This window comes from Tyto alba, unplaced genomic scaffold (genome assembly GCF_018691265.1).
Source record: "Tyto alba isolate M040663 unplaced genomic scaffold, T.alba_DEE_v4.0 Super-Scaffold_40, whole genome shotgun sequence".
Classification (NCBI taxonomy): Eukaryota; Metazoa; Chordata; class Aves; order Strigiformes; family Tytonidae; genus Tyto; species Tyto alba.
The window spans coordinates 44,671,642-45,181,859 of NW_024881316.1; the positions used below are offsets into that span (position 1 = coordinate 44,671,642).

At 38.2% G+C, this 510,218-nt stretch overlaps 2 protein-coding genes across 7 annotated transcripts; one reads left to right on the plus strand and one right to left on the minus strand.

The window, feature by feature from the left end:
• Nucleotides 1-8,287: 8,287 nt before the first annotated feature.
• Nucleotides 8,288-170,082, minus strand: RUNX2 (RUNX family transcription factor 2). 4 transcript variants are annotated; one of them, XM_042803342.1, is made up of 6 exons: nt 169,162-170,082; nt 161,673-161,829; nt 155,933-156,037; nt 115,540-115,713; nt 105,758-105,919; nt 8,288-9,199 (listed from the first exon to the last, which is right to left on the minus strand). In XM_042803342.1, the coding sequence occupies exons 1-6, from the start codon at nt 169,489-169,491 to the stop codon at nt 8,517-8,519; spliced, it is 1,611 nt and encodes a 536-aa protein (XP_042659276.1). In that variant the 5' UTR covers nt 169,492-170,082; the 3' UTR covers nt 8,288-8,516. The 4 variants fall into 4 exon arrangements, with proteins under 4 accessions (XP_042659276.1, XP_042659277.1, XP_042659278.1 ...); XM_042803344.1 differs by lacking the exon at nt 8,288-9,199 and adding an exon at nt 80,030-80,828; XM_042803343.1 differs by lacking the exon at nt 115,540-115,713.
• Nucleotides 170,083-188,283: 18,201 nt separating this feature from the next.
• On the plus strand, nt 188,284-466,055 carry SUPT3H (SPT3 homolog, SAGA and STAGA complex component). 3 transcript variants are annotated; one of them, XM_033005008.2, is made up of 13 exons: nt 188,452-188,808; nt 189,384-189,498; nt 198,786-198,880; nt 329,066-329,150; nt 375,330-375,416; nt 376,634-376,724; nt 378,398-378,534; nt 406,108-406,183; nt 408,300-408,412; nt 409,033-409,140; nt 409,614-409,802; nt 412,077-412,187; nt 464,276-466,055. In XM_033005008.2, the coding sequence occupies exons 3-13, from the start codon at nt 198,786-198,788 to the stop codon at nt 464,315-464,317; spliced, it is 1,134 nt and encodes a 377-aa protein (XP_032860899.1). In that variant the 5' UTR covers nt 188,452-188,808; nt 189,384-189,498; the 3' UTR covers nt 464,318-466,055. The 3 variants fall into 3 exon arrangements, with proteins under 3 accessions (XP_032860900.1, XP_032860899.1, XP_032860898.1); XM_033005009.2 differs by lacking the exons at nt 188,452-188,808; nt 189,384-189,498 and adding an exon at nt 188,284-188,410; XM_033005007.2 differs by lacking the exon at nt 189,384-189,498.
• The last annotated feature ends 44,163 nt before the right edge of the window (nt 466,056-510,218 follow it).

Sequence of the window (510,218 nt, forward strand, 5' to 3'; positions counted from 1 at the left end):
TCCAGCTTGCACAAATGAAATCTGTGTCAGAAATTTACACAGCTCCTCCAGCTTCATTCATGGTACACTAGATTTGTCCTATAACATACCTATTATTTTTTCAAAACATGTGTTTTCAGGGCCAAAGTTAAACAAAGAATAAATACAGGCTTTCCAGCACAGGCACAGCAAGAAAGGCCCTTCATTATCTTACCTATATTTTCAACCAGTTCCGGCTCAGACAATAAATAAGCCGAAGAGGGATGTGTTTTTATCTTCTATGGAAATGTTGATATTTTGAACTTCATTTTTTTTCTTTTAAAGGGGGCAAAAATACTCAGATACAACATTCACTGTAGTTGGGCATATTAAACCATTTTCCTAAGAAGAAAAAAAAAATCACTTCTCCAAGTTATAGCAAGAGTGGGTTTTGTTCTATTTTAATTAGTTAAAATGTGAAAAAAAAACCTCCTGATTTTAATAAAAAAAAAAAATCCATGATGTTTCTTTAAAAAAAGTCAAAAGATGGCATTTGGAGTATGATCACTTCAAAATTTTAGGTGAACTTTCCTTGAGAAATGTGATGAAACTGGCCCATCTTGCAGAATTTTTTGGCTGTCAGTGAATCAACTTTTTTAGAGGAGATTTATAAAAAACTTTTGAAAAAGTCTATCAGAAGGCTCCAATGTTTAAATATATAGGACTCGAGAATCAGAATAATAACTTTTCCTCATTACTGGGGAGTCATATTTGCTTTGACTGAAGTAAAACCACTGATAGTATGCAACTATTCTTTGGCTTGTCCAGTGCAATTCAGTAGGGAAAATGAGTACATGACAGTTACACTGTAAGCTGTTTTGGCATCTTAAGTTCAGGTTTTTGCTCTAAAGTCTCCTGGTTTGATCCTCGGTGTCTGCTAATGTGTTAACTGTCACATGGTCATCACCACATGCTGAGAAAACCCACCTCTGTGTCAGGTTTCTGTGTAGCTTGAGTTTGCCTGTAAAGCTGTGGCCAAGAAAACTTAAACTAATTCTCTTAGAGCAAAGTGTGATATCAGCTTAGTGGTTTCTGAGCACGAAAAGCTTTGTTAAACAAGAGGAAGAACTCAGGAAAAAAATACAAATAAAAACAAAGCTGAAGAATGAAAAAGGTCCAGTCAAAAATGACCTGAATTCACGCACACTGTGGTTCCTGGTGAGTGCCATAGGTAGCCGAAGGTCCCAGCAAGTGCCACCTACGCCTGGTAGGACCCAGCAAAGATGTCTGGAGGTCAGAGCACTGGTGTCTTTTGCATCCTGAAGACTGGATTTGTAGGAAGTCTTCCCAAAACAGTACTGATGTGGCAGAGCAGTCATATACTCTACAGTGTACCCTTGTAATGGTTGAGTCACAGAAATTAGAGATGGAAAATGCACTTAGGTCACTTGGTCCATTCCCCAACTGTTTAAAGGTTGCTCCCTACAATGTGTTCTTCATTGCTTTGTCTAGTCAGCTTCCCCCTTTTCCCTGGGGGGACCATTCCACTTAGTAATAGACCTCGTTGTTAGGAAAATTTTCCTGATGTGCAGCCTAAATTTTCCTTGGCTCACATTCATCCCACTACTTCAGTTAAAACCTCGTAGTCAGCTCTTAACTTCTCTCTACCTCAGGCCCTTTTCTTCCATCAGAGGAAACAAATGAGTCTGATCAAGTAAAGCCCTGTGTGTTTAAAAAATAATGACATCCTTACCTCTTAAGAGTGATAGTCAATATAGAATTAACATAAAATGTGCAAATTACCTTATTTTATACGGAAGGAATGAATAAGCCCCTGGAAGCTTTTATCACATGTCGGTTGGCATGGCTTGAAAAGTCCAACATCTACCACCATTTACTAAAACACATAGAGTCAGGTCCCATCTGGAACATATCAAATTGCTCTGGCTGGTCAATCAAAGCTCAAAGTCCCATGGAAATTTATATCACCTAAAGGTCTTTGAGTTCCCTTTCTAATCAAGGTTAGGGACTAGAGGCATATACCACTTCACTGGTGACATATATTATGGACTGTGGGACACTGGACTGGTGTCACCAACACTTTCACTACTTTGGAGAGTATGGAAAAAACTGTGGAGTTTAGATTTTAGCCCACAGATAGCCAAGTTAACCTAAGAATTCAGTGTATTCTATCAGAGCCACATAAGTATCTGATGTTTTGATTCTGCTGACAAGGAGAAGAAATAAATACTAAAAATAAATACCCCAAATAAACACTGCAAAAAGAATTTGAGGAAATGGATAAAGTAGCAATGCAGAGGAAACAAAATGCTTCAATTAATACTTGAACTACTGGCATGGTTTAAATATCTTATTAAAATAAATATTAAGAAATAGTCTTTGGTATTTTTCAGACTTTTTTCAGGGGCGTCTTATTTTTGGTTTGTGACAAAAACAATTTGTTGCCATCACCATGAATCACCAAGTGCTTCAGCTGGCAGAAATCCACTTTTTTCTGTTCAAAATATGTTTTGAATGACAGTTATAAGCAGTAAAGCTCTTCATGAAGGCTGTTCCAATAAGATCTGTCTCTGAATAAAATGAGATTTCAGCCAAAGTTCATGATAAATGGGAAATCCAGACTGAGTAGTAGATGGGAACAATGTGAATCAAATCAGATGTTGACATTATACAATGTATAGCAAGTGTCTGGGAACCGCTTCCACAAGCAAAAGCAGTAGTGAGAAGTTACGTTTTCTGCCCAGCCTATTTTAGAGAGAGAGTCTGCAGAAAAACCCAGCAAGAGGTTGTGGTGTGATTTTCTGTCTTCAACTTCTACGTTACTGAATTCCTCTTAGTTGAGAAGATTTCGGTTTCATGATATTACTTGCTATTAATAATTACTTGGGCTGTTACAGTGTTTAAATTCCACTTCCATGCTGAACTTTTCACGATGACAGAACAAAAGCATAGTCCTTGCTCTGAAAATGTACAACTTAGGTGTAAAACAAATGGGGGCAGAGAGTGATCTGGGGATCTGGGTTACGGAGGAGCAGACATCCAGCATTGCTCAGTGCAGTGGTCCTGGTACACCTAGGAGAAAGGACAGAGTCTCATCCATCCACACCATCTGAAAACCTGTCCCAGAGTATGTAACCTTTATTTCCTTTAAGACCAGCACTAATTGCATCACATCTTACAGCATAACTCTTCATGGCTAAGTCGAGAACAGAGCTTCAGTGTCTGTAAAAGAGAAAATTCTATGCAGGAGATGACCAGAAGCATCTGAGCAAAATACTGCACCTTTTAACTCACATGTGGAGTTGTGACTCTCCCAGGTCAGCCACGGGCTGGGGAAGCCCCTATGTTCAGGCTCATTCAGCTCCTGTGCAATGTGGGAGTAGTGCTGCCTGCCTCGGTGTTTCTCTGACACAGTGGCCTCCAAACCCAGCTGGGGCCTGACAGAGTCTGTATTTCTTTTGCATCCTGTGGGTTATGTGAGCAGAGGATTCCCCAGCCCATGGGATGGGTGTGAAGTATGTGGCTTTGGTCTCTGGCAGGGTGACTCAGAGTTACCCCCTCCCAAGCACAGCCATGCATCAGCCCGACTGCTGTGCCCGGGGACAGGGACAGCCGTGGTCACAGGGAATCATTGCCCACACTGGTGGTGTAGTATCTTCTGCCCCATGACATCCAAAAAGCATCTCTCACCAAGCTGGCAGCTGCGGACTCAGGATATAGCCCTGTGGTTATGGGTGCAACCAATATCCTGACACAGGTGTCCTGGTTAATTGCTCACAGTCTGAAATAAATTGAACAGAAACCCAAAGAACTCTGCAAATGCTGTAGTGAAAGGTCTGGGAGGAAGCTGGAGGCACATAAGCCATATGGCTTTGTGGGTAGAGATGGGTGTCCACAGGGGCATCTGGCAGAGGGTACCTGCTTTATGCTTCCCAGACAGAGCTATGCTGAATAACCATCTTGTCTGTAGGAGGAAGCTCACTCCCAGGCTCTGCGGGCTGCCAGCTTGCAGCTGGGCTAATGCGAAGGAATGCAATCCCTAGCAATGCTTCTTTATAAATTATTTTTACTGGGGGATTTGAGTGTTGTTACAGTGAATGTGTGTACAAATACTGGAAGAACAATGTGCGCTAGAGAAAACAAAGCAAAAAAACACCCGGCTTCCTATTCCTCCTGGGTAAACCTGTGATTTCTCCCACCTTCTTGAGTTGCAGTCTAATACAATATTGTACAGCCTGGTGCCTCCTTAAATAATTCCTGCTGGAGTAGCAGACACTGAGTACATCACTCAAATCTCAAGAAATTGTTTAGCTTCCAGTTGCACATCCTGAAAAGTTAAATCTCTGGGAGAAGGGAATGACCTGAGGGTCCCTCTGGGTGCTCTCCTGGCACAGGATAACTCCCAGTGTGGGGCTGGAGCTGGATATTTTGCAGGGGTTTCCAGTTTTACTGTCAATCCTATTCTCCTGAGCTTCCACTTCCCCTCTTGTAGCTCCTCACACATCTATCAAGGCTCAGATAAAGGTGATCTATTGATGCTTCACCAGTTTGAAATGAACTGCCATTACCAAACAGAGTATTCGTTTAATGTACCTCCAGCCATCTAGAAGTCAAGCATCTGGCTTAAACTAGTTGTCTGTAGTCAGAGGAGAGGAAGGGACACTGTGAAAGTCAAATGCCTTCCTAATTATTTTAAATACACTACTTTGGCTAGTATGAATCACGCGCTGAAAGTCCTTGCCTCCCCATGGCTGTAGAGGAACCTACAAAACCAAGTTTTAGATCATTAAGGTGTGGTGACTCGAAACCCACCCTCAAATATTTGTTTATAAAGCAGCTGTGAAACATGAGATCAGTGTGTTTAGGATTTCGATGATGGAGTCAGAAGGGGTTGTGATGATCATGCATGCTGACTCTAAGAATAACAACCTAGCCTCTAGCCTTTAAATTTCGCTCATCCAGGGTGTTTCAGTTTTTTTTAGTAGAAAACCGAAGAAACATCTATCAATTATAAGATGAATCTTGCCCTATAAATTGCTGCCTTCACAAATAACAGATCTGTAGAAGAGGAGGAAGAATGAGAGACTGAAGATGTCCCAGGAGAGAAAAGGCCAGCACAAGGGTTTTAATAATTTAACAGCCACTGGAATGTAAGCCCATGAAGTTATTTCTACACAAGACTTTGAACATGCATCAAGACATTATAACTTTCAGCCCCTCGCTTTCTGAACTGAATCAAAATGAATAATTTAGAGAATAAAGTCTTTTGAACTGTTTGCCATGGGTTATGAGACTGTTGCATAAGAGTAGCCAGGACATGCCATCTCTGCAGGTGCTGGGAGACTGTGGGGACATGGTGCAGGGATGATGCCAGCTGCACTGGGGTTTCTGTCCTTCTTCAGCTGCTCTGCTGCCGGCTTCAGATGCTTTAGAAGACTTTTGTTTGTGAGCTGTACTCCAACTTTCGGCTGTCAGAGTACCATGTGTGCAGCAGCGGCTCAGCAATGTGAATAATAAGCAATCAGAAAGCGGCAGTCAGATTTGGAAGGTTGAAGATGAAAGCCAGGAAGAGCAAACAAAAGCTGAGGGCAGATGAAGCCGTCTTGCCATAGAAGTGATGCAGTCAGAGCAGTCACTTGATTCTTGCAGTGCTTAAGTGGTTCAATTAAATTGAATGAGTAAAATAATTCCTAAGGGACGTGAGTCTACTGAATGCACTGTGTAGACAATAATGCACGTTAATGAATGAGATGCCCATGGGCAGGATCCCTCTTTGCATAGCAGTGAAGCCCATTAATGCCACGGCTGCCTAGACATACCTGAGCTGGGTTTTAACCCGCTGGCTCAGGCACTGCTAACAGAGCTCAGCATGGGCTGTGCACACACCATGCATGAGAATTTGCAGAAGTGGACCCTGTGGCCGCGGCAGTAGCAGAGCCTTGGCTAGGCTCAGGCTGGCTCAGGTTGGTCGGGACTGACGTGCTCACTTCGGCCAGACCCTACCCACAGACAGCCTCTGTCTGTCTTGTCAGCTCCGGAGCCAGTTGCTGCGCCCATGTGAGAGCCAGTGGTTACCAAGTAAATCTGAAAGTTGCTAGTTCTGGCTACAGGCTCTGGTCCTGATTTGTTGTCAGGATGCTGCAGGACCAGACAGCTTGGAGTCTAGACTGCAGGGGTGTTTAGCATCTAATATCTTTGGCTGTGGGACCACAGAAATCTCGTTTCTTTAGGAAGAGGCTCAGGAATAGCGCTTTTCCCTCCCTGCCAGCTGGATCACATTCGTGGCATCTTTGAGAAAGAAGAGCATTACCTTCACAGCTGAATATCTAATGTTATAGGCAACTTTTCCAGGATTTTTCTGGATTTGCATGCCGTGTAAACTGTTCCCAAATCCCTTAGACAGCTAAATGAAGCCAGCTCTAACCTTGGTTGATAAAGTATAAGCAACTGCACAGTAGGATTTTCTGAAGTTATCTATACAGAGGAATACAGCTGTGTGTCTTGCTCAACTCCTCTGAGATTTCCATCAATATTAAGCCATGAAAGGTTACTATTCAAAAACAAGATAAATCAACTAAAACTATCAAGAGTGGGAGAATATGCTGTTTATTTACTACCATGTTAAATAGAAAGAGGGAAAGATGGGCAAAAATTAAAAATATTCCTTTTATTTATTATTTTTTTTTAACCATAGGGCTTCCCCTTTCTTTTCTGTCCCATATTTTGCAATGAAAGGGGGAAAACTGATAAACTTTTCTTTACTCTGAATTTTTAAGTCTATGGAAACTACAATGACCAAAATATTTTTAAGACACTCCTTTAATCTCCTTTTGTTGAAACACATGAAACTAAGAGGTAGTGCAGGCCATCTATGAAATGTCTTTATTTTTACCTTTTTTGTTAAACACATCAGATGAAAAAAAATCTGATCATCCCTAGAAAAAAAACATGATTGAACAGGACAATTACTTTGTCTTTCAGGCACAGACTCAAAAATATGGATAGGTTTATATGTAAATATATATACAGTAACCAAAACCTCAAATTCAAATACACCTGAGCTTTGGGGAAGTTTGTATATTCATTCAGTCTTTGTGGCTTAGCTTCATCTGTAACAGAAATATTTGCAAATAGACAGAATACTTCCTCTTTAATCTTATCTAGTGATCTGTCTGTTTGTCTGGGTTTTTCCTAGAGATGGCCTCAGATCCTGATATCTGAGGGCTGCATGGCTAAATTAAGGCGATATCATACTCAACTTCACAGAGGCCTTTATTTTCTCCTGTTTGCCACAAGCATTTGTTTCATTTTAATTCATTGGGATGAAAGGCAGAGGAGCCATGTAGACTGGCTCAGCCCCCACTGGCCCCATGCTTGTCCCACCTTTGGAAAAATATCTTATTTTGACTGATGGTTATTTGCTCTATGGGCAGGCTGTGGCTAACATGCACAAAATGGCTCTACAAGAGCTGCGAGTCCTCTTTTCTGGGGCTTTTCCAGAGCGTCAAGGACATCCCAACCTTCGGCTCCCAGCTCTGGTGCCTCTGCCAGGCCAGGAAGCCTCTGAGGGGACCTTACCAGCAGCTCCTCAGGTCACACATCTCAGAGGGGTGAGTCCTGCATTCATGTCCAAGAGCTCTTTCCCCACCCACAAAGTGGATTGTTTGAGGTTTCACACCTTCGGTGCCACCTTTAGTCAAGTCGCTGCAGCTTGGCAATAGGGAAAAGATGGTGAAATGTCGGGATCTATCCGCGTGTGCCTGGCTAATTGCTGTAAATTAACTTGGCCCATTTATGCCCTTGAAGAACCCCAGGCACCACTGGCAAGCAAAACGGATACACTTCATCTAGGAGCCTTCAGTTCACACTCCCTCAGAGGACAAGAGGTGGATGAGGCAGTTTGGTATTTGTTCAGACCAAGTACTGCTTAGACAACTACCCTGCATTGTATTTAGAACAATTTATCACAGCCCATACCTACGTCAGTAATTACAATTACCCCTGAGATTTAGTGAACTGGGAAGAGCTCCAACTTCAACACAGCCGTGCCATGCAGTGTGGATGGAGAGAAATCGGAAAAATTTTCAGAGTTTTATTGTGTTCTTTCCTGTCTGTGTATCCCTATGTTGCTCTGAGGGGTTTTGTCACCTCCTCGAGCATTTTATCGTGGGTAACTTCTCACCATTTCAGATTCCCCTCATTCTCTGTGCAAGACCTCACCAATTCCTACCAGTGCTCATGTGGTTAATGGGTGAGAGGAGGGGAGCGAGCACATCTGAAAGGAATGCAAGAAATATAAACAATTTTATTAACAAGACCACAAAACTATTTTTTAATATATGCAGCCATTTACAAGGAGCAGATAAACAAACAAACAGAAAAACCCACTGGGGAGACGTGGTCAGTGTCAGAGAACACAGCTAACTGGCACAGACAGTATGGGCAGGTTTGGGTAGGGTCTCTTTCCTCCACCCAACCTCCTGCCCCCTGCAAACACCAGCCCCTACCAGCCAGGTGAGCAGGTGCAGAGCCCCGCACTAAGGAGGTGGGGTGCCACGCGTGTCCTGCTGTGGTGCCAGAGACGATGCCAGCTGCGTCAGGGCTCGGGCGATGATGGAGAGATGGCCGTTCATCGTCCGCAGCTCTGCCAGGATGTCGCTCACATTCACCGACGCCTGCTCCGAGCTTGGGGGCATGGCGTGGGCAGCCGGCGGTGAGGAAGCAGCCCCGGGAGCCCTGTCTCCCATAGGTGCTGCCAGGGGATTTCCGTCATGGGAAGGGTGTGGGGGGGTGCTGCTGCAGCGCTTCATGCCTTCCAGAGAGCCCGATCTTATGGGTGGCTGGTCTTCCTCCTTCCCTCGAATGGTGGCAAGTGTTGCAGAAGCGAGGAAGGGCAGCCAGTTGATGAGGTGGGTGGCACTGCCAGGTGGGACTACTGGCAAATAAAGTCCAGGGTGCAGGGATGGAGCAGAGGTTGGTGGTGCGGGAAGAGAAGGGGGTCCAGGGTGAACAGTGGCAGCAGAAGCTGATGTTGATGGTGGAATAGGAGGAGGTTTGGGATGTAAGGCTGCAACACAGGCAGGTAACGGTGGTGAAAATGATGCAGTACCAGTGTCAGAGGAAGAGGAGGGTGATGCTGGAGCTGTGAAAGGTCCAGGTTCTTCAGAGGTTGGTGGTGAAGTGGCAGCAGGTGGAGCATCAGGTGTGCAAGGGTCTGAGTCTGCAAGGAAGACACATCATGAGCACATGTACTTACATACATAGGCTGTTGCTTGCTGTCACTTCAGTGGGACTAGGCCTTTTTGGTGAAAGGGGGAATTTCATCAGCTGTTAGTGATACTCTCTGTAAGCCAATTAGAAAAGAACAAAGACAAGAGCCTACTGTAGGTAAACATGCAACTTAACATTATAAATCTAACTTATCCTACTCTTATTCTTCACAAAGCCTGTGGACAGGCCTTAACATTTCTCTGTTTGATGTCTCATAGGTATGCATTAGCTGGTGAATTACCTACTGTGTTTTCGTGGCCAGTCATGGAACGATGGTAATGTCCTAACTGACTCAGATCTCCCATGGAGATGTGAGGGCTGGATGGCTGCTGCCAGAGCCAAAGCTAACTGCTGCTTCATGAGGGTCCCAGTTTTCAGCATTCTGTTTTGAATGGACAGGTCAACACCAGAAACAGTAAGAACTAGTTGATGTCTTAAACTCTTCGATAATTTTATTTTTTGTGTGGAAGCATGACAGTTCACACAATTAAACTTAGATATAGATCCCTGCCTGCAGATATTTAGCAGTTTCAGCTATGAATATCAACAAAGAAGAGACAGAAAGAAATTGTTGACACTGGGTGTCCCTACTTAACACCTATACCATCTTGCAAGCAGTTCAATGGACCTCATCCAATGTCCACTAAAGTGATTAGAAATATACTTGCTTGGACTGAGTCCAACAAACACAGTCTAGGAAGATAGAGCAGCCTCTGGGGGATATGCAAAGACTTGGAAAGCCACGCTATGGTCCAAGGTGCTCTACCCACTGTTCCAAGATGGCAAATACTGTATGGTAAGGATGATCCTATTTTTGCCATAATTCCAAAAGCCAGAAATCTAATAGGAAATGTTAGCCTTTCAACAGCCTCAAAGATCTCCATAAGTGGAATTACTATACCACACTGTAGATCTTTATTTTAGTATTGGAAACACATTATACAGAAGGTGGTGAGATGCGACAGGAATGGTTAGTGTAAGACAGATGGATTTTAAAATTACTTCTGCTGCAATTAAGTGCAAATTTTAAGGCACTGCTGTAGAATCAAAGACACAAATTAATAGATTTATCTAGGTTAAGACAACTTAGAGAAAGCCAAGTACTGAGGTGTTAACACAATACTATTATTATTTCTGGCATCTAAAAAATCTGATGTGAGAAATCCATTTTCATTACAGACTGGTTTGGTATTCCAGATAGCAAACTGAAACTGTGAGTCAAAAGCAAATGAAGGCTTTTCCCCATCATTCCTAACACCAAACCAATAGGACATGCAGCCAAGAGAAGTCCATCTTTGTCCTACATGGGACCACCATGTTTTCCCTAACCAAACACACATGTTGGCTGGAGGGGATTATGACACAAAATCCAGCACACTCTTATGTCCCTGAGATTTTTATGGAAAAATACTGCAGGTTCCTTGAAACAGTTTCCTTCCTTTGTGTATTGGCTTTCTTCCCAACACCGAGTCCCTGCCTACACAGGCGCTCGATCCTTGTTCACTAGAGGTGGACTGAGGATGCTGCATGCTGTGTTTCCAGAGCGCTATTGATTGGTCTTTGATTTTTCAAAACAAAAACAAAAATAAAGCACAGTTCAAACACAGGTTCCATTTCCATCCAAACCACCAAAGTTTGCAAAGGGTAAGATGAAAGGTTCAGGTTTGGCTCAACTGTAGTGTTAACCAGAACAGTGTTTATGGTCCATATATAGCATGGCTAATCCCTGTCCACACTGGCCAAATAAACCAAATTAAGTGTAAAGTTTTTCCATACACTGGAGAGCAGAGGAAACTTGACAAACCTTGAGGTAACCTGCTTTAGCACTGTGGCAAATAACTGTCACAAAGGATCCTTAAATGGTTAAAGAGTAATTGGGGTTAAAATACAAGGAGTAGTAACTAATACAGACAAAAAGAGACAAAAATCTGGTCACCAAAGGCTCTTCTTTTTATCTGCAATCTTTCCAAACAGCATGGCTTCCTTATCAGAAGCCACAACTTTGTCATCCCCCTAATCCCCCCTTAAGATTTATTTATGCCATGCAGTCTTTTAAACACATCTTGCTCAGCTTGATCCAGCTCCCATACTTCCATCTAAGAAATTCCACATGGGCATCTGAGTACCCGCGCAGGGAGCCCAGCATATTCAGGACATGTGGAAGCTGTTGCACCGCTCAGATCAACGACCGGGTATGTGCACAGCTGACATCATGCAGTCTGTGCACCCAGAGCCACTGCTTGTCTGGACGGGGTCGGACCCAGCTGCTCAATATCGAAGACCCAAACTGAGGATGAAAACTGCAGAATCACAGCATCGCTGAGGTTGGAGGGAACCTCTGGGGAATGTCTAGTCACAGCCCCGGCTCAAAGCAGCTGTAGTATCCCAGCTAGGGTCAATAATTTTTTCTCCATGGACAAGATTGCTAGGGCATATTTAAGAAAACCCAAGAATATAGAAATCCTAAACATGATGAGGCATGAGGCAAACTGTTACAGTTGCTTATCATACACAACAGGATGAATCTGTTTATTTGCTTCCTCTCTAACTTTGTTTGTTTTATCTGAATGATGCAACTCTAGTGCTTTTTTTTTTTTTTTTTTTTTTTTTTTTCTTTTTTATGTACAGCCCCAGCAGAGACAGAGTCTTCTTAACTGGAGCATCGATGTGCATGCTCGTTCCTGAGGGTGTTAGATCTGCATCTAGGCAGAGCTGTACCTAAGTGGGGTTGGACAGATGCTTGCAAAGAAGAGAGACATTGAAGACAAGGTGCTCAAATAAGTACAGTGGCCTTCCCTAAACATAAGAACATACATGTACATGGTCATTTAACATCCTCCAGTACACCCAGTCTACAGAAGGTGGGTAGGTACTATAGCATACTCCCACATACAAAGACTGTTCAATGCAGGCTTGTAGTTTAGAAGAAAAGTTATTTCACCAGTTTGGGAAGTTAATCCAGGACTCAGAAAGTGCCTACTGAAGTAATTCCATAAAAGCACCTGCATTTTCTATGTTGTATATAGAGGGAAAGCCCCCAAAAGTAAGGATTAGACACATAGGCTATGTCTCCCTGAACAGCCTCAGAGTCACTTACTTCTTTCTACTGAGTGTATAGACAGGGAGCTTGGACTCATCTTTCAGGAGCACTGGTTTACTGAGAAGGAATTCAGATTACCTTTAGCTCTAACAGTCTACAGTATATATGTCTACATCTTATCTAATTCCCCAACCTTTCTTCACAGTAAGTGGATTAAATAAGTCTCGCATCACCTCTTTATTTCTAGAATGAGAAATATTTGTCCTCACCTCTTTGCTGGGAATAATGTAGGGTAACTAACTCAGAAGTGGGTGCCATGAACTGAAAATGCCTACATTTCAAAAGACAATGCCTATACCAGGTACATAAAAATAAAATGGGTGCCCAGCTTAGAAACAATGGATGCCTGACATTCACTACGCTCCTGATCCACTATGGATCTTGCAAAGAGAAATCAGTTGTACATCTTTGTGTTACCTATTTGCAAGTAATAGGGAATATTTCCACACTGTCACTTCTGAGAGTACCTTGGGATGTTAAAATCTCACGGGACTGTTAATAAGCCAGGTGATACAGTAATGAAAGAGAGCAGAGGAGAACCTTCAGGAGAGGATTTCCTGGTACTTCTCCTGCCCATGATGATGGATGTTACCAAAAGATTAATGGGATGCCCTGTGAGAATGGGGAAACTAAAGTTATTTTAAATGCATTCATCTGTATGAGAAGAGCATGCATTTAACTTTTCAGGCAGTCTTGGCTATCTTAGTTGCTTTTGTTTGACTACTGATTTTATCTGCCTTGCAGCCAAATTGCTGCAAACTCTGATTTCTTAGTCTTTTGTCAGCTAACTAGGGAAAGGTCTGTGAAGGAGAAACTTTGAGGGGAAAACAGGGGTATGACTTTCTACTGGCTAGCACACTGCATGGGGTTCAGCTCGTCTAACATTAGCTGTTTAGCTGGCATCTAGTGCAAGGCAACCATCATGGCTCCAGCAGAGATAAAAACACCTCTGGGGACAAGCCATCACAAGCTATCAGGTCTCCAAGAAGGGTAGGAGGATCATGCTCTGGAGTGTCCCTCCCTTCCAGAACTTTTTGTAGGACTAAGTCAACTACCTTAGATGGGCTGACTAACTTCCAAATGACTGAAGTCAGGTGAGCTGGATTCCTCACTTTGTATGTAGATGTAGCAAGTAATTTCCTATCAAAACAGAATAGCAGATGGGTAGTGCTGCCTCTGTATTCCTGTGGAAGGCATAAAAGCCTGGAGATAAAGTTTAAGGTGCAAGAGAGTAGAGACTTAGGCCCCTAGAGTGCATCAAGAAATGAGATGGTGGTTCAGAAGGTGATAATCTTTCAAGTGAGTCAGCACTGAACAAACAACCCACTTAAATGATAGGGATATTAAGATGTTGAAATGAGTAATGTAGTCCCGTCGACAAAACAGTAACCCGCAGGAGGACTTTGTGCACTGTCCTTTCTGCTCAGATTTATGAAGTTGCTCTAAAACTAGAAGTGTCTGTGTGTGTGCCTGTGAGACCGAGTGCGTGCACGCACACCCACTTCATTTTGCAGCTGCTTCCCAAGAAAGTCTAAATATATGCCTGCCTCCTCTTTCTGGTAAGAAGTGAAACTGAAGTCCTAACAACTTGTGGTAAATGAAAGTCCAATAGCAACATTTGCGTAAGCGAGGGCGGTACTGCTTTTGCACAAAGTCCGTCTTTGGAATTTGAATCTGAAGCCATCCCTCCTGTGCTGCTCAGGTTGGATTCAGATGCAGAGTGGCATTGCTTCCCACTGCTGGTCTGCAGGCAAGTTTAGAAAGGTTTCCAGCTGTGAATCAAGTTTAGAAGGGATTAAATTACAGCATTGGGTAAAGAGGCTACCGGACATTACATTAGAATAAGCCTGAACAAAAACATCAGTATGAGCACTCCAGGATTGTTGTTTGCACATGTGTGATTTCAGAAACTGAATTGAGTTCTGGATATTGTGTCTAGCATCATTTTTTTTTTTTGGTATGAATCCAGACTAGCTCTGAAAACTCACTTGCTTTGGGGCCAGCAGCTTGAAAATGCATAGAAAATTCATAAAAGCATTAGGCAAGCTTATTGTTTCTTATTTTTTAGATAAAGCATATCACATTTATATCCTAGGAATCCACTCCTCTCTGCATACAAGAAAATGTCCCAAAATATTGTATATATCAAGATACTGCAATCTTTAATAATAGAAGTGGTTTCATGTAATTAAATATGTCCACTCAAGCTCAGGAGTTTTGTATGAAACATTAATTTGAAAAAACATATTAGTAGATCACAGTGTTCAAAATCAGCTCTATTCCTCTGGTTTTCAAGCTCAATCTCATTCGTCACTCCCACAATTAAAAAAAAAAAAAAAAAAAAAAAAAAGGATTTTGGAAATAACTGTAGTTTACCAGAACCATGTTGTAATGGGGCACATGGCAAAGCCTGTCCCAGAGTCCAAGATGTTTCACCAAAAATACCCCAACTTTTTCTCCATGCTGTCAAAATAAAAACCTACAGGTTGAGACACTTCAGCAAGGTTGCTTCCTCTGGGCTCTTTCTTTTTAAACAGCCTAATAACAATCCATGAGCTACTCTACAGATTTTAATTAGCTTACGAGTTTTTCTGACTTCATAAACTTTGCATCTCTTCGGAATTTTTTTTTTTATTATTATTATTTTATTTTTTTCAACTGTGGTCTGTTTTGGGGTCTGTTTCTCTTCTTTCAGGTACAATACATCAGGCCTAGCTGGGCTGTGCTTTATGTGACTAATCACATTATGACTCCTGTGGAGTTGTGCTCTTTCAAAATATCTTGAGTAATAGTCTGTTATGAGTACATACTTATTCCCATGTCATGTGAACAAATTTGTTCTCACAGTTTGTCATGGGCCATCTGCTTTTTCATCTTTGTCCCTGGCTTAATTTCAGTATGATTTTATTCACTTCCTGACAAAATGTGCATTTTTACACTCACTTGGGACCAGATTTTCCAAGAACCTGAGGTCCTTCTTTGACACCTACGGGACAAAACCAGACTTTTTGAAGTACTCTGCAGCTCCTGTTATTTTCTAAAAAAGAAGAGTCCCTGAGGATGCTCTGACATCTCATCATGGAGAGGGAACGGGAAAAGAGGAGGTAGGCACTTTGGAGAGGTAATGTTGTTGGGCGGCAGGCAATTCTTCATGACAATATTCATTGCCTAACACATTTTTCCCGCTGTGCTCAAAGCACTGCACAAACGAGTCTCACACTGGTTGTACTTTATGGGGGCCCAACTGAAATACATGAAAAATTAAATGCTTGGACAGAAATCCACAATGGAGCCAGGACCAAAGGCCTGGCCATCTTTCCCATCCACTGACATTGCCAATGCATCTGACGGCTCATTTACCCTACCTCTTTATTAATACATCTTCCTAAATTGGGAAAACCTTTATTCCCTCCCGTTTGTAGCACAGAAATAAGGCACAGCAGGAATATCTGTTGTGTTTAAGTAGACTACCAGCCCAGCCCTCCCCATAGCCACACAAGGACATCTCTTCTTCACCCACATGTGCTCCCCTTCCCAGAAATTTACTGAGGATGGAGAAATGGCTGGAGAGAGTATTTAAGTCCTCTGAAACTAAAGTAAGACTGACAACTGCTTCCAGATAGCCAAAAAGAAACGGTAACAAGAAAATGTTATAATTGATCAGACCACTTTGTCCATTTTGTCTTGTGTTTTGCCTCTGTCAATGGTAAGCAAATGCTGCCTGAAAGGAAGCTATCAAAATGTCTTCACTAACAGTTGTGCCATCATCTGCTGCAGAAAATCTTCTTGACATTCCATTAATGAATCAGGTTTTTGGTCCACGTCAGATGTTCCCACTGTCTATAATCACCTTTTATACAATGCAAGCCAACAAATTTGATTTAAGATCAGGCTCCAAATGGACTGCAACTGTATAGACTACACCTGAAAGCAGAGCTGGTTCTTAATTACCTCTTTGAATCTGGCCATTAGCTACACCAAAAGGTTTTTCCTGTCTTGAAGAAGATAGCCTTTCCAACACATTTAATTCTTCTGAGTCTTGTTTTCTTTCCTTAATAAGTACTATTGTGTTTTCAAATGTCCTTGTTGTGTTCTTATTAGTCTTGTAAACATCCCATCTAGTTTTAAATTATTTTTTTTCCTTTTTCTTTTTTCTTTTTCTTTTTTCATTTTCTTATTCTTTTATTTTTTTCTTGTCCTTTGGCAAGGTTTTAGTTTCAATTAACTCCTAGAGCAATGAGTTTCTCAGGTTAGTTTTACATTGTGTGAGGAAGTTTTTCCATTTACACTGCAGATTTTTGATACTAATTAGCCAGATAGCATTTTCTCTGAAACCACCTGTGTATCTACTCTATACCTTTCTCAATAGCACTTCCTGCCACACATGGCCCTAGAATAAGCCTGTGATCATATGAAATTCAGTAGAAACTAAGAGATAAAAAAGAGAAGACAAAGGATGTGTGTTTTTTGCCTTTAACACAAAGTCTGAGGCAACAATGAACATTATAGAAACAAATCCTGAAGTTCCAGACGTTTTGGGTTTTTTCTTTGCTGATCTGAGTTTAGCTTAATTTCTTTGCATATATGCTCTGGAGATTTCAAAACAGATTCAGATGTTCATTGACCAAATGTAGTTATATTAACCTGATCTTTTTTTTCCAGGAAAAATATGAGACACACCATGCAATCTTATGGTTTTAGTAGCCAGTGAGTCAAGTCTGAAAATTCGGTACACATGAGTCAATGAGATTTCAGGTTCCTACAGAGTGTCCAACAAGGATATTGTTCAGTCAGCAGTGGATAAGCCTTTGTTACCTACACCACATGGCTCTTCTTGGGTTGATTAATGAAACAAACTACATCCAGGCTGAGTTACCCTGAACCCGTGCCATGTTATGCCTCACATGGGACTGTCCCCCTCAGTGGCTTGTCACAGCAGTGTTTCCCACTGAAACACAATGCCTATATCTTTTCCTGGATATTTGCCATCTGACTGCCCCAGCACAAGGCTTCTGTTACGCCTCATAGCCAGCATAAAAATTTTATACCATAGCAGAACTATGGTCCAGTGATCCTTATGATGTACCATTTCTCAAGCTCTGGAAACTCAGTACTTAAATTCAAGACATGAGGAAAAAGTGTGTGAAGTCTCTTGTCCCATCCTGAGCACAACCAATGCTGTTGATCCTCCTTGGTAAGCAATGTTTGGGTGAAAGAGGGAGCAGCTGAGTAGGAGGCCATGATTAGATGCAGTTCAAGATAGTGTCTCTGCAAGATTAGCTTGGCTGTTGCACTGCCTAAGAGTCTGCAGGCCAAAACCTGCTCATCAGGCTAAAGGTGGACACATTGGCTGTACAATAAAGAGCCCCTAGGTGATCTGAAGATGACAAGGGAATAATTGTGCCTTAACTATGCAAGAAAAGTAGGAACTAACTTATGGAATTCATTAAATTTTCATATATTTGCCAGTATGTTTCATCCCCAGAGGGATAGTGCCATTTTTAGGAAAATTATCTTGTAACGAAAATCCCCTGAAACTGTACAGCCTGAGGTGTTTTTTCTCATCTTCATACACTGAGGAACCGCATAGGCTATATCTTTCCTACAGAGTTAATCCAGTAGGAGACAGCCATATCTGAACACCTGAGTTATGCCTGTCTGGACATGAATTATTTCCCTGAATGACCTTACGGCATCTTTTCTGTTTGTGAACTTTCCTGAGTGTGTCAGGAGAGTTGGAGGGGAGGAGGCATATCTCATAATTTTTTGTATTTAGATACCCTGGGATTCTTTCCCAATCTCTTGTGTCAGATGTGGGGGAACTTGTTTACTCGAAGGAAAGACTTTTGGGAAAATCCCGAAAGATTTGACTCACTCATGGTCAAATCTGGGTCCTCACTGCAAAACAGGTGAGGGCCAGCCCATGGCCAGGCAGGACCCAGGCTGCTTACCCTCTCCTCAGAGCACCTGGCCTGAACTGAAACCACCTCCCAAGCCTGAATGATGTTTTTAACACATGTGGAGTCTGTGCTCTAGACATGTACCTTTCTTCCTAACTTTCATTTCAACTGCTAGATATGCCTAGACAATCATGGCAGGCATCATGGAAATGCTGTCTTCACAAAGACATTTTGTCTCCAATAACATTTTCATTTTACACCCAACTCTAGCCGGAGGTGAATTCTTTTGTTTAATGAAGAGCCACAGCTCCTTTGGAACAAAATGTTCTCCTGTAAGCTGGGTGAGCCGCTGGTTTTATTGAAGAACAGTCCTGCAGACCAAGACAATGCTGTACTTCACTACCCTTTTTGAATTACCACTCTGTCATTTCCCAGAGGAACATGATCGGCCGACCACTAAACTCTGCTTTAAGATCTTATGCCCGATCTAAATGAGACAGAATGAAGCCCTGGAGAGATTTCAACCCTTGCTTTGTTGAAACAACATTGCTTTGTTTGGAATGCATTTGCCTTTGTACTGGGGAATGAAAATGTAACTCTGTGCCCAGTTTTGAAATACATAAATACAGTGCTTTTGGTAATGTAGCATATATAAAGAGATCCATAGCATATGCTCTTTCCTACACAGCCTTTTTTCTTGGAGATCTTCAACCAGTTTTGAAACCTTCAAGCCTTGATCCCTGTGAAAGCTCAGTGAAGGAGGAACATATCATTTCTGTGTTACAGACTGGCACGGTGACCCAGTTAGGAAATCTGCAGCAGACTTGAAATGAAACCCAGACCTGTGCTTGCAACAGTGAACTCAGCCTTCCCCTACATCCAGTTTGATTACACAAGCCAGTAGCCACCCAAATGTTCATGACACATACTCACCACTCCAGTCAGTGGTCACCACCACTTGGATCCCAGGTCTTCCCCATGCTTTACTTTAACACCCGTAGTTTATGAACTTAATAGATCTAAGGATATGATCCAGATCTTTTCACCCTACAGTTGAATCCTGAGCTGTCAATGGTTGGACAACTGAGACAGCTGGACTTTTTTCTATCCCTTCTCCCAAATTTGCTGTTGCTTCACTGATTCTTGGGGCAGAGATTTCATGAACCCAGGCTCTTGCTTTACCATAAACTGAATATGGCACAACACCCTTATCAGCTGTGTACCAGCAGTCAGAGAATTAGAAGTATGATGCAGGTGACTAGAATGGAAGAACTGCACTAGGACCTCCCCAGTCCCTCATCCCTTCACCTACCCACCCTTCCCACAGCATGTCCTCTTGAATAACTAGCTGGAGGAGATGCTCTCCCACTCAGAGAGCAAACAAACACATCAGCCCTTCACAAACAGAGGCACTCTTGTCTCTCCATCTAAGTCCATGTCCTTTGATCACCACAGGCACCAACTCCTGTCTGATATTTCGGGCTGTGCAGGGTGGGCTTGGATGATCACCGGGTGAAGGGAGACACCTCGGTAGGGCGGGAAGGAGTGATTCAGCCACTTCTCACTCTGAGTTAATGTTTACCCAGTGGCTCTGGGTTTGGGGGAGGGATGGTCTCTCTTCGGGGTCATGTTCCCACCCTCCTGAGTGAGGTAGCTGGAGCCATCAGCCCAAGAGGGTGCTAGCAGCCATCTCTTGGGATCATGCCCTCTTTTTTAGGCTGCATTTTGGATGCAAACTGGCACGCTGTGTCTGCGTCTTTTTTTTTCTTTTTTTTTTTTTTTCTAATTGTAGTCTGGAGTTTTCCTTAATGGGACAGAGAAGTCTTTGAGACTGGAAATGTGCTCTTCTCTTTGTTTCTGGTAAGACATAACACTGGCCTCATGGGACCGCACTCCAACAGGGATATTTTAGTTCTGCCTGGCTCATCTTCTTGCTGGCCCGCAGTCAGATTACTATTTGTCACTGGGACTGCAAACTCTGGGGAACAGAGACTGCCCTCACTGCAGCTGCTCTAGTAGACTGGAGCCCTGAATTTGGCTGGACTTCCCAAGCATTTCCATGAGGCAAATAGCAACACTAATTTCAGCTGGACACTGTATTCCTTGCTTACATTCCTAAAGGGCCATGTTGTGCTCCTTTTGCCTTGTTCTCCATGTTAAATGTATTGCTAGATTTCACCTTGGGCGTTGTTGCATCCTGCTGGTGGATGATTATATTTCTCTCTTTGAGAGATTGAAGATGAAAGAGCACTTTGAGATCCCTTTTGGTAGATGGAGATACCATTCTGGCCCAGTCCCCTATATGATTTTGTGAAGGTGTTGAGTATGTCCCATCCTACATGTCTTGGTCTCATATATACTGGTGTAAACCAGGAATAATTCTGTTGGCTTCAGTGTCATTACACCAGCGTAATCATGGATGAAGGAGAAGAAATAGGCCTGCAGGGAATTTTTTTTGTTTGTTTGTTTTTTTGTTTTTTTTTTTTTTTTGTGGGGGAACCATGCTGACTGTAAAACCACAGCAAAATTATTTTTAAATGAGAAAAAATTCTTTAAGACAGATCAGCCTCTTAAAAAGAGAGACAAATGGAATGAAATGCTGCAGTTCAGAAAGTCCTGTGGTATTTGGGAAATGGGGCAGTTTGCTGTAAAGGGAGGAGTAAATAGCCAAAGCCAGGAGAGTTACAAAAAGAGAAAGACCCAGAAAATTAAGTTGTTTATGAAGTATATTATCAAAACTTCTCATAGAACAAGAGATGAGATTGTAGATGCAAGTTTATTCTCAGCACATCTGTGGAAAAATGTAAACCTCAGTAAGAACCACTGAGTAAACCTGAGAAAATAAAATGACTGTGCCTGGAAATGTTTAGGGGATGGTGTTTGTCAATTAATGAAATGAGAGGCCACTGTTTGCAGTTCAGTACACAGCAAAGATGTACACAGACTAAGTCCAAAGAGGGACATTTTTTCTTTTTCCCCAGTCAGAGGAATGCAGGGGAATTTTGTTCTGTGTTTCATCTGCAATTGATTTTTTTTCTTTCATAAAACCTGGTGATTATTGAGAAGAGAAAGTCTGCTCTGTGTGGCTGTGCAGGGGGTCACAATTACTCATGCTACCAGGTTCTTATTTGCCTTCAGGTTTGTTGATTTTGATGACAAGCCTTTACCACTTGGTTTCTCAGTTGTGTCAGCAGCTTTCCGAACAGTGTAGTGATGCATTTTGTGTTATGCTGTGCAATCAGGGAGCAGCTCAAGCCAAAAAGCGTTCATTGAGATTGTACTCCCAAATCTAAGCTACCTCATGGTTTGACTAAGTTTGGATCTGGCCTCGTGGTTTGGACTCATCTCTAATAGAAATACATAGATATCTCCAATAACGTATTTTAGTGGAAAGAGGAAGATTTTAAGGACACAATACATGCACCTTGTTGGGGAAGACTCCTCTATGAGCCAAGAAGCTTCTCTCCTTCCTGGTGGAGCTGCTTGCTTTATGTATGGGACTGCCTTCGAAAGGGGAGGAAGGGGGATTCTGGCAGCATTGGGAATCTTCAGCATGCCAAAAGGAAGACCAAAGGACCAGCTGCCTTGTAAAAGGAGGGCTTCTGGATTAACTTTATGGAAAGAAACTGAGATGTAAAAAGATGGCATTTTGTCTTTAACAAGGGCTGTGAGTCAGGAACATAGCCATCTGAGTAGTCTGTGCTAGCCTGAGACTATTAGGAGACCAAAGTCAGAAGGAGCCCGGATGCCATCAAGAATGCGAGGAGAGAGAGGCTGGCAAAGCGGTGATGTGAAAGGTCTGAGGCGTAGCTACTGAAGTCCATGAATTACTCAACAAGCAAGTGCACACAAAATCCTGGCTTAAAAGGGGAAGAATTAAGTCTTCCAAGACAAAAAACAAACAAACAAACAAAAAAACCCAAACAACAACAACAACAACAACAACAAAAAACAACCAAAAAACAAAAACAAAAAAACAAGCAACAACCCAGCAACAACAACAACAAACCAAAAAAAACCCCAAACAACAAAAAACCTACCCTGTTTCCATCTATACATCTGTTCCATAGGCATCAATTATATTATCACAGAAAGAGGGAGCCCATTTCAACACAGCATTGCCACTTGGTCTCTCTGGGCACTGGGAAAGTGGATACACCTTTGGAAATGACTACAAGAAACCAGATCATCCCTGAACAGCTTGCACTACAGTGCTAATGCTTTCACTGTAACACCAGCAAAGGTTTGGAACAAAATACAACACCCAACACACTGTGTACAATGTCACAGAGGTACTGCACTTGGCCAGTCCCTGTGACATTATAATTAGAGATGGGGCTTGAATGAAACATCCAGATGTAGAGCAGTGCTGTGAGTCAGCTGAGACTCGCACACCAACACTGTCATTATCCTGAATTTTGTCATTTATAATGAAATCCAAGCACTGCAATCTACAGGACATTCAAAATTTTGGTTGAGAGACAATCCCAAATTTGGTATCTAACCCTGCTCTCGAAGGTCCAAAGACAGTAAAGTGTTAAAACACATAGCTGGGACACTATGGGATTTTTGGGAGCTGAGCTTTTGAAAAAGCTGCCTGCAGCTGAACTTTCCAGAATAGAGATAGTCCTCAATTTTTAGGACCTCTCCAAATGATGACACATCCCCAATTCAAGCACTCCTAACATGACCTTGAGGAAAAATAATTTAAGCTCCATGTCTATATCTGACTACCATGGCTCTGACGAGAGAATAAAAGTGAATCTGTCACAAAAAAAAAAAAAAAAAAAAAATCAAAGAAGAAAACCATTAAAGTGAGTTAAAAATATGTAACCACGCCACAGCAGATGCCAGTGAAAGCTAGCATTTTGGTTTAAGGTCTGCTGAGCACACCGTGTAGTACAGCTTCCTTTTGCAGGCTGCTAGAGTATTCCCTGCACAGCAAATTGAGTTAAAGGTGAGATGTGAACTGTCATCTGAAATGTCCTGGTTCATATGAATTTCTTTGCCAATGCACCATATGTCAGCATGGAAAGTATTTTTGTAACAGAAATGACTGTGGAGCACTACAAAGCAAATGCCACTGATCTAGAGGATTACAGTAACATGGAAGCATGTTGGTCTTCTGAGTGCAGACGGACAGGGGTTGTAGATCCCCTCTTGCTGGCCAAGGGAGCATTAGTGGGCAATGTTGTTTTGAACACCCAATCCACGGCCAGTCCTGCTCTGGGAAACCAAAAGTCCAGTGCAATATTAAATGCCTATACATAGCCCAACAAACCCGTTATGAAAGCTCATACTCTCTCTGAAGGTAATTTCTTTTCCCCCCCAAACTTCCTGATGCATTATGAGGACAGTCACTCTTGGTAAACAAGAAAGACTCAATACCTGTTTGTAAATGAGCTGTTCATTTAAAGGCTAGATTACCCTCATCAGGTGAGAAAGCACTTGAATTTTGCTTGAATTCAGTTTTGTCTCTTTCTTACATGTGTCTCGTAGAGATACTGTATGAAACAAGTAATCTTAACGATCATGGCCTAAGAAAACATACTCTACAGCCAGTCACTTTTTGTTTTTCTTCCATCCTTTATCAATAAAGGAAATTAAAATCCTTCAATTTTCTCATCTGCTTACTCCAAGTATTGCAAAACTTGGGGCTGATTCTTCTCTATTCAGCTGGGTGCATCAGCGTTTGGTCCCTGCACTTCTTTATCCTGAATTTTGCTTCCTCCCAGGAACCCTCAACCCCAATTGTTTTGTGGAAAAGTTTGCAAGCACAATTTTACTATCTTTTGTCAATATAGCATGTACACAAGAGACAAACAGTGCATGCATTCCCTCTTCCAGTGCTGAATTAGATTAATTTAGCAAACTTGTAATTCAACCTAAATGTCTCATAAAATCTATGGAAAGAAAGATTTTTATCCACTATGTAATAGAGTGGGATCAGCCCTTAAAGTAACAATTTTTAAGAAAACCCTGTGAGATACATTGATCAAGGGTGGACCTGTACTCTTACCTTAACACCAGTAACTTGAAACAGTGTCGAAGCAGTGGTGCTTCAAGGTTTCTCCACTTCCTAATGCTGTTGATATTCCTTACAACTATACCATGATCTGCTGATAGATAAATAACCCCAGGGCCATAATCTGCCATCAATTACACTTCTAAGTTTAAAAAATGTGCTAGCAAATCAGAGAGGTCAAATTCAGTCAAGAGTCAATGGGACTGAGAGTAGAATTTGGCTTAGAGATGTAAGCGAAACTTTTCCCTGATATATACAACACAGTACGTTTCCCAGGATTCGTTCTTCCTACAGAAGGAATGTATGTTTTCATGTGTTTGAGGATGAACTCAGTTACATTTTTCTCATGATGTGGAAATGCAGGAAGCTCATGTCTCTTTGATAGTTCAGCTGTGTCTTCTATAGATAAAAAAAACCCTATGATCTGCTGCTGATAGTCTTGCCTCTCTATAACAGAATCTCCTGCCCACCTGGAGTATACTTAACTATGATATATGATAATGTTAATTTTATTTCACAGGAGAAATAGGATATAGTATCCACTTCTGGAAGAAATAGTGAGGCTGACGTGGAAAATCTTGAGCTGTTGTAGACTTCAGTGGTTAAAAGACAGGTAAAAAAAAGAGTCAGGAACTCTGACTTTAATTCCTGTCTCTAATAGATTTGGTTGTATGGACTTGGATATCTCCATTTGAGCCAAAGTCCTCAAGCCACTAAGAGCTTTATCAGGAGAATTGCTGTTTTCTTCCACAATTTTGCTGTCTCCCAAATTCTCCCTCTGACATATAGTAAAGATAATTCTTCCCTTCCACTGGCATGGCGATTCTTAACTCCGTGTTTGCTAAACTCATGACAGGTTAGAGATGAAAAGTATTAGAGAAGTGTAAAACAGATTTGACACCTTTTTTATATAGAGGGCTTTCAAGGTTTCCTGTGATTGTCCACATTTTCGGAGATTAGTCAGCTTTTCAAAAGGATTATGCAAAGTGAAAGCCTGCAACAGCAGGAGGTTGGGATCAGTGACCCAGAAGGTCCTTCCAGTCCTGTGTTCCTGGAGGCTTTTCCAAGTCATAGCAAAGACATTAAAGACTACTTGTGTGGTCTGAACTTAACACATTCAATACACACTACCCATGGAAATTTTTTGTTGCATCCATTTAACAGGGTAGAAGCAGGGGAAGGATAGACCCTCTCTGTAAAGGTGAGAGAAAGCACTTGCCACAACAACAATGGAGAGCAACTTACAAGCTCGCTGACAGCTCAGGAAACTGAAGTTGTCACACGTGTCAAGAAATGCCTCAAAAGTCACAAACAGTCTAATCTCTCTGGCCTCGAGATCCCATCTCTAGAATCATCATCACTTATGTTACCACTGCCTGTTCAGTCCTGGACCTCCCTTCTGAAACACAACAGCTAGTAGCAGTTATGATGGTGTTTTTGTGGTGTAGACACCTGTCCATATGAAACTAATCTGGGACCACCAAGCTCATTTTCTTGTGGCAATTTACCATTTTACCATATGGTAATAATTTGTGACAGCTACTGTCTTGGGCTGGATTAAAATTAGTGATCCAGTGATGGAAGATGCTTTGGTCATGCTCTTAACCAAGACCATACTTTACCTAGCTGGGAAGTAGGTGGTGGTGCTGTTTCCCAGTGTTGGGGCAGGTATGTGCTAGAGATGAATTCAGATAGTCTCACATGCCCCAACCCACTCCACCCCCCTCTACCTCCAGGCCTATCCCATCTGAGAAAACCAACAGTTTCTGATGTTCAAATGTGCTTTGCCAACCTAAATGTCAACCACATGCCACCTCCGAGAAGGCCACGATTCAGTGGTTGCACATCAGACCAATTGGTCCATATTTATAAAGTGCTTTGATATCCTAGATGAAAGGACAGTATATAAATGCCCCATTCATTTAGGCTACATACAGTAGCAGCAAACAGAAAAATCATTACCCACAGGGTTAGAAAGGCATATTCCTGTTTATTAATTGAAGACCACATAAAGAATGCTTGGTTAAAGTGTTCGTTTTGGAGTGGACATTTCAGTGCTGGTCCAGCGAATGAAAATAATCCTGAAAATTTGCATGGGCAAAAGGCATAAACATCAAGTTTGCACAACTCAGAACAAAGTTCTCCTTAAAAATGCAGAAAAAACTTCCTACACATCAATAGGAAGTGAGGCAAACAGTTTCAGGTCAGGATTACAGTGAATGTCTTATCTCAACAAAAGAAAATTTAAGTTAAAAAACCTAATAATTGCTACATGGTGGGCATGGCTACTCTGCAACTTAGTATGCATCAGACTAAACAACCTATGGGTTCATTGTACATTGAAGTTTCCTCTTTTTTATGCATATAACTGATTTAGGATTTCTAGACCTGTATTCCTCACTTCTTTCTCTGTGTATCTTTGAGATACATGACCCTCTGGGTTCATTTGGAAAGCTATGTTAAATAAAACCTATTCTGTCTGTCATCTTAGTATTCAAATGCTGAGTAGATACCCATTCACAGTCCCTGGGAGCATTCAGTGTCTTTCATATATCATAACCGTAAAAATAAATAAATTACAAAGCAGAAAGGAGATAAGGTACAGGTTTAGGCTGCCTTTTGAAGATTTATTAAAACAAACTGATATTTCTTATAATGTGCATGTAACCAGAATACATAATTGACAATGATAATCATTAACAGGTACTAATGTTATTTCAGAACAGAGGACGGAATGAGACAGACTAAACCTCCATGCATGCAGTAGAGGAAATCCAAACTGTGATAATTAAATGCAAATAAAGCCTGGGGGCAAAAATTCCTGGTCTCTCTAAGATAAGAGAAATGTATTTCTACCATCTATACTTCATTTATTTCTCTTGAAGACTCTAATTTGTTTTTAAGCTAATAGATCAAACATTCTTGTCACAGTTCGTACAACTGTCTCAAATATGTGAGAAGTACCCGCCAGGCGAGGACCACCAGCAATTTTTATGATTTCTTTACACTACAAATATTTGGCAGAACTGAAATCACCCAATAAAATAAACCTGCGGATTCATCTGCAGTTTTAGACTGTCTCCAAGTATTTTTTGGACTCCTTCCCAAAATAACTGATGCTCATGATATTCCAATATCAAATGAAAATATGTCCTAATTTTCATGTCTCACTACCACAATCTGTTATTAAAGAGAAAGTTGTCTTTTTCCTAGTGGGCCAGGTGTCTTGGAGACACCTATGCGACCATGAGCAAAGCTCTGGTCCGGCAGTGCTTCTGGTTCTTCATGCTGTTGCGTTGGTGGGATTTAGATGTAATACAAGGCAGAACCATGGAGCAGTGGTGGTGGAATATAATTTCTTCCAGTACCAGTATCGTTTGCCAGCTGATGCCCGAAGAGACAGTAGCACTGCAGCATGGGTGTCCCCAACTCTCCAGGGGAGAGAGGAAGCTTGAATTTAATTATGTGCAGGAATTGCTTTGGCAAAATGTTTGGGAAATGCCTTTGGCAAAATGAATAGGTAGAAAAATACCATGTTTGAAAAGTCTGTCCAGCTCTAGTGACATTGCAGAGGTCTTCAACGAAAGTCACTCAGCTGTACAAAAACACTGCAGTCACTTTTGTGAGGTTCAGATCAGCTAGCTGATACTTCAGCAAATCAACAGCTGAGCTTCATCTCTTTTTAATATTACATCCATGCATTAAGTATGAGTAAAGTCTTCCTCCTCCAAACCAAAGATGAATTAATTTATAAACCACCCCAACCTTCTGTCTGTACTGTTGTATTTGACAACCAAACCACATCACCATTTATTCACCCCCCCAAGGCACCCTGGAGAGTCATTCCTAAACAGCTGACACTACTCTTCCCCATTCCTGCAGATATTTTTCTCTCCAGAGGTCTTGAGCTGTACAGTTTTAGCGAGTGTTACTTGCAGTGTGTCTTGTAAATCCTACAAACCACTATAAAATTTGGTGCACAGTGTCAATTTTACATGCTTTCCAGCAGAAAGGAATATGGCTTTTCTTTTCACCAGCGTTCCATCTGTACCGTGCCTTGTAGGTATTAATTTTTAGAGTTATCACCCACTCTGATTTTGGTAAAGCACCCTAATTTTATGAGGCTTGTCTCACACCTTGTTAGACTAGCTGACAGGATGGCTAATATTGACTATATGCAGAAGAAAAACCTCTTTATTGCTGTAACGTTGAATTCAAACATTACTGTTTCACACGGGTTGAAATGGTGTCCTTTTTGACATAGTAGCATCACTCCACAGCATTCATATCAAATCAAGAGAATGGGCAAGTAGAGCCACTCAGAAATTTCCCATTTTATTTTTTTTTCTTTTTTTCATACCAAATTTGTTTTGTACAAAGACAGCATTGCCCCTAGCAAAAGCTTGGTTTTCCTGAAATGTTTCCATTTTCTGTCAGAAGAGCTGAAGAAAAGCATTTAACTTAGGGTCAGTCTGATCTAAAAATTGTTCTAAGCAAATTAAAACTATTGTAGGTCAAGCCAGCCTGATATGAATTTGCTTTAGCTGGAGTTATACATACTTGTTGAGATCTGCATATCTGTTGTGAAGCTGTGGAGATTCACTCCAACAAGGAAGTCCAGACAGCAAGAAAACAACCAGAAAAAAGCAACTTCCATAAGGTGAATGGAGAACAACTGTAAATACAGCTTAGTGTTGAAACAGCCCAAACAAAGAATTTCAAAATATGTACCATATTCACAATAAAAGATTTTTCTACAGGTATCTCATTCTATTATAAATTTCCAACAGTTCAGTTTGAGACCCAAATTAAAGATGAAAATGAATGTTCAAAGGCAGGATACAAATCCAGATCCTTGTTCTAGTGACACATCTGCTCAGAGACATAAAACTATTTTGTTAACAGGCAGAGAATACTGGGTCATGGTAGGATTTCCTGTATTTCGTAATGCCATATATATTAGACAATATCATACACTACCATTCCCATTGCCCAGATAAGAAACCAGATGAGCACCACTATATGGATAATATAGAAAACAGTGCAAGGAGATTGGATGGTCTCTAGCTATTAAAACTAAAAATATATAAAAAAAACCTCCCTATAAGGTAACCTGTCTTCCAGGACAAGACCACAAAGACATCCCAGGGAACTATAAAGTGGAAAACTAAAAAAAAAAAAAAAAAAAAAAAAGGAAAGACATGGTTCTTCACAAAACATGTGGGGCTTGTACTGCAAGATGTAAAAGAGACATGTTTGCATGAAGTCAAAAAAAAAAGATCACATATTGGCAGCTTGTGTGGACAGGGGATGAAGAAGAGGGGGGATGTTTTTTGAAGCCAGGGTGTACTTCATGACTGTCTTTGGCTGAACAAGGTCCTTTCAGAGAGGGGAAGGCTGCCTATGATCTCTGTATCTCCAGATCTGTTCAATCTCATCATGTCTGTGCTGTTCTTGACCCAGTCCACTGGCAGCCCATTGAGTTTTTCTTGTTCTCCTTCTGTGACTCATTTCAGCTGCTACCCTTGATCTTTTATTACAGGTCTGTAGATGGCTATAGGGGGCAGGGACATGGGATGTGTTGTGGCCTGGATAGCAAATGTTCTGCAGACACATTTGAACTTACCACCAGTGTACATTTGCCTGCAACATGGAGGACTGGAAGTGATGACCAAAACAGTCTGTTCTGAATTTATATTTCTACTGTCATGATCCCACAAATGTGGCATCATTCGCAGAGGTCCACACCAGGCCAGTACTTGCTGCAAAAAGGCCCTTCCCACTCCTGGCCATATGCTGAAGGACCTACTTTTTAGGTATTGTTGTTCTTCAGGAAAAAGTCTCTCTGTTCCCTCTTCCACTGTCTACACAAAATGTCTGTTTTCCTCTCCATGTGACTAGAATAATAAATAACAGGAGTTTGACTCCCCACTGTATGCAAAAGCAAATAGGCATTATGGTAGAGGAAAATCTCAGTCATAAAGGGACATTGTGGAAACACATAAAGAGCTGAGGAAAGCTGAAGATGTACAGAAATGGTAAACATTAGCTGAGTTTCCTGCAGGTCCAGTGCAAAGCAGCCCACACATTCAGTCAAAACAACCTGCTAGTTACCCTACTTCAGTTTTTGAAGAACATTATTTGAGTGCCAGCACCAAGACAGAACGCTCTCCACGACCCAGAAATCTCAGACGGCGATGCCTCTACCAAATGCCCACCAGGACCAGCTCACTGAAGACTAATCTCCTGCAGATTGAACTGAATAGACAAAACCTGGTAGGTAGGAGCTGTGTGAAGTCTTATATCCTCTACAAGGATCCAGTAACCCACTCACCATCGGGTTAAACTCCTATTGAACATGAGCTCCTTACATGTTGTGCAACACAATGGAAAATTGAGACCATACCATAGATGAGGACATACGAGTTACGTGGTTTGCCTGAGGCCACACAGTGAGTCAGCGGCTAAATTATAAACTTGGGAGTCCCTGGCTCCAAGTCACTTATTCAATCTATGCTGCCTCTAAGGCATATTACATTGGGGGTATTGTATGGAAATGACATTAACTTTAAAGAGCAGTGTACAGTAGAAGCAAGCAAAATAAGTGGGCTTTATTGTGGGCTGATTAAAAAAAAAAAAAAAAAGGAAAAAAAGCATGAAAAAAGTGACATGAGCAGTTTTGCAAGCACACAGTGTAAATTAATTTTGCACAATTTGATTTCGAAACCTCCCTCCTGGATTAAAAACCTAAACACCAAGTTTTAGGCCATAATGGACCCTTCTTTTCCACTCTTTTTTTTTTTTTTTTTTTTTTTTCCTCCTTCTTTTTCTTTTTCTGGCAATTTTGTTAACCCCTGAAAATAGAGGTTTAATATGGAAATGCTGACAGCTCCTTAAGCAGAGCATCGCATTTGCAACACTGTAATTATGCCTGCTTCAAAATGCTCCAAAGAAAACAAGATTTTCTTGTTCAAACAAATCTTGAATGGTTTTATCCCCAGAATTAAATCATTCAGACCAAAAAGAACTGTGTTAAGCATGCTGAACCAGGGCTGTACCAAGGAGATGTGGAAAGAGATAAATGCAAACTGTTTTTACAATATTTAGGTAATTAGATCCACATCTCTGCCTTTCTCCCTTGAATGAGTAAAGACCAGATTAACCTTATTATTATTATTATGTTTATTTGATTGACTTAGGAATTCCATCTGGATAAAAGAGAATCTAGATGTCTTTCTCCATGCGCGCACAGCGTGAAGCCAATCAACATGCCTCTCTAAGTAACAATTTTTTTTTTATGTCATCTATCAGCAAGATACTGTAATATTGGATATAGCTTTAGTTCAATGGATGACTGCTCCTTAAAGACCATGCAGCTTAGAGGCTTCCATCCCACATTTTTATGTCCCCTCAGAAAATTACTTGTCAGATTTTCCACTCTTGTGAAGACGGTTGTAAGTAAATGTGTGATGCATAAAGCGTGCATGGCACATTTAAATGAGAACACAATCAATATCTCACACTGCTTTTTCGGGGGAGGATGTTTGCTTATTTTGCAAGACCTTCCTGCATCCTATTTCTGCACTGTAAAACAAAGGCAACGATATGTGTAGGTACAGGATTCATATGGTGGTGATCAGAGAGTAACAGAAAAGGGAATGATTTCTTTCACCAGTCATAACATGTTATTTTTATTGTTATGACTGTTTCATGCAAATAATCTTTCCTAACAGTATGTACTATATTGCCATTTGGCATAAGTAATATTAGATCAAAAATGGGGAGGAATTTGGTGTCAGTCTCATTGCATTTGTATGGGGAAAACCAATCTTTTGAGTTAATAGCAGGAGAAGTCCTTGCAAATGGATTGTTATTTTCTTTGAGAAATTATTCTACCAGCTAATTAAAAACCACTGTGAGGAACCTTCTCCTCATAGTTACTCACAGTTTCCAGAGAAGAAGGATAATACAGTGGGCTGAGGCTGGGACAGGTTGCATCTATTTCCCCGCTTTATGTAACCAATACAGAGCCACACTGTCTATCTTTGCCATCCTCAACCTGAACAACAAAAATATTTATTTTTTTTCCATTTTTAATCAGAATTATTTACTCAGGTTGCCATTGTTTCTGGGCAGAGTCTTCTTTTGACCACGTGCAAGTATAACATCCAGTTCAAACTGCTCAGTGCTACTCAGGCACATGCAGTTAGACCAAAGAGATGGTCATTTGAAACCAACCAAGAACATTTCTACCATCAAAGTGACCATTTTGTAACTGTAAATGGACATCTTGTGAATGTTTCTATTTTATCTGGTTTCCCATTTTTTGCTCTAATATTAATACAAGAATCTGCCATCAGGCTGCAATATGAAACAGTTATGTTACATGAGACTCTGCATGTTATCTCTTTTGTAGGCTCCCCTTACCACACAGACTTGCTTTTGACTTCCTCTCGTGCGTTATCACAACAGACTCCAACTCACGCACTTTACTTTTCTGTTGGAAAAATATTGTGTAACCTACAACACTCACACAACAACCCTTCCCCCACAGGGAAGGAAGCCTCCAGCCAAACGAAAGCTTTGATATTGAGAGCACAGCAATGTGCAAACCCATAATAATGCACTTGGACTGCAGCTCTCCTTTAGGAAAACAACAAAACAAAACACTCCTAATTAATCTATTGGCTTGGAGGAGGTACCAAAATTATTTTGACTCCATATGGAATTTATATGGAATGCAACATGCAATAAAACACCAGCACACCCAGATGTGGATGTTCCCCAGCTGTGTGTCTGCTGCTTTGATGGCAAGCTACAAAGATCCTTCCCTGCATAGTCATCTCTGCAGGAAGCAAGAGGTGACTCCTCTGTGCTCACGTATCAAATGCAGTAGTGGAAGGAAAATTTTAGAAAGAGAACATGCAAGTTTACAAACATAAACATTGCACTCAACTTTATTTTCTGTGTGTTCCAAACTGGACTCTTAGTATCTGATGCCTCTCAAATTCAGTGATGGGTCACATCGTGCCAAGGGTCTCCCCAAGGTTTCTGCTTAGAGCTGTCGTTGCAGATGTTATTTTTCCCTGCAGCTGTTGGGGGCAGTAGACAATCAATCCTGGATTTCTGTAACCTGTATGACCTGGGTGTGGATCATATACAAGCTATATACATACCCTGATGCTGAACAGATTTGCAAGCCACCTGGCATGTCTGAGAATATAGGGAAAACATTAAGTCTTGCCTTGAGAAATGAGTATTTTGGTGGTCCCTGAGATACGGACTATTGTGCTCCTGACCAGGGCCAAATCTTGCTATCTTAAATTGCAGTATGATTTAGCGAATGTCAATTATTTTGGCCAGAATTTTCGCATTTTCAAGCCATGACTATACTTACTTTAGATGTAGCTGCTGAATTTTCAAACAAGTTCCAGAAAATTAGTTAAGTCCCGGGGTCAGGGAAATAGATTTGCTTTGGACACAGGCAGAAGGCAGATTACAGGCAGAGGTCAGCAAGACAAAATTTTGGAGGTTGTTTTTGTACTAATTGCCACCAAAAATTATTTTTTACCCCCCCAAAACACTCTACAGCCATAAGGTATGCTGGGCACAGTTACTACCACAGCATATACCGAAGCATGTGTTGGGTTGCATGACGTAGGAAGGTCACAGCACTGATATGTAGCAGGAGCAAGGAGCTGGCTTCAATCCATGCATCAGCCATTAATTATTTCACATTTTAGCACATTGTAGAATTCCCTGGTCTGCACTAGTGTCTGTGATCAACTTTAAAATCATTCAGGAGCCCTAAAGTGGAAGAGCCCGGCTTGTCCTCATCCTTAGACCCCCGAAATTAAGAGCTTTGTCTCCACTATGCACCCTCAGTAATCAGTAGGGAGAGGGGCAGTATCCTAAAGGACAACTGAGCCCAAATCTGAAGGCAACAGAAGAAGAAGATTCTTGCTCCCCTACTGAAGGACACCGGGCACCTCAAACAGACTGAAGTCCTTGGAGATAAGATGGGATGAGCCCTGTGCCCTATGGTGCCTTGTGACAGTTTGGTCACCAGCTGAGAGATGCTGTGGAGCTCCTAATCGCTGTCAAGTTAGACACCTCTGTAGGGAGTGTGGAAGTAAACTCTACACTCCAGGTCTCCAGTATTAGAAAACTGCCTGACTTCTCCCTTTTCTGCCCTTCTCCATCTCTTCTTTTGCTAATGAGTGAGAAGCACTTTTCCATAAAACACCACGGCATGGACAGTTCGTGGATTGCTCAAGCAAAGCTTAGGGGAACTGAGTTAATGTTCTCAGACCGCCCCTGAGGCCTCTGATAGTCCCTTCATAGTCCAGCATGGCCCATCACAGTTGCTGTCCTGAGAACTTTGCTGTCTGCTGCTGTTGGTTCATGATGCTTCAGGTGCTGCTTCTAATAGCGAGCTTAATGCAATGAAAAGCGGAGATTCGCAGTGTAGCTGCCTGTACTAGTTTAGGCACGGAGTCCGTGGGGAGAAATAGGACCATGAAGGGCACAGCTCACCTTTACTAAAAGAAATGGCTGAAATAATTCATGTTTTGTGTAGTTTTCATGTTTTGTAGGAAGCATTAACTCCATGTGCCTCAGCTTGACCTTCTACACTCAACTCTTCAAAAACTTGGGGATGGGATTTTTTTTTTTTTCTCTAGGCTACTCTTATTCTGAAAAGTGAGTGCTCTGTGGCATACTGGTCCCCCATTTTGCCATACTGGGGACCTGCCAGAACAGCCCCATCCGCCTTCTGGGCTGGGTTGGGACAGGGAGGTAGCTAGTGTGCACCAGGGTCTTTCCCCATATGGGACTGTGTCGTGGTCAGGTAATTGTGGATGTCTGGTACAATAGGTGCCAGAATGCTCATTTAATAAAATCATTGCTTTTAATAAGAATAAGAATAAGGAGGAATTCCCAGTAGCTAAAAGGCTAGGCCTTGATCCTGAAAATACATGTTTATGTGAGTAATTATATGCACTTAACAGTCCGACAGTGCTCTGAGAACTTCAGTATAGGCTGCTCCTGTTCCCATGGGCTGCAGCAGGGACAGGACACCCTGAGCTGTGGGGCTGATTTCACCGTTCATGAAGTGACTTGTATGCCTGGGTCTGACTGGGATCAGAGCCCCAACCAGAGACCCATATCTCAGATATATTCCTTTTTCAGTAGCAAAAATTGAGTTCTGAAGGGTGCAAATGCCCAAATCAGGATTTTATTAGTTAGCAGAACATGGTTCAAGATTTTCGTATCCTGAAGCTTCTCAGTTTCCATTGACCTGTGTGATGCTGTGAGGATTGGCTGCTTCTCAGGAGATTTAACGAGGATTAGTGGTTCCCATGTTGGAGCTATAAACACAGTCCTGCCAATCACTTCACCCTCCCCATTCATGCCAGGAAAATAATATAAGGTCCTGCTCACTTTCCTCTTAAATTTCACATTCTCATTTAGAATATTTTTCCTTTTTGAAAGACCATCCAGGGATAACCAGATAGGGGATTATTTTAATAACTGAGATCCAATACAGGACCATTTACATTGCTTCTTTTCTAACTGGTCTTCTTGTTTATAACAGACTGAAATGGTCAATCAAAATTAATAACATATGATATATCCAGGTGTTTCATACAGTAGCCATATATTTTTTTATTTTCCTCAAATTATTCTGTTACTACAAACAGCACTGAAGTATTTTGATATCTGTATCAGAGAACTTCTAGGAATAAAGAGATCTGACTGAAGGAAAATATTCTTACAGTGGTTTTCCTGTGCAGGCAGTTGCACTCTGGCACTAACACAGCTCCTTATAACTTAACATTTTTAATGATGAGTTTGTGAGAAGAGCTATGAAAAGCTCCAGCTTGGAGAACTAATGTTGCAGTGAAGCTCATCAGGTGGTTTCCCTGTTCCACCCTAGAGGTAGCTGCATTTCCACTCTGTGAATAAGTGGACAATACATACCGGGGCTAGATGGGTTTATTTTTTACTCTTACAATGCCAGATAAATTCCCCAGCCTGCAGTGAATGTACTGTAGAGTACAGGAGAGTAAGTGGCTCTCAGTAGGTAGAGGACTTTTTGCTTGACTTACTGAACACACATAACATTTTATATATGTGTGTGTGTGTGTGCATGTTGCATCCTGGACTTCTGTTTCTCTGATATGAGTGCAAATAGACATGGGTTCTGTTCAGCTAAATAAAACGTTTTCTTAGTTCTTCCTCAGTCCTCAGAATGGTGAGGAGATTGATGAGGCAATGTGAGAGCTATTCATAAGCTAAATGTACCTTCCACTTATTCTCACAGCTTGCTTAATAATTGGCATTTAAAACCTAAACAAAACAAAATAAAACAAAAATCTCTGAGATACAACAGTGTCTGAGGGGTGTGTGTATAAGTGGAGGATTAGAGTTCATGGATCCCACCTCTCCCTTTCCTTATGCCTCAGGTTGCTGGATGGTTGGGAGCAACACAGATGGGCTCCAGCGTGACAAGACAACTTTTCCACAAGGAATAATGCCTCTGGCCAAGTGTACAACCAGTTCTACCACTAATTAGGTCCCAGATTAGAAACGATCATATGGTTTCATTATGAGAAGCAGGAGCTCCTGACTTGTACCACTCAGCTCTGCACTCTGACACAGAATTCCTCTGAAGAGGCAGCTCATAGCAGCTGTATTTCTTGCACACACATTTTATCCATCTTATAATCTGTACCAAGAACAAGATACAACTTTAAATAGTTTCCTTCCCATTTTCAGAGTACCAGCTGCCCAGCACAAAGCATTTGTCAAGAACAGCAGGCAGTGACCCTTGTGCTTACACTGCGCTTGCAATCCCAGAGAGGGCTTTTGCAGCATCCCTTCCCCACAGGGGTAACAGCTCTCACTGGTGAGGGATGGCTGCCCTCGAGTAAGTACATGTGGGACAGATTTCCAGCTTGCTGTATCTACCTTTATACTTCACATCCCTGAGGTTCACACACACATCAGCGTGCTGCTGAATGGGTGACTGCAATGACCATATGATTTTAAGACCTTTCAGCAACCTAGTGCAAATAATTTTTGGAGAAGTCTTGATACTTAGTAGTCTTTTTGTTTGTTTAGTCCCACCTGAGGATTCCTACAGTGTTTCTAAGTCCTCCTTTGGCAAAAATCCATTTCCAAATGCCACTGCCTATAGATTTCAGTTTATATCATGGAATTAACTGACACAAACATTACAGGTGTCAGAAAATGGTACCTACAACTTAATTGTATTGAGTGAAAGGTGTAGAAATGATCCCACTAAATATTCATTAACTTGTTTGGATTTTTCTGTGTAAAAAATCCAGCCTTGGTCTCCTTACCCATTCATATAATTTTGTTAGAATTAACTTCTGCTCCTTCATATTTTTCTGCTTTTGATGTCCAAATTGCCAGTCATCAAAACTGCCATCAGAGAAGCCTTGGTTCACCCTCCTAGCATGGGTGTAGAAGGGCTGAGAAGAGAGGACAGGAGAGAGTCACGGACCGATACTGCTCCCACAGTGAACACACTCAGGACTGGGTGGTCTAGAAGATGCCCTCCAGGTCTGTGTTTCTGTGAAGAGTCAGCTGTAAAGACATTTTTCTACTTGTGGGCTTCTACTCACAGATAAAGCTTGAAGGTAAGTGCTCAAAGTGCTGTAGAAGGTCATACCTTCAAGGAGGGACAAGCCCTTGTGCCAGGGCAAGATACCTTTGGATTTACTCTGCAAACCAAAACTTCCTTTTTCCACTGTTTCACATTCTGCAGTCATTGCCTAGTCACCCTTAACCATCATTATTAGCTCTTTTAGAACATCAGTGTTTTTTCAGATCTCTCACCCTCCTATTAAATATCTGTGTTTGGGATTACTATTCCCAGATTTATTAGTTTGCCTTTTTCCAGACAGAATCTCATTCTGTTTCCTGCTCATATTTCTAACCTCTGGTTCCATTAGTGTTATTTCTCTGTCTTCACTTGGTTTGCAGTTCTTTCCAGCACAGTGTCGTGTGCAGATCTATTTAATGTACTTGGTTACACCTCCTTCCAGACCATTAATAAAAGTATTAAATAATGTTGCTGCTAGCACAAATCCATGCAGCACCCTGCTGTTCACCTCCATCATCTTCAAGACCACAGCCATCCATCATGTTCATCATTTATCACCAGCAAACAGACTTTGCAAGCTAAAGTTGTTCTGTTTGAATTACATCTCTAGCTCTGGGTGAGGAAAGAAAGGAAGAAATGTCAAGTGTTAGTGGCAGGAGGTGGAACAAGGGATGGATGATGACATCACTCAAAGCCACTCCTTATCAAAGAACCCAAATGGACCGACAGAGAGAAACATAATACCTCTCTGCTTCCTACCACATCCTGTAGCAGATGTTTCCCTGATGCACTCTGGTCTGGCACTACCAGGGACCACATACGCGAGGGAGGAACTATATATGAATCCAAGAGTTGCTCCACCAGCCAATGCACAACGGGAATAGCAGTCACCGGCAGGAGAGAGATACTGTTTGTTCCCACATAATTATTTCTGGTAAGAAATAATCTCTTATTCAGACATGAACCAAAATCAAAGAAGGAGAAGTTCAGAGCCGGCGTATTGCCACTCTGCTTGCTGCTGGGATCTGCAATGAGGGATGCTGGTAAAGCTGGATACCAAAAAATTCTGGAGTGGAATAGACAATTATCTGGGGACTTCTATGCTTTCTGGGTGTCTACAGCAAGGAGGAGGTTGGCAGAAAGTCAGAAGAGGTTCTTGCCATCCAGTCTTTAGAAAAGCAACATATTCCCCATGTACCTGTCTAGATGTGTGGCATGTACAAACTGATATCAGGAACGTAAGCGTTGCCACATCCGATTAAAGACCTGAGGTCCAACGACCTCGATATCCTACTTTAGACAGTGGTCAGCATCACATACCTCCAGGAGAGGTGTAGCTCTCCTGAAGCACACAATGCTGACACAGCCTCTGTACACTGCCCCTGCCCTCCTTCTAGGGATTACTGCTGCGTCTTCCAGAGAGAAAGATTATTTTAATCCCTGAAGCATGAAGTATAATAGTTTTTCAAACTGTTTGATACAGCTGCAAGAACTGTGGATTTGCTGGCTAACCACAGAAATGTCCCGACCTCATCTGTATGTTAACAAGCTCCCAGAAGTCCAGACAAATTCACTGGGAACTATGGGGGTTAAGCAAGTGAGAAAAACACATCCAAAGAAAATACATGAAAACTGGGGTAGCTGCTCTGACCTAACCAGTTAGTTAATATCTGGACTCCTGCAGATATGTTTTTATTAGAATAAACTTTTCTGTTTATTGAGTGTAATCCTGCTTAACTAAGAAAGATATCTACAAAAACCCGTTTCATTGAATTCAATAGAAACAAAGCAAAGCAAGCAGCTGTTTCTCTCTGAAATACCCAGAGTTGCTCCTGTAGCAATTTCTGTACCCCCCAAACCCATTTGTACTCCAGAAATCATTTAATAAATGCAAGTGAAATAAAGAAAAGTGGAATTAGGTAGAAATCGGGTTATAGAGCTTGACTTATTTGGAGACCCAGTAGCAAAAAGCACTTAAAGAGAATATCAAGTAAAAATATTTCTTGAGTGTACACACATCTTTAGCTCTAAGTTGAATACACTGAAGAATTTTAAAGGAATTGGTTTGGTAGCTTACCAAAGCACTGGGAGTTCAGTTTTAAACACTTATGGGAAATAGAAGATATAAAACATAAGCAGGTAACAATAGGAGGAAAAAATACTGAAATTATTGTGTATTTTTAATTAAAAATAGCAGTTTGAGCAGCTTACATTTCACTGCTCAGATATTATAATTATGGTTATAATAAACAAGTCTGAACAGAAAAGCAAAAGAGCAAGACAGGTAGCAGAGCATAAGGTTGAAAAGAGGATAACAAAAATATGAGCTATAGAAAATATGATTTCAGACAAACAACACAGATCATTTCTTAACTAAAATTTCAGAATTGTTGAGTACAGAGCTACAGAGACTAGAGTGAGCATTATGGATATTAGCACAGTTTCAAATAAATAGATTGTTTGTCGCAAAGTTCCCTGCAGTGAGTCAGGTTCCTGAACCCACACACACATACTGCTTGAACCAGCCCTTGTTTCTTCCATGGTGCTCAGGTGATCTATCTGTTTGCAGATCATGTGCTGTGATCATATCGGGTCCCATAAATTGGCTGCTGTTGGGTGTGCCACACTACTAACGTTTCACTGGAAATTTTTATCCACATATGTATGAAGTGGCATTCAGCCTTCAGAATCTGAATGGAGCTTTTGTGCACTCCAGAATGGTGCATCTGATGACTCAGTGCTGTTGGATTAGGCATGATTGCTTAATAATAAAATAATAATTTTTATCTTTAAATATTTCCTTTGTTCACAGTGATAAGCAACACTTTTAAAAAGAAGCAATTGTTTTCCTTTTATAATTTTAGGAATTGAAACTGCTTGTGAGAAAAAGGTGTTAAGTGTGATGTGCTGCCTGAATTCCACTTGTGTGCTTACATTTTAATTACTTTATATTCCTATGTCATTTAACCTAATAGGGCAACAAATTTCACTTTCTCTCCTAAACTAAGTCGGTGTTGCTTCCATGTATCAAAGAGATGCTCGCTGCCCGGGACACAGGAGAAGTGATCCTTCTGATTTAAGTCGTACTTCATCCTGTCCCTTGTGCAGACCACCGTACCAGCGAGGCATGTCCTCATGGTTCATCTCCCCTTCCCACTGCAATCATGTAACACACATGTGGTAACGACAGACACGATGCCTGCGTTCATGCTGCGCTAGGAAAGCTTTTCATTTTCTTGCAATGTGGCATTGTGACAATCAGGAAACCCTGTTCTGGTGAGAGGTGCCAATAGCAGCAAGTATTTTGGAGGGTGAAAATGGTCAGCAGTGAAAACACCGGGGTGACTGCAGGTATAAACACATCTGCTCTGTGTAACCCAACACGACGATGAACATAGTGGAACTACATGCAGTATGATTTGTCATTTTATTTCTCACATAAGCCAGACAAGGAGGTAAAGCCATTAAGAGGGAAGAATTTGCTCTTCTTTCTATAAATGTCTGGTCTTTGAGACACTCATGGATGAGGTTCACTCCCCACGACACCACATAGCAATCCTGAGCTCTGACCTTGCTGCAAACAGAGGCTCCTCCATCTGCCTGACAATTGTTTACAATTAACTGAGGATTAAAGGTACCAAGAAGATAGCAAGATGCTTGCTTATCCTGCCCTTAGACACTGAAACTCCAAGTACCAAGAGTGGGAAGAAACCTTTTGTCTTGTTTTTGCATAATGCAAGGTTGTGGCTATGGCTTCTCGGTGCTGCTATTTGTGATGAGGACAAAAACAGCTCTTCAGGAGTGAAACCACTGTGGAATTTAGGTGCAAAAGTATTTGCTTGCATTAAGATAGACACCAGAGCTGGACAGCGAGGGCAAAATGAGTAAGTGTTTCATGTATTTTCTGGTGGTTTTCTCTATTTAAACAAGCCAGTATGCAGGTATAACAAACAGCGTTATAGTTACTGGCAAAAAGGAAGAGTTTCCTGCTGCCCATCTATGAGGGATCTGGTTTTCTGCCATGTGAAAGTGTTTGCAGAACACAAATTCTTTGTGCAGGGAATCACAGGATCAGTCCACTTCTTTATTCTGATCATGTAAAGTGGGATACAGATGTGGAGGGATCCATGCAGTTGCATGAAGAGGAGAGAAGGTAAAATAACATTTCCTAAAGCCATAAGGAAATTAATGCTATCCACTGCCAAGCTTGTCCTTGTCACTAGCACGGAAGCCAGGCACAACCTGCCCATCCAAAATAAAAAGGTTTTTCAGCCAGAAAGATTGTGTCCTGTTTAATCAGCAGCACAACAAAATGAAATTGGAATTTTTTTAATGTAGAAAGTTGTGTGGACCTCTTCTTATTGAGGAAATGTAAGGAAGGGTATGAACGTGCAGTCTAATACAGAGTTTCCTGTTCTTCTCTTGATTCCCAACACCTTTTTGTGAAAGGCAGGGTTAAAATTATAAACTGAGACACACCAAAACCTTATGCTGTCTTGAGGAACTGTTTAGCTTCAGCTGACTTGCATTAGTGTGCATACAAATTCTCATTTGCACAACTGACATTCAATTCACTGTGACTACTCAGAAAAATAAATGAACAATACATAAGGTGCAAGATCTGGCTATCAATATGTATGGTGTTTTCTCCATCATGCTCCAGAAAAAAGTTACACAAGGTTTTTTACAAATATATATTATCATTTCTAATTTTAAGGTATACTGTCTTTGAAGGTCTAGAAGATATACAGGGAGTGTTATGTGGGCATCTAATTTCTATATAGAACCCAGCTGATATCACTGGAACTCAATGCCTGGATGCTACTAAAGTATGAGCTTTAATAGTGGTATTACAAAATTCATAGTAAAAAATCATAGAATCATAGAATCATTTAGGTTGGAAAAGAGCTTTAGGATCATCGAGTCCAACTGTTAACCTAACACTGCCAAGCCCACCACTAAACCATGTCCCTAAGCACATCTACATCTCTTTTAAATACCTCCAGGGATGATTACTCAACCACTTCCCTAGGCAGCCTGTTCCAGTGCTTGACAACCCTTTGGGTGAAGAAATTTTTCCCAATAGCCAATCTAAACCTCCGCTGGTGTAATTTGAGGACATTTCCTCTCCTCCTATGTTTTTTTATTTGGGAGAAGAGGCCAATCACCACCTCATTACACCATTCTTTCACGTAGTTGTAGAGAGAGATAAGGTCTCCCCTGAGCCTCCTCTTCTCCAGACTAAACAACCCCAATTCCCTCAGCCGCTCCTCACAGGACTTGTGCTCTAGACCCTTCACCAGCTTTGTTGCTCTTCTTTGGACATGTTGGTAGTGTTCGTGTTATCTCATTATATTGCAATCTTTACTCCTGGTCAAGCTAGACCATTTTTTCAGTCAGTGGAGAGAAGCCGGCAATGCCCAATTTACCTTATCCTAAAGAAGATACCTCAATTAGGTAGGAAAACTTTTTCAGAAGTGATTGCTTCTTTCAACCGAGTATACAAACAGTCTGGGATCACCAGCTCAGCTGTGCTCATCTGGCAGACATATAAAATTAGAAAAGCTAACTTCATGTAGCCTGTTCACTCCTGCCATCCTCACTCCAGGCAGTGCCGCCCTGGGCTTTGGTAGGTGCCCGTAAATTAAGACGAGTGTCATGGGGGAGGTCTGGAAGACCTGATAGTGAAACAAAGTGCAGGGACAGCACAGGCAGTAAATTAAGCCACACGACAAAAGGGAACCAATGTGTAAGCAGAATTTGCTGGGCTTACCTTTAGTAATCAACAAAAATGTTGCTTTTGTGCAATAATCTTGCGTGAGGAATTTCCATCAGAAGTTGCATTATTTTAACAAAACCATTAAACCAGTATGAACCCAAATGCAAACTCTTATTTATGCTTAGGTAGGCTAATAGTATTGTGTCAAAAGTAATTATAAATCTGATTTTGTAATGTAAGTGTAAAAATTAATCCCCAAGCACCTTAAATTAAGGTAGAATAACCTTTCACAGCTCAATTTTTTTTAAAAGGTAAAGGGGGTTTTAGTGTTGGTATTGTTGTACCTTGATAACGGATTTAATCCATTTATTTTCCTTCATTATTTCTTCATACCTTTCCCTGTAGAAGGAGCAATATTCTCCATTCAAATGTAAACATTAGACTTGAGCTAGGTACCTTCCTAGGCTCTCTGGTCTGCCCCGGGAGAGGAACAGGCATGTCAGCAGCGTAATTCATCTTGCCTACAAAAAAACAGCACTCATTTCAAGCCTGCAGCCCCAGTTTCTCTTCAGGAACTGTATCAGGTGTAGTAGAGATCTAGATGTCTACACATATAAAACTGGTGAGATGAATCCCATTGTAGGCATCCAGACTGGAATCCAGCTCAGCCTTCAAATTGATATGGCTCTATTCCATACATCAGTGTGTTTAAAACTCCCATTTCCCTGGGAATGCTGATTGCTCCCAAATTGGGATAGGACAGCTCTGTTGTCTGGCTTCTCCTCCAAAAACGTTGGAAGCACCTGGGCCCAAATAGACACTTCTTTAGATAAGCCTAAACCTAACATTTCCAGTTTCACATCAACTCAAGACAGAAAAACTGGTTTTGGAGGAACAACGGTATCTTTAAATAGTTCTGAAAATGATCATGATGGAAAAGGCTCCCAGAGGTATGTTTGTGTAAATGTAAGCATATGTTTCTGCATGTGTTTTCATATTAATGTTATTTTAGTATCTATTTCATTGCTAGCATTCAAAAGACTTAACAATATACTGATAGTACACATTACAGTCCTCCCACATGAATTGTTCCTGAACGTAGCAATAACACTCTTCCAGCACTTTATGCATCAGAAATATTTATTCATTTGCCTTCATGGGAATATAAGGCAAAGAATATTAAATCAATAGTTATGCAGAGGGTTTTGTTTTTCCATTAAGTCTCCAAAATAAAACTGACAAACTGATTAAACGGATCACATCTTGCAGTTTCCAAAGTCTGTTTTATGGGTTAGTCCATGATATTAATCAAATGCTGAGCCAGAGGAAAACATTGATCAAACTCAGAGAATAATAGAGTCAGACCTTTCACTGGTGTAAAATGGAATTATCCAGTATCTCTACCTCAGTTTATATTGGCTGAATGTCTAGTCCTCAAGCTTTACACCGACAGTTCTTTTGAAAAAATCTGTGTATTAGACACTATGTATTTTCACTTTCTTATTCACATTATAGTAAAAGATTTAGACAGTAAGTTTTTTGAGGCAGGGATTTCCACAGCTGTCCACAGCGGGTTGTGTGAATATATAGCTTCCATATATTGGAGGAGAAGTAGTTTTCCCTCCCCCAAAAGGGTCGCTCTTGCTGAAGGCACAAGCACTTGCACCTGTTTTCCATTGCTCTCTCAGTGCAATTTGCTCATTGCTGGCCGTAAAAAAATTACTTCGGGCTCCTCAGAGCAAAACTGTGTGTGAGAGCTGCAGCCAGGAAGGCATTTCCCAGAGGTGTCAATGTTGGGGATTTTTTTATATTCTTTTCTGGTAGGTGGCATGGTCTACTTCTAGGATCTCCTGAAATTTTGCCAATCATCTCACCAGCTCACAAGCACTCATGTTCACCCAGCAGCTGTTTCCATCACCCCTGGGTGTCCCAGGTCACAGGACATTTCCCCAAAACCTAAAACATAGAATGAAGAACTGCAATGCAACAAGAACAGAATAAAAGATGAGGAGCCTAGGGTACCTGTAACAGGTAGGAACAGTAGGAACTTTTTTGTAGTTGTGCTTATTTTCATGCCATCTCATCAACAGGATGTCTATGTTCCTGTTATGACTGTTATCTATAAAGTCTTAATCTCCCAGACAAACCCCACATGTCTGTAGTGTCAAGCAATACATCTAAAAAAAAAAAAAAAAATATCCCAAAATAAAACCAAGGGAGAGAACACTTATGGTCCTAGATCACAAGTGACAATCTGGAAGTCCAGATTTCCTCCTGATCCTGATTTCTTGATCTTTCTTCTCTTTGCCTCTTTTTATGAGCCCAGTGACCTGCGCTTTGTTACTGAACTTGAAGTTGTCACTGCCCATGAGTACCTCACCCGGGGAGATTACTTTTGTATATAGGACTTACATATAGCAACTTGTTCATGTCTAAGATCATCTATTCTAGTATCTCGCCTCTGACAGTGGCCAGTAGTGGATGCCTAACATCAGACAGTTGCACTGATATTTGCCCAGAATACTATAGTTTGTGGCTAGTGAGTTGGTACATTGTATTGTAAGGACAGTTCACAATCAATAGAGTCTATGTAAGCCAGGAACTGCAAAATTTGCATTGCACCCTTTAATGATAGTTTTGTATTTAACCCTGAGCTAACCACTTCTTATCTCTACTGACTCCTCATCAACATACAGCAGCCCCATACACAAATGCAAATCAATTACTGCCTCAAAAGTGTCCTGCAAGTAGTTTTACATAAACTGTTATTTATTCTCCTCTTATCTCAGCACAATAGGATACATTCAGGGTGATAATTAGGAAGACAGATTACCGTTATAAACATTTTCTGTTCCTGTGTATACTTTTTCCATTTTCAAGCCCTGTGGGACCATTAGCAACAGAACAGTAAATCTTCAAGATCTATTTCCCATATGAGCACAATTCTCTGTAGTTTGCCAGGTTACAAGAAAAATAATTAGGGCTCCTTCACCTGACAGATTAATGAGTTGAACAGCAAAGGCCAGATAGCAGTAAATTAAACACCTAAACACTGCAATCTCTGCACATAATATAATCATGAAATAACACATCTTTTGTAACGGCCTTGACCATTTCAACACATAAATTCTTTATAACATATCAGTTTTATAGTACTTTTTTTATTGTACCTTGGTATAAATATTTATACTTGCAGCTTGTCTTGCCAGTAAATATTTAGCATTTTGTTCTAAATGGTGACAGACCCGGGTTCGTACACACAAAATGCTGCATGGATTTGTCATGTGAAAGCATTTAATGAGCCACCGAGAATGTGCATTTGGCAATAATCACCTTTTAGAAGAACTAACAAATGCTCAACAAGCTGCTTGTTAAATCCTGCGTGCCCCTGGACCCAAAAGACAGAGCTCCTGATGTGGTGAAAGCAGACACATCCGTCCGAGGCCAGCGTGTTTGATTAGGTTAGATTAACATGCACTTGTGGAGGAAAGAAAAAAAAACAAAAAACCCAAAGCTAAAAACGGATCTCTTCTAAAATGCTTAATCTTGTTTCAACAAGAGATAGCGAGATTGTGAGATTTTAGAGGCACATTTTTAAAAAAATTTGATCAAGTAATTTCATAGTTTTGCTGCAGTTTTATCCTATTGATGCCGTTGGCAAAATTTAAGGGTTTTATTTGGGATTAGATACTGATTTCCTGCTCTCTGTAGGAATTAAAAGAGCGGGGTTCTTACTTTATTTTTATCATAGTGATGCCTAAAAACCCAAGTTAGAGCACGAGTTGATTTCTCACATATCTTAAAGTTCCCCAATATCTTACCATTTAGGTGTAAAATGAGATGCAACAAGCTGATTCAGTAGATGATCATCAGTAAAGCTGCCACGGTATGGCTATAAATATAAAAAAAAAGTTGCTTGCAACGCTCAGCTTTTCAGTCCTCATCTTTTACAGTTACCCAAAGAGCCCCCAGACTGGTCACGCTTTGTGCGGGCAAGTTCTCCGCAAACACATACTCTAGCAACTCATTAGCTACCTCGATTTCCTTGGGGTGGGATTCATCTCACCTAATTAGCCATCACCACGCCAGCGGTCTGCACAGAGCCCGTCTTGCGGGCTCCCCCCCAGACACAGGAGAGCTGGCCACCTCCTGAGAGAGATTTGTTTTGCCTGAAGACGGAGTGAACAGCCCTGAGAAGGTCCCTCCATCTCCCCGGGGTCGTTAGCGGAAGGCCAAATGACGGGTTTAGACTAGACACCTAGATTTTAGACAGCTAAAGTTAGGTGAGAGAAACCCTACCGTGCAAGTGGGAGCTGATCCTGCTTTCCCACGTGGTTGCATTGTTCTGCTCAACAAAAGGGTCTTTCTTTGAGGTGAGGCTCAGGATGGATGTCTCAATGAAGGGTGGCCGGGAGCGCTTCCACTGGAAATTGTTTACAGGAAAAAGACCTTTTCCAATTTTTTCATGGGAAAAAATTCCCTCCAAACTTCTCAAAAAAAACAAACTCAAGCACAGCATTTAGTTTCCCATCTGCTCAGGGCCAGGTAGTTCAGAGTATGCTTTCCAGCCCCAAGGGCTCAATGAGAAAAGTGTTATTTGGTGTTCCTCCACATACAGAGCTTAGTGGTTTACTAAGGTTATCATTCATGCAATGACAGTGTGTGTTGGGTAGACACATAGCAAAGCACTTCTTCCAACCCTGCTGATACTTTTACCATTAATCACTGAATTAAAATAGAGCAATTCTACTAAAAAGCAGGAGGGTTGCATTTGTGTCACCCAGGCACGGTATGAGTTAACAGAGTCATAGAATCACCGAATGGTTAGAGTTGGAAGGGACCTTAAATATCATCCAGTTCCAACCCCCCTGCCATGGGCAGGGACACTTTCCACTAGACCAAATTACTCAAAGCCCCCTCCAACCTGGACTTGAACCTTTCCAGGGAAGGGGCATCCACAACCTCTCTGGGTAACCTGTGCCAGTGTTTCACCATCTTCATTGTAAAGAATTTCTTACTTATATCTAGTCTGAATATACTCTTTTTTAGTTTAAAACCATTGCCCCTTTTTCTATCACTACATGTCCTTGTAAAAAGTCCTTCCCTATCTTTCTTATAAGCCCCCCTTTAAGCCCTGGGAGGCCGCTCGAAGGTCTCCCCGGAGCCTTCTCTTCTCCAGGCTGAACCCCCCCAACTCTCTCAGCCCGGCCTCCCAGGGGAGCTGCTCCAGCCCCCCCAGCATCTCCGTGGCCTCCTCTGGCCCCGCTCGAGCAGCTCCGTGTCCTTCTGCTGTTGGGGGCCCCGAGCTGGACCCAGCACTGCAGGGGGGTCTCCCCAGAGCGGAGCAGAGGGGGAGAATCCCCTCCCTCGACCTGCTGGCCACACTGCTCTGGATGCAGCCCAGGATAAGATTGGCTTTCTGTGCTGTGAGCATGCACTGCCAACTCATATCATATCATCATATCATATCATATCAATCATCAAGTGTTATCAACATAACACCTCTGTAGCCCAATCTAAATTCAGGTTAATCCTAGCACAGTAGACAGAGATTGTCACCCCAACATTTAAATTCACTAAAATAAAACCATAAACCAGCCCAGCCAAAAATACAATTCAGAGCGACAAGGCTGAAAAATGCAGTCAATATCTTCATATCTGAATTAGCCATCCTGATTTAATTCGAAGTAGGAGGCTTCATTTTTTCTTGTAGACAGTTGAGTAATGTCATTAAGTACTCATCAGTTTTGGCAACTTTTTGCCTCCATGTTGTCCACCCCTTTTCAGAAGGAAAAACAAATTAAATTTGATTTCATGAATGGTGTGCTGCAGTAGAGGACTGTTACCACCATGTGTTTGGTGTCCGTAAAGCACTGCTAAAATGCTTTTCAGGGATGTGATATTGTGAGAAGTAGATGGCTCAGAGTTGAATCCTCTCTGGTTCAGGGATGGATGTGCCCCCATTCTCTACACACCGAGGCACCATGCAGCTTAGTGGCTACTCACAGAACCCTTTCACCTCTTGTTGTTGCTTTACTGAAACACAGGATCCAACTTTTGGAGGTGTTTAGGTGCCTGCGGAGTTTGTTCAACACAAAAAAAAACCACCTGGATCCCCTTGATGCCACCTGGAGTAGTGCCCTATGTCCATCAATGTCAGGTACTGATGCCTCCCCAAAAGAAGTGTGTTCCCGTCCCTGGTGATGCCAGGAGTTCACTAACCATGAGGTGAACCATCTGCTGAGTCCTCCCAGAGCTAGGAACCACCACACCACAGCTCAGAAGCTGTAATTGGGAGGGAATGAAAGGGGACCCAAAGCTCTGGGAAGTGGGGAGAGAAAAGGAAAACTGATAGAGAAAACCAGCATCTGGGGGAGCTTGGGGTTGGGTATGGGTAAGCAAACAGGTCCTCTGAGAAACCCCTCAGGCAGGCAGTGCTGTTGGGATGGGGGCACCCTGCAGCCTTGGGGTGCTCCTGGGGCAGTGGCAGTGCCAGGCCCCGATGTGCCTCTTCAGGGGGGAGGCAGTAGGGATGCATCCAAGGGGGTTCACAGACCCCATGCCACATCTCGGGGTGCTCCTTCAAAGACATCAGAGAAGTGTTCCCTGCTGCTCATCCACATCAGCAACTGCTTTCTGAATCAAGTGGTTGGAAAAGGATTGGACTATCATGAGGAAAGGCCGGTGTGGCCACTGGACAAGACATCACTATTACACCTCATCCCTTGTCTGCACCCATGCCCTGCAGAACCTGCTACGCGCATCCCCTGGCACAAAGTTCATTGGACTCACCCCCCTAGAACAATCGGGGGAGATTTTTGCCACAAGTCATATTTCTAAGGCTGACTTTAAAAATAGCCCCTTCCTCCAGCTGCTAAAATAACAAAGAGTGACCACCAGGATTTTAGGAGTCCTGCAAAACCAGGAGTTGATTGAGAGTAAGAGGCCCAGAAGACCCCACTCTTTGGGGAGTGGGACTTATTCAGCATTTTGCTGAGTTCCTGTGAAATAAAAAAGAACTGATCTCCGGACAGGGGTGTAGGGGCTGGCCTCTCCAGCTGCTCCTGGATGAGACAAGCACTGCAAAACCTAGAGCAGCTCAGGTTGTATTTTTCACCCCTTTGATGCCGGGATGTCACGGGGAGAGGAGGTTGGGGGGGAAGGCCGTGTGAGACCAAAGGGGCCTGTTTTGGCTACATCCGCGTGGGCGTGTGGTGACGACCGTCGGTTTCGGTTTGTGTGAGTCGGCGTGAGCAGCGAGCCCTGCTTGCGTCGCGGCTGTGCAGGAGCGTGGGTGGCACAGAGTGCCTGTGTGTGACAGACGGTGTGGGTTTGGGGCTGTGAGGCTGTGGTGCGGATGAGTTTGTCTGCGAGCATGTCCCGTAAATGCTTTTACTGTTAAAGGGAACCATTTCATAACAACAAGAAAAAAAAAAAAAAAAAAAAAGAAAAGCGTTGTCTGTTGGGGCAGGAGGCTGCAGGCTGGTACTCGGGCGGCTCCCCAGCCCCGTCCATGCCACGACAGAGGCAGAACATTCCCCAACTTTAAAGACAACCAGAACATGCAGTTGTTTCTCCCCAAACCAAAAGCTTGTGTTTGGAAACAAGCAAAGCTTTGTTATATCATCCTGGCTTCTGACCTCAGACAGCTTTAAATCAAAATGGTTAGTGCTCCTTTTTCTCCTTCAAAAAAAAGAAAAAAAATCAAACAAATAAAAAGAAACCCATCCTCATTTCCATTAATGTGAAGAAGAATAAGTTTTCCCTGCTTTCGTCGCTATCATTTTCAAGTAACATTCAAAGCCAAGAGGGTTACTTCGGACATGCATCAGCGCAACCGATGGGTGAAGTCAACCTCATTTCTCCTGGGCCTGGGGGCAACAAAACCTCTGCTGGCTTTGCTGGGCTAGGGGGAACAGGAGGGGATCTTTTATGTCACGGTGTGCCTCGCTGTTGGGATTAAGACATGGATAAGAAGGAGAGGAACAACCCCTCCAAGCTGCAAGCAGGAAAAGAAAGCTTTTTGGGGATGGCTCACCCCCATTTCATTGCCCCTATAAGCTCTCCCAACGCTGGCACTTTTATTCAGCTTGAACACTGGAAACTGAGTTAATTCATAGGGGCTAAAGCAGATCACTGAAACCCTGAGTACTGAAATATGCCTTATTTATCAGCCTATCTCTGTCTCCATATGATCTACACGATAGGGATGAATATTAACTTCCTTTGAAGAAAATAAAGTGAAGCAGCCACATGTTTTACCTGGCAAACGTATGCAGGGGTGATTCATTCCAAGAACGCTCTGAAAAATCCCCACCCCACTTTTACCTCTAGGAAATTCCCTTTTCATGGGAATGAAAATCGCAGCTCCCACGCCCACAGGTTGCAGGGCTTTGGCACTTCGAAAGGCTACGGACGCTTCACCACAGCCTCACTCATTGAGATCCCTCTACGACAAGTAAAGCACAAGAAACTCTTTCCCCTATCCGGATCATATTATTTTTTTTTAACTGGTGCATTTTTACGGTGGGCTTAAGCAGCTTCCTATGCTTCTGTTGTTGCTTTTAATTTTTTTCCCTCCTTCGGGTGAAACCCCTGCAGGGGGAAGGAAAAAAAAAAAAATGAGAGAGAGAGAATAAATAAATAATGAAGAAAATGTTTCTCTTTCCCTCTCAATGTCAGGAATGTATGGAAAGCTTTAGGCTGCAGCAGTATTTTGACACTGCGCACAGTACTGCTCCCCTCCCCTATTCCTTTGAGGTTCATCTTTCAGACCACAGCTCTGTTCCGCTGCCAACTTGTTGGAAGTGTTTAGTGACTGGAGAACTGTTGCCTGCTCTCTTCAGAACTTCACACTTCATTTTTCCAGATCCCTGCGAGCAGCAGCAAATATTTCACCAGCCTGGTTTGCTGGCTACCACCATAAATCAGACTTAGGACCCAAAAAAATATCCAGGCCTGTCAAAGCATTAAGCTTTTATTTTCAGGCTGGATCCAGTGGTAAATGAGGGCTTGTATTTTCCTTTAAAACTGTAAAGGGATTTTAAGGATTGTCGTTGGACAATGGCCAGATTCAAAAGATACAATGCAGAATGTAACTGGTTAGAGGAGATTTGAAAAAGTCTTAAGTATGAAAAATGGCTTTTCTTAAAGGTTTTTCAATGAAATGTGAAGCCGGACTTGAATTTCATAAAGGGTTTGGCATAGGCTGTTTATGAGGAACTCAATTGGGAAAGTGAAGAGGACAATGTTCCTGAGCATTTGAGGGACTATTTGTCCCAGCCTGCCCCTCCAGATTCACCAGGCAGAGATCTGCCACGGACATCACAGGTGCAATGGCTAGGAAAAGTGTCTCAAATGGTTATTTCCTGACATTAATCACTTTAAAAATCAGATAAAAATTAGAAACCTGTATAATATTGTGGATTTGTGGAAGTTTATAAGGCAAAGATGCTCAGGAAACTTGTTCTTCACTGACCCGGCCAGAAGTAGATTGCAGTAGGTTTTTGGTTGTTTTTTTTTTTTTTTTTTTTTTTTTATGACAGCCCCTTGAAGCAAACAACCCCAATTCCCTCAGTCTGCTCTTCATTACCCTAAACAAGCAATGAATAGAAACTAGGTGGGGAGTCAAGAAGCAGGGCTTGATTGCCAGCATTGTCACAGGCTTGCTCTGCGACCTTGTGCCACTAGGATTCAGCAATCTGGTAGCTGTATATAAATGATCTTTTTTTGCATGATAATAACAACCAAACCCATTTGCATATTTTAGCTTTAAAACATGCCATAAAGCTTCCAGGCAGAGTCAATCTGAACATCAGCAGAAATTGCCAACTGAGGCACCATCACACATCCATGCCCCAGTTTCCCCCCACGCCTGAGAAACAAGGAGAAGACTGGACCCAGACAAAGTGATGAGGGGTGGAAATGTTGCTTTTCCCCATCTCTCACATCCCAGACCACGTTCTGGCTCAGCCCTTCTGACCTGGGGAGGGCCGAGATCTGTTCCCACTTTTGCTGCATATTCCCAGGGTTATCCAAAGCAGGTTGGTTCAGTATTCCTGCCCTAGAGGGAGAGTTGTGTCATTCAGCCTGCCAAGGTGTTTTGAGGACAAGCTGGTTGAACCTTTCTTGATGACAAAGCCATACAAAACTATAATTAAATCATATCTATTGGGACTTTTTTTCTTCATCCCTTCCCCAGCCTCAACACTAGCCTACCCCATCTTATTTTGCAGCTCCTGAGATAGCAACGCTGGCTGCTGGTTCTGAAGAAACTGAGGATAAGATGCCAGCTTTTGCATATCGTGTGCTTCCCCATTTCCCTTAATGTCTGTAGTATGGGCTAACCAAGACAAGCACCGGCGTTCACAAATATCAGCTACTCAACCCCCAGAAATGCCTTTCCTTCACGCCGTGCTGCTCAGAAATGTCAGCATCCTCCACATCGTGCAGGCAGGGAAAGTTCAAGCACATGCAGCAGTGACGGAGGCTTAACAAATTGCCTCTCTACCAGCTGAGCCTCTGTAACTGTCTGTGCATGTGCCCCTGGGCCACCTCGAATGGGAATTAATGTGATTTAGCTGACCGTGCTTTCACTGGGGGTTTAGGCTGTGTCGCCATACCTCACAAGGCGAGGTGGATGAAAGTGCGCTCGCAGATCATCCCTGTCCGTCAGCCAGCCGTGAATGGGAAGGGATTACACTGCCAGCACTCGATGGCGTTTCTGAACCATCTCGTTTGCAGGACCTGCTCAGGGTTACACACAGACAGGCCCTGAAGAGCCGCTCCACAAAGGCATTTCAGTAACTAAGGGATTTCCACAAGATTTCACTCCCCGGCTACTTTCAAAGAACTGAACCTCGATAAATCAGGGCAGGCAGAAGGTTTGGCATACTCTCTGCATCATGGACAACGAGTGTAGTCTGAGAGCTCTTTTTTCTATGAAGATACACAAAATGAGAGCAAAAGCATTGAAGCCATAAAATAAAAGCCCTTATGGAGTTGTACCTGGCCCTCATTCCTTTTTTTCTCTCAAGAGTCTGACTCCCAACCAGATGGTGTGTCTGAAATAAACTGCATAATTTAAGATTCCTTTACGTGACAAAGATGCCACTCTCTGCACTCACAGGAGATTGTCCTCAGGGTGCTCTTTGCATGTCCTGGCTAGAGGTCTCTGGAGACCCCCACCTCCCACAGTGCCACAGGCATTGCCAGCTCCCCCAGTAAATACCAAAGCTTCCCAAGGTCCCTTTGCCTTCTTTCCCATGGCTGTATCTAATCTGAATGGTTTCCTTTTACATTTCCCCACCAGTACCCATATTCTGCTCTGCTTATTGCTTGCTACCTCTCTCGCAAAATTTCCCACCTCCTCTGACCTTGCTACCGCTGCGTCTTGGGTGTTCTGTGTTTGAGGCTGCTTCAGCAGTAGGCTCCGAGTCAATTAATTTTCCAAATCACAGCTAACTCAGCAAGGCATTCATGAGTGGCAAGGTGGGGAGGCCAGCCATACATCAGGAAAAAAAAAAAAAAAAGCAGTTTAGTTTCCCAATTTAGCCTGGCGTGTAGCAGGGGTGGCCAGGAACTGATGCTGGCTGTGAAGCAGGATAATTTTCCAGGTATGTTGAGAGCACAGGCACCACGCTCAGAGTAAAACAGAAACAAAAGCACCAGCCCTTTCCCCTGTGGCAGGATCAGACCCCCTGCAAAATTACTTCCTATGCTGGGAGCTGACATAAGACTCCACACTTCCAGGCAAATAAACACCTCTTCATTTCAGTGGCTATCTGACACGGGTGGAACAGAGGGCAGGTCAAAGCTTACAGCTCCTTTATATTTTTAATAGCTATGAACACACTGCTGGTGTTTAAGAAATAGGTTTGTTAATAACTGACGAGCGTGAAAGGGCAGCTTGGTGGTTAAGTTGGATGGTTTGGTAGAGACTGGTTCCACCCTTGCCTCTGCCGCAGACTTCTGGGGTGATCTGGGGGCAAGTTACTTTGTATGAGCATATAAACAAGTCCCTGCAGGGTGAGCTATGGTGGGAGCTCCAGCTGAGTCATCCCCACCATCGCAAGTGCATTTCTTCGCCCCCCGATGCCCTGGGACTCAGTTGCTCTTCCGTAGCAGAGGGGATGGGTACCTGGTACCTGACACTCACCGTCAGTACCTCGGGGTAACAAGCACACACAGGTACAACAGTGGAGGAGAAAGCTCACGCCCTTGTTTACCCTGAAGCAACTTAATTGTGTGCCCACACTCCCAGACGAGCACCAGTGTGGTTGTAGCATGGGTAGGTGCATCCCCACTGCTTAGCATGGGTCAAAACCACAGTGAAGACATGACACCAATGGCTTCCACACTGGCAAGCTACAAGCTGATTCAAGAAATAGGCATATACTACACTTCTGAGGTCCATGCTACATCTTTACGATGTTTAACCTCGTTAACTTGCCCAGAGCTGGTTTCATCTGACGGCTGCTGTGCGTTGGTGTGCAGACAGATTTCCCTCCGCCTCCATCCCCCTGACTTCAATAAGGTTAATAGCTCTCTCCTACCTACTAGATGGGTTGCAAAGATAAATGCATCGCGGACTGGGAAGTACGCAAACAAGCTGATGGTAGGGTGTAACTAGATGGCAAAATAAATACACTTGGCCACATCAGAAAAAAAAAGGACCAGGACCCATTCTTTGGCCAGAAGGCCAACGGGCATGGCTTGGCCATGCCCGTGGTATTCAATTTAGCGTCCAGATCAGGGTGGTCATATCCAAACTGCCCACTGGGAACAGTCCCCAGCCTGTGCTGTCTCCTGAGCTGTGCCAGGCATTGTATGGGAGAGCTCAGGCCAAAAGCTTGCCCAGACCTCTCCTAATGATTCTGTTAGGGCAAGTCCAAGCTAATAACAGACAATCAATGTGTCCATTGAACTGTTTAATTTATTTGTATAAATGTCCCCTTTCAGACTGGCTTTCACCATTGAAATGCCTTTTCTTTGGATAACCATCTTTATTGTCATCTTTTCATTGCCCACCAGGGCTCTGTGCTGTGGACATTTGCAAGAAAATGTGACTTTGTGCTCATATGGCATCAATTATTTCATGTAATCTCTGTCTTCTCTACCAGATGGACAACCTCTTTTCCCCTTCTCCCCACCTCCTTCCCTAATCTAAGGAAAACAAGAGTTATTTGCATTAGAGGATCTGAGAGCCTCCTGCTCCTGTGCTCAAGTTCACCCTTGCTCCACCTGATCACAGTGGAGTGGATGTAAAACCAGAAGAATCGAGCTCTGCTTTGAGGAATTAGCAAATCTTTTCAGAGGTTCCTGCCTCTGTGGCCTTTGGCAGTGGTGAAGAGCTTAGCTGTGTCTGTCTGATTTTGGGAGCCTCAGCATTGAGCCAGCTAACAGCCCAGACCTAGAACAAGACAGATCCTTCACACACACTTCCGTCCACTTCTTTCCCACAAACCCCCGATGCGTAAGTGGTCTGGGGAGGGACAAGGTAAATTTTAACCTGGTTTGCTCTAATTTTCATGAAATTGCAGGGAAAGGGAAACAGGTTGAGATCTTGAATTCTCTTTTCTCTTAATTTTCTTTTAAATTGGTTCAGGTGTTGAATGTAAATTCATTGAGTCCCTTTAACATTCCCTGAGCTAGAAGGGGTTTTTCACTTTAGCAAAACCTTTATTCAGTACCACCCGTCCCCACAGTGGGATCCTCTAGATATTGCCTTTGCTTTCTCAGAGTTGTGTCTTGCTTTGTCAGATTGTTGGGCTGTGAGGAGGCTTGTCTGGACAGTCATGACCTTTAAGGCTGCAGTCTCCTTTTATCTCATGTCAAGTCCATCTGAGCCTCACACACAATCTCATTCCCTCTAAAAACAGGTTTTTGCAAGACTGCCTCAGAAGCTGTGCAAGCAGAGGGAGTGTTGGCCACTGCGCAGGTTGTGTGCTCCAACGTGGGCCTGTCTCACATGAATTTATACAGCTCCTCCCTCCCTCCCTGCAAGTTGTTTACCTTGATTTTATATTCAAATGCACAAATGTAAGAAATCATTTTCAACAGTCTTAGCTCAAATTGTCTGCCTAGAGATGTCTGGCTGGGATTTCCCAAAAGGTCCCATCCCATCCTTGACTTTTCTCCCTAAGTTGGCAATAGCAACATGTCTTCATCTGCAGGGACTGTGGTAGGTCCCATTTTCCAGTTGGAGAGCCAAAGTCACAAATGGTTTAGGTGGGCCTAGCTCTGTTGAGGTAGGTCATTGATGAGTAGAAGATTTCAAGCTTTTCAGTTCTTTCCTGCCCAAGTCCCATCACTTGCTGAGCCCTCTGCTGCATCTCTGCTCCCATCCTGGACACGGCCCCTCCTTACAGTCTGCCTCCTAAATTCAGCATCATCAGTGGCAGCTCTGGCTTCTCCAGCACTCTCAGCTCCCAGTAACACAACCTAGTAACACATCCCAGTAACATGCCCAAGACAACCTTTGCATGAGTCCAGAAACCAGTGCAGGCTAGTTAACAGCAGTGTTGAATTAAGGAGGTGGTGGTGAGGTCAGGAAGATGCATTCCCATAGCAGCTTGTAACACTGATACATATAAATTGAGTAGATATAAGGGGGGATAAGTCCTGATCAAGCTTTCTACTACTTGTTTCAGATACTCTGGTATAAATATTGGACTTTGAAGCATTTCCAGTTGATTTTTGGGATGGGGTGGTGTTGGTCAGCGGTTTTCTTGTAGTACCAGGAAGCCCCTAGGCAGAAGCAAAACTAGAACTGGAAAAAAATCCATTAAAATGTCTTCCTACCAGAAACTTAAATTAAAATAAACTTTCTTTTTTTTTTTTTTTTTTTCCCTGAGAAAAAGGCTTTGATGAAAAAGACACTTTTCTGAAATAAAATAATTTATTTTGGAAAAACTCTGTTTCAAAAGGTTAAAAAAGAGATTTTTCTGATGTCACACTACAACTGCTCTTTTCATTATAATGCATTTGGGTAACTGATTTCCTAATGCCTCAGTAGTAGTGTAAATATAACACAACAGAGAGATGAAGTAATTTGATACTGTGACAAGATGCTGAATAAGACCTGGTATAGTAGATGAAATAGCTTATTTTTTTATTGTATATAAATATAGTTTAATTTTTTAAAAAAATAAACATTAAAAACATCTTTTAGCACAAACATTAGAGCTTATCTTATTCCTTAAATCAAATTCTATCTTTTTGGTGATGTCATATAACAGTTTGACTCTGACACGTAGTATTGGCATTTCCTGCAAAATGGAAATAATAAGACCGTGGGTTTTGCTGAGTACTTCCTCCATGCATACGTAGACATGTGTTTCTCCTCCTACCTCCCCACTGTCTGTAATCACTGCTCTGATGAAGTGTGACCGATCCAGAAAAAAATTATTATGTGGGATGGTGGATTCAGTGGAAAAACATCATTTATTTTCCACCCAGCAAAATCCTTTTTGTTACTGCTCTTTGATAAACCATGGTTTATGTTCTTTTCAGAAGCTTTGACAATGGTAGACTGTGCCTTTTCATCACTTGAGCACTTTTGCTTTCAGTCACTCGGCTATATATAGGAAAGTCTTTGTTCTGTCCCCTTTGGATCATATCTACAAACACGAACCATGGAGGACACTAGAGCCTTTCCATGTTCCTCGGCTGTTCTCCTGCAAGAAAGCAACCACACAAACAAACAGGCTGCTTTGTTTGTACTTTCTCTGAAGTCACAATTTCTTCCACTAAATGTTTACGCATTCCAAAGTCAAGCAACTTGCCTTGAATGTTGGGAACCCAGCGCTGGTGATTTACGTTACTTTCAGGAAGATTCGGAGATGTATACTTAATGGGTTCAGTTAACAAGTTAATTAGCATGTTTTTTTTTTTCTTGAAGTTAAACGTTTGCTAAAATCAAAACACAGCTAGCATTTATTTTGGTGTTAATGGGAACATTTTCATAAAAAACAAATTTAGAGCCAGTAGAAGGATCCTGGCTTGGCACATTTTCAGAAAGGCTCGATCCAAATCTATTTACAAAGTCACAGGAGTTTTTCCCTCTGTTTCAGCAAGTTTGGAGTCAGCTGCTCAGTTTAGGTGTAGACTGTATAAGAGAGTGCAGCCTCTCATTTATGGTCCCCAGTGTCCTCAAGCCTGACCTGGAGGACCTATCTCTAGGATTCAAAGTCAAAGATAATAGTAATGGCAGTTAATGTTGATGTTAATGTCCAGTCCCTAGCATCCCAGCACTGGATGCTGTGCTGGGCACGAGTGACAGGCTGAGAGCAGAAGGAGCTCCTGGAAACCCTGATGCGTGGTCATGACTGACTTGGCCCACGATTGAACCACAGAGCAAGAGGCAAGCAATCTGTTCTTCACACATGTCATCAATGGGTTGCCAACCTCCTCAGTTACTCATTTGTGAAGCTTCTTCCTGTCTTGTATTTATTTCTCTTTCAGCTCAGCCTCTTTCTCTTTCCTTTTTTTTTTTTTTTTTTTTTCTTTTGAGTACAAATAACTAAATTCTCCAAACCCATCTGCATTGCTATCAGGCATTGTTTTTTTAAAAAAAACTTGGCATCATTTCTGAATTTCCCCTATGTACACTTTCCTGTTCGTGTATTTCCGTCATCCAGGTATCATCACTCAATAACCATACTGTGGCTGTAATGCTTTTCACATGGAAGGAATTGTGTTTTATTGATGGCAAATGTTGTAATGCACTTTCATGTCAAGATGAAAATCTGAAAAAGAAACTTTTTATAGTGTATGCTACATGAAACCTCTACACTGAACCAGGCTATAGAGAGAATATATTCAAGTACACATATGCTATGACTATATATAGTAAATTAAACAGTCCTGGCATATGGGAATGGGCACAAGAACACATCCCTACTGAAAAATTTTCAGCATGGGCACAGTCAAGTAACACTTTCCCAAGCCATTTCCAGTCATAGAACACATGTTCGCAAAGCCAAGGGCCGATCTGAATAAGCATTTATGGATGTGGCTGTTCTCTTCCAGGGGCTAAGGGTAGTTAGTGTTATGGATCTTACAAGAAAAAAGCCAAGTGGCTTCAGAACCAGAGCCTGAGCCCAAGTGTTGTTTGGTTCATGTAGTTGCAGGAATCAAGCCTACCATGGCCATGGACAAGGACATCTTGGTGTCCTGGTTTGGGCTGAAATAGAGTTAATATTCCTTTTCAAGGTCTAGATGAGTGCTATGTTTTGGATTTAGCTTTGGGTTTGGTATGAGAAGAATGCTGATAGCACACATGTTTTCAGCTGCTACTGAGACTTCAAGGACTCTCCAACTCCTCATGTTCTGCCCATGTGCAAGGGCACAAGAAGCAGGGAGGGAGCACGGACAGAGCACCAGACCCAAATTGGCCAATGAAATATTCCATATCATGGAATGTCATGCTCACTATATAGAGGAGGGGTGGTCGGGAAGGAGCTCTCTCTCACTTCTGGGATTGTGATTGTGGGATCTTGATATTTCGGGATTGCTAGATGGGAATGGGCTGGGTATTGGTTAGCAGGTGGTGAGCAATTACATTGTGCATTGCCTGTTTATATTTTTTTTTCTATTATTGTCATTGTTCTATTTTATTACCATTATTAAACTGTTCCTATCTCAGCCTGCAAGTCTCCCTTCACCCATCTAATTCCCTCCCCCATTCTCAGGTGGGGAGGGGAAGGGAGGGTGACCAGCTGTGACGGTTGGTTGATGACCAGACTCAAACCACGACACTCGGGGATATCATTCTTCTACCTGCCACCTGATATCTATGATCACAATAGGGACCAAACATTGTGTGGGACACTATGATGATGGTTTTATTTGGGAAAGGGGTACCTGGTAAAGCCCCAGCACCTCACAATGAGGGGTTTGGAGCAACCTTGTCCCCAGGGGCCAACCTACTTCCATGGAGGGGACAACTGCTCAATGTGTGATGGGAGAGGAAAGCCAGTCCTTGGCATCCACTGCTGAGCTCTTACTCCAGCGAGAAATCACATCAACATCATCCAAAAAACTATGCAAGTAAAATAAAACTAATCTTTGTTGAGGACTGCCTGGGGATTGGTGGCTGCAGTATTTGGAGCTAAGAGCAAATGCAAGGGTGGCCTGTGAGGGATCTCTGGTTCCCCAAAATCAGAGAGTTTCCCCTTCCAGCATCTCCACCAGCATTGCCCCAGCTCATCTCTGAGCACAGAGAAAAAAACTCCTTCTGGAAGGCACATGTATTGCCTTTGATGATGGGCACCTGGGTGTGTGGCACATTTGGCTAATACAAGATGCCTGCTTGGCATTAAAGGGACCGACAATATGATGCAGCTGGGGACAGAAGTTCTTGTAGGTTGTCATCCAGCATGAATCTTTGCTCAGCTGATTGATGACCCTCCTCCCACTGCTTATGGAAATACACAGTCTGGCCAGAGCCCTTGGTTGGGTGCCACCTGCTATTACCAGCACATGAATCTTTTACTCATTATTTGTTAGGTTCCCTTGCTCTCCTCAGGACTGGGAACAATGTGGGTGAAATGCAGAAGACCCATTCCAAGACCAGTTTTTGTCCCAGTTTGGTACCCTGCTGCTGCCTGCCATCAGCTCCCCTCCAACTGCCCCAGCATGAGAGGGACTTGTCCCAGCGCGACTTTAGCCCCATCGGAACATGAAGATTCAGACACCTCTTAGGAAAAGCTTCATGGGAGGTTTCCAACTTGTTTTTTTTACAAATGTAAAATGTTTAGCTTCACTTTGGGAAAGCATCCAAGTCTACGGCTGTTTGTCTGAAGGAGTCTTGAAGTTTTTCTGAGGTTGGATTTTCTCCCGAGCTCAGTCACCATTTGGACAGTTATTTAATGTTAGTGAATTTGCATCCGATTTATGTACAAGAGCAGCAAGATTACCACATGTCTCAAACACAGGAGAAACTTCCCTTCTCTCCTTTTCTCATTTGATTCCTGTAGCAGTTTTCTATTTGCCACTGAGTGGAAAACTAGAAAGCTCAAATCAAAGCCCAGCAGCTAATGAATCAGATCTCAGGTCTTGCTCAATCCTGTTGCTCACCAAGACCAATTCAGATGTTCTCACTATTAATAATATCTCCTGGGGCAGTGCAAAGAGCTGACATTTTTTTACAAAAAAACAATTTCCAGTTAAAAAAATAGGGCATTCTCACTATTTTTGTGGACAATCATCAATTTAAAGGATTTAAAATAAATTAAGACTTCAACACCCAGAACTATTTTCCAGCCATGAGATATATGAAATCTGCTGGTAGATTGGCTACAGGGACAGTTTTTTGCACCTCCTCATGACCCAGATCCCAGGGCAGATGTCTCTGGGCTTCCTTTGAAGTCAGGGGGAAGAAATATGCTTCTAGAGCATCTCATCTCATCCTAAAGTGGGCAACTGAACTGGTTCAGATCAATGCACTGCTTTCCCTCTATTGACTATAAAGGGAAGGAATGTAGGGTAACTAGCCCAGATGTGGAAGTCTGTCCTGATTTAGGTGAGATAACCTCTGTCTTGCCTCTTTGGGGTCCAACACTGATCCATTTGCAGCAGGTCTTTCCAAATACCTTCTCCCCACCTTGAGCTGCATTTTGAGGGGATGGCTGATAAGTGTAAGCATTAACTAGTCAGTGATATAGGGCCTGGAAAGATTCACAGCTGGCAAAACCAATATGGAAATGCACTCCTGCCTCCTCCCAAGAAAACACCACTGTTGGTATACCTGCTCTCTTTCTATTTTATTTTCTCCCAGGTTTCATAGATCTCACTTTCCTTTCCACAATGCTGCCCAATGTCAGGAGATGTGAATACTCCCTTTGCTCAGCCGAAAGGGAAAAAACAGATTTCCACAAGATCAGCTTTACTAAGGCAAATGAACTTTGTGTATTAGGCCAGAAGTGCTCCAGGATGGGGGTCCAGGCAGATGTCAGGAATGCAAAGGACAGGAGAAAAGACACACAAAAAAAAAAGAAAAAGACAAAAATGTGCAAACAGGTAGTACCCAGATGGGCATTCCTGTTAATTGAAAAAGCCTTCTGCAAACAACTAGCAGAGCCAGGAGGAAAGATCTACTCTCACTTTGTATTATTGTCCTATCTAGGAATTTGGACTAAAGAAAAAACCTCTAGAAAATAGCCAAGCCTACATTAACAGTTAGCTGTTTTTTGTGGACGGAAAGAGAGAGCTCGACCTTTTCTCTGAAAACACCCCACCCAGGGTTCCTGGAAGAGGCTGAAGTCTCTCGTTTCTACAGTGGTTGCCTCTTATTGAGGGCTCAGGATGGTGTATGACTCCGGTTTTAGCTCAAGTCTGCAGAAGATCTGAGGAATAACCCAGGAGAAAGTCAAGGTGTGCATGGATGGACAATGTGGCCATTGCTGGTCCAGGAGTATCACGTTTCTGAGGATATGGAAAGTGGGAACTCAAATTGCTTTAACTGGAGCATCTTCTCATCTTGATTCCACACTGTTGGGACTTTTCTTTTAAAATCTTAATTCTCTCCTTTTCTGGTTTTTAAGGCTTGAGTGAGAAGAGTCATCCTCTCCTATTTTTTAGATGTTTATGTTCAACATCCTGAGTTTATTCATAGAGCAATGAGCCTGTCTTTAAAAATCAAGGCCAAATCTAGGTCAAATCTGATAAACATTTTATCCTTTGCTCTGCAGAATCGGAGGGCTCTGGCACACAGTAGTGTCACTGCAGCTCAATAAGTGACACCATGACAGCTTTTACTCACCAACAGGCTGTGCACACTGGTGCACACTGCAAGGGTGAGGCCAAACACATAGCTTGAAACCTCTTTCACTGAGCTTTCAGCAAATGAGTTTTATCTCACATTTGCTGACAGTCACCATTTAAGTTGCATTATTTCAGTATTTGTGGGCCTAAAGCCTCTTCACAATCTCTTAGTGCTCTACACAAGAAAGTTTCTTGCAGTGTTTAGAAAGGACCAGGAGACATGCCACATCTATAGCTGAGCCAATAAACCAGGGCTGGGCAGTACAGGTTTGCCAGTTGTCCTGTTTGGGGGCCTGCTGATGTACAGTGAGGCTGTCCAGCCTGCGTTTCCTTTAAAGAACATCCAGATGTAGATGGAAGTGGTGCATGGTCCGGTTTTCTCCCAGCAAAAGTGTTGGGATATGGCAAGAGTGCACTCAAGCCACAAATATGTTGATGGTTGGAGAAGGAAAAGGCATTATGGAGCACTTCTATTGTCTGCTGTGGACTCAGTCTTTGAAAAAAACGTTGTCCTTGAACACCAAGGAGCTGCTCCAACCCTCAGTATGCTTAGACACAAGGCAATGAGATCAGAAGACTCTTGAAACTATTTTCAACAGAAAACACATACACGTGCACAGCCATGCATACAGGCACACCCTGGATCTATGGCTATGTTATCCTTTAGAAGCCAATGAGCCATTTGAAAATGATGCAGACTTCAGGAAAACATATGGTGAAAAAGACATCGTACTCTTGGATCCTGGGATGAATTTATTCTACAGACATGATTAAATCCTTTCCTATAATTGTAACAAGCAGTAATGTTTAGTGGCTGTTGTAGGCAGTGGTTCATTTTGAAGCAATGAGCTACTTCAAGAGAACTGGTGGGATCAACTTGTTAGGAGGCCTCTGAGTCTCCTGTTGCCTTAGTCTAGGCTTAAATTTAGGGTCTGTATAAATATGAAAAGAATAAAAATACTCCTACAGATTTTAAGACAAATCATTGCACAAAGGACAAACCAGCCTGCTAGATGCAGAAGCTTGCTCTTTTGTAGTACAGCATGTGTTGGTTGTCCTCTTTGTTGCACAACAAAGGCTGCATCCAAACCTATGCTTGGACAGAAACATCTTTGCTATCTGGGGAGAGGTCATCATGAAATGTATTTGAATGCAGGAGTGCTGAAATTCCTGTTTCAACGAACTGGGACTGGCCATGGGATTGAAAAGCTACTGGCAGAGGGACAGACATGCCCTTGTGTCCACTCACAGCACAATCCCACTAGTTCTGCCTCCTTCCAAATGGGGCTGAAAATTAAAGCTAAACACCCCCAAAAGTCTAAGTTAAATCTTTAAACTGAAAGAAGGTTGTATTTCCTTACAAAATCACTTTGTCTACATGGGTTTTGTGTTCACAGAGCTCCCTTCTTATTCATGGAACATCTCAAAATGGCAGCATCTATTCATAGAAGTTTCTTCTACACGAGTCAAACAAGGCAGTCAGGATGAGACAGCCCAGACAAAGTCAACGCAAATAAAATGCAAAAAATGAAACTAGATTCATGTGGTTCAGCCCTTTTCCTCTGCTATCTTCAGCATCTTAGCAACACCACTGTCAAGGCTGATAAGAAAACAGGGGGTCAAATTGTCAAGAAAACAGAAGTTGTTTCCTTTGAATCAAATATGAAAAGCAACACCTTTCAGCTTTCTCATGGCTTAGCCCAACCCAGAAAGTGGCTAAACTTTGCTCAGGTGGGACTGAGAGGTGTTGTCTTCAAGGGGGAGGCATTTGCAAAACAACATAGCACACCCATTAGCATGATTCAAATCCTGGGACATCTCATTTTTCCTGGATACTCTGCTTCTCTGCAAGGAGCAAAAGACTAAATATAATTTCTTCCACTCCAGAAAACATATGCAAAAATTTGTCAGTAATGTTGAATGTACCATTTATCCCTGATTTATCTGCTGGGAGTGGAAAAGGTCCCTGTGAAAGATCTGTCACCTCTACAGGCAACACACTGATCATGTAGTTTGCCATGCTCTTGCTATTATAATATGAGGCTTAATGTCCAGGCTTTGTACTGAGAAACAAGTACAAGGTCACAGACTTAAAATTCAAACTGCTGTAGTGTAAAGATATAAACTTACTGAAAGAGAAACAGTCAGGCTTGGGTAGGGAGGGCTTTCTGAGGCAGTTGATTAGACCAACTGATAAACTGTGAGCACCCAAAAGCAAGTTAAAGGCTACAATGGCAAAAAAAAAGATGAACTATGTATGAACTCTACATCCCATAAGAAGACTAATGCAAGATGAATCTGAGAACAGAAATTCATAATTGCACTAGATAGTAACCATTATCAATACAATAGAAATACTGATTTTCTGGCATTTAATCTTCTCCCTCATCTCTCTCACTCCAAGGTCCCTCTCTGCTCTACTTTTATGTCTCAGATAATTTATAGTATTACAGCAAACTCAGAACAATTTTTCCCAGTTTCTCCAATTTTTTCTTTTATTTAGAGTCTTAATAATGACTTGGCCAAGAACTTGTCATTTTTTCCAGCTGTGTTGGTTGGTCTATCAAAGATATTCCTTTGTCTTACTGACATGCAGTGAATTGATCTCAAACACCAGCAGTATCAGACACTGGAGTTTACAGAGGGACAGTGGGACACATTAGAGCTTGAATGACCAAGCCACTGACCAAAGGAGAATAAGTCTTCCTCCATCTTCTGAAGTCTTCAAAACTATCTGGAAACCTCCAGTCCAAACACACATATGATTTTTGGCTCAGGGTGTATGGTCTAATTGGGGTTCTGCACACAGTAGGATCCCAAAGCACTGAGACAATGAAGAGTATAACATTAACAACTCTCAGCATCGCTGCTACTTAGTTACCCACCTAATCTTCAAATCTGTGTATCTGGAAGCCAAAACTGTTTATTTTCCTAGGAATCAGAAATCCATTATGCAAAGAGAATGGGTTTTCCCATGCAAAATCAGAGCCAAATCCCACCTCTTCATCAGCGCCTTCTGTTTTCCTTGGGAGGGCCAATTTTCCCTGGCTCACACACACAGATCCACAAACACGCCCAGATACAAGGTGCTGATCCACTCATACACACAGAAAGCAAAACTCCCAAAGCCTAATGGTGCATTTTAGGGAGCTTCTTCCAGCAAGGAAGCTAGAGTTTTCTTATGTTCCATCTTAAAATATCTGAGTATCACATAAGTACTACAAAACTGCATAAATACATATATAGGGGGAAAAAAAATCTCAAAGGTATTGGCCCTAATTGTTAAATCTCAGCAAATTAGCACCTGATTTAAGGAGATGACCTTTGAGCACATGTTGGGTCAAACTGTTTTCTCGGTCATTTGCATACAGGAGGATATCCATTCTGTCATCTAGCTTCGGTTTCTAAATTAGTGGTCTGTATAACACTTTTTATATAGTCTGTGAAACATTTTTAGGGCAATTTAGGGATTAAGTTCCTGCTTTAGGAATGAGTTAGTCATTGTCCTCAGCCCTGAGCTCACTGGGAGCTGTGAGGGGTCATCTGGTAGGTGAGAAGTCATGAGCTAGGAGGCAACGACATTCAAGGCTTTGCTTTCCACTGTTATCTCTGCAGAAAACATTCAGATGACTTTTACTGGCTACAGAAGAAAAAACAGCAGGATTTAACTCTACCATTTATCACCCAAAGCAAGTCATTCCTTTGTGTATCTTGTTGATAATGTTTTTAAACCTTTACTGTGAACCCGAAGAGGGCAAAGCAGAGTGAACAACTATAGCATTTGTGGCAGAAAAAAATTCCAAAAACTGCTGGGATTGGTATTGACCTGTTTAGGAGAAATGTGCTTACTTGCAAGGTATTGACCTTTTCCAGAAAAATGGTGTCATAGACTTTCAATTCTTTGAAATTTGCCTTGTCACAAATATTAAAAAATGGGTACATATTTTACTAAGAAATACTGATTTCTTAACAACAACTGTAAAGCAGCCAAGAACCATTGGAAGAAAAACAATAACTGCATTTTAAACTAAAAGAAGCAACTAAATAACAATCACTTTTCCTAAATAAACCAGGAACTGCAGGATTCTTAGTAAAATTATCTCCCCTGTCCCATATATAATTTTACTCATTTCTGATAATGTTTCAAAAGCCTCCCTTGACTTAACAAGGTGATAAATACAGAGGCATATTCATATTCGATATTTTCAGCAGTAGCTATCTAAAGTATTACACAACTTTCATTAAGTACCCATTTCATCTGGACACATGAGAGTGAGCTTAAGAAAACATTTTCAAAAGTGAATTAATTATTCTGAAAGGCAACTGAAAATTTGATTTCTCCCTTTCTCACACTGCGTGTGGGTGTGGGGGTGTTTCTGAGCTTCAGGTCTTCCTTCTTTGAGGTTCAATTTCTTATTTGCAGTTGTTGTGGCAAAGAAACACTGAAGAAATTACTTTGCAAGGCCTGAGGTCTGTGGTCATTCTCATCTCTAGCAGGAGATTTTTGCAAATTCAGTATTACCCATTTCTCTGTCGGTTGCACATTTTCATGGGTCTTGAGGACCAAGGGGGACTAGCCAGGCTGCTATAATTTTCCCTCATTTTCATCCACAACACCAATGTGAGGCTGAAAGGACACAATGGAATGGGAGAAGCCCTGCATGCATGAGTGATGGGCTCGGGTTAAACACCGAGGAAAGGGATGGATCCCTTCATGCAGCTCGTACCAGCTCTCATGGGTCAGGAAGGGTTTATAATTAAAATACTTTACCACGGCAGTAACTGAAATGCCAAAGGGGCAATAGTGACATTAAATCTGGCAGTGACTTCATCAAGTCTACACTTCCTCCAAGCACAAACTGGATCCGACTTTAGTTTTGCTTTTTGACAGAGCAAGCTAAATGCAAGATCTGAACACTGACCCTACATGTTCAACAGCTTCGGGGGAGCTGGAAGAGGGGATGCTTTCAGGATCATACTAATTCCAAAGGAAAGACAGAATCTGAGCATGGAGATTTGCCTCTGAGAGGACTTCTGTTTATGGTATGCATTTATTTATCCATTTTTATCAGGGTTTCACCTCTCAGCCCCACTGGGATCGGTGCAAGACCCCACCGATGTGACTTGAACAGGCTCAGGGAGATGCCATCTCTTTTGAACCACAGTCTGTTCAAGTACCAGTGGTTTGTGTTTTCCTGTCTCTAAGTCATCATGCCGCAGATGACCTAAATTATCTCTTTATTTTTTTCTTTTCTCCAGATGGTGAGGTCTGATACAGGCAGGTGTGTCTGAGCAGCCAATTGCCCCAGCACAGGGCTTGCACCCTGTGTCACAAGCAGAGGATCCTCTTTCCATCCTTCACCACAGGTATTGCTAACACAGATTGGTCACAGGATCTGTCCTTCTGTGCCTTCAGTAAGTTAAAGAGACAATAACTAGATCATGCTACAGTTAATCAGCACATTATCTGTTGGTATTTTCAGTCATGGAGGAGCTGGTGAGCTGCTCCAGGACAGATGCCTACAATAAACAAAATGACCATCCCCCCAAAACTACTATAAATAAATACAATGCACAGAAAAAAATAAAAAAAATACTTGCGCCCTGTTAAATGGAGCAACCAAAGCGAATTCCTAATTGGAAACATGAAAAGAGCAATTGGGGAGATCCCCTTGGTCAGGCGGAGACGGGGAGGTTTGAAATGGCACGTACAAAACCTTCCCTCCCTGGCAAACAAAACAGTTGCACAAGTTCTCTGTAAACATCTTTATCTACAGTCATTAGCCATCAATGCTAAACACTGGATGAGTTTTCCCCATCATTTCACAATGGTTTTTTTTCTAGTTTCTAGGAACTGTTTTCGAGGACTGCCATTCAGCATATGAGAAAACTGTGTGAACAGGATACACAGTCAGTTCTTTTTTCTTTTGGACGTTGCCTTTTTACAGAAATAGAAAATATCATGCACCATGTACCCTACTTTTCTCTAACACTTTGCATCCAATACCTATAGGCACATTACAAACATGAGTGATTTTATTGTGACTTTAAAGATCCCTGCCTGGAGGGAAATGCAGTTTCTGTGCTGAAGACAAAGAAAAGATGATTGAAGGGGTAGTGTGAGGAGACTAAGAGGCATCTTTCTTAATGCCCATTACAATGTCTTATAAAACAACAATCCTGTCTCTATCTAGTAGTTTGAATTAATCTCTTCCAGACAAATAAAATAGACAAAGGAAAGAAAATAGGGCAGAGGAGAAAGTGCAAAAAAAGATGGAACAAAGATGCCATTTTAAATCACTGGCCCCAACTCAGCATGTAAGCATTTTCTATGGCAAGGAGCAAGTCAAGCAAATTCCTCATCAACTGGTACTTTCTACAGCTCCAAGAAAGCCAAAGCCTGTGGATTTTGCAGCTCTTTAAAGTACAGGGGGAAATCCCTGCCAGCGCTGCTCTAAATCCCTGAGCAGTGCAGGAATTGTTGCTCGACACGTGGTGACTGATCAGCAAGGGGACAGAGGCACAGACTGGATTTTCAGTCCCGACTTTGAGATCTAGCTGCCAAACGGTGTTGCAAAGACAGACCTCTGGAGATTTCTCATACTTTTTTTGGCTTATTTTCCTGGTGTATTAATCTTAACAGACATCAGCTGTTCTTCTCACTTATGCAGTATTTGCAGAAGAGACTTTAGCATCTGGCCTGGCTATTATTAAAAGATGAGAACATCCTGCTCTGCTAGGAGAACACCACTACTGGCAATAAAAGGACAAAGATCCTTTGCATCCAGGTTTCCTGAGATCTGTCTGGATTATTTGCCTTTTTTTTTTTTTTTTTTTTTTTCCTTCTTCCATGGCCTTTCCTTCCATTTACCTGATGTTTGCTAACCAGCCTCGCACACCCCAGTGCAGGGATAACAATTGTGCTTTCCTGGGAGAAGCTATCTCACAATATTTGGATGTAATAGCATAATTTTCAGCTACTAAGGACTTCTCTTTCCATCTGCGGAAATGAAAAAGTAAACAAGCTGGGAGGGTGAGGGGCTGCCTTGGTTTTGGGCTCTGACTTTATTTTTAATAGTACTTTAAAGTCACAGCCTGGAGGAATACAAATGAAGGGGTGGAAAGAAGGATCAAACTCCTATAGATGTGCAGCAAGGATTTAAACCCTTACTGCGCCCTGTGTGCCCAAACCCAGAGGCAAGGAAAAACCCAAATCCAACCCAGGGGTGGGGGTAAACGTCACCAATTGTACTTCAGGAGGTTGGAGGTGGACATTAGGAGAAGCATGGGGATGGGATGCTCTGCTGAAGCCCTGGCTCCACCTCCATGCTTGGAAGATATCAAGACTTGCTTGGCACAGCCACAATGAGCAGATCTGGTGGTGGTGATCCTGCATCAGGGCTCCCTTGGACCAGGAGACCGATGGAGACCCTTTCCAACCAGCATTTCAGTGACCCTTCATTGATAACACCCACTATGGGTTGAAAAATGCTGGTGTCCAAAACCGCAGGGCTATTAATAGAGGGACTTCAGCTGATCTCTACTGGCGTAATCACCATCTGAATTTGGCCTCGTGGTGAACATTAATCACTGGCAAGTCGCTGCGGTGTATCAACTTTAACATGGGTTGTTTGCTTTTCTCTTAAGTGTTGGGACATCCCGCAAGTTCCAGCTGCTCATCCCGAGAGAGCTGCCGGGAGGGAGCGGCCAAGGGCTGCCTCCACAGACTGCAGCGATCTCTGCTTTTCTTCCTGCCCCACCACAAATCCCAACTAAATCTGTTGAGACAGCACAACTTGGCCTTAAATCCGCATTGTTTTTTGACCAGATCAGCAGCCTGGAAACTGGGTCAATTTTTCTAAACATGTGGTTTAGAAATGTGCTGTTTCAAAGGACACTATCCAATGGTGTGAGACCAAACATTGGATTTGTAGTAAAAAGAGCTAAACAACAACAACAAATAAAAGTTCAAAGCCCTCTATAAACACCGAGTTCAGGGGACACCCTGACAAACAGGGTAAGAGTAAATTCCCCGTTCTATATTTAGGGAAACTGAGGCATAAATAAAGGAGCCCAAAGCTGCCTGGAGAATCACAGACAATGCTGAAATTTCCAAGCTACAGAAGAAAAGCTAATTTGTCTTATCTTTATAAGTTCTTACAAATAAAACTATAGGGATTTTATTTTATTCTCTCACTCAAACTCCAGTAGGGAAATTCAACTCCACTTGAATTCTCAATGAAGAAAATTCAAGTCCACTTGTTACTTAGGTAAAACAGTTGACCTTAGAAATGCAGGTTGCATCTACCCTAAGCAATACATGCAATTAATCTGCATGAAAGTAGCAGGGCAGGCCTGAGAACTTCCATTTTAAATTATGTCATAGGTTCCAAGTTACTTTGTTTGCACTGCATCAGATCACCAGATGCTTTTGGAAGTTTAGGCTTTGTTCTCTTTGTATCTCACAGCCTTATCTGTTACTGGGGTCAACAGCTTCCTATTCTCAGAGGGATAAATGCTGATGTGTCCCCCTCCAAGGCTGTGTAAGTATCACAAAGAGACCCCATGGGAACAGTTCCATACATTCCAGGCTTATTTTGCACCAGCAGATCTACAGGGAAAAGACTGTAATTACAGAAGGACAAAGACAGCCCTCTTGCATGCTAAATATTTAATTTTTTCCTTTAAGCTCATGCTAAAACTTTTCTTCAAGATGTTGAGTAGAAATGCTCAACCTGCTCCCAGTATTTTATCCGCCACTGTCATCCCCATTACCTATCCAAAGATTATAGTTTTCTAGTGGATTTGTTTACAATTTTAACCTGTCCAACAAATATTTCTAGTGAATAGCGCTCTTGGGCTGTTCTCTGCAAGCATTCAGCCAAGTGGTGAGTGTCTGAGCTTGCAAAGCTGGACACCCACAACACACCATGCCCTCTCCTACCCAAATATATGATCTAGTGTGACCCTCCTGAGTGCTGCAGAGCACTGCTATGGCTTGTGCAGAGAATTGGCCATCTGTGAGCAATCACCCAGGGGAGGGATTTCACCCCAAAATACCAATTCATTTCCTCCTGACCATGCAGAAAGTAACTAGACGGTACATGTCAATCCTTGGATATATAACTGTGGTTATTTCCTCCTTTTCCCCAGTAAACAGCTTGACGAATTTTTTATTTGGTGCCAGCACAGGGCTTGGTGCTGAACCATAAAGTCAGACCCTGCTCCTTCTCTCCCCCACCTCTCCCCAAGAGCTTGGTTTAGGTACAAAAAAGGCTGATTTAGGCCTATGGCTGCCAACACATGGCTGCTCTGAGCCCCTCCAGTGTTGCTTACAGCCACAGGAAATTAAAAAGTTAAAACTGAGGCCAACAGGGAGACACAGCACAAGATGATGCCTGTTGTATGCACGCTGTGTGGGACCGGCAGAGGCCTGACTACAGCAATCCAGAGCTGATGTTCAACCTTCACAACCCAAAAGCAAGAAGCTATTTACTGACACCAAATGAGGGGGAAGACTACAGTCACCACCGCTTTTAGGAAGCATCTTTAAATCTTATCTTCTAGAAGTACCTTGGGTTTGATCTCCCCCCACCACTCCACATGTCTCTGTATCAGGCAGTCCTCCACGCTGACCAGTGGTGGTCATTTTGCCTCGCAAGTGGTTGGTTTCTGGCTAAGGCAAGAGAGGGAGAGTCACCTGCTCAAGCTGCAAAAGGGTAAATGAATCAAAAATTTAAAACCAACACGCCCAGCATGATGTACTTTTGAAATTGCTGTACTGGATCAGAGTGATGGTTTGGCTCTTTCAACCCTTGTGCTGACCATGTCTGTTGTAGATATCCCAGAGAAACATGGCAGAAACCAATAAAAGATAGAGAGATCACCGTAATTCCTCAATAACCTGCTTAGGTAAGAATTTCATCCTGCCAAATCTTTTTATTCAGACTGGTTTTAGCTGAATATGTGTTACCCATAGAGTCATACAAGCAGTTTTTAGCTTAGACAACAACCTTTAGCAAATAGCTCCTTGGCTGATTCACAGGGCCATGGGATAACATGGAGGCAACCATGGGCAGTCTCCAGCCCAACCTTCTGCTCAAACAGCTTCAGCTCTGGGGTCAGACCAGGTTGCTTCATGCTTTATCCAGCTCGGTCCTATAAACCTCCAAGAACAGAGGGGGCACAACCTCACTAGGCCCCTGTCCTACACCTTGCCCATAAAAAATGGTGGACAATTGTTTATTTCCCTTTATGAGCATCTGGATTAGGTGACCATGAAAACAAGAACATAATGAACATCCCTCTGTGCTCTGACTAGCTGAGATGAGTTAACCTGTGTACAAGAGGATAGCACAAAGTCTTAGCACTAACGTTTGTAGCATATGATTTATATAGCAATTACACCACAAAGCATTGATTGATTTGCTTCGTTCCTCACCATGAGCATAAAGCTTCCCTAAAATCAGGATTCAGATTATGGACTGGAATGAAAGCAGCCATGAAAACCCCCAAACATTATCTCAATCTTCAGTGACCATGTAAGAAATGTGCAGGTCCATGGTAAAGCCATCAGAGCTCACAAAATCAGTATTAGTGACATTTAAACTTCAGAGTTAAAGGTTTCATGAAATGATCAGAATCTCATGCCTCTCTGTGCTACTACTTCTCTTTTGCAGACTCAATAAATAGCTAAAAAGGATTAAGGACTTACTATGAAACCAGGCATAAGCTTGCAAACAATTCCTGTCCTCTCCTCTCCTCCTGCAGACAGCCTTGGGTGAACTTAACCTCACCTTCATTAGCTGCATCTCCTCCTACCCCTGACACAAGTAGGCTGGAGGAAAAATACCCTCCTCCCCCAGTCTCCTCCCTATCCATATATCTTTTGTTGCTTGGAAACTATTCTTGCCTCAGGCCATGCAAATCACAAGATTATCTGTAACTGCATTCCTCAGGTCTGACCAGGAAGAGGTGGGGATAGCACAACCCCCATCCTGGAAAAGCGCCATAAACTCCAATCTCTCCACCTCAGTTTGGAAACCTATCCCAGCTTTTCCTATACTTCAATCTCTGCCCACAGCACCATAGCACCGGAATGTCCCGGCTACTGTCAGTTGTTAGGTTTCAGAGTTAACGATCTAGCAAGATGAATGGAGCAGTTTGCACTCCTCTAAGAAACACAGGTTTTGATAGTTTGCAGACTCAGGAAGAGAAGCAACATTTGAGATCAGATTTAGAAGGTGTCCTTTACCACCCACACGCCTGGAAACTTGTTTTTTTACATCTAATTGAAAACTGAAGCACTGCAGAAATGATGGGACCACCACGGAAGGGCCGGTACTGTGTCCTACCATGTACTTACTTTACCCTGCCCGGTGCTACGAGGAGACAGCAGAAGAAAAAGAAGCATAGAAGAACGTTAACAAAAAAAAAGCCATTTTATTGAAAATGAAATTCAAACTTCAAATTAATATTACAATCATGAGAAAATGCCAAACAATTCAATTTACAGTTGCAACATACAATACAAATAGTCCCTTTGAAGTTGAAGTAAACTGATCCACAATCATCGTCTGTGGCATAAAGCAGAGTGTGTTTGTACAATATGTGCATGAAAAGCAAATCTCGGGTGACAGCATTTGAAAAAATAAAAAATTAAAGCTTGTATTTACACAAAATGCTACAAATATTTTGTTCCAGCAGAAATTCAAGACTGGTAAAGCATATTTAACAACAACAAAAAAAATTGGAATGTCACTCATATTACCTAAAACAAAAGTTACTGTAGAAGTATGGTTTTGGCTGATATACTTAAAAGTACTGCGTTAAAAAAAAAAAAAAAAAAAAAAAAAAAAAAAAAAAAAAAGCAAAGAGTTATCTGTAAACATGGAAGTAAACAAACATCTAAAAAAGTTCTCAGAAAATGTTAAAATGAAATGCATTCTATTTAAAAACAACAAGAAATTCAGGGGTTCAGAGAATGGGGCTTCTTTGAGCTCATGGCTGATCCAGGTTTTAATTATTGCTTTTGCTCATGGCTTGTTGGCCGCGTGCAGCCCAGTGTGGGGCTAAGCTTTGCTTTGCTAAGTGTGAAAGTGCAAAATTTTCCCCACTCGAGATGGTACCTATGGAAACTGGTAAATCTTTGCTTGGGGGACTGCTGGCAAAAAAGTTCAACGCTAAGAAAGACACAGCAACTGGTCTTTTAAAAAAAACAATAAATGCCACACAATAGATGTTGTGGGTTAAATAATTTGCTTTACTCATCCGTCCCAACCCACTGACCCTGATCTGGTTACCCTTAGGAGGAGGGAAAGGAGGATTTAATCCTCCATTCGGCAAAAGGGACATCGTGCCTGTTGTGCTGGAAGTAAATCTTTGGTAGAATAAGAGAACTGGAAAGTAAAAAAAGGCCATTTTTTAATCTTTAAATCTATGACCGGTGCCAAAAATTGCCACTCACCGAAGGGAAGGGCTGTCGTACCTTTGAGAAAATTCCTTTCTGTCAATGGTAAGTACCTTGCAAAATGTCACATAATCTGATATGATTTACTACATAGCGCTGGTTGTTTTTTTATTTATTTATTTATTTTTGGTCTGAAATCCCAATTCATGAGCATTTTGAAGCGAACTCAAAAGTATTTTCCAAAAGCTTTGATGAGCATCTCTGCCTCAGTCTGTACAACTCCCTCTGTGACCAGCCTGACGTATCGGAAGAGATTTTCCAAAGGCACCAGGAGGGTTCAGGAGCACGGGGGTCTCCTGAAAGTCAAGGGGCTGGTACTCCTCCATCCGTAGGTACTTAGAAAATCCTTTCCTTCCTATCTCAAGCAGGCAGAGCCAGATGCCTGCCGCACGGCCAGGGGAGCCATGGGCACGGATCGGGCACACGTGCCTCAACCGGGAGGAGAAAATGTTTTCAATGTTTGTCCCTAATGGTCCAGTTGACAAACCACGGGGACACAAACAGAATCCTGTCGGTACTGAGCAAAACAAAAGTCTGGTCTGTGCTGGATTTATCCAGAAATAAAAACCAAGTGCTTGAATTTTACAACAAAGTCTTAAAAAAAAAAAAAAAAAAAAATCTGGGTTGCTGCCTGCAGCCACTCTTAACAACATTTCAACACAAAAGCACCCTAAAAATTACTTAATATGCATACAGTAAACCTTAAAAAGCCCTTCTCAGCAATAACAAATAATGTACAAATATAGTACCTTTTATTAAATAGGAAACAGCTTGCACTGGCAGTACATCTTTTTCTCTTGCTTACTAAACAAAAAACAAAACTGAAATGTGTAACCAGACACTGGCTTTTTAAGTGCTGCTGAGACTAACAAACGTATTTTACAGTTACAAATAAATGGACAGTGGTATGCTTCAAGCTACCACAAACCAACAATAAATAGAATCAATTACAGCTTCCATCTTTGAAGGAAAACTAAGTATTAGAAGAAAAAAAAAAAAAAAAAAAGTGTCTTACTTATACTTTAAGCATACTTGGTATACAACCTTTAGAAGGCAAATACTTTAGTCATTTTTTTTTTTTTTAAGAGCACGTCATCACGCAAATCGGAGGGATGTACCATGCTAATGCCAACTCGTTTAACAGCTTTGCTGTTAACGAGGGGTGATGGTGTTGTCCGGCTCTGTATGGCTATGCCCGCCGTTGATTTATTGCGATACTTTGGAGGCAGCCAAAGTACAGCCAAGGAGCAATGTGGTGGCTGACAGCTCCCGAGGAGGCTGCAGACGGCCATGGCTAAGGCAAGGCGGGGAGGGATCACCAGCAAACCCCATCAGCACGTGCCGAACATCCCGCTAAGCCAGGCTTAAGGTCACCTGTTTGGGGACAGCGTGGGGCAGGCGGTTCAGCTCCCACCACATCCAGCCGATGCCGTGTTGCCTCCCCGTTTGCCATAGCAGCCCTGAGCTGGGCAAAATTTGGGCACCTCCACTGGAGAGTTTGGCAGCAGACAGGTTGGTTAAGGGTTTCGGGTGCAATTTGCCCTCCCTGTATCACGCCTGGGAGCCCCAGGGTGGCTTTTAAGGTGACTTTTTATCTTCGGCGTTTGCAAAGGTGAGTATCGCTGCCTTTGGGCTTGTCTCTCTGTTAGGGCAACAGCCACATTGGCTTCAGTGTCAACACAGCATCCTTACGGCTCTAGCATTTAATGCTAAAGGGTGGTGATGCGCTACCAGGCAGCTTCTGTCTCAAGTTTTGAACCATTTTATTCTATCGAATGGGCTGAAATTGCAAGGAGAGGGGAAAAAGTTTCACCGATTCTCCCTTAATCCCATTTCTGGGTTATTTAACAATTCATTATTTGTAAAACACAGGCTTTGGAAAGGTTTTGATTTTTCTTTGGGAAGAAAAACAACAACTCTGTCATAATTCAAATCATGCTGTCAAACCAGAACATTTTAAATATGAATATTGTCAAATTTTGAAGTATTGAGAAAAATCCTGGGAGAAGAAGAAATTAGAAGAAAGGTGGAAAATATTTCATCCTTCCTACCATTTTTCCAGTGTCACCACAACTACTGATTAAAAGGCAAGACTGTGTTGAAGGCAACCAGACAACTAATAAAAATATTTTAAACACAATATTTCCTTCATAAGTTATATAAAAAGATCCTACATCCAAAATCATTTGATGTGGATGCATTTGGGTTGGGTTTGTCACTTTTAAGTCACATTGTAAACTGGTTCACACTGGAACTGCTTTTCAGAGTTGGGTAAAGGTTTGAGGTTTACACCATTGCAGAAATGTAGTAAGTAAAAAAAAAAAAAAAAAAAAAAAAACAAAAAAACCAAACACTTTTAGAGACCGAAGTCAATATATCATTACATTAAGAAACGTTTAAAGGGTCCAAATGTCATTAAATAATTATAAATATTCTTTTAAAGTTATATGATGATTCATGTTAGCAAACAACCTCAAATTTTACACACTTATAATTTAAAAAAAAAAAAAAAAAAGAACATAGCCGAACACAAATACTATGTATATCATTTTGGCTCTAGTAATATATATTGCAATTTTCATATTTTGCAAAAGTAATAACATTTTGTGGGTTTTTTTAAAGGTTTTGGTTGTTATTTTTGGTTTTTGGCTAATTGAAGGCAAAATGGACGCATACAAAAGCAAAAAGAAAACCCCAGGGTTGTCTAGCCTAACTTGAAGATCTGTTCTCTTTAAGCACCCAAAAACAAATGAAAAAAGCAATGAACACAGAGAAGTTCCAACCGTTATCTGCAGCAAGGCTCGGACAGAGTTTTTTTGGGTCAGCTGTTTTCATCTGAATGTATCATGGCAAAATGGAAGCAACTTGATCTTTGCTTTCCTTTTTATGTGCACCAATACAAGCCAGTTGAATTGCACTATGGGTGTGAAGAGGGTCCCATATGTTGTATGATTGCAACTGTATCTGGAGTTCATGGTTAGGATTTTTTTAATTAAAAAATAAAAGGGAATGCAGCCTTTGCCTTGCATCACCATGTTTCTCCTGATATCTGGGGAGTCCGTTCTCTCCTTATTGGCAAAAGAACTCACTAGTTATTACAACACTCTAGACAAAAAAAATAAAAAAAAAAAAAGGAGGGGGTGATTTTTTTGTGTGTGTGTAAATAGTACATTTTAAATATAAAACAAGGTAAAATGGTTCCAAGGAAAAAAATAAAAATATGTGCTTTGATCCACATAATCTGAAACATGGGTTCTGGTGTGTTGGTAACTCTTGTGTTATTTATGGCCATTATCATCCCATCTATACAGTTGCACATATAGGTAAAATCTATCTTTTTTTTAAAAAAAAAACACAAAAAACAGGCACTTCGTAGTTAGTCGACCGTTTGTTTGGTTTGGTTTTTGGTTATTTTTTTTTGGTGTTTTTTTTGTTTTTTTTTTGTTTTTTTTTGGCTCACGGAGGTCGGGCCGGCTACAGAAGAAATCTCAGTACGGCCTCCAAACGGACTCATCCATTCTGCCACTAGAATTCAAGACGGTTGGGGAGCTGCTGTGGCTGCCATCCGCCTCCACACCGTCACTCTGGTTGGGCAAGTTAGGGTTTAACAGCGTGCTGCCGTTGGACGTGGTGGTGCACGGAGGAAGCATCCTGGAGGGGGAGCGGTCCCCTCCCGGCACCATGGGGAACTGGTATGATCCTGACGAAGTGCCATAGTAGAGATATGGAGTGCTGCTGGTCTGGAAAGGTCCACTTTGGTTTTGGGAAGAGCCGGGGTAGGGTGGTGGTAGGTAGGTGTGGTAGTGAGTGGTTGCGGACATACCCAGTGACATGCCTGAGGTGACTGGCGGTGTATAGGTAAAGGTGGCTGGATAGTGCATTCGTGGGTTGGAGAAGCGGCTCTCAGTGAGGGATGAAATGCTTGTGAACTGCCTGGGATCTGAAAATGGGCCCAGCTCTGAAGCACCTAAAAAATTATAACAAAAGATGGGGGAAAACAATTCTGTAAATACCATTCTTTGTATCAAGTGATGATAGAATTTTATTTTTCTAAGAAAACCCATTTCTTTTGGCCCCCAAGAGAACAGCAGATCATATCAAATAATACATTGCAAGGAACAGTCTCATATACCTGTCTTCTACAAGTGCTGGGCCAAACTCATCCCTGGTCTAAATCCACTGATGCCAATGGAGGGAGCAGCATTGCCAATCTGAAGTGTTCAAAGGTCACAAGTCAGGCCGGGGGGGGGAAAAAAAAAAAAATCTCAAAACTCAAGAGATTAAAAAAGAGCCAAAAAGAGAAAGGTGGATTTGAAGTTGATTTGCCTTCTGGTTTCTGAGCTTTGACAGTTACTTGACTCTGGGACTTTGCTATAGCCTCTCGAGAGACTCAGGTCTGGTTGCACATGAAAGCTGAGATTTCCACCTCAGCACATGCCGTCAGGAGCTGGGGTTTAGAGAAAAGCAGAAATTGTCGCGCAACTTATAACAAAACGATGAGAGTTGGCAACACCGAGTTAGTTGCACCACTGACACCAGGGGAGTTACACCAGGGGTGACTAAGCCCCACTTCTGGCCTTAAATCAATTTATTTAGGTGAGGATCTGCTCAGCTACTTCTTAAGGCTGAAAAATATTTGCTGCATCTGAAGGATGGGAAAAGTCACTGAGCTGATAGGAAAGGCAAACTTTACTTTTCAGTTCAGTTCATGGAAAATTACAAGTCCAACACTCTTTTTGTCATTGAAAAACGTTGGTTTCATATGTAGTCTGTGCAGTCTGTCTGAAAAGAAGACCACACAGTTTATGGCTACTGTGAACGTCTGGATGGTAACGCTGTGAAGTGGAGTCTAACGCAAAACAGGGATGGGTAAACTCATTTTGCCTAATTTCTAATCCCACATCAAACGCTCAAAATTTCAGAGCAGAACTGGAAAGCAAACGTTAGTAGCTTGGTGATCTGCTTAGGAGACTGTGGGATGGACAGGAGCAGAAGAAAAAGATGGTGAAAGCTCCCACTAAGAGCCAGAAAAGTGGAAAACGAGAAGGGTGTGGGAAAAGTGACAGGGGGGGAAGAGAAAAAGCCTAATGAAGAAGTACAGTGCCTGAGAGAGGGAAATGCATTGGCCTGTATGCAGTAGATACATATATACATTTTTAGAGAGCAAGCTGGAAAGAGCAGGGTATAAATAAGGGGGAAAAATAATGAAATTAAATGGGATCTCCCTGAGCTTCCCAGCTGACACTTCTACAGCTTTACAGTCCTCTAGATTCTAGAGTTGACCCATCTCTTTGCCAATATACCAAATCTGATTTACCTAAAAGGAAAATACGGCATCTTCTAGATGCCAAACTGATGTGCTAAACTCTGAAACACCCTGCCTATCCTCAAAGTAAGATGCAGCAAAGCTTTTCCTCGTAGACAGGCTTTAGATCTGACCTGCCAACACTGCTGTGTTGAAGGAAGGTCCCTCCAGCCCTTCTGCCCTTGAAGCCCTATAGCACCCGCAACGATGGTTGTTACTGTAAACCACAGACTCAACAGACCCTGCCACCTTGTGTGGCACATTTTGTGATTTAGATCTCTATTCTCTCCTGTTCTACCAGCTTAATTAACCCACATCTTCAATGAAATCTAAAAGCAGCAGGGGAACAAAGCTCAGACACAGCTTGGGTTCAGGACCTGGGCCACAGCCAGCCAAGCGTCCAAATCATTCAGCCTGAAACCTGGGGATTATAGCTGCCGTCTCAAAAGATATTGAGTACAGATCTTTAAATGGGCAGTAAAAGCCCATTTTTAACTCTGATGACAATGTGATTACTATTATCTTTATCTGGAACTGAATCAGTGACCTACGGGTGAATGGGGCTGTCTCCATCATCAATTCCTCCAACCACAGCCCCGTGGAATGTAATATAACTTGTACCTTTACAGCAAACACTCTACTACTTGATGCAACTTCTTTCGTTCCCAACTACAAACAATAGCCAGAGGCGATACCACCCAGATTCAAAGCTGTAATTTTGGAACACTATCCTTTATATTGTGAACAGGTCTGATACGTATCTGGAAATATAAGGTTAGAACATAATTTCCCCAGCTGCTCAAAATACTGAGTTTCAATCTGCTACCGCTTATACGCCTTTTTTATTTTTTTATTGTTATTGCAACTCGCCCAACATGAACAGAGTTGCTTTTAGTTTACCCTGATAGAAGCTAAAAGACTTTTATAATCACAGCTAGAATGGGTATGAGTGTAGAAGAATATAGGCATTTTTGGTTTCTTTGCAACCAATACTTTTTTTTCTTAATACCAAACTATCCACACAGTTTTACACATTAAAAGGCAATCTCCCTTTCAGGGCTAGATCCAAATATTATCTGTATGGGTGCTGCCAAGAGATCGTGTATGTGTCAGATGACTGGGAATGTGCACACCACACGTAGGCATTTCTAATGTGGGGCTACAGACCTCCTTACAAACCCTAGTAAATCCACACTTGTTTGTTTTTACTGTTGCTTGTAAAGCACAATCCTATTTACCCAAAGGCCAAATAACCACAACCCTTTCTTATCTCACTCATGGCTGTGTCTGCATGGCTCCTGCATACTCACTTCTCCAACTCCCCGTTTGCCCAAATGCCTTTTGCTGTCCCCATAACTCCATGCACTAAGCTGCAATTTGTTCTCAGCCTTCTGTATCTCCGTCGTGTAAAGATATCTCTGGAGATCAGAAGCAGCTTTCTGTGATGCCTGTTCTGCAGTCTCCTTTCTAAATGAGTGTAGAAATCTTTTTAAAAGTCACCTCTAAACCTCAGCTTCTTGACATCCTCACTGCTATGCAATCTCACTGATGCATTTTCATACTCCTCCTTCTCTCTCTGTGCTACCTCCTTGTGTTAAGGTTGATTTTGGTTCTAAGTTGGAACCACCAGATGCATATTCATTTATATATGTTTAGCTCTTTGCTGGACTGGGAAGATAAATAGCTTTTCTGGGTATGGCACCCATCTTTGTATATCTAGTGCACAAACAGCGATGTCGATCAGCAATATAGTAACATGACAGTGCAAGTAAATAGTTTATTTATTCCTCTCTCCAGCAGGATTAAAGATTTATGCTAATTTTGCCTCCATCAGAGCAAGAAAACAATTTGCATCTGTGAATTCCCACTCTCGTGATAGCTTGTATTAAATGGGTGAAGCACAGATTCTCCACCCTACATCGTGGCCGCAAGATTGCGAAACCACACTTCTGTGAAGAGTCTGTATTTTGTGCCGCCAGAAAGAGAAACACAGCAAAAAGCACAGCAAGTGATCTTTTCCTATACAGTCTGTTCAGCTCACCATGCTTGACAATACAAGAAAAAAAAAAAAAAAAAAAAAGTGTATTTGGAAAAAGCCCCTTTACATCTGAAAGAGTACAGATTAACTTTTTTTAAATTTTCCAAGCTGATTCCTCCCTAATGCAGCCTGGCACTCAAGTTTTCTGGGAGCTATATGTTTAGAACAGAAAAGTGGTCATGTTAATATGCCCATATATATGCTAACATCCTTGATTCAAGAATACTGCTCCAGTGTGTTTCATATTTAGAATAAGAACAATTAAAATTCCATGTGGTTTCACTTATTTTGATGCAGAAGCCTCATTAAAAACCCTAGACTTGGGCATTTGCCAGCAGCCGACTAAAATGGTTTTGCATTTGTGCTTAAAAACCAATTTTACCTGTTGCAGCTTTGCAGCTCTACCGTTTACAGCTGAATGTGTACCGTGGTCATTTCTCTTTTTCAATTTACAGATGCCAGCTAATGCCAGTTAATGTTCATTTCTCAATTAATAAGCTGTGCTTGTGGTTTGCAGAAAATAAGGCAACAAATTTCTGCCAGGTTTACAGCACTTTGGCCAATCGCTTCCAATTATTAAAGATCATAATGTACCGTGGATAGATTAACTCCTTGTGGGTATAGCAAGCTGACGTCTACTTTAAAGGGTTATAGGATAATTTTATAACTTACAAATACTGCAATTTGCTTTGTCATTTTATGCTATAAGGTCACTAATGAAAAAAAAAGGTCCCCTTGGCTTATTGCATATGTCTGATAGGGAAATTTCTAGCACATCAAGTCAATGCATAATGGCTGGATGCAAGGAAACAGAGTGGTGTTGTATTTGAAAGTCACTGAACAGTCTCGAGGAAATTCAGATACATAAAGTTAAATATATTTACCGGTAGCTAAATGATTCACTTGTGTTTTGGGGAACTTCAGTGTTAAGACGTTCGCTGAAGCAGATACTAGATTTTGTGTTTTTTTGTTCAATAGTTCGATTCAGGCTGGGATGTAGCACTAACTGATGTATTAAAACTGTTTTTTCCTTCTCGAACATCTACATCTATGAATTATATGTGCAGCTTGGATTACTTGCAGCTGATAATATTGCCTTGTATGAAGTATGCCACACATTTCACATGATGAGACGATTTTCAGTCTCTTACAGCTTTGCCAGACTTTAAATGTTCTGGCTGAAATTGTCCATGCTGGGCGTCTGTCTCAGGCTAAATTGTGATTTATGCATTTATTTGTTTTTAAAATTTCAGCTGAAACTTTTCTGCTGGGAAAAATATATTGTTTTACTAATCTTAAACTCTGAGAAGCCTTCCTTTGAAAAGCTGTACCAGTTCCATGCTTTGAAGTAAGAACTTGGACTTTGGAATAGGAGTGGCTTTTGTGTGAGAGACATTGCCATGAAAATCCAGCCAAATATGAACAAATCATAACCATTCTGCCTAAAAATGGGCAGAAGAGTCTGTGCCCCTACAAAGACACTTGTCCAGAGACTACAATGAAATCCAGGAGTACCAAGTACCAGCATTTTTCTGTAAATATTGCTGAAACACGGGGACATCCCCACCCATCCCCATGCCAGTCCTGATTGAGAATTGATTCACCGTTGGCTCCAATGGTAGAAGCTTGCGCAAAAGGAGTTAAAAGATGGTCCACGTGGATGTTTGTACGATATTGCAAATAAAAATTTGGGAAGGCGGGGTTTGGTTATTTTTAGAAATCTATATAAACACAGCTAGAGACAAACAAAAGGATATTATTAAGGTTACCATGAGAAGAGTGAGAAAGTTAGGAAATATCAGCATTCAAGTTACTTCTCCATATGCACTATGATACAGCATTCAGTTACAGAAGATGCTATTCCTTTTACACAAACCCTCCTGCAGGCAGCACACAAGCTGACGTCCTCTGGAGATGTATCAGGGTTGAGGAATAGAGAAGTCTGTTGTCTACATATTGCCCAAATCCACTGCTGCTAGAAATCAGAAGGGGTAAAGTGAACAAGGTGAGGGAGACCTGATTATTTCCCAAGCAAACTGGATTTTATACATGTTTCTGCTACACACCTCCTACATGACTCAGTTAAAATATCTCCAAATTACATTTTCACTTCTCTCATTTTCTGTGCCCAGCAAAGACGTTGGCTTCTGATTTGCATGTGCGCTAAATATTCACAGCTGCAGCTGAAGCCAACAAGATCATAGGTCCGTACATAATGCTAAAGACAGAAAAAAAAGTCACACTGTAGGCAACACAAAGAAAGTGCACTGAATTACATGAGACCTTAGAGTCAGTCTCAGTACTCTTTTTAAAGTGGGTTCTTTCTTGGGAATATTGCACTGCAACGAACTGCGTACAAATGCTGTAGCAGAAATACTAGAGCAAAGTCCATCAAGAAATTAAGAATTCCTTCTTCAGAGCAGAATTTAATACTCTGCAATAAGTAAGGCCAGAGGAAATGCAAAGAACGAGAAGAAAACAAAATATTGAAGAGCTGCTCATTAACTTAGCACTGTCCATCCTGTGCACTGAATGAGAAAGGAATCCCGTGGGAAAAGTATCATGTGATCCTGTAATTAAAATCTGTAATATAATGCATAAGCAGAATGAGGCTGATTTAAAGTTGCAGAGGCAACACAAATACTGAGATTTCCCAATTTCTGACCTCTTTGTTTTGCAATCTTAAGGATTCTTTGCAACCTTGGAGGGGGGGTAGTATTTGCTAGCTGGATCTGTTTTCCCCAAGCATCCTTCTGTATCAGGGGAGAGTGTTATTTTGCTCTTCATTTTGTTAAATCCTTGTCACCTGCCTCTGCTAGTAAGTGTTTAGGGAATCATGCACAGCATGACCCTTCTCCTGCCTCCTTCCAGGCAAGCCTGTGACTCCCCAGAGGTGCTGTACCACCTTGCCGCTGGATGATGCTGCAGGATGGAGCCTGGGTCTGCGATTCCCAGGGATCCCAAGCCACCTCCTCACGTACCTAATCCCGGCCGCAGCTGCTAGGTCCTGACCCTGCAAATCTATGCTGGTGCTCAGCATCATGCCAGAGCTCAGGAACACTCCTCCCACACATCTACCACCGAGCATGTGGCTACGTGTTGCAAGGGCGAGGGTCATGCAGCGCTGCAGAAATAACGTACAGGACTTCTCTCTCCCCAGTTCACTTTTGGGACGAGCATGTGTTGTCCCGACAGTCTCAACCATTTATCATTGTCATAGTAAATGGTATGTTTTCAAATGCCCTTTCCCTCCCTTTAGTGCAGGAAAAAAAAATAAAAAATCAGGAAAAAAAAAAAAAAAGAAAAAACCCATCTTACATAATTATATTTTGTATTTTCTTTCACCCAGGTTACCCTAAGCAGGTCTGCTGGCAAACAATATCGGGAGGAAAGGTGTGAACTGCCCTTCCCCCCCTCTTTCCTTCACCTCAACAAGGTGTTAACTTCAAGGCCTAGTTGGGACCATTTAAACTGCAATATTATTAAACACAGCAGTCTCACAAAAGTCAGAGGGAGGAAGGAACATTTTAACCCCTTCAGAGCCTCACATGCAACAGGCAAGAACCTAATTCTAGTGCATCTCTTCTCACCGTCCCTCAGTACCCCAGTTTTAAGCCCCCAGTTTACATGTTAAACTGCACGCTTGTGCCTTCTGGTATTTAGGTAACAGGACTTTGGCACCTAAAATACCATGGATTAATTTGCGGATAGAGGTTTTCACTGAATTTATGGTGCAGCACCTAAGCCCTTTGCTGGGAGAAACACCCCATAAATAACATAATTAGCAGCGACCATTAAAGTACCACTCACGCAAATAAAGGAGAGTGTTTCCCAAGCAGAGCTGTTACATTGCTTAACTACAAAATCGGGGTCTCTTTGCACTTCTCCAGTCCGGGCTCCATCATTACCTGCCCTACTCCCTCAGTAGGACTTTTCTGCAGGACAAACTGGGCTGGAAGAAGGTGATTTTCTTTAGGCACCTATGTCTTATTGGGTGACATTACGCATCTGAACACAGGTAGCTGCTGGCTGCACCTCAAGAGGTAGCTCATCTTAAATTTAGGAACATCAGTGGGTAGAAATTCCTCTCATGTAGAAAAAAGCAACAACAAACCCCTCGTAGATGAACTGTTGGGAGCAGAAATGAAGCTACGAAAAGCATCAGTCATCACTGTCTCATTTATAGATGTTGCCTGTTGTGAAGCTTCTTTATACAGGACTCATAAACCTTTCTAATGAGAACCACAGGAGGGGGACAAATGGTCACATTACAGAAATACGTCTTCGTCTCATGGTTGTGACCTGTCACCCATGGATGCCCGTTGACCTGGTGTGATGGGGAACCTCTGAACTTCTCGGTCTTTGCTATCTCATCTCATTGACTTCGGTCTGGAGCTGTCACGGGTGATTCAGGTGGAAAGGAATTGGTAGCATATCAAAATCCCCCTCCTTGTTTAATGTCTCAGGCCATCTATGCATTATGTTGGAAATAAAAAGTAAATAATGTTTCCTGGAAATAAGTCTAGCAGCTCTGCAACACTGCATGGCAACAATCACGCACACAGGCGTGTATCGCCCTCGGTTCAGTTTTTCCCAATTTTTCCTGCCTGAATTTCAGCCGCTGCTGTTTTTTTGCCAGCCCCAGCCAAAACGCATCAGAAGGAATGGTTGAGGCTTTTCTTGGATAGCTACCTCAGCAGTGTTGTATACATCAAGGGGGTGAAACTGCAGGGCTGAGAGTTACACGCATGCACGATGATGGTGAGCGTCAGTACGACAATCCTGTATAAATCCAGTGAATGGGAAGATAATATACATCGGGGCTAGCAGTCTACACTATTCCTTTTTTTTTTTTCAGAAAAATGTGCCTTAACTATCCAGTATAAATATTTGTTTCCAATGTTGTCATGAATTGTACTTTTCCACTGCATGCTAGCAACTCAGAAATACCATCTGATCCTCAAGCAGACACAAAGAAACTATGTTTTGCAGGGGCGGGGAGAGGGGGGGAAGCCCTTGGCATTGCTCTGTAATTTCACCCTTTAAATCCCTCTTTTTTCCTCCCCATCCAAATTTTCCTTTCGAATCTTGTTCAACTAATACACATCCCTCCTGAGGACAGAGGATTCCTTGCTGGTTCTTGATTAAGAGTTTTTAAGAAGCCGGGAAGGAAGATATTCTTTGAAACTGGATCTACTGTAGGATGGGAGCCAGCACACAGGACACCGTGTCTTTCAGAGAGGGCCACACACAGTGCCACTCCAGTCATATGACTTCTCTGTCACATCCTGAAGCCATTTCCAGCTCGTGTGCGAGTTTGTACTCCCATTTAGAAAAGGATGGGATATATTGGGAACACACATATGGAAACACTTTCAGGGAATCAGTTTCCATGAAATCCATAATAAGCCAAGTGGCTTCAGATGTGGCAGTGTGCCTCAGATTAGCCAAAAAAAAAAAAAAAAAAAAAAAAAAGGAAAAAATACAGGGAAAAAAAAAAAAAGAGAGAAAAAGAAAAAGAAGGACAAATCTACCCTTTCACCCCTCATTTCAGTTTCAAGGGGGGAAAAAAGAAATGTTAAAAACCACTAATGACTTATGGCTACCAAAACAGGGAGCCAAAAGAAAAATACAGCTAAGGAGAGCGCTCCTCCCTCCCCCAAATAACGGCGCTGCTATCAGCGCTCCCAGAAAGCCCTCCTGGCATCCGCCGAGCACGCGCGGGGCCGGCACGCGTGGCCGGGGTCGGGCAGGGCGCCCGCCCCCCCTGAGAGTGTCTGCGGCCAATTCAGAGCCTTTCCCCAAACTGCTGAACTGTCCGTTAAGTAAATCTCCTGAGAAAGGCTGGGTTCAGGAGGGGACATCCTCTGGATGGGGTTGACTGTACCTGGGTCATATTAAAAGCAGGATTTATGGTGAGGATGATGTGTTGGGTGCTAGGCAGCGGTGTCAGGCGTGGGGTGGATATTATCTGTCTGATGTGCTTCAGCAGCCAGGAGCCCAAGGTCAAGAGCAACCCCCAGGTGCCCCCACCAGTGGGTACCAGCGAGCGGGAGCCGGGCAGCGCACAGCCCAAGCCTTGCTGATCCCAAACAGCATGGCAAAGGGCCGGATGCCATGTCTGTCCCAGGCAGGATGGAAGCAGCCAGCTCATCTGAGCTAGTGTGGTGCTGGAATAATTTTTGCACAGCCGAGGAAGCGGGAAGAAGCACGGAGCAAGTGGCAGGAGTTCAAACGGGAACCAAAGAGATGCTACGTGCATCTCTGTGACAGTTAGCTGCGTTTTTATCACGAGAAAATAACCAGGAATTTGGCTGCTAATTGGGGCCGTATCCTACAAGCCCTACTTTTCCTGACAAACAAATGACTCCACAAATAGTCCCTCTGTTTTCAATAGGGTTATTTGTGGTAGGAGGGACCACCCAACATGAGAGGATCAGGCCCTCCACTCCCTTGCTCTGCAGCTCACTTAAACCTTCCACAGCCAAATCTCAATATAAAAATCCCCACGAACTGCAAAGTCTTTTCCTCGCTGCTGCTGGAAAAGCCCTGGACGAGAAGCTCTGTGGAAAGGTCTCGTGTGCTATTAATACGATGCTCTCCCTGACTTCCGCCTCTGAAATGGGGATTTGCGATTTGTTTCTCAGGCTGTTTCTTTCCACTCAAGCCTCAGCACAGTAAACTAACTGAAAACTTCATCAAGGAGAAGGTCTCTTTTAAAGTTTTGCTTGGCTTTGCTTTCAAAGAGTTGTCTGTATATTTTAGAATATGTAGAATTTGCCTTTGATTTAAACCTCTCTCTTAACAATAGACAAGAGACGATTCCTCTACTGAGCGATTTAAACAAAAACAAACATATTTTGGTTACCCGGGCCTTGTTCTCAAAATGCTTTTTTTTTTTTTTTTTTTCCCAGAGAAAAATCAAACCCTACAAATTGCAATGTTTCTGGCCAAAAAGCTTAAATTCACAAATGTAGATAGTCCAATTTTTTTTTTTTTTCCTGAACAATATCATACACGGAGGAAGAAAAGGCACCTCCCCAGCCCCCAGCTATCCATAAAACATGAAACCCCCTCATCTAAACAATTAGAAACACACTTTCCCCCTCCAAAATAACTTCTCCCTTCAACAGACATATTCAGCCTCAGTCCCTGTCCACATCCAAGGCCATGATGTTGGTTTCTTTTTTTTTTTTTCTCCTCCCCTGCATGAAGTCCTGTGTCCCGGGAGGGTAAACAGACACACCTCGTCCAGCAAAGAGGCAGCTGAAAGCGGCTGCTTGTGCTGGGAGTGGGAGCTGTGCAGGAGCCCACAGGAGCCGCCGCTCTGAAGGGGATGAGGGCACTTTGCTCACGGAGAGCTTCTGGGTACTGGAGAAATGAGAGGGGAGATAGCAGGGAGGCATTTCCATCTTAGGTTAAGGATTTTAGCAGCAGGGGAAATAACGCTGTTGGAGTGAAAACAGTGGAAAATAACTCACCCAGTGACGGCCGGAGTTTTTTCCCTTACAGTGAGAGCACATTTCCCCCAAGTTACATGAACAGCAGTAACGTCAGGCCATGATAAAATTGTCAAACACACCAGCATGACTCAAGATCCACCAGCCGAAGGAATTTTGGGAGGCTCAGGATGCAAAGGAACCCTGCGGGGAGATGCGTGGGCAAAAACCGAGCCGAACGGCTGTGCCCATGTCACGGGCCTGGGCGAGAGCAGCGCGGGGATGTCGCAACACGGGGCATCGTCGGAGCAAAGCTGGGGCTGTCGACAAGCTGCAGAGCAGGGCTCGCCCCCGTGTGAGGCAGACTGACCCGAGTCACCGCCAGCTTCGGGGACACGGGGGAAGGAAATCTTTGCACGCAACCACTGGGCTGTTTTCACTAGAGCTGCTGCTCTTACATATAAGAGACAGAAATATTGACCAGTGCAAAGACCTACAGAGGTTTCAGTCCATGCGTTTAGGCACTCAATGCCCAACAGATATCAAACTGCCATCAAATTCAGCAGGACACAGATAGCTAAACACAGTTGTATAGCAGGGCTAAAGGCACTGTATCCCTTTTATAATCAGCATTGCACCACTTCAGCAATATATGATTTTCAATCTCATTTAATGAAAGCAATGTAAAGCCCTCCGTATGTATTTTTTTTTCATTCATTTCAGACCTAACCTGAGTTTCTTACGAAGTTAAGGCAAACTACTGTAAGCTAAGTTTCAATCCATTATAAGCTTGTCCACACAGCATCTCCATTCATCAGCTGAGCGGAAGGTTAAACCAGCCCAACTTTGAACACCTCTAAATAAATGCTTCTTCTCCATAGTGTAAAGTCTGAATATGGGTTTTATCCTCCCAGGAAACTGGTGATGAGAAAGAGAAACAGACTTTGGTCTGTAACAGCTCACACCATAAACATGCTTTAGGCTGTTTGCTGTATGGCAACTTAGGCTATACCGCTAGCAGTTCAAATCACTATTGATGGTCTAAACTTAAAATCCAGGTTACCACGTCTCAGATAAACCACAGTAACAGTTGTGTGAATGGCCACAGCTCATGGTAAGTGAGATACCACAACTCTGTAATAGAGGATTAAGTTAAGACTCACCACCCTGTGCTTGCCATGGGTTGTAGAAATACACACTCTTACCAAAGTCTAAGCCTGTAGTTAAGTCAAGATAACCTAACTAGTCACTGAATTTGCTTTATTTCAGAAAAGAACTTGGACAACTTCTAACCAGGCTGGTAAAAAATAAATGTATGATGGAAATGTTGCACAGGATAATTGCATATTGGCAAAAAAAAGCATATGTTACTTAGAAATTTAGAAAGCCCACTTACCCATTAGAGCTGTTAAAAGGGGAAATGTGATGCATTGCTTTCTGGCACTTGCTACTGACTTGTTTGGTGACTTTGGGCATATAATCTGATTTTCCTAGCTAAATTTTGCTTGCTATAAGATGAATATTTTAGTACTTCGTATTAGCCAAGTGATAAAGGTCAATAGCACAGTTTGGAAAATACTATGAAACCCTTTGTTGGAAGATGTCGTAAAGTTACAAAGATTAAAGGCAAAACCCATATGACACTTTTTATAAGCAAGTTAACAGGTGGAAACTCAGAAAAAGTGGAAGTCAGACAGAGTAAAGAGAACTTGGCTTAAAATATACTTTCATATACAACAACTGTATCTGAAATAAAAAAGTGGCATACAATGTCAGCCTGAATTATCGCCTTCAGTTGTCTTCATCTGCTTGAGAAAGTAACAGCTAGAATTGCTTTAAACTAAATGCCCCTCCAGCGCATCTGCAGAGCAGACCGGTGCGAGCAGAAGCTGGCGCGGCTGAGGAGCAGGCGCCGTGCTTCAGCTCCACTGCGGCTGGAACGGTCTCCTCCACAGGCAAGCAGCCTGTCCTCAAAACAGCTCCAAACCAGTCTGGCCCACCTACGTGGGCCAGGCCAAACTAGGAACTGGTTGGGTTTGGACTACCCTTAAACCCAGCTTCCTATCTAATTTTGGAATCTAATATGATGGCTGCTAATTAGGCTCCGGTGGTACTTAGATCCTCCCCTGTGCTCCTTTTCATCCATAAAAAAAAAAAAAAAAAAAAACAACATGGGCTGGCTTTTAGCAGGAATCAAAATGAAAACAAAAACAAACAAAAAATCCCTTTAGAGGGAGATATTTGAGAGAGGAAGAGGGAAGAAAGGGGGAAGAGAGGTGCCTTTTTCCCACTGCCAGGATTCCTCTGTGGCTCCTCCAGCCATGCCAGCATCCACATCACAGTTCCCGGGGACTTCCTCTAAGGAGCTTCTGTGAGACGCCTCTTCCAAGAAGCCATTTCATCTCAGGCTTATGTTGCAGAGATTTTGGGTCAGCAGCCCTCCTGGTGTTTTTGAGGCACTTGCTTTCCTTCCTATTTGGTAAACCAGGCACCTTTGCAGAAGGTCTAATTTTCAGTCCTCAACCCCTACACCAGGTCCCAGCCTTTTCAATCTGTGCCCTAGAGGCTATCTAAATGTTTACGCTCTTTCTCACAAACATTTCTACTCTATACCCTCCCTCTGTCAATGCTGATAAACCCTATGTAACTCTAGGTCTATTCACCATGCTGCAGTGATGATTTCAACTTTATGGCCAGCAGTCTCATTCAGAAGCCTGAGGATATTTTGCATGTATTCATAAAGCCCCCATCACTTTGCAAGCATTTATTCGTATACTCTTTTATAATGTTAGTTTTGACTTCCTTTGTTTTTAAGTTTATTTTCTAAAAATCTTTTAACTGCACTGAAACGATCTATTTCAACCTTAATGAAGTTTTCTGGCTGGGATTTTTCCTTCTTTGGGACACGGTTTTATTTTTGTTTTCAATGGCAGCAATACACATAACCAGTTGGCTACACTTAACAGGAATGACCTGCAGATGTTCAATCCCATTTCTGCACAGAGGGGCATAGATCATATGATCTCATGAGGTCCTGTCAGTCCTATATGACTATGACACTACAGACCTATAGGAAATAGAAGAATTGATCTAGCAGCTGCTCTGGGGTTATTCCCACCCACCTAAGGGAAAGTAAGTAGATTCACAGAGGTCTATCAACAGCTATGAAATATATTGATAAAGATATAAACCTCCAGCTTTGGCAACCCCTACAACTTGGGAATATATATATTCTGCACTCTGAATTATATATATTTTGCACTCCAGGGGAACTGAGTGACGGCTTTTGGCCATGAAGAGAAGGCCTGGATGGACTCTTGGTCTAACCTGGTGGGGCTGATCTTCTGCCTCACTTCGCCTTTTCAGTGACAGTGCTGACCAACACAGCTTGCATCTTATTACAAGCTGCAACAAACAGCTTTATGCTTTCTTTCCTGCTGCCCCTGAAGCCTGGAAGGAGGTGAAGAGCCACAGAGCTATCTCAGTACCCTCCCTCACACATCAACCTTGCACTCCCTTCTGACCCATGCTCACTACCACCCGGCTCTACTGAGGCTGCAGCCACTGATATTACCTCGCTGGCTCTCTTTGCGCTTCCTCAGTTCTGCTGTACATCTTGTAACCAGTTGTACTGTATTCAAGAGAGCAAATTCGTAGAGGACAGGGCAAGCCTCTCTTTTCTTTCCTCTTCTTCTTTAACTGTATAGTCGTTAGCACAATGTGATCGGACTTCCAGATGCTACCACAATACAAACAAAATTAGTAGCCGCTGCCTATCGCGTGGTCAGCGGTGATTCCAGCAAAGGCCCATTAGCTATTCACAAATACAACCATTACTTTGATCGCTGAACCGCATTGTCTGCAGTAGCCAAACTCGGTTGTTCCAGTGAAAGTCAAAACCTCATGCGATCCTTGTCAGGGGACTGGCAAGGGGACTGATCTCCAGTTTGTGGAAATCTCCTTTCAGTCCCACATTCAGCTTTCAACACAACACAGAACATAATTTCAGCACAGAATTAAAAATGGCAAGCTGTGTTTTTACAGACATCTATCACCTAAAAATGATGTGCCTTATACATTTGGTCCTGTGCCTGTGCTGTAATTCTGTTTTCCAAGCAATCCTGTTGTGCAGCCTAATTATATAAACTGAAACAAGGTGGACACACCTTTAGCTGCTGGCTTCCTAACATTCTGCCAATTCTAGACAACGCTTGTTTAATAGAAAAGGGCATAAAAAATCACTGATGCCTACCAATCAGACAGCAATAGCCCAGTTAGACATTGAAAATAGTGAGTGGAAACCATGCATGTGGCATCACTAGAGCTTGTGTAGAGACTTTTCATCTCAGCTAAATGAAAGAGGCTTTGTGGGTATAACTCCTAATCCAAGTATACCACTTTTCACTTCTCACCGTCAGAGAAATGTGATGTTAAGAGGCAGAAAGACTGATGTGAGATGCCCTATCCCTCCATTTTGCTTTCAGAATTGATCCTTGTTTTAAATCCCTTGGGCTGTTTTCCTCTGCTGGCACTCCCCTTCCCTCAGCACGTTTGCTCCCCTTTGTCACAAGAGCCGAAGGAGGTTTTCTCCAGCTGCCTACACTCAGCACTTCTATATTACAAAATAACATATTATGGCAAACATTCATGGCTACCACAGGATAAAAGGTCAAGTAGGTGGTTAGGGACACCTTTGGGAAAAATGACTGGGAAGCTTGGAGGTGACATGGCTCAGACAGGGCTGCAGATGCACATTGACTCCTCTCCTCCTTCACAAGTACCTTTAAAATGCCATAAACTCCCCTGCATTAAGGGTATGATACCTCTTTTGCCAGAACTAAACTTCTTCATGCAGTGAGAGCACTGCCTGGTCCAAGTAATCCCAATGGTTTAATGCAGTTTTAACTTTCTGTTTGCAAATTTGCCCACAGAATAATTATGAACATGGAGAGAAAAGAGGCTGCTCTGCCTGGGTGTCTGCTACCCAATGGGGCCACAGCCTGAGCTCTGAGCTCCAGGCTTCTCTTTGCTTTTGACAGAGTAAATGCTAACTAAACCTGGGGGGAAAAGCCCCCATGACTATAACAGCATTTCTTAAAATTAAAGGTTAAACAATGTATGAAAGCTAGGGGGGAATGCATATCCTGTTGTCCTATTCTTGTAACTCCATCTAGAGTAGTGAGTGAGGAAATAAACCCATTTTGTTAGAAAAAATGGGAGGGACTTTACAATTGAGCAAATATAAAAGCAGAAAGATTCCTAAAGGAATTGCAGAAGACCACAAAGTCAGTGAAAAATGCTTTCTCAGTGCGTTTTTTCAGGTGGGTTGGAAAAGTAGAGTCCCACTAGTAATCCAACCAAAAATAACTCCTTTTCAGCAGATACTGTAGGAGTTTGGCTGATTAGGAGAGGGAACTTCCACTATTCGATAGATCACAGTGAAGCCACAGTAAACTTAAATGACCAAAATATTTTTGCATGGTGCCCCTTCAGCCTCTTTGCAAGTCAAACCAATTCTGTGTCCCACAACGTCCAGTTCCCTGTGGCTTCTGCCATCTCCCTGAGACCCACCACAGCAACCTCCTTTCTTACCCCCCTCCTTGTTGTATCTGTCACCACCACAGGAACCCACTTGAACCTCAGAAACAAAAATCAGTGCTGCAGTCTGGCAGACACGGTTATAGCAAGTTCAAATGAGTGGAAACTAAAGTTAGACAAATTCAGACTAGTAATAAGACCCACATTTCCAAAGCAAGCTTAATTAGCGTCTGTAACCAAAGGTTGTGGTGGATTTTGCTTCCCTGGAAATTTTTAAATGAAGACCAACTGATATTTCTTTTTTTTTTTTTTTTTCTCAGAGGTTATCCTCAAGTTCAAATGAGAGCTAATTTGGGGAAATCTTACAGCTAGGTTCAAAGTAGATGGTCACATAGGCTTCACTGTATTAATAACCTATAAATTTATGTATCTGTGGAAAGCTCTTTATTTTTCCCTGAGCTCTATAGACAAAGCTCCACCATTGCTAAAACTTCTTGCCCTCCACAAAAACTCCTTGAACACGGAAGAACTATCAAGTACCACATGTGTGTAGGTTCTGGTTCCCCACTCAGGGACCCTGCACCACCCACACACTGCTCTTGCGGACATGAAGAACCTGTCCCAAGCTCAGGAAGGCACCTCCTGCTTTGATCCCTTCCCTCACTCTTTTTTGAGTCAGTCTAAAAGCAAATATTATGAGATTTCCAGATTAGCGTCCCCAAATACCCTCCCTTTATGCATATGAAGTAGTTCCCTCTCTCTTAATAATATCCTTTATGAGCCACGTGAAGGTGCGCACCTTCATTTTATCTCAGTCATCTTCCTCCCTGCTGCCTACGTTTTCTTTTGTGCAACCACAGAGAGCCTGAACCGCTTGCATGGCTCTTACCTTCTCTTTCTGTCACCAGTATCAGCTAAGTATCTCCAATATCAGTGCTCTTTTAAATCTGACAGCCAAGCTGGCATGACACCAGATCTTTTTCTGCTAAAACATCCATCAAAAGGGGAGGAGATTTGGACATCTGTAAAATGGGGCCAACAACCATTACTAAACCTCAAAAAGGTTTTGTGAAGCTCTGCTAGGCTCTAACACTCCCTTCCTGAGCAAATTCAGCATGGTCATGTTCTGCATGGCCAAAACCGCAAGGAAATTTCACCAAAAGTCAAGGCAGTTTCAGCTGTTTCTAGCAGAAACAGTTTTTGCCTCTTGAATTGTAATTTTTAGTGTAAGATTTGCATAACTGGGCCTTTTAAACCATACAATTCCTGGAGGGTGTAAGATACTTTTTTTCCTATCTTGTATCAAACACAGTCATGGTCTGAGAAGGACCAAAGTCTCCTGCATTTTGTGGAACCATTTCATAAAAAGAGCTTGTGCGATTAATCAAACCAAATTCAGTGCCACAAAGACTCAAGGTCACAGAGACTTAAGGGCAAAATAAGTGATCCTCATCACCCTATATGTACCAAAGAGCTTCATGTATGGAGTTACATTCCCTCTCTGTATCAGGACACATGGGGCCCTGCATCAGCCACCACTGCTGGCTCCATCCTAGGTAGAAAATCAACGGCGATTCCACCAAGGGAATAGAGAAATCATCATACGTCTTTGTACAAGGCTGGAACAAAGAGCTCGGTCCCACAGCCTTCCTGTTAGGAGCTTACTGACTTTATTGGGAGCACACATCTAGGTAATGGCTCAGGATCTGGCCCTTTGAAAATCTGGAATCGAGCGCCCGGTTGCCCGATTAACAATTAGCATTCTGTTTACAAAACCCAGCAGAGTCAGTAAGAATAATCATTACAAAACATGCTCAGACTGTGATTCCGGTTTAAGTTAATATAATTTTAATGAGTTCTTCAGAAAAGGCCTGGCACTTATGGAAAATTTCCTTAATTAATATCAGACCCTAAATTAGTAATAAAAAAAAGCCCTGAATATCATTTGGTCTCAAGCTGGAACTAAAGTATGTTTTGGCATCATTACTAACTGTTAGCAGCAAGTTCTGGAAACAGATGCAAATCTTGATATGTGTCCTAAATATAAAACACATTGCAAAAAAAAGCTCAGATAAAAATATATCTATACATCCACATATATTTGAGTGTGCTATTTCCTGCCTGTATCAGCAACAAATTTATTCCATTTAAAAACATTCCACTTGTTTCTTTTTGGTATTTTTTAAATCCCTTATTTCAGGAATAAAACTCTTTCCCTCTGCCTTCATTTTTCCTGTTTATTTCCTCTCCCAGCAGCCGTTTTAAGTAAATGAAAAGGGCTTAAAGACATGCATTATAATATTCAAACATCTGAAAATCAGCCCGCTTGTTTTACCACCTAAATATGGGTATAGGTGCCTAATTTGAGGCCACCCACGCTAGAAAAATTTGGCCTTCATCCTTGAGGTAGGGATCATGCAACGCATCTTCTGGACAATTACTCCAATGATGAGATTCTACGCAGCAGAGAGGCTGCTACTGAAACCCCACAGATGAGTGCCAAGGTGCTGAGATTCCCAGGTGGCACCAAGTGGGCAGGTGACTAAAAATGGAAAACCCGCGGTAAACAGAATAAATAGAACCACTGAAAAATAATGAAAAAAAAAAAAAAAAAAAAAAAAAAAGACAAGTTACAAGTTTAGGGAGGGTAGCAAAATGAGCGGGTTGTTTCTGAAAACCCGAGCTCCCACAAGTTCTTTACTTTGCCTTAACTCAGTGCCACCTTGCAGGGAAAGCACTGGAAATTAGCTAGGAGAAATGGAGACAGAGACAACGTTGAGCCTTTCAGCTTCCATTTTTTTTTTTTTTAAAAAAAAGGAAGACAGAGTGAAAATTGTTATAGTCACCAAGAAAAACAGCACAGCATAGCGAGTGCACCAGAAACAGAGCTGGCTTCTTGGGTTTGCCAAGAGCCTGAGACAATATTGCTGAAGCGTGAACTACTCATTCATTTCAGGAGCTGCTAACACGAAGGCTATTGCCGGCTATTGCCCATGGTATTAACTATTTCTCTGCTTCCCATTGCATATAAAGACAAAAATAATTGCATTTTGCACCGATGTCTTCTCTTATTAAGGGTCCCATCCTGAAATGTGTTTATTACCCACAACATTTAATGTAGTTAGTAGGAAATAAGAGATGCAAGAATAGCTACTTCACATGACCACAGTTTTTACTTACTGGCTGTAAAGTTCTCTGAGCCCTTAGAAGATGATAAACAACTTTTCTTTCTTAAAGTTAATATTTTTCAAAGACCACATGCTCTCCAAGAGGGAAAATCCTTATTATAAAGAGCATGAGTGTATGTGACATTAAGCAAAATCCAAGGTAATTCACATTCAGGGTAAGAAACCCAAGATGACAACCAGTACAGGACCTCAAGAAAAAACAGCCCATCACAGTGAGCCACTTTCTCATTAATATACAAACACTAAATTCAGAGGTTCAGCTGGAGCTACTTCCATTGTCTGTGGTTTTTTATTTTAAGATTTGTAGGCTTAGAGGAATGAAAATTAAATTATATAAAGGAACAGTATTGTCACTGATTAGGGCATGGCTGGTATTCACAAGGTTGCATTTATACTGGCCAGCCCTCAGTGATCTGGGAGAACAGAAGCATTTCTTAAATTCAATATCTGATGAAGGCCCAGGATATTCCAAAACAATGTGGTGATATCTACAGAATGAGATGAATTAATGGGGAAGTTTGGCTGCACTCAAACTAGCAAACAGCCCATGGTCAGGGCCCATTCTCTGGCTCTCAATCCATCCGGGATGGTCTGGCCACAGCTGTAATATTAAATCCTTTTAGCCTGCATAACAGAGTGGCTGCCTCTGAGCTGCTCACAGGAACAGGTTGGGGACTCTGCTCATTTCCAAACCACGGCTGGGACCTGTTTGTGACCATGCTGGCCAATCCTTCTCAAAACCAACCTCATTGACAATTTAACAGTACCGGTATTTAACAGCCCAGGTCCTACCACTGTGTAATTTATTGGACAGGATACTACTTTCTGGCCATTTTAGTTCAGAGGGGTGGGTCTGCAAACTTGTTTTGTTTAGAGGCTGAGCCCACAGTGTCCCTCATTTATCTCATCATGTCCCTGTTCAATGACATAGTAAATATAAAAACAGCAAAATCCATCTTGCATGCTGCAGGGACTCCAATGAGTAGGACAGAAGAGTTTGGGTATGGGGGCACGAAGCCAGCATCCCCACCTGACAACTATCTGCAAAGAGTGCAAACCAGGGGCTGGAAAAGGTAGGTTTGGTGATTGGTCCTGTTATTTAGGTTCAGTTTTCATTTTCTCCTTTGTCATATGGGCATTTGTCAAACACAGTTGTGCAGAACAGGTTCTTCCACAGCCAGCACAGAACATGTTCACGTTACACTTGCAGGGCAGGTCCTCCAGCATCTTAAGATCTTGACCCCACAAGGCTCTCTCAAAGGTGAAGCAAAAAGCAAGAGACTAGCATTTAGGCAGAAGGGTGAGGAGGTCCAGGAAAAGAGTAAGGGAAGAAGAAGTCTCACCATCTCCCTTCTCAGTATTCTCAACAGAATTAATTTCAAGCTCAAACCCTGCAATTGAAGAGCAGATAGAGGTCAGGGTGAGGCAGACCATGGCATGGTTAAACCAGGACTGAAATGCAACAAGGCTGTGATATGGATATGTTTATGGGACAGTTAAATCATCTCTTAAATCACCTCACCAAAGGCAGACTATCAGATCAGACGTGCCTGTACCTGAACTACTCACCTAGACTCTCTTTAGCCCATAGAGACAAATAGGATCTTCCAACGCACTGCCAGGGACCAGTACAGCACATCTGCAGACTGGGAAACTCCTGCAAATGCCAGTTTGTCCCCACTGACTCAAAAGGGAGTGGACAGTGACTGTCTCAGACATGGATGTCTATCCTGGGGACATCTATGCCCATACCTCCTTCACCTGCTGCAGAGCAGCCCTCTTGTGACTGCAGGAACAACCCAACCTGTACTCCCTGCTCTGAACCTTGAATGTGCTGAGGACTTGCTGGATCAGTCCCAAAGCTTTATGTAAAATGGCTCTGATGTGTATTTATATGAATCATATACATTAATTACATAATAGACACTCATGCTCCCCATCCCACATGCAGTTTGGTTATGCATAGGACACAAAGACTGAGTGCATTTACTATGAATCATGCAATAAGACTACATCCCTCAGGCAAAACTCTCTCTAAAATGACCATGTTCATATATTCCCATGGTTTCCACTACAACATTATTTAATTAAGAATATTAATCCGCTAGGGCAACAACTTTCACCGTCTTCGGGGGAAGTCTGAGCAGACAGATATTTTAATAAAATATGGGGAATCCTGCTCTTTTTATGACTGAGTTGGTGCAAAAAGGAAAGTGAATTGCATGGCCTCATGAGCTTATTTTCTATTTATTCTTGATATGAACATGAGACTTATGCACCAGAGAGAACAGTGGTTCAAAAGTTGCATGGTTGATGCCGGATAATTATTTTTTGCTTTGCTTTTCAGCTGTTGTAGCTGAATACTGCCCAAATATATGTGACATCATTAATTAGTTCTATGACACTGCAAACACAGCACTGACAAACAAAACACTCCATTTGGAGAATAAAAGATGAATACTTGAAGTCTGACAGCCATGGGCACTCATTTGCACGTGTCTGCAGCATGCATGTTAACATTTCACTTGTGCAAAGAAATCAGTCTAGACACCAACACGACCAGTTCAGCCACATTACACCAGCCTGCCCGAATAACTCCTCAAGGTTGCAGTCTGCTGCCCTTTTCCCCTCTTCTAAGGGACGGAGAACTTCATGAACTGCTATGGCAGTCCCCTGTCACCTCCTGTCCTACAGCCCCAAACCTCTTCTGTTGCTCAGCCTAATCTGGGATTGAAATACAGGCATCCTCATCACCAAGAGATGTACCCGTCCCAGGATGGGGAGGAACATCACCATTTTGGCCAAGGGATGGATGTGTTTCTGGTCATGGGAGTGTTATCAAAAAATAGCTCTTGAGGGCTGTCACTGACAACAGAACCAGGAACCACTTTTTTGAAGGACACATTGCTTTATTAGATGGTATATTTTCAATGTCTGGGTGAGCACAATTTAAGCAGTTGTCTAGGCAGAGCCATGGAGGCCTGTGGAAAGGCTGAGTGATGTGAAATTTCAGCAGGCAGGAAGTCCTTTGCCTGTAGGTGTGACACCCAAGGCCTAAGGGGGAAGTTTTACCCATTTTGCCTCCTGCATGATGTTAAGCGACAGGCAGTAAATATGGCAATCATTAAAATTACCTTGTATACTTTTAACAGCCTTGATAATCAGATTTCTGCCACTGTATCAGAAAGCAAAGTTTGTTTTTATTCAAGGCCTTGTAAAGCTCTAATTTCTCCCTCATGCACTGGAGATGCCTGATGTTTTCTAAAGTTTTTAGTTTCTTCGCAGTCATTTTTTTCTCCCATCAAAGCTCTGTTCTCCTCTGAAAGATGTATCAAGTAACTGAGTGGAGATTGATATTTCTCCGTGTGCAGGGGATAAACTGGTTGCTGTAAGGGGCAGCTTTAGACTTGTATTTCCCTCTCTACTTTATACATAGAAGGGGCTGGATCCTGCCCTCCCTCCCAGTGGCACTGCTAGGTTGAAACCCTGGAGAGAAACCGCAGGGTTTGCAGCTGGGACTGCAACACGCCTCCCTGCAGCCTGAGCATCAGAGCTCGTCCTTCAGCCAGGAACACCACTCTGTATTTCTGAATGTCGGAAAACACTGCAGACAACCTCTGGCACTTTTGGAAGATCAAAGTCTGATTTTTCAATCTTGAATCTAACTGGAAGCAAGATCCCCACACTGCGAAGAGGTAAGAGCATTGCAGAGGCATCGGTCGAGCCCCCAAAAGATGAAGGGCAAGAAGCGTGAAGGCAACCGATTGTAGAGTACAGCAGAAAAGTTCAGTCTGCGGCCACATAATGTACACAGCCAGGTCTTTTAGTCATTCTGCCTGTGCCCACATGCCAGGCACTCACGTCTGAATACACACAGACTAGCAAGGGCTGCAGGGCAAGTATGCGGCCTTACAGCTGCCATGGTCCCAGCTGAGCCTCTCCTGGAGGTATTGCTGGGGGCACAATTGCAAAAATAACCCATTTGACAACACAGACCATCAGGAGGCTCTGACTCAAAGGGAACCTGTTTTGGGCCAAACAAAGCATTTCCTCAGCATCAAGCTGATCGAGTTTTTTGAACCAAGTCAGCGCATTGCACAGAGAGCCCGCAGAAACCTGCTCCACCACCCTCCAACCCTCGGCCCACATGGAGATATTTGGCATCTCTGAGAAGGCAGAGAGCACTAGGACCGCAGAGGTTTTTGCAGCTGTTTGTTTGAGAAACAAAGCTTCCCTCCTCCAAGATGAAAGAAATCAAGGAGTCTACGCTAATCAAATCCTACACGCCTGCTGGCTGAAGTTCAGCTTGTCAGTGATGCAGCTCAGTCGAGTGATCAACATTTCCAGTGCTGTGAGCTTGGTGGAAGGGGAAAACACGACAGCAAGAAATTCACCTGGCTGTGAGTCAAACAGGTGTATGGCAGCATCATCCAAGATTATAATAATATCTTGCAAACATGCAAAAATAGATGTAATAAGACTGATTCTTTGGTTTTCATTAATGAATCATAAAGGTTTTCTTTACATTACACATGCTTTTTTGGCATACACTGTTAATATTTCCACACTTGCAAGGTTGGAGTTTTAATACTGAGCCTCCCTCCCCTAAGGTTCCTCATTTTTGGCAAGATATACAAGGTGACTGTGTGCCATGACAGGCTCTATCTTACTTTGGGGCAATCAGATTACTTCACACAGATGGTTTTATCACTGAGACCATTAGAGATTAATTGCACAGTATGTAAATGTACATGTGTTTGATAAAAAAAAAGTCTCAGTTCCTCACTGCTGTCTTGTCTAGGTTCTTAAATATTTTTCCTCTCTCCTGCATCATTCCAAAGCACAATTTGTCCAATCTACTCTAAAGTGACTCAGCTAGTTTCTGATAGGCATCTTAAGTACACATTAACTAAGGAAATAGGCTTTCTTGAGCTACTGGATTGAAATGCGGGAGAATGAACCTTAGTCTTAACTATTGAAGAAATAAAGACATCTATCTGTTAGGATGCCTAACATCACACACACCACAAAAGTAAAGCACCAAAAATATAGACTATCACAGTTACTGTAAAACATGCAAGTGAACATCCTCTTGTAGGGGAAAAAAAGAAAAAAGGAAAAATTGTTCATAGAATCAGGTTCACAAATTTAAAATAGTCTGATCTGAAATGAACCTAGAGACATTCAAATGATATGTGCTTAGAGCAAAACAGCAGCTCTTCCACTTTGAAAAAAAAGAGACTTTGACCCCCGCCTGCCATGAAGTAACCCTGTTATCACCGATTGATCTTTACTCTTCTTCTTAAGGTTTGTATGAGGCCACAGAGGCAGCCTCTGCCAGTCCTGCTCCTATCTGCATAATTGTTTTAGGCAAAACACGGTCTTTACCTGAGAGGCGTCTGGGCACATCAGTAATGGCTGGAAGTCCTGTGCCTCGAGTGGAGGACAGGGGAGTTGTGGAGTGAATGGACGGTGAAGTCATCTGGCTCAAGTAGGATGGGTAAGATTGGTCATAGGACCATGGCGGGGATGACTGCGCCTGCCTGGGGTCTAGGAAAAAAAAAGAAAAAAAAAAAAAAAAAAAAAAAACAAAACAGAAAGAAAATTTTTAAGAAAGGAAGAAAATTTTAGGGCATCAACAGCCTAACTGAAAGAGGTGGGGTTACTGAACATACATCAGTGCTATAAGGAATGAAAATGTAATGAAACACAACCTGCTCCTCTAGGACTCAACTCCTTCAAGCCTCACTCTGTGCTTTTCCCTCCCCATAACAATTTTTAGGTGGAAATGAATGGAGCAGTGAGCAAAGTTTTAAAAGATATAGCAGCTGTGCTGTAAATTCCTGGAGTCTCTTGTCCAGGTCTAACAGCCTTGTTAGACCTGGACAAGACTCACCAGTCCTCAAGGATTTGGATGGGTAAGCAAACAGCAAGTATGAGACCCAGGTCTGAGCTTAGGAAGTGGACTTCAGAGGTGGGGAGACTCTATAGTCAGCTCTTGGTACGCCTGTCAAGTTGTTATCCAGTTCAAACACTGTACAGTAGTGTTTTCAGTGCTGAAAATCCTACCCAAGAAAGAAAATGTCATCAATCTTATCAGCATCTGTCCAAAAATGTCACATTTGGATGCTGGCCCAATTACCTACAGTCACCTCAAATACAATAATATGAAACCAAACGGTTTGGGATAACTATCGGAAGCTAATGATGATTTTTAATGTACTCATTACAGCTCACTACGGAGGAAATGATTTTAAGGATAAATAGTTTATTTTTTGATAAAATACTGGTGGACTGCACTGAGAGAGACACCTAGTTTTACACACTGGTGTTTGGATTTATAAACCATTTGCTCTCAGTTAATATATGGTGATAAAGATATCACTGAATACTTCATAAATTATTACTTGAATTTCTTGAACTGGATAAAACCAAGGCACTATCAACCCCAAAGTTTGTTTTGGGCACTGCACAATAAACAGAAAACTATCTCTGAACTGGCTCCTAGAAACTGTAGCATATGCCTCCAAATCCACCCCAATATTTTCAGTGAAGCACATCAGGTCCATTCAGTTTGGAGAACCTGATGTATCAGAGTATTGTGCTAAGGCCCTACTTGGCAGACAGCAATGTGATAGCCACATGGCATAAGCAGAGGTACTTTTTCAGGAAATTCAACTTTTCTCTTTCTTTTTTTAACTCCTTTCCCTGTTCTTCCACACAGCAAAACCTTGTAGTTTCAGCTACTCCTTGTTTATTTTTTCTGTTCAGACATGATTTGTTTGAAGAGATGTCTGGAAAGCAGATACTTCCTTACAGCAAAATAACTATACAGATATATAAAAAAACCCCAACTTTCCAATTTAATTTTAAGAGGATTTTCCTGGAGTTTGCCATTTATATTAGAGATGAGTAATATAAATGGTTAACATAAAGTCCTCAGAAATCCGAAGGACACTTGATCATTAAATGTAATGAACTTCTTTGTTTTAACAATTTCAAGGCTAGTGTTGTATAGATTGGCACAGGTTCAAATCTGACTGACTGCTCGTTGTTATATCTGATATCGACATATTTCTCTGCCTCATTCCACAACTATAATTCACCATGCAGTCAATGGTAAATGATCTTCAACTGGGAACGGAAAGCCTAGGCTTGCTGGGAAAACAATCTTAAAATTAATGATGTGTCAGGAGCACAATCTTAAATCCAAGCTCCTTCAAACTCCAAGAGCTTTTCAATCTCTGCTTCTGAATCCAAAACAGAGTCCCTAAAAGTTTTGGTTTTAGGTCAGCTCCAATGCTGGAAGGAAATTATATAGCAGGTAAAGGCTAGGGGAAAAAAAAAATCACGTCAGAGGATGTTTTTACAGGAATTTGGTCTAACATGGTGACAATCTCAGGAAGGAGCGGCCTTCTGAAGGTTTATGCCACTTCTGGTAGTGCAATCCTCATGGCATGAGAAGCGTCTCTGGCACCCTCACCACTTTGAATACCCATGTTAAACTTGGTTTTACACCTAACATCCTCAGTCCAACAACTGTGAATGGCTGGGTGGACACAAGAAGGATGAATGGCAAGAAGTGGTATTTCAAAGGCTTATGTGGTCTTTCATAAAAATATCTCATACTGTCAGGGGAAGAATATGGGGCTGATGGGCCATTAGTTGACCCAAAAACATATCTTATATTCTTACAACACCTAGCTTAAATTTATACATGCTTTCTATAGCACATTCCAACCTCAAAGCCGCAATACCACATTTCTTTTTTAGATATATATATATTTGATTTCAGCTCTCCATGAGTCCAACACTGTGAGATTTTAATCTGCAAAGTATTTTAGAGAAAGAGGAAAAAAGAGGATGGACTGTCAGTGAAGACACTGTGCTGTGACTTAACTGCTTCTGGCTCTGAAGCAGATCTCCTGTTGGACTTGAGTAACTCACCCAACCTCCATTTGATGAGATTTCTACCTAGATTTAAGGACAATAATGATATATTGCATATTTAGTTTGTTATTTCTCTAAGGTGCAGGCACTCTCTGAGTGCCTCACTCAGAAAATAGGGTGCTTATCTTGGCTGGAAACTTTCAACCCAGACATTCAGATGCAAACTTCAGCCCCTCTGAAACTACAGTGCAAGCAACTTAGCTCCAGGGAAATGAGATCATCTTTTCCCAGGGAATAGGAAATAATAAAGAGGATAATCCTCAAACAAATTGAACATCAGAGGATGCATCAGAGCTCAGTGACAGAGGAGAAGGTCACAATACCCCAAGCTGAAGGGTTACTGTGATTCCTCCACACCAAGGCATGGCTGAGGTCATGGTCAAGGCAGGATGGGGAATTTTGCCCTGGGGCTGACTGGCTTCAAGAGTTATCTTTGACCTGCTAGGAAACCAGAAAGACACAAGTTTCACCAGATCCTACAGTAAATGCCTTAAGATCAGCCTCTGCTGACTGACAGCCACCAAGGTTTGCATGGACATGAGAGGAGAGAGCAGCAAAACTCCCTCACCTTGCCAAGTCAGAGGTGATCTGCTAGCCCATAGGGTAAACATCACTGCTCAGCAGCATTGCCCAATCACCAGAGTAAAATGTTGTGAGGCAGAGTCCAAAGCTGATCCATCGAGTCCTTGAAGGTAGACATGCACCTGGGTCTTGCATGGCACCCTCTGTCCCACCAGCAGATGTTCCTTGTAATGCTGATGGAACAGAGATTTTGGCTGCTGAGGCCCAACCAACACATCTCTTTTGGTCCCACACACAATCAAACCAAACCTCCCTGGGTGAAGGAAGGTGCTGGGGGCACTGTGGCAAAGTTCCAGCTGCCAGAACAGCACTTCCAGAGCAGATCCACACAGATGCTTCTGAGGGAAACACAATGATGTCCTTAGGAGGGTCACCTCCTCGCTTGTGCATGGAAGGGGTGGAGTAGCTATTTAGCATGTACCAGCAGGGAAGAAACTACAAGCAGATTTATGAGAGGTTTTCCCTGGCCTCCTACTCCAAAGAACAGCTTCCCCCTTTGCTCTGGCTGACGGGCTCGCACATGTCCGCCGGGTCCATGTGGGCTAGGAACTTTACTCTGTCACCCAAAGCACCATGTGCTCCACAGGCACAGCTCACCTTCCCAGTCACGAAAATCCCAGAACAGATCAGAAACCTTAGATCTCCGAGGCAGAGAAAATGTGAATTCCTCCCTAAAGGAATGTCTCCAAAACAAGGGAAAATGCTAATATAAAAATACAGCAAACAGCCTGGGAGAAACCCGCCCCCCCATCTTCCTGTATGGCAACCATGGGGAAGGGCTAATTCAACAACAGCAAAGGAGGCAGAGGGCCACTTTGAGTTGGCATTTGCACTTGAAAATTTTGGAGTGATTATTAAGAGCAGTCCTCCTTTTGTAAACATTTCTGTTATGCCTGCGTGGGTGTGAAGAAAAGTGCAGCTTTCAGCATATTAGTTCACAACGGGGCATATCGTGTGTATGCTAAGAAAGCCTGGGCACTGCTCAGCTGAAACAAGTCAGCAGGGCGAGGTCTAAACTAATACACAAACAGCTCCGTGTTGTTTGCACTGCCAGGTAAACCTTGCCTAAGCAGGAAATATTGAGTATTACAAATTATTTTGTGTCTAGGTTTTACTGATACATTTACAGTCAGCGGGAGATATACATGGTTCTTGTCCTTTGTTGTCTGTGATTGACTGCATCAATGGACAATGGACATTGATACTTAATGGACAGTAAGTGGTTTCAAAAATAAAAAAATCAGTCTCAGATTGGACACACTGTTTAAAACTAAAAAAAAAAGGAAAAGAAAGAATTAAAAAAAGCCCCAGTGACCCATTCTCCCACTGATGACATTGGCTTTCCATCAACATGACAACTCTTCCTTCAACGGTAATGTCCTGAAACATCAATGGAGAGAAGGAAAAACCCATAAATAGCCCTGAAGAACGAGTTTTTCCACTGCTTTGGCAGTGGATTATGAAGCACCCAGGTTTACTATAGAAACAAAAATCAATTTCCCAAGCTGAGTTACATGATCAGAGCATGATCACAGGCTCGCAGCTTGGTGTACTGTCTATAAGACCCCAAAGTCACGTGCATGCGTGCACTTTGCAAAACCACTTTCATTTAAATCCAGCCATCAGCTCTAGCACTGGCTGCTGCTGATTGTGCTAGTGCTACTACCAGTACTGAAAAACAAGCTGTCTGGAGCTATCTTTGGTAAACACTTAAAGCAACACTTCTGATCTTAACGAAGCCAAGATGACTTTCTGCATGAGTAACACAAGTATTGTTGTAATACCACTCCCCCCAGCAAAATAACAACAACAACAAAAATGCAACCTCCTTCTCTTCTTTGACTATTTCTTAGGCATCTTTAAAAGCCCAGGGCATGATCTGGATTGCCCAGTTCAATCAATGAAGTCAAATCCAATGGAGTTACACCCCAATGTACAGAAGCATAATTGAGACCAGATTTTGGCCTGAAGAACCTCTAAAACCATTTCTCCTCCCACCCCCCCGCCAAGAGTCACATTTCTAAAGGAAAAATAAACTGAACAAGTCATGCCAATAGGGCAACTAAATTGCAAAGGGGGGGTGGAAAATAAAGTTAAAAGAATCCTTTAATAGGAGGGACACAAGCTTCACCAAATGGAGGTTCACAATGGCAACTTGCCAGTCGCCTGAAGGATACAATCAATTTGCATAAAATACAGCAGGCTGCAGCCACCCTTGTGTTCATGGCAGCAGCCATCCGAACTCTACCACATCATCTGCCCAGTCTTGTAGTTTTTATTCCATGTTACAGTGAGCTGAAGGCATAACTTACCCTGTAAGCCTATTGCTTGGGATATTTCTAAATTATCTGTTCCAGGCAACCAAGTACTTTGTCTGATGAGCTCTCAGATGGATGTGTATCAGCTACAAACTGGTGTGTGCTTCAGGAGTTCTGCTGGTCCCAGGTAAAACACAGCCAACCCCTGGCAGGGCACTTGCATGGTGCCAGTCAAATAACAGCTGCACAATTTTTCTTTCAAACCTGTCCTGCAGCTGATGGTCTCAGGAGAACAGACACTGGTCTTTGAGGTAGATGCTGCACAGCTTCATAGGCGGAGCCCAGGACAACGCTGTGATGAGCACAGCTTTCTGCCTTCTCCCTGACTCTGCAAACGGGCAGCGTCCAGCCCATTGCCTGGAAGTCCTGAATGGGGGAATTAAGGAGGGCCCAGCCAGCACCATCCTCATCCTCCATCTGAGACTTGAAGGTGCTTTCTGCCCATGGTCTTCCCAGAAGACTCAGTTTGCACTGTCCCTGAAACCAGTCCCTGCCTGCCAGTGGAGATGGGTCCCCTCACTGACTTCTAGGTAAGCTAGCTCTAAAGCCTTTAAATCTGCTTCTTATGACCCTAAAAATGCTGAGAAACAAAAGCGTAACGCCCCTGAAGTGCATGGGGAGGGGAAGAGTAAAATGAATAAAAAAAGATTTAATGAGACCTGCTTTTGAGCGCTGTTATTTCAGTGATGAAAGTCACAGGTTGCCTATAGATCAGACGGTGCCACAGTGGTGATGGAGCATGAAACCTCACTTAACTCCCACTTTGCAGTCCCTGCAGTCCAGCCGCCGGGGCCCTCGCACCAAGTACATTCCTGCCAGTATGCCTGTGGGTTTTCCTGGCCAACAGAAGCTAATCCTCACCGGTTGCATTTTATAAGAACAACAGTTTTCCTCGTTTCATACTGAAACACTGGTGCAACAGCTCTATGTCTGAGTGGGAATGTAATTGGATACATGAGCAAGTTGTGCGAGTGCCGTTAGGGAAAGGGAAAAAAAAAAAATAAAAAAGCAAATATACCAGTATCCAAATGTGAACAGACAGGATTCCTGATTTACAGGCAGCAAGCAGAGTTCAAATTGAATCTGCATTGCCTCAGCAAAGGCATCTGCTTATTGGACGATTTGTTTTTTTAATGACCCTTCAATGTTGCTTTTGCAGAATCCTAGTTAAAGTGCCATGTTAAATAAGGCCAACTCTGTGCCTTGTACTGCCACAGCCCAGTCCTGTGGTAGGTTTAGGACTGTGCCGTGATTTGTAAAACCTGTACTCTGATACTCTAGGAAAATAAACACAACCTAGACAGAGAAAAGAAATATAAGAGGGAACCCCAAAGTGCTGAGTTCTTTCAGATTCAGGTGTGGGGCAGCCAGGCTTTAAATATTATTTCTGTTTAATCACACAATAACTATACAAGACCTCAAGTGAAATGAAACAAAAACAGTTTATGTGCTTACTAGCAATAATATGGATTTTGTTGTAGGAAACCAGTATTTACTGTTGAATTTATTATGAATTAATTATTTTCCCTAAGTTGCTAGGTAAAAAGATTAAGAAACAAAGGTATTTCTAAAGGAATGCTTCGTTAATTCCAATAAAGGTAGTAAAAAATTCCTTGTATTTCAGACAAGGGTCTATTCTCCTTTTAATACATACCCAAGCCAGTGCAACCCAATGACCGTGCTAAGAAGCCAGTGGTATTCCCACTGAATATTGCACCACAAGGGAACTGGTGGAGATGGACAGCCCAAACAGCTCACTCCCTACTACCACACCGAACAGGCAGACGTTTAGCAATTTCTCATGGTCACCTAACACCCGATCAAAGAGGTGCCTCATCTGTTGGCACGGTTTGTGTGACAACGAGCAGCCATTCATCCCAGAACTCAGAGGGACTGTCCGCAAAAAGCATCCCAGCACTTTGGAGGAACATGAAAGCACATAGAGCTTTACAGATTACAATCAACATCCTGAAGAGCACCAAAAAGCCTTGTGGGGAAGACAGCACAATTCACAGGGCTCGCACCAATGTAACATGCTCACGCTAATCACCTTATTAAATGGGAGGGCTACCAGAAAGCTAATGAGTAGCCTTCGAGGGCTGGGTGTTTGACTTTTCTAAATTGAGGAGGAGACAAGGGTGGGGAATAACATGGAAAACACTGTATCTGACTCCTTATTCACTGCAAACTTTAATAAGCAGACAAGTCCTCACTGTTTTGGGTTAAATAAGATCAATTTGGGATTCTAAAGTATCCCAGAACCATGAGTTTATCCAGCAAGAAAAACATATATTCTACAATAGATGGGAAAGTCAGCCTGCCTTCCTCGGTTCAGCTCACATCCCTCTGCCCTACCAGCACTGCATCTTCCCTCTCTTGATGAAGTTGCAGATGGAACTTTGAACTGCTGACTCTTAAATTTGCAGAGAAGACAGCGAACACCACATAGCTTTGTTTCCAGTCAGGCTTATTTAAAGCTCATCTGCAGTTTTCACCTCCCGGATCTGTAAATGCTACTGCTGATTCATAACGAGGCAGAGAAGTACTCTATTAATCAAACCCAGCAGAACATTTTCTACAGGAGGCATTTATGTGAATGAGAGCAGCATATGAGGTTACACTTAGCTAGGAGGAAAATTACAAGGGGATCTCAGTTCTCGTGCTTCAGGGCATAAGCTGATCACCAGATGGGGTCAGGAAGAATTTCACCCTCCTTCGTTCCTAGAGATAGTGTTGCACAATAGGTAAACTATGGAGGCACGAGGAAGAAGGAAAAAAGCAGATTATAGCTCCAGATCTTCCTCCTGTTTTCTTGCCAACTATGTCCCCAAACACCTCCAGACAGAAGACATCATGTTAGAAAAATTATTGGGCTTTAGTTTGGCAGTTCTTGACCAGAAAATGACATGCACAAGAGACCTGACTTCACATGTCCAATGAACAAAATACTAAGCCTGGCCAGAAAACCTGTTCTGGGAAGCTGGTGGGCAGCAGCTACCATGTAATGGGTACTATCAACATATTTAATATAATATAAGCATTTCCCACTAGTTAAAGCTAGACTTCTAGATCTGGGAGAACTTTGCCACAGCTCATGGGAACAATTTTTTTGTTTCAATTCTGTGAGAGCTTTGGGTTCAAATTAACCCACTTACTTCTCTTTCCTACTGAAAATTAATAAACCAGTTGAACTTTAAAAAGAAGAAAAAGAAAGAAGAAGAAAGCCACAACACTTTGTTAAAACCGCTAAGTTTCAGCTGGTATCATGTCAAAACCACTTGAAACATGAAACCAGAAATCTTCCTAGGTTGACTCAAAGATTATGTCTATACTAGGAGTTCTTTACCAGTAAAGGAATACTGGTACATAACACTGGCAAAGAACTCCTGGTGTAGATGCAACTGTAGCAGCAGAACTGAGTTTTAAATTGGTCTAGTAAATTGAGACAAGAGTTTTGTTGGCAGACTGGCATCTAGGTGAAGTTCTCCAAGTTTTAGCAAGTGAATTGGTCTGGGGCAAGACCTCTTCACATCCTGGACAGACACAAACATGTCAGCACAAATTTTGAGTGTAGAAATGGCCAATATTAGGCAGATGTTGTTCGGAAACTCTTTTGAAAAATGTAACTAGCTCTGAATTTGGGAAAATGACAAAATCAGTTTATTTTGTAGGCTTCACCGTTTTGTTGCAAACTTCTGGCACAGCTGCAGTTAAACATCTTATTTCAGTTTTATAATCTGTGACACATGGTACTTTATGATTTCTCTCAGCACAATGAAATCTGTCTCTCAGCATGCAATCATAAATGTTGCATACAACCCTCACAAGCAACCTTTGGAGATTTCTCCATAACCCAGTTCGCTTATTGTAACAGTGGTCAGCACTGGTGCTAGAAGGAAACCGCCACGTGAGAAGATTGTATTATTAATCTGACAGACCATTAAATGCTGGCTGCTTCCCTCAACATGAGTGCAAAATAAAAAGGCTGAATAAAAATGTTCATTCTATTATACACTAATATGTACTATTGCACACACGGAGGCAGAGCAATGTGGCAGTTAGAATTTCACCCGATTCCTACTCAATTTACCCGGATTGACTATTTTGGATTATTTTGGATTTATGGCAAAAAAGATATTTGAAAAAAATAAAGACATTTTCAGCTTCAAACACTATAGAAAAATCCACTTCCCACCTAGCTTTGCTTGGAACACATCTCTCGCTCTGTAACAGCCTCTTTTACTGCAGCTGAGACACAAACACCCATAAGCAATTACTACTGTTGCCTGTGCAAGTCAAACCTATGGTTCTGTCTCTTACCTGTAATCTGACTCTGTCCTTGTGGATTAAAAGGACTTGGTGCAGAGTTCAGAGAGGGCCGTGGGCTCTGGGTCGGGACCCCTACTCTCATACTGGGATGAGGAATGCGCCCTAAATCACTGAGGCGTTCAGAGAACAAACTAGGTTTAGAGTCATCAAGCTTCTGTCTGTGCCCTGGAAACAGCAAATCATAAAATAAAAGCGTTAATAACAAGATTTAGTAATTTAACACACCCAAAAAAAACCCAAAATGGCCTCTAAGGACCTGTTATTAGATTTAATGGACTTATAGGTATCTCACCTACCCCCGATAACACAGTGACATCAGTGGGGGGATTTGTGTTTTGGACATGGTTGTGCTGATGAAAGCCTTATCGAGCACAACTGTGCCCATACAGATATGTAATATGCTGGAATTTGGATCAAAATAAGCACTTATGAGGACACCCACACAAGGTCTTTTTTGTCTTTCTTATTTTTTTTTCCTGTTTTAACTACAATAGGTAGTTAAAGGGGCAAATTTTCTCTTCCTAAAGCAAGCCTCATATATGAGTACAAGTTATCAAGTGGGACAATTATTCCATGCCTGGTTTATATGTTGTGGATTTTTGCTAAGAAAATGCAAGCTTTTTTTCTCCCCTTATTTTTTTCTTTAACTCTGTCAGTTAGTCATTAGCTTTTATTCCTCTGGGAGATTTTCCAAAAAGTAAATAGTCACTGTCACTTGAGAAGAGCAGTATTGCAAGGAAAACCTTCAAAACTGCTGGCCAAGAGGGGGTCCTACACTCCCTTGCATTGTCTGTCTTCCTCAGCGCTCCTACTTCTTTCCCCAAACACAGACTAACTGCCCTCATGCCATATGGCCCCCTTGGGATCACTCATTTATGGGTGCTCAATTGTCAAAATGTAAAGGTGAAAAATAGCAAAAGCAACAGGATGCCCCAAGTGGTACTGCTCATATTGTCATTGAAATGTTTCAAGAGTAAAGGCATTACTTCTCTGTTGTATTTCTGCTCCTAGATTACATTTAATTCCAAAATAGCTTTTGGATGCTTCTCGCCCAATGGTGCCTTTGAATGTGAGGTGCAGAAGGTGTTATTTCTATCATTCAACATATGGAGAAACAGGCATACATAGAGATTAAGGTCTTTAACTTAACTTAACTTTAGCCATTCATAAATCAGGCATCTAGTCTAAACTCTTCTAATGTAGACTTCCTCTACAGTTAATGGAAAGAAATAGCTACTTCCAGAGGGCAATTCATCTCATTTGTCTCTGACACTAGTCTTAAAACAGGATGATTCACCTTCTGAATTTGCTTTCTCTTCCTTCTCTGATCAGAGAGAGAGCACACATGACTAGTTTAATTAGACACCCTCATTATTAGTCAACATTAAATGGAATTAATCTTACCCTAAGTTACCGACCAAGGTCATACAAAAAGACTCTGGAAGTGCTGAAATGGGGGCCCAGACCTCCTGATTGCAACCCAGGACCACGTCTGCCTCCATCCCTGTAAGCAGTGCTGGGGCACAGGCGCAATCAATAGCTGGGTAGGATATTTTTATGCTTTTAACAATAAGAAGGGCCCCTGCTGGGGTTTGGACTAGAACGCTTCCAGTGGCCTGAGGTAATCTGTGTCGTGCCTCATCAGTGTGAGCACAGCCATCTGTCTGGGGGCTACGAGAGTTCAGCTTTGCAGACATGGTCAGATTGTCCCATCAGTCTTAGGGCCAGAGAACCAATTCTGGCACCGGTTAATTTATTTTAAAAGCATAAATGAGGCCACTGAATCTTGAGATTGAACTATCAGACTGCCACTCTTCACAAACATGCCTTTTAATGGTACCTCTCACTACAGTCCTGAAGTACATGGGTCCACATCATCTAACTGGGCCCAGGTGCCTACATGACATATGGGCAAAGCGATGTCAGTACCAGGCAGCTAAATCCAAACTAGATTTACAGAAATCATGGTTCTAGATAGAGAAGTAAAGGATTTAGTTTGAAAGATGAGAAGAAACTGGATGGAATTTAATTTTGGAGAAACTTCTCTGTAATTTAAAGAAATTAATTAGTTGACCCATTATTTTGTACTTTGAAGTATGATTTTTCTCCCCCAGGATGACTCAGTCTAAAAACACAGGGTAGGCAGGAGCTTTCTCCTTAAGGAGAAGGTGCTGCTCTATGTTAGAGCTGACATGGGTGGCTACTCCATTTTTCAGGAGGTATCAATTACTTTAAATGGGGAATGTGTTTTGGTGGGCTTGTAACAGCTCCATAATGACAGATTAATTAGCAGGATAACATCTAATCTGGTAGTCTTTAGCATTATCTTTTCAATTGATTTAAATTACAATTTGTACAAGTTGGGTGCTGCTAAATCTGAAGAAATTACTTTCACACACAGACGCAGTCAGTATTCTTTTGGGATTTCTCCTTCTCCATCTTTTTTCCCTCCACAATTTTTATATATTTTCTTCTCCCTCTGCCAGTCATATTTTCCATTCTGTTTTTTAAAGGCATCTCCTTCCCATCCCCTTTTCTCTTCTACTCATTCCCAATCATATTTCAGAAAATTCAAGGGGGCTCAAAATAAGGCAAACACGATTAGCCTATCTCTGGCCTCACACAGCTTTATCTGACATTATCTGGGAATAAATCCACCCCCATAGTGAATTTTATTTTGATTTTTTGTAGAAAAATTCTGTCCTGTGTTCACACAGTGCCCTTTTTTGCTAAAGAATCACTAACAGACAGATGCACAAGCTTTTTTAACTCTCTTCAGATAACTCAATGAACACTTGTTATATAGGTCACCACTCCTGCACCAACCTGTGACCAATAACCCCCAGCTTTGTTTTCATCATGTTCTGTTTATTTGTTCATAGCCTTTCTAGGAAAGAGTTTAATTGTGTGTATTATTATTATAATGAACTAAGTCTATCACATAAAGACAAAATTTAGCAGGATAGCAGTGTTCTTTACTGTAGGTAGGGATTAAAAAAGAAGGAAAAGAAGAGGTAAAATAAAGAGGGGGGGAAAAAAGAAATAAGAAGAAAGATTTCCACATCTGGTTGAATCAGAATGATCTAGAGATGCGTGGGTTTGGGTGTTGTCATCTCCACACCCTCCCTTCCCCCCTCTACAAAAAAAAAAAAAAAAAAAAAGAATTTAGGGAAAAGAGACCTATATGCACATATGGAAGACCCCAGGCATCAATGGAACTGCAAGTCCCCAGAAACCAGCAAGGGGCTGAAAACAGACTTGCCTTCCCCTTTTGGACATTTAAAATTTAGGGCTGTAACACGGAGTCATGTTGTGACAAAGATCCACAGAAGGAGCCACACTCCCCCAGTGTAACATTCTAGTGAGATGAGATTACATTACAGCTTCACACGTTATGGGTCACTATGGTTTGATAAAAGCTAAGATGTGTTCCTATTAAAAGTAAGCAGGAAACTCAACAAAAACTTCATATTCAGGAGGTGTTCACAAAGAAGTGTAAGCAACTTAAATAAATCTATTGCCCTGATTCCTGTGCAGAAAAAAAAAAAAAAAAAAAAAAAAAAAAAAAGAAATCCTATTAAGTACAGAGGAACCATGAGGTATGGGCTGAAAACACTCTAAAAAGGCCTTCTGAGTAGCACATAAGCAGCAGCAATGAAATATGTGATACATGTTTAAAACTCATTCCACAAGCTGCTTTTCATCTCTCATTGATATATGTGTCCGTTGACAGAGAAATTCCTGATCCCAGGGGAGTGCACTAAGAAAAGCTGTATTCCTTGGGCTCAGTCATGAGGCGTAATTTTATTTCAGGAAAAAAGATTAGGGTAGCAAGTGTGGATAGCTCAGGGAGAATCTGTGATCTGCTGCAGCAGTGAGTACATTAAAAAGCAATATAAAAGCTACATAAAGAATAGAATAAAATCATGTTGCAGCTATCCCAATGCCTGCAACATTGCCTTTAGTGCTGGTTGCTCTGTTACAAAGATGATTTTGTGGAATGGATTGGGCTTGGAGGTGGACAAAATGGTTATGCAGATGGGCAATCCTGGATATGAAATGCAGTCAAAAAGATTGAGGCTGCCCCATGAGTTACTGAATAAAGATGGGACCCAGCAGCCATTGGAATATATCAGATAGTAGGCAAGGAGATGGGAAAGAGATGAAAAAAATTGAGAGTTAATAGACAAAAGCTATACAAACTGTTCTGATTTGTCTGCTGTCATAGTATAAAACATGTTAGGTATTAGAAATTCATTATTCTCTCAAAAATGACGAGCAATATTCTGGTCTCTCACCACCACTCTGCTATTTCAAGACAAACACCAACCTGAGTAGTAGTTTCTGGAGACAGAAGGCATTGCTATTAATTCACCCCAGTATGAATTTTGGCCATGTTACATGTACCAAACGAGAAAATAGTACTAAGAGAATTCAATAAAGTCAGTGCAAACTGCAGTCATCCAGCCAGTGCCTGTGCTGCTGCTTCAGCTTGACAGTCTAGGAAGGCCTCAGAACATGTTAAAATGGACCATAGAAGCTAACATTCAATTATCACATCCCAGGCATGGCAGAAGATGTGAAGAGGCTTCATCTCCAGCTTAATCACTTCAGTTTAAACTGAATGAAGGAATGTCTCCCAGATCAAAGCAAGGCAATCTTGAGTCTGCTGGATGTGGTAACTGGAAAGGGACGCGAGCTCGTCTCTCATCACTGAACTTCCACCGCACCACTGGAGAAGTCAAGATGTAAATCGGGCCATGGAAGAGGCTGACTTGCAGAATGTAAATGTGGTGTTGATGCTCGAAGATTTTTACCTCCTCGGGGAGGAGGGGTGTGCGTTTTTATCTTTCAACTTGTGGGTGTGGAACTGAAAACTAATCAGATTATGCTACACGTGGCCTCGCCAGATGCTGACACTCAGGGACTCCCTTTCTTTGTACCGTGTACACCACCCACCAGTTTTTTTGTGTGTGTGGTTTTTTTTCTGGTACCAAGGAGATCTGGTTACCAGATTTTCAACAGATGCTTTTATCACTCTCAAGTGGGTTAGCTATTTTCAGTCATCGCCCAGTTCTATCTTTTTTGCTTTTGCCTTAACAACAAGAATTATCGTGGGAGTCAGGTGTCTCCGTAAAAGAGCTGAAGGAAGGCAGAAAGGTCATGAAAGTAAGAACCTGGGCTCTCACCTGTTGGGGACACATTTGCTGGGACATCCCAAGCAGAATGGAGGGTGATGACCCAACACGAAATACCACCATGGTTTCTGTTTGCTATATGTCATGAGTGCGGTCAGCATCAGCTAGTGAAGTTTGGAGAGTCACTCCATGGAGTGATTACAGCTGGAAAGTGCAAACAAAATAAAAATTCTTTGAACTCCAGGGCCAGTAACTGAGGCTTTCTATGGCTCTGGGTACAGTGCTGAGATTGAAAAAGATGGAAACTTTAATGGAAAAGGGACTTTCCTTCAGGCTAAGGGGTGGCAGAAAGAAAGATCTTCTTCCAGTTTACAAGCTACGAATTTATAGCCTATACACCCCAAGCTTTCCCTGACTTCAAGAGAAGCACAACAGAAACCAAAACCCCAAGTTTTGATTATTCCCACTGTTCTCCAAAGGTGAAGTGCTTTAAAAAGCTAAAGAATGGGGCACAGTTTTTCCTATTAGCATTATACATATTTGAGACTATCACACTGATTGTGTCCCTTTTAACACTAGCACACGAGTGACATACTTCTGTGTACATATTGTAGTAGACAATTTCACACCACAAAAAAGATAGGCCACATGTCCTCTGAATTTCATCATAAATCCTCATTAAATTCTCTTTGGATGTCTTCCTGCATTTCATCCCATTGGTCTTATGGTTCAGATGTAACTAACTGGAAGATACTGATATGGGCTTGACTGAATTTAGCTACAGGCTTGTAAAACTGAAGTTGAGGGAGCCACATTTATGCCACACCAAAGGAGTTGAGACCTGAGCCTAAGGCTTCTCAACAGCTGTTGTGCAGGGACCGAATAATGTTGAGCATTCAGCATGAAGCAAAAATATTCATTGTTCTGTTACAAATTTCAGACAGTACATCATTGCAGAAAGATGTCACTCCAAAGAACTGTCAATCTACGCACTGGAGGTAAAAATGAGAGAGCCATAAATCAGCAAAAGCCCAGAAGATGCACATCAGCTCTTTGAAAGGAAAAAATTTCTGAAGAAAGTCACAAGGGTCCCTCTTGTGTCCCTTGTCTTGTGACAAACTGTCATCCCCAGGCTGGCTTCCCCTCACCCAGTCCTACCAAACACATCCAATCCAAAGTTCATGACAAAAAGCCCAAAACACAAAAGAGCCAAACAATTTTTACCCAGGAAAGGGGAAAGCTTGGAACCCTTCCAGTCTCTTGGGTAAAGACACAATTATGAAAAGAAAAATATAATCCACCCAAGAAACATAATTACATAATTAGTCCATAGGCTGTGCATAGGAAAGGTTCTTACAGTTCACAAAACAAGGAGCTACATAGGTGCAGTAACTGCAGCTAATTCACTCAATGGAGAAAAAAAAAAAAAAAAGTTTGTTTTTTAAATAGCTGAGGGCACCAGTTTGCATTAGACTGGAGAGCTTATTCTCCTGACTGTACACACAGCCCTGTTAGTGCCAACAGGAGTCACTCAGGCACAGGCAGCAAACAACATCTGCCTCTTTTTGTTTATAAAAAATATGTATTTTTTACCCAAGGCAGGTAAGCCCTGTACCTGAAACTACTGCAGAGAAATGAAAATAAAGACAGAGGAACATACGCTGTGGATAGGGTCAGTTTGTATACAACAGATCAAATGTGGTCCATTGCCAAAATCCCACTGAGCTCCTCCTCCCCGACCTCTGCTCTCCTCAAGGTCTGCAGACTACTGGTACTGCTCCAAAAGGGCCAGATCCAGCTCCCAGGGGAACCAGTTATGCTACTGTCTTCCCGGAGCTGTGGCTCCAAGCCGGGGTGAACAGAGGCAAGGGCAGGTTTGAAGCTCAGCGTAGAGGTCAAGCCCATGGAGCATCTCTGGTGTTGATGGTCACCTCCCAACTGACCTACCGGGAGCAAAAGCAAATGTCGACTCAGCTCATCTCACAGGCAGCCTGCCCAGCATGGGACAGAGCCAGGGCTTCCAGCAGGTCAAAGGGAAGAAGGGGCAGGAGGAATGAGGGGAAATGATCCCATGGGTGTGTAACCTATCTCACTTCGTGCCCATGGGAATGACCCGAACTCAACCATTGCAAAGCCTTTGAGGGTATAAGATACTATCAATGCTTTTTAAAATTCATCTGGGGTCTCTGAAGAAACATGCATCCAGCTGAAAGACAGACCCAGAGGTTGGGGTTTTTTAGCGAACTGCAACAGCTGCAAAGAAGCTTCTTGCTCCCAAAATTTCTCTACGTAGAGGTGAAAAATGCCTGCTCAGAGTGGGGCTCCAGGTTGCTGCTCCCACAGACAAGGGACTGATGGGGGGCTTGTGGCAGGGGCTGAGCTGGCCAGGAAGTCTGTACAGGGACAGTTGTGTTAAAGCAGTAAAACCAGAAGATTTGATGAATGAAACCAAAACAGTGCTTTGAGAAACAGGACAAGCAGAGCAGGATGAGGCTTGAATGGGATTGCTTTTGCACCATTCCCTCCCACCCTTTAACTCATCCCAGAGTTGCAGGATTCATGCTGCCCTTTGCTCTGCCCCTGTTGAGGTATAGGCTCAGCTCACCCGTAAATGAGCAAAGTCTCTCCTTGCTGTAGTGTGTTGCACTGTTTTTTTTTTTTTTTTTTTCTCTTTTCTTTTCAAAAAGCTTTTGAATTCTGACTTGGATCTTGAAGCTTGTTCTGCAAAGCTGAGCAACAACCTGTATGAACATCAGCACAAACCAGTCGGGTTGAGAAGGGAGCAGGTGGGACCCCCTTGCACCACAATGCTTTGCCTTCACCTTTATCCATCCTTCATGAGCATAAAGGAATCTGTGTGCACGTATGCCAGGAAACCAGCTAAACATTGCTGGCATCGCTGCTCGGAGACATTAAAGAAAACTCATATAAACAGAGACTGTCACGCAAGTCTCGGTCCCTGCCTTAATTCCCTTTGCATGCTGGTATCTGTTACGCTCTCCCCCTTCTCCTCCCCCTTTTTTTAGCAGAAGAGGGGAAGAGGGAGAGCAAAGGCTGTCCCCACAAAAGCACAAGAGCTCCTCATTCTGACTTTCTCATCCTCATCCTAACCCAGCAATATCTTTGAGAAATAAGGCTTTCACCCCTTGCCAAAGGTAGCTGTACTATAAAGAGCCCGTCAACTTCTGTTGCTTGCTGCAGCCACCAGCAGTAAAGATCATAGCAAATGAAGGGGGCGAGAGGAGGGGGGAGAGAAAAAAAATCTCCTTGAACTGGCCTCCCTCCAGCTGGCAGGAGGGGATGGTTTCCTTAACGCTTGCGAAACCTGATTACTCTAAAAGAACGAAAAGGGAGGGGTGATGTAAACACAGCCATTAAACCAGATTTAAGGCGCTTAGTTTAAATCTAGTCTAAGAGCTCTCTGATGCTCTGCTGCTCTGCTCTCTAGACATCAATAAGGTACATTTTCATTTTTGGTTTTATTTTACACCCCCAAAACCAGGAGCGTACTGCAGGCTGAACACTGCGGTTACAATGGGAATTCAGGCATGGAAGAAACAACAGTTAAGCAATAATAGATGGATGTGTGCGTGTTTGCACTCTATCTTTCAACAGATTGTTTTGCTGCGTTAGAAGATGACTGTGTTTATATCCATGCAGCAGGTTTTAAGCAGATTGTTTAAACTTGATTAAAGTGGAATATTTCTAAAATAACCTTACTAATAAAATTCAGATGGTTACAGAAACCTGAAAATGTGGTTAAAAATAAAAAATATGCCATTTCAGTCTACACTGTCAGGGGTAACATGATATAAACTCCAAAAGAAAACAGTCTTTACAAGTTCAACTTGAAGGATTATCTTGTGTATCAGCACCCTCTGTGGCAGAGTAGCATTTATCCATGTATCCGCCCATGTTAATGCTGTTGCACAATTTACTACAGCCGTGATAGACAGATAATTGCTTTATCCACCCAAGTGTAATAAACGGAGTCTACTATGTTAATCCTTGTATTCTTATTGTCTGCAAATGCCAAGGGAGAGACATACACTGAAAACCCTACTCGCTCCTTCCAAAACTACTGAAGTTTGCTCACCCTCAGACCTGCTAAGTATTCTTACTGCATTCCACTCCCCTGCTTGCAGTGCCAAGTATTTGGAGTAGTATCAAGTTATTGTTACATAAAGGGCACCTACACTCAGGCTATATGGAGGCAGAAGCCAGGATGCAGCACCATTTAGGAAAAAAAAAAAACAAACCAACTACCCTCAAACATCTTTTCCTGCTCAGTAAGTAAAACAGGCCAAGTATTATTTGTTCCTGGGCATAGCACAGAAAGTAATTAACCTGTCCTTCTAAAACTGGACATCTATTTAGTACGTGTGGAGTCTGTCTGACTGTTGAGAAATGTCCTTTAGCTGCTGGCCCATCAGTGTTTTCCACAAAAATTTATAATGATTTTTTATTTTGAATGTCAAAAACAGGCATATCCTTTAAAAGGTTTACAGATTCCTGGCGGCTCCATGACCTTAAGTTCGTGGCATCAGATTTGTAATGACAGTTTGATGGATGCCTCCCTTTCTTCCTCTTGAAAGGTATAAGGAATTGGTGGTTCCCCCAGTAAAAATTATGCTTAATGCTGTTCTTTGCTCTTATTTATACACTCGAGGGTGTAAAAAAGTCTTGTGCTGCTGGCAATGAGTGGGTTTATTGGGGCAACTTTCACATTGCAGAAGGTATTCGACTTTGTGTAATCAGAGCACTTGCACGAGCACCTACATGATGCACAGGTTTTGAAGATGAACAGCCTTAAGCAGCACATAAATGATACAGTTGGGTTTAAGAGAAGTAATGTTGACCTGAAGATCCTGCCAACAATCCTGGAGGTGAGTGGCAGTTTTTATCCCCTTGTTATGCTCCACCTCTGTCTGCCAACACCAGCAGGGGCATTTCTGTCTCACGTGGAAGCTGGGATGGATTAACCTCTGCTTTCAAGTCTTTGAGGGAAATAAAGTGTCATTTAAAGGCCAAAACACAGCCATGGGGGATGTATGGATGGAAGTTTGGTGTTACAAGGTTGCCCACTGACTATCACTAGTGATATTGAAATGGAAGGCATTTTACATGCTTTCAGCCAATTAATATTTCTTATTTTCTTTAATAACTTGGATGATGCAATACAAAGCATCATTATAAAATCTTGAGATGACATCCTGTAGAGAGGAGTCCTTCAGACTCTGGAGAAAGGGGTAAGAATTCAAAATGATCTTAGCAAATTGGAGAAATTATATTTGCCATGTCATTAGTAAAATGGCAGGCAGTAAAAGTTAAGTGCACTCTACTACAATTTGGAGCAAGAAATCAAATACTCAAATGCACCACAAAGACAAACCTATTAGCCAGCAGCACTGCAGAGGAAGATCTGAGGTAGCAGGGAGCTACAAGTTGAATGTGAGTCAAGAATAGGATTCTGTCTTTTTTTCTTTTTTTTAATGTAGTAAATGCAATTCTGGGAAAGATTAATGGTTAAGTTGCATAGAAGACATAGAAGGTAACTACATCACTCTGCTCAGAAGTGGTGAGACATCAGCTGGACTGCTTTATTCAGTTTGGGACACCACCCTCGAAGAAAGATACAGACAAATGAGAGAGAATCCAGAGAAGAGCAACAGGAATGATAAGAGATTTAGAAAGCATAACCTACATGGAAAAGTTGAAGGAAAGACATTTGTTTAGTCTAGAAAAGAGACGAGCAGGAAAGGACATGATAAGAGTAAAATGTTTTCTAAAGAAAATGGTAATCAATAGATCTCTATGTCAGCTGAGAACAGCAAGAAAAAGTTGGCTTCATTTGAGGTAGAGGAGATTTAAGAGATTAATGTATGATATTAGCAAATTCCTTTTTAAGTATAAAAGAAAAACACACAAAAACAGACTCAGTAAGTAAGTGGAAGGCACAGTACTGGAGGATTTAAGAATTTGGACAGATGTCAGTGATGATCTAAGTATATATAATACTTCCTCTGAGGAAAAATGGACTAGGTCGCCTGAGGTTTCCTTTAGCCCTACTGTTGTAGGACTGAGTGATTGTCTGTGCTTGGTTAAGTCACGTACACAATATTTTTAACATGAGTACATCAAGTCAGGCAGCTCATGCTAACTGTGGGCCTGATGCTGCAGAGAGTTCAACAACTCCAGCTGTCAGGAAAGGGCACAGTGAAATGCAGGCTGTGTCTGCTTAGGTATTCCAGACCACAAGGAACCTGAGTTTGGAAATGCTGGTCTTAAACCCTCTGTTCCAGAGTTTCCTACAGCTCTAACTTCAAAATAACTCAATTTCTTTTCTTCACAGGGGATATTACAAGATTGATTTCACCATTAATTCAGCAAGCAAGACTCTGAGTTTCCACTAGTTTTTGGGGGAGACACAATGAAGTAAAACTAGAATTTCATGCCCAATGTTCAAGAGTGTTCCTGCATCCCCAGATGAAGGTCCAGAAGACCATTAGCATATGACTAGTCCATGACTTGTTTTGCTTGTTGTTTTCTTATTTGTGCATCTGCTGGTTACTTGAAGAAAGATGGTCCCACACAGAGTAGCCCTGGCCATCCCCTTCTGCTAAAACTTATGTGCTCCTTTCCATGTCAGTATGAAGAACAAGGGACATCAAAATGACAAACTTCTTGGGGGAAAAAATCCCACTAAGCCTGGAAGCAAATGTTTTGGACAACCTATGTCTTCTACGAGAGTGTAGGGAACTCCTCAGCGCAGTGAGAGACTATAAAATCCTGGGATTTTCCAACAAAACAACCTCATTATTTGCATTATTTGCTCCTGCAAGTGCTTCATTCATACCTATCTCCACTGGATTTACTTTTTTTTTTCCCTTTGGAAAAGGAAAAAAAAAGCTACTTTCTGCTGCAAGCTACACAAACGCAAATCCCATCCTTGCTACAGAAACTCCAGTCCTATATACGCTCATTTCACATTAAAACCTCCCAGCCCTAAGGCTGACTGCTATATCCCAGACCAGCTGTTTAATAACATCATGCCCCAAACTCAGCAAAGCATTGCAAGAGCATGAGATGCAAATTGTTGGCCAAAGTTAAGACCATCCTTACAGGCTTTGCAGGTCACTAATTCTGTGCCTAAGCCAGGTATTTAACCGGCTCAGGGGTGATGCCTTGTACCAAAAGCCCCTGATAGAGGGGACAGAAGGGAGGTGGGGTGAATGACAAAACTGCATTTGGCAGCAGGGAATATAATATTTTTTTGAAAGGCTCTAGCAGGGGGCTGACCCTTTTGCTGACAGTTGTAAAGTTTGTTTAGTAACAAGGAGACTCCTGTGAACTTAAAAACAATTGGAAAACAGAGTCCTGGAGAATAAATCTCGCCCCCTGCCCTGGTTGACTGTGCGTTTGGCTACCAGAAGGTAACAAATCCCCAGGAATGCAGGCGGTAGGGGGGATGCGCCTGCGAGACGGAGCTGGAGGGTGGCCAACACAAGCAGCGGGCGATGCCATTCATGGTGTGGTGAACTGCACTGATGAACGCCCGGGGAAAGCCTGGAAAGGCTGGGGCTACCTCAGCAAGATGTCCCCTACGACCGCTCCAGCTGCTTCTGCAGGGAGCTCTTCAGGAGCTCATCCCACAGAAATCCCAAATACCTCTTCTACTTCTTCCAGCTATATTGAATTTAGTAGAAGGTAGACTTGTCTTCAAGGCATGGTGAAGAAGATCAGCCCAAACAGGACCTGATTTTTATTTCTGAATTCATGAGTCTCCCTTGCCCATACAGTGGGAGACCTCAGAGGGCATTAATTTTTGATCACTGGGCAGGATGTAGCACATGAGACAAGGAAGCCTCTGTCTTACCACCAGTCCATTAAGCTGCATAATTCTCCCCCAAGTTCGTTCTTTAAAGAAGATTATATCTCACAGGCTTTACTTTGACCCTGCTGTAACTACTCCAGTATTTCGCTGCTAAACAGAAATCCACCTGGGCATTACATTGTGGGTGAAATCCACTGGAAAAAGGAAAATCAAAGAAGCAGAAGCCGTAAATGCCTAGTTTATCACAAGTCATTCAAATAGGCAGCTGTGAAGTTGATAGCTTTCAAAGATGTACACAAGGTCATACATATAGGCCTGCCTATATATATACACTTCAAGCTTGGAAAGACATTAGAATGCATTGGATCACCACTGGCATGTGCTTTGAATATTCTCTAACTATTTTATTATTATTTTTGTGAGTCATTAAGTTTGGATGCCCACTGCAGTGCACCAGTGAAAAAACATCTCTGCAGTGCAAGAGTGGCAAGGATATTTTATTCTGCTTTCTTAAAACAGGCAGAAATAACATTAAAGTACTTAAATACTGGAAATACTCATCATCCCCATGCTATTAATATCACCTCAATAGCTTATTCTATTTAAAACAAGTTTCTTTCTTTGGGTTTTATTTTGCGGGTGGCAAATCCTCATTTAATTCTCAGGATAAAAAAATATGAACCTACAATTGGAAAAATGGGATTGTATGGGGCCCAAGCCATTCACCAAAGCCATGAATAGAGGCTTTGCCACCACCTTCAGTGGGAGACAGCCTGGCCCTGAAGTCTTTACAACTTGCACAAATTTGAATTTTATTATTTGTTTTGTTTTTAATGTCATATGACTCATTTAAAGAAATAATATAGCTGCTTCTACTTTAATGGTTACAGTTATGTCTCTGCAAGGCCAAAACTTGCTCCCTCGGTTATGGAATTTTAGATACAAGCTGTACAGTCTACCTTTTAGCCCTACTGCTTGCTTTTTTTCCATGGATGAAATAAGGCAAACTCAAGCTATTGGCACTATTTATTAGAGGACAACACATACATATGAGGCTTTCCTTTTTCTTTAAGCACAACCCTGACTTAATTCCATCAAAGAATGATGGAAAATACAATGCAAAGTGCTCTTCCCCTTTTGCCCAAGAATAGTAAAACAAGCAATGCTGGTGATGCTGAAGAAATTGGATATTTTTTAGTGGTGCGTTGCCTTGGGTTTTTTTACAAGTAAAACTCATCTGTCTTAACCAATTTAAATGAAGTAAAAAGGCAACGACAGAAAAGTCGGATGGAAAACTTTTTCCAGCTTCAACACAAACTGTGAGGAAGTCAAAACTTAAAAAAAGAAAGTGATTTTTTTGGTAAAAGTTTACACAGAGCACAGCACTATGACAAAGGAAAAAATTTGGTTTTTAACACTTCTCCAGGTAGGATGTATCATTCTTTGCCCTTTCATTCCATCTTCCCACAAGGCCCATGGGATTATTTTCCTTTTGGCAGCAGAAAAAGAGGTTGGCTGTCAGTGTCCCCATCATTGACCAGTTTTGATGCACGAACAAGTTATTTCTCCATTGACAAAATACTCTGTGTGCTAATGATTCCCCTTCATCGAAGGACTAACGTTAGACTAGGACTGAACCCAACTTCCAATCCCTGATGGATGTAGATGGCCAAACTACTGCCAAGGGTGATCTGCTGTCAAGTCTACCCCTACAGTATCTGGTAGCATTTTGACAAGACATTGGTTAAAAACGATGTATTTTGTATACAGCTGGGAAAATATGCTCCCTTCACCACGATACTGGTATTTCACTGCATCATTTGAACAGAACATCTATCCCTAACTCTCATTCTCTCACCAGGTCTGGTGGTAATTTACTTCCTGCACATCACTCAGATTTGAGAGTGAAAAGTGTTTTTTCTGGTTTTGCTTTTCTTCGATAAAGTTTCTTGATAGTGTCTGAGAGTGGCTGATATTACTGTTTGATAGCATTTTGATAATGTTTATTGCTTTCTTGTTGATTGTGGCATAAATCTTCACAAAAATAAATGGATGCACACTGATATAAAACTGATGTAAGACAGAATTGTGGATGCTGAATTTAAAGTGAAAGTCAAGGCTTGCATACTTGACAGTTAAGATAACTGTACCTCAACCAAGCTCTGTGGTTTTCACACCTTCATTTTTAGTGTTTGGATGTCTCCATGTATGCTGTCACAAAAACAGCAACAGGAAAAACTGGTCAAAGGCCTCCTGCAAGGATCAGCTCTGCCACCCCTGCCAGGCAGGGATGGGTACCCAGTTCCTGACGGCTACTGGGACTATCCCGAGTGCAAGGAGCCAGGCTCTACCCACGCCCACCCAGGCACAGGACCATGGTCCTGCAGCACGGCAGGATCAGAAGTGACACTGCATTGCCAAAAGGACAATCCCCCCATATTGTCAGACCAGGGTAACCCCACTGCCACCTGTAAAAGTGCCAGGAGATGACATGCTAGGGAGAAGGATGAGGCGCACCACAATTAAAACCCAACCTTCAGATTTTATTTTGTGTGTGTGTGTGTGAGTTAAGTGGACTCATTTAAAGTAGGGTAACATTTCCACTGGCTGTATTTTCTAAAAGTACCATTTCTTATCCTATACTTAAGCATAACTCATTCTAATGGAGTTTCTCTGTTATGTAGCTTTGGCATGTACACATGATGGTACATTCCTTCCATGTCTCTAATTTTGTTTAGAGGCAGCACCATTTATTGCTGCTTCAGTGCACCGAAAAGCAAGCTGACTTGTGGATGCAAACAAACACACCAGCACCCTCACACATGCTAAAAATGACATTTTTGTGTCTGCTCACAAGGAAAAAGAAGGATTAATTATGAACAAACATAACAACTTTCTCTAACTCTGCCTGGAGATGTGAAAGAGAAGTGGCCCTGTAATCATGTCTCTTCTGAGAATACTGCCATATGGTTTTAACAGAGGTTTATTTCCTGAAGCAAGAGAGGACTGCAGATTCTCAATCCAACTAAAATAATTATGCAGACAATTTCACTCCATTACTTTCAGTGGAACCCAAGCTGTGTGGTCCCCACATGCTTGCTGACACCTTTAAAGAGACATTAAACCATTTTTATATAAAATTCCCTTAATGGGTGGGATGTAGGATGAATTTCCTGGAAGATTAGCACCTGTCGCATTGCATAAGGCTTGCCTCTGACTGCTGCATTAATTCCCGTCGGCTAGTAGACAGCAAGACTGCGACTGAAGGCTCCAGAACACAGAGCAGCGAAGCATCAACCATATCTCTACAGAGGGAAACTTCTCCCCTTGCTGAGGTTTCCTACGCAGTTATTTTAACCTCCCACATTTGACCCTGGAACAGCACAGGACTTACTTAAGTACAAATGGGTGCCCCACATTAAGTACAAGGACATTGCAATATAGCATTAAATTTCAGCATTGGGTTATGCTACGAGCACAACGCAGAGACTTTCCTGAGAACTTTTTTCAGAGCCACCCTGAGCTGTCGATCTTTCCCCTCAAGTCGATAGGCTGCAGTATAAAACTTCCAATCTTCCAGTCAACAATGGATAAAAATCCAGGTAAAATGAAACCACTTTGACTCAAAATAATAAAATGTATATTAAAACATCACCTATCCAACTCTGAATGTAAACTACAGGAATCTGTAAAAACAGGGATGTTAACCAAGACATACAGAGATTAAGGGATATTTTATAGGGAGAGAAGAGACCACCCTTAAAGCATAGAAATATCCCTTCTGGACTAAAATGCAATCAGGTTTTTGGTTGGGTTTTGTTTTGTTGTTTTGGTTTTTTTTTTTTTTTTTTGGTAACTGTGTCTGATTTTGGTTACAGTAGCTAGTTTATAGAATTAGCAAACATACTACATTTCAGACTAGAAAATCCAATTAAATCAGAAGAAAGCATACACATACTTTTACTGTGCCAGTCTGCCTATGGTGTTAGACAGACAGAATTCCCAGTAGTAAAGGGATGAGGGAAGGGGTTGAAGGTTTGCCACAGGATCGAGGGATTTTGCTTAGTGTAAAAATCTTATTTCTTCAGAACCAAAAGGTAAATTTAAAGAAAAAAGTGAACGGGACTATGAGATCAGATCAAAAATCAGGTATATACCAGCAACAAACCGCAGCGTACAACCAAATGGTGCACAGGGTTGTTTTCTTGATGGTTTGCAAATCTTGGCACAGCTTGAGGCTACAGAACAAGCACCTTCCTCCGCCGGGCACGGGAGCTCTGCAACAGTTAATGGCATGCTCTGCATGTGTGTGGCCTAAGCAGTGAGGAAACCGAGCAGGAAACTCATTTCTAACCTTTTTCTAGTGGCAATTTCAACATTATGCTACAGATAAATTATGGTAATGTAAATAGTAAAATCCAGTTCTCAATTCTTTGGCTCTGCATCTGCCACCACCTTACGTTTCTGCAGGCAGAATGGGCACAAGATGGTCTGCTACAGGGAGGAGGTTTTGTGCTCAGCTCCTGATAGTGCCATGTGCAAGGCAGTCTCCTCTCTGCTTTCCCTCCCACATTTTATCCCTTTGCATTGTAAACTTTGGGGAATTTTCTTCCATTTCAAGTCTGGGGACCATGGTACCGAAAGATCCTCCTCCTAGCTGTGGCGTTGATATGTCTTACTACAAAGCAATTTCACCTCTGATAAAATTGTAAAAGCCTATTGACCATTATCAAAGCTACCCTTACTAATACAACCAAATAAGGTTGCCTTGTTGATTCAACAGTACTTTCTTGGTTCCGTGCCTGAGCAAAATGCTTGGATTGAGCCTTTCAACGCACCGAAGAAATATGGAAGACATTAGCAATGGAACTGTCTTTTTGTGACACTCTAAATAAAGCTACAAACATATTTTTCTCCCAGCTGGATTTAACAATGCTCTCTCTTCATCAAACCTCTCTTTTCAAAACAAAACCCAAATTTTGGCCCAATGTTTCCTGTGGCGATCGTTGTTAAACAATATTTGTAAGTTTTGCATGCTTGATAAGGTCTTTCAGCTCCGTAGCAGAATTGCTTGTCAGCTGAGGTGTGGCAATTGGAGATAGAGGTTAAACCCAGTAGAAATGGCCAGATCCAGTTCCTGGAGTTTATGACAAAACTCCCACTTCAAGAGAAACAAGATTTGGGCTGATATAGCTATTCCAGTTATCTTTTGGTTTTGTGGGGAGAGAGGTGGCAGCTTTTCTTGTGTTATTCACTGAAACTGGAGGAAAATGCTCAAAAGGATAAGAGTGCTGGGGTTTGGCCAGCTGCATCTATTCTTCACAGTACACGCCACACATGTCTAAAGTGGATCTTGGGGAAATTACCCATAGTGGTTTTGAGGTTTTAAATATGGACAAAAAAAAAAGACAGGAAAACTGCACTCCACCACTGATTCGTGCTATAAATTAATGTAACATTCTGACAGTCGAACTTTAAGTTCAAAAAGGCAACCTGGTTTATGAAGATGCAACCCTGCTTTGAAATAATTTATCCAAAATGTCACCTTCTTCCTTGGGAAGATTTTGTCTCTCTGAAAGTATTACCCATGAATTCTGAAGTATTATTAGTCATGTATTTAACACACTTTCTCCCCAGCTGAGATGGACAAGTGAGACCAAACCTGCAGAGACACCTGCTCAATAGGCAGGACAGTGACTATGTATAAGAAGTCAATCATAGCTCAGTAACATAAACGAGAAAGAGTACTTTACAAATAACCAGCAAGAATTGGTGTCCTCACCAGTGAATAACATCAGGTAATTTGGGGACTTTGCACAGAAGTTAGGAACTTGGCAGTCATATAGAAATGTGCTAATCACATGAAACAGCAGTGAAAACTCCTACGCGTATGGTTATAATGGCTGGCATTCATGGGCCAACATTAATGTGCTGGTGAAAGTACAATGAGATCTCTGACCACAAATGATAACAACCTTAGTTTTATGCCACGCCCTGAAGGCAAAACTTTGGAAAACTCCAGTGTTCCTTGGTCTTTTCAGAAATGGCACAGACTGTTGGTTCCCTATCTTGATGGGGATTTCCACTCACCTTAATTCTTTAAGATGGAACCTGTAAAACTTTTTGACTCGTACCTGAACACACTGGATGTCTGTTTACCCAACTACTATGTGCAGGTTTGGACTCTTGTCTGTGCCAGACTGGGGAGAAAGTGTGTTATATACATGACTCATAATACTCAAAAATTACTGAGTAATAGTTCTGGAGAGCCAAAATCTTCCCAAGGAGGGAAAGAAGTCTACCTGCCCTTTGCTGAGGTCTACAAGAAATTGCCAACACTGAAAAAAAAAAACAATTTAATGGGACATCTCATCAATTAATCTCAAAATTATGGGCTTGTTAGACATTATTCCCTTCCCATCAACACTGCTGAGTTCATTATCAGGTTCTTGAGCACTCAAGGTTATGCTCTCTTCCATGCCTCAGAAATTACTGACCTTAAATCAATGTTATTAATATGATAATTCAAATCATGCTGGCTGTTTGGCTGTTAATGGAGTAACTAAGAGGGAAACAATTTATCAGCCAGCAGCTCAAATAAATAGTATTCACATATTTCTTTCCCTGTCTTTTCCATATATGATTCCTTACAAACCTAATCCATCTTTTTGTCATCCCCTTTTTCATTTTATGGAGGCTTTCTTCAGAAAACAAACTAAGAGAGACTAGTAAACATTTCCTCTTTGATATCTCCCATTCATCTTATATTTCCCTCTTTCTCTTGCCATTTGCTCTACTTGTATTTTTGAGTACTTTTCTCTCCTCCCATTCACTAACCTTTCATTGCTCTAGCTATAACAGCACTAGACATTATAGTCTATTATCTCAAAAGTTACAATTTTATTACTTATCTGCTCTGCTTCTCTGTGAGCCTTTAGAAACAGGTATGCCACTGGAGAAATTAGTTATTTCTTGGCTTTACCAGGTATCCTTTATGGTTGCACCCTGGCAACATGTGTGAAGCAGCAGTAGAGAATTCACCATTTCCACAGCTTTTCTTTTCTACCTGAGCTTTTCTGCACCAGCAGTTCAATGAGTGGGAGCGATGTGCTGGACAGTAACACACAGAGGAACACACCTGGCATCCCAAAATATTCCCATGTGTTCACTTTAACTAATGAAAGACAAGGTTAGCAAATATGGGAGGCTCCATTTCAGAAATATTTATATGGGCAGTGTGGAGAAGTGACAGAAAATTCAGTTATTAATTGCAAAAGACAACGAAAAAGGTCATTGCAATACTGCGAGCCAAAGTGAAATGGGATTTCACAGTGACTGCTCTGGTACCTTGCATTTAGAAATGCACTGAGCCAAACTTTCCACAGCTTGACAATTTATTACTATCTGTGATGTAGAAATGAATTGGCCAAAAACTGGCAAACAAAAAAAAAAAGTTTTTCTCATTAATGTCAGGCTGCAGAATTCCAGATTAAAACAGCCTGGAGGCTTTCTCCTCTCTAATAGATCTCAATTATTTTTTCCCCCTTAGGGAAGAAATGACCAACTAGGTCTTGCAGCAGCAGGCTCGTGGCTAGTACAGTCAACATTTCCAGGAATATCCTCTGTTTTCAGGGTTTTCTGACACTGTTGTAGAACTCACTCAGACTAACATTTTTTTTTTTGCCTAACAAAGTCTATAAATTTTTAAATCACGCTTTAAAAAATAACTCTTGCTTAGGCATTCCGCTAATAGGAATTGACTTTTTTGGAGCTCACCTTCCATTCCCAAAGCAGAAGCTGATCTCAGCAAGATGTTTAATTGAAACCTGGTCACTGTCCACTCTGCAGCCCCTGCTATTCATCATGAAGCTTGGATGTGCCATCAGCATGGAGGGTAACCGAGCCCGACATAATTGGGGCTGTGTTCCTGCAGTCTCTTCAGGTTGCAGCTGTGCCAGCTGACGAGGTTATCACACCTGGCCTTTCTCCGCTGTTAATCACTCATTTTCAACTACAGCTACCGCTGATTTGGAGCAGGACTCTGCTAAGCCAACTCGTTTTGATTGATGCTGATTAGAGGAGCACTGGAGAATGGTGTCCTCCCCAGACAGCACAGCCGTGGCTGGAAGAAGACACCCAAGGAGCCCTCAGGACCCTCAGCCCCTGGGATTCCTCCTGCTAGAGGATGTGCAAGGCAAAACTCTGTGTCTTCCCCCGGCATGGATTTATTGTCATTCTGGTCTACAGGGCTCACAAATTTCCCAGTTTCCCTGGTGACCAGCAGGGAGGCTAAGGCACTTGTGGCAGATGTCTCCACCCTGACACCTTCTGCCTTTCCTACTGTATCTGCAGTAGGTTCTGCTATCAGCTTCCCTCACTGGACATGGCCATAAGAAACTCTGAATGAGAAGTCCACCTGAGCTCAGGAAGGAGCTGACCTACCTTCTTCTCTTTTCCCCCCTTACAAAAATCTTATCTTAATCCACAGGAAAAAGATGGGAGCTTCCCCATGGATAAGCATGTTTAAGAACATTAATGGACTGCCCATATTTACATATAATAAGAATCAAATGTTAGGGACACCAGAAGGTTAGTACAGGGACAGACACCACTCACTAGACCACTGCAGACACAGAGTAGTGGAACAACCCAGAGGATCATGAGTTAAGGAAATGGAAATCCTGCCTGTTCAAAGGGGCTGCAGAAAGTGGAAAAAGCAAACTCACCACTTTCTCAAATCCCTGTCTAAGGAGGGTCATAACATGTTAAGGAAGAGCAGATTAAGGGTATGTTGTTATAAATCCAGAGGTACAAGTATAGATAGCTGACTCTGAGTTGAAACAACTAAATGAGTTATCATTCACATCAAAAGTCAAAAGCAATGCTAAGCTGTGACTTACTGAGCCAGGCTGATAGTCTCCCCACACTCATGGTAGTGTCACTTTCTCACACAGAGCTCACGATTGTGCTCATTGCCTGTGTCCTGGAGAAGTGTTGCAACTTCGCCCTACTCAGCAAGCAAAGGAGTCCACAGGGGATTTAAAAAGCAAATTTCTTAAGTCAGCTCCTGTTTGCCATATACTACGTATCATAGACTGTGGGATTTACAAAGTTCAAGGTAAACAGATGCAAGCTATTTTTCCGTATCCAGAATACCTGAGAAGACTGCTAAAAGTCTGGCAAAGACTGGTAAAACTTAGGGCCTAAATTACCTATCAAAGTCTCTCTAAAGAAGTCTTTCCCCAACCAGGCTGAGAAATAAAATAATTTCTGTTTTCAATAAGCCCCTCAAAACACTGTTCTCATGTGAAGCAACAACGCTTGTGGGGCTGAGAGAGAACTGGCAAATTTTTTATGCAACCCAGCTATGTTAAGGGATTCACCAAATAATTTTTAAAAGAGAATGTAAATTCTGATGTAAAAATTGGCTTGTCTATTGTCAGTACAGGAACATACAGATACTCACTCAGTTCCTGGGGTGGAATGGGTTACCCTGTCCCAGACCTGGATGGTAACCATCTGCGCATGTGCTCTCCGCCTGTGGCAAGTGTGCCGTGATTCTACTTATCTTAAGCCTCTTTTATTGAGGGCTAAGCTAAATCAAATCAACTTACATTTATGGGGGGCTAAGAACACCTACCGGGCAACTGCTGTGGCTCAGCTGACATGTGGAAACACAGACATCCCCTGTAACTTGATCATGCGTCTAAGCCCTGAAATTTTCTCAGTATGGACTCAACTGGAGGCTGAAATTAAGTGCAGTTTCAGGTCTACCTTCTTTCAGACTGAAGTGCACAGGTCTAAGTGTTAACACTTCACAGTAGGGCGAATTCCATGCATACATACCAAAGTTATAATGATTCTGTAAGTTAAATATAAACAGTTTTGTTTGTGTTGAAATATTTGAACATCTGTCTACAGTGTTGGGAGCCTGAATAATAGAAGTACACTACTGCACAAGAATCAAATTATGATAATTACAGAATGGAAAACAAAACCTCATGATAGGCGGTTTCATAAGCAGACAGCACTATTATGTATATGTATATGCATATATAGGCATATAGCATAATAAAAGAAAATGCAAAAAGCTCAATAAACACCAATAAGAAAAATTTAAATGTTAAAAGTCTGTCCCATTGAATAAGTGAGACTGTAGTTGGAAACACAGCAACAGACATTTATACTCCAGTCTTCAACATTTCAACTCTCTTTGCAATGTAAAACAACAAAAAACAATGGTGCTCTCATGAAAAGGCCAAATTCACAATACAGAGACTGCTTCTCCCCACCAGACAAGGTATTCATTATTATTTTAGATGTGTAGAGTCTCAAAAACTATAAAAATATTTGACCATGGTGTGTATCCTTTCAATTCTACACATATTCATCTTGTTGTTTCATCAAGCACTTGGCATCAAAGGTTTTCTTTACGTGCAGGTGTGAAAGGTGTGTGTATGAATTAAGGAACTCTCGTTAGCTATTCAGTCTGGAGAAGCACATGAAAGAACCTGGTTATAACAACTCAACAGATTAATTTTTACTCTGAACTAGAATTCCCAGGCTCCAGAGATGCTCTTGTCCTCTTTGCACATCCAAGACTCACACTGACTTCTGCAGGACTTTTGCAGGAGTCCCCGTGCTAGAGAAAAATTCCCTTGCTACAGAGATATATACAGCTATGTCTGTCTTTTCTATTAGCAATTGTTGTCTAAAAATATCAAATGCATTTGGTGAGATTCATTTTTCAAATGACATGCACATCCTAATGGGTGTAACTGATCTGTTTGAATTTATGTATTTTTTCAATTCAGATAGGGAAATTGGCTTGCCCCCACAAAAAGTAAGGTTTTCTAAGGCCCATGCCCTTCCTGCAGCTCCAGATGGCTATGACTGCAGTCATATATTCTGGCCAGTAGTCCCAAGGCTGGGGTTAAACAAGCAGTTTGTTCCTCTCTTACATAAGCACCGAAAGACAATACTACATTCGAGCTCATAAAAATATTTTAATTGGTGATGATTTCCAGACAACTATGTCAAAATTAACTCAGAGTTGATGCCCACTTGCTTAAATTTCATTCATCTGGGTTCAAATTATTTGCTTAAAAGAAGAAACATTTCCTTTTATACACACTTTGGTTTCAACCTCCAAAACCATTGCTAGAAATTAGTTCTAACCACCCAGTCGGCTGCCTCAGAAACCAAGCTCAAATCCATCACTTTAATGACATCAATAACAAATACACAACTTTAAACCCTATTGTGAACAGTGGCATACCAAAGAGCATGTGTAGCTGTCATCTCATTAGTCACTAGAAAAACACCAATGAAACCAAAAGAGCCTAACCATGACAAATTATTCAAGAGTTTAACCTGAGACATTAATGAGCGCTAAATAGCTTGTTTTCATGCTTGCTTAAGGAGATTTGTTTAAAATCCCACCAACCTCCCCTGAATGTCACTTGGCGAAGCCGCTCATTCTTGTCAAGCTGGTTTTCCTATTCCAGCTAAAACAGCAGGTTGCAAATGTTTGGTTAAGGATGGCTGCCTTCCCCACCCCTCAAGAAACACACACGCGAACGGAGGCAACCGCACCGGCTGTAAAGCTTCCTCCCTTCGGCTGCACAAAAGTGGCCGGTTCACTTCCCAAAGTCAGAAAATGAGCAATAAAAGCATGTGCACCTGATTGCGGTCATTCAACAGTCAGTGGTATAAAAGAAATGTGAAAAGATTATCTACCCATCCAGGAGTTTCATCCTTTCAGACTCTCTATTTTGTCTGATTTTTGTCTCTCCAGGCTGTACTAGTGTAAAGCTCCTAAGCAGGCCCTAGAAGAGCCTGGTACTTGCCATTCTCCGAAAGCAGCACCAGGTATTTAACTCTGAGTAAGGGCTCACTGCTACGAGCCACCTTTGCCTCTTGCAATGCCTTCAAGGAGCTGAAGAAATTGGGATCTACTTTGTTCTGACACAGCAATACGGAGCAGCGATGTATGGTGGGAACTCAAAGCTAACAGGATAGGAAAAAAAAGCCCATTTCTTCCCATCTTAAGGATGCACAAATATGAAATAAATAAAAAAAGAAAAGATGTTTCCATTCATCAAGGGCAACTGTAGATTTCTGAGTCATATTGTGATATATCATGGATGGGAATATGCCTTAAAAACATAACTCAAGTAAACAAGCACTTTGTTCTTCACCACCTTCCCATATTCATGTCATTCCTCGGGTAGGGTAGTGCCACTATTTGTACTCCACACAAGGGGAACCGAGGCTGAGAGAAAGGTACCCAATTTCCACTGATATCAGTAACTTTGGATATCTGCTTAGAGGGATTTTCAAATGCACGAATGTCATAAAGATGTCAGAGGCACACATCAGACCTGGAGGACCCACGTTCAAATGTGTCAGCCACTGAACCATCCTCTTACATCCCTGCCTTACTGATGTGGCCACAAAGAGCCGGTCTTCAAAACTTCCTGACATGAGAATTAAAGGGTAAAAAAAAGGCATGAGGCAGGAGTGGGGTTTTTTCTCTTTAAAAAGAAACATTTCTTCTAACAGACAGCCTTTATGCTGACTTTCCAGATATGCTAACATTGCTTTTTGCTATGTACAGTCTAAATCGTCATTCAAACAAGACATGAGCAGGCTTCCAAAACAGGAGCTGTCTCAAGTGCACTCCAAAAAACTGCATTGTGCTCCAATGTAAAACTATTCTTCAGTCCATATGGGAGATCTCATGCATTTGCTGAGTCTGGCTTTACTTTTAATGGAATTTATGTTGGAGAAACCATTTTATTTTGACCAGATTGGTTTTTATGCCAAACTTTTTTTTTTTTTTTTAAATTTTGGGCCAAATTTCACTTCACAGCATCCTCTCTGAAGAGATGACCAAGTAGACGCAATTGTTCCATGTTGCATATGAGCCCTAAAATCTAATTTCTCCCCAAACTCGTGTCCTTATAAAAATGTGAAGCCTTCTCATAACTTTAAGTTGTTCTGCATACTGAACATAAATTAAGTGAGGGGCTTTGGAATTTTTTTAATAACTCGCAAAGTTGGGAAGGTTTCAGCATGGATTCTGGAACCAACGCTCAGGGCACACTGAACTAATTTAAAAATGTAAATGTAAAAAGATATGACCCATAAGTGACAAATTAAAGAGGGAACGTAAACGGTTTGCAGAGCGCGCTGCCCTCCACCGCTGACTGCTTACACAGCGCAGCTACTCAAGGGTCAACATTTTCTGGCAGCACGAGACAATAAAAAACGCATAAACTTGCCGCGCATGGTAAAGCTACTGTGTCTGACATAACACTAACGCAGAGGCCTGGAGAGGTGACTGAACCCTGGCTCCCAGCTGCATCAATCCCTGTTTTAATCACCCTCCTGACAACACTTCTCTTTCAGCTCTCAAGCTGCTTGGCTCCCAAGGATGGGAACACTGTGATAGTAAAAGACATGGGGAAAAGGTTAAACAAAGTTGTAGTAGTGAGGGGAATAAAACTGCCTTTGAAGATGCTTTTTGCTCAGCGCTCAAATCTGTCTCCAAAAAGGGTTTGTTTTAACTTAAAATAAAAAAACACACAGCAGACTGCTCATCCCCGAGCCCCATCCCAGTGAATGGCAAAGACCTTGACAAAGAGCATGGTCCCAGCAGCTCCGTTTCTCGAGGCAGCTTCAAATAGGAGTGTGCTTTGCACAGAAGGAGGGAAAGATTTCTACGCAGGAGTAGTTCTCAAGTATAACTTGCAATACTGCCTGCTTCTGACCAGCTCCTCCAATTTACAAACCTCTTAAAACAACCCCCGCCACTGATTTTAAATGGGCCCAACATCTTCAGCAGCTCTGAGTCACATAAAAGAGGAGAAGGTAACAAGTAAGTGTTTTTTCACTGGCTAACATCAGAGTATCCAAAGCACCACATACCTTGCCTCTAGATGCACCTATCACCCCGCTTATTTTTGAAGAAGGACTGGTCATTTACCCCAGATTTTACATAGCTTCACATCCTCACCCAGAGGCTCTCGAGAGCCCAAAGTGCCTTTCTCCACATTCACTGACTCCAGCTGGGCCTCAGCAACAAGACTGGGTCTGGATTTTGCCCACCCTGAGGTTTGGATGGTGCCTGGACACAGGTCGTGGCTGCCTGTTACCTCAGCTAAAGGGCACTCAGGCAGCAGCGCACAGTTGCATTGGGAGTTATTTAGTGCAGAGTTTGGGATTTTTTTTCAATGATAATTTCCTGTGGCGGTTGCTCTTAAACACAAGGGGGTTTTGACTAAATATACTCCTTTTGAGAAGCCCTGTTGCCCATAGTGGTTCTCTCAGCTCGGCAAAGGGGTGCTGGGTGTACAAGAGCACTCACAGTGAGGAGGCCCAGCTCCACACCCCGGGCACATTGGAGGAGTCCCCATCTATGACCCAAACCTCTCTCGGCTTGTACCCCGTGTGTGTTACAGCCTGCAACGTCTGTGTGGACTGTGCCAATTCAGTTGAAGTGTACACACACCAAATTACCCCTCTGAAGAGGCTAAGGGTGGGGAAAGAGAGTCCTGCCAAACGCTGGTGCCTGAAGGAACGCTGCCTTCTAAACTGCAACGCCTCCAGAGGCCCTGTGGGCTGCGGTGGCCCTTGTTTCATCTTTTACAAAGGTTGTTGCCTTCTCCAACACATCCCCAGCACACGGGCAGGAGTCACATCGTGCTCTCCTGTGCTGCTGGAGATGGCACCTCGCTCATCGCCTGTCGGTCACCAATCAAAGACCTGACCTGTTGAAGTCGATGCCAGAGCTGCTGCAGCCCACGAGGAGACCCTGCCAACTGCCGAGTTAATTTTCTATGCAGAATTTCCACTGAAGCTAATGGATTAGTTTTCAGTGCAAATTAATACCACGGTAGATTAAATATGTTAGAGGTGGGGCTGGCAGGACTGCCTATCATTAAAATTGCCCAACATTTCCCATTATAAGACCCAATTTTCAGTTCCTTTCAACTCCACTGAACTTTGACTGTTTGCATTCCATTTTTTTCTTGCATGAGTAAGGAACACATTTCTTCAATTTCAACCAAAATGGCTCAGACATTCCTGGAAATAAGTTAGCTCAGGGAAAACGTAGCGCCTCAAAAAACATTTTTGGCAATTTTTTCTTGAAGGAGCTTTTTTGTCACTGTATTCTAGAGTGGAGAGTTGAAACTTGGCTCAGCAGTTTGGCTCCTTTTTTCTTTTTTTTTTTTTTTTCAGAATCTTCATGGTAATCCATCCAGATTTGGTAAAATTATAAAACTTCAAAAAATATAATTTCATAGAATGGAAATTCCTTAGATTTTATCAGCTAAAACTTTGATTACAGCTTGGCAAAGGTAGCTGATTGCTGGCCCACAGATTTTATGCTCCTGCCACACTATTTTTATGTTGTGTCAATACTTAAGTTGCTTAAAACAAAGTGTTCACAGGTCGTATTCACTGTGTGCTCATAATTTTCTGAGTGCCTGGTATGAGACCGTCAGAATTATTCTTCAGAAGCACTGACCATTCATCACTAACTCAACATGAGAACAGCATTTTGAACATATAAAGCACTATATATTGTTAGATCTCTAAAAAATAAGAATAAGAGTGTCTGTGCTCCATCCCACAGGACATTGCTGTTCTATGGATAAATCACGACATGCTCTTACAGTGAAGGACTGTCTTGTTATACACACATGACAGGTATGAATTAAAGCTGCACCGATAACCGTAATCTTGACATGCCCCAATTCTCAGTGCTCAGACGTGGACTTTTCCTACTGTAATTTTTGCCTATAGCATATGCATAGAGTAAGACTTAGAGCTAGAGATATCTGCCCTTTAATCAAAAAAGATCTATTTCTTTTATGTCAACAAGTTATTATTTATCTGATGTGTAAGTATCCCCCTGTAACATACCTTAAATTTACTGTTTATTCCCTTTTACACCAAGTCACCAGAGAAAAATAGTTCTCACTTTAATTCTTAACGTTGCATGGCATGCTTAGTTAGTGAAGTGTTTACTTTGCATCCCAAACAGAAATAAACACACTTGTCCGAGAGCTTCCTTCATCCTTGAGCTGGGTCTAAAGAACACACATTGTTATCTGGATTTTGTGAGCACCAAGTCCTTACTACTCTCTCCTACTTCTCTATAATAAAGACTTATCTCTACAAGCATGCTGTTATCAGGTTTCTCTTTTGCTGCCATCTTTCAGAAATAGAAAAGATCAAGAAGAGTGAAACTAATAACAGAGATCGGTAAGTCTGCATGCATGCAAAGCACAAACCCTACCTAAATACTGAGTCTGAGTATCCTTCATACGCTGTAATTCTGCTGTCCTAAATCTCAGGGATGCTTATGACTGTGTGTCATACAACAAGCAATGAATACTGCTGCGTGAGACCTCTTCACAGCACTAATAGGCATACCCCGGGCTCACTCTTCCAAAGCAAAAGATAAAATCTAATTAAACTGTCTGACTTTGCCGTGAAGTTGATGAGAATCACGTATAAAAGCCAGACAACTGCTGAGCTGTAGGGGCCACAGTCTTTGGGAGAGGAACAAGCACATCAGCATGGACATTTCTTCACTGAGTATCTGTGCTGGGTTTGAGTGGTGGGGGTTTTGGTAGTGGGGAAGGGGGCTACAGCAGTGCCCCCTGTGAGAAGCTTCTCGAAGCTCCCCTGGCTCCAAGTCAGACCCACCTCTGCCCAGGGCTGAGCCAGTTAGTGATGATGGCTGAGCCCCTGAGATAATATATTTAAGAAGGGGAACCTGAGAGGGGGTTGGGGGGACTTGTGAGGAGGAGTTACGACAAGGACACCTATGTGAACACCCAGGTCAGTGAAAGGAAGGAGAAGGATGTGGGGGAGCTGTGCTGGAACAGAGACGCCTGTATCCCATGGTGAGATGGCAGGGACGCCCATCCTGCCACCCATGGAGGTCTGCGGTGGAGCAGAGGCTGACCTGAAGCCCATGGAGGAGCCAACACCAGGACAGGAGGTTGCACTTAAAGGAAGACGGGACTCTGAGGGGACAAGTGGCCCCTGCTGTTGTAGTTCAGTGCTGGGAGGACTGCAACCTGGAACACATGGGGGTGAACCACGCCGGAGCAGCATGGGAATGGCTGCATCCCGTGGGGAGGACTCACGCTGGAGAAGGTTCATGGAGGACTGTCTCCAGTGAGAGGGGAACCATGTGGAGCAGGGGAAGAATGTGCAGTGTTCACCCCACCTCCCAAGAAGGAAGGAGCGGCCAGCTGACTGTCACCCCCATCCCCTGCGCCACTGGGGAGGAGGTAAAGAAATTGGGAGCAGAGCTGAGCCAGGGAAGAAGGGAGGGGAGTGGCGAGGTGTTTTTTCATTGTGATGGCACTTCTCACTGTCTCACCTTGTCTGTTAAGTGTTGGTTTTGTTAGTGTTTGAATTAAAGTGATGCTCTTATTTTTTCTTCCCCTAAGGCATCTGTCTTTTGCCCAAGACCATAATGGGTGAGCCACTGCTCCCTGTCCTTATCTTGATTCCCGAGCCTTTTACTTTATTTTCTCCTTCCTATTCCTGAGTGGGAAGGGGTGAATTAACAGCTCCATGGTGGTCAGTTGCCCTCTGGGCTCAAACCATGACAGTACCTGAGAGTTTCAACCAAGCAGGCAGGGAAGAGGAAAACATAAAGATTACACACTGGTTATTTATGTCTAACGAGACGCAGTTCACCAACATCCTAAATTGTGACAAACTTCAGACAGCAGCCCTTCAGTGTGGCTTTTGAAAAAGTAGGCACTAAAGCCCCATTTTAAAAGGTTTTTATATATATATATATAAAGGAGTATAAAGAAACATTTTGAAGCTATGTGCTGCTGCAGGTTCCAGTAAGTCAGGTAGCTTGTTTAAAGCCGATGCAGGTATCTGCATGGCACGGAGTACCAGCCCTGCAGTCCACACTGCTTCACGTTCCCTCTGCAGTCAGGGTTCGCTGCCGTGCACCTCCAGAGAAATGCACATTGACATTTGTACATATTTAGGGTGGGATAAACCACCTTCCAACACATACATACATCTCTCTTGACCACAACGGATCAGAGTTGACTCGCTGAGACACCATATCTAGCTTTTTGGCAACTACAGTTGAGAAAAGTTAATCCACCCTGCGTCTCTGAAAATTTTACCCATATGTCCCTTTACAAAAAGGATTTTCATTTGGTCTGCTTAGCTGATGAATTAAAACACTGAATAATTTACATTCACGGCTCTATTGCTGAGCCCTCTTCTATAGTTGATACTTCTGTCTACAGAGGTGGTAATTTTATTATAGCACTGGGTTTACAAATACATCAGAAAAGACCAAAAGTGGGAGGACTCAGATCTCAGATCATCAAAACTGAAGAGTGTTCAGTGTGAAAGCAAAAAGTATGTACCACAAATCTAAAGTTTATGGTGATAAGAGACCCAAGAAATGAAAAATGAATTTTTCTTAATTTAATTGGTATCCTAGAAATCTGGAATCAACTCATTCCACATCATGTCTACAGTGCTTGATAAATTCACTAAATAAATTGAATTAATTGAAGTATATTGTTGTACAAGAATGTGAATCTGGGTCCTTGATTACGTATGTACACATGGAGCGGGAGGGAAAAAAAAGTATTCCCTGTATAATATCTTCCATACTCCTAACCAGTGGCTTGTGCCACACAGTAACTGTGTATTGTATTTCCAGGTCTCTATTCTTTTCCAGGTTCTGTACTACCGAGAAACACAGGTCTGAATTTCTAAAATACAATAAATAATAGTGAGTACCATCCCTTTTTCATGGATAATCTCTGGATTTCTGATCCCTTTTAATACAACCAGTTAAAATTGAGCTTTTTTGCAAACGTAATCTAACATTTACCATATGTAAACAAACACATACCTGGTACTACATTAGTGCCTGCAAGTGTCTACTGCTTTCCAAGAAGATGCTGCATCAATGTAAAACTGCAGTATATAATTATCTACCTATCTCACGACATGTAAAGTGATACTCTGGAATAGAATGAGCTAAATCCCTGTTTCTAGCAAATTAAACTACAAGTGGAAGAGCTGGACTCATCCATTTCTTGCACGGTGCACTTCTGTCATGCTTGCAGAGGTGATGATTTTCCTGTTGAGCTCTAAGAGCAATGAAACAAAACACTGTCGAGTGCCTCTGACTGCGTGTGACATTTAAGACCGTGTCTACTACTGCGGGAATGTAAGAATGAGAAAGTATATGAAGATTTAAGGAAGCAGACAACTAATTGGCATTACTCACATGGATTACAGACAGGCAGGAAGCAGATTCCACACTCATAAGCACCCTGATTAATATCTGTTTGGCATCCTTAATTTAAATTAGCAGGGCTACTAAAGAAGCAGGGTATTATGAAGTGGGAGTAAAGTTCACAAAATGCAGGTACAAGAGTTTGAAGAGTGATGGAAGCAAGAAACATTTATGCCGGCAATAATCGGGTAAAAGGGTTTGCCTTCCCACGCTGTGGGAAAGATTACATCTCAGAACCAAAGGAGAACGGGCAGCATGTTAAGTTTGGATAAGGAAAGTACAGTTAACATGCTCTGATGTGAAGCAGGAACACTGGAAACATGGTGTACTTCCCAGTGTCAGGAAAATCATTAGATGTGTTTGTTTCCCAAGATTCTTCACATTTAGGTAATGCCTATAAAGTGTATTGTCACCTTTATATCGTTTCTTATGCAGCTGCAGTATTTTAGTCCATGTAAAAATCTTACCGAATACTATGCCTACAGCTAAATAACTTGAGTTTTAATCTCAGCAGTTCACACGAGCCAAGCTGAGTAGGACCTGAGCAGTACTTGACTACCGATACCCTGCAAGAGGTGATAATGATGCCTTAGTAGATAGCATCATTTTTTAAGGTATGTGTGTACTGCATTCATTATGGCAGCTGTATAGACGCTTCAAAGTCAGCTTTAAATAATTACTTATATTGTCAGAAATGTAGCATGGACTGTTCACAGTTCAGTGGAAGATAAAACATCCACCCAAGCAGCTGGGCAAACGGTCAGATAACCCATGCTGAGCTTCATGTTACCTGTGACTGTCCTGCTATCACTACCTGAGCTACCTGCTTTAAAGCTAACCCAGGTTACCTGAATTTCACATCAGTGACACATTTCACATTAGGTACACTTTAGGACTATAATATCTCATAATCTCATCTGATTTCAGCCATTTCAAAAACAGGGTGCCTAGTCTAGGCTAGTCATCTGGCCTCCATTTATAATCAATGGAAAGGGATGGATAGCTCTAAAGGGCAATTCATTGCACTCTGAGATAGGTGTTAAGATAGGTGAGATGAATCACTCTCTGCAAGTGCTTGTGTCTCTTCATTCACTTCAGAGGAGATTTACCCAACATATCTAATTTTTGGAGAGCTAAAAGCCACCCTCAGTCAACAGTGAGCCACTACTGTGCTGAGTAAGCTGGTCTACTGTAGATGAGATATGTAACAGGGGATCTGAACAGACACACGCATTAAGGAACCCAGTTCTTCATAACAGTAAGGTTTCCGGTGTCCCAAACATACGGCAGCATGAGATCATTACTAAATTTCTTCCCCTGAAGTTTCAATTAAGTATGATATTCTTCCTCATTTCCTCTTCTGCATTCCTTGTCTGGTTAAATCAGCATCTGTGTTTCACGTCTGGGATGACCATTTTTCAGTGGAGAATGAAGTTTATATGGAGAGTAAAACTAAATTTTATAAAAAACTTATAAAAAAATCTGGGATTGTCAGCAAGGAAGAACTACACAGGTAGTCTGCTTACACTACTCTGATTCAGCATCTCACAAACATATTTGCCCTGTTGTCTAAATCCCAACCCACTTTGGAGAGTGGAGGGAGAGGTATAAGAGGTGATACACTGAAGTGTGAGAAAAAGATGCTGGTATTAGTAGCAACAAGTTAAATGCATTTCAAAAGTGAAGATGTACAAGAGTTCTCCTGGGAGGAAAATATGGAACAAAATTGTCTGGGAAAAGCTACTCTAATGCCTTTTTTTATATGATCTTCCTCCTCAGTACCTACATGGAGTAGTAACAGAAAAATGGCTTTCACTTTTCCTTTTCTCACAGTCGTGCTGTATGGAGACACAGAATAAACTCACTTCCATTGCTGATTTAATTTGTTTAGTTATAACCCCTCTTACCATCTCTATTTTTAATGGAGACTATAAGCTATTCAGGCCAAAACTCTCTTATCACACAACTATGCAGCACAACTGTGCAGAGGGGCCATGATTTTATTTGTGGCTTGGAGAGACATTTTGAATACAAATAGTAGTAGTTGTGATATCAAAAGAACAGCGTGATGGTCATTTTACATGCCAAATGTACTAGGAATAGGCCATTTGGAAGCAGTGTTCCCTCTACATGGGATGGAAACAATCTGCACTATTGACAAATAAAAACTGAGACTGCATTACTATTGATGAGGGCATCTTAGGGAATGGTTTGATGCTCAGACTTGTCCATTTGTTTTGCATAATCTTCTCAAGGCCTTTTCCTTCTCACCATAACAGTGAACACACGGTCATTCTGCCACCTCCCGGGGCAACAATGTCCTCCCATGGAGAGAGCCAGCCAGTGTCACACAGATCACTGAGATTTCAGAACTGCAGCGTATGAATTCAAGCCATGAGCAAACTAAGTAGGTTTCACTTTCATCTTACCCTACAGACTACATCAGCAGATAAAAATTATGATCACCAGAAATTATTTTTTCTCTCATAGTCTACTCCTCAGATGATGAGTCTTTATGCACCAGCCCCTCTCTAGCCAAAGTGGAAAAAACAAGAACAGCCTGGTCCTTGGGATGCAGCTACCACCCCCAAGAGCCTCCTGGCACCTTGTTCCAGAGGCATGCATCGTGGTCAGGGTAGCTGTAAGAAGCCCTGCTCTGTGGGTTACACACCCACCTCAAACGTAAACCTAAACCACTGGCATATATAATGTCTGCCACCTTTGACGAGGAACACTTGAATCATCCAACCAGTTTCTAACAGCCTCTGGGAATGCTCAGGAGCTCCAGTCCCCAGCTAGTACGGTTTTGTGAAATTACACATTTGCAGAAAATAAACCAGCAGCAAATGATAGTGAGTGAAACTATGATGTCTTACATTTTACACTGCAAAAAGGACCTGGTGTTGTACCACTGAAATCAGAAACACTACAACTCCTTACTGGGGACCTGAGCACAGGAGGTCAGGTCCCAGCCTGGAAGTGGACTGTGGTCATGCTTGGATAGTCACAGAGAGGAACCTAAGCCCCATAGCATAGCCACACTGAACATTTCTTTGGCTGTATAATCACATTTTGCCTCATTTCTTACAAAGGGGCATTATAACACAAACATTAAGCTTTACAAAGTCACTTAGAGCAACTTGCAAACCACCACACCGCCCACTCTGCCTTCCTCTGCTCCCACTTACGCTGGGAGAAATCCGGAATAACCCAGCTGATCTCAGTAGAGATTTGTCACTCTGAAAGACCAGTGCAAGTTGCAGATTTTCTAACTTCATTTTGGATGAAAACCCAGGACTCATTCATTGTATCTCAGGGTATTTAGCATTGACTTTAATTAAAAACCTCCTCACCATGCCAAAGCACATGAAGATGCAAACTTCTGTGTTGAGTGTCTGCAAAGCATCACTTCAGAAAACTACAATGATCCATTTACGGTCTGAGTTAGACGCACAAAGTAGGACCTGCCCGTAAAATTTCCTCTTGTTCTGCAAACTGTCTCTGCGCTGCCCCAATTCAACACAGTGAAAAAAAAAAAAAAAAAACAAAAAAAACCCACAGTCAAATCAATATATTATTGGGAAAGAAGTGGGGCTGGTACAGTGGTTTTTGAAGGCAAGCCAGAGAGTATTCCAACCAGGGGACACACAGCGTGTTTTAACTGCTGTGATAATTCTGCATAAAGAGATGTTACGGATCTGGCTTCTTGCTGTAGCATGCCATGTGTCCCTGAATAAAAGTACTGCCATGCAGGCTGTTAGCAGAGGAATGCGTAAACAGACAATGTATCCTTGCATCAGTTCCACAAAATGTTGCACAACACAAATGCCTCTCGATGTGTCATTTCCTGCTTGGCCACCAGCCCAGCTGCTGACAGGCAGTCAACAAAAAAAAAAAAAACAAAACAAAAAAAAAACCAAAAAACCAAACTGAAAGATTTAAAGCTGTTCTACTCCAATGCACATTCCACTAGCCCCAGACTTATCCTTCCACTCTCCCTCTTTGAAAGAAAAGAGGGAGAACATCCTAAAAACTGTTATGGTTTTAAGTTGAGGAATCTCAAAAATCTTAATCATTTATCTGCTTTTTATAAGCTGGGTTGGCCAAACAGTTAATACAAAGGCTGAGCAGAACCTCTCTCTGGCTTTCACTGGCTTCTGCAGCGTGCACAGACAAAAAGGCGATGTTTGCTCATACCTTTCATCACGTGTGCACCTTGCAAGCGGCGGTGGCAGAGAAATATTCGGGAGCTGAATGAAATAGAGCAGTTTTCTCCTACTGAAACACTTCAGTTCAAAGCTCAGAAAGACTTTCCCATTCATGCTGATAAAGAAAATTGTGGTTGGTAACTTTGAACACTACCTTTAACTAGAGACAAACTAAAGTCATTGGAATCCAGGCAAAATGTGAAAATATATAGACTTCTTTCTCCTTCCTCAGGATTTCCCTCCTGACTGAAATTCTACCAAAAGCAGTCAGAAAGGAGGACATGTCTCCTGTTTCAAAAGGTATCACTATGGAAGGGCAAATCATTATCTGTAATTATAATGAGGTAAGGCAAAGGCATTAAAAGGGGGCTTAGGTAAAGGTTTGGGAGTTCTTTTGTACTTTTTTTTTTTTTTTAAATTCCTTTACAGTGATCTCTTGCTATCTGTTGGTCAGTTATGCCTCATAACAACTTATTTCTCTGGAAAGCTTCTTTCAGCCCTCACAGCTGGAAGGGAGCTCTTCTGGCCAAACTATACATATGGCAGAGGTTTTATCCTGGATGTGAGAAGAGAGAAATATCTGCAAGATTTCCCAATGATTCCCAAAGATCTTATACAACCCCGTCTCTAGAATCCATCACTCAGAGTGCAATGAGCTGTCTCAATCCAGTATAAAGACTCTGCAACACAGTAGATGTCCCCAGATGGTAATCTAGATAGACTGAAACAGATAATTAAAAATAAGTAAATATTTTCCACGGAAAAGTTATCTGAATACCTTTTCTCATATAGAAGTGGGCAGGTTTTCCTAACAGAGCAACCTGACATCACTGTCTCTATTAAAATATTTTAAAATAATAACAGAGAGGCAAAGCAGCAAGCTTCTACAAGCATACGTTTAATACAAATAAATGGCACTTACATTTAAGAACCTGATTTTCTGAAGTGCTGAGCATCCAAAACACCAACTGGAGTCACTGCATGCCATGACTGTTCAGCACTCTTAAAGTCAGGTTCTAAATGATTGCGATATCTGTTATGGTATTGCTGCTGCTCCTACTGCTGCTGGAAAGCACGCAGCATTCGTTCGCTCAAGTCAACTTGCCAACAGAAAGAAGGTCAGAGTGCCTTGCCTATAAACAAGCCTTACAAATTCACGATCTAAAGCATGATGTCATGTCTTAAAATGATAAGCTGGCAACAAAGTAAATGACATTTTGTAAAGATGTGCATAATTTTATGTTTACGCTACTTAGAATGAAGGTTCTAATAAGTCATCAGTTGTGTTCCTTTAAAGGGAAGTTTTATAACTGAGATGAATCACAACTGCAAAAGATCAAAGTTAAAAAACATCAATGATGCCATGGGGTACTTTTTAATCTTGTAATGAATGATGATCATGTGCTCTTATGAAGTTGGTCCAACTGCCAACGCCAGATGTGTATATTAAGAAAAAAGTTGTTTGTGATGTGACAGCTCTGGTTGAGCTGCCAGAGAGAGGAAAACTAGGATAACATGCTTGAGATGTCGAAGTGAAATACAGATCCTGGCAGAGAGGGGCACTATTTGCCGATACATAATTTGTTAAGAAAAGCACATTTGTTATCAGAGCTGCTCATTGACTCAAATTCTTTATTGCCCCCAACCACCTAATTTTCCTTACGCAACGTAAATCCCAGATATACTTCTTGAATGATTACTACCAAACAGCAATAAATCTACAGGAGTACAGCAGCTCTCAGAAGAAAGCAGAACTTAAGTGAGACTCCCACAGCTCACTGGAGCTACTTTTCCCCTGAAAATTCAAGTTTAATAACTAGTCGTTCCAAAGGTGTCGTAGCCTTGAAACTATCAGACTGCAGTAACAGAACTTGCAGAACCAAGCTGACCCCAGAGGAGAGCTTCAATGAGTATTTAGCCAAAATATTCCAATACAATTGGAAATTCAATCTCAAATTTGGCTTTCTTAAAAAAAAAAAAAAAAAAAAAAAAAAAGATTAAGACAGACACAATAATTCCATCAATTCCATCTAGGCTATAAGGACTAAGTTACTGAGCAATCCTAGGTTCAGTTATTCAATGACAACAGCAGACAAGTGTCATGTACAGAGGCCTTTCAGATCTAAACTAAAAAAACTCCAGCCAAACTTGGAAATCTTATTAAGTGATATGAACACAGCCTCATTTTTAGTCCACTGATCATCAAAATGGTTAGTCCCAATGCAAGCAGGTTCCCTTTCTGTGCTACACAGGGTGGTCCATGCTATTCTCCACATCATTTTCAAACCACTTTGCTCTTTCACAGCGGTTGTGTCCTCTGCTGGGAGATTTCCTCTTTTGCCAGTGCCTCAATATATACATGGAAGAAGCCTCTCAATGGGAATAGCTAAATGATATATAACCTGTTCTCTGGTTTTTACTCCATGAATGCAGTTTGCTCAGTGTCTCCAGGTAAGCTACATGGAGCACCAGCTGCAGGTGAAAATTAGAAATGGGAACTGATTCAGCTCAGGAGAGAAGACAGAACAAAAATCCCCTCACTGTGATAGACGGACACCTCAGCTGTGAGCTGGTAGCAATGTAAGTATCTACATAATGAAATTTATCCATAGTTTATTATTCAAGGTGAAACTCTACAGCCCGAACAGTTCTTACAGAAGCCATTTCAGTTCCTGTCTCAATGTAAGAGGAGGTGACACTGCAGCGTGTATTAGCAAGAGAAACATTTAATTGCGTGAATTCTGTCTATGTCTTTCTACCTCTTCTGTCTTTGTGGTATTTTAAACAAAACTCCATGAGAGCTCCTTAAAGGTCTCATTTGTATGTGCAGATCAAAGGCAAAATAATTATTTGAGATGCTTCTATTATAGGGATTTTTTTGATGTGGTTATTCATCAAATAATTCTTAATCTCTAGATGTAATTTAAATACAGCTATACCTGGTTAATCCAATCAATTTAGAAAGAGCCGTTCTAGCCAGATTAAGAAAAAACTTCAGAACTGCCTCATCAGTGATACCCATATGATGTGAGACCAGTTATCAGCTAAATGTGCTAGACAAAGAGACAGCCGTATAAATCACGATAGATAACCAGACTTGACTGTATCTAAAAATAAGTGCTACCCATAAAACTGCTAGAACATGACAAAACACAGTTGTCATAAAAATACAGCCAGAGATCATCGCAAATAGATTCTTAGTAAGTTAGGAAGGTGCACTGCTATGAGATAAACATGCTGAGGGAAAATCTGCTGGACTATGTTTAAATAAAATAGACTTTCTGTGCACATATAAGAAACAAAGACCATGCTGTTGATATACTGTTTTTTTATCTTTCTTTGGCCCCCAGGGGTCTATGATGAGTCCACAGCTGAAAACCAATTTCAGGTATGATGAGATTAACCAGGTGCATTAATTATCTGATGGCAAAAGAATTTAAGGGCAAACAAAAAGGTACTATAGTATATATTTTGTCTCTGCACTAGGAATGATCCTGAAGATCAGTCTCCTATTTTGTTCTAAACGTCTTCGGTTGGAAGCTTAAGGGAGTTTATGGTATTCAGCATGTTGCAGGATTGTATCTATTATACCTAAATCAGATTATATATAAATACAGTGGGTTTAGTTCTCATTTACACTGGCAGATAATGTATCAAGACCTTGATGTGAATGAGAATCAGGTTCATGATTGCCCAAATTCAGCCAAGCACTTAAGTGTGTGTTTAATGCAAGTATGTGTGTGGTCCAATAGACTCTCAATTAAGCATGCGCTTACATATTTTGCTGAGCAAGAACCAATGTTTGACAAAGATATATATTTCATTTATGGGTCTCTTAAACAAAATTAAGCAGACGTAAGTGTAAAAATAAGAATATAATACTCACTTCTTGGCTCCCTTGGCCCATCCACTGTAACCTTTATAGCTCTGTGGTATGTAGCGACTTGGGGGGGATTTGTCAGGACAGTTATTGTCAAAGTAAAGCTCTTCCCTACAAAGGGAAAAAAACAAGGAATGAGTGATTACAACATGAAAACAGTCACATGCATGTTCAGTAAAGAATCAGAGACGTTTAAAATTATTCCCTGTCGTTACCACAATCGTGAAAATTAAAAACATAACTGACCATAGGAGTTTTCCTCCCCTTCAGTTTTACTCTATGTCAAGAATATGTCCATGTGTTGACAATCTAAATGTTTCTTATTTAATAATGGGTCATCATACAATGACAGAACAAAAGTGATTCACTGCTGAAGACAAGCCAAATTCTTTGCTGTATTGAAAGTGGTGTAAATCCAAAGCAAGTCAGATAATTTAAAAATTTACTCCAGTTTTGCAGCTGTGTGACAGAGAGCAGAATGTGGCCACATGTTATTTACTTCACACAGTTTTATCATTTCATTTGTTTGACTTGACTACAATAAGATGAGGAAAGAATATATTTTCCTCCTGGGAGTCATTTTAACAGGGAATCAGTGTCTCCTGTCCTTCATATGCCAGGGGTAATGTGATGATATCATTATTACTAGAACACACTTTTTTTTCCTACCTGTATTCCATCTATGAAATACTAAGAAAGCCCCCAACTCTCCCATGAGGGTGAGGAACTGCTGTGTGTGCGTATGCTGCTACCATAAGTCTGCATTTTTTTTTTTTTTTAATTTGAATTCACACAGAGATTGCACAAGATCATCTGCAGCCTTTAACTGAATGAAAACGTTAAAAAGAAATAAATAAAGGGAGCTGCCTGTGTCTGAACATACATTCTCACAAGGCGCTGGTCCCCGTTTGGGAGACTCACTGACAGTTGTAATCTGTTAGATATGCAACGGTTAGTCATGTCAGATAGTCAAAACTGAAAACTGTTTCAAGACAGGAAAAGGTGGGCGTACAACAGTGACTCAATAAAACAGTCAGCAATCTTCGGCCTTAGTGCTCATTTAAGCTGCAACTTTACCAGACACTTAAAACTCCTTCTCCCCCCGCCTCTTCCTTGTGTGCATACGTGCATTTTTGTTGCTAGGGCTTTTTCCTCTTGCTGAACTCTGAAGGCATTCAATCAAGACACAAATCTTAAATGATAGGTAACAGCACAAACTTAATGTAGTTTTTTTGAGCCTAATATAGAACAGCTTATATATAAGGCATAATACAGAACAGAGCTTTGGCTGTCAAATCTAGTAATTGGTCTTTCTGGTCCAAGTCGTATATCCCCCAAACTTGCCTGAGACACGCATCATTTATTATCAAGAGTGCAACTTCAAACTGTCTTGGCTATATTTTTCATGAACTAGAATGTGACGTGGATTTTTATTTTAAGGAAATATAACTGTCATTTAGAGTAAAATGATTTTCCAGGTATAGCTGTACTCCAGCTGTGCCCACCTCTCCGAGAGATGCAGGTTAGAGGGGAGGTCAGCACCCTGGCAAAGGTGCAAAAATCTCAGGATGCTGAATTTTGCCCAAGTGGAGATGCACGGCTGAAGGTGGTTTTTCCCAGTTTCACTGGGATTATTTTTTCAAATCTTTTGAGAGGGATCATCATAAGAGGAGAGCTAGGTGTACACAGGGCGTCCAGTCTTTGTTCAGTCCTGCCTATCCGCCGTCTCCTGAGGTAAACTGCCGGAGCACAGCGTGTGCGTAGGCAGCCTTCAGACACACAGCAACAGCCTTGCGGAAGCACACAGTGCCTCCACGCCTGCTTGTTTAGGGCTGAAAAGGGTCCGTGCCTTTCATCCCTCTCCAAGAAGGAATTCAGCCTATTGCTTGCATATATGTAATTCGCCTGGGACAGGTTTAAGGCCTCCTTCAGCGCCAGCTTGTCATGGCAGAAAGTTCTGACTCTTAAACTGTATGATGAGGACTTTCAGATCACAGTTACCCATATAAAATCAGTAGAATATTATTGGTAGCAAAGACACTATATAAAATCAGTAGAATATTATTGGTAGCAAAGATACTAAAGGGATTTTCCATATACCTTTGAATGAAGAATTTGGCCTTCCCATGCTATTTATATGCCAAATCAGTATAAAAGACTATCACAACTAAAAATTAAACCAACAAAATATACTACTTGTAAGACCCTGTAAAATCATTCTATAGAAAAACACGGCAAAGCACGACACTAAATATCTCAAGGGGATACAGTGGCTAGAAAAAATGCATTCCTTAATGTAAAGAGCTATGTTTCAACCTTGTCTGTCAGCATTTCTAAACTGTCACCTCTCAGCCAGCCTAAGCTCAACAGGTAAGCATCTAATTTGAAAGAGAAACTGGTTTTGTTCCCTAACTGGTATTCTACCAAACCGAAGCATTAATGAAGTAACACTGAAGAAGCCCCCTCGCGCTCAGTAAACAATACATCACTTCACTGCGGGGAGCTGTGCAGCCCTGCCACTGCACTCAGGTTCCAGAGCTTTCAAAAGATGATTTACATATTACAGGATTAAGAACAAAATAAATTTTTAAAGTCCTCTGTTTCAGCAATGCTTATGCCTTCCACAGATACATCACAGATATCCCTCCTCAGCTATGAAATCCTTTAATGCACTTTTTATCACCTTTCTTTATTGCCCTTAGTCATTTCAACTATCCACTTTTAGAAGCTAAAGACTAATTGTAGCTCTCTTTTATTAAATTCCCCAGCCAAGCAGTCATCTGGCACTATTGCTTCAGTGTGTCTAAACTGCGCATTCTTTGTTATTCACACATGTGAGTTGAGCTGACACAGGAGGACGAGATGGACATATGCTGAAGCACAAGGCAAATCCCAGAAATTAGCTTGAAAGGAGACTCAGCAGCTTGTGCGTGTTGCATATTTTTTCAGTTAGATGCTAATGTGATTAAAGTATCGGGACACAACAAAATTAAGGTTATGATCCTTTGCTTATTGAAGACAGGAATTCTTTCTTTGTGCTGTGGATCAGGCTTGCAAACGTGAGCTATCGCCTGAAAACCTCATACAACCAACTTCTGCATTCACATAAAGTGCTCCGGTTACTTATTCTTATGAATCCAAAAAAGGCGTTTAAGAAAAATTATACAAACAAAAACATGAAGCTTCTGTCAGGCAAGCAACATTAATATGTATAAAAATCAAGTTTCTTCATTGAGCCATGGGAAGCAAGAGAAAACGTGGGAGAGGAGGTGAAGTGGTAAGTTGATGATTCAGACTTCACAATCAAATTTAGAGATACAGAGATCAAAGAGCAAGCTGTTTAGAAAGATGTAAATCTAAAGTCAGGAACAGGTGTGGATTAGTTTCTCGCCACCGAAAAATGATTTTTTTATTACATTATTTTTCCTGTTCTACTTCAAGACCTGTATCTACTGATATTTGTCTATGTAAGGAGCTTTCTCACTTCTGTTTGCAACTACTGCTTTCTTTTCCTGCTATTTTAAGCAGAGTTCTAAAAATCTATCATTAATGATAACTCTTTCTCCTTCTCTCCCTCTCTCTCTCTCCCCCTCTCTGTTCTAAGTCTGGAAGACAAGTCTGGACCAATTTCTCCATCCTGCCTCTGGCAGCAGAATGCAGCATTTCAGATCCTCCACCGAGTCCCGGCTGCTTCAAAGGAAAAGCCCTACTTTCTTCCGTTAAGATCATAAGAAATATAGGGGGAGGGGGTCAGCTCTGTTTGGACATAATTACACTTCATCAAAAGAAGCTTTCTTCATCTTCCATGCGTGAAAAGTCTGCAAGCAGTTAAGTCTGTCTTTTTTCTTCCTTTTTTTTTTTTTTTTAAATATAAAAATTGCTATTTGGGAAACTAGCCAAAACTCAGAAAGCCAATATAGTAAAACAGTGCACACCCTTTGTTTTTCTTTGAAGTCTCTTAAATAAATATGTTGAGGGTTTGAAATGTACACTATCACTTTTCCATAGATTCTACCCAGATTGATCAGAGAAAAAGTCTATTCCAAGTCTGCAAGAGACAAATATAAATTAAACTACTGGAACCAAATTTTAGGAGGTTTGTGTTTATATGCGTCTGTAGCCATATCTACTGAGGCTTTAGGCCCTTTATTTCATTTCCTATGCTTTAATAAAAAGTATATATCATACGTTTCAAATGAAATTCACAGATCAGAGGTAGTACATCACATTTCAGTTCTTTTTCAGCACTACTGAAAGACTGATACACTACTGAACTTTTACTGTAAGGCAGCAGTAGTGATGGAGCCAGAGAACTTTCAAACCTAATCCATCAGCAGAATAACAAAGCAGACAGGGTTTTTTAAAGAAAGCAAGACAAATGGAAGAGATAGGTAACACTTTATCCAAAAGGGCAATGAACGCCATATTTATATTGCATTACTGTTGTGATACTTATTCTGTCTTTCAAGTTATTATTATTGATACTTTTTAAGTTGTAAAATGATAAAGAGAATTGTTGGCCAGGTCACTAAAATAAAAAATAGCCACTGTAAGCCACGCTTATGGACTCACTTTCAGAAAGCACTTGTAAAAGCGTGACGACTGATTTAGACTATCTAGGCCTCTGTCACATGTTTATTTTTTTTTAACAAGTCTTTCTCTGGTTCTTGCCTTCCATAAGATGAATTACAACTGCTTTCTAAAGAATATTACCATAAATTTAGCTGTATTTCTCATTTCCCAACACAGTTGTTCAGCTTCTATTGCTTTGTTTTGCCCCATGCAGAGATAGTTTAAAAAACAAGTAATTACTTCAAATACATAAAAAAAAAAGTAGATTGAATCAATGACTGATACAGCAAACCTGCAGAAAAAGTGCAGAAGTGCCAGCTTCCTTCAAGCTATCCTTTCAGTCATTACCTGAAATTTGAAAGCAGCTACAAGAATCTTAAAGAGGAATGCTTGCAAACTTGCAATGATTACAAAGGCTTTCTATGAGTGCAGTGCAGTTTCCAGATTATAGGAAGCTCCTAAACAGCTGGAAGACAATGACAGCACTCTACATCTTCAAAAAAAAAAAAAAGAAAAAAAAATGAAAGTTACCCTGTCATTTAAAGTAAAGGTTAAATTTAGTTCAAGCCCAAGCTTACCAGCAATTCATAAGAAGTCAACCAGCTTACTAAAAGAAAAGTACAGCTTATTTTTGCAGGTCATATGCAGTTTTATTGTAAAGAGCACGGAAGTCACTACCAATAGCCGTAAGCCTTTAAAGATGTAAGGCCTTAAAGAATACAACCTATAGCACATGTGATATGCAAAATCCCTTTAATTACAGGTCTTCTACAACAACTTCAGAAGCAGCCCTACTACTAAAGGGAATTCTCCATCTTTCGCTGCCGTGGCCTGAGATACACTCCCTGACACTACATAACCCAGATTACAAATATCCCCATTTCCTTCTGCCTTTGCTGTGTGATTAAAATAGGGAAGCAGGTATTCTGTGAATCATTTTTCAAAACCTGTGTCTCATAAAAACGTACAGAGATGTGAGCAGTCAGAAAAACCTAAGAGAAACTCTTGTTTTGCACAGATCCTGAAGTTTGCAAATAAAACATGCATTCAGCCCTCCAAATGAAAGGCTGACAATGATTTATTTACAGATTAATCAGTATTTCATTGCAAAGTAAGTTTGACATATAGACAGTGTTCTTACTTCATTACAGACACGTAAAATGCAGTGGCCTACCTCTTCCACTTCTGCCCACAAATCGTAAGTCATTAAATCTGGCCACCTGGTTCTTCATCACGGCAGAAGCGTTTCGCAGCTCTGCAGAGTAGTTCTCATCGTTTCCAGCCATGACGGTGACCACCGTCCCATCAGGCACTTCTCCTAAGGCCACCACCTGTTAAAACGGGAAGACAACCACAACTCGTGAAGCAACACTTCGAAAACGCGTGTCTCCATCCCAGCTTTGCAGGCTGCCACGCTCATTATGAAGCTCTGTGGCAGCTTTTCCAGCCCGCTGTGGTGAAGAGTCATGTATTAGCTGAACACAGAACAAAGTGCCACATCAAACAGAGAAACATCTTGTATTGTCTCCCTTTCTCATAGCCTAATAGGGAGTTTCTTCTTTGTTACATTTCTTCAGAAACATTCAATATCCTTATGTAGAGTGTATGGTTTAATGCTTCCTGAAGGCCAACTTTGTTCTTAGCAACCAGTGAGCAGCGAGAAAACATGAGGCATGGCTCTTATCCATAAATTATACGCGGGAACGCATTTGAAATGGAAAGTTAGACATTACTATTAGCAGCCTTATCACCTAGATTTGGTTTTACTTCTCTGCGGGTTGCACCCATCACCCTGACCCCAGAGCTCCTCAGACTTCAAGCTAGAGAGAAGCCCCCCACCTACCCATCCCAGGAGCGGCACCGGGGGCACTGGCAGACAGAGCTCTCCACCCAACATGCTGCTGCAATGGAGCACTTTATGGCTGGAATTCAAACTCTACAGATGCAATATAAAACAAAGGCTGTATTTCCTTGCAGGCATGTAAATTTTCATAGCGCTCGCAAGAGTCGCATGTGGTTAGCGCTGATACCTCCCTCAGATTCCAGGATGGATGAGCAGAAGATATCAAAGTTATTTCTCCTTATGTTTTAGCTAGCTGATAATCTCACTTTTATGCTTCAGTGGTTGTGCAGTGCTCCAACATCTGATTAGCTAAATGCCACAGAGCAGGCAGCTACTGTCTTCTAATTTGAAAACACTAGGGATACCTACAGTGTTACTGCACTGTGACTTTTTAAAGTAAAAGTAAAGATAAACAGGAATACAAAGTTACAAGGAAGAAAATATACTTGTTTCTTGACATGGTGTAAAAGAAGTCCACAAAAGCAACAAGAAGAGAATTTCCTTTTGCCTGGTTAGCTAATACTGATGCTGGAAATAAATTTATAACAAAAAAAGATTCACCAGTATTTAATGGCTGAGCTCAAACTTGAAAAAAAAAAAAATAATCTTTAGATACAAAGTCTGTCTCCTTGCAGTTCCTACCAGTTTACATGGCCAGATACAACTTTATATATTATTCAGAGTAATTTATTCTGTCTCCTGATATATATATATCACATTTTGTCATAAGCCTGGCTTGAAATGTCTCTCCCATAAATGAACCTGGCTGAAACTAGTAATTGCAGGTTGCACTTCTTTAATATTAATTAAGTGGAAAGAATAAGGAGTTCTGAATATACAGGGAGGGCGTTATGTGGCCTAGTTCACTGTACAATGTTTTCCTAAAACAATAACAACTAATGACAAAGGTATAGAGAATCAGAAAATATTTAAAATAGACTATATTACTGAAAATTATAGCTCATCCTATTTAAAAGAAATATTGAAGAAAAAGAAAATAGCAGAGCTGAAACGCTGTGTAAAAAGGATCTACCCTGGTGCTTTTCTGTTTTTCTATAAAACACCAGGTAATACCACCCAAAACTGAAAACTGAGTTTAGCCACAAACTACTGTGAGGTCTCCATTTATCAAGCAAAGATTTTACTTTAAAGTGATATGAACGTCCCTGAACATAAAAACACAGGAACCACCGCTGTGGATAAAATCTGAGGTCCCAAAAGCTCACTGCCTTGGGTCTGACAGCAACCAGGTCTGACGGCTTCAAAGCGAGGTGTAAGGAATAATAAATAATAATCAAATATCAAATAATAATCTGCTGAACAGATTATAGAGCTGACTCTGACCCTTAATAAATGGATATTGGCTTAAACTCTAAAGCATGGGGGTTGAGACTACTTATAAAACATTCTCCAGTTTGCCATAGACCACGTTATCTCTAGACAGTCTTGCCACGCACATTAGCGTCCAGGGGAGTTACAACCTATGCTTTTTATATCTCATGAAAAAAAACAAAAAAAAAAAAAAAACAAACAAAAAACCCCCCACATTAACTCCAGAACTGCAAAGAAACCGAGAGCACAGGAGGAAGTGCAAGTCTGTCAGGGGCCTCGGAAGAGGGAGCGAAATGACTGCAGCCTCAGCTCACCTCTTTCTCTCTAGGTAACCAGAGCTCGGAGCAGGCAGCGACATCCCATCTCCGTCTCAACCCGGTCTCCCGAACACGGGTACAGCTTGCAACACCTGGGCAGGAGGGAGTAAACCCTCCTAAAAGGCCCCGCCCTGTCCCCTGTTGCTTTTCAGAGCTTTCCCCCCAACTCCTTCCACTCCACGATGTCAGTTCAATTTGTCAGCTTAGACATCAGCCTAAAACTGCACGTGCTGCTGCCGGAGTAACTGGTCTGATCGCGCCTAGTCAAGAAATGCATCATTACTGAAGTGCACCGGCTTTTTGATACAGTATGATGCAATATTGCTATTTGTCTCATTAGTGGAAGAGCGAAGGAAAAGACAAACTGAAATCAGAGGTGAAAACAAAAACTTTGGCTAATAAAAAAAAGTCCCCCCTGCTATGCAACAGGAGTAAAACGCTTGTTCTTTTCATAATTTCATACATTTTTGCCATGAAATACCAGAAGACTATTGCACACATATGTAATAGCACTGGTTAGAAAAAAGCTTTGCAAAACAAGTTTGAAACCTGGAGAAATACACATCATTTTGAGAATGTCAAAAAAGTAACTTTACATACTGAAAGACTGTCGGCATAAATCTTGATTTGGTAATTTTATGTCATGTATCAATCCAAAATTATTTACATATTCTTAGAAAGAGGATTGTAAGTGCACTGTGAAATTAATAAGGACTGCCTAAAAAATTAAAGATTAAAAGCCATAGCGCACATTCCTCACTTCTTCTTCAAACATAAACATCTCTACTATTTCAAAATCTTTATTTTCCATATCAAACTACCTACACATTTGGTGATTAACAGTAGATTTTGCTTTTTTTTTTTTTTTTTTTTTTTTTTTTTAACCAAAGCTCAAAAAGGCACAAGAAATCAGATGAAGCCACAAAATACAACCAAACCAATTCTGACAAGCTGAAATTAACTATGTATTTTTTGCATAACACGATTCTCGTCTGGTTAGGCAACCTGTTTGCCCAGTTTCGGTCCAGTGGGATTTGAACTGGCCAAAGTATGTACCCTAAAGACGGAAGTTATAAGCACGAAGCAAAACTACTATATAACAGCAGGTACTAAGACTTTCTGCAGAGTAAAATGCTTGTTTTGAAAAAAAAAAAAAATCTAGTATACAAGCTAGATAGTTCCTCTCGAACATTGATATCTACTACTTATACAACTTTTCTTGTGAAACACTGAATTCAAACAGACTCTGAATGTAAAATCTTCCATATTGAGAACGCCTTTTCCAGAGATTGCCAAAAGAGCATCTGATACTATTAAAAATATTTTAATGTTCTGTAACTTAAAACAGAATAACTGATTTGCACTACTTTTTGTTTCAAAATATACATCTGGGCTGACAATTTATACAGCAGGTTTCAGCTTGAAGCTATTTAAAACAGCTGAGTTATAAACTCTGAAAATTGGGGTTTGGAGTGGAAATGCTGACAGACCCTTAACTACTGTGGTGCTACTGGGGAGAGGTTTTAGACTTCACGTCCCTTTTTTCCCCCCCTGCCTTTAGGTCCACTAAGGCTCTTTGCTACTATCAGCATCATACAGAAGCCACTTGTAACATCTAACGTGGCAATTTGGGTCTTTGTGACTTTCAGCAAAAATTCCCAGGCAGACACATAAACAGAGGGCGAAATTCTGATGACTCTACTCAAATAAAGCACCACTGGCTATTAAGAAGTGAATATGATTTGGACCTGGGTGCACAATATCTATTTCTTTCATGATGGAATATCACTAGGTACCTAGAGCTATATTAATAGGAACATGTCTAATACTCTTCCCCACAAAACCCATTTGCATTAACAATCTTATTAGTACACTCAACATGGACTCCCTCCCCAGTGCGTGTAAATATTAATACTTAACATTCAAATGTAATACTAAGCCAACATTATTTCAAAAAATTATAATCAAACCCAGCACTGTTTATAACAAACTTCCTCTCCTGCATATGATTTATATCTGTTTTTTTTTAAATTAAAACAGTGCTATATCCAGAGTACTTTTTAACTGGAGATTGCTGTGAGAGAATTATGACACACTTAACACACCACTCAAAACATTATCATCAACATATTATTTATTGCCAATAAAACTTCAAAAAGTGTGTTGTCCGTGAGCTATTTTACTTTCAAGTTACTGTTTAGCTGAGATTTCTATAGCCCAAATCTGTCTTTTTTTTTTCCTTTTCAGAGATAATTTCCATTCTGTTATATCACAGTCAAGTGTTTCACTGTATGACACATGCAGCTTCTTTGGTCTAGAAGTACTGGACAGCTGCACGCAAGTTACATTTGAAAAATGAAATAAATTTTTTTAAATGGTCAAAATTATTTCGACTCAGTTTCAAAACAATTTACCAGTAAATAAAGGCGTATATATCTTCAGCATATTTTAAAAAGTACACATTGCATACTGCACGTGAAAACACAGATGCACCCACAGCGGAAGGGTGCAAGAGGCGATGCATACTCCGGATGGATCAGCAAATTGGTCATATCTATACCTCCCTGCCAGCAATTGAATATAGGACCCAAACATATGGCATGTATAAATATATATATATGCACACAAAAAGATGGGGGAATGCTCTAAACCTTTTTCTGTCCTTTTATCACATGCAAGCATTCACATTGTAATAATATGCTAAATACTTTAATATTTAGTTTAGATCTTTCCCTCATTCTAATGAACTGCGACCGCATCCTTTGAATTGCTGTAAGGTAGGAGAAGGCTCAGATGTTTCAAATGAAAACTGCAATGTGAGTACAATAGTGTAAGAGCACTCGCGTCCCTTCTATAAAGAGTAACTACAATACCAACTTAATCTAATGCTCAATTAAATTATAATCACAATTCTCTAAAAGCTCCTCCTCCTTACACCGCAGCCCCTGTGATCAGAATCGCTGTGATCCACACCTAGGGAGCCTCTGAGTGCTACACTGAGTTATGAAAATGGAAGACACCCCATTTTCCTGCCATTTCTACTTAATCCGACCATCACGACCTGCACAAGCAGGCCCTGTGCAAAGGGCTCCTCCTGCAACTCCAGGCTCTCCAAGCTGCTTCCCCCACGCAGGAGAGCTTTAGTCAACTCTCACCCGCACCTCTACAACATTTTTGAAGCATCTTTAACACCAGTCACTTTAACGCCAGCTCATTTAACCACTTCTACTAACTTTTCCTGGATAAATGGCCATGATAACACAGCTAGCGATCGGGAAACACAAGAACAAGGCGATGTTCTGGAAACGCGCCGGGTGAGACTGTTTCCTAACTCTTCTACCTTTTGAGTGATTTCCAGACATGTTATTTTTCACACAGTGGATGTGGGAGCGATGAGCCCCTCACAGGGCCACCCCAGCCTAGCCCCGACCCCACACCTCGCTCAGGCAGGTACTCTGGGACCCCCAAACCATCTCCCTCTCCCTACCAAAGGCCGCAGGAGAGAAAACTCCAGGGGGAACGCTTTCAAATATTGCTAGGGGAGGAAAATGGCTTGCTTTAAAGCATGCAATTATTGTTGTTATTATTACAGTTTTAAAAAAATTCTTTTCCTCTTATTAGCATGCTGTGGGGACATAGACAGAAAATTAAAAGCAGCATCCCCGGTGCAGATCGGGGTGGTATTTATTATTTAAACGTGCAAGCCCTGCCAAGGAGAGCGTCTTCTGGCCAGACACTTCCTTGCTTGTCCACCAGGAGAAGTGAAGGGGCCCCAGCCCCCCCCCAGGAATCCCGTCCCCCCCTTCCCAGCCCTATCTCTGCCCGGCTGCCTCTGGGGTAAGGGGGGCAAAGCCCTGGTCCCCCTCTCCCAGCCCAGTGCCCCCAGCCTGACCTTCGGACCCCAGCCTCTCCAACACTCTTCAAAGCCACCCCAAATCCCCCAGTCCCACCCCCGTGAGGGGGAAGGGAGGCAGGGGCACCCCCGCCGAGGAGCTCTGGCTGATGGGTGAATCTCCCTTCCTCAGGGAGAGAAAGCATTAAAAAAAAAAAATAAAAAAAAAATCCAAGTCCAGAAGAGGGTCTTTGGGAGGAGGGGGTGTCTCTGGGGAATCTTTCAGGGGAAGCACGGGGTGCCCAGGAGCTGCGGGGGGGGACACGCCAGCACTGTCCCGCGGGGATGGAGATAACGGGACGGCTCCCGGGGGTGCGTGCTGTGGCGGCGGGGTGGGCGGGAGAGGATAAGGGGGACAGAGCAAGGGGGGGGCACCGGACCTGCTGCCAGGGTGAGGGGGGCAGAGCAGGCACTGCGAGGTAGAGGGGCAGAGAAGGCATTATGGGTGGGGGGGCACAGGAAGCACGGTAGGAAGGGGGGCCACGGGAGACGCTGGGGGGGGAGGATGGGAGGCACTGTGGGGGTTGCACAGGAGGCATTGGAGTTGGGAGAGGGGGGGAGGACGCTTCGCAGAGCAGAGGGGGGAACAGGAGGCACTGTAGGACGCGGGGGGGGGACCGGAGACACAGCAGGACGGGGACGGGATACAGAAGTCATTGCAAGACTTGCTGGGGGGGGGGGGGGGGGGGGGCGAGGGGGATGTACAGGAGGCATTGCAGGCCGGGGGGAGCAGGGAAGCCCCTGAAGGCCGGGGGGGCACAGGAGGCAGGATGGCGCGGAGCGCGGGGGGTGGTGGTGGGGAAACACAAAAGTCCCTGCAGGAGGAGGGGGCACAGGAGTCATTAAAGGACTGGGGGGGGGGAAAGGGATAGGACAGGAGTCATTGCAGAACGGGAAGGGGGGGGTGCACAGGAGGCATTTCAGGACTGGGGGGGAGGCACATGAGGCATTGCAGGACTGGGGGGCACAGGACTCCTTGCAGGTCGGAGTGTGTGTCAGGGGGAGGCACAGAGGCCCCTGCGGGCCGGGGGAGGGGGGGGGGGCACAGAAGTCATTGTAGGCCCGGGGTGTGTGTGTGTGGGGGGAATGCAGTGAAGCCCCTGAGGGCCGGAGAAGGGGGGGGGGGGGATTCAGAGTTGGCTCCTCAGGAGGAAGCGCGGCGCGGGGGGGAGGCATCCCCCCCATCCCCGGGCAGCGGCGGCTGCGGGAGAAGAAGAGGAGGGAGGGTGGTGGTGGTGGTGGGGGGTGTGGGGGGGGGGGGTGTGGGGGGGTGTCTCACCTTGAATGCCACCGGGAGGGTCTTGTTGCAGCGCCAGTGCGAGGGCAGCACGGAGCAGAGGAAGTTGGGGCTGTCGGTGCGGACCAGCTCGGCGGGGTGGTCAGCGATGATCTCCACCATGGTGCGGTTATCGTGGGGGCGCAGCCTGGGCACGGCGGCCGCCGCTTCTTGCTGCTGCTGCTGCTGCTGCTGCTGCTGCTGCTGCTGCTGTTGCTGCTGCTGCTGTTGGGCTACTACGACCGGGCTGACTTCGCTCATCTTGCCGGGCTGCAGGCTGCTGGAGGGGGGGCTGAACCTCCGGCTGGTGCTGGGATCTACGGGAATACGCATCACAACAGCCACAAGTTAGCGAATTGGGGGGCGGGGGGGGTGGGGGGGGGAGCGGTAGGGGGATCGCTCGAGGAGGCGTGTAGTGGGGGGTGGGGGTTGGTAAAAAAAAAAAAAATCTATATAGCGAAAATAGGGGTGAATGAAAAAGTGGAGGGCTGAGGATAAAGGGCAAAAAAGCAAATCAAGAAAAAAAAAATCAAAAACCAGGAGCGGATTAAACGCACGAGTTTAAAAAAAAAAAAAATCTCAGTCTGTTTTTGTTTTGTTTCGTTTTGGTTTGTTTTAAAAGAAAGATGGACGGGGCGGGGGGCGATGCCGGTCTGGGGGTGCCTGCAGCCTGGAGCAGCGAGAAGAGTCTGGCTGGGGGGTCCGGGGCTGCCCCGCTCAGCAAAGCCCGGCTGGAATCTGCATGGTCCCGGCTTCTGCCCAGCTGCGAGCGCTGCCGCTTCTCCTCCTCCTTCCTTCTTGCACAGTCTCTCTGCTCTTTTCCCTCCTTCTAGCCACCGCTTCTTCCCTCAAGTGCTTGAATTTCTTTCCTTTTTTTCTTCCCCTCCCTCCCCGTCCTCTTTTCCTTTTCGGATTTTCAAGAGGTTGTTTGGGGAGAAGTAAAAACTCGCTGCTGGTTCAGCTTCCTGGGCTGCTGCTGTTGGCGGCCGCCAGAAGAGGAGCGTAACTCTCAAACCCGGAGAGGGGGTGTTCAGGAGAATGTCCCGATTTCCTCCGAAGAAATCTTCCTCCTCCGGACAGAAAAAAAAAAAAAAAAAAAAAAAAAAAAAAAGGAGAAAAGGAGCAAACAAAAAGCCTCGCCGGGACAGAGGAAAGGAGCCGCTGGGCTCCCCCGCTTATTGCCTTTGGCTTCAGGAAGCGGAGGGAAGCGGGAGCTCGGGAAGGGGCTTGGGAAAAGTGGCTCCCCCCCCCACCCCCCCGGAAAAAAAAAAGGCGCTCCCGAAGCGATTTCGGCGTGGAAAGAAAGTTACTGGGGTTGTTGGGGTGAGGAGGAAAGTCACAGGACTAATAATGAAAAGAGAGGCTTTAGCCGGTTCCTTTGGGAGGATCTGGACTTAAGAAAAGTTGAACTTTCGGATTCCCAGGAAAAAAAAAGCGGGGAGCATAGTTGGGGTAAAAAAGAAAAAAAAAGCAACACCACAAAACACCCCTCCTTAGGCTGATTTCTAAAATATGACCAAGTAAATTATGGGAAAAGGCAGCCTTGGTGCAGTCCGGTCTTTTTAATTAAGTCGCTGCTGGATCCAAGTCCGTTGAGTTGAATAGGCTAAGAAAAATCTTTTTTTTTTTTCCGCCCTTGATGAACAACAGCAGCAAAAAAAAAAAAAAAAATCATTAAAATGTCGGTTTGTTTGAGTTATTTTTCTTTTTGAAAAATCGGGTAAGGAAAAAAAAAAAAAAAAAAAAGCAACCAAAACCAACAAACTTGGGTCCCGAGAAGTTGAGGTCGGGGAAGATGAAGGAGCCGAAAAAAAAAAAAAAAAACTAAAAAGCCACGTTTTTTTTTGTCCTGAATGTGGTTTTTGGAGGCTGGGATTTCTAATGATTAGGTTTTTGTGGTTTATATATACAGGACTCTCTGGCTAAGGCGATCATTATGCTGATGAGAGTCAGCAGCACGTGGTGCTTCAGTCCTCAGACTTCTGCAGCCTTCAAAATAAATAAAACAATGTGCATCCCCCACAGGAGGAGAAACTTTGCTTTAAATCGCTCTCACCCACGGGGAGGGGGACGGGGAAGGGGGGGAGCAGGAGATGGTCTCCGATCTCCACTTCTCTCCGAGTTTTTTCCATTAACACTTTTGGGCTTGTTTGTTTGGTTTTTTTTTTTTTTAAAAAAAAAAAAAAAAAAAAAAAGGCATGAAAAATCTTGTTTGCAAAAAAAAAAAAAATAATAGTAAGAATAATCTGGTGCCAAAGGGTTTTTTTTTTTTGCTAAGTCTCCGGTAGTCTAAAGACTAAACCATTTCCTTGAATGAATGAAAGCTATAAAACCCCCTTCAGACTATTAAGGTAAAGGGAGTCTGGTTTGTTTTCTCCCTTAAAAAAAAAAAAAAAAGGGCAGATCTTATTAAAAACAATTTACATACCCAATAGTAAAAAAGTGTAAACGCCTCCCAGCGCAGATAACAACCTATCACAACCCTCCCTCTAATTTCTAAGGCTTTACTTCGACTTGCTACTTCCACCTTCTTGTAAAAAGTCGGCGCTGCGTGTGTGCTCCTTGCTCGCCGCCTGTGTGTGACTCGGGGCGGTGTGTATGTGTGTGTGTGTGTGTGTGTGTCTGTCTGTCTGTCTGTCTGTCTGTTGGGGGGGTGCCTGGCGGAGGGGGGGGGGATGTGTCCATTTTACGGAGCCATTCCAAGCCCTAAATCCGGCACCCTGACCCAGCAGAAAAGCCAGGTTTGTCCTGCCTGCCCCTCCGCGAAAAGCCCGGCCCAGCAGCTCGGCGGCCCCACGTCCACGGGCACGGGTGGGGGGGACGTGGGGGGAGGGGGGAGTGAAGAGACACCTCCGGGGCTGTTTCCGCGCCCCGCGGAGCCTCCGCGCCCTCCGCCGGCCGGGCCAGCAGCGCTCACCGCGCAACCCCCGGCCGCCTGTCTGCCTCCCCCACCAAATCTCTGCGCTCCCCCCCCGCCCCCCCCCCCCCCCCCCCCCCCCCACCCGAGTCAAACCGCGGGCGCTGCGCGGGAGGAAGGTGGGTGCAGACGCAGCAGCTCGGCTGCAGCGCTGCTCCTTCCCTTTTTGATTCTGAAGACGAATAAGAATAGATCTGATGTTCGGTCACAGGGGAGAGCTCTCGCTCCGCGCACCGCGGCTGCCGCCTCCGCTCCGCTCCGCGCCCGCACCGCGCTCTGCCCTCACTCCTCCGCTCCTCTGGCTTTCCCACGCTTAAAATGGGGAGGGACAGCCCCTAACCCACTGCCTCGCAGCGATCTATGGCCTTTCCTTTTTTTCCTGCCCCCTTTTTTTTCCCCTTTTCTTTTTACCCTTTTTTTTTTTTTTTTTTTTTTTTTTTTTTTCTCCTAACTTTTCTTGGTCCAACGTTGGAAAGGCTGTGGAAGTTTTGCTACCCCGTTGCAAAAATGCAGTTGCTGTGGATAACGCTGCAAACAGCTCCTCAGCTCGCCCCACTTCTCCAACAACCACTGGGATCTGCTTTTCCCCAAAAGTGGCCACAGGCATTTCCAAAGGACAGTTACTCATCACCTATAAGGACGAGTATAGTCAGAAGCTCTGCTTTGCTATAGTTGCAATACAGAAAATGCATTTGTTCATAATTCTTTCAGTAAAATGTTTATGCCCACAGGTTCTTCTCGCTTCCCCCTGCTTTATCTGGAGGGGAAATACATTCCCTTAGAACCATTCCAAAGGTGCTAGAAAGAAAGCGAGAGGTTGTCTTATATCCCAATACTATATAAGCCTGACAATCATGATTTATTTTATTCCAATCAAGAAGATATATTTCCACTTTTAATTAGTCACACTAAAAGTTTTACAGTCTCCTCTCTTCCTACTAAAATAAAATAAAAAGTTAATTAGGATAAACTAAAATAAGCTATGGGAAGCTACCAGTGTAAGGTCACTTAAAATAGTCCATGGTTATTTATAATGTCGAAATAAAATTTTCCACTGAACGCCCTAACAAAGTTTCAGGTATCTGGCACAGCTGATTTTCAGTCTCCGTGCAAAAATATCTTTCTGCTGAACATTTACACATTTAACAGGAACTTACTACAGCCTGGAACAGATCACAGCTCGGAGCACGAGAATTTTATTTAAATGGTTATGGACAAATTAATAAAAGTACCAGTAATGTTTATGGACCTGCATAAAAACTGGACGGGATTTTCAGAAAAAGTAATTTATGTTATGATATATGTAATCTGGAACATTGGCTTGGATTTGGCTGAAATGGAGAGCAACCCTGCTGCTCGGCTTTCCTCAGGTCTTATTTCAGAACTTCTTGGAATTTTAGCACCAGTTGCAAATGGGTCATATTTTAAGATGTTAGAGAATTGTAGGAGGTTAGTGAAAAAATGTGCTTGCACGGCAAATTATGTCTTAACAAACACCTTCATATCCACTTTATAAAATAAGATTTTCATTAGTATGGCTACATTTGCTGCAATTCCAATTGTCTTTTAGCTTTTTCATTTTTAATTATGTTATAAATACAGTCAGAATTATATTGCTTTTGGACAAAAAGGTAATGTTTTAGAGTGCCAGGTTTGTTTATTGTTATATTTATAAAACATGGGCCCACCATGCTGCTGTTGTAATCATCGCATGCTCAAAATGAAAAATAATTGTCAGATTTGAAAGATTCTAACCTGGATGATATTCCCTAAATAAATAGTTTTGGTGCCAGTTTGTTGGTCTAGAATGTGCTGTAAATACGATGAATACAGAATTTATTTTGAGCTTCTCTATATATGTAAATAGCCTTTGTGAAATGGGAATAAATGAATGGGTTCACTGGGTTTGTTATTGTATTGGATATTTTTAGTCAGAGCGACTACAGCAATGTCAGCAATTATTACTATAGGTAAGGACTTGCCAATATTCTCTTTCCAACATCTACCTTCTCAGAGTTTTTTAGTCATTTGTGAAAATGTGCATTGAGCCAAAATGTGTGAACTTAAGTAAGCCTGATGCTAGACAAGGTTTTGCCCAAATTTCCATTTGTTTCCATAGGGGCAAGATAAGCTTCAGTGTCTCTTGGCAGCGCTTTACTTTCACTTTGGTTGTAAATTGACTGTTTGCCCAGCTATTCTTTGCTTTTTCTTAAGTATGACAAATAGTAACTCTAGATTTGCACGTTATTTGGTCTGTTAAGTAGGCGTGTGGTAATGAGTTCTGTAACTACAGCATTCATAGTCAGACTATGGACTACTACGGTTTGTTTAACTACTGTGTCCCTGCCCCATTGATTTATGGCCCAGATAAAAGAATATTCTTTGTGTCCTGAAATTAGTCGAAAGCATCTAATATTTCAGCACCATGCACTGGGTTTTAGTGTTTACAGTCCCCGATACAAACATAAGCATAAAGGTTTGAAAGACAGGCTAGAAAATGATCACAGAAAAAAAATAATTCTTGAGTATATTACTTTTTCCCGCAGTAGGAAGTGAGGACTGAGAGCTGAGACTCTTGCATTCTGTCTCAGGTTTTGACGCTGACTTGCTCTGTGACCTTGGACAAGCCTCTTAGCCTCTTTTCCTTCAGTATAAAATGGGGTACTAACTATTACCATACATCTTTTGAGATACAAAAATATGTGTTACATTCTCTGAAGTCCAAAGATTAGCAGGGCTCTGCATCTGTAAAGCATACCAGTAATATCAGGAGAAAAATTCTAAAAGTTGGTAAGAAACCTGCCGTGTCACTGCTAAAAATTGTCAGCTTTTCCAAGGCATGCAGTGAAATGCACGTTACACAAACAACAAAGTAAATAGTTACTGCTGCTGATTTTTTTTCTAAATGATGTATTTTCTGCTTCTCTAATAAGCATGTCCAAGTCCAAGTCCAAGTCTCAGTCCTACCGTAGGGTTCTCCCATTTCTCTCCCTGTCTGCAACCCCTTATGCCCCATTGGAATTGCATGTATTTCAATGAGGTTTAAAACAGCAAATGACCATGCCATCATTGTAAAGGAAAGAAATGTGGGCCTACCTGTCATCTTTGAACAGCATTTGAAAGAGAAAGCATGGCCTGTGCTTTGTGGCAGTAAAAACCTGAATGTGTAGTACAATTAGAAAAATGTATGTCCGCACAAACTAAAAATTAACTGTAGAAAATTGTTAGGGTCCTCACCGTTAGGGACAAACTATTTTTTTTCATGGCAAGGCTGAATTTGTCCCTTTCCATTTATCTTCCTCCCAACTTCTGTGTAACTAATTTCAGAACGAGGAAAAAGTCATGTTTTTTTCCTTGAATGAATTCAGATAAAATCAGCACGTTGTTTTAGAGATAAAAAGCTAAAAAATTAGAGATTAATTTTATTTTTTTTTCCCCTTCTTTCAGCACGTATAAAACCAGCATGAGCCAGAAACTTCACGGTTATTTTTTCTGTTGACCTCAATGAAAACTGGTTCCCTTGACTAACTGTGGGGAAAGTGGGTGGTATAACTGTTTGTAATTAAAAAGGGTTTATACATTTGGAACCTTGCAGAGTCCCTAAATTTTGCATGCTGTTTTTTAAGAGACTAATGAAGTGCACTCTGGCCAGATACAAGCTTCATAAATCTCACACAGAAGATACTACAAGATGTAAGCCAGTCTCGAGTGGGAGAGGTTGTTTTTAATGCTCCCAACCACAAGCACACCACCAGATCCTTGCATTCACTCTCTCAGTGTTGCAATGGTGAGACTTCCCCTTGTAAATCTATTCTCAATAGCATGAATGGCAGAAAAATTTTTCAGGCAGATTCTTTGTTAATAACATGAGTCTTGATGCTGAAGCAATAGAAAAATAGTGATAGACTAGTTCTAAAAAGGATGAAAACATACAACATTGAAAGAAGTGGTGCGGTCTACAGAAGTAAAATAAAAGAAGAAAAGCATATGGTAATGGCAAATGTAGAGCAAACTTAATGGACATATCAAACCAACTCTCTAAGGAAGTATAAAAATGACCCTATTTTTGCCCTTTCTTTCCTGAAAAGTCACTCAAATGAGGAACTAAGCATGGTCATGCCAGACCAGAGGATCAAGAACATAATCATATTCATGGTATGACATAATGTAATCCTAAAAATGCTGAACATCCTGGTCACATTTTAGCATAATAGAAGTGTGCCCCACATTAGGTGTGGCCTTAAGACCTCGGGTGCACAGGGCATAATGCAGGATCAATCCCTTAGTTGACTGTTGTGGAATCGGCAGCCAAGTCACAGGAGACAACAACATCAGTCCAAAAACAAGCCGTAAGAGCAGATGACAAAAAATTAGACATCACAGGAATGGTTCTCTAGTAATAAAAGACAAAGGTCTGGCAGAAAAAATATTATAGGTGAAGCTGCCAGCAGTATCTGCAGCTAAGCTTGTCTACCACGTTCCAGTATAAGACCTTGTTTTCACTCACATAATGTTGCCAATTTTTAACTGTTCAGGATGAGCTTTTCAATCCTGAGTCTGCCTCAAGCTGAATTTTTTGGAAACTTCCAGCAGAAATACTTCTGCTGCTTCTAAGATCGGCATTAAGAGAAAACACATTGTTTCACAACAGTTTAAAATTTCTTAGAATCATCCCAATATCTATTTCAGAGCTGGGATGGGAAGTTTTACTAAGTAGGAGAGGAATAAGGGGGAAAAATCAGATAAGTTCCTTTTGTTGCCCTTGACCAAAAGGATCCACCCGAACTTGGCTGAGTTAGAAGTTGCTGAAAATTGTTGAGGTTTTTCTTGCGCGTGCTCAGTACAGATGGAGTAGTTGGCAGCTAAATTTTGCAAAGCCTCCATAGCAGCCCTGGGCTTGTTAGGCTGGATTGGCTCTGTAGTCAGTCTAGTCTGACCAATATTCTCCCTGACAGTAGGCTGCACTGTTTTAGAGGAAAGGATAAGAAACCCTAGAGTCAGCAGATGGATATGAGATCTATTCCTCCTTTAAGGTCTCATCCTAGTTATTAGTAGCTTATAAAATATGATCAGAATGACTGTCAGCAGTTCAGTCTTAAATTGTGTATTTTAGAAGTCTATAATTCAACCATAAAAATTCCTTACAGGCTGAAATCTGGCTTATGCTCTCCGTTCAGAAGTCAAAATTCTCTACAGATTTTTTTAAAATAGTCTGTTTTGAAGTGATAGAAAAGAAAAAGTATTCATGTACAAATTCTGGGCATTTCTCTCATAATGCACTTCATAATTCAGTTATGATAAGTATGGTAAGTTTTAAACTATTTGTTTCAAATGCTGGTCAGGCCCTAGAAGGAAAGTGAGCAATTACAATCTTCACCATTAACACTAGACATTCAAATGTGAGTAAGATTCTCTGACCTTGGGATATTAGGAGCTTATGTGATGTAACATCAAAACCTGTTATTCTAGTTTATCTTATAAATATTTAGATAATTTATTAAATGCATACATATTGCAAAGCAAGGGAGAAATCTTTCTGTCCTTTCATGGCAAAATTCATTGTGAAGACAGTCACTCAAATGTTTTCCTAATTTAAGCACAAGAAGAAAGACATAACCTGGAAGTATCCAGGAGGAACAAGTAAGAGGTCCTCAGAGGGGGAAAAGTAGATGCAAAACCTTTCTTGGAAGACCACAGCAGCTCTCATTACTACCAAGCTTCCCTTTGTAGTGGAGAAGATAGAGCAGCTCTTCCCATCCTTGGAATGCTTTCAAAGATACTCCACTTGGCACCCTGAGGTTAGCGTGATTTTTGAGCAGATAAAAGCCCATTACATGAAAAGGCAGATCCTACCCTCTTTCTTTTTTTTTTTTTTTTTCCCCTTGGTAAGAAAGAAAGAAATGCCTTATTCCTTCTGCAGCTCCACTGATTTCAATGGGAGCCTTCATGGAATAAGGTGCTGCTTCACCTAAGAGCAGAGGCAAGCCTTTAGGTAACTTGCTACTTCAGGTTACTTTCCTTATCCTTTCACATTTCCATGTCTAAATGCCCATCTTGCTGAAGAATATGTAAAATCTTTCAGCTTTTCGTTTCTACTCCATTTTAAAGAGCTAGAATAATTTGTATTTTTAGGCATGAGAAAACCATCTTCCACTGTTTTTGACAATTGAAGAACATGGACTGAGGCAATCAGAGGAAAGCTTTATTTACTAAACACCACATGTAGATTACCACTGATAGTTTTTCTAAGGAAATTTATGACCTGTGTGAAGTAAATAAACTCCCTTTTTGGTAAAGAATCTGCAAGCCAATCATTCATGCTTGCTTAGAGACGTTACTGTTCATGTTGCTTTTATGTGGAAGGCTACAGCAAAGAGTGATGTTATGTCTAAAATAGACAGTTGGCAGCTCTGGAAAAAAAAAAAAAAAAAAGAGCCTTTTCTGACATTAGTTATCATGAGATTCTTGCTAGATTATGGTATATTCACTCTGATTCAGGAAAGAAAGAAAAGATAATGATAGGACAATTATAATTCTTGTAACTAATAAGTTATCTTTATGCACGCACTTGCATGCCTAGTTACATTTACTGGCAAGTTATGGCATTTTACACATCTGAAATAAACAGAGAGCTCTCAGTATGTTCAAAAACTTTAGCAAGTCTGAAAGCTGTTTGCTCTGTATCTCAGAGTAAATGAGAATGGGACAGATGTTTTTCTTCTCCTGGATGCCCACCCCGTACTCCTATCACTACACTCCTTCCTTGCTCCCCTTTCTCTCTCTACTTCATGCTCTGGATCCAATAGAGACATAACTGTTTAAGGCAATCATGAAAGTTAAGTAAGAAGAAACTTTAAGTGTTTGCATATTATATTTTCAGAAATATTAGTGTTTATAACATTTTCAGAAATATTTGTGGTTTTCATGTACAAGTAACTTGGTGGCTTTCAGTGGTATCTCTCTTGATTTACACTGCTGTGAGAGAAGAACTGGGCTGTTATTATCTATTAAGTCTACTTAATTTAATAGATGCACACAATATGTGTGCTTAATTTCTTTAGACTATCATATGTGAAATTGTCAATACAACTCTACCTCTGAAAGTATTCTGAATTTAAAACAAGTAAGTGCCTTTCTGAGTGATGATCCCCATGTCCTTAACTCACCCCAGTGCACTTCAGCACATGGGCTATGTAATGTCACTGGGGCTTTGCCTTCTCTAGAAAAATGTTCTGTCTTTGACAAGGTGTGTCAAAAATAGTTTTCCACCCTGAGATCCTCTCAAGTACTAGTAGAAATGGTTGCCTCACTGGTGTGGACAAGGTCAGCTAAGTTCATTGCTCACTGCAGCAAATCATGCCTGTCGAGGGCTCATGGGACAACTTGCCCGCATAGGATTTGCTTCAAAGTGTATAGAAGAATTTGTTACAATAAGTGTTGAACTCCACTGACTTTGTCTGCACTGGAAGAGCAGTTGTTTTCAACATTACTCCAAGATGTGCGGAGTGTGGGCGGCGTTGTGACAACAGTTGTCAAAACCACGTCGTTTGTCTGGGGTAGGTGCATATCTACTGAAATATCGATGCTATAAAAGGCCCAATTCAGTAAACCAGGGATAGTGAAAAGTCTGTAATGTCAGCATGGACTGTGACTTTCTATGCTGACGTACAGTTGCAGGATGTCAGGTGATGAACAGGATTTTTAATACACTGCCACTTATCATCTACATAAATACTGGATTCAAGGCCACAAGCCAATCGTCAAAACCGGATGATTTTCAAGATCATGCAGTCTAATTTAAAGAAGAGTTGATTTTGATAGACGAGTTAGTGGAAGAAAATACTCATGTTATAAGCAAGTGATCAATACTTTCACTACATGAAGCTGATGACGTAATACATAATGATGAATCTCGCAGCCCCTTCATACACTATGTGCTCTTCTGTGCTCTTCTGTGAAAACATGTAAGAAACTATTTTGCCAAACCAGACTGGACCAGGTATCTCTACTTCTTAGGTGTTTGTTAATAATTGACCAGCTCCATGGAAGTATCATAAAAGAAGTGGATGGTAGCAGTTTTCTTTTTCTATGGTATTTATTTTTGCAATTGCACAAAGAATGAGCCAGCATATGAGGAAGGAAACAGAAGCAGAAGTTATTTGCAAGCTGATAAAAGATGCTATTTTGTATGGAACAACTTCTAGTTGACCTTTGCACTGAATGCCATAAAATACTATTTTGGCCACAAATGGAACAACATTTTTAGAAGGATTAATGTTTTGTCTGTCTGTCTGTCTATCAATCTATCTCTCTGTGCAGAATTTAAAAAAGACTAAAGGAAGCTAGCAGCTCACTCTCACTTATAATTGCATCTGTAAATCTTTAAAACTGTGCAAGATCTTTCTCTACTGTGCTGCATGCCATCAGCATTAGCATATTACCACAGAAAAAGAATCTAAACTAGGCAGTGAACTTCACAAGGAATCTTCCAAAAGCCTTCCATCCCTCAAAAACTTTAATTCTCAACAAGAACTTGACTTTCACAAAACCCACTAAAATATACAAACTGTTCAGTATGTTCACAGAGTTGATAACAGTCAGAGTACTTTTGATAATGATAAAATCCAGAGATATATTAGATGGGAGAAAGTAATTTTTGAGGAATTTTGAAACCCCAGAGAAATTTCAGAGTGGTCCATCACTGCACTTATACTCGGGGGATTTTTATTTTTATTTTTTTGGCGTTGTCCCTTCTTTTTTTTTTTTTTTTTTTGGCATTGGTACAGGTTCCTATCAGACTGCATGTCCTAAGGGATTCATACAATATTGTGCAAGTACCATGCAGTCATTCTTTGTCTTTCCTGTCCCTGGATGTTATGTGAATGTGAGCCTTATAAATAAAATGGACACTCAAGAATCTAGATACTTTACAAATACTTTGCAACAGAGGGATAAGCAAGCCAGCAAGAATAGGGAAAGAATCTCTCCAGATTCAAGAGTTTTGAGTTGGCACTCTGTAGCAATTCCCAGTAAAAATGCTTCAGCTGATCCCAGTTGTAATATTGGTTCATTGGAAAGGGTGACTGGATATGTCCTTTGGCTGATCTGAACACATTGACTATAGTTTAAAATCAACATATTAACTTTTTAATAATTTAAAAAATGTACCTAAGTCGTTAGTCTAAGAGTATTTTAAAATGCTTCTGTATTTTCCATCATGATGCTAAGCTGACACTGGCAGAATGGAAATTGGAGAGAAGTAGTAAAGAAATAAAAGTATCCTACTCTGTTTCCCAGCTACATAAATATCCAAAGCTGCCAGAGAAGCACCTTATACAAAAGAAGACTGTCTAGAAAAGAGGTAAGAATATTCTCAGGAGCTCTGCTGAAGGCAATGCTCCTTATACGAAAGACAGGCAGAAACATGTAATTGTACCCTTCCTTTAAAACTAGGTCTTACTGCTTTTCTGTGTGTTACAGGTCACACATTATTTTACATTGGACGCTCAGTGCTAAAATCTAAAAAGTAAGGGCCAAGTTCTGCTCTTAGATACACACACACAACTCCAATGAACTCAAAGAGAGCTGTGTTCATACGTTTAGCAGTGGAATTTGGCCCTAAATATTTAAACATTTATTCAGAGAAAAAAAAAAGCTTCTCTGATACATTTGTATCTCGTATCTAATGTACACAGATTACTACCACTAGGCACCCATGTTAAGGGATAAATAGTTTTGGGGAACCATAAACTGCATTCTACCTGCTCTGCACGATCCAATAATAGGAATTTGTTCAGAACATTGAGGAAATTAAATCCTTAGCAACCTGTGGCTGATGTTATTTATTCTGCAGTCCAGGAGTAATTTGATGCGAATTCCTGGCACTGTTCCTATATTTCAAGAAATTACTGTTTTACATGGACTGATTCTGGAAACTTTCATTATATTAGTATGCAATCCAGAAAGAACTAATGTGCTCTGCTTATATTTTCTCTGCAGAGGAAAGCTCAGTGTTCTGGCTAATTCTCACTTTCAGAGGCTATGACAGGAGTCCATAATAACCTAAACATGTAATTTGGAAATGGTTAACCTGAGGATCCCACCTGCTCTCCATGGCAAAGTGACCCCAGATGTATTTTTGTTAAAGATACAAAGGATTCAGAAACCTGCAAATTTTCTTCAAGCAACATAATACTCCAATTAGTATATCTAATATAAGTAAACAATAACTATATATACATGTTATTTTCTTTGGACAAATGACAGCTAGAGGAGAGCTGAGTTCCAGGTTCAGACACCTAAATTTGGTTGTTGACAATGTCTACATTTAAGCTAACTGTTTAAGTTCCCATAATACTCAATAGTGATCTAAGGCTCAATTAATTTGCCTAAAATTAAGTCTCTGTTGCCATTACAGGAGCCTCGGGCTACTTAAGAAATCTCCATGTGGCTGGCATATACAACTCAAGACCTGCGTGAGGTCCTTTACTCTTTGGAAAGGCAGATGAAGGCCAAGCAACATATCCCAGAGTACTTGACATAGATAACTAAACTCAGCCCTAGTAAATGCAGTCAGTGGCTTCTGGAGAGCAAGTGTAATGACCAAACATAGGTGTCTACTTTCAGACGAACGGAGTTGGCCTCTTGCCTGAACTGAGCATGTTGACTGGGTTTCCATTTACTATTATCGGAACCTAAACACAGTCCACATGTAGACATCTAATTTTAGGTGACTGTACCCGAAATTGAAACCTACTCCTGATACCGTACTTGCCAGAATATCTCCTGTTACTTGAGTAATCACTATGATTTTGGTCCAACCAGGGTTAAGCTGCTTCGGTGGTGCATTTTGTGCAGTACAGTGGTTTCAGTGAAATGGTAGCAGGCAGGACAGCAAGAGTAATGGGCAGGTGTGATTACATGGGTGGTGAATCTCTCTTCTTGTGTTGCTTCAGCGAGTTCCTTGAGATCCATATGGACAATTTTTAGCTAAAGCTGCTAACTGCTCCCTGGTTAGAGGAGTCTCTGGCTGTTACTATTGGCTCTTTACTTTGCTTGGGAGAATTGGAGCTTTGCCTCCTCTTTACTGCTCTCATTTTTAGGTCTCATTTTTCGGTTCACCAAGCATACTGTCATGGTGCTCTCAGAGCTGCATGTTTTTTGGGGCACAGTCAGCTTTGTAAGAAAGACTTTGCGTCATGACTTAATTTCTGTTGTTAGAGCCCTTTGGCTGGAGCTTTCTAATCACAGAGGTCTCTCCTGAGTATCTCTGGCTATAGAAGTGCAATTCAGGATGTTGCCAAAATGCCGCGACCATTGTAGGAAGTAGGTAGGAAAAAAAGCATGTGCAGACTTGTAAATTCATTAATAATCATGGCCAGTTGGGCCTTCTCTTCAGGTCTTGCATCAGAGCTAACAAGGTAAATTAAGAATGATCCAGGACCAAGAAATTCTTTGCTGGTACAAATAATGATTTTGGTTTGCTCTGGTGGTTATCTTGGTTGGGATCAAACCTCAAGCGTTACTTCAGATAATATATACAATTATTAGCATAAATTTCCTTGATTGTGTGTGGAAACTCCCAACCTCATTTGTGGAAGCCAAGGTTTTGAATAGCAGACAACAAGCTAGCATTGTTTAAGCTAGTCTCAGTTAGGGCAATTGATTGGAAAGGCTGAAGGAGCCGGTGGCTGGGAAAAGGACTCCCCCTAATTCTCTTTCTTCAAGTGAATTGACTCAGACCAGTCAGGAACAAATCTCTGCTTTTATCGTATTTTCTATTTCATTCATATTCTGCTTACTTAAGGGTGTGCCTATGGTTGTTGGCTTCTGAGAGGAGTGTTGATACATGTGCAAAATGACTGTTACAGATGGAAGCTCTTGGTCACAACTGGATTACACAACACAGACTTCTATCTTCAAGATCATCGTGCTACCTAATTCTGTTTCTCCAGGTAGAACTGCCTTAAATCCATTTTGGCACAGAAACCATTGTTATTTTCATATTGTGCTAGTCTACTCTCCTGCTTTCATCAATATGAGCCAGGAGTGAATAAGAGTTGGCAGCTTCATACTCTACTATTATATTGCAGAGTACACTTTAATCAGCACCCTAATAGCACGCCCAATTAATTGGGACATTTGCCAACAAACCAATTCACTTCCCTACACTTCAGTGGCTGTAAATGATGGATAAATAGCATGCTTGCTGTTGTCTGCGAGCGTATTTGTTGTAATTAACAGGTATGATTTGGTGTTTGCTGGCATATATTTCCTCAGTAGCACTCTGCTCATTTTTTGAGTAGGATCCCTGTAAGAGTAAATAAAGGACAATTTCCCTTTCAGTATTTGCTTAAATCAGTGCAGTGCTTTTCTATTAAAAAAATAATGAATGTAATCTATGTATTTCTAGGTATTACAGTCCTATATAGTTTTGACAAAAAAGGTGGTAATTTAATTAACACGTTTCTGTTTTAATTAGTATAGCAAACAGGACTTTGCCATACCATGGAATAATTTATAATAGAGGGATTTCTGCTGCAGTTTTCTAACGCTAACTTTTTTACCAGGGGTTATGTGGTGGTTTGCTTTAAAGTAGTATTTCCTTGAGGGAGATCCAAAGAAGTACAATCTATTTTCTGAAATGGGTATATGCTATGATTTACTGTATGTGTGTGACACGTTCTTTTATTTGGACCCCCTTTGCCAAAGAATTAAATAAAATTGAACACAGCAAACCTTTCTAATCCCTGCATTCCACACAGAGTGCTTTTATGGAAACTGAAAAAATTATTGGAGTAAATGAATGTGAAAAGGGAAATGGTACTGGGGAAATCTGAACAAGGGATCTGAAAAAACAGGATGGCCATGGATCAGCAAAGGGTAGAAACATTTGTGTAATTAAAGGAGAACATCATTTGTGGGTTATCTGAAAAGAATTGTCCGTGTTGGCATTTAGTTTGACTTGTTGGCAGGAGGAAAAGAAACCGCCCTGTACCACTGCATACGGTTCCTTATTAGTTGTGGCTTCTGCAGAGGCTCCGTCTCTTCTTTGGAGCATGGAGGATTTCTTTCATTACATAATCTGGATTTTTTTTAAAAATAGATTATTTTTTTTTTCTCTTGTGTGTGCAAATTCTCCTTGCACCAATGCTTCTATACTGAGGTTATTATGCCAAAGGAATGCAAGCATCTAGAGTAACAATGGTTCATTTTCCTTTAATGACTTTGTCGACAGGATGGAGACATTTTTGTGGTGTGATGAATTCACTTGGTCTCCCGTTGTGTTTTCTCCACATGGTTTGGAAACTGTCTCTCTCTCTTTCTCCGAGAATTGTGGCCATCCACTCCAGCAAGAGCTTCATTACTTTATATTCATTGTATTTAAATGACACCCCAGTGGTACTGACCTCCTGGGATGATTGATGTAAATTATATGCTATGTAGGGGAAAATAAAATCTTTTTCTGACTTTTTATGTTCTGCAGAGAAATAAAAAGTGAAAACAAATGACAGAGAAAATCAGGCCTATTCAAAGTGAAACTTTGTAAGCATTATGGTTTGAGCAGACTCCAGTTTGTAAAAGTGCTGAGACAGTTTATAATGACCTTACAATCTGAAAGGTGACCTGAAAAGGGAAAATAATTTTGTATGTGCCCTTTTTTGGTTCTGTATAATGCAGAACAAAAACTTGATCAGTTATTTTTCCTCTCTGTGAAGTTTAGTAAGAATTCAGATTTAAGTAGGGAGCAGCCACTACACTTTTACCAGCTACACAAAGGCAAAGTACAAGAAGGAACATTGTGTTCTTCTATCATCTTTCCTCCTGTCTTCTGGTAATTTTTTTTTATATTAAGATTTCAAAGCCAGCAGGTATCTGTTTTGTTCAATTATTCTGCCAGGAGTTATCACCTATAGAAGTGGCAACAGAGGGAATGTTCTTTCATCAACCCAGCTCATCACCTGGCAGCAACTTCAATCACCTCTGAACCGGTAACCTCTCACTGTGGGCAATAATGTTGCACAGCAACAAAATTTGTCAGAAAATGTTCTCTCAGTGCTTTTTCAGGCACCTCACCAAGTCACATTGCCTCTATCCTGGCTCCTGGAAGTTATGTAGTTCACACTGGACACATTTAACCACATTATCCCAGTAATTCACTTATTAAAATTACCATAAGGAACTGGTATAGTAATTTCTCTGCTTTCTATGTTTTCATATTAGTCTGTCCTACCAATTCTGATATACATAAAGATATGCATGGTACATATCACAGACAGGTCAGAAATATGTTGCCTTGCCTTCCTCAGTTTAATGTAAGGTTTTGGCAAATCACAGAACTTGGCTAAAAACTTGCGACGCCTCAAGGAAGACTGCAGTATCTCTCATAACCTGACAGAATGCTTTGATTTGCTCCTTTTGGCCAGGAAAACACTTATCAACATTTCTGCTTTGTCTGGGGTTGCCCAGGTGTCTTAAAATATATAAAAGGGAGGCACAGTTCAGGCCATCCTCCTCGCAGCAATAACTAGACTTTACTGTGCATGCAAGAATTAGCAGCGTGAGGCCTCTTATTCTCAAGGATATTATCTTAGCTGCTATGTTTTGCCCCGTTGCTGTCAGTACTTGGGCAGGTATTGGCCTAACTTTCATAACCATAAGCAACAGCAGAAGGGAGAGAGGCTGGCAGCACTCGGCAGCGAGCAGCAGAATCACCTTGTCTTTCTGAAGCTGATGTGGGAGGTGGGAATGGGAAGGAAACGACACGAGGGGACTGATAGGGTGTTTATACTAGGTAATATGAAGGATGGGAAGTGAATGGTAGCCAAGAAAAAAAAAAAAAAAAAGGGTAGCAGAAGAAAGCTAGGGGAAAAAGGCAGAAAATAAGATGACTTTCTAATAAGCTGGAATTCAGATGGCCCCTAGAGTGTTAACATCATTGCAGTGGTTGCCAGAGCTTCCTTGTTCCTCCTTTTCTTATCCGTCAAAAAAAGAGAAGTAGAATGCTAAGATGTAGGTAAAATTATGAAGTCTGTCAGTTTCTTAGAATGAATCCTAGTAGAAATAATATGGATCCTGTTCAATGTGCAGGCATGAATTTGAATTAAAGATGAACTGAGAAAGGCAAAGCAAAAGACAGACCATAACTCTGGAAGTTATACACCCTGCAAACCTTCCAGAAAAGCAAGCTTTTTGGTGTTGAAGAAAGCACTAACAGTTACTCCATTTACCTCTGTTGGTCACATTTATTAATTCCAGTTTGTACCACAGTACAAATCAGGCATTCTCCTAACAAACCTGCGTGTGTGCTTGCAGATGAGTGGAATGACCAAACTGAACTCACGGAAACCTACAATTAGGAGGTGTCAAAAAAAGAAAAGGTTGAAAGAAGAAAGGAAAGGTAGTTTAAATGCTCCAGCTTGCCTAGTCATGCCCTTCCCCATCAACCTGTTGAGCTGACAGGACACAGGAAGAGGAAAGCTGCCAGGAATCAGAGGGAAAACATAGGCCCTGCTTGATGGAAGGTATTTAACCACCCTGATGTGTTTTACCACCCCCGTACAGAATAGACTAATTCAGTCGAAAGAGACCTACAACAGCCATCTAGTCCAACTGCCTGACCAGTTCAGGGCTGAACAAAAGTTAAAGCGTTATCAAGGGCATTGTCCAAACACCTTTTCAACACTGACAGGGTCAGGGCATCGATCACCTCTCTAGGAAGCCTGTTCCAGCGTTTGATCACCTTCTCGGTGTAGAAATGCTTCCTAATGCCCAGTCTGAACCTCCCCTGGGGCAGCTTTGAACCATTAGTGGTACGGCTGAAGTCGTACAACTTGCTGTGTCGGGGTAACGATCCACTGGTACTTCCAAGGGTAAAAAAGTACACAAATAGCTATTTTACGCAGCGAGGGGAAGACGCGGTACTGTTCTCAAACACCTCTACAGGGCTGTAGCTGCAGCGACGAAGGTGCGTGCTGGTACCTGCGCCGCGGCCAGACACCTGTGTAAACGCACACAACCCGCCGCGCCGGGGGAATCCGGCCTCCTCTCCCCAAAACCCCGCACTCGGAGCGGCCCTGCGCCCTCCTACCGCCACCCTCCAGCAACGCCCGACGCCACGGTGGAAGCGGGGGCGGCCACGGCCTGCGGGGCCTTCCCCTCAGCCACCCGGCACGGCACCTGCGGGAGGCGGGCCGCTGGGCCGCGATCCCGAGGGAAGCGGCGGCGGGGAGGAAGCGGCGGCGAGCCCCGCCCCGGCCCGGCCCGGCTCCTCCTCTTGCCCTGGGCGGCGGCGGCCGCCACACAGCAGATGGAGGCGGCAGCGCGCCGCGGCCGGTGTGTGGCGGAACCGGCCCCTCCCCGGCGCGGGCGGCGCCATTTTGCGCCCCCCCCCCTCCGCCCTCCAAACCCTCTCACAGCCTTGTGCGCTTCAGCGCCGGGGTCGCGGCTGCTGCGGGGTGTGTGTGTGTGTATGGTGGTTGGGGAGCGAGAGGGAGAGCGAGGCCGCCGTTTTTCGCCCCCCACATTTCTTGCCCCGGTGTCAGGCAAGGCGTGGAGGGGAAGGGACGAGGTTCAGTTCCTGCCCCTCGCTTTCCCCTCTCGGATAGCCGCACACGGGGTGGGGGGAACTGGGCACCACCACGCCAGGCTGCTCCTACCCTCCTTCCTTCCTTCCTCCCCTGCACATCTCAGCCTTCTCATCCATCCATCCGTCCCCGGGGGTGAGCCTTTAAGTGAGTCACCAGCGAGGGCACGCATAGGCAATGTCGCTGCTACCTAACTTAGGAAGGCTGTTTTGTTTTTTTTTTTTTTTTGGGGGGGGGGGGGGGGCGGGCGAGGGGAGGGGGGCTTCAGAAAGAATAACATCGCGGGTTTCCCCGTCAGCGATACCTGCGAAGCGCTGCTTGGCGGGAGGGAGTGGGTGTGTGTGTGGGGGGTTTGCCTATGGGCGCGGGGGCTTCTGCTAACTCCCATCTCTGTTCGCCGTTTTGCGTTTCGTGGGTCGCGCTGGCCGGGTTGCGTGCGGCAGTTTGCGAAGCGTAACCGCCCTGGGAGGGGGGGGGAGTGGGGGGGGGGGCGGAGGGATGCGGCCGGGAGAAGCGGCTGCCCCGCGTACGGCGATCCGCGCCGGTAGCCCAGCCCAGCCCAGCCGGCTGGAAGCGGCCCTGCCTCCCAGCCGGGCAGGGATGCTGCCCGGTCCCCGGCTGCCAGCTCGCTCCCAGCCCGGCAGCCTTCGGAACCACGGCGATTTCGGGTGGAAGCGATAGACCCCGGCGGGTGTGTGTGTGTGTGTGTGTGTGTGTTGCAGGGAGCAGCTTTTCCCATGTTCCGCCTTTGCGGCGGTTTTCTCGTGGCCTGCGGTGTTGTTAGCACACGTTGGACCCTGCCCTGTTCGTTCTGTTGTCTTGCAACGAATCCTGAAGGTGTTTCTAGAACCCTTTTTTTATATATATATTTTTTTTAATTTTAGATTTAAAATTATGTGATGGTGGCCAGGGTTTGGCCTGCAGTATACCATGTACTGCTGGTTATTATTAATTTATTCTTGTCACTCTGATGCTGTGAAATGTCAGTAGTTTATAATTTTTCTCGGAAGGAAGTAGATTTTACTTATTTTGCACAAACAGGCATGGTGGTTTATTAATAGGAATGCAGTAATATTCCATATGGAAATTTTTAGCCCTCACAGAAATTACTGGTAAATGCTAAAAGCCTAGGAATAACAGCTAGTGTAGGAATAACAGCTAGTCTGGAAAAATACTTCTCTATATAGGCTTTAAGTGGTTTTGCCACTTACTAACTATATTTTTATATGTCTTATGTACAGATCAACTGTTTATAAGTTCCTAGAAATTATACAAATGAATGCTTTGCCATCTATGAATTCAAAGCACAATATACATGCAAAATATACTGTGTATGTGAAGGGGAGGTAAGAACCTGACGTTTCAGACAACCAAGTTTGCTCTATGGCAGTAGTATTAATGATTTATTGTGAGACATTTGATTTTCTAAGAGTGAATCTGTTTCAGGGTTTGTAGTGGTGTTGGTGATACGCTTAAATTTTCTTTTGGAGTCTTTGATCTAACTCCCACATCATTCTCTTTCTTGGTACAGGCCTCTCTCCCTTTGGCCTAACTTGGCAGGGTGCAGTGCACCCTCCCTTTCTCCCGTTTTGCATATCTTTATTCATTGTTGGCCAGATCCAAGTACCATGGAAGGCAGTGTCAGTCTTTCTGTTAACTTTGGTGGACTTTGCACAGGCTCATATTTGCGTGTTACTAATATTCAAATCAGATTTTATTTTATTTTGGTTCCTTTATGTCCTGTGTATTGTTGCAGTGTAGATGGGAACGCTGATGTTAACAGCAGCATTTCCAACTGTAACAGTATTTATTTATAGTTTTCTAAAAGCACCATCTCTGTGAGTTATGTGAAAATATCAAAATGTTAGTTTTTGTTTAGATAAATTCTTAGCTGTGATGATTCTGAAGAAAAGCTTGAGATCTAACCAGAATATGCTAAAAAGTTAGGAGGAAAAACTCAGTTGTGTCTCTGAGAGGTAATCTAGAAATCCTTTTATGCTTTATTGACATTTTACTCGTGATTTTCAAGTATATGTATTTGGAAACATTGCTTCAGGTGTAACAGTATTCAGTAGCCTTTAGATTATTTGCTAAGCGGCTGAGTGGCATAACCAACTGAATTACTCTCACGGGCTCAATTCTGAATAACAGAATGGAGCTGTCTGAAATTTGATTAGTCAATTAGTAACTTGTCAGCATAAGCAAGCTGTAATTTAGTAAGCTACAAGTGTTTTAAGAATTACTTACATATAATAGTCTAGAGCAACACTGAACATTGTTCATGTTGTTACTGCCATTCTGATGTGATGCCCTCAAGTGATGAGACCAGCTAGACAGTGTCTTTCGAGGTCATTATTGCAAGGGTGTTCTAAGGCACGAGGCCAAACCCAAGTAGTGTAATTATACCATAGGAACTAATTGAGTTGCTGTTCTTGTTGAAATTGTGAAATATCCAAATGTGTAGATACACAAAGTATGTAAAGAAAAGGAAACTAGCTCGGCCTGTGTTCTCATGGAACCAGGCAGTAGTGGCTCAGTTAAGAGCTTATCTGGAGCCGATCAGAAACCTGCATGTCAAAGGTACTGAAAATGATATTGATTAGATCTGTAATCTCTTTCAGGTAATTGGCATTTGTAGTGCTACATGTAAACATTATTAATTTGAAGTAATCTTAGTAAGTGTTCATTTGCAAGCTAATGCAGAATAAATTTCTACTTATAAATAATATTTGGCTTTTGTCTACCCTTGTGTTTTGCATACTTTTGAAGTACTGCATTTGATTATAATCAGACATTCAGACTCAACTGCAAAGTTTCTAGTTCACACAGCTTCTTAAACTGTCATAGAAGGAGTAACTAATGGTAGAAAGAGGCCAAGAGTCTGTATGAAAGAGGTGGTTTGATGCACCTACATATTTGCCTAACTCTTGCTAGCGTCCCTCAGATAAATCATAAGAATTATCAATACAGCCTTCCAGCCTTAAGTACTTTTACAAATCATGCTTAAGTAGTGAAGAAAAATGTAATTTCAAGTAAACAGGAATACATTTTAGCAGAAACCTATTGGACATCATCTGTGACCATGAGATCTCTGAAAGGGGTTAGTGTCCTGAATGTTACTGACTTACTGTTAGATCTACTTCATAAGAGCTGATTTTCATGGTTGAAATTTGTATTAAAGCTGTGGCTGTTTTTCCTGTTTTCCTTGTGTTAGGTGTTGTGCAGATAAGCAACAGTGGGGGTAGACATTTTCTGCTGTAGAGAATTTAGACTTATGATAGCAAGCAGTGATTTCAGAAAGACGAAGAACAGTTCAACAATAAGAATTGGAGAATATTCTTATAATCTCAGCTATGTATTTGCCTAATCATTCTTGATTAGGAATTTTTGATATGTACATTGATGCCCTAACTTGAGGGTAGCGATGGGGCAGTGATGATATGCCAGAATGTTCGTTAACGTAAGTGTGGAACTATATTATGAAATTATTTTAACTGCATTTCCAATCGTGAACTAAACACAGCTCAGGGTGATGTGAAAGGAGGAAGATCAATGTAGTCAGTGTGGTAGGTTGGGAGGATAATGCCTTCTGGAAAGGAGTTGAACAGATGAAGGCACGTGAAGGTCTAGAGAGAAATTATACCCAGGAAAGTATAGTTTAAAGCTAATGGTAAGAAGGGGTAAACTTGGTTGTATTTTACAGAGAATCCAACTGCATTAGAGAAACCTTAAATTTGGATGGAACTAAAGGTACGTGAGAGCCATGATGACTAATGGATTTGTTTGTTGGCAAATGAACAGTAAAGCATACTGGCAGAACTCACTTGACATCTGCATATTCATATAGGAATGTTTTACTTCAGAAAAAGCAAAATACTGAGTAAGTTATGGTTTGGTTTCTGCTCATCTTTGCATGATGGAGTCAAGTATGTAAGTTCCTAATGACTTGAAGCCATTTTTTATCACAAGACTTGCAAGCACACCTTATATTTGCTTCACTGAAAATTGTCATTGATTACTTCAGGAAGGTCATGGTGCTGAATTGTGTATCTATACAATTATTAAGTAATTGGAAGATTCAGAATACTACTAAAATAATGCATTTTGAAAAAAATAATTGCTAGTCCAAAGTTATGGTTACAGGAGTCAGATTCTGGAAGATATGGAAGCTTTGCTGTTACAGGTTGTCTGTTTTTTACCCCGTTTTGTTAAAGCTTTTTTAGGAAGGAAGAAGAAGGTCATTGGTACTTAATTTGAAGTGCCATTAACAGCCAAATGTGGCATGGAGTTCTGCAAAAAGTGCTGCATGTTCAGTTCAGATGGAGGTGGGCATATACATTAGATTCATATTCCTGGCTTTCTTGTTTAAAAATAATCACTTCTGGGGAAGGACAGATCTCTGATGAGACTTGAGTTAGAAACACTGAGAGAAGTGTTTGTAAACATCTCCAGATGTGGAGGCATACCTCTCATGTAAGATTATGCTGTATGTTTCTCAGTCTCAAATAAAATAGTCACATCTGTGTATTAATATTCTTTCAGTAGTCCAGATCATTCTGTGGTCTGTTTCAGAAGAGGCTTAAATAACTGCCATGTCTAACTCCTGGATGGACAAATAATAGCTTAAAATATGAGGACATGCAGAGTAATTTCAAGTAAAATACAGTGTTTGTTATGCAGAATAGAGTCAGAAGCTTATGCTTTAGTCTGTAGTTTGTTTGTGACTTTTCTTTCCCTGCAAAGTCAGTGAGAGAGAGTTGTGCTTGTTTTCTGCTTTCATTTAAGATCTTTGGTAAAATGAACGGACAAAGATACTTTCTTATGAGATGCAGAAATGACCACTAAGGATTGTTTTATCTCCAGGGATGTTGAATAGAACAGTTTTAAAGATAAAATCAGTAAGATGCAGTTTATTCTTTGGACCAAAACCTATGTCTACATGTATTTGAAAACTTGTTTTACTCTTTGTTATCAGACGTGTATGTTTTTTAACTAACTTCTAAATGGGAATGAATAACTGAGTTGCCTTATAAATGGAAGGGGGGAAATGATATTCAGTTGTATTTCTTGTATTCGTGTGGGCTTTCCAACCATGTTTTGTTCCAAGAAAGAGTGTCATGGTTAAAGATGGGATGCTTATTTGTTTGGGTGGTGAAAGCTGGGCTGTGCATTGACAGCTAGAAGATTAATATTTATTTCTGGTATTCACTTTAAAATAAAACTATCATAAGCATCTAGTTTATCAGGTAATAAATGGAAGCAGCAGAAGCAGATGTAATGTGTTATCCTTAGCATGAATAGCACATGCATTCCACTTTGTGATACTTTGTTAATTAGTTTAAAAAAATGAAAGAAAGCTGAGATTGCATCCCTAGCTTTGAACAATATGATTGTGTGCAGACCTGATGCAGATGTGTCACTGCCTGCCCACAGACTGCTTTTAATCCTGGATTTGGTCTGACTGTTCCTTGAAAGTTTGTGTCTTTGCCTTATCTGCTTGGCTTTTAAGTAGACGTGTTTATGGAATATGGAAGTTATTCATCTTATTGCTTATAAGTAAAGCCGTTTCTTAATTGTTACACAAGAAGCTGATTTTTTTTTTTTACCTGAACAGGTTAGAGGGTGATAAAGGAGTTTCATTATACACTTTGAGTAACTCGTGTTTTAACATCTAAGTCATCCATGCATTGTGCTTATCTGAGATCCTGTAGAGTGTTTGTAGTTCCAGCCTGCTCGAGCAGCTCAGGAGAATTTAAGGACTTAATGAGTAGTATTATGGGTTATTGTGGGGTTTTTTTAAACTTTTTTTTTTATTTTTTTATTTTTTTTTTAATAATTTTTAGCACTTAGGCACTCTTGCATGTGTTCAGCAGGGCTTACAGCTGTGTTTCTGTTTTTTAAAAGAAGTGTACTAACAGAAATCTGTATTTCCTGTAGTTAATTAAGTTCTTAACATCTCCAGTCCTAGAAGACTGTTATCTTATACTCTTTTGTCTGCTGGTGAAGCCATGCATGCAGTAAAACACTCAGTGGTAACAGACTAGTTAATCTAATTACTCTGAAATAGAGGGTATGAAAACAAAAGCATTAATTTTAATTTTGTGTTAATTCATAGTCATCTTGGCTTTTATTTCCTTACTGTTTTGTTTGGGTTTATATAAATGAAAATATGTCAGTCTTTAAATTTTTGCATGGTTTCAGGTTATATGCAAAATGTATTTATGAAAGGCAAGAAAAGAGGACTAATGCAGTAACCACAGTAGATGTATGTTTGATGAATTAAGTCATCATAATAGTAAATTCTACACTACTGTGTTATTTAATGTAGAAATTTATGCAGGGACACTACATTTTTTTTTTTTTTTGGTAACTCTGCACTTTTTTTAGCCTATAACAGAGACATCATGTAAAATCTGTGAGAATCTACTTTAGTTTTAAACTGACCCAGTTTAGACTTAGGTCTTTTTTTTTTGTGTGTGTGTAGAGTGAAATCTGTGGTAATACTAACGTTTGCTCTTCCCAACGGAGGTTAGATCACCTATTGAACAGATGTATTGGAGGACTGTTCTGCAGTGACTGTTTGGATGTACCTTTCTCTTAGATCCTCCCATGACATCTTGTTAACGGTGGCTGGTGAACGTATTTGAGTAGTATTTCAAAAGACAGAGTTGTTAACTGTGTGTGTGTATGTATATTTTAAAACTGCAATGTCCCAAATTTTAAAACTGTATGTCCCAAATGATATGAAATAGCTTGGAGATGTGACGCTCTACAGTTATGGGCTAAATGTATAGCCTGTATATTAAATTCAAGTTTTAGGAGCAGTAGAATTTCAATTCTTACATGTGTCTCAACTGGATCTTGAATGAATAGATGGGTTATACAGATCTCTTATTGATTGTACAAACATCAGTGTGAGTTAGTAGTGCTTGGTAATTTCAGAGTGGATATATGAAGGATGACTATGAAATGGAAATTTACCCATGTATCTTACCTCGGTGAGACGGATGGGCCTAAACTTGATGAGAAATTAGGATTTGTTACCCTCAACTGAGAACTTTTCTGCTGATTCATATGGAACAAGTGTTGTTTTCTGTTGTGACTCTTTAACATTAAAGACACAGATATTACAGTAGATGCTTTTAAATATTTATATTAATGATTATATATAATTTTTAATGTATATTTTATTATATATTTGATTCCAATATTTTACTTATGGGAAAAGAATTTGTAAAAGCTGGACCTGTGTGGACAGGAACTCGTAATTACTAGTCCAAGTAGTGTAAATCAGAAGTTATCTTCTCCTTGTTAGAGGTCATGATTAAAATACAGCATGTTGAAATAATCTGTGACCTAATCTGAACATCTGAATTAATTTTGTAGAATATGGCAAACAGCTGCGTTTCAGTTCAGAGCTAAAACAAGAACAGTATATTGACCCATTGAAGGTTACAGTAGGTTTTTCAGTTCCATGTTAGCTGTACTTATTGAAGAAAATTGATTTGAGAGTGCTTCTGCTTTTGAATTTATTTTTTTTTTTTAATGTCCGGAAGAGAGGAAATGGAACATATGGACAATGGGACTTTGATGTGTAAAGAAGTTAATTATCTAAGCCATCAAACAAAACGTGGGCTGTGGAAGTAATTATTGTAAAGGGTCTGACAAAGCCTGACAAGCTGTTGTTATTTTATGTCAAGAAAATGCTGTACACCTGCTTGATTTGAAAGTTAAATCATTTGGTTGCAATAGGAAGACCAAGTTTTTAGTGTAGTAGCTGATAAGCTTTCAGCTCTCAAACCTATTGGTACTTATACAGATGTTCAGCCCTGCAAGTTTTTTTAATTAAACTGTTCTTGTCCACTTAGAGGGCAGGAACCTTAAATGTATCTACTCCAAAATAGAACATGCATGAATCACAAATATTACACTGTGAGGAGGCAACTGTGGAATTGTGTCTCATGTTTGTTTGTTTGTTGTTTTTTTTTTTTTTTTTTTTTTTTAATTTTGGGAGAATGCTTCATAAGTTAGTGGAACAGAACCTCATGGATAAAGCAAAATGTCTGTCATGGATGTTCAAAGAGAATAGCCATATGCTTTAAATGAAATGGTTAGTTTAAAAAACCCCCAATAACTTAAAAATACCTTAAGTCTTTGTGTGTTACTCAGTTTTTAAACTTTAAGGCATGTATGATTGGTATGTTTCAGGATTTTTTTCTATGGCTGTTTTAGAAAGAATTAACTGAGGTGTTCCCCTAACTACTTTCTCTAGGGTCTGGGTAAAATATAAAATTTACAGTGTATTAATTTATATTTAAGAATATTGGTAATGTGTTCTTGGATATAAATACAGCTCCTAAAATGAATCATAATCAATCCCAATCAAATAATGAACAGTAAAACATGCATAAATTTTCCAGTCCTTGAGCTGTTCCTGGTACCATTGCAGCTTTCCCTTCACATCCTTCCGTGTGTACACAGAGCTTTCCTAGAAATATGCTGTCACCTTCCTTCATGTTATAGATGTTTTTTTCCTTTTTATTTTGTTTTGCTTTTAAACTCACTAATTTGACTGTTTAGATTATATGACTCTGGTAACTGTTGGTTATGGCAGTATCCTGCCAACACTTAAACCTGGTGTGTAACTACTTATGATTAAAATCAGACTTTAGTGGGAGTAAGCTTGTGATTAAAGTTACACATGTGCCTAAGTGCTTGCAGGGTGGGGACTTAAATTAGAATCTGCTTGAAGATGAGCAGAAGTCTGTGAAAATCTACTTGAAAGCATTAATAAAAAAAAAGTAAACTTAAATCTAAATGCATAAATTTATTAATTTTGTTGTTCATCCATATGCTGTTATTTCATTAGCCTTTCAAAGCACTAATTCTTTTTGAAGGCATCTTACGCTTTATATTTAGAGTATTACAAGTTTTCTTAAGTCGAAGCGTAATATTTGTGATTGATTGCAATGCTTTTAATAGTGTGTAATGTAAATCTGGTTAGGTACTTTTTGATGGGTTTTTTAGGAAAGAAACCTATCTTAACTTTAAAATTTAAAGTGGAGAAAGGTAGGATCTCTTAGAGGTCTTAAAGCAAAGCAAACTATATTAACATATGGTTTTCATTGTCATTACTACTTCTACTACTAATAGTACAAGAAATGTACAACTCAGCTGTTACTAATGTGCTGCAATCTAGAAGAAGAAGAAATGTAGTGGGAATATAATCTGTTTATAGGGAGATTTACATAGTGTGTGCAGTTCTTTGTTAAAAAAATTATTGAAGGGAAAAATGAAACTCCCTCTTACATATTTATGGAATCATCCATAATTAGATTACTTTTAATTTTTCAGTCTTTTAGTAAACTATTTTTAAAAATGAAATAGTTTAGGCAAATTAGATGCCTTAATAATTAAAGAGGAAAATGTACATGCGTTAATTACTTCATAGAATAAGAGTAGAATTGTCCCGTGTTTGGTTTGGAGATTTTTAATGAGAAATTTGTGTAGAAAAGCTGTAAAATATTTTGTATAAAGATAGTACCTTCATTCATATAAGTATTATGATGATGTTCAGGTCCCACTTTCTAATGCATTTCTGTTTTAACGACTTAAGCAGTATGTGTATGCAAAGCTGGTGTTTTAGAAGGGAAGCCTGTAAACTCTGTGCTCATCAGATTTTATCTGGCTTTTTCTGAGATTCTATTTTACTCTTCTTAGTCTCAGTGGAGATGGTATGGATGTGATTTAGTAGTGCCTAGGATCCGGCAGGAATAGAAGAGGATGTTTTGGGTAGCAAGATACTGGTGCCTGTGAATACCATGTATTCCAGAATAGTGGTATTTTTGTCTTGACACTTTTCCATTGGTGCTCCTAGGGTAAATCTGACTGGTATTTTAAAAAATAGTGCATGTTTCCCATACTTTGATTACAGTAAACATCAATTCTCCTATGTTTTCTACAGTGTCTCAGGTTTCTTTCTGCATGCAGAGCTTTTACATTCAAGTCAACCCCAAATAGCTTTTCTTCCCTTTTGAATATCTAGTGTGAAACATACATGTGCTCTCTTTAAAATAAGATATAAGTAAAGTGTTGTAAGTGCTGTTATTTCTTTGTTTACTCAGATGAGCAGCACTGTGGCTAGCCCAATGTCAACGGTTGCCTCTTCAAGCAGTGGAAGAAAATCAACAAGCTTTACACCTGAATTGCAAAGTATGATGTAAGTAATCAGTCAAAATATCTTGTAATATCTGCATTTGGTATGCGTTTTTTAGCTGGCTCTATTCTTAGAATGTGTGTATAGGGGTGATGGAGGAAAGAAGTGCAGGTGTTAGTGACAGAACTGTTAGCATTTTACTTCTGATTTGTAAAACATTCAGAGGTGACTTGGATGAATAAAAAACACATCCTGTATTGAAAGGTAAGAAAATCTTGCGGAGTAAAGAAATGCATTTTTAATATTACTTTTACAAGTCTTTAGAGACCTATATTTCTCAGTCCTTCATCAAAGAAAGCTAATCTTTCTGTTGTCATATATACTTATTTAAATTCATATTTTGTATTCACATCTTTCAGTGCTAATACACAGAGGTAGACTGCTGAGATCATAATACTGGTGATGAAATTAATATATGGAACACTTGTAAATAATTGTGTTTTGGCAGATAGGTATTAAAGTTGTTAAAAAGTTATTTGTTGTTGTAATTTAACAGTGGATTCTTAGAAACCTAGTTCCAAGCTGTGTTGTTACATGATTTTGTAGTTTACAACTTCTGAAATGTTGCATGTTATTAAAACAGGTGGGTTTTGTCAGTCTTAAAGATACTTGCATAATCAGAAGGATTCCTTCTGCAGAAGTCTTTATCTTGACTGGTAACCTACTATACTGGTCTGACTGCAAGTCTTTCATCTTGTAGAAATGCAACACATTCATCAAAAAGTTTGACCTGCCACTACACAGCATTTTTTTCCCCATTCTATGTGTATCCAAGACACTATACTGTCAGGATGGGGGTGAGGGGGAGGTGATGAGCTTGTTTCTATGTGGATTTGTGCTCCTGATTTATCAAACACTTTAAAGAATATTTCAACCTGGAGCTAAAAGAAATCTAACCTCTAAGACTGCAGAGAGAATGAGCCAGGCTATAGTGGCTCATGTCTAAATCATACATTTTAAAAAAAATACATGATTGTGAACGTTACTTATGGACTGGGGGGAGAGGATGCACATTTGCCAGTTGCTGAGGTCAGCTGCACATAAAAGGGAGCTTTGCTTTATGAAATCTTACAAAAGTATCTTAAAGGATTTTTCTCTGTATTTGTCAGAGTTGAAAATGAAATGGAGAAAGCTAGTCCCAGAGTATTGAGACATAAATCCATGGTTTCAAAAGATAGTGGCAGTCATTGGCTCCTTTCACTAAAGTCTTGACTCTGGAAGACTGTCCAGGATGTTTTTTAAGATAGGATGAGGTAAAGAAGATGGACTTAACTGGGATAATTTCGGGCTACTGATCTTTACTTTGTAAAGATAATTGAAAACACTTAATATTTTAAAGCTTTTTTTTTAATGTGTTGCTTCTTTTTTTTTTTTTTTTTAATTAATTTTTAACCAACTATATATAAATCAAAAAAGTCACAGCATTCACCTTCTGACCCATAGATTGATAACTACATTTTAATGACAGGGAAATTTTATTTATTAAAATGATGGATGTGTCGTGAATGTTACCACGATACTATCCTTTTGATCATTTTACTACAAATCATTACTCATTGAGTATCTATTAGTTTGTTTGCATGTGGCTTTCAATATATTACCTTGTGTGAGTTAAAATTTTTGCGTAGTCTTAAATGTTCCATTCACCTCCTTCCCCTTTCCATTGTGTTAGAACTGAAGATTAGGATAGAAAGAATGTTTTATTTTTATTTATATTTTTACAAATACATATAAATATGTATAAATGTTTTTTTTTCTGCCAGTTGTCTTCCATAACCATAAAGAAGTTAAAGTATTTCAAGCCTCCACAGATAATAATTATTTATCTGCATAAAAACTGCATTTGGCTTTTTAACGTAATGGAAATATTTAACATTTTATTATTGCTGTACCACATTAGATATGCTCTTTGTTTTTACTACTTTTGTACTTGTGAAGGAGTTCATTTAGAAGCAAAAAGGTGTTTTAGGTCACTTCAGGCTACATTTGAACTGCCTTTTTTTTTCCATTTCATCTTGGTTAGTTATGGACATGACAATGTTATGTAAGAGGTAAATCTCCATGTTGCGTGCCAAGTCCTCCACCTTCCCTGCTCTCACACAGTCATTGGGTTCCTAGCAGTCTGGTCTGGCTCCTTACTGCTACTTTTAGGAGATAGAGGATTTTACACAGATTAGATGGTGGTGAGAATAATGCTGTCTTGCTTGTTCTGTCACGTGTCGTAGATTCACCTTCACTGTCATATTATTTCTACATAATTTCTACAGAGTTCCCAGTCCAAAAGTAGAAGATGGAATTTGTTTTCAGTTAAATGTCCTTAAGAGACTACTAGATTGTTGTTAAGTGGAGCATGGGATACATTCCACTGGAGTATTTTTCAGTATAATATAAATGAGATAATGAACTTTTTCCTGTGCATTGAATCTTCTAAAGTAGATAAGTACTTTGTTACAAACTAAGTGGTTTGCTGTACTGAGTTCTTTTCAAATAGAAAAATAGTAGTTCTCTCCTTCAAGAGAATTCTGTTCAGTTGTTGTTCACATCTATTATAGTCATCTACACTGGAAATTATGAATGTTGTTCTTGGTGGAGAAAATAAGTAACTGTTCAAAAAAACAAAAGAGCAGCCGTGAAATTTGGAGTCAAAGAAGCCTGTGCATCAATTTGGATCAGTATCTGGGGAGCCTGCGTTTTATTTAATTGTGGGCTTCCTGATAAAAGTATTTTGAAACTTCCCTCCCCGCCAGTATACACATGATTCTGTCAGAATGTAGAAGTTATTGTTGGCCATACAAATGGAAGAAATAGACATTTTCCTCTTACTTCAGAACTGGTGCAGTTATACTTTGAAAGCTATGCAAACAGATCTTCTGTGCTTTAGAGTTACAGTTTTCACAGTTTCATTAAACTAGTAGGATCTGAAGAAATTCCTTGAATGTAATGAGCACACTGAAAGTTATATTTTTATTATTTGCTGGAAGAAAAGTTGCCTTTTGAAATGATAAAGTGCCAGGGATGAACCATGTGGAGAAAAAGTGACAGCTGTTTCTTTTGGCCAGGACTGCAAAATGAAGTTACCCCTTTAAAAGAACTTTCCAGGCTGACAGAAGCTGACATTTTTTATAAACTACAGAATTTGGGAAGTTACAGATTCTCCCATTTAGGAAATTTATAACAGATCTATGCTGACATCTTAAGATCTTGGGAAGTAGTAAAGGCTGGATCATTACAGTGCAAAAAAAAAAGTAACAACTTTCTTAAAGAAAAGAAAATAGAGACTATCTCTTCATAATTTGTTATTGTGAAGTTGTGTAGGATCACCTGTTTCGTATGGATTGTCAATGATATGGAGTAATATGAAGAGTAACTTCAACTTGTCCCGCCTTTCCCAACAGAAAACTGTGTGCAGCAAGAAGATGAATTTGTGAGAAATAAATCATATAGGGACATTGGGTGCGAATCCAGAATGGCATTTGGTAGTTTGTGCTGATGTTAAAAAATGGGCTGCTGGATTTTAGGGACTCATTGTCTTTTTGAAGTAGAATGTCAAATCTTGTTATAACCCAGTAGTGAGATCTGGAAGTCTGTGGATAACAGTGCCTCACAATCTGAAGGTGGTATCTTTGGTTAGTTTATAATTTGCAGCACTTAAGTGTTGAGTCACGGTTTGATTCCCCAGAATGCTTAAATTTAAGTGTAGTGTTAAGCTTGTTAGTAATCCAGTTTAAGGTGAGGAGGTTATTCATATGCTATGTCTGTTACACATGCTACACCTATTTTTGAACCACAGCATTGGGTAATGAGCTGAATTCTTTTGTAGAGTTGTATTGTTATCATAAGGTCACAAATATTTTTCTGAGTTATTTGAGAAGACAGGAAATGTATAGGAGTCTTGACATGAAATCATAAAATACTGCAGAAAAGCTGTCTTAAAATGTGTAAAAATTTTCCATAGTATAGAAATGTATATATATATATATTACTAATAAAATGGTTCTGTTATTCCATTAAGAATATTTAAAATATTTATTTGGATTTGAAGAAATTTTTGTTTGTCAGAAAAAAAAATCTGTTCTGTATGATGTCTAGTGCCTGTGTAAATAGTATTAAGTATAATTGGTGATAGTACTTAATATGCTGATTGCCTTAAGAGGAATACAGAGTTAAATAAAAGCATCAGACTGTTAGAAATCACCCAAACGTGTCAATTTACAGTGCACTACATTTTACCTGGATATGTTTGGCTTTTAATTGTTAAGACCTCAGAATTATTTGATACTTATCTTATAATTATTTAAAAGAGCATAATGCTATGTAGATTTTGCTTTGAGTCCCACGCTTTTATTTGCATTTGGATATTTTATTATGTTACCATAGAACTTACAGCAGTAGGTGTTAATAATTTGAAAAAAGCTTTCAGCACATCTAGTGCATTTCTCTGAGGTTTGTTTTACATAGCTTCATTTGGCTGATCTACAACCTATTTCCAAACTAACTGCTAACTTAGGTCAGTTGCACTTAAATTATAGTTCTGCCCAGTAGATACACAACCATGATGATTTCACAGTAGCCATTAAAATTCATAATTAGGTTGAGATCATCTATTTTGTAATGTAAGCACTACTTATAGAGCAAATTTCTGGAGACTGTGATGTTCTAAAAACTTGTGTTGAACAATTTGCAGATGAAAAGGGAGTTCTTTTCCCTTCAGTGAAATATCTTGATTTTTCTAATCTATTTTATCTATTTACAAAAGTACTAATTACCAAGATCTGAAGTTAATTGCGAAGTTGTTTTTATTAATTAATTGTGTTTTTTTTTTTTTCCCCTGAAAATTCATACAGAGGGAACAGAGGCCCTATGCAAGATTAGTTTAAGTTATCAACAGAATGATTATAAAAATCATATGTGTAAAATTTTCCAGTGGCAACTATATATTAAAAAATAATATGAATCAAACACTTCAGTTTCCTACACTCTACAACTTGATCCTTCAGGTGACCCAGTGTTTAGCTTTGCATGCTTCAGTCATTTTGACAGCTAAACATTTGTAGAGATTATGTAAGGATTTGGCTCCAAGTTGATGGTAAATCTTTGAATTATATTGTATAAAACAGTAGTTAGTTAAAGTTCTGTATCGAAGAGCGTGATTTTTGTCTATTGCATTTTTTGTGCCTCAACGTGCAGCTTTGTTGATAGGGGTAGGCCATATTACCACACTAATACAAGCTGGTTGAAAATGATCTTAGCTTTAATTCAGAGAAGACTATGAATATGTGAGGAACTGATTTATTTTCGTTGTTCCTATGTCTGAAACCCATAGCTTGAAGACCATCAGTGTGGATGCATGAATGGGCCATGTGAAGCCTTCCTGAAGTTACTGAAATTCATCTGATGGGCAGAGAAGTAGCTGTGAGGATGTAGTTGTAGGAAGAAAACCTTAAATATCTGCTTAAACTGGATGCTTTTCTGATACCAAAATTTTGTAAAAACACATAGTTTAAGTAAATAGGTGGCCATATTTATCTTTCAAGACTGTGACAACATGAATCATCAGCTTGATAATACATTACTGAAACTGAATCAAGAGGCTGAACTATATTTAGCCATAATGCCCGGATTGTGTCTGGTAACATTCTGACTTAAGTGCATTAACAGCTGCATTTTTATCTCCCCTTTGTATGTGACTTCAGTATATATAATATAAATTAAGCCTAGTTTCTTAATTACCTCTTAAGGCAGGCTTCATACCAAAATCAAAATTTGATGTTAAAAGGTTATAAAGATAAATTTAATGATGGAGGTAGCAGAGAAAGCAACATATTTGTTGTGTTTACATAAGGCTTTCTGGTTATTCATTTTATTTGCTGTAGTTAGTATTAAAATAATAGTATCTATTGATATAATATCAAATTTAGTATTGCTTGTTTCTTTCCAGAAATTGATTGTTTCTTTCCAGACAATGAACGTTGTTTCAGTTATTTCAAATGCAGTTCTTACTTCAACTTTCTCCAGCTTGTAGCTTATACTCGTCTCTAATATACTCCAATGTTGTGTTAGTGTGCAATAGAGATCTCAATAAAATCTTCGTATTCCCTTTTTATTTACAAATACATTATTTATAATCTATTTTTTAAATTTTTAACATGTAACAAGTTATGGGAGAGACTTGGTAAGAATTGGGGCTAGTTCTTAAACCTTTATTTCATTAAGAGTCCTTGGATGTGTCTGCCCAACTCGGGATATTTGTAATACCTGTTACTAAAGTATTTGAATGCTTTCTCAGCGTTCATAATTTTTCTCCTTTGCTACTGAATTTTTTATGGACTGGTGTGTATGTCCATTTTGTGTCACTGTTCATCTGTCTATCGCAAGAATCAAGTAAGGAAAAACTAAGCTAAGGACTTCAGTTTTGTTAACAGAGTGGTTGTTTTATTCTGTTGAATTAACATGTCTCATTAAAATAAAGATTACATGTCATCTGTAACCAATCTACTGACAGTTCTATTGGTTCAGTGTCTCTCCTGCAAACAGTGGTGGAATAAGCAATTAATACTGAGCACAGGTATGCTGAATGTAAGACAAGAACTTTGGTAATTAAGAAGAACCCAAAGTTGGAGCGTTCAGTTCAGGAAAGTGATGAAGAATCATTTCAGAGATCAAATTCCTGTCTGAATACTTTCAGTGTCTAAAAAACCTCAGAGAAGTTATTTCCTAAATTTAATGAAGGCTATATCAGGTGAAGAAGTCATGATTCAGTCATGTTTTTCTATATATACATACGTATATGCTTGGAGATACATTTATAGCTATAAAGATAGTGAATGCTATAGCTAACTAGCAACATCTTAAACATTTTGATGTAGAAGGGTGTGGATAGGCAGTACATTGGAATTAAGAGTAACTTACATTCCATTTTTTTTTTTTTTTAAGTTTCTTTTTCAGATGCTTATAACTCTTTAAGGTAATTCTGGTGACAAAATATTTCTTTCAGTAGTTTATGCTAGAAGGCAAATTTGAACAAGTTTTTGTTTCAGATCAGAGTTATCAGAGCATGGAAAAAACACTTGTATTTGCTTATGTTCTTTTTATAAATGCCTACTGCAGTAGTTGAAAAAGAGTTAGAAACTTGTTTTGACTTTGTGGATCTGTGCAATTACTGTTAGTGGAGAACTTGCAGTGCTCTAAGGAAAACTCAAAACTATATTTATGTTCTTGCCCTTGTCAATTTTTAGCTTATAAACATCACAATTACAGGTATTCAGAAGCAATAGAAGATACAAAGCTCATATTCTCTATCTTTTTTTTTTTTTTTTTTTTTTTTTTTTCTCTCTTACCATTTGTTAAAACCGACTAATAAAGAGTAAAAACTAACATAAAGTACCTTAAGAAATTTGTAAAGCTGAGAGCTAGTGACTGCCAGTTCTGCTGGGACATAGTGTGTATTTCATTGTACTCCAGAAAAACAGGGGGAAAGTGAGTTAGGCTTTGTGTCTGTATTGCTAGTGTTATTTCATCTTATTAAGGTTAATCTGGTATTTTTGATCTTTCTGATGCTACTGACTGGTGCACAAATTGCCCATGGGAAAGAGAGAGAAAATGTGTGTGTGTGTGTGTGTGTGTATGCAGAGTGTAGGAAACTAGAACAAATGGAAGACTTCCGTGGTGAGGTTAATGCAATTATATGTCTTCTGCTCTTTTCTACTTCCCTTTTTACTTCTGCATCAAAATACTTCTGGGAATGTAAAATGGAACATGATGGAGAATAACATCTGTGTTGGTGAACATGAAGGCTTTCCATTAGAGTATTCTTTCAGTAATAATTTCTTAAACACTGGGACTTCGCTGTGTAGCAGAACCAACTTTCATGATTGTTCCTATTGTAATATTTTCAGTAATATTTGCCAATTCAACTGGCTAGTAGAGTTCAGTTCTAGACCTCTGGTATTGCATGGAGTGTCTAGGTTGCACATACTTTTAGGCTCACAGACACTGCATGGTATTTTTCTTTTCCTATGTACAATGTGATCTTATAAAATCTACTCTTACTGTCCGTTGCAACCATGTCATTCAAATAAATTATTTTTAGGTGTTCTACTTATTTGGGATTTCTCATCCATTCTGAGATAACAACTTCTTAAGGAATAACATTCTACATTTTTGAATGTGAAATTAAATTATCAGAAGTATGATCCCTGAACTCTTCTCTTACTGATGAATTTGGATAGCCCCTGCTGACTTGAGTTGGATTACAATTTGTTCAGCTCTAAATGTCCTGGAAGATCTCACTGATTTCTTCTAGTATTGGATGTTAAATTTATTTTCAAATCCAGAAATTCAAATTCTGTTTGATATAATAGTGCTTATGTATGCTAAAATAGTGTGTTCTTATCAGTAAGTTTAGGGAACTTGTTGCTCATTGCTGATGAAATGCACACCGCATATAACATTAAAGAAATGCTGTGATTCATATAGCTGTGCTTTGCCAGATTGGCTTGTGTTTGTGTGTGAATCCAGTTTTGAATATCAGAATAATTGTAATCTAAGTAGTTTGAGTCATTCAGATTACATGCTAACTAAAAAAAAAAAATACACAATATGCATTTTGTGCTGTTTGCAAGACAATTTACTGTTGAATATTTTACCTGAAGTGTTTTATTATATGATTTAATAAGATAACTTTTAAAATACATACCCTTTCTGCTTTCTAGCTTTTGTCCAAAATCTTTGTCATTCTAGTAGCTGCTAGTCAGACAGCTACTTGGTTATTGATAAACATCTATTTTTGTTATCCTGGTCTTCAAAACACAAGTGGGGTTTTTACATCTCTTTGTGACAATGGATTTTGTTGCTGCTAAGTCCAGCTTGCAGTTGTTGAACTGTGGCCTTGATTATTTTTGTTGTTTTATGATTTTTTTTCTATTATACCCAAATGTATAAGCTTGACTCGCCCTTGTGAGGTAGACACAAGCATAAATACAAGAGCTGCCATTCCCCTCATGCCATGTCCAGTGCTTCCCCAGGAAGGAGAGGTTTTGGAGTGTTAGCTTTCATATGGCTTAGGTTTTTTGGAATGCAAAGCACACGCAGACCCTGATTCTACTTGAAACAAGTAAGTGATTATAGTGACTAGGAAGTTATGCTGAATAGACAGTCTAGATAATTGCTTTTAATAAAATGGTCCAGAATTTATCTAGCATGCAACACACAATGAGCGTGTGCTTGAGCTGAATATTAATAATTGTCTTAGTCTATGATGAGGTATGGTAGTACTCACAGAACCTTATTATGACTGTTACCTTATGGCTTCAGTTGTTTTTATGCTCATCCCTCTTTCCTTTGAAGTTGATCAGTAAAATCATCTGACTTTGGCTAGTTCATTTGGAATGATAGTGGAAGAAAACAGCAGTAATGACCTGGCTGAGGGAGCGCTTTGGTTAACCAAACTGTAATTTGGGATTGTAAAGAATTTCTTTATTCTGTCCCATGCTTGTTTACCATTTTTGAACCCAGAATTGTGCTGAGATTGCATTGTTCAAAAATAACCAGTTTAGCCTACTGAGCTGAAATCCTTCTCTGCAAACATACATAGAAAACAGGTTTTTTCCCTCCCTTTAGTAGAGAGACAACGGAAGGGCAGTGGCAGCAGATACGGTACTTGTTCATCAGATTGTGTATTGCTGCTTTTGTCTACCTTATTAAATACATCAAGCAAGAGTGGATTGAGAGAAAACTAGGAGGAGAACTAAGTTTTCCTTTTATAGGTAGGACAGAGTACAGGAAGGACATTCATTAGAGAGAAAAATTACTACAGATCATTCTACTGCCTATGTGCTGTGTTATTTTTAAGCTTTTAAAGGCAGAATCTCTTCTGTGTACAGTGCTTAGTGCAACAGGATTTTGCTGAGGAGGCCTGATAGGGTTTGCAGAGCTGGTAATAAAAGATGCAAGAGCTGAAAATGGAGTGAGTTTTAAAAAAGCTATTTGAAAATTCATTCTTTCAGGCTACCACATTTCTGTACTGCATTTTAAAGTGTAGTTATTTTAGACCTCCCTTTTGTAATACTGCAGTTTCAGTTTACCTTTTGGTAGCAGAGTTCACTTGAAAGACAGCTTGAACTTTGTCCTTATTAGTGTCAAACATCATGTCTGAAATACACTAGTTTTATCTCTTGCTTTTCTATTTTTTTTTTTGTTTTGTTTTGTTTTGGTTTGGTTTGGTTTTGAGTATGCTGTCCCTACTTACGAAAGGGGCAAAAGGTGGTGGAGAATCTTGATTAATATATGGAGTAATACCCGGGCAGCCTTTTATATAGAGCAAGTATTTACAGACTTATGAAGGAACATTCCTGTAACCAATTTCAAAATTACATTCATACTCGGAAAGCTTGCAAAAGAAACACATGAAGGATGTTTTTTTGAGGAAAGACTGGAGAGATTAATCTGGATAACAGTTTTTACTATAAACAAAATTGACTGAAGTTTAGCATTAGTCTGGGTTATGTGTATCTTGTATTTCTGCTCTACTAGTACTGTATTCTTCTCTTGCCAGTTCAGAGTTAATGTAGTTTTTGCATTTAATTTGTGAAATCAGTTTTGATAAAGATGAGAAGAGTTTCTATAAGTAAGGTTACGATGCATACAGCTCTACACAGTTTGTTCTGAGTTGCATACAATTTCTCAAGTAGATCCTGTGTTTGAAAACTTGTTTTGAATTGAAATATTCTAAGTTACATGGTTCCAGGATTCTGAACTTAGATTCCCAAAACTTTCTGGTTTCACATTTTGGCAAGTTGCTTTAAGGTATCATCTAATACCTAAGTAAAAGATTTTAAAATTTGGAAATGATCTGTCCTACTTTAGTGAAGACATACATATATTGTAACAAAATACTGATTAAGCCATAAACTAATACATTAATAAAGTTCAGCATTTTCTACTTTTTTCCCCCCAGCATAATAAATTGTAATACATTAGTTCTAGCAGACTGAACCTGAAAATCCAGTTTAACTACAGCTGACTATAACTGGCAGATGCGTCTGTTATTAACTGCTGAAGCCTTTAAACTGCAGCTGCTTGCATAACTTGCAATCTTAGTTTATTTGTTTTAGTTATGTTTAATTTGACAGTACAGATTGTATGTGTGTGTGCAATGTTGTTATAGAACATTATTCATCCATACAGAACAGTAGGGAGGTAGACACTGTAATTACTATCGGCTTTTTAATTCTTCTGAAGTCATTCCACTCCATGGAATTATTTCCAATTGCATCAGATAATTTATTGAAAATTTACAGTTGGAATGTACGTAAGTGACCAGAGTTAGAAGGAGCAGAAGGAAACTGCAGATTGCACTGCGTACCAGATAGCTAACTCAGGGCATCTTTCTCATCTAGGTGCTAGTTCTAGCTCATTTGGCTATCTGCTCTGTGGCTTTGGAGAGCAATACTTAGCTTTTTTTCTTTCCTCTAAGGCACAAAGGCTGTATAATCCTTCCCAGGTTTTGCTGGACTGATGCTGAAGTCTGCCTCCCCTGGTACATGTCTGTCTCTTTGGAGGTACAAGATAGCCCTTAGTGGTTAGAGAAATGTGTTTATATGTTTTCTTTATCGTTGTGAGTTCAATGTAGTAATTTAGATTATGACGTTCCCCCTAAACTGGTCTGTTAGGTGATTAGTTTATCCTCAAATCCCACACTGGCTCTGGAACTTGCAATAAAATTGCTGAATAATGACAGATGGAATAACTTCTCCTTTTGCATAGTTTCTAACACTTTATAAATAAGTACCACCATCAATTTTTTAAATATATCTGTGTATAAATGTCTTTATTGTACTCTTAATTTCCATCAGGTTACTCTTCCATTTGACTTTGTTATATGTGTGATAGATATATGTGACAAATATATATAGTATGCTACATATTAAATCTCATTGTCTCTTTTTATTAGTAAGTTGATTTTAAAACCCGTAGACCAGTGTTTGGTCTTTTTGTGTGTTTCTGTAGGACCTTCTATATTGATGTTCTAAGGTGTTGCAGTGATTAGAAGGGAACCCTCTTTCCCCTCTATACCACCCAAGGCTGTGAAATAATTGAATACTGTTTCTTTTAGCTTGACTGTTGAAATGGTAAATAATAATTTAGCAGTTGTGGTATAACTGGATGGCAGAAATGTCAATAAGACTAATGGCTAAGTGGGAGGTGGGTGGAGAAAGGACAAGAAGGAGAATAGTCTAATGGCATGTGTCAGTTTATTCTGCAAAATATTATTGGCAGTTTCCTGATCTGTTATCAATTATGAGCTTTTTAGCTTAAAAAAACACGACACTACCCAGAACATGTAGTTTGTGCTTAAAGCCTTTTTTTTTTTTTTTTTCCCTCACAGAAAATGCTGAGCGAACAACTTAGTTGCTCTCCTGATTTAGTAACGTTTTTTCTGCTTTTGTTTTCCAACAGAAAGCTATAAGCACTTTATGGTGTTAAAAAGTAGCAGCTTCTGACCTAATGTACCCTTCTCTGAATGATAATGTTTCTTTGTTACTTATTTTTAGCTCAGATTGTTTTTCTCCCCTTTCCCCCAACATGATTTGTACAACCTTTAGAAAATTGAGTAGTTGTGGTTTTGAATCATCCTCCATTTCTAGACTGAATGAGTATTTCTGAAGAAATTCTGAAGAATTGCTTATGAGTAGGTCTTTTTCTTACTTAAAAAGGCAACAGCCATGACACAGTCTTACTCCCTGAAAAAAGAAGATGCAATAGTATAGACCCTCAGTAGACTGTATTATGATCCTGGAAGGGACAATGTGTTAAGTACTCATTTAATTTTGTAGCAGTGTTATATTGCTAGCAGATGTCCAGTTGTTTTCCTTTAACTATGATTCAGAGTAATTTGGACAAAATATCTTGAAGGTCCTAAAATAAAGCATGACTATCCATTTTGAAACTATAGTAATATTTTATTATGAATCAGTCTATATTTGACTCCTTGTTTGTGTGTAAAGCCTTCAGTATATCTAGTACAAGTCTAAGTACTGTTATTTGTGCTTTTGGTGAAGCACAGCAAGGTAGCATAAACATCTGATGTGTACACACTGATCCAAAAAAAAAAAAAGGCAAAAAAGCCTTACAGGAATAAATTTGAATTCCACAAAGTCTAAAAAATGTAACAGGCCATTTTAAGTGTGGGTGAAAACAAATAATGAATTTCATGTCAAACTATTTTTTTTCCTATTAATACTTTTGTATTAGAAAAAGTTCTTGTTAAACGTACAGATAAGGTAGCTCCCCTCTAAACCAAGCATGTCATTTTTAGTTGTTGGATAGTTTTTATATTCTGAGTTATTCATAGGAAATCAAGAACCTGAGGGGTAGGCCCATGCATTTTTTATGTGCTCCTGTTATATGGGTTTTCATTTAAATGGGTACAGACACACGTGTACACACATTCTCAACAGTTTGGCAGTATTTCTGCACCAGTTAAATAATAATATCGTAGAATGGAATCACAGAAAAATTTTGATTGGAAGGGACTTCTGGAGGTCATTTGGTCCAACCTACCTGCTTCAGACCGTAGATCAGGTTGTTCTGCAACTATATGAGAAAAATGTGTTTTTATTTTATAGTCTACTTTGTTTAACTGCTGTAGCCTACAGTAGTAAACTGCTTTTTCCAATATAGCTAAGCTAGTGTAATTACTCTGGAAAAAATTTTAAATGTAGACTAGACCTTAATATTAAGCAGCATCTAAAATTACTAAATAATATTTAATTTTGATTTTCTGGAAAGTCCCTTTCAATAGCCAAGTTAAGAGGAGAAAATATATAGTCCTTATGGAAGGTATGTATCAATGTGGTTTAATATGTGACTCCATACCTATGACTACTTTTTCTGCTAGACCACAAAGCTACTCCAAATCTATATTTTAAAATGTAGACGTTGGAGTAATTCTGCATATTTCCATGAAAAAAATATGATTTAAAGTTAACATCTCGCCCCTGGCCCCCAACCCCAAACAAACTCTATTATTTGTTTCTAATTTTTGGAGAACTTGCACAAAATATCAATAATTGGTATTTTATAGACCTCCTCCTCAGTTATGATAAAACATTTTGTGTTGCTGTTAACACCAGAGTTTATTTTATATGACTGTTATAGTGCTAAAGGTTGCTATGAAGGAAATTTTTTTTTTTTTTTTTTAAAGTGAGGAGTTTGAGCAAACCTGGAGACTTGATAAAGTGTTGGAAAGGATGAAAAAAATACCCTTGTATTCTTCCCTCTTCTTTGAAAAAAAGACAGCATTCATGTTTTAATTAAAATAAATTCTGTCTATTTCTTTCTCTGTGTCTGTATATATAGGCTTGTATACAACCATAACATTTTGCTAACTTCCAGTTAATATTAATCTATTTGTCTAGCTATCTCAGAAGAAACATAGGAATAAAAATGTTAGCATGCAGGAAGAGGTCGATTGGTGAGAATGCATTTTCTTAACACCCTTTCACCCCTCAAAAAAGCTACCTGAAGAAGTGTTTTGTTCCTCTCTTAGTAACTTTATATTGAATGTGTAACAGTATAGTTGGCAGATTCATTACAGCTGCATCTCTCCTATAGTTACGTTTCATCTAATAATTTGGTAAGGTGGTTCAGCAATAGCAGTGAGAGCTGCTGAATAACTTTGTTCTTTAATTTACAGTCTCAGTGATGAGGACCTCACTGTAGTATACTGGGCAGCATAAAAAATTACTGTGTGGTATTTTGTTTTGTTTTGTTTTTTTTTCTTTTTTTTGTAATGTATGGATGTTTGTGTGTGTGTGTTTACAGAGTTTAGAGAGGAAAAAAATATCTATTAGTTGCGGTGTGCTGATACAGGTGTGCTGATATAAGGGGGTGATTATTGTCCAAGACTTTAATACATCATCTTTTAAAGATATATGACATTGAGAGCCATAGAATTGAGCATGACATTATATTACAAGCTTTGATGTAAGAAAAAACAGTTTTCTCTATACTATCTACTAGGAGTCAACATAAACTTCTTGAAGATGGTCATAGTAGTCTTTTGCTTTGTTTATAATGCACAAAAATTTTGTTATCTGTTTTAATTTTCTAAGCCTCTGATGATGTCCCAGTAATTCCATTTTGCTTTTGATAGTGGACAGATCAATTGCAGAAATCAGATTTTATGTAATTCTGAAACATGTAACACATATGTAATTAAATTTAGCTTTAAATTAATTTAAAAATTAATTAGCTTTGAAAACCGTAGAGGTATAAATGCTGATTGTCTCTGAATGGGATTTATTATGAGTGTTACAGAAATACTGTTGATCCTGGACTAGACACTTCTAGGTCTGTTTATGCCTATTGAACTGAAATTGCAAGTAAGTAGCCCTATGTAGTGAATACTGAAAATCTACTAAACTGAACCAGCTTTAATACATGTTAAACAGGGCTAGATGCATATCTGGTGACTTGCAAGAGAAAAGCTCTGTAGCTAGTTGGCAAACTTCTGTATTCTCTGTTTCTCTATTAAATGCCAGTTTTATTCCTTCAAGAATGAGACTCTCTTTTGGAAGGAAATGTATTAAAACAAGCTCTGCCTGTGAGTTTGCACTGGCAGGATCTTCCACTCTGCCTGCCCAGGTAGGACCCTTCACATACTGCTCTAGTTATGTGCCCAGTGCTGACTTTAAAGTGACAACTCAGTATCTGTTGGGTCCTGCTATGGTTCAGATGACTGAAAAGATAAGTGATCAATTTATAGGAGAGATGAAACTCTAGGGGTTGTTTCTAATGAATTATAGAATTATTTTGGAAAAGTGTTGCAGTGTTTGAATAATCAAAGTCAAGTATATTTCTGCAGCTGGGTTTAGGATGGCAATATTTATCTTTGAATTCTTAAGACAGATAAAAATCAAAAGCCCAAACCACCAGCTATTTTTTTAATGTTTAGATTAATCCAGAAAAATAGACCAAAATTTTGAAAATTGCTTATTTAAACATGGACTGAGGAACTAGATATGGGGCATTTAATTTCTTTCTTAAAAAGACTTCTCTATGTAGCAACATAGGGTTTGAGGGAAAAATATAAATTGATTTATCATTATGATCCTTTACAAACAGGGAAGTCATAGTACTGTTTTGTCAATTGAAAATTGAGGCCATGGGCAGAAACTCTTGAACACCATTTAGTTTTAACAGAGACTTTTGACTTCTTACCTGCTTTAATAAAGCTTTCTCTAGCCTGACTGATGTGGGTGATAAAGTGAAATATGTGTGATATCTGCAAGGATGTCTGATTTTTCTGTTGGCAACACTATTTCCTCCATTCACACACAAGTGAAGATATCTTATTCAATTCAAATAAAATAGGAATTAGACTTTTTTTTTTTTTTATCATTATTTGCTACATGTAAGCTTGCCATGTGGCTTTTCATGTGTGCCACATGTTTCTTGTCTAAGAATCTACTGTTAAAGACAAGTGTTTCTAGCTAGTATTACTAACTATTCTCATGCCCTAAACTGAAAAGCTAACATATTCTCCAGCTGATGATGGCTGTCATTGCTATTTTGGTAGTTGTTTGTTGCTTTAAATGTGGGGTGATAAAAGCATGAAGAACAGCTGCAGCTACTTTAATGCTACAGGAGAGGTAATATTCATGTGTTTGTGATCAGCGAAAGACTTATTTCTTGTTGTAGATGAAAACAAAGGTATTGGGAATATTTTAGTGCTTATCATAAGGACATAGCTATCAGTCATGCAGTTGAGAAATTTAAAGATGAGTCCACCTATTACAGCCAAAGCTGGACAAAAAAAATATTGGAGGGAGTTTTAAACTTCAAAAAACCAAAATAAGTGGTTTTTGGGCTGAAGGAATGAGTAAATGTCAGCACAATCTAAAACCCTGCAGTTTTGTTTTTGCACATAGTACAGTAGTTACAATTTAAATTACTGAAGTTTTTCTGATATACTTGCTTATAATTCATGCAACAACATACGTGGTCTTTATATTTTGCCGAATGGAAAGGCCAATTATTTCTTCTCAAAGAGGTAGCGATGAGTTGGTACAGTCTTTCCTTTCAACTTGTCAATATGTCTCAGTTCTGAGACTATTGGTAGAGGGATCTGTATGATTGTCTTCGTATCTTCTTAACCCTGGGGCTTGATATGATCAGTCCCAGATTAAGAATTGGAGTTGTGTTCTAAGTCTTGGTTATGACCTCTATCTTAAAGTAATCCACTTGATTTATAAGACAAAGTAAGGTGGACTAAGATCAAATCTACTTAGAGTTGAAAGGCTAGAAAGTAATTTACCTGCAAAGCTATCAGTTTTTAGAAATCTGTGCTGCTTTGTTAAAATTTAAAAGGGGTAGTCTTTTACCAAAGATAAACCACACTTTTGCAGGATATTTAAGGTTTGTCTGAACCAGAACAGCACCACTGTGCAGTGAAGTCCATTAGTTGAGTCCTCTAGCCATTTATGCCATCTGACTGTAAAAATAGGAGCAGCTGTAAATGTGACTTAACTAGCTAGATAAACTGACAGGTCATCTGTTATCTGTTACTGAAGCAAGGCAAAGCCTACCAAGTAACTTTTTGTTGAGTTTTTGAGTTTTCTCTTTTAGTAACGTGTAATGTAAAAAAATCCACTGTGCAGTATATTCTTACAATTAGGATGTGCACTTTTAAAACTTTATTTTTCCCCACCCTCTTTTGTTTGCAGAGTCAACATTTGGGTACTTCAGTCAAGTTTTAATCTTGCAGAAATTTAAATATTACTCTCAACAGGAAAAAAGAAATAATTATGGAAGTGATTCCTGTTCTTATTTGGCTTGGTTGTTACATTTGCAAATAAAAAATGAGTTGTTCATCATTTATCAAATTTAGTAATAGGAACTGTAAACATTTAAATGTATTTTACACAGCAAGAGCAGACTGTGAGCAGATTACCTGGATGATTTCAGATTTTGAGCAGGATATTAGCATTGACTTTGCTGGGAATGAGATACAAATGGTTGTGCATGTACTTAAGTGTTTTGCTGAGTAAGGCCTATCTATTTCTAAATAAAACCTTTCACTGGAATCTAGAGATATAAAGACTCATGATACTGTCTGGTATGAATTGTTGCTAGGTTTTAGGCATGAAAACAGATTCCCCGTAGATAAACTAGGACGTGAACTTATAGTGCCTTATACATTCTCTCATACTTGCATGTATACATGCTTTTTCCCGTACTAAATAGAAAGCTGTTCATTCCCTTTTCATTGGGGGATAGTATAACCAACTGACAAATAAATGTGTGCACCTGAGCACATCCTTCAGAGTAGCTGCATCACTGCAAGGTTTCCCCCACTTCTTGTGGGAAGCTGATTATGTACTGAAGCCCTGACCTTTATCAATCATTGTTGCTTGTCAGTCACTGAACACAAGAGACGTAGGGCTGGGAGGAAACCAAAAATATCCACTTATTCCAGTCCGGGTCATTGAGGCAGGATGCTGTATTACCAGAACCTTCCTGACGGCCAGCTGTTTCATATGCTCCAAACTCTCTACTGAAGAAGATTGTTGGGCAATTTCCACAGAATTTATCTTCTTTACTGATCCCCTGTTTCTCTAGGGAAATGATGGCTGTGATGACTTGACTTTTTTGGTTGTACAAGATTGTAGAGAGACTAGGACCCATCAGTGATAGTGATTCTGGATATAATGTGAAAGTAGGTCGGATATGGAGGATGTTATTTCATCATTATTCTAATTGTTTGAAAAATAAGTAAATATCTCCAGCCACAGACAACCTTTACAAGCTATGTAGGTAGGTTTGCAGACTTAAAAGGCCCAGAAAATCCAAGCTGGCAAGTTTTGTTGTGACATACATGACATAGCTGCAATTAGCCATAGAATTTAATTTAATTTTTAATTACATTTTCAAATTTTGAATTTAATCCTGTTGGTTTCAAGCTTTCTTTGATTGACCAAGACTATCGTGTTGTCTTCAAATCTTTGAGTGTTGTCCAGCTTGATGTCTTAGTAAATTGTGATAAATATGGTTCCTGTTCTCTCATCTAGGCTGAATATATTAACCTAAAAACCCCTCAACACAGCTCTCTGTGGCACTCTTAAAGTATCTTCTATTTTTATAGGAAATCATTGTTATGAACTACAGTTTACAACACTCTGTACTGCCAGACTTACATTTTTCTGAGTTTATAGGTTCCTTGGATGATATGTAGGCAAGCATCATTTTTTTTCTGAGGCCACGTTTCTTTGATTTTGCTGCTTAATATTTAATAATAAAGTCAGTTTTTCTGTGAAATTAATCAGGTTGATATGTAATTATTTGTTCTTAATCCATTTTGATTGTCTTTTCACCGTGCTACTCTGCAAGTGTTTATGGGTTGACTATTTCAGCTTGTTCAGGATCTCAGGCGAGGCAGTGGTTTCAGTGAAGTGTATTGGTGTATGAGGACCAGATTCAGGATAATACTTTGTATACAGCATAAACTGTGCCTTTAGGAAACTGACTGAGAAAGAACAGAATAAGCATCTCTTTTTAATCAGAATCCTGTATGGTGCTGTTGACACAACCAAGTCAGTCAGTGAGGTTTTTAAATGGCTTGAATTTTTTTGAATTTTTAGTTGCAGCCAAAACCAGTTTTCTACTTGAAAATACCTTCAGGATCCTACCCAAAGTAGTGAACAGCTATATTTGGTGGTGGCACAATTGTTAGCACTACTATTTTCAGGTTTAAAATATGCTTATGCAAAGAAAATGGAAGTATTTTGCTGACAATATTTGCTAAGCATTTTTCCAGCAAGAACCAAAATTACCAAGTCCTGACAATGTGAGTCATCAGTATGCCTTTTTAAATTTATTTTTTTTTTAGAACAGACTTCTCAAATATACATCAAAATAAGTTAACGTTGAAGGAGACAGCTTTACTTTGGGCTAAAACAAATAGATGCTCAGCAAGGCTGAACTGATGATGCTGTTTATAAAAGTTTTTCTATTATTATTGATTTACATTGTTATGTAAGGGTCATACGTATGGATCAGTATTTTTATTATGGTATTCACTGAACATATGCGTAACAAAAATACAATCTTCAAAATTCCTTCTAAAGAAATTAAGCATACAGGTTTTTTTAAGCTTCTAGAATTTCTAGGTGGCTCTGACTTCTGGATGGAACCAGGACCTCTAAAAGGCATGTCAGATAAGCATTGCCATGTGAAAGTAGGACTGTTGAAAAACATTTAGTGAGGTGGTCATTTTCTTTTTGTCGATTTTGAAAGTAGAATAATATGATTTGTGATCATAATACATTCAAGGAAGTTTGGAATCAGCTTCTTGTGGAAGCTATGCCCTGTTCTATCAGAAAATAGAGGAGATAGCAGGGTAGTAGACAAGTGTGAATATGCTTAGAAACACTTCTGAAAGAGAAGACCAGTGGCCAAGAACTGGTATTTGAAAATGGAACCAGACCTATACTCCTTACTTTCAAGACCTGAGATTGAGAAGGTCAGAAGTACAAGAGGTGGGTAGTAAGGTGCTAAGAAACAAGTTTTCCAGAGTCAAAATATTTGGCTGTGAAATGGCATTCTCTTACGACTTTTACCATTAGAAAATCTGGGGAGAATAATTAATCCAAAAAATTAATTCACTGGGAAATGTGGAAGAATTATCAGAATTTCCATGAAAATAAGCTGTGTTACTCAAATTATTGCCAAAATGTGTGGATTGCCTGACCCTTACTGCTCCCACCACCCTAAGCCTCTGTGTATGTCACTAAGGACATCTTTTGGTGCTTCTCTCTCTGTTGTGTAATACCAGTCATGATAGCTTTGCCTTACCCGTACAGTTTTCCTGCTTAAATCCCTATAAAACAGCTTGCAAAATATGTTCCTAGAGCTCGCTGTCTCCTTACTTTGTTTTCCCTTAATCAAAAAACTGAAATCAAATTTGAGAGTTCCTGAAGTATCGCAATTACTTTTCTAATACTATGCAGACTTGTGTAGCCAAGTATGTTGCTTTTTACAGACATATGTATGAATATGTATGTGTTTGTGTGTGTGTATAGATGTATATATATAAAACCTTTAGGAACTGAAAATCTGGAGGCAATTTTTCTGTGGCAAACCTGTGTAGACAGACTTGCTCAGAGGCCAGCGCTCTTGAAGGTGAACGTGCACATGTTCTGTTCCATCGGAACAGAGCAAAAGGTTCCCTACGTGAGTTCTTGGAAAGCCTGTGGATCTCCCCTGCTAGGACATTTGTTAGTAGTCAGGAAAGGAAAGAGCTTACAGGTTAAGAGCATGAAGTTAGTTTTCCACCATCTGACCTTTCTCACACGCCAGCACAGAGCAGCTTTTCTGTAGCATCAAAAGATGTTATTGTTTGCCACGATAACTGTGCTAATAAATCGTTTTGTACAAATGTATCTATTATGTTTTTAAAAAAATACGTGTTACTATAGCTAGTTTTATTAGTGTAAGTGCATTTAAACTAGGCCTTTGTCCATCATCACTGTCTGTAAAAAATTTGCATTTCTAACATATTCCACTACTTTTCAGTATTGCCTAGGTCCTTAAGGTGCGCTGCAATGTTAAGTGACAAAGGTTGTCCTGTTCTGTAATGTAACAGTGGAAGAGAGATACAGTTCTCAGCACCAGGCTGTTCATTACAAAGATTTTCAAATATGTATCATTCAAAGGTTTGTTTGTTTGTTTTTTTTTTTTTTTTTTTTTTCTAAAAATCTGTAGGTTGTTTTATTTTCCTCTTGCTCTATTAACTTTAATTTTACAAGTACTAGAGTTGAAATCGAGTAAGTATGGTCTGACACACTTCAATGATCTTTCTAGGATCTTGTTTGGAGTTACTAGTTAGTTATTAATGGATATTGTCCCTGGTCTGCATATGAGAACTGATTGAATGATCTTAGTCTACTGCAATACAAAGCAAACTGGGTTTGCATAAATGCAAGTACTCATGTGGTCAGGTCCTTGATGTGCAACGTGAACGAAGGTACAACTAGGCTGTCCTCAGTAAAATGACTGCTGCATGTCACATTAAGGTGTTAGTTTCATCTGGTTTTAGCAAAATGTAAGACTTGTGTCAAGGGATACTTTATGTCTGGATGTTGTATATTTGGATATGGATTCATCTTTGGAATATTTCTCAGAAAAAGTACAAGAAGAACGAGAATTGGTGTTGTATTTTCTGAAAGGCAAGCCAAGCTCTTGTTGAAAAAAGAGAAAAAAGAAATTTGCAGACATATTTTTTTTTGATATGCCATACATTTGGTTTACAGTTCATTGCTTTGACATACTTACTGTCTACCTTATGTATGTAGATAGGCACTTATTTCACTAATGAATTATTTTAATATTTTTCTTTCTTTGTAGTACTGCTACATATTTCTTTGTAGATGAGAGGGACCTCAATATCAGTGGTTTCTAGGCATTGTCTTCAGAAAAATTGTACATATAAATCTTTCTAAAATAGGTGATGTGTGTTACAGTGTATTGCCTGCCTAAACTGTGCCTGGTTATGCTTCTTTCTGTTGTAAAGAATAACATACTAGAGTTTCATGCTAGTAGCTATTAGGAATAAGAATAATTGTCATTATCAGGTTTTCTTCATTTATGCATGTGTTTTTGGTTTTGTTTTGTTTTAAAAAAAAAACAAACACCCCTCCCATCCCCCAGTTTTCTTTATAAAAAATAAAACTAATGTAATCCATAAGGGTATTTGCTTTTGTTTGACTAACTTTTCAGTCACAGTATTCACTTCTGCTTTACACTGTTAAGTTCACCATAATAAGCAGCTCAGAACAGTTTACTTTCTGAAAAACAAGTGACTCTTGGTAGTGCTCAAGTGTGGTTTGTAACATTCCAAGGAACAACAAATACTAAAGTACACAGTTTATCAAACCTGAGCTTCAAAATAATAGAATATGAATCTGACATTAAGAAATACTGATTTGAAATATGTATGAAGTAGATTTCTGATGAAGAGGGAATTTGAGAAGTACTTCTTTAAGAATTCTGGTGAGATACACAAACCACCTTCTGTAAGCTCTCTGAACATAACTAGCATGCTACTCAGTTTATTCAAAAAGGACTGTAAATTCTGGAAGTTTTAACTTGATATGTTTGCAGGTAACATGATTGATGTGTAACTCTAGAATGAAAGGAGTATTTAGAGTCTTGGCTATCAGTTCACCAGTTCTTATTCCTTAAACAAAGACAGGTCACATATTAGTCTTGTCTACTGTAAGTGTTACAGTTTCTGACTTCATCCTGTGAGTACAGACACATACAAACTCAGAAAATATTCTAACGCTCGAATGCCTATTGATCACTAAATCAGAAAAAAACATAGTAGTGGAGGGGGCCTAACCTATCTGTCATAATTTTTTTTTCTTCGTAACTTCTCAGAGGTATATCATATTATAAATGCATTAGAAATGTTTTGCTCTGAGGATATGTAGCATTCCTATAAAGGTTAAATCAATAAAAATGATTTGGCCACATTCCTAAGCATGGCTAGAACAGGTAGCCCGTTGTTTAAGGTACCCTTGAATTTCTGGATCAGATTATTATGGTGCAGCAAAAAGGTTTACTAAAGGCTTCTTACTGTCTGCAGACGTTCTGTGTTTCTATGTGAAGATATCGTCAGCCTAAAAAAACCATCAGATTTTCTGGGCTAATGAAAAAAAAAGAGTATTTTTATGTATATAGGTCTCAAATGTTGTGCTGTGTGTGCTGTAAGTTTTAAACGAAGTTTTGCAACAAGAAGGGGTGAAGAAACATCAGTAATTGATAACAACCAGGTATGTAAAGTAGAAAAAAGAGATATGTCTTTTAAATCAATGTTGAGACTAACAAAATTGTTGCCCATTTCAGTACCTTTATTAATTTATTTAGATTATTTTTGTTTTATGCATATCTTATCAAGTGGAATAGCCATTATATTATGTATATTTATTATATCTATCCAGTTTAGTAAGCAAGTAAGATTATTAAATGTGATGGTAAAAGACTTCAAACAACTGTTAGTTCAAATTCTTCTAACTGTATACAAAGCTGATAAAATTTAGTAGCCATTAAGTAGTGTTTATTCAATGCATCTGGTTGATTCAGTAGACAATGATGAAGTCTGACAGTAGACTATTTTTATAGATTGAGTGCATTTTAAAATCATTCATGCACATTGAGGAGCTACTGTATATTATTGTTACAGGGCAGATTTGTGTCTTGCATTGTGTGCATATGCTATGCATCTACGCTCCTGACATTTTTATATAGGTTTTATGGAGCACAAGCTTACTGGAAGAACATGTCATTAAGATTAGAGTTCAGATTGTACGGATATTTTAAACTTATTTCACGAAGTCTTACTATGCCTTTTAAGAATGCTGGAACTGAAAACCAGTGCCTTTTTACCTTTTTCTTTGTTTCTTCCTTTTTTTTTTTTTTTTTTTTTTTTAAGGTGTGAGAAAGAAGTTACATTATTTTTAAGATACATCCTAAAATGTAAAATCATGAAGAGTAATTCTGATAACAAAGGAAAAAGCACACACTACTGGTAACTAGGACTGTATGTTTCAAGATGTTTTTCAGTTGTGAAAATTTGATCAGTGAATTAACCGCACATCCGGCTACATGCATCTTTGATCAGGATTGTAACATTCCAACTTGTGTGTGTGTATATGTAAGCTAGCTCCATCAAGTAGATTTTATACATGTGCACTACACATGTGCCTTGAAATTAGTTAGTAAATTAATATTATAATTTAAAGTAACAAAATTATACTCTTTCAAGCCTTTGTTTTGTACCTAATGAGTATTATAATAATTCATCTTTCTATCTGGACAAGCTCAAGTCTTCATTTATTTTAAGATGTATTAATATGGATTTAGGTGGCTCAGCTGTAACTGAGATTTTGCTTTTGCTTTTAAAGGTAATATTAAAATGTTACTTTAATGAGTTTAGAACCCCAAATTATTATGAGGTCATGACTGAATTAATTGCTATACAGAATAACAGAACATGATTTTAGGTCCTTTTTCTGAAATACTGTAAAACTGAAAGTTGTTCTAGTGCTTGCATATGCAATACACAGTGTTGCGTTAGAAGGAAACTGTTCTTTCTACAGTATGAAAAGGATTTGTGATGTGGAAGATGTATTTCTCCCATTTGATGCTAAAGTAAATTCATTTTTATTTGCTACCTAGTCGGTGCTATTTTATTATCCACAAATGACTGGACTTTTTCTGAATGTTGGTGTCTTTAATAAAATGTCAGTGTAAAGAGTGTGCCCTCTGAATTTGTTTTAGTGTTTCTGTTTATGCCTTTTAATCAGAAAGGGGGAAATAAAAACATACTGAATAGCAAGAAAAATATAGCACTTAGTTTTGACTGTACAGAGTTGGATGCAAGAAGGGTGGGAAGGAAGCAAAGTGCCCTTTATGCAGAAAATCCTTTTGGGAAAAGAACATTTTTACTGGTGTATACTAAGGTACGCCGCCTAAGTAAATAGCTGCTGCTTTCTGGTCTTGTCAGTTTTAAATAAACCGTTCATTGTTATGGCTTGGTTATTCCACAAATAGCCAAACACAGCGGAGTTAAACTTTGATACCACTGATTCAAAAATCACAGATGAACTCTCTTAATGTGAATTTATACTGGTGGTCTTTATTTAGAGAAACCAAGTTTTGCAGAATGTGTTAGGAAGTGAATATACTGCAGTCCTTAAGTACTCTATGACAGAGTTGCTCCTGTGCTTGAGTATTGTACAATAGCTGGTAGCATTGATTCATCAAACGCTTGTTCATAAAGAGTCACTAAGCTAGACCATATGTGTCCCTTCAATGTTAAAGAGCAAACGTGACACTTTTTTTTTTCCTAAAAGTTTTCTATTTAAAGGTGAAGGATTCTTAGTTGAATAGATACGCATTTGAATTAAAGCAGTTACTCTTAGAATTTACATAGAAAACGCAGCAAGGGCATAGATATTAGAGCAGTTCAGTATTATGGCTCTCCTAAAAGGCTTTTTGAGACATGATAAACTAAAAGAGCGAATTCTGACAAAGTCTTCAGCATTTATTATTTTTTTTGTTGTTGGTCATGTCTTAAAATGCTTTGTAAGTTCTGTTGAATCCTAACTATTTAATCTGTGTAAAACTACCCTTGCTGATTCTATACGGAGGTTGGTATTTAGAATAAATTATTACTGTGTTATAGTATTAATATAAAAATAATGTTCTGAAGTAATATCAATTCTTGGCAGAACAACTCCGCATTTCACATCAGAATTCTTTCAACATAAACATGGTGTGCCTTATTTTTTTTATCACTTTCAGAAGAAATATAATGCACTGTGTGAAAAACAGCAGCTGACCTACAATTAAGGCTACTTTGGCTAAAATACATGGTTTCACTTTGAAAGTTGAGGTGAGTTAAGTCTGGCCAGTCTAATGTCTACAAAAGCAGTTTCTCTCTTCATGGGACTATGGCAAGAAGCAAGAAGATACCAAGAGACTTACTCCCTAACATCTGTTTCCTCAGAAATATTGCCAAGTATTCTAAAATGAGTACTTCTGCTATCTATTATTTCACTACTACCACTAACACAATTTATGTAGAATACTGTAGTAGCATTAATAGACATTCTTCTTTACAAATATTGAGAAGACCCTTGCTGCAAGTTCTTACATTGCAGATTAGTACAGTAAGCAGTGATATGTGAAGAATTGTAAACGTTAAACATTTTTTAGGTGTTTGTAGTGCTGGCATATCTGAATGCGGTAGTACATTCTCTTACAACTTCAGTGTTAGACCAGAAAATATTGTACAAATACAGAAGTTTTCTAAATTTACACTATTGCCTTTTTTTTTTTTTTTTTTTTTTTTTTTTTTTTTTTACTTGAAGAATTTCACAATTTTGGAAGTATGGATTAGTAGGAATTAGAGGTTTGAACTGTATATATGTGCATGTTTGCACATACACAGCTTATTTACATTTCTTAAAAGAAAGAATATCCTGTTCTAATACCACACATGGATACATTAACATATCATGATTTTTTAACTATGTCTTTTCTGATTTGTATTTAAATGAATCACATAATTTGGGGGTTTAACACTACCTAGAAGTGAAAGTACTTAGGAATAATTATTTGTCTATATCGTTTTCCCTTTTTAAAAAAAATTAAACAACCCTCTCTTTTGTTTATGTGTATAGGGCTATATATATATTCAATGGGTTTGACGAAGAAATTAAATTCAACAATTAATAATGACATGTAACATCATCCTGCTCGGACTTGTTATACCAGACCCACTTTCAGAAGAACTGTACCCAGTGTATGGTTGTTGGTGTAAATGCATATATATGCATATAGATGCAAACACATCTTATTAGTGTTATAGTTAATTTTTATTGTGATCGAGGCTGGGTCCTTTTCCTCTGAACAATAAAATATTATGTAACTGGCAGTGGCTCTGTCTTTCTGTTTTAGTAAACCACAGAGTGGATTTAGATGTAAGATATCTGACCATGAGGGATAAGTAAACAATGGTTTGGCACACTTATGGTTCAAATAAATTCTGGGGAAAATAAATGTATGTAAGGTCATCAGCTTTTAACTTTCCTTATTCAAGAAAATGAATGATAATACATTTTAGGTCATTATGAAATGCTTCCAATTCTGATGAAATATAATATGTGAAATAAGCTAGTGTCTATCAGAAATATAGTAACCATGTTTGAATGAATTCCTGCCAAAATATTTTTGCCATGGGGTTTTTAGCTATAACATATTAAAAGTTAAAACTATTGTTAATTCCAGAACTGCCTGTCCTTAACGAATATGCCATTTTTAAAAGAGACAGCAGAAGAAACTGATTTTATCCTTTGCTGTAAAAATAAAGGTAGTTTTATTAGAGATGAAAAAAAATGTTCTTAAAGAAAACTGTTAAGAATACAATACATATGATACAAAAATACCTTACTGTTTAAAGTGTCATCTGTATTTAAAGGAAAATGTAGCTTTTTTCCCTTTTAATCTTTTGCTGTGTTGAAATTAATTTTTATAAACAAAAATGTTTAATAAAGAGTAGGTTGCGCAGAATAATTTAATTGCTCTGATTAAAATTACTTCAGCAGTTAAAGTGAGTCAGTAGAAACCCCGTGTTTTTTTCCCTCTTGGGGCAAGTTCATACATGAAATAGGAAACTTATAGCTACATGAGGAAGGCTAGAACAGTACACAGTATGGTAACAAGCAGAATAAAAAAATATATACAGGAAACAGATGCATGAATAATGGATTTTTTTATTGGAAGTGTTAAACTGTTTTATGATATAGTAACCAGAGTTTATTTTGTCTTTGTGCTCATCTTTAAAATATTCTCTTTAGGGTGTGCTTTTCAGTATGTTAAGTGGCAGGTCTTATATTTATTTGTAGAAGAGAGCATGTTTATGTAAGGAAACGTGCTCTTAGATTTAAGCTTTATTAACTTAAAAACAAAAACACCTGAGAGCAGAAGATAGACCTCCTTAGTCTGTTCCCCAAAAGACTTTAGGAGACAGTTTGAAATAAATGTATACAATAGAAATTAAAGCTATTGTATGTAATGTGAGCAAAAATTAATTTTTTCGATCACAGTAGTTTCTTGTGGGGGTTCTGTGGTTGAGGAGGTAAATGTTTTCTGCATTTTGTGGGTGTCTGCTGTGTCCGGATGAAGATCTGTGGTTCATTCATAAGTCTGGCAAAATTTACAAGGAAAATATCTTTGAAATAGCGCACAGTTTACTAATTTATTTCTGAGTAAGCTCATCAGAATAAATGTTGTATTTATTCCATTTAGACAAACTAACTATTTTATATTTAAATTAAGTTGTATATTTTTATGTTGCAATTTCTTAACTGGTTGAATTTAACTGGTTGAATGAAACTTGAATTCTCTCAGTGCCGAAGTTAAAACCTTAAAATGCTTCAGGTTTTACCATCTTAAACTCACTATTTATCTTGAGGCTGCCTTAATTAAAATATTATATACTCTAGGGTATATTAAACATTGCAATTTATTGTAATTCTTATTAATGGAGTGTATTTAATGAGTTTTCAGAACCAGCTCCATCACCTACAACGTACAATGTTGATTTTTATTAGCTGCAGAGAGTAAAACGTACACATGGTCTAATTTTCGAGAGGTAGCCAGCACTGACAGCTGCTGTTGGCTCCCATCGTAGCCAAGCAGGAGAAATGTGGGTGCTCGGTACCTTTGCAGCCTGGCAGGCACGGGATAATTCCTCCCTTCCCTCTCCGCTTTAGTTTCCACGAGAGTGTGCTGGACTGGTGCATAAAAGAATGCCAAATTTTGCTTGTATTTTCAGCTTCTTGTGTTAGCTTACAGTTTTAGAACTATTTCTTCTTAGTTGTTGTTAATGCGACTCGTTGATGGGTGTGTGCCACAAGGTGTGACACGTCCTTCACCATTGTTATTATCTAGCTTCTGTTTGCTCTTTTGAACTGTCTGCACTGCATAGTTAGCATCTCTTGCAAGAATTATTTACTGCTTTATTTTTCCCTTTATACTTAAAATGGATACAGTAATAGATGTTCCTTATTTATATAAGACTGCTTTGAGCTTCTTGGTATTCATAAAAAGTACAACTGTGTTCTGAAAAGCAATCAGGAAAAATAAAGGTATAAGGTGCAATTTTAAGATTAATATTAGTCTGACCATGACCAAGAAATCACACTGCTTGAGAGGAATTTCAGTATTATTGTTAAGCTCTTAATGTGGGGTGGCAGAGCCTTTAAATATTTCTGGTAGAGTAGTTAATACAGCATGGAAGTTTGATATTTGTACAGTTTGTAAAGGAATTTGAGGTGTTACCCTATTTTGACTTCAGTTTTCAAGTATGCACTGGTGCATCATTAATCATAGGAAATGCAAAAATAAATAATATAGTCCCTTTGGATTTTTCATGTGAATACTTACCTTTTCCTTTTTTTGTATATACAGTTGAGGTATTTAGGTAACCCCTAACCTTTTGCTTCAACAAGGAGGTACAGTATAAAAATATTACCACAGTCTTCATATGAGCAGTTCTCTCTAAGAAAACCTCTAGATGAATATTTATTGAAAAAAAGCAAAGTTGCAATACAGAATGACTTAGCTTGGCTTGAATATTATATTTTAGACCACCAGTGAATAAAATTAAAAGCACATGGATTTTGAATAACTAGAAAAGGTTGTAATTGATTAGCACTGCATGAAAGTATTGAAGTGGAGTAAGTTTTGATTTGTGAATGCTTCTATTCAATAGAGATTAATCCTGTATGTTTGATAAAATCTTAGTGCCCCTAATGAGTTAGTTTTTATTTTTTCTCTCCCCAGTTTATTTAACCGTCAGATACTTCGATGTTCTTCTAACAAACTGGAACATTTCAATCTTAGCGAATTTTACATCAGTGTAGTTGATTTAAATAATATTGGCTATTAATAGTTCATTTGAGACAGATAATTAAACAGATCAGTGCATTTTGCTGCCTAAGAATCCTATAAGTGGTGTAGTGCAATTCTACCTGGTTTAGGGGTTTCATATACCGAAAGCCTTAGTGAGAAGCTTGCATCTTTCTTAATGCACATGAGAATAGTAATTCTTGCATAGTTTTCAGTATTATTTTTTTAGAGTCCTAGTATTTTGAATTGTATTTTATGCAAAGGGTTGTGATTCCTGAGATTTTGCTTAGCATTCACAATGATACGAACATGTTAAATAGAGTTGAAACATATGGGAGATTTCTGCTTTTATACACAGATAATCAAAAAGGTTCTGTTTCTCTCTTATCAATATCTTAATTAAAATAAAAAACTAAGATTCCTTACTAAATAGTAAAGTAGTTGAGAATTGAAATATACAAAAGGTTTGTTTTTTAGAAGAATAAATGAGAAATACTGAGGAGTGTTTTCATCATAAGCAGAGTAAATTTTTTTGTTGTTAACTTGAAGACTTTCATTTAGATTTACCGTGTCCGTCTATTGGGATCAGCTTCCAGAAGCTACATGTGGAATAATTGATTAAATTATCAGCCAAATTTTGATTTGATTTATTTTCTTTGGTAAGATTCTCCTACATGAAGATGCACGGGACATATCTGAAAATGCCTTTTTTTTTTTTTTTTTTTTTAATTGTAACTGTTGTGGGAGGCATTTCAGAAGTATTTAATTTTCAGAAATAATTTGCGTAAACAATGTTTACCAAATTTTCTAATAAATATGCTGGTTTTTTTTTTGCATAGTGTTTACTTTGACCATTTTTTTTTTCTTCAAACTATATAGATGTGAATATAATATCCTTTGCTGGTTGAAATGAATACACTTATATTTAAAAACTTAAGAAGGTTTACACAGACATGATGCGGTCAAAACCTGTGTATAACTTGCATAAGGTAGAAATAGTCCAAATATGAAAGTATCTAGTTAATTCAAATCTACTAAATAGTAGAGGAATATATATGTTTGCATTAATTAGGGAAGGATCCTTCCTCTTCACTATTCTTGTTTTCTCTTTCAAATGAAGTCAAAAACACATAGACAAAAATAAGTGAAATAAGCAAATTTCTGAAAATTCTTAATATAGATTAGCAGCCACGGGCGTTAATCATCACAGTGCTGTTTTCTTTCCCTAGAAGTATTCATCATTATATTTCATCAATTAATTCTTGAAGAGAAACATAATTAAATTCAGCAGCCCTGAAAGGAGTAACGTAGAGATGGGAGCAGAAGAGGATACAGGCAGTACAAAAAGGAAGAATAGATCCTGCCTTCTGACGTACTGCTGCACCATTGGTAGGAAATGGCAAATTCACGAGTAACTTGGGTCTTCTGGCTTTTGTTCTTTTAAAAATATAGTCTGTCTCATTTTTATAAATGTGGAGGTTTTTTTAGTTTTGGTTTTAGCTTAAACTATATTGCTTACATATTGATAGAGTTGATGAGACTTTTCAAGTTCCTTGTATCCATTGTTTTTGTCCAAAATGAAATTTGTCTACCCAACCCTATTTAGTGAAGTTTGCGGAAAAGTATTATTCATGTTACAGTACTTCTTCCTCGCTTTAGGAATGATCAAAAGTAGATGAATTAAGCAGTCAGCACTCCGTGTTTTGATAATTTTAGCCAACTAAATTTCTTCTAATCTCTTTTGGAAGTAAAAGCAAAAGAAAGTCCCTATACATGTAAACTGTATTTCCTGTTGTAAACACTGGGATAATGTGGTCTGGCTACGCTTCTGCTGTGCTTCATTAAGACAGCAGTTTCAGTAGAAAAGCTGCTTACCAGTTTTGCGTTAGCATTTCAGCCCAGCATTCGGTGTATTATAGCTATATGACCAGCCACAGGTTATGTTATCTCTTCTGGTATCTATAGATCATATATTAAATTGGTCTCTCTCCTGGAAGAAGCTATTCTTCATTTCTTTTCCTACACACTGTCTTATAGATTATTCATGTGCTTAACTGGGAACCAGTCAAAGCGTGTGAAGTAGGAGGGGTAAAGGAACTCCAGTCATCAGTTCATTACAATACAAGCTTAATCGGGATGTATATGCAGAAAATGGTTCTAGCATTGTTGTTTTTCTCAGAAGGGGGGGCAGGGGAGAAAAAGAAATAGGTTTAGCTACGGTCCCAACATAGTTTCAGCATGATGGACACCATTAAGAAAATCTTGTAAGTTTTCAGAATTTTTTTTTCTTTCATGTTTCAGAATTTTCACTTAGTTTTCCTGATCTCAGTAAAAGAAGATTTGAAAAAAAAAAATTGAGTATACTTCTTACTGCTCCTCAAGGATGACTAGAATACAATATTTTCCAACATGTTTTAAAATAGAACTTTATTTTACTTGCAGATAAATCTCTTAAAGTCATATTCAATTTTATTTTGTGAGGGGCTCTGTACTGATTTTAAGACTGTATCTGAGAGGAAGAAGCTTTTCAAAGTAAGCAATGATAGAGGTGCAATTTTATAGCATATTTATGATTTTTATGGGCATGTATGTATGCAGTGCATATAAATAATTAGCTCAGTATACATATATGATTTCTTAAAGGAATCTGTGTTTACAGTTCAGAATATTGAAGTAAGTATTTGGCAGTGCTCTTCTACAGAGTTTTTAAAATCCAACTTTCAATTAAAGCTTAAATTCATCAGCATGTTAAATAATGTATTTTTTATTTCATAGTTTAGTATTTTTATGCATGAATGTTTTGCCTTGTTCATAGTAAGTGTAATGAGAAGAATTTGCTTTTACAAATGAATATATTGTCAAACATGCTTTGCTGTGAAAGGAGGGCAATAAAAGTCTAGAGAGCTGCAGATTTACACGAATAACTTCATCTGATACATATGCTTAAAAATAAGATGTCTGGAACAATGATAGGGCAATTATGGGCAGGATAGGCTGTTTTATGCTACATGCTACACATTTTCATCAGATTTAGAGAATAAGCAGTCTTAAATCATATAATTTAAGTTTCTTATATCTTTCATTAACCAGTCATGGTGGATACATCTAGAAGCGTTACGTTTTACACAAGAGTTCTTACGATATTCTGTGCTGTTGTTGATTAACTCACTAAATACTTCATCTTTTTCCCTAAGATAGTGTTAAACATTATACTGGATCCCCTCAAACTCTTCCAAATTTGTGTAGCTACACCTTGACCCAGGTGACAGCTGAGCACACCTGCTGTCAAATACTAAGGACTAAGCCACTGCCTTCATATTGCTCAGCTTGTCAGCTAACGTATTTGTTCATAAATCTGCAGAAGTTATTTATGGTGACTTCCCCCCCCCCCCCCCCCCTCCAAACCAGGTATGCTATTTTAACACCCTAGCATCCCATTCAGCAAGTTTTTGCTTAAGTAACTATAGCCAGCATTGTTAACAGTAAGAAAACTCCCGACAACGGAAAACAGAAGCTCAAATATTGCAGTACTTACCCCAAAAGAAGTTTTGCTGACATGGTGTCACTGAACTGAACAGGCTGTTTGATGCCATAGTCCCTCTCGGTTCACGCAGAGCTTTCACCTTCTGGTGTAAATACTTCTTGGATCCTCAAACTGAAAACACAAACCATAGCCAAACCTTGTTTTAGTTTTACAGTGTTCCTGGATTGCATAGACTCTATAGTTGTTTTTTTCCCTGTCAAAAAATTGTGTAGCACTGGTAACATGTGAAAAGCAAGGAAACAAAACAAAAAAAAAAAAAAAAAAAAAAAAGAGAATGAGCAAATATTTGAAGGACCTACTATTACTGCATAGACTGTGGTTAGAGAGCACTTACTGACTCTGTTGGTCTCAGTGGCTGGTAGTGACCTGCGGAGATTAACCATTTAAAAACCAGAGACTTCTTTGCTGTCCTCCTGGAGAAAGTTTGCACCGCACTTGTGGTTCTGTGGTTGTTTGTGAGGCGAATGAAGCATTCACACAATCCAAAAAAGCAAAAGCTTTAAAACTCCTTTTTTTTGCAAGCACTGTTACTGGAGCGAGCGAGTCATGTGGCTGTGACATCAGAGGACTCCAAGTAGGACTGCCTACACTGTGGCTTTTTCTTTCTCTCTCCCTTTTTTTCACCCCCCCCTTTTTTTTTTTTTTTTTTTTTTTTTTTTTTTTTAATATTTTGACAAAAGGCCCGTGGTAAGGCCCTTCCTGGCATCCAGAAGGATATAGCTTTTTAATTTTTGTGACTCATGGGGATTTGGAGAGAGTACAAAATGCTGTAAGAGCCCAAACTTCTGTACAGTTAAAGCATATGGACAGCAGAACTTTATTTGTACTCTCAGTTCAGGTTCCCCCCACTCTTCTTCCCCTCTCCTTTTTTTCTTCCCCTTCCCCCCCCTCCCTTCCCTCTCTACTTCATTATTGTGACTGTGGAAAAGTGAGCAAAATTGGCACAAGTGGCTGTGTGAAATTCTGAACAACAGTGATGATTTACAATAATTTACATCTTTGGATTGTATCACGATCTTGGGTCTGCTTCATATTTGCTGGGTGGCTGGATTCCTTCTGTTTTACTTTTTCTCCTTGTCTTCCTATACTTGTGAATCTGTAACTCATTGTAAGAAACTTTACCTTTCCTAAGGTCTAGTAGCAGACTGCTTGTTGGGGTTGTGTTTTTTACTGTAATTGGCTGTCACAGAAGTGTTAGTCTGGGGATTCCTTTGCAAATCTTAAATCATGTCTGCCTTACTTTACATGCCTTCAAAACTACTTGGCAGTTTTATGTAATGCAAATTAAAGGCAATTATGTTTTTTTTTTATATTTGGGGAAAAATATGTCATTTGGCTATCATAGCTAGTTGTGTACTGCAGTCTAAGTGATGCTTTTGAATACCGGTATTGCTAGGATTTAATGTAGATGTTGCATAACAGAATGAACTGTGAGAGTTGGGAGGTTTTGATTGTGCTTACATTAATTGCTTATTATAGTTTCAGTGTTTAAGAGAAATAGAAGTCTTAGACTTTTTGGGAGACTATAAATAACTTTATTCACCAGTTAGTGTTAACACTTAGTTTTAAAATGAAACATAAATTTGATGCATATGTAAGATTTAAATACTTAATATCATATGTGTGCATGTGTGTATAATATTTTTTTTATATACTTAACATATTGTAACTTTTACTTTGATTGTGTAATATAAGCCTTTACTGTACCAGTACGGAGTGGGTTAACAAAAGCAGTATTTTTTTGTTTATAATAGTGGCTTTGAAATAAATTGCAAAATGCTGCGTGTAGTAAGGAATAATGTGCACAGACAGTGTGTATTAGTAGTCTTGATTTGCTCACTCAGATTCAGAACAAAATTGGAAACATCTTTGAGAAAGTATCTTATTTTTTGCCTCTTTGGACATTATGTCTAGAATTTTTCTTATTAGCCTGATTGTATCACAGATGAACTGTAATTTCTAGTTTTAGCTGAGTGATTTTTAATTTTTTATTTTTTTTTGTCATATATATTTTGGGGAGTAGAAGAATTGTGTAAAACGTTTTATAGATATTGTTCAGCTTTTATTTATAAAATAAAATACATCCCTGAAGCTGCCATCCCTCCTTTTTTATTTCCTCTTTGTCTTCTGCTGTTCCAGTAAGAAACTGGCCAGGAATGATGTGAGATGAATAGCTGGAGGTGTGGGTGGAGAGCAGGTTCCCTGTTTTGTGGGGTTGGAGAGAAAATGGGAAAGGAGACCAGTAAAAATTACAGACTGTGTTTTGATTTTTATTATATATTTATCAAAGCAACATAAAAGTCTGTTCATAAAAGCAACTTTCACAATATTTATTGTAAGATGAACGGCACTGTTCTTAATTCAATACTTTGAAAGTTACTAGATATTGCCAAATTCATAGAATTATACCTTATAATGAAAAAGGAGTACTCTGCAAATCACTCGTCTCATAGAAGAGTGTTATTTAATTCTCCTAATGATGGATTGCTTTTATTTCTTTATATTTTCCATAGTATGGTTAAGAATATAAATGGAAAAAAGTTCAGGGTATAAAAATGATGGAAAGAATGGTAATTTCATATAAACAAAATATGTTTGAATGCATTGCCGTTTTAATCAACTTTTGATGCAGCAAAAGCTTTTAGAGGTTGCTGCCTCTGTTAATTATGGAACTCTTAATTGTAAGCACAATGTTTCTTCAACTACAGTTAAGCATTGAAGATATTTATCAACTTCTATTTGATGGTAGGTAGATTCAGTATTTTTATATAACAGATAACTCATGTCTTGATATCAAATAGTTGTTTTCATTCATATGAATGCAGTTGTTTGATTTTTTTAAACCTCCAGAATTTATTCTTCGTTACATCTTTAGTATTAGAATATTGTACTTCCCAGAGAAGTTCATACAGAAGAATTTTTTGCATTGAAATACTCTGCTCAGACTTTCTGGAATGACATTTTAATGCTCTCACTTGTGTATATAAAGTTATTCTCTAACTTTTTTGCTGTGTTTTGATATGATACCTTTATAAGTTTATTTTTTTACTGTATATGCTTTTTCACCTGTGCTGTCAAGATCAAGACCACTACAGTGAAATCTTCTTCTCGTAAGGCAAAATCCATTAAAAGCAGAAAAACAAATAGTTTAACTGAGTAATCTAGATGTAGTTTGCAGAAACTGTCACTGAAAAAAGTGCTATTTTTTCAGTATCGAGACATTATAAAGCTAAACTTTTTGCAGACCCTAATACCTGAGGAATTGACGCCTTCTTTCAGTATAGTTTGCACTTCTAATGAAACAGATGCATGAATCCTGAAAATCCACTGTATAAACTACTGTCTTATGTGTGCAGACTAATGGTTGGCAGTTTTTGTTTAAAAGGTAGAGCTACAAAAATCAAAGTTAACTTATGTGTTCCATAGGGATGCTTTAAGTCACAATTACACTTACAAAGGAAGTATTATGCTGAGGAATTTCTCTGGTAAACTGAGTTTGATCTTTGACAACAAATGAAATTTTAAAGTCAATTGTAATGCAACACTAAAAGATAATTACATCTTTCACTTTTTCTGAAATGTGTTTTGAAACTTTTAAACCATGATTTATTTCCAAACATTTTGCCTTATGTCACTCAAAGTTCATACAATATATAAACAGTATGATACCCTGCTGAAAGTTTATTTGTACTTAAATGTTTGTTTCTATTCTACAACTGCTTAAAGTAGTATGATGACAAACTTATTAAATTGCACTTACTTAGAAGCTTTACAACACATGCTATAACAGGATGCTAATATTTGTAATACAGAAAGTCCTAATACAGTTTATTTAGATGCAGGTATTGATTGTAGGTGCTATTAACATATCTGTTTCCACTGGAGCAACTCTGTATTTTTTTTCTTTTCTTTTTTTTTTTTTTTTAAGGAATGAAACCTCTCTCTTTGGCTCTCTTTTTCATAACTTGGAAATAATTATAATTTTTAGAGGGATACTACTGTGTTTTCTGATGGTTCTTAGCTAATATATTTAATTTACCATTTGATTTAAAATACTTGCACATTTTATGGAACTTCTGTTGCTAGACTTGGGTAGCTTGTAGACTTCTAATTTCCAATATCTCTGCAACAGCTTCAAGTATGCTGATATCACATATATACTAAACTGTTAAAGTAAAATCTAAAGCTGCGTGTTAATTAAAAAAATTGTAACAGCAAGGTTATTTTAGTAGTCCTTCATTTTGAAATGGTACTTATTGGTGCCTGCAAGGAATATCATTGAACATTTGAGTTTTACTGCTGCCTTTCTATCATGACTTTCTGTTCTCTACCTCATAACTTTTTTCTAAATAAGATATGGTTTGAAGTAGACGGCGCCTGGGACCACTAAGCATATAGAGGGAAAAAGAATGCTGTTACATTTGTAGAGTAAATAAATGTTGTCTGTTTTCTGTACAGTGGAATCAGGCTACTGAAGATCAAGTTAAACCTTAAACTGAACAGTTATTTACATTAAAAGGATGGTGGTCATCTGTTAACCAGTGAGTACGTCATATAATAACAGCTAGTAATAAATTGCTTTCATTCATCTTGAGTTACCAGCTCTCTCATGTCTTCATAGAATAGAGAAGGAATTCTCCAGTGAAATAATCTAACCCCTAGTCAGGCTTTGAATAAAGGGCTACTTCTTAATGATCAAACGTGTCTCATCTTCATTAGACTTACTGCTTAGATTTTTTTCTTCTGACAAGTGTTTCTTTTCTTGTGTTCCTCAAATACATAGCTTATAGACTGTACAGGAATTGAGGAAAAGGCCCTTTTAAATGCACGCATTCTAAACAGTCAATATATGGTGTTTAAGATCATCCTAACCTTTTAGCTATTTTCTTCTGTCTGTTTTTTTTTTTTTTCTTTTTCCTTTTTTTTTTTAAAAGTCAACTTGCAGAAAATATGGGAAACTTGTCTCATATAACAGCTGAGGATGTGGCTAGGTTAAGACAGGAAACTGCTACCCACAATGCAATGTTACATACACTACCACTTAATAAAATTTATTTCAAACATGCTACTGACAAAACCAAAGAAAAATAATATCCTAACTATGCTAGTTAGTACACTAAATATATCTAGGGAAAAGTGAAAGTAATCTCTCTAGAGCCTTTCTTGCTTCTTGGATACAATGCTACCAGTAGTTAAACCACAGTAGATCTCAGTAGTTAAAAGCAGTAACTATTTTTAGAAAATATTCACATCGCTTTGGAAATTAATGATTATATGCTTTTTAGTAACAGTTGAAGTTATTTTTTATAGACAGAATTCAGATAAGGTCTTTTGTTAGATCTTTCTGGTAGTCAAAATGTCTTCTTACAGAGTTTTAAAACTGGCAGCTTTCATTGCTTCATCCCATTTTTACTAGATCTTACCTTTAGTGTAGCAAAGCAGTCTTTTACCTCTCCTTCCCACTTAATCTATTTGTAGGTTGGTGTGAAAATATTTTCCATGTCATACGTGGGAAAGGAACTGAGAAGAGGAAAGTTCATCTTCCTAGATTATATGAAGATTTAAGGGTTCTAGTTGTTTTATTTGATTGCCTGCAATTTGAAAAGTGTAATAATTTCTGAGAGGTAAATAAATTTAGTTCAGTTCTGAGGTAAATTTAATAGACTTGAATCTTCCATGATTATTTCCCAATGTCAGACAGGGATATGTATGAAGTCACTGGTGCTACTCTGCCGTAAGTGTCCTGAAAGTCTTGTTCTAGATATGTTTTTGTTTCTGTTTGTTTTCAAATGCACGTATATTAAGGGTGATCCTCTTACAGAACATTTTTGAAGAATTTGCCTCTATAGTTAGAGAACACTTATCAAGAACAGCTGCTGTAGTGCTGTGGATCCTATCCATGGACTCATGGTGGTCTGCTGAACAACGTTCTTCAAGTTTGACAGGTGAGACAGAGACTCTCCAGTGCCACTGCTTTTGGATGAATCTAGCTGTGGTTGGAGAAAGTGCATCTTGCCAAAATATATGGGTAAGACCACACACAGTCTTTAAAATAGTTATTGTAAGCTTATTTTTAGGCAATATATGTCTTGACAGTTCTTTTATTTGCATGCCAGTTTCACTGCTGCTTATAGATTTTTCATTTATTTTAGTAATGGCAATTGCAGATTTGGATCTATGTTTGTAAAGCTTTTGCACAACATTTACACTGGAAAAATACAGACTTGTTACTTTCAAACCTCAGTCAAGATTAGAGAACAGATTTTTAAAAATATTAAAGTGGAGTATTCACGCTCTTCAGATTTGGTGTCAGTGTTTTCATATTAAACCCCATTTTCAGTGGCATAGTTCAGCAATAAAAATTTGCTTCTGGTTTTAAAATTATACCAGTTTCAGTAGCTTCTGTGCTTGTATAAGTCTGCAGCAAGGTAGATTTAAGACATGAAATTAGTTCAGTAAGTAATAAAAACAAAATGTTTTTTTTTAAATTGCGTAGTTATTAAATACTGAATTTAGAATCTGTATTTGATTTATGTTATAACTCTTGGACAGTATTTTTCATGTGTATTTTAATGTGTAGAATATTCTTTGCACTCGAAGTGCTTGCTTCAACAGTTGGCTCCATAATGTGTATTTTAAATATTGTATGTTTAACTGACAGTATAGAAGGGGCTTGCACCCTGTAGAATTTCTGAGTAAACAATACCCATTTGGTAACTTTCAGAACAGATGTTTTTTAAATACCCCAAGAGAAATTAAATATAATACCGAAATGGAATATCATAAACCATTCATTGGGTAGTGATGCTTTAAAGTTATGGATTCATAACGACATATTTTTATTCCCTATTTCTGTGTTTTCCAGATTATCTTGCATAATTAATGCATGACTGTTTCTCAACAAAACATTACTCATTTTTTATTACTTAACATTACATAGTACCGTTGTTTATAGCAGAGGACTTTACAGACAATTAAGGGAATAGTCACTGCCCTGAGGAGTGTACAATTAAATATATGCAGCTAGCCATTTAAGAAAAGTATGAAAATGAGGGAGGGGAAAAACCCCATGTAATGAACTGTAATAAAAATGAGTGATTTGAAGAACTTCATGGATAAGGGAGAATAGTTTTAATTTTATTATTAACTTTCTTCACATAGTCTTCTATAAAGAGTGTTAGTTATTAGTTATTTGTGTGCAATTGGCTGGTCTTATCTGCTTGAACTTGAGCAAGATGCCTGATCATCACAGTTGCTTCTCTGTATTTTTTGAAAAAAAAAAACAACCCCAAAACAACAACAAAAAAAAACAACAGTAAAACCAAACCCTAACCCTGTAACGTTTTCTTATGCAATGAATGCAAGTTGAAATATTTCTATGCTGTTTATGATGTTTATACATAATTTTAAGATCCTCAGTCCTGTAAACAGTATTTTTTTAAAGAAAGTAAAGTGAAGTAGTTTCATCCTTTCTCCCATTTATCTCTTCACACCCTTTTTTTCTGTCTTTTAAGTGTTTAGTACCTGGATTGGCTTCTTCTCCACAGCTTGTCAACAGTCTAAGCTTTCCCTTCTAATTAAAAATGTATTGTGTTTTTTTTTTTGTTGGAGAAGAGATCTGAAGATCATCTGTGAGAGAGAGAGTTGAAAAAAGGATGAGAGGGGAATGGAAAGAATAAACTTGGAAGGAGGATAGTTAAAAAGAAAATCTCTTTTTTTCATGCGTTTCTTTTTTAACAATATGGCTTCCATTTTGTAGAGAAGGAATACTGAAAATGAGGAAAAATGAAGATACTGAAACAGGATGAAGGACAAAAACATGCAACCCTTTTCATGGTGACAGCATACATAGGAGAAAATTGCCTTTCAATCTCCCAGGCAATGTGAGACCCAGTTTGTTCTGAAATAGCCTGTTCAGGTACTGGAAGCAGCCTAGCTATGTTCAGGGGGGTGTTGAGCTCGTTTGGAGTGAATTGGGTTGTCTCTACATAGCGCTTAAAATAGCCCATATAAGTATGCCTAAGGAATAATAGAAGAGAACCAAACATGGGCAGAGTATGGGAGATGCTTGTATTAAATTTCCAATGCGCAATGTGTCCTGTACTGGAGAGTTGGTTGGTTGGTTTTTCACACCTGGAGAAAAAAAGCAAGCAGTATTTATAGATGGTCCATTCACTGAAATTCAGATAAACAGATGTCAGTTCTTTTTAAGTTTTTTTTTGTTGTTGTTGTGCTCTGAGTAACAGACTGTTTAACTGAATGGTAGAAATGAAGAAAAAAATATAAAAATTAATTACAATCATTCCTTCCACTCATACCTCCTCCTCCTCTGACCTTCCAACCCCAAAAGTAAGGAAGCAGGGCTGTTTTTTTTAGAGAGACCCTGTGGTTTGCTTGCCAGAATCCAGACCTATAACTTCAAAGATAAATAATACAAGCTTTGAGGAAATGTTCTGTGTGGGTAAGACAGTATATGCATTATTTGTTTTTTAATACTTAGATATTTTATTACTTTAACCATTTATTTCTGTTCTGTTTAGATGGACAGTCATTTGCTTTAATAAGATACACCACTGCATATACTTGTTAGCTCCATGAGGGAAGTGTTTAGTGACCACCCAAACCAATTAGCTTTGTGGAGTAGTGACAGTTGGGTAAACAGGCTGCTTTTAACTTGGAGACCCAGCCTGTAATCAGAGTGCATTGTAACATTTCCATTTCAAGAGCAAAGGCAGGATCTGGGTCTGCTGCTTGGCTATGTGTACTGCCAGGGTTCAAAGGTGCTAAGCAGGAGGAACCTTCTGCACTTTAGCATAAAAAGGTGGTGGACAGCCTAGAGACTATTGGGTTTTGATTGCCTACTGATTACGATGAGTATGAAGACAGGCCACAGCAGTGAAGGGGCGCTTAGTACCTGAATCACTTTTGGAACTGTATGGCCATGTTCATTGTTGGTGGTTAGAATTAGGAGTATGTTGGAACAGGAGCACTAAAAACCAGTTTTGCTGGAAAATTCAACAGCATAGTCTATTTTTCAGTAGGCTGAAAAGTGAATAGTGTTCTCTAGTATTTTCTAAATTCCTTTCCCAAGAGCATTTTACTTCTGGAGTGGTGTTTTTCAGTTGTTCTGTACCTGAAGACTTTGAAGTCAAGGTTATCACTCTGTCTGAAAATTAGTTCAAGAGTCAAACAAATCTCACATCCTTGCATATCAGAGAGCATATTGGTTGGTTAATATTTGCGTGGAATGGTAAAATGGCTTTGTACTTTATAAGCTTGGTATTTTAAAGAAAGATGTATTTTAGGGGTGTGGGATCTAGATTATAGATTAATTCCTCTAACACTTACTTTGTACCAAAATCTGTTAGATGGGGTTGGTTATAAGAGTTACATCCTGTGTGACTTTCATCTCCTTTGGATTTCATGCTCTGTAATCGTGCTGCCAGAGCAGGTCCTTGTAGCCAGGCTCACTCATTAATTTGGGGAACCCACAGGGATGTACAGGTTGATGCTACGAGACCATTTTGTAAGATCAACCAGGGCTTTGGGCAGTTTGCTGCTTTGGCAAAGACCTCGATGCTAAAGGAGGTGTGGCTTTTCGAGAGCCAGAGTTCATTGTCATGGCATGGGCTTTAAGGTTGAGGCCCTCAGAAATAACTGTATTCTCTGCCAAGTGTAAAATGGGCTAACCTTTATCATTCACATTTTGTGCCCTTATGTCTGTATAGGTGGAGTGTAACTTTTCTTACTTTAAAAAAAATGTTCAGTAACTTTTGGGATTTGGGAATAAGGCAGAATATGCAATTTTATTTTGCCATCTTTATCCTGCTCATTCTGTAAAATTTGTAATTGTTGTCTTTTCTTCAAAGTCTTTTTTTATTATTTTTATTTTTTATGGAAATCTAAATGTTTTCTTGCTTTTTAAGTCCAGTTTTGCCCAGTGTGGGTTTGAAGCAGCTCTGCAGCAGAATGTTTATATTTCAGTTTCACGAAAAATGATACCAGTCTGTTCAGAAATAGAGTATTTGCAGTAGTAAGTGGCATCTTTACAAGCTAAACATAATGATCAAAGAGTTGAAGAAATAACAAATTTACTTGTCTTTTGGACAAAATTACAATGGAATAGCATTTGGTATGTCATTTAGCTTCAGTATGATTTATTTTTCATCTCTTTTAATTGAAGAACAAATCCAATTCATAACTGAATGCAATTCAATCTTCTCATTTTCTGATGTGGGTAGAAAATATCTGTTTTATCTGTGTATAGGAGCTACAGTAATTCAAGCTTATTTTTCCTTTGGAGTAACTGAAATAAACTGAAAGAATGAGACATTCATTACATGACACCATTATGCCCAGACACATTTTTAGAATTAATGAATTTTACAGAACACTGATTCTTTGAGTGCTTTTCAACTGTCATTGGTAACTATTCCTAGATTAGACATATGACAGTTATGCACTAAAACAGTAAAGATTTTCTACAAGATTGCCTATTAATTTAGAGGTGAAATCTGAAGAACTTGAAAATAGAACTATTCCCCACTGATAGAGTTTTGTTCTGGTTTGGTTTGTTTTTTCTTTTCCGCTTAAATCTGTGTTCTTCTGCTAAAAAAGCAAGTTTAGCTAAACTGTAGACTGGAAGAATAAGTTGATGAAACTAGCACAGAAATGCTAGAATTAAGGTTTCCAGTGATCCTTAGTCTAGACCTATTGTATGTGGTACAGTATAATAGTGTTATTTGATTGCATATTTTTTTTTCCCTAGAACTCCTGACTCATTCTTTGCATGGATCAAATACTGCTCACTTCAGAGTTAGTTATTCAGTGATTTTTCTTTTTATCACTCATTGCTCATTATATGGCTGTCTGCCATCTTTCCTGCACAGTATTCTAACTCTACTATGGAGAATAATTACTAACTTTCATGTGCTCTTTTGTGGCACATGTCACATGATGAGAGTACTTAACAAATATTAATTATTTTTTTTTCTTCCTGGTACTCTTGGGAGAACTACGTTATTTTCTATATCAGAGATGTAATTTAGTGGATGTACAAAGAGAATAAAATTTTAGAAATAAAACAAATTTAAACCCAAACTTCTCAGTCACTCTGCAGTACACAGCTAGGGTGTACTTTTTGTGAAAATGCTTAACTTTACCTATACATCTTAGAAGTTTAAACATCTCAGTTTTTTCGGTGATGGATGTATGAACTTCTAGAAATCAAATACCATGGTTTAAACAAGGAATGAATAATTATTGATCTCCTCCAAAAAGGGGGCATGGTTAGATGGAGTGTTGTTCTGATCTAGTATGATGTTTCTGTATTCTTTTACATAGATGAGCTTCATTGTAGGTGTTTTCCAAACATAAAATTGACAATTTGGAACTCGGCATGTCTACTTTTATGATCAAGAAAATATGAAACTTTTTATGGGTTCCAGCAAGTAGCTTCAAGGAAACCAAACGGTTTCATCACAATACTGAAAATAATGAATTGAGGCTACAAGTATCCTTCACATGAATACGAGAATCTTCATGTGGCCTAAACTCCTGATAAATTGGCTGTGTAGGTTGCTGGATAACTTGCAGGTGACTCATGGGTGGGAGATCACAGTGTTCTCTGTGGTCCACTTCAGTGTAAAACAGGGCAAGTTGAGGTAAACTCATGGGTCCTGAGATGATATTTGCATCTCAACAGTTTATATCTTGCTTAAAAAAAATAAAGATTTGATTATTTCAGCATCTTTCATGCCAAAACTGGCCTCTTCATGATCACTTGAGATATTTCATGCACAGGAGCTGTGCTTGAACTAATCTGTATGCAGATCAAGAACCAAAAAGAAGCTTCACTGTTTAGGACACTGATTTACTGTCAAGAGACATGGATTCATTTTATCAGTCTTACTTTCAGATGTACCTCTTAAGGACTCTGTAATTTTTTTTGATTTGCAAGTTACTGAGCTGGGGAATTAGGGTGAGGATGGGCTGAAGTATTGAGGATAAAGAATTCTATAAACAGCAAAGCCACTCGTTCTGTGAGACTGTGCAAAGATCATTAAAACGTTGTATATACCTTTTTTCTTTTTTTGCATTTCTTTTGATGGCTCTATAGAAGTCCGTACAGCATAATTCTAATTTTCCAGAATTCTCGTGTTCCTGTGGAAAGAGAGAGAACCAAGAAAATAAGGAGAAAAATGTTTCTTCTGCCTTTAGTATTGGTGCTTTTCACTTTGTTAGCAAACAGGGTATTAATGGAACTTGATATGTTTTATGTTTTCAGATATTAATTATCAACTATTTCTATCCTCCTTCATGCTTGTTTAGGAGGTAGACAAGGTAATTTCTATTTTACAAGTACATAAGGGAGACAGACCAGTTCTGGGTCTGAATTTGGGAATTGGTAGTACCTGTTCCAAAGTAAGTACTAGACTTGCTGTTGTGTTCAGCTCTTAACATGCTTGCATCTTTATATTGTTTTTATACTATCACTGCTTTAGTTGAAGATTAAAACCCATGAAAATGTGTTGATAGAGACAGGTCTTATGTAGCAATTATTAAATAAAGATCTTTATTAGATGTCTAAACATAGGATCTTAGAAGTTTCAATCCAAGCTTTGACCAGTGTTTTTTTTTGTTGACTTTGGGCTAGTCACTTGAACTTCGCATGCATCTGCCTTGGCTTGGTTATTTCTTTAATTTACCATAAATCAAGAGTGATTATGCTGAAGTTACTGCAAATTTATGGAAGTAAAAGTGCTGTAAAAAAGCAGAGAGAATGCTATAATGGAAAAATGCTATAGTCTGGCTATAGTCTGCTGCTTCAGAGGTGAGTTTAGCTATGGAGCTGAACACAGGGTTCTCTTTGACAGTAAAAAGGTAAATTGTTCTGTCCTTCAGTTTGTCACCTGAAAATGGAAATGATAGTTTTCTTTTTTATTGTTTGTAACTTCAAAAAATTTAATTTATGTAATTTGAAGGATGTTCCGATACCAGTGATGAAGGTCATAGGAATACCAACATTAAGACTGAGTTTGTCTCTGTTGTGTTTAAGAGTTTTCGGTCCTCAATAACTGGAAAATAGAGAAGACTGCCTGATATTTTGCCATAAAAGTGAAGTTTTACACTACTTAAATAGTTGAAGGTCTAAGTAGTATTTTTTACTTCATCTACCAGGCAGCATTGTAGAATGTTTGCTTAGTAGAGTATTAGCATCTTTCAATTGATTTAACTGCCTTAATGGAATCTCCTACAATTTTTCTGATGCCAGGTTTTCTGATGCATTTCTTTCCACTATCAAAGTTAATATCCTGGGAACTGCTTAAGTTAGCTAAAGAAATTGCTAGTGACTATGGTACTTTCGTATTTGTAGATTTATGTTGCTACCGAGCCTGTAACTCTAGGGATTTTTTTTAAAGTTAAGGAGGGTGCAGGGTATAAGCAAGTGTTATACTTAATTCTGTCTATTAAACGTCACCATGGAGTCATCGCAGTACAGTCATTGCCTATCCCTTGTGCTTTTCTCAGTATAAGTTTTTGCTTTTTTTTTTGTTTTGTTTTTTTTTTTTTTAAAATCAGGGCACTTGCAGATCTGTAAAATTAGACATTTCAACTGAGATCAACATTTTGTTGTTCAAAACAGGGTAACAGCTGTGACTTTGTAAGCTACTGTTAGTGGTTTTTAGAAGCTAATTTGTCAGCTAGCTGGCACGCTGAGCTCATTTGCTGAAAGAAGTTGATGTCATCTCCCATATCATTCTTTGTCAAAGCTCAGCGTCTCTTTTTCTTTAACCAGTGAGTCTCAAATAGAATGTTACAGAATGGGGCTGTTTGCCAGTGGCATTAGTTTTCTGTTTATGTAACTTCAATTTAGATCATTCATGGTTTGACACAAAATTCAGTCATCATGTGAGAGTTGATTAGCCTTCTCTTTGTATCCTGTATTCATGATATATGTATCTCCTTTTTGTGTGCTTTGAATAAAAAAATGTGAAGAACAGACACGTTTATTTTTTTCAAGGATTGCTACTTAATTTATTCAAACAATATTCAGTGTAGTTTATTATTTCTTGTTCCACATATAACACAAAATCAGGATTTATTTAATGACTATAGCTATTGATTAAAAATAAGGTTTCTTGACAGAATGAATGAATGTCTAAAATCAGTGATTATCAATTACACAGCAATGCTGCACATTGTTTCAACATAAAATTATTTATAATTTCTGTTGAACATACTATCTAAAAAGGAACAGCAAAATTGCATGTTTTCAGGTTCTGTCTTACTACTAAGAAGTAAGTAATGGCAACATTGGCGTGGAATTTCGTGGAACACCAGTAGTTTTAATCTTTTTAATAAATTGCTTAGTGGCTTTTTAGTAGCCTCAGTGTTTCAGTAGCTTTACAAAATGTTGTGGGATATAAAGAAGAGATCTTTTTACATACCGGCTAAATAAAAGATGAGAAATTATGTGTATAAATAGTTTATTTTCACAGTAGAGCAAAGTTATTTATGAGATCTACCAAGGATCTTGGAGAATCAAGAAAATATGTTAATGGCAAAGTTATTAGAGTACTGATATCAAATACTGATTGTGTAGAGCCACCCAAGGATTTAGTAGAATTGAGTGGGTGATAAAATAGGTGAAATCCATTGCTAATAAACCTGCAGTCATGTGCATGAACACTGTGCTGTTTATTTTCATAGAAAAAGAGATACAAGATTCATGATGGATAGCTCTGAAAGCTTAGTAACCGAGGCGTAATAGTTGCCAAAAATTGATTAGATTTTAAAGGAATTGAGAGTATATGAGGAAAACAGTCTTACTAGTAGTTCTGCTGTTGTGCTCACCTTATTATAAAAACAATATTCTAGAATTAGAAAATAATTGAATGAATTCTTTACAAGCTGAAGCTAAATTGGCAGGGTGCTAAAGCCTGGAAAGAGACAACTGGGAGGGGAATGTGATAGAAATCTAGAATTATGAGCAAAGCGAAGAAAGTGAATGGGAACAATTATTTCCCTTTTTCATAACAAAAACTAGGGGCACCTAATTAAATTATCAGATGGCAGACTTAAAATGAACACAAGGAAGTAGTTTTTAAAAAGTGCCTAATTAAATTGTTGAATTCATAAATTCATTGCCACAAGGTACTGTAGAAGCCAAAAATTATAGTAGCTTAAACAGGAATAAGAGAAGAACACAGAGGTGGGGTTTATCTATAGCTATAAAACATGGTTGTCTAGTTGTAACCTTAGGCTAAACTTCAGGTCTGTAGGTGTAGGGGCTTTCCCTAAGAATTCAGTACTGGCCTTTATAGAGAGTACTGTACTTGATCTCTGTATAGATCTCTGTTCTGAAGGTTTTGTGTGTAGATAGACTGATAAGAGTATCTGGATTTTAGTGCTGTGTACTGTGTCACAGTGTATTACTATGGGGAAAAAAACTCACTAAATCTTCAAAGATTTGATGTAGTGTATAAATGAATAACCGGTGTAAAATCAGGATGCAGAAACTTAAGAACTTTAATTGCTTATGCTTATAAAGGTAAGTACTTCTTATAGAGGCTGTACTTCTGTGGAAGCATTTTCAAAAGCATATAACCTCAGAAGTATTGATTTGATTTGCAATGTATTGGTACTTTCCTGTTTCATTTTATCAGGGTAGTCAATCTGAGGATTTTTTGGTTTAACACCACCACCACCCTCTCCCAGTAGTTTGTTAACGCTTCTATGCCTGGTTCTTTGAATGATGATGTTTTGTGCTTCAGTTGTTGATCTTAATGATTTTTGCCTTCTTTCTGGGAGAATTAGCCTATTGAAAGCTATATGACTACCCTCAATAGCTGTATGTGTCATAAAAGTAAGGCTTCAAATGGGAAAGAGATTATCACATAAACTCTGGAAAATGCTGGTTTTAATAATCTGCACCTTAATCTTCTAGTCCTTTTCTGAAAGAAATAGCCCCATTGAAAGTTGTATGAATACCCATGGTATTAAGACTACTAAAATTCTATTAATTTATCTAATAAGACTGACTTCTGGGAGAGATTTACTTGTGTATTTACTATTGTCCTACTTTATTTCCTAAAAGTATGCTTTGATGAAACCCTTTAGGCATAAATTTAGTTCCATTTTATCCTTTGGTATGACAAAATTAAGCCCTAAGGTGTGCTTAATAATAAAAAAGCTCTAGTAAAGTTTCAGAATATAACATTGTACATGCTAATTTATAATAACTCTTAATGTGATAGACAGGCAAAATACTGAAACCATAACGTGTGTATCTGTTAAACACTTATTTGAGATTTTTTTTTTTTTTTTAATTTCAGTTTTGAATCCAGCATTTATCATCTTAGATTTCAACCACACTTTTACATACGCCTGAGGGTGAACTTTATACATCTTTTTATAGATTAGAAACACAAAATGTTATCACACTACCATCTGGACTGATTTATCCTTATATCGTCACAGATTTATGATGATTATATTCAAACACTTAATGTTTTCTTTTTCAAACATTTCAACACAGTGGACTAGTAAATCAAAACTTCCTTTTGAAAGATTGAGTGGTGCAAATGTATCTAATCACATCTGAAGTATATTCAGAACTCTATTCACAAGTGTTGATACTGTGTTTTTGGAATACAGAAGGACCACACATATTGTAAGTGGTTCTTTAATGGTTGCATAAAACTCAGCCTGTTTTCCCTGAATTTTGATTATTTCCAGAGGTAGTAGGTAAAAATTTCTAACTTCCTCTTCCTCTTTCTCATCCATTAAAGAGTTTTGTGAGGTAGCAGTTCTGTGGCCTGGTGACTTCTGCATCACCATGTGATTTTTTTAAAAACCTATGCCTTTGTCAGTGTGATAGTGAGGTAACTGAGCTGCTTTTCCTATCTGTATTTCTTGGATTTAAAATGCAATATCTGTAGTAACAGATGCTTAACTGTGGACTTCTTTCTCCCGCTCCTGCCTGCATACCCCACACTCCAAAAAAACTTTTTAAGTTAATACATTGATTTTTTTTTTTTCTTTTTTCAAGTGACACTGAAAATTCAGGTCAGCAATTGTCAAATGTATTTTCTTCTGTTTTTAAAAATGACCTTGCAGGGCTGGATGCTGAGATGAAATTTTCACTTTATGACAACCTTTTGGGGGATAGCCTACACAGTGTACATGCATGCTTATCTGTATATTTGGCAAAAGCAGACTGTCATTACAATGTAGCTGAGGAGGACATTTCAGGTGAAATTGTTCTCTTCTTCTTGTTCAAAAGGAAAATAACATTTATTTAAATGCATAGACTTTATGGACCTTTTAAGTGTCTGACGTTACTGGTAATACTATAAGACTAATAAAAAAAAATCCAGCCACCCCCAAAAACAACCCTCTCTTAAATAGCAGATTCATTCTGATTTTGCTAGAATGCTGTTACATTTTTTAACTTGCTCAACTGTTGTAGCAATGTCAATATTTTGAAAGCATGTAAAACTAAAACCACTGTTGCTAGATGTACTTGCTGATCTCTGGAGAAGCCTGAAATATGGGTTGAGCAAATCAAGTAGTATAATATGGGGCTACGTGTGGCATCATTAGTGGTTTCGAATAAGTATCCTGAAAATATAAATATGTAGGGGTTTTTTTGTTTGTTTGTTTGTTTTGTCAGAAGTAACAAGAGAATAGATTTGTTAAAATGTAAACAAAGTGTTTAATCAGGAGGAATTTATGGCTTGTTATAACAAACCTATATTGAGTGTCTTGTTCATATATTTCAGTATTTTGTCTATAGCAGTGGCCAGAATTGGTTACTTAAGAAGAAAGTGTAAGAATTGTGAAAGAGAACAGATGTGCAATAGCCTGCTCGTATGGGGGGGAAAAATCCCACCCAACCATCAGTGATTTAAGTTTCTGAAATACAAGCTTATTTCATAAGTTACATATAACAGGTATTCCTATTCTTTAGTTCAACTTTAACTTGAGATATTGTGTTGTATTATGACCATCACTGCGTGTTTTAGAGAAAGAGGAAAGAAAGTCTGTAGTAGACATATGGGATATGATCAGTTTTCCAAGAAGGTCTTATTGTAAAATTTTAAACCTCAGATCATGAGGTTTGTATTTCTTTCAAAACAGATTCGAATACTAGCTCTCAAGGATCCAAGGCATGTTTGAGTACTAATGGATAATTGTTGTCCATGTAAGCTTTCAGTTCTAAAACCATTGAACAAATTATTCAATGCACTTTTTGGTTTTTTTTTTTTTTTTTTTTTTTTGGTATTTGAGTCCTACTTCTCTCTTGTCCAGAAGCTCCATCTCTAGTCTTTAGTGCTTTGATTTGGCAAGAGAACCGGATCACAGCTGATTTAAGGCTATTTTCTTTACAAAACAGTCTATTTTTATAAAACTTCTGCATCACTATTATCCCTTTGCTCATTGGCCCTTTTCAGCAAAATTTGACAAAGAGGGATGGGGGTGGTAGATGACTGTTTGATGCAATTGCATAAGCCTTGTTTCTTAACACTACAAGGAGTGCTGGAGAGGGATACTGGGAGATCGGTGAGTTCATCTTCCCTTTTTAAATAGCAGTTGTGCTTACTATTGGTAGATATTACACTTGCAAGGCAGGTTAGTGGAAATTTTAGTCTCCCATTTAGTCTTTTCTAAGTCTGACCTTTGCTTATCTTTCTGTCATGCTAACTTGTCCTCAACATCATCAACTGCAAATGAGTTATACAATATAAGTACTTTCTGTGGGAAGATTATTTCTTTCAATTAGTGAATAATTCCAGAAGGAAATTAGCATTTCTGAGTTCTTTGAAGCTCAGCAGAGAGAGTGAATAGGCTCCATGAAGTCTTTCTGCTTTCCATCAGGGTCACGACATACAGGTGATAGGTGACAATACAGTATCTCATGGTTTTGATGGTATCATCCAAAGATTCTGCATTGACACAGGGAATGTACCTGTGACCCTTCTCCTGTTGACTTACAGCACTTTCCTCTCTTGTTGATTGAATGATTCAGTATTTTACCAACCACACAGATAAACAATCTCAGTTGTTTCAGATTGATGTCAACAAGTGAGAGGTTTGCTTTAAAGGCCTATGCTGTTTTCAGTGATTAAATTTATCCACAGATCAATACATTTGGTTGTGAATTACACAGAATACATTTCTGTTGGAAGAACAGGACTGAGTGCAATATTCATTGGATGAAGATAAAGGTTTAGTGTGTTTTCCCTTTGAATCCTTCAGATACCCAGAGTATTTTAACCTCACTAGAGGAAAGAGTTTTAAAAATGCTGGGGCAGTTCTAGTTCCAAGACCTTTTGCGTCTGTTGAAGACTGCTTTGACTGCCTTCCGGTTCCAGGAAAGTGTACATCTGAACCTTGCTAGTTTTCTTCACAGCATCCCCTGGATAGAGGATGAGTTTTGCTGAAGTGCATGTACCTCCTTGGTGAGAAACCTCTCACTGATGGCATAAATTTCTGTTGTAACTCTAAGTGGATTTTCTTCTAATTCCTTGTGTTAACCAGCCAGGAATCTTCTTTTCCTGTTCATTTATGGCTAAAGAGTTGTTGCAAAAGGGGTTAATTTAATTAGCTTCACGTCTGCATTGTCAGTATATGCACCTGAGAGAGGAGTAAACTTTTTCTCAATAGCCAGCAGAGAAAAATAAGCAATTTTAGTTAATGATTCACTTGAAAATAAGTGTCTAAAAGCAGCCAGTTGAATCATAAAACATTTCTGTCCACTGCTGTTGAAGGAAGCATAGGTTGACCCGGATGTGCAAATTTGGTCCCCCTCAGAAACATCACGTTTCATCCACAGCCTGAGTATTTCATCCTCTTAAACTGATGGAGAACAGGTCCATGAAGTGCAGCCTGTTACCTCGATCTTACTGTCAGAATCTTTGCCATAAATATGTGCTGCTGTAGTTGTTGCACAGTGTGTCACTGAGGCAGATCTTTAAAATACTTTTACATTGTTCTGTGGTGTAAAATAGTGTTGTTATTGACATCAGAGCTTCTCTTCTAGGCTGCGTAGCTGGACCTAAACCTCAGATATGTATTTTTTTTTCTTCTTTTTAAATATGCTGACTTAATTGTTTTTTCTTAGAGTACAATCACTTTATTATATTTTAGTTAAAACTGACTGTATACTTCTGTTACATTTCTGTATGATGTTTGTATCATTAAAACTTCTCAAATAAGTATAGCTAAGAATTTTAAATACTATTAGCACAAGCTTTGTCATCTTCCCTTTTTGTTCAGTTATTAAAAAAAACGAACAAAGCTAATTCGTCAGTTAATCCAAAGGTTTTATACAACATTCATCTTGTTTCATCTTTGAAGCAGATCCTACACTCGCTTTTGTAAATCAGTATCTTTGCTTCTGGAAACAATTCAGTGAGACTTGGCTAGGGTAGGATAATCTGTAGGTATTATGTTTTAAGAGCAGCTCATTAAAGAGACCCACTCACCCCAATAGAGAATCTTCACCTGACTTGGGCCCTTTAATCTGTTTTACTGAAACTTCTGATTTTGGTATCAGATCCTAGATTCTTTGTAATCTGGGGAGAATCTAATATTAGTGACAGCAGCTGCAGTTTGACTTAGCCTGAGCTAAAGGAAATAACTTACATTTCCTCTTATGCCTATCTGTGGATGCTATGTTCTCTGTTTCCCAAGTTTGTGATTTAGATGTCATCTTCAATTTCTCTAAGATTTACCTTGAGCAATTATGGCATGTCTTGCTGTTAAACAATGTGAAAGATAACATTATTTTCTTCAAACTTTTAAGTCAAAGTTTAGTGCCATGTGATTTATTTTAATTAACTCTGCAGGAAGTAGTTTTTGTTTGTTTGTTTGTTTGTTTTTCACTTTGACGTGTAGTCGTTTGGAAATGTGTCTGCAGTTTCTTTATACTCTGAGACTGGGGCATGCAAGTAATCCATGATAATAGTTTAAAGGTCATTCAGAGGAATGAGAATAGTATGTAAAATAAAATGCATAATATAAATCAATTTTGTGGATGAATAATACATAAAATGAGAAATTTCTTTGGTGCAGGTATTTGTTTTTTGCTGACTTACTATGTCAAGTTGACTTTCTTTTGCATTGACTTGTGTGGATAGTCATCTCAGTAGCGAATGAAACACTGAATATATTTCCACCACCCTACTTGTGTTTGTGTTGATTTAAAAAAGTTTATTTCTCCTGGGAAAAATAAAATAGTTGATGTTAAACATTTTGTCGTTTCAGGTTGAACTAAAATAACAATATGAGAAAATCTTAGCTCTAGTCTTTGAAGAATAATGTTGAAAAGCAGGAAATTCATATCGGGACAACTTATAATAAACTTAATCAGCAGAGCTGCATTCTGTTTAATGGAAAGGCTCTGTTGAGTCATTCTCAGCTAAAGCTGAGAGCAATCACTAGAGTCTGTGCTGCTTAAAAGGACTGATTTTTTTTTTTTTTTTTTTTCCTAAAGAGGAGGTTCATGTGGACTGAATTCCCTTTTACAAAATGGGCATGTTTCCCAGGGAAAACATGATACTTCTTCACTAATCAGGATGGAGCCTTATCCTGCAATGGGACCTACATTTTGGTCTTTTCGCCACATCATTGCTGTTTTCTACATGGACAAAAATAGATATAGAGTAAACCAACCCAAAAAGTCAATTATAGGGTTTTATAGTGATGTACTGTGAAAAATTTGGTCATGTTTTTCATTATACAGAATGTTCTTTCCGAAGACATAAACAGAAAAAAGCACATATGTTTGATTTTAAAAATAACTTTGCTTAGCTGTTTAAAAATGCTGGAGACATTTTGGATAGTTCTGAATGATCAGCATCATAATTATATGATAAAACTTCTGTGTAAAGACCTATCTGGTTTACAATTATTTAACTGTTGGGATTTTGGGATTCAAGAGGTATACTTTGAAAAATTTCTCATACATATCTGAAAAGTCTGAGTTATTCATCTTCCTCTCCTCTCTAATCAGGAAGTAACTGTTAAATCTGTGATGTCAGTTTAGGGGGAATGATTTAATTTAAAAAGTATTAACATGTGAAAGAAATACTGGAATGAATGAAAACAATTTGGTCCACTGACATTTAAACCAGTGATTATCCTAGGATAGCATAGTGTAGGAGAGATGCTGAAGTAATAACTACAATTACATTATCAAAGCAATAAAAATTAATATGTAATAATAGAATTATAAACAAGAGCCACATTTTTCAGTTGCAGTGCCTGAAGTTCAATAGATAATTCCATATTCAGACATGTACAGAAATATGGTAAGACTTTTGTAAGTGTGGAGCATTTCATGTTTTCATGGCAAATTGCAAATGCTCAGCACTTTTGCAAATGAGTCCAAATCCAATCCACTTAGGTTTCTAAATATAGGTACTAACATTAGAAAAATTAGAAAGATTTAAAGTTGCTAAGACTTACACAAACGAGAATAGCTATTTTTTGAAGAATGGTGGGTTTTTTAGATAATCTAATTCAATTTGCTAGATTTAGTTTGGGCCTGATCCAGTTCCTACTAAATTTAGTGGTAACTTTTGAAACCTTTATATGTTTATCATGTTTTCGGACTAAATTTGCTTGTTGTTTTGCTTGACACTGAAAGTAAGTAAACAGTTGCTTACTTAGATTTATATGAATATACCCTTTAATCTTATTCTTTAAAGAGAAAATAATTCATAAAAATTGCTATTCCTTGAGATTACATACACCAAAATTATCAGATGTATAATGTTGTAATAGACATACTACTAAATTATTTGCTATTTTTTTTGATTTCTAAGCAATCTGTTTGCAGTTTACAAACACATTGTGTTTCCAGTACAGTGACCGCAGTCAAAGAGGACCTTTACATATCAGCAGTTTTTGTCGCTTGTGTGGTATCCTCCTATTTCTCTCCATTGTCAATCTGCATCATCTTTTTTTATTTCTCCACAGAAAGCAGACCTTGCCACCGCCTTTTCATTTAGTTGCCATATTTATGAGGTGCTTCCTTTGCATGTTCTGGGTAACCCAATACATATTTCCTCCTACTTATTTCCTCTGTACAGCTTGATTTCCCCAAGCGATACCATATTTCACTTCCTTGAACTTCAAAATTGCATTCATTCTGAATGTCTTCTAATTAATCAGTGGATCTCTCAGGCTTCCTTATGATCTAACTCAGCCATTGGACATGTCTTCAGTTTATGCATTTAAAGGCCAAAAGGGTATTTAGCTTATCTGACCCAACCTGTTATATCAGTTACCCCTGTTAAAAAGTACTTCCACCAGAAATGATGTTAGTGAATGTTTAACTAAAACTTTTCTTCCAAAATGTAATCCAGATTGCATTGAAAACAGGAAAAGATAATCGATCTATTATATATGTTGGTATTCTGTTTAATTAGTTAATAAATCAATTAATTATGAGATGGTTGTATTACATCAAATTTGAGTGTGTCTGGAGTTGAACTGCAGTCATGTTGACTGTCTCCACTCTTTCATGCATCCTCCTCCAGGAAATATATTTTCATCAGAATATTGAGTCACCTGTTGATGTGTTTTTTTTTTTTTTTTTTTTTGCTAAGCGAGACAAGTTGGATTCTGTCTATCTGTTGCTATATTTTCTAGTCAACAATGTGTTTCTTTTATCTTTTAAAACTGCATCCTAGGACTGGGGACATGGTTTTAATATCTGTATTACAAATGAGGCACAGAGAGGTGAAATAATTTTCCAGTCTTACATCCTGTAATCTCATTAACCATTTTTGCATTAATATTGTAGTGGGCACTCCTATTAAATTGAATACCTGCTCTAAATCTTAACTTCTTTTCAGGGTTGTCTTCCAAAGTGTTGTCCGTTTTGCAGGTATAATGTGTATTTTTCTCTGAAATACGTAGCTTTACTTTGAGATCTGTAGCAAATTCTGTTTTGTTTGAAGGGACTTCTATTTGCTAGGTAATCCACATCACATTAAATAACTTTATTCTCTTGATGGTGCTGGGATGATGTCCCATTGTGGGGGCAGCATAGACTGGGAGAAAGATGAGAGGGTGAGTAGATGTGTGGGTGCTTAGCTGCTGGCTGGGGTCAACCCACTGCATCATCTTCAGACTTTCCAGTCTCCCACTTTACAACCCCTGGCAAAGACTGAAACAGGTGCATAGACGTACGTAGATGAAAAAAGGTGTGGGAGAGGATATAGGGCAGAAGTTGAGGAATGAATTGAAGAATGGAAAGGAGGGCTGAGTGGAAGGGAAGATTTGTGGATAAAATGTGAAGGGAAAAGGAGAAAGTAACAAAGAAGAGTTAGAAAAGGGAGCTCTAAGAACAGCTAAAGTTGCATCATTCCTCAGCAGAAAAAAAAGACCAGAATCTGTTCAGGAGGTCTCAGCTGCAGCGTTCTTTGAAAGTCTAATGTGAACAGAGATATTTAAAAAAAAAAAAATAATACATATATATATATATATATATTTAAAAACTAGGTTGAGTTGTCTCAGAAGTAGAACTGCATAAGATTTCCTTGGGGTCAAGGTGGTGCACGAATTTCAAAGACAAAATAAATTATTATGATGTATGCCCATACAGATCGCTTCTGGGCTTAATGGAATCAAATTGTGGTTACAATAAAGGGAACTTAGCTTACGTTCTCTGGATCCATTTTATGTAGTTAAATATAAGTAATGTTTCTTTTATAGGGATCATCACATACTTTAAATCATGGCCCAGCAATGGAATGCAACAAAAAGAGAGTGTGACCAAAGTATCTATGAAATTCACTGTTAATTCCCTATTCAACTCTTCTAAATTTCCATAAAATGTAAAGTTCTGATCACAGCTGCATTCACTAATACTATAGGTTAGTCTGACCACCTGCCATAATATCAAACTTTTTTTCAGGAAAAGAAAACATTTTTTTTTTTTTTTGGTGTTCACATGAATAAATGTATTTCTTGGTGACCAGAAAGTAAGCTTCAAATAGTGTACAGGATAGAATTAGTTTAAATTACTGCATTTGTATTTTGTACAAGTGAGAAGATGCAGTCTGATGCTACATTTGAATGGATAAGGCACTAGAAATTGTTTAGAGGTGATTACGCTTGTTTCTATCTCTTTGAAATCTTTTCCTTTTAACATGATGAGAGGTTGTGTCTATAGGTAGAAGTTGTGTTGGCATGGAAATTAATTTTAGAATGACACATGCAGTTTCATGTGCCTACATTTTTGTGTAAAGGCATGTAATGGCTGTAACGTTGATGGAATGTCAGAACAGAAACAAGTTGTAAACTGAGCTTTTGGGATGGCTTCTTGCTGTAAGAACCTGTTGTAGAGAAAAAACTCTTGAAGTGTAAAATAGGACTCTCTAAGCATGTCTGTCTTTTCTCTGCTACTGGAAAGTACGCCCTCTTCCAGTGCTTCCTGAGCAACATAATCTTCAGGAATCACCTCCTCCAATACTTTCTGAGTACCAGCTTTTTTTTCCTTATTTTGAAATTCTTCCATAATGTCACAATTAAATCATTCTCTTTCATTTGGTTTCTAGTTTGGATAATTCTTGGCTTTACAAGTAGATACTGTGTATGAGCACCACTGGCCTTATTCTAGCACCTTGGATTCGTGATTGTGGACTGGAACACAGTTATATGAATCTGCAAAGAACAAAACTGCATCCTGCTACTGCCTAAAAGTGAGATGAGATAAAAGAGGTGGCTCTAGATAAGTGAACTCAAATACAAACCAAGAGAGCAAACCTCTGTAATTTTCTCTCTGATGTATGACAAAGGTGAAACCCTCTTCTAGATCATTCATATAGCCTATTTTAGGATAAAGTGAATCTCAAGTTGCTTATTTTTCTCTGCTGAGAGTGTAGGACAATTAATATAAATACAGATATCTGATGTTTATCTACCCAAGTTTGGGCAGGTGAACCAAAATATTTAGGTAAATGAATAAAGAGTAATGCCTACCCCTCCCTTAATGTTGGGAGTTGTGTTATTGGATCTCTCTTCTCTAGCTGCTGATTTTTTTGTTTTAACCTAAACTATATAAGGATTAATTTTATTTGGGTATTTTATCTCTTTAATAAGATATTAATGAGCTTGTGGTTCAAAAGGCATTAAGGAGAGGCTGACAGATAGGCCGTATGATAATATAAACATGTTTATCATCTTTTTTCTTAGAAAACTAGACTGAAGATGTTAAAGGTATAGATCAGTAATCTTGAGTCTGAATGTAGGAGCCAGTTGTAGACTGACCTGGAGAGCACTAAAGTTTTGGAAACAATAGTGAAGGAGGTAGTCAGACATTCTCAGAAGTGTTTGAGGAAGAAGATAGAGAATCATCTTCCTCTGATCCAGGAATCAACAGCACGATCCCTGAAACATACACTTTTCTGTGGATAAATGTGTTGGTTAAGTACTATCAAACTGTAAACAGAACTGCTTGTTTGTGAAGTGGAATCACTTTGGAGTAGTCCTTGAGTTGCAACTTAATTTTTCACTGATGACAAACTAAAAATTTGTTGAGATAATTTTGCCATGAAGTTGATTTTCATCTCCTTTAAGGACAGTGTGGGTAATTAATGCTAACAGAATGCAAGTCATTAATAGATACTGCAATGAAAATACAGCCCTTCAGTTAATCTGATAGGAGTTCTTCATTTGAGTTTTTATTTTGAGATGCTGCTTGATGCATCACATTGCTTGTTAACTTACATGACTTACCTTGCAGATTTTGACTGCTTGTTACTGCTGTAGCATTTTGAGGGTCAGCAGACACCAGGACCATTTTATGGTAGGGGCTCTTTGCTGCTGCCATAATCTTGTCAGTATGTAAACAACAATTATGAAGGGATTGGAAGAGAATTAAATTGATGTATGGATAGAAATTTGCTATTTTTTTTTTAATGATTTAAAGTTTCAGAGTTACCCATCTGTCCGTCAGTCTATTTGCCAGTGAATGACCTTATGCTGGCCCATAAATAGTACTAAGGGAACAATAATGATGTTATCTTTTGGTAATAGCATCTAATGCTCACATAGCTGTTAGCACTTGATTTGAATAAAACTCAGATAACATTTCAGGTGAATAAATAGAATAACTTTTTGGATATTATAAGGAAATGGTCTACTGAATGAGAGTTGCGTACAAGAATGGAAGAGAAGAAAAAAAGTGCCACTAAGACTTTTCAGAATGAAGACCTATGATATTTTAGAAGTAAGAGACAGACCAAGAGAAAGTTATACTAATCTTATTACCTCTTCACACTTAGTACCATTTTATCTCTTCTAATTTGTGCACTTTCATACTTCTGTGTGCCTGATGAATGTATTCAAAAGTTCATTCACTTAGGGAATGATCTAGTTCCCTTGAACATGTATCTGGGCAATGGCTTTCACTTCATTATTTCCCAGGGACTAGCCAGTCTTTGCTTTCCATGGAGGGCTGAAACAAAGTATCTACACAGACCTTTGTCTTTGAAAATAGATGCAAGCTTGTTGAAGGTGTTCTTTTTTGGAATCCTTTTGCAATTTTCCAGTGATTCTAAGCCATTTAACTTTGAATGAAACAGTGAAAAGGGTACATGATTGTGTTTATACCCAATTTGCATTCTTTCTGCAATACTGTGTGAAGTGCAGGTTAATTGAGAGACAAGCCCTTGGATGGCAGTTGTTTACCGCTAACTTTGTAACACACTGATTATGGAAAAATACATGCTTGAGGGAAGGAGGAAAACCTGGAAAGAAGAAATACTTAGGTCTCAACAGGATGAAGCAAAGAGCATCTAGTTCCCTTTCCATCTTTAGTTTTCCTTCATTTCTATTTTTTTTTTTTTTTTTTTTTCCAATGAAGCAAAGAATCATGGGCACAAATTATTTCTTTACTGTTAGGATGTTGCTAAAATCTTAACTATACTTTTTCCATAGTAAAAATGACCAAATTTGTACACATGGTATCTGTACTCTTGGACCAATAGCAACAGATGGATTAGTAATTTTAGAATAGCTACACCTATTGGCCCATGAGTGGATGTTGAATGCACAATTTGACTAGAATAAAATCATCATTTATGTACAGAACAGTATAAACTGCTGAGATTTATATTTGACAATTATGTACGTACCAAGAAAAACTTCTTAACCTTTGATGTTTTAAGACCGCCAGACTAAGAAAAAGTAGTATGCTTTTCCCTTTAAAGCAAGTGTATCTTTGAATTTGTCCCAATATGGTACTGCTAATTGACGTTAATATTTTTCCTTTTGGTTTTCTGAATTCATAGGTGAAACATTTTGGATTAACTGTTGCCCTAAGACTTTTGGAGAGTTTATGGTGGTAGTCACTGCTAATTTAAGGAAGGCAGCATTAAATATTTATATTTATCCTGAAGAGCTTTTGATCATAGCTCCATCCCACTCCATCTTAGAAGTCAGCATTTTTTTCCCGTCTGTATCAACAGTCCCAACTTCTTAGAAGTTGGAGATCATAAATAAGTATTTAAAGATATCTTAAATCTATTTAGTTCTACAGATTCCTCTCTATTACCCTCCTCCATGCCACACACATACATGCAAAGGCAGAGCTTGGTGGCCCCATAAAAACTCAATATTGACCCTAAGGCCCTCTGAAAATCTGCTTTGAAAACTTGGTTTTATTTTCTTCAAATTTTTAATGATTAAAGTTCATATGCACAAGTATTTAAAAGCTGTGGATCAGCACCTTATTTGCAGTGTTATTTAAAGTCCTTGGCATTCTCAAATCTGCTTTGAGTTTTTTTTTTCCTCTCATTGGGTTAATTATAGTGGGATTTTTTTTTTTTTTTTTTTTTTTTTTTTTTAAATCGAAAAGTATTTCTTTGTCCTTAATGCCTGAATCTTGAAAATTCCCAGGAGAGAAATTTTCACATTCTGGATTTTAGGACAGAGTTTTGCAAGACGCCTACTCTGTTTGGCTATTTCCATCTTAATAAGAAGGGCTTTATGTCTACTAAACCACTATTTCTATGTTTTTATGGAATTGGGCAGTGCCCAGTTCCATAAAAAGCCATTGTACCATAGCTGTAGCAGCAACATTTCTGCAGATCAGCTACGTCAAGCAGTCTGCAGTCATTTGTAAAATAAGTTAAAAATGGAATGTAGAAACTTCAGGAAAAACAGTTTTACTTAAAAGTGAAGAAAAACTGCAATTGGTTAGGTTTGTTTATGTGATTTACCTGGTGTATTTCTTTATAGTCCCAGTCACTCAGCCATCTCACAGAATGAGAAGATAAGGAAAAAATTGCCTACCTAGAACAGTGACTTACTTTAATATTTTCTGAATCACTACTGAAATGCTTTGAAATGTATTTGTATTTGGTGTAAATGGTTGCTTTATGTTCAACATAGCATCTTGAAGGTTTTTTTTTGTAGGCTTAAAGGTGGGGCTTTTTTCTGTAGGTTGTGGTTGTCATTTAATAGTTTCTTGCGTTTATAATCTCTTTATCCTGAATATTTCCATACTGACTTAAGAGATAACAAAAGGTTTTTTTGATACTATTACAGTGCTGGGAAGTAGTAGTCAGGTAGAATTTGGTATTTTAGTAATCCCTTTGGCATGTATCACGTCTCAAAACTCTTCAGTTCCTTTAAAAAATTAAGCTCAGAAGCATAGATAGCTAACTATTGCTAATATTATAAGGACTGCTGTGTGTTTAACTTCCAGCAATACTGAAGATATTTTAAACTCATGTAATTAAATAGTAATTTCTCTCTCAATACTCTCTAAAGATTTTTGAGGTGGTTAGGACTTCCTGATAGAAAGTAGAGGGGTTAATATGAAAAAAAAAAAAATCTTAACACTAGTGATGCTGCTTCTTCAGCAGTTTTGTGGTCACTTTATAGTTCATAGAAGAACATCAGGCTATGGACAGAAGCTACTCATGTATCAATGTAGTGGTTTTAAAAATATAGCAAAAATGAGTCTGTTAAGACCAATTTGTTCTTTTGCAGGATTTTTGTACATTACACATCTAATTTTGCAAGAATGAAATTCTTGTAAAATCCCTTTTATAGAAGTTGGTTTCCTTTAGAAATGTTTTTGATCTGGTTTTATAAATGGTGTTAAGTATAAATGCAACATGTGTGGTACTGAAACACACTCATTAAAGTTTCAGAAAGATTTCGGTTTTGAAGCAGTCTTTGAAAACTGTCCCAAATCCTCAGTGTGAATTTCTCTGCAAATCTCTAGTGAAGTACGGCGTCATGTCTTCCTGTAAATTTGGAGTGGCTGTATGTAGGATTTGTAAATGTTTTGTTTGTATCCTTGTATTAGAAGTTTACACCACTGATCAAACTGTATATCTTGTGGTAAGACTTGAGAAGGAGCTTTGCTATAAAGAAGCTGTGAACTGGGGTGTAAGTCTCCATATGATCATGCACAGCTTAGACATATTCTAGTATGCTGATTTACTTGCCATCTGTTTTATAGTAAGCTAGATACCTGAGCACTAAGCAGAAATTGAAAAATTGGGCAGAGTGTGTAAGTATCAGGAACAAAATATATATTGTTAAAGATAGTTTACTTCCTTAACTTCATTATATTTTCCATTGAATTCTATAGATTTTTTTTTTTTTTTAAGGCCATAGTTTTAGTATCTCTTAAATGCTGTTTGCTGGAAGAATTTTGATGAAATAATAAAAATGAACTCATTTTTCATCTCTTAACTTTCAGTGTGGCCATTTTTACTAAAAAAGGCTGATGTCAAATACCAATTTATATATTTATTTATTTTTTAAAGAAGCTAATTCCAACATGCAGCTGGTAAAAGACACATTATCATATATAGGTTATTCTTCTTTTTCCACCTCTTGGAATGATATCAGACATACTAGCTATAGCAGTTAGCTCTGAGAAAGTTTGTGTTTTTGCTGAAATATTCTATAGGGTTGTGGGTTTTTTTTTGTAAACTCACAATCCTCTGATCATTATTGTTAGTTCAACTTATCTAAGATGGAATGCATTTCTTTAATCACGTATTTTTACTGAAATATGAAAGTATTTTTCTGCGTATAACACAATGTAGCCATACCAGCATTCTTAAAGGATACTGATGAATTTAAGGAATTAGAGGACATATAATAAACTTTATTATGGTGAACTTACTAACTGTGTATTTTTATCAAATTAAGTATTATCTTATTATTACAGATTTTTGGAGGAAAATCCAATGAAGATAAAAAGACAGCTTTTATGTACCATCGGACATAATGTGTCATTTAGTGTGGTAACGATACATTCCTACATTTTTACATTCATCTATGCTTTGTGACTCTGGAGGATGTTGCTATTTAAACAGAGGTCTGTTTAAGCAGATGTAAAGTTATTTTAGATTTTGTGGATCTAAAGTGAGCTAACGCCAAATACGCTGCATTTTTTTCCTTTTCTTTGACATAAGTAGTTGATAAATATCAGTGTTAATGGGTGGCATTACATCATTAGGAAAATTAGAGCATCCCTTCAATATTGGAAGTTATATTTCTTATTGCATGACTTTTACTGCAAGTATATACAGGTACTTGGCTTAATAGGCCTTTCTTGGGACCAAGTGTTTTATTACAAGTCTTTCTGATTAAGATTATTTTTTTTCTTCATCTTTGAATTGACTAGGCAATTTTTCACTGTCAACTGATGGTTTGTTTATCTCCCATCTTCTTGAAATGGGCTGCTTGGATTTAGTTCTTATTCCACCACTACGAACAAATGCTATTTTGATGCTTATATGCATCACAAATCCACTTAATCTAAACACTCATGGAACATGTATTTTATTGTACTGCATCAGAGCAATGGTCATTCACTGGCCAAGGAGAAAAAAGTGTTTGAGCTGAACAGAGCCAAACAAAATGAAAGTCACCATCAGTCAAAGAATACTTAGTCATGAAATATGCTTTCAGACACAGCTTCAGGTTTTATTTTCTCTTACCAGTTGACTGCATACATGAAAGAGGACTATGGACTTGGCCATAGGTCCCGTGGTGCCTGACATCTGCCTACTGCCTGCTCAGAGGCTTGGTCGTTGGATGACCCAAGGGCCAGAGTAACAAGAGCTTGCCTTTATTGTCAGCCAGGTGATCATTAAGGAAGTGTTGCACAGTAGGGCCCAGTATTGATCTCTGTGGTACACCACTAGTTACTGACTTCCAGCTGGACTTTGTTCCACTCATCACGTGCCGAACCATTCTGATAATTTTCAACCCACCTCAATGCTCATCCAGCCCATGCTTCATCAACTTCATCTTTCCCTTGTACATTCAAAGATCAGAAAGTTGTTGCCCTATTTGGTTTGCTAATGTTTGCGAGCACTGCTACCTTGGGCTTTGCCTGCCAGATCTACTCTGTCTTCCCATGCTGCAGACTTCAGGATAATAGTGTATTTGTCAGTATTTCATAAATTATTAAGGAGTCTAGAGAATGTACATCAATGCTCCTTAGCTCCTAATTGTACCCTTTTTTTTCTTTTTTATTTCTTATCTATTTTAGCCTTTTTTGTTCCATTATTACTTATTCTTGAAAATTTTTCATTACCAGATGATTGAAGCCTTCCTTTCTCTTTTCAAACTATCCCTAAAGCAAAGACTCTGTTCCAGCAATGTGTGCATACACAAACGCCCATGTCTATTGGGGCAGGAATATTTTTAAATTTTTTTCTGGTCTGCTCTCTTTCTTAAATGTAACTTTCTATGCCTAGTAGGAACCTGAATACATTGTATTCTTCTGTAGTCATGGTTTTTCCTACAAAATTTCTATGCTTTAGAGGGCTTAGTAAGTAAAGGTATATTCCACTTTTGACCTTGTTGATACAAATTAAGGTATTTAATCACCCTGACTGCTACTTTGAAAAATTAATCATTATAGCACAATATATAGGATATATACAGTGTAATGAATGATTATTTGAGGAAAAAAACCCAACAAAACAGACAAAACCCACAGTTTTTATAGCATGTCTAAGTGGGATCACAGAAAAGTTGAAGTTGGAAGGACTCTCAGCTGAGCCCAACCAGCCTTTTCAAAGCATGATCAGCAAGTTGCTCAAAACTGTGTCCAGTTCTGTTTTTTAATATCTCCAAGGATGGAGGCTAGGAGGCTACATAAACATCTCTTAGCAAAGTGTTCCAGCGGTTGACAAGTCTCAGAGTAAATGGTCTTTTTAAAATTATTTTTATTTTTTTTCTTAACATTTAAGTGAAATTTCCCATATTTTAGTCCACGCCTATTGTGTCACCAGATGGCTCCAGATGGGCTTTGGCTTTCCTAACTCTGTTGCTTGGACAATGACTCTCTACTCCTCCTGGGTCACCTGTCCCTTCTTGCACCTCTTCTATGGTTCCTTTTTATGTTTGATTTAAGTTAGGATCTCCTTGCTCATCCAGACAGGCTTACTGCCTCCTTTGCTTGATTTGCTGCTCACTGTGATGGACCATTCTTGATCTTGGAGGAGGTGATCCATGAAAATCATCCAGCTCTCCAGGATCCCTCTTCTCTCCAGGTCTGTATCCTCTTGGATGCCTCTGTAGCCTTCTGTCCTCGAAAAAAAAGATTGTGAGCATTGTCCTCACATTCTGTTTTTTGTCTCCAATGTATTTTTAGTTTTTCAGTTATAATTGGCAAGGTTTAAGTTTTCCTTGAAATTTTTTCAATCATGGATAAGTTTTGGCTTGTTAAATTCATATTGTAAAACTAATGCTGTTTCCCAAGCCTTGGGGATATCCTGCGTATGTAATTACAGGTTTATGCTGCAACTATGCAGACGTGATTATTACCAATAGTATGAATAATTGCACCACTTGGCTGGTTTGTGGTCAGGCACTGTCTAGTACCTAGATGTGGAACAGTTAAAATAAAAAATAAAACAGAAAATTGCTAAAAAGCTTGTAAGTAATGCTCCTGACTGGCAGTTTTGTTTTCTATGGTTGTGCAGGTATGATGAGATTTAATTGACAATAAATCCTGTGTGGTGGAAACTCCTGAATTTTGTCCTAGTTACTGGAAAGAAGATAATGTGTAGGGAGCATTATTCAATTTTATTGTTAATTTGGAAACGATTCTTTCCCACCCCTTCTAGAAATACTAAAGGGCAATGTATATTACATTGGAAGTTAGTTCAGATTAGAAAATGACTCAGGAATAGAATTGGTGATTATATGAACTTTAACATTTTTATTGCCTTTTATTGTTTAATTATTTTTTCTCATGTTTAAGAAGTGACTCAATATTTTCACCCATCTCTCTGACAGAACTTAGCTTTGGGGGCTTAAAACAGGATGTTGTTCCTGTTTCGTGTTCCCCTCCTCCCCAGATGTGACTGTGTAATGATCTACCATGAACACATGCCTGGAAAGCTTTACATTTTGAGGTTTCCTTTGCACTCAGAAACTTAGAGAATATAGGAAATTAACGGTAGCTGGAAGTAGGATTAGTACTATTTAGGGAAGCTGTTGACTGTTAATATGTAATATAAAATGTATCAGTTTTCACTGATCAATTTTCATTTTTATATACTTCTTTAGTGACATTTAAAGCTAGGTAATTACAATGGACAGGGCAAATGATCTTTTGGAAGACAATATTTATTTCCGTATAAATCATATTTTTAAATCACAGTGAGTACTGTGCTTACTGGCTAAGCAGGTGATAATCACAGCTGATTGTGGCCAAGAGAGAAATAGCATTCCCAGTGTGGGAGCACTAGTGATAAAAGCAAGGTTAAAATACCTTTCTGATTGAAGTAAGGATTAATAAATATTTGGGTTAGAGAAGAAGAGGAGATGTTCAGAGGGAGAAGGAAAAGAAATGGCTGTATAAATACAAGCCCAAAATTTTGGGATTGCTAATAAACTGTCACTTGGACCACATAAATTGAGAGAAACCTTTGGAGCACAAGTAAGTAGCATTTATATGCTTATCTTTCCTTTCATTTTGGTTCCCTTGTTTATTTAATTTTCAGCTTTCTTGACTGTATTTATTTTCTTCAGGGTAAATGGTAAACACTGGTGGATCTTATTGCTGTAGGTACCTTGATCATGATGGTGTGTGTATTAGTGTACGTGAGCAGTGCCCAGCATCTTGATTATGTTGCTGTAAGATATTCAAAGGATATTAGGTGTTTTTCCACTTTGCTGCAGAGTTTAATGTTGATGCTAGCAATGCAGAAATATATGTGAGAAAAGTTTCTGGCTAGAATTATCCATGCAAGCTTCCTTAGAGATTCAGGGTAGTGGGGATAATACTTGAATGCAAAAAATGGTCAGAAAATGTGGCAATATATGTAAAATCAGATCTGAAATTCATTATATAAGGGTAAGAAATGTGGTTAAGATGGAGAAGAACACAGGTATGTTAGGGAATGTACCGCTTCAGTAATTGAGAGTCAGTTTAGTTCTGGAATAGTTTCAGTCCCATGGAAAACAGTCCTTTATTCTTTTTCAAGCATTTGCTTTTTCTAATGAATCGTGTAGCTGTAGTCCCACCAAGAGCAACACAAGGATCTTTATTTATGAATTCCTGTAAAGCATTTCAGATTTATTCCTCTTATTGTTACAGAATTTTTCCTTGGTAAGGGAATTCCCTCTGCTTCTGAAGACGATTTGAGGAGGCGAAACTGAGATGGAAAATAGGGATTTACAGATGAGCAGGAAGGGAAGACAGCACCTAATAAGTTGAAAGTGATGTTCTTATGAAAATAAATGTAGTAATAAATAACCATCTTTTTAATCTTCATTTTTGTGGTGTTATACTATTCAGTGTTTTAAAAGTAATGTGAAAAGCTCAGTTACACATGAATATTTAACTGATATGTGAGCTCTAAAGCTTTGGTTTGTGATTTGTCTCCAAAAATGATACTTTGAAAGAAAGTATTCTAGAGTGGCAGATCACAAGTACGTGTTGAAGCTTAAAATGTTTTTCTTTGCCTGTAGTGGTGTTTTCTCATCAGCTTTATATATATCGTTAGTTATTTTTGCTAGGAGTTAATTCAATTTAACATTTGGAGAGAACAGTGCTCTCAGAAATAACAGCCACTTTCTCATGGTTCATTTTTTTTATTATTATTATTATTTTAGAAGTAATTTTAGGATTGTAGACATGTTGATGCCATGTGAGAGGAGAGACTGCTGTTTTGCAGGTTCATGTAAGCACAAGTGGAAGGCTAAACGAGGTCAATCGCATCGACTCAGGTTCTTGCTGTAGTTGGCATAACCCGCTCTACAAGTATGGAGAGTAAGGAGAAATAATTTAAGTTATGTTAAATGTAAATCAGGTATTATTTTTCAATTTCTCACTTTTAAACCCCATATTGATACAATGGGGTGCTAACCTATCCCTTACTAACAGTTTTTTCTAATATCTGGAAGGATTCTTATATTTAATATGAAGAAGTCTGTTTAAGCTCTTTTTTTCCAAAACTGTACTGCGAATACTGTGAGCTGTTGGCATTGGAATTTATTCACTTTGTTTAATTCTGTAACTGTTTTCAGACCTGCAAAGTGTCGTGCTCAATGCGATGACATGGCATTGGGATTTAACTCTTTAATTCCTACGAGGTTGGTATCAACATCTTGGGCATTTGCAGAGAGCAGTGCTGTTGTTCCCTTGCCCCGACACTGATGCACAGGACTGTGCATGGAAGGAAAGGCTCAGTTTGGTACCTTTTCCAGTCAGTGGTATCACACCACAGTCATTTCCTGGTGTGGTCACATGCATGTGACTTCAGTGAGTGGGTGTTCTAACTCTGTTGTCATGTGCTGACACATGTTTTATAGACTTCAAGGAGTGTTTTGTCATTTTCTTTTCTTTCTCCTTATGAGTATAGCAAAGAAGCTCATACCTGTAAACATCCTAGATTTGGAATTTTGAGTGAGCAGATGCACCTGTAATTCTCAAAGGCCATTTTCTTACATCTACAGAATTTTGGTTTTCAACATTACAGTGCACTTAAGAATTGAGAAATTCATTTGACTTTAATCCATAAGTTAATAATATCTCAGTTGAGTAACGCTGTGTGCCCTGATAGCTAGGGTTGAAACTGGGCTGAATCTGCTGTTGCTATCAAATTGATTTGTCAGATAAAGCTATAATATACATTGATGCTGGTGTTTAGAGAACTTTATATATTTAATAAATGGAAGGTTCTGTAGTGTGTTGCAAATAGAGCGTTTGAAAGCATTTTAACAAATAGAATTAAAGTATGAAAGGGTTTCTGATTTTGGTTTATGAGGTTTGATTAATTTTGTGTCTACTTCCAAAACACCTTTAACAATTTTTCTTCTTTGTAGAGCATGCTAGATTCTTCATTCAAATGCTCAGTAAAGCATTTAGCTAAAGTAATGAAAATAAAATGAAAATTTAGTTTGCGGAAAGGAAGGCTCTGTTTATGTGCTCTTATTTAATCTTATTTATTGTTTCATCTTGACATGTAATGCAATAATTCAAAACTTGCAATATTTTAGGACATTCAGGAGGAAAGCCTTAACCAGGGTTGCAGTTTCTCTGCTTCGGTTTATTTGGGTAGTGGACCAGTGTAAACTGGGAGACCCAAATATCTCTTGGATGAAGATGAAGTCCAAGCCTGAATTCCAAAGTTTACCTTCTTTAATGATAGTATATATTCCAAAATCTTGGCAAATGTATATAACTCAGGTTTAAAACTCAGCTTCAGTTCTTCCATCAATTGTTTAAAAAAATGTGATAAATACAAAAGAAATACCAAATAAAAAGACAAAGCATAAGGATACATGAGTTTAAGTACACAACTAAACCAAACACTGAATTAATTCTGTTTAGAAATACCACTAAGTAGCATAAAACAGTAGGGACCAATTACACAAGAATGGGATAGCCTATCAACTAGTTTATATTAAGAATACCTTGTAAGAAAAAGTATAGATAATAGATTTTAGTCCTACCTTAAAAGGTAGGATTAGAAATCTAAAGCTTTATTCCCAAACCATCCAGACTAAGACTGTTAAACTTTGTAGGGGGATTAGACCAAAGCTTCATTTAACTGGTTATATTGTTTCCAGTGCTGGCCAACATTGGATTTTAAGGAAGGAATATGAGAAAAAGGGGAAACATATAGGGATACTTCCACAGGATGCTTTCCTAACCTCTAGCTATGTGTAGTTCAGACTTCCTGTGCTAGAGGTGTCTTTGTTTTTAGTAGCTCTCAATGAATGTTTCTTCCCTGAGTTTATCCAGCTGCTGTTTGAACCTATCTAAACTTTTAGTAGGAGCTTGCAGCAAGTCCTTTACTTCTGTAAGTCTCCTCTTCCTGCTTATACAGCATGACTTCTAATGGTTATAAAAATTCCCTGGTCTTTGAGTAGTAGGAGTGGTTGGAAAAGTTAATGAGTGTGATCTGTTATTTCTATAAGATAGTCTAGTAACTACACTTGGTCTATTTGGTGTCTGATAAAGAAAGCAACTAGAACTTCAGAGTGGGACCAAAAAAAAATATTTTTTTTTTTTTTTTGTCCTGTGGCAGTGACTAATTAATTGTACAATGCTGATCAAGTTATGTCACTTTTCTATGAGGCATAATATCGTAGTACTGAGTCATAGTGGTGTTAATGAAGGTGAGTGTTTTCTGAATGAGGACTGACTCATGTCCAGCTGGCTTTGAACAGAGTAAGTGCAAAACTTCCTATACTTGTTAATGTAGGCATGACTTTATTTCTCCTTTTATGAAATTAAATGGTCATAAACCTTACATTTAATATGCTAAATCTGTGGTAATATAGTCTGATAATTGTGGATGAAAGTGCTCTGAGAGCTACTTAGTCTTTTTAGGCCATGTGAAGAAAGTACAGAATGACTGTTACACTTGGTCTGCAGGTTGTCTTGTAGATATTTTTAATTATGCAAGTCACATCAGTACTTAAGACTCATATTTTAAAAAAATGGAGAACACTGCCAGTAAGTCAAGAATAAAAACTTAATACTTTACATTTAGAATATATTCTGCTTACCTTCTTACTGTATAAATTCCTTAATAATATCTGTAGTGCTCTAAAGCTAAATGTTTATTTTCAAAATGCAATTAGCATAAGAAAATTTACCTTTTGTAACCTTTTCCTTAAACCCCATGTGCATACAAAAAAAGTACAGCTGTAACCACAAAGTAAAACCTTTGACCAATGACTTGTAAAGTTGTTCACTGCCTGTCTCGTCTGCCAAATGTAACTCAAGATGCTGTCTTATCACCAGTTGGCTTTATGGAACTTGACTGAATTTTAAATAAATGTAAGTTGATGTTAATCACTTCTATGGTATAGAATTCCACTAATTTCAATTTAGAAGACAGTGAAATCAAGCAATTTTCTAATTGACCAGATTAAAGGTTTAGAATATGCAATGAGCAGAACCTTTTGGATAAAAGTTTGCTTTCTCTCAGCAGAAGTTTCTGCTTGTAATGTATGAAGTAAGCTAAGTTTGTCCAATTTTTATTTTTATGGAAGTGAAATAGCCTCTTAGGAACTTCATCTAGTCATGTAAGTTCTAATCTTTATTTTAAAGATTCTGGTAAGCAATTTTCTTCATTTATCACCTGCCCTCTGTTGGATTACAGTAGTTTTTCAGTGAAATAATAGAATATTCTTTTTCAGCAGAATATTTAGTACAGAGGCCAGAAAAGCCTGCAAGAACACAGAATTTGAAATGGATTATCTTTTAGTAGGAATGGATACATAAGAGGCACAACAGAAGAGCAACATACTGCCAGTTGCATGAGCTTCAGACCTTTGTACTGTAACAGGCAATGGGTTTCTAAGCTTTTGTACCATTAGAAGCTTTTTTGGGTTTTAGTCTTCACTCTTGGACAGCGGTGATGGATACATGGATCATCGTAGTAAATACCTTCGTGTTCTCTGTGCATGGTCCTTCTCAGTGCTCTGGTGCTGAACCGTGGAACCGAGAGCTGGGTGAGGTTGTGATGCCAGAGAGGAGCAACTGGGGTCAAAGGCAGAGGGATCTCAGCATGGGATGTGGTGCAATGTGGTGTGTGCATTTGGAGAGACTGAACTCTGGGGTAGATGCTGTGGGTATATGCTAGGAAGATAGTCAAGAAGGAGAAGAATAGGAACCTAAAATAGGATAAAGTGATGGCAGGTGAACAATGGGCAAGGATGTTAAGTTAATAATAAGGTAGAGTTATGGATAAGGGTAAAAACTGGGCGGTGAGAAATCAATATTGGGCCTGTAGGCAAGAGATAGCCTTTAAACATGGATGTCACCTGGCAATTCTGTGGATCAGAACAGAAAGGAATAAGTATTACTGGGGCATCTCTATTAATGAATTTGGAAATAATTTTAGTTCTGAGTCTCAGTATTGCTTTGCTTTATTTTAAACAGTAGTAGATCCTTCAAGTATCCACATGGAAAACATTCAGAGGTAATAAATGACCTCTCATTTTTATCTTCTACCTTGTTAAATCAGGTGTTTGGTGATAATTTCTTGACTGTAAAGATTCATGATTCATACATGCAGTAAATGTTTCCCTTGAGTTTAACGTGTGTTTATTATTTTTATTTTGAAAAAAATATGACAAATTGTATTTAATGAACTATGTTAAAAAACCATCAACATTGCAAAATGAAGCATTAAAATTTAGGAAATAATACAATAAAGGTTACCTCTGTAACCTCGATTTATCTCCTTGTGCAAATTACTGCTTCTGTTTTGTAAGAGTGCTGCCCTAAAAAGCTGCAGCAGTTCCTTAACACTGATTAATACCATCTCACTAACTGACTTACCTGGGCATCAGGCTTTTGCTGAAGCCACTTATGGTATCAAGCTTGTTATGTGGCTTTCCTCTCTGAAAGGATTTTGTGAAATATCTTCAGAGTCAGATACTGGAATCTTGTTTTATGTAGTACTGACAAATCTGGCACCTTAAATAAAATTGTGCCAAACAGTGAAATGCATTTGTTTTTATTATCTCATGGCATGCAAACAGTAAGGATTTATTCTAGTTCTCCAAACTGAGCTTTTGCAAGAAACAGATTGCAAGAACAGCAATTGGAATAGGATTTTTCTGAGAAACAGTGCTGCCCTTTCTGTATCTGACTGTGAGTGCATTTGTCACCTCTCCTGCATTTAATTCTGGTAAGTCTACATGTGGAGATACACCTGCCAACTGGCCATTTTACTCCTTTAAATGTTGCAGGTACTCATTTTCCGAGTTCCTATTCCAGTTTTGGTAGTGCTTAGTTTTATTCTCTTCTTGTTAATGGACTCTAGGTAGTCACCAAGCATGGCTATGGCAAATTCTTCTAAAGCAGCAGACTCCTTGCTTTGCAAAGACAGACTGGTTCGGCAAAGCCTGCTCCAAATTCTCGGCTAACTGGAATCCATAACCCTAATTCTTTCTGATGAGGAAAAACGGGAAAGAAATTATGGTTGCTAAAACTTTAACACATCAGTGACTAGGGTGCTCTGTAGCAGGTGAAAATCACAAGTGAAGATGCAAAATAGACGTTTATGTAAACTAAGTGCCTTCAGTCCTTCAATAAATTATAATATCCTCTGGTGATTTGTTGTACTCTTATCATAAATGGTTAGTGTTCTCAATACTTGAATGAAAATCATCATTTCTTATCGGACACTCTAGAAATGTTTATGCAACTCCTCTACAGAATAACTGCTACAAGTTTATGACAAAACTTTATTTTAAGGGTGACTGAATTTGTTTTCTAACCAGATGTAGTTCGTTTGAAAAAAAAAAAAAAAGAATAAAATATCCTTTCTTGCAATGCTTCCCTTTGAAGGCTATGTAAAATCTGTTTTGCTAACTCAGGAGGCTTTATTTAGCATAGCTTGATTACGTTTTTCCATTCTTTTTTGTCCTGGCTGTTAGAGACCATTATATTTTATACATATCAGCATGTTGGTATTTAAAGGCTTATTCAAAATTTCCATTCTTGGGTCATTATCTGGAAAACCATTGCAAAGTTTCAGTTATTTACATTTTCCTATTCCTTAAATTTTGGCATTCAATAAAGTCTTAACTAACCTGTAAATAGTCTCCATCAGGATATTTGGAAACCACCCTGTAAGCACTTTCAAGCTTTCTGTTCATTTGGGTAGTTTGAGATAATAAAGAGTGCTACTTTTATTTTTATGATGCTGTTGCATGTTTCAAGGCTGGAATTTATTTTAAGTGGATAATAGTACACCACAGGTTGTTATTTTTTCCCCTTATGATTCTGAACAGTTGAGTATGTTGGTCAATTGCTGATGGAAATATCTCTTTGATCAAGTTGTGTATGTGGTGAATTTTAAGACAGAGAAGATATCCCAAAATAAGAGATTTTTCTTTCCTAAAAGGCCTCTTCCTTAAGACATTAAATTAATCTTGCTGATGAATTATGTGTTAATATTTGTTTTTCAATGTGTAGCTCTCCATGACAGAAATGTTTTGGAGCAGAGAGTATTATGTAGGAGTTAAAAGTTCTATGGCCAACTCAGGAAGACTGGAGATTGTTTTGGTTAAATATTTAATTAAACAAATACTTAATATCAGTGATTTGAAATAGTAGTTTTTATTTTCAGCAAGTTTACCACATAGTATGGATGAGTACAGATACTTTTTGTAGCCAATGAAATGAATCAACATTGGGAGACTAAAGCTGTACTACTTTTCAGTATTTGGAGTTCTTTTGTAACACTTGCTTTTCTGGTATTTTTAATGAGAGCATTCTCCTATGAAGGAAAATAGAGGGTTATTTCATTGTAGCTTGATTCTTTTAACACTTACAAGCACATAGACAATGCTGACAGAAAAGGGATATCTTTGCACACTTTCTGAGGGACTTGGCCAATCACGAAGATGTTATGTGATCTCTAGTAGCAGAATTGTAGTACTAGTGTATTTTAATGTGTACTAAAGGTAATACAAGGCATTCCCATGTATTAGAAAAACAATTCTAAAGTAGAAACACATTTTTAACTGCTGAAAATATATATAAAATGCTCTGCTTACCTGCAGTTAGTGTAATGTTATAAAAAGAGTATGTATCTGGGGAAGAAAATTAATATAGTCATAACTTTAAAATTACAAGTCTAAAAAAACCCCCATGCTGTGTGTGTATATGTTTAGCTAAAGTATTAGTAAAGTCTAACATTGTTGTATTTTTTGTACGCGTGTAGTACTGTACTTTGGAAACAAATAGTATCCTATATAGAATATAGTTGCATTTTGTTCCCTAGCACCATGTAGATCTATTACAAAATCTGAGTATTTAATTTTTGCATTAGAAGTAGATGAAGAATAAGTTTATGCATTCTAATAGGTACATATACTGTATGTTAAAGTTATAGCTTACTAAAAAGCTGTACTTTATTCATAGTGTGTATAAGATAAACTTATCTATGGTATCTTCATGCTACTCTTCAATTTTATTTGTTTGCTACTGTCATATAAAAGTTTGTAATTAAGGTGATAAGTAGATTTTAACAGCACTGGAGAAATAAAGGTTGATATTGAGTATTGGCCATTAAGAGCTTGGCATCCCACACAGATGAGGGAATATAGTGTGCTTAGAACACTCAGTGAAATTGTGGTTCTCCAAGAACTTTATGTCTACAAAATTAAGTAAATTTAGTTGGAGGAACAGAAGTGTTTTGTGAAACAGAAATTTTCCAAGATTTGCAGTGAAAAAGGGTGTCATTTGAAGTACTATAAAGCATCAGAAAGTCAAGGTGAGGAGCATGGATATTTATAAGCATGGTTCCTAGATAATATAAATTTCTTTCATTGCCTTAGATGGAATGCCTAGGGGCCACTGCTGATAGTAATTAGGCAGGTAACGAGACATGATTACTCCTTGATATTAACAAGTCTGCCTGTTTTCCAACTATTTCCATCTACCCATCTGTCTTTTCTTTTATGGCTGTTTGCTATTATGATTTATCTTATGTTGTGGGCCTTTGGGGCTATCCGTGTGTGATTTGCCTCTCTCCTTGCTTGTGCTTACGACTGCAGCCTCTCAGCCCAGAAAGCCAACAGTACCCTGGGCTGCATCCAGAGCAGGGGGGGTAGCAGGGCCGGGGAGGGGATTCTCCCCCTCTGCTCCGCTCTGGGGAGACCCCCCTGCAGTGCTGGGGCCAGCTCGGGGGCCCCCAACAGCAGAAGGACACGGAGCTGCTCGAGCGGGGCCAGAGGAGGCCACGGAGATGCTGGGGGGGCTGGAGCAGCTCCCCTGGGAGGCCGGGCTGAGAGAGTTGGAGGGGTTCAGCCTGGAGAAGAGAAGGCTCCGGGGAGCCCTTCGAGCGGCCTCCCAGGGCTTAAAGGGGGGACAGGAGAGGTGGGGAGGGACTCTTTATACAAGGACATGTAGTGATAGCTCAAGGGGTAATGGCTTTAAACTGAGAGGGTGGATTTAGATTAGATGTAAGAAAAGTTCTTCACTATGAGGGTGGTGAGTCACTGGCCCAGGGTGCCCAGAGCAGCTGTGGCTGCCCCCTCCCTGGAGGGGTTCAAGGCCAGGTTGGACGGGGCTGGGAGCCCCCTGGGCTGGGGGAAGGGGGCCCTGCCCGGGGCAGATCATTAAAGATCCTTTCAGACCTAAACTATTCTGTGATTCTATGATCCCTTTGAGTCCTCAGGTTGTTACTGTAATACCAAAAAAAGAAAAATCCTTCTTAGAGATGCTGATTTTGGCATCTTGAGTAATAGATTTTCAAACTTGTATACTTTACGTACCATACTTATATTTATGTAGGGTTTTTTTCAATGTGTTTTGAGGCTGATCTGGCTGACATATAGTTAGAATGCATATAATAACTATAGATTTGAATGTCACTTGTAATTCAATTTCATTATAACATTTCAATCCTTTCAGTGAAAATTTCATCAAAAAGTGAGAAATGATTCATGTCCACTCATGTTACTGTCACTTTTTCAGGCTGGCTTTTTCTATTCCTATTTCAGGCTCTTGGAAGTTATCAATTAGGATTTTTTAATAAAACACATTTTTAAACTTCTCTTTGTTTAATTTGTTAGACTGTTTTCCTTAATTTTTTTTTTTTTTTTTTTTTTTTTTTGTCACATAGCCTGTGTGTGGTCAGAAGGTTTTGAGATTGTTGTAGGAAATACATTACTTGCTTCTAAGCTTCTCTGTACTTGGGTGGTCATTGAATGGCTAGATACTGTCACTGTGAGCCATGCTGCTCATTTATACATAGGTTTAGTGTTTGAAATCTCTTCCTGCAGTTAATTGCTGTCATTATATTGACATTTTTTTCTGGTTTATAAAGGTTTAATTTTCAGGTTTATAAAGTTTTTGACAGTGTGCTCTTGCCTTGCTTAAATTTATTATGGTGCAGTGAAATTTAACTTAAATTATGTTAAGTAGTATGTATGGCAATATGTTTTTCATTCATCTTTCTGCAGCATCTTTTCATCAGCCATACTTTGCAAGTGATTAGGAGAGTTCGTAAAAATATTTCACTGTTATTTAGTATAGCGGTAGATCAGTGGTATTTTAAATCACTTTTTTTTTTTTCTTGCCTATGTATCTGTAGTCTGAAAGCGAAGCTAAAAAGACATGGGCTTGACTGAATGTTCCGTTCTCTACTAGGATGGATGTAGATGGTCTGGGGCACCTTGTTTGTTTGGTATCTGATTTACCACTTTTCAAAGGAGGACATATATGCTGGCTTTTTTAATGGTAGGATGTTCTTTATGGGCTATAATGTAAGGCTTCCAGTTTAACATATGTTGACATGTTTTTATATATAAACCTCTTTGGTGAGCTGAGTATCATCCTTTCCTATAAGTTTGGAGTCACAGAATAAAATTTGAAAAGGAAACAAAGTAAAATGTCTCTATATCCTATCATCATTTTGGTGACACATCCTGTCTTACAGGTTTTGTATTATTATTATTTGTATTGTCATTTTAAATAGTTAACTGGTAAAAATTGTCCAAACAAGGTGATAAACCTCATATTTGAATTTTCAGCATGATAAAAGTATACATTCCAAAGGATAGTTGAGTTTATCTATATTATTCCCTGTAAGCAACAATATCTTTCAGAGGTGCTAAGTGTTAGGTGAGTTTTACTGTTTTCTTTCTGTTCACTGTCAGCATAATGATATCCGTTGAAGCTAGGCTCTTCTCACTTACATTCCCTATTGTGACTAGCCTCAAAGACCTAATAATTTAAGCTCATTTTTGTATTGTGCCTTTGCAGTCTATGGCATTCTCAGAAAAAAATAAAAAAAAGACCTAGCTTGTTATGGAAATCTTACTGTCCAAACTGACCTAATAGGCAAAAAAACAAGTCACCTATCAAAGAGGAAGTAGCTGAGTAAATCTGTGACTCATGGAAAGTGTAACACTGTGGGTAGGAAATTGTGATTTCTTAATCTTACTTCATCTTCCAAAATAAAAATCAAGCATATTTTCATGAACAAACAGTTGTTTGGACCTATGGGTATTATGTAGGAGTCTTCATGGAAATGGTTAGTCCAGAATAACCAGGAGGAACGAAGTTATAAAAAGGTTAATACTGGAGAAAGAATAGGATAGAACGAAGGTGTTGAGCAGGAGGAAACTAGTTACAAGTTTTTACAGAAATATACAATATGAGAGTTAAGTAAAGAAAATTTGAATTTGAAGATGAGGGTAAACCATTGGAAAATCTTTTGCTGAACGTTGAAATACCCATGGATGCCTTGAAGTAATAGCAATGTACAATAGTTTCATCAGCACTTGGAAAACTTTTAGTAAGAGAACAAGCCAGAAGAGAAGTTTAAGGAGTTTAGGTGGAAAATTAATTGCATACGGTCTGCTAGTAGGGATAAAGACAGATGGATTTTGGAATATACAAATTGTTACTATGCTCTACTGGAAATGAAGGTAGAGCATTTCAAATTGCAGCTGGCTTTTTAGTTGATGTTTATTTGCAATGGCAGGACACTGGACTGTGGAAGTATGTAGGTTTCCATTAATGGCATTCTTAAAGAATGCTTGAGGCAGAAAAATGGACATTTTAATATATGTGAACATATATGAATTGCATTAATGAAAAATTATCTTCAGTATCAGGCAAAATTTAATGAGCCCGAATTGAGAATTGGACACTAAAATCCACCTAAGGCTCAGACAGTGGTTAAATCCTAGAAGCTTTTGAAGAGTACCTAGTCTTTTATATAACTTACATAGTTTACCACCCCCTATAGAAATTTAAACTAAAGGATGATCAGAGGCGTCTTCCAAACTAAATTATTCGATGATTGTATTTAGCGTGATAGTTTACAGCATACTTAACTTTACTTCCTGAACATATGCTCAGAAATGCCTATTCTGAGGAAGTGGGCATCTGTCTCCCATCTGTCCTACCTACAAACAGGTTTAGGAGGACATACACTTGAATTCTGGCCCGATATTGCAGATAAAAGTTAAATGTGGTGTGGACTATATTCTTAACAATGCCTGTTTTTTCAGAGAGCCCTCATGGCATCTGGGTGGAGTTGTAGCGTGGGCTGCAGCCAGCTGGATGGGTCTGGCATCCACAGAACGGGTGTCAGGCCCCAGAGGGTCTTAATAGTTGCTCTGTGCCTTGATCCTTTTGAGCTGGGCCAAGGTGTCACCAGGGACAGAAGTCATAGGTACCAAATTGAGAACCTGTCCCTTCATGACATGCATGTTTATGGAGGAATTATGGAAAGCTGGAGTTGTGATACCTAGTCAGAGTTGCTTTTATCCAACCATGGTTTAAAGCGAATATACTTATATTTCATAGGGAGGTGGTTTGGAACCAGCTTGTACCTTTTCCCAACTGAATGCCCTATGCATCTACAGTGGCATGGATTGGGAGTGGTATTACCTTACTGGTGTGGAATCATCAGAGGACAGAAAATTATTTGAGGAAAAGATAGAATAAATTTATTGAGCAGGTGTGACACTGGAGTATAAGAGGCTACTGTGAAGAATAAAGAGTTTTTTGTAGTTCAATTCTCTATAGAGTAATGGCTCCTTGTAAAAGTTACTCTGTTATTGTTAACTCAAATTTCTTATGAGATGCTACAATTTAAAAATCATTGGGTAGTTAGTTTCATAGTCAAACATACTGTAATTAATACTTTCAGTCTGATTTATAACACTATGTATTTTTAATTTAGTTTTAAAGTTTATCTTGTGCATGGTATCTTTTTTTTTTTCCTTTTCTCTTTAAATACATTTCATTTACTGTCTACAGATCTTACTTCAGTGCTGACTCTGTGAAATCTTACTTGCTATGATTTGAATTGTGGCATCATAAATTAAAGTACTGAGAGGTTACCAATTTTATTTTCCTGCCTGAGCAATGTACTGCACAGAGAAAGTAAAACAAATTTAACAAATATAGAAATTTAAAATGCATAAGTTTCTGTGCTGTTAACATAATTTTTTGAATGTGAGTATTGAAGTTGAGACCTTCTCTTCAGTATATTGATGTTGGAAAATGAAGAGTCTGTGTGGTGACTGAATTTCCATTGACACTTTTTTTTGCCATTTCTAGCAGTACTTACTTCAAACATTCAACGTTTAGCCCCTGTTATTTCAACTGTTCCTTGAAAATGGCCATTTCAAATCAATATTAAAGCTACGTGTCTCACGCTGGCATGTCATGTGATAATGTCATTTATTTTCACTTTTAAAATCGCTGATCACAGTGGAAAATAACTTCAAATACATTTTTAGCTATTTTATGATATCTATAGGTATTTTTACAGCTTAACTCTCTTAAGAGGTGCAAAAGAAGAAATGGATTTTTTTTCAAGTGCTATTTTATTTTTTGCTTTCAAGTACTATTTTATTCTTTGCTATTCATTTGAATAATAATGTTTTGCTCAGAAATGCAACTTCTGAGTTTCATGTATTTTTATTTTAAATGATTTAAATGACTCCATAACAAAAAAACAGATTTTTTTTTCTTGTCTCATAATTAAAAACATAATTCAAAGATGGATTAGAAATAGGGTCCATATTGATCCAAAGTAAAAATATAATAGTTGTAGTACTTTGTAGCTCACTGAGGAGAAAAATGTTATTTGGTGATTATTACAAGATAGAGAAGCAACATTAAGATTTATCTTGGCTTTCAAATATGTTATTTAATTGTGAATTTATATATTTTTCAAGTGTGATAATTTAGAAAATTTTAGGGAAGTAGTTGAAAATGAAAATTATTGAAAAAATAATGCTTCTGCTTTGGAATAATTTTTTTGGAATTTCAGTGTTCCAGGAACATAGAATTTTGAGTGATTTGGTTTCTTTTAACTTACCTCAGCAATTACCCGTGAAATAATTTTTTAATAAATAAAATTCAAACATGGGCTGGAACATTTGCCAAGATTATAGTGTAGTAACTGCCACTGCTACTTTAGACATAATGCTAAAATTCTGAATGGAAATTTTATGCAAGTTTTATTGCAGCACGAAAATATTTTTTTGAAAAATAATACTTAGGCAGCCTATTTTTTGTTCTCTAAAAATGTAATGGAGCAGAGATGTAGACTCACTGATCCCTCCATCATTCACCAGTTCTCACCCTTTCTGATCATGGAAGTAGATGCCACCTTAGCTTATTCTTAGAAACTTCCAAGTATTGTATGCTGTTATATGGATACTGTGTGTCAAAAGTTGTTTGTTTCATTCTGTTTCTAAAATGAGTATATTTATTGTAATTATTATTTTATTGGAAATATATGAAGCTGAATATATGAAAGCTCAGTGTTTGGGTAATAAGCTGGTATTGTTATGAATTCTGAGAGGCACGATCCCTTCTGTTATGCCAAATGAAACTGGACTGAAGTCAGTGCATAAAGGATAGCACTTTCTTTTGGCATCTGAACATCAGTTTCAAGTGTGTTATGTTGCTTAAAAGTTGCACAAAAGGTGGCATGGTTAACTGAAATTGTAAAAATTTGCTAAATTTATTTACAAAGTTTCTATGTGTCAGAAACAGGATAAACTAAATAACTGAAATAATTTTTAAATGTGATTGTGGGCATTTTCTAATCACAACTTGGTAATGAAAGCTTTTTAAATTTGTAAGGTTATTGAACTGAATAAATACTTGTATAAATCTTTCAAGTCAGAAATCAAAGTACTGAAGTGACTTTAGTCAGCTGCAGATGTTTGGGGGAGTGTCCTTTGGTGAAGCTGATAAGCAGCACATGAGTATGTATGGAATAGCTGAGGAAGCATCTCTTTGTTATTTTACAGTTAATTAAAAAAAAAAAATCACATTGGAAATCAACTTATTTTGGTGCTTTAATAAGGTTTTCTTCTTTGTAGGCTAGAAGAGTAAACAATATGAAATTGATAATGTTTTAAAAATTAAAATAAAACTGCAGCTATGCATCTTCTAATATTTCTTGGGGTTGTGTTTACTTTGTACATTTTAATATGATACAATTCCAACACTATATCCCCTCTTATTATTAAATTTTAAATGTGGCTTTTGAAATAATTCTTTTTGATACAGTGCAGAATGTCAGGACGGTAGAACTAAATCACAACTTATTTGAAATCTGAAGGCAATAAAACTGCTTCTTTGACAGTTAATTACCCATTTCAAATTTCTGAGAGGCTAGGCGTTATGAGTAGGCATTTTTAGGCTGTGCATGATGAACTCGAGTAACTTGCATAGTAAAGTGTATATATTGAGGTATAGGAGGAATAGTTCATTTTCCATTGTCAACTGCCAGGCAAGTCAAATTCCGAAAGAAGAATGTTACTAGTTACACATAATTTTATAGTAGTCTGAAAAGAAGCAGCACATTTACATAATCTACATATGAATAAAAGTATATGGTTTTAAGCAATGTCCTTTTCTGAAAAAAAATAAAACAAGTAACTGTAATCTGTTGTAAGTTCAGCTCAAGGCAGTTTGCTAGAAGTTAAATAACATGAATGTTTTAGTTGGAACTCATGTAGAAGAGGTATTATTTTAAACAAAAATGAAGTCTACAGCTATCTGGTTGTGAATGTCTCTCAATTACAGTGGCGTCCGTGGATCTTGGATCTGAATGAAGATTTGGCTAGAAATTCTCCACATCCTTATTCTCTGTTTTCCTCTGAATAAGAAACAGCATGTGTGAATTACATTTACTCTAATCCGCTCCATACAGGAGGATAAAAATTCTTTGAAAAATGATTATGCATGGTTTAAAATTATCTTGGTTGTAGTGGATAGATTCCTTTTTAGTTTACCTAGTTAGAAGTTAAAGGTATTTTGAGAAGTAATGTCGAATGCTAACATTTTAATATTTAGCTAAACACAAACCTATGAATAAGAAGTAACTGTGTTGCAGACAATCGCATTCCAATGGTGGTGTAACTTCCTGCATTTAACCGAACATGAAACATTATTCATTGAAAAGGAAAAATACTCTTTTTCCTGAGTGTGCTACCCAAGCAATTAGAATGAATTGCTACTACTGTAAAGTGGGGAGTTATTGAATGAGATAATCTGTATTTAAGCTTCCCATAATACAAGCCTACGGAATAAAAACATGTTCTCTTATGCATCAACTTAAAATATTTTTACAGTTGTAGCTACTAAGTTTATAAAGAGGTTTCTCCTATTTTTGCAAAAACAGAATGTTTTGTATGTAATGGAAATAAATTTCAATTTAACTGCTGAAAGTGCTGCGATGCATACAGCGTTTTCAAAGGAGTTACTAGCTCCAGAGATATACCAAGTTCCTCACTTTCCAGTTTCAGTCAAAACAAAGGAATTTTTTCCCATCGTTGCACCTGTATAAATACTACTAAACTGAAATGATGGCTGTGGCAGTGTTTTCAGAGGAAAAGATAGAGCTAAGTGAAAAATTATCTATTTGTTAAATTTTTGAACTATTAGTAATTTTTATAAAATGCAACAACATGAGTCACTTTCAATAAAATACTATTAGACTGGAATCAAAGAGTACAGTTAAGACAGAAAAATAATACTATATATTTAATGCCTCATTTCAAACTTCTTGGTCTGTATACTATGATGTGTCCGTGTGGATATTCGGTCAAATATTGTAACTAAAAATCACATTTGCTCAGTTTCTCTTTTGGATCCGTGAGAAGGGACTGTCTGCACCTTTTATAGTACAAGTAATATTCTGTATATATAAAGTTTAGTTTAGTTTAGTTTTATTTTTAAAAAAATGTTATGAATAAATTAATGGTTGAGTTATAATGTATTTGTAATTCTTGTTACAAAAAAAAAAAAAATCTGAATTTGTCTTAATTCATCTGGAATCACTTAAGGTAAAGGTGAAATCTAGTTTGCAAATGTCCAGTTTGGGCTGCTAGCTGAAGAGGTTACTGAAAGAAAAGAAAGTGCTGTTTAGCTTCAGATTCTAATTCATGCAGAAATGTTCCTTCTCAGATGTTACTTTTGAATTAAAAAGGATAAATTGCAGCTTTGACTGCAATTATCTGTACATCTTGGCTTCTAGATCAATGAAGTCTGTCATGTGTGAGAGACCACTATCTAAGAATTGGAAAATCTCTTGTGAATAAATACTACATAAACTCATGGAAAAGAAATGCAGAGAGAAAATATTCATACTAGCTAAGAAATATAATTTTTGAGGTGCTGTTTCCATGTCTTCCAGCAAATTAAAGAGGTCAAACTCCTGGCAGCTTGTAAAACAGAAACAGTTAGCCTATGGCCTCACATAAAAATGTAGCAAGCTATTGCTTATATTCCACCTTTGTATTTAAACCAAGAACTAACTGCTATTTGTATTTTTAAAAATAGAAGTCTGTTTACTTTGATTAAGCAATCTTGTGAGCTGCAGATATTTTTGACCCTCCCACACCTCTCCCATATTTTTCTTTTGTCTTCGATTGAAGTAATGAATCTCATGGACTGTTAGTGGGATATAATATAATTTACTTCACTGACTGGTTCCCTTCCAGACATCTACATGGGTTGAAAACTGGAGTATGATATTTAAGATACAAACTGTCTGCCCTTACTTGTCACAGAAAAATACTTGTCAGTTAAGCCACAAACTCATATAAATAAGACTTTGGTCCTACAGCAACATATTTCTTAACTGATCTTTGAAAAGAAAAGTTCAAAAGCTCTGTTCTGCATAATTTCTGATTTATATATGCCTTATATGCCTAATAAGTGAAAGTATTTTATTTATGGAGCTTTAAAACACAGATAGGAAGAGGGAAATGGGAGGTGTTACATACTTCATTATTGAAAGAACAACTGTAGCATAACTGAGAAGAAATAAGAAATTAGTAAATGTGTGAGGGGATTGGTTAAGAGCACAGATTTTAATATAGAAGACATTATTCCTAGTATTAAGCCAAAGTAGATTTTACTTAACATATACTACATTAAAGTTATAATTAAAAAAAAAAAAAAAGTGTATACCTTATCTAGACATTTCTCTCTTAAGATGTTTCTTTAAAACAGTCAGAATGGTTAAATGATTACATACCTTTATCAGTCTTCTCTCTCTTTTTTTTTTTTTTTTTTTAAATGCTGACTTCTACTTGATTAGAACTGATCCATACTTTCACATTTGTATTAGGCATTTAATATGCTCTATAATTTCTACCACCCTCAAGGAAGCAAACAAAAAACCCAATTTGCTGACCTTACCAACATTGTAACATGATACTTATTTGAGAGTATTTCTGCTATTGCATTTATTCTGTGTCTGTGTGGCACTCCTTTCAGGAGGCTTCTCTGCACGGTAGAAAGACGCATATGATTAAAAAATAACAAAATTAGCCAAACATTGATTTTGCTTCATCCTGTGAAATATTTCTTGTCATTCACATTGGATAGCCCAGCATATTCTTACTGAGCTATGTGATTCACCCTTACTTAGGAAATTTGTGTTTATTCTTAAATGATTTAAAGGAGTGGTAATTCTCAGAACAGAAATACTTAAATGTGTTCATACCAGCAACCCAGCCATGGTGTCAGGGTGGCTCAGATCAGCACCACTGCCTGTTTTAAGGTTCCTTGACTTGCTGTGCTGCTTCTGTTTCAGTGGCTTTGCCACACTTTAAACATTTGAATTGAAATCTCTCATATGGAAAGATGTCTTGAAAAAGAGACTGGTTGCTATACTCAGTGGAAGGTTTTGAGTAGGGCAGTGAAATGATCTGACAGTTGGATCCCTACAGAGCACGCTTGAGCTCAGGGCTGTGGGGGTGTTGCAAATGCTTTTTCTGGCAGCTCGGAGAGGCTGTGAGTGACACCTTCTCTTGGTGCCCCCGGACCAAGGAGGGAGATTAAAATGATTAAGCTGATTAACTTAAGCAAAGACTATATATTATAGTCCTAAATAAATTATTTGCAGCAGTATGCACTTTCCTCCATGATGTGGGGGAAGAACCCGGGATTTTGCCTTAACCCTTGATTCTCATAATTTCTTTGACATAAACAATTGCTTGTGAAAGCTGGAGAGTGCCTGGAGGGTGTGAGACATGGATTGGTGGGGCAAGGAGACCGCACTTTGCTGGATGGGGGGAATGAAACCGAGATGAGAAGCCGGGGACTGGGAAGGTAACGGCATGACACCAGGGCCCTGTAAGAGGGCTGAGACAGAGGCAAGTTGAAAGGGGAAAAAATATTTGTCATCTTCAAGCAGTCCATCTTAAGACTGGTATTTCCCAATTTATGAATGCAGGCTTTCGCAACTCTAAATGCCGTTTAATGCAGTTTTTGTGTGTAATTTTATTTGTTTGTGCTGTGGCAATGCTCAAAGAGCCCAGTCATGATTGTGGCAGCTTTATGCAGATAGGAAGACTGACCTTCTTCAAGAGAGTTTGTGCCATACGGGTTGGCACAACGGTTATGCTCTAGAGTAGTTCCTTTTTAAGATGGTGGGTGTGCTCACATGCCTCAAATTAGTCAAACTGATACATGTTAGCAGGGTTTTATCCTTAAGGGCAAGCTGAATTTAGCAATTGGAACTGTGCCGGTAAATTCTAATGGGCTTCTCGTTATTTACCATTCCAGACTTATGTATGTCTTTGAAGGACTGGAGCTCAAATTCCCCATGTTTGAGTTTTCTGGTGAAGACCACCTTTTTAATATTTAGGGCCTTGTTAAATTAAGAAGTACCTGACTGCTGCCTGTTGTTAGAGTGGCGATGCTATTTCCTTTCATTTCAGAGGTTAAAACATTGCTAAGATTGGGCATGCACATTCAAGTGCATCAAATTAAGGAAATAATTTTCTATATAGAAGTTACAATGTTCAGCACCAAAGAGATCTTCAATGCAACATATAAATTTCACTTATTCAGCTTTTTCGGATTTAGCTGCAGTGATGTCCCGCTGCATTTCAGAATCTGAATTTTGAAAAGTATTCAAGAAAAACCATATAACTTATTTTCTTAAATTGTAAATATTGCTGACAGATACTTACTTTATCCGGAGAAAGGACCAATTTCTAGTGCTGCCTGTTTGGTTTAAGCAGGCGTATTTCTAGAAGCCAAAGGTCTGACTATTCTACAATAATGAAGATTTCTCTTTTTTTTTTTTTTTTTTTTTTTTTTTTTTTTGTTGGTTTTGTTTTGTTTTTATAAACTTGTTTTGGGTGATTTGAAGGAAGTAGTTTGATTAAATATTTTTCTCCTTTAATGGAAAAAAAAAAAAAAAAAACAAAAAACAAGACAAGTTCAAAAAAATGTACGTTTTCTTTTGAGAAGGACCCTTAGAAAATGGAACGGAAAAGCCAATGGCTTTCCTGTTTGCTCTGTCTCCTCTTTGCCCATGCTGTCTCCTTTCTCCTTGCACTCATTCTCCTGCTGTACTGGTTTTATACCATATATTCTCTCCTGCTTCCCAGTAAGAAATAAGGCAGACTTGAAACTTTTTTTTTTTTTCTGTGATATTCCAAGGGCATTCTACATCTTAACTCTTCTGCTATGTTATTACTTCTAAAGTATATTATTGTAGTTAAGATGAAGATTTGATGCTAGCTACATTTCTCTCAATATTGCATTGCATGAGATGTATAAATTTTTGCACCATGCATGTTGAGTGTATAATTTATTTAACGACAGCTTTTAGAATAAAACATTTTCTCATGTAAAAGTGCAGTATGTTATGGTTAGAAGCATCAGTTTTTTCTTTGTTCAGTGGATTTAGGCTGTATCTTATACTATCTTACAGATTTATTTTTTTTTCATAGCATATTAGGTTGTGGTTTACAAACGTAGTTTATCCTTTAAGCCCATATTAACAGATGGGCAAACATAATTGATTCTATGTTAAATATATTTTTTTTTTTTCTGGTGTGCCTTAGCCCTGAAGATGACCTTTAAGAAAATCGTGTATTTAAATATTATTCTTAATGTAAGTGCAAAAGTAGGTACTTAAATTCTGTATGTGTAGATATTAGTAAACTGAATGGAGTATTTTTTTAAAAAGGAATGGAATGATTCCTTTCAATAAATTTAATCAAACATTTATTAGTACTCTTGCCATTATTTGTATCTCAAATAATTTTCCTTTAAAGTCTATGTGTAATATTGCAAAACCCTTTTGATGTGGCAGGTGCAGTTAACCACATCACAGTATTTCAGTTCTATATTTACAACAGGAATTTTCCTAGTTAAAATTATACTTCGCAAACAGTTTAAATTTTAAACTAATATTTTTCTTCTAATGAGCAGTTGGGAAAGGTTTTCCATCACAAAGCATAATATCCAGTGAAAAATACCTGTGTAACACAGTTTCTGAGGCAAAGTAATTGCTGAGTGTCCCCGCTGTTCCCCCCAGCCAAAAGAACTCCTAATCCTACAGGTAATTCTATAGTAATGCAGTGTGATGTACACATCAGTTTATGCTTAGTTAATTAAGAGAAGGTTTTGTATTTTCTCTTAATTTTTATTTATGCAGGAAAAAATTTTAATTATAAAATACTAATGATAGCTTTAATAAAAATATGCCAGGTTCTATTTATCAACATTTAAAAAAAATATATAAAATGTAAAGCTCTCTATATAAAAAATTTTCAAGTTAGGCTTAATAACAGAAATAAGTGTCAGTTTGTGATTTCATTTTAAATTGAGGGTTTTTTTCTGTTATATATTATAAACTAATCTGAGAGCTCAAAATTGCTATGGTGCATTCTTAAAATAAATCTTAACATGCATATAAAAATATGAAAGAAGTTCAGTCATACACAACTCGTGCTGCCACCTCTTCAGGCAGGGATTGCCAGCCTGAGGTCATGACCTGTTCTCATGTCTGCAGCCAGAATCATTTGCAGGCTCATGATACCAATCTTATTGTTATTTCTAGACTCATGTCCCCTCTTGAGGCTTCAGCTCCAAGCTTGGAAATTTTTATTTGGGTCAAATACCAGTGGGAAATTCAGTAGAAGAGCACTTTATCCATTTCCAACTTGGGGGGTAAAAAAAAAAATTATCCTGGGACTGTTTTAATCACAGTGTTCCACTGATTGTCAGAAACATATAGTATTTCAGATTTAGTAAATTGGAAAGAAAAAAAATTGTCAAGTCAACAGCAAAAATGTATCTAGCAGAGTACTTAACATATTTGGCTTTTATCCAATGAGTCTTGGCCTGTTGGACAAACTTTTATATCATACTCTGACTGTGACCATCTTATCTCCAGTTTATTTTTTTTTAATATAACATATATGGCGAAATCATGCATATATGTCTGCAATTCACTCAAGGTTACTAAGAAATTGGTTTCTGCCAATACACAAAATATCTACTCAGGCAAAAATTCAGAATGTATGGAATTGTTTTAAGGAACATAAATATATGCCCATGCTGCCACCAAACTACGTGGTTAGTAAAGCTTGGAGTAAGTAACCTCTGTACCAAAAGAAATTACTTCTAAATTATAACAAATGGTATGTATTTTCAGCTTATCTTTTTAGCTGCAAGTGATCAGAAAAAAAATTCTTTATATACACTTTATATACACTTCATCCTTTATATACACTTTAAAAGATTTTGTTGGTCTGAACTCATGAATTACTGTGTTTTAATTTGTTTTTTAGGACTGTTATATCTCAAAGGTTAGGGTATCTAGTAGTATGCCATTGATAAAAACAGTCCATTGCTATAGAGACCACCAAAATGCTGCTTTTGATGAAAAGGAATATTACCTGTTTCTACTTTTAGTTGCATTTATGTCAGAATGAAGTGGTTCACAAATAGCACTCTAAATAGCTATTTTTCGTAGTGAGCTCACTTGAATTCACACACACTAGGGCTGAAATCTCAGCTCCGTTGACTTTAAACTCCCATCAACTTCCTTGGGATCCGGACTTCTTTCAAGAAGTATACTTCAGACGAAAAAATATTGACATTTCCTTCAGGTTTTCAGACGTTTGATGTTCATCAAAAGAATGCAATCGCATTTGTTAACATGTCTACTGTTACCTTTACCTAGAATATACTTTGCCATTATGCGCTGTGTTTCTTGAAATAAATCCATGTAAGAATATGATATTATTGGACTACTTTAGCTTTTAATAGAAGTATGTACATAAAGTTCCAAATATAGGAAAATATAATTGTAAAGGGTTGGATTATTTTTAAATGACCTGTGAAATTGGGGGAGGGAAAGAATAATTTGTACATCTCATTTACTGATTGCCACTAAAATAATTTTGCCAAAAAGTAATGTGCCTTAGAGTATTTGAAATTAAACACACTAATGCAAGAGGATATCTAAGGTGAAAGATGTTTGTGTAATGCTAAACATAACCAAAGAAACTGTGGTTTTAGCAAAGGTACCATGCTCTATTTTATCAAGTGCCAGAAGTTGCATAATGAAAGTCTTTCAGTTAAAAAAAATATAAGTAAAGAAAACACAAAAATGCCACCCAGCTGGTAGAGATCTTCCTAATTTTTACCTGATTGTATTTCTGAAGAAATATGGCAGGGCCCTCGTAAATTTTCAACATGAACTGCATTTTTGTTGCCAATTTCCATATCCTTTTAAAAGTGCTGAAGCGTGCATTTGCTATTTATGTTTGCAGTAGACTGAGTACACTTTTACTATTTGTGGTTTCAGAAATTGGAAACAACCAAACAGTGGTGCTATGGTCTAAAAAAATAAATTTTAAACAGCTGTGGGACAGTATTTTTAGAATGGTAGGAGTCCTTCTGAAGACAGACTTGTAACTGTGTCTCTCTGAAGAGGAATGCTGCAGAGGAGTTTTCGAAATCAGAATTGTGTCGTTTTCACACCTTTGTCTGTATTGTTTGGGGTAATCAAACTCTGAGACAAATAGAGCTATTTGGAGAAATACCTTCACCCCTATACTTTCATGCTATCCATATGGATATTACTTTAAACAGTTCTTATATCAGATTCTCTCTATCTCCTATATCCAGTTGTCTCTAGCTTAACTATTCCTTATAAATGTCATACAGGATAGATAATTAACTATAAACTTATTTATAAAGATGATAAAAGGTTGTAGGAGTCCAGAAAACCAGTGTTAGAATTCTGGCTTACTTTGGCATGTCAGTTTTACTTGTTCCCTAAAAGTTGCCCCGTATAGTAAATTATTTCTCCAGATCCAGAAGCATTTACTACTCTAAATAATTATATCACAATAGCTATGTTTAATTTCTCTGCCATTTAAATGGTGATTGTAGTCCTGGCAGAGATAATACTGTGCTACATTTTGGATACATTGGTCTGAAAACAACTAACAATTCCAATTTTCCTTTGTTTACAAAGGAAAAAAGTTATTTTAGTAATTTTTATCTCATAGCATTTCAGAGATAGCAGGCATAAGTTTTTCATTTATTCAACTCAAGTAATTAATTAAAATACATTATTAGTTTAGATTATAAGCCTAGAAAGTGTCCAGAATGATAACATGCTTTAACCCTCTATATAAGCTTGTCATTGTAGTGTGGCAGCTCCTTTGTGGAAGCTGATGAATTTGCTAACTAAATCATAATGTGTACCATGGTTCAATAATTTAATTGATTGCTACATTTGATTTTAGTTGTAGACAGTTTTTGATCTAGGGCTTTTGATTTAAGCTTTCTTGGATGTTAACTGTAATTACTTAATATAAATTTAAAATGAAATGAATTCTGATTTACAATGAGTCTTTAAATTTCAACTCTTTCTAGAACTTGAATTATAACTATATAACCATTCCAAATTTTGTAAAATCTTTTTCCAATGTACAGAAGAAATACAGCTATGCTTCCAATCACAGCGATGCCACCGAGTTCTGTTCTTGCCGTTGTACTATGCTGGCTACATGGAGCTCTTTCTGCCCTGTAACCCAGTGGGTTATCTACTTTTTTAACTTGTAGTCCTGAGTTGTGCAGAGTTGTTGGCTTTTGGATCCAACCTTCCAGCTTTGATTTCAGGCGACCATCCTTGCATTTGGATGTGAGTTTTACTTAAATAATTGATCTGAGTACATTATCTATTTGTTATATTTTGGGATCCACCAATAAATGTTACCTGTAGTAGTTTTTACAGCGTTTTCAAATTTAATTATACAAATAGCGAGTAGCAATAATGTTGACATGGTCGTGTGTATGATTACACTCTGCAGAGTAAAAATAAAGCATACTACTGACAGTTACTTTCTGAGGTTGTGAATTACCTTTCTGTAACAAAATACTGTAATTAAAAAAAAATATATATGCCCTTGTAGTTTTTAAAAGTTGAGGTCAATTTAATATTAGTTTTAAATTCTGACAATGAATGGCACTTTATCTCAGTTCCAAGAAATACACTGTGTGTTCAATGTATTTGCTGTCAGTACAAGATGAAACAATCTCTTGAAATTTTTAAATTTTAAGACATAGAGGAAGATACAGCTCATTCCTTTGTGAGTTAGAGCACATTGATAAAGTTACTTTTTTGAAAAGTTTCACTAAGTGTCTGTTCAAAAGTGTTTTAACTAGAAAGGGATTATTGTGTTAAGTTGTGAGTAGGGTTAGGTAGTCTCACACTAGTATCAGGGACTCCTTATAATCCACATGACTACTAAGCCCTGATAAAATAGTATTTCTTTCTACAGGGCCTTCTTCAAGCAGTAGTTGTAATTCTTTGCTTCTTTTCCCTCTGCTGCCAAATAAGTATTGTAGACATAAACTTGGCAGTTTTGTGTTGAATTGACTTTGCCAATGAACCTCCTAACTGCAGTTCATTAAGTCCTTATCATTATCCCCAAAATATCAAAAATAAAAAAGCCCTCAGTATTTAAAGAAAGGTGTTATCTTTCACAAGATTTTAAAACTACTGGACAAGTGTGTATACATATACAAATGCATATGTATATGTTACTGAGATGTTAATAGCTTCAGATGGAAACTCTCTTGATAGTCATTAATATAAATTATGGAAAGATTTTCCGTAAAAATGGAAACCATATTTAATATCAAGTAGGTATTTGGGGTTGCAGTTTTCGGGCTGTTTTTGACAAACATTTTTGCTGTATTTTTATGAAGTTGTGTTAATAAAATTTTTATGATCTTTCAGATGGTCAAATATAAAAATATGAAAACCAAGTTTTGGGGATATTCATTTCAGAAGAGCTGTGTTTTGGCTACTGTTTGAATTATGTTAATTTGTACTCAGACTTGAATGCTAAAATCCAGACATTCTTGAATTCTGTGGACTAACAACTGAAGTTGGATCTTGAGTTAAAAGCATGTTATTTAAAAATGGCAATGCTCCTCCAGTGTGAAAAGGATAGCAGATAACTGATATTTTAAAAAAACCCACCTCTTTCTAACTGGATTTTCCAGTAAATTGCTATATGCCCCAGTTTAGAAAAATTAAAAATAATTGAATATAATTAGAGCATATATATAATAAAAATAACTTTTTATTGATATGACATTCCTGTTTTGTTATGCTCTATTTGACAAGGTTTAGATGATCTTATGTGATGAAAATATGATTGTTTTATCATGTCATTGATTCAAAAGGAAGTTTTATACTAACTCAGTAGAAACTCAAGTACGGTTTACATAATATATTCTCTACTCCTAATTATAATTGCCAATTAGTTACATAGCTGGTATTTAGATTGCTTATACTGGGAATTGGTATCTTAATAGGATGTGTATATGTTAGATTAATGTGTGAATATCAGTTATCGTTCAAGGTAATGCTTATGATAAATGGATTTTATCCCACTGTTACAGATAAGGCAGAAATTTAGCAGTTTGCCAGATGTGTGATCCTGTCAGTGACCCTCTACTAGGACTCAGTGTTTAGATTTTTAACTACCTGTGATTGCCACTGAGGTATTATATTCTATAGTTCAGCTAATCTGCTTTGGTTTGTGTCTGCTTTGAATTTAAGCACCAAGTAGACTACTACTATGCTCTGTAAAGATAAGAATTGTTGCAGTGATTGAAAATTGATTATCCCACTGATGTTCAAACGCTTTTAAATATTGAAACAAACCTTATCCCAAATGCTGGTCTCTGTGCTAAGACTTCTAGTTAATTGCTCTTGTTTTAAGGAATCTTAAATCTGGATCTAACAAGTCTTGGTGATCTCAAATCATGGTGATTTCAAAGCTGACCTTGCTTATGCTTGTGTCCTGTGATTTCTGGTATGACTTTAGTCGCATTCGAACAGGTAGGGTTCAGAAATGTGTTTGTCCTTGGAGCAATCTGATGAATGCTAATCTGTAGGTCAGTTAACCATATTTTTTTAGAGTTTTTTAAGGCATTATGTTCATCCCAACTCACTAAATATAAAGTGTTCTATAAAATCAATAAACTTCTTATCTCTAAATTCAGAAAGGTATTTAAGAATCAATTTAGTCTTGCATCTTAGAAAGGGTCTCAGCTTTAAGGACCTCACTTAGACCCACCATAGTTTCCTCTGGAAAGAATGCTGTTTTCTTTGGTCCAGAGGACTTCCTCTTTACATTTCTGAGCTTTGACCAGTTAAAATGTCTTTGTGTGGTCCGATGCCTGAGGGTTTTGGGAAAAAAAAAAAAAAAAAAAAAAAGACCTCACCCTTACTTTCTACAGACAACCCTTTTCCATTCCCATCTTTTCAGTTATTTGTACATTTCAGCCAGATACTTGGTCATAGATTAGAGTTTTAGGAAAATTTTTAATAGTGAGCAAATCTTCTTTGCTTAGATTAGTGCTTGGTAAGTATGATTACAGCAAAAATGAGAGGTGCCTTAAAATACAGTGGTGTTTCTATAGTTATATCAGAGCCTTGTTTCAATGTTTGAAACTAAACTGTAATGTGACTTTTGATTAGATTAGGTGATATATGATCATATTTTCTGCTGTTCAAAAAAAACAGTGAAGCAACCTCCGCACCCAGCTCTCCCCCACTCCAGACTTCTCACTGGGTAAAAAAACCCCAAGCACAACATAGAGTTTGGTACTGGAGTACAGGAGCAGAAACAGTGCACTTGTGCAGGGTCCTGGTCCTGCACCCAGATTCCCATGTTGATTAGGCTTTTAGGCTTCAGACTGAAAAGAACTGGTAATTTATGCACTGAAATAAATAGGTAGTGCCAAAGGGCAAGACTGTATAGAAGAAGAAAATAGAAGCTTTTTTTTTTAAAGCAAGTACCTAGGGTCCAGCCAAACTTCACATAAAAAATCTCCTTGAGCTCCAGCAATGGAAATTTACGTAGGAGACGAGAGGCAATATAGTTGGAGCGATGACTTGAGTGTCAAGAGAAAGGACACCCAGTTTTTTCAGCATTGCTGTTGGTGTTGTTTGTAATCTTGAGCAAATCTTTCAGCTGTGCTCATCACAGTTTGCCTGTATCTCTAAAGTAACTTTATATGTATGTGAAAAGCGCTACTTACAGATTAGAAGGCATGTGACAGGGATGGGCAGATAGATAGCTGCTTATGCAGTTGGTGTGCCATGGAGTCCACTGTTTGAAACAGAAGCATGAGCAAAAACCTGCATGTTGTCTAAAAACTGGCTTTCATCAGTTTCTTGCTTTCCCTCTGAGATTGGTCTCTGTGATGCAAATAAACGTCATGCTCATCTTTTTTCTGTCTTTAGGATGTTTTGTTATATTATCACCATTATATTTATTAGAGATGATGAGTTAATCCTTTTGTAATCTAGAATATTATCCCTTAAGGCTGGTTTTGCAAAGATGTCAACCATAGAGTAGAAAGTTATATTTGTCTGTAAGAACTGTGGTATGCTGAGGATGGCTCATGCCTGGTGTATCACTTATAAGGGCTCATGGGATAGTACTAAGAAGATAGGGTTACTCTTGGTGAGATACAGATATTGCATGTCATTGAACAAGCACATCTATCTCAGGATCTGCTTTGAGGAGATCTCTCCGGCAACAGATACTGCATCTGCAAGAGCTGTGCACCAGAGCTAACAAGCTGGGAATCCCTTTTCTCTGCTTTATTGCAGTGATGGTTTTAACCAGATCATTATCATGGATGGAAAAAAAAAAAAAAATACTAAAAAAATAATAGAGTGGTTACATAGCAGTAATGTGAAAGAAATATTCAGAATTGTTTGTGATTTTATACTGAATTTGTTTGTTTTTTTTTTTTTTTTTTGTCATCCCCTAATAGACTAGTCACAATCATGGCCTATTTCCAAAACTTAGATTGAAATAAATTAGGTGACTTAAGTGATCATTGAGTACTTATAGAGATTGATTTAAGTGAAGCAGGATTTGTAGGGAGAGGTGATTTATTACATAAACTGAGACAGCTGGTTACAAGTGAGAAGCTTTTGAGTGCTTAAGCTCTTTTTCAGGACTTCATGCTGTTCTCTGGGTGATGATACATGATGAGCGATACAGATATGAGCTGACGATAAAGATCTCCTTGAAGAACCATTCTGGCTTTGGTATCAGTATTGGATCAGGCATGCAAGAGATTTCTATCCTCCTTTCCTCCCTTTCCTACTCCAAAGATTTTGGTGCTCTGATAGTTTTCATTCTTCTTAGCTGCAGCAAGCTTTATGGATGTGCATCCACAATATGAGCTTCTAAGAATCAAGTGTTACTATAAAAAGTTATGAAAAATTTCTTCAAATCTACATCTCTGAACTTCTAAATCTCGCAGGCTCTTTAGGGCAGTCAGCAGTTTATGGAGCTGAGTTTCAGTCACTGCTCTGGCTGTGGTTGCATGCCTGTAACAGCTCACTAGCACTTTCTTTATGACCCTCCCCTAAGACCATAGCTTTACTTCCTACCCTGCCACTGTTGCAATTTGTGCTGCTTTCACTGCACTGCATGAGTTTTGCTTTTACAGCAATGATTTGCTGCAGATATAGAAATGGATATGAAATAGCCAGTACATAAGACCTATAACAAAGTCATTTGTTGCCTCCCTTGTAGCAATCAACCTCAATAAGGATGGTCGTGGACAAACTAGGAAATTTTGTATTTTGATGAATATGGGCTATTCAGTCAGGAGAGATACTCTCAAGCAATATTTTATCTTTTGATTTTTTTCTGACTATACCTCTTCTCTTCTGAAAATTATGGAAATTATTTAACTAATGCTTCCTAGTAGCTGTGAGATTTTGGGAAGTTGCCCTTCAAAATTTGAATCTTCAGAAGGCTTGCAATGACTTCTGAAATAATCCAGGGAAATACTTGCTTCACTGCACTGAAATCAGCAGCCTAAATAACTGTCGCTTTAAAATACATCAACATAGAGGAAGGAAAGGGAGATTAGCTCTAACCTCTGGGCAGTTAACAGTTTAAGCTTTGTACCTGCTGCTCAGGTAAACTTTAATATAAAAGCATTGCCACTTAGAAATTTGGAATGATCACTCACTGATGGAGACATGAAGTTTCATTTGTAGGCAACCACTATTATTGAGAGTACAAGCAGCATGTCTCTCTAGGTTTGCTTTGAATGGTGACATAGTTCTCTATGGAGCAGTTTACTTAGGTTTACTTAGAGGAGAAAGTGTCACTTTAAACAAAAATTTTAAATACATTTGAACAAATATCAACAAGATAATATGAGAAAAAATGGGCAAGGATGATGGGTCTAAAAATGAGGCAATTACTGGAAATGTCAACTTTTTAAAAAATATCAACTCTTGAAGCTGGTAGAGGCAAAGTATTTTTGAGGTACACCAAAATATCAGCTTTATAGCAAATCAGACCTTTGATATAACTCCTGACCATAATTGCTAACCATTATGATTTATTTTTATTTCCACTTTTTACAAAAAGGTACATTGATTATTGATTGTTTTATAGGACCTTAATGGCTCTCTGGGTACTGTAAAAAGTATCTTCATCAGTAAAGGAAATTGAATTATGACTTTCAGTCAACCTTTTTATTTCTCTTCATATGTAAACTTTTCCACCAAGGGTGCTCAATTCTTGCAAGTTGTATAGAACCTCTCTCTTTGATTTGTTGAGCCTGTGATACTTACATCTTCATTAAGCACCAGTAGGAGCTTTGAAATTAAGGAATTTATAAGATGAAACTGTATTGAAAAGGGTAAATTCCCCTCTGTCACTGCTGGTGTGCTTCTCAGGAGTAAGTAGTCAAATGTGTGCAGTTTTATTGCTAGCTATAAACCGAGATATTGAGATAGTTGTATGAGCTATTCTGTTCCCTTGATAAATTTTCCATCACAAACTCCAATTCAGTCGCAAGCTTGAATTTGCCATGGATCCAAATTTCTTGAAGCCTCCCTGGAAGCTGTTATCTCCACTTGAGATGTTTCTGGGAACCTGGTGCTTTGCTTAAAGCAAAACTCTCACTCTTCTTACTGGAATTTTTGCAGAAAATAAGAGTTTAAAAAGGGCTATTAAAAATCTTTTTGGTCTTACTCATGGCAATGTTTGGCAAAGGAAAAATGTTTTGGAAAACAGATATTACTTGCAATTGATTTTGTTTTCCTTCTTTTTAAGTGATCATGAAAAAGTCATTTAATTTACTTTCATACTACTTTTCCCATACTTCACTGAGAATAATGATTTCTCACCTTTAATGCATGATTTCATAATTTACAAAACATGATTGAAATGTTAGATACAATCACTGCTATTCCCTGCTCTTATTAAAAGTAGGGGGAGAGAAATTATTTTAAGTATATAACCTTTCCAGTAAAATGCAGTAGTTGCCAAGACCTGTGATTTTAACAAAAAACTCCCCTGTATTTACAAATATACAATGTAAAAATATTAATTGTAGCATCATTTAGAGACTGTAGAAAGCAATCATAAGCTGTTTTAGTTGAATTAATTTTGAAAGTTCCATACAGTGTACTTTAAACTTTGGAATTTTGTGGAAACTAAACAATTAATTGAAGAATTAGGATTTATAATTAAGACACATGTTTGCCCTTGGTTTTCTAAGACAGCATTTCCATAGCCTTTGTACTGAAACCAAATTAATTATTATATCAGTAGTTGTTTTTATCTGTTCAGATGCTGTTCCTCCCAGTTGACTTCTAAGAAATGATAAAATCCCCTCTTCCCCAGGGGAAAAAAAGCACAACACAGAAATACCGAAAAAGCTCTTCATTACTGAAGCTAAATTACAGGCAACAGGAAAACCCACCGTAATTCACTTACATATGCAAAAATTTTTGTTTTCACCACCTAAAATAATATTTTTAGTTTCCAGTTCTGCTATGCTCTGCAAAAAACACCAATTTTGTTCTCATCCATTTTTATAGAAATGCTTTACATCAAGACTTTTGTTTATAGAAATCTGATTTTAGAGTAAATTGAAAGTGCATACTTGGATACATGAGTTTGCTGTCCTTTTTATCCTTTTTTTTCTTTGGCTTAGAACATTTGGTGTATGCTACAAATATAAAATTAATTAAATAATAAGTATACCAAGAACTGTGTTCATGCTAACCAGGTCATTCCTGGTGAGGGAAGCAAATTTTAACACTTAGTTAATTAAGATGGATGTTACCAGTTTTTTGTTTTCAAGTAAATTTCTTCTTAATATTGAGAAAAAACCCATGGACTTCAATGAAAAAAAATGGATTTTGAGGCAAAAGATTAAAATTAAGTGTTCAGTCTGTTCTGGAAAATATTAACTGAAGGAACTGAAGGAAATCTTTGTTCTGTCGTATGGATGTAGGATATTTAGTGGCCATCAGAGGATACAAAATGACCTGCATGTAAAAGCTGGGTCCACACTGTGATTTTTATCTCTGGATTCAAGCTTAATGCAACACTTAACACACAAAGAAGGGGACTTAAGTGGCTGGATTTGGTGTTCTTGATTTAAAATATCTCTCTCTAATTGAAACCTGGGGTTTGGTTCTACAGAGCTGTGTCATTGGCTCTGTGCTGGTTTCCATCACTTCCCTGCCTAATTACTTAGATTTCAAATGCAGCACATAAGGAGTCTCATAGGAAGGTGGTAGCAGCCCTGTCCAAATGGAGTGCAGGTAGCACATGAGCTAGAAAACCTCAGCCAGGAATTTGGGATTTTTTTAGTAATTGTTTTGTATTATTTGTCATTCCTAAGCATAAGGTAGAATGCTGTCATAAGACTATCAAGAAAAGGGGATGTATATATTTATACACGGCAGATGTAAGATTAATCCCACTCAGACTCCTGATGACTGTTCTTTAGGAAAAAGCCTGTACTTAAAATTAATTTTGTTTTTCAATTGCAGATCCTATTTTCAGTTATGAATAAGTAAGATCTTATTTTTAACTTGCCAATGTAAAATACATGAATTCTAGTCCTTCCCAGTGAGCTGTGTTTGAGGACTGGGGAGAAGTTTTACAACTTTTGGATTTATTTGTGCAAAAAGTTCATAAGGAAGTCGATTAACATGTAAATTCACAATGCGTGAATTGGCCAGCAATACCATTCGGTGAGGGCATTCTTCCTGAAAGGGCCAAAGGAATTAATGTTGAGTGCTAATGGACTGGAAGTTTCTCTGTGGTTTATTCTTCTGCAAAAAGACAAGCAAAGAATCTAGCAGGAGATTATATTAAAAAGATACAAGTGTGTTAAATAGAATTGTGTGGCAATGTTGCACCACTTAGATCCAGGATGTGGCTGAGATGCAGGTTGTGTTTTAGAGGTGTGAGGAATGTTTGTGTTACTGATCTTTATGGTTCCATTAAAGTAATAGTTTAATGAGTTTATGATCTTGTAGTTACTTTATCCAGGTTAAATTATCCATCAGCATTTTTTTTTGAAGAAGCATCACCTGTTTTAATTATTTCCATCATATGATCCTGAACACTTCTCAACTTTTATGAGTGTATAACAGACTAAGTTGAAAATAAGCATCTTTGAAGTTACATTTATGAAAACAAATATTAGACATGGATTGGACACTTGTGTACTACAAAGTGTAGTAGCAAAAGAACAACTTACTCAGGGGAAGTTGCAGTCAGAGGATGACTAAAATTTAAGAGCAACAATGACATTTTCACCAGCTGTTTTATTTCTGACAACCTTCCCCAGGTATGAGATATGTATAATTACAGACAGATTTCTTTCTGAGTTTAGATCAATTAAATTTATCTGTGTATTTACAGGTGATGTTTCTTTTGCTGATTGGAATATAAAGATCAATGTTAACTCATTCAAGGTGACTGAAGCATGTAAAGAAGCATTAACAGACACTTAACAAATGCTGATATATATTGTAAGTGTGAAATAAAGCTTATATAACACTATATGCAACCATCAATAGAATTACAAAATGCATGCAGTGAGAAGCTAAGCAAATTTAGCTTTGTTGAAAGGAAGTTTTGAAAACTGACTTAGCTCAAGAATAATAATAATAAAAACCCACCTCTAATCAGTTTTACTCATATCCTCATGAACAGGACTGTGTAGGCTATTAAGAAAAAAAAACAAAAAAACAAAAACCAAAAACCAACCAACCAAACAACAACAACAAAAAAAAACAAACAAAAAACCCAAACCAAAACAAAAAAACTAACCTTCATCTTTGTTTAGACTTAGCTAAAACATTTTTAGCATCAAATGGGGGGGCGGTTAACTGCAATTTTTCAAATTTATTTCTGAAAATATTTGCAATTCCTAGTAAGTTCTGATTTTAAGCTCAGGTTTATATGATCCAAACCCTTCATTTTAGAGATTAAATGTCCCAGCCTGATTTTTAAAAATTAGGCTGGATAGGAAGCCAGAGATACCATCTATAGTGTGTACTTCTGCCAAGCAGTAGTCTTATTCGTAAAATTTTTTATAGCTTCTCTGCAGGCAAATATAAAAATGAATGACTTATGTAGGCCAAGCAAGGAAGTTACTTGATAACATGAAACAAATGAATGCATTTAATTGTTACTGTTAAATTATTATTTGCTCTCTGACCCAAAAGGTCTGAAGTAAAATAAAGTTTATCCTCTCTCTGATTTCTGAATGGTTTTGAATCTGATTCTTTGACTGCATAACAAAGCATAACACTCTGCTGCATTTTGTTTTTGCAAGAAAGTAAACAAAATACTATATATTTTTCAGTAAAATGTGTGAGGGCTGACAGAATTTGCCACCATGACAACTATTTTTGGCAACTTCTGTTTATAACTTTTGAAGTAAGAACTAATAACATACTTTATTTGCAAAAGTTCTTTGATCACGCCAATAAAAAGCAGATTTCTTACTACCTGTTTGCCTGTTCATTATCGACTGAAGGAAGATATAATGCTATATGTTTATGTTAGTGATTTTAAATTTTATTATCTTGTCAGCATTAAACCAGTAAATTTAGAAGTGAAAGAACAGACATTTTTGACTTTTCAGAAAAAAATACAAAGTGTAATTTTTTGAGCTTGGTGCAAAGAATAATTTGTAATCCTTTGTTAGAGCTCCTAATTGTATGTTTCACTGACTGATTAAAGAGTGAGAGATTTCATTGATATTTCCTCTTTTAAATATACTCTTGCTCTTAACATGCATGCACACTTGCACACTCAAAGCCATCTAGTTCCCCAGCTGCGGAGTGAGAAGGGTTGCATGAAGAGAATAAAAGATGAGTGTCATTGAGTCTTAAGAACGTGTAGTGTATTGAGAAATCGCACCCTGAAGTGGTTATTTGTCTTAATTAAATCTGTGCTGAAGAAGACTAAGTGAAACTCGTGCTTTACCCACCTTGACAGTCCTCTATTTACAAATGTGATGGTAAGGGTTAGGGAAAGAGACGCTAATTTTTTTGCATTACCTTCATTGCAGGAAAGGTCAGGAAGGATGTAGTAATTTTGTTATTTAAAAACCCTATACAAATTTTGAGGATGTCCACCTGACATTGGTAAATTTAAAGCACTTTGTCATCCTGTGTGAAGAGTTAGCCCAGGTGCCTGCCAGCCTGCGGCTGGGGATGTGGGTTTCTTTGGGCTGACTATGTCCAGAGGCAGGGGAGGCAGGCAGGGTATGCAAAATGGGCAGCGGTTTGGAGCTGCTTGTAGTTGTGCTATGATCTTGCATACATTTTGGACGTGTGACCTCTGTGGCTTCTCCTCCTGTGACATGACAACTCAATGTTTTTCTGGCTCTGTGTCAGTGGTATTAATGGCCAAAATTTAATTCTCTAAACCAGGTTGTAAGAGAAAGTGTAAAGTCTTGGTTTTGAAACATTTCAGAAGCCTTTCATAAGGTTTTGTCTTATGATTGCAAACTTCTTAATAATGGTTTGATGTGCTTTTTATTTTCTTTCACATATGAGGTAGTTGTCTTTCAACAGTCTTATTAAGTATTTAGTCAGTAGTAAATTATATTACAAATAGAATACGATTATTAAAATCTTCAAGCGGCTTTGCCTAAAATTTTAGTGCATTTTTTTTCAGAATATAGGACACTATAGGTAAAATTTTTAGTAGGTATCTAGTTGCTTGCCACTTCAGCAGTTTGAGATTTGATGGCAATTTTATTATGGTTAGTCTTTATTTAATTGTTTTGAAGAGATAGAATTTAAATGTAGTAAAGAAAAGGCTGCTCTTTGTTCTATCCCTGAAAAGTTTTTGAGCATTTGTAGTGGCATTTTCATGTTTTTTTTCACCATATGCCATGTAATTGGTTTCTACGGACTAGATGTTGATGAAAACAGTTTAATTTCTGAATATTGTTTAAGGCAAGAAGGGAAAAGAAGAGGGTTCTTTATGAATACGAAGAGGAAGAGGAAAAAAAAAAAGAAAAAGAGGGTTTTTGCTTTACCTGAAAGTTGATATTTGAAGTTTCATCATCAGAGACAATGTGAGGACTGCTGTCTGACTGCCTTCTGAGAACGATGTCTGAGTCCCAGCATTGCAAGGGGGTATTTTGGTGACAGGATTGAAGCCTGTAACTCTGGCTGGCACACAAGAGGCTTTCCAGGGACTTTTCCCACTTCCTTTTCCAAACTATAAATTTTCTGTTGCATTTCCTGAGAGTGCAGCACAGACTCTGTTGCCTTATGCCTAGTTATGTTGTTACCTAAAAAATCTTGTTAAAACTCATTTAGCTTAGTGACAAGAATTCTACAAATGAACAGATGTGACTCTACGTGGGTTTTCCTTTGCAAATGTTACCTAGTAAAGTGAAATTAAATTTTTGAAAAAACTCAGGAGTCTTCAGAAAGCTGAAAGGGACAGGGAACGTCTTATGCTGAGCAAGGACCAAATGGTCTTCAGGGAATATTTGCGTAGTTGTTCTTCACTGGGGACTTTGAGAAGTTTCACAGGAACGTTAACATCTCCCCTGAATCTTATTTGCTGTAAAGCTTTATAATGCTGCACTTTCCTCCCTGGTACTCCACCAGAACTCAGGCCTGTGGGTTGTCAGTGTGTTTCCTCTGGTGAAGTGATTATAGGCATTTACACTTTATATTGAATATCTGTTCTTTTTGGCTTTGGTCAACAAGCTAGGATAGTTCTTTTACAACTTTTTGTAGTGCCAGGCATAGGAACAAGGTGCTCATATATTATAAACTTAAAATGATATAGAATTTTGTGCCAAGGCTTACTTTGCTAGGGCTTGTTGGATCTCATATGAAGCTTTTCAACTTTAGCACATGAAAGCCTTCCAGATATTCTAAACACCCTAAACCTCTGCACAGATGCTAATGAAACTAGTTAAGAGATTAAAGGCCTTTGGGGTGTACAACCTAGATGAAAGCCAAATTAAGAGAGGAACTAAACGGTCCCCTTGTATCCTCATCTAACCCGATTTCTTTTTGCTAGTTATAAAGGTCTTTGTGATATTTACAGTTCATGCATTGTTCACCCCTGATAAGCACAAGAAACCACAATATTAATTACAAAAGTTCATTAATTGTGAAAATTTTTTTTTCCTCCCCTGTACTGAGTTCGATAAAGTATATTTTTAACAATCTGTCTAATGATGATTTCTGTGATTGTACATTCTCTCTATTTTAAAAACATTTGAAGAAATCTGGATTAATGCCACTCTTCCAATTTGTCCGAGCTGCATGTGAACATCTGATATCTAGGTATGACCACAGCAAGTTAATACATTTTTCAGTATATCTTGACTTATATATGCATGGACTAAACTTGTAGTGGTAGTCATATTCTTTAAAACATGAGATGGGATATTTTCAAACATGGTATATTTTTCTAGTTGTAGAAAGTCATCCATCTTAGGTTGCAGGCACTAAGATCAGTTGTATCTTAAGTGGCATACTTAAGGGATACTGTCAATATTTAGAATAGCTGATGCAATTTAGGAAAGGGAACTTAAAAATATAAGAAGACTGTGTGTGGATGAAAGAGGAAATATAGGAAGAATTTTTTAGAATTATTACTATGCCAGCTAAAACACAGCATAATTGGCTTCACTATTTACCAGAAGCATAATATATAATGATTTTTTTTTTCTAAACTTATTTATGAAAGCTTTAACTGGCGATTCAAAACATTCTTTTACTGCATCTAGAATTGCACTGAAATTTCATGGCTTTCCCACATTCAACATGATAATCCATGCCAATCTTTTTGTTGGATTTTCAGTCCTTACCTGTGTTACTGTTCCATTAACTGGAATATAGGAATGTGATAAAAATAGAGAGATGTGACTGAATGTTAATTGTGCTTGCACATTAATCATTCTTACCAGCAGTACTCTTGTCATTTTTCAGTTGCTGAAAAGGCATCTGAAGTAATTTAACCATATTTCCTCTTCGAGTTTTCCAAGCAAAGTACCTTTGATTATTTTATTACACAAAGAAATTCAGAATTAAAATCACATGTAAGGACAGTAAAGACTAGATGTTTAACTTGCCCTGTTTATGGCTTTGGAAGAAATGGTGAAAAAGTTCTTTCCATAAAACTGTGGATAAGGTAGGGTGTGTTGTTTCAAGCCTGGGTAACTCGTGTTAAAACTAAAATGACAATGTTATGTCACTCATTGTTACCTGATTCTTTTTCAAGATAAGCTATGTATCAGTGATTTAAAACAAAGGGCTTTGTATTTTCAGAAGCATTATATACTAACTGCCTATGCAGTTTGTGATGGTATTTTGGTAAGTAAAAGTAACATCCAAAGTCAATTTGAAATCTAAAACATATAAGAGACCTAAAAGATATCATCAGGATTTTCCTGGTTATAGACATCTATGATATATTAAATGTATCATCTTTCATTAGGGTACATGAAAAGACATGTTACTGACATCTATATGACTTCTTATGTATTCATCATGCATTATGGAATGTTTGTCATTCATACTGGCTGTCAAAATGCAGGTGCTTAATTAGGTCTTGTTATTTGAAGCATTTAAAGTGAAGTATTTAATATTTTAACATGCTATTAGTGTAGTAGCTCAAAGTATAACTATCAGACTAATTGAGATTTATATTGAATCAAGGGTAATTATAGGGTCAGTAGCACCTGTTGATCATTTGGTGGATGGACTCATGTGAATTGTCTGTTTTGTAGTCTAAATATTCCTTTCTGGCTTTTGGGAATATCATACATAATTTCTCTCACTGTGTACTTTATGAAATAAAATGTCAAAAGGTGCTTCATGGCTGTTAACATGGGAAGTTACTGTCTGTAATCTCACAGAAGAAGAGATCAAAGTCAGTGTCCAATTCACATGCCGTAGAAGTCTAAAATCCTTTTGTGCAGCCTAGAGATCTAGTCATATCACCATAACATTGACCCTGCTTTTGGTCAACTGAGTTGCTGTCTGCATTCCAGTGACTATGTCGACTGAATCTCTTGATGGTTTTCAGAGCGTTGAATCCCACGTGCATGATAGATCCTGACTGGGAAATGAAGAGAGGTACATTAATACCAAAACCAAAGCATCTTTTTAATAGTGAGATAGTCAGTAGAATAGTCCAACAGAGGGAAGCAGTGCTGGGTTCTTCATCTGCCTAATCTTTGTGGTCAAAATTGAATAACTCCTTAAAAAGCAGAGCTCAAGAAAATCATGCCTGCAACTATGAGTTAACCCACTTCCTTTAGCCTGTGAATCTTTTGCCTTTACCAGCTAGAGGTGTGCATAATTTTTCAAGAAATCTTTCTGGTCTTTCTGTCTTATCAGTGGAGCCTGAAAAGGAGAAAGGGTAAGTCTCAAGCCAAAAATCCATGGTGTGGGGTTTTTTTGTTTGTTTGTTTCAGAGGAAAGGGTTTGTAATAATCACATTTGTCTTTGTACTACTGAGACATTTTGTTTCCAGGATTCTTGTGGAAAGTCTGCATGTGCCATGGTCACCAAAAGATTTCCAGCTGGGCTCATGCAGCCAAGATCTCTCGGGTGTTTACAAGACAAGCTAGGGCACAGTTAGAGTCGATTTGGAAATAGCACCTTTTGCATTCCTCACTCCTGGGATTATTGATAACAAATTGGAGAATGCTTGTCTTCAAGAATTTCTTTGGGTTTTGTTTGGGAGGATTTTTCAGTTGAGGATTTTATTCTAATAAATATTTGTACATTTAATATAGCAGTTATTCTCAGAGTCTTCAAAAAGGGTAGACGAGAACCTCATTTCATTTTCTGAAAAAGTAGATGAATTAATAAACATCAAGCCCTTTCTCCAAATTGGTTCCTCTAGGACAAAACTATCATTGAAAAATTTAGGAAGTACCATCCATTTTTAGCTATTTTTCTGTTTTAATACATATAGATTAGTGGTTGATCTGCTGTTATCTTACAAGATCTTCACTAGTAATTATTTGGCAACTTTGCTGTTGGTCCTGGTAATGGAACTGTGGACAGAGATAGTTCTTGTTAGAACTATCTGAGGCCAGCCAACTTGTGATTCAAGTTCTCTGTCTGAGAAATCGCAGTCACTTTGATTTGCACCCGAAATGTATTTCTGTCTTTAAGTGCATTGGGCAATTTAAAGCAACAGTAGTGGGAACCAAGAGTTAGAACAGGAAAAACAGGCAGAAATTTTGTCAACAGGAGGGTAGCAATAACCTTGCTAGTGCATACAAATTAATAATATCAAACCATGGAATGATTTGAGATTTATGAGAGAACACTCCTCCATAGGGAGGCTGCGTTCAGATATAGGTGTTCATATAAATCCATTAGGTGATTTCAGTGTAAGCCTCACTGGAAAGATAAGAGTGTCATAAAACCACAGCATTTTTCAGTATTTTGTCTTTGACAAGCCCATAGAAGAATTATGTTTTGTCAGTGCTGAGTGTGGGAGGTTGTCTGTTTTCTGATAGTATTAAAGCATACATTTTTGGGCAGAGACCTGTTTATTTTTTATAAGCACCTCATTTCCCTACAAAGGCATTTGAGCTTCTCTTGCTTGGACAGCATCTCAATCAGATTCTTAAATGAGAAACCCTAAACCCCGCATTGCCTTCCCACCCAAACAACATCAGAAAACCTTCTGTTTTCATTTGGCGAAATGCCTGTCAATACCAATAGCTCAAATCTTGACACTGCTTTCTGTAACATGGGTTCTGTAATGTTGTATAATGCACTTTTCATTCATCCTCTCCTTGCTTGAGCTTCTGTTTCCTTGGCTGAGTTTAGAAGGCCAGAGAAAGGATGCCATTATTTGTCTGCAAAACTTACTGATAGAAATGAGGAGCTGGAGAATTTGGGGAACTGTGTCTTCTTACTTTCTTTTTCTTTCCTGTAAGTTGTGGTGTCCATTTACTCTTGTGCCTTCTGATTCCAATTCATTTGAATACTTGCATCCAATTGAAGTTTAAGCAAATAGTTTTCTACAGAAGGGGACGACCTACTTGTATAGCGTGAAAATCTTTCTGCCTCTATAAAATTGACTTTGCGAGCTGCGGTTTACATACACAAGCCATTCACACACATGCAGGAAGTTTTCTTGACTTTTGCTAACGACAGTAAAGTCAATGAAATTAGAGAATAAGTGATTCGTTGTAAATATTTAGTGAACTGTGACTAAGCACCTTTTAATAGAAAGTGTCAGTGTTTTAATTCCAGAGGCTAGACTGTTTATGAATAGTTATATTTTATAAGGTACTTTGTCATGGCTCGTGAGATATTTACAGCAAATCTTTTTTTAGTGATTTTTTTTTTTTTTTTTTTTTTCATTGAGAAAACTCATGTGAATTTCCTGGACATACAAAGCATGCTCATGATTGCACAGTATGCCACTGAACACAACTTTCCTTGCAGTTTGTATTTCCCTTAATCTTGATGGACTGGGGTTTCAAGACTAGTGTTATTACCATATCAATTCCTGTAGATAATGCTTCTGTGGGAAAGAAGAGGGGAAAAAAAGAGAGGAAAATGTTCATGTAGTTCTGAAACCATATTTATAGTCCCTACTTTTCTGTAAATGTCCGGACAGATGCCAGAGAAAGTTCCTACTAGTCAGGATACACAAGTCAGTGGGGTTATTTTTATTTGAAAAAACCCACCCCACCTTATTAATATTATTTTTGTTGCTTAATTTTTAAGCATTCCCTGCTGCTCCCTATCAAAGTGATGGAAGAACAGTAGCCATTAGATGATGATTAAGCTTCTGGGGAAGAAAAGGGAGGAAAATCTTCATACATGGAAGTGATTTTTCCATCCAACTTTGTGCAATTTTGTGTTTTACTCTGTCAGCTATTGATGAACAAATTTAGTCTCCCTAAATCCTTCTTAAGCTGAGGTTTAGGAGGGCCCTCAGCTACAAAGTCTTGGAAGGTGATTCAGTGAGAGTGCTATACTGAAATCTTACAGATGTCTAAAGCCAATAAGGGATTTGGTGTTTTCTAGGCGTCAGGCAAAAGCTCTTGAGAATTGTAAAAAATATCCCTCTCTTATCTGAAGGAGGGAGAAGACCTTAGGAGCCTGAACTCTGCTGCATTTCAGAGGGAGGCAAGGACTCCCTTTAATACACAAAATCCCTATCTCCAGGAACTGTTTTCCTAAATAAGAGTCACTTGTACATAAACATCGTTGTTAGACTGGGTAGCAGAATTCAGAAGCTGAATACTTTGTTACTTCTCTAATATTTAGTATATTTTTCCTCGAAGGTTATATAAAGCATACTTGCGTAGTTAGGGACTGACTACGCTCAGCTGTACCTTCACAAGCATATTTGAGTCAGCGTAGTTTCATGGATAATTAAATACGAATGAATATAAAAATGTATAAAAAGAGACTTTGTTCAGAAATATTACCATTTAATATTTTTTCAAATAATATTTTTAAAATTGTCTCCAATTGATTTGATGAGTCTTTTTTTGATTAGTCAAAGGCAAGATGAAAGTAAGGAAATAGGAATTAAGGCATTGGAGGCTAACTGGGAAATTTATTTGAATCGTAGAAACTTTTCAAGTTTTGCACAAATAAATGTTAAAATCAAACAATTTGACTGGGTCATGGCCAAATGTTTTTTGGAAAACTTTTCTACTTTTTAGATTGGTAAGTTAACTCTGCAGACATTTATGCCCAGTAATCTCCAGTTGCATTATAAAGCTAAGATTTAAAAAAAATGTATAAACCTGCAAAAATCAAGGCCAGCAATTTCACATATTTTGAAATACCACTTATAGCTTGTCCGTGCCTTTTTTGTAAGCTTAATCAGGAAAGTGTCACCCATGAATGTGTCTTCATGGGTTTTTTTCTTCCTGCTTTTACTTCATAGCAGAAGGCCAAAAACTGCAACTCATTTGTTTGTTCCTTTGTCTTCAGCGATAATAATGAATGTGTCAGCAGAATTTTCTGAGGAAGAAAAAAAAATTTGTTCACTTCAGTGAATGGAGAAATAGAGGTATTAAGACCATGGCTCTTGGGTGGGTTCCCCCCCATCTATTAATAAGGAGATTGACTTGTGCATCTTCTCCCATACACAGATGTACAGACCACCTCCTCTCCCACTGGCTGCTGAATATCACTTCTGTTGCCATCCCTGGTAACCACACTAATTTCTTACATGGAAAAGGAATATTAGGAAAATATTAAGTGAAGCTAAAAATACATTAAATATGATATAGCATCTGGAAACAGGGAAAGCCAGCACCTTCCACCAGCCAGATCTCCATGGACCACCAGCAAAGTGCTCTGGGGGCCACTGCAACCATGCAACCACATAACGTGCTTTGGAACATTTACACCAAATATCACCTCCTGCTTTTTACCTTGACCTCAGAAGACTTCCCCAGCAAATGATAAACAATAAACTTACATAGTGTACCCGGGAGACTTAGATTCTAAATAAACTCTGTATGATGCCACACATTTTCAAGGAAGCAGAGCTTACTGTAGACCACACAAATCTCAGCCACGAGCACCATTGCTTGTGTGTTGAGTGATGCCAAGCTGGAGCTCTAAGAAGCGATGACTGTGCCTTCATATAGAAGTACAGTCAGGGTGTTTTAAAAACCCAAGAGAATACCTCGGCGTTTGTGGCTGCCCTCTCCGTGGCACCTGGGGTACCCCGGAGCACGTCTCTTGTTGTCTCTTCTCCGGCTCCGAAACTGAAAGGAAGGAAATGAGAATTGCTCAATAACTGCAGCACGAAGGGAGACATTAATTACTGTCCTGTAACAGATCATTCTGATACCAAAAATTACATTTGCTTTTGCCTCTGTAGTGTATGATTCAGCAAAACCACAGCTTTTCTTGGAGAATTTGGTCTTTACCGAGTCCAGCCATTGCTTCCTTGGCTCCTAAGGAGGAAGAAAAAGGGAAAGATGGGATGCTGAATACTGTTCCCTCAAGCATGGCAATTCCCGATGTTTTTCTGTAGACATTAATTCTTATTTTGGAAGTTTGGTTCTTTTTAAAAACTGCTCACCACTGAGCATCTGTCAGTATTGGGTAGGATGCTGCACATGTACTTAATTTCTTCAAGAATTTTTTCTTCTGCAATCATAGAAATGTGCTACAAGTAATTGGAAGTGTTCATTGGAATGTCTTTTGGACTCTGGTATGCTTTTTTTATTTTGTCTAGCTTATCTGTTTTGGTAAATAAGGGAATTAGGCTTTTACCTGATATCATTTCACATTATGTTCTGCAGATACAGATAAGAAAGCAAAGTACAGTATCCATGATAATGATTTTCTTTGTTAACATATGTACTGGGCATAACACTGGGTGGACTGTCTATTAAAAAAAAAAAAAAAGAATTCCTTTTCAAAATGCTTCTATTTGGTTACTGTTTTTACCCCTACTTGAGCAGCCTGAAATTTGTATATTGAAGTTTTAATTTCATATTAAGATGTTAATTCAATCCAACTACAATTTTTATAATAATTTCTCTCCAAATTGCCAATTACTGAAATCTAAATGCTTGTCAACAAATAGCAATAGACAGGCACATTTCTCCTGAATGACCACAGCTTATGTTTATCTATTTTCTTATTGAGAAAGGTCAGAAAATTCAATCTTTTTATTTTGTTTTGTATTTAAAAAAGGCAAACCTGAATGTATGCCAAGTTGTACTTTATACTGGCCCCTTTTGAACTACTATCAATGAAGTGAAACAATTAACTGCATTTCTTTTATGTGATGTTCTGTTGAGCCCTATGAGAGTGATACTTGTCCCTCTTTTTTGTCTTTTATTCTTGACTCGTAGCTTGTACGTACTGCACTATAACTTCAGATCCTTCTTTTTAGACTTCTTAATATAATAATATTAAACAGACATTCATATTTGGTACTTATCATTTTACTTCTTTCCTTTGTAAACTAAATAGTTTTCATATTTTTGAAAAGCAAATTTTTGAGTGAAAATTTTTAAGCGCTCATGCTTCAACTCTAATTTGATTATGAGAAAATCTTTCTAAAGTTCAGATATTCGCATCTTCTGTTTCCTACTTTCAGTTGTGTCACTTTTCATTGAGAAAAAAGAAAATATATTTTGAGAAATCTAAGAAAGCTGTTTCTTATTTCCTTTTGATTATCTTTGTATTCAAAGTGATTATTTAATAATTTTAGTGCTCAAGGTGGTCAGTGTAGCCCCTTGCTTCTTTGTGCACCCCTATCCCTAAGTCTTGGGAGGGACCTGGGATAAAAGAAAGGAGGACAACTAGCTATACTGTCATTTGGACATACGGGAAAATAGAGGTTTGATCTGTAGATTGTGTATACAGGAATTTATTTTGCCAGTATTTTGACCCTCTGATTTGGCTGGTTATTTTTTCTTTTTTTTTTTTTTTTTTTTCAGTCTCATATATTTCATTAGACAATATATTGTGTCATTAATAAAGTTAGAAAAATAACTTGTGTTTTTAATGAGGCATTAATATTCTAGGTGATGATTTAGTGTCTGTGCTCAGTATAACTGCTAGAGAGCACATTTTGGACAAAATGAAAAACTAAAGTATAATTAGTAGGCGCGGATGTGGTCATCTTCCAAAGTCCTTGCTTTTGTTTTTGTAGCAAGTAGATCAAGACTAGGGTGACTGTAAAACATCAATATTTTACAAAACTCTTCTTTTCTTGTTCCAAAAATTCTTCCAAATTGTGCTTAAATGAAGTCTTCTGAGGAAAAAGCCTGCAAGAGTTCTTTACTATAAATACATTTTTGTGATTTTAAGAAGAATGGGGTATTTATAATGGATTGAACCAGAGCTTCTCTGCTCTGTGTTATCTTTATAATGTTTGCCATAAAGTGCTTCCAGGCGACATCTTGACTTCTGTAATTTTTTTCTTCCTTTTCATTGGTGCCTGGAAGAGATTATTGTGGGTTATAACATTTTAAAACATTTAAGTAATCCATTTGAAAGCAGGAAAAAGAGCGCACCATTGATATGAAATTGCACTGACTTTCCAGAAAAGATTTTTATCACAGAACTTCCAGTTTCTTACTCTAGGGAGAAGGTTGCATTGTTTGATTTTTGAAATAAAATACATTTTTAAAGCATTGTCTTTGTCAGTGAAATTGATGTATCTTATGGCAGAATTTTACTTTCAGAAAAATGTATTTGTGTGTTTAGTGCATTCTGAAGTTAAACCTAAATTAAAAGCAACTAATCAAAGGAATTATTCCATATTTTAATTGTTGTGCATATTTTGTTCTTAGTGGATATATTTTAATCTGTACCTAGTGGGGAATTAATTTATATTTCTATTTTTCACTCACAGGTTCAATGATAACATGGACTAACTACTGTAGCAGTTCAGAATGGGTTTGATTTTTGGTAATTAGAATGTTGTGGTGCTTCATAAGTTGTAGAAGGCATGAACTGCCTTGCCCCTCAGTTGTTAACTGTAATTTAGAGCACAGATTTCCAAGCTGTGATCTGTAGACCACTGGTGATCCAAAAGTCAAATTAAGTATTTTACGGCAGTTTTGTTAATATATATATAAAATAGCTAAAAAACAACAAAAAAACAAAACAAAGCAAAACAAAAAACCTAGAAACACTGAAAATATTAATTTCATAGTCAGGTTTTTGAAGTGTTCATGAGAAATACTGACATTTGTAATGAACTTTTAGTCTTGAATATTTCTATGTTTTTGAGGTAGGTCATGCTTTTTGACACCTCTTTCTATTTCTCCCCATTATTATAGTAGGTATTGTAACATTGGTCTGACGCAAGTACTGCAAAGATGAATAATGAGAATACAGGCTCTCTACATGCATAGGTGGACTTTTCATATAATTTTGTTTTACTATTAAAATTAATCTAATTTGCTAATTTACTATTAAAATAAACCTAATTTGCAAAGCCTGATTTGTCAGTAGAGCACTTGTTACCACCCAGCAATGGGAGGCATAGAGGGATAACACTTGCTTTTTCTGCCACAGACCAGCTGTACACAAGTTGCTTCCCTTCTCCAGGCTTTGACTTCAGGAAGGGTAGTAAAGTAAAAAAACTGATGTGTTGATATCTGATAAGGAAGTGTGTTACTTGAGAATTGGATATAATTATCATCATTTAACACCCAAAGGTGTCATTCATAAAGTTGTGATGTGAATTTTTAAAACAATGAAAAACAGTCTTGACATTTTGGAGAATATAAAAAGAATAATATTATTTCTCTAAAAATTAGCATAAGGCATTCATCGTCATTTGTATTTTGTATCTTGTGGATTAGTTTAAATTGTCTTGTGGTTTTAATCTCGATTTAAAATAGCTAGGGATTTCCACATTTGGTTAACACTTATAATGTATATATACAGTGAAATGATGTTTTGACTTCCTGTTCTCCTCATCACTTTTTCGCCCTGTCCTCATGAGAGCAGACTGAAAATTCATCTCTCTTGGCTTTGTTAAATTCCATTTGTGTTTGGGTATATTGTTGAGATGAACTTTTTCCTACAGCAGAAATGACTGATCATAGTCCAGTCTGCATAGTCTAGAAAGACAGTTGTCTCATTTGTTTCCTGAAAAACTGAAACCCTTTGTGAATGAGCAAATGGAACATATTATGTTATACAACTGGAATAAATTATATCTTTTTTCTTTGCCAGTCATAAGGATTTGTAAAATTAATTCATGTTTAAGACACTTAACTGCTAGAGTTTGGTGTATTCTGATTAGTATACAATGGTACTGAAAAGGCTGCTTGCCACAACTTTGTTGGGGTAAATCTGCTGATTTTCAGCAGTTAGAAAGTGTTTGCTAGAGTATAAGAGAGAAAAGAAACCCCGAACAAACCAGGGTGAAGTCTATTGTTTTTCTTTAACAAGCAGGACTTCTAAAAGCACCTACATAACATGGCTGCCTGTACTTACTTCTTTTACAAAATCACTTATTCTCAGCCAATGGGTATTGTACTTACAAATTTGCAAAGAGTAACCAAGTTAGTTCAGTAAAACCATGTGTAGAAAGATTATTCTGCAGAGCTTTTAGCAAAACTTAGAAAATCAAGTTTTGATGGAATTTAGACATATTCACCCTGAAAGATATGTACCTATAAATAGTTTTTTGGAAGTATACCTGTATATCATCTTGCTTCAAAATTGACAACATTTTGCATATTGACAGTTCATAAAGTAACAGACCATGGAGGAGGAAAAATATTTTAAAAATAGTTTACTCAAATACATTTTCTAAGTTGTGTTTTATATACATTAATTAATTTTTCATGTCTTAACTGTAGTCATAAAAGTTTAAGTATGGATAATCTTACAACACTTTCTGCTTCAAATCAGACTTTAATTTGCATATTTATTCTTCCAATAACAAAATATACAGTATTCTGCTTTGATTTTATGTATGATGTTGCTCATGAAGAGAAGTCATGGCAACCGAGGGAAGTTCTTTCCTGAGAAATGAAAGGAAAGCAAATGCCATTTCTGTCTCCAAAAAGGACAAGAAGAAGGATCTGGGGAATGACAGACCAGTCATCCTCACCTTGATTCCTGGGCAGATCATCCTAGAAACCATTTCTGAGCCTGTTAAACCTACGGTGATTTGGAGTTGTCAGCATGGATATGCAAAGGGAAAATCACACCTGACAAACCTGATAGCCTTCTGTGATGAAGTAACTGGTGTAGTGTATGAGGAAGAGCTGTGAATGCTGTTTACCTTCACTTTAGCAAGGCTTTTGACACTGTGTCCTGTAACATCCTCATATACAAGCTGATGAAGTAGATAAATGGATGGGCAGTAGGACAGAGTGAAAACTGGCAAAGGGTTGAGTTAGAAGGATTGATATCAGCAGCATCTGGAGACCAGTTACTGGTGGTATACCCCAGGAGTTGATCCTAGGGTCAGTACTGTATAATGTCTTCATTAGTGACCTGGGTGATGGAACACAATGCACCCACAGCAAGTTTGTTGATACAAAACTGGGAGGAGTAATTGATAGACCAGATGAGTGTGCTGGCATTCAGAGGGACCTCAACAGGCTGGAGAAATGGGCCAACGGGAACCTCATGATGTTTCACAAAGGGAAATCCCAAGTCTTGTCCCTGGGGAGGAATAACCCCAGCAACCAGAACAGGCTGGAGGCTGGCCACCTGGAAAGTAGGTTTGCAGAGAAGGTCATGCGGGGTCCTGGTGGACACCAGGCTGGACATGTGCCAGGAGCGTGCTATTGTGGTAGCATCCTGGGCTGCGTTAGGCAGGCTGTTGCAGCAAGTGAGGGAGGTGATCCTTCCCCTCTGCTCAGCATTGGTAAGACTCAGCTGGATTGCTGGATCCATGGCTGGACTCCCCAGAACGAGAGAGACATGGACATACTGGAGCAAGCCAGTGAAGGGCCACTACGATGATAGAGGGACTGGAGCATCTCTCCTACAAGGAGAGGCTTGAGAGAGCTCGGACAGTTCATCCTGGGGAAGAAAAGGGTCAGGGAGATCTTATCCATGTGAGTGAGTGAAGAAGACAGAGCCAGGCTTTTTTCAGTGGTGGCCAGTGACGTGAAAAGAGGCAGTGAGCACAGATTGAAATACAGGAAATTCCACTTAAACATAAAGGAAATACTTTTTAACTGTGAGGGTAGTCAATCATGTGGGAACAGGCCATATGGAAAGGTTGTGGAATGTCCATCCTTGGAGATACTCAAAACCCAACTGGACACAGCCCTCAGGAAATTTATTTGAGCTGGGGAATTGGACTAGGTACCTCCACATGTCCCATCCAACCTCACCTCTTATGTGATTTGTAGAGTAGCAGTAGTATAGTGGTATCTTATTTTTTTCCCCTTTTTTCACTTTCTGTCCGTAAGAGAGTCATTTTCCAGGTATGAATATAAATTTGTTGTGGCAAAAATTGGATAAAAATTTCTTAATGCATATTCTGTAGTGTATTTAAAGAAACATTAACAAAAGTTGCCCTTTCTAAAGGGAAAATTTAGGATCATCTTAAGAAGATGATTCAGAAGGTTCATGCTTAAAAAACACACTTTATTGAGTCAAGGCAGAGTGACCTCCATGGAGTTCAGAGACTTTAGCATCTCTGAAATTCATTCCCTGAGGATTTTGTGTTATTCTTGATTTATGGTGGCGTCACTGAGGACAGAGTTTGTTTTTGTGTGAGAAGAATCAGACTTTTCACTTGGCAAGATGTTGGACATTGTTAATCCTGCTGTCTGGCAGACCTTACCATTTAAAAACTCATGGTGTAAACAAGCTACTTCAGTTTTCAGGTAAACAAAGTTGCTCTTACAAAGTCCTTGCCTTGTTTACATCTTACCTCAATGGAGCGATGAATGCCTTTGGATGTTGCTTTCCATCACGGTATTTGAGAAGTATCTGTAGTGAAGACCATTAAGTTTTCAATAAATTCAGAATAATTATTATGAATTCTCTTCCTGGGTTTAGAATTTTAATTATTGCAAGCATCAGTGAAGCTTATATCAGCCTCCAAATAGAGAGTTCCAACTGTCTTTTATTTGCATGTGATGCACAATTTTATATGTGATCATTTCTCATTTTTAAGTATTTTCAGTTACATAATCAGGATTTCTTTTTGTGTGGTTGTTTAACATCACAAGACCCCCAGTTAAGTTTAGTTTTCAGGGTTTCCAGCAGTGAAACTTCTGTTCCTTCTGAGATGTTTACAGAGGGATTTAGCTCTTGTTTCCAGATATTTTCTTTCTAATTTGCTCTAAATGTTCCTTTTCTAAATTTTATCCCTTTTCTTGTCACTATGTACTTTTGAATAATTAAATGGTATTATGTAATGTTTCTCTTCTTGTTGTTTATGCTTTTCCAATATCTGCAGACATCATCACAGCTTAATTTTATCCTGAAAAAAAAAAACAAAACAAAACATTTTGTAGCTGACATTTCCATTTCTTCCTGTGTTTGCTGTTCTCACTGACATACACATTTCAGAAAAATGCATTTTCCTTAAGCTGATTTCCTGTTAGTAAAGATTCAATAATTCTTCTTAGAGTTAATATTGCAGTGTTTAAACAAGAGAATAGGATGTATCCACTTGCTGAATAAGTAAACGATAATTAATTTCAGTAACTTCCTATAGCTTCTCTTGACTTCATAGAAGTAGGAGAGCGGGGAGTTACTGTTGTTCACATCATCAGGGTAGTGAGATACATTTTTCAGTTATTAGGCAAGAAAATGTGAATAATGGTTTAGCAAAGTATAGGTCTAAGAAAGGAAAATGCATGATCTCCCTTCAGCAGTTAGAGAAGATATCAATAACACTTTCCAGCATTATAGATACACAGGAATAGTACCTGTAGGCGATGGGATGGGATGGGACAGCAGGACAGAAAATTGCTGGTAGAAGCAGCAATACTGGAGGAGATTTTGAAGCCGATACCTATTAACTCAACACCATATGCAAATATAACAACTGTTATCCATTTAGCTGAATGCTATATATCCAGTTACCTACCTATCGAGCTATCTATCGATTTCAATGTACAAACTGCCTACTCTGTGCAACTGTGTACGTACAGGTAAGTTCTAGTTTTGTGTCAGTCAGTCATGCTTATTTAGATACGTGCAGGGTTAACAGTTGGGACCATTTTCAGAGAGTGTCAAAAGTGTTCAAACTGCAGGATTTTGACTGCGACTAAGGCACTGAATTTAGTGCTTGAAATATAGGCACTTTTGTGTGCATCCACATCTCGCCATCAACTATAGAAAATTTAGGCTTTTGTATGTATTGTTCTGAGACATATCTTAGGGACCTTAATAATGTAGAACTCTGCAGTGGTTAATAGAACAAATCCATGTAGTTTGTCATAGACAGGAGGAACTACTCAGATTTGGGTACTGGGGAGTGCTTTCAGGTCCTACAGTTTACATACAGTGTATGCAGATGAACATGTACTTTATGGTTTCCAATGTCCTCTGGAGACAACTGCTTGAAATTGGGAACTGTGGGCTCTGTTCCATTCTCCATTAATTGTGGACGTAAAATTAACCATATAGATTAGATAGGTTCATCTTAAAAGGCAGCATGATTCACAGTTGGCTCTTGGGTCTTCATATTAGAGAATGAGGCTATTCTACTCATCTCTTCTTGGGCGTTATGGAGGCATGGTTGCATCCTAAAGTAATCAGAATAACATGGAATAGCTCAGTGCAGCTGAGAATAGGGGACCTCATTGTCCTTGCAGCAGTTAAGTTAGCGCAAGGAAGAGTGTCATCCTGGAGTAAACTGGACTCTGAAAATATCCAGTCTGCTTCTTCAGCTGTTCTTTTTGGGAAGATGTAAAAAAATCGGTATGCTTTGTCTTTATGTAAATTGGCTCTTAGATTTATTAGTAACCTTCTGTAAAGAGCTTAATGCAACCTCTTTGTAAGTTTACAGCACCCCTGTATTAGGGAGAAGCTGTGTTTGCCAATGTTAGTGTAGAACTTGCTTGATTATAGAGCATACAGACTGCACAAACTGAAGTCTGTGATATCACTTACATCAGCATTTCTGGTTTCCTCTTCATATTTAGGACAACTCTGCTTAGTGCTGAGAGCACATGCAGTTAGGATGGTGGTAAATGTTCCCAACAAGTCAAAAGTCATGGAGAAAGGAACTCTTCCATTTGATCCCTTTCTCCTGGTAGACAAAATGACTGCTTGGTCTAATTCTCCCAAATACATCTCAGTACATTCAGAGCAATTTGTCTTGGTCTTGCCCAGAGTGGGTGACCTGCTCGGTGGGGCTGTAGCCTGTGCTCAGCAATCGGAATTAAGGAGCCCTGGAGCCATGATGGTGTAAAGTGCAAGTAGGTTATTTAGAAGTTTCCACACAAGGTTTTTAAAACCACCATTGGGTGATTAGTGATGTATCAAACAGCACAAGACAATCTGAATCTCCAAGAATTGCTTCTTGCAAAATGGTAGTATTTTCTTCCAAGTTTAGCCACTGAAGGTCTTGGCAGAAAAAAATTGGAAAATAACACCAATTTTTTAATTTCTGTATTAAAATTGCTGTAGGTTTTGAATGCTTGTTTTTATTGTAACTTAAACATGTTTTTTCTAAACTTAAAAAAAAAAAAAAAAAAAAGAAAGCTAACACAGCTACAGCTCACAACCTGACTTTATATCTCTCATACGTGCACTAAATCCTGGTAAAGAACTCTGTTCAGTGTGATGTATGGAATTTATGTAAACTTAGTTTCTTTAATACAAGCAGATAAATATATTAACTATGAACTCTGATTAGAATTAAGATTACCTTTTCTTTTTAAATGGGCTTTGGTAGAAGTTACTTGGTCAGCAGATAAACATATAAATAACAATATAAATTCTAGTGATTTTTCTTGTAGCGCTGGTAGAACATGGTGGTTAGTTAATATAACGCAATGCTTTAGATAGTTCCCTTTTTCATTAATCTGAGGCAGTAAACAAGCAAGATTATTTCATTTTTAAATTAATGTCCCTTTACTAAATTTACTGACAGTATTAGGACACAATGTTGTCTACAAAACAACAACCTGTCACATCATCTCTCTGATGTAATGTATCTTAAAGTAAAATGGAAACAATTTTGAGACCTCATTGTCTAAACCTCTTTTCCCTATTTCAATCATCCTTTTACTTTATTCAAATTCTTCCTTCTGGATTGTGTTCTTTCTTTCCTCTTCCACTCTGTACAATGTGTTCGCCTGTGTGTGCCTAATCAATTTTCTGGTTTGGCACCAGTCATCTCTTTCCTTTAAGACCTGCCTTGTTCAGAAACAGCTGTGGCAAACAAAATAGAGAGAGGAAGGGTAGCTTTAGCTTTTGAGACTTTGAAAAAGTGTACTATCCTTATCTTATTTTCTCTGGGACATCTATTGCAATGATAGGCTTATCCCCATGCTCATCAGAGAGAAACCTGTAGCCTCCCCATTTTCTGTCATCTAAGGGACCAGATCTCCATATTTTACTTTGCCTTCATAGTCAGCGTCTTATGGCACCAAGCTGAATTACTTCTATATAATGCATTGCTGATTTTCTAAAGTTTGGGTTTAGTTATTTTTAGTGATTTGCAGTGCTTGTCGTTCTGGTATTTGAATTACGGGAAGTTTTGTGGATGTTTTCATGCTCAATAATGTAGAACTGATTTTCTTTGTCACCACCTGGCTGTCAGGTCTCTAATAATTCATACATTTAGGAGGACACTTTCTTTATAGTATGGATATATCCCTAAGAATTAATATGCTACATATTCCAAATACATTCCTGCCAAACAGCTGACAGAAAATAAATTTATTGTTTATTCTTACAGTACTGAGGAGAAGTGAGCCCAGATATTATCCAGTCCAAATATAGTAGTTGCTTTGTCCTCTGTGATTTTATAGGAACCTTGCCTGGTTTTAGATTTGTAACAGTGAATTAGCTGGTTCTGTATGTGGTGAGCACTTATATCTTGATCATATTCTGCTTGGTTGGTCAGATAAAAATGCAGAGTGGGAATAAGCTTGCTGATACAGACACCCAGGTTCAGATGTCAGCAAGTAGTTGTCTACGTGTGAGTTAAATTTAATCTCTAGGTTCATATTACGTGTTGGCTGAACAACTCCCAAGCTCCTTTGATTTCTTCTTAATCTCGTCAGTATATTTTCCTGTGTGTTTCTCCATGTGCAAATACTCACCTTCACAGTCACACCTAGTCCAAGTCTGATACTTCAACACATGTCCTAAATTAGGAATTGCCAAATCCAGTAGCCTCAAGCTCAGCCAATCAATACTGGAGAGCTTCAATCCTCACGTGCAGAGATACACACACAAATGGGTGTCTCTGATGAACCCCAGGCCTCAGTCTCCCCAGCAGCTGGTGTGCACCTCCTGGTCCCTCCAGTATCCAGCCCAGATTTATGGACACCTTGATATGTGGATCCCAAAACTCCTACTACACTCCCACATACACAATGTGCACCCACTCAGGTCTCTCCTGTTGCTGGCACTGCAGGCACATGGAACTCTGTGACCCACAGTCCCAGTACAGTTGCAGGCAGGAGCAAATAACTACCTCTGTGCTGGGGGCAGAAGAAGTATCTACTTGCTCTATGCGAGTTCTTCACATGCATAAAACCCCCTCAAATCTGGAGGTTCCATCTCTGCTGCTGCAAATCCTTCACATAGAAAGGGAAAAGGAAAATTTTTAGGGATTTCTAGAAAAGAAAAAAAATGTGTTTTTCCCACCAGTCTACCTCACTGCTTTTATAATTTTCCTAGGCTAGATTCATCAAATTTATTCAAGGTGGTAAATTCCACATGAGTTGAGGCAGCTTTGTTATGGTATGAACTCAATAGAAGCCCCAGTAAGGGAAACTATTTATTCTAGCTTAGTGCACTCCCAGCCACCCTGGTTATACTTCCTTTCTGGCCAGGACAGCTTTTCGAGGCTGTGGAGGATGGGAGATCGCAGCAGCTTTCTGTCTCCACATTCTACTCTCCTGGTGGTCTGGCCACCTGGAGAGCTCTGCATCAGGGTTTTTGAAGCAAGCCTATGCTGCGCCTGGCCCAATACCTTTTGCAGGCATTTAAAACCCCAAGAAATGGAGAAAAGGAAGTGCTTTATCTATTTCTGTAGCTGCCCAAGATTTTGAGGTTCTTACAAATGTAGGTCCCTGCACCACGAGTAGCTGTCGTACCTTAGCATGTGTCAACCATGTCCATGTGTGTTTGCACGTAGTATACCATGGTACCTCATGTAGGCATTTAGTGGCTTGGACATTTACCCTTTTGATGAGTCTGTAAACATCTTTACAGGAACTTAAATAAATTAGAAATAGAAGCTAAAAGTAAACAATAAAAGAGCTGCAGCAGTCTTTTCTTTCTCCATGCTACTATTTTAATCCTCCTGTGAAAATCTGGGTAAGTTGATCGCCCCCTTGTAAAAATGTTTCCTTAAAACAGGCAAACCTTTGAAATTGGATCATCTAAGAAGTCTTTGTTACTGTATGACATGTCTAATGGGTAGATGCTTTTATTATCAGGACAGTCTTCCATATCATTTTACTGTTTTGATGCACTGCTAATGTTGTTTTTTGATATACTTCCTCTTCAGCATTTACCTGTGGGGAAAAAGCTCTTTTCTATTTTCAACAGAAATGTTATGTTTCATAGGAAGACTTATTTATATTTTTAGTGAATGGAGGGTTCTTTGAAAGACTCTAATGAGCCATTAAAAGCAAAGCACATGTGAAATAAAATTTGTAAGTTACATTAAAGCATCAAGTTCAGTTTCAGTTCCCAGAAGCAAGGGCACCAAATTTTGGGTTCCTTTTAGGGTTTTTTTTTGGTTCTTAACCTACCTTGTATTCTGCAACTCGTCAAAAATCTGAGCCCCCTGACTCATAGTTTAGTGTTTATTCTGCTATGGAGAAGTACAAAGACAAAAGTGAGGAGAAAAAAAGGTGGAGTTTATTACTTTAACTGCTTGTGCATTTGTAATTATTAATTCTGGTAGCAGAAAGGGGTAAAAAAAGGTTGTGTTTGCTATCTTAAATAATATTATCCTATAAGCATGTTAGAATTGAGAAACATATCAAATACTATGCAAATACAATTAAATAGTATTGAAGCTTTACATTTTCTTTTAGTGTCTAAAAAATCCCGTATCCATTGCAAAGACAAAGGAAGCAGCTGCGGGTAGGTGTGGTGGGTTTTAGTTTTTGCTGAAACCACCATGCCAGTATCTAGTTTTCCGTGTGTGGGAAAGAAGTTGGCAGAAGTTACGTGGGAAAACAGTGAAGTCAAACTAAGATGAAAATAGCTTTTGAAGGTAGAAAGAGTGTAAGTGAGGAAGGAAGAAAGTAGATGCATCTGGAACTTGATTTTCTATATAATCAAGCAGTTTGGTTGATTTTGCATCTCTTCATGTTTCAGCATCAGCTGTGACATACCCTTTTGCATCAGAGTGGAGCAAAAAGATTTGATATCTGTCTCCTCAGATCAATGTGTTGCATCTTGATTGCATCTCTTCTCGTGCCATTTAGGGAACTGATAGTTACTTCTGAGAGACTAAATGCAGACAGGGAGGCCATCTCAACAGAGAGACAGTGTGCTGCCTCAAAAACTCAGTTCTGTTCTTGCACTTTGTTGGTTTTGGAAAAGAAAACCAAACACTTGTATATGTGGAACACTTAGTAAAACTGTGAACAAAAGAAATTTGTGTTCAAGATGATAATGCCGGCAAGGCATTTACTACTCTCTCAAATAGTTGTTTTATTTTGCATTTTAAGCCTTAGAAAGAAAGAAAAATTACTTTTAAATATTAAAAGGCCAGTAAGTAAGAACGAACAACATACGATTGTGATAACTGAATTCTGCTTGATTTTATATACCTTCTGTGATTAGAAGGAAAGTAAATTTTCCTGTTAATTTACAGGCCAGAAATACTTAAGTTTTATCCTATATGAGCACTTTTTTTGAATCTGTGATGTTTTCAATATTATTTTCCATTCCAGTATAATATGGTAATACATATTTCTACTTCTATATATATTTCCTATATAATATCCAGGTATTTGCAGTTTATAAAATATTTAATGATATCTGGATTGTTTGCTGTGCTGTGCTTATAGTCCTGGGAAGTACCTGACATTACAATTCATGTACATGTGCACTCCTTCATAACAGAGAAAAAATTACTTGAATTGTGATCATTTTTGAGGTGTCATACAACACATTATAAGAGAGATGAATGGTTGGGAACAAATACAGAGTGTAGTTTCCTCATGCTGTGACGAGTATAGTACAGTGGGTTATGCTCAGATGTTGCCCTAGTAGTTCTTGTGCTCTTACACGTATCAAGCTGAAATTTAATATCATCAGAATTTCAAATGCTGTTTGAAGAATACTGGATATAATTTCATTATTAGATAAAGGAAAAAACCCTGCTATGTAACTCCTTATTTGTTTATAGATAAAATATTATTTTATTTTATTGCAGAATAGAAGAATGCTTTTGTAAGAAAATAATTCATATATTCAGTCACTTATGAAGATTAGAATCTTGATTATAAATAAAAATTCACTAATTTTATAAGAAACTGTACTGTTATTTTTGGCCTGTGCTATTTAATTTACAATGAATATATTTTACTGTACACCTTTTCTTATTTTAAAAACTCCAGTTTGGATAGAGAGAGAACATTTCTAGAAATGCCCTGAGGAAATATTGGAAAGCATAGTGAGTTGTCTTTCATTATAATGATGTAAGACTGGAAAACAATTTTTTAACTTTTATATCCATGTAATGGTAAGGTATTTTCAGTGAGCCAGCATTGGGCCCCACTATGACCATTTTGTAATGAACAGCTTTAAGTTTTAAAAATAATTTAGCCAAAAGTCAGATATAGAGGGAAAGCAGAGCAACCAGTAAACTTTTAGAATGGTTATTGACTTTGATTTCATGTGTGCTTTTGATTTAATGAGACTTCCATTGATGGATAATTTTATTTCAAAAATATTGTCCCTGGTTTAGGATGCTGGAGTGCAAATGCCAGGTACTAGGATTGAGAGATTCAACTTTCATAAGAGCTGTGATGTGCAGGTGTCCAAGCAACTGTAGATCATAGCTCTCCACCAGCCTCGCACTGCATGTAGGTGAAGTGGGAATTCAGTTGAGTTAATTTCTTGAAGAAATTTATCCATTAGTCTGTCTGATTTTTGTTTGCCGCAGTTCTGGGAAATCAAGCGTTTTTTTCTGTCACAGATGGAGAGGTGTAGCTATATGAGGCAACTGGTGTGGCAAGAGAACTAACCCATTTTTCTATAGTTTCTTAGCATTTCTTTATCCCATCAGAGTCATGTATCTTCATGCATAAGTAGCAAGATAAGATTTTGTGTACACTATGAGAATGCTTGAGCCAGTTCTTGCTCCTGTTCATCATAACATGATAAAAACCAACCCAAACTATTCTATGATTCTGGACACTGAAAGACCTTCACTAGGTCTTTGATGGCCTATCTGAAAGAAACCAGCAAATAGTAGATGTCTGCCCCACTTGGATCTCTTAGATGTTTCAAATTAAGTGCCCCTGTACTCTGCCTGGATCGGGAGCTGAAGGCCACCATCCCAATCTCAAGTTAATAGTTTCGTGAGGCTTTGGGGGCACTTTATGGGAAATGCTCAGGCTCTGCAGTGGGTCAGAGGTGCTGTAAACCAAAGGTCTTCTGTAGCACCTACAGTCTCTTCTAATAGGCTGGTAATGGCCACTGCCCATCCCAGATCAAAGGAGTAATCCCAGCTTTAGCTGAATGATTAGCAGTTAAGACAGGCATAAAGCACAACTTCAGGTATTTCTTAGAGAAGATGAGGTCTTGCAAAAAGCCCATCATCACAACTTTTCATTTAATGATGCCCCTTGGATTGGCTTTGTCTTGTTTGCAGTATTATATGAACACTATAATCTCTTTATGATCTCTTGTAATGTAATCTCACAGTGTAGACTTTAAGAGCCTCTCATATATTACCATGTATAAAATTATTGACCTTTAATTCATAGTAGTTGCTTCTGTATTTTAGCACTAGCATTTAAATTTGAGATAAAATACCTGTTAGCATTTTACATTTAAAAATATTTATTTGGTAATTTTGTAAGTGAAGAGGGCTGCACATACAGAATTACTCCTAGTAGTGCACATGCTGCAGCTTTGCCTACTCTTTTTTCAAATGTTCCTACAAACTGGATTTTTCTCTTTTTTCCTAAATTTTTCAATTTTTCTCACCACGTGCTTTAGTATGCATTCTTGCAGCTCTCTTGTTCCTTTAACCACATTACTTTGGTTTATATTCCTTGCACCACACAGAGTGATCCATTTCTGTACTTACAGGTGTATTAAAGTTGTTGTTATTATGCATATTTTTTTCTTTTTAATTTTCTAGAGACCGCTTATTATGTTTCTTTTTAATAGATTTTCATAACCTTGCAATAAACTTATTTCTTTCAGGTTTTCCTTAGGAGATGCTCGCAGGCCACTCCATGAAACTGCAATACTGGTAGAAGATATTGTCCACACTCAGCTGATAAATTTGGTAAGATCATAGCTGATAAAATAGTCTTAATTCTAAAACTCCTTGAAACAACGTGACATTTTCATGATCAAATCACTAATAACAGTTTTTTCTGGTTTTAGAAGCAAATAAAACAAAGAAACTAAGAATGATGTTCTGGCCTCAATAATCTGTAGAATCTACTGTTAGGCTTACAGATAGAGAGTGTGCACTTTGCTTATGGTTATATACTGTATTTGTGTGATATCTGCAACCCCCACCTAACCTTGGCAATAAAGCTGATGCATTTTTTTGTTAAAAACTTCAAGTTGTTAAATTAAAAAATGGCTAGTCATCTGAAGACTTAATTTCTACTTTTTTTATGTTTTAGTATTTGTGTTAATGCGTTATTTGCTTAATATTTATGTTCCAATATTGTTGCAATTTGATGTTTCGATTTCTGTCAAAAGATAATGCGGAAATATTGAATATTTTTCTTTATTAAAAGCCAATGAAAGTGTTGTATAAATGAGGCTGTTTCTCATCTGTCAGAAGCAGCTCTAAATTTGAACCTCTCCATACTTTTTAATTAAAGTTCAGCAGCACCTCTTAAGAAATCGACGACGATATTTTACACCATGGCATTAATCTGCCATCGGGCACTTTGTACAGAAAGGTATATACTATTATATGTCACCTGTAGCATGGGAAGTGTAACAAATATATTTTTCTTATTATAGTGATTCTTCAAATGAAATTACCAGCATATATGGGTATGGACATTATATGTAACTAATGTATAGAAATAATACTAATACATATTATAACTAATATGTATGTATGATGAGTCCCTGAATCGGCTAGACCTGTGAGCTGCAAGTTCCTAAATCTTTTCTCTGTAATGAGCCCTTTCAGCAATCAGAAAGGTTTTTAAGTTTCAAGCTAGGTTCTATTACTACATAAACTAGGATGAAAAACTTTTATAAACTGAGAAAATGGAGAATGAGGCAGACCACATATTATAAATATATCTATGTGTGTATAGATAATATATATCTATATTTTAATATAACTTTATATATTTATACATTTAATAGTTGTATATTCTATACAATATTTTTATAATAATATAACTTAAATAAACCTCCACCTGCCCACTGTTTGCCTGAAGGCGGGTGCTTTCCTTCAGCTTTCCACTTAATCCAACAACCATTCGGTGGCTTCCTGGATCAGAGCAAACGCTTTGGGGTCCCTTCCAGGTCGGGGTGTTTTCTTTCTGCTTATACCTCCGAAGCCCAGCGGTGTATCCCTGTCTCTGCAGTCTCCTGGCACCCGTGTGCTGCGCCTTCTTTACTTATTATGCTCCTCTCAGTCTGTCCCAAACGTGCCCTGTGGCTCCTCTGAAGGGGACAACCACTTTCCCCTTTCAGCATATTTCTCACTGGTTAAACATGCTGCTCCAGGCATATATTTGTAATTCTTATTCTAACTACTACAAAATAACATTTTGTCAATGCCCCCTTAATTTATGGAAACCAATGGCTGCAGCTTCACTCATCCTTTAACAATAACGTGGTAAAGAGTCTGTGCCTTTATGTCCCACCGAGGCTTAGCTGAGCTGAGCTTTACATCAAAATGTGCATTCCCAGAAAGTGCAACCTGCAGCCATGTGGTCTCTGCACTTAAATCAAAGCCGGGCACTTACTTGGGGAATGACCATGACCCAGGGTTAACCCCGCGTGGGGTGTAGGAGCATGTATGATTTCCTGACAGAAGGAAGAATGGGAACGGAGCGGCAGATAAACAGCTTTTCTAACCTTTCCCCTCCAAGCCCAAGACAGCACTTTATTTCTGAGGAAGTGAAAGTATCTTTAATAGCTCATTGCTTTGACCTCTGACATTCACATGCCGGAACTCTTAAATCAGGAGCTTTTTACATGCTCCGGACTTCTGATAGGGATTTTTGCACATTTGTCATCCTTAATAACTGCACACCCTTACTGAACTGTTACGACGTGGTTATATTAAATTTTCACTTTAGATGTATGTGTTTGTGTAGGTATATATCCAGTATTAGAAAAAGATCTATTTTTATAATTGAAGCTGACTGCAGATGTAAATTTATTGCTTACTACCTGGATTTTGTCATATTACTCATGTTAATGGACTACACCGTTCTTATTATGTAATTTAATGATTTCTTCTCAAAATTCACGTCCATTTTGCTATCCATAATACATATATAAGGCTAAACTGTAGAAATTACTTTTATGCCTGCAATAAAGATAGCACATTGCATACATCTTTCATAGTAAACATTTGTAAGGAGAGCTTGTGCTTGTTGATTAAGTCCAGGTTTGAGCTTCTGAATTAAAAAAATAAGTTGCCAGTGTGATCACCTTTGATTGGTTGACTTCTGGTATCTCGCAGGTTTATAGTTCCAGCTTCCTATTTTCAAAGTTAATCTGAACTCCATTAAATCAAGGTCTGGTTTGGACAGGTTTATACTGCCTCAAAACACTATATACTTCATGAAGTCTGGCTGCTATAGCAGATGACTGCACTAACAAGTCAAATTCCTGAAAAGCAGATGTTTAAGTCTGCAACACATTTTATGATCAAATTTTTTGTGTGTATGTGTTTTGAGCAATATGTACACTCCTTTACATTAAGTTAAATTCTGCTAAAATTATATACCAATGTGTAGAAAAAAATGAGCATCTCCTGAGGATGATCATCCTAAAATTAGTTTCCAAGTTAGATGAGATGAATCTCTTGAGGAATTTAATTCCTCAGCTGACTAATAAATGGATCCTTTGGCGGCTTGCTGCAATTTGAGTATCTAGGAGATAGACATAAAAGTTGAAAGATACATTCCATCCAATTTGTGTCAGAATGCTAGCATGAGTTTGAATTTTTTTCCATATCTTGTAATTATAATAAATGTTTTGTTATTTGCATATCATGCAGCATAAACCCCCCAAAATACACCCCAGAATGAGAAAGTTCTGTACATTTTTTGTTCAAGCATAATGTATTCTAAGAGCACAATGAGAATTCAAGTTTTAATTTGAAATCAAATTCACTGTTGACTAATAGCATTTGTTCAGTAACTGATCTATATATAAATATAGATGCCTTAATATTACCCCTAAAACTATTTATGTGCACTAGTACTAGAGGTTCCAATCAAGGCTATGTTGTTCTTTATGGATAAACACAATTAGATGTCTGTTACAAGGAAAATTGTGCCTGCAAGAAGGGTAAAAGTGGGAATACAAAAAGATGTTAATCAGAAGTGGACAAGCCTTTAAATTACTTACCATATGAAGTGGAACGAGGCCTTTTCTGGTGCATTCTTTCATCATATCAATACAATTCACATGTGCAGTAAGAAGATTTTGAAGCATCATCTTTTCTAATAATCTATACAGACCCTCAGAAAGAGAACTCAGAGATTCTGCTTTAGGACAAATCAATATTATTCAGCACTTTGTCAATAAAAAGAGCCTGTAACTAAGAGAAATGGAATAGGAATTTTTCTAGTAATTAAACTACCATTGAGAGGTTTGACATCAAAATAGCTGAAGTCTTACAAATACATGGATGTAAAAGCATCTGGAAATTCTTTCGTGTAATATTTAAGAAAGACAAAAAGTCTCCCTTCACCGTGGCCATCTCTGTCTAGAGTTTCTGTTATGCTGGTCTGGATCATAGGAAAATGTAGTATTATTATGCTAATATTAAAAACTAAAGATCTCTTAGTATCTTCTCTTGATAGGGCCATAGATCCACATTCATTCTTCAGATGTTGTGTTCAAAGGCTAATACACAATAAGATCATGATGTACTAAAATCAAACAGGCTGTTAAGGAGTTACCTTCCTTGTGCTGGGAATGTATCAGCCAGGCACTTATTGTCGGAATAAACTAACAGCAGTTTACTCTTTAGGCATGCTGAATATGGTAGTAGTAGTACAGACACCTGCTTTCACGGAATTTGATTATTCAATTTAGCACTAGATCTGAGCTTCAGTCCTTTATGTTTTGTTTCTGAGATATCGAATGGCTTCTAGGAAGAGATTAGATTTGTTTTTACAAAGTAAAAGATGTATTAGCAGTAGCACAGATTTCAGCGAGAGAATATGAAAGATTACACATATGTACACCGAAAATACAGATGTGCTTAGAAACAGGAGAGCCCAAAGGTCCCTCTGTGCTGGTAAGTCACCTTATCTGTCCATGAAGGACTGGCTGCTCAGAAGGAAAGCCACAGCACATCACAATAGCCCCAGACTGCATCCTTTAAATGTTTTATCCACTAGAATTCATTGTAAAGCGTGATAAGTCATCGTGGAGACTGTTGTGAATGATAGAATTCATGTTAACAGAGTTGTGGTTTACTTCCTGTCAGCTAATGTGTGTCTGCTAGAAGATGGACTCTGATCTCTTCAATTGATGTCAAATGATTTAAGTCAAACCCCCTCAGTTGGCTTTTTTTTTAATGCAGTAGTGTCAATTTAAAGGAACTTCTGTTGCCCAAAATCATGTTGTACATGATATCTGTTGGGATTTTTTATCACTTTTGTCTTCCTATGGAAGAATTTAATTTCATACAACTTGTGCTGCTGCCTACTGCTTATTAATATTCCAGTCTTGCTTCCTTTGTAGGAGCATGATTTGGGTCTCATGTTACATATATGCATATATGAATACTTTACATATACACATAGATAATTTTAATTTTTTTCTGGTTTGGTACTATTGAAAATTCATTGTCTCTTACACAGATAATATAATTAATTCACAATCAGTCCTTTGGTCTCAACTGAAACACAGAACACAGGTCAGAAGCTGAATAATCCATACTGGAATATGTAGATTATTTTAAATTGTGACAGTAATTCATAGATAGAACACTTACAGTGAGATGCAGAGATTCAGCAGTATGTTAAGCCTTGAGTGAGTCCATAGTAAACCCATCCTTTGGAGTAAGTTGCTTTTCATAGTAGGGACTTAAATAAAGATTCGGTAGTCATTTGCCACAACTAGGAAAAGGAATGGTGAAAATACAGAGACAAGCATAAGGATAGGTTTACTGATATGAAATGCTAAGTACTTAATCATGATCAGAATGAATTTTCTATTTTCAAAGAGCTGTACATTTTCTGGATGAATGTGGTGTGCTTTCTTTGCTTCCCAGCTTTATTCCTGCAGCTGTTAATCATTTTATTGAAGTTTAAAATGAAAAGAGAAGTAGGAAGGAAACTCACTTTCACTTGCCCATCCAGAGAAATTTACAGTGGCGGTGGGAGAGAGGAATAGGAAAAAATGAGGATTTAAACAGAAACAGGGATAGAGCTTTCTTGGTTCTTTACAGCCAGATTGTATAGCTTTTCTTTTTTAAACCAGATCGCACTTGTTATTCGTTCACAAACTGGATTAGTCAATTTAATGTATGTGACCCGTATACTGTTCTGAATTCATAGTTTGAGGTTTGTTTACTGCGGTTTTGAACTGTTAGACTTGTAACCTTTATATATGTAATTGTAGAATTTTTGACATTCCTTTAATAAAAGGAAGAATTGGAACTAGCTTGTTCATTAACATGAATTGCCTACTGATAAAGTGTGACACACTGTTCACAACTGATCCCAAAGTTATATGCAACTGTCACTTATGCCACCCTAGTAACAGGAAAAGTCCTTGTTTTATGAGTCTGTTTTAAAACAGTAATAAAGCTTCCTGTGCAGGACATTAATTAGTGAGGTTATCAAAATAAGACAAACTAATATAATTTGTGATTGTACAAAATAAAGGAAGTCGAGGGTACCATAGGGACCTAATGAATCACAGGATGGAAACAATCTTCTGGCTAACTAAACATTCAAACTTTGTACTAAGTCATAGGGTGTATATACGACTCAGCAAACCGGAACACACTGTGTGTTTACATGAATGGGATAAAGGAGTTCACAAAAACCATCTGGGAAAAATCCTTTTACTATTCATTCTGTTCCTACTGTAGAGTAAATTAAACAACACACATACATTTGCAGCAAACACGTGGCACACCTGCCTTGGAAGAAATCAAACTGGAAAATAAGTCTGAAATATAAAAAATTCCGTGGGTCCCAGCAATGTGCATTTGTTAGCATTTTCCACTTGTGATGGAAAATAAGAGAAGGGAATTTATCTCTAGCAAGTGATTGTTAATTGTTCCCTGTGTGTTTACATCATTTAAATGTGGTCAATATTTAGATTATATTATTGTATTGGTCCAAGTAAATTTTTTCTTTTTTTTTTTTTTCTAATTTTTTGAATTAAAATAGCGTCTTTGACATTAATTTTTGTAGTAAATGTTCACAAAATTAATTTTGGATGATTTATATTGTTTCATTTTTTGCAAGATTTCTTTGGGACTCTAAAAGGAAGGGCTGTTTTACAAAAAAACCCATTTTTGTTCAATTTACAGAATAGTATAGGTTTTGTCACTCTGAGTATATATTTTTTTCTATGCAGTGAAAAAACTTGATTAGATTCAACCCATTCACTGCCATTCTGTAGATGCTATTACTCCTGTACCAAAGGAGTTCAGTGACAGTGTGTCTGTCATTTGAGGGTGAAGACGACACTGGCTTTGAAAGGCCCACATCAGACACAAGACAATGTTCTCTCAATTTCTGGTTAAAAAAAAAAAAATCTTTTTTTTTCTCTTCTAGTATTTCTTGACTGACAAACATTTGAATTTAGATTATGTGAGAAACTGGACAGCATTTCATCTTTTATATATTAGAGTATTATAAAATGTATTTTAAGGAGATGTTTTGTGGAAAATTTAAATTGAATACAATGAAGCATTTTGTCTGACTCCTGATGAAGTCTTGCCTTTTCTTCATTGGTAGTTTATATGAAAAGTGACGTCCTGAGTTTTCTACTCTAACGTTAGCTACTACTTGTTCACTATATTCAGATGTGTTTATTCTTAAGCACAGAATCTACTTCAGGAGATGGTTTAGGAGTCCCAATTAGGGATTCTAGGTGCTGTCTGTGCTTTCTCTTGATCTCTTGGTCAGATGTTTCCTTTCTCATGGATCTTTCTGCGGAATCAACACATGCTATGACAGAGTTGCTGCTTTTTGCCTGGTCATGCAGAGATGCTGCTCAGTATCCAGTGGTGATGGACTTCACTGATCTAAAAAAGTGGAAAGACTAAGATTCTGTTATTAAGAACCATAAAAAAATCAAGCAAAAGGAAATGAATAATTGTACCCACATAACTGTAGCAACGTGTTCAATAGTGAAGAAAAAAACCCAAACTGCTGACTAGATTGAATGGAAAATTCAATGTGATAAATGGTTAAAGATTGTCTTGTAGTGCATAGAAAATATAATGAATTAAATTAGTGCAGGCAGCTGTAATCCCAGTGTTTCCTGATTTTCTATGTCTTTGGGCCTTTAATAACAATGACATAGATTTATGTGTGTTGTACATATATGTGTATATATGTGTCTTTATGTGCAGGTCTGTTTTTTCCACCCTTAACACATCAGATTCCTGTTTAGGCTGTTGAGTAAGAGGAATTAACTATGTATGAAATTTCACAGATGAGGGCATTCTTAAATATATACTTAATCAGTTACCTTCTGGGGCTTTTATGAATCAACTGATAAGTTGATCCCAGACTGAGTTTCTGAAATACAAATACATCCACTATTTATTTTTTATTTTTAGTTAGGAGTATAGGATAGATTAATAGCTATTGAAATCTTGGATGAGCTGTGCTGAGTTGAGACATCCAGTGTACAGATGCACTGTGTCCAGAGTGTGTTGGCTAATTATATTGATGTCACTTATTATTTTGCTGGAACTCTATGAAATCCAAGGTGATTAACTCTTTAGGGAGAAAAAAAAAAAAAAAAAAAAAAAAAAAAAAAGAAAAGAAAAGAAGCTGAGAAGTTGAAGAGTAATCATTAGATTTTTATTGCACAGTATGATGCACTCTGGTAAATCAATATTTTGTCAACGGTTTTACTCTCTAGTCTCCTTTATTGAAAGTGTTTATGATTGAACAGGCTTTTGCCAAGTGTATTTTTGATGCAACCTAAAAATTATCTTAAATCATTTAGCTTGGCTGAAATGAAGGAGCAATCTTTCTGTCTGTGAAGAATCATAATTACACCCAAGCTTCAGAAGTCAAATGAAAAACTGATATTCAGGGTTTCATTCTTTCTTTAACTTGTTTCTATGATGTAAATTGAATATTATAAATATATGATCATGTGCATAAAGTCCATATCCTCATATAAAGGCCCATCTTGTCTAGTAGTGTGATTCTGGCAGTAATTAGTAAACTAAATGAATCTGAAATGGTGTGCAACACAAATATTTGATAAGGAAGATGGACCTCAAGTTAACTTTCAAAAGCATCTGTATATCTTTGAAATCAGCTCCAGATTTTGATAAACAATGGAGTTTTAATTACTATTTTTATCATCTTACTTGCTTTGTTTCAAATAATTGTCCAAATATATTGTCGGAGCTTGATGGAGGGTAACATTCCTTCTGCTTCGCCTCTGAGGATTCACCTGAACAAACATAAAGACAAACAACCGTATTTTCCTATACCTGAGATAATGATGCCAGATCATCTTTTGTGTCAGGAGGGATAAATGAGCACTTCCAGCATGTGACACTTCATGTCCTAAAGTAGTTATTTAACATTCTAGCAATTCATTTAAAATCTGGACTTCTTAAGTAAGAAATGTTTCACCTCTATGACTTTTAACACTAGCTGTATTTTTTTAATATTTAATTTTTCATTGATTCTGTCAAACAACACTGTAAACTATGTCAAAGACACAAACTGGTTTATGAAAATCTGTGGAAAAAAAAAAAAAGAGTAGTGTAAAATTCTGTGTGTTCTTTAAGTGTAACTCATAAACCTTAAAGGTCATCTCAGAGTGTTTAACAGAGCAAATTCATTGTAGTTTTAAAATCACCTTATCTGATTTCAAGCAAACTTGATCGTTTCAGAATAACTTTTTGGAGGAAGATTGGCTTGTTAACAGTGTTATGCAGTTGCAAGGAAATGTGGTCACAGCTGGTTCTGGTTTCTTGGCTAATCCACCTGATTGGAAACAACAGGTTTTTGATATTTTTCCATTTCTTACACTGACACCTAGTGTTCAGAGGTCTTGAGTTCCTAATACTGCACTTTGTTATTAATAGATAACTGTTGATACTGAAATTCCACCTTTGTCAACATCTTCCATTTCTGCTCCTCTGCAAAAAAAACCCAATAGGTGAAGGCAAAGGTGTTACCATCATTCAAAACAATTTTACATTGGAAATACAAATAGTACACCGCTACTGGAAAACTTGGCAAAAGCTAGTTTACTTCTTGAAACACTGCAAAATTTGTTTTCTTAACGTTTAAGTGCTTTAGTTTTGGCAAATACAACTCTTTTGTTTCTGTAAGTGTCACTGGCCAACAAAAACAGTGATAACAGCAGAAACCGTTAGATATTTATTTAATTGGAGGAGATTTCAATGCTTTTTATTTCTGTTCTTTTATCTTGAAGCCACAAGTTCTACCTGAAAGGAGTGTTGATGGCAGCACAGTCCTTGAGTGGACAGAAAATAACTTATACATAAAGACCAGCACAAATGGTCCTTTATCTCAGACTTGCAAGTAGGTGGAGCAATGCAAGTATGGACTGTAACCCATTCCTGACAAAGATGACAACTGACAGAATAAAATTTACTCTCTAACTCTTATATCTGTGATTTTGCTGTATGTTAACTGAATATCTTTCATCGCTGAAGATAATATATTAAGAATTTTGTGTGGCTGTATCTAAAACTATCAATGCATTTTTTGGGTTTTAGTGACGGGTTCCATAGAAAAGTGAAAAATAGGCAGAGAAAATGCCTGTTGATAATTCCTGCCTTTTTCTTTTTATGACTTTTCCTGTAGGTGCACCAAAAATCTGCCTTTCTGCACCAAGTCATGTGTGTTTTAAGTTTCATATACACTTACTACCTTCCCTTCTCAGAAAAAGAGGCAGCAGTTACAATTCACTGGATACTCACCTAGGTGATGGTCTCCTCTTGAGGAAGCCCTGTGTTCTTACCCAATTTTCGAACAAGTCAGAATGTGACCATAAAAACATTCTCTTCCCATAAACTTTGGTAAACTGTATGGGCCAGAAGTCAAAGTTTAATTCTATTGCTTTAGGCTGAAGATTTCCCTCCAGAGATGTCTCTACTTCCAGACCCATCACCTGCATAATCCGTAGATTCTTGTGCTGTTAAGATAATGGGTGTTTAAAAGAGCAGTGTGGCCGGTCCAAGACTGTTTTGCATGAAGTGATGGAGTTAGTGGCTTGGTCAGAGGAGGGCATAAAGGAAATAAATTTAAGAAAACATGTCAGGAGCTCTGTACCGATTGATAGATGATGCTCTCAAAAAAGTATATGCGTTTACAGTCAATCTGATTCAGCTGAATTTTTTCAACACAGCTATTAAGTACAGTGGACTCCATGCAGTAGTTGTATCTGTAATTTACATACATACTCCCAAACTCAGATAGCTCTGTTTTTATACAGTCTTCCTTTAAATTACAACATGTAATCTACCAATTTATACAAGCTGCCCATTTTCTTATATCTTGGGTAAAGGCATCATACATTCCTGTGTGCACGTCATATTAGACACTATACTGTGTTAGCCTATCGATAGTTCATATTCCTGTGAACCAATCTTAGTGTGCTTATCAGAGACTATAAAGAGAAATGTTACTTGTAGGATATCCTTTATTTGACATCTTTCTGGCATTTATTTTCAGGGTGAGGTGAATTTGGACCCAGAACAGTGACTTCTGTGTAGTGACTATAAATTATGTCTTGGGTGACCAGCACATATGTAGACATTTATGGATAACTGGAACTTCTCTGATGGTAAAAGGAGATGAGAACAATGTCAAAAGCAGCAGAAAAGTCAGAAAAAATAAAGATGTACTGGAGGCCCAGATTTCTGGCCAGGAAGAGGCACGTAGTGTCCCATATATGAACAGTTTTAAGGAAGAGGATTTATGAAAAGTCAGATTGGAGCTGATCCAAGACAGAGTTAGAATAGGGGAAGTCTGGGCATTAACTGAAAACTGCACATTCTATCTTTTTTTACAGATGAAAAGAGAGAAAGAAATGGGAAAAGATTTGGAGAGACAGGCTGGGTTGAGAAATGGTTTCTTGAAAAAAGAGTATAGACTGAGGACATCTGTACATTGTGAACAAAAGTACCAGAGAACAAAGAAAAATTGAAAATTAAGTAGGGAGGATATGATGCATCTACTGACGTGAGTCAGAGTTGGGAAAAAGGCCAGAGATTTATGACAAGAGAAGGTGTTCAGGAACAAAAACTAGGTGCAACTTTCTGGGAATGCATATATTCTCTCTTGTAGCAGAAAAATTATGGAGCTAAAAGAGGAACCCAGGTTGCAAACAAGGAATAGGAAGCCTGAGATTCAGCAAAGAGTTGCTTAAAGAAGTGAAATAAAGAAAGATGAAAACAAACTTGTTATGGAAGGAGTTTGGAAGAGGATCCCATGACCCTCTCTCAAAATGTTCAACAGCAAGTGAATGGGAATAACTGAAATAAGAGGCAGACTTGTTTGAAAGAAAAACCATGACATACATTGGAGCTTGCAGAAGGTCTGGTCTAGGGAATGAGTTTAGGAAGTAGCTTTACAGGACATTAAGTGCTGATGACAGGAAAGCCATCAAGAAGTAGCGAATGGAGCGAGAGTCAGCAGATATGTTGCTCCCAGATTGAATCTCAGATGAGGCCAGAGAATGTAGGTGGATAATGATGAAACAGGTGGAACATGGCCCATGGTGTCACCATGAAGGAGAGCACAGGACTAAGAAGAAAGGGAGAGACAGATTCTACAATTTTATGGAGAATTCATGGTAAAATTGATTAATGAGCAATTCTATAGTAATACACAGCCTAATACTAGCATATCAACTTCAATATACTCACAATATATTGTTGCTAGCAACCATTGTCACAATACTCAGTGACTACATTTTTTTATAATCTGTAATTCACAAATATGTTTTTACATTGTTTGACATTTTCATCTTACTTTGTGCCATCATCATTCCAAATTAGGGAAAAAAATTGGATCACTTTACTGATGAGGAATTAAAGCATGAAGAAGATGAAGTGGATTTTCCCCACGTCGTGAAACAAATGAATGACAGAGCTGAAAAAAAGTCGACTAGTTGTAGTTGAGAAGGAAGCTGTGCAAAGCTATTTTATATTGATGGTCTATGTCTCAGCCAATTGGATTTTTATTTGACAATCCAAAGGTGTAATAACTTTTATTGTAAGAGGAAGAAATATACATCAAGGCTAATAAATAATGGAGGACCTACTAGGGATATGCATAAATGCATATCCTGTTCCTATGTATATACAAGCTTAATTGTGTCTCTTTTAATTTTGCTATTTGACTCAATGGGATTGTCAGGTAATCGTCCTATTGAAAGAACAGAAGAGGATAAAATTTCAAATAACTTTGTTAATCTCTTCTGGCTGTTAAAAGAAAAGATTTATTGGTATCAAATTTTATTGCATTCTTAGAATTTAGGGATGGATTGGCTGCTAGTTTAGCTTACTTGTCTCTTCCAGTTAGAAACCCAAACACAACAGAAGAAAGACATTGCATTGAAGCTGACATGCAACAAGTGAGTGAAAGTTCACTTGGCTTTTTCTCTCGGCACCAGGTGCAAAAGTTGGCTAAAAGTGCTGTGGCAGGCAGTTATTTTAAAGCAGTTTCTGGTTTAGTGTTTTATCAAGCCCAGGAGTAAAATATTCTGCAACTACTGCAGTTTCACAAAGCTGCTTTTTAAGGTAGAACTCTGAATTGTTCAACTAATTAAAATGACCCAGTACAAACATTAATCATACCATAACCATTAATGAGAGGGTTTGTGGGATTTATGGAGGGCTGTACATGATATTTTAAAAGTGTGTGTCATTTCTTTGTTTAATACACAGTATGTTTGCATTCTCTGAATATACCAGAGATTCTTGTAATCTTGAGGAGTATTTGTGATTTTCTACATCCCATCTTATAAATGCTGCAGGAGGTGTATTCATTTCTGGGGAAAGATGACTCTAAGTGTCCTGATTAGTGACTTGACTTAATTTTTTTTTTTTTTTTGATTAGCTGCTCCGTTACCGCTTTATAGTATGCTTTAAATAATAGCTCTCTAAACTGCAGCTTTCTCAAAGTGGGAAGGTGGTGGCTCAATGATGACATAAGCTCCAGAAGTGTAGAGTTCAAGTGGTTTGCATGTGGGATTGCCAAATAACATGATTTTGGTTTGTTTTCATTTTATTACACCAATTCTCCTCCCCAGATGTCTTCGATTTCTGTGGTACCCCCCTTCGCCTTTGATTCTTGCTCCTTCTAACCAACAATTTTTATTAGTCATCCCACTAATACTCAGCTTTTACTCAGCACCTGTTGTCTTCAAAGCACTTTGCAAGAATAACTAGTTAATCCTCACACTAGTCCTGAATTTCACTGTCATTCCTGTTCACATGTGAAAAGTGAGCTCGATGACTTGCCTAAAATCGTGTAATGGTTTTGACACCTGTATGAGGGCTTAGTCTGCCTGGGCTGACCTCGGCTACCCAGGCTGGTCCTCAGCCTCTCTATATGCTGAGTTTGTGGCATGCCAGTTATAAACTGAGCATTTCCTTTTGGTTAATGACACATTTTTACCCTGATTGCTCTGGAATTTCAATCCTGAACCTTGTAGAGGAACTATGCTGGAAGGAACCTCAAGAGGTCATCTGAGCCATATCTCTGATCCTGAACTAATTTTGGCCTTTGTTCAGAAAACCATAAATATATATATATATAAATGGATATGTATGTGTACATATGCATATATATACAGTTATTTATTGAATCAAGTCCCATTTTTGGAAGAATTATGGATAACTGCCTAATCAAAGTTTGATGTAAGCTACCAGCAATTGCTTTGAAATACTTGTGCAGAATATCATGATTGATAGGGCTGTGGGAAGTACTAGTACTACAAAGAAATTTATACTGGGAAAGGCAATGCTGTTAAATCTCGTCTAGTGACTTCTGGAAGTATTGCTTCCTGGCTTTTTTTTTTTTTTTTTTTTTTTTTTTTTATGGACCTGTAGCAAGAAATCTATTCACTACTTCAAGTAAGGTAGTGATTTTGCTTCTATAATAAACCCACAGCTAGTTTGACTATTCTTGGCCTGTCCATCTGAAAGCTACAACTTTATGGAAACAGAATGAAATAAAATGTTCTCTAATATGTCACAAATCATAGTTAAAACTGGAAATTCAGTCTGACACTGTGGTCTTGATTTGTATGGTTTGCCTACCCTTTTTTGTTTCTGCAAAGCAGTATATATATTTGAAGGCTGGAGTTCCAGCCAGGATTTTCAGCCTTAACTGTGAATTTCCTTCCTTTAACAGGTTTAAAGCAAGCCTTTCAGATTGCTTCACTATAGCTTTTAGGACTTGAATTTCCTTTGTGTTCATTTTGGTCCTTTTCCAATATTTATCCATGCATTTGAAACTCCTTCAAATCTCTATGTATGTGAACAGTTACAATAGGAGGTGGTGGCATTTCTATTCTATTACTGTTAGAGTTGATTCACATGATGCCTGAGTTTGAACTCAAACACTGCAAGCCTAAAATTCAGGCTCTTGCACAAGCATTACAGGGTTCATGTCCAGCTCAGAGGTCTCTATAATTATTGCGTCTGGCTGGAAAACAAGAATTCTATTTCCTGAAAAATTTAGAGGTTTTGGCATTTGCTTTACTTTTTCATCAGGATAAAATGAAAAGCTTTTTAAAAAAATTATAAAAATGGATTGAGATGAAGAGGAATCTTATCTAGCTGGTAGTCCAGTAGGTAGGACAATAGTATTGGAGAGAAAAGACCAGTATTCAAGTCTCTGCTTGCTGGAATAATATGAAACTGAGTGTAGCATATGCTCAATGAGGGCCATGATATAAGACTGTTGAATACATATTTTGATGACATTATTTCTGTCTATGATCTTAACCATAGACCTGTAAAATGTTGCTCAGTACCTGTATACAAAATTACTTGTTTCAAGAAATATGATTTATCCAATGGAAAAATATTTAATGAGAACTGACCAGTTCTCATGATTAAATTGCCCATATATTTCACATGTGCATTTAATCCAAAATAATACTTAATAGTGATTATTTGTAGTTCAAAAATTCAACTTAATTTTTATAAATCTTTTGCCTCAACTATAGCTTCAGGGTCTCGTAAAAGCTTGACTGCTTTGTGTTTATTAATTTTTAATGGTAATTAATTCATATTAGTGGTGAACTTCATTACTTACAAAAAGTTCTTTTAAACCTTTTTCGGGTTTAAATCTGTTACATTATTATGATACCATACCAATTCAGCAAAGTGTTGTCTGAACAGATTATATAATTCAACATTAGATGTACCTATCAGTAGTCTGATCTAGTGATGGCACTTTTTTCTTTAGCATATGCAATCCTCTGATATTGATTACAGATAGAAGAATGTTTCATCATTTAAGGAGAGCATTTTTCTCCACTCCATTTGTTCTCCTTAGTTTCATATTTGGACAGTTTTTGAAAAGGTCACTACAGAGAAAACTTAATCTGAACAATTTAAATCTGAGGGGAAAAAATGAATGTGTGTTTTGGTTTGGGGTTTGTTTTTTTTTTGTTATTGTTGGGTTTTGTTTTTGTTTTTGTTTTTTTTTTTAAAATCAGTGGACTTGTGTCAATACTACATGTTTGCATATTTGAAGTCTTTCACAATTCTCTGCTATATTGTCTTATCTTGGGTTGGTGACCTCTGTTAAAAAAATTATGTCAGTCTTCTCGATTAGAATAAAGTCAATATTCTAAAGTTTATTTTCTTCTATACATCGAAATAAAGATAAGGCAATTTATTTAATTCCAAAAAGCAAATATTGACTTCTTCCAAATTCTTGCTAAACTTCCCATCTATTCTAATATCTTCAATAATGCCTGTAGCAGTTAAATTTTTGAGACTATTTCTATTCACATTGCATGTTTGTGTGTGTGTCTGTCAATTGCTATCTGTCATCCTGGACAAGTTTTATGTGACAGTGTCATTTTTTATGTGACTGTGCGATGGCCAACACTGCAATCCTGTGACCCACCAGTATCAGTAGCATATTGTTGTATGCTGCTACGATATAAATAATGAACAACTGAATAAATATATAATAAAAATTAATAAATAAATGAAAAATGAACTTACTGTTTTATGTAACATCTTTGAAGAGATTAGAATTTCAAGTTAAGGACTTCAAATTACTCTAGGCCCTTGTGATGTTTTGATATAACTATGGTCTAATATAACTAAGCTGTCTAAACTTCTTAAGCCTGTCTTGTAGGACTATGCATGATTGAAAAAGTTGCTCAAAATCATGGTAATGAAGGGTTTACAACTCAACACCATGCATTTTGTATGTATAATACAAGTACTTGTGGCCATGAAAATGTATACACACCTGTTTTGGGGAGCAGGGATGGGATATTCCTTGTTCACAAGTTTAATTAGTTATTTGGCTCTTACCTGCTAAGTACAGCTTCTGCAGATCTTTTTACCCTGTACACACAAAAGGTGGGTAAGAGGTAAGTCTAGTTGGATTTCTGTATCAAATCCTTCTTAATCACATAATATTGGATTGGTTTTGGGGGGAGCGAGGGTGGGTTTTTATGATCAGCTAGGCCCTTCAGCATTTAATCTAACAAAGACTTAATGTTCTACAAAAGTCTGGAGGATGGTTAACAGAGTTTACATTTTATGTTCTAAGGGAAATGTAGTGCCGTTACACCGCAGTATGCAGTGTGTTTCATTAGTGTTGGAGACAGCAGGAGGCTATTTTGTGGAAATGTTTCTGTCACTGTCAGTAGAAACATGCCCGTCTGGTTGAAAAATAGCCTGTGTCTTGCCAGTTCCCTACTTCTAAGCAATTGCAGTAGGAGGATGTTAATCTTAACCTGTCACAACCCATTTCGAATCTAAATTTTTATTAAACTTCCAAATGCTTCAGTAATATAAATATGGGAGAAATGACTGTGTTCTTATGCAAGAGCTGCTACATTTCTCAGATGCAGGAAACATTTTAATTAGTGTTTATTAATATATAGTAGTTAGGTGTGCTGGAATTCCCAAGTAGGCTCTGCAAAGGGATATGAACCCCATGAGGTGGACTTGAGTCAACTCAAGAGCACTGATCTCTTTCTGTTTTGCTGACTGTAGACTAACAATTGCATGCATTCAGAAAAATTATATATAGCATATTTGTTGTGGATATGCATACCTTTTTGAAGAAACCCTGAACACATCTGCTCTTGTAGCAATTTCGGGATGCTTTCTGGGAAGATATAGTTGCCTGACGGAAAGCGTACTTTCTGACATCCATTGTTATTCTTTGAAAATATATCTGTGTTAGACTCTTTTCCTGTCACCCCATGTTCCTTTTTGGTTTTTGGTTTTTGTTTGGTTTTTTTTTTTTTTTTTTTGCATTTCAAGCCTGGGCTGATGGCTACAACCTGTGCTTGGTGGATGGGCTGTTGCAAATGTATTTGGACCGAGATACTTTGTGTCCTGGTTGACAGGAATGGGTATGCATGATTTCATAATGAAGCGAGAGAGGTAGGATTCAGATATCTAAATTCTGGTCTCCATGTGTGCATCTATGCCCCTTGTAGCCGCACTGTAGCCACTGAAGCAGAGTCAACTCTTCAACTCAGTAAATATTTACTGTCCAGTCACCTGAATAGTCCCCAGTCTCCTTTTACTGTTTGGGAGCGTAGACACCTACATACATTATATATACATAATTTGAGGTGTCAATCTCCAGCTGAATTCTATCTCAAAATTCCCATTGCACAGCTCTGAAGTGAGGAATCATAGAATTATGGAATGGTTTGGGTTGGAAGGGACCTTAAAGATCACCTAGTCCCCACCCCCTTGCCCCGGGCAGGGCCCCCTTCCCCCAGCCCAGGTTGCTCCAAGCCCCGTCCAACCTGGCCTTGAACCCTTCCAGGGAGGGGGCACCCACAGCTGCTCTGGGCACCCTCTCCCCCTGCACAGGGAAGAATTTATTTCTTACATCTAATCTAAATCTGCCCTCTTTCAATTTAAAAACATTACACCTTGTCCTATCCCTATACCCCCTGACCCAGAGTCCCTCCCCACCTTTCCTGCCCCCCCTTTAAGCCCTGGGAGGCCGCTCGAAGGTCTCCCCAGAGCCTTCTCTTCTCCAGGCTGAACCCCCCCAACTCTCTCAGCCCGGCCTCCCAGGGGAGCTGCTCCAGCCCCCCCAGCATCTTCGTGGCCTCCTCTGGCCCCGCTCGAGCAGCTCCGTGTCTTTCTTATGCTGGGGGCTCCAGAGCTGAACAAGTACTCCAGGTTAAGAACTATGACTTCCTCATTCTTGGGCTTCTTCATATTTTATTTATATCTATTGCTGCTGTTGTTATTGAGAAAAGCTTCTTTTTATCCCTGTGAAACAAGCAGTTATCATTCTTTCATGTTTACAAGTAGGTGACAGAATTCAGTGGTACTTTGTAGTGGTAGGAAGAAAATCAGTGTCTCTGCTGTGTCAGGGCCAGATCTCTCCCTCCTAGCTATGGTCCCTTTCATTTTGAGTTGATGGGACACACGGGTAGACCTGTGTTCCTGAGACAATTGTTCATGCTCACCTTATTGTCAGCGAGATGGAAATCTGTCATCTTAAAACACATATCTAACCTGTATTTTTCACACATTTATTCACTTGAACATATGAACTGAAGTATTTTAGACAGAGACAATAATGAGTAATATTGAATTATAGCCATTAAGTTAAACCTGTAGATTTCACAGGGGGTTTTTTTGTAATTACTTCTCTGATTACAGCCTTGTTCCTTGTTTTCAGGTAGCCAGCCATAAAATGACATGCGCAAGCAGTTCTAGCTGTAGCAGTATTAACCTTTAGCTACCCTGTCTTAACCAAACCCTCTCAGCACTAATGTGCAGAGTCATTGTCCCTCTTACTCTCCTTAAGATCTAACAAATATCAAATCCTCTTTTGCACATATAGTCTCAGGACAGGGGTGCAGATCTCCCTTCTACAGCCTTTCTTATGTCTCCGGGCTCAAGAACTACCCCAAGGACTGAAAGAGTTGGATTTGGAAGTCTGTTGGCTGGAGGAAGGAATTAAACTCATTGTTTGTCAACGATGCTGATCTCCAGGTGATGACCCATAAAGGACTCATTTTAGGGAGCGTCTTCACCTCCACATGTATTTTTTAACTGAGGTGATCCTGATTTTTGAACTTTGTGCAGAACTCAGTGTTCCCAGTGTTTACTGAGGATATCTAGAGGGTTAAATCCTCCCAGGGAGAGAGTTGTTAGGTGACAGGCTGGACCCTGAGCATTTCAGTCCTACTAAAATGATGTCATTGTGGCACACAGTTTTAGGCAATCTCAGGGGTACCAGTGGACATCCCTGGTAAAAATACAGGTGCTTAAATTCCCTTATGTTCCACTTGAGGAACAATGAGATGTCTATGGATAAGGGCTAAGTCCTTACACTGGACATGTTATAACCTCTGCCTGAGTTCTCTCTTTGGAGCAGTTAAAGATTTATTTTCCTTCCTTTGCTCAATTCATCAGAACAAGGGGCTACAGGGTGCACTTCTGCAGGAATCTCTGGAGTTGTCTGGGTATTTTGGGGCTTTTCCCTTTCTAAGTAGATGATCTTGAATGAGATACTGAGATAATGATGTTCAGCAAATTAATCTAGTGGTATAACACACAAGGAGTGTTTTTACCACTTAGCTGCAGTGCCTTAGCTGTTTACCTTTTCTCCAAACCAGTGTCACTATTTACTCATGACCAAATAATGAATTTAAGAAGCTTTGTGTTTTATTCCTTCCTGCCAACCAGGATCCAGGCAAGGAAAACTCATTTCCTGTTGCCAAGAAAGACGTAGTTGCTTCATGTGTTGCAGCAGCATCTTCCTGATGAAATTGGTGTAGACTGAGAAAATTCAGTATAGGATAGAACTGCAGGAATAACCCAGAGATCTAGGAGCTGGAAAGTTGTAGAATTTAAGCAAAGGAAGGAGTTAATAATTAAGATGATATGACTACTGTATTTAGTATTTTCTAGAGCCAAGCAGTCAACATAAAGCTGTCTGAAATCAGGACATTTTTATGCTGTATGTTTTGGGAGTTTTCCACAAGACGTAGTGTAGGCAAGCTGGAAAAGATGGGTCGTGCCACTGAATACAAAATGACATTAGAAATTTTTTGCCAAGGTGCTTTTTCTTCACAGCATATTCCTTATGTTATTAAGTATGATGTTCAGGGAAAACATCCCATCTGGATAGCATTACCTGTAGGATGTGCAGCTTGTATGTATCTTCTGGAGGTTAGCGTCTAATGTTAAACAAAGGAAGCTGATTAAAAACATCTGTAAAACATTTTCATAGTTCAGATTTTATACAGTGGGTATTGAATTACTTTGCACATGACTGCATGTCTGAACTAAAAATAATAAGGTAAATCTTTTCCTTTTATTAAAATTAGTATAATATTAATTTTATAGTTAAACTACATTTAATTGTTTCCCTACTTGGCACTAGAATTTAATGCTGCTGACATCACTATGTATTTTACATGCCACTGAGAAATAATTGTTCATTTATTGATGCAGTATGCTACAATAAGCACATTTTAGGTGCAGTCAAAATATAAACATTAGATTGAAATACAATTTCTTATGTAAAAGTGTGGCATTTATTAAATGCTAAAGGAAAGACTTGCCAGCTGAATGTGTAATGTTTCTGACCGTTAAATATATTATGTGAAATAGTTATATAGAATATATAAAATGATTGTAGTACTGCCCACTTAGGTATTATGTTGATTTATTAATTCAGTTAGAGTCCCTAGTAAATAGCAAAATTGCTGATTCTAGGTCAGTATTTATTAGGTTGGTAAACTTTATGGAGAGGAAGGATTTGTGCATCCCAGAACTGACAGAGAAAGGTATTATTTATGTAGTTAGAGTGAGAATGCAATTGTAACTTCACAGCTAAGCTGAAAAAAAGTTATATACTTTCTTCATATTCTAAATTAATTTCTAAAATAGCTTATAAAACTATGTGCATTGCAATAGTAAATATTATTTAAAGATCTAAGACGCTGGTGCTCAAAATTTACTGTTCATTATCATAAGCAGAAACATCTTACCTTTCCAAACTTACATGCAACATACTGACTCAGATGCACATATCAAAACAGAGAGAGGCAAACATTATTCTCTGGGAAAATATTTTGAAATTCAGCAAGTGTTTTGAAAATTATTATCATTATTGTTTATTGTAAGTGTTCTAAGATTGTGAAAATGAAGTGTTGCTCATAAATACCACGCAGGCTGAATGGCCAAGGGCAGTTCTCATCTCTAACATGCAGACTCCTACTCAAAGCAGTTTCATCCAGTTTGAGTACTTGATTTTATTATGTGTTTACCAAAGTTCATAAAAACTGCGAGAGGAGCGAACAATATGGTATGTATATGCAGTTATTTTTATTCAAGGAGACAGGATGAGCACAAAAACATTTTTTAGACAAACGTAACATGAACAGTTTCCATTTCATCAATTAGTGACCTTATCTGTACTGAGAAGTGTCTGGTCTCTTATCTCTGTGCTGAAAAGGGAATGAGGTGTTTTATCATTTGAAAAATAAAAAGACATGTACCATGCTAGTGAGATTTACAGAGTTTATCTTACTGTCCTGCTCGGGAATGTATGTTTCAGCACTGATAATATAGCTCATTAAATGACTGAGAACAAATAATGCTCTTTTTTTAACCATATCTTAAGACAAAATGTCTTACGATCATTTCTTTAGCTTACTGAGAGCTTAATATTTTTGCCTATGTTACTGCATGAGGTGTTTGGAGTTGACTGATCTCGTAGCCTGAGAGAAATGAGGCTGCTGCAGCTGCACGTCCCCAGGTCTGGCTAGTACCAAGGCTGAGCAGGGATTCCTACTGTGCACACACCTATGTACATAGGCACACTCACACTACGTATATGATTATACACACAACCAGCCAGAAAGATCAACTCAGGCAGAAAACACAAAATTCATGCAAACAAAAATGGCACAGTTGGCCTCATCCTGTTCCCTTTTGCCTGATCAGGATGAAAGGGTGTTAGTGGAAAATATATAAATATGCATATATACACATATATATATGTAAATATATATATTTTCATATACATGTATAAACATAATAGATCCCTCCAGCAGTTTGGCTTACATGGTCTCATAGTTTTGGAACATTACTGAAGCACTAACAGGAATATAATCAGATAATTGTTTTTTAAAAATACAATTGGCAAAGTTATGACCAGGTAGTTATTACATCTTAGGACTGAAATAGTCCCAGATTCCTGTCCCGTGACGGTTCAGAAGAAAAGATTTTGGGGGTAGGTGGGGAGAAACAGTTTTCAGTAGGTTTGGAACTGTATCAGTTTACCAACTGTGTGTCTCTGCTGTGTGAATGATACTCCCCCATCACATGCTGAACTGGATGATCACTTCAATGGGTGGGTTTATGGCCAAAACCAGCAGCCTGGGGCTCTTGTGTCTTTATCACAAACTGTACTATCTGAAGTGCAAAGCTGCAAAGTTTACTTGACAGTTTGAAGCCAGAGTAATTTACTTGACCAAGATCTTAGTGCAACTCCTTACAATACATTGTCATCATTTGAACAGAAGGGATGTGCTTTAAAGCAGGTATCAGTGGTATTTGCCAGACAGGCCTCCAAACTAAATGCTGAATGAAGAATTGCTGTTACTGAGTTTGCTTACTTTGTAATTTCAAGGGCAATGGGGATACTGGACGAACTGTTAAAGAATGTTGGAACACCTGCGTATGGCACAGCACCTTTATTTTAACAACCCTATAGGTGTTCATACAGCAAATTATCACCCCAATGAATTCCCTTCATTTTGAGTTGAGTCTTTGCCAAACAAAAGATTCAGCTGATAGAAAGCTGGCTGAGGCACAATTGATTTTGGATTATAACCCTAAATGTAACAGCATGGGTCTATGGATGCTTTTTGGATGCTTTTTTTTTTTTTTTTTTTCTTTAAGACACCATGGTTACAAACCTATTAAAGCTGAATTCATATAAGCACAGATTTTGTTTATCAGGTCTTCTAGAACTGGACTGGGATCTGTCCATGATGATTTGAAAATGAATGTGGTTATTGCCATACTGAAAATAACATTAAAATATTAATGTCTTGATTATGTATGTGATTTGTATAATGCTTGACCCATGGAGGAGTTGCCTTATTTGTTTAGTCACAGAGCATTTTTGTCTGTTTGCCCCTGAACTGTATGCCAGCTATATCACAGATAAATTGGACTGGATAGTCTAGAATCATGTGCTCAATGTGTTTTTCAAAGAAAGCATTGAATTAGAAATCATGTCTGATAATTAAAATGAATAATGCTTTTAGTTAAAAATAAAATCTGTTCAGGCCCCAACAGAGTAAAGCTATTATACATATGCCATGCTTCTTCACCACTGTAAGTTAGTTTTTTGTACCTTTTTTTTTCTCTGGCATGAACTTTCCCATTATGTTCTCCCTCCTTCCCATTATCCTTGTTCATTGCTTCCAGTTTCATTGACAGTCTGATCTCTCAAGGTGCTTGACTGAGCATTGGCTGATGAAATGACATTGTTTGATGTCTCAAAACACTGCACGAAAAGATAAAATTCTGAGTTTTAAAATTTGTAAGGTAGAGTTTTATTACTTTATTTGTCTTTGGAAGATATATATCTTTGTAACAATTGAATTCTTATAAAAGAGCCACAAAGAAAACTATTTGAGCTATAATGGGAGGGTGGAGAAAACTTGCCTGCCTATTGAAGTGCATCTTTCATCATCAGAACAATAGCTGGTTCTTTTCCCTTGTCAACTGACCATCTTTTTTCCTTCCATTAATTAGCTGAGATCTTGAACAATTCTGTCCTTGGCCTTCCGCTGACCGTTCTGATAATCCCTCAGGATACTCAGTCCCTTAGGATACTTCGAGTAGGATGAAAAATCACAAGAAAACATGTTCTGATTTTTGTTTCTCTGCTGATGAGACGATGCTGTGTCTTGTACATATGGAGATAGAACCAATTTCCTGAGTTTGGCACTGGGATTTGTTATTTATTGATTGTGTAAGTGTACACAAATTACCCAGTGCCTCTGAGCTGCATTTCTCTGACTGTAGAGAGGAATATTTCCATGTCTTTAGAACCATAAATAAAAGTTATGTAACTGCTATCATTATGTATCCATATAGGAGGAGACACCTAATAGGTGTCTCCCACCAGTCTTTTCATATGTGCTACTCAGATGGCTGCTCAGCAAGACAGAAGGAGAGGCACTGAGAACATGAGAAGAAATCTCATACTTTTTTAATTTCATATGCCCAATGCTACATAGAGCTGTCGGGGAGGGCTTTTAGGAGAAGAAATTGTAGGGGAAATTCTGTTCAACTTCCAGCCCTCTGGCTGCCACGGATGGAAACTTTGTAGATTTTGCTCCTGAATTCCAAACGCTTATCCACTGGCATGTGCAAATGCAATTTTTTCATAAGGCAAATCAACCGCATCTGGTGGCTGATTTTTCTCAGGTATTGCAAAACCCTCTTTATGAGGGCAACATTTTATTCAGCAGAATAAAGATGTTTATAATTCTTAAAAAAATGAATGTAAAGTTTTTAATATTTACCAAAAATATTATTTTTTTCCTTAAACAATGCCAGTAAAGTAGTGAGCTATTTCTGCTGCACTTTATCTCAAGTGTTTTAAAGGAATCAAAATTACAGAAAGCACATCAGGCCTATGCTTAACTGCAGACATCCTTACCTCTGTAGCCTGTTATTTTAACAGATAATCCTTTCTGGCCTGTCAATTCAATAATTCATCATTCACATCTCTGCGACTAGAGGTGGTAAGTAATAAAATTGAAGGTGGCATTAATTTCTAAGAACCCAATGAAGGTTTTGAGAATTTTCCAACCCATGTTGGTAAATGAAGGGATTTAGGACATGCATTATCTATGTATATCATTTATTTTTGAGTACCAGATTTGCTGAATGTGCATTTGATGACTCTTGGTGGGAAAAGACAATGCAGAAAAAACATCAGATACGATGTGCAGATATGATATACATTGATCAGATATAATGTACATTACATTATACATGGCACTGCATTAGCAGTTGAATTAGCAGCCAAAACTTAGTTTTTCATTTCTTCTAGGCCTCACTTATGAACCTCATCAGACAAAATATTGCATTACCTGTAGTATCTGCATTGTCATGAACAGCTATTTTTGACTAAACAGACTGTAGGCAAATTATTTATTTTCTGTGAATAACCTAAGAGAAACTAATTAATCCATGTTTCCACTGGAATTTAGTGATTATCAAGCCTAAAGCTTATGGTATAAGGCGTCCAGAACAATGATTCTTATAAGGCTTGAAAAGAGACTTGTCCTGTATTTGAATGAGACTAAAATATCTTCAAGTTTTCTGTGAAATACAGAAGAAAACCTCCTCTACACCAGGGTTCAGTAGTGTACGTATTTCTTGGTGTCCACAGGAGGTTGGTACTCAATTTCTGCCCAATTTAGAAAAGGAAATTTAGCTCCAGATTTCTCTCTCCTAGGTGAAATCCATAAAAGCCTGATTCTCTTTTGTTCATTTTTTTTTCATGTGTGAGCCATTTTGCTTTTTTGTGAAGAATTAAGTATTGGCCAAGTAGAGTGACATGGACCATATCCTTATCCCACTACACTTTGGTTGTTCATGTATGATGTACTTTAAAAAACAAACAAACAAACAAACAAACAAAAAAAAAAAACAGAAACAAACAAACAAAAAAGATTTGCTGATAAAATAAAATAAGGAAGCATTGATACAAAGAGGAGTCCTTCAAAGATAGAGTGAAAAAGATTTCCCATGCTTCATAGTCAGGTTTTGACATTCAACAGAGATAATTGGTCTCAGTCTCTGGTATGCGTGTATCCTCTGAAAGTTTTGGAGAATCAGTATTTTCAAAACAAAATGCATTTTGTCAGAAAATTGGTAGCAAATTCAACTTATGATTCATTTGGCCTTTCTGGCTTCATTTTCCCTATCCGTTATACCTACACTTAGTTGCTCATCTGCTCGAGTTTAGCAGTTGTGCACTCTCATGGCAAAGCTCTTGCTTTTTGCAATTTTCCAGAGTATTGTGAGCCCAGCTGTAAACAGATATTGCTACAATACATGCACCTACATGTATAAGTAGTTCTCCCATTCTTTATGAATTCATCAAAGCGTTGCATTTTGCTTTACACGCCTTTTTATTCACATGCACTGGAGAGAGATCTCTCTTTGTAGTTAATTCTGAATTGAAGATGGTTGAGAAGAGAATTGGTAATACTAAAACATCAGGAGAATGTCTAGTCCTCCTGAATGGATTAAGAGATGAAAGTGCTTGAACCCACTCACTGCGTGATTAAAAGAGTCAGGCATTACTTTGCTAAGAAATACTGCTTCTTCTCTAATAGGACCCACTTTCATGTATGCATCTCTTATGACTGGTCTTTTAAAGCTCAAAATCCAATGAATGGTATGAGATGTTTTTCTGGGTTTTTTCCTTATTCTTTCCACCAGTGGGCAAAAGTGGTATATGTAATTTTTCAGAGTGCCATATTTCACACTTCAGTTTAATTTGGCTGATAATGATTTGTTAAGCAAATGTAAGTATGTAGAGCACGTGCTGGGTCTCACACATAAAGTGTTCAGTTACTTCAGCAGTTCCTTTAAAATCCCACTCCTGCCTTATAAAAGCTGCAGGTGCAAAACAGTTTGCCTCTGTATTAGCTCAAACAGAAGATAAAGCTAATATGGAACTTTATATTCAGTATAACTCTTTGGCAAGTGTAACATTGTAAGAAGGGGACTGGGTTGGTACTTTCCACCAGAAATAAATGTTCTAATGAATGGGCTTACTCTTACCCCATGAACTATTAAAGAGAAAAGATGTGCACTAAGTCTGTGACAACTAGTAAGCATTAGAAACGGAAAATACGGCTCTTCTTCTTGTGTTTGGAAGGAAGAGCAAATTTTGGAGACTCTCTACATCTCTGGTCCTCAAACTATGAAGTGTTTCTTCTCACAGGGGTTACACAATTTCTAAATCTTATTTTAAAGTGCAAGGGGTTTTTTTCAACATAAGGAGAAACACCATATTCTTCTAATCTTCCTCTCCCTCTACTGTGTAATTCAATGTATCTTTCAACAGAATTTTCTTACTTTCTGTGGGCATCCCACAAATTTCTCTTCTTATCCCATTTCCTTTTCATCAGTGGGTTTTCTAGCCTCATCTGCTTTCAAGGATTCAATACCATCCTAACATTGGTGTTTTGAATATTTCTCTCTCCACTCTTGTCTCGTCTGTGTTTACCCAGGACTGCATTTTGGCATGTTTCCTTAGAAGTACTTTTTTATCCACTGAAATTCAGGAAGGACAAAACCAAGCTCCTTTTCTCCCTTACTCTCTGAGAGTTGATTAAGCTATAATGTTCCCTGGGACCTGGGATCTTCTGCCTGTTTTTTCTCTGTATCTTCATTCTGAGCCATACCTAAATATTGCCACTTTTTCAGCATAGTATTTACAATAGTTAATCTTCATGTCCTTCTTGCCAAAACTGTCATCTGCTTCCATGTTCGATTTGATTGGAGTCATTCATCTTTACGTTTTTAGAGTAGTATTTGAACATTTTGTAGTTCAAGAAGCATATTAGTGTCGTGATCAAAATTATACTTGTTGATTTCAGCTCAACAGTATGTGCTATGCATCTATTTTTTAGCCTCTTAACAAATACAGTAAAACAGGAAAGAGTGACATTTTATAAAAACCCTTTTAAAATTGCATTAATTACTTAGCTTGCTTATTTATAACTTAATTGAACATTTATTAGTTTTTCTGCGATGATTCTTCACTGAAGATTTACTTTTTTCAAAAGTGTTATTATTTGAGTGTATAAAAAACCCGTAAGCCTGTTGAAGTAAGAAATGTATTTTCATCTTGGCTAACTTGAAAATGACCAAGTGCATTTTTCTCACAGACTCAAACCAAAACATTTTTCTTAACTGAAATTGGGCATAGAACATGGCAAAAGAAAAGCTAATTACAAAAAAAAAAAATAAGTGAGAAGGGGATTTATAGTGAAATTTGCTTTCAAAAACTTATCAGTACACTTTGAAAGGTAAAGAGTTTTAGAATATTAAAAAAATACATTTAAATGTTAAAGGACATTCAAATTAAGCTGTCATACGAAACAAGTCACACATAGCTGTGTTTTTTTGTATTTTATCCAAAGAGCAGGAGTATGGAATGATTTTGAATAGAGATCATGTTTTACTAGCCAGCATTGGTGCTACTGGAAGAGATGTGTGGAGGAAATAGTAGAAAATTTTAAGAATACCGTAAAACACAGATGACCTTTTGAAAATTATTATCTGTGTTTTGTGGAAACTGTGCTAGAAATGTAAAGAGCAAGAGGTGAGATGCAAATGCAATCCCTTTTCCCACACTTCCTTGCCAATGACCTCAACCCTGGCTTAGGCTTGAGTGATAATCAGCATTGTGGTTGTCTTTTCCTGAGCACAGGATGCCACTGATTGTCAGCTTGCAGCAAACTATGGATGCAGTATTTTGTGAAGTAGATACCAGCTAAAGATCAAGTGCTGATTTAATTTAGTACTTTAGATCAGGTTTGATTTGTGGTCCCAGGGGTGAAAAGGAAGTGTGCAACCCAGTTTTCCCTTAATATTACTTATTATTGAAATGGCTATTGATGAGAACATAGGTAGGAAAGAAAAGAGGATAGATAAAAAGTTAGAAAGGGGAGTGCTCAGCTTACCTATTCCCCCATCGAAGTGAACACTGATTATTTTCATTGACAGAGAGGTAAACTGTGGTACATTATTATTCAGGTTTAGATGGATGGAGTGAATGGCACACTTGGAAATTACGACATATAATTATAAAACAGCTGTTCCAACACAGCACAGTCTACACCACTGTTAGAAAAAGTAAATTTGCACTAGAGCAAAATCTATCTATTGGAAATAACACCTACATAAAATAATTATGCAAAAAATAAATATGAAATGGAAGACTGGAACAGGAAATCATGTCAGTGTTTAGCTCTGCCAAGACCAAGGGTATTCACTTTCTACTAGGTAAGTCTGAGTTCAAGTGTATTGCTGGATTACACCAAACTCCTTCTGATGTAACCATAAAGCCTGAAAATGAAAGTAATATTTATAGACTTCCATTAATACTTGGCGTTTACACACTGGAAGTAGGAGTAAAAGGAAATTTTGAGAATAAATACATTTAATTTCTAGGACTCATGTATGCATAACTGTACTGAAGCCAGAAATGCCATTGTATGCACTGAATTGATAATGCACACTATTTATAGAAGCTACTTATTAATATTTAGAAAAAGAATTTGTCATACTACATCTAAGATAATATTATTAATAAGATCAGATCCACTGCTTTAGTCTGTAGTTGATAGAAGACAACACTATTTCTACTTAATTAAAAAACCCTTACATTATAAGAAGCTATTAGCAAAAGTACATTGATCTTTTAAGGATATAAATCCACTGAAATTAAGGTAGATTTCCAAAGTAGGGACTATTTCATCCTGTGTCTGGATATAATGTATGTCAAAAGAATTTCCGATTATTGCTACAACACTCAAGTTGGTGTTCGGGCCAAAAGTCACCCGTCAAAAAATCATTTAGCCTTGCTTTGATTTTGTTGAATATAATCTTCAAGAGAATAAATGCAGATTCACTAAGCAACCTGATACACATCTTAAGCCAGTATCAGGGTAGATGATGTATTTCCCGGAGGCACAGGACATGTTAATTCTGTTGGTGATTCTCTGTTTGCATTGACTTTGCAAGCCTGAACTTCAACAACTGGCTGAAGGTTAAAGAAATGGGAAGCACCCAGATGCACGTTGCTATCTGTTGTGAGATAGTTATGGGAAATCAACACATCAAGTTATCTTTTTATACCTAGTTTCTCATGTTAAATGTCACTTAGCATTCAGGACTCATCAACTGACTATACATTAGATGTCACTAAACTTATCAGTAGGACAACAAAAGGTGGACATCAGAGTGCTTTAAAGAATTATTTGCACAGATTTCCATCATACTGATTAGACTGAAGATAATTGGAGGAAGATATCTGAAATATGGTTTGTCTCTGAAGCCTAGCAGCAGATAAAAGTTACGAGTATGCTCTGGTGGGTCATAATCAGGATGGGGTCAGGTACTGAAATGATAACTGAGAATCAGTGAAATGTAAAGTGATTCTAAAAAATCTAATTCATCTAAATTAATTAAAATTCAGGTGAGTTAAAAAATTAATTCATCTAAAAAGTTAGATGAATTAATTTTTATTTCTGTGTCTCAGGTATTAAATTAGAAAAATGGGGAAAAAGTTACTGAGTTTCCTTGTGAAGTACTCTATTAGAAAAGGGAAATATATTATATGGGTTTTGTAGTGTTGTCTGTTTATTCACATCCTGAATTTTGTCCTGGCATAGAGGACCTCAGCCTCAGTTCCATTATCCTTGCTACCAATTTCACTGCAAGTGTCTGAAAAAAGCAGAAACACTGTACAGTGCTGCTTTCTCATGAGGCAAATGTCTTCTTTCATTCATTAGTGATATATTACAGTTTATGGCATCTGTAAGGTATAAAGGGAAATATATCTAATAAGAATCTAAACATCCTAGCAGCCTTAATTTTATTAACAGTAGTAACTCTGGAGTATAATTCATTGTTTACATTAATCCATTAAAAAGGCCTAGATTCTGGAACTATTCTGTAAAACCTTGTGTTAGGTCTTTAGGATTTAGCTTATAGGGATTTAAGAAGGCAAATCTTAACTAGAAGAAATTATAAAATTAACTATGAGGTATGAGCTCAACCACTCTGCATTTTATTATTCGTTGCAGTATGTGACTAACTACACAGAGCAGAGATACTCACATCTGTAATGAATAACTATTTTTTTTCTAAATGAAGCTCAAACACATATTAGCACAGCCTATTTATCTGAATGAATCAAGGCTGCAAATAATTAAGGAATCTGCTCTGGGAATGCTTACAGCATCATAGAAGCTGATTTTCGTTCAAACTGTATCAAAAGAAACCCCAATAACCTTGCTCAACTCGTTTTACATACAACTGCCATTCATCAGCCTAGATGATTTGCTGCGAATGAACCCATTATTTTTATGTATTTATTTGGTCTTACTGAAGGAATCAGCAAATTTCATCTTGTCCTATGCTTTGTTCAGTTCACAGTGGGACTGCTGGTGTGAAGGAGCAGACCTTATTTGTTTTACTCCTTATTAGCAGTGCTGTTTCAGGCTTTTCCTCATGATTGATAAATATTGGGGAGCTGGCCACAGCTGACTTTCTGAGTTGATGGTTGTGGCAGCAGCTCAAAGATGTGATGAGGTTTGTCTCACCTCTACTTGTTTTCTCTGCCTTTTGCAGAGTCCTCAGGATTGTCTTTCTGCACTTCCACTTTGTTGACACACTATTTTTGATAAGAATTTTAATTCTGGTGTAGCAGTAGATAGGGGACCCTAGTCCAAATGGAGGAGAGGGTGGCTGTTGTGATGGAACCTGTACAAAAAGAAGTAAACAATTTCCTTTACTCAAAAACTATGTAAGAATATACAAAATACAGAGGGGAAGGAAACAGTCAAATCCGTGGAGACATCTAGTCCAACCCACTCAGTGGAGGACTGTCACTAGAACTAGATCTGGTCAGCCATGGCTTTCTCCAGCTCAGACTTTGGAAGCTGCACGGAGGAATTTTTTAGAGCCTCTCCTGCTTAACTGCTGCAGGGCTGCTCTATCCTTCCCACAAGAAAGCTTTTCCTAACATCCTACTTGATCCTTCTAAATTGCAATTTCTGGCTGTTGCCCCTTATTACATCACCTGATGATTCCAAGAAGAATCTGGAGCCATCATCTTTCTAATTACTCTTCAAGTATTTGTAGGCAGCAGCTTATAATTATTTGATCCCTTTAGCTTCCCAAAACTTAGCTGATTTATTTGAATATTAATGCCAGCAGACATTCAGTTATGCTTAAAGTTCATTCACACCTGAGATATTCAGTGCTGATGACTGGAGTGCGTTAAAATCTTTGAGTTGTAATTCCATTCAGTACATTGGAAATAATTTCTTTCTACATACCTCTTCCATGAGTTGTCCTGCCTTCAATCCCATGCTCAAAATCTAAGTTATTCTCAACACTCAGTGAAAATTATTCTCCTGGTTTGGAACCATGTTTAGATTTTCCATCTCTATTTCTCTCTGCACAGATTATCTTTCTTCATACTGTTTTATGTCTGAAGCCTCCTTCACTTTGCTTCTTAATTTGACTTGCAAACCTAATTAAGCTTTACTTTTGTCAGTTCTTTATTCCTATACTTCTTGACTTCTAATGGTATGGCTTTACTGCATGTGGCAGATCCTATTCCTCCTCAAAAAGCCACTGATTGAAAAGTGATTTCTTGTGAATGTAAGGATTTACTTTTATGGTATTCCAGGTCCAGGTTCTAAACTGCAAACTAGTGACTGTGTTGACATTGTTTATGCTACTGTCTCTTAGCTTTATATTAAAATGACTGATATTATTTGTAAAGCTTTATGGAGGTTTGCAGGTTTTTAGTTTAAATGTTTAGCTGGTTTTTGGTTTAAATGTCTCTGAGAATTATGATTATATATGATATAAGGCTGGCCCACTTACACTAAATTAGAGGAGAAATATATCGGGCACGGTTTTTATGGTCTGTGCGTCTGCTAAATCACCTCTGCATTTCACAGCTTTAGGCGCTGGGAAATATTTATAGTTTTGCTTAGGAGTGTATACAGGTTTAGATACAAAAAAACTAAGTCAAAGCTCAGAAGAGGTGGTTTTGTTTGTTTGTTTTCTATTTCTGCATTATTTTGCAGATGTTTCCTATTACATTAGAAAAGAATCGTTAGCAATGAAGGAGTGCTGCTAATTGGTTGGTGGAGGAGACAAATGGAGGGTTTTTTCTCCTGGTCCTGTCTTTACCCATGTGCAGTGAGTTCTTCCATGCCTCATTTGCCTATTTGTAAAATGGATGTAGAACAATCCACATAGGTGACCTAGCTTTTCCAAAGTAAAGAAATCAGCTTTAAAGGCAACCCAAAAAGGGAGTCATCTGTATGAATGGGGAAAGCTCTATTTATTATTGTTCGTTAATCTTATCCCCTTTCTTGACCTGTTAAATCCCTTCAATAATCAGTGTTCCTTCTTAAATCTTATCCAGCCTTGCAACTTTTCTTCAACCACTCTGCATTTAATTTTGGATCGCTCCTTCCTCACGTCTTTTAGAAAAACATCACCCCCTCTGTCATTCCGAGAACAGTGATTTCTTTGTATCTTCTTCATACCTGTATTGATTTTACTCGTGGTTGTTTTCACTCTTTTTTGGTAAACATAGGTATGTTTGTGACTGATATTTGAGTTCACTTTTTTATAAATACATTATAAAAATGGAAGTGTTCCATTGTTTTTGAGGAAGTAATGTACCTTTTGATTTGTGTTTTGATCCTTTTTTTGTTGTGCTTTTGGGTTGTGTTTTTTTTGTTAATAATTCATCAATTGCACTTTAGCCTTAGACAGACCTCCCCTATTTCCATAAACACTGCAGAGAATACCTCTAATAATCAGAGAAATATGTACCCTTTTGCAGATTGTTTAGATTGCGTGCTTGTGGATAAATATCAAGGTCCCTTCTTGAAGAAATCTGTGCTACCATTTTTTAGGAGCTGAACAATCTGAATCCTGGTGATGGTGCTAAGGCTCAGCCTTTACCATGGTCAGAATCACTGTGCTCAGATGCCAATATACAGCATGGTTTTCCTGGAGAAAATCAAGATTTTTCTTTTCATCTTTGCTTTTTTGCCATGAGCCTTTCTCTCAAAGATTTTGGTGATGTTTCAGTGTCTCTTGCAATCAAAAGTGTAGAGCTAACACGTTCGTCTGTGGCTCCCAAGGGCCAAAGATAAATCCTGGAAACACTAGTTTTCCTCCTCCCCATAGTCATCGTTAACATTATCTTCTGACTCCTCTGGTACGAGTAATGGATAACCTGGCTTTGTGCTCAGCCTTGGTAACTTAACATGTGAGCAGTTTTACTGGAGCTGCAATTAATTGTAAGATTGTACAGTTGAATTCCCAATATTCAGAGATCTCCTCAGGGCAGGGGAAATTATTTGTCCTCTCCTAACGGATGCATATTGGTCCATGGCTTGGACTTGTTGACTTTTTCCAGAGATTTTTTCAAAAGACCAAGACTTCTGCCCCTTGACATGTATCTCGTTTCCCGTATTTTATCAGACTTCTTGTTCATTCAGTTGATAGTTTATTGGTTTGACTCTTGACTGACTGTCTGCCAAAGCCTTCCTGGTTCATAAATATTTTGAGAATGTGCAAATTTTAACTGTGAAGCACTGGTAGGTAAACTATTTAAAAATTCACTGAATTCGATCAAGCATCCCCACAGCCAGTTGAAGTCTGACAGTAGCCAATAACTTGAGTTTCAAGAGAAGAATAAGAAATACACCATGTATGATATCAAGATGTATTTTCTTGTCTTCCTACATTCAGTGAGTGAAGTCTGGGTTTTTCAGGTGCACTAGGGACAAGTAGCCTCCCAACATTTTCCACTGAAATTCAGACCTCTTTGAGAAATTCAAGAATAATGCGGTTCTGTGAGATACCACATGGCTGAAAGATTTCATTTTATGACTGCTTTCATAGACTGTGTTAGAAGTTTAAAAGTAGATTGTGACCCAAATTACTAGAAGGAAGAAGGACACCATGAAAATCTTTGATCTAGAAAATTTCTGCAAACAGCTTTTCCTATCTTGTTTCCTTTATCCCCATCAAAACCTCTTTTCATCTTTGCTCAAAAAACTTCATGGCTTATACTCACCGTCTTCATGTCATCCATCCTGCTGTTGTGAGAGGTCAGTCTAGTCTCTGATGGGCCTAGGAAATCAGTCTCTGTTGCCTCCAGGATGTCTTTTTAAAAGAAATCCTTTCTCCCATACTGCCCTTAGGCTTAGGAGTAGCTTTCCTGAACAACCTCAAGGATATTTTCCATTGTTCTTCAAATTATCTGTGAAATGCCCTCATGTTTTAGTGTATTCTGTGTTAGTTCTATTTAGTGTTTTGAGAAAATATAGTATTTCCATGAAAGTTTATTTCAGAGAATCTCCACACAAGTCAAAGTGAATTTATATTATATAAAAGATCACAGCATTTGCACGTTCACATCCCAGTTGTGCACTCTCTACCACTTGCCAAGTTATCTATTCCAACATTTTAGAATTCAGCCTACCCTTTCACTATAGTTTAAAACCCTCCCATTTTTTTATGCCAAGAACATACTTAAGAAATAAAATGCTTTAATTTTTCCAACAGTTGCATTCAATTTGAAGGATCTAGTAAACATTACTGAAGCACAGCTAAGGGAAATCCCTTATGGCTAATAAAATTTTGGTAGTAATAGCAGATAAATTTTGAAGTTTTCATAATAGATTATCTAAACATCTCTAATGCAGAACATAAAAGAAAGAAAGCCCAGAAGCTATTGTATAGTTTTTAAACTATCTTCAGATTCTGAAGAGAATCTGAATAAATGTAATAATTTTCAAACTATTGATGTTCTGGCAGAAATGTTGCTACTTTTTTCCCCTATTGTTACCAATAATTCTGTTAAGAATTTTAGAGTACTTTTTATGGGATTTTTGTGTTAGCAAGATCTTCCTGCCTCCCAGTAGTTTGATTTTAACCATTTGCACAGTTTCAGTCCATTAAAACTGTCTTTTAGCAAGAGGAAGTGTAGTAATTTATCCTTACAGGGATGTTGTGATTCAAACACTCCCTTCTCTTCCTGTTGCTTGATCCAATGTAATTAAATAATAGATTTCATTTCATAACTTTGCAGTAGCAATAAGGAGGAAATTATGTTCAGAAGGCATGTTTATTTTTTTCCCCAGCCTTTTCATGGCTTAAAAGTGATTCTCTTCGTGCTAAAGTAATGTGAAACAGCCTTTTCAAACTTATGGCCTTGGGAAATGAATGTTAATTAAAGAATGAACATTAAATAAGAGTTAGGAAATAAGTGCCATTTTTCAGACACAAATATGTGTTGTTCCGATTTTACATTTATGCTTCTTCGTGTTGCTTTCTTTTCTTTCTCTGAGAAACAGCTCCCTCCTTTTTTCTTTCTTCTACCTTCCCAAGAAAAAATCTGTCACACTCATGCTATCATCTGTACAATTTATCTTGTATTTTTTGAAGCACTGGAAATTATATTTCATATAAATAAAAAAGAAAATACAACAAACTAACATCTACTTACAACAATTTGGACTTCCTTTACTCTTATTTTTACATGAAAATGAGTCTACCTTGGACTGGGACTATTGTTTTCATAAATTTCCTTCTATTTTTACCTTTGTCTTGGATTAGAGGATTCTTGGAGGAAAGATGCTATGGATTTAGGATTTTGAAGTTATTTGGAAATTAACTGGAGAGAGATTTCTTGACAAAAGAGAAGATATCATAGAACTACTATATTACACATTCTAATTATACCTTGTCCCTATTGAGAAATGATTTTCCTAAAATTAAAGATTACAGAACAGATTGAGACTTTCTCTAATGTCATAATGTACACTCCATGCCTATGTTATGGTTGAAAAAAACATGAAATCTAAATGGTTTTCACTTCTTTTTCTTTTTTCTATTACCATTTTATTTTTCTATTGATAATTTGAGTACATCTTGCAGGATGACACATACCTGTCTGTCACACTTTTGCAGGCAGTACAATTTACCTTAAATCTAGACACCTGTATGGCCTGTCTGCTACATACAAAACCATTTAAACCAGTAGTCTTTTACATGTATTATGTGTATCACTGTTTAAACTGAGCAATCCTGTAGCATTTAGTTGTAGTTACCATGCAAACTGAGAAGCTCCCACTTTGTCGACATGTGGATTTGAACAAATGTGAATAAAAAATTAGAAGAATGACTGATGTGAATCATTTCAGGTAAAAACTTTTAACTTACAAAGTATTCCACCACTAGCACAGTATTTCCAAGTATGAAGATAATGGCAGATCTCTTCAGGGCTGTGAATAATTGTAAAACTTTCAAATGGAAAATGTTACCATTTTGTATTTTTGATTGAACTTGAATACTTTTTTTCTTCTTCTGTTTCCTATTCTAAATTTTCAAAGCAATGTTTTTCTCATGTCCTTTGCAGGATTTAATTTTTTAAAGTAGGTTTTTGTCCTCCATTTTGAGGTGTTTGAAGAAAATTTTTTATGACTTTGGGATCAGTTCAGCCAGAGGATCAAAGCCCTGTCTTCTCTATATTCAGTGCACTGATGGTTGCCTGCTCTTCATAGTAATACTTGCTTTGCAGTTCTTTCATTAGCCTGAGGCTTGCTCTAAAAGCACTTTATCTCTGTGCTTGGAATGGGTAAATATATGTATTATTTTCCCTGTGACAAACAGTGAAGCCTGATTCCAATTTGCTGTCATATGGAAAGTAAGAGTATTTTATTTAGTGTTCTGGTGAAACTAATATAAGGCAATGATTATTTTCCTGTGTGAGCAATGCAAGGATGCATGATTTAAACAAATGTTACTCTCCACAGCAATAGGAGAAAGAAACCTGTTTATATTAGATAGTCTCTCAATCAACAGAGAAGGTTTTTTTTTTTCTGCTTGCGGCATTGGAAACTGCATAACAATAATCCTGAATGGTGGTTTCTTCTGGGATTTGAAACCAAAGGACAGGAAGCTGTGGTATAATGTAAACCTCTGCTGTTTTGCATGCCATAGTAATATTGGAGAAAGAAAAGAAATAGAAATAATTGATGGAGAGGAAATAAATCTGAGTTAGTAGTCTAAATATTTGAAAATAATATCATCTTCAGTTCTTAAAAAGGGCAAATTCTAATTGCTTTTATTGTTTTACTAAAGAAAAGGTGAGTGCATTTATTGCTGAAAATATTGCACATTTTTATTTTTTTAAAGTAACGTTTAGTACCAAAAATGCATTCAAAGATCTAACTTAGATGGAAGTAATGGTTATAGTTCAGATTCTCAACTTAGAATAGCTGTAGCGATACTGCTGTAAAAATGAAATGGCTCGTGAAAGTTTGAGTCCAAATATAGTTAGTTTTGCTATAATTTGGACTAGAAGATCTTTAAAGATCCCTTCCAATCCAAACTATTTGATGATAATTTCCTCCAAAACATAATCGTTTATTTAGTTTAGATACAAGGAAATTTGGTGCCAGTGATTTACAGTGAAATGGCAGCATTTACCTCAGCATCTAGAATATCCTGACAGTCCTAGAACATGGACAGTTGGAAGAGGACCTCTATGCTCATCTTCTTCAGGGATGTGTTTGCAGAGGTTGAAGTGCTTTTGGCTGTGAGGATATTTCAGTTTCATACTGGCCAATGAATCTTTCACATCTACAAAGTTCACACTTCACAAAGCTTTTTTTCACGATCTTTTGCTTATGCTAGAGAATACTAGTCCATCATTTCCTCTTGGATTATATTTTTCAATCTTATTTTTTCTCCCTTGTAATAATTACAACTAGAGTAGAAGTTTCCAAGTTTGTTTTATTGCCTGTTGTTATCACCACCAGCTGTGGGAGAGAGCAGCACCTCTGGCCATCTCCAGTGCCACACCAAATCTTGAATTAACATCTATGTAGCTACTTAATAGTTTGACCATATTAAAACTTAATTTAATGAGTCTGAATACTTTTCTGCACTTACAGACTTTTCGGTTTTAATGTTGTTGGTGTAATTTCACCTTGTTTGGTCACTATTGCCTGCTATAAATGTCAGGAATAGGGTTTCTTTTGTTTCATGGAGAGTAGAAGAATTACAGGTATAAAATATTGGCACAAAATGTTGATTTTAGAATTAGAATTGAAAGAAGAAAAAATAGGAAAAAGTCATGCCTGAAGCTGAAATTGAAATGTAGTTATTGTTCATAAATGCATTGAAATATTTTCCCTGTGTGACAGAAAATGCAACAGAAAACTAATATAAGAAGTTGATCTTAAATTTATAATAAAGAAGAGAATTAAAAAAAAAAATATTTAAAACTCATCTTTTGCAAAATAGTAGTATTGATTTCACTGTATACTTAGAAATTTATTTTCCTTATTTAATTTATTTCATATAATTTTTAAAAAATCACACCATCTCCAATAGATGCAAATCTTCACTTTTCGTAGCAGACCCTAAGCTATTGGGCTTTAAAAAGAAGTTATCATTCTTCTAATCACCGTGCCTGTTTATATTTTAAACAAGAATGGTTCAGAGTATCAACAAATGTAGGGCTCAGCTATGATTATGCCTGCTAAAAATAAAAAATACAGAGCACAAGGCTTCAGTTTTCCTTAATCCTAGTTTGTGGTGGGATTGGTGCTCTACTGCTCACTGAACTGCAGGAGTTACTACACCATATCCAACGAGCTGAACAAACATGCGTAACCCATTGTAAAAATTGAATTATTCCCCACATGAGAAAAGGTTTTCACCTATTTTTTCCCCTCCCTTCTCCTATGGAGCAACACTTAGGTCTCTTAGACATTGGTAAAGAGTGGAGTAACGAGGCCCATATACCTTCATCAGCAGACTGCATGGGTGACACAGGGTACACTCAACAACTTTGTTGATAATACTGAATTGGAAGCTGGCTGACAAATGTCAGAGCTTCATTCCAGTGGGAGCTTGATAAACTTGAGGATCAGGTGGACATAAATCTGGTAAGTGTCCACATCCATGGCAGAATGAACCCAACTTTCACTGTGATTTGGGAATCTGCTACTCTGAGATACAGTGTGGGGTACAGTCTGAAGATGCTCTGGGTGGCCAAATACAGCTTAGCCTCTTCTGATGTTTTATTTGTACATTTCCTTGAAATGAAATTGTATGTGCTTTAACTTAGAATTGTTTAGTAATGATCAATTTTATGATACTGGTCAGTAGAAAGCCTTCCCCTTCCAGCTGCAGGGTTTTCCAGCCAGATGAAACTGTAGGTACACCATTGGTAAGCTCCAGAAGCACAGTGTGTTTTCCCGTTAGCACCTTCCATTACACAGGCAGAGTCCATGGAGTTTTCTAAAGTCTCTGTATATTTTTGGGAAATTTTTTTTTTCTTACTTTTGTATGCTTAAAAGGATCTTGTTTGTAACATGAAAAATATCTGCTTGTGCAAGCTGCAAGGTATTGTGTTCTTGCTGTTTTCTCTCCCTATGAGTATATACCTTCTTCCATCGCATTTCTTCTATTTGGACTATAATGACTGTCTTGCTAAAAAACAAAAATCAAAACAGAAAAACACTTTCAGCCTCTTCTATAATCAAAAGAAGTAAGTGGTTGTCAGTAGAACGAAGAGAGATGGCAATTTCCAAAATTATATTAAATATTCAATTTAAACAAATTGCAGTAATAAGAGTTCTTTTCATTATCATACAAATATGTAGGGGTCTATGATAGCAGTGGTATGGTTAAAAACATGCAAGCTGAGATGTAGGGCTGTTTATTGGAGTTTGTAGGACTGGCTTTCACACAATTTCAGCCTGATGGCAGCTGAGGAAGAAGCTGTTTTCTCCTGGGTTTGTTAGAACAGTCTTAAATTTATGTCAACTGCTTTGATGTCAAAACCATCCGTTATGTTATTGGACCTGTAGATGTGCTCTTTCTGCTTTCAGAGGAAAAGAGTCCTTGTGTAACCTGCTTATTGCTGGAGATACTTTGGGGATAATTCTCTAGGTACTAGTAAATGGTTCCACACTCTCTGTATCCAGATCAGGCTCTTTGGGCTGGCTGAACTGTGGAAACCAAAAGCTGTTGCCACCTGCTAGAAGGCAAGATGAACCAGTCGATCTTGATTCAGAGACTAAAGAGTACGTTTTTTTTTGAAGAAACAAACATAACAAATTTCATTCTTGGAAATAAGTTTTCAGTAAATGCCAGGGACTGTGAGGTATGTACTGATGTTTTCGTATTCTCATGATCTGTATGGACTGAAATTCACTGTATGTCAAGCAAGAAAGTGCTCCTCTAAAGCCTCAGAGGGATGCATAGCTTTATCTTCTCAAGGTCACACATAATCACCTGGTATTACATTAAACAGTCTTCAGTAAAAGATACTTGCATTTGAAAACAGATAGCTAATAACAAAATATTGATTGTCTTTTAATCTGCAGATGAAAGTTTTACACGTTAGACAGCTTGTGATAATTCAGTCATGCTGTTTAAGCCTTGTGTGGTCATCCTAAATCATGACCTTTTAGAGAGCTCTAATGGACTCCATAATGTAATTTTCCTCCAGGATGTGCTAACTGTGTAAAGCACATTCCTATGCTAACTAGTGGAAACAAATTCTTATTTTTTCCATGTATGTTAGGATTAGAAGCTCAGTTGTCAACATTGGTAGTATGTGAAGTAATATATGGAAAGATTTAAGGGAAAAACAAAGTTTAATTTATTTCAAAAAAGTATTGGGATGCTCTGTTTAGAATACATTTATGTCGCTATAACTAAATTTAGAATATTCTATTGGTATTTTTATAGTTGCATACTTTTGAACTAGAAAAGATGAAAAATAGGACATTTTAATGCATATTTAATAACAAAACCACCTTCCTGCCTCAGAAAAAAAAAAAAATTAGGCCAGGTGAACTATGATCTAATTTTCCTCTATAATGAAAACAAAATCATAGCTCCTGAAGCATTATTCTTGGCTCCCAGCAGTTTCAAAGCATGCAAACATTGCCATTTTGACTCCGTCCTGCAGTTTAACTTGAAGGATTATGTCACAACATAGTATGTTTGTTTTCCAGCTTTTTGTCTGTTTGTCCATCAAGACGTTTTTGTAGAAGTATCAGTGATTGTTGACTTTGGAGGTAGTGGAAGAAAAAATAATTATGAAAAAAAAATAAGCAGACAGTACCATTGAAGTAACTGTGCTTCTGTCATAGGAGAATGAATACTCCTTTCAACAAATCTATACTTTGCAGAAGTTGCAAAAAGAAAATAGCCGTAAGGTGACTGTTAACATACTTCAGTTCATCCTGCCAAGAAAGTTAACTTCATAAAGTCATTAAACCAGTGATTACATTTTAAAATATTATTCCCCAGCCATTTCTTCTTAGACGTTAAAATATAGTTACTGTATATACTACCTTCTTTGTAATGTGAAAAATTGTAAAATACACTTATTTTTCATAAAATCCTAATTATTAACAGAGCTATTTGCGCTCCTATAGTTAAAGTCATTTCAACACTTCCGTTATTTAAACTTCACTTTTAGAGGTTCATAATTTGGCTGTAATAAAAAAAAAAAATATTCAGGCTCTGAGTTCTCAAAGATTATTTGCCAGTATTAGGAAATTTAGCCTGTTTTTCTTTAAGAAGCTAAGTAATCTGGATTGTTTGTTGTCCTTCAAGATAATCCAAAACAAAATATTTTGTAATATGGACTAAATAATTTTAATTGTTAAAAAAATTAGTAAAAGACAGCACGTATGTTGGAACTGCTGCTGCTTCCCCAAATTCTGTGATTGACACTGAATATAGCTGAGTCTTGGAGAAGGGAGATCATGGGAAATTCTTGCCATATCTCCACTGTTGCCACATAGTAACCTCATATATGATAAATTGTTGCAGCATTTATATCACACCTATCACCTGAAGTAATGAGCAGTAGACCTCCCGCTCACAAAGTAAAAACCCCCAGTACTTCCAATGCAGTGAAAAGTGAAAGACCTCCTGACTTCAAGGTTGCACAGCTGAAAATTGCTTTTTTGGAATGATAAATGCTTGGGTGCTCAGAGATGGATCGTTTCTTTTGTATGGCTTCCTGAAATCTCCCTTCATCATGTAACGCAGACGTGGTAATGACTCAACAAGGCCTTCAGCTCAGGATATTAAGGAATCAGGGCTTATTGCATATTAATGGCAACTCTGGGACAGTCAAATAAGACAGTTTGTTATAATACTAATTATAGCAAAGCACTCATGTTGTGGTTTGAATGAGTCAACTAGGTGTGTGTTAAAACTATAAATACATCTTCCCCCCAACCTAGGCGGTGTGGTACGTAATTTTTTTTTAATTGCTTGGATACATATTTACCTGAGCATATCCTGGTCTCCCAGGTAAATATGTGTACCAATGCAGTACTCATTATGGTCTGTTTGGATAAATAATCCATATTTTATAACTGTACAGGAAGTAATTATTTTCGTATTTTGCTTTCTTTAAGCCAAAGAAATTAAATGCTGTGTGTTCATTCCTTAAAATAAAATAGATGCAAAAGTAGAGGCAATACGAGAATAAAGTTTTCATTGTTTTGGTAGAAACTGAGAATATTATTCCAGATTTTGATCTTGTCTTTAGCCCAGAATAACTCCATTAAAATAAACAGTGCTATTCAGGATTTACTTAGATGCAAATGGGACGTGAACTTGGCCTCCTCTCCTTACTGTCCCTTACTTCATTGGGAGATTCCTGTAAACAGCTTGCTCACAATCTTTTCTTTAAATGATGTTGTCACGTGTTTATCATTTGAAAAAGTAAGGTATTTCAGCTGCACGCAGAAATTAACATGTCTGAATTTTATGGTAAGAAAACTAATGTCTTCTAGAAGCATAGAATGGTTTGGGTTGGAAGGGACCTTAATGATTACTGTTGTGATCCTATATTTGTTAGGGAACTAGAGCATACTTTCACATCAGATATTTCTGCCATTGTTTTATAAGATATTTGGAAAAGCTGTGTTGTGTTATCACTAAGGTCAGATTTTGTAACACTTTTAAGCTTAGTGGGGCCAAAGTCAGACTTGGCATAAATCCATTAACTGCAATCGATTTACACCAGAGATGAATATTGGCTCATTCTTGTTAAATTTATTTTTATCCAGCTCTTTATATTTTATGTTAGAAATATAAGTAGCTTGCGTGCCCTCAAACTAATCAGAATAAGAAACAGTTTTGCTTATGCCAAAAAATAGAACTATCGTTTTTCACATTCTTACATTTTTCAAGTAAGATTATATTACTGTGACTTCTGAATTCCTGAAATCTCTCTGGTCTCTGTGACTGCAAGGGCCAAGAGAGGGTTTCAAGGGGAAAATCTGAAACTCTTCACGCAGTATGTTTTGTGTTGTGCATACGAGATACAGTTAATGTTTTGTATGCATGTGTTTAGTGTGGAAAAAAATTAATGCAGTCCAGTATTATGATTTATGGACTGAATCTTTTGCCCACTGAATACTTGCCAAAACGAAAATCTTTCCCCCCCACACTTCTCCTCCTTTGGTTATTAGAAACAGCTACTGTTTTTGTTGATCTTTTTAACTTCTGAATAGGCCTATTTCAAGTCATAGCAGCATGGGAGCTCAGATTAATAATATACTTATTCAGCCAGTGATACTGAGTGAAACCATTGCTAGTGTGAGTATGAAGGATAGGATTTCTTTAAATTATTTTCAGGTGCATTAATGCATTGCTGAAAGAATAATCTAGAGATATTTGAAAATACATTAAATTGCTGTTTATTGACTGTGTTACAGGTGTGTATGAGTTTTAATACCAATAATTTTTTTAAGGTGTCTCTCCTTTTGATAATTTTTGTGCTGTGCTCACTGTTAGTTCATCCATCTGATGGTTAGTGAGGATACGAGTAAAGAAGCTATGATTAAATCTTGCCTTTTGGACACTGTTTTTGAATTTAGAGGATAAGGTGTATTCCATGCTGTGAAGCATCCATTCTGTTCCTCCCCCTCTACAGCATCATCTTACACCAGAACCGAAGGCTAGTGAGGTAAAAGGAGCAAATCATGTAGACTTCTATGTGCGTTTGGGTTGGACCTCCTTAGTCCAGTGGTTTGATAAGCGTCAGCTTGCACATGTTTGGTTTCTAGTCTTGTAGTGATTTTGATATGATCTATTTGTGTATAAACTAGCCTGATTTCCTACACCTCCTAAAGTGAATCCAAGGCTTCATCCCTTATGAAGAGATTTTTGCTCTTTGCAGCATAATTTGAGGAGTTTGGGGCCTTTAGAGGCACTGTCATGATGGAGGTGAGGACAGTTCTTTGCTTCATACTCTTTTGGCCACCTCTTATCAATTTTTGTGGCATTCATTGCTCAGTCCTATCTCTATCATCTCTTTAATAACTGAATGGCCTGGTCTGTTCAATAAGGTTTTTCCGATTACTTTATTAATAGAGTCCGTGTTTCCTATAAATTCATTTTCTTTCTCTCAAATGAAATAAGAGTATGCCTAAAAAAGTTCTTCATGTGGGTCTGGTCTGTACTAATGATAAGTTGAGTAGGGGTAGAGTTTCTTTCAAAAAATACTTAGGTAAGCTGTTTAAAATTAATATTTGTTATTCTAAAAAAATGTGAAGAGGGATCAGCCACGTTTCCAGTTGCAGATAAAGTGTTATGGCAAGATTTTGGCATTTTTACATTGCCTGAGAGAATTATATGTTCATTTTCTGGGCTAAAGTGATGCAAGGAAAGAAAAAAAGGGATGTAGTGCTTTTTAAAAAGCAATTATTTTGAATATAAACAAAAAAAACTTTTGCTTGAGATATGTCAAAAGTCTTTCAGTCTTTCTGTAAAATTCTTATTCACTTCTTGGCTAACAAGAGCCGAGTGAGTGACACCTTTGAGAGTCCCAGCTTGTGTTTTAGTGCATAGCTTGTGTTTTTCTATGCACTACCATGCAAAATATTATCCGAACTTATTTAAAACAAACCCTAGTGAATAAATTTTTTAACACAGAAACAGCTGTCCTAATTTATTCATTTATTTTAGTTGCAGCAAGCAGCTGAAGTTTCTCAGCTGAGAGGGGCTCGAGTCATCTCTGCTGAAGATCTCCTGTTCTTAATGCGCAAAGATAAGGTACAGTAACAAGATAGAAATTTCTTACTTTAAATAGTAAGCTGCTTAACATGTTTTAAAGTGCTGTTTAATGTAAGCTGCTTAACATGTTTTAAAGTGCTGTTTAATGTATGTGAAAGGGGTCCATCACCACTTTATTTAAAAGTATAGCTGCTCTGCAATTGTATTGTGTTGTGCACAGTGCAATGTTTGTATAACATTTTAATTAATTCTAATTTTTTCCTGTAAATGCAATTATCACTAGATTTTTTTCACTAAGATTTAGGATGGGTAGTGTAACTTAGAGCTCAAAACATTTTCTTCCTAAAGGTATAAATATTGCTCATTATTCTTTATATACCTTTTATTTAAAATCATTCTAATTCCCCATAGTTATGCAGGATGTAGATATGACATTTGATTGTGACCAGTACATTTTTGTCATCTAGGCCATCAGTAAATTCTGTCTTGATTTTCCTTTATAATAGTTTTCCTGTGCTTTATCTCACTAAAATCTCCAAATTTAGGAATGGTCTTGCTTTCTCTGGATAGTAAGTAGAGCAGGTCAATAATTAAAAAAAAATCAAACAATATTCCATACAAAGATTTTTTTTCTTGAAAATTCAAAATTATTAAAAAATTGTCCACTATTTTTAGAAATATTATTTATTCTTTCTTTATCTCCTTTTCTTCCTTAGTTCTCCCCTTTCTCTCCCACTTTTATCTCTTTTTCTTTCCTCATTTGATAGAAGAAACCTAATGTCCAAAACCATATCAAAATTAAGAAAACACTAAAACATGAAAACCAATTGCAGTTTCTTTATCTAATATGATCCATAAGGCTATACTGAAAGCAGTGGTTAATATGAATGTCAAAGTTCATGGAAATATTCATTTGTAGGCTTGAATTTCCAAATGGGGCAAAGATTTTTGGAGTGCCCTAAAGAAGCCCAATTTCTGAATTTCTGCTTTCTGAAAGTCAAACCCATTTCTGTCTCACAGTTTGCAAACAAAGTAAGATAGAGTTAAAATAAATAATATTTAATGTGGAATTGCTACTGACCTTGATGTACTTTCTATGTATGGATTTTATGTAGAATCAAAAATTATGAACATTTAAAAAATTAGATTTACTGAGTAATGTATTATACATTCATATATTTGTCTGTTACAAAGTTAGTCTAAATAAAAAATAACTATATAATACTAATTAATATAAATGTATTTTTTTCTCTTAGAAGAAGCTTAGAAGGCTACTTAAATACATGTTTTTTCGAGACTATAAATCTAAAATTGTCAAAGGAATAGAAGAAGATGACCTTCTTGAAGGTAGAAAAAATAAATTACTTAATTTGGGGGAGGCTTGATATTCTATCAATGCACTGAACAGCTCCATGCAAAGTGTTAATGGCCTGCTTAATAGTTAAAGACACAAAAATGTTGTCTGCAGAGTAATTTGGTTTAAAATCTCAGCTTTTCTGTTTTAAATACTTCAAAAGTAATTATTTATATCTAACATTCAAATGATAAGTAAGACTGCTTAATGTCAGAACTCTGTTGAACTAAGAAACTGGTGCTGATTAAAGGGGTAATTTATTTCAGCATGCGTTATTTAAATGTGGTAGCTACCGCGTGCAATTGAATAGACATTTGTTAAATTATTATCAAAGGGTTTGACAAGTTTTAAGAAAAAAATCCATAATCTGAAGTCACTGAATGCTAATATATGACCTGGTCATGTTTTCGGTGTGGTTTAATATTTTATACTTTGCATCTGTAATTTAAGGAATGGGAAAAACTTTTGTTTCCCCATTCCTTGAACAAGTGACAAATTATATAACCAATGCATTTAAAGAAAAAGCTCTTTGAATTCAAAATATATTAATTCATGCAACAAAATTTGCTGGTATAAAGTTTTGTTGGTTTATATTAATAGAAGAATTAACATTTCCTTTGTAAAATATTAAGTTAAAACTTATCATAGCAAATCTAAGTCTTGCAGTACTTTATAATGTCTAGCAATGTCCGCTCTTTGTACGTAACTTGTTTCCTTCCTCAGAGACTTTTTTTTATTTTTTTTTCCCCTCATGATGAATTTCTTGTGTTTGGTACCTCTGAGCATCCAAACTGATGTTAGGTATACATTGTACTTCTTGCTTTGACTTAGTCAATCTGTGGCTAATTTTTTGTCAATTCATTTGAGATTTAATTTGCCTGTGGCATTTTGCATTCATCACACGTGAAAGTATATTGTTTCGTGCAAGCAAGCTGGCAGTATAGCTTCCTACCTGACAGCTTTGGATTTTGTAGTACTTAAGTCTGTGTCACTGTTTAAAACAAATATATAATTTTCATAAGCCATTTAGATGCTCATGAAATACTTCCTAAACACAGTTCATCTGGGAATTAAAGATTGCATTTTCTGGTATGCTTTGGTAATTGAAGACATTAATTTTGTATTGTGAAGCTAATGTCTTTATAGCTGCTATTCTGTTTAGAACAACGGAGATCACCTTGCTGGGATTCTCTAGTTTTTACTGTAGAACAATGCTCCATCAGCTGTGGAGCTGCATCTTAATGTTTGTGCTGTTTGCTTTAGGCTGTAGGTAACAAGGGTGTTCTGCACGCTTTCAGGAAAGAACATTTCCTCCATATATTCTCTTCTATGAGTGAGGTTTTTGTTCAACCAAAGAAGAGGAGTTGCTTCTACAGCTCTGTCCACTGTGAAATAATGATTTATGAGCAGTAGACTAGGTTTCTCAAAATTATGAAAAAGCACCAGTTTATACTAGAAAACACTAAAGGTGATTTTTATACTAAAGCTGCCACAGCACAGCACTGACATCACCTTGGTCAGGTGGCACAAATTGTATAAGGAGGACAGTAGCAACAGGCCTTTTCTGCCTAGTGTGTCTCATTCTAAAACATGTCCCTCCTAAGGACATCAGTTGATGTTTGGAGAAGCCAAATAACTTCGTTGTTCTTTTCTTACCTTTGTGAAGACAAATTCAACAGTAATAACACCAACAAGCGGCAGAAGCTTGCTCAAGACTTTCTCAATTCCATCGACCAGACTGGAGAGCTGTTAGCCATGTTTGAAGATGATGAGATTGATGATGTCAAGCAAGAGCGGATGGAGGTAATTCTTTTCTTTTACTGACAGCCAGCTCCAACACAGAAAACTGAAATATTTCATACATCATGCAGTCATATGCCTTTTTCATGCTGCATATTATATCAACATTAAATGTTTTTTCCTTTTGCCCAGATGGTCTAAAGGAATCCTATTTCCATATTTTTCCTATTCCCTCAAATGTTTCCTGATACCTAAGCATGCATGCTGAGAAGGAAGATTATGAAAGGGTAGTTATGTATCTTTCTGTCTGCCATGTATTTGTATTTCCTTCCTGTAGAAAGAAGACTCTATTTATAAACATTTCATATGCATTTTTCTCATTTTTTTTTCTTTTTCATTATTCTACTCATTAAAATTTTTTCAATATCATTTGAGGACTCTTTTCATATAACACAGTTTACAGATAAAATTAAAATATTCTGTGCAAGCATGCCTCAGTATATGCTCTTTTCTCTATAGTTCTTTCAAGTCCTATTTTCTGATCTATGTACTTATGAAAAATTATTCCTACATTACAGAGTACAGTACCGTATCACTCTCAGAAAGCCAAGTGGGATCAAGAAGCGGTATAGCTGTCTTAACATGGAAATCTGTGGAACGATGGTTTTGATACCAGTTTTACTCAATTTCACTGAGGTTTAGCTATACTGGCACAAGATACTACACCATAGCAAGTACTCCTTATAGATCTTAACCCTATGTCCTCTCTATCAGTAAAGCATCTTCTTGAATGTCATTTACTCTGAAGTATTTGAAAGATCCAAAATCTGTATCTATGCTAAACAATAAACTAGGCCAGGGCCAGTTATCTGGCCCTGAAAGCAGGTGACATTACCTGGCTTGAAACCCTATGGCTAAAATTTTGTAGGTGGACAGGGCTACCCTGTCTTTTCAGTAGCCCTGTTATAGCAAATATGGAGAACAGTCCATGGCCCCTGTTCATGCTCAATTCCTCCTTAACATGTTGTATGGGCAAATGGATGTCAAGGGCGAAATTGTGCCAGGAGCATGCTCACAATTCCACACTAGTGTTTGGGCCAATTTCCATCCATTTTACTCAGTAGCATAGTATATGTGGCTGTAGAAAACTTCCTATTTTTAGAGTGGTTTTTGTACCCTTTCAGTAGTAGAAGCTGATTACTTTGGTTTGATATTCACTTTTATACTGATGTTAATGATGCATTCAGTAATATTCGTGTATTTAATATTAGACTATTAGGGCCCCATTTCACTTTCAGGTTTTCATGAAAAAGTCTAAGAAATAACAAAATTTTTATCCATTTTTATCCTTCCCTAGTTGTAATTGTAATTTTTTCTTCTTAATGTAACCCATTTTCAGAATTGGGACTTTCCCAGTCCTGTTTCCCCTTCCTCCTTCACATTACAATTACTCAGAATCTAATCAAGAATCCCTTCTCTCTAAGAATTTGGCTAGGAACAAGTCCCATTTCTCCCCAGCTGAGAATCAGTGTCGTAGGACGGTTGTTCCCAACCACTGTTTCTGTTTTGGAAATTGATGGTTTCTTTTCTTTTCATTGCTTTCTTTCTTATTTATTTATGCAAATATTGTATTTTGCAGACAGGCAGGCAAATCCTTTGAGTTTGTACGCACAAAAGTACATAACAGCACTTTTCCAAATGAATGGGTTATGTGCTTGACTTTACATTCTCTTCTGTTATTCCAGTATAATATTTTTTCAGTCTAAAAATCTACACAAGTTACTAGAAGTATGAAGTTCCCTGTCCAAGGCAAGGACAACTCTGACTATCTTTGTCTGTCAAAAAATATGTTCCTGTAATCAAATATTTATCTTTCATCTGACTATGTTTTGTTTTTTCTCACTAGATTATAATTCATGAACTGTAGTGTGTGTATGTATATATGTATAAAGTAATTCTTCTCTCTATTGCTCTACTTTATTACATTTTATGGACTCTTGATCTGTTTCCATGTAAAAAAAAAAAAGTCAAAATCAAGATCTACTTATTTTAGGATAGATCCACAAATTTTATATAGGTATGAAGTCGGTACTATGTGTTTTCTTTCTTACTAGTTTTTAAAACTAATGACAAAACTTGAAAGATTACTTGAGATATTCTATTCAAAATGTTTAACGTATTTTTGGGGTTGTTTTGTTTGGGATTTTGTTGTCACTATGAGGTGGAATCAAAGATAGTAGGAAATATGATCCATTCTGAAAGGAAGTTTTATTAGTGGATGGGCTGATCTGGTGTATCACATTTTCTTTGTGCAGTAGATTGTTTAATCCATGCTAAGATTTGGAGGAAATCCAATAGACACTTTAAAAATTCTAACAGTGTTCTTTAAGGAATTAGTATACTTAAATCATGAACTGTGATCTAAAGGCAGTGTTCCTTTTAGGTATCAATTACCTCAGAAATGTGTGGTTGTCTTGGTTTGGACAACTGTAAATGATTTCAGTTCCACTCTGCCTTGGGACAAAATCATGCTAAGTTGTCCAGAGCAGATGATAAACATATATTTCTGATGTCATTGTGGGCTAGTCAGGATATGATTGTTTAACAGTATGGTTTCAGTTATGATACAAAAAGTAAATGTTGTTTATACTCATTTCTTTTAAAACATTTTATAAAATTAGAGCTAAGACTTCATGAGATTGCTTGCTCTTCTGTGAGGTCTATTCTGTATTTGTACCACAGAGGAGTAAGCAAAGCTCCAAGCTACTTTCAGACGTTACTAAAGGAGAACAAACAATTCTGCACTTTTGCCTGAAAAACACCCACTAATGCTGTCATATTAAATAGAAAGGACATTTTTCTAGAATTGTATGTAGAACTTATTGATGTATCCTGTGGTTTTAATTTGAAGCAAAGGGACTATCTCTAAAGCAGTAATAATAGCAATGTGCAAAGGAAAGTGTAATACTCTTAGAATACAGAACAAAAAAACCAACCAAACAAAAAAATTCACATTACTTTGTGATAGTACATGATATGATATCAATACGTTGTGATCATGACTTATTATGAAAACTTCAATAATAGCAATAAGTAGTGGCAAACCAACCAACTGTATTGTCAGAATCAAAACAAAGCAAAAACAGAAGTAGCACCTCTGTCTCACTTTGTAACAGTTAGCATTTTGCCCTCCTAAGATAACAGTAAAACACCAGTGAAACGCTGCTCCTCACAGTAACAACAGTTATAGATGGAATAAACTATTTTAGTTCAAAGATATAATTGAACTGTGCACTTAAAGGAGAGCTATCTGGATCATAGACGTTGTCTTCATAACAGATGGCAGTCTCTTGAGAATAAAGTCTAACGGTGTTCTAACTAACACCCCTTTTTTATTGTACAGCTTAGGCTCTGGAATAACCAGAGCTGGTGGTACTCGGGAATACCTTGCAAGTGGATTTCAATTGTGCTTTCCTCTGTCTCTTAAAATTCATTTAGAGGTGAGAGTTGGGATTCCTGTGGGATATGGCTGAATCAGTGTGGAGAGAATGTGCATACTCATTTAAAATCTTGGCATTTTTCCTTATTTTGCAGTTTGGGTAGAGATGCAGTTTTGGGTGTTTGTGTCCTTACGTTAGTACTCTGAACCTCTCAGGTGATCTATCCATAGTCAATCTAGCTGCAGGTTTGGCTGTGTTTTTGTGAATGGTAATGGCAGTTCTGCTAAATTTTCATATCAGAACCACCATCAAATTTAACATGTATTTTTATTAAAACAAAGTATATCTATGTTAAAACTCCAGTCAATGTCGTTGCGAAGCTGACTTCCGTCTCAGTCTGTATATAACTATTTTTTTATCATTTGTTTTATAGTTCTACCTCCCCCACCAGAAAAAGGTCTTCCCATCAGAAATCTGAACTGACATACAAAGGAATGCAGAGCATCATGCTGTGAATGCTCTGTTTCACTTTTTTTCCCCCTAGGATTAAGAGAAACACCATTCATCTCTCACTCTGACTGATAGTTTAGGGATATATTTCCAACACTCAGATGTTATATGGTAATAATTCAGTTGCAGTAGCTACCACAATGCTTTCATAGTACATTGCAAGTTTGAATAAACAGTGGAGGAAGAATAACTTCCCTAGAATACACTACCTTGAGAACAGGCTACATGCCAGCAAAATGTTAAAACTAAGTTACATCCCTACAGAAAGGGATTGGCAGAAGCCTGTGGTTCTTTAAGGTGTATTGTCCTATGAATTACGTTAGTTTTTTTAAAACTACGGACACATATTGTGCTAGGAAGTTCATTGTGGTGTGATCTTTCCTTTACTGTTCATTAGTATGCTAATGTTCATTAGTACAAAAGTCACAGAAATGCAATGGACTCTGTGCAAGATAAAGTAGGTTGCAGTAAAGTGTAGGTGTGTTTGAAATATACTCTTTGTTCACAGGAGGTTAAATTATTCCCATGTAATTTTGTCTGTGTTCAGATACAATTAACTTGTGTCTGTCCAAAACATCTAAACACACCTAGATGCACCTGGGGATACAAGGAATCATATTGTGGAAGTCCACTCTGTTTCAGTCATAGAAATAATATAGACTTTACATATATTAGGAAATTAGACCATGACCAAGAAGATTCCCGCTAACTAGAACATGGTCATCAACTTCTGAGTGGTCACACTTTGACCTGAGACATACAGTGCTGTCCCAGAGAATTCCTGGGCACAGTTTGGGAGTGAGCCTGGGCCAGGAGCTCTCGCCATGGTTTGGATGTGGCCGCTCTTGTCGGGAGGCTCAGAGGGCAGGAACACAGACAGAGGTTGCTCCATGCTGACCGACATCGGAGCTAAGGCATGGACCTGGTGTCTTTTAGTTGAGACAGCTAAAATTTGGTGAGATAGTTAAGAAAAAAACTATGAACTCTTCTGTTAAGGGAGGGTCCAAAAGATGGTGTTGAAATACTCAAATTCATTGTACTAATTTGGAAAATATGTACAAAGAAGATAAGTAGGAAATGATTTAGAAAGAGCTCTGAGGCCTTTTAGTACTACTGTGCTCATTTCACTGGCAAAAATTATACCAGTGTAAGTGCTGTATGGGGTCATTACTCTTTAGGGAGTATCTGTTCATGCAGGGTGTATCAATAACAAACTGGAATTTGATTTAAAGCCCATATGGAAAACTTAGTGCTGTAGTACAGACAACACATACTTAATAGAAACTGCATGCCGGAAGATAAACTAGGAAGTTTTATGTTACTAAGCATCAGGGCATTGTTTCTCAGAGCACATCTTTTTTACTATATAATTTTTATGATAAACTTATTTTTCTTGTCTATTTCAGATTCTTGTCAACAGAGTATATATATTGGGACAGAATCTTTGCATTTAGTTGAGTGGTGACTTCTGTTATCTCACAATATTGTGCCCAAATCTAATAAATTATTAATTTTTAGAATCACAGTTTATAAACATTAACCCTTCTCTGATTTTAACAGCTACACCCTATGAAAGAATGCATCTTGGGGTAAGATTTGGCTACAGATGAAAATGTTTAAATTTGTTTTGGGTTTTTGCATGTGAGCTAAGTGTCTCATCTCCCACTGTAATTACTGGAGGTCCAGGCAGTATAAATAGTGGAGTCTAGAGCCTTATTCAACTGATCAGATGTTTGTATCTTCTTTACAGTGAGCTACACAGCTCTGTAGACTCCTGGATGTTTTTATCTCACAAGGAATTTCTCTGTGTTGTCAGTGACCATTCTGCTTCTATCCTGACCATATGTGCAGAGTGGAGGCTGAAAGACTAAGATAAAAAGTAGTAAAAGTGGAAAGACTTAACTTTTGGGGAACTAGTACAGTGATGGAGTATGTATGCCTACAAGCATGTATGGTTGTTCAGGTTCACTTGGGGATAGGAGTGTAATCCCTGTTGCATTTTTGTGTTCTTTTTAAAAAATACTCTCACAGATCTATCATTCATTTATCTTGTGCCAGTCCACATATAGAATTGCAGCTTTCTAATATTGTATCATTTACACCAGCAACTCAAGTTATAGCCTTAAAATTTAAGACATTAATTTTTGGGAAAAAAAGGGGGTAGAAAATAAGATTTCTTATTCTTTACCCAACATTGTCAAATATGGGCAAAGGTACACAGTGATGAGACACAGGACAAGCCATACCATCAAAAATCTTATGTCTTATGATACATTCTTGTATGGACTAAATAATTGCAGCCCTAAGTGTAAACCAGTATCATCCTCACCTCTGTGTCCAGGCCAAATAAGAGGTTGTCCTGAATTTGAAAAGGGACTTATAATGGCTAAGTAATGTACTCAAATAGGAGTGAGAAAGTTCCTGCACAAGGACACTAGATTCCTGGCACAATGATGAAAAAAAAACCCCAGAATCTCCTTTTCCCAGCCCCTTAAACTGCTTTGAGAGCTTGGTGCATCGCTACTACAAGTTGGGCTGGATTTCACTTAACTGTACCTGCCTAAAAGTTTAAACATCCCAGTAACTTAGGCCTGCTTTTGTACTCCAAAATGAGAGAGAAACAATCCAGGGGGAAATACATATCTTAGATCAGTAAGAAAAATACTTTTTCTTTGATGGTGTTTTGTTTTGTTTTTTTTTTCAAAAACACTTAAGTCACATTTTAGTGTAATTCATCAAATGTTAGGAAAAGTACTTCAGGTGCCTCCAGGGTGGTTCTTTTTGGAGACTGAAGTTCCGTGAATGCAGTAGCACCTTGATGATATGAAAAAAAGAATGTACTGATGATCTCTAACAGACTATAAGGTCAACACCAGCTTGCAATATATTGTCTACTTCTTTTGATATACATAGATGCAAAGATTAAAAAGAATGTGGATGGAACATCAATCAAGAAAAACCCCTTTATTCTCTATGTAATGTTCTTTTCAATATTGCAAAACATCCCTTACCAAAGTTAGGAATGCAAATATAGGGGGAATTACTTTCACTGCATCAGTCCAGCATTTCCAGATGAGTGCGGAGATAGTGCAACTAGTAGCATCTCAACTGTAAATAAGCTGTCTGGGCATCAAAGTGTTTGTAACCATTATTCAGTACAAAAATAAGCTTGCTGGTATTAATGGTTTCTCTGATTACATGTTGCTTGGGAATGTTTGGGATACTGGGAAAGCACTATTTCTATTGGTTAATGGTTGAATTGGTTAAAAGTAAACAGAAAATACATAGAAACAGGTTTTCATTATTATCTGTACTTCTGTAAATATTGTGTCATTCTCCTTGGAGTGGGAAAAAGCTATCAGGTGGAAAAGGTTTCTTGTTATAGCCACTAGTATCAATAGACTTTGTAGGCTTCTACAAATCTAAGATTATTAGGGTTCTCTCACACCGGGGTTGATTGCTATGGCTACATAAAGTGTGCTGTTTGTTTGGGTGTTCAGTCCTGGTAAAATATTTTTGTCTTCAAAGCATTTTAGTGAACGTTGCTCATGCTGCAAGTTTAGGCAGTTTTGCTGGGAGATGGTGTTATTTGCTTTTCTGTCTTTTAATTCTTTGGGTATTTTTTTGCCACTGTTTACTTTCTCTGAAGAAGATTCTGGGCTGTTGTATTTTATATTTTTGACACCCAAATGACTGTGTTTTAACTTAACTTTTGAAAGGAAATTTATATATATATATATATATAAATAAAATTTATATCTATAGTTAATTTTAGACACACATACATATAAACAGTATTCCCACAGAGCATTTGATTAGGAGCCAAATGTACGACTAAAGAAAAATTCTCCTTCTAAGTGTATTTAAATACTGTGTTTATTTGTGATCCTGTGTTTAATAGATTTGTTGCTTAGATATACTAGTCACCACATATTGGTACTCACAACGCGATAATTGTTTATGTAAACTTTGGAGAACTGGGAATAAAGAGTAATGCTGAAGTCTGACAAATGTAGTAGGTTATTGAAATTGCTGTCATTCTTGAAAGTAATTTAACAAATGAGTGCTAATAATGGTTTGTATTTCTGAGATGGTGTAGAGATGCAATAATGCACATCTTTTCTACAAAGCAGGATGTAATTCAGAAGCTTTGGGGGGGAGAAAAGGTTATTTTTTCAATTCTTTGAATCTTTATGTAGCAAATTACTAATTTTTTAACCTCCATTAGCCTAATATTTAAGTCCTTTCTGAGTGAAGAATAAATGGCAACAGTTTGTTTCTTAAGGTAAAATGTTAACCAGGCCTATACTGAAAACAGTTCTAACATCTCAAGCTTTCATGAAAGAATTAGTCACTTGCATAAAACCATTTTCAAGACTCTTCTGCAGAGGATTCACAGAACTCAGAAGAAATGTCCATGGAGTTGTAACACAAATGAAATTATGTAAAAAATTCAAACATAGTATTACTCTATGAGATTCCCACTTCTCACTTCTTGCAAGGAAGATTTTTCTGACACTGTTGTGAAGAGTGAAACTAATACCTGAGCACAGAGACCCCATAGTTTTGGCAGAAAGCTTCACAACCACCCAATTCTCGGTCCCACCTGCAAAGCTCCGTGGTGCAGGAGCACCTTTGGTCATCAGCCACTGTTTGACCAAGCTTCAATGTGAGCTCCTGAATTTCTCTCTCCTTCCACTGAAGAATTAATATCACAGAAAGCTTTCAGTGGAAGAAAATGAGACCTTCTAACAAATTAAGACAATAGAGGAAGGTTTCCTATGGCATGAAATAGAAGGGGGGTTGATGGTGTTCTTCTATTTGAACTACTGCAGAAGAGACTGTTCTTAGATTTAGCAGGCAAGGTCCTGGATTCAACCACTATTAGGGAAAGAATTTTTTCCTGCTCCATCCATAGGAGGCTGATGCATGCCTCTCAACCTGAGGCAGTGCTGACTTAATTTATCTGAAGGTTCATTTATCTGCTATTTGTAGACATGACAGGTATAACATTGAGACCCCTTTTTTCCTCTCCTTGTTCTCTGTATTCACTAAGGGAATAACAATGCCTTTCTTAGTATTAGACTCCAGCCAGGAACCAAAACCTAGTTTTAATCAGGCTCATGGGTCAGCCCTGCAAATACCTCCTACAAAATTACTAAGAATCTTTTTCTTTTAAATTGGCATTTACCCTCTGATAGCAGAGTGAGCAAGCTATGTGTCATCATGTCTCCATCCACAGTTTGTAGCATACAGACAATACAGAGGAGCACTGAAAGTCATTTTCAGGCTGTGTTCCAGCTATATATAACCAAAATGAGCTCACATCTATTGAATTGAACAACTTAATGGGGAAAATAATTCTATTCAAGTCTATTGAATACAAAGACATTGCATTTGGTTAAGTCCTTGAACCACAGATCACAGGGTGCTGTACAACTATTCAGGAAAATAATTATTATAAGCTAACTCTTCATGGCTAGCTACTGTTAGAACCTGGGCTAAATGGAGATTTGTTCTTTCCCTCCTTACGTATATTTGATCTTTCTTTTTCTCCTTTTATTCTTGCTTTGGGGTTTTGTTTTCCCTTTTTCCTCTGACCACAGGATTAGCCAGGACTAGTGCAATTTTTCTCCTCAGAAGTAAAGAGGTAATTTTTCTAGCTTCCGGTCTATATTGCCCATGGTATTTGATTGAATTCAGATAGGATTATGTGAACCTTTGTCACAGGCACTTAAGCAAAAAATCAAGAATCACTTGATTCACTCAAGTCACTACCTATATATCATCATCCTCCTTTGAGTAAGTTCAGTCTAAAAGCTAGCATGTCATGAGATTTGATTACAAATTACTCAGTTGCTAAGTACAAGTCTAAGTTTTGGGGGTTTTTAAAATAATTGTTTATTTTTAGTTCCCATTTGCAAAGCCACCAAGGTCCAAACCTTCCCACCTACTTTCACACAAAAGTTCAGTTTTCATTAGGCAAGGGAAATTATCTGTTGCTAAGGTGAAGGTCATTGACACAGTCTAATAGTAAACACATTGCTTCCTATTGAATTAAGAAGTATATTAGAAATACCATCATTTTTGGTTTCAGAGATCATTCTAATAGGACTACACTTGTAATCTGACACTTAGACTAGGATCCTAGGATACACAGGATCCTATGGTAGACTTTTAGAAGAGATATCTTTTTAATACTTAGAGTAAGAATAAGAACACAAGCGTAATGAAGTATGCATGTTGATGTGATTTTGTTTTTATTGGCTTTCCATATAAATTAACATGTAAGGAATTAAAGTGAGCATAGGACATCTCTTTTCCAGGGTAGTTGTCTCCTCTTGTACTGAATTTTCTTGAAGAATTTCTTTCTCTTTATACATTAAACTCAGACATGATTAGCTGTTGAATCTTATAAACTAAATAAAAGCAGTTATTTGTAGCATGGCAAATAAATACTGAGTCACGACACCAAAGCAGTCAAATCTCTGGAAATCAGGCCTGCCATTCAGAAGGACCTTGTAGATAGACTGGAGAAATAGGCTGATGGGAACCTCATGAAGTTCAACAGAAGCAAATGTGGGATGCAATAATCCAATGCAACAGTACAGCTTGTGGGCCAACCACATACTGGGCTGTGTTAGCAAGAGGTTAGCCATCAGGTCAAGGGGAATAACGTTTCCCCATTATTTGACACTTGTGAGACCACGTCTGGAATCTGTGTCATATTTTGTGCTCCCAAGTGCAAGAACTTTGACATACTGAAGTCAGTCTGGCAGAGGGTCACCAAGAAGTTTAGGGGCCTGGAGCACCTGACGTGACAAAAGTCTCAGTGACTAGACGTTGTTCAGCCTGAAAAAGAGGAGGATAAAGGGAAATTTTATTGCTGTCTGTAACTTACTAATGTCAGGATATGGAGAAGATGGAGCCAGACCCTGCCTGAACGTGCATGGTAAAGGACAGAGTTTGGACAGATACTTAATAGAAAAAAAAAAAAAGATTCTGATCAAAGATTGAAACTGGTTATCCAGAAAGGTTGAGGACTTCTCCAGCTTTAGAGATATTTCAAATCTGACTGGTCAAGGTGCTGAGCTACTTGATCCAACTGGACCTCTTTCGAGCAGAGAGTCTGACTAGAGATTTCTGGAAAGGTTCCAAACTTTTTCTGGTGTAAATTATTCTACCATTCTAAGATTCTACACTGAAGTTTCCTATTTCAATATTAAAATAGCAGGTGGGGTAGAAATAGAAGATCTTTTATGAAATACATAGATGTTAAACCATCTCAAATTTCTAAAAACTGTTTAAAAATCTAGGTAGCGTATAATTGGACTTTCCAGCTTCTGCACTTTCTGTAATCTGTAACTGCTGGTATTTCCTGGAATAGACGTTTTATGTATACAAGGAACAGGGGTTTCTGTCTTTCATTTTGTCTCAGTCATTGTGGTTTATTTTATCTATAGTGTTGCTTGCTGTATTCTTCCGTAAGAATATGATCTGGCTGCTGTGCAAAATAGCACTTGGTGGTAGCTTCACACATGTGCCGCAGCTATGGAATCAGAAGCAGTAAGATTTAAGCATCTTAACTGTCTGTTGAAATGGTAAAGTAATATAATTAAGCTTTACATGTTGGCAAATGAGAGATGCATCCTTACCCAATCCACCAGAAAACGGACCCACAATGTTCCTAACAGAATAGCATGGGTAATAAGCTGGCACAGTTCACTAATTCTACTCAAGGCAGCATGTTTCCACTGTATGTTTTGCCCCTCAAGCTTTAAATTCTGTCTCTTTTCTTCCATTTTGTTCTAATATTTGATTAAAATTGAGGATACCTAGACAGTTACACACCCTCATTAAATGAATCAGAGAAGGTTATTTTAACTTGGATACTTAGGAAAAACAATAACAGTTCTCATTTTCAGATAGCAACCTTACATAAAGTCCTTATGGAGTGAATATGAAGAGTTTAATCTTACAGATATTCTCGAGATCAGCATTTGACCCTTTTAATAATCTGGAGTTCACAATTAGCTAATTTTAATGTGACAAAAATTAGACATTGCTGCCACTTTGGCTTGACAAAGTACATCCACAATAGACCTAAATTTTCAAGGAAAACAAGACCATAATACCATCACTAGAAAAAAATACTGATTTTGCATAGAGAATATATTTTAGAAATTGATTTATGTGAATTCAGTAAGATCTTTATCATGTAGGGGGCTACAGGCTTATTTTTGAGAAAAAAAAAATTCTTAGTTGAATGTGTGGATTTATGACTTAAGATATAACTCTTCACTTTTGTGTGCAATTAGTGGCAGGCTATTAGAGTTTCTTTAGCATAATGGTATCTGTATCATATACACTATACTTTTGGTGTTCTAAACGATATTTCTTTTAAAAAAATGGCAAGAAAACAATGTGAAGTGGTAATATAAAAAATACATTAAGATGCATATATTTTATTCTCAAACAAGTCTTAAACATTTTTTCCAGACTCTTCTTTTGAGTGACATACATAAGGGGCAAAGATATAGACTCCTTGGTAGCAGTGTTAAGTGCTGTTGAAACTTTGCCTCTGGAACTTCGGAAGCAATCATTAAATATGGTTTTCCAATTGATCAAACGAAAAGAGGAAGGGTAGTCTCTGTCAGAGGGCTGGATTTTATTTCCCAAGGCTAACAGCCATTTCCAGGACTTTGTCAGACCTACTAGGAGGTTTTTTCTACCATTGTCAGATGGTATTATTTAAAATCAGTTCATCCACTTGTGTGGGATTCATATCCTATATCATACAGTGACTCTGACAAGAAGATGCTTTTACTAGGAGTGTTATTCAAAGCACTGTTGATTTTCTCAGGCTGCAGACATCTGCAGAAAAAGCTTGTAGAACATACAGCATCTGGTATCAAGTCCTAGCTCCTTACACAGACCATATCAAACAGCTTAGAAACGGAACACATACTCTACATCCGCTTGGAAATAATAATTTTTATGTTTATTGTAGATGTATTAGCTGTCAGCTCATATCATCAGCTAATTATTTTATATCTGAAAATTGTAATAGCATCCTCAGATGTACTAAACTCAGGCAGATTTTCAGCTACTAATCACACCCTTCTTAAAATGGGAGTTAACTCTTAATGTATCTCAAGGCTGGAGATCTGATTTCTAGTTTCAGTATTTAAAGAAATGTATCAGTGAGATGACCTCTGTCTGCTAACTTTGTTACCCTGAATTGTATTTTTAATAAAGAGACAAAAATACTGAAGAGACGTCATCTTTGAAAAATGATAGATCTGACTCTAAAAATATCAGAAAAAATCAGAAACCCTGAGGAAGGCAAGCAACCAGGAATGAAAAATAAATTTTCTCCAACAGCATATATGATGGCATGAGAATCTACAGCAACTTCTAACAATGCAGTCAAGTAATTGATGCCAAACAATGGTTCTTAGTGTTGCTACATTATAAGCACCTCTAATACTAAACAGACTTCAACCTTCAAAGCTTTGCTTCAAAATCTTGTTATTGAAGGTATTTTTCTTTGCATTGTAATTATGTTAAATTGTTAAGTATAATACTTTGAACTGAAGACATTTTTCCCTTATTCTGTGAGGAGGGCTATGTGATTACTTTAATTTTTCTTTTTTTAATAGATATTTGATTTACCTTGCCACCCCTCCACCTCTCAAAAAACTCTAACTATTCCATTTCAGTCAAGGAAAATCTAAATAGAATGAGATAAATCCTTAGAAATGTGAACAGGTTTTGACATTTCAAAAATTAAATTATTTTAATTTTCAGGTTAAATTTACAAAGCTGTCAGTGCCCTGCAATAAGAATAAATGACATATATTCAACATCTTTATAACTGATTTTGCACAGGAATTAGAGACATGGCTTTGTTTTTAGGAGATTATCCTGGTAGTAGGATTCGGGGATATCTCTTGCTATTTTCTTGAATTCAAAGCTTTCTACCTTTTAAAATCATTTGACAAATTGTAGAATAAAAAAAAAGATTTCCTTCTATATTTAAAAATGTTATCTGTCTTCCTCTTTTGTAAGTGACTGAAAATTTTGCATGTTAAATTGAAAACAGTGCTAACATCTTTGGAAGGAATTGTTTTCATAGCAAGCAATTTTAAGAAAGTGTGCAGGGAATACTCTCATGTTAAATTTATTTCTATAACATGCTGGATGAATGAATACTGTGTTCAAAAGCTATTGTTAATGCAGCATAACAATTTATATGTTGGGCACTGCAAATTAGAAGATTGAAAGTCAAATTCCCCAAACTAGCTCTTTTTGTTAATATCTGACGGTCTTGAATACTCTATATCACTTTTAATTGCTGATTTGAAATAAACAGTGGCTTATGGTAGGACTCAGAGGAGCTGTGCTGATTTTGAAGAACTGAAAATCCAAGCAGTTAGTTTAATAGTTCATAATTAAATTTACAAATCAGGTTACATTTAAATTAATTCTTTTCAAGTGATTTTAAAATCACACATTTCTACAATGTACAATTACAGTGAAGGCTGGTGGTGTTGCTTTGAATTGTCATGCTATTATTACAGCAATTTAGAAATCTTTCAAAATATTTTCTAATTATGCGTATCTCTCCAAATGAAATAAAATTAAGCAAACTTTTTTCTTAAAATAAATGTTTTAAAATACTCTTAGTAATTCAGAATATTGTGTCTCAGATTTCATAATCATTTATAATTCTGATACACTGGTAAACTTTATTTTTGTGAGTATGTGCAGCTAATATTAGTTTAGATTTATACTCAAAAAGGGAAGTCAAATATCTGCATATTTAGACAATGCATCAAAATGGTTAATTTTGGAACTAAAACTAACATCCAATATCCAGCTCAATTTATGAACTAGTGCTACATTATTAAATATAGTTGAGAATTTCATAGGTCATTGACATACAGCTTTTAGATACTTTCTGAGCAATATAAAGGTCTATCTTGACTGAATTATGTCTTGTTGCAAACTAGAGATTTAGAATAGTTGCATGCGTACACTATTGAGCAGTAGAAAGTGCTGTAGGATTTAGCTGAGATAGTGTTAACATTAGCTCATTATATCAATATTTGTAAGATTCAGATTCTCAAGGGTTGTTTCTTTGGCAAGCTGCATATATACATTATCAGTTTAAACCATCACTATAAGAACTGCCTTTGTCTTGGAAATATAAATAAAGACTTGTCAGTAGAAGATGAAGACTCTTTGCCACTTTACAAGTGAGAGGAATGTGTAACAAAGGCAGTAGAAATCTGAAATTTCAGCTGAACATGTTATTTTCATGGCATGTCCTATACTAAAAAACTTAAAAATATTTAATAAAAAATGTTTCTTCTAATATGTTGTTTTAAATTCTATATTACTTAAGCAAATATTTAAATATTGTATTAGCTTTTCTGCATACTTGACATGAATATAATTCTACATTCCTGCCAAGTATGTCAAAGCCCAAATTCACTTTCATTTGCCAGGGTAAATGTTTATTTTGTTTTCCCACATAATGTGCTCTTTAAAGTGTCACCAGGATACCAAATCTGATTGCTTTTTAATAGAGACACAGTGGGGTTTTTTTGCTTTCATTAGGAAACAGGATAAACTATCAGTAAAACTTATGGTAATGAATCCATACAGTAGATGCTCTTTGCTCTCCTTCCCCTCATCTCAGCACTTAAAGAAAAGAAATTACCACCAAAACTATTGTAATGATACCTCATTATTTACAAATGTATGAAGGGTCTATAGTAGTAAGGGGTGTTGGGGGGTCAATCTATGCTGCAGAGCAAGAGACCAGAATATGTAGGACCTGTTTCTTCCGTTGAGGTAAACTGTGATGACTCAGTGAGGCTCAGCAAAACAACTTTGTTGTGTGTATTGCTGTGAAATGGCTGAGATTATTTAACATATAATTCACTGGAAGGTCGCTGTTGAGAGACTGTTTCACTAGTACAGACATCTACATTTCAGATACTAAAAGCTGCCAGCATATGCTTCTGTAGTTTTTCACAAGTCAGTAAGTTTCACTTTGACTTTCAGCTTTGAAAGTCTCAAACTATTCCTCTGATCTTAACCAAACTAACAAAATCTGGCAAATTTTTTTCACAAAATAAAATTTTGAACTTTCTGCTTTTAAATGATAGATCAGTAAAGTTTCATCTCAAAGTGTCAGTTCTACTTCTTATGCAAGATTAAATGTAACTGCTGTAAGTATTGCTGTGACAGTTTTATGTAAATAAAAGGTTTTTTTTTTTTGAGATTTCTCTTTTTTTTTTTTTTTTTTTCTGGAGGAGGGAATGTCGATGTTTAATAAGAACTCCTGTAGTGGCTTTGGATGGTGGTGATTGTTTTGAATTAATGACAGCATATGTTTCTTTGGTTTTATGTAAAAGCTTAATAATCTTGTGATATATTTATCAATGGGCATGCTTTAAGGGACTGCACTAATTAGAGTGTTCCAAATTATCCAAATCAGCCGATGTTTCAAATTAACTTAATTCCAAATGCTAAATCATTTTGTTAAATCCCAGAATCTTCACATTTTCCTTTTCCTTTCTAAAATAAGAAAAAAGAGAAAGTAGAGATTAGAAAAGAAACATTTGCAGGTAAACAAACTGCCTTTCGGAAAATCTTTTTATGCTTCTATTTCTCATATATATAGTGGAGACAATGCTCACAAGGGTACTATGAAGATTAATTTGCTCACATTTAAAGAAATTATGAAACAATAATGAATAGCAGCATAAAAAATTTTGCATAGTTAAATAAATAACAAGTGTCACAGAGTCATTAACATTTGAACAAGGTAATATTCACCATGGACCAAATTATTTTCTCAGTGTCATAAATGAATTGCCAATAAAAAAAAAAAAATATCCTAATGCTCTTGTTCAAAGCCTTTCAATTCAGACAGTGATTTTTAGAGTCTCCTTACTCTTCATACCTGGACACACTGTGCAGCTTTGATTTTGCTTTTTTCTCCCCTAGCCTGTTCAAGCTTTCAAGCTGAGTATACACAGCTAGTGTGTGTCATGGCATCACCACGTACAAACTTTACACTTGTTTAATAACAGCTCAAATAACCCCATAAGCTTTGCAACAATTGTGAAAGGAGCCTTAAAACATGATTCATTCAGCCTTTGTTTCTACTCAGTCATACTCAGATGACAAATTAGTAGCAGAACCCAGGTAAGAGTTTTGAATATTGAGGTCCTGTTCTCTTTCTGGTTGGAAAGCCTGAACTATTCAAAAGGCAGCCAAATTCATCCTGGGAGGCTGAGACACATCTCCTTTATCAATTAATTTGAGCTTAAAGAGAAATGTACTGTCTTTATAAAAATGCATGCAGACTATGTGTAATGCATACTGGTCACTGTTTTTCTGAGGGAAGCCTTTCCTTTTTAACTCAATGTGTGACTCACTTATTCCCTGAATTTCATGATGTGATTTTTATCTGGAGTTCCATGTCTTGCAGTTATCAAATCAGAAAGGTTTTTCCGAAAGAATAAATATCCAACCACAGAATTAGACTCAGTGGCATAAATGCGACAAGTTGAATGTGAAATGTCTATATGCACACTTCTTGTGTTAAGGAAGCAAGAATACATTTTTGAATACCAAATTTTGAATTTGAGAAAGTTTTCTAACAAAAAAGTTAATTCAATGAACTGTGCACTCTCCAGTCACATGCCAAGGAGAGCACATCTACATACATGTAGTACCATGTATTTTAATTTTAATTCTTTCCTTACAAACATTCATGAATACACTTCTTACACAAATTCATCATGAAAGTTGCCAGATTTGGATTTGTCATGGAAAATGTCTGAGCTAAATTGTTTTACTCATTTTCGTAGTTAGTAGGCTATGTGAATTAATGAATTAGTGGCCTTACTTTCAAAAACTAGATCAGTGTCTCATGCTAAGTGCATCCCAGAGTTTATAATCTCCCAGTTTGCATTAACAACGTGTCTGTGTGGCCAAAGGGCTGAAGTTTTCAGCTGGCAGCCAGACGTCTATTTCTGTCAATCTGCATACCTGTGTCATGCAGGGAGAAGGGCACATCCAAAGGTGACACATTTTCTTATCAGAGCTGGAATAGGTGCACTCAGCCTATGGAAGTGTCTCTCTTTTCCCACTGATCATAAAGGGTGACTAGATTACTAAAACATCCAAGGTTGTATGAGGTGAGTCCTAGCCCAAGAGGCAATGCTGTAATGCTTTTATGAAATAACCCAGTCAGCTTAGTAGCAGCTGGAGTTCTCCTCTCTAGAGCCATCCATGCCTGTTTTAATTCCAAAATACCTTTATACATAGATTCAAAGTTGGATTTCTAATCTACATGTGGGAGCGTATAGAGGAAAAAGCTCTTTTAGGATCTGTGTCCAATTTTGAGAGCCCATTTTTCTGCTTTCCTTTGACAAGAAGGTGATAACCATCTAACCTTAATTTGGGAGATGTGTTCATCGGGTGAGATCCTACAGCTATTGAAGTTAATGGAAGCTTTGCTGGGGACACAATAGAACCAGGATTTTGTCTATAAATTGTAAGACCAAATTCAGACATACAAATCAGATTGCTATAATGCACACCAAATTACTTGTGCATATAGCAAAAATTTTGTCTTGAATTTCTTATTTATGCATGTATGTTCTGCCATTATTTTGGAAGCTGGGCTCTTTTTTTTTTTTTTTTAAATAATTTTTCAAGAAACAACATAACAGAAAAAAATTTTGTACTTATGCAACTTTTTCATTCTACTGTGTTTGAAAGAGCATCACCTGCCAAGGATACCTGCATAGATATGCCTATAACATTGCAGTACTTGTGAATCTCCTGTGCAGAATGGTAATTTCTTGTGCAGGATGGTGATATCCCAAAGAAAGGCAGATACTATGGGAATTGACAGTTCTACTGGGAATGAATATAAGACAAGTTCTTTTCAACATAAAAAGTGTTAGAATGATGCTCTTGAGTTCTTTCTCCTTCTTAATTTCTCATTTAACATAAGTAAAACTCTCAAATATATTTTCAGAAGCATATATTGATGCTGGCTATTAACAGGACAGACTTTTGCAATGCATATTTTTAAAATTAGGTTTCTTCTCTTACATTTACTAGTTAAAACAAGTGAACAAGAGGGCTGGACCCTAGCTGTTTCCAAACTTACCTACTGTTCAGTTTAACTGTTTTTAATGGATGTATTGCTTAAAAAATTGTGACTGTAAAGTGAATAATTCTGGACATGTTGTAGTTGGGTGAATAGATAGAATGTCTGGGAATTGAGTTTCACTGAAGCTAATTATGTCTAGGATTGATCTCCTGGTGAACTTTGAGTTGAAACAACCTCCCTTCACCTCATGCTATTCCATTTGTACCAGTAGGAACAGGACTGGATCCTCCAACCCTCTTCTGCACCCAGAATGGTGAGAAACCGTGCAAGGCATGTTGTGCCTGTACCGCTCCAAGCCAGCTTCCATCCAAGACCATAAACAGCCTTTAAGCAAAAAACACTCTATCAGTTTCTGGCCACAAGTCCAAACAGCACTTCAGCCTAGCATGGAAGGTATTCCAGTGGAGAGGAAGGAGTGCAGTTTAAGGGAGTCAGATTATTTGTAAGGCAACTCTTCAGTTATTAAGTGCTAAATTACCTATCCTGGATGCAAGTGGCTGTATCTAAATTGAGTTTGAAACCAAGCTACCTGCAAATAACACTGGGGGGAAATATGAGGGTGAAAGCTACTTGATTTTTTTGAGATGACACATAATGTAACTACTACAAGAAATTTGCATAGAATCCAATATAAATATCGGGTAAATATACATTTCTAGAATGTCCGTCCTTTTACTTATCCATCTATCCATATCTCTAATCATAAAAGTAAAAGAAATATTTTAAGAAGTTCTCATGGCTTATAATATTTTCCTTTTGGTTACAAGTGAACCTCTATAATTATTGTATTATTTTTAAATAGCGTATAATGGCAGATTTTGACTGCAAATAAGAGAAAAAATTTTAAACTCATTATGCAAAAGGGGCTGCTTTGCTGTTTATATCTCCCAGACAATTCGGTGATGCCTGTTTTGATGACTGCAAGCTTCACTTGTGAAATGCTAAAGCTGTTTATATGAACCTCATCTGTGAATTGATTCAGTCAGGATAAGTGTTCAGAAGAATGCTATCCAGAAGACATAAAGGTGTCCTAATATTAACCTGGTATGTAAAGTTTTTGATGTACAGCCAGATGGAAACCACAGAAAAGTGTTACAGTGTCCTCAACCAGAAAAGTGAGAGAAGGTCGGTCATCTTAATATATAATAAATCCCACATAACTTAAGTTTGGTAGCATAGTTTATCCAAAATTATTTTATGTTTTTTGGAAAGCACTGGTAAAATATCTTCTACCATAAATTTAACACATAGTTTTACAAAATTCATGATGATACTTATTATAGCAGAAAAAAATATTTTCCTGTAGAAATCAAAGGTATCCCATGAAATGGAAATGTTTCGTTTGCAGGTTCCAGCTCCACATTTCAGACTAGTAGTAATAAATTTAGACAAGGAATTTGGATATGATATGGAGCTGGCTCAAATAAGTACAGTATGTGTAGATTTTGCATATGTTCAAGGGCAAAGTATTACATGGGCAGTGAGTCCCTATCAGGAGGTCAGTTTTATTTATTCCTTAAGCAATGAGATCATGACTGCTGAGAATTAATCCATTCCTTTTGTTATTGTCTGTGCAGTTTCATCTGCTTGCTTTCCTCATAATTCCCTTGAAATTTTTACATAAATAGTCTTGCCAGCTGCCTTCCTCTTACTTATCTGCACATACTTTGTTAGGTTACATTTTATGTACTTTGAGGAAGATGAATGGAGTTAACACACACCCAGGGTACAAAGCTGCCTTTGTATATACTTGCGTTGCTTTGAGATCAGAGCAGGAACCAAATTTACTGAGTCATTCTTTAGTCTTTGCTTTTGCTTAGCCCTAAAATGGAATTTGCCCCATTGGCGATGGTGTTCTTCACTCATCAGAACAGGATTCGTCTTGCTTTTCTGAAGATGTCTGTACTGTGGGCATGTGCACCTAGGCCAGTGTCCCAAGGGCTCCATTGCTGATGTCCACAGTTGATGAACTTCAGACAAATTAATGGATGTGGTTCATCTGACTTATTTTAAACATCTACTTTAGGATTAAGTTGCTCTCTAAAAGTGCCTAGTATCTTTTTTACTATACAGGAACTTTAAGTGACTAATTAGGATACTGAAGATATATAACTTGTTCAAGTGAATCCCATCTTTTGTCCCTGGACAGAAAATGACCAATTTTCCATAATGAAGTTATATATAAAAAAAAAAAAAAAAGTCTATCTTAATTTATATTTGTCACTGTCCACAGCTTTCTTCCATGTCCTTTACAGTTCTAGGTCCTTAACATCTCTTCAACAGTTAAGATTTTTAAGGTTCTTAAGGTCTTAAATTCTGTTTATTAGGGGGAATGGAGTTGTTAATGCTGTAGAGAAAAAACAAATTTATTTTTACTATTTATAACTGTGAAAATACATTAAAATTGAGAACATCTTGGGTTGCCAGAAAAAGATGTCATGTCTTCTCCTAATATTGGGATCTTTGTACGAAACACATGAGCACTCAAAACCAGTATTACATCAAAGGCATCAAGTTTGCTATGCAGACTTGTTCAGATTAATGGTTACTGCAGAATGTATGGTATGTTCTATAAGAGGTGGGTAAAAATGATAAAAATTCCCTGTATGTCTGTACTTTATAGCCAAATCATGTATTACATTACAAAAGCTATTGATCTTTCCCCAAGTGGCATTTTTATTTTCTGTATAAAACTCTGAGTAAGCTTAATCTTTGAAAATGCTTACTCTTAAAACCCTTTTTTTTTCTTTGCTTACCAATTCAAGTGATTCTCAGAAGAGTAAGTACATTTTTCCTTTATGTAACAAAAATCTTCAGATAGTGATAATCCTCAGATAATTTCAAGACACAGAAGACTAAAAATATGTTTTCAGCATATTTTGTAAACACTTCAGTATTGAGCTACATTCTGCTTAATTTCTCAGATGATTTTTTTTTTTTTTAATCTAGGTAATGTTTGACCTACAACCCTAGAGCTGTCAGGTACAGCATACAGTGCCCTGTTATTCTCTAGTCTAAATTAAAAAGAAAATATTTAGCATACTCTTTTAGTAATATCAACCATTGCAAGGCAACTTTGTTTTTTCCCTAGGGCAGTCACCTAGCTCCTTTGAAGGCATCATAGACATACAATGAAGAGGACTTTAGCAAAGGAGATCAGGAAATCATGCCACAATATGAATATGCAAGCAGTTTTGGAAGCCAAGCTCTTCCTCATTAACATTGTTGCCAAACACAGGGGTGTCCCGCCATGCTGCATACGTTTTTCAAATGTTCCAGCTTAGCAGCTACTCGGCACATTTCCTTCAGACACAAAATCATTGGTGAGCAAGTTAACATTTGGCCACTTGCCTTCCCCACACACAAAGAGCTTTATATGTCAAATATGAAAGCTTTAAAATGGAATCAAAATAAGATTATTTTTCATCCTGGATGGTAGGTAACAACATGCAACTCTTTATCTTTTCTTTCCCTTTTTAGTCTTCCTTTTTAGTTCTTCATGCTGAAAGAAAGATATAATGCAACACATTTTTGGAAGACTAAGCATACATTTACTGTGCCAGGTCCTATCTACTGCATCCTTCAGCATGTTCCAAGGAAAGCATGCAAAGTATTTTAACTCTGCTGTACACCACATAACTCAGCTTCTTAACTGCTTAAGAGTGTAGTCACTCTATACTAGTACCACTATAGAGGGAGTAAAAACTACTTATTTTTACTTCTTTTAATAAACCAGTGGGGCAGTGTCATTGATGTCATTTATTGTATCTGGTTTTAAGCTGAGATTGTTTCAAGGTGCTGTATCATTTATAGGTTTGACTGTTTCTTCAGAAAGGAAAGATTCACAGCAAACTTGCTTTCATACTGATGAAAGAGGACTTCAGTCCTGTTGGAGTGACTTCCAAGAACAGAATTTGGAAAATTTCACTTACATAAAATTGAAGTTGTTTCTTAGTTAAAACATCCTGTATCATTTCTTGTTTTCAAGAAAAAATAGTTAAAAAATAAAGACTGTGAAAAAGAGCAGGTGGGTATTCTGTAGACTTAAAAGAAAGCATTACTTACAGGTTATAGCATTTTCGCAAACTTCCTGTGACTTCCCCAACATTGAATACCATTTCCTTTACATTCTTTTGGCCTGGAGTAACATTTGTGTTCACAGTAATGTGCTCACTCTTTCTTCTCCCTTTTTATCCTACATTATTGATTCTTTTTGAGTCTATACGGTAGAAATGTAGAGATAATGGAACACTATTTTCTTCCAAAGCAGGGATGATATAAGAGAAAATCATTACTCTTTATAATCTTGAGAAGTGAAGAGGAAAGATGATCTGCTGTTGTCTTCTGCTTTGGTGTTTCCTTAAAGATTATATACCTATGTTATCCATCTGTCTATTTCTCCTGCATTTGCTGGTTATTTATAGACTATTCTAAAACTGTTTGGACTGATGAAATGGCTATACTTATCCCTTTAACTGTGAATTTCCATGCCATGACATGGGTTTTTTTGTTAAAGTGTATTGGGAAGAAAATATAGTCCAGTTATTTATGATAAAAGCTATTTTATTTGGTGGTGGTTTAGACCATCACTCTAGAATCCACCTTTATGAAAGACTTCTTTCAGAGAGGAGAATTGAGGGGAGAAAGCAACTTTATTTCACAGATATATAGGGAAAAAGTAAGTGTAAGTATTCATTTAGTATATAAGAACAAAATTAAGCCCAGTGTTTAGACATCTACTGTAGACAATTTGTAGAGAGAAATGAAGTCCCTATTGGAAAAATACCTCTGAAACACCTTTCTTTTAATAAAACTTTGGTTAGTATTTTTTTGTTTCACTTACTATAAAGAAACTTGAAGTGTTTTGATAGTTTTGATACTGTGAGCCTTTGACAGAATGCATTTGTTGAGTTTTATAGTCTATTTGCTGAGAGTAGCCATCACTAAATTATTTAATTTAACATTAGCTGCTCTTGGGATTAGTCTGTTTTTGCAGTTTCTATATTACATTATGGGATTCCTGTAAAAATTAAAGTATCTTTGTCAAATTTTTAGATGTCTGTTTTCTTTGTCATCTCAGGTAGGACTTTTAAGCATAATTCCTCATGTTAGCATTTCACATCATTTTGCTTTTCTGTGCCTTCCTTGTTGTTGCAAAGAGCTTTAAATCTCTGGAACTGCTGGATGTGGAGGGTAATAGCCAATGACTTGACATATAGGTGGCAACAGCTAAAACTGAATATCCCCGGGATTGATACTAGGGCCCATATTGTTCAATATCTTCATCAACAATGTTCAAAAAATGTGGGCAAAGATACGAAATGCACATTCTGCAAATCTGTTGATAGTAAATGAAGAGTGGCTGGCACACTGGTTGACGGAGCTTCAGTCCAGACAAGTCTTGAAAACTGTGAGAGCTGAACCAAAAGAAACTTCATTGAGTTTCTGCATCTGGGACAGGGTAGCCCCATGCATTGGTACAGGCTGGATACCAACCGTCTGGGTAGCAGCCCTTCTGGGAAGAACCTGGGGGATGATAATGAATGTCACGTTAAACATGAGTCAACAGTTTGGTCTCATTATATTAAAGCAAAACTCACAGTTTTTCAGAAATATGGCTGGCAGGCTGAAGGAAGTTGCCATGCCCTTCTACTTAGTGCTGTTGAACCAAATCTGTAACAGTTCATCCAGTTTTGGGCCCTTCAGTTCCACAGAAATGCTGAGAACCTGGAAAGGTTTAGCTGAAAGCTACTGAGAACTGAGGGCCCTGCAGAACATGACCTGTCAGAAGATGCTGAGAAATTACTTTGTTTTACTAGACTGAAGAGGAAGCTAAAATTAAATAGCAGCCTACAACCGCTGAAGGACAGTTACAACAATGACAGAACCAAACTTTTCTTAGTAGTGCTGGGTACAATAAATAAAGTCAGGAACCACAAATTGTTACTTCTCAATTTCAAATAGGACATTAGAAATCTTTTTAGTTAGTATGACACTGGAGCAGGTTACCCAGAGGAGACATAAAATCTCTGTCCTTGGAGGTTTTCAAGACTTCACTAGAGGAAGCCATAGCTGACTTCATCTAGTGTTGGCAATAGTCCTCATTTAAGATGGGTGTTGGGCTAGAGACCACTAGAGAGAGGGTTGTTGGAGAGGGATGTCATGCAACAGTTCTGCAAGCCTGCACATTTCCCTGTAAAATTTCAAGAAAATTTTGTCATAGAGAAGCTCAGTCTGTTTGATTACCCACCTAAAGTTAAATTATTTCAATATTATCTGGGAGTACCCAACTAGTAATTTCTGACTGTCAACAAAGGCACAAATGATTACAGAATTTAAACCATATTGCATAAAAACATAGTATTTTAAATTATTTGAAGATGCTATCTCTTAATACAGGAAAAGTTTAAACTTAAATTAAATACCTTTCTAAAACTTATAGCAAAATGATGCAAGAAATTCTAAGAATGCTGTTTCTAGAATGTATTATGTGAAAAGTATCATGTGCTATGCAAAAGTTCAGGTTAGGTGATCCTGGTGTTGCCTTATGTCTTCAAAAGTATGACTGTATTCATTCAGAGGCAAAACAAATCTCTGTTATGGTTATTCTAGATGAGGGTTGAAGTTATAGCAAGTATCATGATAATTATTTTTAAAGAATACAAAATCAATCTAGACTTATTTAATGTCTTGATGGAATAGATTAACTGAAAATTTTTACTTATCTGAAATGGCAGCTCCACAAAATGTAGTCAAAATACCAGAAGCATGCATAGGAGAACTGAAAAGTGCTTAAGTAGAACAGTTTCTATCCTGGTGACTAAGTCAAAACACAATAGAAATGTTTGACTGGGTAGAGAAGAAAAGAAAGAAATATTCAGGTATGCTCCTGGACAGTTAGTGGTTTAGTTTACAACTAAATTGAACATGTTGACTGTCAACAAGATCTCATAATTGATGGATTGGTCTGTCATAGAAGAGTGACATAGCAAGCAGAGAATAGAGGAAGAAACTGTGTATCTGGAGTACTGATTTTTTTTTTTTTTTTCCTCATTTGCTAAACTGCTAAGGCCAAATGCTGGTTTTATAGCCTGTCTCCAAATACACTTATCAACAACCCTTTTTTTTCCATTAAATCAGATTAATGAACTCTACAGTGTAGAAGTGCTTGGGGAGTCAGAGCAAAATCTGTGTATATGTGTGTGTTTTTTTCCTTGTTGGCTTTTGTTCTTAATGCAAACGCACCCGTACTTTACCTTCTTTGTGTATGGTTTCTTGAGCAGCATGGACTCACTGCAGAAGTCAAGTCTCAATTCCATCAGCTGCTCCTGGTACCATGTATCCTTATTTATAGTTCTGTTCTTACCAGGTGTAATGATTTATTCACTGAGTTACTGTTTGGAACATAGCTATATTTCTTTCCTTGATGTTTAAGACAATATACTTCCCTTGTTTGTGAGACTTTATCTGTCTACTTCTGAGGAGGCTAATTGTACTCTTTAATCTAACTATTGCTTCATGCGTCCAATATGTGAAGGATTTAATGTCTTCTAGAGACTAGATCCTTACCTTGTGAAAGTCACCACTGCTCTATTGAAGTAAACAAAACTCAAGCACATGCTCAAAACTAACCATGAGCTTCAGAGCTGCTTCAACCCTGTTTCAATTATGGCATAGTGTATACATGGATGGGAGGATGTACATGTTTATGGTTTCATACCATGACTTTTTTGAGATATAATTTTTGGTTGACACTGAACTCTGTGTGAAATACATTCTTAAATGCAGTAGTGAACAATTTAAGATCTTTTTGCTTGAATGAGCTCTAATTCAGTCTAATTTCCTTTCTTTTCCTGTAGGTGTTCAGAAGTATAAAAAAATCAATCATAGATTAACTGTGGGGAAAAAAAAAGAAAAATAAATGGACACATTTACCACTTTGTTATTACTTTGTATTGAGTGTGGAAAGGGACACTTCAGTGCTTCTCTCTCTCTGGTACATCCTCAGTGTGATAGAATTTATTAATTTCATTACCGCTAATACTCCCATTTTAAAAGCACACAGGTTCAGTTCTGCTCAGTGCAGAACACATTGGCCTCGGTCTGGGAGAATGTTTTACTTGTCTGGTCATCTGTAAACACGTAGGCAGACTACTCATGTGTTTCAGTTTAAATGCGCACCTTAGTCAGGGCAAGAGTGCTCAGCACCCTTCCTAACTCAGCCCTCATCACTGTTGTGAGTGGTGTGCAAGCAGATTTTTGAAATAAGAATTGACACACTCCCCTGGAAAATGTAACTCACAAGACTAATAACCAATCTGTGGCTTATATTTCTGCATCTTAACTTGTTCAATGGATGTTTGATTTGGGAGGGTAACTTAAAGGTTATGGCAGGGGTGCTTTGTTGCTATAATTTCTGTTGTGGAATGCAGTTCTTACTGGAATAAGGTACATCATGTACTTCTACTCTTTTGTCAGAGAGCAGAAAGACAAACACGGATGATGGACTCAGTCCAGTATGCAGAATTTTGTGAAAGTCGGCAATTGAGTTTTTGTAAGTATTATAATGGCTGCACTGTATTAAGATGTTCAATTATTATTTCGTGTAATAGAGAACACAGCAGAACCTCATGTTTTTGAAAGCACTTTTGTTCCATCTACAGTAATAAAACTTTAAATTCTTTGTATGCATAACTCCTGGGAACAGTTAATTTAGCATAGTTTCAGGCTGTCAGGCAGAGTATTTTATTTGAATATTTACCAAGCTTTCTATATGCTTAATTACTGTACTGTTGGGAATGACTGCAAAGATAGAACTGGTAAAGAGTTACTGGATTAAAACAACCATACTTGCCTAAAGTCTGTCATGGTGGTTTTATAGTCAGCATATTAGTAAAGTTTCATGGTTGCAGGTTTTTCAAAATGCATCTAAAATTAAAGAAGAGCAGCAAGCTTTGCACTTATTTCTCTATCCACAGAGACACAAAGAACTTACTAAAGAGTCTTTTCTATTTTAAGCTGTAAGCTCCTGCTGTGGAATTTATTCAACATTAGCCAAATTCATCAGTATATGCCATTCCAACACTAATAACATGATGACAGAATTAGGGCTTTACTAGCACTGAAATCCAACTTACTAGAAGTACTTGTGGGCCACAACTATAATGAGCTGTAAATTAATGGGCTTGATCATGTAGCAAAACATCATTACAGAAGCAGTTAAGTGATGACTAAGGTTTTAGGTCAAATGTCAGAGAAAGTGAGGTGAAGGAGCCAGTAAAAATCATGACAAAACAGCACATGATCCTACAACACAGACTTGAACACAATGGTATCTTTAAATTAGAGACTTTATCTTGTTCTTCCTTTTAAATTCAAAGAAAAAGTGACTCATTTATGGCATATAAATGACACATTTGAAATACTGATCTGTATCAGCAAATGTCAGCAAATGTAGGAAAACATGTTTTGTAAGCATTTCTTTTCCTAATTCAATATGTTTTGTAAGCTTAGTTATAATTTGGTGTCACACATCTGTGAGCCATTAGATAAATGACACTTCAGATTAGGGAGACTTCAGGAAATGAGACGTTTGTGATAAAGTCATTTTTAAAACCCCAAAATTATCATCTGGAGACAGAACAAATAGAAATCTAAAATTTGCAAAATAAAATTGCATGTTACTGGCCAAGGGATTGTGTTTTATAAAAATATCTTAATGGTATTTTCACAGTGTTTTTAAATGACCATGTCTATACAGTTCATTTTCACTGAAATTTAAACTCATTAAAGAATAAGAGAATCACAATGCTTAGAAAATATTAGCAAGACAGACACATGCACAAATTCAGTTGCATAATATGAACTCAACTAGATGGAATATATTAAAGGCCATGCAGAATATTTGTTCAAAACTAACACAAAGGCTATTTTTTACTTATTTTCTTATATTTTAGTAAAATTTGAATGTATTGCTATGTTTAAAGCAGTAAATACTTTTTACTGTAACATAAACCCATGAAAACTATGTCACAAGAGAATAAACCTGGAAGAGACTTCAGGGAGCCTGTTCTAGCAATATATATTAATAATTACAGCTCCACATATTTCTGTGCACTTTTAAAGACGAGCAAAAGAAAAGGTCCATCAAAGGATCAAGTACTACAGCATTACAAATTTACATTCTAAGGAACATTTTGTAGTCCTGCTGTCACTTCACACTTCTCTTGCTTTGTGGAGCTTTTTTGTCTTTAGCAAGTCAATGTAGCATTCTCATTCCCTCTTAAAAAATAATGATCTTTTACACCTGTTTTCTGTTTAACACCTGACTTATCTTCAGCCTTTTAGTCCTTCTTGAAGAATCTCCTTGAAAGAGCTATTTCAAATTATTCTCCCACCTTGTATATACTTCATTTTTGTAGTATTTTGTAGTGATTGATTGTGTGTTTTATTCTTTGCTCTGTGCTGCTTATGGGTCTCCAAACTGTTGGGTATGAGATAACAGTCTTTTCCCACTAGTTTTATTTTGATAACTCCTTCCTTGGCCAATGAAATCACATTCACACTCTTTGTTTTACATTTGCAGTATTTTCTATGACTGGAAAAAAATACATTATTTTGGTCTACCTGTTGCTAATTTTTCCATTTCCCCTTATGATTTTAAATGACAGCAAAGAAAGCATCCAAGTTTCGTGACTGGTTGGACTGTAGCAGTATGGAAATAAAGCCAAATGCAGTTGCAATGGAGATTTTGGCATATTTAGCATATGAGACTGTGGCACAGGTAAGGGAGTATACTGATTGAACTCAAGTTAAATAAAATTAATTAATTACACTTGGAAGTACTTCAGCCTCAGGTGAGCATGTTGTAAGCCCCTTCAGAAGCATGCAGTCACTATTTCAGCTAACCAAGCTAACTGGATTTCTGTCTGTCTTTCAATTTATTGTATGACAGATGTGTACTGTACCATATTCATCCATCTGATACACAAATGGAAGTATTTTATAATGGTTACAGAGAAGAGTGGAGTCCAGCACGAACTTTATTCAAGTCCAGACTGAAACCACATATTTTGCTATGTGACCCTTGGCAGTGTGCTGAGTCTCATTCAACCCCATTGCACAATTGGATTAAAAAGCAGGATTTCCTGGAAAACAAAACGTTACCTTAGTGCCAAGCCAAGCCCTCTTGGGTAGATAGATTACTCCATATATTTACATAAGTGGAAAAGAAAGGTTCCTTAGGCTGAAATATCTCTGAATAATTTTGTTTTCAACTGAGATACACTAAGAATAATGTGCTTCAACCCGCAACCCCTCTCTCTCTTCATTGTTATGTTGGCATTCGTAGTAAGTACCATGTCAATAAACCTACCTGTTTGTTGGCTGTTTTTGCCCCTCCAGTTAGTGGACTTGGCCCTTTTGGTTAAGCAGGACATGGCTCCCAAAGCTGGCGACCCATTCAGTCATGCCATATCTGCCACGTTCATACAGTATCACAACTCTACTGAGGTAAATCTTGCTTTTTCACATATTAATGCATTTTATGTTTTACTTTTACCTGTATTTGGTAGTTTGTTGCTTTCAGAGTAGATGTTAATGAATCTGGTATTGACACAGACTTCTATTATGGAATTTATAAATAATGAAGTTATGGATTTAGATGGAAAGACATAAATTAGAGCGCCAAATGTTACCTTCTTAGCAGCATCTTTATATTTAAATGTAACTCTTCTTTTCTTGTATGTAAATTCCTGCTCTCTGTATTGAAGGCTCTCTCTATTGCAGATTTGGAGATTAAAATTGTCAACAGTGGCAAGTGCAATAAGTGCTATATTGCAAGCATTCTTACAATATAGATATGGTAACCTCTAGAATGAGGAAACTGAATTCTGTATTACATCTCTTCTAACAATAAATCTAAAAATGCATTTTTTTTTTCTGATTTGATTATATAATGGCTGTTTGACATCTTGCTTTTATAGCCACATCTCTTAGGGCAATCTACAAGTGTGAAGACCAGTCTTGACTCTCCTGAAAACACACCACCTCCTACACCCACACCCCCTGCATCAGCGGGACAGCAACATCTTGGGAAGACCCCATCAGGAGCCCTCGGGAACGGTGGAATTGGACAGGACTCTACCAAATCCAAACAAAGGAAAAGAAAAAAGGTATTTGGTGAACAAGCCTAAAAAAAAAAAGAAGAATAAACCAAAATATCTTCAGGAAATAACGTGTCTCATTTTAAATATTAATTTTAACCTGTATCACATATTAACTACCATTGTTATTGTAGCGTGAAATGTGTGGTTTGGTGATTTTTCTATCAGAACTAGTCTAAAGGTTCTCAGTAATGGCTGCAAACTGGGTTTTGTTGAAGTAACAACTGCTGCCTCTAAGATGAGCTGCTCCTCTACAGCCGCAGCAGTAGACAACACCCCAAATAACCGTCCTCTTCTTCGGCAGTAGCAGCTAGAGTAGGTTTGGAGAGTCAAAGCATAAGCGAAGTAGCCACAGTGGTGGTTGTGATTTTCCAGCTCCCAGCAGCCTTAGGTGGCTGCCTTCTTTGTCTATACCAACTTTGCCTGACCAGCTTTATATTTATGCCAGTTTGTTGCATTCAATATAAATATTTGTTTACTTTACATAAAATATGGATATCCCCTATTCAGAGTGTGAAATGTAAATATTACAATTCCTGTTTTCTGTTGTAGAGACTTAGTATTCTATCTGAGAGGGATATATGTATCTTAAAACCACAAGGGAAATATATTTTATTAAATAAACTGGATAGGAAGCACTGTGTTAGTCACTTAGGGCTTTTTTGAAAAAATACGATGGCAGTACTCATTTTTGCTGCAAAGCAATGGAGTGGCTTGTGATTCTCTCATGTGTGTTATTATTCTCCTAGAACAAATACTAATTTTTCACATAGTTAAACCAGTGATTTTTACAATAACAGATAGAAAAAGATGTATTTTCTCCTTCTAGTGTCATCAGTTCTGTAGCTACTCCTAATAGGTTTGTCTTTCTCTCTGCCCTTATTATACTCCATTTAGAAAGCCTTTAGTGAATCCTAAAAACCTCTCTGAAGACTTTTGCTTTTTTTCTCTTCCTTTTTTATATTATATTTGATTATATTTTGTTTCTGTAGCTGATTTCCATTATAATTCTAAGGAACAAGTATTTAGCTGGAGATGTAGTTTTTGATGCATTTTATTTCACTAGTGTTGTGAGTTTATTTTAAATTCTTAGTGTTTGACTAATGCCTTTTAAAATAATTATATTCAAAAAACTGCACAGTTTTAATGAAATGTTCCCATGACTTATCCAATTTGCTTAGGTATATACCAGATATAATTGAGGCATTGAGACAAATGAGTTAGTTTGGGGAAGAATGTTATTCTTAGTCCATGAAGGTCCAGACCAGCAGAAAATATTTGACTTTCATACTCCCTTTATGAATGTCAATTAGCAAGGGGAAAATCTGCCATCATATTATGAATAATTCTGTGTGTACACACACAGGCTCCAATGAACTCAGCACTCTTGAAAATAAAACATTTTGTAAAATATATCTAAGCTTGAAAGCATTAGTATATAGTGTATATGTATGCAGGGACCACATATCTGTGCTCGTTAAACTTTAGAGCATAATTTACATTTTGTTGTTCTTAGTGCATTCACTAATATCATTTTCATGAATTTGTTACTAAGCAGCCATCATTCTGATAAGTGTCTGAATTCTGGCAAGCAGCCGTGTCTAGATGGAGCCTAAACCAACATTTCAGTTTGACTAGCAAGGAGAAGAGGGTAACTTTTTCTTTTAAAATCCTGGAGTTATTTTTGTAAAATCAAGGGACCCAGTAGCAGTGATTTCTTATTTTTTCTTATTTAGGGTCCTTAAATCAAAATGTTATTTGTATTTGAGGTAATTAATATATTTTTGCATCCCTCTAACACCATTATGTCACATGTTTCATCTTCAAATTTCAATCTGATATTACTCAATGGTGATTTGGTATCAAATTGCTTTCCACTTTGGATACTTGTTCAATATTTTCTCCACCCCTTGACATCATAATGAGAGCCTGAAATGTTTTAAAAATAGTTTCTATGGTTATTGCAGTATGACTTATATGACCCTTTCATTTTAGCTTGAACACTTTCTGCTCTTTTCAATTGCAACATACAGCAGCACTAGGTGAAAGATTTAAGAGGACAAATATGGTGTTCTTTGGGTCTCTTAAGCAAAGTTCATGTAAAAGTCCTCTTTGATTTGTTAATAGCTTTTTTTCTCTAATGTAGTGTGTGGCAGCAATGATGTGTATCCTCAGGAAAAAAAAATTGGTCCATTTTATAAAGGTTTATTTTCATACTTTATGCACTGTAGGTCTGTTGTGTGTTTTTGATTTAGTAACAATTTATGTGTTTTTCTGTTGCAGAGCACTGCAGCCTGTGGTATAGAGGCTCAAAGCGATGCCATCCAGCCCAGCCACATCAGAGAGGCCATTCGACGCTATGGCCACAAGATTGGCCCCCTTTCCCCATTCACAGTACGTAATAACAGAGTTATAAAAAGTTATATTTATAATCTTAAAGAACTTTGATTTTCAAGTGGTCAAATGAAGAAGCTTTGGAATTGTTGAAAGCAATTTGTGGTGACTGTAATTTTCTTTTTAAAAGTGGCATAATTCTCTTGGGAAATAAAACTTAGTAATTTCTGTCTCTTTTTGGAAAGACAAAAAAGTTTTTTTTTTCTTTTAAATATTATTTTCTTTCAATGACAAATTATGCTTTTTTGTTAGTGCTTGAATTTTCTGTTTTTGCAAAGTTTAGGTTTACAGTTATTTTAAATTATATGTATTCCAATATGGTGAGGAGCACTTTATATTCTAAAATTAGTTGTGTGTCAGATACTGCTCCTATTGGAAGTTGAACTCTCAAGTGACACATTTACAGTTGGAGAAAGAGAATGGTTTCTTTAGACAACTTTGAACCTCCACTAAAATGTAATAGAACTGAGCTTGTGGTAAAACACTGATGGGTTATGAGGTTTTGCCATCATTTTTTTCTATGCAAATTGCAAATCCATTGTTCAGAACAGCCAAACGAATTCTTTATTTAATTTTCTCAGCTGATAAAAATGTGAAAGTAGTCTGTCTTCAATGTCATAAATTGGGGTAATTTTCTTCTGATCTGCTGTTCTATGTAGCATATATCCTTGCTTGCCTCAGAATACCTACATTTAGGAAAAGACAAATGTTAAAGAAATCGTTATAGGAAAAAAAAAAAAAAAAAAAAACAAATAAAAAAACCCCCACCAAACTAGATCTGAGCTCCTAAGAATCATGCAGAAATTGTCCATTTGGGGGAGAGGGGGGAGGTTTAAGAAAGAAAAATTATTCTGAATTTGGAGGAAATTCTTCTGCATAAAAATTTTACAGAAATATATGGAGACCATGAATATGAAGGAAATAATGGGACTTGACTTCAGAAGCAAGGAACAAGTAAAAATAAGAGTATGAATAAGTAAAAATAATGAGTATGCAAAGTTATAATTTTTCTAGTGTCAAAACTGATCAATGCTTTTATAAATGGTAGCAAATGTTTGGTTTATTAATGATGGTTGATACACATTTGCAATTAATTATCTTTACATAATTTTACCTCTCTCTTTTGCCACTCACAAATGCTAGATTAATATCATGTGAAGTGGAGGATAGATTTTCCAGTCCAAAATAGAGAAGTGTCTTTAGCAAAAGTTTGCTAAGAGATGGAACTAAGAATGTGGCAATAGCTTCTAAAGAAAGAGGGTGTATTTAATTTTATTATAATGAAGTAAAGAGCTCACATAAACCATTACAGAGAGATAAGTATTCCTTCCCTGATCCTCACTAAAAGTGATTTGTTAATTATTAACCAAAATTTGAAACTTCTCTGCAACCACAGGGTACAATAAATAACTCTGTTTTGGCTTAGTTTTTTAAATGTCCTGCAATCTTATGAACTTCCCAAACAGGACAACTAACCAAAGAATTTAATTTATTGACATTACCTACTGTCAAAATGGTTGATGAGATGAGCAGATCTTGTTCCCTCTAAACAAGCTAAGAATGAGAAAGGGAATGTTGGGTCATCTTCAAAATGCATACAGATGTTATAGATCTGTAATACAATTCCTTTTTTTAATGAGAAGGTTCAGGAGAAGCATTTTGAGAGATAGTATGAGATATGCATTTAGGTCTGCCAGTCTGACCACTTTTCTTGTCAGTGCCCTCACTGGCAGTTTTGGGAATGAACTTTGCTATCACAGTTGTCCAAACTGAAAGTACCCCAAATTTCCTGTAAGTTCCTTAGAGGTGCAGAAAGCATGAAGGTAGATTGAGGCTTCCTTTGACCAGACCTTTTCGTATTGCTGGACTCTCACACTGTTGTATTAAAAATATTATCTCTAGTCATTTTTAAGAGTACTGCAGCAACACTTCTTTTGAATGACTTCTGCTTTCTCCTATTGCCACTGCCTTTACAATAGTTTGTGTATCTGTGTGACCTCCTAGACAGGATGACAGAACCGGAAGGAAAAGCAGCTTTACTCTTGTGATTCTGTGGCGACACTTTAAAAACTGCACAGGGAGGAATATTGAACGAATATCTGTCATTAGATTCAGTGAAATCATGCTTCCAGCTGTTTCCACCCTTAAACTAACCTGAAGGTCATGTAGAGATGTTAGGAATATACATTGCACATCATCTCTTCCATTTCTCTTAAGTTTGTTGATCGTTCTTCCACATCAGATCTGATTTTATACTCAATAGATGCTCTGCCAGAGTCTGCTGTAGGTGAAGAGGGACAATTTTTCTGCATGTCCAGATGTTTTACACTATTTTCTGATGGGAGTTTATCATTCATGTTAGCAGTCCTACTACAGGAGCAAAGAAAAGAATAAAGAAAGAACTATGTGTATGAGCTATATACATGTTCAATTCAGTCCCTAAAATGTATAGATTAGACTGAACTTTAAGTAAAAGAGATAGTTCTACATTCTCATAATAGTAACAAGAAAAGGGTACATGTCTGCTAATACCAAAATGCTGTATTACTCCAGTATAAGTTTATGATATGTACAGGAAGAATGTAGAATCAGTCCTAGAAACCTAACATGTATTTATCTATCCCGAATAACTTGACATGTGTTAGGAACATACAGAAAATCTCATACAAGGAATAATAGGCAAAATAAGTTATCCGAAGTATTCAACAGTTTTTTTGCAAACAAGAGCATGTTACTGCTCTTGAGTGCTGACCATTAAGAAAAGACTGGGGAAAGAAAAAGGAATCACTTTAAATAATTTCCTGTCTTCCAAAGTAATATTACATGAACTTTAGCACACTACAGTTATTGGGATTTAATGAATTATTTTAATTTTGTGTACTTATGCTATTCTGAAATTTTCTTGGACATGTGACTATTGAGCAGTAAGAAGGATTTGCAGAAGACTTTTACCCTTGCTGTAAATTAGTAAGAAATAATGGACAGCTCTGGATTCTTTTTTTATTTTGAATAATTTCCATCTCATTACAGCCAGTCATACAAGGCAGAGAGCAAACATTTTCTTTTTTGTTTTGGAGATTATTTTTAATTTAGATGGAGTTTTTTTCTGGCTTTTTTCCATGCTGCCTATTGCGAGGCATTCAGTAGGCTCCCTGAAATTCACTGTGTATCATTTTTAATGTTTATGATTTAACAACATTGGTTTTTGAAAGACTTTATCACCTGTACAAATGGACTGAGTTTAAATCAGCAGTGTATGTGGAGAAATTTATAAAAATCTGGACCTGCAAAGTGTCTTATAATATTTCCCCTTTTAAATTTGTGAGATACTATAAAATTAATGTTCTCTGTCATGAAAATCTCATGCAGATGATTTCATTTCAAACCAAAATCAGACAAGGATATTCTAACTGCCCTTGATATTAAAATGCATATTTCATCAATTCCTTTCTTTCTTTGTTTTTTTTTTTTTTTTTTTTTCCTCCCTGCATTACAGTTTTTAATCTTTTCTCTCTCACCTTATTGTTTCTCAACTCTGGTAAGCGAGGACTCCTCAGTTCTTAGACTGAAGCTAATTTATGTACTGTGGAAACTCACCCTCAGTACTGGCAGGACCCATCTATAACTACAGAGGCAGATGAAGGTATAGATATTTGACTAGATTGCCAGGTGGGAAACCATACTTGTTTTCTTCACATTCAACATCACATTCCAAAAATATGAAAACCCCCTACCTTCCTTCTCCTCCATGGGGTTACAGGAGGGGATCTGCCTTGCTTTAAGACATGATTAATGGGTTTTTCAGTGATGGCTCATTCATATTTGACCCAGGTAATTGCCTGTGCACACCTAAAGCTAAATGTCCAGGAAGGCCTCTGTATTTGAATCACTTGCCATGGAGACTGTGATGTATGAGGCTTTGATTCTGCTCAACTGAATAAAATTTACTTGTTTCTTTGACACAGATCACAAGAGCATATGAACTGATAGAAGAGTCATCTTCTGGTCTTCTATTTATCCTACCAGTACACAGCCTTTATTGTGGTGTGGGTTGTTCGACTTTTCCACAGACCACTTTTCCATTCCTCAAGGTAGTTGAGAGCAGAACAACCAGGTGCACCAGATCAGAGTATCATGAGAACCTTACACATGTAAGGTAATGGTTCTAATCTTGTCTTGGTAGTAAAGTGGTGTTTTCATGATGAAACTTCCATGTATGGGGGACTGACTTTGGGACAGATGCATTCAGTATGAGGTTCACCCGTAGGCAGACTGAGTTCTTTCCTGAACACCATCAGTCATGATCTCATATTGATGTTGGAGGAAACAGAGTGAGTGGATCTCATAGGCTGGTTCCATACAAGGAATTTCCAAAGTCGACCTTTCCATTTTAGATGTAAACAAAAAAGTAGTAGTTCATCTCCAGGATGCCTCTCAGATATGTTTCTCTGGTGAAACTGTCTGATGTAGATCTTGCCTTATGTTTCAGGTCTTCATGGGAGATTTGGGATGAGAAATGATCTCAATTTTCCGTGTGTCATCTCACAGCCTGGGCACCAGGCTGTTCTCAGCATTAGCGTCCTCACTATTAGGGTCCTCACTGCTTAGCTCCATTACTTACACGCTACTGCACCAAAGGATTAAAAGAAGTGAGTTTAGTTTTCTCTACTCATTTGACTAACCTTTTTCATTCCTCATGTCTGTCTTTTTAAAAAGGTGAAAAAATTTCTATGAGTAACATTTGGGTGCAATTGGTAGCTGTCTTTCCACATCATCCATCCTTTTGTAGGATAACACATGACCATTGCATCCCTTTCTTCTAGTTAGAAAACTCATTTACTAGTGGTTTTGGTTCAAATACTAACTTTCTGATTACAGTAGGCCCTTGACAACTTCCAGTCTATTGGTTAGTACATTGATCCATAAAAACATCCCTTCTAGTCACTTCAAAGAGATCAGGGGAGGGTTTAAATCCTTCTGATACAGTTTTTCTTTCAGACACCATAGTGTATAGCTCAGACTTCTGTCTAACATTATATCAAGGGTTTGCACTACCTGGAAAATACACATAGCTTATGTCAAATATTTCCTGTTGCTGAGAGCTGAAGCAATGGCCATACCTGGTTATAGAAAAGTCTGCTCTAGGACAGTTAATATATCTCCCACTATGTTTGGTTAAACACATGCCACTGGACCTCTACATCACTGAAATGTATTTGTTGTGGAAGTCTTTTTAAATATATGTTACAGGGGGCTACTCAATGCTCCATCTACACTTTTACCAGATTAAGACACAGTGATCGCTGTTATTGCATGAAAACTCAAAGATGTACATGTATGTCTAGATAGAGAATTGTGTCATTGGAGTCATGCACTGTGTGAATATGCATGGAAGTAAGCCCTTGAAAGAGAGGTTAATTTTCTGTAATGGATTTGCATATATTTTGATTGCATATTTTCTCATCTGCCCATCTTTTCTCAGTTTTTTTCAGATTCCCAGGGGGAGAGAAAAAAAGGGGTTTTGTGACAGTTTAGCCAATCCAAAAAAATAACCAATTATGATCAAGAATCCATTTGACTGGGAATCGTAATGGCTTCTCAGTACTCCAGGAAGGAGCTATTCCTGAATACACCTAGAGTTGTTATGCACTCAGTCTACAGTGTTTAACTGGATATGAATCTAAGATTACACTAACTGCATTAGTGTCCTGGTATGCTTTGCTTCCTTGTGTGAATAGGTTTCCCAGATGAGTTCAGGTGTGTTTCCTAAACGCAATCATAGTGGGCCAGTAACTGTTTAGCCCAGAAGCAGTTATGTCACTATGTGAGAATTAATCTAAATTGTTCTAAGTGAATAAATAAATATTTCAAGACTGCTAAGTAACTATTAGTTTTGTTAGATGGATTTTTTTATAGAAATAGAAATACTGAGTGTATGCAAGCATTAAACCAATTATAGAGGTGAACAGCACTACTAGCAATAACAATTGCCATGACACTTGGATTTTTGTAACACCTTTGATATGGACATCTCAAACTGCAAACTTTTTGCTGGTAGAATAAATTGAAGCATTTTCTTGGTATTAATGGAGTAATACCTGACATGCTGTGTGTCGCAATTTTCTCTCAAATAATTGCAATGTGTTGTATCTTAGGTCCGTGATACCAGAATGAGGGACAAGGGAAAGGGAAGAGCAGAAACAAAGCAAAGTTTATTTGAATATGCATCCCAGGATTCTTACTGACTGTGAGAAACCCTTGCCATAGCGAATTCCTGATAGAACCTGTGGCTCGTGGACTTGCATGCCAGCTAGCGGGTTGTGCTGACTGATTCTGGTAGTGTGGAAACCGAAACATGTTATGGGATAATGGATGTTCTCTGACTCCAGACTTCTGCATATATAAAAAGGAATTTGGAGCTTATGCCCAGTGTGGGGATCCCACAGTTTCTAGGTTCTCCACCCTGAAGTCCAGGATATTAATCATAGAATCATAGAAAGGCTTGCGTTGGTAGGGACCTTTAAAGATCACCTAGTCCCCACCCCCCTGCCCCAGGCAGGGCCCCCTTCCCCCAGCCCAGGGGGCTCCCAGCCCCGTCCAACCTGGCCTTGAACCCTTCCAGGGAGGGGGCACCCACAGCTGCTCTGGGAAACCTGGGCCAGCGCCTCACCACCCTCATCCTGATGGGACACCCGCCACCTTCATTCTTTCAGCTTTGAGAAAGAGTTGACTTAGGTTGACCTGTATTCAAATGGTCAAAATTATTTTGCATTCTGCTGCAGTTTGAGCCATACATGCTAGAACCCTGCTATTGCTGAATTGTACTGATGTGAGTCATTTTTGGTTTCACTGATTCTTGCTGATTTTGACTGGTTGAACCTTGGTGGACCTGAGATGAATCTCATCAGTTTTAGTTGCCAGATGCAAACATACTTACTTTCCAAAATGATGAAATTTCTGACAGAAATTATGTGAATAAATTCTATTTTGTAGAACACTTCAAAATACTAGTGTTACTTCTAAAATGGAAAACCTGAACATAAGTACACGTTTTATCTTTTGCTACTGAATAACTCAGTCCCATATATAGAATTTAGATTCTATTTCTGTTTAAAAAGCAAATATAGGGGAATATTTTATTAAAAAAACAAAACAAAACAAAACAAAACAAATATAGTATTTTGCATCTGTTTCCTTCAGATGGTTAGTATGTATTTGTCAAGCAGTGACATTTTCTGACATCTTTCCCTTTTTTGCTGTTTCATCATGATTGTCCCTCTCCCATCTGATTTGGTGATAAGTATTCCTAATAAAGAAGTTTTGGAAGAAGAGTTAAGCTGTATAATTTATTCTTTAGCAGCATTTGATGGATGTTGGTTTGGACAAAAAGAGCACTTTGAAAGTTTTATAATCATATGGTAAATGAGAACTAACATTAAACTAGTGAAAATGATCTGTTTGCATTTATTTTGACCTTAATAGCTATGTCAAAATGACTAACATAATTAGAGCATATAGGTTTTGTCTCCAAGTGCAAGCCACAATGGAAAGCAGCAAGTGTAATCTAGATTCTTCTGCATTGTATCATGTCTAAGGTAGTCTAGGCATATATTTTATCTATATATTCTCTACTAACAGTATTGCATACTTTAAAGCATAGTCCAGAATTTCAAGGAACAGAGATATAAATAATTGAGTTAAAAAATAGCGCCATATAATTTTGCAAGACAGGAATGGGAAATATGTAACTCTTTATTATGTGGGATGATGCAATTCCATGTGCTGTACCTGAATCTATTTCTCCGTGCTCTGCGTTTAAGTTAAAGAAGTGAGATATTTTATGTTTATTAATTCATTGCGAGCTATATCTTGCTTCCTTTGTCATGGAAAATGGAAAATTTGTCTACACAGGATTAACAGACCTTTTATATTGAGAGATTAACTTATATTTGGATATAAAATTAGTATATATGAATATACTAATGTTTTTATATAACATCTATTTGTAATTGTACTCTTCTACACATGTTCTTTTTCTTATTATTAATTTAGACAGTGAAGGAGTAGAATAATCCTGAATGCCCAGACATTAAACATCAACTCAGCCTATTCCAGGATTTCAAGTACAACGATACTGGTGTTACAACCCTTTACATGGAAATATAATCACATGATTAGATCATTTCATGGTTCATTCTGATGAGTGGTCTAACTATTAGACACATTGAAGTGCAACCTAGAATGAAGAGAGTAAGACGATTACTTTTCTTACATGTACAGAATGTATTGGAGTTCAATGCAAAGTCATTGGAAATTAATTTTGAGAAAGAGCTAATAACCATGACCTAGGTATGTACCTCTTTCTTCATGAAACTTTGGTTCTGGACTCTTACTTTACAATATGGCAACATCATTGGTTTCAGTAAGTTTCAGGATTTAAATGGGATCAAAATTAACACCAAGACAAATTCTAATAATCTGAATCTTTCTACAGACTGGCAAAATAATAATAATAATAATAATATGTTAGATTTAGTTTCATCTAAAAAGTTCATCTCTATAAAGTGTGTAGTGAAAATGATTTGCAGTCTTGACTGGGCCTATAGATATAATCCCAATATTCATCTGAACATTATTCTAAATAATAATATTCAGTGTGCTTAGGTGTTCACAAAAATATCAGGTGGATATTTCTTACCAGGAATACAAGCATAATGTCTCTAGAGAAATTGCTTTAAGTTATTTGAATTGATTGTATTTCTAACAGTGGGAGTAAAAAAAGATAAATAATTCTTCAAAAATATTTATTCTGTGATCAACATGTAGTGATTACCTAAAACTTTGATACGAATAGTTGTAAGTAGTACATGAACAGATTGTAAATAGTACTTGTGACTGTGAGAGAACAACTCCAGTAAAAAGTACAGCTAGCATCTTCTACTCTGAAATGAAAAGCAAAGTGGTCAGCTGCAACAGTGGAAGACCACAGGCTAAAAGGATAAGAAAATGTTTCCAAAACAGATTCTTTGTCCACTCTAGTTTATGCCAGTTCTGAAATGAAATGCTTGAGATGTTTAGTTAAAGAGAAACTGAGTTTATAAATGTAAATTGTAATCCTGCACAGACCTGTGGAAGACAGTGGCCATTATTCAGCAGCATACGCATGTGTAAATGGAGCATATTGAATGAACAGAGGGCATAACCAACTTCTGTTTGGGTATTTACTTTTTGGGGAGAATGCTCCTTCAGGCTCTGAGTCATTTCAGTATGAAAAGACTTGCTAGTCTAAACCTTCTCTTGTTAAAAATTTCAGTCCCATAAAATTGCCTAAGCATGTTTATGATACTGATTGTGACGTTCCCTGCACGAAGAACATGTAAAACTAGAGAATGCTATTTGGCAGAGACTTACAGTATTTGGGTCTTACACAGCCCTGCCTATACTCTTACAGGTTCTTAAATACCAAATGCAAGTATTCCATGTAGACTTCAATACATTACATGTACATGTAAATAACAGTTTCTCAAATTATATACTTAGTCAACACCTTTTACTTCTGCTATTTTAAAAGTGCTTGTTATTGATCCTGATTGAGCTCAGCTTTTGTGCAAATGCTTAAATCCATTTCTGTTGTGAAAAATACTGAAGCTGGTCTCAAACCTTCAGTAATTTAAATTTAAGAAAGATGATATTAACTCTACTCATTTCCCCTAGAAAACAAAATTTGTGGAATAGTAGTTGAAGACCTGGCAAAGATGGTCATGTGAGAGACTAAAACAGCAGATTCTGGGGGTAGAAAGAAGAAAGGGAAACTTTGAAAATATAAAGGATAGTGCGGAAGTATGATATTTGTGGAGATAACAGAACATTTTGAAAAACAAGTTTAGTTTAGGTGCCTTAAACTTCAAGAAAAGTTCAGCTTCACATTTTGTTTGCGACTTAGTCTTCTTAACTGAAAGAAATTTCTTTCTATATATTTCAGACCGAAATAATAGTGAGAAGTAGTTCTGGATTACAATCTTCAATAATTGCTTCAATATACACGATGTGGATACTTCTAAATTTTTCTAAAGCACCTGAACGATAAAAAATTTTGAATGATGTTTCCAAAATAAATTAGTTACATAGAATCCAAATTAAAAAATCTCTGATATTCAGGGTCCCACATATTATATACTGCCCCTATTGATATTCAAAACCAATCGATACTGTTTTTGAAGAAGTCAGGATTTCATTCTTCATGGGTTTTCAAAAATGAAATGTATGTACTTATGTCACAAAGCATTTGAAAATCATTCAGTTATACATTCAGTTTCTGATCTAGAAAAAATCAAATTGACATTTTTATTGTTTCTTCTCATTTTGAAAGCAAAAAAAGGCATTTTATTTCATTAAACAGTTACATACTTACAAGATCTTTGTCTATATTCAAGCTATTGTCTGTAGTTATTTGTTATTCTACAGTGTTAACACTGTATTTGAAATATATGAGTTATTATTCTATAAAACCAGTAGGAAGTCAAATCTCAGTTTGGAAATCTTGTTCCCTTCTCTCCCAACCCCCAACCCAAGGTTCCTCCTTTCAGATTTATGAAAGAAAACATTTCTTTCTGTAAAAGGTTTTTGTATGCCAGCATCTGGAAGTGTTTATTTCAGTGGCGTGTAATCTATCTGTGGATTTAGTTAGCACCAGACCCCCTTTTGTGTACTCCTGACTTAAAATTTTTATAAATGATCTTGTTGAATTTGTGCCAGTGTGCACATGGTTTGGCTGATTGCTGCATATATCCTTTACCTGCCAGTCACCTTTGATTTATATTCCTTCCCCTCTGCTTTTGCCTTCCAAAAATGGTGCCACTGAACTGTCCTCTAAATCATCTTATTCGATAAATTACTCCAAGATGAGATGGTACGGTTTTGGCCGGCTCCTTGACAGAAGGCATTCCTATAATCCATCCTTGCCCGGTCTGTGTAGAACCATTCAAAAAAGAGAATGAACGGGGGAAATCAGGCTCCCTCTTCAATCTGAGCACTATTTCTTCCACTGTTATTCAAAAATACAAAATCAGACATTTGATTTATATAGCTCTTAATACAATCTGAAAACAGATAAACTGTTTGAGAATCTTTAACATACCCTCTCCTGAACTGAACTTCTTCGTTTTATGAATTTAATCCCGAGAATGTGGTTATACAGCTTTCTCCCAGAAAGATTAAAATGTGAAAGAATAGCATTTTAAAAAATATTTTAAAACATTTCATTTGGAATAGATTATACAATATACATGATAGTTCTTTCCATGATAAAAATCCCTATTGGTTTCCTTAAACTAAACAGCTAATACTCCTTCAGAATAACAACAGTTCTGTAAGCTTTACTTAATGACATTACTAATTTGGAGAGTTTTATGAAGTTTCCTGGAGAAAAGCAGGTGGCTTGGCAGTAATTTAAAAGGTTCACAATTTGTGGTAGCGGTTTCAGGGGGTTTCATGTTTCTAAAGAGGGAGACCAAGCTGCATATTGCTTAAGAGTGTCTGACACAATGATGTATCATTTTGGACTAAGTTTCCAGAAGTTCGTTGGTCATTAAATGTGGTGCTTGACTTTATATTACAGTTTCCCAGCTGTCTCTACTGGGGGTAATCTTAATGCTCAAACAGAATTTATTAATGAAAGCATAAGCTTGCAGTACTGATGAAGCAGTAAGTTGCCCAGATGATTTTATTAAACAGGGACATAGATTTTTAGATAAGACAAAAATGTCATTTAAGTAGATTTGAAAAGAACTGGCTTATTTTCTGCAGAGCACTGGCAAAGTATTTACAAACGGTCTGGATAGTATTTGATATCCTGTGGGGACATTTAAAATTCTTGGATTGCACATACATCAGTGTCTTACTACACAACACAGTACATGAATTGTTGCGAGCAGCGCGCAAGGCTTTCAGGCAGTATAGATGTGGTTCTGTTGAGGTAGCAGATACTGGCATGAAATAACTCTGCTAATGTAGTTTGCACAACCGCATGGAGGGTTGCTACTCCATTGTGTCACTGCCTGTTCAAGCATGTTACACTGGAAGTACTAAAAGGAATGTGTATTTTGCTGAATGTAGGCTCTTGCAGTGTAAAATTGTATTACTTTTCATATCTAGTACTTAAATCAGATTTGGCAAATAAATTTAGTAGCTCTGTTAGTGAGAGATAATAAGTAAACTGTGAAGTTTGCAATCAACTAAATCTCTCAGAGAAAACAAAGCAACTCCTAATCTCTTAAACCTTATATAATTATTTTTTCCTAACTGTATGGCCAGATTCAAATACTTACTAGAGACATTTTGTACACAGTTGTACTGATGTAAAAGGATCCGAGGGTAAGAATACATTACTTTTTAAATGAAGTGTATGTTCTTATATGCCTCCAGAGAGGCTTAAAAGACCTAAGTATAAATAAGAATCTGACTTCTGGTACTTTGCTTAAGGCAATCTAACATGTGAGATAGCTACATAAATATGTATTTCAAGGGTAAGGTGAGCAAATATAATTCTACAGCAAATACTGGGAAAAAAAGGTAACTTATTTAAGTGTTCCAAGATAGTACTAAAAGGGAAGCTATATAAACCTGTCCATCTTCAATAATTTACATTAATTTTTGTAAAGATAGTGACATTGCATCCCTGTAACATGTACATTCTGGTACAAAGGTTAATAAATAGAAACTTGATAATTGGAGAATCTATGGAACAGTGTGAGGTTTTCTTCCTTTTCATTGCACAGAATAATAGTGCAGCTCCCTGCAGGTTTCATGTTTTTGGGAGTCTGATAGATTTTGGACAATATTATGTGCTTATACCATTATATGATGTAAGATGTCTTGTTGTAGTTGTATTCTGTATAGTGCTTTCAGGTTCATCTTCAGAATGAGCATTCATTCATATTTTTCCCCCTGAAAAATTTAAAAGTACTTTATGAACTAAAACTGCTGTCAGTTTACCTATATCGGGGACTGAGCCAGCTCAGATGTGAAATGCAGCAGCTGTGTAAGTCTGCAGCAATGCTGCACAGCTTTGTAGCACAGGATGTGAGCTGTCTAGATGAAACATTATGGGAACTCTAAGTTCATGTAATATAACTGTTTGAGTTGGAATTAATATATGGTTGAAGAAAGTTGCACGGAACTTAATTTCTCGTGAACAGGATCTCCATTTTAGATGTTATTTCTACCACTAATGCTTGACAGACTTGTCCTATTGTGTTGAGCTTAGATAGAATCTGTATCTGTGGACATCTCTGGCATCACTGACCCGTCATTTTTCAGATAAAGATTGTAAAGTGTCTAGAATAACAGGGTAAATCTGGAAAGCAACAGATAATAATCTGGGAGCACTGAGACCAAGTGGAAATATTTTTTATAACTCTTATTATCTGTTATTTTCCATTCTAGTTTTCTACTCTCTTGTTCACGAAGTCTTATAATAATACTCAAACTTGAGCACCGGTTGGGCTAGGCATTTCACACAGGAGAAGACAAAGATTTCTGAAGTTTAAACAGGGCATATGTGTTTTGTTTCTGTCCATTTATCATGCCCCACATGGTGAGGTGTCAGTTCTCATTTAAATCTTTTATACCACTAACAGCAAAAAATGTTGTTTAGCAAACAGTGATGCAAGTAATGCTTGATATCCTTTGGTTTGTGTCCTCTGCCCTCTCTATCTCCTGTGGCAAGGATACTCATTCTCCCCTTATCCCCCTGATATGCCTCCAGGCAGCAGAAGGCAACACTGCTATATGGTTGCTAGAAAACCTCTTTAACACCCAAGTTCTCCTCTTCTCCAAAGTAGGCCCATTTCAGGGAGCCCAACTGCACACTTCATAATGCTTGCAAATATTTCTCTAGCAGAACACCAGGCTAGAGGCAACTGAACACATTTTATGAATTTCAGTTTGGGGTTTCTGTGTTTCTTCCCTTCCTTGAGGTTTTGGTTTATTCCAGCTTTCTGACTTTAACTTCAAGGTTGTGTAAACCTCAGTTCAGCAGAGCAATCATCTGCTTAATTTTTAAACTATACCTTCAGTCTGACAAAAGCACATGCTAAACTGAGGCTTTCAGTATTATTAGTAATATATGTTTTGATTCTTCTGTAGTTTCAACATTATTTTTTTTTTATAATTTATTGCACATAGGAGAAAAAAATGGAAGAGGATGCTTGAAGGAGGAAAGGATTTTCAGAGATGTAAACAAAGATGCAGAGAAACATATTTATAGTTTAAAATATATCTATATCTAAATGTATATTAGTAAACAAAACTATGAAAATAGTCTTTGACATATGAAAATCTTTAATATTTTTTATTTGTACATAAAGTGATTCTTCCTGTTATTTTGATTTCTGTGGACATTGAATTTAGGGTAGTTCTTTTGTCAGTGATGGTGACCTTAAGGGTACCCGTAGTAGATTTGATAAAGACAAGAACCTGGCATTTCTGTTGCTGGGATGAAAGGTAGAATGTTTCAAAAATATATTTAATGGAGTGAGAGAATAGTTTAAGAAAGAGGTGGACTGAAATTTGAGATTCGGTTATTTTTTCTGTGTTCCATTTCTGAAAATAAGCATGGAAACTGTTCAGCTGCGAAAGTGCAAAGTATGTATCTGTGTGTGTTGTAAAGGTAGGTGTCAGAATAAGAGACGAAAGATAAGGGTCCTTATAAAGTACTAGCAATAGGCATAAAATGGGATGAAATTAAGATCGGATCATTTTTCTGGCCCTGTAATATTTGCCTCACTGGAAAATTTTGGAAGATACTTAAAGGACTTAAATAAGATACAGCACTGGGTCAGTATTGTGTTGTTAGCAGAACTAGAGGAAAATCACAAAATTAAGGGAAATTCTTGAAAGGAGTATCAGACTCTAGAAAATAAAACAAATTAATCAGGTACGAGTCATCTTTTTAGTGCTGTGTACTACTGTATTTATATTTGTGACTGTGATGTCCAGTTTACAATTAAGCTTCAACCAGGGCTTTCAAGTACATCTATTGCATGTACTATTCTATAGTGACAAAATCTCACAATCAGGACAGTTTTCTTGCTTTAAAGCCAAGAGCTTCCTATTCCTACTTATATGACCCTGGACAATTCAGTTCCCTTCTCAGTGATTAAGTCCTTTAGTTATTTATCGATAGAAGTTATACCCTTTCCTCCATATCACTTAGTTACCGGAGAGAGGATATGAGGAGGGATTTTTCCTTGGTGAGACACTCTTCTGTGTCTCTAAGTATTTATATTAGCTAATATGCACATGGATAAAAATGTAATGTATTGGTCTTTCATAAAGGTCCTGAGCTATTCTGAAAAGCCCTGAGAACATCTGTCAAATAGGTGGTTTCCTTTAGGCTTCAATTGCTGAATGACTATGAAACCTGGAATATACCTGGGTGGTTAAAAAACATCCTGTTCTGTTTTAACAATTCAGAATGGATTCCACAGCTAAGAGCTCTCCCTAAGAATTATATGCCTCTAGTTTAACATAATTTAAATTCCAATAATGCTAGGAGAATAATAATAAGAAATAATAATAATAGTAATAGTAAAGAATAAGAATAAAAATAAGAAAAAATAACACAATAAATGTTTGCATAGTGTTTCTAAAACTGGCAGGTTAGGTAGGTGAGGAAAAGGCTGGTATCCAGCCTGGAGAAATTGTAGTAATGCAACATTTCAGGCTGCGTACTGGCACAGGCTGGTCTTTAAATGTGGTGATGTGCTGACAGGATTGTCATTTTTGATGGTAAAGAATTGAGACAACAGGAAAAAAAAATAAGACTCTCTAGAGATCTACATGTGTTAGTTTTACTGCAGAAGGTGATAAAACTGCTGGAAGCAAGCAGCCTCCATGCAGAATTATTGCAATACTAACGGCCTGGAAGTGAGACATATTAATTTCAGTAGGTTAATTTTGTTGGTGGTGAAGGGTTTGGGTATTTTTTTTCTTGCAAGAAGGAGGACAAATTGTTAATATATATCATCAAGAAGACCTGTAGGTCTAATTGGTGTTTAGATACAATACTTAAATTACCATCAGAAGATATAGTGTAGATTCAGAGTGTAGATTAGGTGCTTCTGAGAAAAAGCATACAGCTTTTTCTGCATCTGTTAACAAGAAAGTTTAAACAATCTCACCATTGTGCATGGAGGTTTTTTTAAAAAAGAAGCATATCATACAAAGAAAGGTATATGTTTGTTGCCACTTTAGGAAGCTTGGGATTTAATAACTTACTAGGCAGATGAAGTCCATCTTTGTCCATAATTTACTATGGTAATACTTAGGTGATAAAAAGAGGTAACTATGTACAAAAGAGAGAAACTGGATGGCTCAACAAATTGATAAAAAGCTATTAATCACAGGTCTTTAAAACATGTTGAAAGCCATTCATGTGATCAAGGAATATTAGTTTTGAGACATAAATTTATAACTAGTTCCAAATTATTAAAACTGATTAGACACTTTGAATGCTTAGCCTGAAATATGCAAAAGAATACTGGTTTTATTTTGTTTTTTTTAAAAGTGCATAATGATATTTCCTGAAAGTAGGATTTATTCTACACTCTCAACTTCCATAACAGAAGTAAATTGTCATTTAACTTTAAAAAAGGGGGAAAATATCTTATTACTAATGCTTTTCCATGTAAGAACATTAGTCAAGATCCAGGAGTACTCTGTATTTGTATATTATTTGTTAATACAAAAATGCAGAACAGAAATTAATGATGGCTCAAGAGGTTTTTCAATATATAGAGAGGACAAATGACAAGATTTCATAAGATAAGTAGGAGTATAAAAGTGAGATAGTGTTGTTTAGCTTGCGAGGAAGTGGTCTCAATATATAAATTATCCAATTAGTATGAGATTTTTTTTCCATAGGAGTCACAGCACGGAAAAGTTTTAAGAATTCAGTGACAGTGGGTGCTTAAATCGGTCTGCTGGTTGCTTGTTCCTACCAAAAATGATGCAGAAAATGTGCTGGCTTGGACATTTGGTGTGTGCTCAGCAAAGAGTGGCAAATGCACTGACCCAGGTTGGAATCTGACATTTGATGGTAGTTGTGCTGCTGCACAGGAGGAGGATACATCATGTAGGAAAATAAAAAGTACATTCTAATACATACAGCTGAGGGGAAGATTCAAAATGATGGGCAGGAGTAATGAGCTTGGCAGGAGCCTTATGACTTGGTACAAACAAGAGAATGTTGGGTTTTTTTCAAAGCTAGATTCATAAGTGTTTCCATAACTTCCTCATGGGAAGATCAGAATCTGGATGAAGGGTAAGGAAAGCAGTTATGTGCCACTAAGATTATTATCTGGAAAGAAAAATATAAAATATTGCTGCAATCTGGGTGTGAACATAGAAAGCATCCAGTATCAGAGACGACATCCATGTTATACACCTTGATGGTGGTGGTGGTGGTCACGAGGTTCTTGATGAACAGAGATGGAGGATTTGGAATAGGTGGGAGATGAGGAATTCCAGTTTATCCATGTTCAGCCTGAGCTGGCAGCTTGACATGGCAGCTCTCAGAGGGGCCTGAAAAGCTAGCTAGCCCTGAGTTATTCAGCCAAGAATCTTTATCGGTTGTATTATTGGGTAAGAAACACTTACTGCCATGTTTGTGAGCAAAGGTCACAATGCGTAGTATTATTTGCTTCCCCTAATTTATTACACTCTTCCCAATTCCTCAAAGCACAATTTCCTTTAGGTTGCTGAAGCAACCCCTTATATTTCTTATTTTTTCATGGAAAGAATTCATTCCCAACTTCATAAACTTTCTTTTTAAGAAATCGTGGATTCAAGGTTTCTAATAATTTTTTTTTTTTTTTTTTTTTTCAAAAAAAAGAGGCATATTTCACTTTAAGCTGATGTGGCAATGTTCAGTTGCCTGTAGTCAGCAACAGCCTTTAGGCGTTAGTACTTATCAACATATACTCGAACAATAGCACTAGATAACAGGAAGTTCTGACTTTCACCATTATAACTGAGACTGTAATATCAAGTCAGAGAAACTTTTCCCAGAGGGATAAACCCAGGCTATCCAGGTTTGGATATCCTCATCTCTGTACTTCTTTAACACTATGCCAGGAAGCCTTGCACATGCAAACACCATCATGTATTTTTAAGCCATGTATCAAATGAATTCAACACATACCCTACATTTCTTTATAGAAAGATGTGATTCTGGTAGGGTAGCCCCAGCATCTTTATAGATACTTTGAACTGAAGCAAACACACAGAATAATATTCTGGTTTAGGACCTTTGGACACTTTGACAGGGTGCAGAAGAAATCTGAAGTCAAGTGCAGAAAAGGCAATAAAGCTTTGCTGATTGGTCCAAGAAGTCCCTGATGCTGCTGTATTTTATAATATAGATATAGGCAGAATGACTGGAGCTCTTCATTCATAGTGAGTGTTGAAGGTTTGGAAAATTAGTATTGCAAACTCTTAGACTTTCCAGTTCTTCAAATGTAATCTGTTTAGGGCCTAGTTTCCTTGTCAGATATTTTGGGAAAAATGTTAATTGGGGATTATAAAGTAATGAAGAGGACAAGTTAGTGACAGGGAGTTGCTGAATTACCATTTGATAAATGAAGTGTAAGCAAACTAGTTTCATTCCAGAAGAGCCAGATGTTAAGTATTTAATCTGTGAATTAAGAATAGGGGCAACATTTACAGGCTTTGGGACTGTATCTTGCAAAGTAGTGATTTTGAATAGTATCCTGGAATTCTGAGGAATCAGTTGAGTGTGATGGGGCCAATACAGTGCTGCAGCTGAAGGGGTTGAGGCAGCCCTTGGGCAGGCAAGCAGGGGAATAGGAAATAGAAGTTTTCTGCTGGACCAGGGCAAGCACAGTTAAAATATTGTTCTAGTTTGGGTGTTCGTGTTTTAGTAAAAACCTCAACAATTGGAGAGTACTCAAAGATCTAGGAGAAATTGTGAAAGACTAGAAAATCTCAGCATGGAGATACACACAGTGCTTTATCTGTGGAGTTTATCAAACTGAAGAAATTGTTGTGTGGTCAGTCTTTAAGGACCCACTGAAGAAGAAAAATCTCATGTTTTACTCAGTCTTAGCATTCAAAGTTACAAGGATATTCAGTGTGGGATTCACCTGGCTAGATGCAAACATCTGTGACTGTGCACAACGACTAGATTTCCTTCATAGTCAATTGAGAGAAATAAGCATTTCTGTGCTGTAATTTATCTCTAAGTTATATGTTTAAGAGGGATCAGATGAACCATGCTGTGGAAGTGCCTTCTTCCGTACCTTGACAGGATGATATTGACATTGCAGAAGTCTAGGTTAGGTGAAAGGAGTCCTAGTATGCAGCCTGACATTTAAGCTAGACAAATTCAAACTAGAAATAAGCCATATATATTTTTAACAACATGACTAAGTGCTGAAATACCTTAACCAATGATTGTGACAGACTGTCCATGACTGGAAATTTTAAAATCAAGATGCTTCTGTAAAATCTATGGTCAAGGTCAACCAAAGTTACTGGATCTGTAGAGCCAATTCAAGAAAATTGTGTGGGTTGTGTTATGCAGCAAAGTCAGATTAGATGGTCCTTTCTATCCCTCAGAGATATGAATCATACTTTGCTGTTGCTTTGGTAAACTGTAAATGTGAAAATCCACTTTGAATGAAGGTCAGGATCTTACCCAATCTGAATTCCTGAAATAATTTACAAAATTTGTGGTAATTTGCCTTTCTAAATATAACAATTTTGCTTCAGAGTTAAAATTTTCAATACTTTTTCATTAGTTATGTTTTCTTTTCTTGTGATCTTTTTTTCTGAAAAAAGAAACATCACAACTATGTAACAAGTTTTTGGGAAGAAGGTATTTTTTATGTAATTGTGACATTTGTTTTTAGGAATAGAAATTTGATAATTCATTATTAGGACAGGTGGCTTGGAAAATAATCATCATTGCTCTTAAATGTCAATGGAATAACACTTCAAACCCTCTGAAAATCTGGGTCATCATTTCTATATGCATTATCTCTTTACATTCTTATAAATATTCCTATTACTCTTATATTCTGAATAAAATGGCCTAAATACACCATGTTAATTAGAGTAGTGGAAATAACAAGTTATTTCCATTCTTTGAATGTCTTTGGCAAATTTCCATTGTGTCAACATAATTAAGATATATTAATATTAATCTGGTAAATACTGTAACTTTACATAGTGGAAAAATAAAATAAAATGGACCATGAGAACATTTTTCAATATCAGTTTCAATTTTAATACTTTATATTGTTGTGAAAAGTTATAAAAATGTGTTATTATTTTATTACCCCATTAAGAAAACAACGCAGCAACAGATGCTTGTTACCCTGATTTTCTCAGTCTGTTTATGGGGATGTTTTATCAAAATGGGTCTTTTAAAAGTTATAAAGATGTAATACTCTCCTAAATTAGGCCATAAATGCCTAATGTGGAAAACTAATACATTTTATTATTTTTCAAGTATGGTTTTATGTATATTAAAATATGCAGCTGTTAGGAAGTCTGGTGTGTGTATAACAGAAACATATTGCATTACAAGATGTCAGTGTCTCTGAATATGTACATTCTTTATGCATATACCCACACAAGTTTTTTGGCATGTGGAAGAGTCTACATTAACATTTTGGCTCAGTATTATTTTCTAATATCATGGATTATTTTTTTTATGAATAGATGTATATGCAAAATATACTGAGCACATACATGTATTTTTACTCTGTATTTGCCAAAATCTTCTCTTACATAAATTGAGCAAGTAGAACTAAAATGTGTATATAAACAACATTGAATTCCATCACATCAGCAACTGTATGCTACATTTCTGAAAAATAGTAGGTGTTCCTGCACCAGGAGAGGTAACAAGATGATCTCTTAGTTTACACTTCATTCTGTTTTCCATGCTAACCAGCTGGGATGGATTCTGGTGGAGGAGGAGGAAGAATTCAATCACCTGCTTGTTGCAGGTAGCATGGTGACCATGACTGCTTTAGGAAATGGTACAGCCAGAAGAATTTTCATATTTCTCCATAATTTGAGAAGAATAGCCCAGTTGTCAAAGATGTACTTTCTGAACATAATACTTCATGTCTCCAATGATAAAAGCCTTTAATTTTCATAAAAATAAGTGTGTGTATATGCCAAATTTTGTGAGTGCAACAAATTAATAGGGGCCTGTTTCCAACCCCCACACATACACTTCCTTACTAATTTATGTATATGGGAAAATCTATGTATAGAATTATTTTGTTTTGAAGGGGAAAGAGGATTTTTGTGACATTCTATTATATAAAACTATCTTACTGTCCTTCAAATACTTCCTTCAAAAGACATCTTTTTTTCCACAATGCTTACAAAAATCTTGTCAGTAATTAGGTTGTCAATGTACTAATACTGGTCATACGAGTGAACAATTTTTCTTTGCATTGCCTTTTTTTTTTTTTTCTGTGTATACCTTTTGCCTTTACATGAAGATTGTTAACATCTGAGGAAGAAGTTTTCTATTCTTTAATATTCCTCTTGTACTTAGAAAGTAGGGTCATGGGCTGTGAGTGTGGGCTCAACACTGCAGCATTAAAATAAATAATTATAAATGTCATAAAGCAGTAATTTAAATGAAGATAAATTAGTAATAGATTCTTTTAATATCAGCAGTGTGAAAACTCATCCTTGAACCAGGAAAAAACAAGTTAATCTCTAACATTTGTAGCTTCATATTTGGTGTGTCTTACCAAGATCAAAATAAAATACAAACAATCTTGATTCTGACGTGGTGGAAGACTTACCTCTTGCTAGGTCTGGTCTCAGTGTGTATGATTTCATATAACACTGAGTATTTGAGATCATTGCAGATCTCACATTTAAGCTTTCTATTTGCAGGAAGTGCTGAACTGTGGAACCTGAATTCCTCCATATTCAGAGGAATTTTCCATTTGATGCACTGCAAGCTTGGCTCTGCCTATGAAATTTTTCTTTTTTCAAATCCTTGAGCAGTTGGTTTTAAGCTTTAGTCTGGGTGATATGTGAGTCATGCTGCTTCACTGACTTCTTCATCTGAAGATTCCACAAGTTCAGAGATATCTGGCCCAGAGTTTTGCTTTTGGCCTAATTCTTATGCTGATAATTTTCCATCTTCTTTTTTCTGTGAGGATTAGAAAGTTTGCTACCTTTTCTTACTGGCCAGCAAATATTGATCGTGTCGTGGCTGTGTTTATGTTGACAAATACAGTTTGTTAGAAAAAAGTCTGCAGCATGATTCCCTCTCTTACCCATGTTCCATTCACTTATTTGTTTGGGCTAGAGACATCTAGTTGGTGTGGCATGATAATGTCCTCAGGGTGGCTTATATTCAGGTTTCCAACTTATGTTGGACTCTTGTTGCATGTCATGTGGGGTCTTTCCACAGGGAGGCATCTGAAAAAGGATCTTTGCAAAAAAGGGCTTGTGGGGTCCTGGTGGACACCAAGTTGACCATGTACCTGCAGTTTGTCCTTGTGGCAAAGGTGGCCAACGGCACCTGGGGCTGAATTAGGCAGAGCATTACCAGCAGTTGGGGGGAGAGGATCCTTTCCCTCTGCTCAGCACTGATCAGACCCATCTGGGCTTCCCAGTACAGGATAGACATGGACGTACTGGAGCAAGTCCAGTGAACGGCCACTAAGATGATTAGGGGACTGGAGCATCTCTCATATCAAGAGAGACTGAGAGAGCTGGGACAGTTCAGCCTGGAGAAGAGAAGCCTTAGGGGAACTTTATCAAGGTGTATAAATACTTGATTAAGGGGGAGTGAAGAAGACAGAGCCAGACTTTTTTCAATGGTTCCTTGTGAAACTACAAGAGGCAATGGGCACAGATTGAAATTCAGGCAATTGCACTTAAAAAAAAAAAAACACAACTTTTTCATTGTGAGGGTGATCAAACATGGGAACAGGCTGCCCAGAGGGGCTATGGCATCTCTATCCTTGGAGATATTTCAAACCCAAGTGCACACATCCCTAAGCAACCTGCCCTAGGTGATCCTGATTTGAGCAGGGGGTTGGACTAAACAGTCTCTAGAGGTGCCTTCCAACCTCAATGTATCTGTGAATTGCAGTGTTGTTAAGAGTGTGTAAATTCAAGTTTTCTGTCTTCTCATCATTCTCCGTATTCAAGACCTGCATTCAAAAGGCTTTATAGATGTACCCATTACAGTTAAAATCATGCTGTAACACATTTGCCTCCCTTCTAACCATGTTAGGAATTGCGCATGAAGTCTACATGCCATATAGTTTTAATTAACCTAATTGATCACAGTAGCTGTGCTGCCAACCACCAAAGTGTTGATAGGACTTCACCGGAAGCTCAGCTAGTCTGTCATCATCTGGTCTCAAAATGTAGTTAAGATGATCCTCCCTTTTCAGAACTGTGGATTTTTATGAAGTCTGAAATTCAGGCCAATATGCAAAAGTCTAAATTTGCTGTCATTTTCTACTTTTCAAGCTTTGCAAATAGGTGACTGACTGGAGTGTCCTGGATGTAATTCACATTAATGCAGTAGATTCTATAAAGTCAGCATAAAATACACCATGGTTGTGTTACCAGGAATCCATGGTCAGCAAAGAGTTTAGTCAGTCCTTATGCCAGGACTTTGTGCTTCAGAAAAGATCAGTCAGAGCTAAGCCTTTACAAAACTAAAAACTTGAGACGTGTTTTTCTGAGTGAGTTTCATAAGAGGTTGTTGCTCCTTGTGGCTAGATATGCCTGTTGCTTCATTACAACCTGATAATGTATCTTATGGCCTGCTCCTTGTTGAGGCTATTTCTTAATTTAGCACTGAGTCAAAGTGTTCATAACAAAGTGGAACAAGACTTGGTAAACACTTGTTTTATGGCTTCAAGGTTATTTTTTGAGATACATTTTTGGGATTAAATATTTCAGAACCAGTTTGGTTATCTGCTTGTTGCTTCTTTCTAAACCAAACTAATTAATACCTAGTTGTACAATTTTCTAGGCCCAGGCTTCATTAATAAAGTATATGTTTCCATCTGTCTTCCCCAGAAAAGTGGGAGGAATTATATTGATATTAATATTAATAACAATAATAATAATAGTACTAATACTACTAATAATAATAAAATCAAGATTCTGCCTGAAAGTAATTTTTCTCTGCTGTGCAGCCAGATTAATTTTGAGTCTCTACACATTACTAGTACCAATCCTAGGACTGTCAGAGGAGAATGCTGAAAATAGCATTTTCTGAACTGTAAGGTGTGTTGCTTCTCCTGAGAAGTCACGTCAGCTCATCTGGAAACACACCCCCAAATTGTGCAATGTTGAGTGTGCTAAACTGGACCAGGCTGTAGGGCCACCCACGTGCTCTTGATCAACAGGGACCCAGATGGCTGCAGCTGTACCAGTTGGCTCATGTTATAGGAGGGTACTGATGCGGCTAATTTAAATGTTACATATGTTTTAAAAAACAATATTTGGGAGTAGCTAAGTGTTGTAGGATGCACTTGCAGAGGATGCAGTCCAGTGCCTCAACTTAAATATACTATTGTGTGGTCTAAGAAGGCCACGGGGATGGTTCTCTGCATTCTCTTTATACCCTCAGACTTTATAAATGTAATGTTTTTGTCATCCTACACACGAATGAAAGATGTATGCTTTGCTGCACTGTTCACTTACCGGTTTGTAAGGTGTGTAAATTCAGAGCAGTTATACTTTGGGAACCAAATTCTTCCTGTTTGTAAAAGGAGATCTGTGCAGTCTTGTTTTGATACTGAGAACTCATGTCTTTAAGTTGCAGTAAGTTGGGAGGGTTGATTGTATGTCAAGTCACTCTTTAAGACTATTGGTTACTGAACTTTGCAGTCATTGAAAAAAAGGGAATTACAGTTACAGGAGTTTCAGTTAACAGACTGATTTGTTGACAACCAGCTTGATATTTAAAGGAAGCGAGTAATAATTTATCATTTGATGCAAATGTTGATATTTTTTTCAACAAGAAAATAGGAGAAGTTGATTTTTCTGTTGGAATTTTCCATCTCATGTTAATAATAAGTATTTGAGAACTCTACATAGATAGAATACTTTATGTTTCCAAGTCTATTGTACGAATTTTAAAAGTTTTTTAAAAGTTTTCTTTAACAGCAGCAGCAGTTCTATGCAATGTTACTACATTCTATCCCTTTAAACAAGTTATGTGTCAAGAATTAAATAAAAAATAACTGCAGTTTAGATGTGTGCTTAATAGAAATCAGATTCAGTGTTATGAATAGACAAGTATTTACGTGCAAGGCAAATACCTAAATATAGATAAAAATAGCACCCAGAAGTTTAAAGTAATGGATGGATTTGAAAAGTCATGATACTGTTGGAGATTTCTGTCATTTTTTGTTGTGTTTGTTAAAATCACACTCCAACTTGACTTGAAACCTCATTGAGCTAAGCAGTATATGAATGCAAGTCTTGTTTTAGGTGTGTGAAGTGGTTTAAAATGAGAAATATTTAATTGGAGCTGCTGAAGACAATGATGGAGAGGCAGGCTCAGACAGAGTAGATGAGAGCAGTCCAAAGGCTCTCTTGGTGCACATGTCATTAGCTCAAGCCAGCACAGGAATTACCTAAAAATAAAACAGAAGATAAATAAAAGGTGGCTGAATTACTGTAGGCCCCAGAGAAAAGGACTGAAGAAGTAAGTGTCTTAAATAGAGATCTTAAAGAGATGACGAGAAGTGGAAGTTGAGTGGGGAGAGGATAAAGTCATGACTGGTAAAGGAAGCTGTGGTTTTAAGGATATACAACTGACTGTATCCAAAGCAGCTAAATAAACCAGGACAAGTAGGCTGCAAGTGTACTCATTAGTTTTGATCATGAAGCCACCTTTATGTGTATTGGTGAAGGTGATTGAGAGTTGTAGAGGTGGCAGCTGTTAAGCTGAAAGAAACTTCTGACAGAATTTAACATTTAGGTTTGCTGCTAATGGGCTGTACTGATGTGAATAAGGCTTACTAAATACACAGCCATAACTGTTCTTATTTATATGCATAATATAAATATCACATTGTATAATAGCTGTAAGACAATCCAGAGCATTTCCGGGGGATTATTGCACATCTCGGGTAGTTTAAGTCATCCAGCCTTTTGGCTTCATGCCTTAAAACACTACCAGAGACATGTTATAATCGTCCAGAAATGCACTGCCTGTTGCGAATTACAGCTTAAACCAAAATATTCAGTACATTACACTTATACCCAAAATATACAATTTAACCAGGTAATGTGATGTGAATGTTTTGGGTTTTTTTTTAAATAAATTTAAATATGGGGAAGTTCAATACGCTCTTCCACAAGCAGAAGAGGGAATTTACCTAACCATCCAGAACAGATCCAGAAAGTCCTTGCTGGTTTGCAGTGTCATTTGCTTTTGCATTTAATGATCTCTTTACCGTCATCTTTGACCTTTCTCTTTTTTCTCTTCTATTTGGCTTTGGTTATTTGGGCTCTGCATTGGATCCCTGAAGTGCCCCATATGCTTTAAAACACTCAAATATGGGATAATTATAGCAATGAAGTGTAAAGAATGTCACAAATAACATCAAAACTAAACAGAGAAAATGGGAGGAAGAATAAATAATGACTAAAACACTAGCAAAATCCTTATGATGTTTCTCTAAGTTACACTTCCCAGGAAGAGGTTTTCCTATAACAGAACTATATCTGATCCAAGTGCTCATGTAAATACCTTTATTAACCTGTCTCAGTGATAGGCTTAAATATAATTATTTATTTATTTTACCATCCTCTCTAACATGAGAGATGAAATAAGAGATCCCTCTTTACCTTCTCTCTACCTTTTTCTGATATTCATCCACTCTAAACTCTGCCATCCTGGCCTGTTCTCTCTCTCATCCTGATGAACAGATTTCTCAGCCTAATTGATCCTGTCTTTATCAGCCCTATGATAGTTTGCTCTGTATCAAACAAAGCATCCCCCCCTAGATAGGGTTAAGGAATTAATGGCAGCCAGGCACACCTTATGTTGTTTCGTTTTCCCCAACCACCTTGTTTTTGTCAGATAAAATTGCAAGCAAAAAGCAAATTACAATATTTTCCAATATTAACTGTAATATTATGTCTTCTTCCTTGTAGGCAATTTAGCTCAGGCTGGCAGGATGCCCATTCCAATGCACAAGGACACTGCTTTTCTGGGAGGCTGTGTCAGATAAAGCAGTTAGCTTTTCTGAAAGTGAAGTCTATTTTTTTTCCCCTTGTTAGTGAAACAAGACATTATCAGCATATAAACATTGCCTACATGGCAACACAAAGATACCTGTTTTGCCTCATATTCAACTGCCTCAACAGAGCATATTTCTTGTGTGGATATTAAAATAATAGCTTTTAAGTTAGAGAGTATGCTTGCTTGCACTGCAATTATGCACTACTCAATTAGGACACTTTTACAGCTATCTGAGCTGAGGTTTTCAGAGGAGCCTAGGGAGTTAACTGCATAAAGCTGTGTCTGTACTGGGAAATTAGCTGTGTCTGTGCTCTCTGACACTGAGGATAAAAAGCATGGAATGGCCCATGTCCATATTATTCAATTTTCTTACCCTCCAAAATAGTGTAGCTGCCTCCAAATCACCTCCTGAAAATTGTTTCTGGCCCCTGCATACCTCTGAGCTGTGTCCCGGCATTGGGGAATGGTAGTTGCCCTGTGCCAAAAGCATTCCTGGGGCTAGTTGAACAATTTAAGTGTAAAGGGGTTTTTTGAGAGTCCAGGAATATTCCCTGAGACTGTTCTAACTTGAGGTCAAGTCTTAGTGTCGTTGGCTGCTCTAAAGCTGGAGTCTTAAACCCTGGCCCTCAGAGCAGCCACATGTGCAGTCCTGATGGTGTTACCACATGCTGTTTGATCTACAAAAAAAGGTCACTTCCACTCAGTAACTTTATGTGGTCAATTGTATTTTATGAATAAGTCATTCTTAACTATTAAAGTGTAGAAAATGCAGTCATCTTTAACAACTGCACAACTCTGTCATGTTAGATCCCCTTCAACAGCATACAGTATCTGATACATCTTTTTATATGATGCTTATTAATAATAGTGATAATAAGAATATCATAGTCTCTCATTTTGTAGGCTTCAGCCTTACATAATGTTGCCCTGCAGATATCACTACTGCTTAGCTCAGGGTTGTATGAACTACAGTTATTGATGATGATGATGCTGTCAACTTGCTGTTGACAAGTAGAATACAAAGAAATAATTTTTTCCATTTTGCTTTCCTGTAGGAATATCTTTTATTTTCTCTAGTACCATTGGGAGGATTGATGTCAAACCATGCTTTGAGATCCTCTGATCAAACACTGTATAGTTGGAAATGGTATTCTTGTGTACCTCAATGTGGTCTGTATATTTGCTATATGTTCCTGATGGTCAGAGACCTGCTCCAAAGGCTCTGTTTGTTTTTGATTCAGGCACTGGAAATCTATTGTGTAGACTGGTAATGTTTTCACACAATCCTTCTGTGTTCTGTATACATATAATGAAGTCATAGCACTTGCTGTGTGACATCAAAGCCTGCTGCTATGAGAATGAATGTAATCTACCAAACACTGATCACATTGTGTGTATAAGCAGGGAAAAGAGAAGGCAAGTTATAAAGCAGAACCTTTTTTATTTACACAGTGATGTTTTAATAACCAGCAGATTTTGGGAAAAGGGCTGGAAAAATAGTAAAAAGATAAATGTACTTATGTTTCAATGTTGTGATTTTTTTTTTTTTAATAAGTACCAAAGTTCATTTCTATGCATTAAAATAAAAAATACCCTTGAATACCCATGAAAAATACCCTTGAATTTCAGGCAGGATCAGTGATTCTTGTTGGGATATTTTCTTTTTTTTTTTTTTTTCTTTTCCAAACTATTCTATGGTACTATTAATGCTACCCTCCTTAACTGCACACTTGGAACAGCCTGGTGCGATAGCTTTACTACAAAGGGCTTCTGTGTATTCCAGGAGTCAGGATATAGCACTCTTCTGACAGAAAATGCCCTGTAATGAAGGTGAAGCTTAGACATTATTTATTCCAAATACAGGATCTTTCCATCTGCAAGTTTATAGAGGCTGAGAAATTGTTGAATTTGGAGATTTGCAAATACAAATTACAAGCTCGACTCTGAAAATATTCCCTCCTGGAAAACAAGTCCTATTCCCTCTTGTGAGCATTATCCTTATGCAGTGTTAGATCAGTACAGAAGGCATTTCTAAGGTGGACAACTTTGCTCATAAAGACACGGCACCACCCTCTCCTGGAACGAAGCAAGTAAAACATTTTGATCCTGCACTCGGGTACCTGGAGAGAACAGACTGTCACTTGTGTTGAATTACGTGGAATATTTTTTGTATCTCTTAACCAGGTCTACTTTTTAGGCTGCTGCAGGTTAAAGTTAGAGCTGTGCAAACTTTGAGAAGCCTAAATCCAAATTAAGGCTGGCGTGCTTCCAGAAATGGCTGGAGCTGGCAAATTTAAATCATTTTCAAGTTGGAGCTGTTTTTTTCTGGTTTTTATGTCATCACATATGAGTTAAAACTGAGGAAAAACCTGGTTGTAACTGCTTTAACCTCTTTTTGCCTCCTGCCTTGGTCTAGAGTCTTTTTTCCATATGTGTGACTTGTTTGTTGAGAACTAACCACTGATGGGATTATACAGTGTGTCAAGTCTCTGGAATTGCCCATCTAATAAAGCATGGGATTTCAAAGCTATTCTTTTAAACCTTTATAGAGCATCAATTGCTGCAGTATCTAGAGGGAAGTGGTTCTTAAAACATTTTCTATAAAATTAATTACTTTCCCACTTTATGTTTTTATGCAATTCAGACGTTAAATGACAATTTTAAAATTGACTGGCAGAGGTGTCATGCTTCTGGCTTAAGATCAGTAATAAATTAAAAGTTTCTTAGCACTTAAGTTTTCTGAATTATTCCTGTGGTAGGAGATAATTTGATGCCTAACTGTGCATGTGGATGGTTATTATGAACTGATCTGAGAGGCTCTGGAGAAAGAGGCCATGATCATATCATGGGAATCTGAGGAAACAGTTTGCTTCAGTAAAATACAGATGCCTGGTTAGGACCTGACCTTTTGAAGAGCTGTCCAAACATTTACTCACTCTCACAACACCCTCCTGAAGTAGAGGATAAATATTATCTTGATTTTATGGAACAAGAAGGTGAGCACCATGAGACTCTGGATTAAAACTCAGGAATTTGTGGCATGCAGTTGTTTGCTTAATCTATTAGACCATACCAGCTTGTCGATAGTCCCGTGCTTTATAAGATAGACAAAAACTTTTTAAATACCAATTAGTTTAGATAGGTGGGAGTTCAGTTCTCTTTTCCTAAAACAGCAATGAAGCCATTTCACATCATCATCATTGTAGCCAAACTTGGTTAATTTTTTCCATGTTTGTCTTAAAGTGAGGATTGATCTTGAAGGTCATAGTGTATCAAACAAAACCCTTCTTCTGAAGGAAAGTGAGCTTGGAAAAAAGGATGGTATTTCCATGTTAAATGAAGTAGATCTTCACTTTAGCCTTAATTTACCAAAGCACATGGTTAGGGAAGCAATGCTGCACATGTAATTACCTTGGGGAACAGTTCTATCATGTTTGCATATAATGAGTTTACATTTATTTTATACAAAATAGAATTTATAAAGCATTTCTATCATTTACGGCAAGTCCTTAAGATGCTTTCTATCACCCATCAGTCGAAACAAGGCTGAAAAGCACTGTAGAAATTACAAAGACTACCACCATCATTTCTTCTAAGCTGCAGTGGAACTGAATTGATACAGGACAAGAGGGCAAATGTTGAGAACTGGAAAAATAGAAAAACAGAGCAGCATGAAATGTCAAACCACATTTTTAAGGCGCTTTTTACTATATTTCCATAAATGCATGAGGGAATTATGTTGCAAATACTTGAAACTGTTTATTTTCATTTTTGGCTTGATTTTCTAGCATTGAAAAAACCATGTCTAATGATCTTGAGCATTCTTAAAGAAAAAAATTATATTTTACATAATGGTTTGCATGTGTGAGTTCCCTCTGGCAGGAGCACTATAATTAGCCTGTCGTCTCTCAGAGAAGAGACTATCTGTCTTAAAGATGCAACAGCAAGTCTTGGCTGCGAGAGCTAGGAGCAGAACATAGTGATTTTGTTAAAAGATAAACATTATCCCTTTTCACTTATTCATCTTTCTCCTCTTCCTGCTTCTTTGGCTCAAAGATAGCCTGGAGAAGCAAAGGACAGCTGAGTACAGTTTTCTTCCTTCCTCATTCAGCAAGCCATGGTGAAAGATCTTGGCTTCTTGACATCAATAACTTTGCTTCAACTCAACTTGGAACTGTTTGGGCAGCTGTTCAAAAACAAAAAGGTACAATAAAAGGGGACTGAACTTCCTGTTTTACTCATAAAGTAGCAGATTCAGCTAAGGCATGCTTTCCTTTGGGATTGTCCATATACTACTCGGGAGAGTCATAGGTTCATAAGCTCACAGAATCGTTTAGGTTGGAAAAGACCTTTAGGATCATTGCAACCAACCGTTCACCTAACACTGCCAAGTCCACCACTAAACCATGTCCCTAAGCACCACATCTACACGCCTTTTAAAACCCTCCAGGGATGGTGACTCAACCCCATTCCTGGGTAGCCTGTTCCAAAGCTTGACAACAATTTCAGTGAAGAAATTTTTCATAATATCCAATCTAAACCTCCCTTGGTGCAACTTGAGGCCATTTCCTCTCATCCTATCGCTTGTTACTTGGGAGAAGAGACTGACCCCCACCTCGCTGCAACCTCCTTTCAGGTAGTTGTAGCAAGCAACAAGGTCTCCCTGGGCCACTTTTTTTCCAGACTAAACAACCCCAGTTTCCTCAGCTGCTCCTCATAAGACTTGTGCTCTAGACCCTTCACCAGCAGGTCAAGGATGTGGAATATTATTCCTTTGCACAACTTTATTATAGCTATTAAAAGACAATCAACCAGAATAGGGTGGTGGCAGAGAGTGTTGTGTGTTTCAAACTTTTGCGGTCTTGTTACTAAAGGAGAGTAATTTTGGTAGAAAGGCTTTGCTGCTTTTGGGTAGCCATGTGTGTCCTTGATCAGAGGAGGGGGAAGAAGAGAAGGAAGACTCAAAACCACCACAGACTCGGAAAAATGTAACTGGTTTGAGCTGGCATAGCAGTGCTGGTGTGTGATAACTCTTGGTATTATCATGCCTGAGGTTTCATTTCCATCGTTGACAAAGAAAGCTGTAATACAGAAGATGATCACATGTGGCATATTTCCAGGCCCAGTTGGTTACATTAGCAGGGACTGGGTAAGAAGGTGAGGTTTCCGGTGGGGACAGGGGTATATTGAATTTCATTTTGAAGACTGTCATGTACATGTGCAAGTTCATTAGTGAATGTGTTGATATGCTGGTGAAAACTAACTGCAATGGCAAGGACATTTCTCCACAGCTAATGATATATTGACCAGGTTCCCCTGGAATGTAACCATTGTCAAATTCTTTGACTTGTGCCACGTCCATTTATTCTTGAGCTTGCTTTGTGATCCTTCTGCTGTTGCTGTCCTTCTGCCCCTCTTTTCTCCTATATTGTGTAATTTGTCTAAACAGTATAATTTTCTTTTCTTATTCCTTACAACCTTTCCCTCTCCACCCCTCTGCTTTCCTGATACTTTCCTTTGCCAAATAGTCTGAGATTTTCTCAATTCTGAGTTCCTATGTAAACTATAATTTTATTCTATTATGAGTGAGCACTGCTACTGCAGGCCTGGAACTGATTACTGTTTGCATATATCCAGCATCACCAGCCAAAGAGTCAAAGATGAAAAAGACTTCTCAGAACCTTACAAGGTTTTCAAAATCACCTTGTTATTCTTTTCAGATTCCCCCTTTTGTTGGAAATTTCTTTTACCTTCAGTTGTATCTGAAATTCAAATACTAAGTTTATCTTTTAAAAAGTTCTTGTAGATATTGGTTACCTTCCCACACAGTCCAAACCCTAAAATCTCATTTTAAATTAGCACCTATTTCTAGCCTTGGACATTCCCAGAAGTCATTTATTAGATCAACATGAACTCTGCTTGCTATTTTCTACAGTGTATTTCAGACCTCTAGATTGACAGACCTTTGCTGGGAGTCTAAGAGCAAAGCTTTTGTGTGTTTCATGTTGGTACTTGTCCCTAGTTGGAACAAATACTTTAATTGTTTTTGTCATATTTCAGTACTTTAGTTCTTCATCACAGAAAGGAGAAATCCCAAAATAAAAGAAATAAAAAATAAATCAATCCCTTGGAAAGTTGAAAATATTAGAAGCAAAAAGAGAAGAGCATTTATTTTTTTTATGAAAACACTAAAGAGAGGTTTGTGCTCTCTTGAAAGTGTATGCTGAAATTTCTAGTGACTGGTTTTCCCTTTAAAAAGGTTATATGCTACTATTGTGTTCTGAAAAGATGGGATAATTCAAAATTGTGATATAGAAGAGGTCATACTAGCTAATCTGATATCTCTTCTGCCTTTCAACTCCTGGAAATTAATACTTACAGGAAATATGATTTGAAAGATGGAGAAAACTGTGGTGAACAAAGACTGAAATAGTTTTTACTTCTGCTGTGTCAGTCACTTCCCTAAAGATCTCTGTAATAAATCTTGGTTTGCCGTGATCACCCATGCATTGACATTTATACTCTCCAGGAAGTTTCCTCAACAAAAATAAATATTTTGAAGTGTCTACTGATCTAGCCATCTTCTTGCTGCTCATTTCTTGGTAGTTTCTGTCCCACACAAAAACACTTATTTCTGAGAATGGCACTGCTGGTCTGGCAGCCATGAAAAACAACTTTCTTAAGTGGTCTTGTGTAGAATTGCATGTCTCATTTTAAGTCTCCTTAGTATAAAATGCTTAATTGACCTATGTCTCTGGACTGGGTGAGTACATGAAAGTCCTGAAGATGTATTCCTGTTCTTCTTCCCTTGGAGAGTATATTAAAGGTCATTGACTGGAAACAAGTAGTTAAACCAACTATCCTAATTGTCTCTGAAATTTTGTGGAATAGCCTTTTCTGAATCTTAAATTATGTTATTTATTAGGTCAGATTTTTTTTTCCATTTTCCATGTCAGTGTATCCCCTTATCTTTTCCTGGCAGTTCTAGAAGCCCTTTGTTTCTGACTTGGTCTTTTCAAGGTGAGCCAGCTGAATTAGTCTACAATATTTGTTATTTCCTAAATGTAAGGACACCACTGAAAAAAGGAACTCTGTTTGCTGTATTACCTTCTGATCACTGCCATTGTTCTTCAGATTATGGATTAATACCCAGCTATTGTTCAACTAAATTAATTCTTCCAATTACAGTTCTCCTGAAATGATTTGTCAAATCTGATTTTCTATTCTCTACTGCTGCTGGCATGAGATTCTTTAAAGTCAGGGGAAATTAGGCTGTGACTGCTTTGAAAGTAGTACAAATAGGAGCAGATGTGTAGAAAACAAATGGTTGGTGCTGACCTGATATCCACATGATGAGAATTTCATTAGGGTTTACTTTCACTCTAGCACTAGGTCTAGTCTGGCCCCACTGCCTGAATGCCTGTTAGTGGTTGGAGTGCATCTTTTGATTTGGTTTTATCCAAAAAGAGTCCAGTTAGTGTGCTCTGAAATCATGCCATGATGCAAACTGATGTGCAGTAAGTGGGGATGAATGAGAGATTTGTTTCAAAGCTGCACCCCTGATCCAAACTAAAATGCTTCCATAGATGTATCCTTTTGAACCTGACTTGGACATCTCAGTAAACCCAGTAATGGGCTTATCTGGATCAGCAGGTTCTTAAATATTTCTGTGAATGTGGCCAAAAGACTTCTAAACATCCATTGGACATGTTCTTTTCACATTAATGTTAGCATTCTTATGGAGACAAACATAATTGCTATTCTTATAACTTGTATTTGTGTAGAAAAGCAATACCAGAGAAATTCAAGTTAGAAATAAGGCACAATGAAATTAACAGTGGAACAAACTACCAAGTAAAGTTCTGCATTGTCTAGTTCTTGATGACTCCAAATGGAGGTCAAATGAATTTCTGGAAAATATGCTTTTGTTAAACTGGTTACTGGCCCAAAATAGGGGCAACTGGCTGAAATCCTGTGGTCTGTGGTACGCAGGAGGTCAGACTAGATGATCTAATTTTCCCTTCTGGCTTTAAACTGGATAAATGTGAGCAATTCCCCTGATTACAGGACACTTATGGCCATTGAAAACTGCAAGATTGAGCTGTCAGTTGCCAGTAAATAACATTTGCTATTTTGCCATCAAATTAAGAAATTAATTGTAGGCTATCACATAATTGTATCATGGTTTATGATGCAAAGAGCTTGGTGTAAGCAGGGGAAAAAACCCACCACCTATAGCATGATTTAGATTAGGACAACTATATATTGTAAACCTAGCCTTTGGTGTTGCTTATCACAATACAGATGCAAAATCAGAGCTGAAATAGGACTTTGTTTTAGAGTTTCAGTGCCAGGAAGGTTAACGGGTTATTGACAGCTTTAGGAATGAAATGTCAGGGAGGAAATTAGAGCAAACATGCATCATGAGCCAGCACACAGCATGGCTGGTTTTAATAGACACGGCAGATCTTCTGTAGTAACGCCTCCATTAATAGTGCAGTTATCACTGTTTCCAGATGGCGTGATCATAAACACACCGAGCTTTTGCAGGGACCTATAATTTATCTTGATCCCTTCCTCCTCTGGATTCATCCAGAAGGAAGGCAAGTGGTACCACAGCCCACCCCAACTGTTTTTTTGTTGTTTTTTTTTTTTTTCTTGCCAGGAAGTGCGGGGTGGGGGCAGGATTACATCTGGGGGTCCATGGAGCCCACCAACAGAGACGGCTCCGAGTCTTTATTGAACGAGAACATCCACTGCAGTTCTTAGCCACTTCCTTCTCACTTCACTGTTTCACTTGTACTGGGCTGGCCCATGCCCCATATTAGATGGTATTTTGCAGCTCCTTTGCATCCGTTTTAGACCCTCAATTTGACACTTTTTTTTTTTTTTCTTTAAATCAACATTTTATTAGGTACACATCCATTCTCAATGAGTTTCATTCAACCACTGCAAAATCATCATTACAGCTAAAAACTTGGAAAATTAGGAAATGAGAGATGTTTTTAACTGTTCTCTTGACAAAGCATATTCCTTGAAAAATTTATAAACTTCTATAATCTTCACAATAATCTTCACAGTAAGTATGGATTTGAACACATTTGTAGAAGTAGAAAAATAAGGGGTGTCTCCTAAGGAAGAAAAATGCTTAAAGAATATGGTTTTCTCTTCCTATCTCTTAATAAAAAGATGCAGTACCGTAAAAAAGCATATCTCAAAAGATACTGAAATGATGCAATGTTCTTTTCAAAAATCTCAGATCTTAATGTTTCTAGGAAGTAGGAGATACAGATGGCAATTTTAAGCAATTTCCTTGTTGTAAATGCATTAAATTTTACACCTCTCAGTTTAGATCTCTAAGCAAGGATATATGTGAAAAAAAGGTATCTAATTTTAGCCTTTAACTGTACAAAAAGGAACAACATGCATTACCAGTGTACTTCTTTGCCGTGTCTGTCTTACACATTTTGGAGGAAGGAGTGGGAAAAGAAAGAAGGATCCAGCTTCTACTAGGCTCTGTTTGGTTTTGAAGTGTTTGAGTATTTCCAAAAGCCAACTCTGGCACCTTAAATCTTGCTTTCATCAAGAAGATGGCAATTCAAAATAGCGGAATTTTGGTTAGTATAGCAGCAGGTCTCTTCATATCTCACTTTTTGGTATTTGTAAGTAAACACACATGATTTATAGAATACTTTATTTCAGTTATTTTGACTTTGCCTTTCACCTCTTTGACCTAGAAAATCTAGAGTGTTTTAATAACCAGTGTCCTTGTTAGAAACTTATTATGTGGCTCTTTTTGGAAAGACAAGTTGAATATGTGGCATAGTGTAAGGAATTTTGATGCAATTTATTTAGAGAGGCTGTTGCTTGACAAACCTTCTCTGAACAGGCTACATGGTAACAGAGAAATTGGAAGTCTCAGGGCTGGACTGGATAATGGACAATAGATGCTTTCACTTCTGTTGCTTGTTCAAATCCAATCTGTCAAGGATTTAAAATTGTTCTCTTTTCATACTGGGCAAGTGGTCTGTGAGTAATTAGTTGGTTGACTCTGCCTGGTGCCTGATTAAAATTTGCCCACAAGACAAAAACGCCACCCCATTTAGCACCCTGGCCAGTTGCTTCAAAAGCCAAAGTTGAATCAGCAGCCGTCTTTGCTATATTCTCTTCCAGATCAGGACCAAGTTGTTTTATTGTGCAGTGTGGACATGCTTACATTTTATTGTCCCTGGTTTTGTCTTCTGTAACACCTGTCATAAGTACTACATGTAATAACAAAAATGGGTTGTTTCCTTTGGGATGGATGAATTTCATTCCCCCACAGAGCGCCAGGATCACTCCATCAACAGCTCCCCTTAAGGAATAAATATCACCCCAAAACACACTCTGCTCCACAATATCTCTGCATTTGCTAAGAGCTGTGTGAGACTTAGTCATGTATTTTCAGTTGACTCATGCCCAGCTAAAGACAAAGGGAGGAAATATTACAGCAATTAAGTGACACCAATTTATCAAGGAAAAATAGAAGCTTGCTAGAAATGACGGCTGTGAGTTCAGCCAGTCTCAGAGCAGGGTAAACCTAGGGGCCACCATTTCTGGGGCAGAAGCCCCAGCCTTTCACAAGGTGACTATTTCCACAAAAGTTAAATGATTTTGGGCAATTTCTTGAATTGATTAGGCACAAACATGCTTCTCTGACACGAAGGTGACATGTGCTGGTTTTTCTTCCCTCCCTCTTCCTTAAGCAAACTGAATAATTACAGCCAAAAAAAGGAAAACTGCATGCTTCATTTATATTTAATATCCAAGATTGAATTTAAGCTTGTGGGAAATATGAAAACTCCTACAAGCTTTTAAGGGCTCTGTGCCCTGGATGCCAACTGCTGGCTACTCGAAATTGGCATTTATGATCCTCCTGCTCCTATACACAAACACTGAATTTCTCTTGCATGCCCAGTGCCCCCTTTGGTATTGCCAAAACTTTTCTCCTGTTCTACACCTGTCATAAGCAGTAGATACAGTTTTCTATAGTTTCTGCAATGACTTCTAACACAGTTGTAGAGCCAAAAGCTGGTTGGGAGAGGTTAAATTAAGTTTTGGATGGCATTATATCAAGGCAGAGAAACCCTTCACTTCTTTACAGAAGAGGTGATATCAGTAAGAGACAAGGACCTGCAGAAATAAGGTTGAAAAGAAAAACAGCAGGGAGAGATGCTGGATAAAAATGAATGAGAGTGACAACTTACGGAAAGATGGGAGAGTGGGCTGGCAAGCAAGGGGTAGATAAGCTGAACAGAGGGACAAAGACAGAAATAAATAGAATGAAAGATTTAATTAATGTTAAAGAGAATAGAGTTGGTAATCAAGAATTAGGAAAAAAAAAAAAGCTGTCATCAGGAACAGAAAAAAGTGAACAGGAAAAATATGTTGAAAGAAAATGGAAAGATTTCAGGTTATTGGGGGATATCTTGTAGATTCTAAGAAATGAGTCAGTGGTGGTGCACATTTTGGAAAACTGAGAAGGAAATAAGAATGAAAAAGCAAAGAAGAAAGAAGAAAAGTTTGAGTAGATATTAATTAAGGTTTCTATCTGAGCATACTTAAAATTTTAGCCACATAGCTCCTGATGAAATAAGTGAAATAGCTAAGGTCACTAATTGGCTCTCAAAATCTCATCATTAGAGTTTATTTTGTAGAAATGTTAGGGATTATATTACTATTATGCAATAATATATAATAACTAATAGCAGAATATCCAAACTAGTATCTATATATGTTACAAATATTGGCTAGCATGAAGAAACATAATGGTCCAGTTACAAATTAAATATAGACTAACAGAGATGGTTCCATGCTTTGTCTAAAAAGTGTAGGGAAATAAGCCAGAAGGATTTATTTTTTTTTTTTTTTTAAGATAAATTCCATGTTTGGGTTCTTTTTTATTCCGAAGTTTACTGTCTTTGAGATAAGACAAGTATGTGTTTTGGGAAAGGAGAAGTTGAGATGAGAAAATGCCTCCATTACACCTTGAAATTTTAGAAAGTCACACCCGAATTCAAGACTCAAGTGTCAGAATAGCTCCAGCATCCAAAAAGGTACTAGGATTTATGAAATGACAAAATATCCTGGCTACACATAGGGTGACGAACTATTTTGAACCAGACTGTAAGCATGACAAAATGGTGGTTTGGAGCTCTAAGATCTTTTGAAGAAATGATTCCCATTACAAGTGCTGAACATTTGGAAATACAACACTGCTCTCTTAAAAGTCCAGCTGTGCTTCTAAGTACATTTCAGTTATAGCTGTTATTATCTATTGATAGGAGCAACACAAAAAATGGGGCAACAGATCAACTCTTCACCCAAAGGCTATCTGTTACAAAGGTGTACCTGTGATTCTCTGTATATGACTATATACTTATGTCTGAAAAATATGTCTTAACCCCATTGAGGTTCCTCAAATTCTTCTCCCCTTAAAATCATGATCTTGTGTGAGAGAGAATTTTTCTTCCCACCCATAAGGATTTGAGGGAGAAGGTGTTGAACCCACCAGCTGAAGCAGCATGATAACATGCAGTAATCTCTACTAATTTAATCTATTTTTTCCATTTCATCATTTTAGCATCTGAAGCCTAGTCTGGCTTCTCTTGACCACTTATCCCAGAGTATTTGTGCAGTACACTAGTAAAACAGGAAGCTGAAGAGTCAAATCCTCAACCATAAATGGGTTACAATGGTGCATATTCCTGCCCTGTACAATGAAAATCAGCTTGTTCATTTACAGTACGTGCTGATGGAGGCTTCTGTGCAATATCACTTACAGCCGTGTTGTCTTTGTAGATGCCTTCTACGATGTGAGAACACTGATGAGTGGAGGGGGAAGGGGCCGACCTTCCACTTACCATATGGAAAACATCTGTAACAGGCAACATAGCTCTCTCTAAAGAAATGTATTGCTGTTTCATAGTTTCTTCAAAGTGCTACCTAGACAAAAGGTATCAACTTGAATTTTTACCAGAGTTGACTGTCACAGCGTCTAGAGCTGTTTACCATAATACCAAAGTATTCTTTCAAATGAGACAGACAGTAATGTTTCACACTGTCTCACACAAAAAGAATGTAACATCAACTGGAAAAGTATAGAGTAGTCAAAGTGCTCCAAAAATAAAACAAAAGAAACAATATCATGCTCTTTTATTGTGGCCCCTTAACTCTAGTCCTCTGAGAACAGTGCTGATTGATGTCGGTGATGCAACCTAAAAATTAATGTCAATTACCCAAAACAAAATGCACATAAGCAACGTTAAGGGTCTGATTTCAGTCCACAAAAGCCAGGAAATTCAGAGCTACTGGAGAACCAAAAACCTGGATTTGACATTCCCATCTTACCAGCAGCCATTCTGATGGGGGGAAGAGGAGAAACAAAGAAAAAGGAGTTACACCATTACAATAAATAATGTGACTGAGACAACATGCTCTCTGCTGAAGTCCAGATCCACTGGGTCCCATTATCTTTAAGACCAGGAACTGCAATGTGTTCTAGGTTTGGGGCTCAGTAACTCCCCTACCATCTCTCTGCTTTTTTCTAATATAAACTCTTTTATTGCTTTGGTAACAATAACATTTAATGAAACCTAACTAACTCTTCATTTACACTAATTATTTACTGTTCTTGTATTTCCAACCATCGGAAGTGGGGTGTTGCTGTCAGCATGATTAGCGCATGTTATGTATTTGATGCAATAATTGCGCATCCGAACGGGATCAACCCTGCACTCTTTGATAAATGAACATGCAGTAATCGAGCTGTTCTGGTGTCAGCATGCACACAAATCAAAATGTTCTAACATCAAAGAAGTACTTATGAAAAAAACTTTCCTACAGGATTTAAATATTTCTCAATGTTATTAAAAAAATATGGGCTGCGATATCATGAAAAGCCCTTGATGGAGTTACAAGCGAGTAATCCATCTCCCTATTCATAAGCCTATATTTAATGACTGAACAATGGCAATCAGCCAGAAGAATCTCATGCCCTGGCCAGTTTGTTTTTAGACAAGTATCGGTTTTATAGATGTGCATATAAATGTATGTCTTCTGTAAAACTGGCTACAAAAGAAAAAGATGAGATGCAGTACTGAAGAAGAGAAAGTTTGATGTGATGGGTCAGACCACTGAGATACTGTTAATGGCATTGGTCTGTCTTAGCATTTCAAAATACATTTCATTTAAGTAAAGTGTGCCATAGCAAGTAATGTGTATAAGTGGTTCTACAGAGAGGGAGTATAGTATGAAATTTCAGAGTCCGCCTATTTATTTCATTTTCTTTGCAAAGTAAATATTATTGCCTTTTCCACAGACTGGTCAATCAGAAATGACCAAAAGGAGTTTTCAGTCAATTCTGGGAAGGACATTTTGGAATTCTGCTATTCTCAGCAGCTGTGTGATAACTCTGGGATATGCCATTTTGCCAGGGCGTTAGGCAGGTGAGGAATAGATGGATGGAAAGACATTTGGAAAGATTATAGATAACTTGAGCCACATGTTAGAGAGACTAGAAGTCCATCTTGCCTTGTGAACCATCTTTTCCAACATATGAATGTGGATATGATGTCATTTAAAAAGTACAAGGTAAAAAAAAAAAAAGCCTGGCCTTCCTTGGGATCCCAAGTTTCTTGGTACATCCTTACAGCTCATAATTTGATCTTTGAAGCTCTTTGAAGGTGCCACAGGGACTCTTTTCTGTAGAGGCTGCCTTACTCAAGAGTCTGCAAGGCTTTGAGCAGTCTTTGCACGCTGGCCAATGTGTCATTAGTGCTGTTAGTGCTCATTAGACCTCTGTCTGAATACGTGAAGGAGTCTGTCTGTCCTGCAGGTAGCCACTGTTAGGAACTGCTGGAGACAAACTCAGGTCCTGGGGCAGCAGGACCAGTTCCTGCAGCATGAGTGGTGATTCGGAGGAAACTGCCCTCTTTATGTGTCCCTACTTGCTCGTTTACAAATGAAGCCACCCACAGTCAAGCTCTTCATATGCTCAGCATGTTTCAGCGCTGAGATCCTAATTGCAGGCTGTCAGGAGATAATGAGCAGGGCCACTGTCACACAGACCAAGTCGGGGGATCTGGTACTGTTCACAGATGACCAGATCATTCCTGTTATGAATTTTTTTCCTTCTCTTGTTCACTTTGCATATACTGAAGAAATCTGTTCTTCATACTACTTTCTTTTCCACATCCTCATGCTTAGATCTGGCTTGAATGGGATAAATGTGTCATTACTTTGACATGGCTGGCCAAAACTAAAATGGGTTGTTACTTAAGGGAGGAGCATCTTTCTGTGATTATCACCAATTACATGTGAAGTGTTAACTGTTCAAAGGAATTAACTGCTCTGCTTTATATTTTTTACAGGCATATTGAATTCTTTGAATAAGGAGTAGGATATCTTGCATATAATTAAAGAATAACCTTTAATTATCTAAATTATAAATGCTTCCTGTCATCAAAAATCAAATAACTGTATCAATATATGCCTGGATTAAAGTTCAAATTAGGGATGGAGCTTTGTTTTGAAGGATAAGGGCATTTGGCTTTCATACTTAATGGACCTTTTTTTAAGTTTGGATTTGATCCTGGTCTTCAGAAGTTCAGGAGGGACCAGAAGACATATTTTGATTCAGGGCTATTTCTAATATAAATCGCATAAAATCTGGTAGTGTATAATAATTTATTCTGATGCTTAAGTATTGTTTAAACTGGTTAAACTGCCTGAGAACTTGGATTTTTTATCCAGCATGTTGCAGAAATACACGTGAAAGATCGATTGGATGCCATTCTGCAGCCTAATCCTAGGTAATTTATTCAGTTTTACCTGAGAGAAAGGTCCAAATATATGTTCTTCTGTTTTCAATCAGTCCAACTACAATTGATTCAACTTTTGCCTCAATAAGGAGTAAAAACTGAGCAAGAGCCTCAAGATTTGGCTCTCATTCATTAACCTCAGGGCAGACTTCATTTTGTATGATTTTTAAGCTATTAAAATGTTGGTTGGCTTCCATTTGAGCTCAAATTCCTAATATCACCAAATAATTATGTGTAGATGATGAAATGAAAAAACAGGCATGTAGTCTCCAAACACGCATTTCAGTCTGGGTGGCTGAAATGGCTCATAACATTCAATGCATGAAAATGGGGTGGATTGAATAAATTAACAGAATCACAAAAGGAAACCACTATAGGAAATAGTTTTACACGTGTAATCACTGAAATACTCTAGTGAATGTGTCAATCTGTACTAAATAAATATATTTGTTTATAGACATGCTCTGTATTAGCTTCCACTCTTTCACAGCACTTTGCCAAACAAAATCCCACTAGAAGTAGGATGTTCGCACCCGAGTAGGAGTTTCTTGGATAAATATTTTTTCTATATTGAGACCAAAACCACTTCTACAAATTTCAGACTTTGATTGAAATAGTATATTTCTTTTGCTTTTTTTTTTTTTTTTTCCTTTTTTTTTTTTTTTTTTTCCCCATCTCCTCCACTGGCAACCACTGATGCATTACCTTAATTCCTCTTACCTCCCACCGCTCCAGTGAGCAGGCGCCCCGCTGCAGACAGAGTGCATCACTCAGTAAGGAGCCCGACTAGAAGTGGCCGCACCCGAATGCCGCCACCAGCAAAGGGCCTCAGAGCCTGAGAAAATTTCTCTGTTTACAGACTGACTCTCTGCCCTGTGTTGTTGGTTGGATTCTCATTTCCCCGGTGAAATGCTCCGTTGAATCAAAAGCAGAATAGAGATGCTATGCCCTCTGCAGAGAGCATTCACAGGATGTTTTCAGGGGGTGGGGGAAGAGAAATATGTTGCAAAATGTCATTAGATGCTCCTTTTCGTTACAATTTCAACAGTTTTAAGAAAAGATTGTAGGTGAACTGTCTTGTTTTGCCCAAATAATTTAATTTATTTCAAAGTAATACTCTCTCCTCCTATCCAATAACTGCCAATTTCAGCATCCATTTCTGTACATCTGATATTTTAGCCATTACAATGGAAGATATAATGTAATGAAAATAATAATTATGGAATGACATACAGTGTTTTCAAAATGCCCTGTATTAGCTCTGTAATCAAGCAATCCTCAAAAAAGGTTTTCAGTGAGTGATAGTATTTCTGTTTCAAAGGCAGGGGAAATTGAAACACAGAGACATTAAGTAGTTTGTCTGAGGCCACACAGCAAGTAAGTGTCAGAGCTGGGAGCAGAGCCCAGCCCTGGCTCCTGCCCTTGTACTCAGACGACTGTACCACACTATATTGTTTCCAAAGCAATTCACTAAAAATCATATGCTGAGCTCGTGAGCAGCAGTGACATAGAGGGGGCATTTAACCTCTTCTGTCACTTCCTACAGAAAAAACAAACAAACAAACAAAAAACAACCTAGGCCTCTACAGCAGTAGAAGGAAACCTTAAAAAGTCAAGAAAAGCCATCCTTGGGGAGAGAGAGCCATCCAGGTTATTTCATGCTGAATTACTCTGAGGTTGAGATATTTTTTTATTATTACTGGTATATTTTCACATGGGAGTGCTGTGACTGTTTGGTGCCCTGAGTCATAAACCAGAGGTTTCAGTATCTAACCATACCTAAAGTCTTTTCTTTGTATGTCTCAAGGCTTCTAGCTTTAACTTCATTCTCAGACAAAATGAAGTTGCCTGCATAAGTTATTGCTGCTGTACAGCTAAAGCAGCGAGTTGAGACAAATCAGAAGAGAAGATATTGGCCTCTAAGCAATTCAAAGTGTTTTGACCAGTTTGACATAAGGCAGTAAAATTATTAGTGAACTAATTGCGATGCTTGTGAGGAGATCAGGGATACTCAGGAACCACTGCATTTCCATTGTGATGGGGGGACTAAGCTTTCCCAATTACCCTGGGGTCCAACAGGTCATATCCATCAAGGTCTGGTGCCTCGTGGAGACCTGCTGTGTCCTTTGCCAGTAGCATGCCATGGTCAGACAGTTATGGGCCATTAGACCCGTGGCAATAAGAACTTGCTGGATTTCGTTTTGCTCCGCAGGAGAAGCAGCCTGCTCTCTTGGTCCAGGGAAGGGTGCTGATGGAGCCCAGCTACAGGTTTTGCATCCTGGGGGAAGGAATTCCTCTCTCTGACTGTGAATGGAGAGCATCCTGCGGTTGAAGTAGGGCTCAGAAGAGGAATTTCTATCAGTGTGCTAAGCAGCATCGCCTTTTCTCTGACAATTAAAAAGGGTTTCTTTCTCTCAGACAAATAAAGCCTATTAAAGTTGGTGGCAGTGATGGGAAGAACTTTGCAAAAATATGTTTGTTTTGCAAATCTGGCTGCCAAGTATTGTTTTATAGTTCCATTTTTTCCTTCTTTGTCCGCTGTTTACAGTACCCTCTGAGAAACTTAAAATGATCTCTCTCTCCCTACCAATTTTGTTCTTTTTTTCTTTTGGCAGACATTGGTACCCCACTCCCACACCCCAGTTCTTGCTGCAACAGAAGCCATGATCCTTTTGCCTTGTTTTTCTTTCTTATAATACCAACCCAACCCTGAGAACAGTGTTTGCTAGTTAGCTGCAGCATTGCAAATTTGGCCAAATGAGCTGTAGGACTGCAGGATGAGCCCTACATTCCGTTCGCCTTCCACTAGTGGTATTGCATGAGATGTCTGAGAAGTACATTTGGTCCTTGTTTTTCAGAGATCCTACGTTTCATCAGCCTTGGGAATGTTGTTATTCCCAGTAGCAGAGAGCAGCAATAAAAATGTTGGGTACTTGAGATCTAGACTATGTTCTTTAACAGACTTGGATGATATATCCTGGATATATCCTGTTCCTGGACACAGAAACACAGTTTTATGTGATTATTGAAAAAGTTTACACCGTTGGCAGATAAAAGGTAAACCAAAGCCCAGAACTGACTTCGCTGGAAAGCATTTTGTTACAAGCTGTTGAAGGGTGCCTTACCGAAGCAGTGCTTTTATCAGTGCGTGATGTTTGTGGTCACCTACATAAAGTGTGCTGGTGATCTGGCCCGCTTCCCAGAGGACAGGTACTCACGGCATGGAAGCCACTGCTGTTGCTGGTGTCTCACTGGATGGCTAAAGACTCAGGGAAGAGATCCGAGAAATAAAGTTGTTCTGTTGGCGTTTCTTACACCTAACTGCGGTTTCTCAGGGTCTAGCTTAAGCACAAATGTGGTCGAGCTTCCAGAGGGACCATTACTGTATGGATATATGGATGCTGTAGCTTTCAGCACATCGGTCTGGCCCCATCATAAATGAAATTTGTGAGATTTCATGAATACAGCAGGGCAGATCATCTTGAGCATCATAGAAGTTTGTAATCTACAAAACCGGGGTGTTCATAGATATATATTTGGGATTTGTTATTCATTATTGACCATGTACTAGACATTATATACATAAAACAGTCCCTCACCCTCTGAGTTATATTAGACATCTGTGCTTTGGCTACTGATTAAAGATGGGTTTGTAGAATTAGAGCCTTCAGTGCTATTGTTTTAAATTGGAAAGAGAATTATCCATTATATTTCTTTTGTAACATGTATGTACTCTTAATAAGAAGAGTTTATATCCACACAAATTTATTTAAACTTAAACAGAAGCAACTAATTCTAAGCAACATATGGATTTTCTTTTTTAAACAATGTTGCTTATATTTTGTCTCCTAAACTAATTATTATTTTAATCTCTAAATAAGCTGACACTTCTTTGCATGTGGTTTGTCTGTGCAGGCTGGGAAAAATTAGAGGAGTAACCTTTTAAGCACAGGGGTTTTAATGTGCATATTTTTATGTACGAAGAGCTATGAAACTGTCCAGGATGACTTGTTTGATATTATGATGAGCTAATGAAATTTCAAAGTTAACATTCCCCATATAAAATGGAAAGAAGACACAGGGAGAAAAGGAGCAGATTTAAAATTAGAGAATCTTTGTGGTTTATGGGTTCCAGGTTATTTGGAATGGAATGAAAGTTAATGCTACATCCTTTTTTCCATCCTGCCAGCCAGTGTCTGATCCAAGAATGTCTCTTATTTAAAGGGCAGGGCTCCCTCCACTGTTCTTAAATAAAGGCTTTCACTGTCTGAGATCCAATCCTCCCTGATTTTCACAGTAACATTGTAAGACTGCATAAAGAAAATTATTTAATGAAAAGAAGTTTTGCATATGATTCCCCTATCATAAGCCTGTTCAAGTCATATGTTTTGATTTACATTTATGCAAATATCAGAGAATAGAGTAAAATTACCAGAGGAAAAGACTGTGGCATGTCACAAACAAGATGTGCCTATTTGTATTTATGTTTGCTAATGAAGTTCAGCCAGGACTCACTCTTTGATTTTAATGTTTCTGTCTGCTATTCCACTTCATGCATTGTAATTAAAACATTTGCCCACACACATACAAGAGGACACCACGAAAGAAGTTTTAAAAATGCTGTTCTGTAACTTGCTTATACAGGACCTATAATTTGGGATTTATCATCTTTAAGTGATACAACAGACCTGTGGTGTGACATTGTGCCTTAGCTTTAATGTAAACAGAACTGCAAACTTAAACCAGTGGAGGATTTGGCCCAATAAACTTTAGTGTCTAGGATGCCCGCTGGAGATGTTTTAACCTAGACTTCCTGAATTTTATCCCAAATAAGAATTAAGTATCAACCTGTTTCACAGCCCACTCAAAAATCACAGCTGATTCTTTCTTTTACCAAAATTACTCTTTCTCAGCATGCTACAGCTGTGAAATTATGCACTAGTGTAAATTGTTAACAGGAAACCATTTCTAGCTAAGGTGCCTGTTCAGGAGTCTTAGTTTTCTAATTCTGTATGTTACCTGATTGAGGAGTACTCACATCTCCAGGTTTGGCTGGGACTTGTTTCTGTAAATCACAGCTGTAAATCACAGTATATTTTGTGTTAATAAACACGTGATTATCTGCCCCTCAGCTGGTCCTATGAACTCTTCAGTAAATTGTTTCATTTCATGTGACCTACTGTGGGGACAGCAGTTTTGCTGCCCTCTTCATTGAGCTGTTCTTTGTGGCCCTTAATATGCTACTTCAGGCTACCACTACAGTAGAGACATGGGACGAAAAGAGAGAGTCAAAAATGGATGATTTTTCATGAAATTTGAGGAGTTACTTGACCAACACCTCTTGTTGCAAGTTGTATTTTTAAGATGTTAGTTTTCCCTTTTTTCACAAGACTAAGGGCAAAACATGATCTTGCATTTAGGTGACTGACAGCAGTGAACACTGCTCATCTTTGCGGCATTGTGCCTCTGTTCAGACTGTTGGAAAAAAACCTACCTTCATTTATCAAAGAATGATAACATTCCCAGAGAAGATCTTTATATCAGAATCCAATGTGCTTTGATAACTTGAAGGAGAAACATTTTCAAGGTAGCGTTCCTATACTGTAGGCAAATAGAGGATGCTTGAGAAGGTTTTTCCTGTGGTGCCTAGCTGGGCTGGGGTTGGGACAGGGAAGTAGAGGCCTAAGCAGCAAAATCATCATGCCTCTCCCCTAAATGGGAGCAAGTGGCAAGAGTGGACCGGCAAGATGTTTCTGCTTTCACTTTGGGCCAGCCTGTTTAGCTTCTGGTTGTGGAATCTCTCCTTTCACTTTTATCAAGGTCAGAGAAGGGAATGTAAAATCTTGTCATATGATAGCAAGGAGCAAGAGTTTCTGTGAGAGTTATATTGGCCAAATAAGGTTATATCAACTTTTCAGAGCATGGAATCTGTTCTGGGAAGGTGAACTGTGTAATTTGTGCCCAGCTAGGTGATTTCCCATGTCTAAAAGGTGGTCCCTTGACCACCCGCATACATAGTGGGTACAGGAACCGGCTGATGGACGTTCAGCCATGGCAGAGAGTCAGCCCACAGCAGGAAAAATCAAAACAGACTGGTAGACAGTAAATTTTGAGAAAGAGCACACAAAAAATTTGGATGCAGTAAACACTTTTCCAAAAAGGACTCCAGGAGGGACCGTGGGCTTATGTTATCTCTTGACATTGGGCTATAGCAAGACATATCCAGCAAAATGGATACAGCTATGGTCTTGCCATTTTAATCCCACATCAAGTCTGCACCATCCTCTATCTGTAATTCTGAGCCAAATAATCATACTTTTGAAAAAAAGTTGGATACTGACAAAGTGACATAGAGCACACAAAAGTGTCATCCAAACTCTTTACATTATATCAAACCAAATTAAATGACTGCCACATACATATAAACTCTCTCTTGCAAGGGTGCATACACATGCCAGTTTTATAAAAAACATCTTGCTGTTTCTCTTCACAACTCTTGGCATGTAAAGATAGGTCTTTTAGTATCACAAATTCAGCTGCATATATCTTAAAGATGTATGATATCATTCAGAACTATGGGATGACCATAAGAGTTTTGCTATGCATAAAAGTATTTCAGAGGTTAATCTTTATTATCTAGTAATGTAACAAAATAAGAATGAAATGTGTTATCTTGTTACAGAATAGGATGAATCAAACTCCTTCCTCTGAAATACTGATTTTCAAAACAGTTACCTTTAAGCTGAGGTTGGAGGTACAGATTGTTTCTGAGGAAAATGCTTCAATTTATGGCTAAATTCCGTAATAAAATATGCATATATCAGAATCACTTTCTCTGGCTTGGGAAGGAAAAATGTGTTGTTTTCATTATTGCTGAACTTCAAAATGGTTTAAGGAATTTTGTTGGTCCTTTCCAAAGAAATTGAACTTCAGGCAGAGATTAAAGCAGAGGAAATTTCAGCCCAAGGGCAAATGTTTCAGAAAGTTTAAAGTATGTGAAACAGGGAGTTAAGTAGGAAATAGTTTTCAGTCCTAACTATAGCCACACTAGTTATAATATATTGCTAAATATAGACTGGTGGGTGTGTCCAACTTTCTGAAGGTGTTATCCTTCCTCCTCTGAAACTTGCTTCTAAAATGACATTTTCAGAGATATAACTAACCATATAATATTGGCTATGCTGGAAAATGTTAAACTTCATTATTTCCCAGGTGAGCCCAGCCAAGCCCAACTTTGCTTTGCAACCAAAATTCCTTTTGCAAAATTCAACCTTTTATCTTTCATGTGGATCCAACTTTATACTCGGGTTCATTTATCTTTAAGCAAACTGCACAATAGATCTGAATATTTTTTGTTTGTGTTGAAGGTTGTCACTTGGGTTATAAAGGTCTGTAAAAATATCGGGGTCAAGGAGCTAAAAACATTACTTTTGCATCAACTTCAAAATGCCAGCCATAATGGTTTGGGTAAGCTGCAGATCCAAACTCCCTTGGACTTGCTGCTTGTGGTTGTGGGAATATATTGGATCCTTTCAAAATTATTGGCTAGTCTGTTTTCTGCATTTCATGTTTGGGTATGGAGTCTTTGGATTTATTTTTCGTTTTGTTTGCGGTGATACTGTCATGTCTGATGACTGGCTATATATCCCAGAGATAATCTGCTCTTTGACTTTAATGCCGTATGCTGCTAGATCTCTATGTTGAAGCATGGTGTTAATGTAAAGGATGCTGTAATGAACATCTTGTACAGATTTCCTTTTGCATATTCAGTGTCTGTAAATGTCTCTCTGAATTCATGCTTGCTGTTTTTGAAATGACTTCCTTACAGTTCAGTATAAATGCTATTTATATACAATGTTGTTTGAGGTTATCCTTTGCTCTTAATGATACTCTTCTAATTCTAGTTTAAAAGAAGAGAAATTGATCTCACTGAAATTAATTAGGAAATTGGTAGAGCCACTAAAAATGATAGTTATATATGGCACTTCCTAAGTGCTTGAACTTAAGAGGTACAAAATAAATCTGACGAAGCACTAGCTGTAATGAAATAGTTGACTATATTTTCATTTTCAAAACTGAATGACTGTTGAAGGTGAACCAAATAAAGCAAAGTATTTAGATTCCTTTCTTTTTGAAGACATCATTAATACAAGAAAAAAAAAAAAAAAAAAAAAAAAAGCAATACATTTTTAAACTGAGAATATCCCCTTAAAATATAAGGTTTCCAGTGTGCCTGGCATAAAAAGGCATAGTTTCCTATATTGATTCAGAAAGAGATGTTAAAAATGCATGAAAGGTATTTTAGTAAGACAGTGTCACAGGATCTTTTAAAATTCTTTTCTCAAATGCTATTTAACTCTTGTTCTTCTTTACCATTGGAAATACTTGATCCCAGGTTACAATATATGGGATATCAAATCATTTTGTACTGACCAACCAGGGGTTGTTTAAGATTTGGCTTTGGGGAACGGGGATTGTACCAGTGTATGTTTACATAGCTTTTAGACTCAGACTCTAAGTTAGGTTTGGAAAACTGTAATTATTCAGTAATTTATAGACTATTAAGATAGGTTAGAAATGTTTCTTGAATATAGTGAATAGAGAACACATGCTTCTAAAGGACAAACAGATTCAGCATAATAGTGTATTTTTGGCCTCATCTATTTTGCAGGCAATTAACAAAATAGGATGTTACATTTTTGCATATCTCTCGCCCTCCTGAAATAGAGTTGCTAACCACTTGTTAACCACACTGATTTTTTAATAGACAAAGTGGTTGCTTATAGCTTCCCCACCAGAAATGTTCAGATTAAGCACACTATTAGATTGCAGCCAGAATAGTCTACAAAACAGGAAGAAAGCCTTGCCTTTCTCTCTGCCTTCTTCCCTTGTTTAAGTTGATGTGATAATTCATTACAGATTTTCTCTTTCTTTGACAGAGTGCCTACCGCAGAAACGGGATGACTTTTCTCGCCTGCTAATATGGATGTGGCTGCAGCAACAGGAAAGACAGTGTTATATTAAGGTGATTTTCTTTTCCCCTCCACGGAAGGAAAAAAAATACAAGCTCCAATGTCTCAGTATACCAGTGAGTGGGCTGGTTTGTTGTGACTATCTGCTGCCTGAGTCTGTCTCTTTTTTCAGCCCCCTCAATCGTTATTCTTGTTTACTAGCTGGAACATCTAGCTAATTAATGGCAGGATGTTTGGGATAGGGTGTAGGTGGACAAGAATGCAGATCAGACAATGCTGAAGTTTGCAGGGGACTTGCTGCTGTCAGCCTCTTCCTGAAATGCGATGTCATTTTTATTTAAGTGTTTGGAAGTCTGTATGTTCTCCTAGAGATGTTTTTTTTGTAAATCAGGAATGGGCAGAAAGAGACCAGAGATAAACTGGGTTATATAGGTTTATATAGGTTATATAAAGGTTATATAGGTTTTCCTTGTGATTTTTACAAAAAGAAAAACTGTTTTCCACTATTTTCCACTGATTTCTCACAAATAATTTAAAAGTATTCAGGCAGCGTAACACAGTTTAATCCAGTAAGGGACATTTTGATGAGAGTAATAGCAAGTTCAGATCCAAACATATTCAGAAAATGTTCAGGTAAACTGTACTTTACCAGTAAGAGACTTGCCTTAGCCAAGGATAGGCTAAGTGGTCAGTCCCAAATTCTCAATATTTACATCTCCTACAGCTCGAGCCATTACTCTCTAAAATCAAGGAAAGCTTTTGTAGTGATTTGGCATTGGATTGGGCCCCTATTTAGAAAAATACAACCTAAATTATTTAAATAACTGTGTCTGTCTCAGTGGTTCTAGGCAAAGGCTTAACATTATGTACTTGCTCAGCATTTGCTGCAGGAAGCAGATGTTGTCTCCGTTGTTGACAAAGGCAGCATTACTGTTGGATTTGGTTAAAGAAGAAACAGGCTCTTTTTTGACTTTTTTTATATTTGAGTTCACGTTGTTTGTTTTCAGATTTATTTTTTAAATCTCAGTCCCTCCCTCTATGCTTCTTCCCGTCCCCTGCTCCTCCAGCCTTTGCTGGCCTCACAAACACATTCATTTCTTCCCATAAAAACTGTACAAATATAGAGCTAACCACGATGATGCTTGACCAGAGAAAAGGGCTCATGCTTCATCCCGTCATTGGGATCTACAGGCATGTACTGCCCGTGTCCCCGTGGTACCCCCTCAGCCCTGGGATCTGCTTCAGCCACCCTCACCCAGGCTTGAAATCTAACTTAAACTTCAAATTAAGGCAGAGCACTCAAGGGATTGAGAGGAGATCAGCAAACTATTACTTTTATATAGTGCAGCCGTCCTCCTCTTTTGTGCGTAGTATGTGAGGTCTTGATTTTTACTCCCTTTGTATGCTCTTGTGGTCATTTGTAAGTGTTTTTGTTTCCCTGCTTCCCTGAACCTGCTTGCAAAAACTTTTAAAAAATATGTATTTTAAATAAACAGAAAAATGTCTCCTCTTTTTGCAACCAAAATATTATAAAAGTGATCTTTGTACATCAAATATTACTGTCATTCATAGATTGCTTTTTTCTTTTACCTGCTTGTGCTTCTGTTTTCTGGAATTAATCTATGTATAAAGGACTATAAGTCATGTGTACAATGCAGCGTATTAAATGAGGGGGGGAAGTTTTCTGATGTTCCATCTGTGCTTCTTGAAATATATGATTAAACTTTTCTTTTTATCATCACTCTTATTTTTGTTGGCATCCTTAATCATGGAAAATTATATGCTTGCTGTAAACATCCAGACTTTTTAAAAGGACACCAGCATTTATTGTATTTGGTTTCGATCTGTAGGGATATAGACAGAAGAAACCGTTTCAGGCACTGGGTACTGGAATCAAAATTCCTTCCGTAGCTGTATCTCTCCCAGATTTTACATTTTAAAATATGCATAAGCAGGAAAAATACTGGCACTTATTTTTTACTGGTCTACTTAAAGTCCCAGAGAATGAAGACTCAACATACATTTCTCTCAGAAATATGACAGATCATGTTTTTGTTGGTCTGCTGTATGTTTGTCTATCTTGAACAGTCTGACAGGCAATTATTTATAAAATCTGGGTTTGCCCAGTAAACCCATATAATAACCTTTCACTTCTCTAGACAAGTCAGTGAGCTGATTTTAGAGTAAAACAAGGTAGGTTATGTCTCCCTATCTGGGACTAACCCAGTTTATTCTTATTTTGGGAAGCAATCACTTTTTTTTTTTCTCATCTTCAGAGTTTTCTTCAACTGTTTAAAACAAGAATGAGACCACTAGGACTCGTGCTGCATATGGAGTGTGTCTTAGCACCACTTTATGAGCTGCAGAAGCAGAGATGTGTGTTTAAGCTGGTACTACACATTTTATCTTAAACTTTTTCTTTGTTATTTGTATAAAAACCAGTTTGAGATTCAATTAATGATAGCCTATGAATAGCTTTGTGCTTGTGTAATTTCAATTTGTAAATTATTTTGATTCTTATCAATAATTTATACTCACTGAATCGGCCTATGCTGATTATTTAACATGTTATTAGTTATCTGGAGAAGGGAAACATAAGCAATTTCAGTAGGAATAAGACTGCATAACATTTAAAGGAGCATGAGAGTTTCTCACGGTTCAATGTCTGCCTTGCTGTGTGGTTACATTACCTACTTCTTTTGGTTTTCTTAGTCCAGCCATCCACAGAACAGGGATAATAATTCAGCTTGGAAATTGTCAGAGGTGAGGGAGCCACACCACAGATTTCTAATCGGGCTCCATCTCATTTCCTGACCTGTCCTTCCTCAGGCTTTCTTCTGAGAAAATAAAGCCCTTTTAAATGTTCTTTCCTTCGTCTGGAAATCAGGAGAAGCTGACAGTGCTCCATATTTCTCCAGAGACACTCAGGACCTTGCAGAATTTGCCTCCCCTGGGTTTTCAGAGTACACTTCTCTTTGTCAAGTGAAGATCTCACTGGGGAAAAAAAAAAAAAAAAAGTGTTTTCTGGCACTTCTTGAATTTAGATGAACCTTAGCTTTGTATTAACGTTCTGCCATCAGCCGTGTGTAGATCTCATAAAATGTTTTATAGCTTCCCGTCTAGCTCATACAGAATGTTTCATAGTACATAAACACTTCTACTAATAATTTAAGAATAAATAGATAGTGACATTAGTCACAAGTCTAACCTCTAGTTGAAACTTACACAGTTATAGGGTGCTTTTTTTTTTTCCCTAAGTGAATCATCTTGTCCAAGGTTAGGCTTTTTATTCCTCTACTATATATCTACACTGAGCAGCGGTGCAGCGAGGGAAACGCGGTGGTGGCATGCATTAAATCCAGGGCTTTATTCAGCGGGCACAGAGCCAGCGCAAAGCAACGGAGCCATCCCTGAAGGAATTGAATGTAAATTTGATGGTTTAAATAAGGCCAGATGCCTTAAAAAATTATTTTGAAAGCTGTATCTTTAATGTAGCTCTTTTTTTTTTTTTTTTTTTTTTTTTTTTCTGCTTAAGATAATGACATTGCCTTTACAAAATAATAAGAAAAAATAGCTCTCATCTATTGTGGCGAGACAAAAATCAGATACTTTGACTTCTATAAATCACTGAAATGTTGGCAAATGAAACAAACTTTTAGAAGGCAGATGACTGCAAGTTTGAAGGAAACCTTCATATTTTACTGTTAAAAGCTTTTTAACTGTCTAGAGATCACTCTGAGACACTACATTAATAGCCATTCTCAGTAATCAAGCTCCACTATACTTATATACTACTTTTCCTAAACAAGACAGATTAGTAGTGGAAGAGAGCTGGAAAAATAAAGAAGGAAAATCAAGAACTAAAATTATAATAATACAGTTTCATTTTACATCTTATAGCTCTCTTCTATACTTGTAATTGATAATTCATCTTAATTCCTATCAGACAGAAATATTGGCACAAGACTCTTATACCAAGATCTGTGTATTCCTGGACTAGTCCTCACCCAGATGCTTTGCAGATTTTCTTACTGATTTTGTGAAGATGTGATATGTCAGTCTTTGGTACTTGTATGACTTTGATTACTGTAATATCTGAGTGCATCACAGTCTTCCATGTCTTTATGCCTGCAGCACCATGCTGAAATAATAATGTGGTGTTGTCTCCATTTCTTCTGGAGCACAGAAAGGCTAAATGACTGGTCCCATGGTGGGAAACCTGGGATGGTTCAGAAAACCTGAACTTCCCAAATCCATCCCAAATCCATTTTCCTCTGCAGTGAAAATTATAGGTGTATCAGAAAGGATGTAACCCAGCCCTGCAGGTTAAGAGAGAAAGTATCAAAAACTGTATCCAACTGGTTCTACAACAGGAATTTGGGGAGGAAGAACACAATCACTCAATTTGGATCCAATCCAGCACTCAACACTTTAAAACCTTCCGTCTGAAATGTGCCACAGCCACTTAATGACCTCGTGTAGAAACACAAATGTTATATTTCCACCAAAACATGGGCTGTGGGACACTTTCCCTCCTCCACACTCTGCTGGATTTCTACATCATAAATCACCATGAGGGACATACTCATTAAAATAATCCTACTTTGGTTGTGCCAGAGTGTTCTTACCTTGATCTCCTCCCAACCTGCCTTTGCATAGTGCATCAGAACTGCAAGAAATAATAGGAGAAACACAATTAAGAAACATAGATGCCTTTTTTCAAATGGGGCAGCAGCTGCAATGGGTGTTCATGAAGATAAAGTGAAATGTTAACTTTTAATAAATGAACTGGGTCAGGATCTAATAAAGTGCTCCTGAAACATGGTGGTTGATCTTCCAAGATCAAATTCAACTAAGATACCTGAAGCCATAGCGGGATTTAGATAGTCAAGAGTCAATAAAGCAAGTTGGCTCAAACCTGTTCTGTTTAGGTCTCATTTCCATAAGTATTTAATTAATCTGCAAAATAAAAAACAAAACAAAGAAACCATTGCAGTTCTTGTACTGACATGATTTCTTCAGATCTGCAAATGAAATGGCAGCAACTGTGTGTCAAGCCTAGGTGAAAACAAATCTAAAACACCACTGCAGAAGGAGAAAGAAGGCTTTTATAGGAGCAAGGCTCCAGTTGAGCTTCTCTCCCTGAGCTCCCTTGCTCAGATCATTGTGTATCTGCTGATCATTGGTGCCAAAATCTGCTCTGCGTTCACAGATTTTGTTGTAGCTTCAGGTAAATTATTTCAGTAAATTAGATGTCACCTGTCTAGTGTTTTCCATGTCACATTGCCCTAACTTTACTATTAAAAGAATTTATATTCTTCTGTTTTGAAATGTTATCAACATTTTTCTAGTCCTAAATTTTCACTGTTCAGCAGACTTTGGTGTAGACAGAACACAAACAAATTGAAGCACTTATTAAGGGGTGCTTTTAGCACCTGTGAAAAGGTGTCTGAAAATCATTTTCTCCATGGAAGGTGCTGCTCTTGTTCATCTTCTCTTGGATGGTGGCAAAATTGATACATGGCTTCTGTAGGGCTTGAACTTCTACAACAAACTGTTGAGGTCAACCTTGAGGTCTTCCTCAAACTCATATGCATCCCACTTGTCTCCTCACTGTTCAAATCAGACATGAGCCCAAGAGGAGAAACATGACTGATTCTTCCACTGGAAGATCAAGAACCACAATACTGAATATTCCAAGCTATGACAGAATAAAATAACCTTGGTCTGACTGAACTCAGCTACATGTCACTTGAGAAATTTTTTTTTTGTCCCATTTGAGAGTTACTTCGTCATTATTTCCACACTTTGGTGATCAGAATTTTGTTCTCATATGTTTGGCAGTGAAATAGTTAAGAATAGTTATTTCTTGTATGCAGTCAGATTTCAGAGTTGATACAGTGGTAAATGGCCCTCTGTCTGCAGCTGTTGTCTTTTATTAGTGGGTTAAGAACCTTTCACATTTTAAGGGCAAATATATTTTGGAGCAGATTCTGACTTGATAACTTTTATTCATACATACAAATAGGTGTAGCTTTCTAAGCTAGTCCACATTACTCTTCTGATGTGTCCAGGAGAGAGAGTGTATGAATGTTGTCCCTGCAACAAAAATCAGCCAAGAAATGACCACATATGGGTTAAGGGGAGCAGTATGAAGATTATTCCACCAGGACTCTGGAGTTTAAATATCTGTTAGTCACTATGCTCAAAACACCATTAAACTTCATTGGACAGGTGTCTATGAAGCAGAGAACTATATCCTCATGTCTATGAATGGGGTTCATGGTAGGAAATTAATGTTGCTTTGGGATCAATTTTACACTACTGTCAAACTAAAGAAGAAGAAGGAAAGGCTTGGCTATGGACTGTGAGAGGAGGTGTGTCCATGTTTGCAGGTTACAGCCTTCCCAATATTACAGTAGTGAAGATAAAATTTGGATAAGCAGCCAAATTTTTGAATTTTTGGCCAAAGTCCAAACCTCCCCAGTTTTTGCCATAGATACTTTTTATATGTGTTTTTTACAATGTTGAAGTTGAGCTTGTAGATGATGCTGGATTCATTTTTATTTTGTTGAGGCTTGTTTTATTTGCACTTTGGTATGTATTTGTGGTACACAGTCTGAAGGGATTTTGCATCTTACTTGGTTTCTTTGGTGGTCCTAAAGGCAGAGCAAAATTAATGCAGCACTTAAAGAGCCTGTTATTAAAATTTTATTCATAGGTGAGCAGGAGAAGCATAGAGAATATGTTTATTTACATGCATATATATTAAATAAATATGAATATATATATATATTCATATTTTTAAGGAACACTGAATTCCAAAAAACAGCTCTGCTTTTACAGATCCAAAAGTAAACTTGACCCTGTCTTGATACCTTCCTCTTCCTGCAATGAAACTAGTCTATCCTTGTAAAGATAAAGATTTTTACTTTATGGAAGTTATTTGTTTGTAACCTTTGGGTTTTTTGCTGGCTGTTTTACTCATTTTTCTCTTGCACAAAGTTTAATGTCACGCTGTGAATCTTTAAGAGCTTGTGAAGTCTCATGACATTTTAAAAAAGTCATCTCTGACCTCCTGTATGAAAAAGACATTTTTGAATCTGAAAGTGTAGGAGAGGGGATGGTGTAATTTTGTTGGGGGTTTTTTAAGTCCAATAGAATATTGTTTGAGAAGGAGAGATCAGTCTTAAAGGATTGGGAGTAAGTCCCTGGTTTATGCACTGAGGACAACAGCAGGTATTTTTATAGTGCTTGAATGTTGAAGGATGTTGTCAGAGCTGGACACTGCTAAGATATCTCATTGCTCCCTTAAACTGTGTCTAAAATATCCTTATATTTTATAATACATGAGTTGTGCTCTTGGCTGCCATTTCCTTCCTTCAGACTCCCAAAGGTAAGTGGATTGTGCCCTCTGGGGGCTCTCTACTGCTTTAACTTAGATTTAAGGGTGGTGGTTTTTAATGTTTCTTTTTTTCTTTTTTTCTTTTTTTCTTTCTCTCTTTCTTTGTTTCTTTGTTTCTTGCTTTCTTGCTTGCTTGCTTGCTTGCTTGCTTGCTTTTTTGCTTTCTCTCTTGCTTCCTCTCTTGCTTTCTTGCTTCCTCTCTTTCTCTCTTTCTCTCTTTCTCTTTACTTTAGCGTAAAATATCACATTGATTTTTCCCCCCTTCTTGTGTCTTATGAAGGAAGAAATTTATGGCCTTTTTACGTCAGGAAGTCTAGCTTTTCCTGACGTTTTATTGCTTTGAATATTTGAAACATTTCAATCCCAGACAATAAATATTACATGATTATTGTTTTCATATGGATAGGCTATTTCCCCCTGTTTTTCCTATCCAACTTTTTACTATCAAGTGACACCCCAAAATTTATGGATACTAAATACATTACTATTCGACTTTTCTGGGAAGGTCAGAGGTAGTCCCTCAATTTGCATGCAATATATAGGGAAAAAAAGTTAAAATCATCTTGTATGTTTTGAATCTTGTAGTGGTACCAATTTACATCAGAAGAGAAGGTATTTTTCTTTCAAAAAAGTGCTCATATTACTCATATTATAGGTCAAGCCTTGTTTCCACTAAATTAAATGGTAGCTCTTGAGGATTTGGTGGGAAGAGCAGTGAACCCCAACTGAGCATTTCCCAGATCAGCAACTGGTAACCTGCAGGTGAATAGTTTAGGAGTTTACTTGAAGATGGTGTGATTTGTAACTCAAAGTGTAGGTTTTCCGCTCACCCGGGTCAGTATCTTGTAGCTGTCATGGTAGAAAGAATTCCTTGTCAAGTGACAACTGTGAAATTCAATCTGAGATTGCACTTTTTAACGCTTATTATTTGGAAGAAGGCAGCTGGCTCCCTGCTGTATGGATGGAGCACCAGTTCTGCAGTATGAACCGTGGTGACCAAGTGTATCTTGCAGTCCCAGGTTTGATTTGACAACCAGCAGACAGAGCAATATGTGAAACCACTGGTCAAGTAACTAAGGTTATAAGCATATAAGAGGCATAGATTCTGCTCAGAAGAACTAGATTGTCTAATTTTTTTATACTGACAGTTTTTCAAGGATACAATTGCAGGACCCTGCTGCCCATGCTCCATTAGCCGTCATATTATCAATGACTTCATATTGATCTTGTTTGCACAACTGGGTCCTAGATAACAAATAAATCTCCTTTCTGTCAGTTCCTGATTGAATGTTTCATCCAAATTCAGTGACTGGCTATATAACTATGAAGAGAGTAATCCTAATGTGTTTCAGGAAGAGGCAAGCTGCCAAGTTGTGGAGACAGTAAACGTACGTATAGGTCTTTGGAAGTTTATCCTAAGAGATGCATCAGACCACTCTCAGTCTGGATAAAGGTTTGATATGGGGATAAGAAAAAAGACAAAAACCTGTCAAAGTTTTCAACTGCAGCAGTGCCCATGAGCTGGTGGTTCTTTCTTTCCTTGCCTTGTGCAAAGGGAACCAGAGTCTAAATCCATTCAGAAAGAAATACTGGTAAGTACTTGTTTAAAGTCTTTTTTAAGTGTTGTTGTGTCTTTACCCTCTCTCCTGTCTCATCCTCTTTTGGGAATGTTGAAAATAACATTCAGTTCTGTGCTGCCTTTGTCTGTCCTTTTCCATTTGGTAAACATGGACATTTCCCTCCCTGTTTCTTACAGACTTTCAGCTAACTCAGCTTTTCCTGTTTACTCCCTTGTCAAAGGCATCATTGGTGATATCACTCCAAGTCTGGAAATAAGGGGTTTGCTGCTTTTCCTAGCTACTTGTTGCTCCATTTGGTATTATATTGATTTTGCGTCATGTCAGATTTGGCACATCTACTGATACATTTATTTATTTTTTAAGGAAAGCAGATGCTTTTTTCCCCCCCTTACCAACACATGCTGAAGGTGAAGGCACTGAAGTGGCTTTCTGGAGACCTGGGCTCCCATCCAGGCCTGTCAGTACTTCGAGTCATTATAGCTATATCATGGGAAGGTATTGGTGGACCCAGTCTTTTTAAAACAGGAATGTTAATAATGATAATGAGAAGTCTGTAGGCCTCAAAATTCAAATGAAAAGATGATGATATGGAAGTTGCAATAGCTCTATGTCTGTAAAACTGACCACCACAGCTTTGCAAAACCCTTTTTCTTCTTGCACAGATGGAGACGAATGCAGAAGAGCAGCTGTTTCATCAAGTGCTGTGTTTGTTTCTCCTCATTTGGAAACCCCAAATATTTTAATGCCTCGGGAAGACACTGACTCCTGATAAAGGCAGTTACTGGCTCACAGTTCCCTCTGTGGTTTGGACACCATTCTTATATTCTACACAATAGAAATTAAAAAATTAAAATGTGATCTCATGTAAACCCTCCATAGTTATCAAAACAGCCTCTGATTTAATCTCTCTAAATCTGTGATTTGTTGCTGAACAATTAAGTTACCACACATAAGTTAATATTTGAATTTTCTTGACTAATGATATTTGTAAATCTACAATAACCCCCTCATGAAAGCACCAGCTTCATGGCTGAAATCAGAATTTCATGTTTTCATTTAAGAAAGAATGCTACAGCTTTCAGAACACCACTTGGACCTGTGCATAACCAATTTACTGAGGTTTGCCTGATGCCCTTGGTAACTTGGAAGAATACCTCTGAGAGGAAGAAAGTAATCCATTTTTCTCAACGTGGTATTAGCAAACACCTACTTCTCCTTGAACTCTACTCAGAAGTACCCTTACATTGAAGACATAAGTATATGCTGTGTCGTGACCATCACTGCATTTTCAAGGACCAGCAGCATCTGTCACCCATCTGACATGAAGCTGCCTTGATAATTGGTGTAATTAGAGCCCACACTTAAAAGAAGAGTGTAAATTGGAATGTTTTCCAGAATTGAAGTCTACATGATCAGGAAAAAAGAAAAAAAAAAAAGAAAAGCCTATGGGCATCTAGGAAGGAAAATAAGTTAATGGTCTATTGTGTGATACAGGAGGTAATCAGCTGAGCTGTTGGAGAGTGGTGATCTACAACCATCAGTAAGTCTTGCTAGCTAGAGCTAATACCCTTACCCCTGGGTCCCTCACCATTTTATTGCTGCTCTGTAACAGGATGTGCAACTGCTATGCATTAATACGTTATTACAGATTGGCTAGTGTAAACTCCAGGTGTTGAGAACATGATTTATTCTATTAGTATAAAAAGGTGTTTTCTATGGCCATATTAAAAATTATACTAACTGTTGGGCTTGCCACTGCGCTGTGTGTGGCACATGCCAATTTAAACCTGTCATTTCCTCTAATTTAAGGATATGTCCTCATAAGATCATTAATTTGGGGTGGAGTTGGGATCATAGTGCAGCTGTGGCCTATTAACCCCCACCTGGCTGTTAATCCCTGCAGAACACCTTCCCCAAAAATATCTGCTACTACCATATAGTCACTGAAGCAGAGACCAAAGAAATTGCATTTTTGTGTGTATTTTATTTTAAAATCTATTTTATATTGCATTTTTAATTTAGAATTAATTGTACCTATTATGTGATGTATGAACCTGGTAACTGGTCAGGCTGTATTTGTAGTGAATTCAGTATTTAATGGACTGCACAACTCTAAAAAGCTATGTAAGAGCCCACAGTATTTCCTCTATGTTCCCCTGGGGTTATTCCAAAGCAGCACATATTCCTGCAAGCACCAGCCCTGAGCACCACTGGGATGAGCAGGGATGGGTTCATATTCCTAAGTGGGGTCCCCTCTGCCAGTGAGAGATTCAGGAGCCCTGGTCACACCTTAGACTGAGCTGCTGGAGGTTCAGTCTCTGTGGCTAGTATGTTTTGTGTGTCTGTGAAGGCAGCTGACTGACTTCAGTTGGTCCCAGATGAGTCCTAAAACCCCAAGATCACCCATGTAACACCCTTGATGAGAACCCTGAAACCATCTCTGTGCTACCTCCTCTCCACCTGTTTCTTTGGGGGGATTCTACCATTTTACTTCCCCACTCTCAAATGCTGTTAACTTTCCTGGGCTTTACACCCAGCCCCAGTAAGCCAAAGACCCAGCTTACTTTCTTAATGCAGGACAGCAAATGTCAAAATCGTTCCTTTTGGAAAATCCATGTCAGCTCATTTGCCAAATACCGAAAGCAGAGGGACTGGGTGAGGAATGTGGCATCAGCCACAGGGTGAGTTGCAATATCTGACACCATGCTACTTGGTTTTCCAATTCTTCATGCCTTGTGTCTGCACAGCTTAGATACAAGTCCTTGTTCCAGAGCTGCTTTGAGATGATCTTGGGGAAAGCAGAGGAAAGACTCAGATCTGCACATGACCCAGTCTTGTGCACTTGGCTTAACTGCTACTTTTTTCCCTCTTTCAGTAGCATTGCACAATCACAGTATCTACTAGAAAAGCCTCAATCTTGTCTGCTGTAAAATCAGCTCATATTTTTTAGACATCTTGAGCGTGGATTATCTCTGCATGCTGCACTCAGCTACCAGCAGCCTATACTCAATGCACTATACTCAACGCCAATGCACAAAGCCTGGCCAGAAACACATCAAGCTTCAGGACATCATTCAAGCGCACACAGAAAACCTATAGCAGAGCTGCCTATCTTAGGCAGGGCCCATTATCCCTGTTTTTCCTGGCAAAAGTTTATCCAGCCTGTGTTTAAAGACCCCCAAGGATAGAGATCTCACAGTCTTGAATCTAGTGATGTTCTTCATCCTTATGATTTTTTTCCCTATCTGGTTTGAATTTCTCATTACAGCAATGTAGAGACATTTCTTATCCTACCACTGAGGATAGATTGTACCAGTGCACTTTTTAACAGCCTTTTCTGTACTCAACAGCAGTTATATCCCACCAAGACTCTCTCTTTTGGCTAATAAATGTAACTTGATCAATCTGTCCTCCCAGGTTCTGTTTTCTGGATTTCCAACACCGCTTTATGTTTTGACAATGAGCCATTGATAACTGCTCTCTGGGTGCATATATCTACAGCCTTGTCCTCGCTCTCTAGCAGTTTTATCTAGACCCATGTTTCCCTCACCTGATTAGGAAAGTGAATATGAGACAGTGTCATAAGCCTGCAAGCGCCAGTGATGAATCTATTGCTTTTCCCTTCGCCATAAGGTTTGTTGCCTGTCACAGAGATCCCACAACAAGAGTTCAAATGGCCACCGAAAGTCACACTTTGCATACTCAAGAGCAGACAAATGATTAGTTAAAAGCAGGGATTATTCAACCTGTTGGTGAACTGGGTGTCAGAAGGATTGAGGTGCCAGAGTCATGGTGAGAGGCAACTTGACCTGCAGTCAGACAGGCATCACAAGCAAGAGGTGGGTCGTGTGTCTCCAAAAATCTATGCTCTCACTGTGTAGTGTCTTCACACTGATACTAGTGGCCCTGTGACAGGTCAGTGAATGCTGAAAGGCAGCAGTTGCAATGTCTGCTCTTCTGATTTACAGTGTGAATGACCTGTTGTCATCACACTGTTAATCAGGTATTTTCCCCTGACTTCACTCAGCAGGTGAACTGAAATGAATATCCTTCACAGTGAAGTTAAATTCACTTCTAATGATTATCTAATGGCTCTTTCAATTTTATCGGGGTTTTCCAGCTTTGAGCATGTTGTTACTACATGCATGGAGAGAACTAGAGTGCTCTCATCCATGTGATCCTCCTACTGATGTGGATAAAAGACTTCATCAGGTTAATTTCCATGTTTTAATTTCCTGCATCCTACTCCTCACAGGCCATGAAATAAAAGGAGCTTCATCCCTTGGAGCATGCACGGGAATGGGACTCATGACTCCTGGACTTAATTTCCAGCTCTTTCTCCAACTTCATCAGTGTTACCAACACCTTTGCACGCCTCAGTGACCTCATCTGCAAAAATAATAACATCTTGCTCGGTTCATCCCTAGTTCTCAAGGAAACTTTCAAAAGAAGAAGAAATCATCATCCCAATTTTATAGATGGAGAAACTGAGGCCCACCAAAGGGAAATGACTACCATTAGCTTCCCACAAGGCACCATGCCCTTGGCCTCTCAGCTCTATGCTCAGGGGCTTGTCCACCAGACCAGACAAGTGCTGGAGTGGAAATAAATATTCCTCCTGATGACTGTGGTCTCTGTGGTCAGGGCTGAGGGTCAAAATGTTCACACAAGGCCTGCACACAGAAACCACAGAATCCCCTACAGCTCCACTGCACTTTATTAAAAGTCACTGCTTCTGTGAAAAGTGGAGTTTATAAGAGTTAGGTGCCTTAATTGTAAAGTCATGTGCGTTTGAATGACTTCTTCCCTGCTAACCGTTTGTGACAGCCTACAAATGTGAAAAGTATTACCAAGCCTGTTTTTAATGTGGCTATGGAGCGGCTGTAGCTGTGGAAAACCAAATCCTATAGGATCCTAACGAGAAAGACCAGTGATTCTTTAAATATGGTTAGCGTTGTCTGAATTTAGCAACGATGTCGATAATATCCAAAAGACAGGAGATGCAGGAGTCTTGCAGTAGCAATCTTGTGTTAAATAAGTGATAAGAGCAGGTGATGTACAGGGCTAAATTTTTCCTTTGGAAATGGCTGAACAATCAGTGTATGAAGATAAAAAAATAATTTCAGAAGGGTGTTGGCCCATGTCAACAGCGTGTAGGTTTTACATGTGTTTTCTACAGAGCTGTAACCTCTTAATAATTTATTCCATCTATGTTCTTTACTAGATAAATTTCTGTCTAATGGGATATGCAAACTGCATAAAGTCCAGTGCTTTGTAGAACTGAGTTCTTAATACTGCTTCTCTGTGTGTTGTGGCAGACTTGGGTCTGAAGCACCATATTTATCACCAGCTCTTGGTCATAGGCTCTGCAGGGGAAGAGGAAAACAAACAAGATGTCTCTGGCAGCGTTATTGCCTGCATCCAGCAACAAGGGTTTCAGCGCTTCTTATAACAGGGCTAGACGCTGTAGAAGGAGAGAAAGTCAGAAGCAACATTAAAGTTAGAGCAGTAAGTGTCAAACTTGTTTTGAAAGAAAATTAAATGATGAAAAGGAAATATTCCAAATAGGAGGAAGGAGAGAGGGAATGCTGTTCTCTTTCAGTTAAAAGATAAAGAATACACTGCAGAAGATGGATCAAAGGCTGGCATACTTGTAGATAAAAGTTTTATTGTGGGTTAGTTTTAAGATTGGTGGACACCATTATGGGAATTTCCTCTGATCAAACATATAAGTCTAGTTTTAGCTCTAACCCTATGATTCTTCCTCCATCCATGACATCTCATGGAATTGTAGGAACCTTAAATCTTGGCGTAAGGACTTCAAAGAGTGCTACTTCATCCCTGGCTAAATCATTTTAACACTAAGAAACAGTAGAAAATTTACACCATATTTTTAGTCAACTATGTTTTATCCTCATTTCTCTACCATTGAATTATGTCAATTTTTAGTGATAAATGTGTTATGTCCCCCTACCCATCATAAATATTCTACACATATAACCTGTAATTAAGTTGCTTCTTAACCATTTCTTAAATAAATAGAAGACCATATTTGTCTAGTCCAATGCAGATTTTACAGACTTAAATTAATTGTCAGAAATCTGTGAACTCTTCTAATTTACACTTCAAAAAAAATAATCTAATCAGCGGAGCTGGATGTAGCTTTTCAAAAGCACTCTCATACCATGGGCAATGGAAAAACCTCTTCCTCAGTGGTACCTAATGTTTGGATAGTTAAGGGTTGGTTTGCATACAGCTTGGCCATCACTTGGCCTCGAGAATTTCATTGGCCTTGTGGGTAGTGGTAAGAAATGGGAGGGTCATCCTTGGAGGCTACCAGGTGCAGTAGAGCCATATGAATGCCATTAACTTCTCAAACTGCCAAACAGCATGGACATACCTAAATTGCCTGTTAGAAATGGGCTCTGGACCAGACCAGTTCCCAAATTATTATTTGCAATATATACCACACATATGTTTCTATGTTCAGGGATGTAGTTTATCCCTGGGTGTATATAGTTACATTTATGAAGACAGCATACTTGTGTGCCCAGATACAATTTGGAAAGGTAGGTATGCACATATGTACATAGACATAGATATGAATATAGTTGTGCAACACATGTGCACACACCAACATGCTATTTAAAAAAAAAAAAAAATTACTGTCAATGTTATGACAAGTTAAATTAACAACATTTTCTGAAAAATAGCAGATCTTAACACCTAGCTGGCTTGACTAGGAACAAATCTGGTATATCAAGCATTTAAGTTGCTATTGTGTCCTGGCTACTCCTTTTTTTTTAAAAAAAAAAAAAGCCATAAATCAAAATATTGCCAATCCAAGGGTCCATGTGATTACTTGCTCATAGATGCTTCAGTGACTAAAATTTTTTAGTGCAGAAGGCACCAAATGAAAGAGACTATGCAGTAATATGTCTGCTTATTTTCTGCAACTCATGTAAGTAATGCTTAGGTCCAGAGCTGGCCTTCTGCAGGGGATGAGTTTTCACTTAATCTTTGCTTAACCATGGAGCTGAAATCTGGGGTAGGATCACTATTCCAAAGGACTGGATAATGCCTAGAGGAGAGATGCCTTCAGATCATTTATTGACCTACCTTCTGATTCATCCAGACAATAAAAGCAATTCCTTTGCTCCAGAGTGGATTGCAGTAGGAAAAATATGAAGATCATGAACCAAATAAAGTCAACACCCTGTTTCACTTTTTTTTTTCCCTACTTAGGAAAAATAGGTGGATTTTGGTAGCCAGTGTATTTCTTGTATGACCCTGCAATGAAAACTTTTTTACTGCTTACAGATCAGTGTGTTCGCACTGCTGTGAGAAATAGCAATGCATTCATAGAGGCCTAAAGAAAGATATTATTTGTGCAACTTTTCTTTGCCTCTCATTTCTTTAGTTGTAAGAAACTTTATAAGAGCTCTAGGATAAAAGCAAGTTATTTAAAATTCTTTAAAGATAAAAATTTAATCCGATAGTCATGAGATCCTTCACAACACAGTAGAAAAAAATAAGTAGTTTATTTTAAAACCTTTCTTATTTCTTTACTTGGGTACCACAAATGTGCATCTGAAAAGAACTTTTTCTCTTTGTAATGCGGGCTGAGACTGAAGCACATCTTAACCCTTGAAATAGCCAGTGGTACCAAGTTGTCAAGGGACAAACTGCAATCAGAGTAAAACTAAAATGTTACAACTTCATCTTACATGTTAAATCTCTGGTTAACTTCCAGTGGGACCCTCTGTCTTTCCTCTACATTTTTGCATTGCATTCATGTATGTCTTTTACAATGCCAATGGCAAATTTATCAGAACATCCATTAGCCTGCAATAAGCTCTAGGGGCTCCACAGCTAAAATTGCAAAGGAGCTTTTCATTCCTCTGCCAAGTCCACACATATAGGCATGGCATACACAGGCGTCTCTAGTGATGTTTATTTTTATAAAATCAATTAAAAAAATACTGAAACTTCTTGGAAAAGTCAAAATTGAAGTTAAAAATAAAGATGAATAATAGTATGGTAATGGTAACAGACTGTAAATGTGCATTGGGGGATATAAAATGCTCACGCTGCAACTATAAATCTAGGGAGAGCAAGTGACCTAATGAGTCCAAATTTATGCCTAATCTATCCTGCTCACACTGCTTGTAGGATTTGAATTTTCACTCTACAGCGCTAAAAAGGATCATTGCTACTATGTGATCTAAAAGAGTAATTTTGATGCTATATCTTTCATAGTTTGCAGACAAGCCACCGAGACACATCTGCACCTTTCTAGGTACTCTTTAAACAGTGTCAATTCAGAATATCCTTGTCACTGTCAAGACAAGCCCTGCCTTGGCTCAGGACCTGGTCCTTTGCTGATCCAATGTTAGAGCAGAAAACAGGTAGTATTTAAACTCCACTGACTTTTTGCTTCCACCTATATATTTTGCTTGACAAAAACACGGAATATTTTTCTCATTGGCCTATTGAAATGTACTTATTTTGTGATTAAACCAAGCCCATAGTCGTGAGGCTCTGACATGTTAAGACTGTATTGAAGTCTGCGTTTTTACTGTTTTCTTTCATGACAAATGTTGAACCCAGATTTTCACTGTAATCACACTTGTCTGAATCAGAATTCTGAGTCATGAGTTTTTCTGACATCTTTGTCATGGCAAAATCTGTAGTACATCTGGAGACCTGAGGGATCAGGGGTATTGAATACTTGAGGGGATGTAATTGGAAATAATAGGAAAATTTGGAAAAGGAGATAGATCATAGTTTTTCTGATACATGACTTCCCTGTTCATGTATTTTCGAAGGGTTTTTTTGTTTTGTTTTGTTTTTTGTTTTGTTTTGTTTTTTGTTGTTTTGGGGTTTTTTAAACCTAATAGAAACTCCTTTCCAGTATAAACTGTGGATGAGACAGAGAAAAACTGCACTGTGAAGGTGAAGCACTGGCCCTAATAGATGTCAGCTGACTTAGAAACTGAGCCTGTGATTATAAAGTTGTGTTTAACATTGAGGGAATCAAGTTCAAGCTGGTTGTTCATCTTCCCTGGAGGTTCCACTCTCTAGAGTGACTCTTAAGTTTCAGAAAATTACCTGGAAATCTTAAATTTGGATCCTTCCTCCCTGCCACAGGCCGTGAAGCTGCAACAAGGAGACACAACTGCTTTTCTCACAGCATTTCTTATATTCAAACACAGCACAGGTGAAACTCACAGTTCAGAAAAAAAAGATGTAAAAAAAATAATTTGGCAAAATAGTTAACAGTGCATTGCAGAGAATGTGTCTGTTTGAAGAAACCAGCAAGGGTTTGACAGCTGCGATACAGTTATTGACACTTCCTTACCAATTTGCCTGCTAAAGTCTGCATCTCTTACAGGTATAAGAATTAAACACCTTCAGTGTGTCCCTAGCATATCTTCTGACCAACTGAGGTAATAATAACATACTGAGATTCTTTTGTTGGAAGAGGATAGCCAGTCCATCTGTGTTGATCTGCAGTCCCACATTTTTTACAAGAAGTACTGTCACGGGGGACAGCTCTAGATGAACACGAGAGAGATCAGCTCACAGTCCTATGCAGGCAAGTCGAGTGAAGTGTGGAAGAGGAACAGAAGATAAATTGGCTGGTTTCAGGCAGGCAGGACATGGGTACCAGGTTGAGATGGGCACAGAGTCATGTTTCTAGACTTGTTAAATTCCATGTTTTTGTGTCTTCAATGATGTAATACTTCTTGTGGCTCTTTCTGAAAATATTTTCATAAGCTTTGGGTGATGTGCACTCTGCTAAGGAATTGCCTAATACTATGATCCTATGAGGGTTTGGAGCTTTAATGGTTTTAATCACTTCTAGTTGGATTAATTTCCTCAGATTCATATCATACAGAATCAGTTATTAATGGTTTATTCCTCATTACAGCTATGATGGCTACATGTGCTTACCTACCTAACAAAATATCAGAAGAGTTTATTTTATTAGCTTTAGCTAATGGTTGTATACTGATCCCCAAGTAAGATGATATTACTGCAAAAGCAGAGGGTTTTGTGCTGATCGAGTTCACGTGCACCTGTGTTTTCCCAAGAAATCTTGGAAAGTTTGGTTGTCCCACATTGCTCAGGTTTGGTCACATCATGAGCTTTCTAATTTTTGGTTACTTCTGGTTTCTTACTCCAGACAGAATGAGGCTATAGATGAACTAGTGTGAAGTTCATCCCACTCAGCATTCACACCCTGGTCACAGACTCCTCTTCCAGATAGTGGAGAGGAATAGGTTCTTTTAGGGAGTGATCAATCTAAATTATTTTAATTGTCTGCTTTAATATTACATAAATTGCACCCTAAAGACACCTGTTTCTTTGAACTTAGTACAAGAGGAGAGTAAATGTGGTTGTCAACATTGCAGCTGTTTTAACTTAGTCAAATTTGTCATATTTAAACTTATTTATGATGGGATGCTTCTGACAGATGATGAATGTCTACGTGTAACCTGGATATCTACATCTTCACAGTCAGACAAAATAAATAGACTGTTTTTTAGGGTGGACTCTATCCCACATAATGGAAAATATCTGAAATATCTTAGCTGACTGCTATGGTCTATATTGAGGGAGCCCAGAATGACTAAAATTTAATTCTGCATTTGAAATGCACACCTATAAAGTCACATGAGACTAAATCCATCCTAAGGAAAGACACCTGAATTTTTATAGTGCAGAGTATCCCACAACTCCCTCTCAGACCAGTGGACATTGAGCATGTTGGATAAACATGTTTCTTGTTTGCATGTGTATAGATTGGATTGGGACTCTACCTGGGTACCTACACTAGAAAATCTGGGCTTTCAATCATGGGTATTTCTTCTTTCCTTGACATGTTTTTGGTATTCATTCTAAAATTAAAAAAAAAAAAAAAAATCTGAGAAAATAAAATTCCCCATCCCCCTACTCATAACATTTATTTCACAGAGACAATACTCATGAAAGATGTTGTGAAGTCATTATGTTGCCAAATAGAAGTAGTATACTACATCTGCAAACTTCTCCATACAGGGACATTATCATCATAGTCATAAATTGAATAAAGAATGGGGGGAATTAAGGCATTAACCAAGGGTCATCACCGCATTGATTCACCTTCTAGACATACGGCTTTGTGCAGAAGAAACTGGGGGTAATTCTACCCTATAGTATGGTGTAGATTATCCCAAACTGCAACTGCATCCAACTGTGTGGATAAGACAAACCTGTTGTACCTTTCTCTCTCGCAGACTATGCCAGTCATTCCTAGTGCCAAGTTAATGCACATATTGTTTCCAATTATTCCCCCTCTGATGAAACCATTATGATCTGGTTTGGGGGGTCTGTAGTAAACCCAGACATGTGGCTCTGCTGTGATGAAAAAATTATATTTTTTTAAAAGAGATATAGGCCAAGATTTGAGTGCACCTAGTCCAATTTATGGTTACAGATGAACACTGTGCAAAATGGAGAGATTTCAACCTGAAATGAGGCAAAACACGTTGGGTTTGGCTGGTTTTGCTTTGAATTATGGAGTTTGTAGGAAACCAAAACTCAGAAGGGGATAAGCCCACACAAACCAGAGCAAAAGGAGTGATTTCCATGAGTGCCCACAAACTGAATCTGCACAGTTGGGTGAGTTACTCTATGCCTCACTTCCCAGCAGCTTGGGCATTCAGAGTCCTGTGGTGGCTGGTGCTGATGCAGAGGCACTTGGCTCCTTTCCTGATTGTGCCTAGGAATTTTTCCCACTTTGACATTTCACTGGATAGGATAAAATAATGCAATCATCTCCTCCAGAGATTAAGTAGCTTTTTAAGTTTCATTTTTCCCTATCAATGTCTCTGTTTCTCCTCATGTTGCTGCTCTCATCTTTGTAGCACTTGAGAATTTGATTTTGGTCTCACACAGTCAAATACCTGTAAGCTGCAGAAAAGCTCTCGCACTCTCTTGACATTGCTGGTGCCAGCACAAGACAAAGGCATTTGTGTCTAAACTTTCACATAAGCCTTCTCTAGAGAACTCAGAAATAAAATTACTGCAGATTGATACTAATTTAAGTCCTCATATTCCACAAAATAACAAAACTCTTCTCACAATAATGAACATAGTGCTACTCCTAGTATTTTTTGTTTTGTCCACAGATCTATTCATGCATAAATTTGAAAATCTTTTTAATTATTCAAGTTCACTGTGAGCTTTGATTTTGTTTGCAGCATCTCTGTAGCAAACATCAGCTAAGATATATGTTTGTCAGATAATCAGATTCGTTAAAAGAGGTGTTTAATAGTTGTTTCTAGCCGCAGCAAATTAAGTGACGATACTATCTAGAACGAAGAAATTTCTTATGTATGCTACATAAAAATCAGGATAGAATTATGATGACTACAGCTAATGGAATAATTCACCACAAATAATTTATTCAAATGTAGCCTTTTTTCCTGCTGAGGGAATAGCTCTGAGCTAAGTGCAGTTTCCTACACAGTACTTGCTTGGACAAATATCATTATAAACTTTTTTGCCCTCTGGCTTATTCATGAATAACAAAATTTGAGACATGTTGGTCAAGCCCGTCACATGATGCAATTCCTGTTCACTTCACTGAAATATTGCTGCAACCGCTTCCAGTACAAATATCCAGGTGCACACATTTAAGATTCTGTTCCTCTTGATGAGCTTCCATTCAACCCTGAAATATTCTGACCTGGCCCATTTAGGCCTGTGAAGTTCAATCATAGAAACATCCAGATGGAAGCTGAACCCAATTAATTAAGAAGTAAATTGTAACAAATATTCACTTAATGAAAAAAAAAAATCCAAAACTCGCTAAGTTATATGTATGTGGAAGCTGCTATACCCCATACTTGTCTTGGAACCAAAGTATGCAATGTCAGTTCAATCGCTGATGTCCAAATTTTGCTCCTTACTTTAAAAAGTAAGGTGAATTCCATTCTTAATTCATTTTGTTGTGATGGGCATAATCTTACGTTTCTTGTGGAGCATAATCTTACGTTGCACATACACACCAGATGGACTATAATGCCAATCTTCTTCACAAGGCAGGATTAACAGCACTGCAGCTACTTAACTGTGAAATTTCAAGTCTGATATCATCAATCATCAGTGTATTACAAGGCACACTACAAACGGGGCTGGTTGTCTGTTATTGAGGTTGTCTGACACTTCCCATTACAAGACTCTGTTTTCAGTTGCACAGAGTTTTGCCAAGCTTTAACCATTTGGATTTAAATTCTTCATGCTGAGTGTCTGCCTCAGGCTGAATAATTTTAGAAAATGTCAGCCAAAATCAGAAAAATGCATAAAAATTCTGACGACCTTTATATGAACTGCTCTTTTGCCCCCTGTACTTTGCAGGAAGGGCTTGACATCTGGCAAACAGACTGACCTTTGTGTCAAGGATGAAAATGCATTGAAAATCTGTATGAAAACTCACAGAATCCCAAACTTGCCAGTCTCCAACCTTTTGCCAAGCTACAAGGTGCAAGGCCCAGGTGAGACTTTGATTTCACCCTCAGTGGATATGCTTTTGCCTAGGCTGCTGCTGATGTCATGGGATCCAAGAATGTTCTTCAACATCATCATTGAAAACAAAAAGAAAATGCTAACTTTTTTAGTCACCCTTGTTCCTGTATGTATCCTATATTGGCTATACTTCATCCGTCATTGTTGTCTTTTCATCCATGTGTCTAAAGAGAAACATTTTTATTATTTGCACTATTAATCATTTGAGATGACCCATGTTTCACTTCCAGTTTTCACTTTATTCATGCATTACTTGATTACAAATCTACAGCTACTGGCACTCCATTACATTCCTTGTAAGCAGTCTCTTAACTCCTAATAGTCAAGGCTGATGGTCTAATTTCAGTCCTGACAATGCAATTCAGTTTTCAGTCCTGACAATTAAAACCAGTGGAGAAGAATCCACTAGTGGGACCTCTGTATTAGTTAACATAGCACTTCCTAAAATACTTAAATTCCATTAGTATTAATTGTTCTGAAGGCATTTGAAGTAAATATGGGGTGAAAAACAAGACATCATAGTGGTAAACCACTTCAGTGGCCTTCTTACAGGTGGCATTTTGGCTGGGGAAAAGGATGTCATCCTTTTGCCATGTGCAAAATTGTTGCACTCCAGAGATACTCCTTGATTTTCCCAATCATGCAACACACTTTCACATGACATTCGATATTTAATTCAACCCTTTCATGTAAATCTCTGAGCTGAACAAATTGCAAGTGAAGGAAGTAAAAGACTCCTAGCAATCTGTTATGAAAAGGCTGATGATTGCAGCTGAGATTCCTCCTGTATGAGAAAACCATCCCTTGGCTGACGGCACAACTGCATCTTGAAACATCAAGCACGGTCTTTATGTAAATCTCAGTGCTCTTCTGCTTGTTCTGTTGTAAAATCCACTCTCACTGGGACACAGAAGGAAATCCAGTGAGACAAGGTAATAGAGATGGAAGGCTGCTAATGGAAAGATTAGGTCTCTGGGCTGTCAGACTTGTCTCTCTTAAGCACATGTTTATGCTTTAAGTTAAATAATACAGCGTGCTTATGTACGTGAATACATATATACTGCATATGTATCTGAATGCATGAATGGTAAGATGCTGCTCTAAGAAAGTTGCAGCAGAGACTGGTTTCACATGTATATATATTATATTACATTTCATTACATTTATATTACAATGAAAAAGTTTTCTCCCTTTCCCCAGAAAACACAATCTTAACATTCATGTACTCATGTACAACAAGCCTGTACATGCACAGGATCTTGGGAAACAAGTTGTTTTGGACGTTACTAGAATTTTCTTACACTGCAGATGGTTTCTGTGACTCCTATCTCTGGATAAAATAGATCATTTTAATTGAAATGAATGCTTCAATGTTGAACACAAGTCATCTTGAGGGAATCAGTGAGTCAGGGTTCTCAGTACTCCAGGTGTCCTTGTTCTTTTGTTCCATAAAAACATTTTTATATGTTCCTGCCACTGTACTTAAAAAACAACAGGAAAAAACAAAACAAAAGAAAAGAAAACAAAACAAAACAAAAACAATCCATTGCCTATTTTATTTTACCAAGTCTTATTTTCCCATGCTTTGAGAACCCAGATATTGCTTGCAGCAACTCGTACTTGCCGCAACACAACTTCTCTTAGAGACCAGGTCTCTTCATTTGTCTTTCTTTGTAGGAGTAAGACTTTATTTACTGGTTTGTGCCTGGTAACACTGGAACAGAAATAGATTTGTGTATTTATTTTCTATGGCAGTCTTTGTAGAGCTCTTCAGAGATATCCTATAGTGCTTGAACATAATGGCAGGGAAGGGGAAGGAACTGATGTTGCTTCAACTTCTTCCTCGTTGTCTTCCCACTTGTTTTTTCCCACCTTGAGGGGAAGAGAGGACGCTAAATGAAAAGTTCATGCCTCCTCCTATGAAGCCATTACCTGATATGCGCGGTATCTGGTGAGTATTTGTGGAAGCAGTGCACGTCAGCAGAGTTTTCAAGACCACAGTCCGGAGAGGAAATGGCTGAGTTTAGATGTCCTGATTTTATTGTATATTCTTGCATGAGATGATAAATACTGACATAAGAAGCCAGTAATTGAAGCATCAGGCTAAAATATTTGTGTCCTCTGATCTAATCCTTCCCAGACCAATTTACCTTAACCTTTCTCTCTGTAATTTTCTCGGTGTAACCCTTTCAGAGCAGACTTTTACATACAAAACTATTATCCACTCTTTGCATTAAGAAAAGTTTTCAGTTACATCATAGAACAGCAGAAGACATTTAGTGCAAATGACAAGGTTTGGCCAGGCCAGGGATTGGTTTGTGTTGAATTCAACTTTTCGTGTCCTGTCCTCAGGGAGAAAAGAATTGTTGCTTACTCTTTTTTTCTCACTATAGTAGGTCATGTTCTGGGAGGAGATGAACCACATAAGACCTGAGCGTATTCATGGTAGCTATTTCATGAAAATCAGATGAAACTGTCTCAGGTCTTACAGAGGGTTTGTATTTGCTTCTATAGGTGTGCATTTTTGTAAATTAGAAAAAAAAAAAAAAAAACAAAAAAAAAAAAAAAAAAAAAAAAAAAACCAAAAAAAAACCCACACAAAAACTCTAAAATCCATATCTTTCTGTGTCTCAGGACAAAATATGACTGAATTTACAATGAAAGATTGATACATTTAAGCACAACTTAAAAATAGATGATGTGTATTTTTAGTACAAATGTTTGTAAGTCTCAGTAGGGTGTTCAGTTGCTTTCAGAATGTGGTCCTCTGTCTCACCCACAGCCTGTACTGCCTTACCTAGTTCAAAGCTGCATCAAATTATAACAAATGTGTTGCTGTGAAAATCCTATTTGAACCCCAATGCTATTTTGGTTTTAAGCAGATATATTGGTTTCAATTCTTCTTGTTGCTATGTTCAGCTGTTAAAGTGTATTCTCAGATGAACAGGAAGATTTGGAGGCAATAGCGAAATTCCTCCCATGCTTTCTGAAGAATGGGACTAAATAAAAGCCTGCTTGCAAAATATGCAGGAAGCATCTAACTCAATATTTGTCCTTTGTACTCAGGGATCCCTGTGTTGGTTGCTGCTAGCTGGGGGCAAAAATAGTCTGGTTTGCTGCTATCGGTCATCTTCTGCTAGCAGCGCAATGCACTCCTCACTCCAGCACTGCCTATCCTAGCTCCACTGCAGCAGACCTTAAAATAAGAACTTCATCAGAATTATGACAGGAACCGATAGGTAAAGGGACAGTTTTGCATTACATTTGTATAAACTACAGCTGAATTGATCACAGTCAACACTGTGCAACAGTGTCAAAGACCACTGGCTAAAAGCCTAATCAGAAAACAATTTACAGCTGAGTAATAAAGGCAGAGTAACTATTGTTGTTTTTGTACTACTGTCATTACTCACAATATTACACTGAGCAGTATTGTGACCTCAGAGGATTTCTGGCTGGCTGAGGCATGTCAGGATTTGATGTGAGCATGATAACCCCATCGGGGATCTATCAATCAGAACAGAGCAATGCCCAGGAATTCCAGAAGACATCCAAGTGGGCCTGCTCGAGGCCCAGCAGTGTTTTTATGAAGGGAGGTGAAATGGGGAGATTGGAAGAGTCCTGTTAGCCTTCGTTTTTGACAAAACAAGTAATTAGGATTGTGCTTGGAAGTGACGAAAGAAAAATCCTCAGGGATTGTGGGCTCATTCTGGTTGGAAATTAAGTTTTTTTAGAAAGAGAAGGATGCAATCAAAATCAGAGGTTGGGTTTGTTCCACTAAAATTGGGTTGCAATCCCTGCTCGCTTGAGGAACTTTATTGATGTGAGTAGTCCCATTGAGAGTATGAGTATTTATGTAGCTGAGAGAAACTAATGAAATGAACTCAAGTGAAAAAGGGATTGTTCGCATGCCCAAGAATTGTATGATGAGGGCCTTAATCCAACCATTATCATTTACAGATTTACAAAATTACTTATTTTTGCTATTGCATCTATGTCAATTTGCTAACTCTTCGCACATTCCAGGCTCTCTTCTGAAATCTACCTTGTTTGCTCTGAATGTCTCCTTCCTTGACAGTCATAGCAACATACTGACCTAATTTTTCAGGTTGTGCAGCTGTGTACTCACTATTTTAAGAGATAAATGAATAACAGTGTCTCCATTCTCTGGTGTAAATTGACCAAAGCCTGTTCATGTCAATGGAGCAACATGATGTTGTGAAAACTGAAAGACTGAGGCTAGAAGTCAGCTGCAAAAAGAAAAGGTAACTACTTCATAGTACTTCTAAAAATTGTTTCAAGTATGCAGCATTTTCAGTCAGAAAAGGTGATCTAGTTAAAAAACAAACCATGGCTGGGATGAAAGGACTTTGTTGGTAATGTTCACTGAGGTAACACAATACAGATCTTGCGATGCCCAAGGTCATCGCACTGTTCAAACTGATTTTTCTCAAAAGGGATGTTTTCTGCCTTTTCAGCTATTCATTTTTTATCAGGGTTATGTTTTTGAAGGTGTCTGTACTCTTGTTGGCTGCTGGACAGCTGTATCACAAGGATTTCCCTCTGGTATAAAACACAGAGCTCTTCTGTATCAGTGTGGAATGCAGTAGCAAATCACTGTACAGTGGCCCATAAGGATACCAGCTACCCTTATAAACTTTTTATAACTTAGGAAAATAAACATGTGGTTTCAGGGCTCTGCATAGTCAGTACTAGCTGACTTGGAGCTTGCTTTACAAAACTAAGAAAATATTGGTAGAGCTAATAAATTTCTGAGGGAATCAGCGAGTAGTATTCTGAAAGGTCTGAAACATTTGATGGTTTATGGATAACTTTGTATTTTATCTCCTGGAGCATCATCCAAGTTGAGCACTAAAGTGCAGTGTTCTCCATAACGTGTACTGTGATCTGGGAGCTCCTGCGGGACACCAGCCTCACCTCAAGTTATCCACGGAAAGACCTGCTAATCCAGGGGATCCAATGTGCTCTCTGCAAGGCCAGCAGATACGTCTCTCTCACTTAGGGAGAAAATAACTGGTCATAGCAACAGCAAGAAAACAACCAGCACTATGCAGTTATCTGGCAATTTCTTTTATTTTAAAAGAACCTTCCTTAGAAAAATCTGCTAATTTAAAATTAGTAGCTATTGGGGATGATCAAAATTAAAAAGTGTTGATTGTGATAATGGATATTTGCCAGCTCTTTCCAGCAAGCTGTGTTCATTGTTATTTTGCAGCCCCCTCTCTCTAGATGCCATGTAAGACAATTCCTCCCTAGAGGAAAAGTATGCTCATGAGGGATCTTTGACACATGGAGAGCAGAAAACAGGAATGTAAGAAGAACTCATGCCCAGGTTGTGTGCCACCAACTCCACAAATTCTAAGAGTAAAAGAAGTAGAGAAAAATTAAACTGGTGTGTAGATAAATGAAAATGTGTAAGGCTCTCTATAATTTCCATGGAGTATGAAGTGCCATTACCAACACAGACACTTTCAGTGCTCCGTGCTAGGTGGCAGTTTCAAACCCTGTCTCCACACATGGCGGAAGCTGCATTTGACAAATATCTTATGTCTTATCTGTTCTGAGTTACAGCCTTTGCACATGAAAGGACAAACCATGCTGTGGCTTTTGGGAGATTCTCCTTATCTCAGACAAATGTTGTGGTGTGTCCTGCTGTGACCTACCCTGGGTCTTGGTGAGTAAAATTCTTGCAGATGGAGGTATTTTGGTTTAGGGTCCAAGATTACTCACTGTATACATGTGAACTGCTGCCTCTTGGCAACGTCTCCCCAAACTCTTTCCATGCAACAAGTGTTAAGGTTGGATCCCAAGTCAGATGCATTTTGGGATCACTCATCTGAAGGATATTATGGGTGCAGGTTATTTATTTACTTTGGCTTTCTTGATCCTCAAACTAGGGTTTCTGATCCTAAATCTAAGCCTTCTTTTTTCTCAGGAACTACTCTTCAGTTTGTGACCCAGTCTTCACAGACAAAGCACAATAACATGTCTTGGACAAATTCTGCAACAAGAAATATTCCTCTTCCCTGCCCATCTGAAAGCCTGAGCTAACCAAAAGCATTAACCAATCTCTTGGGCACTCAAACTCTACCATGTAATACAGTCTACACTCAACTGTTCTGTGGTTCAACTGACAGATCTTTCTTGACCCATAGACAAAAATGGCAAAAGACTGAAAAAAAAAAAAAAAAAAATTTACAGATAGAAAACTGAGGCTCAAAAGGATTAAGTGACCTGCATACAGGCATACAGGCAGACTGTGGCATAGCCAGGAATAATTATCAGAAGTCTGATTCCCAGTTTAGTGTCTTAACCACAAAATAACCCCTTTCTCACATCAGAGCATCCTTTGTCACCACAAGCTGAGGGTAGAAAGCAGTGGGGACAGAAGAGCTGGAGGTCACAGTAGTAAGAACATATGTTTACTCTGTTTAGGTACATTCACTTCCTGATAAATCCATTAAAAATATCAGTGTTTTCACCTGAAGGTGAAAGGTTCTGCATTCTCACTGTCAGTCCCTTGGGTCTCTGTATATTTCTTTTGAAAAGCCAAAGCAGGAGAGTTACAAGAAAAATAACATTCATTAAAAAAGTAGTAATAATAGAGCTACAGTACAACAAGGAGGTGAAATTAAGTTTGGATTTGTAGCCTGTAAATGGCTGTGAATGCTGAAACATTAACTCTGTTGTTTAGTTCAGATAAAATTATTTTGGTGCCAGTAGAAAATACCTTTCTTCGGGAAGGTCTTCTGGGCTCTAATTTGGAAATTCCAAAAGACTCAAATGTATCCAGTTGTGCACTTGTAAAGAGGTGAGAGACCTGCCAATAAGTGATTTACAGTATGTTTTCCCATGTTTTACATTTTGGTAATTTCATGTTGCAACTCAATACCTAATAATGTAAAATCCAGCTCCTCCAGCTAAGCCAGGAATGAACTCATGGAGTAGTGTCCCATAGGGAAGGGCATATACTACATTACGTGTCTGTGTGCCAGCACCGGAGATACAAAAACAGCTCTGCGGAGATCTGTCCTGTAAGGTCAGCCTCCAGAATTGAAAGTTTTGGCTGAATTCACCTCTTGCTACTGACTGACTGCAATTCCCCAGACGTAGACATCACCACAGAGTCTGAGAGGTTGGGCTTCTGAGTCCTGGAGTCAGATGTGCCTTTAGATGAAACTACCTGTGAACTAAGTTTCAGGAGAAACCTGAAATAAATTTGGAGAAAACCTCTGTATGGAAAAGCTTGTCTGAGCACAATTCCTATGTCAGCATGATCGAGAGAGATCAGATCCACGTCTGAACCATGGAATGGGATGTGAACTGACACCTTGAGCTGAATGTTCCCAAGATCATGGATCTGCGTAGCAGTTTGTGCTTTGCAACAAGACAGGAGATCACATTTCAATCATGCCTTTGATTTTAAGATGCATAAACAAGGTGCAGAAATTGACACACAAATAATTGAAGGGCCAGAGAAAATGCACTGCAGTGGAAGACTTAAAAGAGCCTGGTCTGTTAAATTTGTGAAAAGAAAGGTTGAGAGGTAATTGCTGGTGATGAATGAATTATCTTAATAGAGCTAAAATAGCAGTATTGAGGATCTCCTGGTCAAGTACACAGAGATATAACAAAAGTTGGTAAAAAAAGCTGCACCTGAACTCATATCCTAACAAGAAACAAGGCCCGCCTTTTTAACTGTTGGGATGATTAATCACTAGAAACAACTATCAATGAGAGTGGGGGATTTTTAATCTCTTTGATCCTTTTAATCAGGAGTGTGTATCATCCTGAATAAAATGGACTACTTGAGCACAAGACATTTAAGTCACACCAAGATGAGTGGAGGGTCATCTTTAAAAGGTCTGTGTTAAGTAAATCGTTTCTTCTGGGCTTAGACTGTATGGATTTACTGCTCATTCTGAAAGACATAAACCAGACATTCCCTATCAAAACCTGTGTGTGAAGGATCTAATTTCTCTACTTTTCATGCTCTCTGAAATCCTGAGGGTACCCAAAAGTCTCTGCTCTTCTGTTGTCCAACTTGCCTGACTTTATGCAAAAGACTCTGATGCTACAGAAGCTGATAACATTTTTGTCACATCAACAAATACATCACTACCATGACAGAACTGAAATAGTTAGAGATTTGGCAAAAAATGACAGGCTGCTATGACAAGAACTGGGTGTTCAGGTTGCAAAGTCTCATCAAGAAGAGGAAACAAGTCAGATATGGGATATTACTCTTGGTCTACCACTACTCTTGGTCTATCTTATTGCAACATCATCTGTTTGACCAATTCAACCTGAATTGAGACAAATTCCTCACAGCACAGGAATCTCTACTAGAACTAGGGTTTCCAGTCAGGCTTGTCTCAGCTAAACGGAAAAAAAATAAAATAAAAGAAGGAAAGACCTGGAGCTCTAATTAAATTTACCATTCAAGAGGCAGAGAAGACAATTAAATTGCTGCTTGTGTTCAATGACTGCTAAATATTTCTTTGTCTGGGGAAATTTCAGATGAACCTCTGGCCCCTCCAGGTCCTAACATGACTTGTGCTGTTGTCATAGTTCAGTCATGCTGGAAACAACAGTCATATGAATATCATATTTGGATTCCCCACACTACTGTAGCCCTCCTATGTGACAGCCCTGTGCCAAGGTGCTGCCATGGTATTCTAGATGACAAGCTGAAAGAGCATTACTAGCTAGCACTTGTACATTGGGTTCTGTTTACATCTCTCAGAGAAAATTCTAGTCATGTTGACATTATTTATCCCTGTTTTGCAGGGGAAGAAACCAAGCTGCTGTGATTTGTCCAAGACCATATTACAGATCAAAGAGAACGAGAGACTGAAACATACTTATCAGTTCCTACTTTGTCCAGTAGTTTTTGGCTTAGCCATGTCACACAGTCAGAGAGCTCAGTGTTAACTTCTTAAACTACCACGTTGGTATTTCTGGTTCATCCTCACCGTGACCTTGCTGTTGACCAGCCCTGTCACCTAATGGATTCCCATCCCATTAGACCACAACAGATCTGACACTGCCAAAGGAGTCGGGCATATGAGATGATAGGGAAGAGGTCATTCTGGGATGCAGCAACAGTGTTGTGCAAGTGGACCTTCTTTATCATGGTAGGGAGCGGTGCTCAGTTTCCAGATCTCCTTATCTGCAGATCTTGAATTTGGAGCTACAACACAGATGAGGCCTCTGCTCTGCTGAAGACTCTCTCTATGAGGCTCAGTAAAATATGTCAGGTCACCATGCTTTGCATCTTCATGTCCATCCTACTACCTGCTAGAGTCTGTTCAACAGGGTGTCTATGACAAAATTATTACTAATGGTCCTTTTCTCATGGCTATGCATTATGCTATCATTTTAAACAATGTAGATGTTCTTGAGCTCATAGCTTGGCACTGTTTTATTTACTGGAATACACCTTGCCAGTTTGACTCTGTGGAATAAGGATTGCAACACTGCCTTTGTCCCATTTCCCCTGTCTTTTTCACTGACTTGTGAACCCCTCTGGAGGAAAGGTCTCCCAGTCATCAGGTATACGTACAACACTTAGCTGTGGTTTCAACTGCATCCTGTGGCAGGTGCTATTTGAGGGCATTTCTATCCCAGCAGCAGAACATGTGAAGGCAAATTGTTACCTCCTTGGACTCCAGGAGCTCTCAGAGGAATTCAGTATCTGGGCAGAGCTTACTCAGCAAGGGAGTTTAAAATTGCTTTTTGGCTGAGAAAGCAAATCCTTCAGCGTCAATCGGAAAATTGTATTTTTGATTTATTTTGTTTAGATAAGGGTTAAGACGACCAATTCAGAGCCCCTTTATGCTGTGATGTAGGTGGAAGTTTGTTCAGCCACTGAGATAGACCAGTTGCTCCCTTCCCTTCCCCTCAACGCTTCACCCCCCCAACTTGCTCTCACTGCATTTTTCTGAAACATATGGGCCTAATTCAGGTTGAAGACTAAAAAGTTTGCACAGTGCTAGTTAAAAATTATGACTTTTTATAATGAAATCTTTGTCAATGGAAACTTGAAATAGCAGCTTGCCTTGTGACTTATGGGGAGTCTGATGATGGAAATCAATTAATCATCCCATTTCCCAAAATCTGAACAGGAGGGCACACTTGAATCAGAAAGGGACTCTGGTTTATGAGCTACTTGGACAGCTTCAAGATTTTCATTGAAAACCCCAGGAGTATGAGTGGGTACAAATAGGTTAAGACTGAATGCTTTTCTCTGGGAAGAACAACAACAATAAATATTCTCTGTTGAGGAACATTCGGTTTTGCTGGAGCGAGGGGGGGGGGGGGCGTGGATGTTGTTGCACTGGAGGCGAGCGCTTTGCAGTCTTGAGCAATAGGGTCTCAATTTTTAATAAAGGCCCACTGGGTAATTTTACTGAGGTCTGCTAATTCTTACCAGGGGTTAGTCAGCAGGGAGCTGTACACTGGATTTACCTGTGCTGGGCCAGCCTGGTGGTGCACACCACCAAGGCTGGAAGTCCTGGCAGGGCCCTGCAGCTGCTTGCTGAGAAACCAAAAAGACTGGTAAAAAACATGGGATCTCCTTCAGGAATGTGTGAGACGTCATGTGTCTGGGACCTTGGCAAGGCACAGGGTAAATTAATATGAGGTCCAGATCCAGACTGGGGTCCACCATTTCAGTAGCCTGGGGCTACGATTACACTGTTCCACATCTGCTTATTAAAATAAACCATACCATAATTAGAGCAATACATATAATGGATTCTCTGGTTCAAAGGGTAAACTAAAGTGTTGCGGGGACAGGGACATTGGTTTGGATAGGACCAAATTTGGAAGAGGGAGGATCAGTCTGGGTCATCTTAAAATGTTTTGCTTGACCTGAAATGACATGTTTAGCCTTTTCCAGAATTGCTTAACCCCTTTTTCTTTCTCTTTATATATCAGAACTTGGAAAACTTGGTTTAAATAATTTTAAAAAACTAACCCATCCACACACTCTAAAACAGCAAAACAAGAAATTATGTAATAGCTACTCCCCAAGTGATTTTATTAGCATCCCACGTGTATTCCGTATTCTGTCTTGCTATAGGAAGGGATGCTCGCCCATATGATTATAGTGTAATAGTCCAAACTAATGTGAAGCAAACACATTATTCTCTTTCAGAATATCCCAGATTTTTTGAGTTGCTGCAGAGGAGTTCAGTCCCCCCAGCTTTGCTTTAAAGTGGAAGAGCTGCCCTCAAGTCCCCACTTATTTGACACACACAAGGTTGGTGACTGGGGCAGTCAAGAGAAGGAAGGGACAAGGAGCTGGAGGAGCACTGGAGCAAAGGAGCCTGAAGAAATCTCATCATTTGGCACAAGGATGATTTCCTTTGTCATCCTGCTTGCTTCCTGCCAGTGGGTTGACTTTAATGAATAATGGGAGATGAATGATAATTTTGGTTTCTGCCTGGAGTGGGAACAGCTGACAAAGCGTTTAATGGAAGCTGACAGTTAAGTACCCAGCCACAGCAGTAAAGTGTCAGACAAAGCATATGAAAATAAACAGCCCAAATGAAAGCTATTTCTGAGCAGATTGCTGGCACACTTTCCCAACCCCAGGCAGGTTATCTGAGATGGTAATTGCTGCCAAAAAATTCCTCCTCCTCCTTTTTTTTTTTTTAATATACCTTATGAGACTTACCTCAAGGGACCATAGAGCATATTTATGGATATGCTTAAATTCAAAATAAGCAAAATCAATACCAGAAAAAGCAGAGCTCTTTTATGGAGCTTATACTAAGTTTGTTTGCATGTTTAAAAAAGTTGGTTGCTTAATAGCAGCTCATATATAGTATCTGATTATATATATGTGTATTTATATATTTAAGGGGTAGAGACTGGGGTTAGCTAAAGGCTTGAAGGAAGCTACAGTGCCCAGTTGTCCCTGCCTTTCTATAAGATCCCTAGCCAAAATGGTCTGGGGACATGATGAACTGTTCCAAAAGGGTCAGCATGAGCCATACAGCCAAGACTCCCATCCAGTATTTATGCACTAAAACCCTTGCCATCATGAGCTGTGCTTTGATGTCTTTTTTTGCCCACAGTGCACGTTAGTTCTGCTTGTGTTGCTTTCAATCTTGCAGAACAGTTAATCAGAGCTGATGCAGGTTATTGAATGTTGCCTCATGTTTAAAAATAGGTTCATTGGCTTTATGGCCAGAAGGGACTGCTCTGATCATCTCCTCTGACCTCCTGCATATGACACAAGCATGGGATAAGTACTATAATATGAGGGTTAATGTACACAGTGCCTTCATTTATTAGCTTTCTACCTCATTTATTAGCTTAGCTGTGAAAGCAGGTGACTAAGAATTAGCATGCCTGGTCCTATTCTTGGCCAAAATGGGCTGTAAACTGGTTATAATAATATTTCCCTATCTGTGATGCTTAACTGATTCCTGCACAGAAAAGGCAACAAGCTTGTGGCGACTTAACAGTTACTGAAAAGAATAATCCTGTTACAGCAAAAATAATAATCTAAATACCAAAACTAATCCCCTCCCCAAATCCAGGCTTAAACAAAGATTAAAAAAAAAAAAAAATACTTGAAATTCTGAAATCTTGGCTACATAAATCTAAACGTTTTAAAACACTGGAGTATGCATTTTCCATTTCCAAGCTTGACTCTGACCACACATCCTTCTGTTCCATTGGTGTGCTTCATCTGTAGAAACAAGGATTGCATAGTTCATCACAGATCTTTACCATAGATATAATTACAGTCTGTCCTTTAGCCTGAATGGCGTGAAGCCTTCTCTAAGGTGAGCACAAGAGGTACTCGTAAGTGGTGCTGCTCTGGTGTGGCTGGTGTGGTTTGACAGGTGGTAGCTACTTGTTTTGTGGTGACATCTGCAATGGAAAAACCCAATAGACCACTGCTGTGAAATATATAAGGAGACAGAGAAGAGAGTTGTGGCACCGTGCTCTTGAGGGAAGGCACTTGTACTGGTGAGTAGACTGAAAGCAAGGAGTGGGAAGTGGTTTCCTAGCCATGTATAAGACATCTGTATTTTTCCCATTTGCTTTGGGAATTAATACGGTGCATGAAATTGCAGTTCTATGGTTTGCTGTAAAAGTGCTGGGGACAAATAGCTCTAGAGCTATGGGAGTTAGAGGAATATTAACTATTTCTATATCTATAAACTGATTTGCCAGTGTAATGTTCTAAGTTGGTTTATTATGATTATTTTTTGATAGGTTGGTCTTTGAAAGCTTGACTTTCTCTGAGCTGTTTTTATGGGGATTTTCTACAGGAGAAGGGCTACTAAATCCAACCCTGTTCATACTTTAGCCCCTACAGCTCACTCTGTAGTCCCTCTGCATAGAAAAGATTGCTGCAGGAGTTAAAGCTGGTAAAGGTAAAGGCCTGAAAGGGCAAGACTACCTTTTAACCCAAGTTTTGGAATATCTGAAACCCTTGGATTACATCCAGATCTCTTTCATTGAGCCCAATATATTGTGTTTCACTAAATTAGGTGTTCCAGGAAGACATCCTCTTTTGGTTTGAAGACATTAAGAGATGGAGAATCCACCACTTCCCTTTGGTAGTTTGTTCCAGTGGTTAACCACAATCACTGTTAGAAATTTGTACCTTATTTCTAATTCAAATTTCCCTGGCTTTCAGGTCCTGTTGTGCTTTTCCATTTTCAACTACAGAGCCTTTTAATATCTGGTATTTCTTCACTCAGGGGTATTAATGTGCTACAATCATATCATCTCTTTTAGTCTCCTTGTCACTGAGCTCAACAACTTGGGCTCTTGGGGTAAAATTCACTCCAAGTGGATTGGTTCTTTGGCATCTAACATTGAAGGCATCTCTGTGTTTGTCTTGGAGTTTCTTCAAAACTTCAGTCACACATATGCTCAGAAGTGCCTGTTCTGGCATGTGGCACCGTGCCAGATTTAAGCTGTGGGATTTCTATACTCTGCTGGAGAAATCCAAAACAGTTAAATATGAGGTTGGTGCCCACCTTTGGCACAGCAGTTGAAGGGACAAAGCGCATACCTTGAAAATGGAAAACCTAGATGCTCAGCTTGAGAGGGACTAAACCTCATCTCCTGTGTCCTGGGAATATCTCCAAGCATAAGGCTGTGGAGGAGCTCATGTATAAATGTTCCTCTCTTGAATACGTAACTAGGGGAGCATGGTCTGTGAGAAATCAAGCAAAGCAGACTGTGTTAGGCACATACTGACACTTCACCAGGTTACACTTCCAAAATCCAACAATTTATGGCTCAAGAAGTCACATTTTTATTTTATTTTATTTTATTTTATTTTATTTTATTTTATTTTATTTTATTTTATTTTATTTTATTTTATTTTATTTTATTTTATTTTATTGTTTTATTTATTTTATTATTTTATTTTATTTATTTTATTTTATTTTATTATTTTATTTTATTTTATTTTTTATTATTTTATTTTTTTATTTTATGATGCAAATGGGATTTCTTTTCCATGGAATTGTCCAATCTGTTCTTGATATGAACTTTTTAGCATCCACAGCATCCTGCTGACAAATCCTACAGTTTAGCTGTTCATCCTCTGAAAAAAAAACACCTCCTCTTCTTTCTTTTGGGTTTGCCAACTGCTAAATTTGGCTTTCCATCATTTTGTGTTGGAATAGACAGGGAAAAATTAAGTCCATTCACTTTGTCCATGTCACTCATTTTATACAACTATAAATCTCCCCTCGGTTGCCAAAGTTTGAAAATTCCTCATATACTTTGATCCTTCTTGCCATCCTCCTCTCATCTGTTATAATCTGTTTGGGAGCTGCACATCCTATTCAAAATTCAGGTGTGTCATGGATTTGTATTACTGTTAATTCAGAGTCAGTTAATAATGTTTCTCGACTCCTAATGATCCCTAATATTTAATTTACTTTTTTTGTATGTTACTAAGAATTCAGCAAGCATCTGAGCTGTCTAATGGGGTTAATTTCTGATCTCATTTCTGCATGGTAATCACCAACTCCAAGCCCATCATTTTATATGTGAAGTTAGAGTGCTTTTTCCCCATTGTGCATCACTGCCTTTATCTGTGTTCGGTTTCATCTACTAGTTCAATGCCACGTCTCCCAGTATACTAAACTCTTCCTTCAGTTCTTCACAGACAAGCTTGTCTGTTCCAAAATACTGTACTGTGTCATCAGTGAATATGACCACCTCAATATTAATTTCCTTATCAAGATCATTTATTAATCTGTCATCATCATAGGTCTCTATGGCACTTGCTGGTTATCCTCTTATCCAGTGAAAATTCCTACCATTTCCTCACACCCATCATCCATTCTTCCTACCATTAACCATACAAGGATCTTCAGCTGACTGCTTTCCTAAAAGCCTTGGGCTAAGAAGGGCTTCCAGTTCTCATTGAGCGTTTTTCATGTTCTGCTGTTGCTTGTCCAGTTCCGAACTGAGCAGTTGTGCCTTACCTTTCCTCCCAGATGTCTATGCTGAAAGTGGAAAAACTTGGCACTGAGCTTAAGCAGAGCAAAGTGTTTAAATTCCTGATGTCATCGGTAGACCAAGGCATAAAAAGCAATCAGACTGGATAACTCCTTGCAGGTGCTCAGTCCCATGTAGCTCTTTCTATCCCAAACACATTAGAAATTGAGGCCATGATGACATTTACCATCACACCATGCCCAGGAGGAAAACACCTGTAATTCCTGTAGGCAACATCTTAATGAAGCTTTTACATGGGGCAGGAGACAATGCCCATTTGCAGATGTGGTCTATGTTCTTTGTTCCTGAACTTGTGTTTTCACATTCAGTTCATTTTTGAGCATTTTCCCCGAATTGATCCAGTTTATCAAGTGAGTTTTTGGTCATACTCCTGTTCTCCTCTTAGTTAGGCCTCCATTGATCCTTAAACACTATTTTCTTAATAGCAACACTGAATTTATTTCCATAGCTCACTGACAAAAATGCTGAAATGTACCAAATGTTGGAGCCCTCCCTACAGAGCCTCAGTGGGCCCCCCCCACAGAGTGAGGACTCCCCATTAATGACCCCTTTCTGGAGATGTCAGTCAGCCAGTCCCTAAGTCACTCTCTTTATGTTCTACTGATACTACATTGTGTTAATTTTAAATCAGAATTTCAGTCCTGTGCCCTCAGGAACACACACGTTCTAGCTCTGCTTTGGCAATGATTTATTTCTGCCTACTCCCAATTCTCCTCTCTGCCTCTATTGCCATAAAGGTCTTGCTGTTTTTACCCAAAGTCAATATTCTCCTGTTCTCTCCCACAGTGATGACATACACATTGATGAAGCTGGATCTTACTTACACTCATACCCCTTTATAATGTGCAAGTTTTGACATTGATGCCTGCAGTAAGGCTAGTTCATACTACTGAAAAAGCAAAAAGAGGCCATAGTGCAAATGCACATCAGGTCTTAGAGCTTTTCTGCCTCAGGTTGTATTACAGTCAAGTGAGTCAGAGACGTGGGAACTGCTAACTTTTTTTCACTGGGGAGCATTGTTAGTGACCTGCACAAGAAGCCAGAAAACTGTTATTACTTGAAATGTAAAATTAAAGAAAAAAATTGCTCTCTTTCTCATTTCCCTGAACTGGACCACATGCTTCCCTGGAGGAAAATCATTCTTGAAATATGTTGACTGCAAAATTTTCTGTTAATCTCAATATTCCTCTCTTGCTCTGAGCCATGGGATGCAGGCAGAAACCTGTCCCATCTGTTCTGCAGTGATCTGTGCAAGCTGCAAACATGACCCTGCTGGAGACGATGGATGGCCTAACACACTGCCCTTACTTCTGTAGGATTGTACTGGTAGGACAGGTTGCACCAGAGAGTAGAAAACAGTGCCCAAGGTCGTGTGGTCATCCTGGCACTGCCACAGGGGTCACACTGATTGGGTCCCTATAGTAGCACCTATTCCACTGGTGGGATGTGACCACAAAGCTAACAGCTTACTTGTGAACTTTGGGAGCTCTCATTGATGTTGGTCATGTCATGGTCTGATGAGCCTTCTCATTATCAGACTTGTGCCAGATCCACAGAAGATTTCTTCTTTGAGTGCAGTGTGCCAAAGACGATCTCACAAGTGTGATTTCTGGTCTTGGCATTCATCCCTGAAGGGTTTAAAGCATCCCTGAGAGAGCTTCCCTTTCATTTTTCTCTCATTCCTTATTGTATAGAGTCCTCTGATATATTTCCCCTCTCCTACTCTCTCTCACACCATATGTTAAAGATTTTTAAGAAGGTGCCTTTTCTGCATCTTTTGCTTCTAGATTTTAACACAGTCCTGATGCATTTACCATAAATCCCTGGAAATATGGCAAATCCAGCACAAAACTTGTTGGAAGCAAGAACTCATTGGAAGCAAGTTTTACATATGTGTACATTCTTCCTTGTCTGGGCATAAGAGCTACATGATTAACTGGATGAAGAGAAAATTTCTCTATACCCAATGTCAGCAAAATTTTTGATTGAAGATATTTTTACACTAACAAGCCCTCAGTGTCTACCATATTAAACATAAAGAAGAACCATGGTAAGGAGCAGAATGGAAGAAATAAGCTAATTTGAAAAATCTGGAGATTTTTATCTATAGGAAAAAAAGATTTCTGTAAAGGCTATTGGAAAAATAGTGAACATTTTTGTGAACATTTTTGTTTATATGAAAGTCTTTATCTGCTTTCCACTAGTTCCATCATCTGGCAAATGTTTTTCAGCAACTTTTCCTATTCACAGTTTTCTTTTTAAATCTCACGTTTCCCCTTTACACAGCTCTACCCTCTGGCTCTGAAATCCTATTCTGTTCTTTACCTCCTCTTAATTTTATAAAATATTCTGCTTTCTCCATAAATTATTCAGCTTTGGGGGATAGAGTGAAGGTTCCTTAGCTGTCTTACACCAGCCACATAGTCTGCTGGATAATAGCATCCAGTAGCCACAAAATTTTGTTGCCTTTTCTGCTCTGTGCTGTGGAGTGATTGGTTCATATTGTGGTCCCAGCACTGGAGAAATGCTAACACAAAGTAAGCAAAAAAGACGTGTAAGTTATCAGCAGAAATCCCAAACCCTGTGAATACCAGTGTTGTGACTGAGTGTGGGGCCTACACTCATAGTGGACCTGGCTGTGTTGCATGGCATGGGAATGTGTCCTGCAAAGACTGCTGGTGGCAAGGTATTGGGGGAGGAGGGCATCAGACTTAACATCCTAAAATCTTCTATTTTTTCTTGTGTCTCTGCCCAATTTCAGCCTGGAACTGTGTCCAGGGACCCCTGTTGTCTTGTTAATCCATATCAGAAGAAGAGAGGCAGAACTGGCCAGTAAGAGAGTTCATTTGCTTCACTTCTTTCTATGCACAATTTCCAGTTCTTTTGTACTCTTCCAAGGATGCCTGTCTAGGAGGCATGCCTTAGTCAAGACATACAGGAATAAACACAGATTTCTACTATGAGATAATGAGGTTTTCTGTTTTGTTCACTGTTCTTTTCCTAATAATCCCTTGTGTTTTATCAGCCTTTTTGATGACTGTTGAGTACTGTGTTATTTTTCAGAGAACTATCCACAATACCCAGTAGCTCCATGAATAGTCATAGCTAATTATGTGTATTGTAACATATGTATAATTAGGGTTATTTTTATCCCATATTCATTGCTTTGCATCTATCAACACTGAATTCTTTCAGTGTCATGAGATCTCATCAACAATGAGTATCACTCAGTGTCATGAGATCCTATCATCTGTAAACTCTGTTATTTCATGAGTCACTGTTTCCCAGATTTCATGAATACGTTGAAAAACACTCATCTGTGGGGAATTTCATTTGACCTCCCTCTATTACATAAATCGTCTCTTAATTCTGTACCTTTTTAGCCAGTTATTAAGTGGGAGAGATGAGATCTCAGTCTCTTTTTAAGCCTTTTGTAATCTAAGTACATTGCATTACCAGTATTAATATCACATTTTTTCCTTCAAAATGTTCTACAAGATATGTGAACTATGACTTCCTTCTGAATATCTGGTTCAGCCTTATGACTTGGAAATTATGAGAAGAACAAAAGTATTAGAAAGATGTCCTACATTTCTCAACATACCTCTCCTGCACATGACTTTGGGATCAGTGCAAACATCTCCTTACCAAGAGGTCTTGGGCATCACAGCCATACCACGCCAGAGCTTAAACCTGTTAAAATTCAAGAGGTGGCAGTGTGAAGTAAAGAAGTAAAAAAATGTAAAAAAAGTTTAAAAAGTAAAATAATTAAAAAAAAAAGTAGAAAAGTCCTCTAAAATAAAGTCTTGTAATAAAAGTAGGCAGTACTTCAATATACTGACATGATTTTTCAGCAAAATATTCATGCACACAGGGCAGAGAACGCACAAATAAAACAAAAGGTGGGTCTTGGGTGTTATTTCAGAAAGATCCTCAAGAAGATGTCAGGTTGCATCCTGGCTAGACTCTTCTGATATGAAGTAGTCTCTTGTTAGCACAGCACTAAGAGTAATTGCACAGGCGAACCTAAGGCATAGAGCAGCCGTGCATACATTATTTCTTTTAATATGTCACTGGAATTCCTAAAGGAAAGACTTTTTTTTTTTTTTTTTTTTCCTAATTTTATTTCATTTTCTTTCTCATTTATTTCTAGGAACTCTGGTTATGCAACAGACTGATGTGGAGTGGAGAGGGACTCATACTCAGCCCAGACTAATCCAAGCACTGCACTCTTCCTCTTTGCAGAAACACTAGAGGAGTTTCTATTCTCTTTTGTGCAGTCAGTGAATTCTCTGTGGGGATCTCCATCTATCTGGCAGGTCACATTACAGCTCTGCTCTTGTAACTGATCTGTCCATTGGTTTCTACAGAAGAAGTGTTACTGATGAATTACTGCACATGGTGCTGAGAGTTATGTTGCAGAGTTGTTACTTTTCAGCTAGAGAGCTTTCCTGGGAACTTTCCATGATGTGCTGGACGGCTAAAGAGTTTTGGACAATGTGTAGCATACAGCTGCCATAACTCATTATGACCAATAAACAGAGAGAGCAAAATGAATAGAAAAATTGAAGATCAAAGATGCCAGCAGGACAGGCACATCTGTGATTACTGATGAATTTTACTACATTAGAGAAAGTTGGATGACTTCAAAAGATGCTAGACCTCCTGGCAAGGCATAGAAATAAGCCCCCCCAAAGTCAGCATGTTATGACAATTGTAGTTTCCCTCAATGTGAGACAGCACTGATGGTGTTGCCAAATGCCAGCTAAACAGATTTATTTTCTCTGAAACCATTTTTTTTTCCATTGAAGCCTTCTCTGTACTTTCCTGTGAGGTGTAGTTATAAGCAGAAATGGTAGCATTACCCTAGAGTAGGTCCACATTACAGCAGGGCAGAAAATAGTTTTACTGTTCTGTTACAATATTTGACATACTGCAGTACAGGCCCTTAGCACACAAACACTCAAGATTTTAAAAAATGCCTAAAACCTGAGAAACTAAACCTCATATTCTAAAGTTTGATTTGCACCAAATGAAATATTTGATGTCGCTAATTACGAAACTTTTAATTTTAGAAATTTTCAATTATTTTTTTAACTTTACTTAGTCTAATCTTCTTAAAACAATATATTTTTTTTTTCTTTCATGTCACAATATGGCATTTCAGTAATTTCTTTTTTCAACATACGTTGAGTCTGGAGATTAACTGAAACCAATGTTTTTCTCTAGTGTTTTCATTACTAGGAATTGTGTTTTTCCAATGAAAAATGATTTAAAAATTTCTGACCAATTCTAGTATTTATGCTAAAATGACTCACAGTAATGTCTTGTGGAATCTTAAAGCAAAGAAAGTATCAATAGAAGGAGTTTAACACTGCAAATAAGACCTGGGTGATGAAATTAGATTAAAGTGCCCAGTGCCATCCTTATTCAATCTATTCATACAAAGCTTTATAAAAAGGGGGGATATCGGGAAAGATGGTCACTAACTTTTCAGAAGACTGCAGAAAGAAGAGACTATCATCCATGGACACATGACCAGATCCAGTTTTTGGGATACTGTTTTTCTCCTGTCCTCTGGAGGTATCACGTAGAAAGTGATGAGGACAGAGGCCTGCTTAACAAAATAGGAGAGGAGGAAGGTTTCCCACCCTACTAAAACGGTTTAGGAGATATGTTAACCCAAGCCAGAGGAGTAACAAGTCTTGGCTCTGATTCCCAGCTTCCATAAACTACAAGGACGAATATTCAATTTTGAGCTTGGATTCAGTCAGTTTAGAGAGCAATTATCCATCCATGTTCTGTAATTCAGTTATGAACTAGTCTCCAAACTCTCCTCACATTAAGGTTGAAGTTTCTATTTATTTGAGTTACAAAGTCCATTTCTGCTATGGCCGGCTTGCCTTTGCCTCACACTGCAAACATCCAAGAAGCCTGAAGGTACTGGGAAAAGTGGATTGATCCAATATCTTCTTTATTTAAGACAGGAAGCATGTAAGCAGATGATCTATTAATACAACATTTATTAATACTCTTCTCACACACAGGAACCAAAAGTCACAAGACTTGCTTTGAAGCTGGGGCTCTCTCACATGCATTGAAACAAGTTTCCAGCAAAGTGCAGGTGCATGCCATATGAGCAGAAGAAACCCTGGGACCGTGAGCAAGCAATTTGATGACTGCTGTGCGCTCAGTGCCCTGAGTAGATTCATGTCAAGGTGACACTTCCCTGGCTCATTCTTCCCTGGTCTCTTACTGAAGAACTGTAGATACTTTACTCTTGCAGGCTTCTTTTCTCACTCTTTAGTGCCTGATAGATGTTGTTCTTAAACATTTTTGCAGGTGATTACTGTGGGGAATTAATAGGCTCCTTATTCACACCTTTCTCTTCGGCCTCTCTTGACTTGCGTAATTCATTAAGCCAGAGGAAACAAGGGATCTCACAAAGCGTGCTGAGGCCCTGGACAGCCCCAGAGGGGCTTTTGAATGGTTTAATTTAATGATCATTGTGGGAAATGCTTGTGTAGATGTTAAGCATTTTGATTCCCCTCCCACTCCTTCCCCTGTTAATACGTGTTTGTGCCACTGAGAGGTTCCTTGATGACCGTTAATGTGAAGTATGAGCATTGTTGCCTGTTGACATGCTGTCTAACAAGGATGAGACATCAGACTTAGATTCCCAGGAGTGCCTAAATTTTTGTCGTTTTCAGATAAATTTTGCTTTCTGGTGAAGGTAAAGTTTGAACCCTATAGATTTTTGCAAATTCAAACACCCATGTTTCAAGTGTCCTTTTTTGGTAGTGGAGACACCGGGAAAGGAAAATACAGATGTGAAAGAGGCTCTGAAGCCTTCAGGAATGTCAAGCTCTAACTAGTTTCTCCACACCTCCCCAAAGTGAATATATGGAGTCAAGATATGAATGAAGCAGCCTTTCTGGCTAAATGACATGGATCCAGTGACACTGCTTCAAAGCATGACATCAAACTCTTAGGCAGTGTCTACATTACCGAATTGCACATTGCAAAGGAGGATTCCCATGTGCTTTAATTTGCTTTTGATCCTCAGACTAGTCCTTTGCACGCTTTTGGCCTTGGCTCACTAGCATCCCTCCAAACAGTTTCCAGGCACAGTTCAGCAACCGGCACAGCCAGGGACCATTCCCAGTTGGCAGCTTGGATATAGCTGCTCTGTTTTGGAAAGCAGGAGAGTTTAATGAATGGATTCAGGCATTTCTGTGCCAGTTGGCCTCCAGGCTAGAGAGTGGTCCCGGCAGTGTTTAATTTTCTAAAACAGACATAGCCTCAGGTCTCCTTCTTATCTCTGCCATTGACTTCCTGGGTAGTGAGGGCTTGGCTGTTTACCTATAAAAACGACTTTGTGAAAATGGAGCGTGCATGAAAGAATGGTTTCAAAGACTATTTATTATGAATATGGTTCCTTTTAACTTAACAAGTCATTCACAAACTGATCTTGGTTTCCTTGGATTGAGTTAGTGTTCAGAGATATTCACTGATCATTTACAGCAAGAAACATTCAGCCCTTGGTTTGTTTTCTTTGCTTCCTTTTTGCAGTGGGGGACCAGCCAGCTGAGAGATCTGCTTTTGTTTTCCATCTCCTTGATTTGATGATTGAAGTTTTTCAAACAGAGCTACAACACACAGCAAATATCCACGATGAATTTTTAGATAAATAAACACTTGGGCTGAGGTTATTTTGGAAGAATGGCAGTCTTAGTGCCTCCAAATGGCAAATAATAGAGTGAACTGAGCCCAGCCATTTTTTTTCTGGAGTTGGAGGACTTCTGCTATCCCTTCT

Bases quoted from the DNA above. Each gene is read 5' to 3' on its own strand.
- RUNX2 (XM_042803342.1), bottom strand. From the start codon at position 169,491: ATGCGTATTCCCGTAGATCCCAGCACCAGCCGGAGGTTCAGCCCCCCC. The intron at 156,038-161,672 runs GTAGGCCACTGC...TTCCCTTTGTAG, and splicing joins TGTGGGCAGAAGTGGAAGAG to GGAAGAGCTTTACTTTGACA. The intron at 115,714-155,932 runs GTGAGTATTATA...TGCTGTTTCCAG, and splicing joins TGGGCCAAGGGAGCCAAGAA to GGCACAGACAGAAGCTTGAT.
- SUPT3H (XM_033005009.2), top strand. From the start codon at position 198,786: ATGAGCAGCACTGTGGCTAGCCCAATGTCAACGGTTGCCTCTTCAAGC. The intron at 329,151-375,329 runs GTAAGATCATAG...CATTTATTTTAG, and splicing joins ACACTCAGCTGATAAATTTG to TTGCAGCAAGCAGCTGAAGT. The intron at 412,188-464,275 runs GTACGTAATAAC...TTTCTTTGACAG, and splicing joins GCCCCCTTTCCCCATTCACA to AGTGCCTACCGCAGAAACGG.